General features: G+C 42.7%; 3 protein-coding genes across 8 annotated transcripts; all 3 read right to left on the reverse strand.

Annotated features, from left to right (window-relative positions):
- Positions 1 to 1,652: 1,652 nt before the first annotated feature.
- WIPF3 (WAS/WASL interacting protein family member 3) lies at positions 1,653 to 82,987 on the reverse strand. Of its 3 annotated transcripts, XM_033088664.1 has the most exons (9): positions 82,719 to 82,987; positions 60,485 to 60,660; positions 26,576 to 26,708; positions 24,234 to 24,365; positions 18,262 to 19,017; positions 14,456 to 14,605; positions 13,349 to 13,450; positions 5,847 to 5,923; positions 1,655 to 3,891 (listed from the first exon to the last, which is right to left on the reverse strand). In XM_033088664.1, exons 2-9 carry the CDS (start codon positions 60,602 to 60,604, stop codon positions 3,868 to 3,870), a joined length of 1,494 nt encoding a protein of 497 aa, XP_032944555.1. In that variant the 5' UTR covers positions 60,605 to 60,660; positions 82,719 to 82,987; the 3' UTR covers positions 1,655 to 3,867. The 3 variants fall into 3 exon arrangements, with proteins under 3 accessions (XP_032944556.1, XP_032944555.1, XP_032944558.1); XM_033088665.1 differs by lacking the exon at positions 5,847 to 5,923 and having other exon boundaries at positions 1,653 to 3,891; XM_033088667.1 differs by lacking the exons at positions 60,485 to 60,660; positions 82,719 to 82,987 and adding an exon at positions 56,004 to 56,076 and having other exon boundaries at positions 1,656 to 3,891.
- A 66,847-nt stretch (positions 82,988 to 149,834) lies between these two features.
- PRR15 (proline rich 15) lies at positions 149,835 to 158,946 on the reverse strand. Of its 3 annotated transcripts, XM_033088122.1 has the most exons (3): positions 157,821 to 158,006; positions 157,349 to 157,722; positions 149,835 to 156,918 (listed from the first exon to the last, which is right to left on the reverse strand). In XM_033088122.1, exon 3 carries the CDS (start codon positions 156,763 to 156,765, stop codon positions 156,376 to 156,378), a length of 390 nt encoding a protein of 129 aa, XP_032944013.1. In that variant the 5' UTR covers positions 156,766 to 156,918; positions 157,349 to 157,722; positions 157,821 to 158,006; the 3' UTR covers positions 149,835 to 156,375. The 3 variants fall into 3 exon arrangements, with proteins under 3 accessions (XP_032944013.1, XP_032944014.1, XP_032944012.1); XM_033088123.1 differs by lacking the exons at positions 157,349 to 157,722; positions 157,821 to 158,006 and adding an exon at positions 158,620 to 158,946; XM_033088121.1 differs by lacking the exon at positions 157,349 to 157,722.
- A 15,346-nt stretch (positions 158,947 to 174,292) lies between these two features.
- On the reverse strand, positions 174,293 to 451,935 carry CHN2 (chimerin 2). Of its 2 annotated transcripts, none has more exons than XM_033088120.1 (13): positions 451,481 to 451,935; positions 304,487 to 304,525; positions 295,143 to 295,198; positions 273,983 to 274,014; positions 270,333 to 270,446; positions 268,340 to 268,625; positions 206,405 to 206,482; positions 189,927 to 190,011; positions 185,849 to 186,022; positions 181,921 to 181,998; positions 179,928 to 180,065; positions 178,187 to 178,292; positions 174,293 to 175,486 (listed from the first exon to the last, which is right to left on the reverse strand). In XM_033088120.1, the coding sequence occupies exons 1-13, from the start codon at positions 451,527 to 451,529 to the stop codon at positions 175,315 to 175,317; spliced, it is 1,407 nt and encodes a 468-aa protein (XP_032944011.1). In that variant the 5' UTR covers positions 451,530 to 451,935; the 3' UTR covers positions 174,293 to 175,314. The 2 variants fall into 2 exon arrangements, with proteins under 2 accessions (XP_032944011.1, XP_032944010.1); XM_033088119.1 differs by lacking the exon at positions 451,481 to 451,935 and adding an exon at positions 306,725 to 306,782.
- Between the last annotated feature and the right edge of the window lie 38,808 nt (positions 451,936 to 490,743).

Here is a 490,743-nt window from a genome sequence, read left to right on the forward strand (position 1 = left end):
AGTTAGCAAGTGGGGTCGGTTGGCAGAGAAGTGAACGGCAGATTGTGGAGTGTGTGGCCCCTGCTTCCTGTGTCTCCAACCCAGCCGCCAGAGAGAATAGAGAAGTATGACTCCCCTACCTATGGCTCCGTGGGTGTTCCTTTTTGACCCCACCATGTCCTGCGTTCTTATGCGGGGAGCGGGAGCTGAGACACCACATGACACCCCGCGTGACACAAGGACACCAGTCATATTGGATTAGGGGTTCACCCTACTTCATATGACCTCATCTTAACTAATTACATCTGCAATGACCCGATTTCCAATTAAGGTTTCATTCTGTGGTACTGGGGTTAGCACTTCAGTATATGAATTTCTGGAAAACAATGACCCCCAGCAGAACAGAGTCACGAAGGAAGCCAAAGCCTCCCAGGGCATGGAAGTTGCTTCTGGAGTCCAGAGCCTTCCCATTAGGTTGCTCCCCTCATCCCTGAAGGCACCATGTCTCCCACCCTTAATTCCATAAGTGCCTAAGATTATGGCTACTTGACCACCCTCCACAATCAATGACTTTTAAGTTCACCATCCACTTTGTCAATGATCTCGGGCTATTGTTTTTCTGTTCTACCCAGACGGGCTCCCTTAAAGAGCTTATCTGTACCTCCACTAATAAGAGAGCTGATAAAACAAGTCAGGTCCTTAACTAATTTGGATGCAAAATGTGTAGCCGCTAACTTTGAAATGAGTTTCTAGATGAGATTTATTTTGGGAAAATCTATGAATTTTAATTACTGCTCACTTTTTCTCCAACAGCAGAGCTACTGGAGTGTGGTCTGAGCAGCTCAGCAAACGTCTATAAATGGACTGCCTGTGGTGCAGCCAGCAAGAGCTCTGTTTGCGACTGAGCATGTAATGAGCACACCGGTCGTGCCCCAGTGTGTGGGGTGTGCCAACACCCGGGTCAGGGTCAAAGGCTTGTCCAGGCATTATGTCACTGAATCTTCACCACTCTGTGCTCAGGCACATATTTATGTCTCCATTTTACAGATGAGAAAACTGAGGCACCGACTGATTAAGTAACTTCCCCAGACTTGTAAGAGGCAGAACAGAGATTTAGGTCCATGTTTGCCCCTGAGCCAGCTTACCTAGCAGGTACACCTCAGCTCCCTTGTACCAGGTTCCAAAGAGTACACACCTGACAGTACTATAACGGAAATTGGGATGACACTGTTCCATGTGGGAGATTTTTTTTGAGGGGTTTGCTAACTTGGGGAAGGGTGCTATGGGTACTTTAGGTTGAAAGTTGTTCCATTTTAACACACATTAGAGGAATTTATAAGCAATGCTCTCTACCCATGTTATAGTAATAAAACGGAACAGAGTGTTATCTACTTTTTCAAAAATACATTTGAGAAAGTTTTTCCCTTGGTTGGTTTTTCCAAATACCCATTAGCTTAGTTAGCTCACAAGCACCAGAAAAATATTATGACAAAACTATGACTTTGTTTTTTTGTCAGAAACGTCAGCTCAAAAGAGAAACGCACCGATTCTAACACAGGATGTTACAACAAGTGTTGGGTGCTGTGTAAAGGTCCTTTTTGCTGTGTCATTCTTAGAAGCCCTTCTAATCCTTAAAACTGCTTGGCCGAGATGAGTACTGGTAACCAGAGATGGGTTTTCATAAGGAAACGACCAGAAGCATTTCCACTTATTGAAGTTTATTAGGTACAAAGAAATGAATCTGCTGAGGGAACATCCATAAATATAAAATACACGTAGAACACCGGGGGAGCACAGGTGAGTGTCAGCGAGAGTATGCGAGGACGGTTGGGGTGCTGTGACACAGATGCTCGTATACGTGAGTGTATAGTCAAGGGACAAACCTTTGTCCTGCCAGAGGGGCTCGGTGTACCAGCACATGTTCATAGTGTCTGAATTCAGTGACAGGTCTCCAGGAGAGATGCGATGCCAGATTCCTGAGATTTCTCGCTAATTGCGATTTTTGGTTTCTGCTCATTCCTTCTCTCCGTCCTTGAATGGTTGTATTTTTAATTTCTATCCCAGGGGTACAGAACACACTCATATACACAGCTCATCGGGGCAGGCAGTGCATGCTGAGGGTGGGACTGCCTTCGTGTAAAGCCTTCTTAACCACGATCATTAAAACCTTTGTAGTCATTTTGTACAACTGGGAGGGAGGTGGAGTGGATCCTATTATAATTCAGAAATTCTGACCTTTCGGAAACCTTCACAGAACCAATGAAACAAATCAGCGATGCCCAGGGCTGATGACCTGGAAAAACTTCTTTTCCATTGATTTAGCTGTTACAATTTGGCATGATGTATTCCCCAGAGAAGGGAACTTGACCTTGCTCACTTGCTTCTATCTGGACAGAGGAAGCATGATAATAATGTAGGATAGCATCTTAGGCTTTACTCCAGACCACAGCTAGGTGTATGTGGTCACGTGTTTGCCCAAACCCTCCTCTCTGTCTACTTTTTTGGGGTGGCTTGGTCTGGGCACGATATCCTTGAGGTGGGAGCGCATGAGTGGATGGTTCCAAAGGAAACTTATTTTTCACTGCTCTTCCCGCCTCTCCCTCCCTGATTTCCTTTAATCTGCAGCTATTTTGAGCACAGACCAGGGATCATTTTGTTTCTTTCTATTTTGCCCCCTTCCTCTGTCACAGCCTTCCTCTCCAAGGACAGGGAGCATTTGGGGTCATGTGGCAAGTAGCTCAAGACAAAGGGTGTGAGAGCAGCAGTCAGAGCCCATCCTGACATGGTCCATATTCAGGGGTGGCCTAATTTACACAATGCTCCCCCCACAGAGAGGTGACCACCACGGGGAACAGGAGGTTAGGTTCTCTCTTTAGCTCAGAATTTAGCGAGGTTTTGCCTGATAGCTGGTTCCAGGTTTCCCAAGGGTCGGGACGGAGGAAGATTATTTCATAATACGTTTCGGTCTACACTTTTTCAAGTCATATTTTCCATGGAAATCCTGCACTTGGGGTGAGGTTGAGGGAGACCTCTGAGATAGGATGAGTAATTTACTCTAATCATGAGTTATGCAGGTTTCTAACTTGCAGGGGAAATACCGAAATCTCCTAAAGCTCACCCACCTCGCCCTGACAGCCAGGATGGGCCTGGGAACGTGGAGGGAACAGGAGGAAAGTCTCGGGGACTTGGGCGTAAGGGGCACTGTAAACAGAGCATTGGCTACTCGTAGGATCATTCAGTTACAAAAGGGGCCCTGTAGTCAGCATTGGAGGGGCCAAGTCCACTCCTGCCTTTATTTTGTGTTATATTTACATTAGGCAGCGAAAAAAAAATTCCCTGTACTGCAAAAACGGAAGCGAGACATGGCATCTCGTTCACTGGAGGTTGTGTGGCATTGTCTGGGTGTAGGGACACACACTACTCTGAGTTGCGTCATTTATAAGGCATTATTTGGTTTGATTTTGCAGTTTGTACGCTGAGCATATAAAATCATGCCGATAAGAAGCCATTGTGGATACTATGACTTTGGGACTACTTGCAAACCACGGAATCTTCTAAAAACGGTTCCGAATCTAGGAAGGGCCAGCCTGCATGCATATTTACAGTCATGGAATGGACACAGTGGGTGGGGACAGGGCTCTATCTGCACTGACCGACGAATGCCAAGATGCATTTTACAAAATGGAGAAATGGTGTGTGTGGTTTTTTAAAAAATAAACGTTGACTACAATACTGATTTAAAGCCTGTGCAAACCACGTATTTACAATAAATAAATGCTCCATTCAGAGCCTGTATGTCAGATGAATTACAACTTGAGTATGGTGAGGTTCAGACCGTTCTCCTGGGGATGCCCAGGTGCTCACAGGGTGTTGGCTTCATCTGTCTTCTCACCGGAGTGTCTTTAAAGATATCTGTGGAGACATGACAACGTTGCCAGGTGGGTTTAGAGGACTCATTGCACACAAATCACCAACCCAGGGCTGGGCACCGAAGCTTTTCCTCATTCATGCAAGGCTGCCAGGGCCTGACGGTCCCATCGTATGCAAGGAGATGATTTTGACCCAGGGGGTTGTGGGTAGAAAAGGGGATGAAATGGGGATGTGTAGGTCATGGCATGGGTGGACCTCAGGCCATCTTAAAACCATTTAGAGGACTGAGAACCAGCAGAATCACTAGAGAGAGGTCAGGAAAAGCAAAGAACATGCTGGAGAGCCCAAGACAAGGCAATGGGGAAAGAGAGAGGGCCTCAGGCCTTCAGATTTCCAGCCCACAGCTCCCATCCATGCCTGGATCACCTGGATCCATAAAAGAGCCCCCTCGGGGGCGCTGTTAGCTCTGTCTGGAACCCAGTGATTTCTCTCAGTAACTGTTTTTGTCGCACTGAAGTGAAAATGAATTAAGATGGCGTCCAGCTAGACATAAAGAACCAAGAGAGACTTTATAGTTCCGTCCCTGATGGGATTTTTCCGGGCACAGGTGATTTAGGTGTGTGCCTGCCACGAGGCCAGCGATCAGACACTGTCCAGTGTGCGATCATCTTTGCCATGTTTGCAGGTGAGGGTGACTCTAACGTGCCAGGAAAAGCAGTGAGGTATAGTGGAAGGAACTCTGGATGAGGAGTCCGAGGTCTGGGCCTGTGACCTTAGACATGTTCCTTAGCCCTTGGAGTTTGGTTTTCTCATCTGAAAAATGGCTTTAACGGTTCTCTCTCCAGCTTACGTCACAGGGTTAATGAAAGGCTCAAAGGAGATAACATACGCAAGTTATCTGAAAAATGGAGAGCCATATAACGTAGGGATGATTATTTTGATTATGACTGTATTTTTCTGATCACAGGAGTAATATCTTCATTGTAGAAAATTCCAAAATTGCAGAAACGCACCAGGTAGAAAATAAAACCCAGCCATGATCTCTCAGAGCGGATTTAGTCTCCTTTTCCCCTCTGCATATGTACATGTACTTCTGCCTTCACTGCAATCATATGCCCATTTTTGAGCCTGTGATTATCTGAGAGTGGTGATTGCAATTCTGGGATGAGCCATGGCAGAAAAAGGGGCTGGTGTTTATCCTCCTTCAAGGAAGGATCCCAGCTTCCAGGAACTTCGTCCTTTCCTTCTCACGTCACTTTCCCTAAGGGTCCGTACAGCTGCAGAAAGGCCAGTTTAGCAGCAGGCCACCCTCTTTGTCACACAGACTTCTGAAGCAGGAGGAGGCCAGGGTGGGCCTGAATGCATGTTTTCAAAGAATAACAAAGGGCCTTTAAAGATGAGACTGTATCGCGTGTCATGAGAGACGTCATCTCGGCTCAGGGTAGGAAACACTGTCCGAGTTGCCTCGTGTGAGAAGAAGGGCATTGCTTCAAAGAGTGTCTTATCTATTGCACAAGCGCCTATCTGGTTCCCCTCCCAGCTTTCTTCTAGCCACCAGGACTTGAATTGTGACTACATTTGGCCAAAATAAATGATAATGTTGATGGGGACACCCTCCACCAATGGTGCTGTAAGAAACCATGATTCCATCGATGAGACAGAGCCCTGAACTATGTTTCATACGTGTTATTGAGTTTTTCTCCTGGGCTTCTCAAGTCATCGTGATGTGGGAAGAATGAATGGGGAGTGAATGAGATGCCTGTTGCAGAATGGCTCCCAAGGGGCTCTGGTCACCCAACTTGCTTGTGTAGGTAGTAGTGATGCCAGAGATTTTGAAATTGTTAAGTGTCTCATTATAGATGGAAACAAAGCTACACCCAGTGGCTTGCCCTGAGGAAAAATGTAAAGCTGTTGGGGAGAAAGCACACCCTTAACATCTTTGTGCTCCCTAAGGAGAATTCCTGGCTTTATATTCAGACACCTGAGGGACGTGTCACCTGAGCATTTCTGCCTTTGATGTCATCGGAGCTCTGTGCAGCCGCCTCGGCATGGAGCCAGGGACCAGGTGTACGGCCTGAAAGAAACAGGAACAATCTCACCATCTGTTGGCCCAGGGACCGGCTGTGTGCTTCACAGAGAAACTCAGGCTAAACCGGCACTTACAGCAATGGCAAAAGAACCAAGGGTAACGTGAGCCAGTAACCCTGGAACCTTCAGGCTGCTGGCCCTGGACAGTGTGTTTCCACCACTGCTTCTGTGTCGCAGACTATGGATACAGAGGCATCGCGTTCAATGTGCTGGGAGGAGGACAGGTCACGAAGGCCTGTCATCTCCAAGCACGTGACAGCTGCTTAGCTCAACACAAACCACCCTCTCCAGGACCCCAGTGTGCCAAGCCCTCGGCTCGGGGCGGGTTAAAAACAAAGGAGCAAAAGGTAAGTATGTGTTGACGTAAATCAGGCTCTGTTCCATGAGGATCCAACTCATTCTCTGAAAAATACTATGTTTAACTATTATACAAATTATATACGAGTACCTCCTTAGATGGTTTTCCCTTATGAGATACCACTAGAATCTCTAAGAATTCACAAAGCAGAGCCATTCTGCTGAAACAGTCCTTCGTGTGGGCTGTTTACTCACACTAGAGTATCTCAGATTCACTAAAACGGTGGTTTTCAAACTTTGGGTAGCACAGTTGTAGCAAGAAATGCTGTTACGTCTCTAACCAACGCCACACATCTCCTGCACTCAGACCAGCCTGAGTGACCTCCAGTAAACGCTGCTGCCTCCTGGTAAACGATGGCTCGCCCCTCCCGGTTAGCTGCTCCCTACAGAGAGGCTCTAAACCTCTGTGCTGGGGTGAAGCAGCGGAGGCCCAAAGGCCAAGCTGGCTTTGAACTTTATTTTTTATCATTTGTCAACCAAGCCAGCCATGCACCTTTTCCCAAGCACAGAGATATTTTCATGTCAAAACAAAAAAAATCCATTTTGTAGCCAACCAACAAAAGGATGAATACTGCAGGAATAGAGGAGAATGCCCAGAAAGGATTTACGAACTTGGCTGGCCATTAAAGCTGGCTAAAGTCTCTTTGAGAACCTCCAGAACCCCCAGAAGCCTTGGAGTGCAATCCCCATGGACTGGGCAGCTGGGTTAGCAGAAAGGTGGACTCCTAGGAGAGGCAGATCTAACAATCAGCTCTGGGCCAACATGGTCTCTCCAAGGTACAGTCCACATGGCCTAAGATGGAGAGGTACCAGTGTGTGGTGTCGAGAACACCGGACATGGAGCAAAGAACCTCAACTGGAGCCCCAGCTTTGCCATCAGCTGTGACCAGGGGCAGGTCACTCTACTTCTGCCTCAGTTTCGTCAGCTGGACAGGAAGGAGTTGGGCTGGATGACCTCAAAAGGCCTTTCCTGCTCTAACACTGGAGGCCTAGAATAGTCGCTAATTGAAGGAAATGACAGGTTTCATTGAAATGATAATTCTAGTACCTGCCAGATCTAGACCTCAGAAATTGAATATCTGGCTTTTCCTCTCCTTTCCACTGTCAATGTCACCATTGAGGTCGGTCTGAGGGACCCATCATTCCTTCCTCAACCACATCCTGCTTGGAGAAAACTGAAAAGGGGTCACCCTACGTACCATGGGGGGTCATTTCTCCCTCCACAGGCGCTCCCACCAGCGGGGGGGCTGATCATATTCTCTGTCCCAATAATTTGGAATTTTACAATTCATTTTAATGATTATTAAGAGTAATATGTATTTATTCTAGAAAACTTGGACAAAACAGTGAAGCATAAGGAAAATAAAAATCACCGAGCATTCCACTATTGAGTGTAACCACTTTTGACACTGTAGTCTGTATTTCTAGCCTCTTCTGTTTATTTAGTCAACTTCTTCTCCCTCTTCCTTTTCATGTAGATAATTTCTTTTTAGAATTAAATTTAGCTTCTATTTTATGTACTTTTAGTATACTGGGGTTTTTTTGTTTGTTTTGCTTTTACTTCTTAGGTAGAGTTCACATTTTCCCATGTCACTAAATATTCAACGACACTATTTTAATAGATGCAAAGCATTTCCTCCCATGTTTCTGCCTTAATTTATTTAACCTCCTTCTTGGAGATTTGTGCTGTTTTCAAATTTGTTATTCTGTAAATGGTTTGGCAATGTTTATATGTGTGGACATTTTTATTCATTAATTCAACAAGTATTTACTGAGTGTCTGTGTGCCTGGCTCCATTCTGGGAGCTGGAGATAGACCAGGGAATAAAAATGGATGCTGTCCCCGCCCTCCGGGGCCTTATACTGTACTGGGGGAAACAGACAGGAGCAGTTCATATATAAGATGTCAGGAAGTGATAAATGATTTGAAGAAAATGATAAAGCAGCATGAAGAGAACAAAAGTGATGGGGTAGGAAGGGTTGCTATTTTCTATGGAGTGGTCAGAAAAGACCTCTCTGATAAGGTACCATTTGATCAAAGACCCAATGGCGGCAGAGAGGGAGTCTTGTGGATACATAGGGTATGTGTCCTAGAGAAGGAACAGTAGGTGCAAAGAGCCAGAGCAGGAATGTGCTTGGAACATTCTACAAATTGCAGGTGGTCCGTGTTGTTGGAACAAAACGAGGTAGGGGAGAATGGTGGTGGTGGCAGGCAGTTCATGTAGGTCTCGTGAGCCATGATAGGCATTTCTAACAGACTTGGAGAGAGATGGGAATTCACTGGAGGACTCTGAGCGGAGGGTAGCATGACAGGACTTGGACTTTAGAAGAATCACTCGGGCCTCGGTGTGGAGCAGGTTCCTGAAGCATCCAGGTGACAGTGGCTTAGGTCTGGGTGTGAGTGCAGAGGAGTTGAGAGAAATCATTTCAAAGGAGGATGTGAGAGCAGAAGAGAAAGAAAGAAGTCAAAGATGACTGGAAAGTTTTTGGTGTAACAAAAAATGGGGCAGCAGCGAGCATGCAGTGGGAGGGGAGAGTGAAGAGAGGGTGGTCAGAAAATGTAAGCAAAGAAGTGCTTGAGAAGGAGAGAGTGAGGGATTGTGGCTACTGCTTCTGACCACTGGATCTGGCAATGTGGAGGTCCACTGGTGGCCTTGCTAAGGGCTCTTTCCATGGTACGGCCAGGAGAATGCCTGAGAAGACAGGAGGAAAGGAAGTGGAGATGGTGTTGGCTGTAAGAGAAGCAGAGACATGGCCCAGGGGCCAGAGTGGGTCAAAGAGGATATTACAGCATCTCTGTGGGTTCAGAGGAATAGGAACTTGGTGGGTCCAGAGTCACCTGGAAAGACAGGAACAGTGGTAAGAGTGGGGTGCTGGAAGACAGCTTAGGAAGGTGTGTGGTCAACAGTGTATCAGGTGTGAGTAAGGTAAGTACAGGGCAGAGGCCATTACTGCACAATTGCCCTCCACAAAGGGCAGTGTCTACTGATTCTCTCAGCCTTGGGGCAACTAATCCTTTGATTTGATGACATGAACCACTCAGTACTGTGACAGTTCCTGCGGCACCCAGTGGAGTATGTTCTTTGCTAATGGAAATAATTGTGGGTAGTTTTGCTAGAAGTGTAAAGTAATTCTATTTTAAAACAGGAGTCAGACCACAGTGAGATTCCATTTCATACCCATCAAGATGGCTACTATAAAAACAAACAAACAAAAAACCCAGAAAATAAGCAAGTGTTGGCGAGGATGTGGAGAAACGAACCCTAGTGCACTGTTGAGGGGAATGTAAAATGATGGGAGTGGAGAATGGAAAACAGTGTGGTGGTTCCTCAAAAAACTAAAAATAGAATTTCCATAGAATCCAGAAATTCTGCTTCTGAGTATATAGAAAGAATTGAAAGCATGGTCTCAAGGAGATAATTGTACACCCATGTTCATAGCAGCATTATTCACAACCGTCAAAAGGTAGAAGCAACCCGTGTCCACTGGGGGGTAAATGGGTAAACAGAATGTGGTATAGACATACAGTGGAACGCTATTCAGCCTTAAAGTGGAAGGAAATTAAATTCTGACACTTGTTATGACATGGATGAATCATGAGGACATTATGGTAAGTGAAATTAGCCAGTCTCAAAAAGTCAAATATTGTAATGATTCCACTTACAGGAGGTTCCAAGAGTAGGAAAGCTCATAGAACCAGAAAGTAGAATGGTGGTTGCCAGGGGCTGGGGTGAGTGGAGAATGGACTTGTTTAACGGGTACAGAGTTTCAGTTTTGCAAAATGAGAGGAGTTCTGGAGAGTGTTTGCACAACCACGTACTTAACACTACTGAACCACACACTTTAAAGATGGTTAGGATGGCAAAGTTCATGTTATGTATTTTTAAACCACAATTAAAAGTTAAATAAAACAAAACAGCTAACTAAGCCTGAGGGGATCTGTGTGCTGTGTGTGTGTGTGTCAGAAGGAGAGAAAGCAAGCAAGCCGGAGGAGGCAGATGGCGCGAACTGCCACAGAAGAGCGTGAAAACACTCATCTGACAGAACCAGCATTGTCTCCCAGACTATGAAGCCCTCTAATCTTGGGGAACCGAGTCAATGGTGAGCAGGAAGAAAACTGTAAGGAGAAATGTAATCAGACAGGCACGACCCATATCACTCACACGAATATAATTAACAAGGTTCTACCGCATGGCTCACGGGGATGGCTGGAACATGGTAATTTAATTGTGCTAGGAGGCTATGGAAGTATTTTATGTCTGCCAGTGCCACACCAATCTAAAATCACATTTTATTTTTGAAATTGCAAATACCCTTTCTGGTTTGTAGGATGCCCGTTCATTTAATAGGTTTTCTTTTCTTTTTTTTGTTAATGGCGTCTACCTGAGTAGATTCTTTTTTGGTGAGGGGAACCGATTTGAACATTTCTTTGAGATGAGAGGAACACAGCACAGATTGCCAGCTGCGCCCTCCTGTTGAGCTGTGTGGGCATAGCTTTCCTTCTACTCTCAGGGACGAGACTGGGCATCGTGGGCTCAAATCGCAGTAAGTTTAGATTAGAATTTTCTGAGTCTAAAGGTTGGCCTGTCTGGACCTCCTTTTCCCTACGTGTAAACTTTCTTGGGACTTACGATACGCAAAGCACATAGGACAGTGCAAGGCACATCTGAGGTGGTTCACTGTGGTATGACTTACAGCACTTGCAGCAGTAGCACTTACAGTACTACAGCACTTGCAGCGGTAGGTATCACAGTACTACGGTACTTGCAGCGGTTTCACTTGCACTTGCAGTATTACAGTACTTATAGCGGTTTCACTTACAGTACTATAGTACTTACAGCATTATCACTTATAGTACTAGGGGTGTTGTTTAGCATTTTACTGACAGTTCTTCTCTGCTAATAGGTTCTAGTTCCCAAGCCTTAGAAGGGACGAAAAGTCCTTCATGTTAGGTGGGAACACATCTCCTTGTCTTCTTCTCATATGTAGGTACCTCCCGAGGGTAACACTCCTGGCCTCCCTGTACCCTCTTTGCTGGTGAATTGAGGAGAGGGGACTAGCCACGCACACTCTGGCCCCCCTGGGTCCTCTCTTTGAAGCTGTGTGTTTGTGGAGGGTATTTATTCTCTGCTCTCGGGGCCACACAGGATGCTCTGTGAGGTAGGTGCCGTGGCTGCAGGAGAAGGGCCAACTGGTCCCCTCCCTCGTAAGTCACCCCACCTGGGTGAGGCGCTGAGCCTCACTGCGGGGCACAGTACTGGGGAGTCTGCCGTTACTGCACACCTAAGCCGTGTCCTCCAATAAAAACAGTGACGCTTGGATCTTCCTTTGTCTCGCTCTGGTGAACATTTCACATGACGGGAAAGGGGTGTGATGTAGCGACACTCTGCCCCACCAAACCTAACACCTCAGGCAGCTTGTGTGGCTTATTCCCCCCAGGCACCTTGTGCCCTTATAGACCACGTGGGACTTGCTGGTAGTTCCCCAATACTCCAAGCACCATCGTGCTTAGAATGTTACCTCTCTCTATGACTTCAGGTCCCCACCCTCCATGCCACCTTCACACCACTGTGGTGCCCTAAGTGATTAAGACACTCCATTGTGACCTAGCTGATTTCTCACTTCTGTCCCTGGAGTGCGCATGGTAGGTGCTTGATGGGAGGGACCTTGTTTCTTACACTTGTCTCTGGAGTGAGCATGGAGCCTGGTGCATAGTGGGAAGTACGTGCCCATTTGCTGAACTTGAACTGAGGAGACACACAGCACCTCTCTCCTCCCAAGCATCATGGTCTATTTAAACCATAGGTGGGCGCGCTTTCCCTCTGTCCTTCTTTACCCTTCTCTTGTTTTTCCCTTTCTCTTAATTCAGAGAAGTAGTCTTTCCATATTATTTTAAAAGCACACACGGTCACTTCTCTCTAAATGTGCAATCCCACAGGCCAGCAAAGAAAGATCTGCCCCAGGTTGACTCCAAGAGGACCTGTGACCTGAGCAGGGAACAACGTCGCACTCGCGGGTCTGCTTTGCAGGAAGCTGAACCCTGGCGAAGGGACATCACCGAGGTCCCTCTGTAAGGACAGGCTCAAAGAGCCCGGTTCCTGGTCTGAGGCTGAGCCCAGACACGGATGATTTTCCCTGCTGGTTCACAGAAGTCTGGGATTGGGGTTGGGAAACATATCTACTCTCACTCCATATTGTTGACTCTGTCCCCTTCTGCCCACTTGGATGGGCTCAGCCCCAAACAAGAACAGGCTCATGTTAACTGACAGGGAGTATCACTATGTGGTCAACACCCCACTTTGCTTTCCTTTGCTTCCTGAGTTCCCACTTTCCTCGCTGGCCTTTTGGCCTCAAGGGCCAGGCTGACAAACCTCTGCCTCTTCCACCCTTAGAGCTGAACAGGTCAGTGGAGTGAAGGCCTCTGTTGTTGTCTGGCCACGTGATGAAATCAGCAGGAGGCAGTCTCACTGGGTTGAGACATTCAGCCGTGGCTGGACCTTGGAATCACTTGGCAGCGTTCAAAAGTACCGACGCCCTGGCCCCGGCCGTATGTTCTGATTTAGTTGGTCTAGGTGCAGCCTGGCCTTTGGGATGTTGAAGTAAGTTCTTTAGGTCTTTCTAATGTGTAGCCAAGGTTGAGAGCCATTGGCCTAAGGACATTCACGGTTTCACGGTGTCACAGTTGTGAACTGGGGGTTTCGGGTTCTTCCTCAGCTATTAATGCACAGTCCCTGCATGCCAGTTTGCTTGGCGTGGTTAGCTCCTTAGTCAAAAGCCTCAGAGAGGGGACTGAGGTACCCACGGGGTACATTCAGGCACCCAAATCTGATGCTAAACAATTAACTTTGGGATTCTGTAAATACCTCTAAATGAAACCTTGGTGATTGGGACAAATAAATATTCTGAAACTTCCAGAAGTAAGAATAGCATCATTGTATTCTTGCAGTGAAATCATAATGCTATCCTTTAGACAGCCTGTACCCAATCAATGCGCACCAAGCATCAAATTCTGGAGGGTCAGGGAAAATCAGGAGTCTTATCAAGGTGGCACTTACTTCTAGGGCTCTTGCTGGGGTAAATCTTCTGGCATGGTTTATATTCATCCGGAGGAGGAAAGTCTTCCACAGAATGGAATGTGAATTTAGACTCAAAGTCATCTGCACACACGGGAAATGGCAAAGTTACTTTGGTTACTGTGAAGACCCAAGTTTTGATAATTTCCAGGAGTACACAGGTTTGCCTGGTGCACGGGTTTTAATGGCAAGGCTATTCCCCCCAAGACATCCATTCATGTCTCAATTGTTATTGTTTAGCTGAGACACGGGGAACTAAGAAAAGTGAAATCAACAGACTCTCTCCATCACCCACCCCAACTTACTTCAACCAATGGGGAGCAGAAGTGCCCAGGGTCCAGAGTCAGAGGTGGGGACCTGGCAGCACCAAGGGACCAGCAAAGTCCCTGGGGCCTAAAACCGCTCCTGAGCTCCTGGGGACATCTTTGGTGGGGAGGGGTGGGCAGAACAGGAGTCCTCTGCCTGGCTGGTGGGAAGGAGCACGGTTTGTGTCCAGTTGGGGAGCTGGGCTCCCCAAAGCAAATGGGTTCTGCCCTGAGCTCTTGATGGCAAGAGGCGAGGGGGCTTCTGGCTCTTTCATGGGTTGAGTCCATGCTTTGTGATCTAGGCTGTATGTCTCACAGTAGCTCAACCCCTAAAGAGTTTTGGTCACATCTGACCCCAGGTGACTCTCCTTCCTTCTCCATATTTTTGCCCTAATTATCCGTCTGCCTACTGGGCCTTCGTCCATCCACTCACCTTGTCCAAATCACTCTGTTCTTTTAGCCTTACACATGGATTTCTCCATGGAGGTACACACACACACACACACACACACACACACACACACACACACACAGTTTAAACATTAGTTTTCTTCCCTTTTTCTAAGCTCAGTCAAAAGGTTGGAGAGTGGAACCCCCCAGAAAGCCTCAAGAGAAACCCTATATTTAACACAACCTGTAGGTTGTTCTGTATAACAGTGAGCCCCCTGTTCCTGCAAAGCATGCACCCTAAAATGACAGCACCACGGGCCGGCAAACTTCTTCAGGGACCTGGGAAACCACTGCCTCACTGGCAGCCAGCCTGGCAGATGGTGGCCTCACTCACCGATAATATGCAGACTTCCGTTCCGCAGCTGACTTCCGGGCTGCTGTGTCGGGGTCCAGGCTGGGGCCTGCTGGCTCCTGCTTGAAAGCTCCGTGGTGGGTGATCTTGCAGGAGGTGCTGGGGGTGGATTTAGCTTCCCCCCACTGGTCCCTTACAGAGAACATGACAGTGTATTCAGATACAGGAATGGGGACGGCCAAATCCTATTACACCCAAGATCTCAATACCTCACCTTTCACCCTTCTGTGGGTGTAATAGGATATGGTGAGTAAAAGGGCAACCTGCTTGGGACTGAATCTAAGTTCTCCCACTGGGATAATAACTCAATCTCTTTGTGCCTCAGTGGCCTCATCTGTCAAATGGGAATCATAATAGTACATACACCTCCCAGGGTTGTTGAGAGGGTCAAATGCGTTGATTTAAGTCAAGTGGCGTGGACTAAGGGCTCAATAAATGTTAGCTGCTGCAATAACATGAATGACAATGACAACTTTGGTCATCAGGTGGTAGAGCCCACAGAAGGGGAACCATTGCAGAATCCTGTGAGAGGGAAACACTGTCGGTGAGGGAGCTAGATGAACAAGCTGCCAGGGGCTTGCTGTTGCCCCGTTTCTACTCACACTGGTTCCCCCACATTACAGACTCTCGTTTTCCCTTCCAGTCAATCTCAACCCACCCCGCACACCAGAGCCCAGCTGGAATCCCACCTACTTCATCAAACCTTCTCTGATGACCCCTGTGGGAGGCTCTCTCTCCTTTGCCAGTACTTTTTTGTATGACTCGTTTGGCAATTAACGACCACTGGCTTGGCACCTCAATGTAGGTAGATATTCTACTCATTCTGCTTCATGAAATGATGACAACTGCACCACCAGTATCTATGCCAAGATGTTCACAATTACAACCTCTTTCTCTCCCCACCCCCTACGCCCCAGTTGGTCTGAAGCAGAAATGACCTTCATTTTATTCATGGAAAACTAAGTTTCACATCCAAAAACACAAGGAAGGAGGCCAGACAAGCATCTGCTCCTGGCCTTGAGTTTCCGCCCTGGAGCAGGCCAAGGCACCCCACCAGGCACAGGTGTTCTCCCCCACCTGCCAGCATCAGGGCTCCTCCCCTCCCTTCAGCTCCAGACCCAGTGCAGAAGGGCAGTCTCGTGCCCCTACCAGCCATCTGCTTAGCCCCTGGTCCCCTGCCCCCCAACTCCCCACATCCCAGCTGTGTACCCAACTCCACATTCCTGACCTGTACCCCAAGTCTGTCACCTCTTGGTCACATCCTCAATCCAAACCAGACCCATGTGATCAGGGCCCAGAAATCTAGCCTGGAGTTCAAGGATCTAGGGTTGGCACCCAAGAACTGGCACCATTCTCTAAGGATAAGAACCACTGAGGGAGTCCTAAAAGTCCAGCCCTGCTGGGGACACCCTCCGTGAAAGACATCGTGAAGTCTCCACCTTTCAATATGAGTATGAGCCACACTGCACCTCCCTCTGTGCCCAGGTCCAAGCTGAGGCTCCCTCCCTAGCTCATGGCATGGGCCTTGCACTGTCTGATGGAGCCACAGCTGGAATCTGAGCAAAGCCAGGTGCAGGGGTCATGCAGGCAGGTGGGAAGGTGTGTGCATACAGGTCCATGCCTGTGAGAGGTTGTGTGCATACAGGTCTATGCCCGTGGAAGGGTGTGTGCATACAGGTCCATGCCTGGGAGGGTGTGTTCATACAGGTCCATGCCTGGGAGGGTGTGTGCATACAGGTCCATGCCTGGGAGGGTGTGTGCATACAGGTCCATGCCTGGGAGGGTGTGTGCATACAGGTCCATGCCCGTGGGTGGACAAACAATGCTCCATGCTCTGCTTTCTTTAAGTCGTTTAAGGAAATAATCTCATCCTTCTTCCTCTTTCTGGTTTTCCCTTCCTCGGTACCAGGCTCTATGAGGATTTGCGGGCTCCCACAAGCAGACTAATAGGGCTGAGGGGCTGCTGACTCTTTTTTTAGATGAAAAGCTGCCCCTCCATCTAGTAAGAGAGAAGGAAAGGAAAGCACGTTTCTGAGGCCGAGCTACATGCAGAGAACTTCAGGCACATCTGCCTATGTACTATGCATACTAATCCTATGTGAAAGGTGCTATTATTTTTATTTCCATTTGTTGAATAACAAAAGGGCAAGAGTCAAGAACATTAAAAAAAACTGGCATGAGGTTACACAGTAGGTGGGGAAACTAGGATTTGAACTCAGATCTCTGTGAATCTAAAGCATTGTGGTTTTTGTTAACCACACAATGATCATTTAACAATCACAAGTGTCAAAAGGGGCTTACTAGTACTGAACACTGGCCCTCATGGTGACTAGTCAGCTAAGAAGAGAATGATTAAAACCTTGTCTTTTGTAACTAAGAGTCTTAACAATATTCTTGTCCTTTGTACCAGGAATTCCCTTTTAGGAACCTACCTTAAAAAAATACGTATCCAAAATGTAGACTACAATTGCTATAAAAGTTCTGCAACATTATTGTTAATAACGAGAAATGGAATCAACTTCAATATCTAAACATTAGAAATATGGTATACACTGATTATCATATTAATATGCTTATAAATAAATTTTAAAGATTTGACAAAATTGTGTTTAGTGTAATATTAAACAAAAACAGAATAGAAAGTAGCATATACAAAATAGTATTAACCATGTAACTATATAGATATATTCAGGGGAAAAAAGAAAGACAACACTTCCAAATATGACAGTATTTATTTGTGGGTGGTGTTATTATGAGTGATTTCAATTTCTTTCTATTTGCTCCACAATGAGCTTATATTAACACAAAGAAATACCTTGAAGAAACTCTCAGCATCAAATGATTTTCTGAAAGACCAAGGAATGTGTGTTTCAGTGCGGATGCGTGTTGGGATGTGTGTGTATGGACACGGGTGTTTATGAGCGTGTTTGCGTTCGTGGATGAGCGTGTGTGTGTGCAGGTGTATCCTTAGGTGTGTGCGGATGTGTGGATGTGCTTTCCATTCAGAAGGACTCCAAAAGTGAATGGAGCTGCTGCACTACACAGAAATCGTACTCCTGGTGCTTATATACTCAATCCAAAAGCATCACTGCTGGTTAGGTGAAGGAATTATTTTTACTATCTGGTTGAAAATACACACCCTCAGTTTTCTTGGGTCAGCTGGAGTATCTGCTCAAAATAAGGCCGCATGATAATCCAATCTACTGAGGGCCAGTGAAGATTCTGGCTGAGAGCCAGATTGTACTGACCCAGCCAAAACCTGAACAGGAAAGCTGATTCTGAAACAAACTGCACCCACAGCCCCGTCCACCCCAGGGAGCAGATTTGGAGTCTGAACAATGACGGTAAGAATAAATCACCCTCCCCTAGATCTCACGTTTCCCAAGCCCTGTTCCAACAACTGAGTGAGGGGGAATCTATTGCTATGCCCATTTGACAGATGAGGAGAAGGAAGCACAGAGAGGCTAAGTGATTGCCCAGGGTCACACAGCTAGTAATGGCTTGTGGTCTGCAAGATCTTGGACAAGTCTTTCAGCCTCCCTCACTCTTGGTTTCCTGCCTCTAACACAAATACCTCCAACATGCAACAGGTTTTTATTGTGCTCACTGCACTGAATAGTATGTTCTAAACCAAAATCGTAAGAGTTAAGACATCCCAAGGTATTTCCAAGTGGCTCATAGAAGCAGGTCTCTGGCTTGGCCCTAGCACTTCCATAATTGGTACGGAACTGGTAACAGTCAAGTGACCCTGTGATCCGGCCACCCTGGACCAGAACCGCGGCGCTTACCTGGGCCTCGACCTGGCCTCTTCTTCTGCAGGAAGATCTGAGACCCCGGAGGGGCGGGCGGTGCTGGCAAGGTCTGCCCGCTGGGCTTCGGTGGCTGGACCTGGAAGCTGGGGGACTTAGGGGGCAACGGGGGTGGCGCCTCACTGCTGTTGTTAGTGCCTAGCGAAGGGGACGCAGGCACTGAGGACCTCGGGGTACATGAGGCGTAGATGGGCAGTGGAGGTGGTGGTGGTGGGGGCGGCGGGGCAAAAGGCTCCCGAGCATCTTGGGTGGGGCTGGCAACATCCGCACTGAGCCCGGGGTACCCACAAGGCGGGAGGAGAGGGAGTGGGGGTGGGATGGGCGGTAGGTGCAAGGGGGCCAGCTGAGGCTTCGCTGCCTTGTCACTGAGAATGGTGGTCGGGGGAAGTGGGGGTGGGGTTGGCGGAGGTGGCGGAGGGGGAGGTGTGGAGGGCATGGGGGGTGCAATTCCCGGGGCATTCCCTTTGCTCTGGGAGCCAAGTGGGGACACCAGCGGAGCTTTGATGGGGGAGGAAGGGGGCAGGGGTGGGGGTAAGGGCGGGGGAGGTGGGGGCAGGGTGGGAGGAGGTGGGGCGGGCACGCTGGGGCGAGGAGGGACTGTCCTGGCAGCGCCATGCGCCTCGGAGGCGTTGCCCAGCCTGGGAGAGGCTGGAGGGTTCAGCGGCCCGCTGATAGTTTTGATGGGAAGCCGCGGAGAAGGCGCTCGGGAGCCAGGGGCCTGCCCTGTCTTGCCACCTGGAAGTGAGTGAGACAAGTTCTGAGTTAGCTCAGAGACCACAGGTCAGAGAAACCTCAAGTGTGTGGACGGCAATGACCAGGGTTCTCAAGCGTGATGTGGGTGAGTTAATTGCATGGTGGGTGCTCTGTCCCTGAATGTGGACGGAGGCCTCAGATGCAGCAGCAAGAGGGCGGGCTGCACCAGCCCCACGGTCCTTGTCAGCATTACCCAGCTGACCTCCTTTGAGACAAGCCTGGCTCAGGCCCACCGGCCCTCCTAGTGCATTCCACCTCCACCCTCACCGGCCACGCGCCTCCCGGTCTCCCAGCCGGGGCACAGGACTGCTCCCACCTCCTCTGCTCTCCCTCACCTCAGGGCCACCCTCACACTCATTCAGTCATCCACTAGGTGCAGGGACCTTTGTGTCCTACCCTGTTCCCTCGAAAATCAGACCAAGCCGGACCATCGCTCTAATGCGTCTTTTGGAGCAAAAATTAATACAAGACCCAGTATCATATCATATCATATCATATCATATCATATCATATCATATCATATCATATCAAGATCCAGTCTTATAGTAAAATAAGACCGGGTCTTATATTAATTTTTGCTTCAAAAGACGCATTAGAGCGGATGGTCCGGCTAGGTCTTATTTTCGGGGAAACACTGTGGTTTGGGTCCACAGGTGTCAACCAGAATCTCCTAGCTCGGGAGGTGTTCCTCACTTGTCCCGTGAACAAGGACTTTGTTTCTGCATTGAGAGCAGAAGCTTCATGATTCCCTGAATGTATAAGGTAACTCCAAAGTCAGCTGAACACACCTAGCCGTGGGGATCCAGGTCCAATGACTTTGAACCTCCCAGTCCCTCGGTCTCTGGAAGTTCAAAGCTCCCTTTCCCAAAGACGTGTGCCCGTTTCTAAGGGACTCGCCGTCTTCCGGTCTCTTGGCTCCCTCAGCCTGTAACTCCTCCATGCCATCGACCCCAACTGGAAATCCAATGCCTCTTGAATTCAACAACAACACCCAATTGCTCCAGGGAGGCATGTGTGCCTGGTGGACTTCATGAAAGACTGGTGTGGAGGCTACTCCCTGGCAGTGGCCTTGACACCCCTGGAGTACCCTTCTGCCATCCTGCTAGTTCTTACCCTTTCCCCTCTCTGTCTCTCTAAGGAGAAAAATGTTTCTCTCCCTGTTTCCTGCATAGAAGTTCTGTAACCACTGCTCACACATTTCCTTACGGTATCACTCTCCACTTAGGAGGCATTCAAAACATTTCTAATAAATATTTCCTAATAAATACAGTGCTCTCCCTAAAAGAAATTCTAGGGAATACATTTTTCCCTATTTCAGCACCCTTATATTTTATAATCCCCATGGAAACATGCGGAAAACACTTGAAAACATGGCTGCTTCTCACACTTCCTGGGTGCTGCAGAACAGAAAACACATCTTTCACATCAGATTTTGACCCCAGCATCTCCTGGTGGTTCTGAGTTTTTCAGTCAATGAGTCTCCAGCGTGTTTTCCCAACCACGTGCTAAATCATACCCAGGGTACTTGAGGCCAAAAGCCACGGCAGTCAAAACAAGGTGTGGTGGAGGTGACTCTGGGGCAGAAGCAGGCAGGACTGCAGTATCTGACTTTCCCAATGGAAGTCCCTCCTAGGGCTATGATGTGACAGTCACTGCTCATTATAGGTCTCAGCTATGGAATGGCTCTTCTGAAGGCAGGGCAGTCGTGTCGTTAGGCCTTTGCTGAGGATGTTCTTTGAGGTGGTTCTGGAAGAAAGAATGCCTTTGCACTGACGGACCCCCTGGCTGACTTGATCCCCCTGGGGGTCTAACGTAGGCATTGCCAGATCAGCTTGGCTGACCATGACCAGGAGCAGAAGGCCCCCACTCGACCTTTCCAGGAACAGGACCTACACGTCCAACGTTGGACATTTTATGTGAGGTCTGGGGCAGATGCCAGGCTCGGGGATGCCTGCCTCCAACTTCTCAAACCTGTTTCCATAGTAAACAGAGATGAAGATGGAGAACGCAGACAGCTTCCTAAACAAGGCAAGGCCTCCCTCTATGCCCCGTTGTTGGATGAACTTCAAGGGGATAACAAATATGAGGCACAGAATGAGCCCCTGAATAACCAACCCCAACTTTTTCCGTGATTGAGGACACCATGTATCCAAGATTCAGAAACCTTTAAAGTGAGTCAGTGTAAAGTACAGAAGCCTCTGTTTATGAAGCAGCCAACCAAATGAGAAACAGGCAAACCCATTTTTATCATGACAACGAACAGCAGAAACAAGGGTAACAAAAATGCTCTTTCTGCTTATGCTTATGCCCACACTGGGGTCAAGCAGAGAGCTGGCGGCTTGTACTTAAAGTGAGACCACAGGATAGAGAGGAGCGGATGGCAGGAGTGGAGGCGAGGAAGCCAGGCAGGCCTGACAGCTCGGGGCCAGCAGAGAGAGCTCCGACCATGAGTGACAACGAAGGAAGGGAAGAGGCTTTCCTTCACAACATAAATGCTAGCCCTAGAAATCCAAACAGAAATACACAAGGAGACCGTGAAGCGGGTGGGGAAAGGCATCAATGAGTCTTTGCTGATAAGAAAGGAATCAGCTTTTAGGGCCAGGGGGTTATCGAAACACGAAATAAGTCTTCTTTTAATCTATATGTGTTTCCAGAAGACCTTGGATTGCATGGGAGTCTCAATATACATTCTGGACAAGCTGGTGATGTTTACTCACTGCATCTTATTTTAGTGATCACTCCCTCACAGCCACAAATTTGATGTTTGAAGACCCTGGGCACTTTTGCCTTTGTGGAAAAGAAAAATATTTAAAATTACATTTTATGACTGCATTGGTATAAAGACAAATAAAATCTTTGACCCTAAAACTTCATGTGTTTTTTGGTTTGTTTTTGTTTTTCAAATTTAAAAGGAAATTCAAACATTTTCATGAGCCCCTAAAAGTCCTGTGAGCACAAGGCAGTGTGTTTTCTGGGCTGAATGGCTCTAAGCCACCATATTACCCACTCACATATTCCATTCAACAAATATTTGCTGAGCATCTGCTGTGAGCCAGGCATTTGTAAGGCAGTGAACAAAACACAATTCCTACCTTCATGGAATTTACATTTAGAGGGAGAAGACAGAAAATAAACCAGTAAATATGTAATATGTCTGATGGTGATAAGGAATACAAGACAAATAAATCATGGGAGAGGGTGGGTATTTCTATGGGTGATGAGTAAAGCCTCACTGATAAATTGATCAGTTGCCACTTGAGTAGACACATACAGGGAAGGGGATAGTGAGCTATGTGGACACCTGAGGAAGAGTGTTTCAGGCCAAGGGAGCAGTCAGTGCAAAGGCCCTGTGGCAGCAACGTGCCTGGTTTGTGTCAGAACAACAAGGAAGGCAGTGAAGCTGGAGTGCAGGGCATGAGCCAGCAAGAGCAGTAGGCACAAAGTTCAGAGAGATAGCAAAGGCCAAAGTACTGTTCTCTGAATGACAAGAGGGTCGATGGGAGAGTTCTGACACAGGCGCGCCATGGCTATCTCACTCTGAGACGGCACCCAGGCCATGCAGCTACCTGCTGGTTCTGTCCTTGAGTTTCCACCCTGTAACAGGCATCATTAGTCACTTCGTTATGGTTTGCGATCTCCTCTCAAGAGATCAATTCTTGTCTTCACAAACATAGTGGCTCAAACATCTGACACTTACGTCCTGTTGGAGAAAAGTGGGAATACTGCTGGTTCCCTTTGGCTGGTCCCTGTTATCACCTGCCTGGGGGTTATGTCTCCTATCTTTATTTCTGTGAAGAGAAACTAGGAAAAGTTTCATATTCCAAAGGATGTTTGTTTGAGAGGTAACTCAGGAAGTTGGAAAAAGTAGAGGGTCTTGAAGAATGCCAGCTCTCTTCATGCAAGATGATCTCAGCACTTTCTTGTCCGACAAACTCGCAGCAAAAACGAGGAAATGAAATGCCTCTGAGAAGGTCCCAGTTGGACCTCAACGCATCCTAGAGCCCTTATCTTTGCTGGACTTTATCAGTAGGTGATGCCAGCAAAGGTATCTCATAATGTCTAACAGCCACAGAGCCCATTGAGAAAGTTACCAAGGTCACATGGCAGAAGATTCTATGCCAGGAATGTTTTGAGCTTGATATTCCCTAGAATAATGAGATTCGTAATTATTCGGCTGCTGGCTAAAGAGCACAGTAATGGGAAAAACATCTCTCTCTCTCTCTCTTTTTTTTTTTTTGCACACAATAAATACATATTTGCTCAATTTTAATGCGATGCTTTCAAAACATCTGAAGCCTACTGAAACACAAATGACTATGGTAGACAGGTTGCAAATTTGCCTTGATTATCCATTCATTCCTGATTCTATAATCTTTGAAATGTGATTCTGCAGCTCCTCTCACCAAGAGGTGAAGTCTCTTTCCCCGCCCTTGTCTCTGTTGGCCTTGTGACTTGCTTTGGAAAAGAGAATGTAGTAGGAAGTAGTAGAGTGCCAATTCCAAGACTAAGCTTCAAGAGACTTTATACTCTATTGTCCTCTCTGTTGGAACCCTGTCACCACTATGCAAACAAACCCTGAACAGTCTGATATTGAGAAACCACACGGATCCGTCCAGCCAGTTATCCCAGCAGAGCCACCAAAGATACAAGAAGTATAAGATTAGCAAAGCCACCTACCCAACCTGTAAATACTAGAGGAAGCCCAGTGAAGACCACCCTAAATTGCCAACGCATAAAATTGTAAGCTAAATAAATGGCTGTTAAAAGGCCCTACGTTTGGCGGTATTTTGTTACATAGCGATACCTACGGGACACACTGACTGACAATCGCTATGACTCAGGCAGTGCCAGTGAGGCCACAGTGATGCCACTAAGATCTTCTAATGTGATCTATACCTTCTGTCTGCACTTTGCAATCTGGGCCACAGTCACCAATACCAAATACTACACACTATGGCAAATCATTCTTCAATTATTACCATGGGATGACTTAAACAGGATTATGATTTAAAAGGTCCCTCAAGAACAATTCTGTGCTTTGGGAAACTTCCAGTGCTTAGACTACCAAATACGTGACCTCCTGCTACATGGCTGTTCACTAAAAACACGTCACTTACTGGCAGGTGAGCATTTCTCAGTTGGTTCTACAAGTTAAGGAGATAAAGATCACAAGGCAGCCAGTCTGAACTCTTCCTTACCTGCTGCATCCCTCTGGCCTGCTGGTCGCAACACAGGAAAGCCACCAGCAAACAGATCTCCCAGGGCTGGGGGTGTGCTTCCGCCTCGAGAGTTTGCAGAACCTCCCCCGTCTTTGTTGGCTCCTTTGGAACCTTCAGAGAGAGAAGAGGCAAGTGGATGAGGATTTGTGAGCAGAACTGAGCAGCCAATTTGCATCCCGGGTCAGGTCTACCACTGCCCATGGAAGCCTTGCTTTCTCCCACCTGTAATGCTACCCTTCTCGTTAGCATCTTTCCCAAACACCTGATGCCTTGATATCCTGCAGACTCATGTGCCTGGGCCTGTCTGCTGCCCTCTCTGTGCCTACCAAAGAACCGACCATCTGGGGCTAAGCACCCTGAAAAGTGACCAAAACACAGGGACCTATACACTGCCATATCGTAGATGCCAACAAAGGGCTGACAGCATCTTTCAAATTAGAAAACCCAAACATTGTACCGTGTTTCCCCCAAAATAAGACTAATCGGAAAATAAGCCCTAGCATGATTTTTCAGGATGCCATCCCCTGAACATAAGCCCTAAGGCGTCTCTTGGAGCAAACATTAATATAAGACCCGATCTTATTTTTAGGGAAACACGGTAGGTGTAGAGCTGGTTCTATTTTCAACTTGACTGTTGTGGGAAGACTAGCCAGAGAAAACCACAGATTAAATTCAGTCAGTCATTTTAACTTCTTGTCCACAGAGCCAGGCCCAAACGGCAATCAGGAAGTGAAGATCTGCAATGATTTGTGCTTCAGCATTTTTCTTTCCCGTCTCCCTGAGCCCCGCATATTTCCCTGCACCTTTTCTTCTATGGAACAGAAAGCTCATGAGCCCTGGAGGAGAGGGGCCACTAATTCCAGCCTTCCAGATGTGTGGGGTCACCAACTACATAAAATGGAAGACATTCAGCTAAGACAAGAATTCCTGGCAGGAAATCTTCACAGTCTGAAGCTAACGTGCACAGAGAAATTAAGGCAGAGTGCCCACTGGTGGATGAATGGGGCCAGATTATTCTGAATATTAATAGTATATATTCCTCATTGGAATGATTAGGAAGTGAGTGTTTCAATAAAATGGACTTATTGGTTAATTTAACCAATTAGATACTGGGTCTAACCAGAAACTAATGTTTATTGTAATTGTTGAAAATATTTCTTAAAATAATTTGCCTAGCTTTGTGTACTATCATATATAATTACAGATACTAAATACAATTATATTTTTAGGACCATTTTTGAGAATTACCATTATGCTCACCATTGAAAAATATATGAAGATATAATAATAACTTATAGTGATTAGTTCTGCACATATTATTTCAATTGAAGAAAGAGCAGGTATTGTTATGATCTCCCCTATTGTGCAGAAGAGCAAACTGAGTCTCAGAGACGTTCCCTGATTTGCCTGGAGCAGAATCAGAAGTCAACATGGGTCATCTGACCCAAGCACAGGACTCTCTTTACCCTATGATATTCTAGAAGACACAGAAAGCTCCAGTCGTATGTTTCTGTGAGAGTATGCTGAAGAAATCCTTTTCCTTGTGGAAAAACAACAACTTTGCATTTTGTAACGGTGAGACTTTAGTTGTCCTCTCCTTGAGTTTGAGGACTATGTTGACACAGGACTAGGATGTTTAAATGTTACATCACAATAGACAAACACGAGGTGGTGTAGCCACAAAATGATATATTATTCAACAATAAAAAGGAGCGAAGTCTTGGTACCTCCTACAAGAATGAACCTTAAAAACATGATGTGGAGGGAAAAGAGCCAGTCACAAAAGGCCACATATTGCATGGTTCCATTTATATGAAGTGTCCAAAATGGGCAAATCCATAGAGACAGAAAGTAGATTTAATGGTTGCCAGGGACTGGGGGGTGGAAAGATAGGGAGTGACTTCTAATGGGTATGGTTTCTTTTTGGGGTGATGGAACTGGACAGAGGTGATGGTTGCACGCACATGATGAATGTTTAAATGCCACTGAACTGGACGCTTGAAATGGTTAAAATGGTGAATTTTATATTATGTGTGTTTTATCACAACAACAAAATAAGTTATCTCATCATGAGTTGTTTTTGTTTCTTTAGAGCTTGAAGAGGGATGGAAGATGTACTATGAACCACCTGCAGACCTCGAAGGGAAGCTCTGATTCTCTCACCCACGTGGCCTGTACACTGAGCAGGAGTGAGATGGCCCGATGTGTGTCCTGGGTAACAAATGTGGCCCCTGCCCTGAGCAAGCCAGGGGTGTCTGGCTGAGCCTCACATGTCCCACCCTTGGTTCAGGTGCTCCGTCCTGGCCCAGGTGTGCACTTACTCTCGATTTGTGGGGCACTGCGGTCATTGATCTGCGTGACTTTTCGTAGGCGAGTTCCTTGCTGGATATCAGCCAACAGTGCACTCCGACCTTTGGGATCTGCCTTTCTCAAGCCTGAAGTGTCTGTACCTACCTGTAAGGGAAGAAGAGGGATGTGATTAGAATCGCATATAGCATTTGTGGATAAACCCAATGTCCTGTCTGCTGTAAGGTTTCTCTCCGTAGTTCTCTGCCTTCCTGTTTGCCCTGCCTTACACCTTCCCAAGGTCAGTCTCACCTTGATCTCTATGCAGTTACCTACGAGTCTCAGTGGACACTTACCTCTTGCCCTGCTCACACCTCTCTCCCTGGGGACCTCGGATGGACTCTTTCTTTCCTGACCCTGCTCCTAGGTTCTGATTGATCATGCTGCCTGGTGTCTCCAGGCCCCAACCTGGATCAAATCCTTTGCCGACCCCAGCTTGATGATGGGAGTTGGTCCTGTTGCCCTGTCTTGCCCTGGACTATTCTCCTGAGTGGTACAAAGCCAGTCTCCGTTCCCCCTGCTCACATCCTCCCTGCTGTTGGGTGGCCCATTACGTCTCATAATTGAAGCTGATTCAGCCTCGAGGAACTGGTTTTGAGGGAGGGATGGTGGCCTTCATGTGAGTGTGAAGCAAAGGGCGGCTCAGAGGGGTCATAAAATTAGGGAGAAATGGGGGGGGGGGACAGGGGATTACAATGAAGGTTTAGTGACTGCCTACTCTCTGTGCCTGAGAGCGTTACAGTAACTCTCATAAAACCTTGTGAGCGCCAGGTGAGCTTGCCCTCATTTTATAGACGAGAAAACTGAGTCTATGAAATGATCTGTTCAAGGTCACAGTGCTCAGTTCCAACCTAGATCTGCTGAATTCCAAACGCTACGTGCTTTCTCACTTTGCAGTCAAAGTCATGTGCCATGGTTAGGAGAAGAGTCCTATAGCCTGCTAAAATGCTTCGTAAGTAGATTTGCGAAAATAACCGTCGTCCTAACTCTGCAAGTAGCACTGAATCCAATTGATTTACTCCCACTGTAGCTTGAGCTGCTGCGGCAGTGATCTCCATGGGCTATGAGAACCAGGGGACACCAGAGAGAACATATGTAGGTTGGTGACAAATAAGGGGAGGGATGGGTTGCACTGGAAGACAGCCAGGGGCATCCTCTGCAGTTAGAAGGTTTGTACCACGTGACCTTAGTGCTGGTTACCCATTTCTCAAAGCAAGAAATGCTTCTTGGCATCTGCCATCGGGGAAACACCAGGTGTCTTCGGTTTTCAGCTTAAATATCACCACTTCCGAGGCCTTTTCTGACCCCCAGTCTAAATAAAGCCACCCAGTGTTCTTCTTAGGGTGCCATAATCCTTTGTCCTCTGTAACTTTTATCACAGGGTATATATTTTTATTTCTCCTTCCATTGTGGAAATTTTTCCATTTGTGGTTACGAGTTTAAGGTTGACTATCCCACATTTGTCTCTATCAGGAAAAAAGATCTTGTTCATTTTGTTCACCAACATATCTCCAGACAGAACAGGACGTGGCTCCAGATAGACTCAATAACTGTTTACTGGGTGCATGAAGGAGAGAATGGGTGAACGAACTAGACCCAGATGTATAATACACTGGCCTTGCCCTCGAGAGCATACACGTGTACCAGGGGGGTAGAACATACATGCAAGGAGCTGAGCCACTGTAGCACGCAGCCTATGACCCAGCATGCACTTGAGTCTCTCAGACAGGAAGACCCCCAAGAGTTCAGAAACGGCCACATTTGTCAGGCTGAGCTGGTTGCAAGGGAACTATGCGGTGTTAGATGGTCCTTGAAGTATAGCTAGGTTTACAAAGCCTTGCCATAGCCATTTGCTGTTCAGAAAAAGGGCAAAAATGTTTGCTGACTAGACAGTCTGAGACTCTCCAGCGTCACAGATTAGAAACAGAGGCAAAGTCCGCATTTTCACTGGCTGACTCTACTGCATGGGTGATGAATCTTTCTCAGGCTTTGAAGGGCACGAGCTTCAAAGTCAGGTTTTTCTTGTCTGGAGACATGCCTTTCGAACCCTGGAGAGGAGCTCATGGATGATGGTGAACAACAGAGCTCTGAGCAAGGGATGCCAACCCTGATACTATACATTCCCGTGTTTCGCCGAAAACCAGACCCAGCCGGACCATCAGCTCGAATGCGTCTTTTGGAGCAAAACTTAATATAAGACCCAGTCTTATTTTACTATAATACAAGACCCGGTCTTATGATACAATATAATATAATATAATATAATATAATATAATATAATATAATATATACTGTCTTATATTAATTTTTGCTCCAAAAGTCAATATATAACATTGATATCAATAAGTTATTTTAAATTGCAAAGTTTTGAGATTTGTAAAATCTCCCCTCGTTTTACTTACAAATAATTGGTGACAGGAATAAGGGACCAACAGAAATAATATGACCCTAGCCAAGAAGGTAGGAAACATTTGGTAAAAATCTGGTATTACAATCTCAGACGTATAGTATGGTCAGAGAATAAGGGAGAAAATGTTTTGTCATTTTCTTCCTAGTTACAAGATAAACAAGACAGTGAATTATAGTGACCGTCATGACCCAAGTTAGGTGCTGGCCTTGGGGAAGACCGTATTAGAAAAGGTTTGTTCTTCTGTTTACAGCGGCAGCTGCAGATGAGCAGACCTTAGTCATTATGACCCCCTGGGGCTGTATGTGTAGGGGGGTCATCTCATCGAATTTAGACTCAGTTTTTTATTTCTTAGCAAAATGTATCCCCCTTACTCCCTGACCTTGCCCTCCCCAGGCTTTTTAGGTGAGGGCTATGAAGAACCTAATGTATGTCCTTAGAATAATGATTTGAATTTGAGTACCTACTTAGCACAGGCTTCAATATGTTCTTGACGATTCTGCATGACAGATTTGTTGATAAACACCTTCCAAATCAGCAGGAGGACACGGCAAGTCACGTCATGCTTACATGACGCAGTTCAGCTCGCCGGACTGAATTTAACATGCCTCCTGTGACTTCTCGGCTTTCCTTCCTGCTCCACTATGGGCCCTGATGATTTTCCACTAGAGGGCTCCCCCTCCCCTGACATCAATATGGTACCCTTCAACCCTCTCCTAGCAGGTAGAAAACAGCGAATAACTTCACGGCCAACGTGATCCTATATGTATATTTAGGCTTAATGGGTTTTGTACAAAAGGACATCCAAGCACTTATTCATTTGCACATTGAAAACTATATTACACAGTGACAGTTGTTTCATCTGCAATATTTACTAACAATTCAATTATAATTTGCTTTCTTAAAAATCTACAACCCGAAGAAGTCTTGTTACTGTGGTTACAGGATACCGAAACAAGAAATAGATTTCCAAAGAGTCACTGGGTCATTTATTCTATGTAAACCCTGATTCTTGGCAACTTCACTAAAAAATATAATCAAGGGAGAGAAAGCCATTCCTGGACACCTTTCCCATGGTAAATACATCCGTCAAACTGACTATGTGCTCCCCCCCATACAAAATAAGAAACTAAAACGTCACTTCAAAGTCTGCTCTGTTTCTTCCTTGCTGATTCCATCCTTTATGGAGTGTGACAATTTGTTGGGTTCCACACAAGGCTTTGGTTGACTCAGTTTCCCTAGAGCAAGCTTCAAATGGAATAAACCCTGATCCTAAAAAAAGATACAAAGCAGCAGCATAATAAAGTCAATTAGTGCACCCTTGGCGGTTGCAAAGGCTGAAAAACTGAACCCATCAAATTAGAAATATTAATACAAAAATTGAATAGCAGGACTGACAGAGCCAAGTGTGGTGAGTTGTCTGACCTCCTATTTTGATAAATTATAAAAAAATGTTTGCATATCTATTTGTCATTCCAACAAATGAGTTGACCAGGTTTCAGGGCAGGAAGGATGGCAGTTCAGCCCAGATGAAAACTTTGGAATGCATGTCCTCCTGCTATTTGTCACCCTGCCACCAAATGCTATCACTGCCTGTCTGATTGATACTGTTTTCTGTGTGAAACACTAATAAAAATCGAGTCTGTGGATCCAAATCTAGCAGGTTGCTGTCTCAAGGGTAATCTAAACCCTATCATTTTCATACAATTTCAGTCTTGCAGCCTCCTAAAGATACCTTCTCCAACATTGCTTTTAAACCTAAAATTAGTACTCAGGTTTCCAGGCACACAGCCTGTTCATTACCCCAGCCCTCAGCCTCCTCCTGCTTTCTCCTAACTTGGGGGAAGACAGGTATCAGCAGCCAGGCTACTTGAATTTCATTACCAAGTCTGAATCCCCAGGACAGCCAGCATGGCACTGCCTCCCTCTTGCTACTACCACCTTTACATAGGAGAACGCAGAGGGCCTGGGATCCAACAGAGAGACATGGAATATTTTCAGAGGAAACAGTCTCCGTGGTCAGACCTGACAATGATCCTTACAGTCCAAATGTGCAAGAGTCGGGCTGTTCCAGAATGAAGCATATTGAGATCTAACAGTTCTATGTCTCATTTTCAACAATGCAAATATACAATTAAAATCCACAAGCAAAAAGAATGGACCCTCTTACCTCCTTTCCTAACGCCTCATTTCTTAAACAACAGACAGACCTGTGAGTGTTACCTAGAGTACAGAGCTGCCTGCATTGTCTCTTCTCTCATCAAGAGCTAAAGCAGAATGAAGGGCCCTTTTGTTGGGGCTCTAGGCTATCGGTGGGTCTGATCCTATGCTCTACATTCACAAAGAAGTCAATCCATCAGACTCATCTCATCCATTGGCATGACTTTGGTTACTATATGCTGGCAGTTATCTCCTTGTCCAAGGACCTGGAGGCCATCTCAGACCTTCCCCTCTTCCTCAATCTTAACATCCACTCAATCAAAAACTCCTGTTGATTTTTCCAGAATGGTTTCTCTGGAATGTGGCTCCTTTTCTCCATCCCTGTGGTGTTGACTTAATTAGTGTTGGCCACACCCACCTCTGGATTCCATCACTTTCATGCCTCCTGTCTTGCCTCCCTCCACACAGCAGCCAGAATGATCCGTATAAGGGACATGTCATTTATCATGTCCCTCCCTTCCATAAAACTTTGCTGGCTTCCCATGGACCTCAGAATCAAGTTCAAATCCCTTCCTGTTGAGCAAGGCCCTTTGTGACCGGCCTAGACTGTCCACTCCTTGAGCATTCCGTGCTGGAGCTCACCTCTGTTCTCTGGACTTTGGCTGGAACTCATCTCTGTTCTTTTTACACTTGTCTCTTGGCTATTTTCCAGGAAACGTCCTGATCCTGGAAGGCCAGGTGAAGAGTCTTTTTTTGTTCCTAGAGCGACACACTTACCCTTAGCAAAGCACCAACCACCCAGATCATGTCACTCTGCTCAAAACCTGCAGTGGTTTTCCATCTCACTTGGGATAAAAAATTCAAAGTCCTCATTAATATTGTCTGCTGGGCTTGACTGCAATTCCATATGCTACTCTCTTAGTTTACCTGTAAATGGTACCACTGTTCTACCCACACCAGTGTTACAAAGCAGCTCCCACTGTGTGGCAAGCGCGACTTCGGGTACTCATTCCTAGCAACAGTGACAATTTTGAGACCAACGTGAATTCCAAGTCCCTTCAGTGGGGAATAACCAGAAAAACAGGAGACTAAAGGTAGAGAATGGAAGGAATAGAAATAAAGAAATATGGAAAAAGAGGGATCTGAGACGCATATAAACAGAGCCCATGGGACAGGTTTCAGAGGCAGGGATTAGAGAGATTCAATTATTCCAGAGCTATACATTTAAAAAGGCAGTCAACATACGAGTATGGACGGTGGATCGGACACTGGACCAAAACACACCTTTCAATGCATGAGAGGTTATTTATCTGCACTACAGCAAAATGAATTTATAAGTAGTTCATGGAAAGTGCTAGAGAGAGGGGGCCTGAAAGGATAGTAAACGGACATCAGAAGAGCAACCCCTTGGTTTCGAATGTAACCCAATAATAGTCAAGATTTGAGCGCTGACTCAGTGCCAGGCATTGGGTGAGAAGCGGGGGACTACAGTATGGGTAAGACTGCCAGCACCCTGTTCTCAGGGAGTGTGTGTGTGGGGGTAGGTGTGTATATACGTGTGTGTATACATATATATTTGTGGGTATCCATATGGTACATACATACGTACACGTGGATATACATATATTCCTCATTATTTACTTTCTGGACCTGAGCCTCCCATCTGGTCTCCACAACCAGGACCGTAATCTGATTCCGAGGCGGCCCTCACATGAATGTATTGAACGCACCCACTGTCTGATTCTCTTTCTCAAAAGGCTTCAGTGGCCCTGCACTCTTCCAAATCATGGAATCCAGCCACACTGCCTCAAGGAACCCTCCAACCTTATTTTATATTTCTGCAGGAGTTAAAACTTCTCTGGATTTCTCCTGTGTTTCTTTCCTTCTCCTAAGCCTGTGCTCCTGCTTCTGTCTCTTCTGGGAATGCTCCCCCCGCCCCAGCCCTGCCATACCTGCTGAACTGTTTACTTCTCTTTTAAGCTTTACATCAAAACCCGTTTACTTGACAAAATCTTTTTTTTCCGTTTAAACTTGTTTAACTAATCTTTTCCTTGTGTGATCCACACCCAGCTCCAAAGCACCTGTTAATTCTCTACAGTATTGTTCCCATCTTGACAAATATTACAGCTTTATATATTGGTCTTTCGCCTTATTTTTGAGTGGAAACTCCAAAACTAAGCAATCCCCCTTTTAGTACCAGCGTATCTTGCTTTTTTTTTTTTTTTAAACAATATGAGCAATCTATCAGTATTTTGTTGAAATGCACTCCATATAAAACTTAGCCTCTGGGTCTTTGACATCTGTCTGCTCCGACAAAACATGCAGGTGTGGGAAGAGAAGCTGCTGCCTTTAAACTTATGCCACAGCCCTGATTCTTTGAACTGTTTTCACGCTTCTCATCCTTTGGTCACTCTGTCCCTAGAAATGGGAATTCAATTCACCACCATTTTCTCTTTTTTGATGATGCTAGTATTCCCAGGCTTTTAAGACTAAGGTGAAATTATGAGAAAACCTGATTTTCAAACCTACATTGCATCTGGAAAGAACAACCTTGTAAACTCAAAAAAAGAAAAGAAAAGAAAAAGGCCAGCATTGGGAGTCAAGGGCCTGACACTACGCTAGGAATGGCTAATAAATAACACATAGCTTGAACAGTGTCTCAAAAACTGGTTGAGGTTCCATAGCTCCTATTTCTTTTAGACAAAAAGTGCTGCCGAAAAGGGACATCCTTGCCCACCCCTAACTCCCCAGCAGATTAATTCGCAAACGAGTCCATTTCAGCTGGACTTCAGCATGATTGTTTCTGTCAAAGTCTTTCTTCTTTTCGTTCCGAGCTTGAAACTTATGACTCCTTTCTCTCTTCCATTTGAAATAACCAACTTTCCCTGAGACCTGGTTTCTTCTCTTCACTGGGCACAGAGAGGTGATTTTGGAGTCTGGGTAAGGAGGTTGCAACATGCAAAGGGTGATAATGACAGGAACAGTAACGACAAAGGAAATGGGAAAGCATTTGTGTGTGCCAGGCACTGTTCCAGGTACTCTCCATGTATTGACTCACTTAAACGGCCCTGGAACAAAACCACGGCGTACGTACTAGTTATGAGTATTATGTCCAGTTCACCGGGAAGGCACAGAGGGGAAGCAGGCTATCTACCACTACGAAGTGGAGCGCTGAGAGGTGAGCCCTGCAAGTCTGGCTGTCTTAACCACCATGCCATAGAGCCTCCTAGTAATAACACCACCTAGGAACATAGTGAAGGTGAAACACACTGGAAATACATGGCAAGCCTGCAGCTGGGTGAAGGGAGTAGTCCAGTTGCCCTCTGGCTTGGAACCATAGTTGATGTTGCTTCACAAGGAGTGTGACAGCCAGAGCAGGAAGGAGGGGGCAGGAAAGGGTATCAGAAGGAAAAGGAAGGGTGGGGGGAGAGAGAGGAGCGGCTCTTCTAAGAAGGTTGGGGCCCAAGGAGCTAAGTGCAAAGCCTTTGCCAGGGCCAGAAATGAGGGCCAGGGCTGAATGATGGACTTGAGAACAGTGTGATTAGTGCATTAAACGTGAGCCAGCAGCCGTTTTGGCAGGGGGCGGCCTGAGAGCACTTAAAATGGAAACTGCGTAGAGTAACCCTACCCAGTGAAGGAGGCTGATACCCTCAACTGTGAATAGCCAGTACCTGAAACTCCCTTGTCAGGTAACACAGACCCTCCTGTGGGCCAACCCTGCCAATCCACCTCTTTCTTTCCAAGTGGGGGCTCCCTATTCTCTTGTCACATCTCCCTGCTGGCTGCAGGGCAAATGCAGAGTTTTCAGCACATGGCCTCCCTGTGTTGACTCTGAAATAGGTAAGAGTCTGAACATTGTTCAAATGTGAAAGGAGACAAAGGTAACAAAAATAACCAAGAGGGGAGAAACTCCAAAATTTCTAGAAAGTTGAAGATGTTTCCAAAGTATTGTACCTATTACAGGTAATAATGTAAATGGATCTAGATTTTCTCTTCTCCCAGTCACTTTTCTAGGTCTTTGCTAGGTCCTCTGTATGGGGAGTCCAACAGAAGCTTCTGGGTCTGGAGATAGATTGGATCCTACTGAAACAATGACCCACAGGTTAGTCCAAGGACAGCACTGAGAGGGTCTCACTGCTGGATCTGATGATATTGGCATCCATTCCAGAACCTGCTTCCAAACCTCTCTGGGCCCCTAGGTCACCAGACGTGGGCTGCTCTGCATATGTGCTTTATAACTCTGTGATTACCCATGGACCTAGGTCAAGTCTAAGTAAATACAGGAAATTATTTCCATGCCCTCTTTTTCCGGAAAAGTATACACTCTTCTTCTCGTCCTTCTGGCATTGCCAAACTGAGGCTATTGCTCTCACCTGATTCAGCAACAGATACTCATTGAGCCTCTCCAATGGGTGGGGACAGAGTAGGGGGAAGCCAGACACTTTCACACGTTACTTCTGGGTAAGACTCAGACCTGTGCCAGCACAGCAGCCACAGCTGGAATCCACACAGGCTATCTTTGGGCCTTGCTGGCATTGATGCCACATGGACAGGTCACCACAGAATGAGCTGAGTCTGCAGCCCGAGGCCTATGTGTCCAACAGGCTGCTGAACGCCTCCACCCACGGCACCGTAAACTCAGCACACCCACACCAACTCATTATCTCCCCCATGTCACCCCCAAAGACAGACAGACAGACAGACAGAAACACACACACACGTGTTATTCCTCTTGTGATATGGATCTCAGCAATATCCTTCTAGCCAACCAGGCTCAAAACCAAGAACTCCCCATATTACATTCTTGGCATTCTAAAATGTGTCAAATTTACCTACTAACAACTTTACTTCCACAAGGTATCTCTAATTCCTCCCGCCCATTCTAGTTCCACCATCACTTTTTGTGTTCACGTCTCACCCATCCCTCTTAAGCCACTTCTCCATTCTTACTTAGGTCAACCTTCAGGTGTGTAGGTGGCGATGTGAAGTCTGAGAGGCACGAATTTAAATGGTCTCCTAAGGACCCTCCCTCTTGCTTTCAGAATCTCCCCTCTCCAGTTAAACTTTCATGTTGTTTCTCCAATTTTCTTCTTAAATGTAGATGAGGCATCCACCGAATTAGGACAAAACTCGCTTGGCATGGTTTTAAGGTCCTCCAGCATCTGACCACAGTCCATGGTTTCACCTCCCACCTCACACATTTTATACACCACCCACACTTGCCTAGTGTCCCATTCCCTCTATTGGTCATGTACTTGGTATCTCAAGGTCAGTACTCATCTCGTGCATTGCTTCTATGCGACATGCCCTTCTCTTCCAACTCTGCCAATTAAAATCATATCATCTTCCAAGGCCTAGCTACAAAGCCTCTCTCAGAGAAGCTTATATTAATCCAAGAGTCAGAATTAGTTCTTTGTGTTTCAACTCTTATTATGAAATAGCCATGCATTTTAGAATTTAAGTCCAATAAGCAGACATCAGTGGGGGTCTCCTGAGCCCTTGAGATCCAGAGGAGATTGGCTCAGAGGCCTATGTGATGCCCTTGGGAAGGTCAAAGCCTCCCAAAGATTTCTGCAATTTCAGGGGTGTTTATGTCTCATGGGCATGTTTGCTTCCGAGCTTTTATTCCCATATATCCTGTCTCTGCTCTAATCCTTATGGTCTCGAAACACAGCTGAAAGCCTTCTGTAATCCTTCCTCTTCTTCCTCCACCCGCCATAATAAAAACCCCAAAACATTCACGGAAAGCACTCATGCGCACAGCAGGCTTTACTGAAATGTGGGTGGAGAACAGGAGGACTTGCCCCTGCAAGCACCACCAGCACCACCTTCTCATTGAGTCCTGGGCATCCCCAGCCCTCAGATGTACTTTGATCATCACAACACAGGAAGATTTCATCTGATCCAGCATCCCCTTCGTCACCTACCCCAAACCAGTGTTCTGGCTCCTTTCTCTCATCTCTCTTCTTTACTATCTTTTTCCTCTGCCCAACCTCTTATGAATGAAGCAAATTCTCCCCCTTGCTTCCTGTGGTGCAGTTAGCCATTTTTATTGCTGCCCCATCCTGTCTTCATATTCCACGACCTCCCACTCCTCCATAATTTATCAGGATATGTTCCCAAAGACGGGTCCCTCCTTCACAAGAATTCTGGTGCCAGCTGCTGAGATCATGTGTCCCTTTTTGACATGCATCTGTCTTTCCCCAAGTAAGTTCCTTAAAGCAGAAGTGACGTCTCAACCAACCCTTCCAGTGCTCAGCTCAATGGCTTGTATATAATAAACACTCCAAAAAAAAAAAAAAATCACTAAAATAAAATTAGCTCTTTAATGTGAAAAGGCAGGGTGAATTAAAAATAAAAACCAGTACTTTTGTCATGAGAATCACAGAGGGGGCCCACCAGAGCACCTGAAGTGTGACTCATACAACAGACTTTTATTCACGACATTCCTGTATATTTTTAATAAAATGGGGCCACCTCAAAGCCTCCCTTAAAAATACAGCAGCATCTGTTTAACTGAATGCCAGCAATTCTAGAGGAGAGCAGAAATAAACTGAAGGTCATGACAGCTGCAATGAGTCAAAATAAAATGTGACTTCCCTTGTTCTTAGCAATGATCTTCATGGCTTTGTGACAATTATGACAGGGAAGAAATTTTGCTTAAATGGAACAGACCTATCATCTGAGGAAGTGAAGGGTAACAGAATAAAAGGGGGAGTGGCTATTTTTAGCTCACTCTCTCAACTGTATTTTTGTCACACACCTCCTAAAATTAGGCCTGCTGATTGAGGCTACATGTAATCAGAGTGGTGTAGGCTGATGCAACCATTGCTTCTGCAAACTAGGATAGGTCCCATCCACTGCCCTTCCTTTGCACTAATGGATCTCTGCCTTCTTGACACCTCAGTGGAGTCAACCCTACACAGTAAGGAAGGGGCTACAGCCCTGCTTGGGGAAAGGCCTTTTAACCACCACCAGGCTACTGGTGACAGTAACGGCAGCCGTGCCTCTCCTAGGCGAACACTGTTCAGATGACGAAGCATCCGCAAGTCACAAGACCCTTTGAGGAACAGAATATCAATACAGCCAACAAGCATCAACCACCTTTTATGTGTCAGCTGCCACTCTGATCTCTAGTACATTTAATTCCATTTTTAAGAACCAAGAGCACTTGTACGGGCAGAAAAATATGACTACATTATACAAATGTAAGACATTGTAAAAAATTAACACATAAACCTTTTCTTTAGATCACATTTTAAAAATTCCACTAATCTTTGGTACTGATTCTGTTCATTGTAACAATGCCATCCAAGGAATAGTTTTAAAGATGATGAATCTTTAACAGAACAGAGAATCTAGGTCTTACTGACAAATCGTATGTTGATAATGGAGGATTCTGCGAGAGGGTGGAGGCAGGAGGTACAAGGGAACTCCATACTTTCTTAGTTTTGCTGTGAACCTAAAACTGCTTTAAAAATTAGTTTATGTAAAAAACAAATCATATATGCACAGAGATACATTCCAATGTTTATATGGAAATCTTTAAAAATCATCATGTTAAAGCACTCTCGTCACAGAAGTCATGGGGTGGGGGCTCGAGTAATGGTGGAAGCCCCAGATAACACCAAAGGCCAACTGAGTTGGAGCCCAGGAGTTGGAGATCTGGAAAGCGTGTGTCATCATTGACTTCGTGGTTGCCTGTACATAGCATTTGAATTTGTTTTGTTAACGAATGCATTAGACACTTGACAAACAAATCTGTAGAAGCAAGGTACTATGGAAAGGGTCTGGGAAAAGTGTGTGGAAGCAGAATTCTAAACAAGGGCTGTGTCAGCTTTTTGTGGAATGAAGTGGAGCATAACGAAATAAAAAATTTAAAAGTAAGTTCATTTATTTATATGTTTCTCAAATAATCGGGGAAAAGGGTGCCACAATTCTTTTTGAAAGAAGATCAACTTGGTTTAGCTACTGAAATGCTGGGTTATGAGGGAACAGAGTTTCATTGCCCGGTGTCACACAGCCTGGACAAGGGCGAGGTGAGGGAGACTCCAAGGCTGCAAAATGAGGAGATGTGTAAATGCCCAGAGTGAGTACTTTGGGCGCCTCCCACTCTGAGTTCCACTCTGGTGAGGAGAGCAGCCATTTTCACCTGATCCCTTAATGACTAAGGGCTGTTATCACTGGGTTCTGGCTCAACCCACACTCTTTATTCTTGGCTGCAATGGATAATATTACTTTGTATTCTTATCTTTTTATGTCTCTTATCGGAGGGTAGATATCAATGGGCTTCACTGATTTGGGAATCTCACAGCCTAGCATAATGATTTACAAAAAGCAAAAAACAAGCAAAACAAAACAAAAAACCCAGACTTCAGAGTAATGTATGCCTATTGACAGGTAGATTTTAAGACTTACTAATGAAATAGGATGACAAACAAAACAAAACAAACCCATTTGCTATTCAGAGCCAGTGATCTAACAGTAATAATAGATGTAGATAATAACAAAAAGCAAATTTGAATATCTGAGCTGATAATGACCTCACTTGACTGGTTTTTAAAGAGAGAACTATCAAGTGTTTTACTTCTCAAAATTTTAAAGTAAGAAGGAAACTTAAATTTATGTATTAAGTATGGTCGATATTTAAGGAGTGAAAAACTATAATTTTTTAAGGATAGATAAAGGAGATATATGATAGGGGAAGGGGTGTGGAAGAATGAACAAAGGAGGAAGGTAAAATATGTATAACCACTGCTGTACATACGAATGAAGGTGGGGAGTGTGTGTACTGGGTTTAGAGGAGGGAAAGACAGATAAGTAAAGCCTGTGAGGGAGACAGCTATATCTATCTATTTTTATATGTATATCTCTCTATATATACATATACATATATATGAGAAACACACAAAAGAAGGCATATTGAAAGACAGAGGTAGGTTTGCCCAATAAAATACAGGATGCCCACTTAAATTTGAATTTCAGATAAACAGCAAAATTTTTTAGTATATGCATGTCCATATTTGCTCCCTACTTATACTAAAACACTTATTTGTTTTCATTGTTTAATTAATTTAGCTGTTTAATTGAAATTCAAATTTAACTGGACATCTTGTATTTTCATTTGCTAACACTGGCAACAGAGATAAAGCAATAAAGGGAAAGTAGAGTGAGAAAAAGTGAAGGAGACAAGAAAAAGGGAAGGAGTAAGATGATTTGTGAAAAAATGAATTTTTACTTCTTGTGGTTTCTCTGGTACTGTTAAAGATTGTAAAGCATTTTGTACTTTTGCAGATACAGGTCTACACTAGGACCTCTTGAGGCTTTACCCATCTACTCCAGCCATAACTGAATCCCGTCATTCAAGCAAGAATCAGTAACAATGAGGCCCCAAGAAGAGACTCAACCGCTGCTGCGTGGCATGCGAACAGAGCACTTTGTTCTGTGATGGCTGCAAGACTGTCCTATAATGGATGCTAAAACGATCTAAGGTTGCAAAGGAATAGACACAACTCTCCATATAAGCTTCTAGAAATAGAAGCTATCTGTCCATTGATTCTGAAATGCATTACTCCTGCAGCGTGCTCAGCAGTTTGCTATTAGAAGAACAGGCCTCAGAGGCCTTTAAACAAGGTCTTAGAGGCAGAAGGCCCCTCCTGATCAGAGAGTCTGTGCTTTTCTAAACAGTGGACAAAATAAGGCAAAACAGAACAAGTTAAAACAAAATAAAACCAAAAAAGGCACAAAAACTGGGGGGAAAGTTTGTGCATATGCAGCAGGGGAGTAAGGACACAAGATGCAGTCTATCTGAGGATGGTTGACTCTAGAATGCAATCTGCCCGAGTGACCTTGCTTCAAGGTGTGTTGGAACAGCTGAGGACAGAAGCTGGGACATCACTGAGCTGATGGAGCTGGTAAGTGGCTTCTGCACCAGCCTATGAAAAAGAGCATTTGCTAGGGCAGCCATAACAAAGTACCACAACCTGAGTGGCTCAGACAAAAGCAATTGATCTTCTTATAGTCCCAGAGGCTAGTAGTTCAAGATCAAGGTGTCAGCAGGGTTGGTGTTTTCTGAAGTTTCTCTCTTTGACTTGTGGATGGCCATCTTCTCCCTGTCTTCCCTCTGTGTGAGTGTCTGTGTCCTAATCTCTTCTTATATACCAGTCATATTGGATCAGGGCCCACCCTAATGATCTCATTTAACCTTCCTTTCTTCTGTAAAGACCCTGTCAGTCACATTCTGAGGTACTGGGGGTTAGGACTTCCACATATGAATTGGGAGGGGGGCACAATTTAGCCCATAACGTGTTGGATCTGAGGCTGTGTAGCCATAACCCACCTCCCATTACTGGGCACCTCCGTCCTTTCCCTAAAAGAACTTGGTGATTGTGAAAAATTAACCTGGCTCAGGTCTGTTCTGCCTCAGGGCCCTCTGCATGCCTCAGTGTGTCTGAGTTCCTCAGATATAACACAGCACACCCAATCTGACCCGGACCCATTTTAACAGTTTGTCAAGATCAAACAGTAGTTAAATGTAGTCCACCTGTTGCCATGTAGTGTTATCCGTAGTGTAACAATAATACCAATAATTACTGGCAGAGGTTACTAATACCACGCTCCATACTGGAGCTTCCAATTTCATCCCACTAAGGACTAAAGACCTGAGCCAGCTGAAAATTCTTTTGAGGACCTCAGAAGAGTGTTCTATAAATACAGAGAAAATTCTGGGAGGAGTGCATCTCTGGTGCAACCTTTCAAATTCCTTTTATGCTGATGTCACCACCAGCAGGTGGCTTGTGTGTAATGTGAGCTTTGGTGACACCAGTGAACCCCAGGGAGGGTACACTCTCACTCACTGAGCACAAATTTCCTGAGCAGCTCCCAAGGCCATTCCAGGAAGGGTGAGGCCCCACGGTCTCCCTCCGTAGGGCGTTCGTCAACGTGCAGTGAACACAGGCGATAAACAAATCATCTGAAGTATAAGGTGTTCAAACTTGGCGAGATGCTCCCCGGGCACGAATGCAGCAAAGAAATGTGAGCTTTTGCTTCGCAAAGAGTTCACATGAATTCTAAAGCCAGGAAAATGTTAGTAAAAGGGAAAAAGCATCCGTGATGCAGTGACATCACCAACTAACAGTTCTATAATTGTAGTCCCTGCTCAGCAATTTACATGTATGAATTCATTTAGTTTTCACATCAATGCAATGAAGCAGATAGTATTTTATTAGCACCACGCTCTAACCAACTGAGCTAACCGGCCATCCAACAGATAGTATTTTAATAGAGAATGAAACGAAGGCACAGAAAGTTGAAGTGATTTGCCCGAGGCCAGGACACACAGGAAGTCTGGCTCAGGAGTCTTAACCATCATGCAATGTGGCCTCTAAAAGAAGGGTCATGCAAAGATCCTTGTAGAAATCAAAACGTGAGAAGCACTGTGGGAGAAGACCGTTCTGCCAGTTCTGCTCTCAGGCCTCCTCACCCTGGCTGCCCTGGGGTTTTAAGGAGGTATCAGCCATCCCTGCCGTAACTGCAGCCCCAGAGGTGATGTGGTGCAAGGCACAGAATGCAGGCCCCATTGTCCAAACTCTACCAGCTGTGTGACTCTGAGCGGGTACTTAACCTCTCTGGGCTTCCATTTCTTCCTCTATAATCGGCAGTGGCAGGGTCCACATAGTCTCTTGGGGGTGCCCTGCAGGGTGGAGCCCCGGTTTCTCACGTACCCTTCATGCGCTTTCCTTCCTCCTCTATCTCGCTTCCTGACTCCCTCGCTAGGGATTCTGGGAATCACCTCCCCAATAAACAGTTTGCACCCAAACCCTGTCTCAGAGTGCTTTTAGGGGAGCCTCAGATGAGATAATGATTGTATCTATCTCACAGAAGGTGAAGAAAGATCAAATGAGACTCTATGGGAAGGTGTTTGTTAAATTGTCAAGCTGTTTACAGTAATATGTTAGAGGATCACTATTTTGAATAATAACACATAATAACTATTATGATTGCCATGGAAACATTTCCATGCCTACCAGTGACTTTGGACATGCCTTCTCTTTTTCCCGAGCTTGTCCCCCTAACCTGAAACTCAGCCATCACAACAGGTCTGTGGCAGAATCCCCAAGTTCAGGTTAGCGGGCAACTATATTTAGCAGCAAAGAGAACCAGAGGTTTGGTGAAATGCACCGATTCCTCCAGTAAAGAGAGTAAAGGGCCCGTCACTAGGAAGGGACAACATACAAGAAGTTACAGCAGACCAGGAGGCGCTGAGGGTTGGTGCTCTGGATGTCAAAGCAGAGAATTAGGGAACTGCTTGCTTGGGTCATTCTTCCTGGTCTTGGTTCTCCTAGGGGCTGGGCCTTAAAGTACCGCATTCCAGAAAAATGTATTCTAGTATAGCTTCCATCTGTCTGTTCATTTCACCTAAGCGCTAACCCAAGGGTGGGTGTGCTTTTTGTGAGTTCAGAGCTTACATTGGTTCCTCATATCCTCCCTAGGAGGCTGGTGTGGTGTGGTCAAGTCTCCTTACCAGGGCTCCCCACACTTTGTACTAGAGAACGCAGCCTTTGAAGAACACATTTAAAGCTCTGGAATAGCTTGTTCCCTTAGGCATTGCCTAGCAATAAAGAAAATGAAGTGAAACAAAAGCAAAATGAAATAAAATCAATAGTCACCCCATCTCTCTCCCTATAAGACTGTCTCCACTATGCAGTCTAAGAACGGGAGGGCAGAGAAGTCCAAGGTTACACACAGGACATGGGAGAGGCAGGTAGCAGAAAGCTCAGCTCGGAGCCCGCCCAGCATGCATGGGGTGTGGCTGGTCTCACCAATAGACTTCACCTCCACGTGCCAATGTGCAGCAGGAACGAACGCCACTGAACTTCATAAAGTTCACTGAGCCTTTCAGTCAATCACTGGACTACTGCGCTTATCCAAGCCAAACAGACCAGTCTGGCCCTGTTACTAATGGAAGATATATGTGCCTTGAACACAAAACTGTATTATTCATGATAACGTAAGTCAGTGGTCTTCTGTGGCCCTGGTGGGGAGAAATAGCCATGGTGTTTCCCAGATGAGGGTCAGGAATTGACGATCCAGTACAATAGTTGGTGAAAAAAAACACAGAGGAGGTTGGGTTAAAGTGATGGCCCTAAGAAGGGAAAGAGGAATTGATGGGTGAGTTTGCAAGTTGCTGAGAAAATTCTGCAAGTTACTGGAATGGAAATGGGAAAACTAGTGTGCCAAAGAGATAATCTCGGACACGGGGAAACGACCCTCACATCTTGCTCTGGAGAGTCCAGGGGAAAGGGAACTCTCCGGTTTCTGTCTCCCCACCCCCACTCTAAGTATCCGCCTGAGGGCAGCCTTTCCTGGCACAGAAACAGAAGGCTCCTTGATCAAATCCCACTGAGGTGAGTGGACCTGACAACGAGCTAGGGCCTGGCCATAGTCGAATGGGATGCTGGAGGGTTTAGTGTAGTCCTGGGGAGGACAAGTGTGAACACCAGGGAGGCTGTGCTCTCACCGAGGGTGCGGGAGAGTGGGTAGGGGGCCGCCACTAACAGAACCGCATACTTGTCTGTCAGGCACTGGGCTGGTGTTTTTAAAGCATCATTTTAATTCATTCCTTTACCACCCCATAGTGTATTATTACTTCCATTTCTCAGGGTAGGAAACGAAGTCTAAAAGGATTTGCCCAGGTTTCAGTAGCCACTTAGCTTGGAGCCAGGTACATCTGACACCAAGGCTGTGGCCTTCCCTTCCCAGCTCAGGTGTCCTCCCACCACAAGGGGGCACTACATCTGTGCCCCGTGGGCGCGGTGTGCTCTGCACCCCAGGAATCACCATTATTATGGGCGGTGAGTCTCCCCTTTCCCCATCTTAACCCTAGCTTTCCTCAATGGTTCTCAAGCGGGTAAAGCAGGGTGGCAAGCTCCTCTGGGTGGGTCCAAATGTTCTTTGAAGACGTGAGAAACAACACGCCACATTTCCAATCAGCAGTCTCCCTTAGCAACTGGCTTCTTTAAAAAAAAAAAAAAAGAATGCTTTCTGTTGGATACAACAATGCACTTTGGTGCACATTTCCTAGCAATAGTTGTAATTAATGGCAAAAAAGTAAATCATTTACCAGCCCTCAGCGGCGTTGTAGGTGGGCCCTTGAGGTAAAGGTTTTGCTGGGCCACGTTGCTCACTATGCTGAGCCTTCTGCAATGGCTTCTCTCCCTCCTTCTCATTGTTCTGACCCCCAGGGTGCTTGTCTTTTTTTTCCCTTCCAGTCAAACCAATAATAGTTTCCAGAAAATGTAACCGTCTGCAACGCCAGAAGGGTAAAAATCTGTATTCCACTGTTGTGAGGTTTGATGAAGTCCTTGAGTGCCTGTGGTCTGATCTCTTGAAAATTACTGTTCACCTGCTCATGAACCCACAAGGGTTTTTTTTGTGTGTTTGTTTGTTTTTAAGCCATAGTAGAATGTACAATGTCAGATGGGTAGTAGACTTGTTGGGGTTATCACTTTGTGAGGTGTGTAAAGGTCTAATCCTTATGTTGTTTTGTACACCTGAAACTAATAATAATAACAATAAATAAATAAAAAGGTAATGTCAGACCAAAAAAAAAAAAAAAAAAAAAGCCATAGCATACTTTCCAAGCTATCTCCACACCCAAAGGTTTTGCCTCCAACTTGGTTTTAAAGTTCCTTTTCCCTCACCCCCTCCAGAATCCTTTAGCATTTACTCAGAGAGGAAGGAATGGTGAAGGTGAAAATGCTCCCCTATCTGGGTGACCTTGATGTTTAGATGAGTTGCCTCGGGAAAGTTTTGCCTTAGTAATTCCCACCAATGTGCTCTGTGCTTTGTCTGAGAAGAAAACACCAGATAGTGCCAGATGTCCTCGTGCCAGGGCAGAGAACAATACATGCAACAGTTCTACAAACCACGGTTTGTTATCTGCTGTGCGTTCGCACTGGGTCTCAAGGTTTAGTTACATAAAAAGTAGCAGGGAGGTTGTGATAGCCAGCCTCTCATCTTCGCTGACATTCCCTTTCAAAGTCACTTGTATCAGTCCTCAGTCTTAGCAGAAAAACCCAAACCATTCCATAAATCAACTCAATGACTCTAGATGACACCTCTGCTGTAGGGAGGTGGCACTAAAAATTTTACCATTAATCCCTAGGAAAACAGGAGCCAGGTTACATGGGGGGGGAGGGGATACGGGGCGGGGAGAGAGAAAGCAACAGAGAATTTCAAGCAGCCGTTCTGTGCGTACATGGGTCTTATATTTTAAAATTAGAAAGCATATATTTGGTCTCAAACATGCATCTAAATTAGTAAAAGCATGCTGCATAACTCCCTCCTTGGTTTTGAAAAATCACCTCTATTTTGCATATTTTGAGGTTGTTGATGTCCATTAAAATTTTTTTTACTATGGAAAATTAACATATACAAAAGTTATATAATGAGCACCACTGTATACCATCACCCAGATTCAATAACTATCAACTCACAGCCAATCTTGTTCTAGCTTCACCCTGACCTGCTTTTCCCCTCCAAATCCCTGCTTATTAAAAACATATCTGAATGGATAAGAAAACAAGACCCTTACATATGTTGCCAAGAAGAGACTCACTTCAGATCAAAAGGCACACACAGACGGAAAGCAAAGGGATGGAAAAAGATATTTCATGAAAATGGAAACAAGCAACAAAAAAGCTGGGGTAGCAATACTTATACCAGCCAAAATACACTTTAAAACAAAGACTATAACAAGAGACAAAGAAGGACCCAGTAATCCCACTTCTGGGCATTTATCAGAAGAAACGCAAAACACAACTTCGAGGGGACCTGTGCATCCATATGTTCATTGCAGCATTGTTTACAGTGGCCAAGATGTGGAGGCAGCCTCGGTGTCTGTTGATGGATGAATGGATAAAGAGGAGGTGGTACATATATACAGTGGAATATTGCTTGGCCAGGGAAGGGAATGAGTTCTTGCCATCTGTCGCAGCGTGGATGGACCTGGAGGGAATTGTGCTGAGTAGAGTGTAAGATGAAGAAAGACAGATGCAATGTGATTTTGCTTATATGTGGAATCTAAGAACAAAATAAACAAACAAAACAGAAGCAAATATATATGTGTATATATATATATATATATACACATATATATATATATTTGACACTAGATGATATCAAAGAAAAGAGCTCCTAAAATTGTAATAATAGTATTATTAAACAAAATTGATTCTAATTTCTTTATATCAACCAATATCCTGTCAGTGTTCAAATTCCTCTGGTCAGTAGAGTTTTAAATGAAAGTCTGAGCCAGGCAGGGAAAGACCAAGCCATAGCATTGGAATCGCAGCTTCCTGGAGCTGCCGTAGTCCCAGAGAACACTTTTCTTGGCTTTGGACAGGGGCTCAGAACCAGGTGATCTAGAATTCTTGCACGAGCATCACCATTAAACTTTCCAGGAAATCATGCCCTTCCCCTAAGCAGCCTCTTGGTCTGCTACTGCCAAAGCTGCTTGTAAAACGACAAATCAAAGAACAGCTGAGGAAACAAAGCCTCCTGTAAGTGTTTAACATATTTGAGCCAGGCTGCCATTTCACTGGAGCAGATCCGAAAGGACACCCTGGGATCACCATGCCCTCCTGGCTCAGCCTCGGGGCTGAGGCCTCAATGCTCTCATCTGTGGCTGACTCCAGGTACTTCCTGCTACACCCACAGACTCAGGCCACTCAACTGAATAGGAGGCATGAACGTAAGAGGAGCAAACGTAAACCGTTCAGCTCCTCACAACCAGGCTACAGCGGCAGGTTCTGGCCCAGTGGATTTGGAACCTCTGAAAAACTCAAAGCGGCGACCTTTGCCCACTTGTTTTTGGACTAATTTCAGGCTACTGGCCTGACTCCCCACCTTGAATAATAGGCTCCAAACCTTGATCTTGACTTCTGGTGTCTGACCTTCCCCCCTGCACTGAAGAGTGAGGCCTTAGCCCTCAACGCATTGGTCTCAGATCTGGTTGCTTCCCAGTTGTTTCCTGGTCTCTGAAAGAACAGTAGCCACCACGGACTCAGCTGACCCTGGGTAAATGCAGCTTCTATCGTTGTCTTAGAAGATCTTCACAACAATCCCATGATTCGTGTGTTCAGCACATATTTGCCTAAAGCCTACTGCATGCAGGCACTACTCAGGCATGGGGGATGCTCTGTGACTAAAACAGACAAACAGCCCTCCCTTCATGGAGCTTCCACTCTAGGGGCAGTGTGCCCTAGGACGTGGCAATCATCATTCCCATTTACAGATGAGGAAACTGAGGCTCAGAGTTACTAAGTCATCTGCTTGACATCATATACAGTAGCTCGTAAATGGCACAGCAAGGATTCGGTTTCCAATCTGTATGACTCTAAAGCCCACATGTTTTTTTTAACACACCTCATTACAGACTTACATGATCCCTAGTGAAACTGACAGCTGGGCTCCAGGAGTACGGAACGGGTGATGTAGGACATAAACAGGCTTTCACACCTTTGTGTTTTAAATATTGTATGTGGTCTAGGTGGAATCTCGCTTTCTTCCCAGCTTGAAAACACATCCAAACTCCTCTATTGTGAACAGACCATATTAAAATGAAAATCTATTGCAGCCATGTACAAAACGGGTACACTGTGTTGCTTTCCCTGAGGTTTAAAATATCTTTATGCAAAAGTCTATTCTTTCTGAAAACAGTAACAAATTGGAATGGGGAGGGTTGTGCCAAAGGACATTTTGTGACTTTGAAAATAATACCTGGGTGTTCACTTTTGCTATCCCTAAATGTGTTATTTCTGACAGTAACTGCATTTGCTTTATCAGACACTTACTGAAGTGCGAATGTGTCGATGGAGCCCTGAGAGGACATAACATTTGTTCTTGCTTTCAAGGCTTAGGCAGGTGGAAGATATGAGTAGAAAGCAGCTCGCGGTGGCGCTGCCTTGTGAGTGATAATGTCTTTGCTAAACTCACTAGTTTGGGAAGTAATGCTAGGTACTGGGTGCCTACCATGTACTGACCTAGGTGCAGGCTCTCTGTCTCGGAATCACTCACTAGCTGCTCACCGGCCCCAATATCCTTTCATTCCTGGACTCGGCTGTTCAGGAGAGATCTCAAAGCATCAACCAGACACACCAACTACCTGACGCTCAGAGAAGCAAGCTTAGGAAGAGGAAAAGTAACCGATTCAGAGGACACAAGGGCTCTTTAAAGATGAGACTTCAAGGGTCCCATATGCAGGAAATGCATAATGAAGAAGCAACACAAGGTACGAAGTTCTGGTCTGGGAATAACCAGTTGTATTCTCAGCACTTCTGTGACTGAGCCACGAGCAGTGACAAGCCCAGGTTTCTCTGGATTTAGGTTCAAATCCTTACAAAGGCAGAGACTGGGGAATTCGGTACAGCCAAAGCTCAGTACATTTGCATGAGCTAGGTTAAGAACACAGTCTGTGATCACTGAGCTCGGAGGCATTTACTGTACCCCACTGTGTGTCCAGCAGAGACTCAGTTTCTCTGAGCCTATCAACAGCCCCACTGTAAATAAAGACAAGGCAAAGCTGACTTCCTTTGCATGGTATCTGCTTCTTTGATGCAGATTTTCTGCTGTTAAACCATTGGGCAAACCAGAAGGTAACTTGCAAACTGTTGTTTTTTTTCTATTAAAAAGGAGAAAAAAACCAATAAGCAATTTGTGGGAAATGATGGAACCATAAAGAAAAAAAGAGAAGAGCAATATTAGCAGAAGACTTGGAGATACAAGGAGAAATCTGGAAGCTCTGTCCTTGGTGTGGAAAGGGGAAACCCTTGACTTCCTGGCTTTTAGATTCAAGGGGTAGCGGGCAATCTCTAAGAAGGTCTGTAAAAAAAGGCAGTGCGTTTAGTGGTTCAGAACAGGGGCTCTGGCCCCGTTCTGCCAGCATTCAATCCATGGCTCTGCCAGTGACAAGCTGTGGGAGCCAGGATAAGCCACTTCCCCTCTGTGTCTCAGTGAACTCATCCATAAAACGAGAATAACAACAGTACTTGCTTCTTACTGTGAGGATTAACTCAGTTATGCACTAAGCATGTAGAACAATACAAAGCATACAGTAAGCACTACATAAGTGTTCAAGGCTGTCGTTGTCAGGACCCTTCATTCTACCTGTACACACATTGGGAAGCACTAGAGCACAGAGCAGTTAGGCTCTCAGGGAGCCTGGGGAGGAATTGAGCCTCTACCACTTACTGCCTGGGTGACACTGGGCGCCTTGACAACCTCTCCGTGCCTCAGTTTCCTCATGTGTAAAACGGCACTGTCCATGCCCGCCTCACGGGATTGTTGCAAATATGAATTTAGGTAATCCACGTTACGTGCTTAGCAGTGCCCGGTACAGAACAGCTGCGCAGTAGCTGCCTGCTGTTATTATTGCACATTATTCTATGATCCAGCCCAGCCAGTTGGTAAATAACCCTTCATTCCTGTTTCTTTTTGAGAAACTTTCCTTCTAATGATAAAAGTAATAAATGCTCTGCACAGGTTTTTGAGAGAACACAGAATCATACAAAACAGAAAACAGAAATCACCCATCCCGCCCCCAGATGACTAGTGATGTAACAGGTATCTTATTTCCTTAGGCTTTATCTGACAACCCATAAGCGAACATGCACACACATGGTTTTCTTTTCTGTAGTTGGGACCACACTATTGTTATGTATGTAGCCTGCTTTCCTCATGTCACCTCCCCTGTCTTTGCATTCAACGTCCTAGAAAAAGGACTTTTAGCTCCTAACACCCCCCCCCACACACACACACACTGCAAAGATGTGCTCATGCGTCCAGGGTCCCAGCATCCCCACCCCACCCCCATTTGCTTACAGCTGTCTCTACAGGGTCCGGGCTGGATATCTCTTTGCCAGCAGCAACCTGATATTGGTAGCTTTTTTCCTTTTATAGAAAGAAAGGAAACAGCACTTTGGGGAAGGAGTATATGGCTGCGGAGATCCCAGCTCCAAACCACGGTGGCCACCTAAGAACAACAGTGAATGTGGGAAGAGGCCACCCTGGGGTAGGGGAGTGGTTCACTGGCAGCTTTCTAGGGATCGTTAGTTCCACTAGTTCTAAAAGGTTTCAAAGGCAAAGAGGCAGCAGATTCGGTGTCAAATAAAGCTTCTGTTGGCAATCATTGCTAGAGAGGGCTGAGGTCTCCCTGGATCTCCCTTTGGCTTCATACCCCATGGCAGCTTCCGGCCACATCCTTCCGCTCAGATGCTGGGTGAGAGTGGCTTATGTTCCTAGGCTCCTATGAAATTTGATAAAGGCCTCTAACAAGCGCTGGCAGGCTTTTCTTGCCAAGTCCCCGGCATTGAGTGCACAATCTGCCTCCAGCACATCACTGCAAGCCTTTTCCCTTTTGTTCCTGCCACCCCTCCCACTCCACAGCTGTGAAAAAAGAAACACATTTAAATAATGTCCTGAATGGCCCTTTGGAAGTATGAGTGGCAGGTCCTGCCACACCTCTCACACCTCTCTCTCTTACTACAGACCAAGTGAATCTATTGCAAAGGCTGCCTCGTTTCTTCACTGAAGCTCTGTGTTACTGCCTGCAGGTGCAAACCGGCAAAGGAGGGAGAATCAAGTTTTTTAAATTACTCGAAGACAAAGGTGTAGTTTTGCAAACTGTTAAGCAGAGACAAATGTAATACTATCCTAATAGCTTGGATAATGCAAAAGCCTTCTCCTTGTCCAGTGGTCACTGTCAACCCTGCGTAAATGTCCCCAATCCCTTATTAGTGACACTAATCAAAGCCCCAGTGTCAAGGGAATCTAAGTGAGTGACAGTATTTAAGATTTTTTAAGCCTCTCATTATTCCAAATGCACCAGGAAACATGCAAATTACCTTTCCCAGAAGTAGGGTAGTACGCAATTGTACTAAGCCCCCTTCCACCTAGCACCCCCCCCGCCTGCATTTTATTTTCTAACTACAGCAAACACAAAACTGAAAAAGGCTCTCATGGGATTTCAGACGCCATTCCATTTTCCACGTTTTCTTTCACAGATTGATGTGTTTTCTCGATACGACATGAACTCCTGCGTCCTAGAGATGGTGGGAAAACCTCCCGGTGTAAGCCTCAGCTGATATTTCCCGACGCTTTGGAAAGTCTGCCTCGCCCATGAATCATGCAATTCTTAGACTAAGAGGAGAAACATTATCTCACTCAAGTTGCCTGAATGCAAACAAAGACTCTGGCCAACAGTAAGGAGGGAACAGAACAGCGAGGCGCCACAATATGCTTCTCATTGTAGTTTCCCTTCAGCATTTTTTAAAGTTACCCCCAGAAGAGGCAGGAAGAAATATATGACACTATGGTTCTTCCTACTTAAGAGTTTTGCTTTTCATGGTAAATAAACGATTATCAAACCAGTTTCCCCCTTTGTTTTTAAATAATGGTTTCCTCCTTAGGATGTTTAAGCTTGAACAGGGACATTAAAAAATAACGCTACAAAATTTTACAACTCTACATTTTAAATAAACACACATGCTCTGGCCATGACCCTACTACTGTAGGGCTTTGGCTGGGCAACACAACTCCAAAGAATTTATCAGCTGGGCAGAGACACATATATTTCCTTCCTCTTGTGCAGATAATGCTATGCGACGATGATGAGAAAACAGAAATCACAGGCTCTCCAGGTGTTTCTTCTCTCATCTTGGACAGGACCAAGGGGTCAAAGCAGATTTGAAAACACAAGTTCAGTAAAATTCCGCTGCATTTCAAAAATCAAATCCATTATATTTTCTTTAGATTTTTAAAAAGTTACGTCCTGTAACCAAAGCAACAACAATAATTTAATTATAAGTGAACCAATGTACCAGGCAGGCAACTTTTATATTGTTACTGGATTTTAAAGGGATGAGATAGGGAGTCAATAGACAGGGGAATAAGGAGCAAGAAAAACAGGGAAACAAGATGGTGAGGGCTCTCTGGCTTTCAGTTAAAGCTTTCTCCCAAACATCAGAATACTGCATCAGCCCTTCTTCCCGTTCCACTCCCACGTTCTTAGGGAAAAAAAAAAAAAAAGCACATTAGAGAAGAGAAGGAGACCAGGAGGAGAGACGGGAGAAGTGGGAGGAAGAAACCAAAAAGCTTTTAGCCCTGGTCTAAGCCCCAGACCTTCCAGAACTAAGGTGATGCCTGGTAGGATGCTTTTCATTACAGACGCCCAGACATATCACACAAAAATGTCCCCTACTTGCAAAGATCACGTATGGTGAAATCTGCCATGCTGGTCCATGAGCACGGATGTTTGAAGTCCTGCACATTGGTTATGAAGAGATTTAACCCTATTTATCCAGATATTCATGCATGCGTGTATGTATCTATCCATTCATTCATTCAATGAGCGGAGTGTCTGGTGTGAGCTAAGCACTAAGGACAGAAAAGACTGAAACCATAAAACGTGGACCCCGGTCAAATAAAAACAAAATTAAAACCTGATAACTGCTATGAAGGAGGGTTTTAAAAGTGTGTTATAAATGTCAGTTTGGGGTGCAAAGAAATGATGCTCCAAGGAGTGACATCTGAGCTGAGATGAGCAGAAAGGTGTCCAGGAAGAAGGACCAGTTATGTTCAAGTTCTACAGTAGGAGACACAGGGAGGGGGCATGGTACGACGTCTCAGAAGTAGGCAGGGGCCAGCTCATGCCGGTGGAGTGGGCTACCGCTAAGGGAGGGATGGCAAGTCCTTCAAAAGTGGTGCAGGGGAGGGACATAATCTGATGCAAGCCCACTGGCTGCTGTTGACCAAAGGAAGGCTGGATGAAGCCGGCTGTCTTGCAGGACAAACTTGTAGATGTTGACAAACGTTTTCCTTCAAGAGCCAGACAATAAATATTTTAGGCATTGTGGGCCGAGAGGCAAAATCATGGGAATACTACATAATATATATATATAAAATAAGGAAATACTATATAGCACAAAAGAAAACACATTTCCACAAATTTGTTACTGTTGAAATTCAAAATATAATAAGAATTGAGTATAATTTTAAAAATACAGCTCAACTAGTGAGAAGAACGGAAATTTTGGTGGGGGCAATACCAAATTGTTTAATTGGTATTCTGCCACTGTACCATGAAAGCAGCCAAAGACAATATGCAAATCAATGAGCATGGTTGAGGTCCAATAAAACTTAAGGACCAAAATTTGAATTTCACATAATTTTCAGATGTCACGAAATATTATTTTTCTTCACCATTTGAAAATGTCAAAAATCATTCTTAGCCCAAAGGCTACACAAAAAGTAGACCATGGGCTCTGCTCTAGTTTGTCAACGTCTGTTGTAGAAGGTCCTACATTCTGGATGTGTCCAATTGTTTGTTTAGGAGTATATTCATTTTTGGCAGATTACTACAAGGGGATGGTAGGCATTTCTTGTTGGAGCACAGCAAAAGATTTGTGATATAAGGTCATTCCATTCTAGTGAACACAAGTTTGATCCATTTTAAAGGTACATTTTTCCCTTTGTCATTAGAAGTAATCTTAGGATCTGGTGAGCATCCTGTTCGCAAAAATCCTTTCACTAAGTAGTTTTAGCTTTTATGGATGATCCTTACCTGAGTCAATCATTACACTGGAAGTTACAAAATAATTTTGATATGATTTTTAATGGCTACTTAGTATACCATTTTGTGGATTACATAATAATTTATTTATTGAATTGCCTGGTATTAAAAATTGACATTTTCTTTTCTTTCTTTTTTGGTTGGTATTACAAGCAATGCTTTAATTAATATCCTATAGCTAAATATTTCTGTACATCTATAATTAGCTACTTAAAAAAATTTACTGGAAATGAAATAGGGCCATAGAGTATACCCATTTTTAAAAAGGGTTTTGATCTAAATTAATAATTGTGTTTTAGGAAATTATACCAATTTTTGCTCCTATTAAGAGTGCTTGGTTCCTAACACCCCAGCCAACATTTAAAAAGTATCATCACGAAGTTGATAGATGAAAATGGTTTCTCATGATTTTAATTTGTGTTTATTCAATTGTAGTGAGATTGAAACATTTGTATTTCTTCCTCCTGGGCATATTCTATGCCCATTTTTATATTCATCCTTTCCATATTAGCTTGTAAGAGCTCTTTATACACTAAGGACGTTAATTATTCACTTTTAATATGCATTATAAATATTTTCCCAGATTGTAGAAAAATATGTTTTTAAAAATATTAAAATTTACACGGTTATTTTTATCCTAGATTAATCTGATCCTCCATGAGACAGATGGCAAAAGAAAGAAAGAAAGAAAGAAAGAAAGAAAGAAAGAAAGAAAGAAAGAAAGAAAGAAAGAAAGAAAGAAGGAGGGAATGCAAAAAAAAATAGAGGTATTTGGAGTCTGGTCAAGATGGCGCAATAGGTAAATGCTATGCTTACCGTTTCTCACAACCAGATCAAAATAACAACTAATCTATAAAACAACCATTATTGAGAATCACCTAAAATTAAGCTGAACTGAAGCCTTTCAACTAAGGACATGCAGAAGAAGTCAACTGCAGACTGGTAAAAGGAGCAGAGACGAGGAACAGGCTGGTCCCACACCCTGTGTGACCATTAAAGATTAGGAAGAATATTTCAGTTGTGGAGGTCCCCTCCCATCCCCCTGAAGAATGAGAGTTTCCAGGCCCACCCCAGCCCAGGGTTCTGGTGCCAGACAGAGAAGTCCCCATCATTTCTGATTGTGAAAACCAGCGGAGATTGTGACTGAGTGAGACAGAGGGCAGCTGCACTCCCAGGCGCTCCTGTTAAAGGGACCATGTGGACTTACCCACCGACGGAATCCCTTGCTCTGAGCTCCAGGGCTGGGGCAGCAGCTGGAAAGGTGGCAGGAATACATGGTGGGGAACTGAGTTGTCTGGCTTGGCCCGGGGGCTGGAGAAGCAGCTTTTTTCCTGGACAGAGGAGCTGCCAGAGGCCATTGTTTCTTTGTTGAGCCCTCCCCATTCCTGGCATGTAGACGCAGGTGTAGGCCAATCTGGGTCTCCATCAAGCAGGCTGACACCATTTGTTTACCAGGTCCTGGTGATTCTGAGACCACACCCTGCCCAAATTTCAGGCACACCCACGCCACTTCCAGTGGATTTTTCGTACAAACTACCTGCCTTAGCTCATGCTGCAGACTTTCCTAAGGTCTCTCAAAGGTTCATGGAACTCAGACAATCAGCATCTGGCTTGAGCGTGTCCTGTACCTCTGGCTGAGCAGCCCTAAGCCCGGCACTAGTAGCAGCTGGCCTTGGTTCGCGGCTTGGCCTCTCAAGGTGCTTCCAAGCATGGCACGGGCAGCAGACATCTGTGAATTTCTCTGTGGCTCCTGCAGGTAGCCCTGGTTGGGGCTTGTGCTGTGGCTGAACTCAACCTACAGCAGGTATTCTCCAAGGTGGTCCCGGGGCTAGTGCCCCCAGTGGCCAACTTCAAAATGAGCTGGAGCATCACCCAGCTGCCTCCAAGAACCACACCCCCAAGGGGAAGATTAGGGTCAGCCCCTGTACAACAACTCCTCCACTGTAGACAAGGTAAGTCCTTACAACACGTTGTCAGTCCTTCCCACTGATGTGCAAATATCAACCAAGGCTCAAATACAAGAAGAGGGCATACACAACTCACACAAGGGACATACCTGGAGGGCGTGGCTCAGGTGATCAGAAAGGCTGAGCCACTGAGCCCCACAGCACCTACTGCATAAGGCCACTCTACTAAGACTGGAAGACACAGCAGCTCTACCTAATACATAGAATCAAACACAGGGAGGCAGCCAAAATGGGGAGACAAGGAAACATGTCCCAAATAAAAGAACAGAACAAAGTTCCAGAAAAAGAACTAAGCAAAATGGAGACAAGCAATCTACAAGACACAGAGTTCCAAACACTGGTTATAAGGATGTTCAATGACCTCAGGAAGAACTTCAACAAAGAGATAGGAAACATAAAAATGGATATAGAAAACAAAAAAGAATCAGTCAGACATAAAGAGTACAATAATGGAAATGAAGAATACATTATAGGGAATCAACAGATTAGATGAAGCAGAAGATAGAACTAGTTGTGTGGTAGCTAAGGTAGCAGAAAACACCCAATCAGAACAACAAAAAGAAAAAAGAATCCAAAAAATTGAGGAGAGTTTAAGGGGCCTCTGGGACAACATGAAGTATACCAACATTCGCATTATTGGGGTACCAGAAGGAGAAGAGAGAGAGCAAGAAATTGAAAACATATTTTAAGAAATAATGACAGAAAACTTCCCTAACTAGAGAAGGAAATAGATACACAAGCCCAGCAAGCACAGAGAGTCCCAAACAAGATAAACCTAAAGAGCCCAGCCCCAAGACACATCACAATTAAAATGCCAAAGGTTAAAGACATAGAGAGAATCATAAAAGTAGCAAGAGAAAAGCAATTAGTCACCTACAAGGGAGCTCCCATAAGATTATCAGCTGATTTCTCAACAGAAACTTTACAGGTCAGAAGGGATTGGCAGGAAATATCCAAAGTTATGAAAAGCAAGGACATACAACCAAAATTGCTCTACCCTGCAAAGCTATCATTTAGAATTGAAGGACCGATACAGAGCTTCCCAGACAAAAAAAAAAAAAAAAAAAGCTAAAGGAGTTCATCCCCACCAAACCAATATTAGAAGGAATCTTAGAGGGACTTCTTTAAGATGGGAGGGGGGTTAGGAGTAGATGACAAGCGGAAGGGATTAAGAAGTACAAATTGGTTGTTACACAGTAATCAGGGGGATGGAAAGTATAAGGAATATAATCATTCACATGTTAATAACTATGTACAGTGCCAGGTGGGTACTAGTCAGGGGGATCACTTCCTAAATTATACAAATGTCTAACCACTATGCTGTACCCTGGAAGCTAATATAGAATAATATTGAATGTCAACACTAATTGAAAAATTTTAAATGTAGGGAAAATATTATGATAATGTGGTAGGTGCAGTGGCGGATGGTTGCTGGGCTTATCACGGTGATCACTTCTTTAGCATAGGGAATAAGATCAGTATGTGGTAATAACACTGTATAATGTTAGGTGGGTACTGGTGAATAACTATGATGTACACCTGAACCTAACACAATATTGTATGTAAGCTGTATTTTAATTAAAAATCTTGTAAAAAACAAAAATAATGAACTGAATGTAGAATTATTTTTGTTTGTTATGAATTTAAGCACCGTTCAAGAAAAATAATTCTCTAATGAAATTAAAAGTTTTATTTATCAGCATTTAAAATTTTCTTCTGATCTTCACTATTTATTACATATATTATAGAGTTGATTTCATTGTTTTTAACCCATCATTTCATGTCGACGTTCCAAATCAGCACAGTTATAAATGTAATTTTTAATTAACACTAAGGCATAATGCAATTTTTAATTAACAGCATGATATAACACATGTCATTTAGTTCTCATAAGCCATTTAAGATCTAACTTTTCACTGGAATAAATTGCATTTCTGTGCACATCCTTGGATAAATTCTTTTTGGTTCCTCTAGGGTTAAATTCTTAAGTCAGTCTCAAACATAAAACTACCTGATTATCAGAGGAAAAAGTATGATACATTCAGGTTTATTGTTTTCTGCCAGAGAACACTCTAGAAAGACCCATTCACCATTGAGTCCCAGGTATTTGTGTGTCGCCAGAAATATTTTTAAAAAGGGCTTATTTCCCCCAGTCCCCAAGAATACGGTTTATAATAAGTTTATTCTGGCTACGTTGATGGGTGTATTGTGGTTTTTGTGGTTATTAAAGCTTTACTTCTTTGGTGCTAGCAAAGAAGTCTGTGTAAGCTCCACGTGACAGTTTCATGAATGTTTCCTTCACTTATAAACTGTTCATCTCCTTCATCCCCTGTGGGGTCAAATTCAGCAGTGGCACTTCAATACCGAGTCCTCCTCTTTCTGTATACCAGTTAGAGAGCTTTCAGATGTAATACACCTTATATGCTTACCTTCCACTATCTTTAAGGGCAAGGGCCAAGTTTCAGGCAGGTGCATGTCCCTGGTACTTCAGATATGGTTGGCATGCACAGCGAACGTCATAGCGGGTGACATGACAGACATACTATTGCTCTTACCATGGCCTGTGGCTATGCACCGGGCTCTTTGGCCCTCCCTTCTTAAGCAGTTCTCCCCAGGGTCACGTCATCCATGCATCTGAGGAGAGGAGTGAGCCCCAAGGGAAGATGGCAGGAGAGGCTCAATTCCTGGGCTCAGCTGACTCGGCTCATATCATCCCTAGGCAGCCCTGCCTCTGGTGCCATATCGCCATGGCACCCGTATCTTTTATCTTCCATTGAAAACAGGGGCTGCTGCAGTTTTATGCTAAGCCTCGCTCTCTGAAGTAGCTCGTGGAGTGGAGAATGAAGATATAAGAAGTACTCTAGCTTTTCCTCATAGCAAAGGTTCATTAAGCACTCACATCCTTCTATAACAAAGGGGGTGATTTTGTCCCACAGGGGACGTTTAGCAATATCTGGGGACATTTTTGATTGTCACAATTGGGGGGCGTGCTACTGGCACCTAGTAGGCATTAGCTAGGGATGTTGTTAAACATCTTACAACGCACAGAAAAGCCCTCCATGACAAAAAAAAAAAAAAATTACCTGCCTTCAGATGTCAGTGGTACCAAGGTTGAGAATTCCTGCTCTAAAACAAAACATCCAGGCTCTGTGCCTCTCCTTCTAAATGGAAACCAAACCATTAAACCAAGAGAGAGTATCCGGCAACACAAATTGAAATAGACTGAATTCAGTCTTGCATAGATAGGTACATTTCATTTAGCGCTTTGTATTTCGTTATGGCATTGCATATGACACTTCTCTGACTTGGGTCCAGAAGCAGGCAACTGAAGCCCAGGCTATCATTGTCACCGTCCAATTACACACGGGAACTTGGCTTTGCAGCATGCCTCATTGGCTGTGCACTTCAGCAGGGGATCTTATCGGAGGTTTCCAGTGAAATGGGAGACTCGGGAAGCCTGTATTGAGCAGCAGGAATTAGAGGAGAAATTGTGTAGACGTTTGTAGACAGACGACCCTGAGGTAGAGGAATGGCAAGAGAAATACCTGGCCAGGCTCGTTTGGAATCAGACGCTGGAGCTGCCAGAGCCAGCTGCCTGATGCCACCTGTCAAAGGGAGGTAGTTGGGTGGAGGCTGGTTTTGAACATTGAACACCTTCTGGTCAAGTGTATTCAAAGCAGCTTATGCTGGACAGTGAATCAGACAGAAAAACAGGTCTTACCGGAGGTGCTGATGGCGGGGGAGGGGGAGGAGCCCCCACAGGCGGGGGAGGTGGAGGAGCCCCCAGAGGCGGGGGAGGTGGAGGCAAAGGAGGGGGTGGTGGTGGCGGTGGCACTGGCATATGTCACAGCGTCGCTGTCTCTTGCTTGTGAATGATCCCAAAGAATGGTTTCTGCCCTGAAAAGGAGAAAAGGGATAGGTTTAAACTTGGATATCTTTATTCATGCACAGGCAATACATGTCGTACACACATACGGGTATTATAGTTTCCTCCCTCCCTTTCTTTCTTCCTCCCTCCTTCCCTCCCTCCCTTCCTTTTTTTCTTCCAATAAGTACTGAGTGTCCATTGTGAAGCAGGCATTGTGTCAAGTGCTACAGACTGAAACAGTAGCCAGATGCTGGAGAGAACTAGGTGATAAAACCAATAAAATATAGCAATTTATGTCTCAATATTAATAGGGTATATAAATACATAGATAACAACACCTCATTTCATAATGATGTTTCCAAGTAACTGATTTCTACCTTGTTAGCATTAAACCTGAAGTTTTATCATTTCCGATGCAATTTGAAACTATTCTGTACATACGCCCATTTTCCTTTGCAGAGCAAATGGAATGAAGATTAACCTTTTCTGAACGTCGCAGGCTCCACGTTACTCGTTACTTATGATGCCTGCCTTGAGCACGGCTTACAAAGGCATTAGTCAGTTTCCTGCTTCCTGCTCTACTGTCAGCTCTTAACTTTTCTTGCTGCTCCTCTGTTTGTTCTACACAATCAACTGGGGGAGGGTATGACACTTCTCCTCTGCAAAGACTTCGTATCTGGTGTTTACTACACAGAGGGCTTCTTGGCATGATTCTTCAAACACGGTTATGTTTCAAACAGTTAATATTGTAGGTTGTCTGATCTCCAAATCAATGTGGTAAACCTTTGTGTAGTGGCCGTGTGACCACGTGCCTGTGTGTGTATGTGTATGTGTGTCTTAGAATCCATATCAAGACATATTCCAAAGGCTTAAGACCTGTATTCAGAACCACCCCACCGTTTACAAGAAGGAGGAAAATCTATATGAGAATCTAAAAACAATTGACGCAGAAACAGGAATAACCATCACACTTAGGCAGGCGTGAATTTGTATTTCTTTTGTCTCTTTAGTCACTGGCAGGTCAGAACAAGGCCTATGTTCTGACAAGGTATCATTCCATGTTAATATTCTTACCTCTGAGAACTGGAAAGGGATTAGAAGAGTAACTTTAAAAATTTTAGGTGTTGCAGACGTAAGGGTTTTGCCATTTATCTAAGGAAAAATGACCAGAGGAAGGTCCTTTGAGGAGAATTGCAGCAAAGCTATTCACATAACCCTTCAGCACACAGCTAGATTATATCTCCCAGACTCCTTTGCAAGTAGTTGTGACCATGGGACTGAGCTCTGGCCAATAGAATGAAGGCAGAGTGATGTGCTGTACTTGTAGCATGGGCCCATAAAGCCCTTCTACCCACAACTTCTCTCTCTTCCTCCATCCATTGGCTGGCAGTAAATTTCCTATGTGTGGGGAGAACCAAAAGATGTCAGGAACCTAGATTCCTGACTCACTTTTTAAAGGCCATCTGCCCAACACCCGATTAGGCTTTACATACATGAAAAATCAACTTCTGCTGCGTTAAGTCGTGGAGAGTTTGGAGTTACGATGTTGTAGCCACTCATGTTTAATTTACCTAATATAGGAACTAAATTGAATACGGCTGACTCTCACTATTGGTGATACTATTTATGTTTTACAAAGTTGCCATGTACACTGAGTTAACAAATACTGAACCATTCATTCCTCCTAGAAGAAATACAGGTTCCTATGAACATCTGGTCACAAGATTTTTGTCACCTCATTAATACAGAATCTTGTTTTATGTGTTTCTGCTTAAAGACACCTTACTTAATATATGTTGTTGACACATTAACATTGGACTTGTGCCAACTGCAGTGTCACTCACGCCTGAATGAAGCTTATCTAATACACACATTTTCTCCACGAGGCCGACCACAGCCTTTGTGCGCTCAAGAACACTAGACAGAACTTCTGCGTGACCCGTGGAGGGCCGTTTAAAACAGTGAAATCACCATCAGAAAGTGCAAACATTTGAATAACATGGCCCTACACAGAATGTGTAAAGGACTCTCGTTTACAGTATGAGAGCTGAAACAAGGAGGCAGAGTGTGCCCTGTTGGATCTCAGCTGGAAACACATGCGTCGGGCCACTCAAGTTTCCCCCCCCTTTGTGTGTATCTTTGAATGACCATGAAAGTGCCTGTGAGTATTGACCTTGGGGCCACGAGTAAAGTTTAGCGAGTAGGTGATGAGCAAACTATGGCGTCCGGCAATAATGAGGACCGCAAGTCTGACTTTTTGAAGCCCTTGTGTGTGCTCAGCAGTGCACTAGGTACTTATAATCTGCTGTTTCTTTTAATCCTCTCAACGGCTCTGTGGTAGACTCTGTCACTTCCGTATGACAGATAACCAAATTTTGTCTCAGAGAGGTTACGGAGTTTCTACTAAATTTCAGAAAGAGTACCAGAGCCGAGTTAAAGCCCTGGCCTTTCTGATCCCAAACCTCATTTCTTTGTTTTACGAACTTGGTATAATTCAGGCCGTATTACCTCTCTGCTTCCATTGCGCAAAGATTTAAAATATTTCTGAGACCCTCAAATGAAAGGGACCTCATATAGGTAAGTATAATTCTACTTGCTTCCCCTAACCTAGGCATCCTTACTGCCACCTATCTTTTTTAATTTATTGGGGTGACATTGGTTAGTAAAATTCTATAGGTTTCAAGAGACAATTCTATAATCCATCATCTATCTGTTGCATTGTGTGTTCACTACCCAAAGTCAATTCTCCTTCCATCACCAAATATTTGACCCTCTTTACTCTCTTCTACCACTCCCACTCCCTTACCCTCTGGTAAAACTAAATTGTTGTCTGTGTCTATGAGTTTTTATTTGTCTTGTTCATTTGTTGCTTTCAGTTTTATATCCCTATATGAGTAAAATCATACGGCTCTCAAATTTTTATGTCTGACTTATTTCACTTAGCATGATAATCTTAAGATCTATCTATGTTGTCACAAATGGCAGTATTTCATCTTTTCTTATTGCTGAGTAGAGTAATATTTCATTGTATATATGTACCACATTTTTATCCAATCATCTATCGAAGGACACTTTGGTTGTTTCCACGTCTTGGCCACCATGAATAATGCTGCAATGAACATAGGGGTACATACATCTTTACGGGTCAATGTTTTCAGATTTTTTGGGTAGATACCTAGACGAGTTTTATCCTTATAGATCTGAGAATGATTAGGGACCACTGGGCTTCTGTTTTGCTGCAATCACAGGAATGATCTTCACACTCTAAGATTACAGGATATTTTTATATGCAGTACTTGATGGCTGTGAAGACTTTTTCCTGACAGATATATTAATTAAGCAATTATCCAGAGAAGTATTTGACAAATCTGACAGTCAAGAATGCAGAGCCCCAGGAAGTCACAGGCTGTACCCATAAGCTCTTTGATGCTTTGTGCTCTCCTGACACATTTGAAAATGTTATTTTACTCTGTAATGTATTTTTAAATGCTCAGGATAAAAAAAAGCCAGACTCTCAAAGGCCTTTTAATATTTTCTCCCAACTCATCAAATAACTCTGGAAAGCAGCGTCGAGAGGCAGGTTAGGTATTCAAGCACCATGAGAGGGTGGCAAAGGGAACAGAATTACCACCGCTTCCACGTGAGACCCCGAATACAGGCGACAGTACTGGCCGTAGAGTCAGACAGACCTGGGTTCTACTTCTGCCTCTGCTTTTTTCTAGCTCTATGGCCTTGGTCACCTTAGTGGGCCTCATTGTCTTTATTTGTAAAATAGCTATGTAGAATGCTTAATTTTTAGTTTGTTACCAAGAGTAAAACAAAGACTGCATATGAAGAACAGAATACAGGTCCTGGTACACAGCAGACACTTAATTGGAAGCCATATTTATCATCATCACACCACCACTATCTCCATCGCCACAATAACTATAAGAAAAGATGGAGTAGGATAAATGCCCCAGGAGAGGGGTGGAGACCTAGGGAAAGTCATGATTGATTCAAACACAAGGAGGCGGGGAATGATAAATCAATGTTTGGTAAAGCTATTGCATTTTTCAACAGGTAAAAAGGTGGCTATCGGAGTCTGGTCTAGTTGGAGGGAGTAGCATAGAAGCAGAGATATTGAAATGGAACAATGGCACAAGCAGCCTGGAAGGCGCTATGTGTGGGGGAGAAAAGAGGAAAAGGCTGGATCACAGAGGGGCTTGAATGACACTAAACTGCTTTGCAAGTGTCTCCGTCCTTGGGTATGGGTGGACACCTGCCTTGTCATGGCCCTCGACCGTCTTTTGAACACTTTTCTATATCTGGGGAATTTCTCACATTATGAGAAATGACACAAGCAGCCTCCCCCAGACAGAAGTCAGGAACTCCTTTTACCAGCATCCCTTGCAGGGAACTGATTTGTGACCATTGACTCAGAGGTGAGTAAGCAGTGGATGGACAAGGTGTGGAGGGGCCTTGGCTAACAGGTGCGATGGCCTGGGTCTGGAGTGGGCAGTCCCCTCTCAGCTCTCGCTGATTGATATTCAGTGGGAAAGCAAGCACAGTATTGGCCAGATTCTCCCTCTTTTTCTCCCAAAGGCTCCAAATCCCGATTTTTGTGTGAGAAATACAGTTTTGAAATGTGGATAACTAATTGTAAAAGCATTAAAAGATGCAATGGGCCAAACGAACGTGTCTGCAGGTCACATAGGACACACAGATTACCATAGTGCAACCTCTTCATCCTGGAACTGGTGGGGGTGGAGGTGGGAGTAGGAGTATGGATGGCTACTTTTATATGCAGTACTTGATGGCTGTGAAGACTTTTTCCTGACAGATATATTAATTAAGGTATAGGTGATTGCTTTTCTCTCCTACCCTCTGCTCCCCTTCTGTCCCCACCTGATGAGTCTGTCCGTACCCATTCAGCGATAGATGTGGGCTGGGCTTGCCTATCTTGTTAATATAAAAAGTTAGATATGTGTACATTCCAACTGAGCCTTGTGACTTATTTCAGAGAGAAATAATTCACAGTAAACAATTTTACCAGTTGCTCTTCTCATACTCACTTATTTTACCAAGAGCAGTTTCTCAGATTACAGCTGTTCACAAATAGAAAATGGGCCTGTTTAAAAATATGAGCATGAAGGATTACTGCCACTATTTGACGAAAACGTCTTTTGCTGGTTCTAAAAATACATTTCAATAGGAATCTGAGAATAAGGTTCTCCATGCCCTCATAACTTTTTCTGTTTTGACACTATCACACGGAAGCTCTTTCCTTTGGCTGTGAAATCAGGGAAATGAACAGAGATGTCTCACCTCTGAGCTCATAAAGGCAAATGAACCCCAGGAGGCAACCCACTTCTCACATTTTGGCCTCAGCAGGGTCCTGCCGTGCTACAGATCAGTCATTTATTTATCAAAGGTGCCCTGCAGTCAGGAAACCATAACCCACAAATAAAAAGCTTCTCAAAAAACATGTGGTAAAGTTGCCAAAGCTGTAAGTAAAATAATAAAGGATTTAAAAAAACAGACAAACCCTTCTCTACAGGTGATGGTGAAAACAGTTGATAAGTGGTCACTTCTGTGGTCATTTTATCACTTAAAGAGTCAGTTCTTCGGCCACGTCCCTATCCTGGGCCTTCCGACCTGTAAGATTTCTCGCCCCACATACCAGCTCTCCCAGCCAAGACTGTTCTCTTACAGGCTAAATGGAAGTTGCTACTCTCACTCTCCTCAATGGTATAAAAGTCCTGGAAATATTTAGCCTTTTTGGTGAGGTGGGACATGTTGGCCTGAGTAAGCAGAAAAGCAGGGGACAAGGAAGGAGGAAATAAAAAGCACAGGATAAAAAAGTAAAATAAAATCTTTGAACATTTGTGTTCTAGATAATAGTAAAATAAGTGAGTTCTGACACAGCCCTTACTATGTGTCAGGCCTCGTACTTAGAGCTTTTCATATATTGACCCATTGAAGGCCCCAAACACCCCAGTCAGAGAGATACTATTATTACCTCCATTCTTCAGATGAGGAAACTGAGGCACAGAGAGGTTCAGAAAGTTACCCAAAGTCACACAGTGAATTAGTGGAGGAGCTAGCATTCAAATCCGTGATGTCTAGCTCCAGAGTCCATACTCTTAAGTCATTTGTTTACACATTACTTTTAGAGTTTTTGTCACATCCACATACACCTTGAACTTAACTTTTCCTTAAATAAGTTTATTTTGCAAAAGAAGCTTTAAATTATTACTGTAAACGGAAAACCAATATCATTTGCCATAAATAGATGGTAATAATAAACATAAACACAATGATTACTGAAAGGTTTTTCTATGTACCATCTAAAGTCATTTCAGGTTTCCCTAGTGATACCTAAGTCTTTGTGCTTTGGGGAACAGTGACCTAGAGCAATGCTTCCCAAACTTGAATGGAGGATGCATCACCTGGGGTTTTGTTAAAATGTAAATTGTGATTCAGTAGGTCTAGGACAGGGCCTGGGAGTGTGCATTTCTAACAAGCTCCCAGGTGAGCTCATCACCATTTGGGGACAACATTTTGAGTGGCTCTAGAATATGGAAGCCAGTAAGAAAGGTACGACTGCACCCCAACCTACTGAGTCAGAGTCTCTGGAATTATCTTACCAACAAGTGATTGTTTTGTACGTGCTCAAGTTTGAAAAGACTTGTTCTAGAATACTGGGAGGATGATAGTCTCTGACCCCTACAGTCAGAAATTGTGTTCTTTGCTGAGAAGGCTCTTTTTCTGTAGACTCATTTAATTTCAGAAGACTGGATCCATAAAGATGGCATACTGAACTTCGAACTGGAATTGACACACAAAAGTGAAAGAGAAACTAAGCTGAGTGTCCATTCACCTCTCACATGGGTGATCTGAAGAACTTTTGACACCTGAGAAACACCAATAGCTCCTGAAGCTGGATCTGCTCAGCCCTCACCGGATATGAAAGTTGATTATCTGTTGAAATGCTTAAAGGATTGTCCATGTGAGTTCTAAAATGAAGACATGCTTTAACCATAATCTAATAGGAAACCCAATCTAATATGAGCTCACACCTACAATGAGTTCATAAATTGGTTTCCTTTTATAAGATTCTTATTGAAATGCAAATTTGTTCCCAGATCATTCATCTAATGCATTATAATATTTGAACTGTACTTAGTGAAGGGAAAAATGGAGATATTGGTAATATTTGTCACTGACTCAGTTACTTATATTATGGCTAAATGCCAGAAAGATTGAGTGTGTGATTGTCAAGGGTAAAAGGAGAAAATATTTATTTCCTGTCTTTTTTTTTTAAAAAATTTTGCTGCCTTTGAATTAGCTAAAAGAAGAACTAACCTTATTAAAAATACATGATATTAATCACACATAAGTAAGGCTCATTTTATGTAACAGCGAGGCTTCTGAAAAGTGGCATCTCTAATGTTGGACTGTTGAGGCAAGCTTTAAGTATACAAAAGGAGTTGATTTTTCAATGGTAACCCACAATCAATGTTACGAAAAATGAGTCATTTTTATAAAATAAAGTACCACGTCTTATTTATTTTATGATGTTACTAATAGATTTTATAAGGGGGGTGTTTTTTACTCTCTAAGGCTAAAGTGGTATCTTTTCACTCAGGATTGTAAATACTCCTGAAAATGCTGTTCTGAGAATCAGGGAGGAAATCACGGGCAGATTGGAGGTGCCACAGGGTACAAGACTTGAAGACAAATTGTTCCTTTCAAGGTTTACATCCGAGACTTTAGATTAGTTTCAGTATTTTTACCTTATTCCTACTGCTACCCCTTGGGGCAGAAAAAGACAGAGCAATTCTGGCACCTTCAGTCCTTCATCCAGTTTGAAGTTCTGCTAGAACTTCAAACTACCTGCTGTAAGGAGCCCCGGGCATCTGTCGCCAGGCAGATTCCTTCCGATGGCAGCAAGCACAGTTCACTGACAGCCAAGTCTGATAAACTGACTGGAGGTCTCCCCACTCAGATGACAGGGCATCACTCTCCAATTTAACACATACTCCTTTCAAGGCTGGTTACCGTGGAGTCAAGTTCTATATCTCCTCCTCCACTCTGTGCTATACACCGTATACGCTAGCCACGCCACACTTGTGATATTTCTTTACACACCTTTTCTTTATATCTCTATGTCTCTTTCCATGCCATTCAGGCTGTATATGATGGGCTTCGCCACCTGCAAAATTCCTATTAATCCTTTAAAACACGCTCAGGTGGCAGGTTCTCTGCACAGATTTCCTTCTCCCTTTGGCGCAGCTAATTGCCTCCATCATACTTTGTTCACAACTTATTATGGCACTAGGCACTCTGGCAATTTTCTTTTCACATGCCTGTGTGTCTCCCTACACTGAACCATGGTCTCCTCAAAGGTGCAAAGATAGGGAGTCTGTCTTAGGTATCGTGGCATTGCCAAGGTCAAAGGTAATGCCAAATACCATTGCCTTGGTATTGTGAAGGGGAAGGAATAGAAAATAATTACTTCAGAGGTCATGACAACTACTCAAGCAAAAGGTGGAGACACATTGACAGCAGAGCATGATGTAAGTTCTATGTGAATCTATGATGAAATAATCATCTTAATGATTATTAAAGAAAAATATTACAAGCTCAAATAAGAAGTGGAAGAGAAGTGCAGGAGAAATTCCTGCCCAACTGTAGACTTTATTATCAGTGTGGGAATAAAATATATTTTGGATGTTTGGTTCTGAAAGTGTACAGTGTACATAGAAAAGCTTCACCTGGCATGTTAGAAACGATGGAATCAAGGAGGAAGAGCAATAGTTTGATAGTTGGGAGAACTGCTTTCCAGCTCTGGATTGAAGGTCCATCTATAAAAAGGTAAAGTGTGTTCCTTCTTTCCAATGTGCATGAACGTGAGGACCAAATGAGTACTGCTTTGAGGTAAGTATTCAAGAAATTAAAAATAGCATATGATCTTCTCCAAAAAGCAAAATTCTTTCAAATACAATTTTCTTAATTGAAGATATGGTGGCTTCCTAGAAAAGGCAACTTGTACTAACGGGCATCAGAAAGGGGGCTTTTTAACCTTTTAAATTAGAAAACACTTTTCAAAATAAATTTGAGTTCAAGGTCTGCTTTTCACATGGTGGAGTGGAAATATCTCTGGTCCCTCCTTTTCTGGAAAAATATTTCAAAATAATAAGGAAAGGGAAACTCAGAAATATAAACTCATTTGGGGATAAAAACTAGATTTCTATAACCCCGAAGAAAGAGGACATAAAAACCCAATTAAAGAATACTTAGAAAATAAAGATAATGAAAATATCACATATGAAAATCTGTGGAATACAGCTAAAGCATGGTTCAGAGCAAAAGTCATAGCTGTAAGAAATTACATTTCTAAAACAAAGAATTAAAAACTCTCAAGAAGCAAGAATAACAATATCATAAAACTAAAGAAAGCAGATGAAAAGAACCAGTATTTGTCAACGAACTTAAAAAAACATATATTTGGAAATTAGAAAAACTAATAAATGCAAGAGTTTATTCTTTGAAAAACAGAAAAAAAATAATAAAAGTAATTATCTAACTTAATCAAAAAAATGAGGAAAAGAGAAAGCACAGATATACAAAATAAGGCATGAGAATGGGAAAAGGAAATAATAACAGATATAGAAGACATTGAAAGATTTTGCTCAAATCTTTGCAGAAGACTCTGAAAACCTGGATTGAAATGGATAACCTTCTAGGAAAATATGAATTATTAAATGGGCCCAAACAAGGGAGAAATCTAAACAGAAGAGAAGGTTCTCAAAGATCCACCAAGAAGCATGAAGACCACACAGATTCCAGCTTGAACTCTACCTCCAAGGAACTGTTAATTACCATGAAGCAATCAGACCCGAACCGGAGAAAGACAGTAAAAAAAAAAAAAAGGAAGAAGAACGAGAACTGCTCACCAATCTCACGTATGCATATTAAGGACAAAAAATAATATGTGTAAGTAAACAGAATTCAGCAACACACTAAAAAGAATACACATCAACCAAGTAGGGTTTAAATGCAAGGATGTTTCAATGCTAAAAAATCTACTGATTGAATTCATCATATTACAGGCACAAAAGAAGAAAATCATAAGGTCCTTTCCATAGCTGCTCCAAAATATTTAAACATAACTCAAAACACATCATGGTAAATGGGGGAAGACTAAATAAATTTCATTTAAAGTCAAGTACAAGACAAAAGCGTCCACTATCGCCACTACTATTTATCATTATCCTAGAGGTAGTAGTCTATTCAATTAGATAAAAGAACAAAATAAAATATATAATAATTGGAAAGGAGGAGTTTTAATTATTTTTCAAGATGATATGGCAATAAACACGGAAACCTCAGAGAATCAATAGACAAGTTATTTCAAACGATAAGAGAATTTGAAAGTGGCTTCTCAAAACCAAGAAACAAAATCCCAAACTATTCCTGCATATAAACAATAACTGTTAGAAAATATTATGAAGAAATAATTGTGTTTACAATAGCAACTTTACAAAAGCTACCTAAACATTAATTTAACAGAATATGAAAAGACAGACATGAAAAAACTTTAAAACATTACTGAGACACAGTGAAGATATTGAAAACTACCGGGGGTGCCAAAAAAATGTATACACATTACTTGTATGCCTTGTTTTGGCACCCCTAGTAGTTTTCAATATCCTCACTGTGTCTCAGTAATGTTTTAAAGTTTTTTCATCATTTGTTATTGGTATATATTGAGCATTACAATTTTAATAGTTTTTTCCTTTCTTAAAATGTGTATACATTTTTTTTGGCACCCTCTGTGTATTCTATTCCTGGGTAGGAAGATTGAATGTCATATAAATGATAATTTTCTCTATATTTATAAATATAAGGTGATCATAATGAAAATACCAACTTGTTTGTTCTTTAGAACTAGGCAAGATGATTCTAAAGTTCATATGTAAAATCAACATCACTGGATAACAAATAAATTATAAAGCCATGTAATTAAAAAATTCAGTACTGGTATATGGAAAAATAGTACAGTAACTGGAACTGAGAGTCAGAAATAGGCCTAACTTTTTGAAAATCTGGCTCTGATTAAAAAAAGGAAAGATGCTGTATATCAGTTATTAATTAAAGATGAGTTATTAATTAAAGCTATTGAGAAAATAAGGTAGCAATTTGAGAAAAGAAAAGATAACCGTGTAAGGATCACATGCTTTACATTAAAATACATTCCAAAGAAACAAAATTTAAAAAATATTTTAAAAAGGAAGTTAGAATCGTACTACAACAAAATATAGACAAAATGTTTAAGTATTCTCAGTCAGGAAGGATATAAAAGAAAAGGTTTCTGCAAAAATAGGTACTTATAAGCAAACATCAGACCACAATAAACAAAGTCAAAAGCCATACTATACATTGGAGGAAAATGACATTAAAACAAAAAAACCATACTAAAAACTGGGGGAGAATTACAGTAAAATAAAAATTACAGTTAGATGGCTGTTTTCCTTTATTTCCTATGTAAGATGTTCCTACAAACCCATAATAACGATCAATAACCCAATAAGAAAATGGACAATGGTCCAAACACTGCACAGAAGAAATACAATGGCATTTAAAAACATTTGAAGATGCTCAACCTTATTTATAACGAGACAATGCAAGTCAGAACCACACTAAGATACCATTTTTCACTTAGATTGGCCAAGATCAAGTTTGATAAATGTGTTGGAGAGAGTGCAGACAATCAGACTCTCATAATTATTGGCAGAAATATAAATTAGGATTACTTTCTGTAAAGGGCAATAAGCAAATATATCAAAAATTTTAAATAATCTTTTTAATTCTAAGAATTTATGTTACTGACACACATGTGTGAAAAATAATGTGTACAGTGACGTTCATTGAAGCGTTATGTTTAATAGCAAAAGGCTGGAAATAACCTATATAACGATTGACTGGGAATTGGTTACTAAAATTATGGTTTATACCTTTTAATGGCATACCAGGTAGCCGTTAAAATGAATATGGCAGCCCTATACGTAACAATATGGAATGATCTGCATTTTAAGTGAGAAAAGCAGGCAGCAAAAAAAGTATACATTGAATGAACATGCTTTTTTATTTGTGTTATATTTGTATACCTATAAATATACCATATATATCTATACATATACATATAGGTATATAAATACATACTTATGTGTATATATGTATGAAATATCTCTGCAAGAATGTATAAGAACATGTGGTCTGAGAATGGGGTGTGAGAAAGGCTCGCTTTACACTGTACATCCTTTTTACGTTGTTTGAAGTATGTATCATGTGCATTATTATCATTACCTATTCGAAAAACTAATTTTAAAAATTAAAGTTCTGGTCGCCCCAATAAACTTTAATTTAAAGAAAAAAAATTAAAGTTCTGGGTTGCCTTCTTTTCTTGGTATTATTGTGAAGCAGTATTTTAAAAAATGTTTTGCACTATCTGAATTAGGAGAACTCTCTACATCTAAAAGGTAAAAAAAACGAGTGAATGGAGAAAAACATAAATTTGTCTTAGGAGCAGGGGTGATAGAAGAGGGTAAAGGGGGTCAAATATACGGTGATGGAAAGAGAACCGACTCTGGGTGGTGAACACACAATGCAATATATAGATGATGTATTACAGAATTGTACACTTGAAACCTATATAATTTTACTAACCCATGTCACCCCAATAAATTTAATGAAAAAGAAAAAGAAAAACATAAATGTGTCTTGACCATTTGGTTCAAGTGAGCAGCTGCTGGATCCACGAAGAACGGTAAAGAGGCCTTTGCTGGGCTGGCCCTGTGCACCGACCTCCAGGACAGCTGGAATCGCCCCTCCAGCCACCCACACATGTCAGAGGTGACTGACCAAGTGTGCTCGGAAAATAGCCAAGAGTAGAACAAACTCTCCTCCAACCAATCCAGGACCCCTTAGTTAAGTGTTCTGTTACTGCATGGTGAGCACACAGTGAGGAACAGTTTTAAGACACGTCTGTCCACTCGACATGAATCATTTGTGAGCTGGTGCCAGCTGTAACTGAGCCTTGTCATTCATTAAATGTGAGAACACAGGAGAACACTCTGAGAGAACAACTGGTGGCTTTCTTTCTCCAGCCACAAAGGAGGACTGCATCCCTGGATCTTATGGTATCGTGGCCCATCATTCTTCGGCAAATGTAACTTAAATGGATAATGTCATAATGACTTCAGTCCAAGCACCATTATTTACAATTCACTGAGCATCCATGAATGCAAAAAGACACAGTACCAGGCATACACCCAGATCCCCTTTAGCTTCTTTCTAGAAGTCTGCAGGTGAATTTCTAAAACTTTAGGACATACACATTTGGTTGAAAACCAGAAAAAAAAAAAAAAGGATGCAAAAGCTATTAAAATGTGCAGAAAATTCATTTTAAATTCGGGAAAAATGTTTGCCTGCTTCTCTTGTCTTACGCAGTTATCTTACCTGTTTCTGAAGCTACTTTATTTTTCCTCTGATTTGCTGGAGAGCAGCATGATTGAACACAAACATTTCATCCAAAATTTTAAAAGACTAAGTTGTTGTTAGAATAAACAACAACTTCAAGGGACCCTGGAGACTTAAAATCTATTGCTGTCATTAAAAGGAAGTACGAAGTACTTTTTCTTGGTTCTACTGTATGAGGAAAAAAAAGTCTCCCCTGCTCGATTAGGGCAGTTATAATTTATGTCAGACACATAGCAAAGGGGCTAATGTCATTTTTTTACTATAAGTTTATTCCCTGGGTAGATGCAATTGATGTTTTAACAGTGACACACATGGTTGGGGGAGCAGTTTGTCAAGCCGTTCACTAACAAAACAACAGTTCACATGTACTAATTGGATCCTCTATACTGGGAACTCTGATTATTATTTACATAATTATCTTTCATCCCCCTGCTCCAAACTCTGCATGACCGATGTTATTATCCCCATTTCACCGATGAAGAAACAAAGGCTCAAAGATGCAAAGTAATCAGCCCAAGATCAAATAACTGGAACATACAAACCACATCCAACCTAAGTGAGTCGACCTCAAGGCTGTGCACTTTCCACTATTCCACCCAGCTTCTGACATGCGCATCAGACTCTGCATAGTGAATACAATGGAGCAAATGTTTCCTGAGCTTCTTTTCTATGGTAGGTACTATGCAGCCACCGAGCGAAACGATAAACATGAATTGCAGTAATCAACGAATATTTGATGAATAAATAAATCTGTAGACACATGGCTCCTATTCACGAATTATAGCTTATTGCACTTAGGTATTGAAAGTTACTATGTGCCAGGCCCTTTTCTAAGAAAAGGTGAAAAAGGAGGAAAACAAAAGAAGAGGTAACAACAAAGCCTATGTATAGAAAAGGACAAAATAAGTTCCCATCTATCAGTAATCACAATAACTGCAAACAGACAATTAAATTCCTTTACTAAAAGACAGATATTCAAACTGCTTGTAAACGCCAGCTGTATCTTCTTTATAAGAAACACGGCTAAAACAAAATGATGTTAAAAACTTGGAAAGGAAAAGAATGAAAACAATACTCGAGGTTGACGCTAAAAACTGGTGTAGACCTCTCATACATTGCTGGTGTGGATGTAAATGGTGCGGCCACTTTGGAAAAGTTTGGAAGTTCCTCGAAACTTTTTCCTGTTAAACCGAGTTCTCATAAGACTCAACAATTCCACTCCTAAGTATCCATCCAAGAGAAATGAAAACACATGCCCACACAAAAACGTATACATAAATGTTTATACATTTTTCATCACAGCCAAAATGTAGGAAACTATCCAAATATCTATCCATCAACTTGTGAGTGGGTAAACAAACTGCAGTATAGCCATGCAATGAAATATTGTTCAACAATAAAAAGGAATGAAGTACTGATACATACTATAGTTAGCGTAGATAAGCCCAAAAAACATTCTGTTAAGCAAAAGAAGACAGTCACAAAAGGCCACAAATTGTATGATTCCATTTATATGAAATGTCCAGAATAGGTAAATCCATAGAAATAAAAACTTGATTACTGGTGGTCAGGGCTGAGGAGATGGAAGATGGGACGTGATTGCTAAGTGCGTTTCTTTTTGGGGTGATGAAAATGTTCCAGAATTAGATGACAGGGATGGTGGTGTGACTCTGTGAATATTCTAAAATCACTGAATTGCATACTTTTAAAGAGTGAATTTCATGGTGTACGAATTATATCTCAGAGAGGCTGTTATTTAAAAAAACACACACACAAAAAAACCAAAACTGGTGAAGCATGATTAGTATCAGGCAGAACAGAATCCAGGGTAAAAGAATATTACTAGAAATATAAAGGGCTTTGGAAACGTGAATAAAAGGGTAATTAATTGCTTCCATGGGCTATGGACAAATAAAAAGCATAAGAAATCTCGGAGCCAGGCCTCCTGACTGAAGGGAGCGGGGAGGGTGTGAGCAGAGGGATGCCACGTGAGCGTGTGTGACAGCCAGTCCGTGAGCAGGAGCTCACAGAGCCAGGTTGTCAAGGAGTCTGAGCTTTATTTTGTAGGCTTTTAAAGACAGGAAAGGTGTTAGACATTCATGTTTTCACAAGAGCACCCTGGGGGCCATGTGTGGAAAATGAATTAGAGGGAGCAGCAGCAGCAAATATGCAGACCTAGTTGGGAATCCACAGGGTCCAGGATGGATATTTCTTTGAATGAGAATAGGCCATGGGGTAGAGCCAAGGAGGATATTAGGGTATCTCGGATGGGGGAGGAGGAAGGGCCCGGGATAACCCCAAGCCTCCTTGCCAAGACAATCTGGTGTTAAATAAGGAAGACAGGAGAAAGTGTGTGTGTGAGTGTGTGTGTGTGTGTGTGTGTGTGTTGGGGGGTGGGAGGGCGGGGGTGAATGGGCAGAGAAAAGTGAGTGTAATTCGAAGCAAGTGGAAATTTAGATCTGAAATTTAGAAACAAGTGCTGGTGACAGCGGTTTAGGAATCTTTCCATAAGGCCGTTGGGTGTGTTTCGTTCTCTAACGCTAATTGTATGAAGAACTAGAAAAGCATAACATTTTAAATTACTGAGTCACCTTTTGTAATTTCTAATGACGTTGGGGTATGGCTAATAATGGAAGTAAGGCAGGTGGCTGATACTGCTGGTTGCCAACTCAGTAACCATTCCCTCTTCTTCCCCATAGCAGAGGCCCTCATTTGAGGGCGGTGGAGGGGTGGCCGTTGCACTTTGCCCAGCTAAATGCCCAGCTGAAAATACTTGATTTCTCAGACTCGCTTACATTTAGAGTAACCCCGTGACACCATTCTGGCTGGTGAGATGCAGCCGGAAGTTCCTGGGGAGAGCATCACTTGCTGAAGAAAACAGCAAACCTCTCTAATAGAAGGGCCCTCACGCTTTAGCTATTTCAATGTCCCTTGTCTTCCTGCCTGTACTACGGATGGAAGCCCAGAGATGCAGCAGCCATCCTGCGAGCAGGAGGCAACCGGATTTAGGATGAGGTTCTACAGGCTAAAGACAGCAAAGTAGGCAGATGAAAAGAGGCTGAGTCGCTGACAGCAGTGCTTGAGCTCCGCCTGGGCCCTGGACTACCTTTCTTGGGAGTCTAGTTCCACAAGGCAAGGAAACTTGTATCTGCTTAAGCCACATTCTGATGTGTGCATTGCTTTGTTTGTTTTTGTGCTGTTTTGGCAGCCGAATGCAATCCTAACTGATACAAGTCACACACACACACACACACACACACATTTTTAGTGTGTATATATATGTATACATATATATATATATATACACACACACATATATGTATATGTATATAAAACCATTATTTCAATTACTAAAAAGTTTAAATATACTAAAATATTATTTATTCTTACTACCAAGAAGCACTGAAAGTAATAAGGGTCTTAAGAGATAGCACAGAGCACTGGAGTTTTCTTTTCCCAAACATTGTGATAAAATTTACAGCTAAAGGGAGATTATGGGACTACTAGTAAGAAGAAAATTCACGAATGTGTACTTATCTGTTAATGAGTATATGCGCGCAATGACACTCTTTGGACTTTTTCTGGACGAGGTATACTGATCCGGTGCATTTAAATGGCTTCTGCCACAGCAAATATTCTTAAAAATGGGATTGTTCCCCTGACTTTCACAAGAATTATAATCTTTGGAAAAAGAATCTTTCTACTTTCCCAGGCACCCAGGAAACTCGGCTGAAGAAACAGCACCTCCTGGAACCACAATCTCCTGGCCCTTCACAGAACAGCTTTCAGTGGGCTGTGCTCTGGGATTATGTCTCCGGAACCACAGTCAGTAACATTCTAGGAAACACTTATTCTTGCCTTCTGCCAGAAATGCCTTCCCGGCAGGGACTATGTTGAAGACTTAGACCTCTGCAGCCACAGTGACGGCTTTGAAGACCTGCCAGGGGAAAGTTATCCCAGGTTTCAGGACCAGGAAAAGCTGGGTAACTGATCTGTTTTTATCTCATGGTCACTGTGGATCGAGTAACAACTATTTGTGTTTTCCTCTTTGTTTTAGCTACAGGGAAGCGTGGACAAATTTTTAATTCCATCTCCAGAAACAACATTAGATCTTAGAATAAACTCATCTCTAGAAACTACCTGCACCGTATGATATATTCTTGTTCTCTAAAATAGCTCTGATTTGATCTTACTTTCTAATCTGTGTGTTTCTCTGCACTCTAATTTCATCATCTATTCGTTTTATGTTGTTTACTACCTATTTTTGTAAACTCCTCAAATGCTTTATGGAACAGTGAACATTTAAGGCAAACAATGTTTTAAATCATCCGATAATAATAATAATAATACTCTAATTTATTGAACATTGCTATGAACGAGGCACTGTCCTAAGCACTGAACCTCTTTTTACCATAAATATGGGTAAGTACCATCATGATGCCCATTCTATAGATGGGCAAACTGAGTCACAGAGAGGTTACGTAATTTATCCAAAATTATACAATAAATAAGTGATGAAGGCAAGATTCAAATCCAGGTATTCTGAATTACATAAGCTCTACAACTGAAGAAATAATAATACTTAATTTCTAAAAGAAGTAGAGAACTTCTGATTTTATAGGCTGAGCTTAGCATCCTTCAGCTTTAACGGAGATGTATTATACATCTATTATACTTCTCATTCATACAATCATGCCTGGTGATCCATATCAGCAGACGGGAATGAGATAGTAAGAGTTAAAAGGACAGATAATCCAAAAATAATTAGCTTTTCATCTTGGATCATAAAGGTATTCACTCACTCACTCACTCACTCACTCACTCACTCACTCACTCACTAATTTATTCAGTACGCATCATGGGCCAGGCATGATGCAGGTGTTGGGAACAGAGATGAAGTGGATCTAGTACCGCCCTCCAGGAACTCAAGTGCAATAAGGTTGAGTCAGACAGGTAAAGGGCACTTGGGGTTTTGAGTGGGCTGATAGCAGACCAGAGCAGGGCGTGACATCATCACTCTGAGAGCAGTTTAGCTCTTGGTTTCTGCGTCCTAACTGATAATGGGAGAAAGAAGACTCAGCTCCCTCATAGGTTTGTTGTGATGCGTTCATACACACATAGTGCTTAGCCTCGCCCAGCACACTAAATGTTCAGTGTGAACCTTTAGCTTGGGCGCCTTGCTTTGACGTACTCGTGCACTCACACGACACATGTCCTCAGAAGCTCAAGGACCCAGGCTGGCTACTACCTCCCCTGCCTCCTCCCAGGAGCTGACTAACTTACAGTCCACGGGCAGGCCTGGCATTCTGTTCTGGATGCCACCAGCTCAGATTCAGTGCCTTGCTGGAACACATCGCCCACATCAGATGAATATTCCTTCAAGATGCACTTGAAAATCTTCCTCCACAGTGCCTGGCCCACGTGATGCCCGCCTGGCATTTCTGCCCCATTTGCTCTGCTTCACTTTACCTGTTTGGCACGTCAACATGGCAGTGCACTCTACGTTTCCCCGGCTGCATAACGGGTCAGGTTCCCGCTTGAACAGGTCTCAGGAAAGACCCAACTAGAATTGCAGAGGGGGGAGTTTCAAGTGCATTATTGGCTGAAGCCAGGGAGAAAACACACGTGCGGCACCTGCTCAGCATCAGCTGGGAGCCGTACGTCTCTTCGGTTTTGTGCTGTGGTTAAATAAGAAGGAATTAATCATTTTCTCACCAACCCTAACTCATATTTAAGAGTTCCCTTTCGCAGTTTGTTTTGTCATGCTATCAGCAAAGTCAGTCAAACATTACGGTTCCTTTCTAAATATTCCAGCAGCCAGATGGCGGGAGCAATACTGTGACAAGGGAAAACTTGCCTAAAGATAACTTGATGATGCATAACTCTGCCGGATGGCACTCGGCTGAGCAGACTCACCCAGAGAGACCTCGTCAGTTGCCCCACTTCATCCAGCTCCTTCAAACCAAAACTGTCTAATTCCAAGAATAAGACAAACATTCAACTCTGCAATGTGAAGCTGGCTAGTAAAAACAAACACATGTCTACTTTTCTAAGTTCTGAATTGTGGGCAGAAGTATAAAATCGCTAGAAGACTGCAGATTAGGACAAGATTTCTCTCTAGGTATCATGACACTGCACCCTCAAGTTTCAAATATTTTTGCATCAAATTTAGTGGACATTTATAACAATGTTTGCTAGATAACAAATTTCCTTCCTTCTGCCAAGTTACTTTCGTAGTTTTTTTTTTTTTTTTAAGCATTAATGAATATATATTTATAAAGTCTAGAATGTAGGAAAGTTGACTGTTCCTCCCTGGTGAAAATTCTATATGTTCTCCTCTAGAGTTAATTACATTTTGGTTTCTCAGATCTTTTGAAGATTATATTTTTTTATTCTTTGTGTCTGTGTTTGAGTGACTGCAAAATCACAACCTGTACTCTATGGTTTCTGAACAATACATCTCCTAAAAAGAGCCTTGCCAGGTTGGACCAGCTGGCTTTCTTCTGTTCCTAAAACTGTCTGTTCCGAGACACACACAGCCTCCATCCCTTCTGCTGCTGGCGAACTTCAGTCTATGACACTACCTCACACTCACAATTAGAGGAAAACAACAGAAGACTCCTGGAAAGGGACAAAAAGGGAACACGGAGATGTGAGCCTTCAACACTCTGTCACCCTAATGGCTCTAACCTGACTCAGGTTGCTGAAAATTGCCTGTTTGTGGTTGCATGTGTGAATCTGAAGTCTGTGCACCCAGGTTCTCAACTTTGCCTCCTCTCAGTAAGGCATTGAGTCTCTGTGACCTTTTATTTTCCCATCTGTAAAAAGGCACAGAAACAGTATCTCCCTTAAAGAATTGTGAGTCACATGCAGTGATGCATACAAAGGCAATTTGGTAAAGCCCCCTGCAGTGTATATTTCATTTCCTGTAATTCCTCAAATTTCTTTTGCTCCCTGTCCCTTTTTTTTTTTTTTTCTGATTTGGTTTCTGTGGTTTTTAAATGTATCTCTAAAATGCATTGGCTGGAAAACTGCACTAATCTGTGTGCTACCGCAGTGAGTGGACTTTAGCATTAAAAAATTTGTGTTTTTATTGAGATAAAACTTACATAAGTCAAGTGCACAAATCTCAAGGGAATAACTACATAAATTCTGATGTGTGTACACCTGTGTAACCCATACTTAAGCAGAGGTTGGGGGCATTTCCAGCGCCCAGGAAGCCTCCCTCATGCCCTGTCCAGGTAATTATAAGGCCCAAAGGCAACCCCTCTTCTAATCTCTATTGCCATGATTAGCTTTGCCTAAAGTTAAAAAAAAAAAAAAAAATTCAGGGAAGGGTGGAAGCTCACTGCTGATTACTATTGCTGACCACAAGAAATGTACTTCTAATCCTTCCTCTGAAGAGAGGAAGGATTCTGGAAAGAGGAGAGCGGCACTAACTTTCTAAATCACACAGGTCATGCTGAACTAGGCCCTCATTTTGCAGCCAAAGACCTGAGGCGGCTCCAAGAGGCGAAGTGACTGCCAACTACTGCTACAGAGTAAATTTCCTTCCAAATGCAGCCCATCACAACATCCCCCCCCCCCCCCCCCCCCGTGTCAGGGAGGCTGCCGGTGCGCCCAGGGGGCGGGAACAGCTCCCGCGTTCTCCTTGCAGAACTTCTTTCCAGAGAGCAGCGCACACTCGGTCCCCATGCCACCCCCGCTCGCGCCGCAGGCACACCCACGAGGCTGGCACTCCACGTTCAGAAGACGCTGTTCCTGCGATCTATTGCCTGCCTGCCCACGAGGTCAGGCTGGGCAGTGCCCCCTCCCTCAAACCTGTTACCCGCACCGCCTCCGGGTGTGCTGGTGGAGTGGGGAAGGGGGATAGGCACTGTCTCCTCCCCGACTTATCCACAGGACTTTAAAGTCCGTCTGTGGCCAGACCTAAATCTCTGGAGAACAGGCTACTGGCCTCAGGGCCTTGGAGATGAGCACTGGGAAAGGAGTCCCGAGACCTGCGCTCTGGCTCCTGCCCAGTCACCGCGAGCTGTGCGACCTTGGACAAGTCACTTCACATCTGCAGACTGGCTTCCTCATTGGGGTCTGCTTCTGTATCCCCAAAGCCACCTCTAGTTCTGCAATTTCTTAGCTCTTTATTACTCCGCCCCAGCTCTTCCCGCGACAGCCCCCGTCTCAGCGAGACCCCAGCCTTTTGTTCTGGGGGTGAAGTCGGGAAGGGAGGAAGGGAGAGCTTTGCGAAGGACCAGGCCAGAGCGGCCTTGGCGGCAGGGGCCGTTCATTGGAGACTCGGGTCGTGGGAAGTCACCAGGAAACCCCACGGTGACCTGGTTCCCTTCGCGATCCCGTTACGGCGGGGCCGCAGAGGCGCCGCGCAGAGGGAAGGGGAGCGCTCTGAGGACAGCCCCGCTTGGCTGTCCTTCGAACACGGGCACGCGCGTGGCATTTCTGTCCCCGCCGGAGGTCACTCCGCTCCGGGACTGGCCCGAGCGGCCGCCACGACATCCCGTTCCCCCACCCTCAGACATGGACCCGGACACGCGCGCGGAGCCGCTACCTTCAGCTGGCGGAGCTCGGGGCCGGAGCGGACTGGAGCTCGGGCCAGAGTCCCCGCCGTTGCCGCCGCCTCCAGGCTCCGGGCTCCGTCCCGCAGCGCCGGTGTTCCAGGCGGCGCCGCTGCGGCCGCTCTGCGCTCGGTGCTGCGCTCGGTGCGCCGCGCTCGCTCCGCAGCCACCAGCTCTGGTGCTGCCGGGACGCGGAGGCGGGGCCGTAGCCCCCACCTGCTCCGCTGGCTCCTGCCCGGGAGCCGCCGCCGCCCAGCGCGCAGGGACGCGGCACAGGCGGGCGGGGTCGCTCGGGAACCCGGGAGGCGGGTCCCAGCCACCAGGCGCGCCTCTCCGGGACAGAGTCCCAAGTCCTAGCTGCGGAGACAGTGGGGCCTAGGAGGACCCGTGGTGCGGGCGACACACGGCGCAGCACCGCCACTCTGGGGACACCCCACTCCTTCATCAATTTATTCCAAAGTATTTCGAATCCGTCCTGTGCTCCAGGAGGAGTCAAAAGAGAGAATACGATCGCCTCTTGCCCTCACAGAGTTCACCGTCTAGAAAGGGAAACCCACTAGTGGACAACTACAATCCAGAACCAAAAGGGGTTAGTCACAGAGGTGGCGCCTGATCCACACTTGCGGGGAGGTCATGGAAGGCTTCTCCAGAAGCCTGGGAGAGGAAGCAGACTGGTTGAAAACCTAAATAAGTCTGAGGAGCTGGAAGAACTCAGTATGGCCAGCAAATTCCTGTCACACTTCCTGTTCAGACCCTTTGGAAGAGGCAGGAAGGTTGTGTCTGAGGCTGGATGGTTTGCTGAGGATTCGGTATTTCCCATACCCTGGGTATGCGTGCTGGCAGAGCAAGAGCTAAGAGGATGCTCATGGACCCTTCACTCAGCCATGCAATGTGTGAGTTTCTACAGTGAGCCAGGCACTCAAGGGCCCTTAGGGTGTGCTGGTGAGGGAGGCAGGGTCTCTAAGGCTAAAGGAGTGACTGGTCTGGAGTGGAGGCTTGTGTGAAGTACGTAGGGACACAGGTGAGGGAGACACTCATTAATGCCAGCGGGGACCATGTCATCCATGCATTGCAACCTGTCTCCAGGTTCGGATTCTGCAGCAGCTGCGGTTAAAGTATGTCCCTCAAACAGACCTTGGCTGGTTTCTTCATTATTCATGTTTATAGCTTGACAATGTATAGGCTTATATTTATAGCAAGGATAAATAATTCACTCCTGATGTGTTTCACTCCTGTGTTGTCACGAACATGAGTTTCTGTTTGATTTAGGTGAAGAAGGGTATATGTGTGGCAGCCATTGGTGCTTCCTGCCTGTCTATTCCATGTTCCTCCTGCCTTCCCTCCTTTAGAACCATAGATCATAGGCTTGCAATCTGAAACACTGTGCTCAACCTAAAATTCATAAATCATTTTGCCCAGGTCATCACTACTTATAAAACAAGTTTTAAAAAATGCCAAAACATTACCAGACCTTCTGTTTCTCTGGATCCCTAATGATCATTCTCATTAAACACATAACTGCTAGTATTCTAATACAAAAAGGAAGAAAAAAATAAATTAGCAGAAGAGACCTTTCCATGAGTCCAGAAAGTTCCCACTGGGTCTTCTGCTGAGTGCCCCAAGCGGGAGCTAGTTGAATGGAAAGGATGTTCTCTTAAGCGATAGATATGTGCTGGCTTGAATCAAATAATTTGTGAACAGAAAATGCTACGGATTGGAAAGGCTGTGGAAGTAATGAGTGAAGAAAGTGGGGACCTTTGGGGCTAAAAGCTTCAGCTTCCCAATGTCTCAGATCCATGGGAGATAACTGCCATTGGTGTCTTGTTTCTATGGACATTAGAGAAAGAGTCATTCCCACCTAACTCCACTAAGATGTATACAACTGCAGGACACTAGTATTCCGGGTTGATGATATTTGTTCAGTGGCAGACACTGTCAGTCACCTTCCCAGTAGCCAAACCATTCTTTCTTCCTTTCCTATTAACAGAACTGGGGATCATGATTTGTCCAAGACAACCAAGGCAATCCCATTCCTGATTTCCCACCCTTTCATGCAGGTAAGAAACTCATTGACCCAGTTCTGGCCAGTGAGTTGGAAGAGGGAGTTGTCTGGGGGCGCTTCTGAGAACTCTTTTGCTGGCTCTGTCCTTCCATTTCCCATGTTCTTTATGCCTTGGATGCACGTGAGTTGCCTCATGATGCTGCAACCAGATTACAACCAAAAGCCAATAGAATCAGAATGACAGAGTGAAAAATAGAGTCAGTGTGGTACTGCTGGGCATTTGAACCAAAGCCAGCGAAAGCCCATTTCTGAACTAGTTGTTATGTGAGAAAAACAGCCCTTTTGTTTAAGCCACTGAAATGGGTTTTCTGTTCCTTGCAGCCAAATGTAACTAGTACAGTACCAGGTAAAGGGCAAACATTGCTTCTCCTGCCACTGCTCACCAAATGTCTGTAAGAGTTCAGCTTTCACTCCTGCTTATGAACATATACGAGGTATGATCAAATAATACGGTGATTGCTGCTGCCAAGTGCCATCCACAGGAAAGGCAGGGACCTTCAATATGGGAAGTGGCGCATCAAACCTTAGCAACAGTGTGTGACCAGTTTCAACTTGTTTGGTGTAGTCAGTTGGGTGTGAGCTACGGTTGAGAGAAGGTATGTTTTAAAGTGTGCCATAAATCATGGATCATGAACAATGCGTTAACACGAAATGGGCAAACAGTTTCATCCTCAATCATGACAATGCTACGTGTCACACATCACTTCTGGTATGGCAATTTCTGTCAAATAAAAACATTATGGTGTGTCCTCATCCACTTTATTCACCATATCTGGCACCGTGTGACTTCTGGCTCTTCCCCAAAGTCAAAATGACCATGAAAGTTAAACATTTTGAATTGATTCAGGACATAAAGGCAGCCACTACAGTGCAACTAAAGACACTCACAAAAGAGGACTTACAGAACTGCTTCAGAAAGTGGCAAGAACGATGGGGTAAATGTGTTCGAAGCAAGGGGGAGTATTTTGAGGGGGATAAATGGCAATGTGTCTGTTACTGCGATAATGTTTTTAAATTTAAACATGTACTGTATTTTTTTTATCACACCTCATATTTATTTCTGCTGTGACTTACTGAGTGAGTTCTTCAAGAAAAAGACTACAGAAATCTTAAAGGTTTTATCCATGTAGTCATATCAATTCTTCAAGTGTTTACAGAGCAGCTATTAGATGGTGATAACTGGTTCTGGGGCTGCAGAAATGAATTCACAACCCTGCCCCCAGGGAGCTAACAGCTTATTCAGCTTATTCACAAAACAGTCACCTCCATTTGTACTGTGGGTAAAGAAACAGTCAATGTGGTATAGGATGAAGAGGGCAATGGACCTCCTGAGTCCCCTCCGCATTTCTATCCAGGTCTATCACACGTCTAAGATCAGTTTTCTCCACCTGGCTTTTCCTGGGCTCTTCTGTAACCAATATGGTCCCATCATTCACAAGGCAAACTCTGCTTTCAGCTTCTTTGTTGCAATTACCAGTCGGGTTATAGGGATTACAATTTACCAGTGGCTTTCCCTGGTGCTCTTATCATGATCATCCTAACAGGCTGAGGGTTTGGTCACCATATTTGAGATGATGAAATGGAAGCTGGGAAGTTAATGGGCTTGGTAAGGTCTTGGGGCTTTAGAATGGTGAATGGACACGAATGGCATGGCACACGACTGTCATCTCACTGTCCAGCACAGGGGCTGGTGTAGAGCACTTTCGTTGAATGCACGACTGGATGAATGTCTCATTACCATCTCAGTTTAATTGTGCCCAAGGCAGCCTCTATCCTGGGAAGAGCTACCATGCCATACTAACAGCCTTTTAAAATGGAATTTATCCTCTTCCCGGATTACTTATTTCTGTTAATAGCAATAATGCTCACCAGTTCTCTCAAGCCTAAAACCTGGGTCATCCTAACCTTCTCCTTGACTTCCACCATCACTATCTGATCCATCACAAAACCCTATCCATTCTGTCTTCCAGACATCTCCTTTTCCTGGGAGTTCCCTACTGTCACTGCTTTAGTTTAGGCCTGGTCTACTGCCATCATCTCCAAACTGGTGTGTCTGGCTCTGGTGTTCTCCTCACTCCTCCCAAATGTTCTCTGCTCTGCGTCTGCAGTGATCTTCCTAAAGTGAAAACTGAATCAGCTCAGTCGCCTGCTTAAAATCCTTCAATCGGTCTCGTTTGATCTCAAGATAAAATCTAAATAACTTCGTATGTATTCCTATAAAAACCTCCAAGATTTGCCCCTTCCACACCGTCTTCCATCCCTCACCTTCATCTCCATGTTACGCTGTGCTCCAGCTATCCGAAAGGACTTGGAACCCCTTGGATTTACTGTATGCTCCCCTGGCTCTGTCCTCACCCAAGCCATTTCCTTGTCTGAGAATACCTTTCCCTCCTTGTTACCTGGAGAACTCCTCCTCATCCTTTAACACCAATGCTCGCTCACTCTAAGAAAGCTTTCTGAACCCTCGAGAGGACCAGGGGCTCCTCTTCTGAGTATTTAACACCCTCTTCCTCTACTTGCACTGCGGCACTTACAGCATGGTGTCATAGCTGTTGGTTTATTTGCCTGTACAGTAGTCCCTCCTTATCCAAGATTTGGTTTTCCCCAATTTCAGTTACCCATGGTCAACCACAGTCCAAAAATATTAAATGGAAAAAATCCAGAAATAAACAATTCATAGGTTTTAAATTGCATGCCATTCTGAATCCCCCACTTCCTCTCATCACGTAGTCATGCATCATCTCACATGGTCACAAGAAGAAGAAGGATGAGTACAATACAATTAGATATTCTGAGAGAGAGAGGCCACATAACTTTATTACAGTATATTATTATAATTGTTCTATTTTATTATAGTTATTGTTGTTAATCTCTTACTATGCCTAATTTATAAATTAGACTTTATCACAGGGATATATATATGTGTGTGTGTATCCCTATGATAATATATATGTGTGTGTGTGTATGCCTAATTTATAAATTAAACTTTATCAAAGAGATGTATATATGAAAAACATAGTGTATGTCACATTGGGTACTATCAGCAGTTTCAAGCATCCACTGGGGGTCTTGCAACTTATCCCCTGTGGATAAGTGGTTACTATATCCTTAAGGGTAGAAATGGTGTCATTGTCCCAGTACCACCAGCACCGAGCACAGTAGGTGTCATATAGTAATTAGTACTCAATAAGTGTTTCATTGATTACTTAACAAAAAAATATTTAGCCCTCTTTTTCTCATCTGTCCAGGGAAAATTCTACTCCCGAAAGACAACAGTTTATAGGTGATAAGACAACAGAGTGCATGCTTTATTTCTCTCTTGATGACAAAGGACTCTGTCCAACCCTGCAATCACAGAGCACTTTGGAACAGAATGATAGAGTAAGAAAGATAGTTTTGAACAATTCCTGAGTCAGATCTCAACTTGGTAGCTTTGTTATTTTGTTTAAAGTGGTGCAAACTTCTGAACAATAGCCATACACATTTCAAATGTTAAAACAACAAAGCAGCCTAAGGTTAAATGGACATACTTTTCAATTTACTATCATTTTGGTACTGGTGTGTTTGTACTGCCTGAACAGAGGTACCCTGTTTGCAAGGGTCATCAAGACCTAACTATTACATTGTTTTGTACATCTGAAACTAAAAAAAAAAAAAAAAAAAAGAATAGACTGTTCTCGAAAGTCCAGGAGTTTGACACATTAAGATGATAACAAGGGATACTATGTGACATGGCGTTAAATTGCCACTTAATGGCAACAAAGGAAAGTGACAACTCCTGTCTGAAAAGCCAGTCAACCAGGTGACACAGACAGGCCTCGGTTAGTCAATTCTCAAAAAGAGAACCTTAGTCTTTCTCTTCTTACGTATAAGTAAGAAGGCAACAAGTTCAAAAGTCAGATTAGCTTTGTTTCCCTGTCATTAAAAAGACTGGTATTTCTAGTCGTTTCTTTTTTTCCCCAATGCTGGTATTTCTTGATCTGCAATAACATAAGGTTGAAGGAAGATTTGTGTCTTGTAGAAAAAAAGGCTAGCATGCTTGTCTAACGGCATTGCCTAGCAGTTTTCTACAGCTTAGTAAGAATAAATGACCTCATCCTGAAACCACTTGAAAAGAGATGATTATAAATCAAAGTACATCTAAATCAGCTTAAAGTATTTATCCTTCTCCTTGGCTAGTCAGGAGTGAAGAGTCAGGAGGCAGTGAATATGGGGGCAGGAATGATGCTGAAAAAGTCTGCTGAAGAATGAAAGCCCCGCAGGGGAAACACATAATGATACCGAAGGCCATGTGATCCAGTCCAGAAAAAACACACAGGAATGTCAGCATGTAACTCCCAGTATAGCTCCACACATCCAAAATTCTCATTCTAATGCAGAAGATGCGAACAGGTGGAAAATACGCTAGAAGTTCCTTTAGAGCAATTCGTAATTGTTCACTGTCTTGGAGAAAAGAGGAACTGGAGGAGTAGGAGGAAGCCTAACAACAACAAAAACAACAACAACAACAACAACAACTAATATTGATTAAACGTTTCCTACCTATGTCCCAGGCACCATTCTAAGCGTTTTTTGTGTTCATTCATTTCTACATTTCTACATTCATTTCTAATTATTCTACAACACGGATAAGCACAGATAATATTTTAATATGTTTCTTTGAAATACACACACACACACACACACAAACACACACACAGAAACTGTGCTTTTCTCACTTAACATTACATCATGCGTGAGTTTCCTTGTCATTACTTAGTCCGGTGGTAAGAATGGAGGGACCTAGGTGTCTGAAGCTTTGTTGCGGCTCACTCCTCATCTGATGAGTCAACCTGGGAGTGACATTACTCGTAAGGGCAACTGGGTTTCCAAATCCAGTGTTTATTTGGAGTGAGATTGAGAACTAGCCACCACTAATGAATGGAAAGTCTGTATCTGTAAAATAAAAAAGACATTTCACTTGGGCTCAAATCACAATTGAGCAAAGACAGGAATGCATGGCGCTCGGCTCTGGCCGAATTGAACTGTCCCTGTTCTTTCCTGTGTGGGGTCAGCATGGAACACTGGCTTAGCCAATGGAGTCACAGAGAAAGGCATGACGTGGCTCTTATTTGGCTCCCCTCTGTCACGCATATTCTCAGGGCCCATTAACTGTCCTCCAGTGGTTAGCTACAAGGGAGAAAAGCTTCCCGCACTCTTCAATCCCCTCCTCTTTCAGAGAGAGAAACAAGAAAGGGGAAGTGTGGGTACATGTGCAGTAACACCATACATACACGTTCTCTTGTCTTGATCAGCCCAGGAAAATGTTTTGAGTAGCTGGATTTCTTAGTGACAAACTTGCACAATGAGTTTTCAAATAATACTTATTTTTGGAGAGATGTTGTGTTAGCTGTCTTCTCTGATTCAGTTTGACAGATTCTTTCCTTCTATAATTTATCTCATTAATGCATTTAGCCTTTTTTCTTCTTCTTTCATTAGCAGTTAAACTGGGTTCTTAAGGATGCAGAAATTTAAGTCTGGTACTTATAAACCATTCTAGTGGATCCTTTGTTCTAAAGCCTTCAAATTGAATCAGGGAAACATGGACAGAAATGCCGTGTGTGTGTGTGTGTGTGTGTGTGTGTGTGTGTGTGTGTGTGTGTGTGGTGTTGACCTTCCTGAGATAAAATGACAGCTCTTATAGGGGCTGAGAGTGAGATAGATAGATTTTGAACATAGAAACTTTGGATTTTTAGAATCCATAGGATCAGTCAATAAGCGGTATTGAATCCCTACTAAAGATAAAATTAATCCAGATTAATCTATTAGTTTATTTCATTTCTCAATAATTCCAGTGAAGGACATCACTGGAATAATTTGGATAATGTAGTAAAGGAGCAACCACATGGTTCTTTGTTTTCATATTTTAAAAATTGACTTTTTTATCAGAGTGATAATGCATGTCAGTATAAAAATAGTGCGGAAAGGCTTATATGAAAAATAGAATTTCCTTACTTCAACTCCCACTTTCTTCTGTTGCAGAAGGAGCCACTCTCAACCCTTAGTTTTTTTGTTTTTGTTTTTAAATGCTTGCCCATATTTGAAAAAATATGCATAAAATGCTATTGCTCAATTTTTCTGTTTTAGATATTATCATCTAACTTCTATCACGGTAAGATAAGGATTTTAGCTTTTGTAATTGCTTTGTTTTTAAATTTGCTTAGTTTTCTTTGTATCTGTTGTTAAGTTTTTTCACACCCCTTTATAGTTTCTCTGTACAAATCGGGGATCATCCATCCATTCCATTCTCCTACTACAGACTGGGCTGGTTTCTTCTTCTGCCTCACAGCTGCCACCCTGAGAATTTCCTCACCCTTCCTCCCATGCTGATCTTCTGTTTCCTGGAATCCACATTTTCTTCTGTCTTCCCCAGCACATTCTTCAGTAACTGAGCATTTATACACCTGATTGTTATTTTTGCCAGATATGGAACTCTAGGACGAAAATTATGTTCCTCCAAATTTTGGTGGTACTGCTCCACTGTCTTCCAGCTTCCCATGGTGTCGTTGACAAGTTCATTGTTATTCTTAGCCCTGATCCTGTGTTTGTGAACTTGCCTGAGATCTGCTTTTTATGGCCGGTAATCTGAACTCTTATAAGGATGGTGGGACCCTTCCCCATTTGTTACGCTTGGTAATTAGGGTTGAAACTTCTAGGCTTCTATCTTGATAACACATTTGTGGCTATTTTGGGATGCTGTAGATTTGCAAATAATAATTCAAAACCACATCAGCTTAGCTGTTTTAGGAAGTTGAAATCAATTAGTCTGGAAGTCTTTTCTGCTCCTCACTCATTACCCATCCAGTATAAAGTTTTACTTAGTTGAGCTGACCATGGCAAGTGAAAATCTGTAAAGGTGCTTGGGTTTTGGGTTTACTTGGGGAGTGGGGGGATATGGCATATAACCCAGTAGTCAGGATTACTCTTCATCTTCTTTTCTTAAGGAAATAGACCAGGAGAAGACAAAAGATGGACAGAGCAACATCTTCTGGGTTGTCCAAAGGGCTGGATTCTGAGGATTCCAAGTGGAATTGTCCACAAATTGCACCAAGTTGAAATCTCACTAAATACCAAAGCCCTTGGATAATGTCAGATTTCATATAAATCAAAAGAGAAGATAGAGGGGAGATGAAAAAAAAAAAAGGAAAACGAAGCACTGTTCAAACTCACAACATCTGCTCATTGCATTTTGTTGGAGGGGCCGGATTTTTGCTCTTTGCAATTACCTGGGAGAAAAACAGAGAAAGACAGAGGCAGAAGATGAAAATCTGGATTGTGTCCCCATATGGTTTGGAAAAAGAAAATGTTCCTTAGAGACCGAGTTTCAAGTGCTACCCAATTTTGCGTTTGCCATCCCTCAAACTGGAACATCCACTACACTATTTGGGTGTACAGTGTGTCGTGGTGTCCTCTATGGACCCACAAAGTGACAAGAACCTGCTCGCCCCATCTTGTGTGAAGAAACAAGAAGACAAAGAGTCTGACCTTTCTCCCTCTCCCTCTGTGTCCCCTTCTCCTTCCTCCGAGGACCTTAGCCGGGCCTCCCAGTTCCGACATACATCTTTATTTTGCTAATATCACTACTGGGCTGCCTTCAGAAGATGGAATCACGGTTCATTTTCAGTTTGAGTAATGACAGGATTCACCATTTCCCACCACACGGGTTTCCAGGAGCTTTTAAAGAAATCATTAAGGTTAAATAACTAGAGGCAGGGGCCTTAATGCACTCTGGTTGGCAGCTGCTCTTTCTCCAGCCCCGAAATTGAGCAGTTCTCTCTCTCCTTCTCGACAAGAGCATTTGAGAGTATTTTCTATTATGGTCAAGTAACATCAAACTTTTAAAAAAACCCTGAGAGAGGAGATGGGAAAGAATCAATCTTTGCACTAAAATTGAGAGCTTTTCAGATTTAATAAACTTAGACAGAAGGTGCAAATCTCATTAGTCCATGCAAAATCTCTTCCCTTTCTCCTTAAGAAGGGGTTGGGGTTGCCCAGGGAATAAGCCCCAAAGAAGCTCAGCAGCCTGATGGAGGGAAGCCTCACTCCTACAAAGCAGGACTCATTCAACTGGATTTGCACAAGAGCTTCAGAAAGGGTAGTAAAAACTCTGCCCTAGGCCCTTCCTGCTGGGTGGGCTCAGGAAACAACGTGGGCCTTGACATCGGGCCTTGACATCGCAAGCCCTGAGTTGAAGCCCTGGCTGCCGCCTCCTCTCTGTGAGATCCTGGGCGAGTAGCTTGACCTTTGGCAAAGTCTCCCTTTCCTTATCTGAATATCTGGAGTCGATGACAAGAGTAACACTTACTTTGTAAGACTGAATGTGAAGCATGGTGACATTTATGAGGACCCTTGTGTATCCTAGGTGCTTAATTAACGACCACGGATACTGTTACGATGGTCGCTATATTACTTAACTGCCCGCTAAGCACCTCCATCTGGACGACTCGTACGCATCTCAAACGTAATATGTCCAAAATGGAACTCTTGGTCCCCAAGTCCCACCCCTCCTTCCACGGCGCCCACCCCCAAGAGATCCACCTCAGCCCACTCTATCCCTGCAAAAGGTGTCAATGGTGCCACAAGGCGCTTGGGAATGATCTTTGCCTCCTCTTTCCTTTAACCCCCCACAGCGAATCCAAATCAAGCCCTGTCCTGCCTTCCGATTTCACCTCAAATCCCACCACTTTTCCTAACTCCTCTGCTACCAGCTGGGTCTCAGCCACCATCACCTCTCACCTGTACTACTTACTGCAAGAGCCTCTCACTGGTCTCTCTGCCTCCAGTCTTGGTCTCCCTACCGTCCATTCTCCACAGAGCAGCAAAGAGATCTTATTCAAAATGGAAACCAGATCAGGTCACTCACCTGTGTAAAACCCTCTAATGCCTTCCAAACTTTTCCCCACAGGTCCACAAAACCCTCCACAATCTGGCTTTCCTCCCTCTCCTTCATCTCTTGACTCCTGGCTCTTGATGTCACCTCCAGTTTATTCTCATTTTAGGGCCTTTGCACATGCTGTTCCTCCACGCTGTCTGGAACATTCTCTCCCACCCCCATTCTGATCTTTACATGGAGGGATCATTCTCCTTATTAAGGCTCAAATACTACCTCTTCAAAGAAGCCTTTCTGATTTTCCCATCTGAAGTCACTAGGGTCATTCTCCAATCACTCCCTATCCGTCATCCTTTAAAAAGTTTTTCACAGCACTTATCACTATCTGAGATAATAAAAAGGATATGGATAAAATAAATTGATCTGTATTTTCTTCATGTACCTCTCTGTTCTAGTCTGCAAGCTTTGAGAGGACAGAGACCTTCTCCGTCTTATTCATACCTTTACACTCAGCACCTAGAATAGTGCCTGAAAATATTTTTTGAATGAATGAATGAAAACATTATTAATGGTACAGTGTTTTGACTCTATCTCTTGTCTCCTTCTTCCATGGCCCCCGGCACACATGCCCTGGTTCACTGTTTTTATTCCCTGCCCACTCTCTTTTTCCTTTGGGGCTCACAAATGCTAACTGAATGACCCATTGGCAAAGCACTAAGAGGGGCAATTCTTCTAATAAGATGTGCTTCTTCTGATCGGGTTCTTTGTTGTCTCACCCATTTGTAGCCTTAATGGTGAACATTTAAGACTATGTCAGGCTGTGGGGAATATCTCTGGGCTGGTGCCTTCCTAAATCCTACCTTCTACCCACATGGAGTGGGTAGAAAAGGAGGGCTAGCTCTACTCGTGTTTAATTAACTGGGCTTCTTCATTCTCCTACAGGAATGTCTTGAAATAATTGAAAGTGACACACGGTTACATCATTTTTCCTCAGGTGGAATGCCTATGGTTTTGCCCACTTTTATTGACATACATTTCTCTACCTGACTTTTAAACATAAATACCAAGAGAGTAGGATAGTAAACCTTTTCTTGGCAAGCACTTTGTGGAACACTGTTTTAATGGTAATAACAAAAAAGACACAACAAACACAAACAACCAAAGCCCCCTACTTCAAACTACCTAAAGGCTTGTATTTTAGATAAAACAAGACAAGCGTCCATCTGCTCTACCCAACAGTTTGGCAGCCAGTGTGATGGAACGACAAGAGTTTGGCCGCTGGAGTCAGACAGACCTGGGTTTCATCCTGGATCTGCCTATTCCTCAATCTCTTTGAACACAGTACCCTCATCTGAAGAGAGACATGCTAAGAGCTACTTCATAGGATTACCTGAGCTAATGAGCTAACACATTTGAAACAGTGGACTGAAGCTGCTCAATATGCATTAATTCCTCTTTACTTCACCATGATAAAAGAGTGTATCTGCTAGTAATACCTTTTGCTGCAAGCAACAGAAGACTAACTAGAGTGTCTTAAATTGTGAGAGACTTATTTTTCTCATATAACAAGGAGTCAGAGGCCAAAAGTTACCTGATGTTGATTCAAGGCTGATGTCTATGCATTTCTCCTGACCGTTTCCTTGGGGGTCACAGGTAGCTACTGCAGTTCTAGCATCACATTTGTGTTCCAAGGGCAAAGAAGGAGGAAAGCAAAGGCAAAGGACCACGGCAAGCAGACTTGTCCCTTTTCATCAGGAAAGCAGCCACTTTTCCAGAAACTTCACCTAGCAGATGTCTGCTTACATCTCATTAGATGAACTGGGTCACATGGCCGTCTCTAGACTCATCACAGGCCAGGGGAAATGAGCTGGCCATGTCCAGAGTAGATCCATCATTGCTGAGTATCTCCTGGAGCAAAAGTAGGTTCTGTGTTCAGGGAAGGAGTGGGGTGGTGGCAGTGGGAAATGAACATTGAATAGGCAGTAGGTGGTGTCTGCCACGAGGGCATAGCCCAGCCATATAATTCTGGTTAGAACAAAAGAAACTTCCACTTTGCACTGCAAGTTCTGACTATTGATGGAGATCAGCAGATTATGACACAGAAAATAAATCACTGTGCACCGCAGATATAAATTTCCTAAGATGGTTTTGCATACAAATCTGTCCTGCCTCCTTCCACTTGAATGAAACACATGGAAGCATTTAGTGACCCAAATATCAGCCTGCAGCCGGGAAAATCACCCACATGAACTTCAGTGCACTACGCACTAAATCTAAGGAAAATTGAGATTAGCCTGGATTTAAACCTTTATTCTCCAAAACTATCTTTAACTCCAAGCATAGAACATTTTCACAGACTGTGACAGGACGCTGTGATCCAGTATTCCCAGATTGTTCTTGGCAAATGATGTCCCTGGCTGAATGAGGAATTCATGGAACCGTGAGCATTGTTAGGTGGTAACAGCCACAGCAGGAGGGCTGGGTGTCAGGAGAGGGAGGAGGAATCAGGTACCAGGTGTACAACAGAATCACGGAGCAATGGGTGTGAAAAAGGATCAAGGATAATTCACTAAGTAAGATGATCATTACAAGCATTCATGCTTAATAATAAAGAACAATTGCAGTTCAAAGACTACATTCCATCTATGGTAAGCCTGAGTCTCTTTAGACAAGTCAAACCCAAGCAGCATGAGGAGAGGCTGTTTAGACATGCATTTTGTCGCCACGGGGAGTAAATCTATTACCCTCATATCTGTTTCTTTGTTGATCCCCCTGGAAGAATAACAAATTGTTGGAACTGGGGGTGGTGATGGTGGAACTGGATGAATCAATGGTCCCAGACCTAGAGATCTAAACCCAAGGGAAAGAAGGAAAGAAACGTGGAACAAGGAGAGAAGGACTGTGTAAAGGCCAGCTGGAATCCCCAAGGGCGCCAACCAGTAGCTAAGGGTGGCTTCAAATGGACTCAAATGCAAGAGGTTTGATATAGACCTCCCCACCCATGACTCACTTAGTTTTTTATCCCGACCACTAAGTGACTTCTTCTGTCTCAGTACTCTCCACTTTCGTAGGGGTCACCCACAAAGATGCTTGAACAAATTTGCATCCCCACCAGTAGGCTATGCAGGCCCAGTTGCTCCACATCCTCGCCCAATTTGGTACTGTCAGTCTTTTATTTAGCCATTATAATGGGTGAGTAGCAGTATATCACTGTGATTTTACACTTCCATTTTTCTGATAACTAACTAGTGATGTTGAGCCCCTCTTTACACACACGTTGGCCATTCGGGGATCTTCCTTTATGAAGTGCTTGCTCAACTCTTTTGAACACTTCAAATTTTGGGTTTTTTCCTTCAAAACGTAATCTGCAGGAATCTTTTATCACCATAGGATAAGAGTTCTTAGTCAGATACACGTACTGCAAACATCTCCTCCTATTTTTTAGTTTGCCTTTTAACTCTCTTAATGGTATCTTTTGATGGGCAGAAAGTTCTTAACACTAAAGAGAAATGTTTTTATCAATATTTTCCTTCTATAATTCTTTCTCTTTATGCTCTCTTTAAGAAAGCACTGCTTACCCCAGGGTCATGAAACAGTCTCTGTTTTCTTCTAGAAGTCTCTTCTTTTTTCTTGATGGGTTTCACTTTCATATTTAAGTCTACGATTCGCCTCAATTTTTTCTCATTTAATTGTCACAACCTCTCTTTCTGGTAATACCTGTCACATAATTTAAAACACTCTGAAACCTTTCAGTTCCTAGATTTACAGTGTCATTTTCAAATTGAGATCCGAAGGGAAGCTACGTGCTATGTATTTCACCCTGGCAGAGTTTCAGAAGCACTCTGGGCAAGTTTCAAGGCTCTCCCACTCATGCAGACAGCACCCTTCCTGCATTTCCATCTGTGCTTGGAGGTCAGAGCATGTTCACAGAAGTACCAGAAGCAGAGGGGAAGCAAACAGCCAGTTATTAAACCCTTTGAAGCCTTGACCTTCCAATGTGAAGTACTTTAAAAACCCTTCAATGTAGCAATACAATTGTGCTTGAGTTGCATTTTTACCAAGGACTTCAAATCGTGCTTGTAAGCAAACCTCTCTGGTTCCTTGGGCTTCTTCAGCTTCTTGACGCTCCAGACGTCACTCTAACTACAAGTGCGTTTTCCTGGGTGTTGTGGAAGGTGTCCTGCTTGGCCACACCCCCCCCCCCAGGCTGTGCCGAGTGAGGCAAATGACCCACCTTGTCAACTGGTCAGCAGCCATGGGAACGGGCAAGGGAAAGGCCTCTCTGACTTGGACCCAGACACATAGATCTCTCTTATTCTGAGGAAGAATCATCCCTTTTAGAAGGGCCTGGCTCATCCTGAGCCAGACTGGTACATTCCTCCAATATTTATTGCATGCCTGTTTCCTGGAAGGCACCTGCATGTGCTTTGGCCCATTGAATCCTTCCTGCAAGCCCATGACATAAGTACTATTACTTCAGAGAGGTTAAGTAAGGTGCCCACATCCAGAGTGCTTGTGATGGCAGAGCTGGCCTGTGATCCAGACCATCTAACTCCACATGGAATGTGCTTTGCTCCAAACAATTGGATCTCTCACTTCTATACACTTTCCTGAGCACTAATTTTTCTTAATATGTTTCTCTTAAGTGATGTCTTAATCAGCTCAGGCTGCTATAACAGAATACATAGACTGGTGGCTTAAATAACAATTTATTTCCCACTGGAAGCCAGAAGTACCATAATCAGGGTGCCAGCAGCATAGTTGGGTTCTGGTGAGGACCCTTTTCTGAGTTGCAGACCGCTGACTTCTCATTGGATCCTCACATGGGTGAGAGAGAGTTCTGGTCCCTTCATCCCCTTATAAAAGCATTAATCCCATCCTGGGGGCTGGACCTCTTTGACTTCTTTAAACATATTTACCTCCCGAGGTCCCCACCTCCAGATACCATCACACTGGGGGTTAAGGATTCAATATATACAGTGGGGGGAGGCACAGACATGCAGTCTATACCAAATGCATACTTTTTAATCCAGGGTTCCCTTTTCATCACTTTGAGAATGATGTGAACCCCTGAAATTTTAAGAAAATGGTGTTTGCTTATGTGGTTATATACACAGAGGCCCTCCCTGTCATCAGATTCCAATTATCAAAAGGTTCCATGAAATATGAGTTTCAGAGTCACCGTGTTGGATGGTGGGGAAGGAGGAACCCCTGGGGTGGCGTGTGGGCCATGGGGTGGGCAGCCTGGCTTGGAGGCCGTGGGGGCGTTTCGTGCATTCCTCAGCCTCTCAGGCTTCATGAACATGGTGGTCCTCTTGTCTGTGAACCTCGAGGGGCTACCCTGTGCTCCATTAGCACCCCTCAGCTTTAACAATATGCTTTCTTTTCTTCTGTGATGACGGGGAAGAATAACAATGCTTCTAATAAACAGTCAAGGCCCCTTGTACATAAAATATAAAGCACAGAATGTTCTTTCCAGCTTTTTTCTAACTCTCTTCCCACGTTTCTCCTCTTTGTGTTGTGCACACTCCCACAGCAGTGAGCAGCCTTCAGCCTGCTTAGAAATTGTGTGTAGACATTATTATTATAGTTACAGGGTCTCTGGGTAGCAGGAAACACGTGGTACATGTGCTTAGTGAGAAACCAAGGAACAAAAACTACCGGGAAGTTTACTCAACTAAAGCTGCTATGGGTCAGAGAGAGGAGAAACAGAAAGAGGAAAGGGGAAGGAAGTGACGGAGGGAGGGGTGTGGGAAGAGATGGGGGAGAAAATAGCAGCAGAAAGAGAAGGTATGAGAGAGCAACTGGGATTGCAGACTTTTTGCAAATGTAAGGGTTTCCATAGGTGTCTCAGGTAGATCCAGGAGGGAACCTGTCTTGGAGGCAGCGCCGTAAGTGTGCACCAGAGGCAGAGAGGGAAGCAGAGCTGGTCTCTCTTATATGGAGTCAGGTGTTGTGTTGAGTTTGTTTATCAAAGTTTGGTCCATGAAGCCACAGCATCACCTGCGAGCTTGATAGAAATGCAGAATCGCAGGCTCTACCCACACCTATTGAACAGAATCTTTATGTTAACAAGATCCCCCATGTGATTCGTATGTGCATTTAATGTCGAGAAGCACGGACCCAGGGAACACACAGGCAGGTAGCAGAGGGGCTGGTAATGTGGGTTACAGTGTGACACCAAGAGCCGTTACTGGAAAAAGCCAGAAACCAAAATGACAGGTGAACAATTAAGGCAGTGCCGCAGAATGGTTAGGGACAGTATATGGGTTCAGTGCTGGGTGGCCTTGGACACTGACTGAAATGCCTTTTGCTTCCTTATCGTCATCTATAAAACAACAACAATAACAACAAAAACAACAACATCTCCATCAGAGGGTGCCTGTAAGGAACATCGAGTTTACATATATGAAATCTTAGGACTGTTCCTGGATGGTTAGTTAAAATAGTTATTATTATTATCATTGTTGTTATATATCTGGTTGAAGCAAGTACATTGAGGGTGGAGAAACTAGAAGCACGGGAAGTAGTTTCCAAGTTTCAGGAAGAGTCAGACCCAATTGGGAAGGGAGCAGAGGCAGTCATCTTTGGAACTTGCCCCAGTACAAAAACAGCTGATTTCATCCCTGTGTAAGCAACTCTCCTGTTTACCAAGAGCACTAATAATAACCAGCCCTGCATCTGTTCCACATATCACCGCCCCCTACACCCCGTTCAGCTCACAGAGTCTGTCCTACGCGTATCTACCCCTCTTCCTCTTCCTTCCTGGCCGTGGGCATGGGTTAGGTTCAGTGTGTCCTGAACAGGTGGGCAGCAGGGTAAATAGGAAAGTATGTGACCCAACTCCAGAAGTCAAAGGGCCCCTGAGGCTGCAGGCATTTCTTTGTCAAACCACCATCCACCTGCCTTGACCAGTTGTGTAATTAGAAGAGAATATCAGAGTTGTCAGCACCAGCGTTCCCTGTCCGTGGCCTGGGTTGGGGGCTCATTTAGATACAGCTTCCTACAGCTCTCACTCTTGAATTTCCAAGGAATTAAAAGGATTGACAACTTTTCCAAAGTTACTGACCTCTGGGAAGTTGAGGGCTTTGTTACTTTGAGGATGAGGCAAGTAGCTCAAAAAAATTGAGCTGCCTCCCTCTATTGTTCTAAGTACAATGGGTTAGCACTTCTTTCAATGTGATTACCCCTGGAAAGTAAATGTTAAAATCACAAGTAACCTCTCTTCCATTATGAATAACTATCACTAGATAATTGTCTGCCATCAACAACATTAAGGGAAGAGTAATGTTTTTGGATGAGGGTGGATGGAAGGAAGTGTGTGGGTGGGTTTTGTAGAGTAGGGAACTCACTGCGGGTGGGGAGGAAACTGTGTGGATCCAGGAAATCGAGAGCTGTGGGTGGAGGAGAAGAATATTAAAGAGAAGGCAGCAGGAGGTTGAATACAGGTCACAAGTGAGACTGGAGGGCACCCATAAAAGTCTTGTTGATGTTGGAACTGGGCCAGTGGTTGGTGGAAGCAATGACCTGAATGTAATTGCGAACCATGTCCTGGACGGCTTTGGGTGTTTATGGTGTAAAACGCTAACGTTTTGCTCGCAGAGTAAACTCGAGGTACTTTGATGGACACTCACCGTGCCCCCTACTTCCCCAGCCAGTGGAGCTCAACTTCATGCGGATCACCCACTACTGTCTGTTCCAGCTCCTCTCTGAGCAGGCTACATTCCTGGCCTGGAGTGCCCTCCTTTTCCTCTATGTCCAGTCACACCTGCCCATAGTTTGAGTTTCAGCAAAAGTTCTCTCTCCCAGGAGACCATTCCCAAGACCTGGTCCACTGGGATCTCCCCTTCCAACACTTGCTTACCATAGAAAATTTTTTTTTTTTTTTGCACTAACTGCCTTGTATTAATCATTTACCTTTTATTTAAGAAAACAGTGATTTTTTTCTACATTAAAAATTAGTAAAAAAAAAAATTAGTATATGCTCTGCTAATGATGGAAATTTTTGGAAACATAAAAGGCCAGAAAGCAGAAAGGAAGTCACACAGAAACTGTTACATGCTGGTATTCTTCCATGCAGCCATTTTCTCTTTATATAATTCTTTTGCACTTAGCGAATATTATGGACATATGTAAATGGTTCTGACTTTTGTAAAAAATAATGTCCACTTTTAACGATTACCAAATATCCTCATTCAAAAATACTGAAAAGTAGAAAAAACCAAAATTCAGAATTCCTAGATTCCCAATGTATAGAAATAATCACTCCATACATATTGATATATTTCTTCATAGGCTTTTTCCCATTTATTTTCACATGGTCAGGAACATATTGTCAAGATTGTACTGCATGTATTTTACAGTCAGGAGTTAACCCAGGAGTATCAACAGGCAACTCTGACACTTTTTTTTGTGTTAAGTTTTTCATGCTTCCGCCATGCTCTTCCCCTGTGATGTAGACATGACTATGATACAACAGCTATGTGGCAGGGCTCCTCTTTTTTCTAGGTCTGTGAAGATAGCCAAGTAGTAGAATGATGCCTTACTGTCTCTGTGGAACTTTTGTTGAGGGAAAAGTTCAGATGGTCTGGATCAACCCAGAGTAGTTTTGGAAGTAAGCATGTCTGACACAGGGAGACAGTGAATTGATTTTCTTCTGTCCCATTCCAGATATGGGTAAGGAACAGAGAACAGCTTTCTGCGACTGTCTCAGGCAACGGCCTATTGTGTAAACCTATTTCTGTGTTATCCCTAACTTGAATTGGACACAAAGGATGTTATCAATGTTCTACTCTCTTAGAAGATAGTACAGGAGTGGATTCCACCTAGCCATGGTACAACTGCTTACCTTGGCCCTACACAACCCTGCTCCTAACTCCTAGGCAGATGATGTCAAGGCTAAATTGATGCAGAGGGCCACCTTGAACCAGCCTTAGGTGTGCACTGTGTGACCACTGGACTGGCTACTGCCTCTTCCTTGGACCTAATACTGCTTGTTTCCTGGGAGTTCCATATGACTCTTTCAAGGCCCCAAGCCCCAATGGCAGCAGTGACATCCTCAGCCTCCAGTACCAATGTCAGGAATTCCCTGGGGAGGACAGTTTTAACCATTTTATCCAGGTTTTCCTCTCAAGTGCTTAGTACAACATCGTTCAGTAACCCTAGGGCAATATTACCCATCAGATAGCCATTCTTTGTTCTGGATTATTTGTTTTAGAAGCCTCTCTAGTAAATCTGTAGTCCTAAATACAGTGAAGAAACTTTAAAGGCAGATCTTAGGTCTAGAAGAGATTCAATTTTTAACCCTAGTCTTCTGACAAATTTTTACTCTAATAAGCCAAACAATAAAAATATTCCCTACAGAAATCTTGTTTTTCTTATTTGTTTTCTATATAAATTTGATTTTATTACTGCATTATTATAATTTCCATAACAATGGCCTACTACCCAAGCCTGAAAAATATTCACAGAATTAATTTCCCTAATTCTGCAACTCTACAGTTTAGAAAAATCTTGTTCCTAAAACACATAGATTATCTGTGCTCCAGTGTGAAAGAATTTGATGACATGTCCATTTAATACACCATGACTAAATTGAACATTGTGTAGGATTATGTTCTGTAGAGGTGGCTCATTTAAACTTTTTTCAACTTTTGGAAAACTAGCTTAACTTCTGTCCTTCAATCAGGAGTTGCTCTACGTGAAGTTCTATTTCAATGTTGGTTGTTCCTGAGCTGTCAGAAAAATAGACATTCTATGGTCTAAAAATAAATATAATAAGTTCCCTTATTCAAAAATGGCAGAACAGATTTTATACAACTGTTCCACCAAATTTACTGCATGACACTGGGTTTGGAAAATGTCAACACCCAGAATAATACCATGGAAACTTTTGGGCATGAAAACAAGGGCTAGAATGGAAAATGCTTCCTTTCCTTCCTTGTGTGAAGAGAGATAACATTAGTTCAGTGTACTGGCAAATAGAGGAGCAAAGGTACACAGTGTTTCTGGATTCCAAAAACAAAACCCCCCAAAAGCCCTCAGGATTACAAAGACAATTAGTTTACAAAGTTTTCCTTGGCTATTCCCCAAGCTTATCAAGAAAGGCTTCTGTCCATTAGCAGACAGACTCTCTCACTTACTATCATTGTCCAAATCATCAGTCCACTGTTTCCTAAAGAGTGTTTCAGGAATGACTAGCTCTAAAGAATAGGTATTATTTGAACAAAGGATTTCAGGATCAAAAAAAAAAAAATCAAGTAACACATTTAAACAGGCTTCCCTGGTTTATCTATTTTCAGACCTCAAAATGTGCTGATTAATATGCAATGTGAATCTCCATGGGTGAGCTAGAGAATGCCATGCGGGACTCCATTTTTGAGTAACATAGTGAACCAGACATCCTAAAAGCCTTCTCTTTACAAAACACCTAGAAGTTTGGGATAAAATATGAAATTTAAAACACACAACTGTGCAAAATTAGGGAAATCCCTAGGGGCAAAAAATAAAAAAAGAGAAAAAGAAAAGGAAACTAGACCAGTAAGCTAGTGCTGAAGCTGCATCTGAACTGGAAGCATTTTCCAATCCTGGAAACCCAGGACTTTGAATTTTAATAGCTGCATGAGAGACAGGGGTTGGAACTGAGACACCTGCATTAAGCTCGGGTCCTGAAATGTCTACCCTGTTAGATGAATCCTAAGCATAATGAATCCTAAGCATAATTAATAAAAATAAATTCACGGCTAAACTGATTGTAATGAAACTATGAAGACTAAGAAAAGATCTTTTATCTGGTCAGAAATAAAAGACAGATTACATACAGAGAAATGCCCATTAGACTGACAGTATGACAGCAGACTTCTCAATCACAACACCAAAGCTGGAAAACAGTGGAACATTGACTGAGATGCTGGCAGAAAATAATTGTCAACCTAGAATTGTATACTCAACCAAACTATCTCCTAAGAAAGAGGAGAAAGAAAGACATTTTCAGACACACAAAAACTGAGAGTTTGCCACCAATTTGTAAAAGGAACTTTTAGTTCTTTTTCACTGAAGGATGTCTTTTAGGGTGAGAAAACTGATTCCAGTCTGAGATATAAGAAGGAATGGTGAGCAAAGAAATTGATTTAAAAAGGTAACACATGTAAACAAACTTTTATGTATAAAACTAATTTTTGAAATATATATTTATTATATAGATGATATTACACATATTATGTTTTATATATAATAAATTATGTGAACAATAAAACACAATAGACCCAAAATAATCGACAAGAATAACCTGTAAATGGAGATGGAAGTGATTGGAGTTGAAGAGCACGCAGTTTCTCAAATTTATTTGAGCACAGATCTCTAATTGGCATCTGGTGGAATTTATGTTGCCAGGAAATGTACTTTGTGTTTGGTGGCTCAATACAGGCAAGCCCGTCGACACCCTAGATGCAACATAGGGCTAAATAGAGCTGCTGTTCCTCCTCCATTTAGGATGCCTAGCTGCACGTCTGTTCATTGTGGGTGGGTGCAGGTATGCCAGATAAAATACAGAACACTTAGTTAAATTTGAAGTCCAGATGAACAACAAAGAAAAATTAATCACTGTTTATCTGAAATTCAAACTTAACTGGGTCTCCAGTATTTTCGTTCACTAAATATGGCATCCGTAAGTGGATGGAGAAGGTGGGGCAGTCATATGAGCCAAGCAGAACCTCTTACAACAGATTTGAATCTTGAGAGTAGGGTTATGTGATCTCAAAATGGTGGACGCTGACATCTCGCAGGTGGTTTCCGGAAGAGTGTTTCCATCCTTGATCCTTGCAGGCATCCTAGTTTCTGTCTTTTCTGAGGTCACTGCTTTTCCTTGGACTCTGTGACCCACTCCATATTTTCGAGATTTTTATTTCTTAGCCAGAATTGGTTTCTGTTGCTTGCAAAGAAAGAACTAGGACAGGTACAAGGGCTACATAAAGGTAGCTTATTATTATACACTGGTACAAACCACTTCATTTTTTCCTGTTTGTCTTACACATTACCGAATAGCTGTATGCTAAGAACTTCTCCCAGAGTTGAGACGAGGGTGAGACAAAGGTGGTGCCTAGAGTGCAAAATTTAAGGAGGTGCTACTCTCACGTTCGTACAAGTGCAGGGTAGGCCCCAGGGAAGGTTTTTCCTTCAGGCCCTGGTTCCTTACTTCCGTAAGGTGAACCAGTCCTATAATGTATGCATCACAGACTAATAACAAAAAGTTCTGAAACCTTCCATGAGGTGTCCTCACCTCCACAGTTTGTTCCTTGGACAGGTTGCAGCAGACATCATTGCAAACAGATTTCTGAAAGTCTTAGGAATTCCTTTTTAAAGTTTAATATAGCCAGTAAGAAGGTTTCAAAGGGGAACTGGTTCTCAATTTGGGCTGCCCATCAAGAGAAACCAGAAAAGATATACCTACCTCTATATATCTCTATCTCCATCTTTATATATTTGTGTATGTTAAGTTTATGGCTCCTCCTAAATATACTATATACACATATATTAATAAATAAAATATATAAAAATGTATTCATTTACATTTTATATATAAATGTACATGTTTATGTATAGTTATATAAATGAATAAATATTATTTTTAGATATATATTTTTTTTGAGAAGCCATAAAATTATTCATATACACAAAGGCATTTTAACAACTGTTTACCGTTGAGAAGTTCTGATAGAAACTAATCTGTAAGAAGAGTGCCCTCTGCTGCCACTTGTACAAAATAGATTTTTCTCTGGCAATATCGACAAAAACACATCAAAAGGCTCTTAGGCTATCATCTGGTTGTTGTCTATAACAAAGAATAAATTTACATTTAAAAAATAAAATTATATTTAAATGAGTATCACCTTCACCTCTTCCAATATCCTCTAGATAGTTGTTTTGTAGAAAGCCATGTTGCTACATCCTTCAATTTGATTTTATTCTTTCAGTGGTAACTGTAATGCAAATACAACAGAATCATAGATATCGGATAAGAAGCAGCACACAGTTAGGGGCATTTCTTCCAAACTCTTAACTAGATAAAGTAAATCCCTCTCTAGGTGCCTAATCCATAGGTCAGAGGTCATGATCACCCATCAGGGATAGCTCATCATAGCGGGCAAGAGTAAATGGCTTTATTTATTCCAGACCACCCAGGAAAAGCAAACACTCTGACTTTGACAACCAGCTTTGCTGACTATTTCTGGAGATAGTAGTAAGGGGTGGGGGTGGGTAGGGTGGAGAGGGCAGGTCAATTAACGTTCTATAATGTTCTATAATGTTCTATATTATATTGTTATGTAACATAACAATGCCATGGCAGCAATGATCAAGAAAACAAAGGATGCATTTGCATGGCATTCTGTACTCCTCTGTCTATTGGAATGGATTGGTCCCAGATCCTGAATGCCTCATGCATACCTGACCCATCTGGGCATATACTAAATACAGACATCAGTGGCATCACTGCCCCAGGCGTTCGCCTGGCAACCTCCATCCCTGTCATGCATTCATACCAGCTTTCATCTCTATACTTTGCAAATTTCCTGGCTCTGTTTTGTGGCTTCCAGAGTAAGCTTCTGATCACTGGCCCTTCTTGGCTTAATCACTCTTGGCTCATTGTTTCACTCAGTAGGGATTTCTTTGTAGGGATTTCTCAATTTTGAAATATATGCATCTTCAGGAAGGAGACATTCTCTCAGCCAGCTTCATTCTAGCATCTTGGCTAGGACAAGGGGATTGGATATTGCTCCATGTCTGAGGAAAGTGTCTTCTCTAAGCTCCTATTTCTTTTTCATCTATAAAATGGGAACAATTAAAGAACTCACTTCACACATTTTTGTGAGAATTATAGCTGATAAAGCACTTAGAATAAATGTTAATTTTTATAACATGTAATAAAACAACTATAACGTGTTATAGAAATTTTCTGAGAAAAGTATTAATAGATCGGCATCTGGCAGTTAGGACCAGGCCAGAGGGAGAAAGGTTAAAAATCACGGGAAGGCATTCTTGTCCGTAATAAACTAATTTTTAAAATACATAAAAATAAATGTGGAGCTAAATATACCAACGTTAATCAATGGTTACCGTAAGGGACTTTTTTCTCCTTGCGCACAGGAGCAATTGTTCCTCTGGGTTAGAAGAAGATAGGTGGGCTTGCTGAGTCATAGGCCGTCTGATTTAAAATATTTAATTGACTCTGTCAAAGCTCGCAGGTGGCTCCTTCACTTCCTATTCCCTCTCACTGGCAGGGTGTTGGGGTACGCGTTCACCCTGCTTTCACCAGTCTTCTACTTCTCGATGTAATGCTCCAACTGTTGTGAATTTACAAGAATTAATATCATTAATCAACCGGATTAATGAATTCTGTCACCTGAATACAGCCACCTGATACTCAACATGCCTTCCCTCCTCATTTCGGGGCACCTTCCAGCACAGCAGAAATTGGAAAGCTTTTAAAACAAACTACATTTTTACACTTCCTTACAGGGCAGGTTCTGGGTGTGCCATCTGTCCTGCCAGTGAGATGCATTGATAATTTGCAGGTGGAAATGCGGTTGAGGCATCTTCCTGTTGCTTTGGGGACTGTTTCTGATAGTGTTATGGAATGCAGTGTTTTCTACCTCCTGGAAGTGGTCCAGGGTCCAATCTCCAGACTGTGGATGGCAAGAGCGCCAGTGACTTCTGGATACCAGGTATTTGATCCTGAATCTTATTTGCACTGGCATTTTCTTAGACTCAGCAGTTGCAGGGGCAGCCTCCTGATTTTCCAAACTTCTTGGTTGGCAGAGATGTGAAAACTTCCCTGGTGGCCTTTCTGCAGGATTCTAGGCATTGTTCTTGGAGATCTAGCCTACAGCCCAGTCCTCCATTCCTTCCACCAATTTCCTAAGTGCGCAATTCCTTATATTAAATCCCGTTCTGCATAAAATCCTAGGGTGGCCTCTGCTTCCTGCAATTGAATCCTGACTGATACATGCTTGCTACATGGTATCTGCTTTTACTTCTCAGATACAGGCGATTACCCTGCTAAACCACATGGATGGATGGCCTCACTTTCACTGCTGGTAGACCAGGCAGTGAAGCTCTTGGTATTCAGTACAATGGATTCTACAGAAAAAGTATATAGCTGAGCCTCAGCTGCCGTAGCTAACAGGTAAGAAACAAAATGATGCTGAGCATAGAAAAGCTTCAATTCTGTACCCACTGTCTGGTCTTGGCTCTGCCCCTTACCTTCATTAAATTCCTTACCTCTCTGGGACTGAGTTTTCCAGATAGCTTTAAGGCCATTTTAGCTCAAAGACTCTACGGTCCTAGGAAATCATTATACAAACCTAGGCATGAAATGGTTAACTGCTGAACGGTTAATGCTCACAGCTCACTAAGTATTAAATGCCTTGTACATGACACATTTACCTCCCTTCCTCCTTGGTCTGCTTGTCAGTCTTGGTGGTAAGATTTCTCTGTTCTGTCTGCTTTCTTTTGTTTTGTCTACCATTAATAGTAAATTGACATAAAATTGCAGTTCCAGAGAATTAGAGGTGTTGCTATGGAAACAGCCTTGATTCGTTGATGTAAATATTAAGCTGTTGATGCTATTCTCTGAGGTGCTGGTAAAAAGAAAATCACAAAATAAATGTGAGAGTAAAAATACCATTTTGTTTTCAGAGAAAATGGACCACACTCTGAAGGCTTGATCAGAAGGCGTAAGTAGCACATTATTGCAAAGACTCAGATGTACCCCAGGTCGAATGCTGCTCCCTGACTCAGTGGCCGACAGGAATGGGGGTACTAGTCCTGTCCCCCTATGTCTGGGTTACAAAGGACTCCCAAACTTCCATTGTGATTAACATAAAATAAACACACCTCCACTGCAGGCTTATTGATTGTGGCTCAGAGTTGTCCCCTTTTGGGGAACTCACTGAAATTTTGTTTCTTCCTGTCAAACCATTTCATTTACTTTCAGAATGAAGATTTCCTCTTCTTGGCTCCCGTCCATCCATCCTTCCTTCCTTCCCTCCTTTCTTCCTTCTTCCCAGTCTATGTATCTGCAATAAACTTCAGTTATTTTAAGTGTATGTTTGAATTTTGATCATTGTATACAGTCATTTAACTTCCACCAAAATTAGATAGAACAGTCCATCATCCAAAAAGTTCCCTCTTGTCCTTCTTCAATAGATTCCCTCCACCCTGATGCACAGCCCCAGACAACCAGTGATGTGCTCCCGTCATTATAGTTTTACCTTAGTAGAACTTCACATAAATAGAATCGTACAGTATGTAGCCTTTTGTGTTTGACTTCTTTTACCTAAAATAACACTTCTGATATTCATCCATGTGTTTTCATATGTTATTTCATTCTTTTTTTCTTGCTGTATAATATTTCATTATAAGGATCCATTACAATTTGTTTATTCACTTACTGGCTGAAAGAAATTAGGGTTATTTCCGGTTTCTGGCTATCGTAGCTAATGCTGCTACATCCCTGTCTTTGTGTGGATTTTGGACAATTAAGTTCACGAACTTTCCACCGTGAACTTACACGGTGGAATGTTCACAAACTCAGTTGTCTGACCTTCGTATGTGCTATTTCTCTTGAGTAACTACCTCAGAGATGGATTCCTGGGTGGTACAGTAAGTATACAAAGTTTCTTAACTTTATAAGAAATAACCATGCTGTTTTCTGAAGTGGCTGTACCGGTTTGCATTCCCTCCAGCAGTGTATAAGACTTCCATGGCCTTGCCAACGGTGGGTATCATCTCTCAGTTTCTGTACTTATCTCATCTTAGACAAGCAGCAGTTTGTGGACCATACTTTGAGCACGACTACTCCAAGCCTTTCATAGGCATATATATGTCCATGATCCCAAACGTAACCTGAAAAACCACTCGGCCTTTAGTATCACCACCCAGAGCAACAGGATCGAATGCAAAACTGCTCCCCCCGCCCCCTTGTCCAGGAAAATGAAAATTACACAAGCCTCGTTCTACAGCTTTTTCATGGATTCTATTTTTAATGCCAACACTGCAATACACATTTGGGTTGAGAAGTGCTTTGAGTTTTCTTTCTTTCCTAAATAATGGAGAATAAACATAACATCTATCTTTAAAAACTGAATCCTAACCTTGTTCCAACACGCCTTTGAAAGCATGTGTCTGGCCTCTTTGGCAATCTGGCATTGAGCTTGGGTGAGCCAGGTATAATGATGGGATGAGCAGGCAGGCTTGGGAACAGAGGCAGAGATCCTTATGCTAGAGGGATGTGGATGGAGTCACAGAGATGCAAAAAACTCAAGTCGAACCCTAATTAGGAGCCATGAAGGATAGAACTTATTGCCAGAGGGCGTAGCTGTAGCAACTTTTCTGAGGTAAGTTTCTTAACATTTGGTGGTCGGAAGAAGGAAATACACCATTGATCTGAGATGTCAGGATAGCCTGTTAGCTGTTTTAGTTTCTGCCCCTTCAGAAGATGAGTCTGAGTCACTGCACAGTCAAGTGAACCAAGAGTCACAATTATGTGTATACTTTAAATCCCAACCCCACAGCCCCAAGGGCAGGTTGGTTCAGCTGCTTATTTGTGATTGAAGAACGTATTAGAGTAGAACATTCAGAAATGCATTAAAGCTTATCTCTAATTACTGATAGACGACGGGTTAGAGCTGAGTGGAGTTATTTTGCTAAGTAGTGCAGAAGAAACTCCATTAAAAGATGAATTCACTAAGGAGAGGTTGCGCTATTCTGAAAATAAAAGTAGCTGCAAAGTATTAGGAGAGCCTGCTGAGACAATGCTGCTGTCACTGCTGCTAATGGTTTATTTTTGGTGACATGTTCTGGAATGGGATACAGTTATTGAAGACACACGAAAAATTAAAACAAAGCACACTTTTTTCTTTCACAAGAAACGAAGTTTGAGGAAAGTTTACAGTGAAGAGCTTTTTTGGGTAAGAGGGTTATGGAAAATAAGGCATATTATCATTTTGATTTGGAAAGTCTTCACTTTTCTCCCTTTACTATAATCAGCCTTAAGTTACCATGGTTATAAGGATTCAAATGTATTTATCTTTTAAGCAAAAATACTAGGTAAAAAAAAAAAGCTTATGAATCACAAAGCAAAATGCTGTCAGATGCTTTACATATTTTATATATATTACAAATTTATTACAGAAATAGTGGATCAGCCTGTATAAAGTCCCTTCAAAAGGGTTGAATTAAGTGAAAGACATAATTTAAGTATGAAAATAATTACTAGATTTCTGAATTAAGAAGGCAGATAGGCAGTGACATGCCTAATTTCTCACTTCCCGCCATATATACTCGTACACTTTCTGAAATGATTCATGACATTTCCACGAATCCCAAGGCTCCAGAGTCGTGGGGCCTTCACAGCTGGGCAACCATCTCCACTGCACAGGGTCCTCTCCAGGAGGCAGTAAACTTTCACCCCAGACCAATACCCATCTCTATTTCTCCTCAAAGGCTGAAGTTTAAAGAAATGCAATGCACTTGGAGCTGGACAAGCGTGATGGGTAGGTCACTGCACCAGGAGCAGGAAGATAATACAGGTGCAAACCCAGGAAAGGTGAGGGGAGTAGTACTTTCTATATACTGCTTCTGGCACACAGTGAAATACAAACTGCTTTAAATAATCTGGAAGAAAGAACCTTGTAACTGGTCCGACAATTAAGTAGCAGATCTTAGCAGACATCATAAATTAGTATTTCAATAAAATGTTAACCATTTAGGAAAAAAAATACCATACATCAAAATAAATTCCAGATGAATTAAAGAATTAGGTGTTAATGATTAAGCTATAAAACAAAGAAGAAACTGAGTTTGGGATGTAGCAAGGACTTTTCAGGAATAAAATAAATGGAAAAATATTATAAGAGAAAAATTTGTAATAGATTTGACCACATAAAACACATATTATTGCTGTACATGTACTTAACAACCACTGCAAACAAAATAAAAATCTAAAATGGAGTAAATATTTACAAAATTATTATAGAAGTGGCCTTATTATAGGAAGATTTCACATAAGTTAACAAGAACTGCTTTTCCCAAATTAAATTAAAATTAACAAAGACATGAAAAGGCAATTCAAAAGTTTAATATTTTATGAAAATAATAAATAATATAATAAAATGTTTAGCCTTTCTAGAAACTAATCAAATCTAAATGAAAACAAGTTTATTTTTAATTATCAAGTGGCAAAACTTTTTTTAAAAGATAATGCACAAATATAACTTGATAAAGATGCTCTACTCATTGGGTAGAGTATTTGGCCATATTTGTCAAGTTTTACCATACTTTGGTAAATTTTTCTTTATATCCTAATAAACTAGTAAGAAATGCAAGGACTTATACATCAAGATACTTATCTATTAGTTTATCAAAAGTTTGAAATGACCCCTATGCCCAACACTAGAGAAATCCTATATAAACTACAATACAGCCATAACAATATTATTTTAAAATTATTTACATTAATTTAATTTTCAAAAGTGTTAATAGTTATTTGAAATTGTAATTAATGACATAAGAACTATTCAGAATACAGTGAGCTTTTTGAGGTGTGATGAATACATCATTCTATTTGAAAATGAAAATGGTTTATTTTTCTAATTATAAAAATAAAATTGAAAATTGAAAAAAACCAAAGCAACACAGAAAGCCCAAGGAAAAACATAAAATTGAGTCAAAACACCATCTCTCACAGATAAAATATATTAAATTAATGAATAGCCTTCCATATACTTCTCAGGGCACATACGCAGGCACACACTCTCATGCATAAACTTACATAATATAATACTATTTTCATGAGCAAGTGCTGACTTTGTTATTCCTTTTCCATACACTGGGGAACTGAGCCCCCCACAGGTTAACTAGCCTGTTTGAAACTATTGGAAAATCAATGACAGCACTAGGTACTGAATAAATGCCTAATTTCTCCTCCTGGTCATTCACTTGTAGGAAATGATTAGCTTGAATTTCCTTTCCGGCAGGCTTGGGTCACACCCAGGGCCGACTTTTCCATCAGGCACAGTGCCTAATGCGCATGATGCATTTAGGGGCCCACAAAATCGTTTGATTGTATTTTTAAATCCAAAGTAAAAAGTTATATCAACACAGTCATAAAATATAGCTTTTAACATTTATTTAATGGAGGTAGTGGCCCACGAAACTCATCATGTAGCCCTGATCACACCTACCTCCTACCACACAGTGAGGAAACAAACTACCACACAGTGAACAAACAGACACTAATATTGGGGTAAGACAGGAGCAAATTTTTCAAAATAGCACCTTTCAACCATAGCTTCTTCCCATCTCTCAACTGCCCCATTTTTTAAAGCCAGGCTTATGGAGGTCTGATTTACATACAGTAAAACTCACTCTGTTTACTGTACAGTTCTGTGAATTTTGCCAAATGTTTATAGTTGTAAACCCATCACCACCATCAATATATAGCATTCCCGTCACCCTCAAATGTTTGCTTATGTCCCTTTGTAGTTAACCCCTCCCCTCTAGCCCCTGGAAACCACTGATTTATTTTCTGTCTATAGTGTTTTGCCTTTTACAGAATATCATATAAATGGAATTATACAATACATAGTCTTTTGAGTCTGGCTTCTTTCATATAAAGAGGGTGCCAAAAAAAATGTATACACATTTTAAAAAAGGAAAAAACTATTAAAATTCAATATACACTGGTGACAAAAGATGAATACGAGTCATGTTTGACTTCTGCACTTACAAGAGGTGCTCACAGTGGTTACCATCAGCGTCCAGACACTTCTGATTACGGCAAACCATTGCTTGAGCAACGCTGATCAAAGTGTCCACTTGTGTACATTTTTTTGGCGCCCCTGGTACATATGAGATTCATCTATGTTGTTGTGGGTATCAGTTTGTTCCTTTCTAGTGCTGAGTTGTATTCTATGTGGTACAGTTTATCTGTTCACCAATAGAAAGATGTTTGGGTTGTTTCCAGCTTGTGGGAATTACAAATAAAGATGCTATAAACACATAATATTTGTATCTGAACATCGATTTTACTTGTCTAAGAACCTAGGAGTAGGATCGCTGAGTAGGAACATAATAATGGTCCCCCAAAGATGTCCACATCCTGGTCTCCAAAACCTGTAAATATATTATGTTACATCAAGGGAAATTAAGTTTGCAGATGAAAGTAAATGAATCAGCTGACCTTAAAATTGGAAGATAATCTCGGATTATTTGCTGTGCCCAATGTAATCACATGAGCCCTTAAAAGTAGAGCAACTTGTCTGGATGTGGTGAGTGAGAAATGTGACAAAAGAAAAAGTCAGAGAGATGTGATCTGGTGTTGGCTTCAGGATGGAGGAAGGCATTACAGGCCAAGGAACGCAGGTGGCCTTTAGAAGCTGCAAAAGTAGCAGAAACAGATTTTCCCTTGGAGCCTCCAGAAAGGAATGCAGCTTGGCTGACCCCTTGATTTGGGTTTGGTGAGACTGGTATTAGACTTTGGCCATACAGAACTGTGTAAAAATAAATTTATATGGTTTTACTAAATTTGTGGTAATTTGTTACTGAAGCAACCGAAAACGAATACACTAGGTCATGTAGTGAATATACACTTACATTTATGAGAAACTGCCAAATTGTTTTCTCAAGTGGCTGAATCATTTTGTATACCTACCAGCAGTGTGTGAGTTCCTATTGTTCCACATTCTCATAAGCAGTTGGTATTGTCAGTTTTTTGTTTAAACTAGCCCTTCAATTGCAATGTGGTCTTAATTTGCATTTCTCTAATGACTGATGATGGATGATAGTTTGACCCCTATATATCTTTTTTTGGTGCTATATCTGCTCAAATCCTTTGCCCTTTTGAAAAAAAATTGGTTTGTTTGTTTTCTTATTATTGAGCAAGGAGACTTATTTATATATTCTTGATGCAAATCCTTTATCGTCGTATTTTGGAAAAATTTTCTCCTAATCTGTCGCTTGTTTTTCATTTTCTTAACATTGCCTTTTGAGGAACAGAAGATTATAATTTTCATGAAGTCCAGTTTATCAAGTTTTTATGGGTCATCCTTTTTTTATTGTATTTAATGAATCTGCCTAATCCAAGGTCACCATGATTTTCTGGCATGTTTTCTTGTAAGTTTTACAGTTTTAAGTTTTCACATCTTTCTTTTAAATTAAAGATCTCAAAGAGACAAGCCTAGAGAAAATATGAAGCTATCAATTCCTATAATAGATGAAAATTTTAAAATATATAAACTTCTAAACTTTATTTGAACCTATCCTCAGATAAGGTTGACCACCTCCCGTTTTCTGCCCAGCCCTAAGCATAACATATAAACCATTTACAACACCCACAATATGTGAGGGCACTTACTGTTTCAGGTGCCTTTCGCACAAGGCCCCAGAGTTCCCGGAGGCCGATGATTTATTTTTACATCCTGAGCTTTCAGCCCCAGTACCCTGCCCTGTTAATGGGGTAGCCAACTCTATTCGTTCACTATTGCTTCTGGAACAAATTACGGCAAGTGTTGTGTATTAAACCATCATGAATTTATTACCTTTCAATTCTGGAGGTTAGGAGTCTAAAAATCAAGGGACTGCAGGACTGTGTTCCTTTTGGAGGTGTCAGAGGACAATCTGTTTCCTTGCCTTTCCCAGCTTCTAGATGCTGCCTGCATTCCTTGGCTCGTGGCCCTTTTCTCCGTCTTCAGAGCTCATCGCTTCAACCTTGTGTTTTGTTGTCACATTGCCTCCCTCTCTCTGCTATGGCATCAGGTTGCTTTTTCTGTCCTTGACCCTTCTACGTGAAGGGTCCTCTTAGAAGGACTCCTGTGATCGCACTGGGCCCACGTGGATAACGTAGGATACGGATAATCTCCCCATCTCATGATCCTTGATTTCATCACACCTGCAAAGTCCCTTTTGCCATACAGGTCACACATTTACAGGCTTTTGGGGATTAGTATGTGGACGTCTTTGGAGGGCCATTATTCAGCCTACCACAGTAGCATTAAAACACAAACAAACAACCCTAGCTGATTAGGATGACCAGCTCATCCTGGTTTGCCCCAAACTTTCCCTGTTTTTAGCACTGGAATTCTTGCTTCCCAGGAGATCCCTTGGGCCTGAGTAAAGCTTCCTGGTTGCCTGCCCTACTTGGTAGACACAATGCATGTTTATTATTCATAGAATGAATAAATGGAAAGCAAATAGGTTGTGAATTTACTAACTGAGAAGGAATCTCAGAATGTCATTTCTGAGAGCAGTTTTGCTTTTACTAGACAAATGCCAACCTCACCAAAGAGATCCCCTCTGGTAATATCTATTCATTACCTGAGACTTAGGGGATCCCAGAGCAGGGAGAAGGGGGTTTCAGGATGAGATAAAAAGGACATGCATCGCCTGGCTCCTCTGGTGGCACAAATTTATCAGGCCCATGCACCTCATCTTTGACACGTGAAGGAGGCGGTTTGAAAATGCAATTTTAAAATATAAGACTTTAAAACACATCTGGAGATTGGTGAAAGTGAAAAAGTCCATAAGAGGAATTTAGGCGTGGGGGACATCCTGGGATTTACGTTCAGGCTGATGGTTGTAAAACTGGGCCTTAGTTTCCTCATCTAATATATGAGGTTAAGACCGTCCATTCTTAAGTCACGGAGTTTCTGAGAAGAACAAACAAGATCTCACACTGAAAATTGCTTTGACAAGGGTAAAGGTTTGGGAGTATTTTTTGACTTCAGGTCCGATAATTAGCATCTCCTTGCCTCAGTTTCCCCACAATAAATGAGGGTTCATTCATCCAACAGATATTTATTGAGCATCTCCTGTGTGCCAGCACTCGTGGTACAACAGTGACTACAACAGACAAACTCCGTTTTCTCACAACAGTTATCTTCTGGGCTAGGAGACAAATAAATACATGTTGGAGTGATCAGTGCTAAGAATAAAAATAAAATAATAAAATAAGAAGAACGAAAATAGCTGGGAGGGTGTTAGGGTGTTAGGGAGGGTCAAGGGGGATGACGTTTGAGTATAGACTTGAGTGAAATGGAGGAAGGAACCATGAAGATGTCTGGGATGAAGGGTTTCAGGCAGAAAGAACAGCCATGTTGGTTGCGAAGGCTCTGAAGTGGGGTGATGTTGTATTGAAGAAATGGGGAGAAGGCCTGAAGAGCCAAAGCAGAGTGAGTCAGGAGAGGAAGTAAGAGGTGAGGAGACAGGTGGGGAAAGCATGATGGCTGTTTGGGCTGTGGCAAGCACTTTGAATTGGAACGTGGCCACTGGTGGGTGAGAGCAGACGAGTGACATGAGTTAATGTTCATTTTAAAATGCTGACTCCAGCTGCCACAGGAGAGGGACACAGAGGACAAAAGTAGAAACAAAGAGACCGGTTGGGAGGCTCTTGCAAAAATCCTAAAGTGAACTAAGGTGAGAGAAGCGCTGGTGGTGAAAAGCGGATGGAGTTGGTTTGTATTTTGAAGATACATAGAACTTTCTGATTGATTGGATGTCAGATAAAATACAAGACGCCCAATTAAATTTGAATTTCAGAGAACTAAGAAATAATGTTTTAATGTAAGTATGTCCCAAATATTGCTTGCAATATACTTAGACTAAAACACTATACATTGCTGATCTGAAATTCAAATTCAACTGGGCAGCTGTATTTTCATTTGCTAAATTTGACAACCATAGATGTGGGTCTGAGAGAAGAGCGGAATCAAGGATGACTTCCATACTTTTGGCCCCAAAAACCAAAAAAATGGAATTGCCCTTTTCAGAGAGGGAGAAGACTTGGTGGTGGGGACGGACGGTTCAAGCGTTCTAAGTTAGACACGTTATGTTGGAGATACTTATTAGACATTTGAGGAGGAATGTTGAATGGTAGTGGGATAAAGGAGTCTGGAGTGGAGGGGAGAGGTTTGGGGTGGGGGATTGACATTTAGTAATAGTCCAGGTGCAGAAGATATTTGATGCCACAGACTGGAGGAGATCACCTAGGAAGTGAGTATAGTTATAAAAGAGAAGAGGCTCAGAGACGGATCCTAGGGCCCTCCAGTGTTTAGAGAAACCTGAGGAGGTGAGGGAAATAATAAACCTTAATTGACAGGGCTCTTAATTCATAGATCTTAAGGGATAAAATGAACACACGTAAAGTACTTAGGACTAGCACTTAGGATATAGGTGCTAGATTAACAAATGTAAGCCTCTGTTATTTATTTATTTAACAACCTGATTCCCGAAGGAGCTGAGTGACACAGAAGTAGTGTATAATTACAAAGATTCAGTAATCGCATAAATATGCATTGAGCGCATACTGTCCACTAAACACTGGTCTGGGTGCTAGGGAAATAGTAGTGACGAAACTCTCTGTGAGGTGAGGGTGGGAGGGACACACAGTCAACAAAATAAATAAGTAAAATATGTGGTGTATCAGAGAGAGCGATGAGATCCACAGCTGAAAATCAAGTGCTGGGGCAAGGATAAGGTGGAAGCACTTTAAATCTGACGTGCACGGGAGGCATTCGGGATGTGACCTTTGGAGGTGAGGGAGAAGAGCAAATGGGGAAATAGAATTCCTGGCTGAGGGAACAGCAAGTGCAAAGGTCCTGAGGTGGAAGACTGATTGATGTACCCAAGGAGCCACAAGTTTTGAAGAGCGTGAGTGAAGGGGACACGCAGCAGGCGATGAGGTGGGGGCGGGGACATTACACATCCCATGGGGCTCTGTAAGTCATTGTCACGACTTTGGCTTCTAGTTTCAGTGAGACAGGAGCTGCTGGAGGCTGAATCCATCTCTGTCCTTCCCGTTTTCTAAGAATTTTTGTCATATGCCAAATTTTCCTGGAAAAAATGCTAAAAGCAGGATACCAGTTATATTCAAAGTCACTAAAAGCAAACAGAGTAGAGTGTAATTTGGAATGACTTGGCCTTAGGAATTTTAAAAGTCATTCATTCCTTCATTCAACAAGCATTGACTGATCACTGGAAATAAAAACAGGCCTCATAATACTGATAAATGTGATGGCACCAATACTAAAGGTTTAGTATTGATGTAATAATTATAATGTCATGTCCTGCATTAATGTCAACTTAAAGAAGTACTGCCCACATAGGATTTCCAATGGCCTGGTTTTACAGGTGAGGAAACCGAGGCAGAAATGTTAGGCAGCTTCCCCAAGGGCAGATGGTGGAGAAAGCGGTGCAGTATCTTCTTTGCCGCAGAGGGGTTGACAAATCATGGGATGAATCCTCTTTTCTTTCTGTATCTCCATTAGCACCAGATACAGTGAATAATACCATTCTACTAAAAAGGCAGATTCCATGATGTTCTACTAGCAAATAAAAAAGCTGTGGTGAATAGGGCTATCACCTCCCTCTTCCCCTTTGCCTGTATCAAGATGCACAAAGTGGTCTCTGTAGGAATTCAACCCTATTGGCACGGCCACACTGACCCATTCAGTGGTCTGGGTCAGTGCAACTCAAGGAGTACCCCATTGAACGGCAGGCATCATGGAACAGCTGCCCAGCCTGGGACAAGGGATTTCATTCACTGGCCTCGTTTTTTATGTCCTGAAAAGGAGAGGATCCAGAAGATGATCTCGGAAATCTCTTCCAGCTTAGAAGTTTTAAGATTCTGATTGGATAGTAGCTTGGGAATTAGTGGGGGAAAACTTGCCCTCTCTATTCTTGCTTTCTTTTCTATGCAGCTAAAGCTGATACCTGAAATGTAAATAACCGGTGTCTTCTGACCCTTTAAAAAAAAATCTCTCTCCCTCTTTCTATTTAACCTCCCTCCTTTTAAATAACTTTTGTGTTCTCTGATTCACAGTCAACTTTGGGTTTCTATAAACTTTTAAAAGGCTTGAGCCAACCTTTCTTGTAAATTGTTAGGGAGGAGGGCGTGGGAAAAAAGAAAAGTTCTTGTCTTCCCGTTCGCGACCACGGAGCAGCATTTGTCCTCGATTTGGACAAAGCAGATGAAAGGGGAAAGGAGTTCTAATTGATTGGAAGAAAACAGAGACGGTAAAGCACAGAGGCTTCTCTTTGGCCAGCTTCACATTTGTGTTTCCCCCTCTTCACTGCCCTCCCAGGGGCTAGATACCTGACACTCCCATCGAGGTTCTCACAACATTGACAGTTTAGCTGGAAACCCAAACCCAGCTCCTGGGGGGTTTCTCACTGCCTTCCCATGGACTGTCCACCCTGCAGCCCTGGAGGGTGTGTCAGCAGGCAGAGATAATAAGGCCAGGGCATCAGGTGCCAGGTGCCACGCCTGCTCCGGGCAGCCCCCAGTGGCCAGGTTTGGCCAGCCAGGCTGTGAAACCAGAGACCTGCCCAGTTCACACAGACTCTCAGCCACCCCGACTTCATTGTTATGTAACTAGGGCACTGGAGCCCTGGGGGGGGGGGGGTGGTTTCCTCCAAACATGTTCGCTCAGGGAGATTGTCTCCTCCTCAGGTGGGGCCTAAAAAGAGGGATGCTGTGGGCTTCTGGCTCCTCTCTGCTTCTTTTGCTTTCATCTTTTTTCCTCAACAAATCTCTTGCTTCCCTCTTTCACTTCCTGGCTTCCTCTTTTATGTCTTCTTTTCTTTTTCTCTACTCTTTCCTGCCCTCCTTCTTCTTCCACCCTACCCACTCCCTCACCCTTTTCCCCTTTCTATTCTGCCATGTCTCCTATGTCTCTCTAATCTCCCTCCTCTCTTTCTCTCTCTGCCACTTCTGACTGTAGAGGGTTTACCCAATAGTTGTTTTCTGACTTCCCAGGTGGAGGTACCCATCTCCATGAATCCTCAGCATAAACACAGCCATGGCTACCTAGAGGATGGGAGGAGGTGCAGCACATTTCCTTTATGCTCACTCTTGAAGAGACTTTTTTTGGACTTCATGCATCAGTTGGATTTTTGTCTCTGGATTTATTCTCTCTCTCTCTCTCTCTCTCTCTCTCTCTCTCTCTCTCTCTGTCTCTCTCTCTCTCTCTCTCTCTCTCTCTCTCCCTCCCTCTCTCTCCCTCCCCCCCCCACCAGATACCCTAGTGAGAAATTAAAGAGCTTCATTTCAAATATCATAGTTAATCTGAAGTGAGGCATTGCAGGACCATTACTACATCAGGACTGAATTTCCCAGGCATTTAGTTACCTAGTAACCTCCATTTCATGACATACCAAAGTCCCCTCTAACACCTTTCTTATCACTCAGGTAGGGAGTCCCAGAAAACTTAGACCCCCAAAGAAGTTCATCTACAAGGACTTTTTCACATGACCTTATGTGAAAGCCACAGTGCTATGCCTCAGTGCCCTACTCTTCTGACATAGGCAAATGAGGAAGACTTCTCTTCCACCCATAATGGGGAAGGGGATGGCCAGAAAGATGTCCTGGGGCCCAGCAGAGCTTGCTGCAATGTTGGGTGGGAGAAAGAAGCATTTCTGCTGCTCCCCACCCCAGGGCTGGGCTAGTAGGTATTACCGTGTTGGCAGCCACACAGAAAGCTGCTTCTCCACATCATAGAAAGACAGGCTCTCAAGTCAAAAGCCCTTGAGTGACCATGATGGCAACTAGAAAGTATACAGTGTCCATTCTCAACCTCTTTCTTATACTCCAACCAGTCCCATGAAGCAATAAATCTCACATTTAGTTCATCGACTGCTCTGACCTTTGACTCCACCAGCACATCCATCTGACGGTCTTCTGAAGTGGTTTCCAGTTTTGTTTATGTGAAGTTCCATGAAAGACTTCTGCTGTTTCAATTTAATAAATTTCAATGAGATTTCATCAGAAACAGCGATTTTTTGTTTGTTTGTTTTGTTTGTTTGGGTTTTTTTTTTTTTTTGGTTGTTCAGTTATTTTGCAGTAAATTTAGTAGTCTGAAAAAACATGATGTTGGAGATAGTGCATTATTTTCACTGTTGATAAAAAATGAATTTAACACAATTCTGGGAACATATATGTAAACAGTCTTCCCACTTGAAAACTGGAGTTGGGGGTGGGGTGGGTATAGTCTTTATTATAAACAGAGATGGATCTTATAAATTCCATCAGTTTCAATTACAGAAACAGAAAACCATGTATCTAAAATGTGTATTACTGTTCAACTTTAAATTTATGAAATCTTCCTCTTCTAAACTAAGAATCTACTAATTCTAAAAATCTAAAGTATAAAAAAATATCAAAACTAAAAATTGAAACTAAAATTCCTACTCAAAATAGTGAAAAAGTCAATATTACCCCTACTAAATTCTGCTGTCCAAATCCTACAAACCTGACCTATGCATCTTTATAGTTTCCTTGGGGTGTGTTATGGAAAGGGTAATGGCCTTGGTATTAGACTGGTGAGGATTAGGATCCCAGCCCCATATGGCACTTAATCCCTTGCCATCTCACTCACAGAGGTTGTAACACCTATAACACAAGGTTGTTGTGAAGCTTAAACAAAACAAACACAGTGTTTGCTTAGCAAGATGCTATTTGTCATTGTTTTGTGCAATATGTTTACTTTCCCTTCCCCTTTTTGCCCTTGACACTGAGAAGAAAACTGGGCTGCAGACCCTACTCCACCAAACCACTAGATGGCACTAATTTAGAGTCCTCCATTTACCATCTGAAAGCATCCGGGAATTTACCACCATCCTATCCCCTCCATGTTTACCTAAGTGTTGGTGATCTAATCTGTGGATTCTGCTCTTTCTGACTTAAGCCCAGTTATTGCAGATGAATTATCTGCATTGACATTACTCTGTTAGCAGGACACACACTCCACCTAGACCTGCAGGGTAAGGAGTACAGTATCTAATCCATGGAAAGACAGGAGGAGAAAGAAGAGGAAAGAGAGACAAGGAGAGTGAAAGAGAAGCCAAAAAGGAAAGGTCATTGAGGAGAGAGAGATTGAGAGAGAGAGAGAGAGAAAAAGATGGACAGAGGACAGAATAAGAGAGCAGGGAGAGAAAGAGGAGAATTAAGTTAATATTTGACTGAAAAGGAAGAGGACTTTATTTTTGCTTCACATGCTGTGAAGCCAAAAGAGATACCTCCTTTCCTTTGTAAACCAAGAGGCTTTGAGGGCTGTGCCCACAGAGCAGGCTGATGTACCTGGCTGCCCAGCCTATGAATACCAGAGATACCTAGAACCTGGACAGAGACTGGCGCCACACCCAGTTACCTTTCCATTGTCAAACATATCTTGTCCCCCCTGAGTTGCAGTGGTGGGATAAGTGAGAACGTGGCCTAGGGACACAGAAACGTCTGGAGCAGGAGGGAAGGTGGCCGTCACTGTTGTTTTTCATTCTGATAATTATGAGGGAGAAGCTATTCATGGGACATGAGAACTTTTTAGGCTCTAGGTTAATTCTTCAAGACAATGAGCTGCCAGTCACTAGGAAGGGGTAGACTAGGACCCAGGAAGTGGGAGTGGGGGTCCTGCATGAACAACAGGGGCTCCCAGTTGACCCTTAGAGTCCTTTCTGATGTAACCTTATTTCTCAAAAACATGAAAAACAAGACTAGCTGTGGCAGGCTGCCGGGCCTTCCTTGCCCGCACCCCAACCACTTTGAATGTGGAGCTGCAGGTGGGTATGGGGAAAGAGGCAGCAATAGTTCCGAAAGATATAAACATGCCTGCCTCTGACCCCGATATTTGCAGATTTCACCTCCTCTGTGCTGGGGGTGGGAGAAAAGAGGAGGGTTGGGCATTTACTGTTTTGTCCACAGAGGGGAAATACTATTAATAAAAAGGGGCCAATCTGTGAACTTACCATTTTGAGAATGTGATGCTGTTGGCAACCAATTAACTAAATATTTGCAACTGACGCAGAACATGAAGTACCTCATTCTCCTGAGACTGGGGGTAAACCTCCAAATACCTCACTGTACCAGTGCATGAATAATCAAAGTGCTCCTTTCCTTCACCGTTATCCTCACCGTTATATTGGTTTTATTGTTTTAATGCATGTTCATTGTTGTGAAAGCCTGCTTAGTTATCAGTAATGCATTTTATACAATGTTTGAAGCTTGAAGGCAAACAGTCTGGCTTTGAATCTTGGCCCAGTGGCCTTGTGGGTAATTGACTTAAACTCTCCAAGCCTCAGTTCCTTTGTCTGTTAGGTGGAGCCAAGTTATTTTCATGCCTCATAGAGCACCTGTTAAAAATAGGTGAGATAATATGATTAAGAATTAGTCCAGTGCCTGACATGGACCTATTAGTGTTAACAATTATCATAATGTAGAAAACCTACTTGGCATTTTTGTGATATTTCAAAAGGAGCTTTAGTGAATATACCAGGCCATGAAGATGTGAATTAATTTGTGTGCTTTCCTGTAGAGGTCAATTTACTGTTGCTTTTGAAGGGCAATTTGCAAAGGAGAGACAAGAAATTGTCCAATGTGATAAAAACGGACTCAAGAACTACAAAAGTGCCGAACTAATTGGTAGCAAAAGCATTCACAAGAAGAGAAAGAACTGCTACCTCATGGCAAGAGTCACCAACCAAGTTCAAGGCACACAAATTTGCTTTATAACCAACATATGCTAAGTAGCCTTGCTCCACACACACATATGTTCACCAGGCACTCAGATACCACCATATCTGGGGCAATTGGAACTCATAAAGAAAATCTACTCAGATTACTAGTCAAATAATTATTTGAGAAAAATGAACAAATTTTCAGTCTATTTCTTCACTTGTTCCAACAATAAAATCAATTTTATGTCAGCAGATTTGGAACAATGCTTTGTGAGTTGACTTGGAAACTGAGTTCACATTTTTCATCCTCTGGTCCAACTGAAGAAAACTCCAGAGAATACTTGTTGAATGGCCAACCTCCAAATGGTTATCTGTCTTTCAAACTTATTAGTAAAGATGCTCCCCATGCTTGGCCCAGTGGCCTTGTGGGTCCTAGACAAAGAGGACCCGTTTTGTTTTAGTGTGCATAAATTCTTTCAGTCTCAAATTGTTTCACGACTCCCACATGTATGGTTTTTTGTTTTCCAGCAACTCTGTTTCCTTTTACAGGACCATTTCTTCCCCCATTTGGGCCTGTGTGCTGGGACAGGACAAGGGCAGGACCCGTGAAACTGGGCAAAGCCAATCACAACTTCCGGTCTTCTGGTCCCAACAATTGACTCAGAAATGGCCAAGTCACCTATTCCCAACAAGAGACAGAATAAGACCTTTACTGGGAATTCTGGGAAAGAGTCCCGCTGTCTTCTGCTGGACTGGGTGTTGAGAAATGAGAACCTGGAGTCCTGAATTCCTTCTCTGAGCCTTCGAAAGGAGCCATTCTGTAGAAGCTGAGCCAAGAAAGACTGGTCGCTGGTGATATCATTGAAGCCATCTTTTTCTCTTGACTTTTCATTTAAGTGACAATAACTTTTTCATGTGTTAATGCAGTTGGAATTGAAGTCACTTGCCAAGAAATCAATGCTTACCATGCAGGATTGGTGTCGATCAGTGAGGTAACCCCGAAGGAAGCACGGAGCACAGTGCCTGGCCTGGGGACCCTCAGAGCATTTTATCATCTCTATCAGCAGCGGCAGCCCCAGGATCACTAACGAAGTGTCCTAGGATGCTCGAGGAAAGCTTCATGAGACGGGCAGAGAAAATGGAGAACAGGGAGAGGAAGGGATGAGAACGTCAGGTAGCGGGAGTAAAGGCAGGAATGTATAATGCATATTTCAGGCACACTGAGAAGATCAATCAATAGACTAAGGACTCATGGAGAAGAAAACGGGAGATCAGCCAGCTAGACCAAGCGTTGGACGACTGCAGGTCTTGGGTGCTGGCCAAAGAGCTTAGACTTTGTCCTGTAAGATAGAGGCAGATGTTGACCACCGGGCTTGACCCGACAAGTCAGCATTAATCTGACAAATCCCTGCCTGCAGTCAAAGACATGGAACGGAGGCCATTTCCAAGGCTACAGCAGGATGCAGGCCAGAGACAGCCCAGGTCTACAGCAGAACAGGGCAGAGGGGTGGGTGGGAGGGGAGCAGAGGGTACAGGGCCATGTTCTCAGCACTGTGCTCTTAGCTCCTCTGTTCATGACCTCTTCCTTGCAGGGGATGAATGAAATGCCAGCCTCGAAGCACCAGATGTCTATTAGCCTTTGTCCCGAAGCAAGAAGAATGGAGATTCCTGGCATTCACTTTGTTTGGCTTCTTTGGTGTTTATCAGTTTTCTGTTTCTGCTCTCTCACCACGCCCTCTGACTCACCCTGTGTGCTTATAGGCGTGTGTTCCTTTTCAGAGCTCTAGAAGACATTTCTTTTTCTTCTACACATACCTTGTTTTAAAGAGGGCGTTCAACTTACATCGCTTTACATGGATTTTTTGTGAGATTGGGAAATAGTCCTGGTAAACCTTGCTCACCAAAGCAAAGAGCAATGAAGTAATTAGCTGTTAATTTGACATGAAGATTTTATGAAATGTCAAAGGTAGAACAGAGCAAAAGGTTGCTTTTCCTAACTGTTAACGTGGTATTTATTGAGATAACCCCGAGGTGAGAGGCCTAAATTCAAGCTTTAACTCTTGCCCTTAACAATCTTGTAGCCTTGGGCAGCCTTCTGAATATCATTGTCCCTGAGTTTTCTTATCCATGAAGTGAAACGGCTTTATCTGAGGCATTCTAAGTTTGCTCTCTGCTCTATAATTCTAAACCTATCTTGAGACCAACAGTTGCATGTAGCTCTCTGATGGGATAAGTAAAAGCAGGGACTTCGCTCTGTGTACTGAGCCCTGCAGGAGCGGGACTCGTTCCAGTCCATGGTTACCTAGTTAGTTCTGCTCCTCTGTTGCAAAGTAACCTGACCAGAACCAACTTTAGTCTTAAGAAGCACTACTTTTTATTCAACTCTTATTTGACCCACAGATTAAATGAAGCAACAATTACAGATTTCTTCCTTAAGTAAATAGGAGTAAAGTTTCAGGAGCCTCGTTAGTACACCACAGGGAGGCCATGAGACGTCATGGTTGGAACAGCTCAGATTCCCACTCTGCTCTTCACAGGCTGGGTGACCGTGCAAAGAGACTTAACGAATTTGATCCTTTGGTTGTTTTTGTTTTTTTATGTGTAAGTGGAGATAATAATACAAATCTGATGGATTTCTTTTGAGGGTTAAATGATAATATATACATAACATGTTTAACACATACCTGGCACTTAAGGGCTCAATAAACGGTAGCTTTGAAAAGTAGTGGTGAAAACTACTGGTTTCACAGGCTCGTTTTCAGCAGCCTTACTTCCTCAGTCATGGAACTGGCTCTAACTACGGTGTTTCTAGCTCTCATAACCTCTGCCCAAACTAACTTATCAAGACCTTAACTGATCTAAGCAACTGCACTGCAGTGGGCCGTTGGTGTTTATCTGGGCCTCAGATTTTCTGTAATACCTGAATTTGCACGTAAAAGATGGTGAGGCAGGCTCCTGTTTTTCCCACGCATGTGTCCCTCACATATTCTCTTTGAATACTTTGTATCACAGGCCATTTCAACTACCTAAAATTTTCTTTCTCACTTAATGACAGTTTTCTTTTTCCCCCACAAAGAAAAATAATTTTAAGAAGCATGTCAGTGGCAATGCAGGATGTGCATTAGCTAGTAGCAGACAACAAAGTCACAGGGGGTTGAGAGCTGGGCAGTCAGCCAGTTTGTTCAGTAGCTGCTCCTTCCTCCCACACACCAGCCTGGCAGCAGACAATTCAAATTTGTGCCCCAGTAAAATGACAGCTTTCTATGTGTCACATACCTTTGGGATAATTGAAGGAAAGCTGCAACTGCTAATATTTAACCTGTGATTGCCAGCTCCATGAATGGCCAGGCAGTCAAACTGCTGGAGGGGTCCACGACAGATGTGACAAAATCAGATACCAGTCCTCTTTCAAAACAAAGGAAAAGAGTTAGTGATTTAAAATGCCTGGAAGTCCCTTATGTGGTCTTGTTTTACTGCCCATTACAATGTAGAAAACACCAAAAAACTAGGCCTGCTAATCTTAGTATTGTCAAAATGGCCAAAATATGCACTAGCTACCAGGCCATTAGAGCTGTGTTATCTGAAACAGCAAACCAGCCTGCCAAAAATCAAGTGGAAATTCACTTGAAGTCAGATCTCTTCTCTTTGCCCTCCAACTCAGAAAACCAGTCTTCACCAACAAGAAACTCAAGCAGCCATCTTTCTATTGCACAGGAATTACTTTATGAAATGAACAGCAAGAGTCAGGACAAAACCAGCTAGCCAGAGATCCAGCAGAACTACATGAGATAAATATACTCACAAACAAGGTGTGAGAAAGTAGACATGTGTTATGAACATCAACCAGCATCCACAGTGACCCTGAGCAGGGCCAGAGTTCATCTCCACATCTGACCATTGGTAAAGACTTGACCTGAATAGATCTCTCGTATTTCAAAGATAAATGAGCATTAAAAATGGGGCTTATGAAAACGCATTGCAGCATAAGGAAAGGGGGCAAGTTTCTGATGAATCTTTAAATCAGATTGGCTTTGAAAAATATTATATAACAAGAAACAGGAGAACATTCCAGAAAACTATTTGACAGGGTCCCTATGAAAAAGTGTAGAAAGCCATGCTACATGAATGGGCCAAGATGAGAAGACAATGAATGATAGGCATGGAGTAGATTAAAAGCTCAACTAGTTAGGATAAGAAAGGATTATATTTAAACAAAAATTTTTTTAAAAAAAATTAAAATTCTCTTTAAGACAGCAATGAAATAAATTAAAAGGATGAAAAATCAAGCTGGTAATGGAAAGATAAGCTTCACTTGCTCTCTGAAAATGAAGAGAAAAAGGAAAAATGATACAAAAGCCAGGAATTAAAGATGCCAAATATGAAGGTTAGTGTGAAGAGATCTCATTCAGGAGTTACATCTTATGATGTAAAAAAATTCTCCACATACGCATTTAAGACATGCTTATTTTGAAAAAAAATCCAAATACTCAACAGCAAAACTGTTTTGAATTATAAGAATTGTGATGGTTAATTTTATGTGCCAACTTAGCTAGGCCATGGTGCCCAACTCTTTTGAACATTAAAATCAGTAGACTTTGAGTAAAGCAGATTGCTCTCCATAATATGGGTGGGCCTCAGCTAATCAGTTGAAGTCCTTCAGAAAAAGACTTCTTCTCCCCATTTTCTCTACCAATGGGCTATCATAACACCCTTTAGTTTCCTTCAAACCTTTATCAGTTTTAAAATTACTTACCCTTTTGATTAACACCTGGTGATGTTGTGATTTATAATAAAAAATATATACATTTAGTCTTGATCCTGATTCCTGGCACAGAGCTCCTAAAACCCTTGGGATTTCCTAAATGAGAACAGTAATGACAGTGTCTTTTGTTATGATTGGAAGGATGGAACTTTCATTTCTGTTCCCAACACTAAACCCTCCAGGGGAAAGGAGAGGGCCTAGAAACTGAGTTCAATTACAAATGGGCAATGATTTGATTAATCATGCCTATGTAATGAAGCCTCCATAAAATCCCAAATGGATGAGGTTTGAAGAGCTTTCCAGTTGGTGACCATGTGGGGAGTCAGGGAGAGTAGTATGCTCGGAGAGAGCGTGAAATCTCTTGGTCCTTTTCCCATACTTTGTCCTAAGCATCTTTTCTATCTTGTTGTTCCTGAGTTTATCCTTTTATAGTAAACCAGCAATCCAGTACGTTAAATGTTTCTCTAAGCTCTGTGAGCTGCTCTCGCAAATTAATTGAGCCTAAGCAGCGGGTTGTTGGAACCTCTGATCTATAGCTGGTCAGTCAGAGACACAGGTGATAACTTGGGCTTGTGACTCTCATCTGATGGGGATGGGGTAGTCTTGTAAGACTGAGCCCTTAACCTGTGGCACCCGATGCTACTTCCAGGGTGGGAGTGTCGGAATGGAATTGAATCGTAGGACACCCAGCTAATGTCAGAAAATCGCTTAGTAGTGTGGGAAAAAACACACGGTAGATACCTATGTAACCCAGTATGAGGGTAGAGATCAAGCTTGGATTGCTTACTGTAATTACCTTAGCCCTAGGCAAAGTGCAGGCACATAGAAAGCACTTGATAAATATTTGTTGGATACAGGAGTAAATGAATGAATGAATGAATGAATGAATGAATGAACAAATGAATGAATAAATGACTGCTTATAGAAGTGAAAAATGGTCAACATCTTGGAAAATAATATAGCTCAATGTATCAGGAGCCTTACAAGAGTGCATCCCTTTGGCAGAAAGATTGTACTTCCAGGTGTCTAGCATGAGGAAATAATCAGAAATGCGCACACAAATTTATAGAAATGCTTACTGAAATGTTCTAAAAATCATTGTTACTTTTTTATGCTTTCAAATGTAATCATACTCACTATAAAACATTTAAATAGCACATTGACATATAATGTAAAAGTAAGTGTCTCACATTTCTGTATTCTAGACATAAGTATTGTTAATTGGTCAGTGTAATTTTCTCCCAATAGTTTTCTTTGCATGCGTGAACATTATTACTAATATATATATTTTTCTCTTTTTACAAAAATCGGGCTATAGAAACATATCTCATTTAGTCCACCCTAATGATGGTGATTTGAAGTAATATTGTCTCTCAAATATCATCCAAAATGCATATAAATCCATTGTTGTGTATTTTCTCTGTACTCAGAACTGTTCTACACGCTGAGTCCTATGACAGCTAACAGAGCAGATTTGATTGTAGTCTTGGATGATGAAAGTTTATGCTCCATGCTCTTAGCCAATGAGAGCTCCACAGGTCTAGTGGAATTGTTACACACAATACATATTATTTATGCTCCTTTCTGCTGTTTATTTTGCATTCTGGAAGAAAGGTTAACCCGCTGCTGACTAGCAAAGGGTTTATTGGGGCTTAATATTTATAGTAAGTACTTATACTCTTTCTTGGTGCTGCTTTTGGCCCCGGGGCGGGGGGGGGGGAAGAAAGAGGAGAATCATGTTAGAAATCAAAATGAAAATGTTATGAAAAGGTCAAGGAAACAGAAGATAAAGATTAACAGGCAATTAATGGCTGTGGAATTTCTTTAACATCATGAAGATATTACAATACCGTACCTGGAAGAATAGACCTACAATTACATAAACTGTAGCTGGAATCATGCAATTATTGCAAGGAAATTAAGGAGCCGGGAAAAACAACTGCCAATGTAGAATGTAAGAAATGTGGCTCCTTAAGGGCAGGGCTGTAATAAGCTGACTCAGCTGACTCAGCTAGAGCTCCATTTCCAGGAATTAATCAGTCCCCCACACTAGAGTACAAAGTATTTTGCATTATCCTTCCAGTTTTTAACTTTATAATACATTAGTGTATTCTGGACATCTCTCCATGTCAGCATATATATAATTTACCTCATTCTTTCTGGACTTCATAATATTCCTTTGTATTAATTCACTATGATTTATCTAATTAGACTTCTATTAATGGACAATGGGGTTTTTTCCAACTTTTTATATTACAACTAATACTGCGATTGCCATAAAGCCCTTAGAAGACGCTACATTATTTTACACTTCTATTCAGTTTTTGAGAATGTTTATTTCTCTATGTCCTCACCCACATCAGGGATTTTCAAATGTTTTAAATGCTTTATAATTTATAAGTGAAAATAATCTTATTACTCTTTAATTGAACTTTTTTAATATTAATAAACGTGAATATCTTCTTATGGTTGCAGGACATTCACACTTCAAATTCAACAACTTATAGTAAGTGCTTTTACACAAATTCAACAAGCTCTTTGTTCATGTCATTTGCCCATTTTTCTTTTGGGTGTGTTTATAACACTAAAAACTTGGAAATAACTAAGCTGTTCAATATGTTTAGTTAATTTCATACAGTAAAACATCATGTAGTCATTACAAATTATATTTTCAAAGGATATATTTTTAGTGATGGAAATATTCATTATATGATAAGTAAAAATAAAGCAGAATATAAAATTGTATATGATGTATCATACTGGTTTTTTTTTTTTTTTTAAATGCGTAGAAAAAAAGCTTGGAAGAAAATACATACGTATATGTGATTTGGAAAGATGAAATTATAGGCCACGTTAAAACGTCGTAAGTTTTAATAATTTCCAAAATTGCTATATAAAGCACATTTACTTATGTGATCATAATGAACCAAAATGCTAGTGCTGTGATGATGACTAACCTCTAACACTTGTACTGTTCTTCAAGGGTATTGCTGGTCAGCACCTGAGGTATGTTATCATGATGGCTGTTTCAGTAAGGATGCAACTGTCTGTAAGATGACTGGATGAATAGAAAGAACTGGCAGTTCCCATATCATCAAAATTTGGTCCACACCACAATGGTGGGCCATAAGAGTCCTCTGATGGTCACTGACTAATAAAAACAAAAGCAAGTCCCTTGGTTTTAGTTTTGGTACTTGTGGGTGAGTGATATGTCCTTTCAAGGATTTCAATTTTATGTAAGATTTTAGTTACGTACAGCAGCTAACCTCTTAAATAAATCATGAAGGTTTATTACAATTTGATATTGGTAAGGAAAACTGGACTGTTTCTAGGGCAACCCAATTTTCCACACATTTTCCATCCTTCCAAATCGAAATAGAGTGACTCTGCCCTCATCTCAGAATGTCTTCCCACGAGTTTCTGGTTGTCGCCCATCCCCACTTGTTTTGTTCAGCTGCTCCTGATTTCCTATTGGTCACCTCTGACAAACTTGTCATCATTCTGCAAATTGGAGACCTCTCTCTCTAACCCCTTCCTAATTCCCAGGGATCACCAGGCAAGGCTGTTGGCATAGCCAACTTGACCGAAGATTGGAGGTTTGAATGGGGCTTTGCAGTGCAGAAAGGAAAGTGGAAACAGGCTGCAGGCTGTCGGCATATGGCCATCACTAGCACTATCTCTTTTCTGTCCCTGCCTGGCGACTGCTCCCTGCATATCAGACCCTCGTCTCCCATATTTACTCCTCTCTGAGTCCCCACTCTGGGTCCCCAGTGCTCCCTCTTACCCATCCGGGGAAAACCCAGGAGTCCTCAGCACAACAAATGTGTATCTCTGTCCAAGGAAGGTAGCTTTTTTACACAGAAATTTTAGCCTTTCTCTGTCCAAAACACTCCCGCCCAGATGATGCATAAGCAGAAAGCCCATTAAGGTGTTTTTCCTTTTAAAAAAAAAGTATCTTCAGGAGACCCAAGATGGTGGAGTAGATAAACACTGCTCGCTTCCTTCCATGAACACATTAAAATTACAACTAACCTATAGAACAATCAACCTGGAGAATCATCTGAAGTTTAACTGAACAGAAGTTTTATAATTAAAGATATAAAGATGCCACATTGAGACTGGTAGGAAGGGTGGAGAGGCAAAATGGGCCCCACATCTCCATATGGTATTTGAGAATTGTGAGGGATATCTCAGCTGTGGAGGTTCCTCCCACAGGAGCGAGTACCCCAGCCTCACACTGGCATCCCCAGCCCCAAGTACTGGTGCTGGGAAGAGGAGCCCCCACAACATCTGGGCGTGAAAAACAGTGGGAATTGTGACCATCCAGGTGGGATGGAAGGCTGCAGAAAACCCAGACATCCTCTTAAACAGCTCGCACCCAGACCCTCTGACTCGCAGGCACTCACCTTGAGCTCCCGCGGAGGAACAGTAACTCGAAGGGTGTCGGAGACACATAGGAGGCAGACTGAAGTGTGTGGCTTCCTAGCCAGGGCTGGAGGATGGTTGCCATTTTCCCTGTGTGGGATCCTGCTCCCATGCAGCCGGCAGGCAGGAGCCATCTTTCCTGTGTTGAGCCCACCCCCTACAGGCCAAATCTGAATCTGATTGGCCTGGTGAGCTCTGCTCACTCCAACCTGCTGATTCACTGGGAAGCCGCCCCACACAACTTGCCCAACACCAGAGACACTTTCTCCATGTTCAGCCAGCCCTGCCTGAATTACACTCTTTCTTGGAAAACTATTGGTATCCACAGGCCCCAGGCAGATGGTGACTGGCTGCAGTGTGCTCTGAGACTTTTGCTGATTAGCTCTGAGCTCAGCACTGGCACGAAAATCAGAGTCTTCATTACCCTGTTGACCACAGCTCTTCCCACTCTAGTGACTCCCTGAGACCCTCCCCCCTGCCTCACACAACTTGAGTACCACATGAGGCTTTATCAGTGGTTGAACCTTAAGGAAACTGTCAGGTGGCAATAGGCCTTGAGGTATTGTGGGAACAGAGTCCCAGAGAGCAGTTTCCAGGCTCTCGGCCTCACGCAGAAAGGTGCTGGCACAGTTGTTAGATGGCCATCAGCTGTTACTGGTTAGCCATTAGCCACTAATATAACTGCCATGGCTATCCTAGGGGGTTGGTTGGTTGGCAGAGAAACAGTCTGTGGATTGTGGCTGGCAAGTGCAGTTAGCAAGCAGATTGTGGATTGCAGATCGTGTTGATCCTACTTCTTGTGTCTCGTCCGGCCTCCAGTGAGACTGGAGTGCAGGAAGACCCCTCTTTGGGGTACCAGCAGATATTTGCTTTTGTGTCTCGAGCAGCCGCCATTGAGAATATAGTGGTATGAATCCCCTATCTATGGCTCCGTTGGTGTTCTTTTTTGGCCTCACCGAATCCTGTGTTCTTGTGTGGGGAGCGGGAGCTGGTATCCTGCATTACAGGTGTCCTGGCATTTTGCAGAGCTACCCCAGGCCCAGTACTGGTGGTCGGCATCCTTGGTTCATAGTGTGGCCTTTCCCATGTGCCTCCAGGGTTAGCACAGGCAGGAAACAACTGTGGATCACTTTGTAGCTCCTACCAGGTAGTACCCAGCCAGTCACAGGCAATGGGAGCCCCTGCACCAGAGCCCCTCCCAATAGGCCGCAGAATCAACATACTTGGAGGTTGGCTCAGACCACAGCAGAGCACCACCCAATTAGCCCCACAAGTGGCACACCCAAAGAGCAGTCTCAACAAGCACCAGAGCCTGATGGAATGAATCCCACTCAGTGGGGTAAGCCCCCTGCACAGCAGCCTATAAGCTGTGGACATGGCCAAACCCCACAGCCAATCAGCCTGAGGATCAATTCCACCCATTAATGTGCCAATAGCAATCAAGGCTCAACTATAACAGGAGGGCACTTCAGATTGAAAGATATACACAGACAAAAAGTGAAGGGATGGAAAAAGATATTTCATGAAAATGGAAATAAACAAAAAAAGTTGGGGTAGCAATACTTATAACAGACAAAATAGACTTTAAAACAAAGGCTATAACAAGAGACAAAGAAGAACCCAGTAATCCCACTTCAGGGTATTTATCTGAAGAAACTCAAATGCTAATTCAAGGGGATGTGTACATCCATATGTTCATTGAAGCATTGTTTAAATGGACAATATGTGGAGGTGGCCTGGGTGTTCGTCGATGGAAGAATGGATAAAGAGGAGGTGGTACATATATACAGTGGAATATTGCTCAACCATGGAAGGGAATGGGTTCTTGCCATCTGCAGTGATATAGATGGACCTGGAGGGTACTGTGCTGAGTAAAGTATGTCAGACAGCAAAAGACAGATGCGATGTGATTTTGCTTATATGTGGAATCTAAAGAACAACATTAACACAAAAAACAGAAACAAACTCATAAATACAGAGAACATATTGATGGTTGCCAGATGGGAGGGGATTTGGGGGTGAGTGAAAAAGGGGAAGAGATTAAGAAGTACAAATTAGTTGTTACACAGTAATGGTAGGATGTAGGGTATAGCATAAGGAATATAGTCAATAATACTATAATACCTATGATTATGTATGGTGTCATAATGGTACTAGATTTGTTGGGGTGATAGATGGGAGGGGGTTGGGGGACAGAGTGAAAAAGGTAAAGAGATTAAGAAGTACAAACTGGTAGTTACAAAATAGTCATGGGGATGTAAAGTAAAGCACAAGGAATACAGTCAATAATATGGTAATAACTGTGTATAGTACCAGGTGGGTACTAAACTAGTCAGGGGGATCACTTCTTAACTTATACAAATGTCTAACCACTATGCTGTACACCTGAAATTAATATAAAACAATATTGAATATCAACTGTAATTGAAAAATTTAAAAAGGTGGCGGAGGGATGTGAAGGAGAAGAAGAGGTCCAAATTTCCAGGTATAAAACAAATAAATCATGGGGATGTAATGTACAGCATGGGGAATATAGTCCATAATATTGTGACAGCATGGTACGGTGTCAGATGGTTGCTGGACTTATCATGGTGATCATTTCTTTAAGTATATAAATGTTGAATGACTATGGTGTATACCTGAGACTAATATAATAATGTATGTTAGCTATATTTTAATAAAGATCTTTTTAAAAAGTAAATATAAGACAAAGAAAAAAGTAACAGAAAAGTAGTGGGGGGATTTGCATCATAAACCTTCTAATTGTACATTAAAACTCTAATATAAAAAGAAATCTCTTCCTAAGAAGAATTCTGTAATTACCCCCTTAAAGGAAGGAGTTTAAATGGCAAAGAGTCCCGAAAACAGCAGGGCTTTTTACTCCCTCCTACTCTAAGTTCACTGAGGACTCTCCTCCGTCCTCTGTAAAAGTCACGGCCACAGAATGTTTCTAAGGGTGAAAGGCTCCCATTGTGAATGTGGACATGCAGATAATTGCGATTTCAGCAATTTAGGGGCACACTCTTTGTTATTGTCATGCTTTCTTAGGTGACTGTAATTTTCGATTGATGTTTTTGTTTTTTTAAAAAATATTTTAATTGCATGTAATTTAATATATAAAATAATATATGAGATTTAATTAGACATTTAATTCAATTGTATTTAATTATATATTACTGTTAGTTTAACTTCAAGTTTAGTTTGTTTTGTGTCAGTAGTTTGGTTAACTCAATAGTGGGTAGGGGTGAATATTTGTATCCGCAATATTTGGGGCCTATCGTATTTCAATAGCTCTATTTTTGAGATATCTGTGTGTTTCATGTAAGAATCATTTAATTCTTTATTGTTAGAGTAGGTGGATATATACGTGATTGTTCCCCCTTCCGTTGCTTCTACAAAACACTCCATTGTTTTCACTGATTTTCTTTCTGGGAATAGGTGGCCTAGATGAGCAGGGCATCTTTTGCAAAGTCTAACAAGTTTGAGAGACCCTGATGTAGGGATAAGTGATATTAAAACCATTTAGCAATTGGTAAAACATGGGCACCGATCAATTGGATGACTCTGGCTGTTAAGATAGAGCCAGGTCCTAGTATCCCTCATAGGACAGATGTTAACTCTTTACTTAGTGGATCCTGGAGAGATCCAAGGCTCCTGGGGGATGGGAGCACATGGTAGGTTCCCCAGTGGCTGTCTACCAGCCAATATAGAAATATTTCAATATTTTAATAGCCAGTAGGGTCTTACCAATGGTGCCTGCTAAGGGTCAGCCCTGAATGTAGAGATATAGAATTATAGAATTCCTGAGTTCTGGAAGATACTGGAAAACTAAAGAAATCACCTAAATGATGACGCTAGACAATGACCAAAAGCAAAGACCACAGTGCTTCCCATAGTGACTGTCACCCCACAGATGCTCTTGGATTGATGCCTGAATCCGGAGGGAATGAGCCAAGAACACTCCCAGCTGCAGACCTGACAAGTTGTCATCTGGTCTTTCCTGGTCATCTTTACGGACAGGAAACTCCTTATCATGCGAGGCTGCTGGAGAGTTTGTTTGTGGATCACTCTCATTTTTTTAAAGGAAATGTGATTTCAAGTAATTTTACCCTTCTTTTATTTTCTGATGTTTATAACAAACGTCTGGCTCTCTCTTTATGTATTATACATGTATTAGATGTGTATATGTCTATTATATATTTTTGTTCTGAGTTCTGCATTTTTTTTTCAGGCAACTTCCTTTCCTATCACAACTCCTTAGCCTCAAAATGTTTCTATTCCTTATGCTTTAGCAATAGCAGATGAGACTCACTGGCTGAGAGGTGGCAATATTGGAGGCAAGAGGTACAGAAAACCCAAGAAGAGTGAAGGGCAGAGAGAAGGGGCATAGAAGAAGCCTCACAGATGCTGAGCACCCCTTCCCTTGGTCTTGCACTGAGACCAGCTCTCTTTTGTGGAATTATTTACATGGACCCTGAATCCCAGAGCCCTGCAGAGGGTGGGGTGACAATTAATGCTCTTGGAACAGCTGATGTCTCTGACAACTTGGAGTAACAGGCACACAAGTGTGTTGCAGACAATGGTCCTGTCACAGGCTCAAGCTTATCATGACAAGGTTCCATAGGGACACACAACAGCCATGCTGTACTTTCAAAACAACAGACGCAAACCTAGCATGACCAAGGGAGATGCTTCTTTTGTTAAATTGCCTTTGAATTCCTTTTGGGACTGAATTTGCTATGTTCTCCATGTTTCGTATGAGTATGATGAGTATTGCTCTTATTAATGATGAAAACAAAACACAAGGTACTTAATATACAGCATCTCTACTTCTCACGACAGCACTGTGATGTGAACATTAGTGTGCTCATTTTACCGATGAAGATCACACAGGAAATAAATAGAGCCAGGTAATAAATAGACCTAAAGGCTATACACCCCACCCTCATTACATGGATTCACACCAAGTCACACAAGATGCCCTGGTAGCTCCCGACCAGACGAGGCTGTAGACGCATGTTCTCCAACTCCAGAGAGATAGAGAAAGTCTCCAAATTTCAGATTTCCTTCCACTTTCAACAATAAGAACCTTAGCATTTTCTCATTTTAAGACTATCAAAGGGGAAGAGGGTGGTTGTTGAGAGTCTGAGGAAAAGATGCAGTTCTAAGACTCTGCAGGAGTGAGAAGAATGGACATTTTCATAGCTGTCTAAATACCCCCAAAATTCAGGGGTGCCCGAATATTAAACCTGCTATATAGGAATAACATGCTCTTGTTACATATTAGAAATGACTGTGACTGCAAATAGTCACAACTGCCGACAGGAGTTTTATCTGGGCATCAGAGAAATGCCCACACGAATACATATACATTCATGTATGCATATAACATATGTGTTCAGTCGGTCCTTATTATTCAGGGAATCCATAGTTGTGAATTCACAGAGTCCATACTGGGAATTGTGTTAAAATTTATTTGTAAGCTAAACCCAAACCCCCCCAAATCCATACTCAGGCACTTGCACATTCACACACATGCACAGAACAGTGAAAAATTGGAGGCAACTAATGTGTACTTTCCCAGCTGAGTTCAAACAAAGTGACGCTCACTCTGCCTTCCTGTTTCAGCTCTGATACTGTGAACAGGTGTCCTTTTTGTGGTCTACTTAGGGCCACGTTATTCACATTTTTGTCCTTTTTGTTGGGGATATTGCTGTTGAAAATGGCCCCCAAGTATGTGAAGTGCTGCCTAGAGTTCCTGAGCTCAAGAAGGCTGGGATCGGTCCTACAGAGAAAAACACATGTATTAGATAAGCTTTGTTCAGGCACAAGTTATAGCACTGTTGGCCATGGGTTCAATGTTCATGAAAGAACGGTATACAACACATACCATCTTCCAACAGAAACGCACATAAAACAAGATTATGGACTGATCGGTTGATGAAAATGTTGTCACCAGAGATACATGAGAACCTAATTCTATATTTCCCCCAGGAGCAATGGTTCAATATTTGGTAATTCAGTGTTTGTGGCAACTTTATAGAACATAACGACCGTGAATACCAAGAGTCAATCATACATTTATATGTATGGAATGTATGTGTATATAGTGGGTATGCATATGTGTGTTTGTGTAGTGCCTGATCCTAATTCACTGAGGCCCTGAACATTTAATTCTATTTTATTCAGTGATACTGAATCAAATACATTCAATAAAGTACGTGTTTCTAAATTAGGGCTTAAACGTTCTTTAATTGTTCTGTTTTTTCGCCAGCAATATTTTTGATCAGCATTCGAGGGCTCCTGCCTGACAATGTTGCTGAACTGCTGCTTGGAAGAATGGGTGTATGCAGGCTAGAATAGTTTGTGAATGTTATTGCAAAAACACTTACTTGGACGATGACTACATTCCAAGCAACATTTTTACTCCAGAAATCTGCCCAAGCGTTTGTTATCTAGTTGACTAATGGGCTTTTGGACATACTATTCTGTCCAAATCTCTTTGCCATGTCGACATAGCCAGTACCCTTGAACAACAACTCAAACTGACTGAGTCAGATCTTGCCAAAGACGGACACTACCTTGTTGAGAAACCAAACCCAAATCCTCCCAAATCCACTCCCCTCCCTGCTGCCATGTGAGACGGAGCAACACATTTGTCCATCTCATTTATCTTGCTGCAGCACTTGCTTTCCAGGAGGTTCCCAGCATCTTCTCATTTGCCATGTTTGATCAGATCCTATTTCAACACATCTTAAACGTGGGAAAGAAATCAACGAAAAACGATGGTAAAAAAGAAGACATAATTGTCATTTCTTATTTGGTGATCTCCGTAACGACATTATGAAAAAGCAGATTGTGTGATGGAAAGAACCCTAGACTGGGAACCAGGGTAATATAATATTTCCATTGATAATGTTAATTGCCTGTGTCAACTAAGCAAGGGACTCCACTAGGCCTGAATTTCCTTATCTGTAAAAGTTGTGGTTGGACAAAATATTCTTTAGGGACCCTTTTAGATGAAAAGTTCCTAGATTCTATGCCTCTAGCTGGACAATTCAAGATAATCATGAAGTTTTTCAGGTCATCTTTATTTAGACCCTAAAAAAATTCATGAGATATAACACATCATAGGATCTGACAATAGTTCTATCCGGTTCTGGTTGGCTGAAGAAAATGTTGGTTTTTCTCCATTTCCTCCATCTTATCTGAGTAAATATATGCAGCGTTTACAGATACTGTTGATTTCTTAATTCACGCATTTAACGAATATTATCGAGCCCCTATTATGTTGTAGGCACAGAGAAAACAAGATGTAATCCCCATCCTTAAGCCACACCAAGATATGTGGGTGCCCAAAGTTTGATAAAAACTTGGTGTTCCAAGTAGGTTAATAATTCAATATCTTATCAAATTTTATTTTCAAAAAATATGCTCAACATTTTAAACAATGAGAGAATTGTCAGCACCAGAGAAATGTTTTCCTATTTAACTCAAAGATGTGGAACTATTTTATATTTTACCACATGAGAAATTATGTGTGGTAAAGCTGAGTTAATTGGCATCATGTTTTTTAGTGATTCTAGCGATATTTTAGGGACCATAAAATCTGCTCCCTCTCCTCCCAAGTAGCTACTCCTGGCCCCCCATCCTGCACCAACCCCAACATAGCCTTTTTTTTTTTCCTTTTTGCTTTCAGTAATCGATTATAAATAAAATGAAAAAATGTTTATTACATAACTTACTATAAGGCTATGATTTCTTTTGCTCTAGGTATCTAAATATTTATTGTTTTTGTTATTTTTATAAGTCCTTTAACACCCTTTGTGAAAGAAGATAAAGTAGCAATAAACTATTACTTTAATTAACATTGTGTCATTTCTGTGAACCAATTTAGCTAATGTCATCTGTTTATATTTGTTATATTTTACCTCGACTAAAGTACTTTTTTTGTTTTTTGGAGAGGTAAAATCTCCCAAACATATTATCTTCTATGTGGAGAATTACATGTTTCCTTTTATTAGATTTTATACTATCTCCTGTATAAGAAAGTGTTTGGCAAAGCAAATCATATTTTTCCAGAGCTTACATTATAAAGTCAAACCATTTTTGTTTACTTATAAATTTACCTTCAATTTGGGCCCTCGTTATTCTCATTTTGGGCACTTCTCTCTTTCATGTTTTCTGCACCTACAAATACTACAGTAATTCTGAAGTCAAGAATATTTTTGGCAAATCTTTTTGTAGAGTATTTTGGTAATAAAAATAGTTTCTCTCCCTAAGCCATCTGTTCTGTACCTTCAGACTTTTCTTAATTTACAGTTTATTATATTGGGACATATTTATAAATATATGACTTTGATAAGTAGTGTTTGCTGAGAGTCTTGAAATGCAGAGATCAAGATTTCACACAGAAATATTTTAATTACTAAGAATGCTAGATATAGGAGGAGAAGATCACGTACCCATGTAACCTTACTGCATGGAATCAAATGAATAAAAACCAAAATTGCTCTTAATATTCAGCCTATGTTATTTTTTCTTGTGAAATAAACTAGATAGTTATTTTTTAAAATAGAAATAGTGCTTTTATGATGTGTTTTTATCCCTTAATTTTGCTAATTAGGAAAAAAACTACTATGATATTCACTGTAAATCCAAAACCTGCAATTCCTCTTAGAATCTACCCGCACAGAGGGAAAATTAGTAGTTCTTCCAAATTTTTATACCCTATATAAGAAAAATTATTTGTCTCCAAGATATTTCTAGATTTAGTCTAAAGAAAATAAGATTTTGCTAAACAATTTAGCTGATTTTTTTTTCCTGCTTCAGACAGTCAATATTTTAAATCAAGTCCTTAGTGTGGTCTTGTATTATCTTAAAACTCAATCATGGGTAATATACCTCTTCTCAACTTTATCAGAGAGGGAATGATTCTTATAATAGACCTTTGCACTTCAATATTGTATTCAAAGTAAGAGAATTAGGAATAATAAGGATGCCTATTACAAGCTGTTCATCAACTAAGAATGTATCTATCTGTTCTTGAGATAGTTAAGGTGTGGTTGATGTTTAAATGATTTGTTCACAGAAAGAATTTTTTAAATACATAGAGTAATCCTTGACCTTTACTATACTGAGTCAACAGAGTACAGGAGAACTTCCAGTAATTATTTTGCTTCTTCTCAAGAACATCAGTGAATTGGGAGAGAAAATATCACTAGAACTTTTATGTATACATGTGGATGCTAAGTATTTCATATTTTTATTATTTGTTATTTTATGGTAAGACCAAAGAGATATAATTGTGTTTTGCTTTGAGTTCTATTATATGTGCTCAGAAATATCAAATTTTGATGCAGAAAATGAGAAAGGAGGTTAAATAATTAAAAGTACTATTGATTACTATCAATCAGACATCATGCTTAGCATGTTAAGTAAACCATGAGAGTATTGCATCAAAAAGATGATGATGATGACACAATAGCTAACATTTGTTAAGCAGCTATTATGTGCCTAGTAGATGCTAGGCACCTGAAATAGTGAACACGTGAAGCACAGTCCCTAACCTTATAGAGATTATGGTTAGTGACGAGGTATAGACAGATGAACAGTTATGATACGGTGTGGTGAGAGCTGTGAAGGGAGAAGCACGGGTGTAAGTGAAGCACATTGGGGAGACGTCTGACTCAGATTTTATGGGGGCATGAGGACACAGTATGTGTCACACAAGACTCTCTGAGTGAACTGATACCAGAACAGATATATAAAAAAATGAATTGACAAAAGGAAGTCCAGGAGTATTTCCAGAAGGAGAATGAGCATGAAGAAATAGCTAGAGGGTAGAATACGCATGACACTTTCAAAGACAGAAGAAATTTCAATATGGCAGATGCAGAGAGTATAAACATGGGAAATAAGAAAACACAAACTTGGGAGGAGAGTTTGAGCTGCTCACTAAAGCCACATTGAGGAGCTGAAGTTGGGATCAGAGAGGATAGTGTCCTGATCCGACATATACAGTAGAAAAATTATACTGCTACTGTGTAGCTAAATGATGAGAGTAGCCTAGACCATGGGTAACAAAACTAGTTGGTAAACTTGAAGTCCTTTGGCAAAAAAGTGATGATAGCCTGACTCTAAGGGAAAAACAATGGGAATGGATAAAATGTGATTTGATTTAAGAGACATTTGGAATGTAGAATTGTTAGGCCTTGAAAAAGGGCGTAGGGGACATTGAGGGAGAAAGGTGTTGCCAAGTATCTGGCTTAGACTTCTGGGAGATGAGGTTGGCATTTAATGAAATTGGGAACAGAGGAGAAGGAGCAGGTTTTGGAGTGAAAGAAAATAGAGCATTTAGTTTTAAGGTGCTGAGTTTTAGGTGGCTATTGAATACTTGAGTAAATCCAGAACTCATATATGAGGAAATGAAACTTATGGAGGTTAGTTACTTGTTCAAGGTCACAAAACAGGATTTGAGCCCAGGATAGTTTGGCTCCCAAGGCGTTGCTCTTAACCACTACGCTATAATCCTTCTCAAATCTTTGTGCAGAACTCTTCTCTAGAGACATGGATCTTGACAGTCTGGTTCCCTCAGTGTTTCTTATTTTGTCTTATAGGGCAGTGATCCTGGTTTCTAATTCAGCTGTGCCACTAACGGCTTGACTCTGGGCAAATCATTAACCTTTCAGGGTCATGCTATCTCAAAGGAAGGAGTTGGACCGACCGGTATTTTTCAAAGGGGCTTTGGGAGTGGGTGTGGAAGGAGTTTAGGAAAAGGACATCGTAAACATGTGTCTCTAGAAGAGGCTTATCACCTGGACAGATTTCTCAAACCATAAACTCTGACATAGGCCCTTCTTCTCCCTCCACAATCTGATATTCCGCCCAGAGAGGGCAGCCCTTCCGGTTGGGACTCACGGACTTGGCTTGTGCTGTATCCTTCAGATATGCCCAGAGATATAAAGATTGATAACCCCTAGGCCAGATGACCTTGAATGCCTCCATGTGCTCTAAGATATTTCAAAACTCTGTCGTTACAAATCAGCTTCCTTAAATTACACAAGAGAATAGTGGTGTTGGTTTCTTGCTCCGTCTTCTTTCATTCACCGTGTATCAATATTTACTGAGCACTTACTATGGGCCAGGTCGTGTGCTATATCACGAAGACAAAGTCCTGTACTTAGGACACTCACATTCTGGGGCGGGGAGGGGCAGATAACAAACTAAAAGATGAACACAAATGACAGATAAGTGCTATGCAAAGAACTTCAGCAGGATGATAAGGACAGTGAGAGTGAGATGGCTAAGCTACTTCAGATTAAGGGGTCAATGAAGGAGTGATATTTAAGCTGAGACCTGAAAGGCAAGCAGCTATGCCCAGCTTAGAGCGTGTTCTTAAGAAGTGTTTTCAAGGACCAGGTACTGCCGTCCACAGCACTCAGCTGTCTTAAGCGGGTGTCATAAGGTGGTGCCCCCTAGCAACTGGAGCTGCCTGATGTCTTTTCCAGAACCCAACAGTGAACACAAGAGGCTCTCTCGAACTGTGGAATAAAAGTCCACGTGCTCAGTCCTGCGCAGTAATGGAAATACTTCTCATGGCTTTGTTTCAGCTTGGATTTCTGAACTAGTCATTGGCAAAGGGAACGAGATAATGGTAATTATTTTAGATTCTAATCAGGACCAATCCCTTGATCTGGGAATGTGGTCAACTTTCAGTATTTTTTTTTTCCAGCTTTTTAAAGATGTTATTTCATTATGTCCTGTCTGGAATTTGTTCTGACAAACTGTCATTATTTTTCTTGTTGATCCTTTGTATATAATGCCTGATCTCAGGATATGTCTGGATTATATAAGGAAGGAGAGACCCTGAGAGCATTAAATCTGAGAGTGTACTGAAATCTGCCCTTTTCTATAATTATTCATTAATGCGATCCTTTTGTCTCTTGGTCTTCCATAAATCTATCACAATTTCTGGTTGTCAAATATATCTTTTCCTCCCATTCTTACTACGGGTATGAATTTATTCCCTTTTGTACTGCTTTACAATCCTGATAGCATGATTTTGGAAGAGACAAGAGTTAAAATTGTTGACTTAATATGCCATTTTTAACCAGAAGTGTCAGAGATTTCAAAAAGAGGGCTATTAAAAATAAAGAAGAACAGAGATTTCCACTTCCAGTTAAAATTTGCTGTCATGGTAATCACAAAAAAACTGGACAAAATAAAAACAGTACTTTTCTGTGGGGGCTAGTAAAGAATGGTTGTCCTAATATTCAATTATCCAAAAGAAGGTCCATATGTTCAAAGTCAATCACATTTCTATATATTAGCAACAAACAATTGGGAATTAAATTTTTTTTTAAAGTGCCATTTACAATGACTCCAAAAAATGAAATACTTAGGACTATAAATATAACAAAATATTTGCAGAATCTTTATGCTAACGATGACAAGACATTGATGAAAGAAATTAAAGAAGAACTAAGTAGACAGATATATTATGTTTGTGTACTGAAAGCATAAATATTAAGGTGTCATTTTAAAACAAATGATACTACAACAATTGAATAATATACATACCACGTTTCCCCCAAAATAAGACTTAGCCAGACAATCAGCTCTAATGCGTTTTTTGGAGCAAAAATTAATATAAGACTCAGTCTTATTTAACTATAATATAAGCCTGAGTCATAATATAATATAATACAATATAATATAATATAATATAATACCAGGTCTTATATTAATTTTTGCTCCAAAAGATGCATTAGAGCTGATTGTCTGACTAGGTCTTATATTTGGGGAAACACGGTATGTGAAAATGAATGTCAATGAATTTTTGCATAAAAATTAACTTAATATGGTTCATAGATCTAAAGGTAAAACATAAAACTTTTGGAAGAAAACATAAAAGAAAATCTTCATGACCTTAGATTTGGCAAAAAGTTCTTAGATATGAGATTAGAGGTCTACTACATAAAAGAAAAAATTGCTAACATGGTATTCACAAAATTTAAAAGTTTTGGTCTGTGAAAGAAACTGTGTAGAGAAAGAAAGACAAGCTACAGACAGAGAGAAAATATTTGCAAATCATACATCAGACAAAAGTATTATATCCATAATATATAAAGAGCTTTCAAAACTCAACAAGAAAAAAATCTAAAACAAAATGGGCAAAAGATTTGAATAGACACGTCACCAAAAAAATATATATGGATAGTAAACAAACACTTAAAAGGATGCTCAACATTATTAAGGAAATGCAAGTTAAAACAATGCGATACCTTTACATACCTTTTAAAGTGTTTAAAACAGAAGCAAAAACTGACAATACCAAATCCTGGCAAGGACGTGAAGTATCTGGAACTCTCATACTTCTGATGGGAAAAAGCCAAAAAAAGGAATTGACTCTAAAAATGCTTAGACACATTCTCTATGTAAAAGTAATCCTAAATAAAATCCTTAAAAAAGCACAGAAAATTTCGAAAAATGGGTGAGGAATTTCCAAACAATGAGCTCCTTTGGGGAACACTACTGCCGGCGACCACTAGAGGCAGCACAGAGATACCTAAAGCCAAAAGATAAACAGCAAAATAATCACATTTTTTCCAGCCTTTGGAATTTTTTCAGAGGGCACACTTTGCAATTCTGGGTTACTTCCTTTGTTTCACTGACTTGTGTTGTGGGTGGCAAACAGAGTGGGCTGATGTGACTGCACAAGCATTCTGAGTGGGTACTTGAGACAGTGTCGGTTTGGCGTACTCCGCCTCTGCCAGGAAGACCCCCTGCATGCTAGAATGACCTGGACCCCGGGGCCTCTCCGCCTCTCCTTAGGGTGACTGATGGAAAGGTGGATGGAGGAGCTTTCCGGAAGACCATGTGCCTCTGCGGAGGCTTCTACCCCTGTCACTGGTGCCTGTAAATTGGAAACCAGAAACGTAGGATGGGACCCAAAAAATCTAAATATCACAAAAATGAACTTGTTTAGTGTGGCGGAAAGCCTGAGGGGGTTGGGAGAGGCTGAGGGAGAGCAGAAAGAGACACTGTGTGGAGAAAGATGAGGACAAAGGAAAAGGCCAAATATCTGAGCGGATGCCAACCCACCCTTACCTCCTTTTCCTCTTTATTTTTTGTTGTTTCAGTTTTTCTTTCTCTTGCCCTTCTTTTCCTCTCTCTCCTCTTCTCGTTTTCATTCTCCACTCCAACGTTTCCAATCCCACATTTTCTCTCTTCTCCCGTGCTTCTGTAGCTTCTTCATTCCTTTCTCTCCTCTAACAGTCAGCTGAATAACATTTATTTAATGAATATGGAAGAGAGAAGACCAATGGAGTGAAGAACCGTTAGTTTCTTATGGCTGCCACAACAAATTACCATCAACGTGGTGGCTTAAAACAACACAGATTTATTCTCTCACAGTTCTGGAGGCCAAAAGTCTGAAATCAAGATGTTGGCAGGGTTGCACTTCCTCTGAAGGCTTTGGGAGAGATTCCTTCTTGCCTCTCCCAGCTCCTTGGGACTCCAGGCATTCCTTGGGTGGTGGCTGCCTAACTCCACCCCCTGCCTCCCTCTTTGGATACCCTTCTCCTCTTCTCTGTCTGTCTCTCCTCTGTGTGTCTCTTCTAAGGACACTGTTGGATTCAGGGCCCACCTGGGTAATATAGGATGATCTCATCTTAAGATCTTTAACTTATGAATCGGTAAAGATCCTTTTCCCAAGTAAGATCATAGTCATAGATCCTGAGGGTTAGGACAATCTTTTGGGGGGCCATCATTCAACCCATGATAGATGAGATCTCAACCTCCAGAAAACATTCAGTTCTTCTGTTCTCACTCATTCAGTAAGCCAACTAATTATCGTTGGTAAATGATTCTCTAGCCTCACCCTAGAATAGAATAAGTAAACAATCTATAGGTCCTGTACTCAGGGAATTGACAGAGTGGTTGGAGATTCACAATAAACCCATTAAAAAAAAACCCACAAAAAAACCAAACACACTCACTCACACACACACACACACACACACACACACACACACACACACAAACCCTACCAAAAAACAACATAACACAAGAAAATTAAAGAATACAATAGTTCAATAATGTCATGTAAATGTAGTTAAGAGCAATCTGGTTAGAGAAAAAAGACTAGCATATGTCTCATGATTAAAGAACAATTAAACCAATAACATGATAGAAAAAATGGAAAAAGATATGAACAAGGTTCTATATCATAAAAGATATAGAAATTAAAGGTTCCAAAAGATGCTTAAGCTTACTCATAATAAGAAAAATACAAACTAAAATTACTTTGAATATATACCATTTCTTACCTTGACATAGCTAACATCCAAAAGTTTGATAATACTCTCTTGGTGAGGCTATGGAGAAACAGAAACTTTCATACATCACTGGTGAAGCATAAATTGGTGCAACCCTCACAGTGGCAATTTGACAATATCTATAACACGTGTCTATAAAAAAGTTGTGAAGTATATATTCCTTGACCCAACATGCCTGCTTCTAGAATTTTATTTTACAAAAAAATTTTACACAGGTGCAAAATGATCTACATTCCAATTATTCTGCATAGCATTGTCTTAAAGAGCAAAGTATTGAAAATAAACCCAAACAATTTTGCAATAGGAGGCTGAGCAATATGACTGCTAATGAAGGGACAGAGCTCAGTACTGAGGAAGTTCGCATGGGGGTCCCACAACTGAAGTCCCCCTTCACGGCCCTTATCCGTTATTCTTTTCAAATAATGATCATCTTCCATCCCAGTCAGGTTCTCTCTGCAGCCTTGCTCTCATCCTGACCTTAGTTTTTACAACGGTTTTTTAGCATGTCATGGAAAGGGTTGAGAAACCCCCTCTTTGAGGTTTTGGAATTTGTTGCCGGTATTGGAGAGCTTGGTCTGTTTTTGCACATCAAGGTAGACAATGCTTCCCTTATATAGGCGTGACAGTAATGGAATTTTTGAACTTGACATATCTGAACTTCTCATTGTACAAGTGAGCAAAGGAAAGTCTGGAGCAATTAAGTGATTCGCTTGAGACCACACAACTATTGGTTAGAAAAGTGGGTCTAGAACCTGAGCTTCCTGTCACGCTGGCTCATCTGTTCTTTACTGAATCCCTTCACCTTTGGGGCATAGTTCCATCTATTTGTGGACTCAGAGCTGCTGTGTAAGGCTGTGTAGGTTGTTTACTGCACAAGAGCACCTGCCTGGGGCGTGTGTAGGGTTGAAGTCCACCCAAGGAAGGAGGACCTTTCTCTCACCTTCACAAAGGCATTTTATGGGCCAGCAACTGCCCTCTTGAAACCAATGTAGCCTAGACTACAGAAACACAAATTTTCCCCCATAATGGATTAACACAGTGATAGTGCCTACGTTTTTATCCATGAAGCTCAAAGAATTGAGTGATTAGTGCTTTAGTGCCCTCTGGCACACAGTGACCAGTTCTAGCAGATGGATTTCCAGCAAGTTCCATCAGTGTGACACCACAGCTATTTCTCTACCAATTGGTGGGTCACAGCCATGCACTTTCCTATGAGGTCTAGAGGGTTGAAAGGAAGAGGGGTTCTTCCCCGAGCACTCTGTCTCAGCTCCAGAGGAGTGGCTGCCCTCTATATTTCTTCCTGTGTTCTTTTGGGTTCCCTTTACTTTGTACTAGCCAATCCCTTGTTACTCCAATCTCTGTTTACATAATAGTTTTTATATGAAATGTTCTCTGTTCAAATTGTGTGTTTTCTCTCTCCTGATCAAACTCTGAGTCACAACTCCCAGAAATTTCTCTACCAGCCAGACATAGCCTGCTTCCCTAGAGGAGCAAAGAGTATGGCCCTACCAAGAGCTATATGCTAGCTATGCCTGCTACCTGGAGGGTCCATAGCCTTGTAGGTTAGCCAGGAGTTTGTGAAGGAGTATGAAGAATGAGCATTGCCCATTGAATTTCTCTGTGTTCCCAACTAATGAGGAAGAGAGACACATGATCACAAACATATAATATTGTCAGTGATGGCAGGGAACACAGGCCTGAAGGTATTACTCATAGATGTTTCCCAACACAACGATCAGCTCTGTTTGGGGGAAGCCGGACCATGACAGTTACATGGGAGGAGACTCTTGACTCTCAAAGGATGACTGAGGCTTTGCCAGGCAGGTGGGGGGGAAAGAATAGGCCAAACGGAGGCAACGGGACAGACAGAAGCCCGCAGGCACGGCAAAGCGTAGCCACTCTCAGGGAACTGTCAATCACATGGAATGGCTGGACATGGGTGGCAGCCCTTGTGAAGGGCTTTGACCTTAGCCGGCACTGTTTTAAACAGAGTTGGGAGAAGAGTTAAGAAATGATTGTCTCCAGGTCCCTGTGTCTGGAAGAGAAGAACTCCTCACGTAGGGCAACATAGACAGGAATGGAAAAAAGTTGAGTTTAAACAAGAGTAGAGAATCAGGTACGTTGGCAGGATTCGGAGGCTTTGAGGGTTAGTTTTGAAGAACAATTGTGATAATGGTTGTGAAAGCACACTTTCTGAATGCTAACACACTATCAGGAGCTATCCTTACTGCAATTTGATTCTAGACAGGAACGGTAAGGCGTGATGTTTCCAATAGCAGAATAACCCCAATTATTGGGCCGGTGACAGCATGGTGGTGGCAGCTCCCTACCACATGGCGGTAGTCTCATTACACTTTAGACTTGGCCTCCCTCCTGGCTCCCCACCTCTGACCGTCACTAATGGACTTATAAAACACTTGGTCTTTGATAGTCAACGATGAGCATTATATGAACTAACTTTTACAACCAGTTGCTCAAAATAGCAGAATACTGGAAGAGAATTTTGAAGATGGACTACAGACTCCATTTCATCATTTTACAGAGGAATAAACTGGCACCCAGATCATCTCAGACTCATCTGAAAGCAAGTCAGAGAGAGAACTATGATCAGGTGTCATGGAAAACTGTGCTTCTGCCATTCTTGTAGAATATGAAATCAACGGTTATATTTGTTGACTAGCACTAGAAAGAAATGAATGACCCAGGGTAGTTGTAACTCAAGGAAAATCCCTTCGAAAAAGGCACGGAGATTTCACATGGTCCCACATTTCCTGCTCAACCGGCTCCTCTCAGGACGAGGACCCTCCAGCTTCTTCCATATGAACCTTTCCAGTTTTGGGGCCAGACATCTTTATCTTGTGGTTAAGCAGTCTTGTTACACACCTTATTCATGAATATTTTTATTGCATGAGGTTTTATCCACAACTCTGATATGAGATTTTCCAGTCCATTATTGTGTTATCGGCAGCCTAATTGGGTTTGGAAGCAACACTACATTTCTTGCTTTGACTACCTGGAAGGATCGCTTATATCCTCTCTTATTCTTACTTGCTGTGGTCCATAGCTATTACCATTTCTATAAAAATGGCCAACTGTCCTCTGCTCAGGCAAGGCCTGTGCAGTTTCCTTGTACATCATCTCCTTAGCGATAATCTTCTCTCACCATAAATACGATGGACCCCATATTCCAAGTCTGCAAGCCCACCTTGGACAAAGTGGTTGTCAAGATGCTGTGTCTGCAGGGGGTTGGGGAACACCCCTGTGCCGCCAGTACCCCCTCTTCCATGTCTCTGAGCCTAGTCTGAGTGCTTGTGTGATGGCTCAGGGGCATGGTGACAATGGGGCCGGGGAGGACAAAAAACAGGTGAGAAGAACAATGCTGTAATGGGACAGCAGCTTGTGGATGACTGAGTTTGCCCTGGTCTGCACAGTTGGTTCCAATCTAAGGTACTTGTGTGTTGTCACCCATGGGCATAAAATATCTCTGGTCCCACTTTCTACTTGCCACGGAAATAAACTTGAGCTTGTCCTCGGAAAGAATACCCTAATTTCTGTATAATTATAATAATAAAATGCTACACGAATAAAACAGACTTTCCAAAGACCAGTTTGCCTTACTGCATCTGTCAAGCTAGTTTTGTGTGTGTGCATTTGCTTGTAGTCTGGCTGACACTCTAGGGAAAAATAATATTTTCATTCTCTCTCTCTTTTTCATAAAAGATCCCATGTGGTCACTGGATATTATTAGTGTCCCATTCTTTTCCTTTCTGGTTCACCTTTTATTTGAAATTCTTTCTGTTCATTTTCTTTATTTCGAGGTGCCAAAATTCTCTGCTGAGCGTCTCAGGAGAACTCTTTCTGACAAAGTTTTAGCTAATGCTACTGGTCATTAGTTTTATAGTTCCCTTTTAAGGACACAGCAAGATCAACGTTGTTGAGTTCACATTATGTGTCACAGCAGAAAAAATTATTTCCAAGCAGAATCTCCTAACTGCATATGCAAACTAGTCTCAATGCAACTCACAATGGAATGAACAATAGCAGCAGGAACGTAAAGGGACTTGCAGGTGACCTGTAATATGAGTCACTGCTTGGCCTCAGACTTTGCAGGGAGAGTCACTGAGGCAAAAAAGTACCTGTGCATATAATTATTGTGGTTACGTATTTAGCAAACACACCACTAGATTTTTGTTCCATTTAAAAATCTCATTTGGAAACATGGTATTAAAATTTCTTTAATGGTTTCCAAACTTGTGGATAAAGTGTCATTTGCAAGAGGGTCGAAGAGAACAAAAGTCTCTAATCTAGTGAACTCAAAATTTAATTCAACATTTGCCCTTTGTTTTCTATAAATTATCTTGAGGTTTACATTTTTTTTTTAAAATCTGCATGCATGTGATGTAAATGCACTTAATCATCTCTCAATCATATAAACCCCAGCAAGACACTTTGTCAAATGATCTCATCTTTCTCATGATTTTTCTATCGTGCCGATTTTGCTTGGTTTCTGGTTTCACTGAGGTGGGATTAAATCAGGGCACTCCTGCTGCCTGACTAGGACTGCTTTAAAACGATGTCATTACAAACCTTGGTTGCAGATTAAGAATTGCACTCATCGTCATCATTCACATTAGCGTAACTTTAAATTCTTTCAGCACTGTGAGGTAAAGATGTCTTGTTAATAAGTTCCCATGCTATCTGTCTGCTGTTGATTACCGACAGCAATTACAGACTTGGATAGGGCCCAAAACATGATATAGAACCGGGAAAAATGTCAGTGTTTTGTGGATGTAAAGGAATTTTTAAGGGAAAAAAAAAAGTTCTTTAAAGTGTCCCAAAGCCTTATTTGACGGCTTCTGCTCTATGCACCCCCAAGGCTCTGCCAGCCCTCATTCCCTTCCCTTACCATGAAATTCTTCCAAGTTCTCCATCAGAGTCGAGAGATGGTAGGCCCGCTTAACACTGATGTAAATTCTTTCTTACCCAGGAAGTTCACCCTGATGAGACTTTGGTCACGTAGTTTCCAGTTCTAAATACACACCAGAAAAGCCCTTTCATGGTTAAAAAAAAAAAAAAGCTCACATACTTTCCCTTATCATGTAAGGTGGTCGTGATCCCCATGTAAACAATTTCCTTTGGAGAAAGTCTTTAGTATGTGGAAACTCATTATTGAGTATGTGGAAACACCCTATTGTTCTGCTGGTAGCCAGGCTTGATTCACTCACTTAAATCCATTTTAGCCATTTCTATTAAGTTTCTTTGTTAAATCTCTTTAGACAATTGACATGATTTGCTATTTTATACATTACTAATTTGAGAGAAACAGAAAACTGCCTCTCTACATACCTATTACAAATTCAGAAACTCCAATCAAGTTCTTGCCTATAGTTATCTAAAAAAGAAATACACTTTGATCATTTTAATTCCCCTGCTATGCATTTCTGGATGTTTATAAATGAACTGAATAGTGGTGGGAAAAGGTTCCAGAGCCCCTTAACAACTACAATAACCCTCTTGTAATTTGCTGAAAGCAAGTGGTATTCATTTACTCTTTTTTTTTCTTGAAGTTCACAACAAAAGCAAACAGGTAGATTTTTGTTAAGAATCTTCAGGTTGGTCGATCTAAAGGCTTTGAAACTAGATAAATGCATACATACATCAGACTAAAGAAGCTTTTGAAACAAAAGCGTGGGAAAAGAAGCCGGCTTTGCACAAACTAAGAATCCGGTCCGTCTGTTTGTGTAATTCCAGACAATTGTTGGTAAGGCTCACACGGAGACTGAAAATAATGACACAAGTCACTGTGACTTATGTATATAGATGCACTGAAGTAAAAAAGAGAACTTAGGAATAACGAATGAAGACCTTTCCCTCCCTTCCTGGAATTTGGTCAGTAAATGGGGATATCCGGCTAACTGGTTCCAGTCTGGGTGTTGCTAGTTTCTAGAAATGTTCTCCTCCCTGAAGGTTTCCAAGAGTAGTTGTTATGTTGTGTGGCAAATGATTAACTCTGTCACCTCAGATTTTGCACGCCTGCTTTGAAGTATGATGGGCTTCAGTCTTGCCATGGAAAAAGTACAAAAGTCACCTTAAGTCACCTTTAAACAGTACAACTATTTTAATAGTCCACAGTAAAATAGGCAGGACAGTTTTGTAGTTCAACATTAAAAGCAATCTTTCCTTACTTAACACGCTCCTATTTAGAATGCTCCCTCCTCTCTCGCATCCCTTCACTTCAGGTATAAGTCTACAGAAGTGCTTCTAAAGTGCATTTCTCAGGCATTAAAATCAGCACTGTGATTTGCCCTCCAATAGCGAGTTCTGAATTAGAGCCCGCTTCCTCATCGGAGGGGCTGCACAGATCCAGTGGAACTACCATCTCTTAGAAATGCACCTGTCTCACTCCCACAGGTGACACACAGGAGGCCACAGAATAGCCTTTTGAAGATAATATTATGACAACTTTCTCTGTATCTTCTCTTACCGCAGATAAATATTTAATGCATCCTTGAGTCACGAAATATTGAAAACTCAATTGACACTTCCACTTCCAGGAAAATAAAATCTTGGAAGCCTTGCGTGAATATTCTGAATTTGGTGGGATGAGACACACCGAGTGCTAGGGCGGGCCAGAATTCTCGCGTTTAGAACTGGGGGGTTGGGGAGGCGCGGTGGGCAGGACAGTCCGATCCGGCTACTGCTTGTCGTCGTGGGGGTCACCAGGGAAACCTGCCTCCTCCAGGGACCTCACTCCCTCCGGAAGTAAAGTGGCTCGCACTTTCCTCTTCTCCTTAAAGCGCCCGGAGCGCGAAATCTTCAAATTGCGGCGGCTGTTGCCGGATTTCTCCGCGACCAACTTGTCTGGCTTGTGGGGATCGCCGGCGCTCGCGTGGAGATTGGGGCGCTGATTCTCCCGGGAGCTGCTAGTCCAGTCCGGGCTGGGCGGCGCGGGGGCCGCGGGCTCCCCGGGGGTAGGCTGGGCGGGAGGCTGCGCTCCGACGGTGGCTTCCTTGCTTTTCTTCCTGCTGTTCGTTAGCGATTTCCACCAGGGGCCCGAGCTGCCCGTGCCGCCGCTGTCGGCCATGGCCAGCGGGCCGAGGGCCCCGGGGCGCCGCACGTGGGGAAGGGCCTCGGCGGCAGCAGCCCCTCTCTCCCGGTGGCCTCCGGCGTCCACTCCGCTCCTTCCCCGGCTTTTCGCAACCGGGCGGCGGGGTGGGATCCGAGGCAGCGGTGTATGCTGGGGAAGAAAACAAAACTTACTTACTGGGTTTGTCGTGTCCCCCCAATCCCATGTCCTCCCTTTCGCTCCGCTAGACACCGGATCGGCTGGGGTCCCAGCGCCCAGAGCCGCGCGAGCCCAGAGACGCGCAGCCCTCAGAGGGCACTGTTGCACCCCCACCCCCAGGAGTGCAGGCGGATGAGTGGCTTCCAGGGCGCCACCGTCTGGTCTCGAGGTTGGCTCTAGGCACTCTCGGTCCTCAACCTTCGCGGTACCCCCAGGGGCAGTGCAGTGGTCAGTGTGCGAGGGGCACCCAGCGGAGGTTCCCTGGCACCTGTGTTAACCCGGCCTGAAAGCGGAAATGGCCTGTCTTGTCAGTCGGCCTGATTGTAGACGGACGCCCCAAGGTGACCCACAGGCCCAGAACTGCCTTCCCTTGGATGAGCACCTGGGAGGCGGCGGCCCGAAAGCAAGTGCTTCCCTGCTATAGGGGAACAATGAATATGAGATTCCTGTCAAAGGTTTTTGCTCCCTAGACTTCTGTTCCAGGAACCTTTTCCATGTGATTCTTCGGGATAATTTACAATCCCGGAAGAGCGAGGGACAAGCTCATGGTGTTTTTGTTTTGTTTCTATTAAATTCTGCTTTTGCCATAACTTCTGCCTTGTGACTTTCAGAGAAGCACGATTCGACTTAACTTCCCTTGAAAACCGCCAGCCTGTTCTTCCTTTTATTCCTGAGTCCAATCTTGAGTCTCTTTGAAGCCACCCCCGACCGAAGGTTGAGATGAGACCAAGCGGCAAATGTCCTCCTCCCTTAGTTCTGTATTGAAATATGCCTCGAGTCTGTATTAGGCAACTCGACTCTGGAGAATTTTAGTTACAAATTAAAGGCTTCAGTTCCTTTTCTTGCGCAATTACCTCCTCCAAGGAGAGCGCGCGCGACCGGGAACTCCAAGTCAATTTGCGTCTTCCCAGCTTTCAAAAGACCACTGTGCGGAGTGACAGGGTTGTTTATCAACATTTAAGGTGCTAATCTCGGAAGCTAGACTCCCCTGCCCGCTGTGTGGGTCTGTCCTGCTCTAACTCTACAAATGCTCAGGAGTCGCTTGCCGGCGGCTGGATTCCAGGTTTCCGTCGGGCTCCTTCCCATCCCACGCGCGGAACGCTCGTGGAACGCATCAGTTTGTTGTTGGACGTTGTCCTCCTGGAACACCGGAGAGAAGGTCTGAGCGCCTACGCGAGGCGGCGCGGCGGCCTCGGCTGCGCGCAGAGACCGAAGCCCCGGCTCCTCCCCAGTCCGCCCCGAGGGCACACTCCGACTGCGACTTGGAAACAATAGAAGAAAACAGGGCCAAAAGTTCTTTCCGTGCAAAACGCACCCACACCCTCAGGCACAGTTTGCAGTTGGGTGTACAAACGTCCTGCTCCCTCTACTTTGCAGGTTGGAAAAGCACCCCCCAGTCATTCACCGGTGGTGGCGGTGGGAGGTCCTGATGCTTTCTGTCTTCTACCCTACACTTTCTTCTCCGCTATCAACTTGTGTGCACCGAAGGGCTTTGCACGAATTGCTCAAGGGAAAGATGGCAAATTACACACATGTACACAGAGCGCCTGCGGCTCGCCACCTCTCCTCCGAAGCCCGGGGAGTCCTCCCACCCCAGGGTGACACCCCAAAGGGCTCTGTCTTGGCACCCGCGGAACCGCTCTGATCGCTCACCTGCTCAGGACTTCGCGGCTCCGCGACGCGCTCGCCACCGAGTGTACGGAAGGGGTGCGCTAAGAGTAAATTGCAAACCGCCGCGCGGCGTCCCTCGGCGCAGTCCTGGGGAGGTCGGGCTTCTTTCTGGAAGGTGTGCCAGCCGAAATCTTCAGTCCCGTCAAGCCGACTGCTGCTACTGGTCTCTCCTGGCGCCTCCGACTTCTGCCGGCTGCGGCGGCGGCGACAGATCCTGGTTCGCAGAGCAGTCGGCTCTGGCCCGAGGGAGCCGCGGCGGATGGGTACCAGGCTCACTGTCCCAGGTGAATGCCCAGGCTGCTCTCCTGGTTACTATTCGTTCATTCTCGGGCTCGTCCCTTTTCCCTGCTGGCGCTGCCCGAGAGCCGCCGGGAGATGGGAACTCGGCTGCTTTTACCCTTCCTACGCTTTCGGTCCTCCGCGCGGGAAAAGACATCTACCCACCTGCTGGTCGTTCGCCAAGTGATTCGAGAAACCAGAACCCCGGGGCAGCGGGAAGAAAAAAAAAAATCCAGGAGGCGTCCACCGCTGCCACAGGTGCAGGTAGGAAGTTTGCGTTTCCGCCCTCCAGGGGACGAGATTGGACCAGGTCGCATACGTGGCGCCAGCCTTAGGGTGTCTGATTGGAGAAGGGCTGTACTGCGCTGCTTGCCGATCCGACTCCTCGGAGAAACGGTGAAGACCGGAGGCCCGGAGACGGAGGCTTTAGGTGGGCTCCGGTGAATAAATGTCACCGTAGCTCTCCCTCTGCCCCTACCCTGATTTCTTTTTTTCCTTCCTCTCTGAGTCCCCAACCATGGCCACTCAGCTCCGGGACCTCAAGGTCTGTAACTCACAGGAGCTGTTTCATATCCAGGCAGAATGTCTTAGTCGAAAGACTGTAATGTTAACAAGTCCGCTGTGTGCCAGCCAGGCGCTATTCCAAGCGCTTCTGTGGATTAACTCACTTATTACAGCCACCTTAGGAGGTAGGTACTAGTATTGTCCCCACTTAACCCAACACTGAAAGGTTAAATGGTTGCCCAAGGTTGCGCGGCTGGGGCCAGGAAGAATGGGATTTGAATCCAGGAGGTCTGACTCCTGTTCCCGTGGCCCTAACCAGCACCTTGTACCACAGCCTGCCAGCCTTGGGCTTTTAACACAGCTGAGTGAGGGTGTGACTGTCCTTTTCCCAGGCCTGGAAGTCTAGTGCACAGCCACCCTACCTGGAAAGTACAAATCCAGCCCAGAGTCGCTGCAGGAAGCTGACTAATGATTTGCGTCAAGGTTCAGGAGGCTTTTGCTTCAGGTCGCACGTCACTGATTTTTATTCTTCGGACAGAAAGGTACTGACAGGGCATTTTTCACTAATGAAGTCGGCTTCATCTTCCACCATGCTCTTCTTTTTCAAAGAACTATTGTGATGTTCCTTGAGCTTCATGTATAACTCCTCTGAAGGCTGAGTATGGAGCAACTGACGTCTGAGCATCTTTATTCTGAGGACTTTTTGAAATATAAAAGTAGTGGAAGACACGACGCCTACCTCAGATAACTTACAATAATTAGTAGAAAGAAAATTTTGTAGCACATTTCAATGCATGCAATATGATAAAAATATGAATACTTTATCGTGTTAACGTCTTAGTTCAGCATTGTTGGATTTTCAAATGACATGCACAGTAATGTATACTTGAAAGCGATGCCTTTTTGTGTATTATTGAGATTAGTTTTCCACAGTAAGTGTTGGGTGATAGCACCAGGACTGAACAAAGACAGGCTGCCAGTTGTGAGGGGAGGATGGGACACATCATCCTAGGGCCAGGGAGAAAGGCCTTTGTTAGAAGTATCATCACCCCAGGAAGCTGTGGAGCTGAGAAGCACTGCAGGCTTTCAAGCTGGAAAGGAGGTTGTGACCGGACCATTCAGGATCTGGTCAGTCCTGGTAGGATTTTTTCAAACATGATTGAAGAGGGAGTGACGTGATAAGATTTGCATTTAAAATATCACTATAGCTGTAAAGAGTGGGTGGCAGGGAGGATAAAGTATGGCTTTAGGGAAACCAGTTAGGAACTGGTGGAGTGGTTTAGGTGGCAGTGGGGGAGGTGACGAGAATTAGATGAATGCAAAAGAGATTTTCGAGGTAGAATCTACAGGACAGTATTTCATTTAATTCCTACAAATGAGGAGCCTGAATTTAACTAGAGGCTTAGAAGGGAGATACTTTCATAGCCTTCCTTGGAACTAGGAGTACCCATGTGATCCAGTTCTGACTTACGGAGCCATCAGGAAGACTTCAGGAAATGTTTCTTCCCTAGAAAAAGGAAAGAGCCTTCTGACAGAAGAACACCTTTTGCTATACCCTGGATTCTTACATTTAAGTACAGTGTGAGGATGTGATGCCTGGTGTCGCAGCCGCCGTCTTACACCAGTGAGGCAACAGGCACGAGAATAAAAACCAACATGCGAAGGGCGATGGCCTCGGAATGTGTGAGAAGTGTCTCGATCTGTGATGACATGATGAGCCCCTGAAAGAATCCTGGAACTGCCTACCTCCAGACTGCTAGTTCAGGGAGATAATGCATATTCTTATGACTCAACCACTGACTTAAACACAATTTTCTGTTGCTTGAGCCAGACACATTCCTCCTCAATACTATTAGTCTGAGTTACAGAAAAAAAAAATATTGTTCAAATAGATAAAAGTTCATATTATCACTTTTTTTTTCCTGACCAATCTGGAAAGTTCTTCATAGAAGGACGATGTAGTGAAATGTTTAAGCTATGGGAAGGTTTTTAGAGGCAGGGGATGCATCTGTAAAATAAGGCACTTTCCTTGAAAAAGCCTTATTTTCAACTCCATCTACTCGTGTAGTTAATGAGTAGATACAGGTATGTGGACAGTGCATGGACGAATAAGCTGGCGTAAGTCCAAAAGGTGAGAATTGTCAGATTATCTGAGACATCGTAGTACGTAACTTTTATAGGCTGAGTTTTAAATCAAAGCAATTAAGACTATTTTTCTTTAATTTTTGAATCTAGAACGGTTTTAATCTATAAAATTTTCATAACTAAGCCCATGCAAAAAACAAAAGAAAAAACAAACCCCAAAAGCAAAAAGCAACCTCACAAAAAGAAAGTTAGTGTTAGACAAATATAGCTGTGTTCTGTAACTATTGATCTAAGAATACTGCTGTTTTGGTTCTATAAAAGGGACAAGGGCTGATACACGTCTGTGTTGGTAAACTGGACATCATACAGTTGTACATGCATTTCAAGTTGGTTTACCTATCCAGTGAATAGTAGGTGACTTTGAATGTTACAGAACTTAAATATGCTTAGACTGGGCAATGCTTACATGTCTTAATGATACTTTATCTTTCAAAAATGTATTCATGGTTTGAGTAAAGACACTTCACTTCTTTTTCTGTTTTTATTAAATTTCTTTTTCTAGTGAACCTTCAAGTGTAGTAAATGATTGCGCTCAAAGACAATAGAGAATGAATTTCTAGAGAGCAAGATTTGCATACTAGAAATTCAGGTAAGAACCTTAGAGGTTAAACCTGGAATTTGCAATCTGAGCAAACCTGGCATTGCATTGGAGGCTGGGAAATTATCTTCCTTCAAAGCATTTATAGTGGGAATTAGACAAAGGAAAGCGCAAGATGAGAAAATTTAAGAAATACAGCTAATCGAAATGAAAAAAGCAAAGATTATTTATATTATTTTCACCCAGGGATAACCATGATTAATGTTTGGGTGTTAGTCCTTTTGTTCCTTTTGCCCCTATTTCCACATTCACTTCTTTTATCCTTTCTCTTCCCTTCCCTTTCCTCTTTCCTCCCTTCTTCATTCCTTTCTTTTATGGCCTCTTCCATTCTTTGAAAATTCGATATGTATGTCCCTTGGCCTGTTCCTTTATACTCACCAATGTACTGGTAGTTTAATATTCCTTTTCTCCTTTCTGTGTATTCACATCAGTATTGTTGGACTTAGTTATGAGTGCATGTATGAGTGCATGTCTAGAAGTACAAAATTTAGAGTCACAAGATATTACTAATCATTTCAGTGTCACACTTGACCTAAGCAAAGCTGATTGGTACAGTGCAGACTGTCTCTGAAATTCAGTCAACACCAGTGGACTCTCCTAACTCCCCATCCCTACTGCCTTTGTGTTCTAGTGTCTTGGTATTCTTGGATATTATTGTATGCTCCTCATTTTCTTTGAAAATTGTTTGTAGGAAAATGTTAGGCCTAAGACAAAGGTGACTTACACTAGAAGAGATTTTCAAAAGCTTAGGGTCACTACTGGACAGGACCATTTTACACTAAGTTCACAGCGGGAAGATTTTTGGACGAGGAGAACAAAAGATCCATGTGGGCAGAAGCCCATAGTCACACCCTCAGGGGACAAGCCCATTTGTTCTTTCCTGCCCTGCCCCACAGACCTTTTCTTTTCCAAAGTAACTTAATTGTCCATGCAGACCTGTGGGTGGCTATGGGCATAGCTTACTTCCGGGCTGCACAAACCTTGAGGGACCACTCTTTGGGGCCTACGCTTAACAGGAGAAGGATCTCCTATGAATCACTCTACTTTGGATGAGCCTTCAGCTTAAAATTCTGTCCCTCTTGCTCCAGGAGGCTATCAAAATTGAAATTGTTTGGTGCCCAATTGTTTTCAGCAGGAGAATTCATCCAAATAACTTGGTCTGCCACTGACAGGAATAGATGTGTTTTAATTATATTGTAAATTGTTTGCTTGATGTTTATCCCCTTAACTAGACTTTAATTTTCTTGTTTACTTATTTGTTTATTGTTTGGCTTCCTCACTGGAAAAGGAGGTCCATTTTATGTCAAATGATCCTTTTACATAACACTTCCTATGTACCAGGTACAGTTCTAATTGTTTTATACATAATTAACTCATGTAATCCTCCTAAAAGCCCTATGAAATAGGTGCTATTATTACTAGAGAAGAGGTAACTGAAACACTACAAACAAGTCACTTGCCCATGGTTACACAGCTGGTCCGTATCAGGGCCAGCAGGGGACCCCAGGAAGACGGGCTTCAGAGTCCAGGGACCTAACTAATCACTCTGCTGTGTGTTTCCCTGTGAGCCCTAGGACGTGTCACTAATCTATCCTAAGGACCTGGCAGTAATAGCTCTTCATGTTGTTGAATGTATACATTAAATGTATAAATATGAATGCTTTCTTGGTTAGAATACGATGGACTTAGAAAAAGAAATATTATACAAGTGGCAATCAAATAAAATTTTGATCTGTCATTACATGTAATGATAGCCTGACTTTCTTTCATTCTGAGATGTGAGTAGAGTAGGCGGACCAATGTATCTGATAAGTTTTTGCTTTTGTCGTTACAATAGTAGCGGAACACTGTCTTGTCGGCAGACCCTTTGAAGGAGATGGAGTTAGATGGTAGGATACAGACGGGGCTGAATAATGTAATGCCAGAGGATGGCTGCTGAGGTTTTAGTAAATATTGTACTTGGGGAATAAATGAATGATCTAGAGGAACATGACATCTAGGAACAAGAGTCCACAGTGCGTCTTGACTCTCTCAGGAAACCAAGACAATACAACTTCATTGTCAGTTAGAAAACCACTGATGTAAATAAAAGTCATGAGTTACCATCCATGGTAATATTCTCGGGCGGGTCTCCTGGTTCCCTCAGGTCAGGGCGGGGGTGAACTAGCTCCTTTAAAAGGTGACCTGCTCTCTGCGGTTGTTGATTTCCCCTTTCAAAGGGTTGATCTGGTTATGCTCCATTTACAAGGTTATATTTTTCTCTTCTGCGGTTTGTCAGCATGTCAGTGCATTACGTCAGGAGTACAGGTAGAAGGTGGATTTCTGATGGAAAGGTAACATGATGAAGGAAGTGAATCTTTTGGTTTCCTCACCTGCAACAAGGCCAATGTCAAATTTATGTAGTTAAGAAATCCATAAGAAATAGCTGCTTTCCTAAGTCACAGGCTGCTGGGAGGTGGTAAAGCAAAATTTTGGGACTCAGCTCAGCTCAGGGCTAACCCAGGTAAAACTCACACTGTACACTCTCTTAGAGAACATTCAGGTTTATCTATGTGATGGAATTTCATTTACACAGTGAGAGAAACAGCTTCAGTTGCAGCTATAAAACTTTTATATTACTGGTAAATTTAAAATTCTTGCTGTGGACTTTTCACTTTACTGTGGACATATCCAAAAGTGGATAGTGTACTTCCCACTTTTGTTAATGGAAGAGCGACCCTGAGAGGCAGATACTACAAATCCTACAGTTTTATCTTAGAAAGTTGGAGCAGTTCGCTCGCGGTTATAGGTCCACAAGAGGTGGAGTTATTTTGATTCAGTTTGAGTTACTCTGTCGAACACCGTGTACTTCTAATATTGCTATTTGAATCTCATATTGCTTTTTAGTTAGTTAATCATTAGAACAATAAATGTTTGTTGGTATCAAGGTTAATACATCAAAAGAGATAGTCATACTTTAAAAATTCGAGGTCACTGTTCTAAGTTTTCCCCTTAGAACAATGCTAAATCACATATGATTGCTTAAATATTAAAGCCCTATGGAATGACAGAGCACTCAAAGCTCAAATTAACGTTGGGAATTGTAATTATATATATTTCTTGTGAAAAGACTTGATGGTTGGTTTGAATTACTAACTGTGTGGCTTTGGGAAAATTACTTAATAGCTTTAGGCTCTGGTTTCCTTACATGTAAAGAGGAGAAAACACTACGTGTCTGGGTGGGTGCCAAGATTCAAGTCCCCAGCACCTTTCCTGACACATAATAAGCATTCGGTAAATGTTGGTTTCTCCTTGACTAATTTCTTTCATTGGCTGTATGGGAACATTATATGAACAAACTCTACAAATCAATCACTTCCAAGTGGTTTTCTAAAGCAACGGTAGAGTCTTAACAATTACTGTTATCATGGTTGGTTGGGGCCAATATATATATATATATTTTTTTTCCCCTCAAGACCATGATGTAAAAATATACTGGAGAGTATTTAATATACAACAATTTGCTGTGAATCTAACTTTTTTCAGGAGCACACTTAATGATTAAATCAAATCCAGTAGAAGTTTTCTGTATGTGATTCAAGAATGTTCTTTACGCTTTCAGCACCAGAATTACATTACCTGTAGTTCAAGGAGGAAGTGTGCCCAGTGAAGCTTGAAAGCACTGTTACCAGAAAAGGATTAACAAATCACAAGACAAAAATCCTCAGAAGTAAGGTCACTACCAGGCGGTGGCTGGGGCACAAGCCAAGGGATGTGTTCAGTGTGTGTTGCTCCATTAGTTCCTGGGATCTTAATATATAACGGGCACCACTGAATCATACGGGAAGGCGAGGCGGGGAGAGCCTTGTCTCTGCTGTTTTAGACGTCATGGTGCCATTTCTTTTTTCCAAAACTTAGTTATTATTTCATTAAAATAATATATGCACATAGTTTAAAAGTCAAATGTTATTACAGGGCATAGAGCAAATTACAGAGGTTTCTTACCGTATTCCTTCCCTCCGTCCTCCCCAACCACTTTCAGCAATTTGGGGTTTTTATTCCTGGCATTTACCCATCTCCATAATGCTAAGTAACGTGCATATTATACTCTCTTTAGGTTTATTGAACAGATAAATTAGTTATTTATATGTTTGAGCTAAGCGTGATAGCATACAGATGATTATGTTTGCTTTCTTTTTGTCTCTTCCTGAAGTTAATAATGGTTTTTTGCCCCTTTTTTGATTGACTCACCTTTGTTCCTGTTTCTTTCTATACCGTCCAATGGCTTCTTGGTACACATTTTTTTTTTTTTTACAGGTTCAATCATATCACTAATACATGTGTTCCATTTCTTTTTCTTTTTCTATATCCCCCCTGGACACCTCCTGCTCCCTCAGTGTGCACTGATGTCTTTCTGACCTGCTGAACAGTCTCTTCCAGGGGATACCTGGGGTCAGAGTCCCTATTTCCTGGAGTTTGAGTCTCCTTCTTGGTGGACCCGCTTGTCTTGGAGGAGCACTTTGTCAGTTGGTGCCGCAGAAGGCAAGGTGATGGCAGGCCTGGGTGTGGCTGTCTCTTTAATTATGCACTTCCAGTCTGCTCTGTTGGGGCGCTATGCCTGGCATACAGCTCTCCTCCTAAGATCTCTGTTCACCCTTGTTCTGGAGAGTCCCTATACCTCCCTCCAAGGCAATTGGACATCTGTAGGCATAAAAACAACCTGACCTAAACATCACACTATAAGTAATTCAAAATGGATCATGGGTTTTAAATGTAAAACTTTTACGATAAAATATAGAACATATTCAGGACCGAGGGCTAGGTGAAGAGTTCTTACACACGGCTAACAGCACAATCCACACAAGAAAAAATTATTAAGTTGGACGTCATCAAAACTAAGAAAAACTTTTGCTTTGAGGAGGACTCTGGTAGGAAGATGTAAAGACAAGCTACAGACTAGGAGAAAATATTTGCAAACCACGTGTCTGACTAAGGCCTCATGCCGAGAATATATAAAGAACTCTAAAAATTCAACAATAAAAAACAATCCAAATATAAAATGGGCAAAAGACATGTGAACAGATGTGTCACTGAAGTGGAGATGCAGATGACAAAGAAGAACATGAAAAGATGTTCATTAACCATTAGTGGAATGTGAATTAGAACCACAGTGAGGTATCCACATGCATTTATCAGAATGGGTAAAGAGAAAATTATGACCATACCAAATCCTGGTGAAGATGTGGAGAAAATGAATCACTCACAGATTTCTGCTGGGAATGTAAAATGGTGCAGCCACTCTGGAAAACAGTTTGGCAGTTTCTTAAAAACTAAACATGCAAATATAACTCAGTAGTTGCACTTCTGAACATTTATCCCAGAGAAGGGAAAATATACATTCACACGCAAACGTGTACATGAATCTTCATCCACCTTTATTTATAACAGCCCCAAACTGGAAACAACCCAGGTGTCCTCCAATGGGTAAATGGTACAATAACCTGTGGTCATTTCATACCATGGAATACTTCTCAGTAATAAAAAAGGAACAAACTATTGCTACACGTGACTACTTAGATGAATCTCCAGAAAATTATGCTGAGTGAAAAAAGCCAATTCCTAAGAGGTACACACTGTTTGATTCCATTTATATAATATTCTCAAAATGAGAAAATTGTACATCTGGAGAGCAGATATTTGTAGGGGACAGGGCTGGGGAGTGTGCATGGACGCAAGGAGACAGCAGGAAGAGGTTCTTCGTGGTGATAAATTATACCTTGATGTTGGTGGTGATTACACAAATCCGCACAAGGGATAAAATTGCATAAAGCTACACTCATACACACATATACACAAACATGAGTGTGGGTTTAAAAACTTGTGGAACCTGAATAAGGTTCCTAGTCTTGTAAACCAGTCAATTTTCTGGTTTGGGTAATGTTCTATCATGATGTAAGATGTCACCATTGGGGAAGCGGGGTGGAGGGTACTCTGGACTCTGTACTGTTTTCTCAACTTATACTTATTTCAAAATGAACAGTTAAAAACGCCCAATATTTAGTGGGGTGACTAGCAGGACCATCGGCTGATGGCTCCAGGGTTCCCTCTCTTGCCCACAGTGGGAGGGACTGAACCTGAACTCAACTTGTCCCCGGACCAGCAGCCTATAAGAAGTCCAACCACCGCGCAAGCTGGAACCTGAGTCTAAAATTCTTATTTCTCTCCTGCCAGGCTTCTCACCTTTTCTCTGTAAAAAGGAGTTCTACAGCCCATCCCCGATGGTGTGTCCATCTGGGCCTTTGTCCAAGAGGCCTCTCCACCGGGTCCCCAGAGAACGGGACTCTGTTCCTGCTCACCTTTCTCATCGTGAGTTCCACCTGGGCCAGGTGAGGCATGCTGGTGTGTGCCGAAGCCCCTCTGGCCAACAGACCTGAAGGCGGCAAGGAGGGGGTCATGTGGAAAATGGGGCACAGGGAAGAGCCCCTGCCAAGACTCTCCACGATGGGAGTGGGTGTGCCTAACGTGTGTGCATCTGAAATGCAGTGAGTGTGGGCGATAGTAGGAGAGGAGATCAGAGAACTTATGGGGAACCAGAGAAGCCGTGTATGTAAGTCTCGTGTGCCTCCGTACACACTGGCTTTCATTATGAGTGAGATGGGAAACCACAGGAGGGTTCTAGACAATGTGGTGACAAGACCCCACTTGTATTTTTACAGGACCCCTCTGCTTGCTGTGTTGAGGTAGACTCTTGGGGGTGAGGGGCAGGCAAGGGCAGAAACAAGGAGCTGAGTCAGAAGGCGATGACAGGTGTCCAATGAGAGACAGCGGTGATTTGGACCAGGGTGGTAGCGGTGATTTGGACCAGCGGTGATTTGGACCAGGGATATGGTGAAAGTGCTAATGTGTGACTATATCCTAAGTAGAGCTGAGAGGCTTTACTCATATTCTGTGTGAGAGACATGGAAGGGTCAGGGATGACAGCGTTAGCTTACTCCTTCATGTTGTATGAACTAGAAGCACTGGGTAGTGTTTTCAGAAACAACTATGGGGTCACAATCTTCATAGTCTTTCATTCCTCAATACTGAGAACCATTCCCAAGTCAACATACTGTGAGCCATTTCCAAGTCAATAAATATCGAAAGATATTCTTTTTAATGACTGCACCATATCCCTTATGTAACAATACCATGAGAGATTTAACAAATTCACTTTTGATAGGCATTGTATTATTTTTCAGTTTTTCTGACATGGTGAATTCTGGAACACATTGAGTGATCTGATAGCCGTTGCCAACAGATAACAATCTATCAGGTGACTCTGTATTTCCTGTGGCTCTTCTACTTTCAGAGGCTTAAATGTTTATTTTCAAAACATGCTTTTGTTTCCTGATTGTCAAACGAATACATCCTTATTGAAAAAAAAAATTATGTTACGGGATTTAAATGAGACTCCTTTTATTGTCACCAAGTTTCCGCCAAGGCCCCAAAGACTGAGAATAGGTGATAGCCCAACTGTGCAGGGAAGGCTAAGAGAGTATGAGGACACTTTTTGTGTTCCTCAGTTTACTCTCCCACCTTGAGGGTATGTAAGAGGAAATAGAGAAGGGAGCCAGAAGCCTCACAGGATCACATTTTAGAGAGAGAATTTTTGCAGTACTGTGCCAATGCCCTTCACTTATTCTGAATTTTTAAATTATTCGGATGCAGTGCAAATACGGCAGATATGAAGATGTAAGAGCTGAGTCGTAGAGTTCCGGGCACACTCATCAGGAACCTTGGCGGTGGGCAGTCTGTCACATGCTAGCTGGTTTAAGCTGAAGCGATCTGTTACAGGGCACTGGAGCTTACCGAATCTGAGGCATCATTTAGATGTGTTGACAGATGGCATTTGGAACCAGAGTGGATGTGAGTGGCAATGGAGAAAGCAGGGCAAGAAGCAGCATTGGAGGGTGTGCCCAGGGACTTGAACAGCTCCAGAGGGAGGATGTGGTGTCACAGAAGCTGAGAAAGCATAAATCCGAAGCTGCAGGGAGGCTGGTGGGCCTCCTGGAAGAGCACTCTGGGGGAGCACGAGCTCCAAAGCCGAAGCCAGACTGAGTGGTGTGAAGAGGTGACAGCAGGTGCCACGCCTTCTGGCCTCTGCAATAACCCTGTGAGGTTGTGGGTTGATCAGCCAGGCAGGCCTTCATTTTCATGTTTCAAAGGGGAGAAACCTGAGGCTCAGAAATGTTCAAAGCCTTGATCTGTGATAGAGCCAGGTCTCGTGGCTCAAAACCCAGTGTTCTTGCTGGGCCACTACGCTACCTTTCCATCACATCACAGCACGAGGCAGGGGTGGCTTGGCTTTAAAAACTCAGTGGGCAGTAAACTGTAAAAATTCCCCTAACTCTCTAATTTACTAGGCAGCAATAAGTGATGATACCTTGTAACGCAAAGGAAGGATACTAACAGTCTAAACATTCAGCCCCTGCTGAACCTGGTACCATCTATATTCTTCTTTCTTCCTAAATATTCATTTATTTGCAAAAACATGGGGGTGCCATTCTTGACTCTTTTCTTCCTTTCAGTCCTGGCATCAAATCAGTTAAGTTCTGACTACTTCTTAACTGTATCTCATACCCAAGACTCTTCTCCATCCCTCCTGCTGGGGGTCAAGTTCAGGTTGTCATGGCCTGTAACACTTCCTGATTAGCTTCTGTGTCTCTGGTCTTACATCCTCTGGTCTTTCCTTCTCCTGTCACCAAACAGATGTAAGTCTGATCTGTGCTTGGCACACAGGTGTCTGAGAGTCTGGTACAGACCTGCTTGTTTAATCTCCCCTCTCCTCTTTCCTCACACGTCATGCTCTGGTCAAACCCAGCTCTGTAGTTGTCTGGACCTTCTGTACTGTCCCATGTTTATGGCTGGCTCCTGCTACGTTCTCTGCCTGGGGAAGCCAGGGAAAGTCTCAGGAAGGAGGTCAACCTCGAGTTGAGACTTTCAGGACGAGGTGGAGTGTGCCCGATGGCATGTGGTATCCACGTGGTCTTGACCTCAAGGAGTTTGTGCTTCAGAGGGAGACGGAACGTATCATCACGTACTTTGTGAGAACTGCTGGATTAGAAGTATGCAGACTCCCATAGGAGATGCTTGAGCATGATAAGGTCTGTTCAACTCAACTCAGAAAAAAAAAAAAAAATGACATGGGCTCATTTGCATTCACAGAGCGGCTACTAACTAAGCCGGCCTCTGTGAAGCAGGGTTCTAATGTGGTGCCTTGCGTGGAGCAAAATAAATTTAAGTGGAACAAAAGATGGACACTGTGAAATATACCTGAAGGCTGGGGAGAGTCTTTCTGAGCTGCACTTCTGAGACCCTCCATATTTATTATAGTGAGTGGACCTCATTTGCCCTCTCCTCCCTCTTCTCTTCTCGCGAATGATGGTGCTCCGGGGAGATCTGAATTAGGCCCCTCCTGTATTTCTCTGTTCCATGTCCCTGGCTGCTCCGATCCAATCCCGTGGGTCACTCCCAAATCCACATCTCCAGCTCAGGTCTGTTAATACAATTGCTCATGAAACATCTCTGCTTGGAAATTTCACAGGTATCTCCATTTCATCATGTCCAACAGGGAGCTTAGCACCTTCCTTACTTCTTCCGCCCCTCCCCCAGTGCCCCTAGCTCCTCTTTTTGTCTGTTTTATTTAGTAAATAGTACCCAGTGGTCAAATTAAGCAACCAGAGAATCATCCTTGATTTTTCGATCCCATCTATAAACAACCCTTTTCAACTCCGCCTCCTAAATCTTACGTCAGTCCCGCCTGTTTATCTCTGCCTTGAGACCTCCTGAGGCAGGCTATGGTCATCAGATGGGTGAAAACTAGATATTGTGTCATCTGTCCCTGAAAACCCATTCATGCTCAATGCAACATGGTCCTTGGGACTGCATACTGGAACAAAAAAAGGAATTTAGTGGAAAACCGGTGAAACCTGAAAAAAAGTTTGGAGTTTAGTTAATCGTCATGTACCAGTGTTAGTTTCTTACTTTTGATAAAGGTACTGTGGTTATATAAGAGATTAACATTAGGGGAAAGTGGTTAAGGAGTACACAGAACTCTTTGTGGTATCTTTGAGGCATTTCTGTAAATATAAAAATATCCCCAAGATAAGCTTATTTTTTAAAAAAACCCAAAACATTAGTAGCACCCCTTTCCCTTATGTTAGAGTTCAAAAATCCTTAACACAACCAGCTTTCTCTCTCCAGCCAGACTAAACTTACTATTTCATTCTTTCACTGAGATAAGCCTCTCTCCTTGCTTCCAAGTATTCACAATGTCTGGCCCATTAGCAAGTGCCTGATAAAAATAAACATCATATTTTTTAAATCAAAGGACTGACTACAAATTTGGGGATTGACAGGTCTTGTACACGAACCGTGTTTTTCAGTAGTAATCAGAACGGCCCAGGCAATACGGCAGCTGTGTGTCTGCACTTGCCTGTGCTCCCCTCACCGCCCCTTCCCCTGCCCGGCTAGGCTGCTGTCCTTGAAATTCTGCACCAGGCCCCCTGCACACTGTGGAGACCAGGTGCCCATTTATGTTAATGGGACAAAGGAAAGGGTCCCCCCCACCCACCCTGCCATTGTCCCACCTCCCACAATCCCCTGTGGACAATTTAACGGTGGGTTTCTAGAAACTACACTGCCTCCCTTCAGGTCTAACTAGCAGAGTTATTCCAATGGCAGGAATTTTAAGTCAGGTAAGAGGAGCCGTGTCAGGCTGCCAGATGGTGGGGGTGACAGGCATGGGTGAGCAAGCTTCAGACTCACGCAAGCTCGAGGGGATCAAGTGTTGTCATCATGTTCAAGAAAAGGAGTCAAGTGACCCTCATTACACATGATAGAGCCCTGTCACGATACCCTATATAATGACCTGGGCTTGGATTTAACCTGGGACAAATCCTTCTCGTCTCAGGCTTCTTCCTTCCTCACCCCCGCTTATATCCTTTCCTCTCCTACGTCATCACTCTGAAAATAACGATAATAAGAAGTAACTATTACTAACGACTTTAGACCATCATTTGCTCTAAGACATCACAATCGGAATATTGTCCCCGGTTTTTCAGATGAGCCGATTCATTCCCAAGTTCCTATGTAGCTGAACATTGGCAGATCTGGGATTCGAATGCAAGTTTTTCTGGCTCCCAAACTTTTGTTCTGCTGTCCTGCAAGTGGCTTTGGGGGATTCGCTCTAAACACCCCATCTCTCAATGAATCACATACATGCAACAGGTGTCAGGAAATAGTGGTGGAGAATTAGCATCTCAGGCAGACTCTCCAGGAAGAAGCCGGCAGCGGTGGCAGGGGCGGGACTGGAGCCACGAGGTGGGGGCTCAGTGCGATGCTTGTCTTCGAGTTGTGTTTTGGTGAGAGAAACTTTATTGCCCAAATCCATCTGGGAACAACGTTTTGAATAGTCTCCCCACCCCGCTCCCGCCACCTCCCAACACCAAGTTCCCTCACAGACTCTAAAATGACAGACAGAAGAATTTAATACATTTAATGATTTTTCTTCCATTTACACTATCATAAATTACAAAGTATTGTGCACTTCACAAAATAAAACCATTTCCAGATATTTTTTGGGACAGTATCCAGAAGTACATAAGCTACGACAAACAAGTCTGTAGAGTGGGGGAGGAGCAACCATAACAGGGACCAAGCAGGGGCATTTTGACCCCACGTGCCCCGGAGCCCAGCGCACGGCCCCAGGACTTTCCAGGACAATTGCACTGCCCTCCTCTTTTCAGTTCATGTTATCACAGTAATTCTCTTCTGGTCACTCTGAAACAAGACGAGTGAGTAAGTACACGAATCACCTCAGACAATCAGAGGAAAAGACATGATAGCTGGATTGAAGAAAAAAAAATCTAGATTTCCAGTTTTTGATGTTTTCAATATTTTACCTATGTTACAAAATATAGAGATCTTGGTGTGAAAAGCTCATGCTACGATAAACAGAAGCAATCAGACGGCACTATAGGAATAAAATCATATTAAATTATTATCTATACAGAGCTACTTTTATCGAAGAGGAACACATATTCATAGAAATTAAACTTATTCATTCTTACTTTAAAAAATAGGCTTGTTTATAAAACAAAAATGAAAAAAAAATCAAAAAATCAAAAATTATTCTGCAGATTCACTTTCCATAGATACAGAAATGTGGCAAAAATACAACTGGGTCTTAATGTGTGCACCTACAGTGCTTGCCTGAAAAGAAAACAGGAAAAAAAATGCTAACTTTGGATATGGCCTAGATACAACCAGCGCTCCCAAATTATTTTATGTAAAATGAGCACATTCGGCATATTCTGGGATATACACACATGACATGGGGAACCTATGACCAATTCCGAAAACATACTTTGGGATTTTACAAAATTGTTATAGAAAGAAAATTTGTGGATGTTTTAGATCGTCCTACAATTGCTATAAACATATGCCATTCGATAGCAAAAGGTCAGTGCTTAACAGCAAAAACTATCCAAAACAGAGACACAGGCGGCAGTGGAAATTTCATTGCAAAGCACTGGTGGGGACAGAGGTATGTCGAGATAATACTGCATTCACGGTAAACTTTCCCAGGGGTCACAGCAAGAAGGCAGGACAAGGTACACAGGGAAATAATCAATGCACTGCATTGAGCTCTATTTGCTAAAATAAAGCAACATTCTTGCAGCTCAAATAAAAATACATTTTACAATATAAGTTTCATTTAACATTTAACATATAGAATTGTCTTCTTTTTTGTAAGTGGAAAATGTAAAACTGTATCAAGTACCTCTAGGAATTAAGTTCCCTTTTATTACTAAGACTGACGTTTAAAGGTCTACATTTTTTTTTTTAATAAGTTAAAGAAAGATCCATTAATCACTCTTCCAGCAAAACAGACATATATACGGGGCAAGGCAAAGACCCCAGGCGAGGGCCTTTTCTCACCCTCACCCTGGCTGTTCTCACACGGAGGAGGCGAGTGTCTATGAGACACAGTAGCCAACTTGGCCATCCACTGTGGTCCAGGAAATTCTGTCACTTGCTTGGAAAACAAATCAAGTGTAAGAAATGTTTTTATTCCCTTAGTTTTCACAACATTGATGGAGCGGGGGCATTCAACTCATTTCTCTGGTGGATTAAAACAAAACATCTTCATTTTCTATTAAAATCTGCACAATCAGCTTTTGGTACCGCATGTCATGGAGGGTGGTGAGCGTGCTGTCCTCAGGGGATCTCATCAGGGTGGGCCCAAACACAATCCCCAGATTTTCAGCATTCATGAAATTATCCTTTTCATTTATAGTCACCCTGCAAAACAAACATTAGGCTGACTTGCGGACACATTTAGGTACTGATTATATCCATATGACCCCAAGAACTTCTCTGGTTTGGGAAATTGCAAAAGAACACTGAGAATCAGAATTATAGAACAGTATTTTTAAAAAGGTAATTCTTCTGATTTCTTCTTCTTCTTTTCTTTTTTTGATTGTTGACACGGCCTTCAGCCAGTGGAAGCGAATTACTAAGTGAACCTGGTATAGACCCAACCTTTAAAATGAGAGACCCAGGCCTTCTAACTAAATAAACAAGAGATGGTCATTTAGGGGATATTGCTTTGGAGGGGTCGATTATTAGCTGGCCCCCAGTGCACACAGATTTTAGTCTAGGCTTGTATGGAAGTGTTTTTTACCTCTTGTCGCTTCCTTCTGGTCTGTGAGCTGGCAAGTAGGGAAGCTGAGGGCAGATTCCCTGTCTGCTGGCAGGGCTAGTGCCAGAGGAGAAAGGTTACTTGTAGGATGGGGCTTAGGAATAGCCAGACCACGATCATGGGACAGGCGGATGGCTAGAGGGTGGCCAAACAGGAAAGCAGTTGGACATTATTTCTAGTTCCCACAGGATGAGGTCTGGAGTAGTAATTACTGTTGGAACTGAAAATCATCATTTCAGCATTCAGATAAGAACTACAAAGCCTTTAAGAGTGAAATTCAGACGCCAAAGTTGGCTTAATACCTTCTAGTGGAATAAAATGACAATCCTCCAGATTTTTACTTTAAGAAATTTAGGTTTTAGGATGTTCATAAATAGAGCAGTTTCTAAAATGGAGCAGGTTCTCCAAAGAAGAGAAAAATATAATTAAAACACGTGTGGGTTTTGCACGGAAAGCCATACCTTTGTGTCTGTTCTCTTGGAACTTGTTAAGATTAGCTATTTAGCATTATTTTAGGAAGGTCAATTCAGCTAAGAAAGAGGTAGGAGAGGATGTTCTTCGTGAAAATCGCTCCCATCTCCCTGTTAAGGCAGGCGTCACGTCCGGCCAACACAAGATGGCTACAATAAAAACACTGAATTATGGGCATTTAAGATGCAACTGGGACATGTTAGCATTTTTCCTGATCATCATACTTTGCCTTCCAAACTATAACAACTGGGCAATGAAAGAAATACTTTGTAGCTCATTAAAAGCCAGGCTGACATTCACAGTCTGTTATTTATCCCAAAATTATTTGTACTCTTAAATTCAATACATTAATCAAAATGGAAACCTTCTGAGCTAAATGTTACATCTCTGACCAACTTGAATACGAGCAATAGCATTTATATGCTTTGTATGGTAGAAAAAACCCTCAACACCTAGTGTTGATACAGTATTCTCTGCGTGCATCCTTTCACTAACTGAATGGATCTGAAAATTAGTCAATTTTCAATTAGACAACTTTTGGTTCATTTTATCTAAGAATGGGTTGTTGTGATGTATCTTCCAAAACCACAGAGGAAGGCACACAGAAGTGCTCTGTTCCCTCCAAAATCTCAAAGACCAACTCACTGACCTCATTATACATATATGGTGAAGGAGAAAGAGCCATGGTTTAGGTAAAAGAGTCTGAAAGCAGAGGTCCTAGGGGCCTGTAAACACTCCATCATCCATCCGTGTCATGTGCTCTCACACAGATAACCTGTGCAGCCCTCTGTGGCAGGAACCCTTTGAGATGGCCCCCAGGGACCCCTGAATTCATACCCTTGTGTAATCCCTTCTGGTGACGAGCTTCTAATAAGTAGAATAGAGCAGAAGCAATGGGCTGCCACTTCTGGGATTAGGTTACAGAAAGGCTGTGTCCTCCATCTCGGGTGCTCGTGCTTGCTGGGTCTGAGGGAAGCCAGCTGCCATTTTGTGAGCTGCCTATGGGGAGACCCACATGGCGGGGAACTGAAGGTGAGGGGCCTACAGAGAACAGTCAGCAAGTAAGTGAGGCCTCCCGTCCAACAGCCTCTGAGGAGCTGATACCTGCCAACCACCACGTGAGTGAGCTTGGGCGTGGATGGTCCCCCCGTCGAGCCTTCAGATGAGATTGCAGCCTGGCTGTCAGTTTGACTGCAACCTTGTTATAGACCCTGAACCAGGGGCACCCAGCTGAGCCAACCCTGGATTCCTGATCACAGAGACTGTGAGATAAGGAATGCTTATTCTTTTAAGCCACTAAGCTTGGGGGCAATTGGGTACTTGGTGATAGCTAAGTAATACATCTAGAAAAATAAGAGATCAGGGTAGGAATGTGCTTGACCTGCAGGAGGGCAGACTCAGGAGGCTGGGGCTGGAGTGGGCAGAAGGCGGAAGAGTCGAACAGAGTACAGGGCTTGTGCGGGAGGAAGACGAGACATGGAGGCAGTGTAGACAAATGGTTAAGACAGAGCGTGGGCTCTGGATCACACTGCCCAGGTTTCTATCCTGGCTTCACGTCACCTCTTTGCGTCCATTATTTAACCTCCCCGACGAATTCAGCAGTGTCATCTGTAACATGAGGGCTCTAACAGTCCCCACTGCATACAGCCAGCGCTTGTAAAGCGTGTGGAGCAGCTAGGGACACAGTGAGTGTCTGGCAGTTAGGATGGGGCTGGCCTGGAGAAGTCCACGCAGGGGCTTGGGGAGGGAGGCTGTGGACTTTTACTAGAGCATTCACGCTCGGGGCCACACAGGGTTTGAGGAACAGGTGATAATAGGTGTGAGCTTACTTCTTGAGGTGGATCATTAGGTATCGGAGGGTCTCGTAGTGGGCAGGAGGCAGCAGCATCAACACTTCATGGACGGCTTCCAGCCTCTCATCGGCATTGGCGATTTCTGGGAAGAGCACACACCAGGAATGTCAGGGCAGCCTTGTGGCATTAAAGTCTGCAGAGCAGCAACAAGTTTGGCTATAGATGGAGGGGACGCCTAATAAGTTCATGCAACTTCAGGTGACATTTCACTAAAAGTAATCAATTTCACCGCATCCTGCCTCATTCCAGGAAGGCTTTGGGGCCGGGTACCACATGCGGCGTACTGAACAGCCGCTGGGTGGGTGGCAGGAGGCTGGCCGCGGTCCTTGTTCTCTAGGAACCTGCAGCCTGTAGATGCTTGTGGGTGGCACATGCACACAGTGCTTTGCCTGTCTTCTCAGTGATGGCTTTGCCAGCAATGTCAGCATCACAAGCTTTAATTGAAAGTGGATCACACTTGGTAGTGTCCTCTTGAAGTTGTCTAATAAGTCTTTCCCTGGTGGACTTCCATAACGGACCCCACGTTACAATGCAAGGGCACTGGCCCTTGAGCCAGCCGACTCAGCCTGCGTTTATGGCACTTTTCACCCAAGTGTTGCCGTGGTCAGGCCTGGTGTACAGTCCAGGTGAGGAAGTAGATACAGGCCACATTAACAATGGGAGGAAGCATGCATGCTTCTGCTTTTTTGGTCTCTGGCAGCCAACCAAAGAAAGCTCTCCTATCGTTCCTCCTGGGGTGGAGGGTACCCTGCTACTAGAATCTTCTCTAGTCAGGACCACCAGGACCTAAGAAGGAATGCTCTTACAAGGGAGCAGGGCCACAGCTCTCCTGCAAAGTGCATCTCACACTAATCCCACCCTACCTGCATACTTCCCTGTCTCATTACTATATTTAATAGTACATACCTTCAAAGATGATCTATTTTTATAAAACTTCCTCAGAGTGGGCTTGACATCTATGCCATGCATTCCAGCATCTGAATCTCTCCTTCCTCACTGTGTTGCTAGGCATCGTGTAGCCCACCCCCTGCTCCCTTCTCTCTCCTGACAACAGTGGGCCCAGGTGCCAAACACTGAATGAGGGACCTTGATGGAAGACCAAAGATGGTGTTCCATTCCTAAACCCATGAGCTCAAGTTTCCAAGCCCTGCTTTCCTCCTCCGTAAAATGGGATTATAACAGTATTTGCCTCATTGGGTAGATAAGATAAAATTAGAGGACTTTTGGTGAGAGTTCCTAGTATAGGACCTGAGCCACTATAGTCTTCGCCTACTATTAATTTTGAACAGCATCACTGGGCAAAAACATGGGGTATAACTTGAATCAATTAGCAATGGGATTTTGCCTAATGGATTGAAGTAGCTAATCAGTATGGTCCTCATTGGTGGATACCTAGTTTTTAACTTCAGAAACATTCTTACTTTCAACATAAAACAGAGTAGGCCTGACCGTGCTGGTTCCCGGCACAGCAGACAAGATGGGGACACGCAGACCTGCTTGGCACCCAGCGCCAGCCCAGCAGAATTGGCTCAGGACTGGTTCAGCTCAGCTGGGGCCCTGTGCCCGGTTTTCTATGAACTATACCCCTGTGCCCACACTTGGTAAAGCAAGCGGCTCAGGCAATAATTTAAACGGTCCTGAGTTTTAATTTTCTTGAATTCATAATCACTGCACTGAAACATTTGGTACAAATGAAAAATTAGTTCTGAACACTTACTTGCTGCTTCTATAAATTTGGAATAGGTGTCATAGGTGATAACAGGAATGGGTAAGTCTCTGAAATACAGTTTAAGGGCTCCCGCGATGATGTTTATGTCTGGATAGATGCTGGCAGATATGTCTGCCTTTTCACCATCTGAAAAACAATCAATGATCCAATTCTTAATTAGGACAGTATTTCACCACGTTCAAGTGTGCCCACAAAGGAAAAAAAATCCGACAGTGAATGTTTCTCTATGAGTCTCGGCTGACTCCTTTGGCTTCTCATAACATTGAGATGCAGGAAGTAACAAAAAGAAGGGTGGTGAGCGGGATTTGGAGTCTGAGGGTATGTGTAAGCCGAAAGGGTAGTGAAATAAGCCTGAAAGTAGGTCTTTGGGTCCCAGCCCCCGGTAATTTGCTAAATAGAAATTTTGCACAAAAATTCATATTCTAGACACAAAGATTCATGATAGAATACAGTAACAATCTAATTAAAAAAAAATCAAGAAGCCCTTATCTAGATCCATCAGTATTCTCTGGAGTTGGATATGAAGATGACATATACAAAATAATTGTTGAATATCTTCAGTTTCTATTGTCTCTGTCAGGCTCACTGAAGTTTCTTTTGACTTGATTCTTCGTCCCCCAGTCCCTAGGACTTTAATTTGGGAAACTTTAACCTTCCCTCATGTGTGGGTAATGTTATCGTTCTTACCATGTTTATAATCGTTCTCCAGACATTTTTGGCTTTTTGTTTTACCATTAGTAAATATCAGTCCAATTTAACTGTCAAAAACCATAATACTTTTCAGACAAAAAAAAGTTTCAATCATATAGGGACTATTTGCATTTTCTTTTATATAGAGAATTGAAAGCAAGAAAAAAATGCCTCAGCAAATTTGGTTCTGAGGATAAAAAAAGCTGATGTAGAGAAAACAGTGAGTGTGGCAGACATGCCATTTACATATTTGACAAACTGCTTTTGAGAATCTGCCACGTTCCAGGCACTACTAAGCGCCAGTGAAACAAGGAAGAAAAAACACACTCCATTCAAATAGCTCTAGTCAGATTGGGAGTGAGGCATACAACCAACAAGTACAAGGAAATGGGAAGATTGCTACACTGGAGACATGTGGAAACGGGGGGCAGACATAGCAAAAGGGGATGGAACTCTTCGGTCAGCTTGGGGCAGTCAGGGAGGGTTCATGAAAGAGGAGAGACCTGAGCTGACACCTGATTCATAGGGAGTGTTTGCCAGGCAGAGATGTGAACACGCTCTCGATGGACAGAGCACGGCGAGCCGAGGGGCTTGTTCATGACAACAGGTACGGTGTGTTTCCGTGATGCTGGGGTGTAAAGTGTACCGAGAGGAGGAACTGGCCATGAGCCTGAGTAAATGGGGCAGCCAGGTCATCAGAGACCCTGTCTACTGTTCTACCGAGTAGAGGCTCCATCCAGTGGGCTAAGGGATCTAACTCTTGACTGGCCGCAGAGAATTATTTCAATTGTTCAGTAGAAATACAGATTCTTGGGCTCACCCAGTCTTCTGAATGAGTCCCAAGGGTGGGCCCTGGCTCACTGAGTTTTTAACAAGTTCTCAAGAGACCTTGCAAAGAACGCCTGACACAGTCATAAATAACAAAAGGAGTGACTTCCTAAATTTCCATGGGCTGCCCTATTTCACTGTGAGGGTGTCCCAAACCCCCCTTTCTTATGCCTTCTTGCTTGGAGCTTTGGGAGAAGATTCAACGGGTTCCTGAGCTGGGGGATGCAGAAGGCTTCCGCCGTGCCATGTGGACTGACCATAAATGCTGGGCAACCAACTCAAAAACCTTTATGGCACCACATGCTGGCTACCTATTTGAGATTTGCAAACCATTATTCCGTGGCTTCTTGAAGAACAGCTCTCAGTAGCCCTGAAACCCCAGTCGCACGATGAATAAAATCTGGTTCCAAAAGCGAGAGCACTAAAGCTACGTCATTTGGCTTTCACGAAAGCACAAGCCTACCTCGGTCAAATGCCATTTTGACATCTTCGATGTGTTCGGTGAACCCAGAGACTCTGTAAAGGCCTTCTGACTTTAATCCTGTTTAAAAAAAAAAAGAGAGACAGAGAGACTTTAGCTTCCTGAAACATCTAAAAGAGATTCTAATTTCATATCCACATTGTGTGCTATCAGGAAATGAGCAAATATCATCAGTGCTCTTATATATTACACACTGTCATGTCAGAACTTGGACTTGTCCATCTCAGTTTCCATGCACATCTGTCTTCATTTGCTCGTGCGGCAGTAGAGACCTCAGAGAGCTGATCTTCTTCCTGCCTGGCTTTGTAAAGTGAATCTGTTTCCGAGTCTCGTTTACTACGACCTCCTGCTGCTCTCTTTGTTCATCAGACTGCTGGAAGCGGTTGCCCTGCGTTAGGCAGCTAGCTACTTTCTCTCCAGCCTCATCTTCATCTGTGTGTCATAACTGTGGGTAGCGTTGTGCTAAGAACACATACATCCATGGACACGTGTCTGATACATATTATCCTGATTTGGGTGGAATAATCCAAATTTTATAGCCTTTTATGTTTAATCATAAACATGACAATATGTTAAATATGATTGATTTCATTGTTATACCTTCAAATCAATGATCGTACAGACAGATGTAGAAAAATAAAACTCTGATGAATGATTCTGGAAACTTGATCACTGTTAATTTAGGCTGAGAGAAAGATGTGGCTTCTGCTAGAGCTTACTGATTCATTAAGATAGATCCTAAGGCCTAGCCAGGTCCCGAAAGTATCAGAAGGAAGAGAGGACCAGGTTTCAGACCTCGTATGTAAAAACTAGCTGCTATCAAACTATGTATATCTACAGCAAAAATAAGCAAACAAATAGCTGCTACTGCAGTATATTCTGTCAGATTCTTACTAGCTGACATACATTCATGGTTTCGTTTGGCAAATATGTATCTGTCGTATAGAAGGGTCTGCATTAGGGCTGCATCAGAGACGCCAAATGCATGGCATAAATATTGCCCCTCCTCTCTCCTGTAACCATCAAAGGCACTCTTTTTTTATTTTTAAAAAATTTGTTTTTCAATTGTACACTGGAAACCTGTGTAATTTCACTACCCATTGTCACCCCAATCAATATTAATTTAAAAAAATCTATTTTTCAATTACCATTGACCTAGAATATTATATTAGTTTCAGGTGTACAAAACAACACTGTGATTAGACGTTTCTCAACCTCACAACATGATATAACCCCAGTAAGTCCACTACCCATCTGACACACACTGTACACCACCAGAGATGTTCTTAACTGACCTTCGCCCTTCCCCCACCACCCCCCTCAGCCTCAGAATTTGTCTCAATACAGTTGTCCAGGTTGCCACTACTGATCAACCGAGTTGGCCCGGAAGATGAGACCTGGTGTCACCCTGTCCTAACTGGTGATGCATGCAAGCACACCTTAGTGTGGTTGTCAGCTGCACTGCACCAGAGGTGAAGTGGCACACGGGAACACAACGCAGCGACCGCCAGCCCTGCCTGTGGACAGAAGAGGTGCTGGGCAGGGTGGTGTGAGGAGCTATCTTTGAAGGAAGTCGTGAAAGATGGGTTGGGGTTTGCAGGTCGAGCCAGTTCCCCTTCAAATGTTAATCCTCCCATTCCTCTGCTGTAACGGAACCTTTGATTTTCAGAACAACATCCAAGGCCACGGCGGCCATGACGTTCTGGCAATGTGACGAGGGGAAAAGAGATGAGTCCACCAGCGGGGTGGTGGACTGGAAGAGGAAGCGCATGCCCTTTTGCCCTTCGCTGGAATGCAGACGAGATGGTGCTAGTCACCAGGGGTAGCCTGCCCCTGGGAGCTGCTCAACGAGCCCCGGGCTGTTCCTGGTGACAGAAATGGATTTGTGGCCTGTTGAAGACAGTATTGGTGGGGCCTCTCTGACAGCACTGAAACATGGGTTAAGGAAGTTAGCCAGACGGATGGATTTGGAGGCGGAGTTAGGGGAGTTGGTCATTCCAAGAAAAGGCGAAAAGAAGTAACACAGGTTGAGTCCTAGGACATGTTGGGCCCTGTGCTGAGTCATTCATAAGGATTAACTCCTCCTTAGGCTGTACAACTGTTTCCATTTGCTGTGCAGGTGAGGAAACAGATACTCAAATGGAGTAAGTGACTTGCCCAAGGTCATACTATAGCTAGTATGAGACAAGGCTGGGTCCATTGTCAGGTGCATTGTCGTCTCATTCTGCCCCGTCCCACAGAAACAAAGGGCCACAACAGAGCGTTGGGAGAACAAAAAGGCATTTGCTATAGACGGACGATGATGCAGTAAGATGTTGGCAGTGGTGGCAAAGAAACTGGGAACGGAAGCGGCATGTGACTTTCTTCCAGCCCATTCTCTGGTTCTGCTCACGTGCACAGGCCCGATACCTGTGGCTCTAATCCCTTTGCTGTGACTCCCTGGCCTAAATTCCTAACTCGTGCTATTCTCGCTCTTGTACTAGGCACACCCCGTGGACACATTACACATCCGACAGGGTGGTTACTCTGCCCAGGTTATCAGTCGTCCCTGATGAGGATCACTGTGGGATGGTCCCAGCTTCTCAGAGAAGCACAGTCCTGATTGCAGGTTCTGGAGAGGCTGATGATCTGACTCCAAACTGCAGCCTTCGAACCAGCACCTTGGGTTACTTGTCTCAGCCACTCATCCAGAGTCAGGGGACCCCGCCTCAATTCACCCGGCTCAGCCCTGGCATCAATACCTCACCAGATCCCAAAGCACCCACAGCCATAGCCGTCAAGGAACAGGAGGCATTTCTTACAATCTGAGATTAAATGAGCAAGTCTTAAGGGGACAGAAGAGCTGTAGTTTTCATCCTGCATTTCCTGTCTCTAAAAGGCTTGAGATAATAAGCTATAATGTCCTCTTTTGTTTTGTTTTGGGAAAAGAATGGGATAATTGGCCAATGCATAAATATCTCTAGAATATATTAAGCCAATCTGGACACAATAATGGATATCAACTAGAGCAGAATACATATATATGGCAAAAATGCCTACAACCTTTGGGCTTTTCATATGGTGCAATTATCTATCCCAGTTCTCCTCAACCAGACTCAGTCCACCATATCATTGAACATTTTGACACTGCAGAGCTGCAGAATGGCCAAACAAAGCACAAATAAAGGAAAGATGACTCAAGTGTAATATGAAGAACCTTTTCTTTGAAATGTTTCTTTCTTACCTCCTTGATTTTTCAATGCCTAGATATTTTCAATCTTTTAACTCTCCTCTTTGAAATAAACAACCAATACTAGAAGTGAACTTCTAAATGGTAGGAAATGTTTATGTTGGTCAACAATTTATTTATTTAACAGTAGCACTTTTTAAGACCTGATTCAAATCTCCTCTCTGCCATAACCCTTTCTGAATTGCTCTCAAGTAAGACTACGATGTCTTCCTCTGTGCCTCCACAGTGTGTTGAACACACGCACCCACATTTATTAATTTGGCCCTCTGATTCTGCATACTACAGTGTGAGTTTCTTGAAGGTGAGAACTGTGTCTTTTTTTTTTTTTTCTAAGGAGGGTGCAGCTTGTGAGTGGCCCATGCAGGGATCAAACCATCAACCTTGGTATTATCAGTACCACGCTCTAACCAACTGAGATAACTGGCCACCCTGAGAACTGTGACTTCTAGATCCTCAATGAGTGGTACACAATAAATGCTTAGCAAGTATGTGTTGAATGCATACATGAATAAATATTATACACTCATGGTATATGTATGAAACAGAAGTTGATTTAGTTGGTGTGTGTGGAGAGACAGTCAATTTAACAATAGCAGAGAGCGAGTCAATTTAACAATTGTAAGAAAGTTTCTTTGACAACAGTAAAAATAAAATCACTTCAATAAAGAGTCTTGCCCAAACCTCTTGCTTCAATCTCCCGAATGCATATGTCTACCACCATGGGTCTCTGCGTGTTGTGTGCCTTCACAAGTGTTGTGAGGTCACAACAATACACCTTCTTGATCCTCTTGAGATCAGGTTGGCAGTCATTCGGAACATGCTTGGAACACTGTTTGTGTACGTTCAATCCACAGTCTGTAAACAAAGAAGCCACATTAGACTGGCCCAGCCCTTGCGTCAAAGCCCAGTGCAAATTATACGTTACCAAAAACAAACATGAAAACACCCAAGGGTTTGCTGTATCTCCCTGGAATTTCCATCCCACTTAGCGGTGGTTCTCTCCACAAGATGAGCATGAACTCAGTCTTTACTCATGAAACTCTTACATCACTCCATTTTCTTCATTAAGCTTTCTCTACTGCTGGACCACAAGAATAGGACATCTCATGAGACAGTTTTGATAATTAGGCAGGTTGCTTGTATGTTTTTTTCTTTGGGGACCAGAAACTTTGTGTTCGCATGTAGGCTTTTGGGTTTGGATTCCCAGGCTCACAAAGGACACCTAGGACTTTTGCTGGGTTGCTTCCCTGAAGTCCTTGATGCTCCTTTCGTGGGAGACAAGATCCTGTCTGCACAAACCCACGACCACTGGCATCTCCCTCCCCTTTCCTGGAGAGTGGCCCAGAGTTTCCACTCCCTTCCTCCTTGTGGGCAGTTTGAGTAGGCCGTTTTCCTTTCTACTTGCCTTATTTTGACACCTGTGAGTGGAAATAATGTCTAACTGGACACCAGTGGGAGTACCCGAGAGTTCACAATTTAGAACAATGCCGTGTAATGTGATGATTAAAGTAATTATTTATAAAGCTCATATCAAGATTTGAAGCTGAAAAGGTGCTTTTAAGTTCAATGAACACATTGTGTGCATAGTAAAGCCTTGTTAGCAGTTGGTATCCACTGATGGAATTTCCCGAATAATAACAAGGCACAGTCTACATTCTGGAAAACAAAAATTTAATGCTGAAGTTATTCAAAGTTGACATGCTGCCTATACAAAGTGACTGCTAGTATTAATTGTTTTTGTATAAAGAATAACAAGAAGAATAATATGTATCCTATTTTTATATACATATAAAAATGTGTATTAAATACACGAGAGTAAATATAATCAGCTACTTTATGGAAAAGCACTGAACCACACCAAGGATTTGAGACGATCTAAAGTTTTGTGAAATCATCAAAAAAATGATTTTTGGAAATCATATAATGATTTTCATGTAATGTTTACTGGCGGAGTTCTGTGTACCCATCTTCCCAAAAAAAACCAAACAAACCAGTTTTAACTCGGCTTTATCAACATGGGAAATTCAACAAAGCTCAAGTAATCTTCAATAATATTCTGACAGATCTATTTAGTGAATATAAATTTTGACCAACTGAACTAAACCAAACTCGATGGTTTTCTTGTTTGGATCCTCTTTTCTGAAATGAGGATAATTATGGCACCTACTCCTAGGGTTATCGTGAGGATCAAATAAGTTAATACAAGTAAAATCTGAGGTGTGGTGGACACTACGTGAGAATTCATTAAAAGAAATAGCAAATACGGTGATAGAAAATATAAGGATAGCTGCTCAATTATTCTTAAGTTATTTCATTAGAAATTTTTATGATACTTTTACAAACTTCATTTAAAACAATTTTGAAAACTTGTGGTAAAATATACATGGCATACAATTCACCATTTTAACCATTTTTAAGTGTACAGTTCAGTGGCACTAACTACCTTTACCATGTGTGCAACTATGGCCACCATCCATCTCCAGAACCTTTGTCATCTTCCAAAATGGAAATTCTGTACCCGTGAAACAATAACTCCCCAGACTCTCCTCTCCCCAGCCCCTGGCATCCACGATTCTACTTTCTATTTCTATGCATTTGACTACTTTAGAGACCTCGTGTAAGTGGAATCACATAGTATTTGTCCTTTGTGACTGGCTTACGTCACGTAGCATAACGTCCTTACTTCATTCATATTGTGACTTATGATAGGATTTCCTGTAAGGTCCCATTGTTTGTGCCTACCCCATTTTGTTTATCCATTCCACATTTTGTTTATTCATCCACTGATGGATGCTTGGGCCCCTCCTACCTTCTGACTAATGGTAAATAATGTTGCTCTAAACAAGGGTATGCATACATCCGTTTGAGTGCCTGCTTTCAGTTCTTTGGGATATATACCCAGAAACAGAATTGCTGGATTATGTGATAATTCCATTTTTAAAATATGCTTATAAACTTCATTTTAAGATCTAAGCAACAATGTGTTTATGTAGAATTGCATACTACTATTTTATTAAAATGAAATGTTTTATAACAAATATAGAAATACTCAGTTTTTGCAAACTAATACAATTCCATATGCTATAAATAAAGTGTAGTTCATTTAAAAATATTTAAAATATGTAAAACATGGAGATTTGAGAGGCAATGATTGTTTTTTCTAACCTTTAATGGTCAGTTTTAAGTTTTCCTGCTGCTTAGAGGAAATATGAGACTAAACGGTGGCCATTGGAGAATACTAACATTATAGCCTTAGAATATGCTTTATTTAAAAAAGAAACAGAAAAGAACCCCAAGACCCTTTTATCTCAGAGAATGTGCTGTTCATAGCTAATCCGAATCCCAGAGTTCTGTTCTCATAATATTGACTTTGGACCAATTTCTTGCTGAAATTGGATAATACCAGCAATTAGGGATATTTTTGGTAGGTATAATTGGTGCAGGCTGAATTAATGACCATGGTGTAATTCAGATATTCTACCAGTGCTCAGAGTTGAGCTGTGAGATACTTTGTAACTCCTGGGGAGGATGTCTTTTGTGCTAATCCAGGTATCTGGCACATTTCTGGAAAGACTGTTTCAAGCCTACGCTTACTGCTTACTCATTGATCTTGCCTGGGCCATGTATGGTTAACCCACATACATGAGCACCTACTTGAACCATCCATATATCAGCACTGGTGATTGCTGTATCTACACAGAAGCTACGCTAGCCCCTGCCAAGCAGGGAAAGGATTTAAGTGTGCCATGATCCTGGGAACCAAAATGGGCAGGAAAAGGAAATAGATCATTGTAATGCATTGTCATTAGCTTATTTTATTGTAAATGCTTCATCAGAATTATGTTTTTAAATCATACCCTAGCAAGGAAAAAAAATCAGTCGTGGTGTTGGTGGAAACCCAATCAGTAAATCACAGGAGGCTGTTCTTGCTTCCAGCCAGAACTGCTCGCCAGAAAAAGCATGGCAAGATGAATTAGGAAGCCCAGTTACATATTAATTTGGCAATTCTTTGCTATTTTTGTTAGACGTATCTTAATCAGATGTGTTGTGTGCTGTTCGCAGTGGGTGTGTGCGTCCAGTTCTAGGTGAAAAAACACCTAGGGTTTCAAAGCGCTTTGAAAATATGTGATATCAAATCAAGGTGTGTAATTTCATTGTTATTTGATGGCAGAAAAGTACTAAGCATGGGCTCTGTGGGGTCGAATCAATGTTCCACCACTGATTATGTGGCCAAAGGCAATTAACAATTATTTGTAAGCCTAAGTTTCTTCATCTGTGTAATGGGGAGAATAATTACATCTGTTGGTGAGGCTGAATGGCATGATAAATAGGAAGTACTTAGTTCAGTGCCAGGTATGTGGTCAGTGTTCAGTAGTATTATTATTTTTATGCCATGCCTTTTGTAGTAAAGTGGGGATGGGAAAGGAATGTGGCTTTTTTTTTTTAAAAAAAAATCTACGCAATTCCATTGGAATTAATTTCCTTTTAAGGACTACTGCCTATTTTGGGTGGCAGCTGGTGCCAAAAGAAATGTACTAGCTTGGATGTTTTTCCTTTTCTGGCATAAACATGAGATATTCCTTCTCATTCTAGCAAACACCTAGACCAATCTCCCCATTAAGCCCAGAGATGCCTCGAACCTTTATGAAAACTAGACTTTTGAGCTAATCTGAGCCTATTTTCCAGCTCTGGAGAGATGCCCTCCAGCTCAACATGGTGGCACTTTACATAAATGGAAAAGGATAAAGGATGTGTGTACCTGAGCATCGGACCCCTTGGGCGATCAGCCCCCACATGAAGTTGGCACAGTATTCGCACCAGTGAGGGCCTCGGAAGGTGTGGACCTGCGATCCAAAACGAAGAGAAGTGTCAGAAAATTCAGTCATTTGCAGGCAGGTGGTCTCAGACATGCAACAAACACATGAAGTCAAGACCCGAAGTCCTCAGTGGGAGTGAGCATCCTTCACTTGGCCTTTTCTTTCCTGTGAGGCGGAGTTGCAAACAAACCGGGAGAAGACGGAGATGTGCTTTGATCTTTGAAAAATCCTCCACTCATCTACCACGCCCAGGGCCAGAGTCCGAAAGGAATGTGGAGAAACAGTAAGATTATAGGGCCAGGCCAGTGCTAAACAATGACACAGACTCTCACCATCCCAAAGAAGGCACTGTGTGGACAAACCCAGGATAGCCCCAGCCGGTCACCATAACCTGCATTTAGCTCAGCAAGTTCTGGAAGGCAGAACTCAATTATTGTGTCCTTTTGACCAAAGTTGCCCCATCTGTAGACTATGTAGGCAGGTATATATAAGACATAATTGTGGGATAATTAAAAGGTTCCAAGGCTTTGAACCCCTCCCAAAAAAGGCATTAAAAAAGTGAAGGAGCTGGTTGAAAATGAAATGTACCAACGGGGTCTACAGAATTGCCTTCCCCAGAGGCAGGGTCTGTATTCAGCCAGTCCTGAGGTGGCCTGTGGATGCATAAGCTGAAAGTTGCTTCTGGTTGGCTGAGGTAACAGTCTTATTGGTTGGTGCCCCAGCCAGTTGTTAAGTATTTTGCAAATCATCAAGTAAGGATGGTCTTATCTCTATTATTTAGGCACAGGTCCTCTTAGGACAGGATCATTTATTAAGTCATAATTTTAAATAAGACAAAACAAGACAAAAATACATGTTCTTTAGCACCACTGAGTTTCAAGGCACAGAGTGAGTAAATTCCTTGAAAGCAACTGTGGCCATGGTAAGCCAAAAAACCACCACAGGCAGTCTAAGTGGAAGCATACAAATCTGTGTGAAAAGGTTTTGAATTTTTACAAAATTAAAATATTATAAGACAGTATATAAGGAATTTCAAAGTTTTAAACCTCTGTTAACACATAAAAGAAATGCAGACAATACTATTTTTTTTAACAAAAATAAAAATTTTTTTGTTGGGAGGCCTGTGTACTACTTTTATTTAACAAAAAAAAAATCAGAATGACAGCTATGCTCACAATTTAGAGAGCTTCTTATCAGAGCTCTACTTAAAAAAAAATATCACTTTGAGATCTTTATTTATTCATACATGCTAGTGATTGGGTATTTATAAAGTGACAAACAAAACAGACCTGATTCCCTCTTAATGGAACTCACAGATTTGTAAAGGCAGGGAAAATAAGCAAGTTAATAAATGTAAAATAGTATCTTCTCACCATGGTTTCTATGTAATAAATCAAAATTATAATGGTCTTTCAGCTGATCACATGCAGAATGCTCATTGTACTATTTCTGCTTTGAAAATCGATGAAAAAAAAATCTCAGAATTGCTTTTACTAAAATGGAGAATCGTGCTGTAGGGAAATGACACTGAGACATGACAAAGCTCTCCTTGTAAGAATGCAGAGAATCCATCCCAGGGAGCACTTCCCTTCTCACAGAGCCAAAGTGTCATGATTCACTTAGAGGCCCCCTCAGATTGAACGTGGTATTAAAAAAATTCCGCAGTAAAGTGTCCTGTTGAAATTTGAACATTTCCTAAATTGAAAAAAATCAAAGGTTTCTTAGTATTTTACCAGAGATGCTCTAAAGAGACTACTGGTTAACTATGGCAACAATGTCTATTGTTAATATACTACTGAAATTGCACATCAATTAAATACTATATAAAATTGTACCAAAAAAAAGAGTTGTGAAAAGGGCTATAAAAGAGAAACACGAGGCGGCTACTGGAGAGACTTAAGAGAGGCCTCACTGCTATCTAGGATGGTCGGAAGGCCTCTGTTGGAAGGTGACCTCAAGTTGCCTGAAGGAAAAGAAGGAGCCAGTCCTGTGGGGGGAGAGGAAGGAAGCGTGAAAGGCAGAGGAAATCTATGGAGGCCCTGAAGGAGCAAAAGAGCTTGGTGTGACTGAGGAACTAGAAGGCCAGGGTGGCCAGAACACCAGCATGCGGGGAGAGGAACTGGGATGAGGCTAAAGGTAGGAAAGGGCTTTGAAGGATTTATTAATAAGTGTGGGTTTGCTTTTAATCTAATTCCAGAAGGAAGTTCTTGCAGGATTTCAAGTAGGAAGGTGATTTTTTGCAAAATGATAGTCTGACCTCTGTGTTGAAATAGATGGGCGAGTCTTAATAGTGAAAGAGATTCAGAGGGCTCGGTGGTAGTTTCTAGTTAAGAAATGACAGAGGCCAAGATCAGGATGCTGGAGGTAGAGGTGGGAAGTGGATAAAGTTAGGATATATTTTGAAGACAGAATTTATAGGACTTGATCACAGAATAAATGTGGGTCTTTCAAGAAGAGAGGATTCAAGGATGACTCCTAGATTCCAGCTTTAGAAACAAAGTGGATGGTGCTATCATTTGCTGAAATAGGAAAGACACTCTTTTGGGGAGAAGAAAATTCAAGAACTTAGCTTTACACAGTTTAAGGTTAAATGCCACTAATATTCCAAGTGTGAGGGCCAAGCAGGAATTCACACATAATTCAATAGCTCAGACGAGGAGTGAAGGCAGTAGGTATACGTCTGGCCATCTTTAAAGTTGTGTGAATGGATAAAAACTATTAGGAATACACCGAGGAAAGTGAAGAAAACAGCTCAATCCCAAACCATCAGTGATCCAACATTTGGAGAGAACTAAGAGAATAAAATGTCTCAGAAGCCAAGAGGTGAAGAGTTTTAGGGAAGGAGTGGTCTGCCATGTTGAATGCTGGAAAGACATCCAGTCAAATGAGGACTGAACATTGGTTCAGACATGTGGAAGTTATTAGCAATCTTGGCAAGAGCAGTCACTTTGGATCAGTGAATGCAGAAGTCATACTCAAGTGAATGGAGGAATAAATGGGAGCTATGGAAGTGGAGAAATGTGTAGATGAATTCGTCAAGAAGCTTGGCTATGATGCCCAGCACGGCAATGAGATACTGGCTCCGGGGACATATGGGATCAAGGAAGGACTTTTTAAAAAAATAACAGATGGAAAACATTAGGGCATGTTGACTTGTGGATGGGATTATTACAATAGATAGAAGAGACTGGAGATGCAGAAGAGAGAGAAGCAATGGAGTGGTGATCATGAAAAGCTGAGAAATGAAAGGGCTTAGGGCATATATGAAAGCATTGTTCAAAAAGAAACAGTTGAGATCTTTCCAGAATTAGTAAAAGACACAAAATCTTCAGATAAAGAAAAGCTAAATGAATCTTAAGCATGATAAATATAAAATAATCTTTATCTATTAAGGTTATAATGAAACTGCAGAATACCAAAAGACAAGCAAAACCCCCCAAAACAGGTTACCTGCAAAAGGACACCATTTATGATGAAAATAGAATTCTTTTCAACAAAAAGAGACTAGTAGATATGGAATTATTTCATCGAATTGCCTAGAGAAAATTAGTGCCAACCTAACTTCCATACCTAGCTAATTAGCATTCAAGAGCAAGGGTAAAAGAAAGATATTTTCAGACAAACTTTAACAGTTTCCACTCACAGATCCTCAAAAAACAAAAAAATGCTAGAAAATAATATACTTCTGGAGGAAACATATTGAACTTAGTGGGAAAGAACAGGATTTAGAAGCCATGGTGAACAAGAAAACTAGTAAACATGGGTCAGTCTAATCAAGCTCTGTCTGTTTAAAACAACAATAAGATGACTAATTCCAGGGAACTTAAAGACAGCAAAAATATGACATGGAAAATTGGAGGGGCTTTAGAGAATTAAATTCTAAGGTCTTCATAATTTGTGGCATGTAAGTAGACTTACTAATTAGCTGAGGAGGATTTTTAAGTCAAATATACATGTACTAAAACTTTGAGTACACACAAAAAGAGTGGGATGGAATCCACAAATTTAAAAAAATTCATGAGGAAGTGAAATAAAGTGAAATAAAGTGAAATAAAGATCTGATTAATCCAATAAAAAGCAAGAAAGGAGAAAAGCAAAGCAATAAAAAAGCATAGTAAATAGAGAAAGAAAGGAGAAAAATCCTCATACAAGTCTAATCACAATAAATATAAATGGCTCTAACAATAAAAGACAGAAAATTTCAGATATTTAAAAAACCTTTGTAAGACATACACTCAAAACACGATGAAATAGAAATGTTAAAAGGGCTAGAAAAAGACACGCCCAGCAAATCCTAGCCAACAGAAACTCTAAATAAATATACTGATATAAAATATATGTTTTCCCTGCTAGTAATAAAGATGGTCATTATATAACAGAGATTTAATTTTACGATAAAGATATAATAATCCTGAGCTTTTATGGACATGACAACACGGTCTTAAAAAATATAAAGCAAAAATGGAAAGAATTAAAAGGAGAAACTGACAAATCCATAATCATGCTTTTAAGATCTATTCACAGAAATTAACTGATCTAATAGATAAAGTTAATGTCCTGAATATAAAAGAGACCTCAACCTAACGATTCCAAGAACACACACTTTAAAGAAATAACACGTGGAACGTTTACACAAACCATAAACCAAGCCTCAACAAAAGAACTGATACTATATAGACCATATATTCCAACAATGTAATAAAATTAAAAATTAATACAAATACATAGCCAAACTCCTATATGTTTGAAATTTTAAAATAATTTTAAAAATTTAGCAAAACAGAAATATTAATATAAATTGCAAAACATTTACAATTGACAGAATAAAGACAGAACAAAGAAAATTCTTGTGGGGTATAAAAGCTTTAAATGCATAGATTAGAAAATGAAGGTTGAAAATTAATAAGCTAAGCATACAATTTAGGAAGCTAGAAAAATAACAGTAAAACAAACAAAAAATTATTGCATAATGTAATAAAATAGAAAGAAAAGATAAAATAGAAAGGATCAAAAAACTAAAAGGTGATTTCAAATAAGATTTATAAAATAGGCAAACCTTGAGCAAGACTAATCAAGAGAAAAAGCACAAATCGTGAAAGGGAGGACATAAACGCAGATGCAATAAAGATATAAAACAAAAACTTTGAGAATACTAATTTTATACCCACAAAATTAAAGGTTACATGAAAAGGATAATTTTCTTAAAGGATATAAATTATCAAAAATGACTCAAAAATATAGAAAAACTAAATTCAATTATATCCATTAAATAATTGAATCTGCAGCAAAACATCTACCCTCAAATAGTCAGTGATCCCGAATGATTTTATTAAGTTTTAATAAAATCTGTAAGAAACAAATTTGTAAGAAACAAATTATATCTAGCCAGACTGCTCCAGAGCTGGGGCGGAGGGTGGGAGTGGGGAGAAGAAAAACTCCACAATTTGCTTTATGAAGCTAATATAATCTTGACTCAAAAACCATACAAGAACAGTACATGAAAGTAAAATTATAGGTCAATTTCAATTATGAACTTAAGTGCAAAAATCCTTAAAAAAAAAAAAAAGTATCCTACTGAACGTAGCATTCTATTTAAAAAATGTCCTGATCAAGGAAGGTTTCTTTCAGGGATTTAAAGCAGGAAACATATTGCTAGAATTCACCACAATAAATAACAAAACGAGAGAAAACACACAATCATTTCAAAAATTAGAATACAAACAATCAATAAAATTCAACATTCATTTAAAATAGTAGTACTTAACATACTAGGAGTAGGGGGAACGATCCTAAAAATAGTTGATCAAAAATAGTTGATCAAAAAAAGTTGATTAAGGGTATCTATGTTACACACATAATAAACATCATATTTAAAGATGAAACATTAGAATAATTTCCTTTAAAGTCAGCAAAAAGATAAGGCTACCTGCTACAAATCCTTCTCATGAGCATTATTCCGCAGAGTTTAGCCAGCATAATAAAACAGGACCAAGAAATACAACATATGATGGAGAAGAACCAAGGCCATCAAGTTTGCTTAATAAAAGAGCAAAATGAAGAAATCAGTAGCATTGCTATACATAAGTCAGAACTCATTTTATTAAGTAATAAAGATGAAAGACTCCACAAGAGGAGCAAAAATCTGAAACAATTAGAAAATAATTAAATAAAAGACATTAAGGACATAAATAAGGAGATATTCTATATTCATGTATGGCATACCCAGTATTACAAATATGTGTTATCCTCCAAATGAATCTATAAATCCAATGCAAATTTAATAAAAATCTCCATGGTGCCTTTCACAGTACTTGACAAAAAGTGATCCTAAAATCTATATTGAAGGATAGAGCTGAAAAGAATAGCCACGACAATTCTGAATAAGTAGAAAAAATGTAGGAAAACACATCCAACCATATATCAAGACTTCTATCATTACAAAAACGTAAAAGACCACGCAGGACAAACAGACCAGCGTGTCAGAGTGGAAAGGTCAGAAACCAAGTCACACATATATGGAGGCTTGGTATATCTCAGAAATAGCATTACACATTCGTGGGGGAAGGATGTCAGAGAGATGAATTATTTCATATTTCACCCACCTGTCCACCCACTCATTCATCATTCACTCATTTATTCAACCCTTACATGCTGATTGCCTAGTTTGAACCTGGTATTGTACTAGTCCTTAAATATACAAGGTCAAATAGCTCAGAGGAGCACAGACCTCCCTGCACTCAAGGATCTCATTTACAAGAATAAATAGGCAACGTAAATAATTATCCAATGGCAGCATTGTGCGAGAATAAGAAATTCTTCCTGAGTAGTCTGGGGAAAGTGATATTTGAACTGGGTTTTGAAGGATGAGTAGAAGTTCACACTGGGAAAAATTGAGCTGGTGGGGAAATGATGGTGTTCACTGGGGAGGCAGAGTACTTGGGAAGAACATTCCAAGAAGAGGAAAGAGCACAGCCAAAAGCCAGTGAAGGTGGGCTTGGTTTTTTAAATGCCATTCTTTTTTTGTAGGTCATACAAAAAAAGAAGTGACTAAATTCTGCTCTGGAACATCTCTAGTGGATAAAGAAATCACATGGAAAATACCTCCATACCTTGGGGTAAATATGAAAATTCAATATTTAGAAATTAGGAGAGGAGCTACAATGTTTACTACACATTGACCAAATCGAATCTCGTCCAACGAATGCTCTGGAAATGCAGGATAAGCTATTCGTGGATTTTCTAAAATTTCACTTGTTGCCAATATTTTAAAAAAATAAACGTATCACAATTGCATTTAATGCTTATTAGCCCCACCCATACTTACCAACATCCTTTCTCATCAGTGCATCCCCACTGCCTTTCATCTTATTTCTCCAGCCAAACAATTGCAGGCAGACATATCTGAATAGCAAATAACTCTGAGTGTCCCCACAAATACACATGCTCACAGAAATCCAACAAAATGGTGACAGAGGGGAGCATAAAGTTAGTTAAACATTATTTTAGGCCGGCTGCCTAATTTCCTCCTTGTGACGGGCCACTGTTTATTTTCATGGATGACATGTTGCTCCATTTTCTTTTGGGTCCACAAGGACAAACTCTAGACAGTAGGCTACCTGTAAATGCTACGGTACTCTCTCTGAACCCATTTTATTTCGGGTTGAGTTATTAGGTCAGCTCCCCCAGTGAAATACCCCCATATATCTGGAAAAGTCACTCATCAGCTTTTTCCATTCTCTGAAGTGTATTGATTTTCAAGACTATCTTTTCCGAAAAAAGAATATTTTACAAACTTTCGGGCAGTAACAAAAATACCCCAGACAGGAAGAAACTACCCCAGACAGGAAGAATGTCTGTCCAAGACTATTATACTAAGCACGGTCTGCCTGGAATTCAAAAACCACACCAAACAGAAAAAGATGATATTGCAGAAGATAAGGTATGTTTGACAAATAGCCCAGGAATGGCCATTTCATAAAAACAAGAGCAAGAAGAATTGTTAAGAGAAAGCTCAGGCGTTTAGCGAGTATCCCCTGACTTGAGTCTTTCTAAAGGAGCCGGATGTTATTTGTCTCACATTTGCTGAATCTGGAAGGCAGTATTCCCTGGTGGTTTCATAACAAGTATGTTTTCATGGGTCAATGCGGACACTGCCCTAGTGTCTAATCAGCTCAGCCAGGTTCCAGATTGTAAGAAGCAGAAATTGCTATTTATGATGTGCTACAGTTGAAAAATTTTGCTTTTTCTTATCAGTATACATCAGGGATTTTCAGACTTGGCGCTATGAACATGGGTAAACCTTCGCGCATTGGAGGATGTTTAGCCGCCTCCCTGGCCTCTCTCCACCAATGCCGGTAGCATTCCTCAGCTGGAACCGTCACCAAAGTCTGCAGACATTGCCAAAGGTGCCCCTGCAGGCACAGTGACCCTGGTAGAGAATCACCACTCTAAACTAAAACCAAATCACTTCAGTTTGTCATGTTTATTGTTTGTTACAAACGAGAAATATATTCTTTTACTTTGATTTGAAAAGGACTCCTTGGGTTGACGGCAATTTTTTTCTTAGCTGCTCTATGTACATAGACGAGGAGCAGGAGGTGGCTAAGATCACATCCAGCTACAAGGCCCTGGATCTGGGGAGTCACCTAGTACCAGCTTTCTTCCAGAGGCACCTGAGGAGCTGGAGGGCAGGCAGCTTGTCTGCTGTCAGTAGCCCTTGGCGTCCTGATGTCAGTCAAGGGTTTTTCCTATAATCTATTGCATTTCTCAGAATCATGTGACATTGTACTCATGTGAGAAATTAGGTTAAACCTGGGACTTTTCCTCCGTGCAAGATCAGATGAAATACTCACCTTGGAGTGAACCTTTTAAGAGCTGAGACAAATAGCACAGTGGGATCGCTCAGTCTGTGTCGCAGGACTCTGGGTTTTCCTGAGCAGAAGCTGCAGGGGCTGGTGTCTGCCTCAGCGGCGGCACCGCTGACCGCCCACCAACTCTGTCTATTCAGCAGCTGTTCTAGTGCATTTAAAATATGGCTTTATTTCTAAGACACTGAGTGCCACATAGCTTTTTGGGAATCTCCCCACTGCATGAGGCGACATCTTCTTGTAGTAGCTAACTTCCTCTCAGGTATATGAGGGCATCAGCACCAAAATTTTTTTGATACTTCCCTGCTCAAAACCCTCCAGGGGCCCCCTGTTATCTGTTGCCAGTTTTCTCAACCTTGGGACCTTGGGACCAGATAACTCTTTGTGGTGGTGACCTGTCCTGTCGTTGGAGGATATTTAGCAACATCCCTGGTCTCTGTGAGATGCCATTAGCAAACCCAGTCGTGAGAATCAGGAATGTCTCCAGACATTGCCAAATGTCCCCTGGGGCGCTAAACACTGTGGTTGAAAGCTACCCAGTAGAGGAAGAGTTCATATTCTTATGTCAGCACCTGCACCTGGCAGTGCCTGGCACATAATCGGCCCTCAACCCATGTTTGCTGAATAAAAAATAAATGTCTAAACAGTTTCCTCTTATTAGAACTTTCAAAAATACCCAACTAATATGAACAGTGATCACTGGTGCTTTTTATTTCCCCTCCACACAAAACACAAAAGGAGTATTTCTCTGGACTTAACAGGCCAGAATCAGCCATTTTGTCATTTAGAATAGTCCCTTTGAATGATATGTCCTTGGGAATAAAACAAACCTACTATAAAATTAATAACAGCTAAGCACTTGATATGGGTCATACTTCTTAATAGATGGTGTACATTTGTGGGGCAGCTTGGCCAAGCCACTCCCTGGTGTGTGGCCGAAACGAGGAGTCCCTGCTGCTGGGTTTGCTGTCAAAGCCTCTTCCCTTTCCACCAGGCTTTGCTTATTTGTAAAGGATTTACAATAACAGTGCGCCAATATTTACATACAAACATGCCAAGGAGCTATAAGAGAAGCTTTACGTCAGAGCCTGGCAGGCAGAGAAGGCACTCGCCTAGGTGAGAACCCTTGCCCAAAAATTGCTTCCTCACTTGTGAGACAACTCGGCAATGAGTGACATTCCACCGGATAAAGACATGGTGCTCTTGGTCTCAGGAGGACCCATTTAAAACACAGCCACCAGGTTAACGTAGCTGTCATTTTCAGAACAAGCCTTTTTCAAATTGACCAGAGACTGCTTGTGGAGCAATAGTAAATCTCAGCGAATCACAGAAGAGAGGGTTTTCCAGCCCACCAGGTCAGTTTGTCAGGAAACAGGTGATACTTTAAATTAATGGTAACATGTAGGCTATCAGCAGAATGCAAAGCCGGGAAGAATGAGGTGGAAAAGGAGAAGCTAAGCTCTAGAACCTAGGGTGGTCTAGATGGGTAACTCGGCAGGCAGACAGGACCATGGAGGGGGAGGGGGGCAAGAGAAACCATCCCGCGGTCGAGGGTGGAGAGTTGGCCAGAGACAAACCTCATTTACTTCCCAGTTTTGCTGAGGGCTGGTCCTGGCTCCCAAATGGCACAGCAACGATGGGTACACTTCGCCACCCACAGAAGCAAAAGAAGAGAGGCTTCCTTATACCCAGACAGACGGTAAGACTGACTTGTGCTGCGGAATGCCTAGGCTTGCAGATATTAATATTAATCATAATATCTAGGCTCAGGGTAGCTTCATGATTCACTTCAAACAGAATCCAGTGGTAAGAGATGGACTTTGATGTGACTTGAAGGGGAATTCTTCAGAACAAGGAGAGGATTATAGCTGACGATGGCAGGCTGTCTACCCAGGATGTCTTTCTTTCACACATAACCTGGGCATTGTTCACCCCCAGGCATTCTGTAGCCCCATCTGCAGGTTTCCCGGGGGGACCTCCATGGCCAGAGTTACCTGAGCACGACAGACACCTGGTCCAAGTCAGGCTATTTCGAGTCTCTCTGTGCAAATTTGGAACTGGATTTTGTGGCTGGTCTTGTGACATATAATCCAGGGAGTTCTCTCTCATCAGCCATGGTCTCTGCAGACCATATGGACTGATATTTTTGTGCAGGGAGAGAATGATGAGGCTGATACCCAGAGAACAGAGAGCAAAGAAATGGTGGGGAGTGAGGGAGAGAGAATAAAAGATGGAGTGGGGAAGGGAGAGAGAAGATGGAAGACAGGAAAGGAGGGATGGAGGGGAAAGATGACGAGAAAGTGGGTCCAAGCGCTCTCCCAGTTCCTGTTTCCACCCCTGCCTGAGTTCTAACAGTCCCTGGGGGCTCTATGAGACCCTCCTGTATTATAGCCTCTCATTTAGCTTAAGGCAGTTTCTGGGGGTTCTATTACCTGAAAATAAGGAGTTTCTAACAATTCTAATGGTGGAGTCAGGTTGCAGGAGGTAGATAAGAAATGACTCTTCATAGCACTTTGGGAGCAGAAACCATCTTTTTTTCATAAAGCCCAGTATTTGCAAGCCTGTTTATTCTAGTCCCACTTTCAGGCTCTCATTTTATATTCAAAGCAATGAAGTTTGACTTTCCTTTGAGTTGTTCCAGATTTGTTTCTGCCCAAACAGCCTTTTCTGATTATAAAACAAAAGAAACAAAATAAAACCCACAACCATTTCTGAAGTTGATTTCTGTCTGTGTGAATGCAAGACAGGCAAATGATTGGGGACAAAGGGCTAACACAGTTTTATGAGGTCAAGAAGGAACGGGAAAAGAGAGCAGTTTGCATATATGAAGCAACTGGCTCATTCCAAAGAAGTGGCCACTAGACTGATAAGAATGCAAACCAATGATAGGCACAGAAACCGTAAATGAGCCACAAAACCCACAGTGGGCGGTAGTAGTGCTGCCATACCCTAGACAGGTGTCCTAGCAGTGGCCCCAGGACACCCTCTCAGCCTCCTAAATGTCTAGTCCTGCCCCCCAGGATCTTATGTGTTAGAAGGAGCATGATACCTGAGCACACAGGTACGCGTGGTGTACCATGGATGCTTCTGTGGCAGCCTTGGTCTATGAAGAGTGAGGGACATAAACAGGTAAGCTGGGCAACCATTTAGCTTTTGTCCAGGCAGGGCCGCTTTTGAGAGTCACCATAAAAGAAGCTGGGAGAAGAGGAGGAACTCGGGACAAGTGTGTACCCCTGACCCCCGGCCCAGCTTCCCCATATGTAAGACACTGGGCAGCTCTGCAGTGCCAGACCCTTCAGCCAAATAGGGAGTGAGAGCTGGCCCCACACACTCTGATACGGTCTCCATCTCTTGGGTGTGGTCTGGTGACCCTGGCAAGGGCCCATTACCTGGAAGGACTGAAGCATAACTAACAGTGCAACAAGCCGTGGATGAGACTACCTGAGGGGTGGGGACAGCGCCATCAGAGGTAGGTAGGGCCCTGAGGCCATGAGATATCCACTACACATGCTATTGACCAATATTTATTGATGGCCTGCTCTGGGCCAGGACCTGTTCTTGACAGGGGATTCTGCAGGAAGTAAAAGAGACAAAAATCCCTGTCCCCACCCCTTCCTAGGGTCGTGGCGGGGAGGGTGTTTCCATCTGGTAAGGGAAGGGCAAACACACAGGTAAATATCTACTGGTGAGCAGTGCTGTGGAGAAAAGGAAAGCTGGCAGGGGGCTGGGAAAGGGTTGGACGCTGGATGGAGGGCATGGGGAACATGGGGTAAGGTGGGGCTGAAGTGGTTTGCCCTTCAACCTGTAGAACTTTCTGGATCTCTGCTCTCCATCCACACTCCACACAGGGAGTATGGATGCCTGGGTGCACGGAGAGAATCTGGTAGAAGGAGCCAGTGATGTATACACACATGCAGACTGTGGAGGCTGAGAACTTGAGCCGGCTGAGTGGAAACAATGCCCAAGGCCACCCTTCGGCCATGATCTGGCCTCTCCCGTTGATTATCTAGATGTGAAGTGAGCATTTCTCTCTCAGTTGCTCTCTTCCCCGCACCCTGTTCTCTCCTGGCTGATTTCCGACTCTAGGTTTCCACTCCTGTCATTTGCACTGTCCAGAACGCTTTTTCATCTTTCTATTACATCTAGTTAACGAGAGAGAAAGAAAGCCATGACAGAAAAAAGAAAGAAGGGCATGAAGAAGTGAGGGTGAAAAGTAAGAAATACAGAGACAGAGAAAGATAAATATAAACACACGAGGGAAATGAGAGACACAAAGGGTGAAAAATAAAATAGTAATAGAAGCTAACCCTACTGGGTGCCAGAGGCCATAGGCGATTTACAGGTATTCTTTAAACCCTACAACACTCCCATTTTACAGATGAGGAAATTGAGGCTGGGAGAACTAAATTGTTCGCCAAAGATCAAGTCGTGGCCAGGAGTACCAAGCTGGCCACAGCTCCCCCATCACTGTGCTAAGTGGGGAAGGAAGGATAGTCATCCAGATTGTCGGGGCTCTGGGGTTGGCTGGCCTGAAGGTTTTCGAGCTCAGCCACAAGGTGTTATCAGGGTAGACCCTCCAAAAGAGAGCTATTGCGTTTATAGGAGACTGCCTTATTCCATTAAGTCAACTAGATAAGCAGAGATGTAGATGAAATAAGAGTTAAATAAGGAAGTGATTTTTTTCTGTTCATCAAACAGTTTTCATTTTAGAGAGGAGTCCGTTAATCTCATCATTCCTTCAACAAATACCTTTCAGTGCCTAGGATATGCAGGTAACCCCAGAGAATTATGGATTTAAATTGGCCACATTTGTATCTGCATACAGTGTGGAAAAGTACATAATGATTGCATGAAATGAGGCGCATAAGTGATTGCATTAATTTGCTTCCGAAAGATTTTGTTCCCAGAGCTGAATTTTGGCTTTTCCTAGACACACTTTCCAAGGTAAGGACAGTCGATAATGCACTCAAGAGCAGTGACTAGGGTCCTTCTGAGAGAAAGGAGCAGGAGTTCCCAACCTGTGGTGTTGGGGGTTTCTAGTCATTCCTCTTGATGAAGTACCTGGGGGAGAGCCAGGAGAGGGCTTTTACCTGGGGGAACAGTCCTGACTGGGGCAAAAAAAAATCTTATTGTGGGGTGAGTCATTAAAATCAGCTGGCAGATTCAACTTTCTGGCAAGAAGCCTCTAGGGTGATTTATCAGCATGCAAATGGGATTATTCTTTCCTTTTACTGAATGCTTACCCTATGCTATACACAGAACACCCTCAAATAATAACCGGAATTACAAATGAAGAAAATTTCAGGACAAAGCCTACTGGAAGTCAACATAAATAAAGCTTTGTGTTTTATGTCTTAATTTTACACGAATTCCAAGCAGATGGCAGGGGACTGTGATAAGAGTTTTCTTTCTTCAGTATAGTTCAGTGTCGTGTTACTAGAAACCCACTGCTCTATTTATAGCAGGAGCCTGGTTTGGGAAGGGTCTTCCAAAGATAGTAGGTTAGGGGTGAGGAGAGGGCTGAATGAGGGTGGGAGGGACAAGGAATGAGAGAGGGAGCCACCCCCTCCCACCCCAGCCAGTCATTCTTAAAGCCACAATCAACTGACACAGCGACTCAAGCGTCTGCTATGTCTCAAAGGTGTCTATTTAAAACGCGGAAGAGAAATGCTGCTGTCTGGTTTGTGTGGCCTCTCTAACAACTTGTCTGTTCTCTGCTTTTTCTTCTCTACAGCGATAAGTTAGAAGAGATCACACCAAATAGATACTGACTTTTTAAGCAAACATTTAAAAAGCAGTGGGTGTTTTTCAGTGATAAATAATAAAGATCGTGTTAGTAACAGTACTATTTAAGAAAATAAGATTCAGACCTTATCTTTTTGTTTTAAAGGTCTTCATTTCCCATTCAGAGCTAAGAAAACTGAAACAAGTCTAGAAAGTATCCACCAACTAAATCTGCACGTGTGTTTTTCACACACGCTCAGGCACAGTGTATGTAGAAGGAAGCTGTCCCATGCAAACACGTATCACAGTAAGGCACCGTCCCAGTTGTACCTTAAAACCAGAAGAATTGGAATTAAGAGGAAGGAAAAGAATTTGCAAATCCAGGAAGATCCATCCTCCCATCCATGGTTGTGCATCCAAGGATGCAAAGGACCGGGATTTCTGCCCAAAGTTAGAAAAAACACTTTCTCAAGGCAAACCTATTATTAATGAGGGCAAATGTAGAAAACAAGAAAGAGAAAAGTATAAAGGCTTTTTATGCCCCAAATTAGACCTGTCACTTTCCGGTGATGGGAGAAGTTTCAAGAGCCATGTCACAGATAAAGACGTACATAAAGTAATTCTTCATCCTCACGCTAAAAATGGAGGGTGCAATGGCTCCATTCTTCTGTTCAATTATAGCATGCACGTGCCTGAGCTGCTTGCTGTCTAAAAACAGAAGCAGGGCAAACAAGACCAAACTAACACACATGTATATTTAATAAACACACACGTGTCCTTCTGAAGGATCAGAAAGCAGCTGAATAAACCAGGTGTCCCTGGTCACCTCTGACAAAGGGCTATCTAGCTCCAACAGTCACTTCGGCTGCTGGCCCTAAAGGAAACAGGAGTTGAAAAAAAGACGGCAATTCACAAGTTGCTGCCCCTGCCTCTTCTTTTCGTCCTGGATCCTTCATCTCCGCACTCTCCAACTTCCAAACTGTCAGTCCATTTTCTAGGGTAAAACCTCTCACTCTGTCTTGTCTCTCCTCCACGCAAAAGCATCTCAAGCCAGGCCATTTGGCAAGAGCATCTCCTCCCAGCCCTTCTTGGAAAACACATTAGGGCAAAGGAAATAAGCCATATTTTTCTGACGGCAGGACGTTTCCACCAGTGCTGCTCTGAAATGAAGATAGCAGTAGTTCCAGTTTATAAATACATGTTGGAAAACCCACTTAAACTCCCACCAACTTTCCGTATCTTTTTGTTTGGTCTGGTGAGCAGGATCAAGGCAGTGAGCGAAGGGAGGCTGGCGAGGCAGCAGCGTGCGCCCTGCACCCAGAGCATAAACAAAAGCTACTGGATGGTATCTCCTGTCATCTGCTTTCACAGCTGTCTACACATAAACCAAGGGAGTTCGCATCCCCGAAAACAAAAGACAAAACAGAATGTGAAACGGGCAACTGTTTTCACTTGCTCAGAGATAGCAATGATTCTTACTGCTGTGCTGAGTGGAAAAGTACTGCTCGGCAGTCACGAGAGGATCTCTAAATGCCACCGATTGGGCATGCTCTGTTTTCCTTTCACTGGACCTGGGAATCTGAAGGGGAAATGGGTCCAATTCTCTAGAACGACGGTAACACACGTATAGGTGTTTTCTAGGCATCGGCATCAAGCAAATTGCTTTCTGAGGTCTCCAGTGTGACCTGATACAAAGCAAGTAGCTAAATGTGGAAAGCAAAGGCATCTGTTGTCTCGTTAGTTTACAATCCAAGGCCAGATGGAAACCATAACCTGCGCTTGTCCACCTGCCCCTTTATAACAGGAGAAAGGACGAGAGGCTTGCTTACCTTGAAGTTGTGTGTCTTCTCATAGTTGAAGTGGGTGTCACTCTGCGTGAGGGCGGCCCTTCGGACCAGGGAGGAGATCTGTGGACAGGCAAAGAGTTTGAGAGGAGGCCAAAGAAAGCCTGTGATTCCCACCTTCACCCCCAAGGCCACGGCCAGCAGCTCCTGGCGCTTCCTGCCCTGCTTCGGTTTCCGAGCCACAGCACACTTTTTCTCATTTTCCAGCCACAGTTCCTCGGAGAACATAATGCGTGGTCCCCAGATCTTTCCAATTTCCCCTGGGGAGCCTGGGCCACTCAGGGCTGTCAGGGTTGTCGAAGGGCGGCTAATATTAGGCAGCAGATTGGGGCAGCTGTGTCCTGTCTGCAGAGGCCTCCGGCATGTGACCTGCAAGGGCCGGTCTGAGGGACGGAGGGGGCTCTGCATCTGAATAAGGACGGGCCTGTTTTGTGCTGTGTCTTAAGCCCGACGTGTGCCTGGAACAATAGCACACATTCATGCGCACGGCACCCCCAGACTGCTGCATCCAGCCAGCCAGTGAGGAATCAATGGGGGAGGCAGGGGCAGGCAGCTTTATTCCTCCTGCCACAGCGTACTGCCAAGGAGAGACCTCTCCTGCTTGCTAGCACATGTCACACACACACACACACACACACACACACACACACACACACACACATCTGATGTTCAAAGCCTGAGACTGCATCCAATTATTTTGGGGCTCTGAACCCCATCCTGGGCTGAATTCCAGCAGATTAAACCTTTAAACCCCGATGACTGTTTAATCTTATAGGGATACAGCCTGAGTCTCTCTCTCTTTTTTTTTTTTTAAATCTGCTCCAGCACTTGAAAGCTTAATTTTTATTCTTACGCATGCATTAAATTAGAACAGTCTGAGCACCGAATGGGGCATGGGAGAAGAGCATAACATGTCAGCTCTGAGTCTTACAGCCAAAATTTCAAAATAAGAGGTAGGATGTCTGGTTTTAGGGTACCATCCCCCAACTCCCATCCTTCGTCTCCCCGCCAAATACAGACAACCCCCCACAACCCACACAGGCAACATTCCTTAACTGAAACCAAAACATCAGTTACTCTTCTTTGACATGAAACATCTTCAATGTTCGTTCTGTTAGCCCAATGCCCTCCTTGCTCGTAAAAAAGCATCGTCTGTTTGATGGTCTCCCCTGGGACCACAGATTTTTGGTCGCGGGTCTCTCCATTACTAGAAATGAGAAATCATTCCATCTTGAGCGTGCTCCTGATCTGCTCGCAAAGTTTAATGCAGCAAACACCAGACAGTAACATCAATGCTTTTGCAACCAGAAAGCAAGAGGAACGTGGATGGCTGGACCATGAAGGTCATCCCATCCTCTACTGACACATGGTCCCCTATTCCAGCCCCTCCAAGCAGCCTTGTGGAGAGTAACAAAAGATCAGTCTTTTCCTTGTCTTTATTCCTGGCAATCATTATCATTCCAAGTGCATCCTCCTATTTCATCCTCTTGTTACCTCCAATAATAATAGCCAATTTTTCCATTGAGCTACTGAACACAAAACGTTGTGCCAGATGATATCAATAAAGTCATATTGTGCTCAATAAGAATGCACTTACGCATTTAATTTCAGCTCATGTGTATAAGGAATAAGACTTTTATTCCCATTTTTCCGACGAAGATATTGAGGCACCAAGAGGTGAAGCGATTTCCCCAGGCACATGCAGCTGGTTTAAGCGTCCGGCACCCACGCTCCTGAACACCACATCCGGGTACCTAAGAAAGCCAGGGTGGTGTCACGTCCTCCATCACATCCTGCCAAATGCTTTATCTGAAATATTGGCCAAGTCTTCCCCTCCTTACCGTGTGTGCCCCACACTAACTCAGACCCTTCATAACTTTCTAGTACACCTTACACACAGACGTGCGACAGTATTCTTAGTCCAGTCACCACTCCGTCTGCCCAGAAAATGTCAGTGATTCTCCATGACTTCACCATGTTCTGGCACTGCGGGTTTTTCATGAGCCCGTCCCAATCAATCCAGCTTATCTACTTCCCTACATTCCCCCGTTGACAGATCCCACAAAACCTCTTCTCTGACTCGCTCACCTTCTCACTTCAGTAGCTTCTTCTGTCCTTTAGCATATTCCAGCATCATTTCCACATGTTCACATTTCACCAACATTCACATTCTAACTCAAACGCCACCCTCTCCAAAAAGACTTCTCCGAACTCCCCATTGGAAGCAAACTCTCTCCTCTGAAACCCCATAGTGTTTTTTCTAGTTTTCCTATAGCACTTATGACTTTCTATCTTAGAGTGATTTATAACAGGTCTTACACCTCTGTCATCTTGAGAAGTCACAGTGACATGCTCTACGTCTAATTCACCTTTGTTTCCCCATAAAAGTGTCTAACAAAATTCCTCACCATAGTAGATAATAAATAGAAGTTGCTAGAAAGTACCTGCACATATGGGAAGCTAGAGTTGTGGAGGGAGGTGTGCAAAGGTGACCGTATGGGGTGGGGTCTCCTGCCCCATCTTACATCACTCACTGCCATGCATTAGCTTCCAAGGACCTGAACGTCCGGGGTCTGCCCTTGTGATGGGCTCCGCCAGACTCCTTAGCCCTCCTTCCCACTGCCCCATCCTAAAGGACAACTGCCACTCACAGAGGTTGAGTGAAAGCATGGAATACCTTGGAAAGGCTTTGAATCCTTAGCCTAAAGGCAAAAAAGACAGAGTAGAAATAAGGGTCTATTCTCAAACCTTTACTGCCAGCAAATCAAGAGACTTTTGATGGTGAGCCATTCTGTGTCAGAATGGATTCCGTGATCTAAACTAGGCTAATTCCATGGCTACATGTCTTTAGAATCCGACACAATAACTCTTTAAATGGAAAGTGGGCAAAAGTCTCCTTTTCCTTTTGGTATACGGACGGGTGAATACAAGGAGATTTAATATTTTCTCTTGTGCCTGTGCCTTTACTTGTAACAAGTAATTTTTATTTCTATTGGTGACAGTGATTTCTTTTTCAGATATTTGCTCCATAGAATTTACCCAAACACAAGAAACATTCAGACTTATGAAGGAACTGCACAGTGTTCACTTCAAATGTGTCCTTACAGAAGTGTTGGTATTGAGGGAGCATTACTGTGAGGGGAGTGGGTGACCCCAGATCACCCCCTATTAAAGGGAAAAATGATTACAGATGTGTTATGGTGCAAACTTCCCTCTTAAAGAACTCCATCACACGGAACTCTTCTTTAGCCAAGCGTCTCAAGGACAGTGCCTTGGCTCCTTTTATCTCCCCCAGAAAAACTAATACACGTTCTTAGACACGTGGACACTGAATACTTTTGCTGACCATCTTTTTCTAACAAAATTTCCTATCTGACCTATTGTGATCTATACATTCATTAGATGAAGCACACTTCCGTACATACGCTGTTTAAATCGGAGATTCTCAATTTTGGAACTATTGACATTTGGGACCAGATAATTCTTTGTTGTGAGATGTTTAGCAGTGTCCCTGGCTTCCACTCATTAGATGCCAGTAGAGTCCCCTCCTGGATAATCAAAAATGTCCCCAGACATTGCCAAATCTTTCCTCTGAGGCAAAACTGCCTGCAGTTGAGAATACCTGGATTAGATGAGTGACACAAATATTTATAGCATGCTTTCTGTATGCCAGGCATTACACTATGAACTTTACATATACTGACTCATTTAAGATTATAACCCTTTGAGGTAGGTACTGTTATAATTATCCCCACTCTACAGATGAGGAAATGGGAAATGAGGGTTTAAGTGACTTGCCCAAGGTCACACAGATGGTAAATGGTAGAGCTGAGATGAGAACCCAAGCACGACTAACCAGGTCTTGGCTTCTACCCCCACTCCACCCCCGCCCCCAAGAACAAGTTTCTTTATTTTTTTTATTGTAGTAAAATACACATAACATAGAATTTACCATTTTAACCATTTAAAAGTACACAATTCAGCAATTCAGTGGCATTAAGTGCATTCATCATTACCTCTATCTACTTCCAGAACATTCCATCACCCAAAATAAAACCCCATACCCATTAAGCCGTCATTCATCATTCCTCTCTCCCTCCAGCCCCTGCCAGTCACCAATCTGCTTTCTATCTCTGGATTTGCCTATTCTGAATATTTCATATAAGTGGAATTATGCAACATATAGCCTTCTGTGTCTGGCTTCTTTTCCACTTATCATGTTTTCCAGGCCCATCCATGCGGTAGCATGGATAAGTAGTTCATTGCTTTCTATTGCTGAATGATAATCCATTGTTAGCAACAGGATACATTTTGTTTATCCATTCATCAGCTGATGGAAATTTGGGTTGTTTGATCTTTTGCCTAGTTCGAGGAGTGCTGCTAAGAACATTCTTGAACAAGTTTTTGTTTGAACACTTGTTTTCAGTTCTTTGGGGTATACACGAAACCAATGCTTTTAACCACCCTCTAAACTGCCTCTCATCCAAATAACGTTCACATTAAAAAATACCCAGGGGTTATATGCCAGAATTACTCTTTTCCCCACTGTTAACCTGTTAGCAACTCACAGGACTGGTGTTTCCTGGTTTGGTTCTGAAACAGGAGACTTGTTCTCCGCGGCACCTCTTCCAAAGCAGCCACTGCTTAAGTTACTTTGGGAAGTAGGTGGGGCTATAAATAAATGGTGCAATAAGCTCACCACTTCCCTTTTCCTCTTTTATAAATAAGGGTTGGGATTCTATTTTCTGCGGCCTCTCACTGTTCTTTCTCTCTGTGATTAGGATCCTGAATCCAAGAAAGAGCCAGGCAACAAGAAGGCAGTGCAAGGTTGTCAGGTGAGGACAAAGAGCCAATGATGGGTCAGTGGGCAGGGAGACTCAGGAAAACAAAGCCCGTGTTTGTTTGGGGTGGCTGCATACATGTAAAGTGCCCAGGAAATGGGGTCGGTGGGAGAAAGAGGAACACCCTCCCCTCTGTGCTGACTTTAGTAACCTAGCATCAAAAGCCCAGAGGGGCCCTCAGAAGTTCATCTAACCAATGGTCCCTTCTCCGCCTGGCTCGGGCAGGCCCACCTCTGCGCATGATGACATTCTGCCTTATTGATACCAATTTCCAGAAAAGGTCATTGACTATCAACCTGCAGTTCTTCTGCAGACTTCAAGTAAATTCCAGTTCTGGGTTTTAAAGAGGACGCATTGAACATGTCATTCGCCCCAAGCTAGTGTTTCCCCACTATTCCCGCCCTAGTCCTTGTGCTGCTGGGGTTCCTCTCGCTTCTTTCTCTTGAGTCTGAAGTCTCCATAGCTGTTGAAAGCCCAAACAATACCCCTGCTACAAACACTACCCTGCAGCTGTGGGCATGTGCTGCCTCGTGGCAATATATGGAATGAAAGTCAACATTCCTAGTGCTGACAAAGGTGTTATGAGCGCTCTCGAGTATACTGCTGAGGTCTGTATGAAATGGCTCGTCTGGGGAAACAATCAGCAATGCATCCAATGCCTCAGGTGCATCCGATGATTCTATTTCTAGGATTCTGTTAAGAAGGTCTTTAGACAAAGAATCAGATGAACACATAGATAGATAGATAATAGACAGATAGCCATCATAAAAATAATAACAAGAAATGAGAAAAGGCTTAAACATCCAAGATATGGGACAGGTTAAATAAATTATGGTATAAACAGGTAACGGAATATTATATATAGACGAAACCAAAGACGATTAAAGTCACTTTTAATGATGAAGGGATATGCCCCTGATATAATGTTAGGGGCTCCTGAACCATATATAGTATGAGTCCCCGTTTTGTAAGTAGATGCACACAGAAAATAGAAGAAAACAGACCACATTCTCTCCCACACATCAAACTGCTGGAGATAAGGCAACAGTTATGTCTGGGTGGAGCAATTTTAATTGACATTTATTTTCTGATTTTCTGTATCTTTTGAGCTTCCTACAATGATTATGTTTTGGTTCCATTATATAAAGACATAAGCTTCTAAAAGGACATTTTAAAACCTTTGTTAGATTTAGTGTGTACAGATAATAGGTTTGAACATCATAGGTAACCTCTGGGCTCTTCTAACCCCACCTGCTCTGTATACAGGTGAAGAGAAGGTGAGAGAAGATGAGAGAAGTTCAAAGATTTGCATCCCCGCTCCCAACATACTCATCGCAGGGCTGGCCTACAACTAGGTCTAGACCCAGATCCAGACTCCAGGGACTCTTGGCTGCAACCCTCTACGGCTAGTGCTTCTCACACTCGGGCCGGCCTCAGGACCCCCAGAAGGTTTGTTAAAACACAGGCTACTGGGCCCCAGGCCTGGGGTCTCTGGCTCAGTCAGTGTGAGGTCAGCCCCAAGAATCTGGATGCCGGGCCAATTCCAGGTGACACTGATGCTGCCGGTCCAGGGACCCCACTTTGAGGACCCCTGTTGTGTGCTTTCCACTTGAACCTGTGGGTCTCAACTTTGAGATCATTAGAGTGATTGCCTGGGGACAAACAAACAAATAAACACCTTGCTCAAGCACCACCCACCCCAGACCAACTAAATCCAAACTTCTGGGGATGGGCCCCGGATGTTAAAAACATCCTCCCGGGGATTCTAATACATTCCTAGCATTGAGAGCCCCAGTAGTAATCTCAAGGGCTTCAAGTCAGAGGGACTGTTAGAGAAGACGGAAACGTGACATCGGTGAGTGAGCCTGAACATCCCCCATCCCCGCCGAAGGAATCGATACCCTTTCAAACACAAAATGTGATCATGCTTCTTCGACTCATGCCCACGCCACCCCTACCTCCCAGCGTGCCCCTGAAACCTCCACAGATTCTTAAGCTAAAGGTGAGAATCCATACCATGGCCTACGGGGGTCTGTGTGTTCTGACTCCTCGCGTCTTTCCAGTGTCCCGTCCCTTTCCTCCGATCACCTTGAGACTTCATAGCAATAACGCAGCAGTATGATTTTTAAATGATTACCTATGACTCCCACGAGGCTGCTCACTTTATGAGATCAGACGCTGTGTGAGCCCAGTGTCATACCGCAGACCTGCCACAGAGTAGGTGCTTACTAAATTTTGCTGAATGAATGAGGTCTGTGGCTATGAACTCTCCTGAGGTCAAAGGACCCCGGTGAGTTTATCATCATCATTAGCTATCGTCTCGTCAGTATATTCTTGTGAAATTCTGATATAAAATCCACAGGCCGTGCCCTTCGGGGTTTCCTTTTGACCAGGTTATCACGTACCTGGTACCACAAGAGGGGGGACTGGAAACATGGGGACTCTGTCCCAGAGGCAGGCCCTTGGGGACGTGGCCAGGTTTGGGACTAGAATAACAGTAAAAGTAGCATATTATATTTGTGGAGTAAATGATATGATAGGATCTCTTTCCTCTATGAGGCAGGTAGAGTGGTGTCATTCGCATCTGACAAATGAGGAAACGAGGTTCTCACCAGCGTGTTCTGGGGCCTAGAGCCAGGTCTCCTGGTCAGACAACCAGGAATTCGCTGCCATTCCAGTTGTAGCAAATCAGCGGTGATGACTGTTAAGAGCCCACTGACACAGGTTCCCAAAGGACTTTGGACAAACTTTTAAAACGGCGCCCTCCCCACCGTTCTTGTATTAACTCTTTCTCCAGGGATAAGCATGAGGCCAACACAAGCGTGGCACTCACGAAAGTTTGGTCGCCTGAAACATAAACGTACCTGCGTTTTTTTTTTTTTGCAGTCTTTCTGTTTTTCTTGCCTTCCATCAAAAGGATTTCTACTTTTACAAAGAGGCAGCATGGTCATGCGTTTTTCTTAGTCCCTCACTTCCCATCCCCCGTAATACGTCTGGGGTTCTGGGGTTGGGTGATGAGTCTGGGCTGCACGTGATTTCCCCAAAGCCACAAAACACTAGCTCCTGCCAGAGACAGTAAAATGCTGCAGGCATTCATTCAACTCAGAGCAGTGGTGGGAAATCGGGTTTTTTTCCTTTTATTTGCACTCTCTGTGGGTCACACTTAAATATTTTTAATGGCTGGATATGGGTATACTGAGTGTATGCTTACAACTCATTATTTCAGTGTCTAAAAATATATATATTGGAGAGAGGGGCAGCGAGATTTTCATTATGCTCTTGCTGTGGCATCCTAGATCTGGCTCTCCATTTACCTTGGCAAGTGAAAAAAGTATAAATATCAAGTAAAATAAGCCCAAATTGCTGAATGATAATCAAAGGAGTGTTTTTCTTATCAGTGTGACTAGGCCCGGCCTGTTTGATCCAATGTAGGCTGTATACTTCCTTATACTGCCAAATAAATCTTCCTTGTTCCCCCTAAAAACTGCCTTGTTTGTGTTTGCTATAGTATTTGCTTGTGGTTTTCGGTCCTGAAAGAGAAGGAGGATGACAAAGAGATATGACTGAACTGCAAACTCATTCCCATGACGGCTAAAGAAATGAGAGCGACTAGGGGGGGACCCTGCCATCCTTCCCACCGACGTGCTAGTTAAGGCTGAATAACCCCTGGCTTGATTTGTGTCCATCAAAGCATCAGGTATGGATGCCTGATCTGGCGGATTCCTAAATCTGCTGGTGACCTCCAAACCTGCTGCGTTCTGGTCTGAAGAGGAGAGGCCTTTATCTCTGATGACACAACATGTCCAGCTGCCACTGTAATTGTTCTCTGGGGACAGATGTCCACTCTCAATCCAGAAACACAAAAGGGTGGGAGGACCAGTCTCGCTGCTTCTCTTTCGACTCATTTCCCTTTATTCCCAACATGCAGCGTTCACCCCAAACTGAAAGGCTTGTGTGGTTTCTAAAATGGACCAAATGACTTTGTTTCGAAGAAAATAAAAAATCTGATGCTTCTTGGGTTGATTGACTGTCAGTGTTACAACTGATGTCCTTCTCAGACTCTTCCTCTAGCTCTTGTATTGAGACTGACGTCAACAATTGGGGCTAATCGCTGATGTTTTTCACAGGGTCCTTACATGTAGAAACAAAAGATATGCCATGTCATAGGAAAAGACATTTTAGATTGCATTAAGCATCTCAAGTATTTGCTTTTCTTGTTGTTTTGTTTTTCTGTGCAGTTTTTGAAACAGGGGGAAAAAACACAAAAACTTTTACAGCCGAGTGTCGTCATCCATTTCCTTAAATAAGAACTTGAAAAATCTTAATCAAATTTCTCAAATGCTGAGTACAAGGAAGCCTGGCAGGGTTATTTTTGAGAGAATGGACCGTTTGTGGAGTCAAACCTCTTTACATTGCTCTCCAATACTTTAGGCAAACTGTTGTAAAAGTAAGATCCAAGGAAACAGTGCACGTGTGAGGGGAGCTGCGGCTATCACACAGCTCCCGGCTGCTGATTTCCTTTCGGCCCTATGGTTGTCTCTTCCCCTATTACGTATTTACCTCCTTTTCTTTGTAGTTTCCTTGCTGTCATGTGTCTCCCCACCTCTGGCCAAGAAGTAGGGGCCCCAGATGATTGACTTCTGGGTTTTATTATAGAAGTCAAAAATGCTCAATTCCTGGTTTAAGGTGCCCACCTGTACCGTAGAACCACGTGTATTTCTCTCTTACCCCCTCCCTGTCACTATTGCTCACTCAGTTGAGCCCGGGAAATCTCTGCCAGAGGCTGTAAGTTTGCTGAATTATGTTTTCTTGGCACACAGCAGTATGGCAATCTGCAGAGCAGAATGTACCAAACACAGCCTCAAGCTACCATTCTACCAGTTCTTTGCTTAGCAGTGAGAATAAGGGGCACCTTTACTGAAAGAAAAAAAAAATCAAATTAACGAGCTGTTTTCTGCATACAAACTGTCCCACATTGCAAACGACAGAGACACCTATTAAATGGTTTTTCAAAATTTCATGCAAAAAACAAAACAAAACCAAACCCACCAAAACACACACAAAAATAACCCTCAAATCCCCTTCTGTGCTTTTTCTAGTGAATGATCACCCAAACAAAATAATCCTTGACACCATTCACAGCTGTGTAGCTGACACGGCCCATCTTAGTTCCTGGGGGATATTGACGAACTCAGTGGTTCTAAAATATGGATGCGTGCCTACTGCCAATGTGAACCTAAGTTTATTTCTGGTCTCCTGTGTAAGTGGTGATCGTGATTTTCAAATTCTACAATCGGACCTCATATTTGTGTGTTGGGAAAACCACCTTATACCAAGTCTATGGATCCATAGCCCCTTCCCAGATGGAACGACAGAGTATATGTGATGATGCGGACACCTCTGGCAGCCACCACGTGCTCTGGGAAGAGAGACTGTCATGCTTATATGTAAGCACTAACATATTCCTGAACGATGGCTCAGTACGAAATGACACATGCAATTTGACCTCAGCTCTATTTTAATGCAATAAAATTATTCTCAGACACATTGTTTCAAACACAGGTCCTTCCTTCCTTCCTTCCTTCCTTCCTTCCTTCCTTCCTTCCTTCCTTCCTTCCTTCCCTCTCTCCCTCCTTCCTTTCTTTCCTTCCTTCTTTCTTTCCTTCCTTCCTTCCTTCCTGCCTTCCCTCCTTCCCTTGTTCAGCAAATATTTATTAAGCATCAATTATATATCAGATGCTATTTTAAGTCAACCAGATAGAGTAACAGATAAAAATCTCTGCTCTCTGGGAGATCAGACAATAAAAAAAAACAATTAGTACATTATATATTCTTCTAGAAAGTGGTAAGTGCTATGAAGAAAAATAAAGCAAGGATATAGGATAGAGTCATGGGGAGGGAGAACGCAATCTAAAACACGATGGTCAGGAAAGGCCTCATTGAGAAGGCAATATTTGGGAAAAGGCTGGCAGGAGGTGATGGGCTGAGCCATGCAGATACCAGGAGGCAGAGCATCCAGGCACAGGGGACAGCGCATGCAAAGGCTTTGGGCCGGAGCAAAGCTGCCACGTTCAGACAATCGCAAAGATCGGGGGTGGGGGGGTGGGGGGGGCTGGAGCGAGGTGTCCTGGGAGATGACGTGGAGCACCCAGGGCCTCCCGAGAGCGTAAGGAGTTCCACTTCTACTTTAAAAGGTGTGAGCAGCCACCGCCCAGCTTTGAACCTGCGTGGGGTACGATCTAAGTTATTTGTTAAAAGTATCACTCTGCTTACTGTGTTCATTCCTGTAGGAGGGCAAAGGTAGAGGCAGGGAGTCCAGTTAGCAGGCTCCTGCAGAAATCCAGATGCAAAGAAGACAGTGGCTTGGCCCAGAGAGGGAGCAGTGGAGGTGGCGAGGAGTGGTCAGATTCTGGATATCATTTCTAGGTAGAGTCCGTAGGATTAGCTGACGGGTTGGATGTAAAGCGCAAGAGAAGAAGAGGACTCCAGGATAAGGGTGCAGTTTGGGGCCTGGGCAAATGGGTGGATGGAGGAGACGTGGGAGAGGCAAGAGTGAGGCAGAAGGTCAGGCACTCCATTTTGGGTGTATTAAACATAGAATAAGCAGTGGGACATAGAAACCTGCAGTGCCAGGGACAGCTGGGTGCTGCAATACACTCCAGGGAGCGGTCCTGGGGAGATGGATTTAGAACAAGAGAGGGCGTGGGGACAGAGAAGAGCAGAGGCTGCAGGACTGAGCCCTGGGACACTCAAACCATTATGAGGTCAGCACGTTGAGAAGGAACTAGCCAAAGAGAAAGAGAAGGCAAGTTTGATCTCCTGGAAGCCGAATGAAAGGATGGCCAATCGTGCCCAGTACTGCTGGTCAGGTGTGATGGAGAATGAGAAAGAATCATAGGCTTTAGCACCGTGAAAGTGAGTGATCACCTTGACAGGAGCAGTTTCCAAGGAGTAGTGAGGGCAAACCCGATTGTACATGCTTTAAGAGAGAATGGGAAGAGGGCGACTGGAACAGCAAAGCGGGGTGGAAGCCAGCGAGACTGTTTGTTTTAACTTTGACAAAAGGAATAAAACCACTGGAGTTTCCTTTGCCCATCGGAAAACCATAGCCCACGTAGCAGAGTCTGACTCCATTTTTGGCCTTGGACTGCTGACGGCTCTCAGTTGATCAGAAGGCCTGCATCCCCTCCCTTGGTGCCAGTGGGAAGTCAAAACCATGCCAGCCTCTGCTGGTGCAGGCTGCCTCTCTTAGTGCCACCCCCGAACTCCAATAAAATCCTAAGCCAGTTGTCCCGCTATGCTCGCTCAAGCCTTTACACACCTGCTCAGGAGTCTGTCTTGCTCTCCCCAGAAAGCCTCATCCATTATGTGACTGATAAAAGTTTTCATGTCTTCTTGACAGACATGTGGCATCATCAATGTCAACAGCTAACGAAACTCTGGGTTGGGGTGGGGGGTGGGGGTCCATTCCACCTCTGTGCAGTGGCCACACCGCCTATTAGGACTGAAATGGTCCTTAGACGTGGCCTGTGACTCTGACCCCCATATAAACTGTGCCTCTTCCCACTCCCCCAGATTTTTTTAATGCTCAGGGCCCAGTCTTTGAACACATGATAGTCTTTGGTGAAGCCATGCCTCTGCCCACATGTTCGACTTAAAACTTGCCGTAGGTATCAGAATCACATCAGCAACAAAATGGAAAACAATGACCCTAACAATTATTGAGCACATATCGTGCCAGGCAGATTAACTGTTCTCTCATTGAATCTGCACAACACTTTTGTGACTTGGCAATGTAACCTCCATTCCATAGACGAGGAAACCGAAACTGAGAGAGTTCTTCGCACTCGAGCTTGCATGACTAATAAGTAGGATTTGAACACAACACCCGCTACATCCATAGGTCACACTCCTCCGCTTCATGCAATTCTGCCTCCGCGTATTTGTCCTCCAGCCAAGTGTCAGATTCTGAGAAAGAACCCTACATTGAAATTTTCTAATCTCCTTGGCACCAAGAACCATAAAGAGCACTCAAAGGTTTATAAATAAATGAATGCGTCTGGTGGGGCCCAATCGCCCCTTTTTACAGATTAGAAAGGTTAGTTAGTTGCCCAAGTTCTCACAGCCAGTTAGGTATAGAGCCAGGACAAAAGCCAGGTCCTTGCATTGCAGGTCCAAGCTGTTTCCACTGTGTAACAACAGGTCTGGTCAATATCCACGCTGTCCCAGGCTGCACAAGTTCAACACGCCACACACACTCACACACACACACACACACACACACACACACATACTCACACACTCAGTCATTAAAAAGTACATCAAACCTAGGCAGGAAATTGCCAGACAGTGGATATTGTTAAAATCATCTCAGAAAGTAATTTGCTCGTATGTATCAAGAGTTTCAAAATATTAATACCCTTTAAGATTTTGTAATTCGATTTTAAGAATCTATCCTAAGGAAATGATCCTAAATACAGAACGGCATTCATAGCAGCATTGTTTCTAACATTAAAAATGAAGTATATTGTGCACGTGCTAACATCAGGAAATACCCAAAGAAGTATGGCACTCGTACAGCAATCAAAAATGGTGTCTTTGATGGGTGTACAGTGACACGGCTGTAATACACTATGTGGAAAAAGGATACAAAATTATAAATGTACTATGTTTACCAGTATATTTAAAAATTTCAATGCATAGGAAGTCACTGTAAGGAAATAGACCAGGGTCTATATTTTCTTTAGTTTTCAAAATTCCTTTAGTTATATTACCTTTATAATTGGAATGAGGAACAAAAAACAAAATTTTGCCACATTTGCATCCGTTTTGTTTTATATTAGGCAGTTTTTACCTTAGAGGAAAAATTAGGTAAGTTTTAAACTTAACTAGAAACTGGATAAATTTAAAGCATTAGAGTCCTCTGTGGTCTGGATCTCGTAGCTATAATATATTTAAAGAAACTCTCAGAGATGCAAAATAAGTGAGTAACATTATTGGAAACGAAAACTTAATCCAGCAGGTATTAAAGAAGGATTCAGTCTCTGGGGACCCTAAGACATACCATTTTATGGCCTTTATTAATATAAATGAAAATCTTTCCGAATGCAAGAGAGAACACTATTTCATGTAAAAACATGATTTAGGTTAAATCCCTGAAGAGATTTTGACCTTTAGCCAAGACACATAAAAGTTTTAAAATAAAAATACTGCTTCTATCATATATATATATATATATATATATATGATAGAAGCATATATATATATATTATGGCTTGTAAGAGTCCAAAAATAAAAGAATAAAAATAATGTTCATATAACACAGATTATTCTCTAAATAATTTTATTCAGTTCCAGAAAATTACATCTTAACATGTATAATATAGCAATGAGAGTTCACATTTTCTAATATTTCAATAATGATTTGGGATAGAGGCGCTTCTATCTTAAAGAACTTATACATTTTGTAGTTTAATTGTTTTACTCTGCTTTTATAACAATAAAAATGAAGTATGACTCCATTTTTTACTTTTATCAATAACTAAGGGTTTCCAGCCATCTCCTGAAGAGCTGCGTAAGCAGCAAACACTGCAATGGGCCAGGTACTATTTCAGTTGAAAATGCTGTGTGCTTATCAAACCCCATGGTTATGGAAATGGCAATTAAACTCTAACTATGGCGAGAGGTTTTCATTTGTTAAGAACTCCTGGTTAAAAGTAAAGACTCTCGAGCTAAGTTGTCTGGGTTCAAATTCCTGCTCCAGCTCTTCCCAGCTCGGTGACCTTAGGCCAAGTTACTTAACCTCGTGATGTCCCATTTCCTCAAATGTGAAATGTGGATAATAATAGTAGGTGCCTCATAATTAAATGTGCAATTTAAGTTGTAAGTTGTAAATTGCTCAGATCCATGCCTGGCCTCATTTTATATGTATGTATGCATATATAATTTAATGAATAAATTAACTTTAATGATTATGCTGGTGATGCTTTCAAAGGAAGGCCAATTCTAGGAAGGTGTTGACAACTGAATTTAAGGCTACTTTTACTTTATGTGATATAGGAAAAAAATTTTCTTTTCTGACTTGCGACAATTAAACAACATATGGTCATTTTAATTTGATCAGAATCACCAGAGAGCTACATACATTAGGCTGGAAGTATTTGAATCACGAATGGCCGTTCTTCAGAGGCACATGGCAAAGTGAATACGAGATTGCAATGAAGATGTATCAATGCCAAAGCAGGCTTGTCTCCTGAAATATTTTGATGATATCAGAAGGAAAAAGATACGAGGGGTGTATATTAGGATCTGAAGTTATAAAAAAACAAACAGAATGAAGGAAGAAATTGGAGCTCATAGCGGGCCTGGGATGGAAATATGGCTGGTGGCTCTGGTCCTGGGCATTGTATTCAGGAAAGAACCTTCCAGGCTCTTGGGGAGTGTGTGAACAGCACCAGGGCAGCCTGTGAACATCTGAATGGGTTCAGAAACTTCACTCACTCTCAACTTCCTCACCCTGCACATATGACTGGGTGTTGGCAGCAGATGGAGCTCCTTGCTCCTGTAATATACCAGATGTTTTGGACAGTTGTGGACCAGATGACACATTTCTAAAAACAAACCGTCAGCTACTTTCAGGAGTCACCAGGGCATCCTTGGTATATGAGTAACCATTTTCAAAGACAGTCACACCATACCCAGCTGTGGTGGTTTAGACTTATACCTATTTGCCAATGGTTCTTGGACTACTCACAGGACACAAAGCATATTTTATGCTGACCCACTTCTACACCACCCACTCAGGTTTCAAACTGGTGTTCCCTAAAATATTAGGGACCTCCAGTTGTTCTATGAGTATGTAAGTTTGAAAAATTCTACATATATCACTTTGTTGGAGAATTACCATTTATATTACTGTTTAGAAGTTTCAGCATTTCTCAAACTTAATTGTAACCATGTACGAAGGCCTATGAGTAGCCATTAGAAGTCATGTTTAGAAAACTAAATACTTGACCCTTAACCTCAGGATTTGTTCTGAGAATGAAAACAGATAATCTACATAGTTCTCAGCACCCAAAACACAACAAGAGCTCAACAGAGGTTAACGATGATTATTATTAATAACAATTTCTCTTTAAATAAGCTCAGCTAATGGTCCTGCTCTAACCTGAATGACACGCACACAGGAAGACTGGTACTGGTTCTGTCACCTGGCCCTGGGTGACATTGTGGGGCGTATTCTTTCTCTTCCACATGGTGAGTCATTCAGGGCCAGCAGAAGAGGCAAATGAGGCAACGGAAGCACAGAATGACTGCCCGCAGTTGATGGCCTAAAGTGCCCTTTGAGACATGGGTTCCAGAATGGCAGGGCAGGAAGCACCACCTCTGACCACTCACGCCCAGGTGTGTACACCAGCAGAACTTGGATACAACATGCTGAGTCCTGTGGGTCCCTCAGAGTTAGTATGATGTCTCACTGGACAGAGCCCAGGGTGTCATCTGAATCCCAGCATTCCACATCTTGACCTCTTAGCTCCCTGGTGCCAGTTAGTCTGAAGTCCCAAGATCTCGGGGCCCTGACACAGGTCCTTGTACCCACCGACCTTGTTTTCGAAAACCTCCGATGGGTAAGAAACAATCTCTTAGCCCCAAATGACATTCCTCAAACACTGTGAATCCACAGGAAACTGCCCACTTGTCTGCTGCCCTGTGTCCTTCCAGAAAACCACTGCATTCTGGCAAAAGCCCCAAAACCAACTGGCAAGATCCTGAGGGGAAGGAGTATGTGTGTGGGGTGGGTGGAAATTTACGGGGTGTCTGTCACTGCTTTGGGTTGGCTTGCCAGGCTGCAGGCAGTGCTACACGTGGTGGTAGATTTTATGCATAATGCATTTGTATTTTAGTTTCTCTGCACAAATGAAACAATGAGTACTTTTTTCATTATAAGAAAAACACTGTTCCAAATACAGTATCAAAATAGGTTAAATGAGTGGGAATTTATAGACATAAATGTATTACTCTGTATGAAAAAGAAGGTATTTCTATGTTGTAGGACAATAGAATTATATGTATGTATCAGACACTACTCCAGACACTTTATACCTCCCCTCTTCCATCCAACCATCCACCTATCCACCCATATATCCATCCATTCACCCAATCATCTACCCATTCACCTATCTAGCCAGATAGTCAGCCAGCCCACCATATATACAACTATTCATCCTTTGGTCCATTCTTCCTTCCATTCTCCCACCCATCCATCCACCCAACCAATCAACCAAGCAATTAACCAACAACTCAATCAAACAATCAACCAACATTAAGTGAACACCTCCTATGTATTAGGCACTGTGCTAGGCTCTGGGCATTTAAAGTCACGTAACATCCAGTCCTTGTTCTCACTTAAGGCAGTTCATAGACTAGGACAAGGGTCCTGCAGCCTAGGAAGGGTGACCTGTGCAGGGCTTTGCTGTTCACCACTGCTATATTTCGCATCTGAAAGTCTCTCATACCTATTTCTTAGTCTTGACTAATCTCCATACTTGGCATTGTCCCGAGAATACAAACCTTTATTACCTGAAAAATAAAGAAATTCTTCTGCTCAGTGTGTAACTTAAATTTTGAGTATGTCTATATAAAATCCCAGTAAGCTGGGGGCACAACTGCAAACTTAGACTCCTCAGAATATACTCCATCATATCCAACATCTTCCTTCTTCTTTGCTCACCTGCTAGCTCCTATTCAAACTTCCAACCTCCCCTGGGCTTTCCCTTCACTTTCTCCAGGAATCTTTCCTTTGTGTCTGTATTAGCTCAAACCATTCTGTATGTCATTGGTTTTCTTCTGGAGCTCTTTGATCCTACGTTCTACACGGCTGTGTCTATTTTGCTCATCCCTCTATCCCTGTCTTTAGCCCACTGCCTGTCTGTGTAGCATTCCATAAATATTTCTGCGTGCATAAATAGATGAATGAGTAAATGGAGGGCAGGTTCCTGGGAAATATATATTTCAAAGGCTGCTTAAAACATATGGTTTCCACTGCAGTTTATTACTTTGGCCACTAATAGAGAGGGAGGAGTATGGTTTTAGTTACCGTACATGAGAATGATTTATTTTACAGCACTAAGTAGAGTAACTCATTATCATATAATGGAACAACACAGTGGGATGAGATCAGTTACTGTTTTCTGGTAAGCAGCTATCCGTGCAAACCTCTCATCTTACAGAGGAGGAAACTGAGCCCCAGAGAAGTAACGTGTCCCAGGTCCCCAAACAACCTGGCAGCAAAGTAGCAACATGGAATGAAGTTTCTGGAATCCCAACCCACTGTTTCACTGTTCCTTCTACGTCATCGCCCTGTCCTCAGCAGCCATTTGCTTCCTCCCATTGTCAGGGAATGACCTCGTCCAAAGAAGCCACATCTGCACAGGTTTCGGAATCTAGGAATTACCAATGCTGGTGACCATTTCCAACTGACTTCCTTGAGCTGTGTCCTAAGCCTCTGATGATGATGAGAATGATAATAAAAGATTGCACTCATCTAGACGTCATGCTTTGTACTTTACACGCATTACTTCACTTTATCCTCCAAACCACCCCATAAGGCAGATATAAGACAGGGAAACTGAGTCTTAGGAGGATAAATAATTTGTTCAGTCCCACAGTTAACAAGGGATAGAGCTGGCTTTGGGGACCAAAATCGGTCTGGCTTGTGTGCATGAGTCTTTAACCTTTACATGATTATTGCACTTTTCATAAAACATGAGCAGCTTCCAATTTTGGATCAATGTGTTAGTCCAATGTGGATGGGATGAGCCCCTCAGATCTTTGTTTCTTCCCACCCTCTCCCCATGACCTCTGGCCTTGTAAAACCATCCTCTCTCACTTGTGAACCCCACACTGTCTGAAAAGCAGCTTGGAAGCAGGAAGCCATAGAGCATAAAGATTAGATGGAAAAAAGGCTTTTGCTTTTAGAACAGGCACTTGCCAAGAATCCCCTGCTGGGTTAAAGATGAAGCCTAAGAAGTTACCAGCACAGGGCATGGCACATGGCACAAGGGACAGAGCTGGCTTTGGGGACTGAAGTATGGTAATACACACTGGTAGGATCTGAATTTGCTCCCCAATTCCTATTGTTACAAAATGGTGACAGGTCCCTGGAGGAAGTGCAGTGGGAACCTGTCACCAAGACCTGTTCTGAGGGTTATGTGAGGTACGGGTCCTAGGAGTTACCTGGGCAATAATGCAGTGGTCCCCAAACTTCGTTGCATATTAGAATCACCTGGGTAGCTTCAAAAATCCAGATGTCAACTCGCCACTCCAGACCATTAAACCAGAACATCTGGAGGCGGAAGGTAGGTGTCGATAGTTTTAAAAGAAGCCCAGGTGATTCTAGTGCACATGTGCTCAGGGAAATTGCCTCCAAAGGAACTAAGGGTTATGGGGAGATTGTGGCTGCTGGTTTGGAAAAGGGGCAACTGTACCTGATTTGCCCTAGTGACAGAGAGGGAGGCAGAGGGCAGATGTTGACATGTGGATGCAAATTTGATTTGCTGATTGTACTCTATTGTGTTGATGGCTCCTCTCCGCTTCTTCCTCTTTCCTCTTGGCCTTTTCCTCTTGCTGCTGCCTCATGAGCTGCCTGGTTTCCACTGGTAGCAGTCCTGGTAAGATCTAGGGACTTCAAAATACCGAATATGCAAGCGTCTAGAGGCTTCTTCTGTGCCACGTGTGGGATTGCTGGAGGTTTGTTCTTGCTTTTGTGAATGTTTGTGAGCCTGGTATGCAGGGAGGGGAGGGGATTGAGGTGGAGCCCTCCTGGGCTGCACCCTGGCTGGTGGGTACACTCGGCTGTCCCTGCCGGGGGCCCCCACCTGCTGCCTGCACCGCTCTGTCAGGCTGGGTCTGGCCCCTGTAATTGGCGGATGGACCTCAGAAAGGAATTCTTTGTTCCCTCTCCCACTGCACAATGAACCAAATGCTTTATTGTGTCCTGAGGCAGTTGGGGCCTCTCTGGCTGATCCACAGAAGTCTCACCTCATAATGAAGAACCTGGAGGGGCGGGGGTTAGAACAGTTTGAACTGTATGGGGAGAAGGACTAGGAGATCACCCTACCCAGATTTGCCTAGGGCTGCATTCTCCTTTCAATGGAAAAAAGAAACTTCCAAATTACATGGGAAACCAGAGGAGGGGAAATTATAGTGAAGAGAAAGAGAATTAGTGCCCCGTGAAAAAGAAATGAGGATAAAAACACACAAGGGAAGAAACAGGACAATTCTTCCCCCAAATGTAGGAGACTTTGAAAAGACACTTGAGAATACATTTTTCAAAGATCAGAATGTGTGGACCTGAGCCTTTCAGAGGCTTCAGAACGGGAGAATCTGACCCCTGTGCCACCGTGGTCCTGCCAGGGGCATTGCCAGGGGAGAGACCAAAGGATTCCTGAGAAAACCTGAAACCACATAAAAGGGAACAAGGAACTGATCTCTCTTAGTTTTCATGTAACTTAATTCAAAAGCAGGGGAGACTTTTTTTGTGAAAGACTCACTGTCAAATTCAAGGCAACAGAGTTCTTGACTGGTTGAATTTCACAAAGTCCTCTGGGCAGGACATCTGTCCGTTCCCGAATTCTGATATTTCGTCACACCCTTGGATCGTTACACAAAGAACCTCGCAGATGAGATAAGCAAAGGGAAGGTCAAAGCAAAATGACTTATCTTCTTGGGTGTATTTGCCACACTAAAGGCACATGCTTTCACATATCCATGTGATTGAGGGAAACCAAGAATTCTGATAGGAGATATTTGATAAATCTTTCGGATTTGATTAAAAAATCTGCTTATTACACATATACTTGGTTTTTTTTGTTGTTGTTTTGTTTTTTGTCGTGATTGCTGTGATCTTGGTCAAGTACAGCAGGTCCTCAAATAACATTATTTCGTTCAATGTTGTTTGGGTAGAATGTTTATGAGAAAAACAAAATTGATTTCTGGCTGGGCCTCTGTCTGTGTGGAGTTTGCACGTTCTCATATCTGTGTGGGGTTTCTCCAGGTACTCCAGTTTCCTTCCACATCCCAAAGAGGTGAACATGAGGAGAACTGGTGTGTGTAAACTGCCCCAGTCTGAGTGAGGGTGGATGTGGGTGTCAGTGGCCCTGCGATGGAAGGGTGTCCCATCCAGGGTGGGGTCCCATCTTACGCTCTGAGCTGCCACAAGAGGCTCTGGCCACCTGAATCCCTGAACTGGAATAAGCAGGTTGAGAAAATCCTTCTCTTACTTGCTTTTACTCATCTTTCTTAAATGCATGTATAGCTCACACTTCTCAATGTTTAATATTAGAAGTGTTTTGAGTCTTTATTTAGAAGTTTGGTGATGTTTTAGTGACCAGAAATATGCCATAGGAACTTAACTCTTGTTTGTATCAATCAGCCTGTGATAAAATTGGTTTTGTTATACATCGTTTCACCTAATGTCACAGTTTCCAGGAACCTATTGATGATGTCAAGTAAAGACTTACTGTAATCTGATGTACGAAGTCGGACAATTAAGTTCGTGAACTCATCCTAGAAAAAGTGCGACCTGCCTCATTGCTAAATATCACTACGGTCACCTTCGAAGTACTCCCCTTCGGGAGTACTTCGGGAGTACTCCCTTGGGAAGCTATGCACTGATGCCAGCGCTTAGTCCACCCTTCAAAGCAGTTTTGGAGCTTTTTCTGGAATGGCCATCAGAACTGTCATTGTATTACCTTTGATGTCCGAATATCATCAAAATGTCTTCCTTTCAATATTTCCTTTACCTTTGGGTAAAGAAAGAAGTCACTGGGGGCCAGATCAGGTGACTAAGGAGGGTGTTCTAATACAGTTATTTGTTTATGGGCTAAAACTCCCTCACAGACAGTGCTGTGTGAGCTGGTGCATTGTCGTGATGCAAGAGCCAGGAATTGTTGGTGAAAAGTTCAGGTCGTCTAACTTTTTCACGCAGTCTTTTCAGCACTTTCAAATACTAAAGTTGGTTAACTGTCCAGTTGGTACAAATTCATAATGAATAATCCCTCTGATATCAGAAAAGGTTAGCAACATTGTTGTAACAAGCTGTCGGACTTAACTGTCAGACCTCAGTGTCAGGGCTTCAGTTTCTTTACTTCCAAAACAAGGGCTTAGCCAGGACTACTTTCCATCTTCAAATGTTCAGCAAACTAACTCCAGGCACTAGGACTATAGATGCCTTTGAGAAGTTAAAAGCTGGGGGTGGGAGTCAGACGAGTAACCAGATAATTACATAATATTGGAGCTACAGGAACACGGAGATGGGACAGCTCACATTAGGATCCTATGTCTATTTGCGATGTGTGTGTGTGTGTGTGTGTGTGTGTGTGTGTGTGTGTTGTACCATCAGCTGCAGTTGCATTTCCTTAGTAAACTAATTATTTAGTTGTGTAACTTGCCTCATAGTTTAGAGACTCAAATAGAACTAACACATCCCACTACTTCTAGAATCTTCACCATCTAAAAATAAATGAAGACTTATGCTTCAATTATGCAACAAACACCCCTAATCATAGCCTGTGAAAACTACTACTCATTGGATCTGCATTTCATTGGGCAAGTTTGAAATTAAGCAAGAATGAAAAAATACGTCACTGTCTTTTGCAACATATAATAACAGGGGTCTGGACTGTGCAAGTTTAACAAGGGATCTATGAATATAACACACTAATTCTTTCTTTCTTTTTTTTTTTTTAAAGAGTGGGCAAGTGAGACTGTAGCATGACGACTCTTTGCCTGGAAACTTCAGGTGGAGTAATATGTAAGGTTGTAAAAATACGTGCTAATTCATTAAACAGAGGCTACTGAGTCATGGGCAAGCATCGCATTAGAGTCACTCTCGCACTGAGTGAAGGGCTGCGTCCCCGAGCACAGCTGCACAATTCATCAACGTCAGGGCTTCTGCTCCAGGCCCCCCAGCTGACTTCCCGCGTACTGAACTGGAACCGCACACACGCCGTGTTGGGACGTCCAAGCACTTCAAAACCTGCCCCTTTCAACACTTGGTTTCTCCTCATAATTACTTCTTGTGTTTCCCTCCTGATACTCATTTAAATGCTAAAGAAAGGGAGAGAGTTCTCCAAGGCAAGGAATTCATGGTTGTAACCTGGAGCTACCTCAGAGTGACAATTAAAATCAATTATACCCCATGTGGGTATAATTATAGCAACTTAATGAGTAGGAATATGAAATGATTGTCTCCTGGGAAACAAATACACTTTGTTATGTGAATGCGTGTGACAAGGAATGCTCAGCACTTGTCAGATCGTTTCGCAAGTTCAATTCTGAGATCCACTCAGGTGGGGTCTGCAGGGGGCTCAAGTGCTTAGAGAAGGCCTGGGGGCCGAGAATGCCAGGAATGGGCCTTTTCCAAGGAGGCGACAACCCTGTTATTTCTCAGCCGCGGTGACACAGGTGGCCGTGGGTGCTGTGTGTGTGGCAGCTACAAGGGTGTGGATGACGTGAGGAGAGAACACTGTGTTATTACCGCTGCCAAGGCAGCACGGCTGGTCGGAAGGAGAGCCAAGGTCAGCCCGGGAACCGCTCTGACCACGGCACTGGCGGACATCGCTGCTTTGCTGGAGGTCTTCGAGCCCAGGGTCGCACGCTTCCTGTTCCTGAACCAGATCATCACTGGTACTAGGTCCCCTGGGTGGCTATTCCACATCCAGAATAATAAAATGATTTACTAGAACTGAAAATGTCCAGCTGTGCCCTTCACGTGCCAGAAGTCTGTCAAATATTCTAGAACAAGAGGTGTACCAGGGTTGCTTCTGTGTGACTCTGGCTTGGGTGAGTCGGGGTTACGGGCGACTCCCTTAGGACCTTCAGCTTCCTGTGACTTGGGAGCAGTGCAGCCTGCGGAGCGCCCTCTACAGCCCAGCAGGTACTTAGGACTTGAGTCTGCACCCTCCCCAGGTCCCTACCTCATCTGTGTTCCTGGAACCCCTTGACCAGTGTTTTGCAAAAATGTCCTGCAGACCACCTGCATAGAGTATCACCTGGAATGCTTGTGAAAACACAGGTCTCTGCTCCCCTCTCAGACCTATACAGCAGAATCGGGATGGGGAGGGAAGGCAAGAATCTGTATTTTACATAAACGTGTCTTGGTGATGTGCATTTCCAGTGCGGGTGAGACTTGTTGCCCTGGCGCGTGCACAGTTATTTGGTAACTGAGCATGGACGGGCACAGGAAACTTCACTTTTCCCAGAGAGACTGCTCTCGGCCCGAAAGGTCCTTCCTCTCTCCGTCCATTCCTCGCACTGCAGTCTTCTCTCTAGTGTCTGATATGGGCTGGGCCAGGCACTATGGTGAGTGCAATAAATGAAAGATTAAGAGATGGGCCTTGACTTCAAGGGGCAAATATTCGATCGAGCTGAGGACAGACATCTGAACAAATAAACACAAAACACTGAACGAGCCATAGTAAAGGTAGGTGCAAAGCATTCCAGGAGCAGCGCAGAAGAAATAATACGCTAGACGGGGGGATAGGAGGTACTGATCAAGGTCAGATGATCAAGGTCAGAAAAGTCTTCAGTGAAGCAGTGACACTGAGATGGCCGTGAAAGAAGAGCAAGCCTTTGTTGAACTGAGAAAGAAGCAAAACGCATTTAAAGCGCACGACGAGAGAGAGTCACGCAAGTTTGAAATACATTCGAATGTAAGTCTGGCTTCACCTGCAACTAATCACTGTTTTGGTAGAGGCATCACAATTATGGTGGCATATGTTGGTTTCGACTCCCCCCTGAGACCTGCAGAATGGACTCGTTCTGCCAAGACTTTTCTCAGCTTCCCTAACGATTGGTTGAGATGGGAAACGCTCAGTGGTCTCGTTCTGAACACACGGCTGCTGTTGCTATTCTATGAACGTGGGGTGGACAGTGAAAGGCCAGGGGCGCCCAGGAAAACAGGCTCCCCTGTGGGCGGCAGGTGAACCAGTCCTCGGACTAGGTATCCGTTGATCCTCTTCTCCCGGGGCAAAATGCATTGTTTGGATTCAATAGCTATTAAACGACACCTGACAGCCCACCCCTTACCACTTGCTCACCACAGGCATGGTTGAGCTGAATGTTTTGACCTCTTAAAAATAATACTTGTAAGACGGATATCGGAAAGTGAACTAGGAACGATGGCACACGTTCAAACACTGGCCTCCCACAGGGCCTGCTGTGGTGGCAAAAACCATACACAGACACGAAATAGGAAGTCAGGAAACCTCGGGTTGGGTTCCAGTTTTGCCACCATATGACTTTGGGCACATCTTCCACCTTTCTGAGCATCTTGAACTGTGATGTGAACGGCAATATCTGAGTGGCATTATTATTATTATTATTACTATTATTATTAATTATTAATTCTGCATTACTAGCAAACTGGGAATTTGTACAAGGCAATCCTAGATCATCATGAAGACAGCCATGATCTTGCTGCTTATTATAGTGTCAAATGTCGCAGAGTTTAATAGTTTTAGTGGTGCGCTGGAATTGGGTGCAAAACGCGTGCATCTCTTCCGTCCCAGCTTGATCCAATGACATCACATTGGTAGCCTGACGTCAGCCATGGAGGAGTATTTACACCATGGAAATAGGCAAATATCAGGATTCCCTTCCCTCTCCCGAGGAAGACATTCCTGGTTGTTAAACATTTAGCAACACACCACAGGACAGGTTATGATGTTTCTAAAAGGGTCAATAAAATTACCTTTTAGAAATCAAATAATATTTTAGCAGCTGTTGGGATCATGATTTTAATAATTTTTAAAACTGGATGTTTAAAAAGTGCCCTGAAGTGCTTTTTGTGTGTGTGTGTGTAAGTCAGGGTTGTGGACATATTTACGTGCAGTAAAATGTACACATTTTAATCATCCAGTTCTGAGTTTTGACAAATGTGCACAACCATGTACCCATTCCCAAGTGGGAGGACTGTATCGTTCTGTTCCTTCTGAAGTCAGGCGTGACCATGTGACCTGCCTTGGCCAATGAAATGGAAACTGATGGGCGCTGCTTTGGGGCAGAAGCGTGAAGCAGCCGGGCCACAGATAGAGGGCAGCACTAGGCAAAAGCCGTGATGGGCATGGAATGGGAGCAAGAAATTAATGTTTGATGCTTTAAGCCACTGGCATTTGGGGGCTGTTTGTTACTGAATCCTAAACTTGACCATCCCCACGGAGACAGGGATGATTGCCAATGAATGACAGAGCAGGTGGATTAGTTGGCTAAAATGTGCTGCAAATAAAAAAATCTAACTTCCTTAGCACACTGGTTAGGGCCCTTCACCAAAAATGATCTCCAGCTACTGCTCCAGTGTCATTTCCAGATCTTCCCTTCCTGTATTCGAGCTATACTGGGTATGTGAAATGCCTTGAACATGTTCCTACTACTACTACCACTTACTGACCACCTACTACCGTTTCCCCGAAAATAAGACCTAGCTGGACCATCAGCTCTAATGCATCTTTTGGAGCAAAAATTAATATAAGACCAGGTCTTATATTATAGTAAAATAAGACCAGGTCTTATAGTAAAATAATACTGGGTCTTATATTAATTTTTGCTCCAAAAGATGCATTAGAGCTGATGGTCCGGCTAGGTCTCATTTTCGGGGAAACACGGTAGGTGCCACACCATTCTCAGCATTTCACAGTTATCACCACATCCCAAGCACTACATTTTCGCTCCCTGTTGTCTATACCTAGCAAGCCCATCTCCTCTGTCTTGATCCTAAAACATCCTACTTACCCTTTACGATGCAGTTCAAATGTCATCTCCTTTTGGAAGTGTTACTGACCCTTTTTCTGATAAAATTAATTTCTCCACTACTAAGCTCCCAGACCATTTTGTGCAAAATTTATAATATTATGTGTCTACTTCTGTGGCTCCTCTGACCCTGTCAGGACACTGGACTATGGATCTACTCCAGCGCTTACATAGGGTAGGAGGTCAGGCCCGGGAGGAAAGAACGACAAAAGGTGGCATTTTGGGTGGGCAAGGAGCAAGTAGGCCAAGTCTGGTTAAAGGAATCAACTGTGATTGCATTTTAGACCAAAAGGTCCAAGTGAATCTTCCAAAATTATACAGAATCCTCTCAAAATAGTTCACTAATGGACGGGTCTGGATTTAGCCTGAATGGACCCTGATCTCTGTATCAAATGTAAACCAACCACAGACAAACCCTGACATGACCTAGTTAGGTTTTGACCCTGGGGCTAGCATGATGGTCTCTTTTTCCAAGATGCCATGGTACTCCTATGACAGAAGTGCCTGAAAATGCCTCCAGGGCTCCCCCTAGATTATCCGGTTAAAGAGCCATGGGGGTGGGGCCCTCACTCTGTCACAGCTGGAGAGGCTGTGCCCCAGCTCCTATTCCCAGGAGACGAGTGGTGTCCTCCTTTCAGGGTAACATTTCTTGGGTCTCAAGGTCCCCAGGTGCTGAGAGCTTGCATTCCCAGATAATTCCTGTAAACAGCTGGCACCTAAATCCAGACTGCCTGGTGCCAAAGTAGTTTCATTATCTCCTCACTAATAAAATCACTCTTACACTTGACCCATGAAAAGGGAGATAAACAGGGTGGAGGTGGGTTCCTCCCCCGGAACACAAATCCATCCAGCAGAGCATGTAGCCTCAGCAGGCCTTTCCATCTTCTTTTATCTGGCTGACCCTAGCTTTGGCAGTTTCTTCTTTTCCTCACTAAAGCCTATTCAAGGCCTTGCTCAAATCATGTAATGTTGTAGAATTCACTGCTAACTTTGGTGAATGACAGGTGGCAACTTAGAATGTACCCAACTCACCAAACGACACCCCTCCAAAAACTGAATAATAGTGTCCACAACTAGCTAGCATTTTATACTTTGCAAAGGGAGTTCAGATGCATCGATTCTCAATCCAGCGTCCCTTCACAATAACCTTGTGAGACAGAGATAGCTTTATTATCCCTATTCCATAGGTGAAGAAACCGAGGCTGAGAGTGTACGAAGCATTGCCCCAAGTCACACAACGAATAAGCTGTGGACTCAGGACAGCACCGAGGCTTTCTGAATTCACACCACACTGCTCCGGCTCTCTGGTGACACAAGGAAGGTGACCACCAGTGCCATCTATTCTTGCACTCTTCCCGTAAAGTGTTTCACGGTATTGACAATTCGGCTTTATATCGAATTACATTTACACAGTTAAGCACGCACCAGCCAACCATGGCCTGTCTTGCAGAGAAACAGGAAGTATAATTCTCTCTCTACAAAGACTGGACAAATAAAAACCATTTCAGAAAAATCGGAGGTTTCTGTGTGTCACCTGATCTAGTTGATGAAAATTCTGTGACCACAGAGGCACACGCTGATTTCCAAAGACAAAGAAAGCAGGAGAGTCTAGGATACTGCAGGTGGAGTCCAGGTACATTGCAAAGCGGTACTTGGGTGAGGCCAGTGAGGTGCAAAATTTAAGGGGCACTCACTCCCGGGTCCTGAGCCTGCACAACCCTGAGAGTGAGCATCTCCTGTATCTTGTGCCCTTGGCCCTCCCTTGCCTCAGCCAGGTCCCAGCCTGGGCATACCAACTCCCCTTATCCCAGAGCTACTGGTCTGCAGCTGCTGAGGAGCAATAATGAAAGCTGGATCTCCAGAATGAGGTTAGAAGCAGACTAGAAATAGAACGCACTTACCTCCAAATTGTCTTGCCCGGACAGGTTACATCATATACCTGTCCAGTACACAATGAAAATGGGTGCCCCTTTTTCAAAAATTATTAAGAATTTCAAGAAGGTGACAGCAGGGCATTAAATTACGTGAGGGTCTTCCAAGCACAGGGCTCCATGAGGCTACACAGGCCTCATGCCCACGAAGCCAGCCAGCCCTGTACCCAGACATGTCCTCCGTCAGAGTGTGGCCCTCCTGGTGAGGCATCACCTCCAGCCAGATTCAGGTCTTTAAGCACATACCTGGTTGCCTACGTGATGACCTCTACGAAATCCACAGAGATGTCTCATCAGTGGCCACTGAAATAGTACGGAGATGGAATTCAGAAGGCACAGGTCCTTATAATTAGGTTCTATGATCCTAGGCCAATCACTGAATGCTTTTACACCCCAGTTTCCTCGTTTGGGTTGGTTTATAACTCGGAAACTTCAGGCTACAGACTCCCAGGGGTTCATGGTTATTCTACGTGGTTGGAGAATTATTTATACAGGCAGACCTCAGAGATATTGCTGGTTCAGTTCCCAGACCACAGCAATAAAGCAAGTCACTCAAGTTTTTTGGTTTCCCAATGCATATAAAAATTATGTTTACACTCTACTGTAGTCTCCTAAGTGTACAAAAGCATTATGTGTCAAAAACAATGTACATACCTTAATTAAAAATATTGTTTAAAAATGCTAACCATCATGTAAGCCTTCTGCGAGCTGTAATCTTTTTGCTGATGGAGGATCTTACCTTCAATTTGTAAAAAAACAAAAAAACAAAAACACAGTATCTGTGGAGAGCAATAAAGTGAAATGCAATAAAATGAGGTATGGCTGTATTTGGCATAAATACAGGCCTCCTAATTATTTGTCTCTCCCTCATATATATGACCATTTTAAAAGGAGGCAAATATGTTGCGATTAAAAAGAGATAAATTCATTGAAAAATATTATTGAATTTACAGTAGCTTTTTATCAACGATGTTATTTTTGCAATCAGTGGATTGAAAAAAAAAAAGCACTACGGTATACTTCTGGAGGCTTCTGTACCACTGTCCTTATCTCACCATGGAGTGTAACAAACGGTTTTCAAACAGACGACTGTCTCTGTACCACCCCTTAACCAGGTGTTAAATCTGGGGTCCCAATACAATTACAAACTTACAATTAATCCAGAACCTCACCTGACTTGATTTCATTTATGTATTGAGTAACTATTTACTGAGCACCTGTTATGTTCCAGGCCCTGTTCTCAGAGTTGGGGACACAGAAAACATAATAGACAAAAATCTCTGCCCTTCTGGAGATTACGTCCTTACGTCGGGAGAGACAGACATTACACAAATAAGCAAATATATACCACAGAGGCTGTGTGCTGTGGAGGAAAATAAAACAGAGAAGGGTATGGCTGAGCCACGGGTTTCTGCCAAGGTATCTAAAACTTCAGTGAGTCTCTTCCCTTCCATGCCTCCCGCCATCATTTTGCTGATTCTCCCTCTAAGAGGCTCCACAACCCCAGTTCAGCAACTTGTACTATTTGTCATCTGCCACCACTTGTATGGACTCTGTCTCTCTCTCTAGTTTATGGTGGTACACAAAGCAATAAAGTAACGCACACACTATTCATTTGATGAATACATCTATATTAGTTTTCTGTGGCTGCTGTAACAAATGACTATACAGTTGGTGGCTTAAAACAATGCAAATTTATTCTCTCACAGTTCTGGAGGCCAGAAGTCTGCAATCCGTTCCTCCGGGCAGAAGTCGGGACTGCACTCCCTCTGGAGCCTCTAGGAGAGAATCTAGTCCTTGCCTCCTCCAGCTTCTGGTGGCTGCTGACATTCCTCAGCTTGAGGCCACATCACCTCAGTTGCTTCAAACCTCTCTGTGCTCCATCTTCACATTGATTTCTCTGTGCCTGTCTGTGAAATGTCCTTCTGCTTTTATCTTATAGAGACACATCTGGACAATTCAGGATAATCAATTCAGGAGAATCTCCTCATCTCAAGATCCTTCACTTAACCACATCTGCAAAGACCGTTTTTTTCCAAGTAAGGTAATATTTACAGGTTCCAGGAATGGACCCGATTACTTTGGGGCCATTATTCCGCCCACCAAACGTCCTTAACAGCTTTCTCACTCTCCCCACCTTCCTGTGGTGTTTTCTCTCCGGCTACTTGATACTGAGGGAGGAGACTGGTGATTTGCGCTCAGGTGCAAACAAACGTGCAAACGGACCAAATGAACCTTCCTACTGCCTTAAAGAGATCCATCAAGTGAAAGTGAAATACACACCCTAGATTTCTTAAACCTCTACCACATCCACTGGGGAAGATCCTGGAAACCACGGCATGAAACTCAGAGTGAAAGACTGACCACAAATTGAGCTTGGCCCTTGATCGTTTTCTTTGGAGGTAGAGAAAAGGAAGTGATATAAACATCCCCCAAGAGTGGTTTTCTTTAGAGCAGAGTAAACGCTAAGTTATCACCCACCTGTCGTTCTTTCCTCTTTCTTTGGCCATTGCCCAAACTGTCCACATGCCGTGAACATCTGTGTTCCTGCCTTTGTATGTCTGTGTAGTACAGCTGCAGATTTACCAACAGCCTGGTGCCGGCTCATCAGTGCCTCACCACCACACTGTCAATCACCGCCAATGTTTACTTGGGTTAACTATGTTCCAAGCACTGTGCTCAACACGTTACAGAGCTCCACCAGTGATTCGGAATGAAGGTAAGTACAGCTGACCCTTGAACAGCACGCGTTTGAACTGCGAGGGTCCACTTATACATGGATTTCTTTTTCAATAAATACTGGAAATGTTTTTTCTCTCCCTTCTGATTTTCTTTTTTAAAAATTAAATTTGTTGGGGTAACACTGGTTAACAACATTATATCAATTTCAGGTGTACATCTTTATAAAACCTCATCTGTATACTCTATTGTGTGCTCACCACCCAAAGTCTAGTCTCCTTTCGTCACCTTGTTTTTGACCCCCTTTAATCTCTGTGTCCTCCCCGCACCTCCTTCCCCTCTGGTAACCACCATTCTGTTGTTTGTATCTATGAGGTTTTGTTTGTTGCTCTTTGTTTTATATCCCACATGAGTGATATCATATGGTGCTTGTCCTTTTCCGTCTGCCTTATTTCACTTAGCATAATAATCTCAAGATCCATCCGTGTTGTCTCAAATGGCAATACTTCACCTTTTTTATGGCTGAGTAGTATTCCATTGTATATCTACACCACATCTTTTTTTATCCAATCATCTGTCGAAGGACAGTTGGATTGTTTCCATGTCTTGGCTAATGATCTTCTTAATAACATTTCTCTAGCTTACTTTATTGTAAGAATACAGTATATTATATATATGTATATATATGTATATATATATATACATATATATAACACATAAAAGATATATGTTCATTGACTATTTATGTTATTGGTAAAGCTTCTGTCAACAGTAGGCTATTAGTCAAGTTCCTGGGGAGTTAAAAGTTGTAAGTGTATTTTTGACAGTGCAGGAAGGTCAGTGCACCTAACCCCTGCGTTGTTCAAGCGTCAACTGCAGTCTCATTCATTTCTAGGCCAAGGGCCAGCCACTAGAAAGTGTCAATAGTAAATATTTTAGGATTTGTAGGCCATATGGTCTCTGTCCTGTTGGGACTCCTCACCTCTGCCATTATTGTAGGATGAAAATAGCCATAGTCTACATGAAAATCATAGTCTATACAAATGGACATGGCTGGGTTCCAACAAAATTTTATTTACGAAATAAAGTTCTTGGCCCGAAAGACAGATCCTGACTTATTCCCCTCCACAAAAAGTTTAACCATTTCTATTGATTTAAGGACAACTTCAGATTTGCTTTCCATTATTACCTCTCCAAACTGGATTTCCTGACACAGAAACTATTTTTTTGACACCCGCTAGGTTTATATAATTCTAATAAAACTTAATTTTTCAGAGATGTCCCTCATCCCTAGAATTCTCAATTTGTCTGCTCCTCTCTCCCTGTGTGAAACAACAGGGAATCATTTCATGTTTCCCCTGTAAGTTTATTTTGCTAAGCTTAAATAACCAGAAAACACTTAACTTTGCAAAGTTATAAGGTCTCTCTTGTAGCAGGGAACCCCTATGGCTGAGTTTCAATGGTAAGTTCCAGGACCTGGACTGGTGATTTGTAACTCAGAAATGTACTGTAAGAAATGAGGCTACCTCGCACTTTATCAAAAACAGCCTTTCTGATTTACAAATCATGAGTCCAGGCCATGTGCTGGAAGCTAGGTCTGGTTTCTGTTTCCAAGAAGTTCACCATCAAGTTGGTGATAATAGAAATTAACAGGCAATTATAACATACTTATATTTCCATGACATGTATGTATAGAGCTATGTTACATACTTATATCATAATTAATTATATTATATAATGATAAATCATAATATATGATATATATAATTATAACAACTGCTAATGTGGGGGAGGTGTAGTGTGTTCTGGGAGCACAGAGACTTCCCTGACACCCCAAAATAAGTGATAGCTCATCTGTGACCTGACGGATGAGATGGAGATAACCAGGCAGTGAGAATGAGTCCAAGAGAATATTCTAGGCAGAGGGAACAGAATTTGCAAAGACTTGGAGGTGAGTTAGGGGGTGACCCATCACCTGAGTATCCTGGAAATTAGACGGCAAAGGTGTTTGGCAGACATGCATTAGATCATGTCGCATCTTCGCGGATCTATTCGGGAGATGCTTACATCTAGCTGGCGAAGGACGACTTTAAGCAGAGAAGTGACATGTAGGACATATAAATGCTAAAGTACCAACCAAAAGAGAATTAAGATAAAGCCGTCATGTGTTTCTTTAAGGTGAGTTTATAAGTCGTCAGGTCTCTCTGGACCATTTCTGACCTGCAACACCCATGATGTATTTCTAAGAGTCACTTAAAACTAAAAATCAAAGGGCCCAATTTGTTCATGATGTTGTGAAGCTCTAGGAATATCAGAAGCTGGTAATGTTCTGAGATGGGCAGGGGGAACCCAGAAAGTTTAGAAAATAAGGAAAAAGCTGTCAGAATCCCACCCTTGAATAAAATAAGGTCTTGTATGCCTATAAGTAAAAAGACTAGACACAGGAAACCAGAACTTAGATGGTCATGCTACATATCAAGTGGTCTTATTCCTGAAATATACAGCTACGCATTCAGAACACAGGTCATTAGCCCCTCAATCAAAATAATGGGGGAAGTTTCTGAAATTTTCTGCTCAAAGTGGTTCTCAAAACAGCTTCTTTCAAATCTCATTTCACTTGCAATGCTTTCCTGGACATCCCAAAAGCCCTTCTTGGGTTTCCAGATGTAATTACCACCTAGAGCATAAGTCAACTATTCCTTGAGTTCTATTTCTTTGTGCTCACCACACTGTTTGCCAATGAAAGTGCACTTAAAAAAATTCCACCTGCACAGCACTGCACACTGAACACTGGACGTGCATAATAAATACTTGCTGACTTAAACACTGAGTGGAAGGAATAGCACTAAATAAAACATATTTGCCATTAAGAGTTGGTTCCTCTGATGGAAATAACTATGTCTGTGTAAGAGCTGCAATTCTTTTTGGTAACCATTTTCTGGAATGGCTTTTTATACGCGAGGAGTTGCAGAGCTGTCAGCTAACAGAGGAATGTCGGAGTTACAGCCTCCTACGTGTCAGCTCTGATTCCACAGAAGCCTTTTTCTTCTGGTTGTAGCAGCCAAAGTATAGCTCAAGAGTAAAACATAATTATATTCCAAAAGGCCAGGGATAGCTGTTGAAAATACCCTAACTCTGAACAAAACAACAAGAGATAAATGAGGGTTACCCATGATGCATAGCTAATCCAAAATATTTCTGACATTATTATAAAACAAGTATATATATATATATATATATATATATATATATATATATATATATATATATATATATATACATACGGTCTTCTGTTTTACAGTTTAAAAATATTAGTTAAGTATTAGTCAGGTTGATTGACAGGTACAGCCAAATCTATCATATTTCCATAAGTATGATGAATAATGTTGGATCCTTCTAGCACATATACATACCTACACTCCCATACCCACAGTCACACAGGTACCCTCCTATTTCCTCTGGTAGGCTCCCAGTTAAAGAGCAGAGTGAATGTATCCATGCACGTTTGTGTATGCAAGGATCTTAGCAAAATTCTTGCTGACTTATTGCATTGTGGGTAAGGTATCATGGTGTAATTTTGCCTCCGTTCTCTAGTGGTTAGAGTTCAAACAGTTTCATGTATTCAAAGCACCCAAAAAAACAAAAACAGGAGGTGACAGCTCTGAGGAATGAGATTCGCCACACTTCTGACTTAGTGGGTGAGTAAAATGTGGATTACTGAGTTAGCATCTTTTCATTGGCTGAACTTGAGAAGCTTCTTTCTGGGTTGCCCTGGCCAGCAGACAGCGACTCCATGGGGAGAGGGCAGTGGTGATGAAAGTTCATAGCTGACAACAGGAAGTGAATAGCAAACACTAGACCAGAAGGCTTCTAAGCCTGGGGCCACTCGTCAAGGAAACTCGCAGCCCTACAGAACTCCAATAGCCGTGTGGGATATCAGAGTATTTTAGCACAACATATAACTCATGCTTCTGGGTCAGGATGTTATTACTGAATGTTTCTTCTTAGGAATAGATATGCAACTTCAAAGTCAGGCACACCACCGAAAGGCAGAGAGTCAAAGGAACCGGTGAAAACCAGTACACAATTCTTAAGACACACATCACACTAGAAGGGTAAAAAAAAAAAATGGAAGGCTGCTGAACGCTGGGGGAAGATTCCTGAGGAGAGTTCTGGTCAACTCAGCTGTGAGTCCTAAACCCCTGAATCCTGCACTAACGGAGGGGCCTTTGAGTGATGTCCATGCGACCTGAGCAATCTCAAGGTGAGGTCCTATTGCTGTGGGCCCGCAGGATGAGATTAGCAGGCTGCATCTGGGAAGAGACATTTCCCTGGAACCCAGGGCCCCACAGGTAAATGTGACCTGTGGACCAGAAGTGGATCACACTGCCAGGGGCGCTGTCTCGGAGTTTTTCACATTCAGGTCTTCAGGATCATCTGGAAGGTTAAGGGAACTTGGAAACGAGAGTTCTTTGGGAAGGGGATGGTGGGAAAGCAGGGGCTCAGGGGGACGTGGCTGCTGGGGGCACAGGTACCTTGCTAAGGGGGACCTTTGACCATTGTCCCTGATTGGCCCAGAGAGTTGATGGCCCCCTTCTGGACTGTTGGCCTGGTAAAATCATGACTACTCCTCTGATCCCACCCATTCACTCTCACTCTCACTGTCTGGTTTGGAAGATGAGTTATGTGGTCACCCAGGCGTTACCCAAGTCATGATAACTGCACAATAAGGGGGATCCAGTGGGACAACCTCCTAAGAACCCACAATGCACCTGTAGGCCCAACGAGTGTGAAGCTTTCTTATGATAATACCAGTCAAGTTAAGGGCTCTGCCCTCTCTCTGCATCCCTACCCTGTGGGCAGGGGGCTGGGGAACAAGAGTAGAGCAAGGGAGAAGCTGATCACAACTCTGCCAGGCAGTTGGCAACCTCTCTGTCAGCCAAGCTGCAGGGGAGAGACTTAACTCTCTATCAACTTTGGATTTTCTACTATAATTCAGGACCGGGAATCCTAATTATTCAAACAAGACTGTGTTTTGAGATTGAAAGTGCAGGCAGGGCTTTCTATTAGCTTCAAGTGGCTAGAAGAGCCAGGGGACATGACAGAGGTTTTATCCCAGGAGCAGGAGAAAAACTTCCCCACCCGTAAGGATTGCAACTGGGCAGTGGCACGTCGGTTGCCTCTGTGAGCTGTGCTCGCTTCCGGCACAATTCAGGCACATTTACGCTGGTTACCCTCTGGGCAGAACCTCCTGATTCGCTGCCCAAGGCTATTTTCTTCCCCTTCTCCTCACTTGCTAGCAGGACCCTGAGTTGGTTTGGGCATCAAACCAACCTGGTGCCCAGATCCAGGTAATGAATCAAAACTGGTTCAAGCTAGTTATGCCTCCTCGTTCCCTTTTGTCAATGACTGGTCTACAGGAGGGTCCGGGACTGTATGAGCCAATGAGATATGATGGAAAGTCTGCTGGGGAGAGGTTTTCTCCTGTGAAGGAAGGAATGGAGGAGTCCCTTTTTGCTGTCACTTCCCTTGCCCTCTGCTTTGGACATTGTCATGGGATGCTGTGACGGAACAGGGATTTTATCGTGCACCTGCTGAGCACATCGAGAGGGCAGGAAGGCCACATGATGGGGGCAGTAGAGGTGAAATAAAAAGAGGCTGGGTCCGTGAAGAAGCCATCGGCCCCACCCATCTGAATCCACCTACCCTGGCTTTTCTGTTAAGGAAACAATAAATGGCCTGAGGCTTGGAATCCGCTCGCTGGACTCTGTCACCTACAAAGAATTGTTACCTTTAAACACTAAGGAAATACCTATTGAACTACATGTCCTCTGCACAGCTTGCGTCTTTTAAAACACAATAGAAGTGATACAGGGAGAATCCTAAAGGGGATTACTTTCTCCCAGGAACGGCGTGCTTATATTCCGTCTTGTACTTAAGTCCAATAAATTACAGCACAAACAACCTATGAAAGCAAAGAGGCAGCCATGAGCCGTTAACACGACACACTCAGTACACAAGGGCCTCTACTCTATGATAAACTTTACACGTAGCCTGGGAGCCTACCACAGTGTTGTTACATACACATTGTCAAATTTCGAGGTAATACAAACATCGGAATTTAATCTAGTCCCGACAAATTTAAACATCAAATTTCTACCTTACAATTTTGTCTAAGCCTATGCTAACACCCACCCAAGTCTTGACCTCCAAGTGTTAGTGCTCTGGGAGCTCCATCACACACTCTAGGCAACTGAACCCTGAAACAGGGGTACGTGTGCCCCCGCATGTGCGTGTGTGTGCAAGCGTGCGGGTGTAACTCATGCTTTTTTTCACAACGTGTAAGACGGCTGACCCATGCTGTCGGTTGTCAAAGGTCATCAATTTCTCAACTTATAAAGTAGACTTTGTAGGAGGGGTGTAAGGTATCAAAGCAAAAACCAAACCAAATCAAAAAGAAACAAAACAAAACCACCTCTCAGTCTAGCTCCAGCCACCCCTCACTGTGGGTTTCAAAAGGGATCAGAAATGTTTATAAAACATTTCACTCTTTTTGTTTAATCACCTGATTGGGCTTGGTTCTAAAAAAGACCGATATCTCCTTTCACTTCTTTGGCTCAATGCATTGCTATTTCAGATAAGTCTCTGCCAGCTACTAAACTCCTACGGCAAAAAGTAGGCTCATGTTACAATTCTAAAATTTTCTGAAGTTGTCTGACTATGTTTAGCCAAATATTATTACTCTTGCAAAACACTAAACAAGACACTTGTGATCCATATAGGCAAGATTCAATAAACCCTTGATAACAGTCAAATATGCTGAAGACCGTGACCAAATCCATTTCCATTTTCTCTCGAGCAACAGCCAGCTCCATTCCTCGGCCTCCCTTTAGTTTGGTGTGGCTGTGTGCCTGAGTTCCAGCTAATGAAATATGAGAAGAGATAATTTGCTCCTTCCAAGACTGGACCGTAGAAACCTCTTGACGTGATTCTCTGGCTCTGTTAGCCAGCTGAGTGGAAAAGTCTCCTAGGATCTATGTCACTGGGTCTCTAACTTTTGGTGTCAGAAGCCCTTTTCACTCTTCACATTTATTTAGGGCCCCCGAAAGCTTTTGTTTCTATGGGTTGCATCTATTGAAACATGCCAAGGAAATTTTAAAGTCTTTATTCATTAAAAAATAAAAATACAAACACTATCAGCCCTGCATGTTAATATAAATAATTTAGTTTTATGAAAATTGACCATAGTGACAAAAATGGCATTATTCCACATTGTTGGAACTCTATGTCTAACTTAATAGAAGACGGATTCTCACACGAACTTCTATATTCTACCTGGTATGTTGTTTTGGTCGAAGAAAATGAAAAAAATCCAGACCTTCACAGATGAACAGCTGGGAAAGGGGGAATCTTGTGGAAACAGTCTGAAATGATTGCAGGGTTTTAGGATCACGTTTTGAGACCCCGTGATTTAGAGAAAGACAGAGCCACGGGATATGAGGAGTCTCGGTTCCTAAATGACCACATGGAAGGCTGCCCAACTGGACATACTCCCATTGAACCACAATGTGAGTGAGAAATGACCGTGATTGCATTGAGCCACTAAGATTTGGGGATTTCTGTGTTACAGCAGCTAGCATTATTATTATTATTATTATTATTATTATTATTATTATTACTATTATTTTTTTTTGATCCTCATAACAATCCTATGAGATAGTTGCTTTTATAATCTCCATTTTAAAGGTGGGGAAATAGGGACAGAGAGGTGAAGTGAACTATCCAAAGTCACACAGCTCCATATTTCCAGCTCCATATTTCTTACTCTCAGTCACTTCACCATACTGCCTACTAACCTTACCTATTTCCCGGCACCATCTTACACCTTATAATCCAGACAAACAACACAGACAGAAGTAAAAAGTATGTATTTGCATTCACGACTTGCTTGCTTGAAACAGATACATGGGTAGCAGCTAGTTTGGATTCTCCAGCAAAGATGAAAGTTGGTAGGGAATACAAAGGAGGAAAGGAGTTACGGAAGACTCTAGAAGGGAGGTGTTACAATGGTCGGGGGCTGTGGTAGGCAGATTTCTAGATGGTCTCATGAACTTGCCACCCGGTGTTATGTCCCTGATTATGTTAGGTGGCATTAAGTTGCACGACTCTGTTATATGCTAAAAAGGGATTTTGCAGACGTAATTAAGGGCACTAATCAATTAACTTTAAGACAGAGAAATTATCCGGGTGGATAATCATGAGCGCTTTAAAAGCAGAGATGTTTTCTCTAGTTGGCAGCAGAAAGAGAAGTCAGAAAGATTTGAAATGTGCCAAGGACTGGATGCTTCACTGATGGATTTGAGGATGTAAGGGCATTGCAAGAAGGAATACGGATGGCCTCCAGGAACAAAGACCAGACCTCAGCTGACTACCAGCAAGGGAATGAGAATCTTAAACCTACAACTGCAAGGAACTGCGTTCAGCGAACAACTTGAATGAGGTTAGAAGTGAGTTCTTCCCCAGGGCCTCCCGATAAGAACCCGGCCTGCCCACACCTCATTTGGGTCTTGCGATACTCTAAGAGTAGGGACCGTGGCTGAGACCACCTGGACTTCTGAGCTATAAAATTATGAGTCAGTAGAAGAGTGTTTTTTTAAGCTGCTAATGTTATGGTAATTTGTTGCACAGCAATACAAAAGTAAGAGAAGGTAACTCAAGAGAGATTGTATCTGTCCCAGGGATTTGCGTAAGCAAGAATGCCTTTGCTAGTATGTCCCTATTCCTGGTGACCAGTGACAGAGAACCCAAAGGTCCAGCAAGCTTTCCTACACAAATAAAAATAAATAAATGAAAGAAACCCAAACCATACATTTCCATATAAATATTTTCAATCGACTACCAGCAACTTTAAAACTAGTAACCCATAATAGTATCTTATTACAAGCCACAGAAAAGCTAAGGAATTTATTAGGGCAACATTTTTGATGTAAAAATCTCAAGGTCCTATAATCCATTAACCTCTCTCACAGTCCACTCTTAAAAAAAGTCTTAGAAAATTCCAGAAGTAAACACCACACTCACACACAGACCCTATAAAATGGGAGCAGTAGCGTCTAAGGGCTTTTATTTTTCACCTTAGTACAAACTAATGCTTTTTTCAAGGAAGACATATATATATGTATTTGAAAGTACACTATATGGATATGATTATTTCTTTATTTTCACATCTTCCTCTTTCTTAAGAAAAAAATAGCCTCCATACAATAATAAGAAGAAAAAATAAGATTAAATGAGGGGAAGAGTTAAAACGCCCACCAATTATCACTAGGTCCTACACGTCGCAAGAGACAGGTCTGAGACCCCTACAGGCTAAAGAAGATTCTTAGAGCGCATAAGATAAAAGGAAACCAACCCGTCTCTGAGAAGAAGAAGAATTTTCCTAGTTCCTCATGAGAAATCTCTTTCAGTCACTCAGTACAGGCTCGGGTCTGCTACAGTAACAAAACATCCCAATACCTCAGTTACTTGTATCAACCAAGAATATTTCTCACTCAAGCTGTCCATCCTCTATTGTTTGGCTGGGGACTCTGCTCCATGTCTCTTCCTTCTGAGACTCAGGCTGGCAGCAGCCACCATCTTGGATGTTGCTGGTTCCCATAGCAGCAGGGATAGAGAGTCTGGAGGTTCTTGAAGAAGCAGATGACGTCATGGCTAGGAAATTATATACATCATTTCCTGTCATAGGTCATTGGCCCCACCCAACCGCAAAGGGGCCAAGTTGTATATCCAACATTGTCTGAAACGGCCACAAACAACTAATATCTTGTGAAGAACACTGATTCCCATAGAGGTCATTATAAACTATGTGACACAGTGCACCCCACTGCTAATAGTGGGTGAGTGTCCTATGACCATTTCTTATAAAACCTCTCAATAAAGGTGGAAAGCGTAATCAGGTAAATTCCATACTACGTAGGGGCAATATGAGAAGGCCCAGGATGCAGCTTTGTCAGTCTTGGTTAATGTAAAATAAAATCCTCTGGGAACAGGCCTCCAGGGGCCAGGGAGGTAAAGCAGATGAGGGAAGCTGGCTGGTTGACCAAACTGTATTAAACTGGAAAGCGTCTGCCCCGTCTGACAGGGGCGGGGCTACTAACTGTCAGTAGATTTATTACCTTGGACGACTAAATAGTCTGATTTTTTGTTTTTTATTAAAGAAACTGGAAATCAGTTTTGTTTGTAAAATCTCCAGAATTAAAATGTTTTAAAACAATGTGCAAACCAGTCAGAACATGTTTGGCAGCCAGATGTGGTCTGTGGATGGCCAATTCATGGAGAAATTCTATTTTGCTCACTCCTTATAGTGACCGGTTGTGACAATCAATTGAGTAGAAGGGAGTGTTGATGTCCCCTTGGGGGAGGGCCACCGAAAGTGAGGTCTCACATAGTCATGACAGGGAAAATGAAGGGCAGATGCCACCTCATTGGTGGCCCTCCATGCTGAAAGGACTTCTGAAGACGTCTGGGTCCTACAGAAACCAAACACCTACCCAGAAAACTCTAGGGAGGGAGCCTCTCACCTCCACGAGCCCAGGGGCCTTGACTGCATTTATCACTGTGCCCCCAGAACCTTGAAGGAGGTCCCGCAAATGGAAGGTGCTCAATAAACACATGTTAAAAGAATGTGGGAGGTTGCATGGAACTAATTTAAACCTATTTCTGCAGAAGGAGAACATGTATAATGGACTTTTTTTTTTTTCTGCCCAGGGACTCCCCTCAAAATAATCACTTCTTTAGGACATTTTGCATAACTCTAAATTGGTTTACTCTGAACAGAACCTTCAGTGCTAAAGAATGGAACTATAACCCCGTTCTGTTTTCCCTATAAAAACGGTTTCTACAGTAGCAAATTTGGCAGTTTCATGTTGTCCCCAAGGAGTCCAGCATGAGTGGGAGGCAACAGAATGGCCTTTCTCACGCAGCTGCACGTGGTAAGGATGTGGCACTGAGAGGTGGCCAGTTAGGAGAGACGTGGTGGGTGAGTCAAGAAGAAGGTAGCTGCAAATGGGGTGTGGACCACAAACCAGTGAGTGGGTGGAAGATGGGGTGTCTCACTGGATGCTGGCACAGATAGATGACAATGCCTGAGGTCCCATGAAAAGGAGAAGTAACCCCAGGAAGAAAAGGGGACAGGGAATCTTTGAATTGACAGAGACTAAAGTATCTTTATTAGACAGAAGGGAAACTTGAGATGGAAATTAAATTCAGTTAAAAAAAAGACAGAGTGATGAATTTTCACCTCCGGTCTGTAGCCTGAGGTTTCATACTCCCTGTAAGATTGTTGCAGGGCATGTTCCCTGGGAAGCAGACTCCGAGGTGACCATAAGGTGCAGGAAATTTATTGGGGAGCACTCTCAGGATCAACATCCGTGGAGAAGGAAAAGAAACAGGATGGGCCAGGGGAGACACTCACTGCTGAAATGAAGTCTCACAAAAGGCCTCGGCTGACCTAGCGGGTTCTGAAGGAGGGCCGGTCCTTCAGAGTTGTCCCAAATTGGGGCAAGGAGCTGAGCTTCTATACCTCGTCATTGGATGTAGGTGACCCCGAGGAGGAAAGTGAGGATTTGGGCAAAGCCCCCTTCTTCAGCAGAGGGTTTCTGCAGCAGCACACCCACAGCTGGGGAAGGCACACTTAATCCTGATGGGGCACATGGGTGGTGCAATACGGCACCCACCAAGTGTCAAGTGACAGTTTGTACAGTGTGCCCATCCCTGCGTTGGTACACAATAAGCATGAAATAAATGCCAGCATCATTGCCACCTTTTCTCTGCTCTGTGTGCTAAAGTCCTATGATTCTGGGAACTTAAGACACTCTCTTGGTGCTCCTATTTCATTCACAAGATCTTTTCCGTAACACTTCACGTAATCCTTTGATAGCAGTGGCCTTGTATAGACAGGCCAAAGTCAAGGACATGGATGGCCCGCAGCTGACTGAAGAAGGAAGTGGGACTAACAGGGCAAACAAGTGAAAAGGAACCATAACTGGAAGTTACAAAGCAGACCACTGAACGGGAAGCCTTTCCTTTATTTTTCATTTCCTTTGGTCCCACTTTTCCCACAGTGTATTCTCAGAACACCGGCTTTGAGAGGTGCTCAGCATCAAAAGGGTTCTCTGGGTAAATAAGGGTGGGAACCCCTCGTACTCACATCCAATTGGAGATCCCTGGCCCCCACGACTCTATGAGAAGACCTACACAGAAGAAACCTATTCATCTTTGTAAAATACAAATTCATTCGACCACAGGTAATAAATAGCCTTTATATCTCATGGAAACACGGCAGGATTCCAAAGGGTTTATATGTGTAAACCAGGCAGTTTACTAATGTGTTTGGTTTTTCTAAGTCAACATTCCGTTTTGAAAACATCAGTAACTCTGTGAAGTATCCTATCCCTCTCAGTCCTTTTTTTTTTTTAAATCTGTGGAGGAAAATGTCAACTGAGGCTATTTCTCTAGCAATGAAGTGTCAGTTACATGATAGCAACAGCCAGAGAGCACCGGCCATCTATTAGACACGGAAACGACTTTCAAATTTGACCTTAACCACATGGGAAATACCACTCAGCTAGAGGATTCATTTTTTTGCTAAGATTCTGGAACTACCTTCTAAACTAGCAGTATGCCAGTGGCTGGAATTTATAGCTTACCGGGTAGGTGTCAGCAGCTGCACCTGAATGTACTTCACAGACATGGTGTCACTTAAGGGGACGCTCAGGCTGGGGGCCACATTGACAGAAGGGGCAGAGCTGACCTGCGTAGTGAGGTCCTTTTTCATCCATGGGCATAACTGTACTTCTTCATCCCCAATCTTCACCGTGTACCATTCTTTTAAAAATGACCAGTGACCACAAGGAAAGGGCTAACATCATGCTTTAAAATAAAACAAACGTACCCCCAAAGGGAAAGCCCTCAAAAAAAAATCTTCCCTGGGAAACTAATACAAATAGAACATGAACTCTGACCTTTAATACTTGCTGATTTAAACAAAATTGTGTATAGATAGTTCAAAGGAGAACTCTGCACACTTTTCCATCACACTTCGGCATTTTATGTCCCTAGGTGCCATAAAAATATACCCCAGTCTGTCTCCACGTTAACAGTCACCAAACGTTTGAAAGTTCTGCGTTCTGCTTGCCTGACAGTGCTTTAGTTGAAAAGGCTTTCCACTTTCCTTAAGTCCTTTAGGTCTTCCCTTCAAATAGTAAAGTTTAGAACCCTGGCCATTTTTTAAGTGGCTGTTTCAACGTGGCCATGGCAATGGTGAGAGGTGCCCAGGTGCAAACCATGGGCCAGCAGCTGGACTCACCCATTCTAATTAACCCTTCACCTTCCGGGTGTGGTTCAGACGTACAAGCAGGGACCCGCCTTCACAGGCGTTTGCATGCATTCTATCCATAGACATTTCTGAGCACTTCTCTCCATGGCTTTCTCCTCAAACAGCTATTTATTTTATTTCCAGCCCACCTTCTAGGAGCTAGAATGTTCTTGCCACAATACATCACTGGGTGACCCTCCACTCTGGAGATGAGGAAATAAAGCTGGAGAAGGCGTGGTCACTAAAGAGCTTTGGTTATCCCTCCAGTCACTTCCTTTATGTGTGGTTAGGGTGGCAGGAGCACAGCTACTCGATACCCAGTGATTCTTAACCAGTGGCCTTAACACCCTCTATGCACAAAACCTTTTACCAGCTCTGCCTTGACTTGTACTTCCTTCTAGAGCCTTTTCTCTGGTGACATGTCTAAGAGGCAGTAAAACAGGCCAAAGCAGGAAGGGGACAGGTGAGAGATTAAATGAAAACTGGGGGAATCTGCCCTTAGAGAGACTGAAGGTCTTTGAACAGGCCTGAGCGTGGACTCTGCCGTGGCTCCACAGCAATTACTGTGCAAGAGAAAGGAACCCAAGCTGACCTTTGTTGAAAACACAAGAAAGGTTTGGACCTACCTGCTTCTCTGGATTGAGTTTTAATCTGGTAGCAGGTTCTGAACACTGTGTTGGATATAGAATGGGGGTGATTATTTCAAACTATCTAGCTGATTAATAAACAAACCCTCAAGGTGTCTCACTCTGAAAGCTGATCTGGGGTTTTCTACCGACATTACTTCACACACACACACACACACACACGCACACGAGTGGAATAACAGTCACCAGTTCCCAGAAAATTTAAAAACAACTGCCACCTAGTGTCAATGTACACTGTTACTCTGATAAGTCATCCTGTCTGGCCCCTCAAAATCCAGGATTTCAGTCCATGGGTATGCTGGTCGGAGACTTGCTAATGAATATTCAGGGTGTGCTGAGAACGTGTTATACTTAGCAGGGTTCAAAAGCACTCATATTAAATAGATATTAGTTTGAGTCACATGAAATTACCTTTTTCTGTAAGTTAAAAAAGAAATAATCAAATATCAACATTTTCATATGGTTCAACTTAAATCATTTCTAGGTTTTCTACCTAATGGATTTTCCTCTAGTTTCAAAAGTTACGGTAAAAATGTTACACAGACAATGAGCAACTTGGGACAATTCTTTCCTTCCTTCCTTCCTTCCTTCCTTCCTTCCTTCCTTCCTTCCTTCCTCCCTCCCTTCCTCCCTTCCTTCCTTCCTTCCTTTTGTCCCTCAACAGACACTGATTAGGTGACTTGTAAGCACAAAAGTCTGTTAGTGTCACAGCTAATTGAGTGATTGGTGTCCCTGGACCCCGAGTAGCTCGTAACCTAGCAGGGGAGGTGGACAGGAAACAACTTACAGACATGACAGCCGGGGCTCTAAACAAGGTACAGGCGAGATGCTAACGGGGTGCAAGGAAGGAAAGGAGGGCTCGGGAGAGCCCGAGGCCTTTGACAATTCCTTCCTCGGTGCATGGCCTGCTCTGTGTCAGGCACTGTGTGATTCAGAAGGGACGATGGGAGCCCGGGATCTCAATACCACAGATGTGGCAGGGGAAGCGCAGGTCCCTGGGGGGTGTTTCTGGCTGAGAGGCTCAGTGTGAGCCACGGCACAGCGGCTGGAAAGTGTGGGGGGGGGACCGGGGTCACGGCGACGGGAGACACACAGGCTAGCCTTACAGAAGCCCACATCACCTGACAGGCACTGCTCCTGGAGCTCGGTTTGAATTTCCTCAGTCACCATGCACAAGCTCCCTGGGAGGTGGCTATGATTATTTTCACATGAGGAAACTAAGGTACAGGGACTTTAAGTGGCTTGTCAGGGGCCATACAGCCACTGGCCCTGGAGCCCATGCTCCTAATCTTTGTCCTGCACTGCTTTTGTCATGGAGTCACTGAGGAGAGTTCATAATAGAAGGAAACACGTCACACAAAAGCAGTGACTATTTAAAAAATACCTAAGATGCATTTTGTTTATATTCTAGGAGAGTTGGTATAAAAAAATGCTGGATATGTATACACATACACATATATATATATATATATATATATATATATATATATATATATATAACATATTATAATATTTAACTTTGGAACTAGGTAAATGCTAGAATTAGGGCAAAATAATAGTTAATTAATAACACATTATTCATATTATAGATAATATATTAATACTATATAGTTAATTGATGACATATAATTATATATAATATATAACATATTACTAATCAACTCTGATTTTGCCCTAGTTTTAGAGTTAATAATATATGATTATTATATGTAGGATATATATAGTATACCATGCATATTATCTGTAATATATGATAATCCATAATAATTATATACATATCACTAACCAACCATCATATTGCCCTGTTCCAGAGTTGCCTTACATAGTTCCTAACAGCCCTGCTCAGTTGACTCGAACAGTTTCAAAGTGTGGTCTCTGAACCAGGAGCGTCTGCATCTCCGGGAAGGTTGGGCTCCAGCCCAGACCTCCTGTATCAGCAGTGCTGGGGGTGGGGCCTGGACACCTGTGTATTAACCAACTTTCCAGGGATTCTCATGGATGCTAACATTTGAGAACCAATGGACCACAGAAACAGTGATTAGCAGCCTAAACAATGCTGACCTCTTTTTACCCCGTTTTCAGCTGTATATACTCTCAGTTGGAAAAAAAACTCTTTGCTCTCTTAAGTAATAATCACTTCCATTTTAATATCCTCTGAACTGTTTAATGAGTAGGAAAATGTTTCATAGACATTAAAGGTTAGGATTTGTGAAGTCCAGGTTAATGAGTGTTTCTATTTTATTACCAAATCCAACATATTTTTCAAGTCCACCGCTTTTTCTAAGAAAGGCACGCATTCTCTTTCTCTCTTTGCTGGTGGAGGATGAAATGAACGAAGACCCCAAACACATTACTTCGTTTCGCAAACACTTCCTCTGAGTGTATGTTTCAGGGACACTGGCGGAGGGCTTTGGAGAACAGAAGGTCACGTCTTGCACAGATAACGCCCGGGGGCTCTAGTTCTCCCCTCAACCCAAACCTAGAAAAACTTGTGAAAAGACATTTAGCAAACTTAGCTTTGCTGAACTTGGGAAGAGTAGGATGGGAATTAGCTGTGATAATGATGTCATCATTTCCAAACAGAAAAGGTGCGCTTTTAAGCCTTTGCCAACAGCTGTTGGCTTTTGAAACTACAATGTTGTTGCCTCAGTCTGACGGCATCTGCCTCCTATAGTGCCCGGCTCGCTCCATTCCACTCCATCCTCTATGCTGTCATCAATTCATCTTTCTAAAACTTATATCTCTGGCAGCATCTCAAGCTTTCAGGCATAAAGCCCAAACTTCTCAACCTGCGTTACACGGTCCTTCTCAAGCTTCAGCCATCCTACCCCCTATGTGACCTTTACAACCCATCTCTTCAGCCTCCTACCCCCTATCTGACATTTACAACCCTGTCACCCATGCTTTTCCCACATCTTCCCTTCTCTGGAAGGTCCTCATCTACCAGGCACGGGCCTGCTTGCCTTTGGGACTCTATTAGAACCTTTTGGGCTGCGAGAAACAGGAACTCGACCCAAACCAGTACCAGCACAAAAAGAAAGGGAAATGTGTTGGCTCATAAACCAAGGCTCAAATGATCCTCTGAAGAAAGGAGTATGCTTCTCCCTTTATTCTTCGAGCAAAATCCCTAGGGTCCACTTACTGTGCTGTGACACTGGCCCATCCTGAGCTAATCGCTGTAAGTGTGGTCATCCAGCTTTGAGAATAACAGTCCTTGGCACAGATAAGGTACTCAGTGAATATTTGTTATTAATAATTATTAATAGTTAAGAATGAATGAATGAACCCTCCCACACAACCGTGTGGGAGTGCAATCAGAGTTCTATCTAAGACATAGAAAGATGGCCAAAGGAAGCTATGTGCAGGTGCGCTTGGGTGGAGGTTAGGGGAGACTTTGCAGGTCAGGACATGCCTGAACTTGTTCTACAAAGATAGGTAGCGTTCCCTAAGTCAGGGGAGGGGGCTGGGTGAGAGGAGCCGACGGACACCTCAGAGAGCTGGGCGACGCTGTGTAGAGGCTGAGGGGCACGAAACCAGCTGGTGTGCTCACAAAACCCTAACGGTTCAGAGGTACTGGATGCTCGTACACAGCTGGGGAGAGGAAGTGCCTGGCGGCATAGAGCTGTGTGCATATGTGTGCAGGGTGATGGGCGCGGGGACAAAGTCAGAAAAGACCTGACATGCCACCTCAAGGTGTTCACACTCAGGTAGCTGGGACTCTTGAAAAGCTTTTCAAGTCTGGGTGGCCAGGGGTTGGGTTCCAGCTCACGTACCAGCTGGGTGGTCACGAGCAAGGGACCTCAGCCAGCCCACCTCCTCCCTCCCAGAGCTGCTGTGAGGACTGAAGATGACAAACTGAAAGCACCCTCTACAGCACCCGGTGCGTGGCAAACCCTCGAGAATGCTTTCTTCCTTTCCTTGTGACGTGGTTGATTTGTACATTTAACTTACTGGAGGGAAAAAAAAATTCCAGTGAGTTAAAAACTCCATGTATATCATTTTACAATCCCAGAGGTCAGTTGGTGTTTCAAAGCTCCCATGAGGGAAACTGGGTCACAGATTACTTCCTAACATTCATAAGGATAACTGGTTTCCACTTCCTCTCATCCCAATTTATTGCATCATACTTGGAAGAAGCGAGATGCAGGCTTGTTGCGGAAGACATGCATTTCATACTCATCACTTTGGGACTTAGGGAAAGTATATAGAGCTTTACAATATTGCCAAATCCTTGTAAAATTCCTATTGCTCCAGGCTGAAGATGCACAGAGATTTCCTTTTAGGAATCACAGAGGCTGGCGTATTTGTCTTTTATGAACACTTGTCTTCTTAAGGAACTCCCTGAGCCATTCATATTTCTTCGTTAGAACAAATTGTCAAGAGTGGAAGATGGTTAGAATCATGCCACAGAGAGGCCAGAGTCCTCATATTTGAAGAGGAAAACAATTCCCAATAAGATGCTTTGTTTAGAAGCTTTTGAATTAGACACGTAGCAAATTGGCCTACTTTGTCAGTGTGGCAGGGAGGGAAGGACAATGGCAGCTTTGAAGTCACACGAGCCAGGTTCTAATTACTAGTTACTGGTGACGTGGCCTGCAAGTGACTAGTTCTAAGACGCTGGGCCAATCATGGGGCCTCCCCAAGCCTCGATTTTCTTGCTGATAAAGAGTAGGAACCCTAAACTTAAAGACTGTTATAAAGCAGAATGAACTAATGTAGGTTTCTACTGGATTAAAAACTATGCCCTGCCAGAGAAATGTAAAATTGGGTGCTTTTGAGTTTTTTTGTAGTTATAACTTTCCTAATATCATTCAGAATTAAAAATAATAGAAGTCCCTGATATCATGAACTGTTTTACGCGGACTTTATATATATTGTGATAAAATATAAACTGCTCTTAATCTGTTAAAGGCATGTGGGGACTTGTATAGCTCATAATTCTGCGTCTTATTTCTGACTCTCAATTTGAGTATTAAAGAAGGATCTGTTGCAAACGAGAGCGATTGGACTTCTTCATTTTTTAAAGCCACCAAATCATGTGAGAACAGTAAAAGTTGCCATTGTAAACCCTGCCTTATTCTTCAGATGGTTGGACTTCATTAGCTTCATAAATGGGGACTAGGTACAAAGTGAAATATTAACTTTCTAGAAACTTCAAAGTGATTATGTGTAAGGAGAGGCAAAGCCAATCAGGACATTTATAAGCTGTCATCATAAAACCCAGCCAGACATTTCATTATTGAGAGATGAGTAATGCCAGTTTTGCAACTGGCAAGGAAAACAAATAACCTAAGATGTAGTCTTGACAGTCTGATTTCCATTCAGGTCAAAGGAAATTATTCAGAAAACAAAATCCTTCCTCCTCCTCACAGTTGCTCTGGGAAAACCCCCCACAGATTCTTTTAATTCATAAAGAGTACAGCAGAATTCTGACCCTTTCTACTTCATGGTCTGCAGGTTTCCAACTTACAGCATCTGTTTTACTGATAACCTGGGAAAGCCTGTGTTTAGCAGAGGCCCTCTGGCCAGATCCAACACTGCAGATGAGGCTATGTTTCTTTCCATTTTGTTACAAAAGCTTTCCTGGCCATATCACGAGTAGATAAAAATCTGGTTTACCACAGTGCACCAGGACACTTTAACCTATTGCCTTAATCTTATTTAAGGGCATATCATTATTAAGAGTCTACAAATAACACTTTTTCAGAGCCAGGGGTCAAAAGATGGAGAGATGTCTACCACAAGTGGTTTTGTTCTTATTCCCCGTATCTACCTGGTAATCCAGGCACTACATTCCTACCATTTTAGTAAACACGAGATGTCCCTTTTTCTGATTTAACATCACCCACATGAAAGAAGGATAGTGTGGTTATTCAATGAAAATTAAAATGAACCCTAATTTGAATACCTGAGCTTTCTCAAGAAATGGCGACAAGGAAAGCGAGCGATGAGTGCAGGATGAAAAGGGTGTTGAGAAGCTGAGGGGGGTGGTAAGAGTTAGAGTTCTTCTAATTAGGAAGACAGCTGATATGTAGGCTCCACACAAACATTCCCATTGTCCAGGTCAAAAGCTAAACAGGAATTAACTAATTAACATCACTGATGCATCCGGCAGAGGGATGGGCCCCAAGGGAAGCTTCCTTAGAGGCTCAGACCAAGTTCTCAGGACTCAGTTTCCCTCTGTGTCCAGGCGCCACTTTCTCCAATCCATGTGGCAGCGGGAAGGCTTCAGCCACCCACTCTACTTCCTGCTGAATCCAGCCTGCAGAAAAAGGACCAAAGGCCTTCTTTCTGGACCTCCCCATGAAAGTCTATTGGTCTCACTGGCTCTGACGTGACCACCTGCCCATCCCGGAACCAAGCACAGTGGCCAAGGAAATGTGACCCCTTGGATGAGCCTTGGACCATGAATCTCTCTCTGGGATCCAGGGCCAGGTTTGACTCCCCCAGAAGCACATAAATTGAGAGGGAGGGAGGTGGCTCTGGTGCCGTTTTCAGAAGAGGGTGCATAGGTTCTAGGTGGCAAGAATGACAGTTACACACTATAGGGGTAGAGGTGGGAAGCCAGAGGTGGCACCAGAGCCACCTCCCTCCCTCTCCATTTATGTGCTTCTGGGGGAGTCAAACCAGGAAGTCCTGATTAAATGGACACAAGATGGTGACATAAGACTAGAGGATTAAGAAAGGGGGTGACACCCTGTGCGAGGCCAAAGAAAGAAAAAAATGGGATTCCCTAAAATTGTGTCTCGTCCCACCAGTGTTCATGGTCACCAGGTCACCTTGAACTTGGGGCCTCAGTTTCTCATTTGTACAGGGAAGAGAGTAAGACCAGGTTGGTGGTTTTTCATTGGGAGTATACATCAGAATTCCCTGGAAAGCTGTTTCCAAATGACATAGGCCCTGGAACCAGTTCTGTTAGCCACCACCAGCGAGAGCCGTCAAAAGAAATTAGGGCAAAGGCCGCAGTCTCTACAGGTGGACAGCAGAGCTATGTGACAGAATCAGTGATCTCCCACAGACAAAGGTGATACAAAGTGGAAGAATTCTTCCCAAACACCTGCCTGCACAAACACAAGTATTAACTCCTCTAAAAGGTGTGCTTTTCCTCCATCAAATATCCACCTAGAGCAGCAGTTCTCAAAATGTGGTCCACCAGTGTTAAGGAGATCTCAGCCTCCTTTCAGAGACTGTGATGTCAAAACTATTTTTATTAATTGACTCTTCCACTGATCGACACTGCAACTAACCTTTTATTAACCACCACTTGTTAAGTTTTGTTCTGTTGTAATAAATGATAACATCCACATTTACCTAAAAAGGCCATAAAAAAAAAAATTCTTCCTTTTTCCAGTGACATATCTGGGTGAGGACAGAGCTTCTGCCTATACCTCAAACAAAACAATATATTATCACAGATTGAATACAGAAGCAGATGTGAGAATCCAGTTGCTGTCTATTTAGCCAGACACTACAGAGATTTATTTTTAATGTAAAACAATGCCAATTTTCTCAGTAATTCTTTTTTCATTTTGGAAAACGGGGTTATCTTTCACACAAAAAAAAATGTTATTTACACAAACACGTAATAGATTTACTACTGTTAATATTTCAAAGAATAAATATTTAAAATTTTTCTCAATTTTACTTTCTGATACAGTAAATATCAACATAATATAACCCACATAAATGAAAGCTATTTAGGGTCCTCAGTAATTTTAAAGAGTAGAAAAGGGCTCCGAGGCTAAAATGTTTGAGCACCTCTGGACCAGAAACCCAGTGAATTGGATCATAGGGACCATTTTTACATTGATGTGTCCCAGGCTGGTAGAGCTGCCCACCTGCTTATGCGGAGATGAGCACGAACTATGAAACAGACACCCCCTAGCCACTGCACAGCCTGATCTGTGCTATAAAACCTGAGGAAACGGGGCGAGTCAGTGGGTTCATTGCTGCAAATTTGTTCTTGCTCATTACTCCCACATCTGTTGTGTGGTCTTGTCTCCAGCATGTAAGTCTCCTCTTGGCCACTAGATGGCACTGCTCGCACGGAAAAGGCTTCAGCAAGGGCTGCCTTCCTAGCTATTTTCTAGAGAGAGATTTTTTGGAGGGAAACAAATAAGGAGGTTTTGGCGCATCTTATCCCGAAACACACTGACTGTAGTAAGATAACTTTCCTTTTGGTTCCCGTAAAGCTCTGGCCTTGAGACCACTGGTAGTGAGGGATTGGTAAAAAGAGAAGCTTTCCAATAAAAGATAAATACAGTGCACAGAAAGGGGAGCTAATTCATTTTTAACTGTTCTTCTAGAGAAGGGGTTCTCAGCTTTAGCTGCAGATCAGAATCACCTAAAGTACCCAAAATCCAGATGCCCAGGCCTTCTCCCAAGTAGTTAAGCCTGATTTTCGGGGGGTATAATCTAGGTATCTTGTATGTGTGTTTTTTTTAAACTCCTCAGTAGATTCCAGTGGGCAGCGAAGGGTGAGAATCATTATCCTATAAAGGTCATGAGGAACCACCAGCTGGAAAAGCCACTGAGGAAGAGACACTGATTTTGCTTTGTTCCTTCATTAAATTCTCTTATCCTACTAGAGTTACTCTTATCCCATCGTAATCTTACTACAGTTAATTTTATGCCAATAATCTGGGGAAAACAGCCAGAAAAAAAGGAGCAAAGCAAAGCTCTGAACCAACCTCGAGTAACCAGAACCACCAGAGCTGACCATCTTAACAGTGTTTGCATGGAGGACTGATGTGTAGCAGAGGTAGAGAAAGAATGCCAGGGTCTAAATTAGGACATGAAACAGTCTCAGAAATAGAAAAGGCATTAGAGAAGGTAGAACGAGTGTCCTTGAAAGAAAACACTCCCCCAAATACCCGATGACCTTTACTTCCTTTCTGATCTTTCCTCTAACTTGATGAGAAACCTTAGAATCACCCGAGGAAACTTAAAAATAGAAATGGCTGAACTTCACAAGTCGGGGCTTTGATTCAGTAAGTCAGGAGAGGTGAACATGTTTTTTTTTTTTTTTTTTAATTTGTATTAAATTTATTGGGGTGATGTTGGTTAGTAAAATTATACAGGTTTCAAGTGTACAATTCTGTACTACATCATCTATATATTGCACTGTGTGTTCACCACCCAGAGTCAGTTCTCCTTCCATCACCATATATTTGACCCCCTTACTCTCTCCTAACACCCCTCTCCCTCCTTACGTGGGTATTTTTAAAAAGCTCCAGGGGTGATCCTAACCTACAGCCAGTTTGAGAACCGCTGACCTAACCAAATCAACTATTTTTCAGACTGCATGATAAATCCCATACCATCAGGGGATGCTGATTTAAAATAACGCTCGGTAAAACCTGGTTTCACGAGCAAGTGGAATCTAAGTTCAAATCCATTCTTACGGCATTCTATCCCATTCCATTTGGTAACTGTGTGTGTGCGAGCAGGAAGATGGATGATCAGTCATGACGGTACCTGTCCCTTTTACTAGCTACGTTATGCTCATCTTCATTTATCCTTGACTTTGGAGAAAAGAGTGGGTATGTCAGTTATGTATTATTTTCAAGGGACCGCCTGAGGAGAAAATCTACAGGTTTTCCACACGCTGCAATTTGAGCAGATCTTTTCCCACCTTCAATGCTTCCCACATTACCAGTTCAGGCTCTTCCTTTGGCAAATGAATGCAGCACCTCTGCTTGGTGAAGGGCAACAGGCAATGTCGTGTTTGAATCAACTGTCCTTAATGAAGTCACTAAGCCTCTCCATCCCCCGGGACCAAGAGCCTTCCACCACGGCACAGTTGTGGCATCATCCAGGAGAAGGGCTACCGCATCCTCCTGCAAGAACGCCACTCCCGGCTTCTGAACTTGGTGAACTTGAGTATTACTGCGAACGATGCTGACTAACACACAGCGCAGCAGACTTGCTGGGCACAGGTTTTGTTCTAGTCACCCTTTGCCTTGGTTATTCTCTGCCACGTTCCACCCTCCCAAATTCATCCTGTCCTGCTTTCCCCCACGGTAGGAGACTGACTCCTATGGACAGCAACCTCAGCTCCTTTGTCCTGTGGCTTCCGGTGGGGTTTTCCAGTGGGAGGCACAGCAGGAGATCAAAGGGTGGGAGGAGGGAGAAGTTGAGATAGTTCTCTCCTGCCACCTCCCTCTTGGGTGCTGCAGCAGTTCAGTGGCTGCATGGCTGGAAACTTGCTTGACTGTGGGGGCAGCCTCTCCTGTGGGAGCGCTCCTTTTATGTGAGCCTTCCGACCTATGGGAGCCCCTCTTCTCTGGTGCCCCTCCTGTGAGTCCCTATTCCAGCTCTCATCAGACTCTAGAAACCCCAGTACCTTCCCCTGGCCCCTTCAGCATTGGAGAGATAACTGCCTCTGCCATTGCCAGCCCCTACGAAAAATCCCTTGTTAATCAACTTCTCTTCAAAATTCCAGTGAATATGTCTTCCATTTCCTGCTGGGATAGCTTCTAAACTGACTGCCATCTGAATTCATTTTTCACTTTTCAATCACTCACACAGGAGTCCTGTAGCTATAACTTGTGTTCCTCGAAGAACTTCACTTTAAGAGAACGCGGAAGCTGTAGGTTACCTTAAAGCATTTTTTCCTATCCAAGCCTGCATGACCTCTAGATGTCTTTGAAATACTCCAGACTAATGATCTGGGTGCCTCAGTAAAACAAAGGGGCTGCACACAATAGTCTCTAAGACCCTCCTTCTCTTCCAATCTCTAGCTTCTCACCACGCTATAGCTTTCAGATTGCAGCCCAGGGAAGGAAGGACCTGCACAGAGGGAGGGTGGTAGGAGGTACTGACCGCGTCGTGGTGTATTTGAGGTACACTGGTCCTCACGGTGACTGTGAGGCAGCCTGTTCCCTTTTCAAAGTTACTCACCTGTTGTTCATTTGACAGTGTTTACTCTGCCGAGTGCTTTATGGGCTGGGCTACAGAGTTGGGAAGTAAACTGAGTAATTACCTCTACCACCAACTGTCAACTTCTAGGGGATAAGAGAGGCAGCCAGACCACGGGTTCTCACATTTGGGCATACACAGGAGCCAGCGGAAGACTTGCTATCCCCAGAGTTCCTTATCCAGTCGTGCTGGGTGGGGGCCCAAGAAGGTGCATTTCTAATCAGTCTCTTGGGTTATGCTGATGCCGCTGGTCCCTGAGGGCCACACTTTGAGAACCACTGATCTAACCAATCACCTAGGAAGCAGTATGTTAAAATATCATAAAGATTATGTGCAAAACGGTGGGGTAGTTGTGAGATGGGAGCAACTCCTGTAGAGTGGGCGAGGGAGGGTGAGTCCCAGGTAGCATTATTAGAGGCTGTGCTAGACTCTAATGGGTGAACAGGAGCCAGCGGACCACAGGAGAGGGAACGCGTGTCAGAGCAGGCACAGAGGGGGGGCAGGCAAGGCACGCAAGGACGTCTGTGGACCACAGGCCACTACGGGAGGCCAGCAGCGGGGAAGGGTGGGGCCGGATTGCAGTGGGTGTTTCTGTCATTCCTTGGCCTGTCATCACCTCCTGGCCCACCTTCTACCCAAAGATTGTTGCAGCGCTCGCCCTCTCGTACCTCCCGCCCAGGGATCCTCCGACATGGCTCCCAGGGAAGCCGTGGGCACCCACGTGGCTCTCTGCATGCACAGCCTAGTGTGGGAAGGCTTTAACAGCTCACAAAGCGCCCCTCAGCCAACAGAAGACAGGAGGTGGTAGAAAAGTTCCACTCCCCCCACCCCCCGCACCCCCTCACCACCTTCAGGTCCTCTTAGGAGCAATTCCACGTGGCTCCCTCAATAACATGCATTTCCACTGGCTTCTCTCCTCGTCTGTTTTGCTCTGCCCACCTTTCCCTCCTGCTCCCTGGGACGCCTTCCCAAATGATCCACACACCAAGCCCTTGTCTCAGGCTCTGCTTCCGGGGGAGCCCGGGCTCAGACAGGCTGCCAATGTCCTACTGAGGAGCTTGAACTTTGTTCTCTAGACAAGGTCAATCAGAGTGTTTCCAAGGTGAAAACACTAATGGCAAGAGCAATACTCTGACGAGTGAACAGTCGCCCAGGGGCACCAGCCAAGGGGTGCCACCCGGGCCTTGCGGGGGAAACCACTCCGTCTGAGCTGAACCCACTGCTGAGGCGCCCCTCCTGCTCCAAGGCAATGGAGAAAAAGGAATGTCGTGATTAGGTAAAGCTCTCTGGCAGGCCAGTGGGTTCACATGGTGGAAACAATGAAGTAAGAAGGATCACCCTGGATGTAAAGAAAATAATGATTTAAAAACAAAACAACAACAACATGGTGGGGTGGGGAAAGATCATTTCTCCCTGAAATCGGTTATCTGTAAATGACGACATCCCCACTGGGCTCAAAGGCCCTCAGTCCAGAAAAGGTCACGCCCCTGGTTGTACAGTAAGGCAAGTACAAACCTGAGAGGCTTCTGGGCAGGTTAAGAAAGGAGAGGTGGGTGGGGTGGGGTAGAAGGGCATGGAAAATCGGGGAGCACAGCTGAGGGGTACATGAGTGGGAGGGGGGCAGTGCCAGGGAGGAAACAGCCAACCCATTTCCAGGGGAAGTCATTGCATTCTCCATTTGGTGATTTTGGTCCTACGCTATAATTATCTTCTTCCACCTTTAGTACAAGGCTGCTAGACAGAGACTCTTTGTTAACGATCCAAGGGAGAAATGAAAGAAGGGAGCTATCAGGATGGGGAAGGGGGCCAGTGAGAAGGGAGGAGAAAAACAGCTTGGGTCCAGAGGTTTGGAACTGCACGCTCTCTCTGTGTATGTGTGAGCAGGGAAGATGTTTTACTCAGGGTTTGCTTTACCATATGTGAAGTTAAGACATAATGCATTACTTCTTCTTACTTAATTTTGGAATAGGATACTGTATTTATCCCGGTTCAAAATTCAAAGGGTATGAAATAGGAGCACAGAAGAGTCTCCTTCTCACACTTACCACGCAGACACCCCCTTCCTCTCCCACAGACAACCAATGATACTAGCTCTTGCTTCCTTCAATGGATAGTTTATGGTTTTGCCAAAAAAAAAAATATGTAAAATCTTTTTATCCCCCCTGGTTTACACAAATGAAACCATACTATACACACTATATTGCAAGTTGCTTTTGCATATAATAACTCCGGTCATCTTTCCATATCAGCCCACATGAGTTTCCTCATTCTTCTCTGTAGTTACATGCTATTCCTTTATCTGGAGTTTCCATAATTCACCTACGCAGTCCCCAGCTGATGGGCATTTAGGTTGTTTTCTAACTTTTGCTATTATAAATAACAGTGAAATGAATAAATGGGTAAGATATACTATATTATTAAATGTGCTCTTATTGTATCGAAGGTGAAGATGGTTTTTCTCCAGAAAAGCAGAAATGCAATTTAATACGCAAATCAGATTTAGTTAATAACAATGTGCTGTTGACAACATCGCTGTCACATATTTTGATTCAGTCGGGTATCCTTAACACGACAAAATGTAATTATTATAGCTAGTAACGGCAGAGTATTTTCAAAAACAGAGCGTGTAAACCTGGAGTGGGGTTTAGCACCAGTTGACTTAGGATGGTCAGAAACAAGGGTGTTTGGTTAAAGCAGTAAGGACAACCAGAACAGAGTGCGGCTCAGCCATTCCATAGATTTAAGAAGCTCTGAACACGTGAGTAAAAAAGCCTGAGTCTGATTTCTCACCCTGCCACTGTGACGTTCTCAATAAAGTGAGGATAATGATTCCTGCCCTATGTACCTTGCAAAGCTGTTCTGAGCACGAAATGGGAAATTATTCCACATATGTGAAACGTGTTTGTGAACTACAAATGTCTGAACCAATGTTAAATCCTGTTATTCTTATATTGCTTTCAGTGCTATTTTGGGAGGTCAGCAGATAATCCATCTACGGAATAAATTCCGAAATAAATTTCATAAAAGAAAATACACTGGGGATGACCATTTGAACTAAACGCACCACAGGGTGGCCCTTATATATCATTGTGTTTTTAAAGCCAATTATATAAAGAATCACAAAAGAAAACAGATTGCTATTGGCTAACTACCACAACTTTTTTTTGCATCCTTCCCATCTCTCCACCTCATCTGCAGTTATTAAAATCAAGTTCACTGCTAACCACCTTGACAGGAAACCACTCAAACCCAATGGGCTCGGTAATAACTTTTTTGCCAATTAGCTCTGTTAATACTCTCAGATTTACAGGTAATATAGTCTCTCTGGATTCATCTGGAAATGATCAATAAAATAAATGGGCAAACAGAGTTTAAGTACTCTGCAAAATGAAATGCTGGGCTGTCTGGATTTGAGAAATATTAGGAAATCTACCCATATCACTCATTAAAACCTTCAAGATGCGCCATTACCGAAGCAGACAGGTACCCCAGGCACTTCTCAGTCCATCCATTCAAGTTCCTGCCACCTCTTTTCTAGTCACTGCCTCCATGGCAACAGTCCACTGACCTGCCCTTAAGGGAAATAGAATTTCTGGCAAGACTGAGACTTTTAATAATTCTACCTGTCAATATAGATCAGATAGAAATGGAGGTATTTGTATCAACTTACTTAACAAACCACTAATAAAATGAGTGACCCTCAGCAAGTGAACAGACTCAGTGTTCAGCACGTCCCCCAGGAAAGCCAAACATGGCATCATTAGTGTCCCAGAAATCCACACCGCCGACATCTGTCCATCAAACCCTTCATTGAGTTTGGACGTCTTCCTTCGACATTTTCTTTACCTTTTCCTAAAATGGTAAAAGTGCACCCAATGGCTCATTCAAAAGGATTACTAATTTTATTATTAATTTCCTCCAAACTTAATTTTAATAAATAAATACAAAATAATCGATAATAAAGGACATGTTTTGTCACACAAATTTCCTTATGGGAATATCATCTAGAGATATAGGCTTCTATTGACCAAACTTCCCTCTCGGCAGAGAACAAGGATCTAGAAATAACACTTTCAATACTCAGGATCTAAACTCTCCTCCCAAACACACAAGAGACACACTTCCTACTCATGTCTTTTCCCCAGAGATGTTCTAGTGCGGATAGCCTGCGATTGGAACAGATTGCTTTTTGGTGGCATTACTCTCTGATTCAGAAATATAAACACTGCTTCAGAGATTTATTTTACAATTCATCTTCTGATTTGTCATGGCCAGGAAGGTCAGCTTCCAGATTTTCTATTCTAAATTACTTTTGAACACATTTTGCAAACAGACCGAGGAATGGCTCTTGCTTGGACCGGAACAAACTCTGAAAGTTGGGATTCAAGTGCTGTCTCTTTTGTTATAAGGTAAACAATCAGAAACCCCTACCATTTCCCAAATCAATTATTTGTAAAAGAATAAACAGGTGCTTTGGAGACACTGGAGTTATACAAAGAAAAATGGCAAATGATTTTTTCATGGGCCAGCTGCTCAGCTGCTGTGATTCTGGGGAAGGTTCTCCTAGGCTCTAAAACTCAATTAGCAAATCAATTAAAATCATCTCCCTGTGTGCCAACAGGACTGCTGTCCCCCTCTGCCCCTCCCCATTTCAGTGCTTTCTGATGTGTCCCCACTGCCAAAGCCAAAGCCCAATCACGTCCACCTGAGGTTCCTTTGCTTTCCGCTAAGACTGGACAACAGGGAGAGGTGGAGCCACAGTTATGGTTTAATTAAGGATTAGCAACCACCAGAAGGAGCAGTGGTCGAGGTTCTGCCCCGCTTATTTGTATCTGTCCTGTCCCAGTCCCAGCTTGCCTTCGAAGCTGTGCTAAGCACACACGTGGTGAGGTCTGAGTGGCGTGGCTGGCTGTCACTTTCTTTCAGTGGGAAACAGATAGGACCAAGCAAAGCAGATGGTTCCTTAAGGGGCACATCCAAAAAATCTGCTGGCAAATTGTGGTGGCGTCTTTCAAATAAACAGCAACTTACTGGAGAGGAAAATCAGAGCTCCCTTGCCATGTCCTGCCACGACCCCTCCGGTTTCAACGCTCACTTCAGGTAGGGGTTTTTAATCCTCGGCAAGGCATAATCACTCTTTCAGGCAAAAGACAGCCTGTCTTTCCAAGTCTCCCACATTCAGCCATCACCACCATTAAGACACCCATCTCTGTCAGTAAAATGTTATCTAGGTAAGACCGCCTTCAAGAGACGGCTGACCTGCAGATCACGTATGGTTGGTCACCTGGTCATCCGGTCCGAAGACAAACAAATACAAATAGCATGTGTCTGGCCAGCTGGCTGCAAATCAAGATGGAGCCAGTGACGCCTCAATGGCAATGAAAAACAAGTGACTGTTTTCATCATAAAACATTAATGGAGTTTTTTTTATTTTCTTTCAAATTCCAAGTAAGCTCACAGATAATTATTTGTGGAAGTTTGGCTTTGTCTGTATGAGTTTGGGCAAAGCAGTGAACCTCTCTGGGTCTCAGTGTCCTCGTCAGTAAAATGAGGGGATTAAATGGGAGGTTTCCGAGGTTCCTTTTAGCAGTAAAATTCTAAGTTCTTAGGGTGGGGCTGGATCGCCTCCACCATGTTGGCAAATCACCTATATAATCCATCACCTGGTTTTTCAGCATAGATTAGAAACAGAGACTGTTCATGCCACATAGGTAGCCTACCTTTTCCACTGTGGTGTGTTCTTCACTTGTGACGCTTGTTTTCCTTGATTCGTTTTTAGACCTGCTTAGCCTTCTGGATACTTTTTCTCTGAGTAAAGTGGCATATCCAATGTGTTCATAAATGGGGTTTGTTGTCATTTTGGAAATGTATTCGGAGGCTTTTGTTTCTATGTACAGTGTTATCAAGCCATCTGTGACCAGATCGTGAATCGATTCAAACCTCTTCTCGCCCACAAAGTGTTTTCCATCGTAGAAGAGCCTGTAGTTTAAGGTCTGGTTTCCAAACCTGCCACGAGAGAATGAGACATGACAACAGTGTCAGAAATAAGACCAGTGAATAACAATAACAGCCAACATTTTTTTGAGCACATTACTGTACACCAGGCTAAAAGCACTTGACATGGTTCCCCCACCCCCACCCCCAATTTAGTTATCATAGAGACCCTCTGAGACAAGCACAATTTTTAGCCCTGTTTTATGGCTCAGGAAACTGAGACCTGAAGAGCTTGGGTACCAGCCTGATGCTATACCCCTGGAAAGAGGCAGAGACGGGATTTAACCCCAGCCTGTCACATGGCATCATTGATCCCAGAGATCTCTAAGGCGCTGGGTCTTTCATTCTCATTTGTACATGAGAGGGTAGCACCTGATTTACAAATAGATCTTTATATTTATAAACGTCCTTATTGGGAGCTACTCACACCCCTCGCCTCTCCCTGGACAGGGCAATTACCTCTGTAAGAGAAGCTACCACCACTGCTGACATTCGTTCTTATTACAGTTTTGACCGCTGAGAAAGCACCTCATTCCTCCCACCGCAGCCAGTCCAGCTGCAGGGAAATGAGGGGAGCTGTGCAAAGCTCCCCGCTTGAGCCATCATCACTGCTAGTCTCCCTGAGATCTAACTTACAGCATCCGGTCCCTGTCGTGCTTGGCCTTTCTCCTGTATCTCACAGCTCCTGCTTGGTTCCCCACTGGGACTGCCAGCTCCGCTGCTGCAGGGGTGCTGGGAAGACAGGCAAATACTGTGCGGACCCAGAGTACTCAATAGCTTCTGAAGTAACTCCTCACGGTGATATCACGTAAGATGTGTCCTAGCTGTCCCCAGCTGCTGCTTGGAAAGAATCTTCCCACAGATACAATATCGAGATGGTGCGTGGAACAAACCTTTGCGGGCTGGCCTGGAAAGTGTTTCCAGAGAGACCATTCCTTCTATGGAGAAAGGTCTTCCCAATTCCAAAAAGTTCACCACATGAACTTTTGGAAGACAATCTGATTCTGAAATGGGATACCTTCCCCCAAATCTTACAGGATGGTTGTGAGGGTCAAATGACATACAATACTTGAGCAACGTTAGAAAAGTGCAGCAAGTGCAATACCTTTTGGGTGCTGTGATTTTCCATACTTGTCGTAAAAGGCAGAACTTTGCTCTGATGGCTCTCTGGCATGGGGTTGTTTTGGGTCACTGTCACGCCCTCAGAGAACCTCATGGACAAACTGCACGTCTGTCCAGACACACATACACGGTGAGGTGAAGACTCGACCAGGAACTGCTGGGGGGACCAACGGAGGCCGAGGCTTTTCTCCCTCAGGTGGCTCAATGTTTCAGGCAGAAGTGGCTACAGGAGCACTAACTTTCCAGATAATTCTTCAATTACTGTGTGTGTACAACCAGAGCCTCAGTGTCCACCCCACTGCTAACATCTGGGGCCAGGAAATGTATAAGCCTCTGATATATTGCTGGTATTTTGTAAGCAAAGTGAAAATAAAGCGGCAGTGATTTTCATCACAATTCAGTTTCTGTTTGGGATGATGAAAAAGCCCCAGAAATGGATAGTGGAGATGCTTGCACAACATTGAGAATGTATACAATACCACTAAATTGTACATTTAAACATGGCTAAAATGGTAAACTTTACGCTATGTATATTTTACAGCAACTGAAAATCTGTCAAGTCACCTGGAAGGCAAGAAAGAATGAAATGAAGCTCACCTGAGAGCTAACGTGTAGCATCCTGGCTGCCGCTGGCTTTCTCTAAGAATGTAGGCGCCCTCCACGCCTCCGAGCAGCGCGTCTGCCTGCTCCCGGGAGATGATCCCATGAAACCTGAGGACAGAGGAGACCATCCTTGTTTTGAACAGACCACATACAAAGCATGGACCACACAGAGCTGGCTAAAAAAGATGGCGGGGCCACCTTTTCCTAGAATCTAGGACCCTACACCCTCCCCCACCACTGCACTTAGATGAAATGGGGAGTGACTGCTGTACATCTTAAAGATGGACTTGGGACCAGCTCTTAGCATGCACCCCGACAGACAAGCATTCAAGAAGCAAAACAAAATGAAGAATACAGAGTCCACCTGGCTTTCTGCTATTGTCTTTGCTTGCAAGCTAAAAAATTAAGCTCGAAACCAAAAGCCTTTTTGTTAACCATGGGGAATAACAAAAAGCAATTACCAATTTCACTCTCCGCTCAAACCCAGAGAACTATGTATTATCCTGATTGCAAGTGAACGCTTATTGATTAGCAACCTGCTTATTTCAGGGGTGGGTGTTAATTTTAGAGGCTCATTCCCTGGAAAGAACAGCCAGCTATTGTCAACATTCTTCTATTTCTTAAAATTTTGAGAGCAACAGCTTAGGGATATGTTTGAAAAATGTTCCTTCCTGGAAGAGGGAGGGGCGACAGGGATGTTGACCTGACACCATGTCCCCTCCCCGTTCCCCTCCTCCCCCACCCCCCACCCCTACCTGCCACCACCCAGGAATGCAAAGGTTAAGTTAGAGGACAAATGTAGCTGGATAACATTTTTGAAAAAAATGCCTATCATGATATTTATTTCCTAATTCCCTTCTATCCTTAACAGGGAGACCTTATAATCTGAAGCTTCAGTCCTAGGGGAGCAGGGTCAGAAGCTGTGACTTTGCGTTCCAAAAATCGACTCTCAGAAGTCTAAGGCAGTGGCAGCTTGGGAGAAAGGCATTTTGTAACTTCCCATTTTTGGGTGTTAAATTTTAAAATATTGGAGCAGTACTTTTCTGAAGTGAGGATGAATGAATGTACTGTGACATAAGAGCAACCCTCCTGTCCCAAAGGTGACCAGTGTCCCCAGTTCTCTCAGGAGACATTTGGAGGGATTTTGGTAGAGTCCAGATTCAATGGGTCCTGCAGAGCACCCATGGAATTGGCACGTGGGGGTCAGTTTATGAGGGTCCGGTCCTGAAGCTGAGCAGAGATTTGGGGCTTTGATTGCCAATGTTGCAATTGGCCTACAAGCCTTCTGGAGAAGTCTCCTATGCGGCCTGAGCTGGGGGCAGGGAGGGCTGGACAGACAGCCTGGACAAAGTGACCCAATATGGGGCCAGTGGGGGAGAGGGAGAGAAGGAAGAAAAAGTGGGAGAAGGAGAGAGAGAAAGGGAGGGAGGGAAGGAGGGAGAGGGAGAGGGAGAGGAAGAGGAAGAGAGAGAGAAACAGAGAGAGAGAGAGAGAGACAGGAAGAGAGGGGAAGAAAGAGAGAGCGGGAGAGAGGAGGGACATCAGGCATCAGAAAGTTTCCCACACAGGTGTTAAAAATGACAAAAGCTGATGCCACAAGAGGTTTGAGGCTGGGGTGTCCAGGACACAACCTGATCGTGGGCCAATGCAGGGCAGGGGGTGACCACAGTGGGATGAGGCACACACAGGGGAGGGACCTGATACCCTGCCTAGGTCACTCTGGAGGGAAGAGGAATATCCCAACAGGCAGTTAACCTGAAAGCAGTAAATTGTAACTCCCTTGTATTGACACGTTTATGTGATGGCAAGCAGCCGATGGAGAGTGTGGGGAACCAAATTAAATTCCACTGTTTTAAAAAAAGAGAATTACACTTTTGTGAATCTAAAGACCCATCATCCACTTTACGCATGGATTTTAAAATATCCATGACGTGTACATCTTATGAGCCCAACTTTGTGAAAAGAAAGCACACCCCAAGGAAAGGATAAAAAGAAAAAGTTAACCATGTTCTCTCATGGTGGGGTAATAGGTGTTTTTCACCTCCTATACTCGTCCATCTCCTAATTTTCCCAAATTACAGGGATTTATTTATTAACATTTTAGAACATAAATAATATCTATGCGTAGTGTGAAAGAGCCACAAGTTAAAGACACAAAAGAAATAAAAATGTAAACAGTACAGAAGTAAAAATTCTCTTTCCTGTCAACAGTTTTCTGTGATTCCTCCCAAGAAAAAATATACCTACATATTTCCTGAATAGAGAATGTATTACTTTTTGAATGAACAAAAAACATCTCACTTTGAAAAAAGAAAGGGAAACCCAGAATCTGAAGTTCTGAAGCAAACTTCCCTCTACTAGAGCATGTTCCTTTTCTGTGGTTAAAAAAGTTTTTCCTGGGTCTGCTCTCACTATGGGGTTTATGTGGTTTGGGGGTCAAAGGATGAGAAGGAGAAGGTTACTCAAACAAAACTTTTATGCAACAAAGAAACTGCCCAAGAAATGGAGTTCCTTTGGGGAATTCATGTACAACCGTGTTCCATTTGAGAAGTATATGATAGGTTTTCGTTTTCTCGTTTTATTAATTGTACTCTCTGTGAGTAAAATGCAAATCAGCATATTGAAGGAAAAAAAAGGCTGCAACTAACTAGGTTAGACGTTAGGGACATGGGGATGTCTGAGAGGGGAGGCCAGTGTTCACAGATAGCTATTCCAGAGACGCTGGCTGGACTCCCAAGGTCAAGAAGGAAGGTTCAGAAATGCAGCCGTGGCAATTAGGAAGTGGCAGGGGGCTGGGACAAATAAGAGGGTCATTAATCATGAAGCTGAGGCTCTGATGGGTAAAGGAATAGAGGTGGAAGGTTTTGGATTGGTCGGGGTACCTTGGGAGGTGGAATTGAAAGAGACTTTGCCTCCTAACGCCTCCAGGTTGGACGTGGGAAGAAAAGGGATTTGATATCTGCGGCCGGCCACTCAGATTGTCCTGCCTGCCCTGTTTAAGCTGTTCTCTAGGCCACAGCCTCAAAGACTGTGAATAACAATGAATGTTTGCTTTGCTGTAGGTTTCTGAGAATGTAAAGCAAACCAAGAGTAAAAATTAGAGGAAAATGGAGAGGAGGGAAATAAGAATTACGGTATGAAGGCAATTGAGCTAATATAGCCAAGTCAAGAGAAATAATCCTTTTGATTTTCTGAGATTGCAGAGACGTGGGGATGACTTTCCTGAGTATTGCATTTACTGAGGTATGTGAAGGGAAAGAGTGGAGCTACAGTTTATGAACATTGACATACTACATGTTTACCTAGTCCTGAGACAGAAAGTGAAATAAAATACTAACAGAGCCTCAATTATGGAAAATGCTGCCTTAAGTTTCAAATAGTTGCCAGGCTCTCAGTGCTTGCTTTTGTGGGGAGAACTGCAGCAGGAGATACCTTCCTTCCCGCATTAACAGAACCAAGCACCTGAGTCTTATAAAGAAGTTCAATACAAAGGGGTCTGATTGCATTTATCATTATTATTAAACCCTTGCACAATGGGCACTGATGAAGACTCTCTATTAGAACATTTTTAATATTTATATTTAAATGACATATGAAGTGACTACTTATTATGTTATTAAAACAAAGAATAGCGTCATACATACTCTCTTCCATAATATTTTGGTCTGTTTTCCACCTGTATTAAGAAGAAGAAAAATATTAATAATGCATTTGAATTCAAATCAGTCAGATAAAAATACTACTCAAATAAAGAGAGCTAGAGTCCTGGTAGTAATTTTATTATAGTTTTTATGCCACAAATCAGAGATCCATGAAATTACGACATTAACCAACACATTCCACTATCTGAGGTAGGAATGATCTAGAAAAGCCATATTTCTCTAATAGTTAGGCTCATTCCCCATCCCAAACCAATCACCCAATAAAAGAATTTTCAAAGGAAACAAAGTGATGCTTATTTTAATATTAAGGAATTTATTACATTTATTACATTAAGACATTACAAGGCTTTCTCCTGAAAGAAACAATTAGTATTTTTAGCATGAATAAAACATATGCATTTGTTTCAATCTTTGTCTAATTATTTCATTATGTATTTACAATAGAAACAAGGAGTACACCGGGATTTAAAAAAATAACTTTACTTTGGTCTCTTTCCAGATAAAATCAGTATTCTATCATTCTTATTTTTTTGACAAATGGCTAATGAGCTGACATTTACTTGACACCAGAGGCACAAGGTATAGAAGACAAGATTTACGACTCGACTAAAAATCACAAGCATTCCAGAAAAGATTTTTCAATCACAAGTTCTGCCCTGGGGTTATCACATCGGATTTTTACCACATCTATACGATAATCTACTTTCATAAGAACTTTGTTTTCTTATGTTCATGACGTTGAGTTGGTGAGAAATTAACAAGAATCCTCACGTCCAGCTTTGTTCTTCTAGTCTACCTCCAGGGTCCCTAAAAATACAGTCGAGCCACATCACATTATGGATTTTCATTGATGGTATGACAGCAAGTTGCTGTTGATTTACTAGAGTAGAACATGAACCTGCAGCTGTTTTATTTACAGTCATTTCTGTCTATAGTCAAATGGGCAGTTTTCTCTGCAGGGCTCACAGGTAAGTAGTGGTGGGATTTCAAGGTACCAGGCAGTTTCCTGACCTACCTCCACGCTCCAAAGGCGATGGGGATCCGAGCGGGCAGTAGGGAGCTATGGACTAGAGGAAACGGTTCTGGAAGGTCGAGCCAGGAATCCTTGGACCACATTCATAAGCCTGCCTTGGACAAGCCTGGCCAGCATAAAACTAATCATCTAGACACTTCTAAATATGTGCTCACTCTTCTGTGCATTTTACACTCGAAAAGCACTGAACCAAGAGAGGCATTCATGACTCTTAATCTTCAAGGTTTGAAGTCTGCTCAGTACCATTTACAAAGGAAGCTCTAAAAAAATGTCATTAATAGAAGCACAAAGTGTACAAAGAGGCACCTTGTTATCTGATATGTACCACGACTCTACATGCTGGAAAGCTTTTTAATATGAGTTGAACATTTTGTCATTTATATCATTCTGTCGGCTTTCACAGTCCTTTCTTACCTTTATGATACTGTAGATATGTGAATGCAACACCAACACACCATAGAAGAAATTTAGTACTAGAAAAGCCAATGGAAGTAGATAATATATAATGGGCAAGATCTCTCTCCATTCTTTGAGAGCCAGTGTTCCAACTTTTGAAACGACTCCCTAGATAGAAGGATAATTTTATTTCCACTTTTTGGGCTAAGCCATAACACACATTCGCAAACGTGGGTGTAGCTTCCACCCCTGTTGCCCTCCTCTATCTGAGTAGGTTATTAAGGGAAGAGTAACTATCTAACTTCCTAGATGGACAGTATGGTAGAGCCTACTACTAACTCCCGGAATCCAGCTAACTAGTGAATGAAGGTTGAATTTAATTGACTCTGAAGACAACAAATTGTTTTCAGTTCATGAATCAATCATAAAAATAATATGGCACTGTGGGGACAGAGCCCCAAAAAGCAGTTTCCAGGCTCTCGGCCTCACATAGAAAGGTGCTGGCTCAGGTAGTAAATGGCCATCAACTGCGATCAAATGGCCATCAGCTGTGGCTAGTTGGCTGTCAGCTGTAACCAGTGAGCCATTGGCCACGAATATAACTGCTGTGGTTACGCTAGCAGAAAATGGGGCTAGCAAGGAGATGGTGGCTGAGCCTGCAAGCGGCACCGTGAGGGTTGAGAATTGTGTGGCTCCTGGTTCCTGTGTCTCCAACCCAGCCGCCAGTGAGAGTATAGTGGTGTGACTCCCCTACCTATGGCTCCGTGGGTGTTCCTTTTTGCCCTAGCCATATCCTGTGTTTTTGTGTGGGGAGTGGGACCAGAGACCCCGCTGGACGCCCCGCACGGCAGGCACACTCACTGTGTTCAGGACTCGGTGCTAAGCCTTCATTGTTCATAAAGTCGTGACCTCACAGGTGTGAGAGGAAAGGAGTAAGGAGCTCAGAGGTGTCCTGCTCTTGCAGCAGGAGGAAACACTTGAGAAACCGAACATACACCCTCCAGATAGGGAAGTCCATATTTATTGTGCCTTGAGGGACACCCAATAAGAGCCTGCCTAGGGGACAGTTGGGGTTGAGGGGCAAATCCGCACATGAAAACCTCGAAAAAATAAAAAAGCAATGAATTGTGTGGGACGAACTACACAGGGAATACGGCCACGGAATACGTCCCAGATATTGCATGAGATATACACTAAAATATGATTCTTTGTTTATTTGAAATTCAAATGTCATTAGGCGTCCTGTTTTTACTTCTTTTTGTCTGAATCTGGCAACGCTATGCAGGGGGAGACGAAATGTAGAAGAGAGGGCGAAGACAGAGGCTGTGGTCGTGTATTTGATCATTGCTCCCCGGGTCTGGGGCTGTTTTGATGGTAATCTGATTCAATCTCTCTTGCCTTTGTTGTCTCTGCAGCTCTTAAAGAAAATATAGCCGTCCTTGTTAATGTTAAAGAGAGAAATAATGGCTGGGATAAAAACCAAACAAACAATGACCCCTTCCTTTGCCTAAGCTTTTTGCTCACAGGAATCTAAACAGTCTCTATCTCCACACTTCACTAAGCTTTTAACCAGTCAAAAGCTTAATTTAAGTTAAATGACCCTAGAAAAATCATAGAACACCCACATTTTTTCAAGCTGGACACTATTGGATCTTTAAGTCCAGACAAAAGCACAGTCAAAAATATCAATTTCCTAAATAGAATTAAAGTGCTTTGAAATAACTATATAACAATCTGATAAGAATTTCTAGATAATATGAAATATTTAAATACCAAGGATGTGATTGTCTAACACTTAGTGGGGTAATTAATAGGTGTGTGTGTAGTCTCCTGCTGAACTGAATAGGAATTTCATTATCCTTCTACACCAAGCATGTGCTATAATACAAATAAACAATGAAATAACATTGCCAAAGATTTGAAAGATACTCTGTAAATTGGATCTGAGGTGGTAGTGCCACCAGGTACTTGGCCTACACAAACACTGAGGGGCTAACCCCTCAGGGAAAAAGTGGGGAGAAACGTGGATATGAGGTGCCTTAGGCTTCTACCCAAGGCCCATAGGAGAACACTGAGATATGGGAAGCCCCCTTGCAGCTTCCAGCGGCCCCGCCACTCAAAGGGTGACGGGGCACCAGCAGTCCTGGCGTTACCTTGAAGCTTGTCAGAAATGCAGACTCAGCGTCGCGAAGGGCAGTCGTCTACACTGAAGGCGGAGAAGCTGCTACGCACAGGAGAACTTGTTATAGCGGGTTTTTAACCGGGAGAATGATCTGAGCCCCAACGTTTTGTAAGTTGTTATAACAAATATCGGGATAGGAAGTGTTCGGAGAGCAAAGGGTGCCTATGCTCATTAAGTGTTTGCAGCATGAGGCAAAAAATATGAATGCAGAGTTCGCTGTCAATTTCATTGCTGTGTGACCCTGAGTAGGTTATTAAACTTCTTTGCGTTTCATCTTGCCCAATTTTCAACAAAACTGGAGTTATAAAATGTACTATTTTAATGAGGCTGTTTGACAGATTAGATGAGATAATGCATATAAAACCTGTGAGGCTTGGAACACTGGGGTAATAAGTTACCATTTATTGAGTGGCTACTTTGGGCTGGAACCCTTCTGAGGATTCCACAGGTTTATCTCATTTAAGCTGCCAAACAACCCTGCGAGGTAAGTGAGTGCTATTCTTTTGCAGAGAGCCACTAAATAATTGGCTTGAGGTCACAGAGCTAGTAATTGGCTTCAGACCTAGTACAAACCTTAATTACTGCATTTCCCGGCTTCTTTAGAGCAGATACCAACCAACAGTAATGCCTATCACACACTTCTACACTTTGGTTAAATATTAGGTTATCTGAACTGTCCTTGATTTTTCTTTGCCATTATTGAATACCTTGAAATCTCTTTGGCATGAACTGAATTCTGTCAATGAGTTAACCAATGAGACCTTGGGATAAATTTGCCCAAATGCAGTGATATTTTGGGTCTCTCAACGACTTCTCTGTAATTTAGAATTAGCTGTATTCCAAACTACCTGGTTTATTTTCCAATTTATTCTTCTAATTTTAAGGAAGAACTCTCATCACAAAGCTTGAAAGAAACAGTAGGGTGACAGCTGCACAGTGAGAGACAGGAAACATAATCCTTAAATGAGTTTGCTTTGTAGTCAGATTATCATTGCCTAGATAAACACAAGTTCTTTTATATTCAACACAAAGACATTTAAAGAATATTGTGAGTCCTCTGTAAACAAGGTTTCCAATTATTGAAAAAACAAAGCTTTTATAATCTCTGAGCAGCTGGTGGATGTTAAGTTTTTACTTAATAGAAATAATTTAATAACCCAATTTAGCAACCTTTTACACATGCAGCTAGACTGCTGGATTTTCTGAGATACAGATTTAACGCAGAGAAAAGGCTTTTGAGAGGAATTTGTATTGGCAATATTGGGGTGATTTCATCCAGAAAAAATATATACATAGATAATTCCCTTCTCACTAGAACCCAAAGTTCTCTACTGAAAACAAGAGAAGGAAAATGAAAGCAGTATTGAAATTTACATTCTTGCAGTCAAAGAGTGTAGTATAGAATGAAACCTGAGCAAATTTTAAAATCTCCTGTTTCTTTGTATCTGGAATTTAAGGCCTTTTTCCACACCCTCATGGCATTACTTTAAAGCTCCCAGAATTCTGATACGGCACTGACGAAGTGAATTCTTTCCTGTCTTGATTAGAATGTATTAAAAAAAAAAAATCTACTGGCCAATCTTTCTGCAATACACATCCTTACAAGGTTACCCATGGCTTTGCAAAGTTCTGTAAGTGGACACAAGTCAGGCCTTTTAGTAACTGGCTGTAAACAGTTTGCTAACTGACAGAGGTACACACCCCATCAGGTTAGGGGCGCTCAGGTACACACCCCATCAGGTTAGGGAAGCTCAGGACCAACGCAGTTCCCACTTACTGGCTTGTTTTCCGACTTCTTTTTTCTCCCAGATTTTCCCAGGAATTAAAATTTTTAAAACCAGTGATAATTTATTAGGACAAATAAAAAAATAAAAGACTTTCCTTATACGGTGCTTCTCAACTGGGAGGTGAGGTGTTTTCGTTCCCCAGGCGGTATCTGGCAATGTCTAGAGAGTCTGATTGTCAAGACCGGGCTGAGGGTGCTACTGGCATCTAGTGGGGTGAGTCCAGGAATGTTGGTAAACAACCTACAATACACAGGACAGCCCCCCCACAACAAAGAATTATCCCATCCCAAACGTCCGTAGTGCTGAGGTTGAGAAACCCTGCTCTAGACTAAAAGAACTTTGGACTCCTGAGTATTCCCAAGGAAGGTTGTTAAAAACAACGCTTTTGAACCAAAATGCATATAAGCAACAAGTAACTTAAATACATAAAGTAAAATGGAGTAAAAAGGAAGGTAAGAAGAAATATTTGGTTTTGATAATTTATAAAAATCGCTTTGAAGAAAAGACAGAAATACCTCCAATTGCTCAGGGAAGCAGCTCAGGTAAGTAGAAAATGGAACAAACTAACATCACAATAATATTACTAATGGAACCTGCCTCTCTCCTTGGAAAAAACTGTAAACAATCTAAAATATACAAAGAACACTAAAGAAAAAATTTTAAATGATTCCTTGGGAGTAATCAACCATGATATACGAGTACATAGATGTGAACTGATGTTTAAATCCCATCCTGCTTTTGAACTCCCCACCTCCCAGCATGTGGCTTTGAAATTCTGCCCTGATTGCTGGGTTGGAAACAAGACTTTCACCACTCATGGCTCCCCCTGGTCACAGAGGACATCCTGGAAGCTGGAGCATTGTCTGAATGGCTGTCCAGTACCTCACTGACGTCCTCATTTCCTAGGTTTCATTCGTGTGAGCAACTACACAAAATAAGCATCATACAAGAGGAAGATGAATTGCCCAAATTACTTATATTTGGATTTGAAAAGTAATGGAAGGGCAACGACACTCAAACACACACTGAAATACCCACGCCTCACACCTTCAGCCCTTTGTTCCTGGTTGTGCTGTTCTCCAGGTTCAGACCTACTGACCCTGACCCAGAACCCCACTTAGGGCAGGGCCCAGCAGGAGTGGAGGAGCAGTCAATACTTAACAGGTGCCTTCAGTATGTGTGCTTCAGTTCTCCCAACAGGGGAGTCACACAGAGATTGACATTCCCATTTCACAGACAAGGAAAGAAAGGCCCCTAGGATTACATTACTTGAAGATCACGCAGAGGCATGGAGATGAAATCCAAACCAACGCCTGATTGACATCAAGCCCATAATCTTCTCCTCCTACACCAAGAGGAAGGGAAATTGTCCAGGAGACAACAGAGATGATGCCCTCGTGGAAAACACTGATTCTGCTGTTGGAGATGGGTTGATATTCAAATTGTTAAACCTCTTGACATGTCCATTCTGGAGAGCTGGGTGGGCTGACTGTTATAGGAAGATCTGTCCATCACATCTGACGGCCAACCTTTCACTCCTCATCCCTGGTACCATGCAGGGCACCCTACACCCAGGGCCCAAGCTAGAAATTGTCATCCCAGATTCCTTCCCCTCTCCCAACCCTACTTGCAATCTGTCACTAAGTCCTTTCCGTTGTATGTAATTTCTTAATTGCTTTGGAAGTGATCTCTTCCTCACCAGGTTCAATGCGTTACCTATTCACCTAGACCACTGAAACAGTCTTTTCACAGGTGCCCCTGGCTGTATTTTTATCACCTTCCAATTTATCTTTCCCACTGAGGTCAGAAAACACAAAGGTCACCCTGTTACTCCCTGCTAAAAATTCTTCACTGGCTCTGCACTGCCGTGTGTTCGAAGCTCCACAGCTTAGGGGACCTTCCCAGGTGACCCGACTCAAAAGTGGCACTTCCTCTCCTTGCCATATCCCATCTCTCTTCTCTGGTTTATTGTTTTTTCTACTACATTTGTCATCATCTGAGATACTACATATTTTGCTTGTGTGATTTTTGCTCATCTCTTCCATTCAAATGGAAACTACACAAGGGCAGAGATTTTTGTGTGTTGCTTACTGTGGTATCTCCAGAGTCTAGAACAGAGCTGAAACACAGTAGGTACCCAATAAATATTTACTGACTAAATAAATGAAAGGCATACAAGCTCTCCCCAAGTGGCCTTGCTTGTGTGTCCGGAATATGTCTTCAGCACAGTCTTGCCCTGCCACATTCCCATTCCCCAATTACTTATGTTCCTAATACAGAACTCCTTGTACTTTCTGAAACACACCATGGCTGTTCATACATTGAGGCCATTCTTTGGTCAGGGTACGTGTTTCCCCGAAAATCAGACCTAGCCGGACCATCAGCCCTAATGCGTCTTTTGGAGCAAAAAGTAATATAAAACCCGGTATTATATATTATATTATATTATATCTGGTATTATGTTATATTATATATTATATTACACCTGGTATATTATATTATGCCCGTTATTATATTATATTATATTATATTATATTATATTATATTATTATATTATACCAGGTCTTATATTAAAATAAGACTGGGTCTTATATTAATTTTTGCTCTAAAAGACGCATTAGAGCTGATGGTCTGGCTAGGTCTTATTTTCGGGGAAACACGGTACCCAATAGGTAAGATCTATCATACTCATTTCCAAAAGACAGATGGAGGAACACAGAAACAGTACAAAAGCATGCTGTATTATCCCTAACCATCAAACTCTACTGCCCAGAGGTGCATCTGTCCTGCTTGCTGGATCCCCAGAGATGACCTACTTCTCAAAGCCCCTTGTTCAGCTTTTCTTTCCATCCAGAGAATTTCTTCATATCCTTCCAACCAACCTCTGTCTCTCCACCACCCATTTTTGGGGGCTACATTTAGCCAAATTTGGTTTCTGTTGCTCACAACAGAGTCCTAAGTGACATTCCCATTAAATCCCAATTTCCAGGGCTAGAGACCAGGTAGCTATAAGGCTTAGCATGCTCCACACACCCAGAAGTTTGGGCAGCAGTTCCAAAACATGGAGAGAATGGATACCTTCCTAGGAGCTTGGGGCACCTTCCTACGACCTCTACATGGATTTTTATCCACTCTCACAGTAGGCTTCTAAGACCACCCCAAAGCTTACCCGTGGGCAGCACTCACCTCTCCAGCTGGCCCGTATCGTCTTCCCAGCAGCTCATTCTGACCCAGTTTTCTTTGCTACATCCTCCCTGGCAGATTCCTTGGTGCCACGTGTTGGCTCCCAACACTCACCTCAGGCCCTCATTACTTGGACAACCGAATTAGGTGTACTGTTCTGGCTCTGCCTTGGCACTCTTTGCCTAGGGCTTTGTACTCATCCTCTGGCATCCTGAAATCACAGGTCCAGGTACAACAGCTTGTTCCTCCCATCGAGCCAAATCCATGGAGGCCATATTGGCCATGCTGCCTGACTGGCCTCCCACCAGGCAGGAGAATCAAACATGATGGATTCACCTGTCCATTCTCCTGATACTTCCTACAGCCAGGTACCTTATTAAAAAAAAAAAAAAATCCCGTACAGGAGAATCAAAATCCAGGACTTAATCGTGGACACAAATTTTCTCTTAATATCTTATTTTCTACCCTCCTTGCTTCAAAATAACGTTTGTCCTTCCTTTGGCCTTCAGTGCAGCTGACAACCTGAGAATATTCTCTATAAGATAAGGTATCCACCATTAAAGCCATCTCTGTACCACCTGGTTGCCTGCTCGTCCTCACACTAAATAATCCTTGTTCTTTGAACCTTTTCTAATAGATCTATTTTCCAATCCTTAATTCATCTTCATTATTCTCCTTGGAACTCTCTTTAAATTCTCCAAATACCTCTGAGGCTCAAAGAGCTTCAAGTACCCAATGGAATCGAATCAAATCAAGGGAAAAACTAATGCTGCTGATAAATCTCTAGGGAGAAAAAGATTGGGTGAGTACACTCATTTAATTCCTGATTCTTTTTAGTAAATTCCTTCCTTTAAAGCTTAATATTATCTGAGTTAAGTGATACTATATGTATCTTGGAAAAGGCAAAGGATGTCCATCATTCTCATGCTTCTCCCCATTTCTTTCTCCCTCCTTCTAGAAATGTAAGAGTTTTCAAATGTAAGTGTTCATTATTAGTATTCAAATATATGTGTTCTATCTGATGGATAAAATTAATCTACCTAAAGAAAAAGAAAGATGGGAGATGGTAGAACTTGGGAGATGGTAGAAATTAAAGACTGTCTAGTGAAATGTTCTCAATTGTTTTTGCATCACAGCCTCCTATGGACCCTGTTTACACGTGGTTTTCTTTCTCCCTAATCATCTCTCTCCCCAATGGAATGTTAATATTGCAGATGGACTGTATATCTGTTTATGTTCTTTATGTATATCTGCTCTTTATACGTTAAATGAGCATGATTTTTTTTTTTTTGCATGTCCCTCAAGAACCAATTCCCCTGCCTTGGGGTAATATTCCTTCCCGCCCCCACACCTGAGAACTCATTGTCTGGGGAGGTCTTCATGGCGTTCAGAATGCTTTTACATTTATTCTTCCACCATGAAGGTGGAATACATGCCTTCGTGTCCTTCTTCTAGAGGAGAACACTGTAACTCAGAGTGGCAAACTGATTTGCCTACAGTCCTACCCAGGGCTAGTGGCAGGCACATTTAAGGTTGAAACCCAGTTTCTGATTCAGGTCCAGTACTCATTTCTCTATATTGTGACGATGTCATAAGATCCAGAATCCTATTCTCTATTATTTAAAAAAAAATTACCTAATTTAGCATTTCTGAAACAGGCACTCTCCCCAAAATAATTCCCAGCATGGCAATAAATAAGAGTGAGAGTGCCTTATTAATGTTTGTCCTTGCAACCAAATTTTCCTGACAAATTATTCCTTGTTAAAAATTCTCGAGCTAGCCTTATTATGGCACTTCGAGCAGCAATGACACTCAGACACCCTCCAGCCATTTGGTGCTGTTCACTCAAGAGATCATTTGTTTTGTTCCATGAGCCAGAGCACACCCGGCCATTGCTCTTCTTACACAAACAATCTTTGCTTTTTCTTCTTGAGAGTTTGTTATGAAAATTTTCATACGTGCAGAAAGAATGAAAGACTTACATCAAGCACCCTATACACACCACCTAGATTTTGTAACATTTACCATACTTGCTTTACGGCATATCCATTTATTCATCCATCCCTCTATCCACCCATTAATCCAACCTGGTTTGGGGGGATGTATTTTATAGTAAGTTGCAGACATAGCACTCTTTCCCCCAAATGCTTCAGCATGCAAATCATTAATCTGAATTTAATAACATACAGACTTTTAATAGGAGGGTAACACCAGCTTTGTTCCTGAAATTAAAGAAAGTGGGTTGAGTTTGCATATTCAGTTAGTGTTCCCAAATAAACAGATTCCACACACACCTTTAATTCCCTGCTTATGGAGTGCTGTGCCACTCTTTCCTGACAGGGAGAAAGCGGCCATGAGAAAACAGGTAACAGAATACCTGCTGACTATAAATGCCTCGGCCTGTTTCATCAATTTACATGTGCTTACTAGGAAGGCCAAAACACTTAATCTTATCAACCAATGTCACTCTGATAAATTTAATTAAAAAAGAATGGCTTGGAATCCAATTCATCCTAAATTGAAGGACTAAAATGCCCCTTTTTTCCTCCAACATTTATATAGTATTCAGGAAAGAGTAAAACTGAAAGACCAATACTTCCAATACATAAATGCCAGGCATTGTTCTGAGTGCTTTACATGCATTAACTTACTCTTCCAAGTTACTTCTCGTGGAGGGGTCAGCAAACCTTTTCTGGCAAGGGCTGGATAGTAAATACTTTAGAGTTTGAGGACCTGTCTCAAGTACTCAACTTGCCATGGAAACATGAAAGCAATCATAGATGATATGTGGAGGGATGAGCACTGCTGTGTTCTAATAAAACTTTATTCACAAAGTAGTCGGCAGGCTATAGTTTGTCCATGCCTATGCTAGACTAACAAATGTTAGAGTCTATTCTCAAAAATCAGTTTCAGGATGACTTACAGTTAGCTCAGAACTCAGAGTTTGCCAATACCTCAAAGGCTTTTTTAGTTAATGGTGGGTCAAATCATCTCTTTGTGTTCGTGTCCTTCCATCTCTTACTGAACTGAAAGGAGAAAATCATTAATCTTTAACCTATGACATACTGATGCCAACTTAAAAAATTAAAATGAACTAAGGCAGAGAGTGGTTGAATTGTATTGTTATACAACTGACAATACTGAAATACTAAGGAATCTGATCTGCATCCTTGAATTGAAAGCTATTGCTGAAGCATCATTAAGCATGGTCTTTGAGAAGTCATGGAACCCTGAGGGCCACAACAGAGCAAAGGGACACCCAGGAAAGTGTAATTACAGACTTGGTAGAAATACCCAGGGAGATACAAGAACAATTCATCAAATAATCGATGTGTAATTATCTAGAAGGACACAAGGTGCTGGATGGCAACCAATGTGCCTTTGTCAGGCTGTGCCAAGGCCACCTAATTTCCTTCCGCAGTAGATGGGGACATGATACTGACCATGTAAATAAGGAGGAAGAAAGAGATACCATCGCTAACACAAAGCTTGCTATTCTGTCCAACAAGACAGGGAGACACGGCGTAGTTAAAGCTCATGTCAAGGACACAGCCAAAGGTGACTGATTATCTGTGGCTCAGTCAGTGTCAGCCTGGAGATGAAGAGGGGAGTGGTAGACTGAGGCAAGGAGGGGAAACAGGAGAGCACCTGGGCTGGGCTGACTTTTACTAGCAAATCAGTCACCTACAATCCTGAATTCAGAAATGCTCATTAAGCACACAGATGATATCCTGAATGAGGGGAGTAGCACTTGGAAAACAGAAATATAAATTAAAGCATTCCTGACATAACGATAATGGGTTTGGTATTTTTATTAATGCAAAGGTCCATTAAAAGCAAAGTAAATCTAGAAAGGATTTGTGAATAGTCACAAGATAAGGAGAACGTCCTTAAAACACTGGAGTTCATTATAGTATACACTGAATATGAACAAACATGAGTATGAATCAATACTCAAAAATGAATTCTGAGTATTTTGCTAATTAGTAAGGCAAACATAACACTGAGAGGTGTAACACACTGGAAGGTGGGCGTAGGAAAGCAGGAGAAAATAACCACTGACCATACTTGTTCAATGATTCATAGTTGGCCTCTGCAATACGTGAAGGTGTGGAAAAGCTAGACGTAGCAAAGAAGGAAAGCAAAGTATTTTTAAAGAGTGGAAAATAACATCTAGGAGGACGTACATGTAGAAAAAAGTACTATGGGGCTACGGGGTGACTTCAAAAAAGTACTATGAAGTCCACGAAAAATCTAGCACAGCACTGGGTAAGCATCATCAGGAGGTAAAGCAGGTGATTCTTCTACTCTAGGGCAAAGGGGAGGGAGTATGACAGAAAGCAGAGGCAGACAGCAAAAGTCGAGACCCATATGATTTCACTCATATGTGGGATAGAAAACTGAAAGCAACAAAGGAACAAGACAGACAAAAACCAAAAACTCTTAGACACGGACTACAGTATGACGATTACCAGAGGGTAAGGGGAGGGGGAGGAAAGAGAGGGGGAAGGGGTAAAATATATGGTGACAGAAGGAGCACCGACTCTGAGGAGTGAGCACATACTGTGATATATAGACGATGTATCACAGAATTATACACTTGAAACCTATGTAACTTCTTAGTCAATGTCACCCCAATAAATTTAAGGAAAAAAGCGGAGGGAGCGAGAACAGTGGTTACACCAGTGGTCCTCACACTTGAGTAAGTGTCAGGTTCACCCGCAGGGCTTGTTAAAGCCCAGATCGCTGGGCCCCAACTCCAAGCGTGTGATTCATGAGGTCAGGGGTGGGCTAGAGCATCTGTATTTCTGCCCAGTTCCCAGGTGATGCCTTAGCTGCTGGTCCTGGAACCACACTTGGAGCATCAGTGGCTTAGAAGCCAGTCCTGGATTTGCTCTGGGTTTGCCTCTGGCTCTGTCTGTCCTGTGCTACTCATCACGTTTTGTCTTGTGAAACGAGAGGGATAAGAATCCCCACGGGGCTGCTGGGAAGAATAACAGACGTAAAACTCTTAACCCAGGGCTCCGTAGGTGTTAGCTCTTAGTACAATGCAAAGACGGACAATAAGTAAGTAATTAGGTAATGCCACTTAGGGTAGTCATATTAAAACTGGGATGGTCTGGGATGGCAGCGTCCACATTTTTCTGGTGGAAAGACAAGTCAAGGTTCTGATTGCGTTTTCAAACGGCTCGCTGCCTGGTTAGCCAGGCCACACTTCCCTAGGGGACATGCTTGCCTGGGGCAAACTATAACCTGGTATTACCAGCATTATTTCCCAGTTAATGTTTACTCAGGTGAGTAAGATCTGAAGCATGTCCTTCAAACCTCACTCATGCGCCGGTGCCATGCCCTTGCTCCCTTTCCTGGATGGTCCTGAGCACACCTGAAATTTTAGTGACTCTGACCTTTGAGTCAAGAGCACACACGCTTTGATAGATCAAACAGCAGTTACTGTGGGGGCGCGGTATTTGCTTTCTGTTTGGATGTGTAAGGTTGGCCTTACAAAAGCCAGCACTTCCTCATGACCACTGTGCCCACAGTCTGGACCACCCCTCTCCCAGCCCCCATCAATGAGTGCGGGTATCTTGCCTTACGGCTGTCAAAGGCCAGGTAAGTAGATCACAGAATTTGAGTTATCATCTGTGATTCTATTAGTTCTTCTTTTTTTCCCCCTAAAAAAGCTAACTAACTACACAACGTAATATTTCATCTCTAGTAATTATGTAAAAGGAATACACATTTTCAACTTAGATTTTAAGAAATAAAAATCACCCAGAGAGATTAAAGAAGATTCTCAAGAAATCTAACATATGATCCATCCGTGTTTAACCTCCCCTGCATTTTCCTTACTCTAAGAAAAACCTCCCATTTTTGCTTCCACTTCAGCTTCGGCTTATGTCCTGTTCCTTGGTGGCCCTCTCCAGTTCAAGCTATCTGTTCCTTGGTTCAGAGTCCCTGAGTCTTTGAATTCTAAAGCAGCTTGTCATCAAAAGCCCTTATCCACTGCTCATGATATTGCCTTGGAAACGACTAAATATTTTCTAGGCACAAATTTGCAAGGTCTGCATTACATCAGAAGTATTCCAAAGAGAGTGAATTCTTTTTTTGCAGGATTACGTATTTTGGTAGGTCACAGCACTTGTCAATAAGAAAGTGTTTATTGGTAAAAGCACACAACTTTTGGTTCTATCTTTAGAGAAAAATAAAAACAACAACAAAAACCTCATGTATCTCAACTTTTTTTCCTAAAATTGGTTTTACTAGGTGTTTCCGCATTAGTACAGAAGGTCTACAACCAAAGCAAATCTAGCTCAGGACAAAGGAAAAAGTCTGGCGGCATTAGGAAGTGAGATGAAAGCCTGGGAGAAATAATGATGGGAAAAGCCCTTTATTCTAGGTTGTGTCAGTATTAAGGGGAAGGTGAAGATAGGAATAGACCAGTGAAGAAAGTCTAGGATGAAAAGAAGAGAAGTATTTCTTACCAAGAAAGAAATAGCCTTCTGATGACTACACATAAAAGCCAATTAAAAGGCCATGGGATCGATGTTTGTTTCTGGCTTGTAGAAACATGTCTTGTATAGATATCTAGAATCAGTAGAATTTTCATGGTTCCCCAAATGTACAGTTGTTTAAAAATATTTTGTTTTAATGAATAAAAGAAGAAAGGGGGGAGGGTTGTAGAAGAGCAGAAAACCCCTCTGAGTTTACTTTAAATCTGTGATTCCAAATGTATTGAGTTAGTTGAGAAAGATATGATCGATCAATATGAGTTGTTAGGCCTTCCAGACATGCTTAAAACTAGATAAATGCCTCAAGATACCAGACTACAAGGTCATGAAGTCTAGGCGTGGTGAATCAACATTTTTAAAGCATAGTGATAAAATGAAATGCTCTTGTAGGCTTAAGAGAACAGTTTTTACAAAACAAGGTCAAAGAGAGTGAAATGGGTAGATATTCAGGAACACCAAAATGCACCGAAAGGGAGGAAATGCACAGGAAGGGAGGGCATTGAAAGTGGTGTTTAAAAAGTGTGTGTAATTCTGCTAGGAGGTAAAATATGGTGTTACTGCAATTTAAGATAGGCCACTGTCACCTGTACTTGGGTTAACCTCTGACAATCCAGAAAAGAAGCTGGTTCTGATCCTGAATGCTGGCAACCTTCTTTATAACTCACTTCTGCATTAAGAATTTTTTCCCCCAAAGTAGATTATTCTATGGCAAGGGAGAGGAGAAGTGAAGCTGCATTAAATGGAGAATGATTTGAGATAATCGTCTGTACTTTTATTCCCCTTTTTTGAAATTGCATTTTATAATCCCATATTCACTACAGCAATTTCAAAAAAGAGAGACAAATGACACCAAATCATTTATAGTCACCAGAGACTTTCTACTTTGTGCGTGTGCTTTAGGTAACTCTAGTGGAACTAGACTTTACATTAGTCATGTAAGGGAATCTTGATGTTTGGCCTTTCCAAAAGGCCAAACAGAAATTTAGAATATTCCAGGAAAAACAAAATATTAGTCTGTGTTTAAGTAAGAAGCTTAACTGCCAAAAGCCCAACTCACGAGCCTAATAACAGTTTTGAGTAAATCTGATATACTATTAGCAATAATTTGAGAATTCTAAATTTCTTCTGTTAGCGGTCTTTATCCCTTTTCTCATCATTTTACCATATATTTACTGATGGCCCACTGCTGCTTGTCACGATGCTATTTGCCAGGAAAGGAGGTACCTACGATTAAGACTGATGAAGTCTCTGGAGTTTGTATTCTCCCTAAAGGAGACATACAAGCAACAAGTCAACAATTAAATGTGATAAGAAAGTATATGAGAGAGTACACTGAGTATGACAAACAAAACACACAGGGTGATAGCACAGAGATCTGTAGGTGCTAATTTTTATGGGGTTCAGGGAGGGCTTCTGTTCTTAGGTGAAATTTGATCTGAAACCTGGACACGCAGAGAACTTGAGGACTGAAACTCCAGGTAAAGAATAAATGGAAAGGCCCTGAGGTAGCAGCACTGGGGTTTGTTTAATGAATAAGAGCAAAAGCCAGTGGGTCTGAAAGGCAGCACACGGAGAAGAATGGGGCGGACGGGGCAGTAACGAATGAAGGAGCCACACCGGGGCTCAGAGGCACAGCAAGAAGTCTTGCTTTTATTTAAAGAGCCATGGGAAGCCATTGTAACTGCTGAATTTATATTTAACAATGACGACTTGGGCTTCTGTTTGGTGAAGTGTGTGTGTGTGTGAATGTGGGCTGCAGGGAGAGTGCTGAGAATGGAAACAGGGAGGTCATGCAAGAAGCTGCTGACGTGCAATAATCCAGGTACGAAACGATGATACCCCCAAACCACATGATAGTTGTGGAGATGGAGAAGAGTGGGAAAATGCAAAGCATATTTGGAGGTAAATTTGATGATTGTTAAGAGAAAAGGATGAGGGTGGAAAAGAGAGGCGTCCAGATTTCTGAAGTTAGGAGCCACCGAATGATGTGGTGTCCTGTTCTATTTTGAACATTAGGCTAGAGATGGCCTGTGGGACATGTACTTGAAGAGGTCAAGTAGACAGACGGAGTAAGATTCTCAGAGTCCATGGGGAGAGGTCTTAGCTAGACTTACAAATTTGGGAGTCGATATTTTGCACAGCTCCTGGCAGACCACCCAGACACACATTTGGTAATTCATAAATGTTTATGAAATGACTGATTGATAACTGACGGAAAGGGCAAGTGAGAATTTTTCATACTGGAAGATGTTTTGAATCTCTTGGCAAGGAGCGCTCAGGAAATGCCAATAGAGTGCCAGGTGCTGCGGCGGCTCAATAAATATTCATTTACAGCGATGACTCTCCAGAAAGCAATGAACTGTTATTGCAGTGAGTGACCCCACCTGGCTTAGTCGGCACCAGAGCCGTTGTTCAGCGGCTTGTACCTTCTGGTCCTCTTCCTCTGTATCTTTTCTCCTGGTGGTTTAATTCCTGACCCAGGCATCTTGCTTTCTTTTTGATCATTGCCTTTTTTGCCCTCACATTCAGAAAAGACTGTAGTTGCTCTGACTCTGTCCCTGATGGGTGTCTCAGAGCCTGTTCCTCACAGGTCTCTGAATCTGCCATGAGTCATGCACACTGAGTACCTGTTAGGAGCCAGGCACCTTTCGAGACACTCGAGGCATATATTCCATTTATAGCGCCCTGCAAAGGAGATGTCTGCCCTTGGGTCAGACCTTAATCCCCCCGAGTGAGGTAGTGCTTGGCTCCAAGTCGGGCAGCTAGAAAGCAGTAGAGCACGGAAGCAAAACAAGTCCCGTGGACGTCAGCCGGGCGCCCCACCTGGGTTCGCCAAGCCCGCTGGGTTCTGCCGGCTGAACCAGTGTGTACCTTTTGACTCACCTAGTTCCCCAGCAAAGTCCATTTAGTGGCAGGTGGCTGTTGATAGCCACCAAGCCTTCCAGTCAGGTTGGCCCATGTCTGTCCCCTTGAGGGACAGTGTTCCGTATCTCTATAACTGCAGACTCACTTAGTGCTCTGATGTGGGTATTTATTCCATCCAATGGGAGGGACCCGTAGCCTGAGAGGTTGTTAGTCATCAGACAAACAAAAGAGATCATGTATGTTGGAGCAACACAGCTGGGCAGGATTGCCAGGGAGGAGGAGGCTCGGCAGGGGGTGGGGGGCAGGGAGCTGAAGACTCAGAAGGGGGCCAGCAGGACTGTGTATAAAAGGAAAATGTGGACTCTTAATAGCTAGCTAAGGGGTGAGATAGCAAAGACATACGAAAAAAATCATAACTCGTTGTTCAAAAGAAATAGCCTTTATGGCTTTATGTAAATGTGTTAATAAAACTTCAATCTCTCTGGCCAAACACTCAGACAGAAAGGTTTCTGTCTTCATTAGGCACGTCCCCTGAGCATGCAGGTGTGTGACAAGGCAGAGGGACGTTTGCTCAAACACCATCTGCAGCAGGGGCCATGTTTTCCCCAACGTCCACGCGGAGGTCGTGCCTTCACTAGAAGGAGGCCAAGCCCCGGGGGGGGCAAGCAATTGGGGCAGGAATTATCCGCAGTTAAGTCCACCCGGGCAGACAAAGAGAACCGATGCCACTCCTGCTGGCACTCAGCGCAACAGCACCTGTTCTTCCAGCGCACTCGACCCCTTATCGCCTGACACCTGCCTGGCTGGACGGGCCTCATGCTGCCTGCTGAGGAAACGGAGTTCATGCATATCCATTGCAGGGTAGGTTTCACGGCAGAAATGGGATATGAAATTTCGACAGGCAAGCCACCTATGAATCCAGAGTCAACCAGGCATAATTTAGTAATGAATCCAAGTGATAAAGGTCAAAAGGTGAAAAGCTAGGTTTAAGAGACAGACAAGAGAATGAAAAAGCTGCCCATGAACCGTGTCCTTTGTGGTAGCAGATGGTGGTGGCTGTGGCACACAGCTCCGCTCTGCTAAGGCATCTGTGGCACTTCCTTCCAGCACAAGCGCAACAGTGGAGAGGGATACGGTAGACCCTCAGCCCGCTGGGTGTCGGAAGAGTTACAGCTGAACCCTCGGAAGAGCTCCAGTGAAGCTGATCTGAATTTGCCCATTTCCACTGCTAACATTCGAGCTGGTTTATAGGACAACTGATGTGGTTCCAAGGACCGTGACACAAAAAGAAGTGTTTTCTCCCTCTCTCTCCCTCTCCCTCTCCTTTCCTCTCTTTCCCTCTCCCTCTTGCTATCTTTCTCCTTCTCTCTCTCTCTCTTTTACACACACACACAGAAGTAAAAATCTTAAATATTGGGGGTGCCAAAAATATGTATACAAGTGGACACTTTGGTCAATGTTGCTCAAGCAGTAGTTCGCCGTAATCCGAAGTGTCTGGACGCTGATGGTAACCACTTTGAGCACCTCTTGTAATTGGAGAAGTCAAACGTGCCATGTATTCATCTTTTGTTATCGGTATATATTGAGTATTACAATTTTAATAGTTTTCCTTTCTTAAAATGTATATACATTTTTTGGCACCCTCTGTATACCTTTAATGACACATATCATGACTTTGTTATCTTTTGATAAGACAGTCAAAGTACCAAGAGCCAAGTTCTTTGCGGTATTTCCAGCACCTAGATCAAAATCAGAACAGAGTGGGCTCTCCATATATATTTGCTGAATAAATGAACGTATGAATATTTACGATACCCTTGGGTTTCTGGTGCCCAACCTTGCCTGGAGACTCCTAGGAAAAGCCCTTAGCTGTATTCTAATTTTACAAACATTATTTTCTTGGAGACATTCAAACTCCTCTAGCTCCCTGCACATGGCTATATTTTTTTCTGATGGAGAAATACTGAACGTAAAGTAGAACAGAAGGAATTTTTAACAACTTGTTTCTTAATTCTCACCTAAAATACCCTATTTAAAGCATTTGGTTAAAAATTTTGTATTTATCCTATTCTTCTCTTATTTGCATATGAACGAATAACCAAAGGACAACAGGTAGCAGGGTTAATGACAGGACAAGATCAGACTACCAAAAAATGACGGCCAAATAAAGATGTAACTTTATCCTGGGCTTTTCATTAAGGATCAGATATTTTCTCCTCTCAAGCCATCTTCCTGGGATGAGAATGTCTGTCTATTCTGTATTAACATTCAGTTTACTCGATGAATTTTAAAGTCCTTCCACAGGAGTCAGATTTTATGCAGAAACATTTAGTAAATAGTGATAAGTTGGCTCCGGGTGTGGGTACCTAAGTCTGAGACAGGTTCAAAACCAGATCCAGTCCGTCTGCTGCAAAGTACTGATGTTCGAGGAGGAGTCACAAGAGCATTAAAACTGGAGCTTTTGCCCCGATAAGGCAGATGTGACCCTTCAAAGGATATCTACTATTCGGTATTTAATCAAAGTCATAATAACAAAAATAAGCAAGGACCCACGGACCTTTGTTTGAAGATATTAGTTTGGCTGTTAAAGAAACTGGTCAGTATAAAAATAGACAATAGAGCCTTCACCATGCCTTTCAAATCTTGCAGGCATCCCTGATGATAAGAGAACTGATTAGTGAAGTAGGCTGGGGAAAGTACTGTGGGCTGATCAGCATTTTTATGAGCCGATATATCGTTCATCTTGAAGAATAAAAACAGAGTCACATTTCTTGTAGTCAAGTCCATATAACAAAATATAAAGGTTTGCTAAATATGGATGTTGAGAGTACCCAGGTATTTATTATTCTCTGTTGGAAGCATGTCATAATAAAAAATGATAAAAGAATCAAAACAGCAGGAATAAGGAAAACTACCAAAATACATGTTTTGGGGGTGGTTTATAAAGGTTGTTTACTTTGCCTCTGCAACGATTACAAACATGAGACATTTGATTCCTAGTGAGTTTGTTAGTATTTTTAAAATAACACCTGTCTCAGAATATAGATTAAGATGTTAAATTTGGTGACACGCTACCAAACGTTAATAGAAATCGACTCCCAGGAAACCTGAATGCCCTCCCATGTCAACCCAGAGTATACAATTCATCATATTTAACAAGGTGTGTTGGAAATAGCTGAATACTGACCTCCCTGGGACAAATGATCCTCTTGGGACGAGGGGCCTCTTGCTGTAACTGATACACTGTCAAAAACAAAACAAAGCAAAAGATAATTATAATTAGAAAACGGCAACACATACCAACAGGCCTTCAAATAGTTCCACCTAAGTACATCTCAAAAATGGCAAATATTTCAAACAAAAAACAAAGAGGATACAGGCCCATTTTTTGTCTGAAGAAAGCAGATCATTTATATGGAAATTAGTCACTGTGAATGTAAACTGGAGAAATTGATTTTTTTATTCTTATAAAGCCAATTTAGTTGCATAATTGTTACTGGCATTGTTCATTTTATGGCTTTCTTGGAAGACTAGATAACGACCCGAATCCTTCCGACCATTTTGAAGATGAAATTCGACTTGTGACCACCTAAGTAGTGATCATATAATAATAGGATTCCTGAATGTAAATGCCGATGGCTCCTGAAATACCAGGGAGAGACTAGCATTAGAAAAGAAGTGTCATTCTCTGAAATGTTACAGTTATGAACGCAGACACAATGGATTCTGTGAGTGAATGCAACCCCAAGTCATTGCTCTTTTCAGAAGTTCCATTTCTGCCTTGCCTATCTCCATGGATTCTCGTCTGTTTGACTATTTCCCACCCACTGTCATTCCTTTTTCTTGGGCCCTTTCATATCTTAAATAATAACTCTCTTATATCCTGCTTTAAAGACAGATTTTCAGGCTTGGGCAATGGAGGAAAGCAGGTAATTATACAGAAAAATACAATTTATCAGACTATTGTGATTTTTTTCAGACTATAACACACGATTTTCTGCTGCTCAGCTAGTCTGCTTTTTTCTCTCAGAGGAAACCCTGTGCAGACCTGTGGGTTCTACTCCCATGAAAACACAAGTTGAAAAACAAACCTAGTTGATGTTATCTTTAGAATTTAGAGAGGGAAGAATTAAGTTTAGATGGACTAAACCTATGAAAAGTTAAAACCTTGATCATATGAGGTCTAGAAAACGTAATAAGGAGAAATTTCTGACTTACTCTTAGATCTAAAAAAAAAAATTTAATTGAAGGGCAGATGGTTGTGTGGAAACAGTGATGGAAATGATGGGATATATTTTATAATTATGGCTCCCCAATGCCTCCAGCTCAACGTGGTTATTTTCATACCTAATTAAGCGTAGACTACCCAGCTTTAGCACAGGGAAGAACCTATCTAACCCTCTCATAGCTGTTTCAATGTGCCACATTTCTGAGCTTAGGGGGCCATATGATGCTTGCGTCACTTAAGGGAGAACTGTACCCAGGTATGCGAGACAGCGTCACAGAAGATTTTTTGTCAAAGAGGAAATATGATAAATAATCAACCAAAGATAGAGAAATAATTGTGGCCATTCCACTGACCATTCCAGTAGGGCCCACACATCACGAGAGAGGTTCCTTTGTGCCTCTTGAATCAGCCCCAACACTTGCGAACTGCTTTTCAGTGGGGTGTTGCTGTGAATGAGTATAATAGGAGCCACGGGGGCCTGTTCCTAGAATCTCAGAGTTTTACAGTGCAGGGGAATTGCAGAACCCACATCCAGAGAATCCTGTCCCTCTTCTCTTCCCGTTGTCAATGCCTCTTGCAGCCAACAGTTATATTGGAGGGCATGGCTGGGATGGCTTCGTGAACACCATTTTTAATGCCTCCCTTGGAAGTACATCTGCTCTAAGCGAGAAGCACTTTCAGCTAAGCACGGCTTTGCAATTCATATCAGAAACTAAATGAATGTCTGCTCTAGGCTAGGTACCACAGTCAGCATTATGTGGAGTCTATGAAGATGAATGGAGAGGAGCGGAGAAGAGATGGAAACCGGCATACTGAACGCCTGTCATGTACCAGGAACAATATTTTACTGAATCTTTCAGAGAACTCAGAAAAGAGAATGCTGTATCATTCTCATTCTCATTTTTCAGGTGCAGAAGCAAGAGCAGAGAAGTTAAATGTTTGCCCCAGGGCATCAAGTAAAGATGTGTCCTTTTGATCCAAAGCCCTGGTTTATTTTTGTGTGTGTGTGTGTGTGTGCCTCAGGGCCTTTGCACTTGCTATTTTCTCCACCTGGATTGCTCTTTCCCAAGATAGCCAATATGGCTCCCTCTCTCCCTTCATTCAGGTGTTCCCTGACTTGGGATAAAATTCTATTCCATCACTTTGCTCCCTTATGCCATTTTATGTGTCTTCACAGTACTCACCACCATTGACATACTTCAGTTTATGTATTGCTTCTCCTGACTATAGTGTAAGGTCTTTGAGGGCAGGGACCATGTCCTGTCCACTCTGGTACCCCCAGCACCTAGAAGGGTGCTTGGCACATAATAGATGCTTAATGCATACTTGGTGAAAGAATGGACTATATCCAATGACTCATGGGTCACAGTCCATGACTTCAAGGGGACTCTGATCCAGTGAGGGAGGTGTTTGTGGGAAAATACAATGAGGGAGGGTCAAGCACTTTATTTAATGAGGGGGAGAAAAGGAAGCAGTTCTTTTTACTCAGGTGGGCAGGACAACTTCCAGAGGGGAGAGGCATGGAGCTCTCCTTAAAGGATTAGACAGGATTCTGCAGGTAGAGAAGAGAGAAGCGGTTGCAGGTAGAGGAAAGAGTCCTAGAAGGGAAAGGGAAGGAGTGCTGATTGGTCAGTGAGAGTCCAGTGTGTCTACGGCACAGGATGGGCGGATGTGGAGGAGCCACACGGGGCTGAACCTCGAAGGTCATGCTAAGGAGCATGGATGTTCTTCTGTCTGTAACGGGGGAGTGGTGACACGTTTTGAGCAGGGAGGTGACATGATCTGGTCTGTTTCAGAGTAATGATAATGTGGATAAGACTATTCAGAATAATAGAAGCTACCATTTTTTGGATACCTACTATGTGCTGGACACCTTATCTACATCTGCTCCTTTAATCTTTCCAACAAACTTCCACATAGCTGTTATTCCCCTCTCACTGATAAAGTAGTGGAGATGCCAAGCTTTGAAGAAGCACAAGGTCATACAGATGATATGATGAAATCAAGATTCAAAGGCCGATTTCCAGATCCCAAGGGCTGTATTTTTTAGCAGTACTCTAAAGCAGACAGCGGAGAGGTGCCACATGGGGCTGCTTGCATTAGTATCGCCAAGGCGCTGTTACATAAAATACAGATTCCCAGACTCCACCATCCCCAGCCATGCTCACTGCCAGTCTGGTAAGGGGCCCTGAAATATTCTTTTTAAAGCTCTCCGGGAGATTCCAGTACACAGTCAGGAGTGGGGGCCACTGTCCTTCGCCTCGCTGAAGGAAGGATCCGAGTGGGGACTCTGGAGGCAGGAAAGCGAGAGAGAACAGTAGTTCAGGTGGACATACAGGAGATGGTGAAAATGCGAGTAAAGATAACCCTGGTGGAAATGCTGATGGAAGGCGAGGTGATTGCACAGGAGGACTGACAGAGCCTGACGACAGACTGAATAGAGGGAAGGACCTTGCTGATTGAAAGATTGAGACACTGTTAACAATCACAGAGGATACAGGTGAAGGAGCTTCTGGACAGTTCCTTTCCTGTGTCCGTAGGCTAAATAAAGCCCGTAGTTTTGTCTTCTATGGACCCTCTGAGGTCTAGTAAAGAGAAATGCTGCAGTTCACTGATCTCACAACCAGGAGCAGTCCGAGCCAGGGGTGATTTTGCGGGTGAGGGGTCGCTGCAAACCCCTCAAGCCAGGGACGCCACTTCTGCTTCCGGGTCCCTGGGCCGCACGCATCATTAATCAATCGCTATTTCTCAGTGAGCAGGTCTCAGGATCCATAAGATCTGCTCAGGGCTGCTCCAAGCAACAGAAATTGACAAATAGGCAAGAAGCCTATTTGCCATCTGGATGATGTGTCTCTATAAAGATAATGAGATGGCAACCGATGGCGACGGCAGCCATTAAAAAAAAGGCGGGGGGGACCAAACTCTATCTTAGCTTCACGTGAGGGCCCCACTCCCTCGTGTTCATGCTTAGTCATAACGACAGAAACAGCCACGAAAACTGTCTCTGAGGCACATTTGATATAACTGAAACATATCACATAATCTTAAGTACAGTTTCTCGAATTTTCTTTGTTCAACAAACGCATTTCACCGGCAAAGTGCAACAATGTATGTCTCTTCTCGGGTGATTCTGTGAACTGAGAGGCTAGATATGATGGAATCTGCTTCTGTAGCAATGTTTCAGATATGCGCCAGGCACTCCCCAGCGCTGGGCCCTCTACAGCGAGAATTCATAGCACCGGAATACACTGTTTGGTGGGGGTGGGGTGGAGGCAGTCACTGGGGAACATGGAGGTGAAGAATGGGATTCCCTGCTCCCCAAGAAACTGGAAGCAGATTCAGAAATCCAGAGCTCACTGACAGGCTGTTTTACTTTTTCTTCCATCAGAACACCCGACCCATGCTCCTCTGGTAACAGATCAACTCCATCCCTATGGATGTTGAGTGGAAGCCTGTGGGCTGGGTGATGCTGAAGCCCCGTTCAGACCCATCTCCTCCTAAGAGACCCTGCAGAGATGTCCTCTCGCAGCCACTTGTTTCTGAAGAAAGCACGCAGAGCCAGGAGCTGGACCACCGTGCTCACTGCCCAGGCCTTCCCACTTTTCATGGAAACAAGCTCCAGGGTGTGAGAGAGGAATAGCGAGTGCTTCCTTCCGATGTCTTCCGGGCCCCACCCCACTTCTGGCCTGCTGTGTGAAGACCTGGCCCCGCTAACAGAATGGCCAGTCTTAAAAGGGATTGAGCTCTCCTCTTGTCTAATGGCACCTTGAAAATCCTCAGGAGGAGGCTGTGTAGACTGGAGCCAAGGGGTCTCAGACGTTAAGTGCACAAGAAACTCAGAGCCCCCCCAACTCGCCTGATTCAGAAATCTGGGGTAGGGCTGAGGAATGGTTATTACAAATATTCTCCTCCGGTGATTCTGATGAGGGGGGTCCATGGACCAGGGTGTGGAGGTTCCAAACTCCTCTTTAGAAAAACAGGCACAGGCTATGACTGCTTGACCTGCTGCCCAGGAGAAGGCCCTGGGAGAGCTGCTGGCTGCAGTGTCTGCCGCTTAATTGGCACTTGGCCTCTTAAAAAATAAAATCTTCCAAAGTATACCCATGGTGGTTGGCTTTTGAACTTGTCTGATTGAGGCATACAGTTCTGGCTGAAAGTTTAGCACACAGATTTATTTTTTTAAATCAAAGTTGAAAGTAACTTTTTCTTTTAGAAAATTGAAGCCAAGCTTTCTCAGTCACTTCACTAATGTTTTGGGGTATGGTCTTGAGTACTAAGGACTAGCTGCAGATACATGACACTTGGGGACATGATCATTCTTATGGAAACAGCCCACTAAGTGACATTAGCTTCTAAGAAAGGGAGGGGAGCAGAGAAGGCAGGAACTAAAGGGATGTCATGTGACATCTTGGTTCTTTAAGTCAAGACCCAGTCTTATCCATCCTTGGTGGCCCCACAGCTCCAAGCCTATTGCCTGGCTTAAGGCAAAGACTTAACGGGCACTTGTTGAACGAATGAATGAACAAATGAATAAGCAACCTACTCTATATACAATATTGAGAGAGCTGATTTCTAAGGTTCTTTACTCTTCTCAATTTCTAAGTCAGACATTGGTGGTTGAACAAACGAAAGAACAAACGAATAAGCAACCTACTCTATATACAATACTGAGAGAGCCGAGTTCTAAGGTTCTTTACTCTTCTCAATCTCTAAGTCAGACATTGGTGGTTGCCTTCCCAGTATCCACTTCCATCTTTCCCGTTTCAACAACACCCCACGTTTTCCAGTCATGTAGATTATATAGGATTGATCTCTGCCTGAGTTTGATTGGTTTAGGGCAGTTATCCTACCCCAGCTCTGACTACAGTGATGGGGTCAGGATTGGTGACTCAGGTCCATCAGGGCTGAGACTCAACTCTAAGACTTTGCCTGCTGCTCTTAAATAAGAGCAGCTGTTGGCAGTTCTCTGGGCTGGGGGGTCACAAAGGAGGAGCCCATTGATAGTGGAGCCAAACCTAGGAAAGTAGAGCCAGTAAAGGAAGAGATACACACTGGGTTCTGGTAATGTCATTTGAGTGGCTGGAACAAGCCATGTCTGAAGCCAGTTTCTCTGGACATTTTGCTTAAGTCAACCAATGTGATTGGATGGAATATCTGTTACTTGCAACCAAGAGCATTGCAATTAAAGTGGATCATTATGAAGTAGACTAATTTTCTTTTAGGAAAAATATCATAATTGGGACTAATGTTTCATAATAAGAATCGGATATCAGTAAGTCAAAGCTGTGGCCAATAATAGGTGGTGGATGAAAACAAAGACATACCTACATTCTTCTTAATCATTGCAAATCATCAATTTTTAAACCAAGTCCTGTAATACGGCAAAAATGTACTGCATGAAATAAATACATGAGATTTTTCAAAGTACCAAATAATTACCTGAGTTAAAATAAAAATAAGTGTGTGACGGATAAAGGTGGATTCCATAAGTGATATGCAAATGATGTTGACATCAATATTTAAAATTAATCTCTCAAAAATTGAAAGGAAGGTTTGTGAGCATTTCAAAGAGAAAGACTTGGTGATTCCAAGGTTCAGAATGGGTGTTCCAACAGGTTATTTAAAACAAAACAAATTTCATATTCTGATAGGTTTCTTGGACTTTTAGATCAGGGAAATTTATAGTTTTAGCATACTTAGGGAAATGCTATAGCTTTATCATAAAGTTCTACAAGGTCCTTGATTCCTTATATTTATCCTTCAAGACCCACATGCAAATTTAACCTACAAGGTCTTCTGTAGTCCTAGGAGGTAGTGGCGTAGTATATTATTACTAATATCCATTTGCATTTTAAGTTAATTGGTTCACATCTGTCTCCCTTCTTAGACTGTAAATTGGAGAACATTATGGACCACGTTTTATTCATTGTTGGTTCCTAATATGTATCCTCTGACATTCAGAAGGTGTTCACTGTATCTTTGTTAAAAGACCAGATAAGTGGGTGATAATCTTAGAAATAAGATGGAGTAGCATGAGCTTGGGAATAATATTGTCAGGTGAGTTTATAAGTGGTCCAACAGCCAAACTCAAACAACTCATGGATCCAGAACAACCAAAAAGGGTTCTTTCTCAGTGGTGCTCTGTAGGCCTGTGGTCCATGTGTTTTTGATGCCATGGACGGCACCCCTGAGAGCATGCTCCCCTCAGTTTTGGAATTCCACGTCACTAGAGCCTGGATGACTATTAGTTGGGTGTAATAAAGAGGAACTTCATATATGTCATTAGGTTTATATTAAATGGCTTCAACCATCCCTTCTGCATCTAAAGTTTTATGATTCTAGTGCAAATTGAAAAGAAACAAACAACTCGGTTAGGTTGAAAAATTAAACTTAAAACCCATACACTAAGGTAAAATTGACATTGTGAAAATGTAATTATTGATGCCTTTTCTAGCTTCCTTGGGACACAGACGTGCTTTGGAGAGATATATTGGGTGGCCCAAGGTCTCCTAGCAAAAGGTGAAACGAAATTGAGCCAATGCCATCTTTTCGCTTCAGTAAAGCTCTCTGCGGTGGCATTCACTCAACAAATATTTATTGGGTAGTTAATGTATGCAAGGCTATGAGCAAAGCACAGTAAGTCACAAAACACCCAATACCTCTCACCCGCAGATATTTTGTTGATTTACTGTCAGAGCACTTCACACTCCATTAGGAAACAAACAAACAAAAACATCCAATTACTAAGTCATTAGCACTGGCTTTTAACAGAGAAGATCGGAATGCAGAAGGGTGGGTTGGCGGGGTCCTTAGAGACCCAGCACAAACCTTTATCTCACAGATGGAAGAGCAGGCTCCTGCAACAAAGAACGAGATGCCTCTATAGATGCTGACATGCAAAGATCGGGACAAGATACGTGTGAAGCGAATCAAGCAAAGTGAAGGACACCAAGTACAAGGCAAGCCCCTTTTACAAAGGAAAATGACAACCACAAAAATCCTTCATAGTAAGCATGTGTATTTGAAATACCTGGAAGGGTATCTTTCCAAAATTGACAGGGGTCAGCTACCGGGGAAGACAAGCTGCTTAGTGGAGTATGGGACATTTTGATTCTCCGCTTTCTGTATTTCTGTAATGTTTGTCTTTTATGTAGTTTTGTGTTGCTTTTGTAACCAATATAGACATATATAGGTATACAAGGAAGCATATATGTGTCTGTGTGTGTCTGTATATACTTCCTTATGTACTTATGTATATAATTTTAAATAGGAAGAAAAAAACCTGGGCAACTTGCAGCATGGGGGTCAGGTTTGCTCCTGGGTTCCACTCTGAATGTCACTGCGGTGCTTTTCTGTAAAGACTCTGCCAAGTTATGGAATCTCGCTGAGCTGTGGTTTCCTTGTATGTGAATGAAATGAGGATAACAATGGTACCCGTTGCTCAGGGCTGTGGTGAGAATTTCAGAGTTCAAGCACGTAGTTAGTGCAGTAACTGGCCCACGGCACGTCTCCATGGGCAGCAGAAACAATGGAACATCATTAGCAATAGTAATAATTATTTTTACTATTTCTGTCTAGAAGCAGAGCTCGAACAAGAACCTGAGTCTCAGCACAGTGGGTCGGTCTCATTCTGCCACACTCCTTCCCTCTCTTACTGGAGAAGTACTGAAGTCAGGTAGATAATATTAAAGAAAGAGAAAAGGAGCCTGAGTTGATAGCTGTCTGCCTTCATGAGGGGAGCTGAATGGTGACTGATGATCAGATAATGATCTCTATTTCTAAGGAGTCACCCTTAGTGATCAAGCATTATTCATTATTCCTTGCTATCTGTTAATGAATTTTCTTGTGTTAAACATCATATGATATTACAACCTTAGGATGACGGCCCAGAACAACTCACAGAGGTCAACACATTCACACTTGCTGACCAACTGCAAAATAACAAAGAAAGAAAGAAAGAAGGAAGGAAGGAAGGAAGGAAGGGAGGGAGGGAGGGAGGGAGGGAGGGAGGGAGGGAGGGAGGGAGGGAGGGAGGAAGGAAGTCCTAAAATAAAAGGTATCTCTTTCTCTAAGCACTCCTAAAGTGGGGCACAAGCAGCCCGCTCTTGGGGGTCCTGGCTGGAGGAGAGTGCTTTTCAAGCCCTCTCTGACCAAGATCTCTCCTTCGTGGAAAAGCGAAGATTTGGGTTCTCCGTGCAGTGAGGTGAGACTGCTCGTGTGTGTGCACTAAATCAACGGCAGGAATTGTTCAAAAGGCAGGCCTGCTAATGACTTCTGAGGAGATTCAAGTTTCAGATACTCACAGTACGATTTCCATATTGGAGGCTGGTATTCTTCAGCATCTAGAATAAAAAGAAATCAATCCGTCAGCCTGGACGTCAAACTGCTAACATGTGTCTTCTCTGGAGGAACAACAGTCTGTCAGCAGTACTTGCATTCTGACCTCAGGGGGCCTCTCCATTCATTCATGGGACAGTTGCAGGCATGAGGGGGAGAACGTGTCCAGCAACCCCTGTGGACCCACCACCACTTTCTGCAGCTCACTTACCATGAGAGAGTCGATTGCTTAACCATTTTCATAGAGCCCAGTACATCAAAAACAGATTTGTAAAGCATTAACTTGATGGTACCCTCTAGCAGTCCTTTCAAACAGTGTTTACCTAACTTGGCACAATAAACATATAATTTATCTCACAGTTTCCACTCAGACCTTTAGCCCATTTATTAAGAGTTGGGGGCAAGACACCAAGTGGCAAGTATGTAATATTAAATCTGGGAAGTTGTGTAACTCAACCAACTCCTAAAATACTACGTCTGACAGCAGAGACACTGATGATTCAATTGGAATCACATTATCTCCTTGAATTTACTCCAATGTGTGACTTAAGAAATTTCCAGAAAGCCTCTCAGCGATCAGAAGTGTCAAAGTGAAAGAGTTACAACAAAATGGAGAGGATGAAATTGTTATTCATCAGCCTACAACACAGACAATGGAAGAAAATCTGCTTGTTCAGTCGACTCAACAGTCCCAGGGCTGACAGCTGAATTTATAATTCTGATAGAGTTATTAGACTTCTCCTGAGCTTAGCGAGGACCTCAGTAAAACACACTGCAGCTGAAACAGCCAGAGGGAAAATGTCATTTCCCCAAATTACAGAATGTTGAGCTGCGGGAACCCGAAGAGTTCTCTAATACCGCACTGTCCATAGGAAGCTCTGCGTTTGTCATCCTGCTGTTTCATGGCCCCACACGACTACCCTTGTACTGCCCTTGTCCTTGTGTTCCTGTCAGACACGACTTTTATACAAAGGACTACGACTTTTCTCACCTCATACGTAAGACAATATGAGAATTTTTCCCTCCTTAGAAACAACTACGTTATTTATAAATAAACCCTAACTGAAGAGTGATGAATGTCCCCCAAATCCTACTCAATGACACATGTGGCTTAAAATTAAATTCTTTTCACAATTAATATCTTGCTCTCAGGGACCCACCCTATCACAACGGCAACTAAATGCCTCAAAATGTAGTTTCATTCAAATAAATCTCTTGTGGGCCTGTGCTGTCAGAAACCTACTGATGGAGAATCAGCCACGTAGACACACACACAATTTGGCGCAATAACGGGTTAGGCTGTTAGTCAAACTTCGTTTACTGCATAAAAGTGAAACTTAATACTGTTGTCAAAGTAAGAGAACAGTGGCATCTTATAAGAGTTAGCTTTTAACCTTAACCAGCAATTAATTTCATCCTAGGTGTGACATAAACCTATTTTAATGGGTTAACATGAGTGTTTGTTTATAAAGAGCGTTCAAACAAAATAAATCAAGTTACTGAGTGTACAATAAAATTCTAGAACCATCCATACAATGCCACCTCACCAGAAAAGCCAGGTTCTATATATTAAAATATTGATGGCACCTTCAAATATATTTTTCAAAGGTGATGACCTATACATACTCACACACACACACACACACACACACACACACACACCCCCATCAGATAGCATAGGAACATACATCCCTGAGATGTCATCTACCCAAAGCTGCAGATGACAGCTTTATTTATTTATTCTATGAGTTAAGCACAACCCCCTGACCAAGAAGTGGTCAAGAATCGTCAAAACCTAGAGTGGAACTTTCTGCACAGTGAGGGAAAATCCCCCCGCAAAAGAAGTAGTCTCCTTTAGGCAGGTTTTCAAATGTAGTGTAGACGCTCAACTTGAATTTCCTAAGGTCTCCTTACCTAAAGTCAGAAATTCCGTTTAGAAGACCTGTCACTGTCCATTTTAGTCTTGTTGTTCCGTGAAAAACCTAGAATTTTGTTTCATCTGAAACAGTGGCTCCTAACTTTCTAACTTTCATTTAGGCTGCGCTGCACGTAAACAATTTATCACTTTCCAGTTGCTCCTTTTGGCAACATAACATAGAGAGCTGCCTATAGAGACCAAAGAATATAATGCCCCCTTGCTTAAAGTCCTCCAGTGTGTCCCCTCTGCTTCTGGAATAAAATGCAGACATCATACTGTGGCCTACCAGGTCCTGTGTCACCTGGTATTTGTCCACCTCTCGACTCCATTGCAGACACTGTCACTTTTTCACTTGTCATCCAACCACATGGGCCTTCTCTCGGTTCCTAGAACAAGACAATCTCTTCTGAGTAACCTGCCTTGGCTCTTGTCATCATGTAAAAAGCTATCCAATGGATTGATGCATGGCCGACTTACTCCAGCGTGGAGGGCTCAGCTCAAATGTCACCTCCTGGGGGCATTCCCCGCCAATCTGGTGTACAGTAGCCTTCCCCAATCCAGTCACTCTCCATCATAGCACTTACTACCATCTGAAATTATTTATTGGATATGTTGTCTTGCTGTTACTGGTCTCATCCCACAAGCAGCTGGACTCCATAGAAGCAGGAATTCTGCCCCTTTCATGTGTGCATCAACTCTTAGAAGGGTACCTGGCATATACCAGACATTCAAAAAGTATGTGTGAAATAAACGAATAAACTCTCCGGGTCCAAATCTTACCTCCGACAACTACTGGCTGAATACCTTGAAGCCGGTTACTTAGCTGTGTTTAAAAGCCTCCCAATACTCATCTCTAACACAGAAAAAGGAAAAGTTCCTCCTCATAACCTAACTCTTAGGGATATTGTGGGACTTAAATAAGATCATGTATATAAAGTTCCTGGGACAGCACCTGGCAGATGGCAAGTTCTCAATGAAGCCCCATAACTGTTGTCATTGTGACCTCACCCCGTCCTCCTTCTTCCCACTGAGTTCATGCTCTTGTCTTGTCTCCCTCGACAGAAGCCAGTGACTATCTCTATTCTTGCCTCCAGATCTGGAGCCTGTAATTAAGTCCCAGTGCTGTTGTCATGGTAGGTTTTTCTTTTTCATAAAAGAATTCAAACGGAGAGGCCATTTGTCATGCTTCAGTGGAACAACTATAATTACCTTGGTCACGTTTCACAAACCACTAAAGCGCACTGTTAGAAGGCCTTGGTCAAGTGACAAGACACAAAGTATTTTTAATCTGTGGAAACAGATCTTTAGTGTCTCCAACACCACCCCACCAACACGCGCATTTGCCCCCATTTCACACAATCGTTTTCAAAAATCTAGCTTGACACTTTTTTAAAAAAAACAAAAAACAAACCTGGAATAGATTTTTGAGGTCACTGAGCTTATCTTCCTCATTTGGCAAATGAGGAAAATGAAACACAGATAATTAAGTGGCTTTCTCAAGGTCATAAAACAAGTGAGAAGCAGAGGTGGGATTAGAATGGGAGGCTCTGCCTCCCCGATCAATCACCCTTGCCACGCTGGCCACCCTAATTTACATAGATTGAAATCAAGAAAAAAAATTATATGACAGATCTGGTACTGCAATTCTTATGAAGCTTGAAAGAGAAAATAAAATAGAGAGAAAAAAGAAAATGAGCAGTACAGAAAATTGACATCAAGTCACATTGTGGGACAGTATTCCATTCCTGCATATACCCCCAACTAATAGTTCAAGTCCAGGAGATGCAAGGTACGGCAAGTACTGAAAATAAGGCACAATGCTTTTGGAAAGTGCATTATTTTGCTAAATACTTTAGAGAAATGGGTATAAAGCAGAAGGAAGGGAGAGGAAGGACAACAGAAGAAGCGCCATGTTCTAAGGAAAAAAGCTATCATTGAACCCAGAAGACAGTTACACATTTTTTTGAAAAGAACAATGAATTGTAAGGGTCCAAAAGGCTTAGAAAACATATTGCTTAAAAATATTGACCAGTTTGATGCAGTCCCATGTGTTTATTTTTGCTTTTGTTTCCCTTGCTCGAGGGGATGTATCCAAAATGATATTACTTAGACAAATGTCAAATAGTTTACTTACTATGTTTTCTTCTAGGAGTTTTATGATTTCAAGCCTTACATTTAAGTCTTTAACCTGTTTTGAATTTATGTTTCATATGGTGTAAGACAGTGGTCCAAATTTGGTGCTTTTTTTTTTTTTTTTGCATATGTCTGTCCAGTTTTCCCAACACCACTTGTTAAAGAGACTGTTGTTACTCCAGAATATATTTTTTCCATTGTCATAGATTAGATGACCATATAAGTGGGGGTTTATTTCTGGGCTCTCTATTCTGCTCCATTGATCTGTGTGTCTAGTTTTACCCCAGTGCCACGTTGTTTTGATTACAATAGCCTTGTAGTATAGTTTGAGATCATGGAGTGTGATACCTCCAACTTTGTTCTTCTTTTCTCAAGATTGCTTTGGCTATTTGGGGTCTTTTGTGGGGCCATATAAATTTTAGGATTATTTGTTCAAATTTTGAGAAGAATGACATTGGTATTTTGATAGGAATTGCATCGACTCTGTAAATTGCTTTGGGTAATATGGTCATTTTAACAATATTAATCCTTCTAATCCTTGATCATGGTATGGGTTTTCATTTATTTGTGTCCTCTTCAATTTCTTCTTTCAGAAATTACTAGAACTAGTGGGGTGAACATACTGTAAGATATAAAAATTTCAAATCTCTATATTGTAACCTGAAACGAACATAACCAATATAAGATTGTATACCAACTACACTTAAATAAAAGATAAATTAAAATATTGACTAATGTGTATCCAAAGTTTAAAAATGTGTAAACTCTTTGACTCAGCAATTCTATTCATGAGAATTCAACCTAAGGTTGTAATGGAACACGTGAACAATGACGAATATATAAACAAGGTGGTCACTGCTGCTTTGTGTATCACAGTGAATCTAACAGCCGAGAAAGAAGGGAGTGGTTAAATAATTACCAAATAATACAGTCATGAAAATGGTGGCGTGAGTCAGAGCTTTGTGGTCGAAAGTATGGCCTCTGGAGCTAGACAGTCGAGGTTTAAAAACCTAGCTGTCACTCGCTACCTGTATGACCTTGGGTAAGTTATTTCATCTCTCTGTGCCTTAGGGTTTTTTTTCTAATCTATAGAATGGGAGTAATAATACTACCCAACATATAGCATGCTGTGAGGAGAGATGGGTTAATATGTATGAAATACTTAGTCTGGTGTCTGGCACGTAGGAAACTCTGTTGCCTGTTTATACTATCTTTAATGACAGAAAAACAGTAATTCATGCTACATTAAGTATTAAACAAAGTTTTCAATATAATCCCCTTTTTAAGAAAAGATAAATATGTATATACATAAAAAGGGTCTACAAGTCTATAAAGCCGATTATTAACAGTTGCTATACCTGATAGTGAAAATAGAAGTGATTTTACTAAAAACTAAAAAGACCCAACAAAAATAATTCTTATAATAACACATGCATCATGTACAGTCCTAATGCAAGAAGAGCTAGGGTGAAAACAAAAGAAGAGACAATAGCTTCCGGAGCAAAAGGCCATGCCCGATTCCCTTGGCCCTCTTGAAAAATTCTGTGAAATAAACATTAATGAGCAACTCTATCCAGGCTAGGAAGCAGATACCTCCTTTCATTAAAGTGGAGGGGAGGGATATATAGATGCTTAGAAAATGATTAAAACCTTGAAAATGGGTATAAGACGACTCAAATGAAATAATCCATAAAGAGCCTGAACACAGTAAACAAAAAGAAAAGCTGGTTAAAGGGGCCTGGAGGTTCAGGTGAAAACTTGGAAGATTTATGGAACAAACCTTACGTGCTAAAGTAACTAAACTCTGAAAAGACAACATGCCGTTCCGAACTGTGGCGGGGAGATGAAGAATTCTGGGACCATCACACGGAAAGCTCGACAGTGTCTGAGACCCATGGAGAGGACAGCAGAGGTGACAGAGAGCATGTGTCATAAAAAGTCATCTTTCTAGATCAAAAGCATGACAAACATAATTTAATATCGCTATTGTTTTTACTAAACATAAAAGTAATAAGCACTAAATGTTGAAAAACAGAGAAAGCCCAATTTTAAAAAATCTATGTCTCTGAAAGTCCCTGATCTCAGAAAAACGCGTCCTCAATATATGTATGTGAATCCTTCCAGATTTGGTCCTATAAATGGCTAAAATAAAAACGTGTTAAAATAGCCTCATATCATGTACGCTGTCCTGCAATTTGCTTTTGAACAGAATGATATTTCTTAGGCATCTTTCCACGTGAGTACACACACTCGTAGATCTCTTGTTCTTGTTGTTTTTTTTTTAAAAAACTACTGCTTGGTCTTCCATTGTATGAGTACACCAAAATGTATTTAACTCATTTATTAATAATTTCCAACTGAGAGACATTTAGGCTATTTTCAGTTTTTTGGAACAATGTTGCAATGATATGTTACATGTGTAGTATAGATTCTGGAAAAGCGTCTTTGATTTTAAAAGCTCTTGTTAACACAACCTTCAAAATGATATGACGATTGGACCTCTTAACAATGTGTGAAAGCATGCCTGTTTCCCTATCCCCGCACCAACACTGGCTATGATCAATTTATGATGCTTTTAAGACTCAATTCAAAAATACACCGGTAGACTAAGTGCGCATTTGCAGAGAAGCAAATGGAAGCACAAAAGGCTCCTGGGAATGAACCTGTGGAAACACATGGCCATGGAATGAGGGACAAACACACTGGTCCCCTGCCGTGGTGGTGACTGCAGCTGGAAGGCTCTATCCTTCCAGACATTTTCAGCTCCAGAAATATGTTGATCTGATGGTATCACCTGAGAGAGCAAGTGTAAAAGAATGTGGGGACTGATTAATGAAGAAAAATTAGAGAACACCATGTGCTGCACTTGGATAAGTGACAACTAAAAAGGAAATACCTGTAAACAGTAAGGAGAGCCAGATTCCTTCCTTTGGCTCAGTGGAGTGTGGATGCCTTAACAGAAAAACACATGCAGGGGCTTTGGAAAATGACAGGAGTGAAAGAGTCAGCAGTTTAGAGAATGATCTACCAAGGAAGTCGGAGACCACCCATCTTTGGGAATATTTCAAACAAAGCTGCATATAGTGCACCAGAGAGATCACTTGGAAATAGGTGGGAGGATTGGGTCCCTCCCCCTGCCATCCCCTCTCCTGGAAGAGCCAGGTCTCTGCTATCACTTTTGATTTATTGAAGCACACATTTGCAAATGGGCTGTAGCTCGTGGGCTTTTTGCAGGGAAGTTGGGTGGAAACAGGTTTTCAATCAGGCATGGGACCGCCTCACAAGGAGATGACAGTTCAGAATTTGCTGGGTGATTAGCGTAATGGCCCCAGATGGGTTGGGATCCAAAGGAAAGCAATCAACTGCAGCATGAGTAGTATGTTACGTGTGTACACACACTGCACTGTGTCCTCAACACGCACATATGCCCAAGTTTGCGTCTTCAGAAGTGTGAGAGGGGCCAGAGCGTGCAGCCCCTGGCCATGATCTTGTCGGGCCATTACAGCCAAAAGGTGCCATGCCTGAGTATGAGATGACCTGGAGATCAGCCTAACTGCCGCAGAATGCTGAGATGTTAAGGCTGTGACAGAGCTTTCTTGCTGTCACACTGGCTAAATGTGTTCTAACACTTGTCACCTGTACAGGCTCCCTGCGTTCCCCTGAGAAATGAAACATCCACGTATTCTCTTTGGAGGCTACTGCTTGGGTAAGGGATGATGGCCTGATGTACATCTGACTGTGGATCTCAGATCAGGAATTGTTGCAACTGATTTAGTCCTACACATAGAGAACAGCAGAGAAGACAAATTCCAGAAACCTTTGCTGGGCCCTCACGCTGAGCCCCAAGGACAGCTCAGCTGAGGTTTTCTGAAGAAGATGAAGCCATCACGAGCCTTAGGCTGGCCTCTGTGGTCACTAGAGGGCACTGGGGCCACACAAAGCTTCTGTTCTGGGCCACTTCTTCTGCATGCAGAGGTGTGATGACATTCTTTCATTCAACAGGTGTTTACTGAATAAACACAACAAGCCAGGCCCTGGGTTTGCCTCAGTGAACAAGGACTTAGGAAGCTGGCCCCTGCATGACCTGGCCCCTGGCCACCTCTCCCTGGTCCTTCCATTTGTCTCCCCTCTCACCCACTTACCTCAACCACTCTGGCCTCTCCTTTGATCCCAGAATACATCAAGTGAGGAGACCGTCGTGTAGTAAGAGGACGCATGCATAAGACTGATATCATGCTAAGGTCTGGCTGCCTGCCGCTTGAAAATGTTAAAAATCGAGAGACATGGTTGGTGGAAAGAAAAGCAGGTTTATTCAGAATGCCAGCATTCTGGGAGGATGGTGGACCCCTGTCCAAAGGTCATCTCCCCATTCCTAGACCGGTCAGAAGGTGTTATAGGTACACAAGAAGAAGAACAAAGGAAAAGGGGAGTCAGTCAGGCAACCTTCCTGGGCTCTTGTCTGTTTTAAGGTATTATCTCCAGCCACTGTCGCGTGGGACTTTATGTGTATTCTGGTCTCTGGGCCCCTGAGGGTTAAGAAATTGCCCTTTCCAGGGCAGGATTCTGTTAATGAAATGGATTAACGAGCTATGGGTAGTCTTGAGAAAGGGAACGAAACAAGAGTTCTTTAGTTAATCAGTAGCATCCAGTGGCATTTTAGAAAGATCACTCTGATTGCAGCGTGAAATGGGATTGGGGGAAGAGAAAACAGTTGTGGGGGAAGAAAATGGGGGTGACAATCTGGGAGCTGGGCAGTTACTTAGGCAGGTGACACTAGTGGTCTGAACTCAAATGGTGGCAGTGGAGATGGAGAAAATGGGATGGATTTGGGAGACGTTGAAAAGATAGACTGTTCAGGACGTGGTGATGAATTGGGTAGGAACAGAGAAGGAGAGGAGGGAAAATGACTGCTGGCTTAGACAGAAGATGAATGGTTTTTGGCATCAGCAACTGGATGGATAGTGATGTCTCCACAGAAATAGGGCCGACCAGAGGAGAAGCAGGTTTGGCAGATGGCGATATACTTGGCTTTCTTCTGTTGGAAAGAGATGTCTATGAGACAGCCAAGTAAACACATCTAAGAGGCTTGGAGTTCAGAAGACAGAACTGGGCTGGATATCTAGAAATGGAAGCCCTAACATACAAAATGTGACTACAGCCACGAAAGCAGAGGATATGACCTAGGATGGGTATTCAGAGTAAGGAAAGAAGACTTTTAACAGAACTCCTAAAAAGCACCAACAGTTAAGGGCAGCGAAGAAGAGGAGAATGAGTATACACCAGAGAGATAAGGGAGGAACCGTAAGATGGGGTGACATGAAAAGCAAGGCAAGAGACATTTAAAAAGGGAGAAGTGGACACAGCACCAGAAGCTGTTCGAGTGAGATACACATAAGAAGAACCCACTGCTTCAGCAAAAAAAAAAAAAAAAGAAAAGAAAAGAAAAAAAAAGGTTTTTGATGGCTTTGCAATGGAGTGTGGGGAGAAGCCACCGTTAAGTGAGATGAAGAGTGAATGGAAATTGAGAAAACAGAACTTGCGGTAGTTGACGACTCTTCGGGGAGGTATGGCAGTGACATGGAAGCAAACATCTCTTTCCCATAAAAGAGGAACAAGGGGTCAAGGCTGATAAAAGACAGAGGAGCTCTAATCTGGATATCATCACCTCTTGCCAAACTATTTGCCATGTTCCTGGTCTCCCTTTCTCCCAGAGCCCTCTCCCTACTTCTGGTCCTAAGTTTCTACAAAATGTGGGTTCCTCCCAGCATGATGGAGCTGTTTTCTTGGTGGATAATTTCCTCCTTTATCATTCACACACTTTCCCCTCTGCTGTTTCTCTAAAGACAACCCAGATCCACTACTTCCCATCAGCCTAGAGCCCTGGCTCTCTTCTACCCTGCACCCCCACTCCTCATCCCCCAACATTCTCCTTTCCAGCATTGACCTGTCTCTTTACAAATTCTTTTCATCAGAGGAATGTCTTCCTGGCTTTCTCCCAGAAGCCCTTTTGGGCATTCATTTACTCATCCAACAAATATTTACCTAGAGCTTACAGCCTACTTGGCACCAAATATTGCGCTAGAGGCTGGTGTAGATATAAAGGCAAGATGCAGAATCTAACAAGGATCAGTTAGGAGAAATAAACACATCAACTTATTTGTTCTTTCAACAAACACTAACTGACTACCTGCTGAACATTCGACTTCTGGCCACCTGTGCATGTAACCATAATATAAGGTAGCAAGGGCACGTGATATAGCAAGAATAGACCAAAAAGTGCCATAGGAACAGAGAGGAGAATTATTTCACTCTGTTATTTCTTGATGATGGTTCTTTTATTCATCTCCTCCCTGAAGACGGAGATGTCTTTTTCCTAAGAGAAGACAGTTTAGGTGTACCTCTAGCCAGCTCTCTACTCCTGCCATTTAGAAAAGCCCCTCTATCTCCTATAATATCTTTGTATGGGTCTTGAGTTGACTGTAGGCATTTGTGGCTCTTCAAGTATATAGTGGTTGTGGCAGTGATAGACTAAATTCTCATGAAATCATCCCACAAATCATGACCTTGGCAATGTTGTTACTGGCAGAGAAATATTTTTTTTAGCTGTGTTATATTCAGAGTCAAATAGAGGTAGTCCTAGTGCAGAGAGAGAGATAGGAGAGGAAGTGAGGTCTCCTACAAAATTGGAAAAGAATTTTAAAGTGTCTAGTGCATTCCAGTTATGTATCACCTATAATCTTTACAATTTTTCGGAATCATCTCTCCACACATTCACCTATCTTCCCATTTATTATCCATCCATCCATCAATCCATCCATCCATCCATCTCCCATTTCAGCAAACACTTATTTGTCAGGCACTGTGCTACATGTTAAACGTATAGTCGTGAGCAAGGCAAACCCAGGCCCTGCTATCATGGTGCCTTTGGTCCAGCAATGAAGGCAAACAAAAATTACACAAGTAATTACAATAAGCTATGAAAGGTTTTATGATAGACAAAGTTCATGGTACTAAGGAAGCATATAGTGGAGATCCTGTAAGGTAAGTATTTTTATCTCCTAGAGATGAAGAAACTGAAATTCAAAAACAGTAAGTCATTTGCCTGTGGTCACACCGTTAGTGATTCAAAATGTAGATCTGGTTTACTTCAGAGCCAAGTAATTCTCCCCATGGCCTTAGAAGAATCAACAGTGCAGAAGATAAAGTGAAATTTTCAGTCCTTTCGTATTTCTGGTCTGTTTCAGTGGTTTCAGCCCAGTAGAAACGGCATGAGAGAAGCAGGAAAACTCATGACATTACTTAGTTTTCTGCTATATTTTAGAACAACAACAAAAATGTGATATCTCACTAACAGAAATCCCCTTCCTCCCTCCTTCCTTCATTCTGTCTCTTCCTCTCTCCCTTACTTCTCTTCTCCCTCCATCTGTTCCCCTCTCCATCCATCCATCCAGCCTGCCCAGTTCTTCCTCAAGGTCCCTCTAAGTACCAGGTGCTATGCATGCAAACAACCAAAATGTTCTTTGATAGATGACTGGGTAAAGAAGATGTCGTAGATATACACAATGGAATGCTATTCTGTCATAAGAAAAGATGAAATAGTGCCATTTGTGACGACATGGATGGATCTTGAGATGATTATGCTAAGTGAAATAAGTCAGACAGAAAAAGTCGAGACCCATATGACTTCACTGACATGTGGGATATAAAACTGAAAGCAACAAAGGAACAAGGCAAACAAAAAAACAAAAACACATAGACATCAATTTAGTGGTTACCAGAGGATAAGGGGGAGAGGGGTTCTAGAAGAGGGTAAAGGGGGTCAAATATAGTGTGTTGGAAGGAGAACTGACTCTGGGTGAAAAACACACAATGTGACATACAGATGATGTATTACAGAACTGTATACTTGAAACCTATGTAAATTTACTAACCATTGTCACCCCTATAAATTTCAGTAATAAAAAAAAAGACTTTTCCCCAATTTCATGATTGATAGAAATATTCAGCCCTAGCCCAGGCCAGGCTTATCACCTAGACACCAAATGGGCCTTCTGGTTTAGCACAGCCATTCCTGACAACTGAAACAGTTCATAACAATAGGCACAGTTAATGGTTAATATAATTGTAGTAATTGATATCAAGAATGGATATGTCAACAGCCACTCACTCTGGCCCATGTTTGCCAGGTCAGTGTTGGTCTCACAGGCTGAAAACAGAACCAACTGCAGTGGAACTTGACTTTCAGAGGGCCACTGGCGATACTTTCACCCGTGAAGGACAGAACTAATGTGGATAAATGGAACATTTGGAGAATTCTCGCGATGGGTGTCTCAAGCAAGGATAGAAAACTGCTCTTTCCAATGGGCCTGGGAGTTTTTTGCCCCAGATGGGCCTCAGTTTTCTCATCTGTAAAGACAGGGATTGGGCTAGATACCTCCGGAGAGCTCTGCTGGAGGACAGCTCCAGGATTCCTTCAACTATCAGAGTCTTGGAGTCGCTGCAACCTCCCTAGTCCTGACCTTTTTGATTAGGGCTGTTCAACGTGACCTCGGGTTAGAAGGCAGGATGCTGGTGCCAGCAGTTCTGGTGAAGCCATCCTTCTCTCCCGGAGGGAACAGGTGGACCGTTCCGGTGCCATGGAATAACCTAGTGCCTTACATATGGGGTGAGAATTAGTCTAGGGGAGTGGATGCCTAATACCCAAATCCACTGCGTTAGTGAGGGAGGCTTCCTCTCCACTCCTGGCCCATGAAGGACATGCAGTTAGTGAACTGCTCTCTGGCTGGGCCTATCGTGTGTCCCTGGGGAGAGGGAAGTGATTTCTGTCTTGCTTGTGCCAGCCCTTGGAAGCCCTGCCCTGGAGGTAGAGGGCTGCCTTCCTGGTGGTCTGGCTCCGCAGCACCTGAGGGACAGGTAAGCCTGCTTCATTCTGGGGTTCAATGGTTAGCAAGTCCACCTCGCTAACAACCCTCCTGTCTGTCTGTCCTTTGTAAGAAAGGTGACATTTTAGTCTATGCCCGTTTTGCTTTGCTTGATTTCTATTTGTTTAGAACAGAACTGCTAAATGGTGGTGGTGGTGGGGGCGCTAAGCAATTCCCAGCAGAACGCAACCTCCATGTCCCTAACGAGAAGATCCACCCCAAAAGGTTTTTAAATATATAAACTTATAGAGAAGCCAGTGAAATTATGAGATACCTACTCAACATTTAACTCATTTACACATGCATATTTCAAATCAGGTCTAAGACACAAATTTAGAGAGACTGCTTTCGTCAGCTCCCATTTCATGGAACAACTTTATTTAAATTCTCTATGTGTATCTTTGTCACTTGTTGAGTCATCTAAAATATGTTTTCCCAAAGTCCATCAGACTCGCTACTTCCTTTTCAGAGTAAAACAATGTACCGCCCCGTACGGTGCTGCCACTGGATGTTTTCCAGCTCAGCCACGTAGTCACATAACATGAGCGCGGCTGGCTTGTCATTCAGCCTGCAGGTCATCTCCACAACATAACCACTGGCTAGACTGCTTCTTAAAGTGACCTTTACCTTGAATAACCACGCTGCACACCTGAAATTCATGTACTCTGGTATGCCAAACTATAGTCTAATTTTTTAAAAAGTCCATCATCGACTAGTACAGTGCCAAACATCCTGTTCCATAGGTTACACCTATTAAAAAACCAACTATAAACTGCAAAAATCAAAAATAATTAATTGAAACCATAAATAATAAAGTGATCTTTCAACAGTCCGTTTGCAGTAGACTGTAATGGTGCTAAAAGGAATGAAATGGCTGATATGGAAAGCTCTCGAAGACGTTACATTTTCAAAGCAAGGTGTAGCCAGCCCAGTGTTTGCAGAGCACAAAACGGCTCTGGAAGAAGCTGCCAGAGGTTGAGGTTGACGTTGTGTCTGCTAGAGGAGGACAGCTTGGTGCTGAGTGTTGGAAGAGGCAGGGAGATGTGGTTTTCACAGTCTACCCTTTTATATTATTCGAATGAAAAACAAAACATTTTTAGAAAGATTGGTTACAATTCCATTTATCACTTGCAAACTGTGACTATATCTGGGTTAAATTTTTAGCTTCTTTTTTTAAAAGGATTCCATTAAGTGACCTCTACAAGGGGGCAAAGCTGTGTTGATTAAGGTAATTCCAGGCTGATTGTGTCTTTTCCAGAAAGTAGCTGATGGTTCAAAATAAAGTAATTGAGAGAGAAATCCAACAGTATGAGAGATTTCATAAAATCAAATTTAAGATGACACCCCCCTTTCTAAAAGATAATGTGGGGCTGTGGGGACAGAGCCAGGAGTGCAGTTTCCAGGCTCTCGGCCTCACGTGGAAAGGTGCTGGCTCTGGTAGTAAATGGCCATCAACTGTGATTGGATGGCCATCAGCTATGGCCAGTTGGCCATCAGCTGTAACCAGTGAGCCATTGGCCACTGATATAACGGCCGCGGCTACAGAGGGAAGTCAAGGAGAGAGGAGGAGACTGAAGGAGAGTGGAGGAGAGTCGGTCGGTTGGCAGCAAAGCGGACAGCAGGTCGCACGTCGTGTAAACCCAACCTCCGGTGAGACCATAGTGGTATGACTTCCCTACCTATGGCTCCGTGGGTGTTCCTTTTTGGCCTAGCCATATGTTCTTATGTGGGGAGCGGGAGCAGAGACCCCACAGGCCGCCCTGCACGACAGGGCTTATATCATAAATACAGAAACAGATATTTTAACCTCTATTGACAAGATTTTACTACACTATGTTCTTAGGCATTTCAGGTGCAGTCTTATTTAACATTCACAGCAAGCTTGGAAAATAGGTATTATTAGCCCCCTTGCACAGGTGAGTAAAATGAGAAATACCGAGGCTTCTCAGAGTCACAGAGTTAATAAGTAATAGAACTGAGTATTCACCTCTAGGTCTGTCCGACTCTGAAAACCACCCTTTTTCGATTATAAAATCCTCCCCTCCTGCTGAGCCCTGCTACATTGTGGGCCTTCATATAATCCACTGTCACACGGGATTGCCAAACAGTACTGTGAGGTGCGTAATATTTTCCCATTTTACAGATATGGAACCTGGGGCCCAAAGAGGGCTGTACCTTGCCCAAAGTTGGCCAACTCCTTTGTACCCTGTAAAAATAACACTGCGTCACCCCACAGTCGTGTTGGGCAGGCTGACCTATCACATTTTATCACAAGAATTAAATATATTTGCTTCTCAATGTTAACCCTGTTTGCTTAGATCTAAGATTATATTAATTCTGTCTTCATCTATAACCAACCTTAACTATTAGTGTAAGCCCAGGGGAAATGGAGGGGGCCCAGGCAGGCTGTCTAGTGGGGGAGTAGTTGGCTCTGACACTTGAAGAACCTCAAGTTTTGCTTTCCTCCTGGGTTTCGTGCTCTGTGGTTTCTTATTACTTACTTTAAAAATAACTTCTTACAGAGAAGATCTTTCTAAAGATCAAAAAAACACACATACTAGCAACACTTCAGACATCTCACATCCACACCACAAAGCAACAAAACCAGCACAGGAAACACAACTGTGGTGTACAGGAAGGAGAAGCAAGGGTGAAGACTCAACAGTCAGACCGATCCTTCATGACCTGCAACGTGCTCATTTAAAGCTCTGCATTAAACTCTGCATTAGCATGCATTTCTCTCTTTTATGCCAAACGCTTGCACAAATGTATGCAGGAAGGACAGCCTCCCTGTCATCGCTGTGGCAGGGTGGGTGACAGCATCAGTGGCTCTCTAATTAAAGGGTTAAGAACAAGGCACACAACAAGTGGTTCCAAGGATTTCTGAAAGAGAAAGTATTTACATGACATAACAGAGCAAGAAGAACCAAGGCTCCCCTCCCCGTCCCCCGCTGTTATCTTACTGTTGCAAGTCTTAATAGCACTTGAGACAGCTCTACCACGTGCCTCTTACTGTTTGCACAGTGGTTCATTTGTCTTCCTAATCGCAGTATGTGAAAGTCCCTGCTTCCAGAATCAGAGACCAAGTATTAAAGCAAATCTTGCCTTAATATTATCCTCCTGTCTGAGCTGGTTTGCGCTTGTAACCTCTGTTTATCCATTTTCAGCAGCATTGTCATGCGGATAATACTATATTTACACACCTGTGTCTTTATAAAAGATCATTTATCGATTTCCAAATTTGTCCCTGTCACAAACATTTACCTGTCACTCTGCTCCTGAGCCCGTTAGGAGCTGGATACACACAGATGAGTAAGAAAGTTCTTTTCCTCTAGCGGCTCCCACTTGTAGAGGAAACAGAGCTGAAGGGCGACCACAGGAGGGACGTGTGCAAGGGTCACGGGCCCCAAAGGCAGCAGCCAGGTCCCTGGCAGGGGTGAGTGGGAAGGTGAAGGGAAGACAGCATAGAGGAGACAACATGGGAGCTGGGCAGTGAGGGATGAGGAGGAGTTTGCTAGCCTCTGTGTTATGGGAGGAAAAGGTGGGGGAGTACAAGGCAAAACCCTGGCACACTGGTTTCACTTCAAGCATTCTGAGAAGGAAGGAGACTTCTTGGTTTGTACTTGAGCGTTTCTGACAAAGGAGTGTTTTCTCACAAAGGCTAGTTAATCATTCCCATAGGGAGTCTACACCTTAACAAAAGCCACCTTTCCCTGCCTGTAAGGTACAGGCAAATACAAGAGGGATGGGCAGACTTTGAATGGAAGGGCTGTTTGCGATCTGTCAAGGGGCGAGAAGAGGGTCAAAGGACATCGTCAAGGGCAATCTGCTGTGTCACCTTCTCTTCTAGGCACCGAGCAAGGCCTATTGACCCTAGTTGCTCACAGCGGAACCCCACCATGGCTGCTCCTAATAAGTGTCTGGCTTCCAGTGGCAGAAAAGCGAGGTATGGAAAGCCACCCTGGTATCCCCAAGCCCCTGTGCTCCCTGTAGCTTTATTCTCTTCAGCACCTCTCAAAGCTGTGCTTTATACACACCAGGTGCTCAGTAAACGCTAGTTTCATTAGCTGAGTGACCACTATCAACGCAGAGAAAAAACAATCAGATTCTCCAGAAGGATGTCTACTCCAGCCCTCAGGACTGCATTTGCAGTGCAAGGTTCAAGCGAGGCAAACCATCGTCACTCTTTGCAATGCCCACATGACCAGTCACAGCTGGCTGATGGGATGAAAAAGGAAAAGAACAACTGAACATACTGGAAGTCTTCTCCCTACCCAGAATTTGCAGGGTGCTTACCTGACATAAACTCTGATACAGACCACTAACTAGTGTGGCTACCATTTGGCTGTCAGAACTCAAAAACTGGAAAAGGAAAAAGCAAAGAAAGCAGCCAGAAATGACTAGATTTTGGGCCCCTGCGTACCACAGTGAAAGGTCCTTTACTTCCAGCGGCTGGGTCCAAACACATGGGAGAGCCTCCCACGTCCCTGGCTTCCTACCCTCCAGCAGGAAATGGGTGTTCCTCTGGGCGCCAACAGACCACTTACACCAAACCACTCATGATTTACTAGGTCAAGAGGCTCAGCCTTCAGCAGGAGCTGCGTGTAGGGCTTTCATATGGAACCTTTAGCTTTTTAGGAATCGGTCCTACTATCAGAATTCCTCCCTTACATTGTAATAGGCTTTCCTCACGTGCCCACCACAGTGACAGAGGATGCGGGAGCGGCCCCATTGTTCCACTCCTGTGAGCACCACTGCATTGACTAGACGGTTTTGGTAAGGAGACGTACTCTGATCTTGACCACCACTGAGATTTTTACTGTGGAATTTTAGAGACTTTCTAAATGCGTTTTATAGCAGCACTATTGCACTAATGTATCACCGCTATTACACTAACGTACGCTAAAGGTATCCACTGATTAAGGTAACTTCTCTCTCCGCCAGAGTAAATGGCTCAAGGTATCACCACTGCCTTAGAGACAATACCATCCAGTTATCCCCACATATGGGTTTCCCGTATACACAAGCTAGGCCATTTCTGCATCTGACTTTCTCACTCCACTCTAGTCTTTTGACCCTAATCTTTACAATTAGGTGACAGTTACCTGACAAACATACAGTCTGATGGACGTTTTCTAAAACCACTTCTTTCCAAATAGAATTACAAGAAACAGGTTTCAAATCTCTCACGATTGTAGCTTCCTGATGTCCAAGTGCTGCAACTCCACCCGTGAACATTTCCTACGCTCATCTCGTGTGGTGAAATAGTCACTATGAGATTGAATGTATTCATCATACGGCTTTTTAGATGTGTTTCAATCCTTCCTGAGAGCAGGGTGGTCAAATCTACCAACTGTGGAAGGCCAGGTAATCTTCAAAATGTCAAGGACTGCCAGCCTCAGAGCACAGTGTATTTTTTATTATCATCCAGTCCTATCTCACCAGCTCACACACACTCATCTTGTCCCTGATTCTTATCCATTACTGCAGAAAATCCAGACATTACTGCTATGAAAGACACTGCCTCTGCCACCGCTGGCTCATCAGTGGATGCAGGGTGGGGGGTGGGGGTGGGGCATAAATTGAAAACCCAGGAAGAAGTCTAGGGCTAGAGAAGAAATCAGTCAGGAAAATGCTAGTGGTAGGAACAGAACATGTTCAGTATGAAACCGTGCCGTAATTTCGGGAATTTAGAGCAGAATTCTGCCCCTAACTCCCAAGTCTGCTAGCGCCATTATGTTCATCTAACTTGCTTCCAGTTTTGATTTTAAAAACTACATAAATATAATGGAGAGCCAGCTAACTTAGAAGACTTCGTTCCATCTTTACATTCTTTTGTTGCATCCTTTTGTCTCAGGAGACCCCAATTTCTTCTTGATGTACTCTTAGCTGCTTCTATCTCTTCCACTCCCTGTGTCACCTCTTCTCTCAAGAGTGGTCATCTGGCAAAATAAGATTCTGAATAGGACCCTGCAACCCCTTCAACAGCAGCCCCAACATGGAGCTATGGAGACCGTGGGCTTAACAGAGAGTGGGCAGGACCCAGTGAGGGATGGCAGCGGAGGATGTGGACACAGAGCCAGCGGTGCGTCCCCATTCTGCCGTTGCTCTGTGTACCCCACCAAAGCCTGACCTGGGAGGAACTACCACACATCCTTCTTTAGTTACTTTCTCTGCTTCCTATTTCCCAGCCCCACAGGCGACCACCATCTGAGATAAGCAAGCCCCCCCATTCAGCTCTAAGCCGATGGCAGCCCACTCTTCCTTTTAATAAATATTAATACCTCATGCCCTTCTTCTCACCCACATGCAGAAGAAAGATATCTTCTGGGACAGGACGACAACCAAGACTGCACCTTCCTCTCTGTGAGGTGGATTCGTAGCTAGAAGCTCTATTTCCTGAGTGCTGACTGTGTCCCAGGCTAAGAACCTTACAATTGTCTTTTCATTTCAGCCTCCCCAGAGCCCCACCGGGCTAGGCATGGTCATTCTCCCTGCTTTAAAAAATGCCAATAGAACCTCTGAGAGAAATTTGCCCCTGATAGCCCAGCTGCTGCGAGGCTGAGCTGGGGTCACACCTGGCTAGTCCCACTCCAGCACAAGAGTTCTGAACCACCGCCGCAAGTGGCTGCTGGTTTATTTTCTCCTTTTATGGCTACAAATCATATTGTACTATCATACTGCACTATAATATTGTTTTCACATCATACAAGCCAACGCTCCACCCCCATTCTGATTTCTTTGCGAGACATTTCACTCCCTATCCCCCAGCTAATCCAATGACAAATCTCTGTGTTGGTAACCTGATTTTGAAGGGAAGAACTGACTCCGACAGAAGGGGTCTCTGCTTCTCCCAGGGGTCTCCTCAGTGTGTGTGCAGGAGGAGGTTAACTTCCGCAAACTGTATCACTGAGACGCCCCTGCTTCTGGCTTCCAACTGGGCTCAGTCAAGGGGAGGCTTGGGCAGGAAATGGGAGGCAGGAGGAGAGAGATGCTGGGGTCTTTATTCCTGTTCTCTCGCTGCTGGGTGCTGCGGTATAGACAGCACATACCCCCTCCATAACTACCACTGTCCAGGCTCCACTCCGGTGGCTCTGTCTGTCCCCAGGCTCCAGTAACACGGTTTCCTCCTGTTGACCCTTCACGCCCACGAATGGTCACGGCTTCCCACTGTTGGCAACCCCTGGGTACTTTAGAATCTCTTGGTTCTCTTGGCCTGGCTACACCTCTGTAAAGAAGTCCCTTCATTAACTTCTCTTCAACATCCCCGCTGAGTGTGGATTCTGTTCCCTGCCAGGTACCTGACAGAAATCCTCAAGCATCCCCTAGACTATAGGAAAGGCTAAAACACCCTGAACAAGACCTGAACAGGACTAAGGCCATTTATTTTGACTCACTTTTTATAAACTGGAGCCAAATATGTTGCCCGATGGAGAGCAGGGAGTTCGAATACCTTTCCACAGTTTCCATAGCTAGGTTGCTGATCCACAAAGCAGTGGAGGGAGAATTTCAAGTCCATAAGGCCAAACGGCAAATTCACTTCCAACTGCAACGTTTAAATGTTGGTGGGTTAAATTTAGAATATGAATAAACATTTACCCTTCATTCGTATTGCATAATTTCACATCTGTAATAAACTCCCCATGCTATACCATACACTCCTTCTAAATTGACTGAATGTAAGGAAGCTGTCATCTGAGCTCTTGGTTTTTCTAAAAATAAAAACGATAACAGACATCACCAACACTCCCCCCCAACCCCCGCCCTTTAGTCTTTTGTGATATATTTTGAGCACAACAAGGCCTCATAGTTTACTAGGCCATTTTTCTTTTCTTCATATAATATGCCACAAACCTACAATCATGGGGTTTCTAAAAATTTAAATGATACGCTCTAGATACTAAATTGATTCCTTTGTTTTTCATACACAAAAACACAACATCCAAGAATATGAGTTTGTCTCCTAAAGGTCAATCCATGACCAAAATGAAATTCCAAAAACAAGTTTCAGAAAGACCACTTCATTAACCTTTTATTAATCAGAATAAATAAATGTCCATCTAAGAGTGGTTCTCTCTCTTTCTTGTGTTCTTCAGTTGTGGAAGGTTCTTGGAGTGGTAACAATTCACAGAATTACTCAGCCTGGCCCTGTGCACAGGGATAAAGCACATTCAACCCAGGAACACAGGCAGCAATGAGGCTTATTAGGTGTAATAACCTGACCATCTTACACCTCGAGAGCCCAGCACTGAAGAACTTGACTGCAGGCCATTGTGCTGAACGAGGCCAGGGTCATGTTAGAACAGAGGCTGGCAAACATACTACATTTCAAGCTGACTTTACAGTATTCAAACAGAATGAGTCGGAACGCACGATTTTAATAAGAAATGGGTTAGATCATGAAATGTGATTAAATACATAAAATCTTCTTATAACTGCCTGACAAGCTACTGAGTTAGGCACTTTGAGAAAGAAAGAAATATAGAAGATATGTATACCTTCAAGGAGGTTAGGGCATAAAATGAGAATTAACAGCACATGAAAGTAGACAGTGAAAAGTGAGGAAAGAAGAGTCTAGACAAGTGAGAGCTCTGGGAGTTCAAAGAAGAGAAGAACCACGGGAAACGGCCATCCAGATCCCTCAAGACAAACATTTCTTTTCTGAAAAGCAACCGTTCCTGCTTTAAAAATTGCAAGAGGAAACTTTACATTACCTAACTCAATCAAACAATGTTTTCTTTATTGTTGAGGTTTGTCGACTAAACACTGTAATATTAAAATGTTTTAGAATCATCCAAACAATGACTAAGTGAACTTATTTCTTGATAAATTTCTGCAGATTAAATACACACTCTACATTAATTATTACCAAGCTGGCAGGAAGTACACACCATGTGAGGATAGCTGGCTTTCAGAGAAGGGAGGGCGGTGAAATCCTATTCTTTTTCTTCAACCACATTGCTATTGATCTTCTTAGAGCCACTGCAGAAATGTTGCAAGCAAATAATTTACACCCAATAAGAAAAGACAAGCTCAGAGAAGATAGGTAATCAGAAAAATGAGGAAGTATCTCTGGGCAAACCGTCTTCTATTATGAGGGGCAGGCTGTCCCTACTGCTGGCCATTTTTCTTGCCTTACTTGAATGAAGGCTTAATGCCAGCGTGGAAGATGAGAAGAAGGTAACTCTTCCTTTCTGTGTGCTGTCAACCCTCACAATTGGCCAGGAATGTTACTACTTCATTTCACTGTAGTGCTCAGCACATTGCCATTAAGCTTGGTGGAAGCAGAAGCCATTCTTGGGTTTAGCCGGTGCTTTTCAAGGAAAGGGAGGGCACCGTCTCTTTCTCCTCTCTCTTTTTCTGCCTTACAGGGAAATCAGTTGTCCAATTCATTTCGACTTATTTGGACTTGAAAAGGAAACACTTCAGTCTGCAGTGCATAACCCCAGGCAGTTGTAAAGATAGACCAACGTCTGAAAGGATTCTGCCATGGCCCTTCGATGTGCAAACATGACTTCCCAGGTAATTCCTAATTAGTTAATGGTGACCTGAATGATTTTTAACTGTCGTAAGCACCATTACTGTCTTCCAAAGAATTTACAAATGTTTCTTCAGAAATGACAGCAGCTGTGAGCTTTATTGCAAAACTTTTCTTTCCATTAGCAGATGGCTAAATTTCTTTCTTATTTCCAATTATGAAAACATGTCTCAACTTGTTATTTTAGGCTATTGTGTTTGACCTCCAGCATAAGGCACTTGGAGAAACAATCCTGTTTACTTGAGACTCGGTTTATAAATTAGTGAGTAGATTCAGGGTCTGGATGATCCCTTTTCTGCTGTTCTTTTTTAATTCAGTAATAGTGTATAATTGAAAATGTCAGGAAATGGTAATAAAAAGGTGGAGGTTTTCTCCCCAGTCCAGTAATTACGTCCCAATATTAAAGTTATAACATACAAAATAAAAACTCTGGTTGGTTAGCATTTCTAAATTATCCCTTCATACCACACTGTTGTATATGTGTGTATAAAAGTCTCTTTTATACACATATCTTTTCTTATCAACCCACATTTGTATCCTCTATATAAATTCAGCTCTAGTTGAAACTCTCAAAAGAAATGCTTTTGCTGTGTCTCCATCTGGGTCTTTTTGGCCATTCATCTGCTTAAGATTAAGGAGGGGGGAACGACTTTACACTAGAGAAAAACAAACTGGCCTGTACTCTTGTAAATCTAATCTAAAATGGCTGTATTCATAGGACAAGCAGTCTTGCCTAAAAAAGGAAGTATTTGCCTAAGTTGAATAAAGAATGACCACATAGAAAATATTATTCAGGTTTCTAGGGCTCCAAATAAGAAAAGGAGGGTTACTGTTAGGAACGTGCGCAGAAATGAAAACGTTGCACAAGATGAACCGTCTTTATATAGTCTCAACTTAGAATCTGAAAGAACCAGCATTACCGAAGGTACCGACTACCTCGATGCCTGTGGTGTCTCTCACCTTTCTGTTCAAAATTTCTGTAGAATCCATGTCTGACAATCAACCAAGCATGATGCTTTGAAGAGGTTATTTTCTCAGACAACCCTGATTTTTTAAATGTCTTTTTTTCTTATCCACTTTCTCTGGAAGGTTGAAGGAAGCATGTGCGTGCGTGTGCAATCACACACACACACACACACACACACACACACACAATTTGGGGCTAAAGAATGAATAAAAAATAAGTGCAAATACTGACTTGGTAAAGTAACTTCAAACTTGACAATTCAGGGAAGAAATGTTAAATGTGTCAGGTTGTAGGTGGCATTTAAGGCCATAAACTGGTTATTATCTTACAGTATTTATATGGCACTCTGGGCTCCAGGGGCCTCACAACCACTAATTACATATTTGTCTGGCCTTCCCTCTAAGGAGTGAGGCATCATGAACCACATTTTACAGGCAAAGAACCAAGAGTTAAGTGATGGGCCTCAGGTTACAGACTAAACAGAAGGTAGAAAAGGAATCTCATGCTTAAGAGTTTCTCAGTCCAAGCAAACATGCTATCTAGCTTCATCTCAAAAATATCAAAGAGGTACATATTGGTGTAGAGTTAAAACTTTTATTCCAACAGCGAAAAAACCAGAAGCTTTGCTACTACAGAGGCAAAACCAAAGTCACAGAAGTTGGTCCAAAGCAGTGGTTCTTGAACACCAGTGAGCACCAAAATTCCCTGGAGGGCTCAGTAACGCACAAACCTCTGAGCCTCATCCCCAGCTTTTCAGATTCAGAAGGTCTGGGATGGGCCTGAGAATCTTTCTGAAAAGTTCTGGGGTGATGCTGCTGCTGCTGCTTTGGGGAACTCACGCCTATGGAATCGACCTTCCACCTCACATCTTAGCCCTTTCTCACAGACCCTGAATCACCACCACTCCTCCAGCCCCCGCCCAGGTATTATCTGCAGGTTGGTACTCCACCTCCTGTTGGCTTTTCAGCTTCCTGGTCTTACTTTCAGCATCTCCGGTCTTACTCGGTATATCGCATAGATAGAAAGAAGGCCATGTCGCAAGGTGACTAAGAGCCTCTGTTTTGATATATTAGGTTGGTGTAAAACTAATTGCATTTTTTGCAATTATTTTTAACCTTTTAAACTGCAAATTACTTTTGCACCCACCTAATATATCAAGTTGCCGCCATTCAACTCAAGCCTTAGTACCTCCATTGCTGCATCTGTAAAATGGGAACAAAAACAAGATCTACCCCCACAAGTTTAACTTAAAGGTAATGGAGGCAACCCCCTAAAGCACTAAATGCCTGGCATGGAATAAGAGATGATTAATAATAATCATTATGGTCATTACATATTTATCCCACAAGCATTTGTTGAACATCTTCTATACTTTAGATGCTATGAAGAGTAATGAAGATAGAATGACAAGTCCTGATCCCTGCTCTCAAGGAGCTTACTATCTAATTCTTTAACTAGATGGGGGTTTCAGAGTCATTATGATATTATACTATGTAGACACATACTAAGATACACTCAGTAGTAGGCAAAAACAAAACAAAGCAACGACAACACAAACCTTTCTCTAAATGAAAGCTGATGCGGAAGATGCACACGTAAATAATTGAGTTATTTTCGTTAAACAGGGAGGGAGGAAGGCAGAAAGTCCCTCTCCCACACCCCTGTCCTGCTTCACCCCAGGCTTCTGTGAACCCTGCTCATTTAGCAAAGCCACAGAACTAATCATCCCTCTACAATTGAGAAAATTAAGACCCAGAGAGGTGACACAACCTGCATACAGGACACAGAGCCAACTGTAGTGGAAAAGATGAGATTAGATTGGGTTACACATCACAGAAATCATGCTGGGAACCACCTTCCAGATGAGTTTAAGTTAATCCAACTTTCCCATTTTATAGATCAGGATACAGAGGTCTCTCTGCCTATCTAGGAGCAGATCATGGGGATATGACACAGGTCTCCTAACTTCTAATCCACAGCTCTTTCTGCTATACCTCTTCTTCCTTTAGTTCCTGCAAATAATACTCCAAAAATGGAGCATGCCCCCCAAAATGAAATAGGTTTTGGCTCTTCTCCATTGGGTGGCACCAGGCAGAGTGTCCCAGAAAGGTCAAATGTTTCAGCCCTAAGTGAGCAATTAAGAGTGTCTTCCTTTAAAACCCACCCTCACCCCTGAAGCTGCATAGGCTTACCAGAAAAAAAACCTTCTCAGAGGTATTTACATTTTCATAGGTGTCCCTTAAAGACGGAAGGTAGCATTTAAGAGTATTTAGTGTGTCTCAGAGCCAGGAGAACATCAAAGAAGGTCTGAGTCAACTGCCTGGTGTCCACGGTGTGATGCTGACTTACGTCAAAAAGAAGCACCAACTCCTTTCCCAGTTGCCACTGGCTTCCTTGCCAAGAAGAGCCATCCTTGGACTGCAAAGGACAAAACAAAGATTGCAAAAAGCAAACAACCCAAGGCGTGATGCACTGGATAGGAGGAGAACATCTAACTGCTCTAAATGAATTCAAATCTCACCCCTGGACAAACTGCATCATGGGTTCAGAGGAAATTTGCAAATGAATGATCAATCTGCTGGCAGAGGCCTTGGAAGAAGACATGGTCCATGAGATTGGGGCCAGAAGCAAGGAATCAGGCAAATGTCTCAATGTTTTTAAAGAGAGAAATGAAACATTCTGTAAGATATAGGTGGTTCAGCTGGAAACAGATCCCAGAAATTATAAATGGGATGGATTGTAAAGGAAATCAGTAATGGTGGTTCCATAGAAGCCAACCTAATTTCACTGAGAACAACTCAAGTCATACTAATGCCAATCATTTCTTTCCAAAATTAAGTCCTAAGACTGGGATATCGGAGAAAACAAAGCAGACTAGAAGGACTTCTGCCAAGAGTTTTGGACAAGGTTACAAAACACAGGACAGAAACCAGTGCAATTAGACCGATAAATAACTTGATGATTGACAATTACAAATTAGTTGACAGAAAAATATTTCTTGGCCTTATCTGAGGCAGTATTTTTATTAAATTTAATAAAAAGCAAGAGCATTCTTATTAAAACTATCCATGGAGAGGAGACCTAATTAAATGTAACTATAGTTGCAAGAAGTATGCTCTTTACCCTTTCTGGAATAAAGATCCAGAAGCTTGAATTACCACCTGGGAGGAGTAGATAATATATTAGATGGCAAAATGTGGATTTTTAAAGATCTGAATAATGTGGCACTAAATTCAAGAAAATTTCATTTAAGAAAGATAAATATAACTTTTTGCCAAGAATTAAAAAAAAAAAATGCCAATCTAGCAGAGGTATATACGAGGTTTGACAATTAAGTTCGAGAACTTGTTACAACAATGTTGTTGACCTTTTTTGATATCAGAGGGATTATTCATTATGAATCTGGACCAACTGGACAAACAGTTAACCTAGTTTACTATTTGGAAGTGCTGAAAAGGCTGCATGAAAAAGTTAAATGGCCTGAACTTGTCACCAACAATTCATGGCTCTTGCATCACGACAGTGCACCAGCTCACATGGCACTGTCTGTGAGGGAGTTTTTAGCCAGTAAACAAATAACTGTATTGGAACACTCTCCCTACTCACCTGATCTGGCCCCCAATGACTTCTTTCTTTACCCAAATACTGAAAGGAAGGCATTTTGGTGACATTCAGGACATCAAGGATAATATGATGACAGCTCTGATGGCCACTCCAGAAAAAGAGTTCCAAAATTGCTTCGAAGCTGGCGTCAGTGCATAGCTTCCCAAAGGGAGTACTTCGAAGGTGACCATAGTGATATTCAGCAATGAGGTATGTAACACTTTTTCTAGGATGACTTCATGAACTTAATTGTCAGACCTCGTTATATGATAGTAGAGAGGTAATCAGTATAACTTCAGGAGCTGTTATAGCATAAAAAAGCTACCAGAAAACTCTGACCTTCGGCTGTGCTAACAGAGTGATAAGGGGGCCATCTGCTTTGGTCAGACTACCTGGAGTGCTGTGTGTGGTTCTGGGGGCCACACTCTACAATATTAGGGAAGGACCAGAATATGTCTCGAGGAAAATGAAGAGAATGAGAGCCTTCAAAACCTCATCATGTAAGGCATGGTTGAAGGAAGCTGGGTTAGTGATAGCTGAGTGAGCATGGTGTATGTTTTCACATAGCTGAAGGGCCAGATGTAGAAGTGTTCTGGGTACAGGCAGACCTTGGAGATATCGCAGGTTCGGTGCCAGGCCACCGCAACAAAGAGAGCAGCACAGTAAAGCAAATCACAATCTTTTTGCTGATGGAAGGTCTTGCCTTCAGTTTGTAAAAAAAAAAAAAAAGCAACGTCTGCAAAGCGCAATAAAGTACAATTAAACGAGGTATGCCCGCAGTGGAGGACTGCAGAGAAAGAGAATTAGTGCTTTCTAACAGCCTCCAGTTCAGGGAGTGGGAGGGCCCCCTCACAGGAGGCTTTTGAGCATGGCAGACAGTGCTTCCCAAATGGGGGTGCATCCATTCTCTGACTCTGGTCTGTCCCTGACTTGGATAGTGTTAACTTGACTATATTTGCAGTAAAGACACTCTTTCTTGGGGGAAAAAAGCCCTGAGACTTCATACTGTCAGCTGAAAGACCTACTTCTATGAGCCACAGAACCATATCGAAATGCTAATAAAGCCAGCTTAATGATATGTTGGGGTTATACAGAGCTTTCATCTGGGGAGCTCAGGGCATCTTCACATCAATTATTACCTTTATCATCAAAATACTCCCACCAGGTGAGGAGGAGGAGGAAGCGTGTTTTATTTTGTCCACGTGGTAGCTGGGGAAGCTTGAGAAGATTCGGCAAAGGCTATCTCATCCTGACAGAAATCTGGAATTTGGAACCTGATTCTTTCCCAGTCTCTATTTTAATGTGTAAAGGCCATATTACACCTTTCGACAGGACACTGTCCCTACTGCAAAGCATTTGAAAGCAATAGTAATCGGGGGCCGAGTTAGAACTTTTGGTTCTGAGAAAGGCAGGGTCTCGCTGGGGGAGACAAGCAGAGCTATTAGGAAGCAAAGTGAGAGAAGCCATTTGACCCAAAATAGTGATGCATTCCAAGGAGAAGATGGCTGGGGTAGAACACGTCTCTTCACTTTACCTCATTTTCTTCAATTATCTGAGGGACTGATAATTCCCTGGGATGAAAGGCAATTCCAAAAATGGCTTTTAACATCACCAGAACATATCCAGGACTTAAGAGAACACTATTTTACGTTTCTGCTGGGGTAGTTAACACAGTGTGCCTTAAATTAGATTGCCAGGTGGCTCTCTGACTAATCCGTAAGCTCTGTAAAGGAAGCACTAAACCTTCCTTGTCTTTGTGTCAGGGGGGAAGTATGAACACAGTCTCTAAAACCAGACTGCCTGGGTTCAAATCTCATCTCTACCACCTATGAGCTGTGTGACATTGGGCAAGTTAGTCGACAGCTCTGTGCCTAGTTTCCCTATCTATAAAATACGGATCATAAGGGTACCTCCTCCCTCGGAGAAGAGCTGTGAAGAGTAGATCAGCTAACTGACGAGTGCCTGGCCTCTGGTATATCCTTCACATTTTCGCTTCCATTATCAACGCACTGTCTATATACTACAGAGTACAGAAAGCCTTTTGCTTGGTGGGCAAAGTCAATCTGCTCTCTATTTGCCTGCAATAAGGTCTTAGGTGGTCCACACCAGAGGGCAATCTTAGGAGAGCATGCAGAAATGAAACGCATAGATAACCCAGAAATCTACTTTCTGCAGAAAATTTCCACTATTTTCCACCAGGGAAGCCTTGCACCAGAACTGCCAACAGGGTGAGGAACTTTTCCTAGACTGTCTGTTTTGTAGAAGAGATAATGGTGTGTTAAAGAAATGTCATTCTAAAGCAAGTTTTCAAAGGAGCCACTTTCTCCCATGAAGGAGAAATTTACGAAACTGCTCCCAGCTTTGGGTGTAATTTGAAATGATTCAGATTCTGGTGTTTGAGAAGTAATGATGGAACCACTGTGGTCCCTATGGTTTCAGCAGATGCACCCTTGCAAATAGGATGTGAGGTGACAGGAAGGAGGGGCATGTTAGAAAGCTGGAGGGAGGGGCCAGATGCAGACCATGCACAGATCAAGGTCTTCCTCGGCCTGGAGGGAGCAAATCAGAGAACACTGGAAGAAAGAGAAAGAGAGCCGTCAAGGAGGGCAGAGCCCCAGGGAAATGGGCATCTGGGTGTGGCAAGGCAGTTCTGACAAGTTAAAATTTGGGATTGGTCATTAATATTACTATTCCAATTGGGGTCTGGGATCCACCTGGCTGTTAGATGTCAGTGAGGAAAAGTGGCCATATTCTAGAAGTTGCTCTGTTGGTTTTGATGTTTCTTTACTATTTACTTGACTTTCACTCTTTCAAAAAGAAGACAATTCTTTTCAACAAGTTTGCAAAAAATGTACAGTCACAAATCTGTGAGGATGTCAGCCAAAAGCTATCTTGGCAAGCCTGTGCGAGATGCCCCTGTTGTTCAGAACGACGGGGTTCTATCACCCCCTGGTTAGCTGTGTGTCGAAACCACAGGGGACGGGAATGACAAATGGGTTTCTTCCCTTGAGGCAGAAACTGCAAACATCAGAAGCCACAGTTTGGTGGCTCTGGGACTCAGATCCTCTGTGTGTAAAGTTCACATTGTTGATTGGCATGGTGGTTAAGAACTCTGCCTCTGGCCTGACAGATGAGACGTGGTTCTGATGCAGCTCTATCACTTCCTGGCTGTGATACTTTGGGCACTTTATGTAACTTCCCTAAAGCTCCATCACTTACTATTTAATAGAGAAATCTATGGGACTTACCCACCAGGTGGACACATCAGTTCAGTGAGCTGATGTGTGTAAAGTGCCGAGTCCAGTTCCTCACTAAATATTTTTTTTTATTGTTTACACTCTTCTTAATGTATTGCCTTTAATACAAGGGGTTGTAAACATTGAAAAAAGTGTGGAAATCATAGGTACAAACTCCGATGATCTCTAAAAGAGCCCACCAGATGGATTACCAAATCCAGTGTTTAAATCCTACCTCTTTCCCTCATGTGATGCTAAGCTGCCTGCTATTTACTTCACTCTGCCTTATTTTCTTTTTGTTTTTAAAAAATTATTTTTCAATCCAGTTGACGTTAATCTACGACAAAGGAGGCAAGAATATTCAATGGGGTAAAGACAGTCTCTTCAATAAACAGTATTGGGAAAATTGGACAGACACATGAAAAAAATGAAACTAGACCACCTTCTTACACCATATACAAAAACAAACTCAAAATGGATTAGAGATTTAAATGTAAGACCTGAAACCAGAAAACCACCAGGAGAAAAGATAGACAATAAACTCTTCAATGTCGGTCTTAGCAATATTTTTTGGCTATGTCTCCTCTGGCAAAGACAACAAAACCCAAGATAAACAAATGGGCCTACATCAAACGAAAAAGCTTTTGCAGTGCAAAAGAAACCATCAACAAAAACAAAAAGGCAACCTACTGAATGGGAGAAGATATTTGCAAATGATACATCTGATAAGGGGTTAATATCCAAAACATATAAAAACTCATAAAGTTCAACATTAAAAAACAAAACAAAAAACAAACAAACAAAAAACACCAATCCGATTAACAAGTGGTCAGAGGACATGAACAGATTTAGAATTTCTCCAAAGAGGACATACACACATGGCCAACAGACACATGAAAAGATCCTGAACATCACTAATTATAAGGGAAATGCAAATTAGAACTCACCAAATATTGATAAGCGTCAACCTATTCATCAACCCTTTACCCTCTAGTGGAGAGTCACAAATATGCGGAAATAACCTCAAGATAGGGGCTGGTGACGATGGCGGAGGGGAGTTGCACAAACAACTGGGCTTTGTAACACTGACTCATTCACACTGGAAAGGCAAGATGTGACAAAGGCTTTGGTGCCACTCCGTTCCGGAGTAAACAAACGCCCAGATGAGCCATGGCCCTGTAAACCGAAAACACTGCAATACAGACAGCTGAAGGCACTTGTAGGGACTGCAGAGAAATGCTGAAAAAAAAGCAGTTTTGTGGAAATGCAGACAGATTCCATGCCTGTAGTCTGGATTGCAATCTCCTGCTAACCTATGTTATCGTTCAGGTTTATCCAAAGAGCTACTGGAGTGTCCCAGAAGCAAGCACCTTACATCAAATCGAAATCAACAATTTTGGCTGCTCTGTTGCATCTGAACTGTGTCCACAGGATGCTAAACTAGAGGATGTCTGTGAAGACACCATCCGCCCTGCCTGGCACCAGAGAAGACAGAGACCGCCTTCATGCTAGCAAAAAAATTAGATGATAGTTGAATTTCTGCACCAACCCAAAGGTGCTGAGCTGACTTCCACCAGCATCCTTTTTCGCTTCCTCACCTGAACACATCAAGACCACTCCACCTCACCTCGGAGCCCACCATCTAGCTGTGTTATTTATCTACTCAACATGCACTGAGCACTAAGGCTTGAGTCCTGAGGCCTGTCTTTTTCTTGGTGATACCATTAAAACATTTTATGCACAAAGACCTATGCAGAACTCCGGAGAAGTACGTAAGAGTCTATGGCACTGAATGGCTTTTAAACATAGAGATTTCAAACACACACTTCCCTTTTTATGTCCTAAACTATTTCCTGTTCCAGAAGCATCCTGCCTCCCCTTTCAGCAATCCTCTGTGTCACCGTGTTCCCATGAATCTGAGGGGAGCCGCAGCCTCACAACTGGGCAAAGCACGGAGAACACACCAGCTTGTGGTCGCCACTGCTTTGGGACTGCAATAAGGGAACAAGGGCTTTGCAGGAACTGTCGGCACCTCTGCCAGTCACAGGAGTCAGGCAAAAACAAATTTACGAAGAAAGGACATTTTTCCTTTGTATTTTACAAGAAGATGAAGTCCTTCGTTGTTAATTAGGCCCTCTGTCAAAAGGTAAAAGTTATTTGTTACTGTCCAGAATCTGCTAAATTATTAGGATTATAAATTATATACGGAATGGTTCACTGAACTAGAGCAAATTTCTTGGCTTAGCACGTTTTTGTCTGCCAAGGCCAAAAATCATAATAATAACTGCTGCAAAAGTTATCAGGAAAATAAATAGAATTTGAATGGCCGGGGAACTACCTCAGGCACAGGAAGCGCATGAAGTCGCGTCTCTCTCAGGGTTCTGACCTTGCCCTTTTCTCTTCTCTCTGCACTTCCTCCCAGGATGGTCTCATCTACTCCCTTGATTGCTATGAATTCCACAAGGCTGTCTCTAAGCCAGACCTCTCCACTACACTCAGGAAAGGAGTCAGCAAACCTTCCCTAGAAAAGGCTGGTGAGAAAATGTTTTAAGCTTTGTGGGCCACACAGTCTCTGCCCTTAGAATGTGAAAGCAGCCATGGACAACATGTAAACCGTGAGCGTGGTTGTGTTCCAATAAAACTTTATTTGCAAAAACAAAAGGCGGGCCATAGTTTGATGACCCCTGCTCTCCACTCCAACTGCCTACTTAACGTTTCCACTTGCGAATTCCATGGTTGCCTCAGAATTCAATGCTGCAAGGCTAGAGACATTCTCTTTTATTCCTAGTCTTCTCTAAACATACCCCCGACACTCATGTGCTCAGGGCTAACACTGGGGTCTCAACACTTTCCCCACCCTGATATCCCACAATCAATCACAAATCCTATAAACTTTAACTTTTAACATATCTCATATGGCCCACTCCAATTATGTGTTTCTTGAGTGCAGGGGCTGTGTCTTACTCATATCTGTAACTAGCTCCTTCTCCTATTGTCTAATTTAATGTCTGGCACATGAAGAGGCTCCAAAAGTGTTTATTGAATGAATGAATGAATGAATGAATGAATGAATGAATGAACGAACTGTTATAACAACCCTAGGGCAGTTGCTTCAATTTCAATGTGCATATACAACACCTGGAGATTTTGTTGGAAGCAGATTCTGATTTGGTAGGTCTAGAATGGGACCTGAGTTTCTGCATTTCTATCAAGCTCCCAGGAAACTGAGTGTTGCTGGTTGACAGACCGCACTTTGAGTAGCAAGGATACAGGAAATATCCTTTGGTCCCAAAGTGCCACATACAAAGAGATTTCTTCCCCAATTTTGATGCATAGGTTGGTTTCTTTCCATGGTTATTTTACTACATCATTACTTGTACCTATTCAAAGCTCCAAAGAAATGAACAAAATTGTTCACCACACCAAATGCCTTTTAAATTTGCAGTTTACATACATTTCCATTTCTATGCCTCAGAGTATTTGCTACTTCAATTACCTCCTCCACCCCTATCTACTCCTATCCCTTGGTGCCTACTTAATTTAATTTAAACATAACTGTGCTTTGCCAATGCAAGGCTTTCTTATCAAGATGTGTAACTTATCATGATTGTGCAAATGTCTTAAACAAATTATTATTGTTTAGAAATTCAAAAGAACAGTCTGTTTTCCCAGAACTCTATTACAATGACCAAATCGAAACCTATTTTCATGCTACCTACACCCCTTTTAATAGCAACAAAACATTTTTTTTTTTTTTTTTTTAATCAGCAGAGCAAATAATTGCTTACAGAGCTCCAGGGAACATGATTCCTCCCCTTACCAACCCCAACCCAAAATAAGAAGAATATACCAATGTTATCTGGAGAAACTTCATACTCCATGGAAGCTGAGCTATTTGCTTTGGCAAGTTAAAAGCATAGCCCCAACATTGTGGCAAAAATCACATTTCTTGTATGTATTCAGTCACGTTAGATATCACATTGGGACCAGCAGCTCTGGACATTCAACTCTGCCTAGAAACTAGCTTTTTACTATACAGATGCCATAGCAGGCTACTTTCCACCAAGTAATCTCAGCATTTTGAACAATTACATCTCCCCCGACAATGTCTAAAGGATATTGTGTCAGAAAATAGATGTCATAGTGAATATGTGATTCGAAATAGGCTTTTTCACTACCAAATTGTAGTAAAACGCACTGTAATCAACTCACACCATACAAATTGCTCTCTCCTTATATTTATCTCCAACGAAGAGAATCAAATTGCCTTACCTGAAATTATAGAAGAAAACGATTACAAAGGTATGGCAGTTTTATAACTGGTAACTTATAATACCTGTGTCTTAGTCCGTTTGGGCTGCTGTAATAAAATATCACAGACTGGGTGGCTTATAAACAACAGAAATTTACTTCTCACAGTTCTGGAGGCTAGAAGTCCCAGAGAGGGTGCCAGCAGGGTTGGGTGAGGGCCCTTTGCCAGGTTATAAACTTCTCATTGTATCCTCACACAGCAGAAGGGGCTGGGGACCTCTGTGGCCTCTTTTAGAAGGGCACTAATCCCATTCATGAGGGATCCATCCTCATGACCTAATCACCCCCCAAAGAACCCACCTCCTAATACCGGACATATTGGTGTTAGGATTCCTACAACTTTGGGGAGACACAAACATTCAGACCATAGAAACTGATTTTATTATATATTTATACTGGGGTGCCAAAAAATGTATACACATTTTATAACATCTCTTAAAATGTGTATACATATTTTTAGCACCCTCTGTAATAATGGCAAAAATTCCTATTCATCACAAATCTAAATGACCAGAAAGCTCAAATAAAACGAGTTTAATTGTACGTAATTGATTTTCACACTGATCACTCTGGGGAATTGAAAGATCCTAAAGGGTCTTCTAAATCATCAAAGAAACATTAATACTTACAGAATTTCAGAGCTGAAAGAGATGTGGAGCTCATGTGGTTCAGGGTGCACATCTGACAACTGTGAATTGAGTCCAATTTTGGGGAGTAACTTGCCCACTCAATGAGCGGCAAAGCAAGGCCTTGAACCCAGCATGCCTCGTACCCCCACAAATGGCCTTTGCCCAATACTGATTGAATGGTGTCTAATATCATAACCTTCTGTGTGCTCAAATTCTTAGAAATTTCATAATTCATTGTAGTCCAGCCTATCTAAAATTTCAGCACCCACCGTGATGTTTCAGAAATCCCTTCATACTTTCTCTATTCTTTGGCATTCTTACAGTTTTTTTTTGAATCATCTGTCCTCCCCATTAGAAGGGAAGATTCCTAAGACAAAGACTTTTTTCTTCTATGCATTGCAATATCACCTAGAATAAAATCCAGCATAAACTAAGAGGTCGATAAATATTTGTTGAATGAAAAAAAAATCATATATAACCTTCACACATATCACTACATTATCAGAATACCCCAGTTGATGTCATCTATTTGACATTTTTCCAGAACTTCTGATACGCCAAGACTAAGGTGAACCTTAGAGTAATTGGTTTATTTTATTCCTTCAGGGGCACTTAATTTAAGGTGATCCTATAACTGCAACCTCCTAATGCAATGCCACCACTTATCAGCTTAATTCTGCAGACTGTACCTATACATTCCTCCCTGAAGGAATGATTTTCACCTTCAGCCTAAAGTTAGGACTTATGATTCAGCAAGCTGCTCCCTAGGATCAGACGGGAGGGAAACTGTAATCTCTGAGCTAGCCTGCCAAAGCTGAGAAATACGGAGTAGATCAAAAGAGGCAAATGCTTTCAGGCAATTTGCACATAGTCTCCTTCAGTTATGCTCATCACAAAGCAAAGCAATTTGTAACTAGGGGAAGGTCCTTGAATGAGAAGCATACATGGATCAGGTATCTCATGTACTATATTTGTTTTTGAGGTAATCAAAAAAGATAAATGAATAGATGGCTTTGTTTTCTAAGAATGTGATTTTAAAAAAATCATAATTTCATAATTCAGGAAATTAATCAGTACTTTCACAATTGAATGCTAAATCAAGGTTAAGCATTAAGGTTAGGTTAAGTAAGGTTAACTCTTCTATACGGAGAATGCTGGCGTTTCAAAGTGTCATGTGCTCTGAGGGGTTTGGTGGCACATAGAAATCTCTTGCCCATGTAAACTCACAAGGTTGATTAAATCAAGTAACACTTGATGGAGGGGATGCCTGGGCTTATTCCAGCTCAAAAGTTTATAAGAATCCAGAAAAACAAATGACAGTAAAGTCTTAATTACTCATCCTTCAAAGCAAGTGCAGGGAATTTTTTTTAAAAAGTTTCTATGTAACTTTAGGTTCTCACCGATCCTTCTCAGTGCACCCTAAATGGTCATCTCAAATGCTCCACCTGCCATCGAATGTGAACACGCATTTCTTGGAATTTTCATTCAATTAATATTCTGTGCATGTTTCATCTCCTAGACTACACCCCCACCTCCTTGGGGACAAGAGCCATGCTGGATTTATCTTTATTAGCCTTTGTGGCTCTCAGCTCAGGTCTGCTGTGTACACTCATCACTGAGAAATAATTGTTGACAGTGAGTTTAAAAAATTTTTTTTGGTGGTGGTATAACTTCCCAATTCTTCTTCCCAGGTTATTATTTTCCTAATTTGGTTTTATTTTATTTTTTTTGTTAAACTATACACAATGTAAAATTTACCAACTTAACTGCTTTCCGTGGTACAGTTCAGTAGTGTTAAGTACATTCACATTGTATAACCCATCTCCAGAGTTCCTTTTATCTTGCTAACTAGAACTCTGTCCCCATTAAACACCAACTCCCCATGTCCCCGTCCCCCTAGCCCCTGACAGCCACCATTCTGCTTTCTGTCTCTATGAATATGACTGCTCTAGGTACCTAATTTAAGTGGAATCATACAGTATTTGTCGTTCTGTAACTGACTTATTCCACTTCACATAATGTCCTCAAGGTTCATGCATGTTGCAGCGTGTCGGAATGTCCTCCCCTACGAAGCCTTCGTAATACTCCATTGTATGTATGTACCACGTTCGTTTATCAAGTCATATGTTAACGGACACGGGCTGCTTCCACCTTTTGCTAATGTGAATCATGCTACTATGAACGCAGGTGTACACACATCTCTGTGAGATCTAGCTTTTAATTCTTTTGGCTACATACCCAGCAGGAATTGCTGGGTCACATTGTCCCAGGCTAACAGCCATTAACATCAGGTTATATACTGACAAGCAGTAGGGATAGGAGATGAGAAAGGAGGATTCCCAGAAGACACTGGGCAGAATGACTCCCTAACGAAACAGGGAATGGCACCCCCTGATCAGAGACTGTGAGACTCTCATTCTGAAGAGCTCCAGCACTGTGTACAATTTCCATAAATGATAAATACCCACAGTGAGTGGTGTCCCATAAACTAAAAAAAAGACTAAAAATGTTATGACTTTCAGCATGCCCTAGAGCAGGGGCGTCCAAACCTTTTTCAACGTTTTTTACCAAGCGCCATATGCGGTAAAATACACAAACAGCCGGGCCACTCACTCGAGGTAAAGTACGTATTGCCTCACCTGGTTTATTTAAGTAAACTAAATATGTTTTTGGACTTTGCTGTGGGCCAATTAACCATGGATCATGCGCCGCAGTTGGCCCGCGGGCCACAGTTTGGACACCCTTGCCCTAGAGATATGGAAATGAAAAGCCCAAGGAGAGATCAAGAACCAAGTTGTCAATAAGAGTTTCTTGGAGAGAACGGCCGATGGCTCAGTTGTTTAGAGCGTGAGCTCTGAACAACAGGGTTGCCGGTTCGATTCCCCCATGGACCCGTGAGCTGCATCCTCCACAGCTAGGTTGAAGTCCAATGACTTGGAGCTGATGGGCCTGGAGAAACACACTGTTCCCCAATAAAAAAAAAATTAAAAAAAAGAGTTTCTCGGAGAAATTTTCCCAAATAAATGAATGATTTTGTGTTTAGGAAGCCTTATCTTTGCTTGGCCAAGTACCACTGTCCTAAGGACAGCATTTCTCTAAATGGGTCGCTTTCCCAGAGTATAGACGTCACCTCACATGAGGTGTGTTCGCACCTGTACGGCAGGAGGGTGCTCAGCAGAGCACTGTAGGGGAACCATGAGGGACAAGGGGCGTGTCTGCATTTTTCTGAGAGGGAGCTGATACCTCTGGGAGCTCAACCAGCAAATCCTTTGCCATCTGCTTGGTGAAGATTTTCTCATTATTCCAGGGCCCCTCTATTTCAGGGGAATCTTCCAGTAGAGGTTCACACCCACTAACCTAGAGGCTAGGTAGGCCTTTGGGCATTTCTCCTCCAACCCTTTTTAAAATGTGACGATTTTTTCCTGGGGAAAATCTAAATATAAGCATTAATCCAGCAAACTGCGTCTCTCTCAGGAAGGCTGAGGAGCACAGGGGCTGAGGGAAACACTTGGCCTTGGCAGTGCTCTGGTCCCTGGTGACCTGTGAGCTGATTTAGCCAGGTTCAAGTCCAACTGCCAAGGGCTAAAGAACTGAGTGAACTAATAGAGATACAAGAAAAGGACCATATTTTTGGAACAGAGTCTGACAAAAACAATATCTGCAAAATATAATGTTCTGGAAACCAGGGCTGTATGATGGCTCGAGAAACTCTTATAGAGAAACTCTTGATAAATGCAGGTGCTTTCTATGGTTACACTCTGGCTCTTAGAATTTAATACAGGATCTAAAGAATGAGTAATTTCCATTCTTGGAGACTGGAGTATGGGGGGGGGGGAAATGAAGAAATAGCATATTCTCGTGGTACATTTTTAAGCTAATGTTTTGCAAGTATAATAGGTTATTTCTATTCCTGTAAGTCTCCATTTGTTTTAACATTGTGCCATTATTTGGGAATTGTCTGAGTGTCTTAATACCTCAATTTCGTTTTAATAAATGAGATCCCAGAAAAACGCATTCTTCAAGCAGGAGAAGCGAACTGTTTTCAGTGTTCCCTCTCTATAAGGTGGTAAGCGTCACAACACTGAAGAACATGTCTTCCTACACGTCCTTTTTTACTTAGGTGACTTTAGGCAATTAATCCTTTTCAATCTTTCCTTTGTCATTAACAAAATGAAAATAATTTCTACACGGTGAGGTTGCTCTGACCTCTCCAGTTAGCCTTCTGTCTTTCTTCTGCCTCCGAATAAGATCTATAGCCCTTGGTGACACAAATTTTGGTCAGATTAATTCCCCGCCATTTTCACCATACAGGTTGAAAGAGAAAATCATATTGCCTTTCTGAGTTTTGATCAACTGTTCAAAAATACAAAATTGGCAAGGCAGAGAGAAAAGGAAACGAAGAATGAAGGGAGGCAGAGAGTGCAGGAGGGAGCAGCGGGAAGCATTGAGCTGGTCTCACAAAAGAATAGGGCAGAAAAGCAGAAAAATGTAAAAAAAGAGGAGCAAGAAAGAAGAACATAAAAAAATGAGAGGAAAGTTATATTTTCAGGTATGCACTGAAGTTTCAAAAAATATATTTCAAAGCATCGAGAAGCATCACGCAGTCATGGTTTGAACACTGACAGGTCACTTATATTTGATCAGATGCAGAGCTGTGCTATGACAAATGGAGGATTGTATTAATTCCCAGCACTGTAGTGGTCTCAAATTATACCCCAAATTTAAAGTGTAATCTAGTGAGGCCTGGAGACACAAGAAGTGAAAATGTCATCTAAGTAATACCTGAATTATTTACCCAACTTGCTCTTGACATTGTCACTAGAATCTAAAACACCCCTCCATTCCCCACTGAGGGCAGGATTCTTGATCTGTTTTGTTATTTATGTGTTTGAGCTACTTAAAACAATGCCTGGCATATAGCAGATGCTCAATAAACACGTGTTGCACAAATAGTCATTCAGTCAATAATTATGAGAGTGCCATATGCCAACCCCCAGACTTGGCATCAAAGAAATAAAGATACATTTAAGATATGATCCCTCCTCTATAATGTGGTAGGAGAGAGAGACGTGTGAAAGGCCATATAAATAGGAGAAGCAGCAGAACATAACTATATCAAGGATCGAAATACTGGAGCCACACTACCTGGGTTGACACCATTCTTCTAGTTTCTACCTGTGATGCCTTGGACATGTTACTGAACTGCTCTGTGCCTCAGTCTTCTCATTTGTAAAGCGGGGCTCTAACCCTCATGGGGACGTTGCAAAGGACTGCCATGGATTACTATGGATTACCTGGTACAAAGTGAGGGCCAAGAAGTGCAATAGAAGAAATAATGATAATGATAAAAGGGTCAGAAGGAAATTTGGGGAGGTGATGGATATGACTATGGCTTGACCATGGGGATGGTTTCACGGGTGTAGATTTATTCCCAAATTCATCGAGTTGAGTCGTATCCATTAAACATGTATGGCTTTTTACATGTCAATCATACCTCAATAAAATAGATGTAAAAAAAGAAAGAAGTGCGACGGAGATGTATAGCTTCTATGAGAGCCTTCAGAATAAAGAGTGAAGCATAAGGGGTCGATTCTGAGAAGAGAAGCGGCGACTGTCAGGAAAGACTCCAAGGGAACAACTGACCTTTGATCTGAACCTCCAAAGACCCATCTGCCAGGCTGTTGAGAGGACCACACAGCACAATCGAGAACAGTGTGTGCAAAGGCCTGGAGGCAAGATATCCCATCAGAAGATGACAAGGCTAAACTAAAGCAGTGGCGGCGCGAATGTGATGGAGTGGGGACCAGAGATGCTAAGGACCCTCAGTTGCTTCTTACTTAGTGTGAGACGGAGGGAAAGGGAGAGAAAGGGTCCAGGATGAAGATGGGGAAGAGGGACAGAAAAGCAGGTGAGTGGGCTTTGTTATTGCACTTCAATGACTTGTTTTGTTCTTTAAGTCTTCCGTCAATAGTTATATTTCATAAACACGTATTTATTTTGGTATTTGTCATCTAATTTGTAAAATAACATTTTCGATTTTGATGTCTCTTTTTTTTTTCCCCAAAAGAAATACGTGTGCATTATAGAAAATTTAAAAAATACTGTTGGGCACTACCAGTTATTTACCACGATAACCACCCCATTTAGATCTGTATCCTTTTTGTTGTTTACTTATCATACATTAAAATAATTTTTAATTGCAAAAATGGGATCATACAGTGTCCACTGTTTCATAGCCTGATTTTTAAAAATTAAATGTGAACATGATTACACGTCGTTTAATATTCTTCTACACGATCAATTTTAATGACATTCAAGTATTTCATTATGGATGTATAATTTATTTTTATCTACTCTTCTATGTGAATGTTTAAGTTGTTTCTATCTTTTTCTATTGCTGAACATTTCTGTTGATACCTCTTTGCACACATCCTTGGTTTTAGTGTTCGTTTTAATGTATTTCATCTCCATGATAACGTCAAAGTAAGGGAAGAAAAGTGAAGTAAATACACAAGTTGATTGTACTTGTCACAGGAATTACCCCAGCCACAAGCCCTTTGTCCTCCCACCCTGCAAAATGCCATGTGCCTGCCCCACGGGATACACAACAGGGTGGGAGAAATTCATTTGAGGGAGGGGCATCCTGCCTGGCTAGTGGTACCAGGAATTGGCACTCTGGCCCCTCTGCCATAGTCCACAGAGCCTAGCCAATCAGGGGCCATGCCAAAGCCAGAGAAGCAAAGGTGAGCAAGGTAGGGCAGGTCTCTATGTGTACCTGGGGTGATGGGGGAAGCCTTGGATTGAGCATTTAGCTTCTGACACTGCCATACACTCCCAGCATACACTAAGCCAAGAAAGGACAGTGACAATGAGAAGGAAAAGGAGAGGCAAGGTAAGAAAACTCAGTCACCTGAGATGGTATGCTTCTGTTTCCTGGGCCACCATGAATATATTGATAGAAAAGGGTCGGGGGGGCAAATGGTTTGGCTTCTGTGCATGGAGAAGGTGCGGACGAATTCGGAGGGTGTGTGAATGGGGCTGCATCCAACTCAGAAATACAAGAGTGGAATTAATCAGCCTAAATAAAAAGAGACCGCTGCTCTTCCCTAGCCTGTTCATTTGGAGAACTGAACTTAAGCTAAATTGGGTTAAAACGAAAAGTGCCATTCCAAACACTTTTTAAACCCTTGTCCAAGATATATTGTTTTGAGCTCAGAGAAAGATTTTTGCTTCTTAACATGTATCCTTGTAAAAGACCATGAGCTGTGAGTCCTGTCTCGGCTATAATAGTGGATACCCTCTAGTGAAGGTTGTCTTTTCATTCATTTGTTTGGTCACTGGCTCAGCCATTATCACACATTGATTAACTATTACTGATTAGTGATCTACTCTGTGCAGAACACAGCATTGCCAGGTATCATGCATATGGGCATAAAACAGACGATCCCTGTCCTCCTGTAATTCTAGGCTTATAAAGGGAACACAGCTAACAATGAAGCAGATACATTATTAAGGATGAAATTCTGTGGGGAGGAAGGAAGCGTCAGGAAATTTACAAAGCAGACCTGCTGATGGTGGCATGTCTGAGAAGGGGCACGATACCACCAGGAGTCACCCGAGTGTGACGTTTCCTCCTGGGCACACAGGAAGACCACACACCCAGCCCCTTGCATCTAGGTGGGGTCACATGGGATGAGGGCAGAGTAAGGCTTCTCCCTTCCACGCCTGGCCCAAACCATCCTCCACACGTTCCTTATTTCTCATCAGGTAAAAGCAGATAATTTTGCAGAGGATCCCGAGAAGGCCAAGAGGGTAGAGGGATTACGTCCTGGAAGAGCTTGGTGGCCATGCGGAACACAGAGGAGTCACCATTCTTATGTCTCTTTCTCTCTCTCTCTCTCTCTCTCTCTGTCTCTCACACACACACACCCCCCAACCACATTGGGCTGTAACCTGAGGGTCAAATAAACCTCACTACTTTAAACCACTAAGACTGGGAGTTGTAAGTGATGGACTATTCTGAATAACAGGAGGAAAGGTTACACTAAGGCCTGAAGGATGCAAAGAGGTCGGCTGTTGGAACACCTGGAATAAGACCATTCAAGGCAGAGGAAACAGCATGAATCAAGGGCCAAGGCAGGAAGTCTGAGGAACTAACAGAAAGTTGAAGGGGCTGCAGTCAGGTGAGTGAAGAAGTAACATTAGGTTAGGCTGGACTGACAGGAGGGGCAGGAAACACGGATACTTGTAGACAACAGTAAGGAGTTTGGATTCATTCAACTTCCTTCATAGTTTTACAACTCCTCCAGTACAATTATTTGTATGCCAGGGTCCCCAGTAGCTACTATTCAGTAATTTATGTAAAATGACCAAAATCCAGAAAGATACAACACTAAGCGTATTAGTTTCCTGTTGCTGCTGTAACGAATTACCACAAATGTATTGGCTTAAAACAACACAAATGTTTCGGAACCTTACAGTTCCGAAGCTCAGAAGTTCAAAATGGGCCTCAGTGGGCTGAAATCAAGGTGTCAGCAGGACAGCGCTCCTTCTGGAGGCTCTAGGGAAGAATCTTTTTTCTTGCCTTTTCCAGCTTCCAGAAGCAGTCTGCATGCCTTGGTTCATGGCCCCTTCCTCTATCTTCAAAAGCCAGCAGCATAGAATCCTAGAATCTCTCTCTGACTCTGCCTCTCCTGCTTCCCTTTCACTTAAAAAAGGCTCATGATTACATTGGACCCACCGGATCAGTCAGGATAATCTCTCCATCTGGAGGTCAGTTCATCAGCAACCTTTATTCCATCTGCAGCCTTACTTCCTGCTTGCCGTGTAACAACATATTCACAGTTCCAGGGATTCGAATGGGGACATCTCTGGGGGGCTGTTATTCTGCTCACCACACGAGGAACACCACTAATTGTGAACTGAGGTCGACTAAACCATAGTTACCAACCTTGTAACTCATAGACCCCCTTTATTATTTTCCCCAAAACTGAATGTTTCGAAAGATTTGATTTCTGAAACAAATTGAATTCATCATGTAATTACATATTGATAACGATTTCCATTTAGATTTTTTTATCGGGCTTCTCAAAACATATCAAAGAGGTTGCAATCCCCCTCCGCCCCCCGCCAAATATTATTTGAAGTGATTCTGCATTGGGGGCCACTAGAATTACATAAAACTGGGCTCCTGAAATCTGTTTCCTAGGTTTGGTCAAAGGACTTACCAAAGGGGAAACAATGAGCATTAATAAGATGTATCTGGGTACATCCCACTCCTGTTGTCCCCAAATATAGAGTTTGGGGCTGACCTCTTGAAAATCTCATCACAAAAAATTTATATTCTTAAGACTAAGGGGACTTGTACTACTAATAACACTAAAATGCACAGGACTAATTATTATACACGAGTCACACCTCTGGAGGGAAAAGCTCATTATTGTGTTGGAGAACAGAAACCTGCCAGTTTTGCAGAATGCAAATCACCCGACGCAAGTCCACTTGTGCTTGCCCGTTTACATTCATTCCCCCGTCATTCCTCAAGGATGCTAACAAAGCTACTGGACAAGAGAGAGTCTGTGGCAATTCTGACGTATCAATTATCCTGGATTAAGTGCTCTGCCACGATATTTAAATAGTAAACAAAGCACTGGAAAAATCCCGTTGGACAAAAGATAACCTAACCTAGACGTTTGTCCTTGGAAGGTGAATCTGTCACAGGTCGAAGTCATAGCAGTTCATGTGGCATCTGGTCTACTACTTTCTTCTTTTCGCACCCAGGATCCCCTTTGCCTGCTAAGTCCCTGAGTTTACATTCACCTTACTGGCAACCAGCACTGTCTTTAGTGATATATCATAGAGGAATTCTGTTTTCCCATCACTACCCCTCCTCTGACATTTTTTACTTTGTGGATCCTCTTTATTATTTATTAAACAAGCTACTTATTCAGAACATTTGCCTTTCCTTTACATGATGCCAGTACTTTCATTTTCAGAAGATACTAATAATTAACTTCGCAGCAAAGCTCACCTTGACTAGTGTTTAACTTTGAAACACCCTCCCAGGAAAATGATAAAGCAATATGATGCTTTCAAACATGCTTAAGACACAACTAGTTTAGGGACTAAAGGTTTATTGGCTCACACTGTGCGCTACTGATGAAATCAGTGAATACTTACATACTAGCTTCCATACCAAATCCTGCAGGAGGCCTAATTTCACAATGGGACCGAAAAGAAATCACCATACTGGGAACATTCTAAGAATCTGCTTGACACTAATTCTGCATTTTGCTTACCTAGATGTGAGCATTTTAGATATGGAACACAGAGATCTAATACACCAGTAAGATTCTAATATGTGTCTAAAATGATTTGGGGAGGTGGAGGTAGAGGAAGTGGGAAAGAAAAAAGAGTGAAGGAGAGAGAGGGAAGAAGGAAAAGAATAGGAAGAAAAGGGTGAAGAGGGAAGGGAAGATGGAGGAAAATCAAGAGATATCCACATTATGTGGATGTGCTTTCTTATTCAGAAGAATAAAATTTGGGTGTGAAGAGTTACTTTCTCGGCAGCCCATGTGGCTTTCTACACCAGTAAACTTTATCACACTCTGCATTCTGTACAATGCAAACCAAATAGCTAACTACAATTGCTTTGATTACTCAGTCTCTAAAAATTATCCAGCTATTGACTTGACTTTCCATTTTATCAAGCCTCTAAGATTTTACAAACGCAAATTTTTCTTACAAATCACAAGCTTTGTAATAAATCAGGATAAGTGTCAAAATGAAAAGAAAAAAAAAAATCTTTGTCCTAAGAGAAACTATCTGTGTTGAAATACTGGGTGCTGAATCATTATTTTAGGATTTTCAGCATGTGGAAAACGGACAGCAGATACAAAGGGGTGTTCTTTCTATGCCATTCCAATCGCTAGCACCTAACAGGATTGCCTGCCATAGTAATAGCTCAAAAGAGTTTGTTGGTACAAGCATTTTATATCTCTTTGAATCTTAATATATGTAACCATTATGTGAACAACCAAAATTCATAAACTATAAGCAACTTTATTCTTGTCTCCCATTGTCCACACTTTACACTTATTCTGGTTAGGTTAACTCTTCCCCTGCCCTGAAAGTTATTTCAAGCAAATCCCATGTCTTTCAGATTGCTTTTCGATAAGAAGTTGGTCAGCAACTCAGCTCACAAAACACCGAGTGGAGTGAGTAATTAACATGTTCGGTCCAGTATGGTGATATTTTAAACTTGATTCCAAGTTACAGCTTCCTCCACTTCCCCAGCTCAATCAGCTTCTGGCTGGTTGCCTGCGGTGGAAGGACTCTCTTCCTTCCCCTGCCCTTTTATTCTTCCTCCGCCAGTTTGCCAACTGTAATTTCAGGTTCCTCTAGATGGGGGTGGAGAGGAGAGAGGGGTAGGAAAGGCTTACTCCATTAGTATTGCTAAAAGATAACTTAGGTGCTTTCATGTCAACTTTTTAAGGAACAGCTGACCCTTGAACAACATGGGGGGTAGGGCCACTGACCCTTCAGCACAGTCAAAAATCTGAGTATAAATTCTGACTCCCCCAAAACTTAACTACTAATAGTCTATGGTTGACTGGAAGACTTACGCGAACATAAACAGTTGATTAGCACTTTGTTTGTATGTTATAGGTATTACACACTGTATTTCTACAACAAAGTAAGCTGGAAAAAAGAAAACGCTATTAAGAAAGACATCATAAGGAAGAGAAAAATACATTTATAGTATTTATTGAAAAAAGTCTGCATAGAAGTGGCCTCTACCGTGACAAATTTTAAATATCCATTGGGCTCCCAAGGTGACAATCTGAGAGCATCCTGCCCTTTCGATTTTCTAGGAGTGAGTCAGGCCCCAATCCACTGTGTCCTCCAAAATGCAGAGGACATGTACTAAACCTCCAAAAGGTCCAATTGAAGCCACTCTCCCAGGGCTTGAAGAAAGACATACTCCGTATCTTTTTTGGAGAGGGTGAGGTTTAGAGCCCAGCACATGGTTTGTTCCAAAATTCTAATTCTCCACCTCGTAATACCTGCAAGGGAGGGATCAAGAGTCACAACCTAGTTTGCTTGCGTGTATTCTTCCCTCTCGCATGGTGGTCTTTCCCAAATTTTGAAACGGCACGTTTACTGTATTGGGTATTAAGCCAATACTGAGATTAAAATGGCTCCATTTTCACCAAGTATCATAAAAGAATATTCCATTTTGCCCGAACGCATGAAAATCTTGATTTCCAAAGCAGATTCATCAAGACAGTTATTCTTCACTTGATCACATTTTGTAATTTTTCACTCTGTTCAGTTAGAAGGTATCACCTCTCTGCAATTACAACTTGGCTAAAGCTCCTTGAATATGTTTTTCCATTTGCTCCCTCAGTCATTTTTGGTTTCTTAACTCTCAGCTGTGCTTCACATTATATAAACCTCCCGAGGCTGCCGAAGGAGAAGGTTTCAGTCATCTGCAGATTTGGTTTGGTTCTCTAATTTATGTCCTCACCTCTCTCCCTGAACTTCTGTTAAACCGTGACGTCGAAGCATTAGAGTTGGGAGAATCTTTCAAAATGCTCATCCCCGTAGCTTTTTGTGTGTTTGTTTTGTATTTTGCCCCTGTACCCAGTGACCCTTGCTCATTCAATCAGCTAGGGCTTCTGCTTTCATTACTTTAGAGAGAAGGGAGGACACGGCACAATGGCAGAAAACAGAGAAATTGATTCTTTTCTGTTTCAAAACCTTGGGTCCTGTCATGGGCCCAAGATTGGTAAGGATGAGTATTAAGTAAGCAAAGGCTCTGATAAAAAATCCAATCAGAGGCAGGGGGAAGGTAGCAGACCAGTGGAGGGTGGGGGTCCCTGAGACGTGGCCCCAATCTCCACTCACCTCCAGGCAGAGTAGTGGATAAAGGAAACCTGCAGGTAGAAGTGGGGAATATGAGAGCAGGGGGCATTGCACCTGCCTGTCCTGGTAGAGTTGAGGGAGGAAGGGGCAGATGCCACGGTGGAGATGTCTGCATGCTCTGCCTGGGCAAAGCACTGAGGCAGCCCCAGATCAGCCCTCGTGCCCCAACACACCATAAGAACAGGTGAATGATTGCCACGATCCCCAAAGGTAACACACGTGGAGATATGGCAACACGTAGCTCTAAGGAATAGCATGCTTTATGCAACAAGCTTGTTCCTGTGTTTTATCAAATGCTTACAAATAAATCACATTTTAAATGAGGGAAGACAAGTCGCTTACTATTTAAAGAATCCCTGAAGAAAAACTTTTGGAAAAGATTCCCTTTTGTTATTGAAATCATTACCTGTTAGTTGATCTACTTCAGAGTTTCATGTTTTGGCGGTTTTTGAAAAGGAGAAACTCCTTAAGTCTGAAAAATGAATCACCACTTTTTTTTTTTTTAAACTCACCAATTGGACTCATCATATTACTTTGTTGACTCAAAATATTATGCTACATCTTTGGCTATTTTGAGCACACTTGAAGGTAGAAAATAGCATCACTCAAAATTGAAAAAGAATGTGGAGGGCTATATTTTCCCAAGATTGTCCCTTCAGAAGCTCAGGGAGTGTCAAAGGCCCAAAGAGACCCTACAGGTCCTAATAAACCACCCGAGCCTTCTCCCTACCTCCTCTCCCCAGCTCACCTTTGTTTCTCATATTTCATTAAGAGCCAATTTCCATCTCTTCTCCTTTCAGGCTGTTTCTTGCCTCACTCTCCTCTCTATTCTCTCTGAAATGCCCTGATTCACAAGACATCATCAACTTTTGTGTACTGCCTCCAGTCTCTCTCATTACTGCTTATCAGCGCCTCTGCTCTGAAGTCTATACTCCTCAGCTGCACATGCAAGACCTTCCATCATCTGATGCCAATGTTTGTTTATTCCTAGTCTAATTTGTGTTCTTCTCTCTTATGTGCCCTGAGTTCTAGTGGAATCTGCTCCCACTGAGTTTCCTCTGGGTTCCTGCCTCCGAGTCCTCTCCACGCTATCTTCTCTGTCTTCTGTTTCTCCTTCTTGGAAATTGAGGCTCTCATCTGTACTCTCATGGAGGGTTACTACCAATTTGTCTCTTACAATACTTATTACTTTCCACCCCATGTATCGTTATTTGTGTTTGCATCTCAGTCTCACATGCCACCTACCTAATCAAAGCTCAATGAAAATACAGGGACTACCATGGAATACCAAGCAGTCTCAGTGACCTCTTCTCACTCTTATAAAAAGTCAGAGTTTTGAGTTATGTGCAATAATAGTAAAATACATTAAATACATGCTGTGCTTTTCATTTCTATTATTTATTATCTCAAGACTTCTGAGAAAGGTGATGTCTCCATCCTCATTTGACATGTGATCAAAGTGAAACAAAAAGTTGGCCAGAGGCAAAACCGGTGTTGCTGTATCAGGTGAACAGCAATTTCTGAAAGTGATAGAGAAACATGAAGCATTCCCCAAAACAAGGCTCAGTCTGACTGTGTACCAGACGGCACTACCTATGAGCTCAGGAATGTCTTGATTTATGTGGCTCATGACACACACGCGATAAATAAAATTTCAGGTGAAATGAAAGAGCGAGTGTATTCTCTCATGAGAACAGAAATCACCGCGGATCACTACTAGTTACGTCTTTAGGGCAGATGCTTCTTCTTTTTCTATTCTTTTTCTTTTTTTGTGAATACAGGAAGTATGATTTATTTGAGGACCATTATTATAGTGATCTACCACAGTAGCCTTTAAGATTCCTTCCAAAGATTTATGTAGAATGCTTCATGGTCTTTCTTACAATAACTAAAATAGGAATCCATCGCAATTGAGACACTTTCTGGCTTTTAAATTTAAGAATATTCTACAGATCGCTACCCATTCTTAACCCAGAGGAGCCATTAATGGGACATCCCTTGGGTTTGCCTGGCTCCCAAGCACAATTCTCGTCTCCAGTCAGGATTGTGTCTCAGAGATAACTTTGGGCACAAAATCACGCTCATGGCAGAATATCTTAAGGAGTGTTCTTAAGGACCTGTTCTTTATAATTCCCTCTGCACTCCGGCAAGGAGGCAACTCCTAAGAAGTTCACTAAATATCTGCCTTCCATCATGCCTCTTTGGACTGCTAAATAGACTTAGAGCATTTTCTCTCCTTGATCCCTTACTTTTTCAATGGAGGACATCAAAGCCATAGAAAGAAGCATTTTTTTAAAAAAGTATGTAATAGAAAAGAACCCAGCCCTGTGGCATGCAAATACCTGCAGGCCAAAGCTGTCTGTTAGGCAAATGCTCTCTTGGAGGCATCTTTGGTCCCCTCTTCAGTGTTCAATAGCTCTCTGTTGTTTTACTCCACAGCACTTGGCAAAATACAAGTGAGGTCCCCAACATCATTGGGAATCCTTACAAATAGAGCATGTTAGAATAAGCTTAATAAAACACATTTGATATAATTAGATCTTTTTTTAAGGTGATTAAACAGATCCTTCCCTATTTGGAGTAATCCTAGCTGCAGGCTTCTCAGCCCTAGCGCGTGTTTCTTCAACATGGACTAGCATGTGGTGCTCACGGACAGCTCACAGACAGCCAAGATCATGACAACCTTTCTCGTCTGGGACCCAATGCCCCGCGTCTCAGACATCAGTGAGGCCTCCCATGAGATCCTGCTGGCTCCAGGCTCTTTGCTAATTTGCCTAATCCTCTCCACTGGCAAAGGCAGTGATGCCACTCAGGCCAGACCTGCTTTAGACAGTGATGTGCTTCTCCAGTGCTCTCTTCTCCTGGCCTCACTACAAATATGAGAAGAGGTGGGTAAGTGGGCTCAACAGTCAAGTATCACTGGGACTCGTCTATGCTGTCAGGTGAAAACTTTGGCAGGAGAAGCCTCCATACCCTCCAGAACCACGAATGGATTGCCTTGTGGTTTCATCTATCTTTCTTGACTCCTGAGACTTCCACTTGTGTGGAAATGGTACAGATGCAAATCATTCTTAGACCCCCCCACTAGCATTTCAGAAAAGAAGTTGAAACCCAGCTCTGTGTTGTCGGACAATCTTATGGAGGTTGCTTAATCTATTTCCTCCTCCTGCCAAACCCCATTAGCCTCTGTCTGCAGATCCATCTGAAGACACCTGGACAAGCACGGGGTGCCCTGGATTAAGGAGGCTTTGTCGGTTTCTCTTCAGAATGTGTACATAGACACAAAACGGGGAAAAGAAAAATAACCGGCAGGGGGGGTAATTGATAAGAATGGCCTTTTACCGGAGGTAAAAGGGTTTGCGCCCATTTTATCACAACTCGATTGATACTGTTTGCCTTCATTGTCCGAGGTATTTCCGTGTGTTGAAAACCCCAGAAAAGTAAAATAATATGCTTACGTGTGGTGTGTGTGCGCCTGTGTGCTGCACCTATGTGTCTGTCTGTGTGTGTGTGTCTATGTCTCCATCTGGTCTGTGAGTTCACAGCCGAGTGGGGGCACACGGCAGCCTGCTATTCAAAGGACCGTGGTCCACAGGGGAAGTCCACGCCAACTGGCAGGGACGTGGAAAGGCTTCGCAGACAAGTCTGCATTTCTCCTCGGCCTTCACAGGCATCAGCAAGCCGAAGAGAGGAGAAGGGATTTTGGGAGAAAGAAGAAAGTACTTGGGAAAAGGCAGCGAGGGGAGATAATGCAAGGCACGTGCCACGCACACCAATATGCGGACATGCGTGGGGACTATGAGGTGGGGACCTGTCAGGTTTCTACCTGGCGGGAGGTACCAAAGACAGGCAGGAGGGGTTCGCTGTGTTTTCAGCAGAGTCTCTCACCCTGCACTTACAGCGCCCCTGAAGCAAAGTGAGCTGCATGAAAGCAAGCTCTCAGCTGCTTCTCTCTGATTCTGCCCTTGTCATTCAGTTGGGCACAAAAATGGCACCGTCTTGTGCTCACAAGACAGACTCTAAGGATTATACTTGGAATTCAGAGTCGTGAGGAAATGTTTGTGTGTACACAGAAAGGCTGGCAAAATAACAAAGGCATTCCACTTCTTAAACCACACTTGTTTTCCCCAAGTCAGATAAGTATAAGAAAACTAGGAATCTTTTAAATTCCTATAAGGTATGAGTCTCAAGGGGTTCTACTGAAGAATTTCTCCAAGTCCAAGCACATTACTAACAACATTGAGAACATTCATCAGTCATTCAAGAGATACGTACGGAGCACTGAGCCTGCCCCAGGCACTGTTCTAGGCATGGGGATAGGGTAGCGAACACAACGGATAATCCCCCCGACCCCCGTGGAGCTTACAGTCTAATGGGCGGAGACTGACAATAAATGAAACACATAAGTGAAACAGTAAGCCAGATAATGAGCTGTGCTATGGAGAAAAGGGATAGGGAAAAGACATAGGTAATGCCGGTGGCATTTGAGCCAATAATTGAAGGAAGAGAGGTGTGGAGATCCATGCAGATATCTAGGAGAAGAGAATTTGTGGCAGAAGGAACAGCAAGTACAAAGGCCCTGAAATGCACCTAACATGGTTGAGGACACATAAGGAGGCCAGTGGGCAGGAGGACAATTAGTAGAGTGCGGATTGTAGGAAAAGAAAATGTTTCATGTTAGAAGAAGTGAGTAATCAATATTAGCAAATGTAGCCAAGAGGTCAAGTAAGGTGAGGGCTGAGAATGGACTCTTAAAAGCAATGCTGTGCAGGCTGCTGCTGACCCTGAGTGAGGTGTTAGGTAGAGGGATGAGGGCGAGAGCCTGACAGCAGGGAATTCAAAGAAGAGTGAGAGGAAAAGAATGGACCTTTTTCTAAAAAGGGAGCAGAGAAATGAGTGGTCGTTGGAGGAAGAAATGCTGTCAAAAAAGGTTGTGCTTATATAAGAAACTCATACAACTCAATAGCAGAAAGGCAAATAATATACTATTAAAATGAGCAAAGGACCTGAACAGACATTTTTTTTTTTTTTTTTTTTTTTTTTTTCATTAAAAATCTGATTTTATTGTATTCTTTCAAGTCCTGGGTCCTGTACTAGAGAGAGTTCTAATCTCTTATTTTTATAAACTCAAATTCTTCTCTAACGTTATTTTTTTTTTTTTTTATTCTTTTTTATTTATTGGGGTGACAATTGTTAGTAGAATTACATAGATTTCAGTTGTGCAATTCTGAATCACATCATCCATAAATCACACTGTGTGTTCACCACCCAGAGTCAGCTCCCCTTCCATCACCGTACATTTGATCCCCCTCACCCTCATCCCCCACCCCCCAACCCCCTTACGCTCTGGTAACCACCAAATTACGTTCCCCAGATTAATTTTCAAACCCCGTGGCCATCCTGTGGTCACCGACTGCCCTCCAATCCCCTCACCTTCCCCCCCACCCCCCACTCCCCCCGCCCATCTAGCAACCCTCAGTTTTTCCTCATTGTCTCCCAAACAGTTTCTGATTAGTTCATTCACTTATTCTTTTCTTTAGAATCCGCAAATAAGTGAGATCATATGGAACTTATCTTTCTCTGTCTGACTTATTTCACTTAACATAATGTTCTCTAGATCCATCCATGTTGTTGCAAATGGTAAGATTTCTTTCTTCCTTATGGCTGCATAATACTCCATTGTATAAATGTACCACAGTTTCTTAATCCAGTCATCTACCGATGGGCATTTGGGTTGTTTCCATGTCTTAGCTATTGTGTATAGTGCTGCAATAAACATAGGAGTGCATAGAGATTTTTGAATTGAAGTTCTGGATTTCTCCGGATAGATACCTAGGAGTGGAATTACTGGATCATAAGGTAGTTCCATTTTCAGAATTTTGAGATACCTCCATACTGTTTTCCATAGCGGCTGCACCAGTCTGCAATCCCACCAACAGTGCACAAGCGTTCCCTTTTCTCCACATCCGCGCCAGCACTTGTTGTTTGTTGATTTATTGATGATAGCCATTCTGACTGGGGTGAGGTGGTATCTCATTGTGGTTTTTATTTGCATTTCTCTGATGGTTAGCGAGGTTGAGCATTTCTTCATATGTCTGTTTGCCATCTGTATGTCCTTTTCAGAAAAATGTCTCTTCAAGTCCTCTGCCCATTTTTTAATTGGATCGTTTGTTTTTTTGGAGTTGGGTTGAGTAAGTTTTCCATAGATTTGTGATATTAATCCCTTATCAGATATATCACTGGCAAATATCTTTTCCCATTCAGTAGGATCCCTTCTTGTTTTATTGATGGTTTCCTTTGCTGTGAAAAAACTTTTTAGTTTGATATAATCCCACATGTTTATTCTTTCTCTTAGTTCCCTCGCGCGAGGGTGTATATCAGTAAAAATCTTACTCCGGGTAATGTCTGAGAAGTTTCTTCCTATGTTTTCTTCTAGGTATTTTATGGTTTCAGACCTTACATTTAAGTCTTTAAGCCATTTTGAATTTATTTTTGTATATGGTGTAAGGAGGTGGTCCAACTTCATTTTTTTGCATGTGTCTGTCCAGGTTTCCCAGCACCATTTATTGAATAGACTGTCATTACTCCATCGTACATTCTTGCTTCCATTGTCGTAGATTAAATGGCCATATAGGCGGGGATTTATTTCTGGACTCTCTATTCTGTTCCATTGATCTATGTGTCTGTTTTTATGCCAGTACCATGCTGTTTTGATTACTGTAGCCTTGTAGTATAATCTGAAGTCAGGTATTGTTATACCTCCCACTTTGTTCTTATTTCTCAAGATTGCCTTTGCTATTCGGGGTCTTTTATGGTCCCATATAAATTTCAGGATTATATGTTCTATTTCTGTGAAAAACGACGTTGGCAGTTTGATAGGAATTGCATTGAATATGTATATTGCCTTAGGCAGTATGGACATTTTAACTATATTAATTCTTCCTATCCATGAACATGATATGTGTTTCCATCTATTTATATCTTCCTTCATTCCTTTCATCAGTGTCTTATAATTTTCTGAGTATAGATCTTTTACTTCTTTGGTTAAATTTATTCCCAGGTATTTTATAGTCTTTGGAGCGATTGTAAATGGGATTGTTTTTTTAATTTCTCCTTCTGATGTTTTATTATTGGTATATACAAATGCAACTGATTTCTCAATATTAATTTTGTATCCTGCCACTTTACTAAATTCATCTATCAGCTCTAATAGCTTCTTGGTGGAGTCTTTAGGGTTCTCTATATATAGTATCATATCATCTGCATACAATGATAACTTTACTTCCTCCTTACCAATCTGGATGCCTTTTATTTCTTTTTCTTGTCTGATTGCTGTGGCAAGAACTTCCAGAACTATGTTGAATAGAAGCGGAGATAATGGGCATCCTTGCCTTGTTCCTGATCTTAGGGGGAATGGTTTTAGCTTTTCCCCATTGAGTATGATGTTAGCTGTGGGTTTGTCATATATGGCCTTTATTATGTTGAGATAAGATCCCTCTATTCCCACTTTCTTAAGGGTTTTTATCATAAATGGCTGTTGGATTTTATCAAATGCTTTTTCTGCATCTATTGATATGATCATGTGATTTTTATTTTTCATTTTGTTAATGTGGTGTATCACATTAATAGATTTGCGGATGTTGAACCACCCCTGCATACCAGGAATGAATCCCACTTGATCGTGGTGAATGATCTTTTTAATGTATTGCTGAATTCTGTTTGCTAATATTTTGTTGAGGATTTTTGCATCTATGTTCATTAAAGATATCGGCCTGTAGTTTTCTTTTTTTGTGGTGTCTTTGTCTAATTTTGGGATCAGGGTGATAGTGGCTTCGTAAAAAGTGTTTGGGAGTCTTCCCTCCTTCTGGATTTTTTGGAAGAGCTTGAGGAGAATTGGTGATAATTCTTTTTTGAACGCTTTGTAAAATTCACCTGTAAAGCCATCTGGTCCAGGGCTTTTGTTTGTTGGGAGACTGTTGATTACTGATTCAATTTCCGTGGTGGTAATCAGTCTATTCAGGTTTTCTGTTTCTTCTTGAGTTAGCCTTGGAAGGTTGTACGCCTCTAGAAAATTGTCCATTTCTTCCAAATTGTCAAATTTGTTGGCATATAGTTGCTCATAGTAACTTCTTAAAACTCTTTGTATTTCTGCAGTGTCCGTTGTCACTTCTCCTCTTTCGTTTCTGATTTTATTAATTTGGGTCCTCTCTCTCTTTTTTTTAATGAGTCTGGCTAATGGTTTGTCGATTTTGTTTATCTTCTCTAAGAACCAACTCTTGGATTCATTGATCTTTTGTATTGTTTTTCTGGTTTCTATTTCATTTAATTCTGCTCTGATCTTTATTATCTCCTTCCTTGTGTTCCCTTTGGGCTTATTTTGCTGTTCTTTTTCCAGATCCCTTAAATGTGAAGATAAACTGTTGATTAGTGATGTTTCTTGTTTCTTTAGGTAGGCCTGCAAAGCTATGAATTTCCCTCTTAGGACTGCTTTCGCGGCATCCCAAAGATTTTGGGTCGTCGTGTTTTCATTTTCATTTATCTCGAAATATCTTTTGATTTCTTCCTTGATCTCCTGCTTGACCCATTCATTATTTAGTAATAAGTTATTCAGCCTCCATGAATTGGTGTGTCTTCCCGTTTTTTTCCTGTAGTTCATTTCTAATTTCATAGCATTGTGATCAGAGAAGACAATTGGTATGATTTCAATTTTCTTAAATTTATCAAGACTTGTTTTGTGGCCTAACATATGATCTATCTTGGAAAATGTTCCATGTGCGCTTGAGAAGAAAGTGTATTTTGCAGCATTGGGGTGAAATGTTCTGAAAATATCGATTAAATCCAAGTGGTCCAATGTATCATTTAAGGCTGTTGTTTCCATATTGATTTTCTGTCTGGAAGACCTGTCCCTTGTGGTCAGAGGTGTGTTGAAGTCCCCGACTATAATAGTGTTACTGTTGATCTCTGCCTTTATGTCAGTCAGTACCTGTTTTATATATTTAGGTGCTCCTATGTTGGGTGCATAGATGTTTACTAGGGTTATGTCCTCTTGTCGGATCGATCCCTTTATTATTATATAGTGCCCATCTTTATCTTTTAGTATGTTCTTCATTTTAAAGTCTATTTTGTCAGAAATAAGTATTGCAACTCCAGCTTTTTTCTCGTTTCCATTTGCATGAAATATCTTACTCCAACCCTTCACTTTCAGCCTGTGTGTGTCTTTTGTTCTGAGGTGAGTCTCTTGTATACAGCATATACAAGGGTCTTGCTGTCTTATCCAGTCAGCCACCCTATGTCTTTTGATTGGAGCATTTAATCCATTTACATTTAAAGTGATTATTGATAGGTACATAGATATTGCCATTTTTAAATTTGTAGTTAGGTTGTTTTGATCTTTCTTCTATTTACAGAAGACCTTTTAGTATTTCTTGCAATGCTGGCTTGGTGGTAATAAATTCCTTTAGCTTATTTTTTTCTGGAAAGCTCTTTATCTCTCCATCAACTTTAAATGATAGCCTTGCTGGATAAAGCAATCTAGGTTGTAGGCCTTTGTTTTCCATCACTTTAAGTATCTCCTGCCACTCCCTCCTGGCCTTCAATGTTTCTGTAGAAAAATCATTTGATAGTCTTATGGGAGTTCCCTTGTATGTAACCCTCCGTCTTTCTCTTGCTGCTTTTAGGATTCTCTCTTTGTCTTTAAGCTTTGCCATTTTAACTATAATGTGTCTTGGTGTGGACCTGTTTGGGTTAATCCTGGTTGGAACTCTCTGCACTTCCTGGACTTGTATGTTGGTTTCCTTCATCAGGTTGGGGAAGTTTTCAGACATTATTACTTCAAATATGTTCTCAATCCCTTGCTTGCTCTCTTCACCTTCTGGTATTCCTATGATGCGCATGTTGTTGCGCTTGATGTTATCCCAGAGGTCTCTTAGGCCATCTTCATTGTTTTTTATTCTTTTTTCTTTTTGTTGTTCCGTTTGGGTGATCTCTGCTACCTTGTCTTCTAAGTCGCTGATTCGATCCTCTGCTTCATCTAGCCTGCTGGTAATTCCTTCAAGTGAGTTCTTAATTTCGGTAATTGTGTTCTTTAGTTCCAACTGGTTTTTCGTTATGATTTCTACATCCTTCTTTATGTTTTCTCTAAGCTCGTTTGTTATGATTTCTACATCCTTCTTTATGTCTTCTCTAAGCTCCTTAAACATTCTTATCACCAGTGTTCTGAACTCTGTCTCTGAGAGGTTGGTTACGTCTGCTTCATTTGGTTCCAGTTGTGGAAGCTTCTTCTGTTCTTTTATTTGGGACGTGTATCTTTGTTTCCCCATTCTGGCTGACTGTGTTTATTTTGATATATTAGGTAGATCCCCTAGAGTTCTTAGTTCTTGCTAGGTTATCTTGTGTAGTATGTGTCCTTTATATTTGACTCGCACCACGTCGTCCTCCTCTGCGTGTGCTCCAAAGGTGAGTCTTGTGTTGTGTACACTGTCCCGTTCAAGAAGATCTTTAATTGCTTCCCGCTAATGAGCAGGTGGGGTCAACTCCTGGGCTGACCTGCCGTGAGACTTGGCTCTGCCCCCCGCAGGGCACTCTGCTGCGTGAGGGTTGACCACCCCAATGTGGTTTGGCCTCTATGGGCTCCAGAGCCTGCCGAGAACCCCCTCTAGGTATGTGACCTGCAGGTCAACCCCGGCTGCACTCAGATTTGGTCTGGAGTTGGCCCCCAGATATGCCGAGTCCCGTGCCACCCAAGCTGGGCCCCGGCAGGGAAGTCCCAGAACAAGGCAAATCACCAAGCACAGCAGCAATGACAACAGCAAAGAAGAAAAGAAAAAAAAAAAAAAAAAAAACAGCCGATAACCCCCGCTCGACACAGGCAAAGATATCAAAGATACAAGATAAAGCAAAACAAAACCAAGCAAAGCAAAACAAAGCAAAACAAAAAGCAGCGACCGTCTCGGCCTGAGCCCATCAAGCAATGACCAGGTTGTCCTCTGCTGTACCAAAGAGCCCCCTGCTTATTGCGCAGGCAGAGCCGGTCACCTGGTGCTCAGAGAGACTTTGGGACTGCAGACTTAAAAGCGTGGGCCTGAGGGGTCTGGATGATAGTCTCCACAAAGTCAGTGCAGCTTCTGCCCTTGTCCGCACGTATGCACACCGAGAGGAGCACCACCAGTCCTTTGTCCAGAGCTCGTGAGTCCTAGGGCACTCCTTCAGTGTGTGTGTATGGGTGCGGGCGGGAGATTTCTGATCTGCTGACCGTGCCTCACAAGCTGGGCCCCGGCAGGGCAGTTTCAGAACAAAGCAAATCACCAAGCACAACAACAACAACAACAGCAAAGAAAAATATCAAATACGTTCACATGCAAAAACCACCTGATAACCCCACTCGACAGAGGCAAAGATATCAAAGATATAAAGACAAAGCAAAACAAGACAAAACAAAGCAATACAAAAAGCAGCGACAGTCTCGGCCTAAGCCCACCAAGCAATGTCCAGGTTGTTCTCTGCTGTACCAAGGAGCCCCCTGCTTATTGCGCAGGCAGAGCCGGTCACCTGGTGCCCAGAGAGACTTTGGGACTGCAGACTTAAAAGCGTGGGCCTGAGGGGTCTGGATGATAGTTTTTACAATATCAGTGCAGTTTCTGCCCTTGCCTGCACAAATGCACACTGAGAGTGGCACCACCAGATATGTGACCAAAACTCTTGAGTCTTAAGGCATCTCTTCAGTGTGTGTGTGTGAGTGCGGGCAGGAGATTTCTGATCTGCTGGAAGCCCAGAGCTGCGCCTGCCTCACTGCTGATCTCCGGGTGTGTCTCGGCCGCTGCACCCACCCCACCCTAGGCAAGCCAGGAAGGGTGGGGGCTGGAGATGGAGGGGTCTTCACTCTCCCAGCCCAGCCGTGCGTCGCCCTCTTCCCGCAGGCCAGAAAAGGTGGTGGCTGGGGGTGGAGGCGTCTCTTCTCTCCTAGCGCAGCCAAAATCACGCACACTGCCCAGACTGCCTGGGTCAGGGCTGCCCGTCAGGCTTCCCAAAGCGTGAGCTTTTGATACCACTTCTTGGTTCAGGGGCCGGTTTAAGTCTCTGGAAGGGCGGGGTAAGATTGGAAGAGCGCGGCGGGGGAGGGGCCTAGGTATGGAGACTGCGCCCCCCGTCCACCGCAGGGCGCGCCGCCTTCCCGGCTGGAGAAATCAGCCGCGGGACGCAGGGAAAGAGCCGCCACCCAGTCTCTGCGCTCTCCGCTCTGCCTGGGCCCCTGTGCGCGCCCGGCACAGCGGGGCTGCACCGCGGTTTCCAGTCCCAGTCTCTGGAAGGGCGGGGTAGGATTGGGGGAGCAGGGCGGGGGGGAGGGGCCCAGGTATGGAGACTGCGCCCCCCGACCGCCGCAGGGCGCGCCGCCTTCCCGGCTGGAGAAATCAGCCGCGGGACGCAGGGAAAGAGCCGCCACCCGGTCTCTGCGCTCTCCGCTCTGCCTGGGCCCCTGTGCGCGCCCGGCACAGCGGGGCTGCACCGCGGTTTCCAGTCCTAGTCTCTGGAAGGGCGGGGTAGGATTGGGAGAGCAGGGGGGGAGGGGCCCAGGTATGGAGACTGCGCCCCCGTCCACCGCAGGGCGCGCCGCCTTCCCGGCGGGAGAAATCAGCCGTGGGACGCAGGGAAAGGGCCTACCCCCGTCTCTGCGCTCTCCGTTCCGCCTGGGATCCCGCGCCTGCCCGGCTCCGTGGTTTTCGGTCCTCGCCCCCGCCAGCTGAGGCTCCGCTGGGGGCTGGGCTCTCCCGCCACTGCCGGCCGGGCGCTCCCACGCCGTTTCTCCTCCTCCTCTCCTTGCTCCGTCCAGTTAGCTTACCCCCAAGAATTTCTTAGCTTCAAGCAATCCACGAATCTCTCCACTACATTGTGTGGTGAGCAAAAATTTCCTCGATGGGTTATAGTTCCCGTTTGCAACAAGATCTGGAGGAGAACTCAGAAAGTGCGCCCTGCTGCCGCCATTCCTATGACGTCACTCTCCTGAACAGACATTTTTTCCAAAGAAGACATGCAAATGGATAACAGGTACATGACAACACTCCACACGGCTAATCATCAGGGAAATGCAAATCAAAACCACAAGGAGACATCTATCATCTCACATATGTGAGGAGGGCTATTATCAAAAAGATAAGAGAGCAAGTGTTGGCGTGGATGTGGAGAAAAGGGAGCTTTGGTGCACTGTCGGTGGGAATGTAAACTGGTACAGCCACGATGGAAAACAGCATGGGGGTTCCTCAAAAAATTAAAACTAGAATTACCATCAGATCCAGCATTCCCCAGATAAGTGGGTATTTATCTGAAGGAAACGAAACCACTATCTTGAAGAGATGTCTGCCCCCCACTTCATTGTAGCATTTTTCACAATAGCCAAGATTTGGAAACAACTGAAGTGTCCTTCAATGGATGAATGGATAAAGAAGATGTGGTGTATGTCTACACAGTGGAATATTACTCAGCCATACAGAGAAAATCCTGCCATTCTTGACAACATGGATGAACCCTGCAGGCATTACGCTAACTTAAGTCAGACAGAACAATAAGAATACTACATGATCTCATTTATATGTGGAATCTAAAAAAGTGACACTCGTAGAAATATGTACAACGTGGTGACACGGTGACCACAGTTATAATACTGCCTTGTATACTTGAAATTCGCTGAGAGTAGATCTTAAATGTCCTCATGCCACACAAAAAACAGTAACTATGTGAGGTGATGGATGTGTTAACTAATCTTACTGTGGTGATCATTTCACAATATATATGTACATCCAATTATCAGGTTGTACGCCTTAAACTTATACAATGTTATTTGTCGATTATATCTCAATAAAGCTGCGGGGAGAGGGGTAAAAAAAAAAGGAAAGAAATGTGGTTTTGTTTGATGGATCATTTTCGTTTTGTCCTTTTTTTTAAATGAGAGACATACCAGCCTGTCAGGCTGTAAGGAATGGATGCAGTGCGGGGGGAAAAATGGGTGATGCTGGAGAGAGAAGGGAGGATTGTCAGAACGAACAGGGGAAACAGGTGGGAGAGACTCTAGTAACCAAGCGAACGGGGTTAGCTTAGGCAGCAATAGGGACAGCTGTTCTGGAAAAGGAGAGAAGGCAGAGCACCAGGCACCAAGGATGGAATGCAGACAAGTACCAGGAGCTCGTGGAGACCCTCTTCCGACAGCTCTGCTCAATGGAACAGCACAGGGGTGTGTGGTAGGAGAGGAAGATGAGGACGAGTCATACAGGGGCTGAGGGGTTGACGCTAAGTGAGAATGGACAGGATGTGACATGCTCTGACTTCCATTCTAGAAGCTCCCTCTGGCTTCTGGGTTCAGAATACACAGAGTCAAAGGTAGAAACAGAATAGGCAGGTAGGAGGTTGTTGCAATAATCCAAGATGGCGACAAGAGGTTTGTGGCTTTTTTTCAGGGACCAGAGTGGTGGCGATGGAAGTGGAGAAATGATCCGATTGCGAATGTATTTTGAACACAGGTAAGTAGGGAAAAGTCAATGACGAACAGGGTGTTTTACTGTTTTCCCCCAAAATGAATACAACAAAACCAAGAGATGTTATAACAGCATTTCAACCAAAAATCGGTAACATTCCAGCTGCTTTTACTAAGAACAATCCAGTTTTTAACTAGAAAGACGATTCCAAAACTGTGGCAATATCAACAAGAGGTGCCAGTGAATACATAAAAATCTGTTGGCATTATAAAGCATCCTAGAAATGGAAGCTGCAGTTAAAAGCAAGACATCTGCGTCTGCTCCAACAAGCCAATTGTCAGGAATGAATCGATAAATCACAAAATGCGTGTGGAAAAAGATTTCAAGCTTTTCAAGATCAAAGACTGAATAGTAAAATATTAACTTGATGTCCTTTTAACTTTCTTTTCTCAATATTTATTAGTGTTTGACCTTCCTTGAAATGAGAATTCCATTATAAGCTCTTTTGATAAATGGATTGAAAGGTTGCTCAAAGCACTCCATCGTCACTAAGTATTTTCTATTCTCCAGTGAAACACTATTAGTCTGCATTTTACAGTAACTCTCCTCAGCATATCAAAGCCATGCATCTCTATTCAACACAGCAGAGGACTGCCAGGGCTACCCTCTCTCTCCCTCCTCTGCCACCCATAACTACAGTTACAGACATTCTTTGGGGACAGAGCCCCAGAGAGCAGTTTCCAGGCTCTCGGCCTCACACAGAAAGGTACTGGCACAGGTAGTAGATGGCCATCAGCTGTGACTGGCTGGCCATCGGCTGTTACCAGTTAGCCATTAACACTGATATAACTGCCGCAGCTAAGCTAGCAAAGGGTGGTGTAGTGGCGTGCTGGAGTGTGGATTACGGATTGCAGAGAGGCGGATTGCAGCTAGCAAGTGAGGTTAGTTGGCAGAGAGAGAGAGTGGATGGCAGGTTGCGGATAGTGTGGCTCCTGCTTCCTGTGTCTCCAACCCGCTGCCAGCGAGAATATAGTGGTATAACTCCCCTACCTATGGCTCCGTGGGTGTTCCTTTTTGGCCTCACTGTGTCCTGTGTTCTTATGTGGGGAGAGGGATCAGAAACCCCGCCTGACACCCTGCATGACACATTCTTACACATAAACTAGGGACTTGCATTGCCAGGTAAACGTATCATCATAAAAACTGTCCATTCTTGGTCATTCAGGGGGTCTATCTTACACACATTTAACCTAATACTTAGGGCTTGGAACAACCAGAATATATGAGGAACCTAGTTCCTTCCCTTCAAATTTGTAACAGGCAGTGATATACAAAAACACTTCCCAGAGTAGAGAGCAGAAACTCCCTTCTCCTCTTTCCTTATCTTAGGCTTGGTTTGAGAAGCATGAGCTGCTCATTTTTGTCACTCAGGTGTTCTGTGCCATCCTCAAGGGCACATAGACAAGACAGGTTCCTATAAGGGTCACAGCAGTTTTTGTCCAAACAATTCAACTTCTAGAATTTAATACTAAAGTAACAAACATGCATAAAGGTTTAGCTGCAAGAGTATGCATCACAGCATGGCTTATTAGAAAGAAAAACTGGAATCAACCTAAACACTTAACAATAGGTGACTGGTTAAAAAATGTAAGTTCCATCCATGCGATTGAACTATGCATAGCCATGAAAAACGATGTGAATTACTTAAAGATATGGAAATATGTTCACAGTGGAGTTTCAAATAAAATTAACATGAGTGATCTGACCAATGTCTTGTAAAATGAAAATATAAATGTACATGTGTATAGGTACCTAGAAGGAAATGAGAAGTGTAAATATCAAAAACATGATGTGATTATTTCTAATACAGGACTTTCAGGAACATTGTCCTTTTTGCTCACCTGTACTTTGTTCTAATTTTTCCATAGGTTTCATTTTAGTACTTGTGTAATTGGAAAAGTGTCAGTAAAAGTTACTGAACATGATTCACGGTGGCACTCAAGTGTCACAAGAAGTCTGCTGGGGCAAATGCACCCCTATGGCTCCTGACCTTGCTTGCTTTCTAGACCTGTGGTCATGTTAGTGTTTAAGCCCTAATGTGGCCCAGAAATGGTCTTCTTCCATGATTCTGTGACAATCTGCTCAGTGATCAGGCTGACTGTATTCTTTAGGCATCAAGTGAAAGGCTATGGGAACAGGAGAAGAGATTCTAATACCCACAGAACCACAATGAGGCTTTAACTATAAACTTCAAGTGGGATGTGTCGGAATGTTGGTTGTCTTAGCTTCAAAGCAACAGGAACTGTCGCAGCAGTGACAAAATGCAGCCAGAACATCTATAGAGGATAGAAGGTAGGGGATGGGGGGGGACACAAAAGGGGATACAAGCAAAGCTCCAGAAAGAGTAAGAACCCAGCACATATTTGGTCAAACAAACCTTGTGCTGTAAAACAGCACACAGCACAGTTAGGAAAATTACAGGTAATTTCAGGAACAAGACTCAATACATGTGCCCAAGTAATTTCCAAAGACTTCTTTAAATGAAGAATCAAGTGCCCAAAGAACTAAATTCTTATACCTTGAACTTCAAGCTACTTTACAAGCAACACTGAAAACATCAACCAGAAAATAGATTAAGTGCAGGCTCCTTCTGTAAGACCTTGCTTACCACAAAACTCAATTACTTGTTCCAAAATGAGATACAGGTTTGTTTGGATTTCCTGATAGGCTTATCCTGATAAATGAGAATGACGGATCTAAGGGGAGAAAGCTTCCGTTCTCTTTCTTAGTCACACTCAAAACCAAAGCTCCAGGTAAATGCATAAACAAGCAGCTATGCTTTGCAAAGCAAAATAGGACCATATCTCTAGGCAAAGCCAACCCCTGCACTGACTTTTATCTTTTGTGCCATCTATTTGAATATAGAAAGCACTAGGGCAAATTTGTCTTTGGAAATAGTCAGGTTTTCCTGCCAGGATAAAGTTTATTCCAAGGAAATATTTTCTCTCTGCCATCACCCTCTGTTCAGTTCTAGAATTTGCTTGTATCTGATTTTGGCCTATTTTTCGGTTCTGAGAAGAGGGCAAAAGCATGTGTGCCCAGCTCTGCCATTAGCGCACTCATGCCTTCCCTCAGTCCTGCTGGCCTCTGTGAGGCTGCCAGCATCCCCCACTCGGAGACATCTGTTGCCTTGCTTAAACCAAGAAGCTTCACAAGCACATGACTAGGCCGTGCAGAATCAGAGAGGACCACCTCCAACAAGAGGCGTCTGTCCACCTCGCCTCTCTCCTGTCATTTCCTCCGCTAGCCTCAGCCTCAACAAGTGGCCGAGCCTCACACAAGCTGTCAGGGACAGATGCTATGTGAAAAGAGGAAATTGGACTCAAAAGATGCTACAGCTTTTTTAATTAAGTCCCACCTAAAAGCCAAATAGTGAGGCATGAAATGAATACTTACTTGCAAATAAGCACCCCAGTTTCAAACACAAAAGCGCTGGTTCGGGTTAGCAGGCAACTTAGGAGCTTGCTCAAATGTCGCATTGTTTTTCATTCAATGCCTCAGATATTTTCACTTCTGCAGTGGAAAATGCGTTTTGCCTTGGTACATCGGTGTCCTGATTTTTCTTTTGTTATTTCCTTCCTCCGCTGTCCCTGGGCTAGGTGGGTTGGCAAGATGAAGTGTGTCCACACACTGCCAAATGCTGACTCCCATCGATTCCTCACTTGCCTCCTCGTTCCCCCACCCCACAAACATCCACCAATTGCCCACTGCACGTCAAGCCTGGCTTTCCATTTCAGGAAAAAGGGAGAATAACACAGTTCTGGCTTCCCTCGTCCCAGCTCGCTGAGCTAATTCTAGCCATTTGCTTTGTCTCCATTTTCTCTAGTTTACTGTTTTCTGTTCCCATTCCTTATTGTTCCTCTCCAGGTGCTGCCTGGTAATTAAAGTGGACTAGAGGCCCAGGACCTCTGCTTCAATTCTCAGCTTAAATAGCCAAGGTCCTCGTTGATTGTTAAGGACAGTGAGGACCCAGGAGGAAGACCATGTGGATTTTGAGAAGGAAACAGGGGGAGAAAAACAAAACAAAACCCCTCAGATACAGAAGGAAAACAGAGAGGAGAAACCTTAAAACACACACTATAGATCCTAAGGTAATTACAACATACAGATGGATCTTATTAAGATTTATTATTTTTCTAATTTCCTTTCCATCATTTCACCCACAGGGAAAATGAAATATATTATTTAAGATGCTTAGCAAAGTTTTCATACATTTCAAAATCCACAAGAAGGGCACCTCAGGCATCAGCCTGCCTGCTCTACACACCAGGAACCAAGGCGAGTGACTTGTCCAAGACCATACAGCAAGGTCGTTGCTGGGGCCCGGGTGGAGCCCAGGTTTTCTGCTTTGCTCCCCATATCCACCCATAGCCCCAGCCACCTAATCTCTTCCCATCGAGTGTTTTCTATTATATCAACCATTTAAACACTTCAGGAATTTGGAGACAAAGGAGGTAAAGTATATGCATGCTATGAAAATCTAATGACAATGTTCGGACTTTTCTTACTCATGACGTGGGATTTTTCAAAGAAATTCTGAAAAGTAAATTTCAAACAAATGCACCAAGAAGATGGGAAGGAAAAGGAATTAGCCTATTCCAAGATGATACTCACCATTGGATGACAATTAGGAAAGGGATGTCTTAGTTTCATTAAAGAAGACAAAACTTAGAATAAGAATTTTTTAAAAACATATATTTATTTTAAGTGTGTTTTTCCAGGACCCATCAGCTCCAAGTCAAGTAGTTCTTTCGATCTAGTTGTGGAGGGTGCAGCTCACAGTGGCCCATGTGACGATCGAAACGGCAACTTGTTAAGAGCACCACACTCTAACCAACTGAGATAACCGGCCGCCCCGAATAAAAATTTGATTTCACTGAATCTACTCATTATGACTCTGGATTAAGGGACAAAGAACACAACTGAAATTCACTAATACAAAAAGAGAATATATCGTTCTTGGAAGTGAAAAATCAAGAGGGGAAGTCTCACTTCAGGCATGGTGGGACGCAGAGCTCAAATGGTGACTAACAACTGTATGGTCCATACAAAATGCTGGGTACCGCTCTCAGCATTTCACATGCCTTGCCTAATCCTCGTAGCAATTCTCAGTAGATATATTACGATTCTCACTTTACTGATAAGGAAACTGAGGCACAAAGACCAACTTGTCACGAGTGACCTGGTTAGTGAAGGACAGAGCAATTCAACTCAAACAATCTGGCTTCAGAGTCTACATTTTAATCCCTCCTCCTCTTACCAGCACCCACTTTTGCTCTATCTTTCATCTAAACAGCTTGAGCCTGAAAATCTGACAATTCCAAGTCCAGCAAATACGGTCAGGGTTTCTTTTCCAGAAGTTTCAGCAAAAGTCTCCCCGTATTTCACAGGCTTGAGCCAAACATGGGAGAATGCTAACATTCTCATTGGCCAAACAAACCTGGGTCACACATCCCCAGGGAACAGAACGTGGTGTCAACTCCACCACGGACAGAATGTGGAGGAGGTGAGTAGAACGCCTCCACCAGAGAAAATGCAACATTTAACAGAGATGGTGAGTGAATACTGGGTGGTAAAAACAACAGGTGAACAAACACTGCATTGTAAAATTTCACCCCGATAATTAAAGCACTTCTTTTTCAATAATCCAATGGAAGCTCTTGTCTTCGGGTAGTAGAAGCATCCTATAAGACCCGGGGTCACTTTCATTTTTATAAAGGGGGAAGGTATATGGAAGAAAAGGAACCAAGCTAGAGCAATCATGATTTATTTATAACCATGGACCACTACCTCCACCAAGCCCGTTCCCATCGGTTTTATGATTCTTCCATGAATCGTGGAAACAGTCTTCACTTTAGGGGGGATACTGGAGGTCACCCATCCCGAGATCCTACATGGAGCAGAGGCTGTCCCCAGTGCTGCCAAGGACCACGACCCCCACTTTACAAGGAGGGTCTGATTTCTCACCTTGCCCTGCTCTCATGGTAGGCATGGCTGGCAGGGACAGGGCGAAAGGACAGGCAAAAGAAAGGGTGATGCTGCAGAAGCCTCAGCTTAACTTAACTGCACACCCCTCAGCTTGTCCTGACGTTCACACCAGTGCCCCCATTCTACCTCTTACTGTAGAACACGTAGGCTCCGCTCCTCCTCTGAAATAAAGACAAGTCCTACCTCCATCTTTTAGGCATCCCAACATTTACTATTATCCTCTAAAACCTCTTTATCATTTCCCTTGGGAGTCTGAGTGGAAACAAAAGAGATGACAGAGAATGGAGTTGTGCAAGGAAATGTTGTCTATCTAAGGGGGACCAAACTACAGGTCGGTGGGTGTGATGTACAACCTGGAAAAGATGCTACGAAGTGTTTGTGAGCATTTGCTAGGAGCTCTTGTGACCTCCTGGCTGGGAGGTCAAGGAATAGACTCAATACCCTGTACCTGGACTCCAGGAAATATTTCATGACGTTTCTGAGGGTACTTTTACGAGTTGGATGACGGCCAGTAGATGACACAATTAGTTGGATTTGTGACCGTTTGAAGGTCCCAAACACTGGAAATAGGCCATTGATATGGTGCCAGCGGACTCTGACTTCAGCCCTGTCCAGTTCCAAAACTCTGTCAATAACCCCAATGAGGGTATTTATGGCATGGTAATCACATTGAGGGTTGAGGTGATGCTGGAAAAGAAGAGCAATACTGTTGGATGACATAATCAGGATCAAGCCAGAGATGCACCAGATCCGTGATGAGAAAGAACAGGGATGAATATTAAGCCTGTGTTCACGATGAAATGAATATACCCAAGTCTATGAGTGTGGAGACACACCTTAGCAGCCACACATGTGAGAAAGGAGTTTTGGTTGACTCTACGTGTAGTATGAGTCAACACTGCACTGTGGTTGCCAACAAGCTGATGTGGTCCGATCCTGCCCTGATGGATGGAAACAGAACGTTTAGACTGTGGTTTTTGTGTTTAGCATGATGTATTTTATGTGAAGCAGACCACACCAAGAGTTCCGGGCTTAGTTCTTGACCTTTCTCTAAGAGAAACACAGGCAACCTGAGTGAAGTTCAGTAGGAGAGGAGTGACCGCTATGGTAAAGGGACCGGAAACTCCCCCGAGGGTACAGAGATGTTTTACCTGGAAGCGGATAGCTTATGTGAAACATGAGGACTGTCTTTAATGATATAATAAGCTGTCCTGTGAAAGAAGGGTTCCATTTGCTCTGTGTTATCACCTTTGGTTGAACCTAGACCGACAGTGGAAATTATAGGGGAACAGATTTTAATGTAACAGAAAGAAGACTTTCCAAAGGAATGGTCCCCAAATGGAAAGAAAAGTTTAGGGAGGCATTCGAACAGAGGTCAGGAGATGATAAGGGTGTTGTAGAGGGAAAAAGAAAGATCAGATGGGTTTTGGGATCAGATCAGTGGTTCTCAAACTGTGGTCCTCAGAAGTGACTCAAGGAAGGAATGTAAGGAACAGAAGTGGCTGAGGGAATGGGACTCCAACATTACACAAGCTTCCTGCTCCTGCACACCATTTTAAGCAGAGCAGCTCCCCTGTTCACACAATGGGCTTTTGCTGTGCAGGAAAGAAAGGTTTATTAAGCCACTGAACTGGATAATCTCAAAGATTCCCATTCAACCTTGAAGTTTCAGGAATTCATGATTTTGAAATGTGACTTTCTCCTCAGAGGTAGACTGGAGTGTTGGAGGAACAGGTTTGCTCTGCAGCCAGAATCATGAGGCTCAAATCTGAGTGTGTTAGTTTTCTATTGCTGCCTGTGAAACACAAACTTAGTGGCTTAAAACAACATGCACTTATTACCTCACAGTTTCGATAGGACAGAAGTCCAGGCAGGGCTTAACTGTGTCCTCTGTTCAGGGTCTCACAAGGCTGAAATCCAGGTATCAACTGGACTGTGTTCCTTTCTTGAGCTCTGGGTCCTCTTCTAAACTGGCAGAATTCATTTCCTGGAGGCTGATGACTGAACTCCTTAATTCCTTGCTAGCTGTTGGCCAGGGACCACTCTTAGCAACTGAGACCATGCTCTCCTGCTTGCCACATGACGCTTCCATAAGCTTTCAGGACATGACTGCTGGGTTCTTCAAGGCCAGGAAAAGAATCTCTTGCTTTGATTTTCTTTCTCCAGGGAAGGCCCGAGCCCTCTCACACAGGGCTCACCTGATTAAGGGTCAGGCCATCCCAGAAAAATTTCCCTTTTGATTAACTCAAAAAGAACTAATGAAGGACCTTACTTATATCTTCAAAAATCCCTTCCTCTTTGCCATATAATGTAACCTAATCAAGAATACTGAAATCCCATCATCTTTACAAGTCCTGTCCACATTGAAGGGGAGGGCATTCTCCAGGGTGTATATATTAAGAGGTAAGAATGGGGGGAGGGGGTTATCTTAGAATTCTGCCAGTCACATGTAGCTTTATCACTCATAGACCCTGACATTGGGTGACCTGCTCGGCCTCTCTGTATCTTAGTTACTTCATATATAAAGTGGGGGTAATGATTTAATATATAATCAGGGGGTTGATGAGTTAACCCATAACTCAGTAACAAAACACAACACATAACTCATTAGAACAGTGACCGGGCACCAGAGTAGCATCCAAGGAGAATTACAAGGTATTATTGTGCAAGAAAACCTGGTTTCCTTAGGAATGACGGAATCCAGTGTTTTATGGTCAATGAGTTCTCAGGCAGGAGCTGCTACAGGGGGTCAGATTCACAGCATCATGGAGGGGTGGCTGTTTTCTCTCCTACGGGTCAGTTTTCCTCTCTGCTGCCATTTTCACTATTTGGCTTTAATCTCTTCTGCCAGTTAGGACATCGACCACCTGCTGTTATACTTCCTTTTCTCTGTTTTGTTTTTTTCTTCAGTCTTTTTCTTATTCCTCTGTTGCTTCTCTCATTATTCTCATTTTTTACACTGGTAAGATTTGCTATTATTAGCCCAGCAAGTAAGACTGTGTCTTTCCTTCAGATCAGCTAACATTCTGTCCTGTGACCTTCATGACACTGGCGCTTTTCCTTCGTATTCACTACTTAGAAGCTCCTAAAATATTTTCTTTGATTTTTGTTTCCTATTCCTGAGGTTATGAAATTTTGATTCATTTTCCCTTTCTGTTAAAAATTCTCCTTTATCAAACAGATAAATCAGAAAATAACATTTCACTTTTCAAAACAATTAGGCATCGAAATTTCCTTTTAATAGCAAAATCCCCCAGTACAATTATACATGTTACAACTCATTTTCAAAAATGGTTTTCAGGAATCCTTTTATTGCACAAAGCGATCACTCCTGGTTTGCAATCTAGTTTGCCAATGAAAACTACAATGAGAGGCAAGCAAAGCGAAAAAGGCAACGCAATTGCAGTCTGCCCAAGTCAAAGTAAACAGCCAACACAGCAGCGGCTGTCAGCAGTATTTCAAAATACATTTCAACCCCATGAGCTGCACACAGTAGGTACTCGGTAGAAATTTCCTGAGTTGAATTGAGAAGGTGCCTCAGTAACAATCTGTTAAACTGAATTGAGGAACTGTCTCAGTAAGAGACAACCACAAATCCACTTAATCAGTGTTCTTTCTTCTGCCTGATACCTAACTCCAACATGAACTAGAGTTTTCAAAACAAACAGAACAAGCAGTCGTGGTGAACACAGTTCGACGCAGACGGCTTGTACGGACAAATGAGCTGACATGCATTACCAGGTACATCTTCAGTGCCTGCCGAAAACCAGGTGAGGTCATAGCTCCCATGCTGACCTGTTCTATCACGCCTCTGACAGCAACACTACTTCACTATGTTGCTTATGTAGGAGGCTGGGAAGGAGTCTGCAGCATCCCCACCCCCTGGGCCACCCCCAGTGTCCAGGGCAGCAGAAGCTATCGGCTGTGGCCCCCAGATAGTCAATATACTGTGGCAGAGCAGCGTATGTGTCCCAAGAGCTGATGCCCAGAAAACAGCACTGCCCCAAGGCCACCTGTACTTCCGGGGAAATTAGGCCACCAAGGCACCCCCCCATATCCAAACACCCCACTGATAAATATCTCTTTAGAGGCAATGGCTAGACAAGGCTCTAAGGAGTCTCCTTTTACATGTAACTGTCACTGCTGTCATGAAAATATCTGTTTCCAAGTTGATTGCCAGGCATCTGTCTTCTCTTCTAAGCTGTAAGCAACAGAGCTCAGGAACTATGTCTACACCTAATGCCCAGCAGAGTGTCTTGTACTCGGTAGAATATTTGTTCAATTAATGAAGGAAGAAACGAATTAAGTCATATCCTGAATGGTAGGCGTAATGGCAAGCTTCCCAGGGAACTCAAAATCCATTAAAGCTCATCGGGTCATACATCTTATTTTAGTCCTAATGTATAGGGTCCAGGTGTAACTAGGACCCTACACATTAGCCAATGTTGCCCCATTAATAACTGACTGTCCCAGAAGGGCGGTCTGCTCTGCTGGCTCTTCCTTCACTCAGTTCCTTAAATGCTGGTGTTGCCTTGGGTTTCTGCCTTAGACCTGTCCAGTCCCCTTCCCTCCCCTCCCTTCCCTTCTCCTTCCTTCCTCTCCCTCTCCACTCTCATGTCCCTCTCACACACTTTTTAGGTTAACTCATTCTCTTCCATGGATTTAATTACCACCTATGTGTCATTTTTACCTCCAACCAGTAATGGCCTGAATTCCAGCCATTACCCACAGCCTAATGGGTAAAACCAACTGTATATTCTTCAGACCCCTCAAACTCAGCAGACCCAACCCACCTCGTTGATTTCCCCACCCCCTGAAACACCACTCTTCTATATTTTTAATCATAAAGCACTCCTCCTCACACATCATTATCCAATCAATTCTGTCTCCTAAGTGTAATCATACTTTCCTGCTCCTTTCTATCCTAGATTCCATGTTCTTAGTTGAGGATCTCTTTATTTTTACAACTCTGCTTCCTTCCCTAACCCCACCCCAATTCAGGATCCCCCCGGCTTTCTAAAACAGACACTGGATTGTTACTCCTCTATTTAAAAGCCTTCAATTGTCCATTAAAGTTGGAACTCCCAGACTACTTTACAAATCTCTTTGCCATTTTCCAGGCTCAACTCCACCACTCTCCCCCAGGGACCACAAACGCCAGTCCCACAACCACACCACATTTCTGCCTTCGACATGCTGGTCCCGCTACCCAGGAATGCCTTTCCTCCTGTTTTCCAGGTGGGAAACCTTATTCAAGCAACTCACCTCTCATCTCCTGGGACAAGCTTTTCCTGAAACCTCAGGCTTCCACTCCAACCTCTCTGCCCAGAGAGCTGTGTACATGCCTCTATTATAACATTCTGATAAGGTTTTGTAGTTATTTGTTTACGCGATGGTCTCTCTTGAGTGAGGACAGGAGCTTTATCCTGTATCCCTGACATATGGGACAAATTAGGGCCTCAATAAATATTTATTGGACAAATGCACTCTGATGTGTAAACAACTAACTTACAAAGACACTGCGTACACGAACTGTTAATATCTTAGGTGCCACCTATATGAATAGTCTTCTGTCAGTCTGCCATTTTTGTGGTATCCCTACACGTCATTACCAAGGACTGTTGACAGATAAGGGAAGATAAGAAAAGCATGCTTTGGTTTTTATATGTTTAGGGGTTGGGGCGTAATTCCAATCATCACTAGCAATTCAGCAGCTTTATTTTCCAATTGCCCTTTTGACTTTGTAAGTATGGACAGTCTGCGACTTATGATGGTTCGACTGACAATTTTTCAACTTTACAATGATGCAAAAATGATAGGCATTCAGTAGAAACCATACTTTGAATTTTGACTTGTGTTCTTTTCCCAGTATAGCCATATGGGGTACAATATTGTCTCGGGATGCTGGACAGTGGCCGCTAGCCACGGCTCCCGGTCTGGTATGAAATCACGAGGGAAGCCAACGCTTTACAGTGTACTGTGTTGTCAGTGTTTTTTGAAGATTGTGTTTTGTGTTTTCGCACCCCATGTCTATAAAACACCCATCTGTGTCTCCTCTTCTGAGAAGAGGAGGAAGGCAATGAGCGTTGAGATGAAACTCAAGATAACGGCCCAGCTTTGGCTAAAGGACGTGTTCTGAGCACGTGTAAGGTGGGCCGGGCTAAGCTGTGACGTGCGGAAGCCTAAGAGTATTAAATACCTTTTTGAATTATAATATTTTCAACTTACAATGGGTTTATCAGGATGTAACCCCATCACAATAGAGGAGCAGCTATATTCACAATGCACAATTTCAGGAATACTACGTTAATATTCTATAAAAGGAAATGAATTGATATACTGAATTCCTCAGGCAAAATGATGTTATGACTCAAGCTACAAGCACAAGAAAAGGGAGGGACATGGGGCTCTGGGTGAGAAGGGACTGGGGGCCCGACCTCCCCAGGGGAAGGTTCTAGAAGGAGACAAGCCTGCAGGGGCTGCCAGCAAGGGAGGCATGCTCATACAGGGGCAGTCCTCCGATCAGACAGGTGGCAGCCTTGGAGGTCCAGCTAATCCTCCTAACTACAGAGGACCTGGCTGCCAGCCAAGACCAAGGGGGGCAATTTGAACTCCTCATGGAGAAGGACACACAAGCCAGAAAGGACTCCCGCCAAACAGGTGATGGTTCATGGCAGGATTTCAGACCTGGGGGGAAGTGGGGTCCTCAACAAAAAAGAGCCCATTGTAGCAGCTCAGTCACAGTGACTGGGCGAACACCGCCAAGCCTGCAGGAAGGCAGCGAGTTGGAAGCTAGAGGGGTACCCAAGACATCACAGAAACCGGATCCACAGAAGCAAGATTAATTCTCACTGGTGATGGGCAGAATGTACGAATGAGCTGCCTGACTCGATCAGTCATTGGCAAACCATGGCTCACGGGCCAATTTCGGCCAGCCATCTGTTTTTGTAAATAAAGTTTTAATGGAACACAGCCATGCTCATTTGTTCATGTATTGTCTATGGCTGCTGTTGCTCTAAGAAGGCAGAGCTGAGTAGCTGTGACAGAGACCATATGGCCAGCAAAGCCTAAATATGTATGATCTGGCCCTTTATAGAAAAAGGGTGCCAATATTTGGTTCAGAAAATGCCCAGGCTGTACCTCAGACCAACTGAAATCAGAATCTCTGGTAGCAAGTTCCAGGCATGAGTACTTTTTGGACTAATGCTAAAAATTCCTGGGTGATTTCCACGTGCAGTCAAGGATGCAGACCACTGGTCCAGCCTGCACAGCAACTCTGAGAAGCAGCTGAACAAGTCCTAGAATGTAAGTTTCCATCTCAGCTGAGTAAGTCAGAGAGAAGAGTGGTTCAGAACTTGAGCTTTGGGGAAAAGAAAGGCCTAATTTGCATCCTCACTCCGCCACTTACGAGCTATCTGACCTAAACAGCTCGACCCTCTAAACCTCAGTTTCTCCATCTATAAAATGGGCATAACAACACCTACCTCACCAGGATGATGGGAGGATTAAAGGGAAGAATGCATGTAGAGCTCTCAGCATTGTGCCTGGTATATGACTGCACTTCATAAATGGTAGCTAAAATAGGGGGTGGGCAAGAGATAGGCTGAGCTATTCACAATAGCCAAAAACTTGGAAACAACCAAAATGCCCATCGCATCGGTAGACGACTGTATCAAGAAACTGTGATACATTTATACAACAGAGTATTACTCGGCTATAAAGAAGAATGAAATCTTACCATTTGCGATGATATAGATGGACCTAGAGAACATTATGCTGAGTGAAATAAGTCAGATGGAGAAAGACAAATACTATAGGATCTCACTTATATCTGGAATCTAAAGAACTGAAAAAGTGAGCAAAGTAAACAGAAACAGTCTCAGAGATATGGAAGAAAAACTGATGGTTGCTAGATAGGAGAGGGTGGGGAATTAGACAGCATAAGTTGGTAACTACAATATTGCCGTGGGGATATGAAAGACAGATTGGGGAATATAATCAATAATGTTGTAAAGATTATGTCGGGTGTCAGCTGGGCACATGTTTTATTAGGGAGACCGCTTCATGGATGGTGCAGATCCCTGATCACTGCGCTGTACACCTGAAACTGAATAATACTGCATGTCAACTATAATTATATATGTACATACATAGTCATGGCATATGGCGTACACTATAGGGAATAGAGTCAATGGAATGGCAATAGATATATACGATGTCAGAGGGGCAACAGATTGGGAGGGGGGGTTATCACTTTGTGAGGGGTGAAATGTCTAACTAGTGCATTGTTTTGTACACCTGAAACTAATAAAAAGAAGCGTTAGACTGAGAGGCTGCTGACTCCACCCTGGCTTAGAGCAGCTGGAGGAACTGGAGAAACTCTCGGGGCTGGATATGTAGCGCCCAAAGAGAGCTGTTCATATCAGAAGGGGAGCAATGATTTGACAATGCTGCTGGGAAAAGCCACTGTGCATGTGTGATGACCAAATGTCCAGTCTGTGTGGGCAGGTGTATGGCCCAGGAGAGCTCGAGAGATGCCCCATGGCTAAACTCTGCCCACAGCTCCCCTACTCCCAGGCTCCCCATTTTTGACACCAGCTTACATCCTGGATACCAGTGGTTTGTCTCCTTGCAAGGCTCTGGGAGCTCCTGATGAAAGCTTCTTAGAAACCTGGATCTCAAACAGCAAATCCTGCTGCTTGGATCTCATACTAGTGCTGTGGTACAATTGTGGGTGCCTGATAGCTGCCCTGCGGACACCTGCTTAGTGCTCACCTTTGCTCTGCCTCAGTGCCAGTCCGGGTTTGACATCAGTCTGCCACAGCCTGCCAAACTCATACCCAGGTAACATAGGAGGATTCTAGTCCGCTATGCACAGAGACCTTCTCCTTTGGGCAGACAATCTGGCCACTAGAGATGCTCTAACAGTATCTGTACCTCGACCATTCAATTAACAAGTAAAGAGCATGCATGCTGCAAAACTCTTGGGATTCCTTGCTCAGCTGCTAACCTGCATTGGGCAGGGCCAGTGGTCCCTACACATCACAAACAGGCCTGGGTCTTGTTCAGAGTTAGTGGCCTCTCCCATCTGGTGTAGAGGCGTGACCCTTCAAATGCATGACTAGAGTTCTTAGGAACCCTGGCAAGCCTTGGTGACTCACCAAATTAGGAAATAGTAAACCATGACCTTGATCAGCTGAATCAGGAGCATGACTCTTTTTACAGTAGGCATAGCTCTTCCTGCATATTGGTTTACAGCTTGGGTTAGAACAGGACCAAGCTAGTGACCAGTTCCAGAAAAGCCTGGCCAATACCATCCTAAGCTTAATATATATGTAAGGAAGGCAGGCTTAGCACCACACCAGGCCCTTACCCACGGGCCCTGTACCTAAACCTGGCACCACATATGGTGATCTAAAATAGCAGGGAGTCAGGCAACAGTTAAGGGACAGCCCTTCCACACAACTGGAAAATCCAGCAACCAGCCGGCAGGGAGTTCTCATTATAACAGCAACAGTGATACTAATGGCTCCCATTCCTTGGGGGCTTACAAAGGACTAAGGGATTTCTTTACGTGCACTTTCTCATGTAATCTTTTACAACCATCCTGTGAACACTTGGAGAAGTAAGTATTTGCAAAGCCGTATAACTTTTAAGTGGCAGAAATGAGATGTGAATTCAGGTCTTTCTGACTCAAAAGGTCCCGCTCTATGTTACTAGGTTATACAGCCTCCCGGAAAGAGTGAGTTATGCCTCTGTTGTGGCATAATTTTGTTCCACCAAATAGCATTGGACTGAGACAGGGAAAGAATTTCTGTGCCCCATGGGAGAGCCTCCAGTCACTTCGAGAAGAGGTGCGTCTCACTACCCTGAAAGATTCTGGGCTCACACCTGGGTTAGATCCTGTCTTTTTTCTAGAGTCTCAGTAGCCAGCAGAAACTCCTTATGAATTTCTGTTCCGGACCCCTCCTCACACTGTCCCACTTGGCTGCTCCTTGGAGAGCTCTTAGTCTTGCAGCTGATGTCCTCCATCTCAAAAAGTCTACTCTTGGCTCAATCCCTGTGTGCTGTTTGGTCAACAATTTACTCACCTAAGAGGCACCACCCTCTCTCCCCCAAAACGAATAATGAAACACCATGTCTTTGCTCTTGTCTAAAGAGCACAAAAAAATCTAATTCTTTCAACCTGCAGAGCACAACACTGTGGCTTACGGAACTCAAACAAGGCTGTGACCCCGTCCCCATGCTGGACCTCCAGCTCTGCTAAGGACACTGACTGGGGAACCAGCCTGCCTGGGTTCCATCCCGGCCTGGCCATGTGTTACCCTGGGTGGCCCTGGGTGAACGTTAACCTCACTTTCCTCATCTGCAAACTGGGAACAGTAACAGCACCTCCTTCAAGGGACCGGTGAGAAGTGAGACAAGGTATTACGTGCAAAGTACTTAGTGCTGACTCAAGAAAAACACTCCACAAATATGAATTACGATTACTGGCTGTGATTATATTGCTGTTTCTGCTCTGCTTGTTATTCTATATTCACTTAATCAAAATGAACTGCCCTACTTTCAAAATGGTACAGAAAATCACGTGATACTGTTCAAGGACTGAATTTTTACACATGGAAAAACACCACAGCATAAAAACTGACTTATTCTGTTGACTCGCTCCCAAATATAGTACATTAATTTTAATGGCACTTGACATTTTCTCTTGACGTGACCATGTATTCTCTTAATTCCTATACCAACCTCGAAAACCTGCTTTTCGGATAAAGAAACTGAGTTTCAGAGATGTCAAATAATAATAATAATAAATAATAATAATAATAATAATAATAATAAATGACTAACATTTATTTTGTGCCTCCTATGTATGATACACTGTTTTAAGAGACTTCTAGGTATATATCTTTCCATTTTCAAAACAACTCTATGAGATAGATGTTCTTGTTATGCCCATTGTAGCATATAGGGAAACTGAGATACAGAGAGGGTAAGTAACTACCCAAGGTGACAGGGATCACACAGATAATGAGAATCGGATAATTCCAATTCCCTAGTATGGTGCCTGAGTTCCACAACTAGGTTTGGCAGAAGAGGGACAAAGAGGGACAACACGCGTGGGCCTGTGCTCTGGTGACACTGTCCCTTCCCTGCACCTCCCTGCCATATACACATACTGCACACATGTGCATACATGCACAAGTGCGCGTGCACACACACACACACACACACACACACACACACACACACCCTTCCCTCCACACTGGTGGTCTCTAACTCTCCTTCTCGCTATAAAATTCTGTGACTAATGCAATCTACAGAGATCCTCCCTCCCTCTGCCGGTTTGCAGGAGACCAGAGCACTGATGCATGCAGTTTTCCCATGGGACAGAAAATGAAGCTAAAGGTTTTTCTAGCCATATTAGAACAACATAAGCGTGTGTTTTGTTTTGTCTTTTAAGAGCCTTTCATCTGCATGTTGGCTGCAGACTGGCTGTATCCGCTGCCCTTCCCTAGTGGGCCGAGTCTGGCCCCGAGCGAAGCTAGGTCACGATCGTTTCTACTCATGGCTTCCTATTCATGCTCATCTTGCTCGTGTCACAACTCCAGCACTGTCCTGACTGGTGCAGGAAAAGTGGGGTTACGATTAAGTGAGATGGATCTGTACTGCTCAGGAGATACAAGTTGGCAAACGGCCCAGTTATTGGTCACTTGGAAAGCAGATTTCACTTGCCCTGAAGCCCTGGAAATGCAAAGCTCAGAGAGGCAGTGAAGCAGCTGCCCCTGTCTTCTAAAGTTTTTGGTAATTGTGGAGAGGAAAAAAATGTCTGGGTTGTCCAGGCTAAGTGGAGCTCAGACAATTTGAGGTCTACATTTTGCAAAGCCTGGAAAGGCGACTGTCTCAAGCTCTGGATTATCTTGTTTGCCAGTCAATGAGCAAGAACTTGGCCAGACTGCTCAACAGGTCATTCAACGTCAATCTTATTCTAGCTCGTCTCTGTGGGGCTCTGTGGAATGTTCACACGCACTGTTCAAATGGCAAAAACTTTAAAGAGAATTATCTACTTGGCTCACCCTACCCACTCCTGCTAATACAGAAATATCATACAAGATGGACACATGCTAAACACAAAGAAAGGCAAGTTTCAGGAAGTTCACACCGAGGGAAGTGGTTCCCAAAAGGATGGTCTGGGGAACCCTGGGAGTCCCTGATTCCCCCTGGAGATCGGAGAGGTCAAAACTATTTTCACAAAATCACTAAGACATTTGATTTGTTCACTCTCATTCTCTCTCAAGTGTACGGTAGAGATTTCCAGAAGACACATGACATGGGATATGGCAACAGACTGGATGCACAAACAGGTAAGAGGATTCAACCATCTCTCATTAAGCTGGACACTAAAGAAATTTGCAGCAAAGTAAAACAATGACACTTTCCACTAATGAACATCGTTTTTTAATAAAAAATCATTTGTTATATACAACTGCAATATTGTTTGAAATAAACTGATGTTACTTTTTTTAATTTCTCAGATTGATATATCAGATATTGACATCAGATTGACATATATCAGATTGATATAACCCACATAAAAGTATCTGAGGCCCTCAATAAGTTTTAAGAGACTAATGAGGCCCTGAGCTCCAACAGCTTGAGAACCACTGACGTGGCAGAACCTGATAACTTTTTTCCCCTCTGGGGAAGTGTTCCTTCCTTCTCCAGCTCGGCAGCCCGAGCATCCACCTGCTTCAGACTCATCACTGTCTGGGACTTGGGTGCAGGTCCTGTCCTTCGCATCCTTACTACCTGCCTTGCCCCAAATCCTTCCTATTGAATTGACTCTGTTCTGCCCATGCCATGGGCCCAGGAGGTTTACCATTGTTCATTCTCCCCGGTTAGCTGGACAGAGTGGCTTTCCTCAGCTCTCAGTCAGGCACTGACTGCCAGTTCCCCTTCTGCCTGGACTGTCAATCAATAAATGCCATGACGGGGGGCTAGGGAGGCTGATGCACATCTAAGGGATGACAATGGAGGGGGCTGGATCTGGACCTGGGGGATCAGAGACAACCCTGAGCCCAGGCTACAGAGCCTGGAGGGAGTCCCATGTCAGTGGTGAGGGGCAGAAGACGCCAGTCCATCATGCAGTGGGTGGTACCATACAGATCACGAGTTCCCCTCCAAAGTGAAAACTACTCTCACTGACACCAACGCCACAGGCTGAGCCACTTCATCTGCTGGGATCCCAGAACCCCCTCCTTACAAACAAAACTGGAGCCCTGTCTCCGTGGCTCTCCTGCAAATCACAGTAAAATTTTCACTTCAATCTAATCCACAATAATCATTGAGCTCTTCCTAGACACCTGTGTAAAGCGCTGGTGGGGAGAAGTGCAAAAATTAATAAGAAAGGCTCCCTCCCGGTCCTCTAGGAGCAGGAAAGCCCTGCCCTTTAGTGGAGCTGCTCACTAGCAGCAAAATGGTCAACCTGAATTTTGACTCATGTCTCTTACCTTGCCTGGTTTCTAGAGGGAATGAAAGTGCCACGTGAAAAGGCAAAGCCACGGAAGAAAGCAGAGAACCAAAAACCCTGAATAACTCACAAGACTGGATAATAAACATCTGAAATACAAGAACTGATTCTGCAAAAAAATGCCACTCTCTGTTTCTTCCTTATAAATGTTATTTCTTAACCTCAAATTCAATTTTTGGCCTAGACAGAAAGAACCTGCTTTCCTATGAAGTTAAAAACTCCCGTCTGACCTGGTTCTGCTCAGGTTCCCAGGCCGGATTCACCTATGAGGCTCTTTGGAGGCATCCAATCAAAAAGACACACAGCCCAGAGGGCATCTGAAAAATGGAAAGGAACTTGGAACATTTTTGAGTTGCAAAATGCTTCATCTTTAAAATAGGCTCTAGAATCATAAAGTTTTAGCTTTATGGGCTGCCTAACCATTACCTATTTATTCAGCAAGGCCAGAAGCTACCAGAAGACTTTCACTCCACTCAGACAACAACCAGTGCCTTAAACTTCTCCACTTGCTGTCAGATCAGGCAGGGACCTGCCTCGGACAAAGCTAAACTGTACTTGATATATGAAGACGAGGAAGACAACTAAAGGAGAGCTGTTCGTGAAAGAATTCTCTGAGGCCATTTCACCCATCTCCTTCCCCCTTCGCATTCTGCCTCTCACCTTTTCCCCACCACCTCAATTTCAATTATTTCTGTTAAGCAAAGTTTTGAAACTCTGGGAATTGTCTCACTTTAAGCATCCTAATACTTAGTGAAGATTATCAAGATCATGTTCTTCCAAATCTCCTGCATGATGAATGTCAAAAGCTCATTAACTAATTAATTATGCTTTTAAGGATTATCTGCACATAAAATATTAGAAAATCACTATTCGTATCAAACACAAAAAATTATGTTTTTCTCTCGGTCATACATTTTCTGTCTGTCTTTATCCCCTCGTCCCCTACTCTCTCCTCTCTTTCTATTTCTCTCTCTATCTATCTCTATATCTCTGTCTCTATCTCTGTTCAGTAACCACAATTGCATGCCATGTGTTCTGGCCTTATAGTATACTCAAACATTAAAAAATGATTCAACACTTGAAAAAATTTTAAATCGTTTAAAAAATGTCAAAATTGAAAATGAAGAATATAGCTCCTTCACTTAGAAAGCAACTTAAAGGGAAGTTCATGAGCTTTCCTAGAAGATCAAGATGGATTCGGAACCCAGCGCTTATGTGAACTGAAGCAATAAGAGTACCAAACCAGTACGGTTATCATGAGGATTAAATACAACAATGCCTGTACAGCATTTAGCACAGTGCCTGGCACATAAAACGTGCTCGGCAAAGGATCGCTATTTTTATCAGAAAGTACTTCTGACTGAAGCTGTAATTCAGAAGAGAATTGGACAGAGACCATACATACTGGAGACTTTCTTAACCTACCTGTGCATTCTACTGAAATCGGTTTGACAGTAGACAAAGCACTTACGTTAATTTCTCTGATCCCCAGAACAACCCTGGGAAGTAGGTAGGACAGGTGATATCATCCCATTTGATAAACCAGGACATGACAGAGGGCCAGAAAGCTCTGAAAATGGTTTCGGTATAAGGTTTAACAGACATTAAAAGCAAGAGCTGCTAGAACAGGAGCCACATGATTCAAGCCCCTGAAAGAGGACTGTTTTCTCGATTTGGCTGATATCCTCAGTCCTTTTAATGTATGGTCCTGCCTCATCTCAAGAACTGGTGTAAAAGAATCTAGGATTAAAATGCCAAAGTCAATGCAATGAAAAGCCAACACCCGATTATCCAACTGTGGTGGAGCTGAGTGAACCAAGGTGTTTCCTCCCACCCACCAGGGGGAGGTTACAGGTTCAGCTCCCTTCCCAGAGCAGTGCACCCCGCTTAGGGGGCGGGGTCCCTGCAGATGGCTGCAGGGAAGAAAGCCATGTGCAGGGACTTGACTCCCAGCAGCCCAGCTGTTGTGTTGCCATCTGTGGCCCCAGCCCCAATTTAGCACAGAAGATTATAGGCTGGCAGCTGTCAATTATCCAAGCCAGATCAACTCCCCATGGCATGCTACATCTGGAATAGCCTTCCTTGGGAACCGAAGCAGAAGCATCCCTGCATTCTCACTTTTATTATCCTCAAAGCTACCTGGAGAGTATTATCTTCCAAATGCAAAGGTTAAAAGAAAATGAAAATGCATGGAGTAGTTAGTAATTATTATTTTTCTTAAAAAAATACTCTTTAACCAATGCTGGTACACAGGGAGACACTATTTTTTTTAAATGGCATGAAATACAAAAAACATGAAAAAAACATTAAGAATGTCTGATGCATCAAATAATTTATACTTCCTCCTATGTTATTTAAAATGGATGATGCTTTTGAGCCAAATGCGTACATGAAATATGGATGATTTGTTTCCCAATCTTTAATTCTAGGGGTTTTAACTAAGCAAATAAAATAAAGAAGATACTCAAAAGGACTTCCATCCCATCACGCACAGAAGAAATATGCGGGGTGTAAGGAAGAAAACGGTTTCAGCATGAAACATGCAGCCTTCTCGATGGAAAACAAACCTTCCACAACACAAATCAATAACTTGGGCTGCGTCCCTGTTTGCGCTGCCTAACTGGGGACTTTGCTATAAAATCTGATTACTGTTATCAGCAGGAAGCTGATTTGGCTGTCCTGCTTCAAGGAGAGTCATCCAAATTACAGATCAGCCAAAACACGGGAGGGGTGATTCTGGCACACATACCCAAAAAGCCCCAGAGCCTCTCCTTGTCCTGTGGTACGGGAGGATTCTGTGGCCTGCCTCGACTTAAACCGCTCATGCAGACGACAAATATTAGATTCCCAGAACAGGGACACGCTGACCTCCTAAGTCAGGCAAAACTAGAGAAAATCCAAAAGGGTGCCAGTGCCTAGTGCTGGATGTTTGGACCCACACCCGTCAGGAAGTAGTGTGTTTTTGTATTCTTTAAAAAATCGTTGAGAAATGTGCATTTAGTGCCTAATGTGCAGAAGGTCTGGAGTTGTCCGCATAGATACAAGGGAGTGTGTCCCAGTGACACGCCTACCAGGGAGAAATACAGAAGAGGTCAGAATGCACTTGGTAATGCCAAATAAGTACAAAAGTTCCAAGTGCTTCTGGAGCTGAGGCGTGGGTGGGGCTCAAGCCAGGTAGGAAAACATTAAAGGGAAAAAAGAAACCATATTGAGTCCTTCCATTAAGAGATGGGCAAGACTTCAATTGGAAAATGACTTTGGCTTCTCATCTGACACAGAAAGAAGAGCTAATACAGTCCATTTCCTGTTTTCCAAAAGATGGTTGTTGAGACCCAGGCTGAGTGTGAGGGACGTTGCTGCTGGGAGAGGTGAAGGCTTTGTGGAAGGTGTCTGCTTCTTCTTGTCAGCTGTGTGGTCAGAAGTTTGGACAGGAAGGGGCGGGAGGAAAAGGAATGGCGGGCAGTACTCAAAACCAACCTGTCACTCATGCTAGATGCGCTGTAGTGGAAAGAATTGGGGAGTGGACCTGGTCTCAAAATCTGGGCTCAAAATTCACTCTCTCTCCCTGGCTAGGTAACCCTGGGTAAATTACATTCCTTCTGAAACCTCAGTTCCCCCAACTGTGAAATGGAATAATGCCTGCCATGGTAGGGGGCTCATCAGCATTAAATAATGCATTTCAAACTTGAAACACGGTATCTTGCACACACATTGTCAGTAAATGCCCCTATTCTCCTGACACCATCTCGCTACACCCTGAAATAACAATTATTGGGACCACAGGTCATAGCTTTTTCCTGAACATGCGTAATTTCAAAACCTTATCTTATTGGTCCGACAGGCAATATGGCCAATTTGTGATTTAGCAAATATATCGTCTCTATTATAAGGTAATAATATCCCTTGTTCAGGGTCTAATCGGATCATCCATTCTTTAGACACTTCCGAGGGGGTGGTGATAGAGAGGAGAGGGGAGAGGAGAAGTTTAGGAAAGAAAGTATTTACTGAGTCTCCCCTCTCTGGACCAGGCTCAGTGAGAAAGGCCTAACAGTGGTCCAGTTTCCTAGGAAACTGCTTGGACATCTCAAACTGTAAGTGTCTCGGCCGATTGCTTTGTAGAAGACATACACATCTTGGCAGTCATTTGGGCAATGTGTCACACAACCAGTGGCATGAATAATATCTGAATCGGGTCTTTTTGAGGTGAATCTGCACTCAGGCAGCAGTTGAGTTTTTACCACTTAAAACAGATTTTATAACTTGACTCAAAACTTAAATCTTTTCCTTCTCATTACACTCATCCCTTATGGCAAAGGGTGTCCTTTGTACTTATTCTAGTTGGCATCAAAATGCTCTATTTCTCAGCAGTAACTCCCCACCAAGGCCATAGGATTCTTCTTCCTGCATACTAGAGGGGGGTGCTGGTCTACTGCTCTCCTGGACCCAAGGACTCCCCTTGTCTTATTTCTCTTGAAAAGCTTCCTTCCATCTGCAGTAAAGTCCTTTGAATGTAAAGAATGATAAGGCAGCTACATCTACCCCAATCAGAGTAGATTTTTATTTAATCATCTCGTCTTTGCTCTAAAAGTCCTTATGGCCTACCCACATCTCGTTAGCAGTTTACAAAGCCCTATTAGTTAACCAACTGCCTGTTTAGCCTCACAGCTAGGATCCTTAAGTGGGTAGAGGTAAAACTCAGAACAGATCAAGGTTTCAAGAGATTTCATGACAGTGACTGTGGTCAGTCTCGTCTAGAAGAGCAAGTGAAGGTCATGCCCTCTTCTTTGGCATCGGGTTGTAAATCTGATTCCACCTTTGTACCTGCTGCCTCCTCTTCCCTGGATGAAAAGGGGTGGTTTCATAAGAATTGTTTTCATTGTCGCCTTGTGCCCTACTCATTTCCCAACTTCTTTTATTTTTGCTCTCTTTTGTCAAAATGGAATCTCAATGAGGTTCTGAAACACGGTTTTGTAAGAGCAATGTCATTCTGTAAATCCTTTCATGTTATCGTGACTTAAGGCTCATCCTTGATTTATTACCTTTCTCTCAAATCATCAATGGATAAGAAAGGAAAAACCAACTTCAGTCAAAAATCTGAAGACTCAAATATCCATTGAACAGGACAAACACTAATGTGTCCTGTGACTATAAGGCTAAAAGGGAATCTCAGGCCCTCAAACAGTGCAGCCCCCTAAGGGAAGAAAGTAAGGAAGACAGGTGAGAGAACAAGAGTGCCCAGAGTGCCCAGGGAGATGGCATAGTCAGGAGGCAACATGGAGATTCAGAAAACTTGAAGCTGAATGAATGGATGAACCAACTGTCAGGAAAAGTTGAAGGAATAGGGAAAGCATCACAGATTATGTAGGCAAAAGATCCACGACACCCCAGGAAAAAGGCAGGAGCCCAAAGAGCTGGATGTGTGTGTGTGTGTGTGTGTGTGTGTGTGTCGGAAGTGCCTTTGAGTTTCTTAGAGATTTTGTTTCATGGTATGTTTTGTGACTCTCTTCACCAGTGTACAGTCAACACTCAGAAAATGTTTGTTGAATCAGAACACCCTAAAACTCAATGTGACGGGGAAATAATAAAAGCTCCGGGCTCTGTCCTGAGTGCTTTACATGTATTAACTCATGTCATTCTATGAGGCTAGTACCAATGTGACAGGTGAGCAAACTGAGGCACAAGCAGGTATGAGGGTTCAGAATGAGTCACCCCCAGATGTGCCTCTGTGGTATGCAGGTTGTTTTGAGCTAAAGGCAACTTTAGCCTCAGGCTCAAATGAAACCTCTGCTCCTCTCTTAACTACCTAGAAGAACTTGCACTAGGAGTTGCCCATAATAATAAATGACCAGAGATAACCTCTTTTGACCTACCTATAGGGCAGGGCAAACTACTAATTACTGAACAAGTGCTCTCCTTGCAGTGACCTTCTGAAGCCCCTTACCTGAACTTTAGCTCAGAATGTCACATATACCATGTTCTATCTCTGAATCATATGTATGTATTACACTTGGTTATTTTCTCTTGCTAATCTTCTCATGTCTATTTGATTATTACAACTCAAGTCCAAAGAAACTTGAGGGAAGAGAAAAGCTTCTATCTCTCTCACACAGGCAGACTAACTTGCCTCAGATCCCACTGAGAATTGATAATGGAGGCTGGATTAAACCCAGGCTTCTGGCTCCACATTCTGTGAGTTCAGCCATTGCACCATACAAACTACAGGGAATCCAGTCCTCTGGGTAACTTTTTGACCATTCCTTAAAATATACCCACAGCAACTGAACATATCTTCAGGAATTATGCTGGTCCTTAAATTATTATAGCTTTATCAAATATGAGATTTTTAATTTTTCGTCTAATAAATACATAGTAAAGGGGTGGGGAGTGAAAGGAAAGTTATGGTCTAGTTACCATTAGCTGAACTGGGCAGAGAAAGGGGTTTCTCTAGAACTTTTGGCCTGTTTGTGGAATCCTCCATAAACAGCTACTTTCCCCCCTTATAAGCATAATTGCTCTGATTTGAGAAAAATAATTTTGATATCATTTCTCAATGGGTTAAGTTTGTACTGAGAAATAACAAAAATCTCCTTTTAAAATGCCAATGATTTATTCCACCTAAATACAGTTGCTTTTTTGTTTTTTTGCTGTTAACAGTCAATTGTTTTTTAATATTTAAAATTTGTCATTATTTTAAAAAATTGTGGTAAAATACACATACAATACGTTGTACCATCCTAACCATTTTTACGTGTACAGTTAAGTGGTTTGAAGCACATTCACATTGTTGTAGAACCATACTCACCATCTGTCCCCAGAACTCTTCATTTTGCAAAACTGAAAACTGTACCCATTAAAATCTACTTCCTTTCTAATACGGAAGGTTCACTTTAATAGACAAAAATAAAGGAAACAATTAGGCAAAGGAGAAAAGAGTTAGGGAGCTGAATAAAGTCACTCCAAAGAAAACCAGTATACTAGATCTATTCTCTATACTGATTTAAAAAAAAAAAAAAGACAGAAAGAAAAATTCAGCTATTTGACATCTAAATTGACAGTCTAATCCTGATACAGCTCAATTCTCTTTAAGGTGGTATAACTATTTTAGCCTCGTAAAGAGAAAAGAGTTTAAAGTATTAACCATGAGGTTATCTTTGTGACTGACACAAAGCAGGGTTAACACTTTCTTTGAAGTGTTATTACCTCATTGGACTCCATGCCCAGGATTCTGATTCAATTGGTAAGGTTGAGACCTGATCATCAGTATTTCTTTAAACTTCCCTGAAAAGCCTCATGTGTGGCCAAGGAGGGATGCTAGCATTTAAAGGACTGACAAGGGCTGAATATCAATTTGAAGCCATACAGTAAATGTGCAGAAAGCAGTGGATCTCAGCCTTCTGGCTTTTCTTAAATCTGAGACCACTTTGAGAACATGATGAAGCTACACATCACCTCCTAGAAATAGATGTCAAGTCACACACACTCACAAAATGTACATCCCATCGCAGGGACCGATGGTCCACTAGAAGCCCACCTTGAAAAATAAGCCAAGAGAAAATAAGAGCCAAAGAAGAAACCCTGGGGAACACTAACAAATAATGAGCCAGTTGAAAAAAAGGAGCCAGCCCAGGAGACTGAGATGGTGCAGCCAGGGAGGTGAGAGGAGACCCAAGCCCAGGAATGGGACAGTTTTCAAGAGAAGAGGGTGGTGCAGAGTCAAATGTTGTGAACAGGTCAGATGATGCAGTTGGAGAGGATTTAAGAGCAGAGTAGCAGGACCTGTGAAATAGTCAGCCATGCATGTTCTGCCGGAAGATAGGCTCGGAGGAGATACCATGACAGAAGTATTGAGGGGAAGGGCAGAAAGGCCAGCGGAAGCAGCCATTAGGATGACGCACAAAGCGGTATCTAGGTCAGAGGAGTATCAGGGCAGCTGTGGGTGCAGAGGCCAGGATGCTGAGGGCTGGACGGAGGAGATGCTGGCATGAACACCTGCTGGACCTCCTTCCCTGGACCCGTTCCCTTCCTCCCCACCTCCACCTGTCTGCCTCTGTTCGCTCTGTTTGTGTGAGTCACACCCTCTTCCCTGACATCCACATTCCAAAACATCCAGCCGTCTCTCCCCCTAACCCCACAGCTTCATCCATTAGCCTAGTTCTCATTCATTCTATATCTGGTTCCCAGCACTACTTTTCCAAACATCCATATCCTGCCCTTCCCCCCTTGCCCAAGCCTCATCCATAAATAACTTACCTTTAACTCTATAGCACTTCTGCTGTTTTCTATCTTCTCTGACTGTTACATGTGTACCTGCCAAAGTTCTTCTGGGCACACTGTATTTTCCAAAAAATGGCCACAGCAGTATTTCTCATCCCACGTGATCTCCTACAATGTGATGTTGACCCTCCTCCTAGGAGAGGTGGGGTCCAGGCCCTCTCCCCCTGTATCTGGGCAAAATTATGACTTGCTTGTAACCAAAAGACTGTGGCAGGAGTAACAATGCGTCATCATTATCAGAAGAAGACCAGATCAGAAAAAGGCAAGGCATCTTCTACCTTGTTCGACGGCACTTTGTTGCTTGGAGCCCTGAGCTATCCTGTAAGAAGTCTGACTACTATTTGACCAGCATGCTGTGAGAAGGGCCAGTGCCAGAGAGTTTTTACTTAAATGATCCCAGCTGAGGCCCCAAACATCATCGAGTAGAAGAAATTTGTCCCCTCCGTGCCTTTCCTGGAATTCCCCATCCATAGGATCCATGAACCTAATAAAATGGTGGTTGTTTAATGCCACTAAATTTGTGCGTTTTGTGGCAATAGGTGGCACTTACACTTCTCTACTGGGTTGTTAGTGTCCTGAGGGCGGGATCTTTACCTAATTTTTTTTGAGTAGTACACTGTGAGCAGACATAAACATAAGGTGACCCTGAAAATAAAGCCACTGTCTATTTTCTCAAGGAGAAGATAAAGAGGTTTTTTAAGTCAATTTAAATACACAAACTTTTAAGACTAAAGATGAAATAATTTTCCATTTATAGTACTTAATTTACATTTGCATGTTCACAATCACATATTGTATGATACATTTAGAAATATTGCTCTTTTTCATTCCCACATTTTATAAAACAATTATGGGGCCAGAGCCAGGAGTGCAGTTTCTAGGCTCTCGGCCTCACGTGGAAAGGTGCTGGCTCAGGTAGTAAATGCCATCAACTGTGATTGCATGGCCATCAGCTGTGGCTAGTTGGCCGTCAGCTGTAACCAGTGAGCCATTGGCCACTAATATAACTGCCGTGGCTACGCTAGCAGCAAAGGGGGGCTAGCAAGAAGATGGTGGCTGGCAAGAGTGGAGTGCAGGTTACAGAGAAGTGGACGGCAGGTTGAGAATAGTGTGGCTCCTGCTTCCTGTGTCTCCAGCTCAGCCGCCAGCGAGACTATAGTGGTATGACTCCCCTATCTATGGCTCCGTGTGTGTTCCTTTTGGGCCTCACTATGTCCTGCGTTCTTATGCGGGGAGCGGGACCAGAGACCCTGCATGACACCCTGCATGACAATTTTACCTAATGTATCCTTCTCTGAGGGCAGAACCCATGAATAATCACTAAAGCTGCACACATTTGCTTCCTTCTCATCAGATGACCTTTCGGAGCATCCAACGCTGGTATTTGTTTTAGGTAATTTCAAGCTAACGTGTCCTGCCCAGTGTTTGTGGTTCAAAGCAAATAACTGAAACATATTCAGGTGAAGACAAAAGACTTTGTAAGGACTCAACTGAAAACAAAGTCCTATGTTCTGAGGAAGAATTTTTTGAGGAAAAAAAAATCACTATATATTTGGGTAAATACTTCAAAAAAAAGATGCATGTGGAGTGGAAGAATGATAATCATGACTCTTTAGGACGACTGAGCTGGAGGCGGTAAGCAGGATGTCCAGGTTATAAGAAGGAAAATCTGGAGACAGTGAGAGCCCTGCTGGCAGGAAACCATAGTTCTCTGGGCAAGAGTTAATGATGACGTTCATTATTGCTCTTGGTGAGTTTGGAAATGATGTGAAACATACTAGCAAAGGTAGGGGTGACAGACCTTGGCCAAGTTAGGGAGGCAGTGAATGCAGTGCAGACATTAGCTCTACAGCCTGAGGGATCTGAGTTCAAACCCCAGGCTTCTCATTAAGTAGGCTGTCTGTGAGCCAGTTACTAAACCTCTCTTTGCCTCAGTTTCCTTCTCCATAAAAGAGTTGTTGGTCATTTATTCTGTTCTTTAGATTCCACATATACATGAGATCATATGGTATTTGTCTTTCTCTATCTGACTTATTTCACTTAGCATAATGTTCTCTAGGTCTCAGAGATATAGAGAAAAAAACTGATGGTTGCTAGATGGGAGGGGATTGGGGATGCGGGAGAAGGTGAGGGGATTAGAAAGCACAAATTGGTACCCACAATATTGCCACGGGGATAGGAAAGAGTTTGGGGAAGATAGTCAATAATGTTGTAAAGATTTTGTAGGGTGTCAGATGGGCAATTGTCTTATCAGGGAGACAGACCACTTCATGGACGGTGTAGATGCCTGACCACTGCGCTGTACACCTGAAGCTGAAGCTGAATAATAATAAATGTCAACTATAATTTAATATATATATATATAGTCATTGGATGTGGAGTACAGCATAGGGAATAGAGTCAATGGGAATGTAGCAGCTATTACGATGCCAGAGGGGTAGTGGATTGGGGGAGGGGACTATCACTTTGTGAGGGGTGCAAATGTCTAACTATTACATTTTTTTGTACACCTGAAACTAATGAAAAAAGAGTCATTGGGAGAACAATATGAGATGACATGTAACACATAAGAAAAGTAAAAGGCAAGCTGGATGGAGAGTCCCTGAAGATACTTCCTCAAGGACATCTATTATTATGATTAATAACTGATTGGATGTGGGGGTTGGGAGAGAGAAATCATTGCCCGTGGAGTTTGAGTTTTCTTAGAACGGGTCACTCCAGATGTCTGCATTGAAAAAAACAACAAAAACAACAGCAGCAACAAACTCTAACACATACTCTAACTTTTCTTTCCTCCACAAAAATCAAAGTGTGTTAAAGGAAAGTAGAATACAATTGCAAAGTGGTTCGTTACCTGGGGATTATTTCTAAGGGACATTCTCAAAAAGCTGTAACTTGCATTTGTCAGAATGAAACATGGCGAGTGGAACAAAGGATCCATTTCCTCCTGCCTCTGCTATTGGGAGAAACTACCAACAACTATATATCACCAACCAAAACTAGTCTGGTGTCTAAAAGTTATCAAGCTGGGAAATTGTGCTGGTGAACAAAATGTTCACCTGCAAATGAAACTCTGAACTCCTGAAAGCCCAGGGCAGTAAGAGTTGCCTCTGAGACATGGAGCCAGCAAATGGCCGAGCTTCTTGTAAGGAAACCTGGTTAACAGAGCAACATCCAGGGGTAGAGGCTGGGAGCCTGGGCGCTGCTCCCCCCAGGTGGTCACCCCTACTGCAAGACTCCCCTCCCCCTGAACTCATTCCGGTGTGTCTTCACTCAGTGGCAGAAAGAGTTTTCCAACTCTGATGTTCCTCTCTGGATATTGACTGAATTCCACAAATTCAAGCATGAAAATACCGCCAATGAGGGAAAGCAACTTTCATCCACACCGAACACTACTTTAGAAAAGGAAGGATTTCCTAAAATACAGTGCTTAAATGTTAAAGTACTTAAATTATTGAATCACTATGTTGTACACCTGAAACTACTATAATATGTCAATTATAGTTCAGTAAAGAGAAGATTATAGTTTGTTCCTTGTTTCGTAAGTTGCATGAAAGCTTATAGTTAATATATAATTAAAACATTACAAAAAATACTTGAATTAAAAGTACTGAAACAGTAGGACACAATGCCCGCTCTTCTGAGCCTTGCTTTTCTCTATGTGCTATAGTTGTCTCCTCATTCACTGCCAGATCTTCCTTATTCTTTTGTTTTTTCAGTTACACAGTACTTCAGGTGTGTCAGATCACACTCTATTGAACTAGTCCCCTATTACTGGACTCCTGGTTCTTGCCAATCTTCTAGGATTACAATAATGCCACAAGCAATAACCACATACATACGTAATGTCGCACCTGTGCAGGTAGACGTGGGGATGCATTTATATTTCTGTAAGACGATGCCAAATTCCCCTTTGCAGAGGTTGTTTAGCTTTACATATTCCTCCATAAAGTTCTGATATCTATTTTGAATATTTTGCTTATTTTAATGTTTCCCTTCTTTTTTATTTTGTGGTCTCTCTCTTTTGTACCAAACATATTTACAGAGGCGCTGATCAGAGACAATATCCTCATTACTGAGGACCAATCAACTGACCTCATTTTACCACTTGTGGTAAAAGTGACAAATTCGTAGTACAGGCAAAACAGCAAGTGCATCACTTTGGAGGAGCTGGACGTCCTCAGGAGGTGAAACTAAGAACATTGTATGGGGAAAAAAGGGACTTCGTTGGGTCCTTTACGAGAACAGGGAAGCTAGGAAAGCAGAGAAAGGTTTTCAGGTTCCAAAGCAGAAATACACATAAAGGATTAGCACGCTGTCTGGAGCAAAACGCTGTGTAGAATTATTGAGGACAGGGCTTAGAAATGTAATTGGGGCCTGAATGTGGAACACCTTTCATTCCAGAGGGCAAAGTCTGGTCTTTATGATTTAGGCTACATGACGTATCACCATCCGTCCTGGTTTGCCTAGGACTGTCCTGGTTTATGTCTGTTGTCTTAGCATCTCTTTCACTCTCAAGAGTCCCCATTTGAATGATAAATTATACAGTCAATCATCCTAGCAATAGGGATACCAGGAAAAATTTGCAGACAAGTGAGAGAGACGATGAAAGAATAATTCCAGCACAATAAATGTGAGTACGAGTACACAGAATGGATGAAGGGGGAGAGGCTGGATGCAGGGGAACCAGGACGTCACCAGGCTGAGTAGCAAGGAAACAGGACCAGGAAGAAGGATGCTAGGCCTGACTAGTTGCAAACAGAGTAATTTATTACCCACCCTTTCTGGAGCTGCAATGGCCTCATTTGTAAAATGAAGATAGTGAATTAATTGCAGAGGGGCCCTTTCAGTTCTAATACTCCATGGTCAAAGAGATTATTGCTGCAACCTACAGGAATACGAGTATGTGGAAGAGTGAAAAGGAAAAATACACGGAGGGATGGTGAAGGACAGTAAGAACAGATGAACGTAAATGACAACAAGAAAAGAGTTGTTGCCACTGACGGAAAAGGTATGCAGTTGCCACTGACGGAAAAGGTGAGCTGAATTGTGAGACAGTCCAGGAGGTCAGCTTCACACACGCTGTATCTGAGATGAGAGCAGGCACATGGTGATTTAAGATATATAGAGGAGGACGCAGTAACCAAGCCACATGGAAACTAGGGCTACGCTGGACCACACTTAGAGACTTCTGGCAAATGGCCTCGGTGAGGGATGGTGGTCACTCACCCATGATGCTCGGGTGTCATCAAAGAAGATGGGACAAGAGATGAACAAACAAAGGTTGGGGGTCTGAGTTTCAGGCCAGACAGCCTGGGAAAACAGAGTAGGTTTCTAGTGACAGCCAGTTGACAGTTCCAGTCTTTATCGCCAAAGGCTCTGAAAAAAATATCTATTGCTTTTACTCAGGATGTATTTAAGGAACACCCTTGCCTATTTGGGTGGCTTTGACTCCAAAAAGGACCATGTCTACTTTGTTTTCGTTTTTTCTGTTTGTTTGATTTTGTTTTTCTCACAATGACAAAAGGGATTTGCACCCAGAACTCATTATTAAAGGGTCTTTGACTAATGAACGGTCCTACAGGGAGATTTGGGCCCAGGGGTGTCAGTTCATCCCCGTAAGCTATAGCACTGACTTTCTGGACTGTTGAAGTTTCCCTACCCCGGGGCTCACGTGTCCAGGTCTCAAAAGATCATTGAAGAACATCCTTGCCAGCTATAATTTATGTTGAATATAAAATGGGCTTTAAAATAATTCCGTGAACAAATGATCCACGAGCACCAGCTTCCTAGCAGAAGATACAGGGGAATGAAAAGTCTCTCCCCCAGGCTTCCACCATTTCTTTGAGATGAGATCAGAAGCAGATAATTAAACCACCCAGAGGCACGCCATACTACATCAATTCAAAAGGTGAGACTTAAAATATTGTAATTGTGTTCAAGCTAAAGAATGGGAGGGAAATGCCTTCTACTTTCTTTTGAATGTCTGTGTGCTAACTTTCTCTTTTTAAGAAAGCACACTTCCAGTTGCAAGAGAGAGACACTAAAATCATGGGGGAATGAGTCATTAAACTCCAGGTTGATTAGAGATAAAGTGTTCTCAAATGATCATATGATTCTGTGGTTCTGAAATAGACTGAGAAGCAGCCTCGGGCTTGAGGACAAAACTCTGTCTCATTCACTCTCCCAACAAACATCTGACACACTCGTGACATGGAAATCAAGTGATCGTTTCTGATAAGGCAGCATCTCTGTACCCAGCACTGACCATAACCGGATGGTTAACACTCACTGTAACATCACACCAAGGTGTTAACAGGAAGTGAACTGCAGCAGAAAAAAGAAAGAAAAAAAAAGCACCTGTTACTAGCCAAAGTGCTCTGTCTGAGAAATGTCCGCTTCAGCTGTCAGAAACTTCAATACCAAAAGAAAGGTAAATTGGATTAGGTTACATTTGGAAGAGAGTTCCAGTAAGATGCTTAGAAACTTCTGATTGCATTGAACGGCATTAAAACTGAATAGGTTTCTAGAAAATGGCTTTTGCATACTGCAAGTTGCATTTATAGATTCTGTCATTACAGAAGGTATACCTGAGTAAAGGGCTGAGATGCACGCAGGCTGCAAAGAAAGAAAATGAATCAGTCAAATCCCCCACAAGGCCTTCAAAAAAGAATAAATAAAATGGTGGTGGGGGGTGGAAGGTAAAAATTGGCTGAGTTGGGTTTTTTATTTGTTTTGTTTGATTTAGTTTGGGGGTTGGTGGGGTTGGTTGGTTGTTGTTTCCATAAAAGATCCTTTCTGAACTTGAATTATCCAGTTTGCCACCCTGGCTGTCTACAAGATCAATCCAATCAATTGCTTAGCTCTCCCATTGCCTGGATCACACAGTTATAAAACACAACTTAAACTGTAGAGAAAGACAAAAGAAAAGATGAGAAAGGAAGAGTACGTCCCCAACCAAGTGTTTGGATCTTTTTGTTTGGAAGATCACTCAGCTTCTTCCTTCCAACTTCAAGCTTGGGAGGTGGTAACAAAAGGTTCTTCAGTGTGGAGGTTGCCCCTTCTCCTTGCCTCCTGATTGATTATTCCTTCCTACAGCTGATGTCTTAGGACAGCCTGGGTATCTGACAGGCCAGGCCATGGGAGCTGCACTGCACAGCGGCCACAGGAAGCTCTCGTTTGTCATCCTTGCTTTGTTGGGTGGATGGGGCAGGCTGGGGAGTGAGGTGAGCATACTGACCCAGCCTGGAGTCACAGGTCTGTCTGCAGCTGAGCAACTGGACAGCAACCAGGAAAGGGAAATGCAGAAGCAGCTCTCCCTTTGTACACATTCATCCAGCATGCCCAGGGACAATTGTATCTGCCTCTCCTCCAATCAGCAACACACTGTCCATTCCTGGGTGTCTGTTCTGCAGGCTCCTGGTCTATGGGCCTGAACTCTTCACTAGCTTCCTCTGATCTTCTAGTGCCTTCTCCAATGACCTCAACCCTCTGTGACTTGTAGGCTATATTGGTGGGACAACTGCACGTAGCTGTTCAAAATGACTTCTGTGCTAGACACTGTGCATTAAGCTAGCTAAGCACCCTTTCCAATCCCCTTTCAGCAAACATGCCTGGACTACAGAGGATGAAAGGCTAAAACTACATTTCCCAGGCTCCCTTGCAGCTACAGGTCTACACATGATCTAGACTCTGGTGAGCAGACCCATTCACACGAGATTTAGAAGGAGGTAGTGTTGAGCAGTGGCTTTACAGGGAGACTGGTTTCTTATAGACCCAGTGTGTGTGATCTGTCTGAGGCAGCTATGGCAGAGATTCTCTTGTCCATTGCCTAGTGACACCAAAGCTGGGTGTGCGTGGTGATGGCCATGGCGTTATTTCTAGAACAGTTCTGGTTCTTTAAGGTTCTTAATACCTTTTAATAAACCATTTTCTGCTTAAATTTGTTAGGGTCGCTTCTGTTGTCTACAACTAACAACACTGATCAAAACAACTGCTTATCTTTCCATCTTCATTCTTTTCCCTTAATGGGGAGTGTTCCCACCTTATACCAACAAAAGGTGCTTCTGCCAGCCTTGACAGAAATGACAACTCTCAGTTATTCTGAGTATTCTTTAAATTAGTATTAGCACTGGTAGTCTCATCCATTTCTTCACTGAACAAAGATCTGTCAAAGGGTGACTATGTACTAGGCACTGAGACGATCTCGAAGAACATAACAGGCACAGCTCCTGCCTCCGTGGAGCTCACCATCTAGTAGGAAAAGGACTTCATTTACTTAGCACCTACTAGGGCCACACACTGTAATGAACACTTTTAACATTTAACATATGTGCCATACATAAGTACGTAATCCTCGAAATCACAGTATGAGGTGGATGTTATCATTCCAATTTTACAAATGAAGGAACTAAGGCTTAGAGAGGATCAGTAACTTGTCCAGGATCAGGATTATGTATCTAGTAAGGGCTAAGACTGGGCTCTGGAATCCTTCCTTGCCTCTTCCAGCTTCTGGTAGTTGAGGGCAATGCCTGGTGTTCCTTGGCTTGTGGTAGCGTCACTCCAATCTCTGCCTCTGTCCTCACATAGCCTTTCCTGTGTGTCTCTGTGTCTACTCTTCTTATAAGGACACCAGTCATATTGGATTTAGGAAACACACTAATCCAGTAGGACCTCATCTTACTAACTACATCTGCAAAGATTCCAAATCAGGTCACATTTTGACGTTCTGGGTGGACATGAATTTGGGAGACAGAGGAGGGAAACCATTCAACCCACTGCAGAGCCTTTATTTAGGGCTTTTCTAAAGCTGTTGGGGGGTTAAAGATGATGAGTTTATGTCAAACTCTGTATATACAGCATGTGAGATTCTTGAGATATAGATATAAAATGTAAAGCACCTTCAAAAAGCTAATAAAATAAACTTGCTGTCACCTGATTTTAATTGCTTGACTCTTTAAGATAACATTTTCTTAAAGATCCATATCCTAAGTCTAATACTGTCTTGATTTATATATAATTAGGTTATATTTCTATGATAAAAACCTTACTGGTTCCAAATTTGGCTTCACTTTCATAGCTGAAAAACAAACATTTGCAGTTTACACAGACTGATACATTTCTCTTCATTTCAATCTTATAACACTATGTGGGGAGAGTGAAATCTCTGTTTACCCAAACACTACTAATATGTCCGGATTGTCTTAAGTCATTCTCTCTGGAATTCTGCACATACGTTACCCACAGTTACCTTAAAAATACCACCTCGCTTTTATTCAACACTCACCGTATAAGGTGTTTTACTACACCTTATTCCTCTAACACCCCTAAAAGTGGTCTGATCAGAGGAAAGTATTTTATTTTAAATCACAATCCTTCACAAAGTATTCTGCACTGTAGACGTATAACAAATGTTTGTCAATTAATTTTAGTATTTAAATTCAATTCTGTCATCCTTACCTGTTATTAATATGCAATAGAAATACTACTGAATTGTAAAGAAGTTCCAGGCATGCAAAAAGGGGAAGAATCTGCATAGCAGAAAGCATCTTAAGGTTGAACAGGAAATCAGAGTTCCTAGTCTAAAATATTGAATTACTCGTAAAGTACTTTTATATCCCGTCATGAGTCATGCTATAATTCATGTAAATATCATATCTTCTGTACATTCCTGAATCGGAAGTCTCTGTGGGCATTGCATGGTTCCCTGAGACACGCACTCCTTATATTGGTGAAGCATAACTAGGTTAATCTCCTATCTGTAACATTGTAAAATAAAAAGGAATTTTAACTGTTTTATAGAATTATCAAAGAAGAACCTTTTGGTCATTTAAGGATTAGGAAGAAAGCACTTCTAATCCAATAAATCTCCTATCTAATTTTGGTAATGGATATATAATTTCATTTTCGCAATGCAGATAAAAGGATATTAAAAAATGGGACAATATTGATAAAGGTGTTGCTATAAACGGCTGACTCCTGATAGCTTCCTTTCGTCTCCCAGAATGCCACAAAACTAGGCCTGTTAACAGAAGTCTGAGCTCACTGGAGTTCCTGCTGGTGAACAAAAGTAAATATAACAGAAAAAAGGGTTGTAGACGAACAATAAAATCATAAACCTTATGTTACTACATACGGTTATGTCAGGAAAGTTTCGGCAACACAGATACGTTCAGAGCCTTATAGTCTCTTCACTAGGCAAGAGAGTATAGGAAAAGAATTCTCACACAAGGTTTAAGAACTAAAGTGCTACTTGTATTAATTCCCATTTCTATATATATATATTTTTTAAATGGAATTGATTATAGGTATTCATACCACTACCATTCCCGAGATATCTTCCTTTTTTCTTGTAGATGTAAAATATCACATATATGAATGTAATATCTACATATTTTTACTTGATTATTAGATTGCATGATACCTTTCACATCTGAGCAGCTATTAAATATAAGTTGGTTTCCTGGAAGCTGCAAGATACACACAGCGATGAATACAAAGCATTCCTTACACTCGAGGAACTTATAATCAAGCAGGGGAAAGATGCACAGCTCAGAGCAGAAAGGCCAAAGAGCCAAAGTATGGAGTGGAAGAAGAAATCATTGTTGATTGCTGAGCTCGTGGAGTTCTCCAAGGAGGAAGTAACATCCGACCTGGACTCTGAAGAACAGGTGATGGGAGAGAACGCACCAGAACACAGGAATGGTAGGACGAAGGCACTGTCCCCAAACCTGGCTCATCCACAGAGTCATTGGGACCAGTTTTAAACAGGAAGTGTCCAGATTCCAGCTCCCAATGTACTGACTGGGGAGCATCCCTCAAGATGGAGGCGGAGAAACCGTCTGTTTAACAAGCCCCCCAGGAGAGTCAGTGGGCAAAGAGATGAGAATGGGGATCTATATTCAGAGTACAGGAGGTGGTCCAGTAGTCCTCAGAGAGAATGAGACAGGAAGTGGTGTGAGGAAAGGCCGACCACCTGAGGCCTTGAAATACCAGGCTTGAGAGGATAGGGACCACTGAAGATCTGTGGGTGAGAGATCAGAACCGTGTCTCAGGTAAAGACATCTGACCGTGGACCAAAAGGACGGGGAGAGACCCCAGGCAGGGAATTAGCTCCTCACTAGGCCAATAGCGGTAACCTGGGGGAGATGAGGGGTCTGCACTAACGGCCCAGCAGCAAAAGCAGAGCGGAAGAAATGGGTGCTGGAGGCAATTGGGTGAACCTTGGTTAATGAGCTGGAGGCAGGAGAGATACACATCTGCAGGTGAGTAGCGTGAAGGCAGGTCTGACTGCAAGGCCCAGTGGCCCAGGCGGCCCTTCTGGAGCTCAGGTCTCAGGCTGAACAGCAGATATTGCTTCTTGCCGTTACCACCTTTGCCTCTCCAGACCCTCTGGGCCTCACCTTCCAGCTGCCCGGCCAGACTTCCTCCCATCATCTGACAAAGTCGGATCTAATGACTACACTTCACCGCAATGGACAGGGTCTGCTTCCCAAGCCCCAGGCACCCTCCGGCCCCCGCCCCCAAACCCCGCTCACTGGCTGGTCTCTGAGCTCTGCTCTCACAGGCATGGTACATTGGTTCCTCTCAGGCACAGCTCCTGAACAAGGCACAGCAAACACACAGCTACCCATGAAATACTGCCTTTCCTATACAAATAATGTATCCACTAAAAACAGCAGCAGCAACAAAACAAACACAGTGGAACACCGACCACCTGAGGACTAAGCGTTGGGAAGGATTTGGGGTTTGTTTGGTTTTTGTTTTGCTTTGTTTCAAGTAGAAAGCAAAGCCACCGAAAGGGAAAGCTGGCAGAGGAAACCAGAGAACAGTGCGTCGCGCCTGTCTCAGAGGATCCGGCCGTGATATAATAAAGGCCAAGGCTACCTAGTGAAAGGTCAGGACTTGTGATGCGCCATCAGGGGAAGTAAGGCTTTTGCCTGTTTTGTTTTCTGTAACTCAGCGGCTGGCGATCTGTGTCAAGGGGCAGAACAAACAAGTGCCGGCCCCATCCAGGCGAGTGCATAGTGCTAGGGCAGTAGGCTGGTCTGCGTGCGTGGTGCCCCTGCAGTGGCACGGCACAGCAGCCTGCATCCTTCTGGCAGGACGCAGGGCAGGCTGCCGTGGGCAGAAGGCTGGAAGAGCATGTGGTCACAGGACACATGGGTACTTGACCTCCGGAGGAAGTTGGACATTATTTCATAAATAATAAAGAGAGGAGGAAGGAGACACCGACAGCAGGCCTGTGTGCCTAATGTGACAGGGAGGAGATGCCTGTTCTGGCATCTTTGGGTGACAGTGTTATCTGCATAAATGTCAGCAATATTTGCAACAGAAAATCCAGAACCTGTGGTTCTCACCGGACCTCCGTCCTGCACGCCCCCCACGCCCACAGCTCCAGCTACACCAACCTGCTCTTTCTTTGCACTTGCTGTTTCTTATTTCTGGAGTGCCTCACCCCCACCCCTTCTTAGCTTGGTGAAATCCCATTCGTCTTTCAAATCCAGCCAAGGGTGTCAGCACTGCTGTGGAATCCTCTCTGATACTCCTAGGCATGACACATCGTTCTTTCCTCTGTTCTTTCACCGTATCAGTGCACACCGCCACCAGAACCCGCATACAACGCGTGACACTGTACTGGTTACACGAACTGTTCTTTAGCCACAATTTCCCTTACGTCTGACTCCACAGCAAACAGTGCTCAATGGTGGCCCCTGTTGAAGAAATCGAGACCTCCCACCAACCTCACCTTACTCATGGAAAGATCAGCGAATATAAATTATGCCGACCATGGCCTTACTTTGACCCTTCCCTCCTGGATGGAGGGAAGGAGCTCTGATACTCTTCCAGAAACATATTCTGGTTTTGCAACTCCAAGCAAATGAGTTCCTTCTGAGACTCCGTCCGCTCCACTCCAGTGCCTATCTTCCCCCCACCCCTCCGGGCTTCATGGACCAGGACCAGGAACAGGACAGGAGAACTCTGGGAACCTCTCTGCCTCTGCCCAAGGGAAGTAGTAATTCTCTCCATGCAACATAAATCCCAGACGATGACCTCATCATGGGTGTCACCAGAGCCTCTTCAATAAAGCAGAGAATAGCTGTTCTAACACTGGCAGAGGCTTCCTCTGTCTGTTCCCAAGGCCTTGCCAAGGGCTAAATACATGTTTGTTGAATGGAACAGAATACTCTGGTCATGTTTCATCAGCTGTTCTTACTGCACCCCTAGAACCTTTGTAATAAAAAACGAGATGAAGCTGGCATTGATGCATTCGCTTTACACATGTGTAGAGAGTCCTACATATCAGGGGCCCAGCTACAGCAGGGAGGCAGGTGAGACTTCAAGAGGGGGATGGCTGAGCTGTAATTGAAGCATGGAAAGCATTTCCACAGCTGGGAGGTGTAGAAGGGGAGAGCGTTGCAAGTGGCCTGAAGACCATGAGCAAAAGCTTGAAGGTGAGATAGTAGAGAGTATGCTCAGGGAACTATCTGTCCTCATCATGGGTTCCCCACTAGAGAAGTAATGGCATAGGCTAGAATTAGCACAGGTGCTGAAGCCAGTCATCTCCTTACCAGCTGTGTGGCCTTGGGCAACTCCCTTAAATTCTCTAGGCCTCAGCTTCCTCATCAGCAAAACAGAGATTTAGGCTTCTTCTAAGAATTTAGGATGTAGGTAAAGGATGTGGTAAAGAATATGCATTGAGTAAATGGAAGATACGGTGGTAACGATGACGATGCCGTAAGCTCCTTGAAGACAGAGACCATGTCTTACTCTCACTGGTCCCCACCTGCCATCTTGTTTTGCTCAAATTCCACAGGTACTAAGTATGTGCTGACTTAAATAACTCTCCTGGCCACTTTATTTCTATTGTTGATCCTTGATTTTTACTTTCCTCTTTAGAGAACTATTTACTACAATTTGTTAGTCTGATTGGACCTTGAAGAGAGTCTATGGACCGGGAACGAATGAAACACGGATCCTGCCGATCATGAATTTGGGGCAAGATCTGTAGGCAACCTGGCAAATATATAACCAGTTGGAATAGCCTGTCAAATATTAAAGGTTACTCAAGGGAAAAAGTTCTATGAGGGTCAGAGTCTAAAAAATATGTGTAGGATTTTGGTACTCAGAGAATAGGAAACGGCAGACACATTCCATTTAGAGAGATTTACTGAAGAAAAGAAATCAAGATAGAAAAGTGTGGAACACGTGTGGAAACCCTGGGTAGCTGGCCTGGCTAATGAGGGTAGGAAATTGAAGACATGACCTGAAAAGTAGTTTAAGATCAGACTGCAAGAGACCTCAAGGCCAAGATAAAGATTCAATACTTATCTTATGAACAATGGATAGCCATGAGTGACCTGGTCTGAGAGCACAGCATCTGAGACCTGGAAGGTTCATCGCATCCACTCTTCTTTGAGAGACCAGGAAAGCCAGACCAAGGGAAGTTAACTTGCTCAAAGTTACAGTGGTCATTAGGGACAGAACTGGGGTGAGCACACTGGTTTGCTAACTGGGAACCAGGAGCTGGACTGCCCATAGCAGGGAGACGACAGTATATGGCATATACACCACCTCCTTCTCCCTCACCCACGGCAGACATTTCTAATTGATCAGGGCACTCTTTCCTCCTGAATCCAGACCTCACCATCCTCAACACTGCCTTCCAGTCTCTGCCAGCAGGCTGAGCTGCACCTGGCGGCGAAACCCTCAGCTTTGCTGACTTAATACAAGAATGCTTGCTTTGAAATTCTTACAGAGAATATGGAAATGGCCCAGGAGGACTCAGTCACTTGTAACAGTCACTTGGTTAGTACATCCCTCCACGTGGGAGGTGAACTGTGTCCTTCATAGTCTCAGACATTTCATCCTCAGACAATGAGAGGAGGTAACCACAGCCACCTCTACTCTCTGTGCCACCTTCTCTCCCCAGCAGTTTCTCTTCTACATCAAAATGATAACCAAGAAGGAGAAGGGGAAATCCCAGCCTCGGAAATGAGAGCACAAGAGCATAAATAAGTAAACACACCACTTAGGATATGGCAGGGAAAGGGGAAAGTGGGTGTGGGGAAAGAAAATAATATATTAACCCACAGACTTGAAATTAAGCACCATTCAATGTTTCCTTTTCAGTTTAGAAACCACTAAATAAAAATGAAGAAAAAAAAATCAGGAAGTTCCCTCCTTAGTGTTAACAATAGAACAATCCAGGGTGCTGTTACTCAGGGCAACTTCTTTTTTAAAAAGAGGCACTGAATGTTCAGACCCCGCCAGGTTCTGCCTGGTAGTCCGACCTGGGTGCACTTTTGGTATCTAAAAATAAATTTGTGATAGTGATGGACTACAATTAACAGCAGATTGATTTAAACTCTGTCATTTTAGATCGAAAAGATACACTGGCGAGCACACTAACAACACATGTGGAAATTTTGGATTCTCTTCCCTCAATAGCCTTGAGGCTTGGCGAAATTCTTCTTGTCTCTCTGTTGTAATTTGTTCCACCCCAACAAGTGATAACACCTACCTGCACGTATTTTGCAAGCAAATTTCTGAAGTATTTTAAGATCCTTCTAATACAGAATCTGCATAACCCACACAGAGTAAAATTATGTCACTTATAATTACAAACATGCCTACTTTATGGTAAACTAGCATATTAAAATCGGAGTTTTTAAATCAGGGAAATGGAGATATTTTTATATAAAATGTTTTATTCATTTCCCAAAAGGACTCCCCACAGAATCCCTTACAAATGAGGAATTCTTTTTTTGTGGGTGCATTTTAAATGACTCAACTTAGGAAACTTTGATTTGTATATAACTTTGCAGGATTACACCTGTGACCAAGGTAGAGTACACCTGCATTCGGTAGACTACAATAGTCTCAAGTGGGTGAAAAATGCCAGAAATGAGATTTATTCTACGAAAAATCAGACATAAGAACATTAGTAGCATATTTTTAAAAGGTTGCTTTTTTTGTTCTTTGTGTTTCTCCATTACACTAAAAAAAAAAGTTCCATTTTCTAAAAAGCAATTTCCTCCCCTTACCATATTTTCAAATGTCACCATTAACTGATTAGATTACAATGGAATTCTAAAATAACTAAGCCATCTCACAGAAAACACAAAACATGTCTACTTAAAATATTTTACAAATACCTCTCAGTGATATTTATTTCCATGATTGTTTGTTGATTATATAAACAACAAAGTCATTAATGAAAATGAATTTGTTTCCCTGTACATGGGAAAAATTTTAACATGTGTGGAAGGTTTGAAGTTCATTTCCAAAAAAAAAAAAAAGTTGTCGTGTTAAAAAAAGACAAGCATTCACTCTGAGAACTGCAATTACTGCTTTCCTCACAGAAATACCATCTGATTCTTTCACTTTTCTTTCCCCCTTTTTTTAAAGAAGAAAAGTCAATGCTGCACATTTTTGCAGATAACAATCAAAGAATTTCACTTCAAGATTTCAGCATTTAAATTTGTGCCTTTCTTCGTCCAAGAAAGCTCTTAACTAATGCATAATAAGCATCAAAGAGAAGTGCAATGCTTTCTGACATAGTGGATACTTACTCTACTTACAGGGTCTTCTCACCTGAACCCAGCCTTCCAGAGTTCTAGAAGAAAATTATCTGATGTACTAAAAGATCTGTTTCCACCAAGACAGATGCTGGCTGCCGTGAAAAATGGGGCTCTATTTCATATAAACACGGAAGCAACATCCAAACCAGCCATGTGCAGGGGGCAGCCATAGTTACATGTGCAGCTCCCGCTGCCCTTTGAACTAAGGCGCGGTCTCCAACTATTTGCATTTATAATTGTTACTCCCAGTAATGCCAAAGAGATGGTTTGATCCAGCAGCCCCCTCTCTGGTTGCTGGACAATTGCTATCTGATCACGCCCTCCTAAGCCTCTGGTGAAAAAGACCATGACATGGCAGACAGAGCGCTGCAGAAAAACAGTCAAAAGCGAGAAATCTAAAGGCAGCCTGCCTCGGTTCCATGCCTGCTCTGTCGCTTCCAAGCTGTATGACCTTGGACAAGCCACTTAACTACATCGGGACCAACGACATCATAGGGAGGTTTTGAGAATTCAGTGAGTTCTATGAATGCAACTGTAGACAGAGACCTTGAGATAATGCTTTGCCGGGCAAATACCATATAAGACCTTACTATTATTATGTTCTACGTCTTATATGAATGGCATGCAATCTCAAGGGAATTAATGAAGGTTATATTAAGCTTTCTTCTTAAGTGGTGTCAGATCGATGGTAGCATACATTTTGGAAGAAGAAATGGAATTTTTGTCGTCTGCCTCTCAACTAAGATCATGCTTGCCACAGCAACCTTCTAATGAAGACAGGAAAACACGGGTCCCCCTTCCCCACTCTTTGACAAAGCCCTCAGGACCTGATCCCTGGCATTCTCTCCTACCTGTCTCCTCACGCCTGGCTTTGCCCTTTCCATCACACTTCAAGCTCTTGCAATGACGAGAGTTCCTTAACTACTCCATGTCGCTCCACACCTCTGAAAACTTGACACACATTTTCCTAGAATACTTTTCCCCAACGGTCTACCTCTTCATTTTTCAAAACCTGGCCCAGCTATCACTACCTCCAAATGACCTTTTTTGACTCTCCCTCCATCCCTGGCCTATGCTCTGGGGTACTTCTGCCCTGCTGCTCTTCCCACATTGCTACCATTTGTTTCTTCTCATATTTGCCTCCTCTACTTGGCTGTGACTCTCTTGGGAGCAGACTGTGTTTTATTCTTTTGCTGTACACACAGCACATAGGAAAAGAACTGGCACCTAGCAAGCATTCAATATATAATTGTAGAAAAAACATAGTTTCTTCTATGTGCCCTGAAATTGACTTTCTCCCTCAGATTGTCATTCAGCTACTATTTTGCAATCTTTTTTTTTTTAATCATCAAGCATTTAAGACAGAGGTGCTGATTCAATAGTCACTACCTGTCTCACCTTCAAGATAGAATCAATACTCATTCTGCTTTTGAAGTGAGATACAATATCAGGAGGGAAAGGGAGAAAAGAGAACAGGACATAAAATATTCTTCAGCGAGGTCCTGGGGAAAGTGTCTCGTTATCCTTTCCAGAAAACAGGGCCCTTAGGAGCCTGGCTCAGGAAACAGTGTCCCTTGGGAACCTCCCTAGGGTGGGTGGTTCATGTTCTCTGCCTGCACTGGGGAAAACCAAAGTGGACAATTCAAGAGGTTCTGTCCAAGAGCCAAATCCCAAACCCAGTCAGTCGGCCTGTCCAACAGCTCCTCAGTGGTATAAGGCTGGCTGCCTGTGGACTGGATTTGGTCCCTAGATATATTTTGTTTGGCCCACAGAGTCTTTAAAAATGTGTGACTTAGCTGCCAATGTTTAAAAAATAGGAGATTGCACTTTTTAAAAATCTAGATTTCTGGCCTACTTTTTAGAAGAACTGGCAACAATGGGCCCCCCGTCTGCGGTGGGAGCACCAGGTGGGAGTGGAACAGTGCTGTCCTCTGTAGGTGGGGCATGTGTTCTGCAGCTCCCCCACTCGCCACTTCCTTCAATCACTTTAACTGCCTGGGCCCTTGGCAGCTGAGTTTGCAACCTCAGGAGGAGGCTCAGCAAGGAAACCCAAGCACTGATGAAAAGAGATGGGAAGTGGAGGAATCACACCAGAATGTGGAAAGAAGTTTGAAACCAAAGGGACAAGAGCTTTTCATAAGACCTTAGTTACTTAGGCCAAGGCTGGGGCCGGGGGCGGGGAGTGCTGTGAAGAGCAGGGGAAAGTAAAGGCTAGAATTAAAGGTTTTTAGGAAGTGTGACCATGGAGACCAGAGCTGATAGCTTTACGGTATGTGTGTGTATATAAATATAAATTCATACTTCCAGCCAGGACCTCCCTTCTGAATTCCTGACCCGTATATCCAACTGCCTACGTGACATGTCTAATGAGTCTAGCGAACTGAAAATATGTCCAAATCGAACCATTGATGGTTCCCCCCCAAACCTGATCTTCCTGCCATCTTTTCTATCTTCCTGCCATCTTTTAAGTCACCTCCATTCATTCTTCCTGTTGCTCAGGCCAACAACTTTGATGTCACTCCTGACTCCACCTTCTTTCACTCCCATGTTCTAGTCCATCTGTAAATCCTGTTCTAGCTCCACCTTCAAAATATCTCCAGAATTCAACCCCGTATCATTCAGCCCCACTGCCATCACTCTGACTCAAGCCGTTATTTTTCTCCTAGATTATTAGAAAAGCCCTGAAATGCTGCCTCTAATTCTGTCCACACCCCCTACAGTCCATTGTCAACACAGAGGCCAGAACAAGCCTGTGAAAATAAAAGTTGAGTCATATCATTGCTCCACTCAGCACCATCCAATGATTTCCCATTCATTCAGAGAAACCAGGTCCCTGCTGAGGTGCACAAGCTCTCCCGTGACCTGTGAACCAGTCTTCACTCACACGAGCCACCTTCATCTCTTATTACCCATCCCGCTCGTTCACTCTACTCCAGACACACTGGCCTTCTTGCCGTTCTTTTGATATTCCAGGCATAGTCCCACTTCAGGATCTTTGGGCTTGCTGTTCCCATCGAGGATGTTCTTTCCCTACAGATATCCACTAACTGTCCCCCTCATTTCCTTCAGACTTTACTACGATACCGTCATCCCAGAAAGGCCCTCCCTGATCACCCTATTTCATGTCAACCCTCCTCAATACTTTACACCCCTGTCCTGCCCTCGTTTTCCTTCTTTAAATTTTACCTCTCTGTCACTCCCAGCTCAAGTATAAGCTCCTCAAAGACAGGACTTCAATGTATTTTGTTAAATACTGTTATCTTCAGCACCTAAAAGAATCCTTGGCACACAGGCCAATAAAAATGATGAATAAGTATTTGTTAATAAATAAATGAATTTATATGTAGTCTGAATTTTAGGATCATACTTATATATGATCATTCCCAGGGGGAAAAAAGGTTTAGTAGTCTGACGACATTAGATTTGGTGAGAATACACATATTAGGCTTAAAGTTTCCATTTTACAAAGGTTGGATGTCACAGTGTAAGTGACAGAGATGCAAATGCTGGAGTGACAGTCACTTAACAGCACATACATAACACTGGGCTATGCAGTAAAAAGACCACCAGCCTGCTCCTTTTCCGTCTTTCCCAGGCCACTCGGAATCATACACAAAAGACACTGTGGCGAGAATTTCTCATGCACAGGATGTGTCCACTTTGTACCACACTTTATTCAGCCCCGCCTTTGTCTCACTGGCCTCCTTCAAGCATCTTCTGCTTCTCTGGCTTTGGAACCTCCATTGTCTGGTCATAAGGCTTCCAGTCCCATTGCCTAATCTCCTGGCTCACAGCGGATCTCCTGTTTCCAGACTCCGCGCAGGAGACCTGCTTTCCTCTTTGCTTTAGCCTGGAGTGTAGATCTTACACAAAAAAGAACTCAGGAAAGTTTCTGGCAAAGGCCATTGCTCCGCTGAGATGCGCTTTTTTTTTTTTTCCTCCTTTCTCTTTTCCACCGGACTTTTGAAGTTATCTGGATAAAAAATATAAAGCTTTGTGATGACACCTAACTATGAGAACATGAAGTTGAAATCTTTTTCACAGCTTTAGACAAACACATGTTGAAAAGGTATGTCCTATCTGCCCAAAAATGCAGTATGAGGCACACGGAAAAGCAGTGGGATGAGGAATTACTGAAACAGTCAGGAATCTGGTGAAGAATTTATAGACCTGCAAAGGCAAAGCACAGAGCCTGGAAATCTGCTGTTTTCCACCAACTTCCCCACTGAGCCAAGTGTGAGATAAGACACACTTCTAATCACATTAAAACAGTTTCTATCACGTACGTTCTAATGGAAAATGGGCCATCTTGGGGTTCTAAAGATTTATCTGGCTCCAAAACTGGATGCAGCTGAGGTGTTGGCTTTTAGCGAAGGACTCTAGCTGTTTTGGGTGCTGTCACCCTCCATACCTTGTGGCAGGCAGAATAATGGCCCCAAAGATGTCCACTGCCTAATCACTGGAACCTGTGAATATGTTACTTTACATGACAGAAAGTACTTTGCAGATGTGATTGCATTAAGGATTCTGAGAAAGGAAGATTATCCTAGATTAGAGGTGAGCCCAATAGGATCACAAGAGGCCTTATAAGAGGGAGGTAGGAGAGTGAGAGAGAAAAGGAGATGTGAGAATGAAAGCAGAGGTCAAAGTGATGTGGGGCCCTGAGTCCAGGAATGTGTGCAACTTCTAGAAGCTGAAAAAGGCAAGAAAGAAGATTTTCCCCTGAGGTCTTCAGAAGGAATGCAGTTCTGTCGACCTGGTCTAGAATTAGGATTATTGAGAACTATAAGACAGTATACTGGGGTTAAGCCATTAGACGTGTGATCATTTGTTACAGCAGCAACAGGAAATGAGTACACGTCTCTTCTCTCACTCCTACCTCCATCCCTTCTGCAAATCCTGGTTGAGAACGTCCTAGGTGTTCTAGTAACTGACTAACATAGGAGATAGTGAAGTGGTTTGTGAAATCATGACTCATTTAGTAGCCGCCCTTAATCATCTGCAAAAGAGCAACCTTGCCAACAGCCACAGCTAGCTCCAAGCAGAGGCCTGCGAGACATGCCAGGCACACTAGTGCCACCCCTGTATTCACTGCCTCACAGATCTGGGCTTCAAACCAGGTCTAAGCAGGTCACACGGACCACCTGTGGCCATCGACACCCTCTCTGTCACTTATACACTCCTCACAGGGCTTTCTACGGAAGACTCCTGATCCACTGGAAGAGAAATCCAAGAGGAGAGAAGGTATTACTCATTGGCCCCATGCTGCTCTTGTCCTTTCTTATCTTTTCACAGAAATCCTATTCTTCCTCTCAGGCTCTTACTGTACTTCTAAGGTCATCTCCTCCTCCAGGGAAAGCTGATTTTCAAGACAGGATCTGATAAACTCATTCACTATAAAGTGCACTGTGGCGGCGAGGTTTCAGCCTACCTCCATGGGGTATTTGCTTTCTAACAATGATCAGAAGAAGACTGTAAGCTCATGGAGAACAGGGTCTATATCCAGCTTCTCTATCACGGGCATCTCTCATCCTTAGTGTCATGCCTGGAATTTAGCTGGCCTTGGATCAAAACGTACTGAATGAATGAATGAAATACCAGCAGACCTACACTATCGCCTATAAATGTGAGCACTTCCTATGATGTGGAGATATATCTGTATTCATGAATGCCCTGAAACAAACAACCCCTTGGAAATAGGCATAGTAAGAGTAACCATTACTCTAACGTTACCTTAGCTTCCAAACCACTTGTTTACTTACTCTAGTAAGTTTACTTACTCTAGTGATGTACATCTTTCCTAAAAATGGAGAATATGAGTAGAGAAGGGCCATGGGACTTGGGACACAACATTGCCATAGTAGACTGAGAAACAGAGTACAAGGTTCGAAACTTTCAATATGACTAAAAAGGAAGCCCAAACCTCTGCATTTCTTTAGAGCTTTGAGGAGCACGCAAGGAGCCTTCAGCTCCTCCTAAGAATATCAAAGCACCAGACCACTCCGACTGTACGATATGGAATGCGCCTGGGCTCATTGTTAAAACCTTGTTATTGGCTCATCTTAACAAATCCGGTGCAAACCCAGGGTAGTAACCTGGGCTCAGTGGTTTGTGGGCCCCATTAAATTTATGCAAAACTATGTTTATGTGTATATGAGCTATTTTAAAGGAGTCTAAGGAAGATTTAGAATCCACTGATTTAGGAAAGGGTTGCATCTGTTGTTAGGTCTTGTTAACATACACTTTCTTACTTTGGTATCTTTCTTTGGTGTCATTGGCTCAAATAACCAACCTTTATTCAGTCAGTTACTCACTGTATTAGTTTCCTATTGCTGCTCTAACAAATTGCCAATAGTTGGTTGCTTAAAATGAAGTTCCGTTGCCTGAAATGGGTCTCACTGGCCTAAAATCAAGGTGGCAGTAGGGAAGTGTTCCTTCCGGTGGCTCTAAGGAAAAGAGAATGCATTTCCTTGCCTTTTCCAGCTTCTACAGGCTGCCAGCAACCTTAATTCCATCTGCAACCCTAAGACCCCCTTGCTGTGTAATGTAACATAGCCACAGGTTCCAGAGAGGTGGACATCTCGGATTGGGAGTGGGTGGGGGGCGGGGGGGCTTATTCTGCCTACCACATTCCTCAACACATTCCTTGAGCACCCACTTCTATTATGAGGTTTTGCAAGGGATTTTGAAGATAAACTGTTTTTCACATCCTCCTTACACTTCAGGAGACCACAATAAAGACGGTGAGAGCAGCTCCCATTGTTCAGCGTTTACTATCTGCCAGCCTCCTTTCTAAACACAATGACTTAACTCATTTCGTCTTGCAACCACCCCAGGAGTTAGGTAATATCATTACCACCTATTAGAGAAAAGGAAACTGAGGTACAAAAAAACAATGTTTCTTGTCCAGGTCACACAACTAGTTTGGTGGCATCATGGGGTTAAAACACAGTCACCCTGCCTCTGGAACCCACACTCTGAACCTCCATGATTAGTTTGTTCTTTAATGTAACATTGAGAAAAATTAGAGAAAAAAAAAAAGGGCCGTCACTGGGTAATCGAAAACAATATAAATTGTAGGAATAGTGAAGAGCTTCAAGCAAAATACATAATGGAAATTAAGATAAACAAGTCATAACAAGAAATGTTGAAAAGACCGGACCACGATATAGATAAGGGCAATTCAATGAAAATAATCCATGAATAGTCATTGTCACCACTGTTCCTTTAAAATAAATGTCTGCCATAAAAATAACTGAAGTTTTCATAGGGTGTATAAATAACAGTTTAGAAAGAAGCCTGCAAAATTTAATAGCATCCTGCGTTCCACAGACATTCGACAACTCTAAAATATGTGAGTTCACAACAAGGGGATACACGGTCAGCTCAGATGGAAAGGGATGACCTCAGCCAAACCCCAACACTGTGAAAAAAGATGTGCCTCTGTTCTCAGATGGAAATAAATATCAGGTCGCCATGCTGTTTGCAGGTCTGAAGCTAGCAGAATAAAATTAAGTCTGCAAAATTTAAGGGTGACTGCTTCTTAGACATGGAAATTGTATCTGGTGAATATAATTCTACAGGAAAAAGAAAAAGAAGAGCTGGAGTATATTGTTTCTCAAAGGGAGAAAGCAGCTGTGTCGCTCAGAGAATGATTCAGGAAGGCTTCCTAGCTGTGTGCATAAAAGGATGAGAAGAAATCTGACAAGATGAGAATAAGAGGTGGCCACTAAACTAGTGAAAAGGTTAGGGAAATACAAAGGAATTTTTTTTTTAAGTAGTTTTTAAAGGCAGACTGGAAGAAAGAGTAAGAAAAGAGGCATTCCTATTTTAAAGTCCCATCTCACTTGAATTAAAAATGACAGCAAGGTCCTCGATCTAGTCTCTCTTAGGATGCCCTCATAAAATTGCCTAGGTTTACAAATCTGTTTACAAACCAAAGATGAGTCTTCTCACTGGTATTTCTCAACCACAACCTGGGGTCTCAGTAGTCAGAGTTCACCCTTTCTACTCCTTATACAATCACCAGGACTTATGATTCAGAAGCAGAGACACTAGAGGGAAAAGTTGCTGACGTTTGTGTAAGGAAGAGTGGTTCACGCTTCAAATGATTGACTAATATTATTAGTAATAAAAATATTTAACCTACAATAACCTGAAGATACATGAGAAACTCAATTAGTAAGATGATCTGTGCATCTAGGATTCATGTCTTTGTGTCATGACAAAAGGTGAACAAGCAACATACAACCGAAAAAGAAAACACTGTTAAATCTAACTAAAAATGTAGAATGTTCAAGAAGCAGCCTACATCTCTTTAAACACTGCAACCAATAATCTAAAGTGCTAATGATAGTATCAGACCTATAATTTGGTCTCAAAAGAAACATCCAAAGATGCTAAAATAAGTAAGTTGCACCCCCAAAATTGTAGTAGCAATTGTTCAATACTGTGTTTCCCTGAAAACAAGAGCTAGCCAGACCATCAACTCTAATGTGTCTTGTGGAGCAGAAATTAATATAAGACTCCTCTTATTTTACTATAACACTGGGTATAATATAATAAAATATAATACCCAGTCTTATTTTATTATAATACAAGACCAGGTATACTATAATATAATACCGGGTCTTATAACTAATTTTTGCTCCAAAAGACTCATTAGAGCTGATGGTCCGGCTAGGTCTTATTTTCAGGGAAACAGGGTAGTTCCATAGCAGTGCCCTGTGCTATCGTTATGCTTTTTTGAGAATGATGTTATTTCTATGGGGCTATCTCTTCATTTCTGTTGCTTAACATTTTCATTAATGACTCTGAAAAAAGAAGTTCATGTTAACACCAAACGGCGATGAGAAAAGAGAGCAGAGAATATCTTCAAAGGTAGACTCCAAAATCGAAGCAATTTGGGCAGAGTGGACTAAATTCAGTATATCACAAGAGGAAAACAAATGGCACAGAAAGACGAAGCCATGGAACACCTTCCTCCTCCCAAGACACACACCTTCTCTCCTACTGGTGAGAGACTTTTGTTCATTGAACCACTCTCCTCCAGTTCTTCTGCTAACATGGAATAACCTTGTCTGCTGGGGCCACAGAACAATGACACCATTTAAATAGTGGACAGAGGACCCACTTCTCAGCGGCCCCATGCACAACCAACTGTGAGCTGAAGTTGAGTCAGCGGATATACAGTGAAGGCCAGAATGTTGCCCCCCCCGCCCGGAGCAAGTACAGTATGATGCCAGACATATGCAACATAGCCTGTTGGAAGCCTTACCTGTCCTCAAGCCAGGCTCGCTACAAAGCAACTGACAGGGTGGTGTGTTATAAGAGGTTTATCAATTCCTGGCTGTGTGACCACAGGCCAGACATGTAACGGCTTCTCAGCCACAAAATGGGCATCACAAGATGTCACCAGCTGGCCTCACATGATGCTTTGAAAGGCAAACTGATTATACACCTGGGTGTACTTTGGAATAGGTAAATATTATCAGTACGGTGTCCAGGTCTCAATATAATAAAGAAATGTCATCACACGTAATGGAAAAGACTTCCTAGATAAGTCATAAAACACGTCAAGATGTGGAAATGTTAAAAGGAGGGGAAAAAACAAGAACAAAAATTGAGCCATTTGACATTCTTTAAATCTATGAAAAGCTTTCACTGAGCACCTAAAATAAAAACAGCTGAACTAAAGCTAAAAGAAGAGGACTGGGTTTATATTGTATCATAAAGGATTTAGGTCAGTTATCTTTACAAAGAATTCTTGATTAATAAGAGCTGGAATACAGTGAGACAATACAGTCATCCTTCGAAATCTTTACTAACTGAGCAAATACTTTTCTGAGGCAACAAAAATCATTCCAGAAAATAAACAAATGAATTGAGACTGCCTTCCAAAAGTAAAGTCAGTAAATATTCTCTGCAAAGAGCCAAATAATAAGTCTTGTAGGCTTTGTTGGCCTTACAATCACTGTCACAAATACTCACTCTACCGGTATACTCATATGTGAAAGCAGCCACAGACACTAGAGAAGTGGATGGGTGTGGCTGGGTTCCAATAAAACTGTATGTACAACAGGTGGCAGGCTCGATTTGGCCAGAAAGCTGTCGTTTTCCAAACTCTCTTCTAAATGTTCCTCCCAGTCCTCGCGTGCTAATCTATAAAACCCAGCTGTAGCAAACGGTGACAATCAAACCAAATGAAAAAGACCATCATACTCACCGTAGCATGTCCCTGGAGTGGCTGCCATCCTTTCTACCTAGAGCTTGAGAATATCATTAATTGATCATTGTAATTAGCTTATTACAATAACACCTCACCGGTGGGTTTTTTTTCTCCTTTTTAGCAAAACATAAAAATGTTTACATACGTTTATGGCTGTGATATCCAGACTCTGTAATCCAAGTGTATAATATTACAATCTGGTGCGCGAGGAAGCATATGCTCTGCTTTTTCATCCTTTCTGCCAAACGGAAATCATTTTCAAAAAGGTAAAGACGTGTGTGGGAAGATATTCCCTTTGTCCTTTTCCGCTCTGTAACCTCTTTCACCTCAACCTCCTTCCTCACCCTGCCTTACTCTTGCAAAGAAGCCTGACAGAGGTCTCCCAGCCCAGGGAGTAGGTCAGCAGAGGGCAGGAGCTGGTCAGACCAGGCTTGGGGTCTTGAGAGCTTTAAGGGTTAAAGCTGGATATGGATACCAGCCTTGAGTCCATGGGCCAGAAAAGAAAGCACGCCACTCTGCTTGGAAATCAGGCCAAACTGGAGCAGAGTGGGAGCAAAGGCAGGAGAGGGCGGGAACCGACAGTTCAGGAAAGAAGAACGGGATCCACTGCCAGAGGCTCATCTGTCTGGCAGCCTGCCCTGAGGTATGTGGGTGGATTGGCCTCCTGGAAGCCTGGGTCAGAGGAGACAAACAACCCCCCTTTTCTACTGTGCCTGTAGCCAAATCATCTTGGACTTTGAGCACGTCACATTCTCTACCTTGGTGTATTTATTTCCTCATATTGCCCAATGGGAAGGCTGCGGTTGTTTTTTTTAAATCTAACAATGAATCAAATATTGTTGGCCTAGTCATTCTGAAGGTGTCACACGTGCACACACATGTGTGTATATATACACGTGTGTATATTACCTTATATATTTACATATGTATTTTAAGGTAGCTTCTCTGAGAATTAGAAGCAATGACTTGTAGGTACCCTGATGTTAAGCAACTTGATACCATGTTTAGCATTTAAAAAATATATGGGGCTGAGAATGTATTTGTTGTCCCACCTGTGGTCTCAAATTCAACAAAAAGCTCATTGGGTGCCAGTATCTACAGGTGAAAAAAGCTTTTGCAGCTTTGATATAGTCACTGGAACACCCAGGATAAAACAAAGGAGTGAAATTCTTTTGAACTTGGACTATAGATACTAGGCTTATATAACTTAGAGCTTATATACTTATATAACTTATAAATTTCTGTTGCAAGTGACATCACAGAAGCCCCAATTCCGACTGGTTTAAGCTACAGAAAAAAAGCAGCGGGAGCTGAAAGGCCAGGGGTAGAACATCAGCCACTACTGGACTCGGGTTCAGACACCGCGAATCGAGACCCAGCTGTCCGTCTCTCAGCTCTGAGCCCACCGGCGTGTAGGCTCGCTCAAGTCCCAGGAAGATGATTGCAAGATGACTACAGTTTAAACCCAGCAAGCAAAAGCCAGAGCACACAGCTGATGGTGCCAACAGGGTCAGGTGCCCTTTTTGGCCCGATTCCCGAAGCTCTTCTCAGTGAACCTGGAGTCATAAGCTGCCCCCAGGAGCTCTGGATCCATGTGCACTGAGTTAGGACCAAGGGGGCACCCATAAGAAAGCTGGGACTTCTGCCACAAGAATGGGGAATCGTGCTGGACAGTAGGCAACCCTCATCAAGGAACTCAATGCCTCCTGTCTCCATGGAACAAAGAACAACTTAATGGAGTGCAGGTGGCTCATGGCAGAAAGGAGATCAGTGGGTGGGAAAGTGACTCCAAGGCAGGAAGGTATGAAAATGGAAAGGCTGATGTTTTGATGTGGGCTACCGGGCTCACCCAGCCAGGCACAGAGACATCTCGAGAAGCATCCTGCTGCCAGAGGGATGCGGATACAGTAGGAGCCAGTCCTACTGAAGCAAGACCCACTGACTCTGCCAAAACAGGTCTAGTCTGTGGTAATCCTAAACTGGACACTGAAGTTGTGTGGTCTTAGAATATTCTAGCAAAAAGGCGACATGGTATCACATCTCTAATGACATGAGACCAGGGAACTCCTATTACTCCTTTCATAAGCACACAATGATCGGAACTGCCTATATGTAGACATGACAGCTTGCTTCTGGAAACTTGATATTTCACATGGAAATATCATATGGAAACATCTGGAAACTGCATATTTCACAGCTTCACGCTGCCTTTTACAGTCTCCATTTCATAGACAGGATAAGTAAAGTCCAGTGTAAGAAATTCATTGTAGGGGGAACAAGGAAAAACTAGGTCATCAAACTCTCTTTGCTATCCTTACAATAAAATTATCTTCTTTATGTTAATTATTTGGGGCATACACTGAGAAAATTAGAGGCAACATGAAGATCCCCCAGGATAATTCCAGAGAAAACCTGAAACGTCATACCAGAGGTACATTGGTATGAATCTGATTCTGACTTGTATTAATTGATTTTCCTTTTTTTACTTGAATGGTACAAACTAGTTGACCTCTCTAGCTTGCTGTGCCTCAGAGCCTATCACATTTTAGCCAAGATCTTAAAATACCCTGACCCTAACTGATGCTCAGGACCTCTGTACAATTAATAAACAGGATAAGCTCTGGGATGTTTCCAAGGAGAAACTAAGACTGTAACTGTCTTCACGTTAGGAAATACTGTCTATGTTTCTGTTTGAAAAGTCACAGTAAATGTGCTGCTTTTCTAGCCGACTAGACACATCAGTGACTCGTGTTTGCATTTCATGTCATCATGCTCTGTGGGCTGGTCTATCTCAGACTTACCTCGCTTACATCATGGAAGGTTCCAAAAAGTCTAAACATTTCAGGACTTCAGTTCATTTCCCCCCACTCATAATAACAAATTTCTGAAAGATCATTTTAAAATGTTAAATTTCCCTTCATTGTTCATAGCTTTTGTAATGCAACAGGCAATCAATTGAGAAAAGACAGCTCATTGTTCTATGTTTTCTTCCCCCACAGAGAATTTATGTCTCAAAAGATATTTTTAAAAAAGGAAGGTTACTTAATATGTCTCCTTGGCCAACACAGAAACTGCTATAAATTTGAAATTCATTCTTATCCAGTGTCCTTAATTATAAGATAAGCAATCTTTCTGTGTTAGTCTAATTCCGTCCTATTTATCTTCTCAAGTGGAATGACACATAGCAAATACCACTTGGGGAGTTTTATTAATAAAGGCCTAATCCCATGGCTTGTAGGACATGTCTCAGAATAATGTTTTAACTACAGTAAAGCTCAGTGACTATAGCACCCACTCAATAATTAGAACTGTCCCCATGTGAGGAAAGTCGCCTTTCCCAGTGTGATTAGTGGCGATTCCTTAAAATGGGTCTCAAAGAGCTCCCAGCTTCAATGTCTCCATCTTAGAGCTGTAGCAAGGATTACCAGCTTTGCTGTACTTCTGAAATAGATTTTCCATATCATGGAAAGTCAAGATAGGAAACCAAGCGAGATGCTAAACTGTGGCACTAATGTCCTATAGACTTGAACTCAGTTTTACAAAGAAAATATTTGGAGGTTTTGCTCTAAACGTACATACACATCTCCATGGAGATAGACAGTCAGGAGGCATATATGTACATACACATACAGAGTTTTTCATATATTGGCATTGGTTGACTGATCTAAGAACTTAATCACAGCATATAATATTGTCTTTCTTACATCTCATCTGTATGTAAAAGTCTAACAACTATTATATTTTACAATAAAGTTTGTGTACTTGGTAGCTGACATATCTTTCTGGGTTAATTTGTCATGTTCAGATACAATAGGACAATAGTATAATCAGGCGATATTCCCCACCCCCTTGATTTAGGCAAATTATGGATTAATTTAAATAATTTGTGAGGCATGTGATGACAATCAGGAAAGAAGATCCCATTCTTATTCCGTCTGCTATCAATCTACTACGAGGAGTTTGCAAAGGGCTCAGTTTCAGAGTTTCAGAGCTCTGGCTTTCGCAATTTCCAGCAACTAAAAGCAATCTTGCTGTGATTGAAAACTGAGGTGTCAACTCAGGCAGGCTGCAAATTGCCAACAGAGGGAATAGGCATTTTCAATTACATCCAAAGCCCAAGTAAATTCTCCCAAATGGAAATCTGCCTTTACCCTTATTTGCTATCTCCAGGAGATGATATGTGTTTTATTCATTATGAATCATCCTCTCCAGGCGTTTCTGCTAAGGGCAAAGGAGAAGGAGCAAATGTACTTGTAGCCTGTACTATGCTTGGCTCTGCTTATGACATAAGACGTGTAACAAATAAGACGGCCATGTGAAAAATATGATTTACCATATGAGAAAGCATACCTTACCTGGGACTAGCACTTCAGCAACTCTAAGATTATGTTAAATACGGAAAGGAAAATATATGGAAAATCCTTTAACTTTAAACCTCTGTGTGGATTAGCTGGCATTTCAGTTGCTTCTCATGATAATCCGTTTGGTAAACAGAGAAGACATAATGTTCCATAGTTTCTGCAGATACTTGAAACTGAGACAAAGACACTAAGTGACTACGATCACAAAGTTACTAATGACCAAAAGGCCTTCCGACTTCCTCTCCTGTGAACCCTCCTTAAACAATGCAGGGTTTTAGAAATAAACCCAGTTGGTGCATTCAACAAACAGAAAATATATTTGTATTATGAGGTGACTTCTCATCATAATTGAGTTATGTTACTTAGTTATGTATGTGCATTAGTTAAAACTTAGTAGTATCTGATCATGATCTAAAAGTCTATCTTTTTCTATTATATTTACTGTGTTCACATATAGTGTCACTTAATCAGGAATCACTTCATAGTTTTTCGTATTTGGAACATTTCTGGGGGTATTAAGTTAATGATTAAGAAGGACTTCTAAATTGGGACAGGGTCTTCTATTTTCTTTAACGTAGCAATAATTATTCTGAGGCCCATTTCTAGTAACTCCAACATCTGGATCATCTCTCGGTCTGTTTTTATGCTTTACCTCTTGATTACTGTTCACATTTTCTGCTTCTTCATGGAGGAAATAATTTTAATTTCATGATGTGTACTGTAGATATTATGTAAAATCTACTTTGTGATATTTTTCTCTACAGAGGGTTGAGTTTTGTTTAACTGTTAAAGTACCTGTGGATCCTCTTGATCCTGTCCAGGCATGGGTGAAATCCTTCCTCCCTAGGACCTCAGCCCAACTTTCTAAAGCCTCACATTTATGCTCAAAGTGTTCATCCATGTCTGGCCCATAACTCCTTTATTCCTCCAGTATCACATGGCCTCTGAAATCTCCAGCCTTCCCTCTGCTAAGCCTTCCCGCCTCTCACCCTGCTCATGCACAATTTAAGGGTTGTCCAAAGATCCTAAAGGGATTTTTATGTAGTTAGTTAGGGCTTCTTCTCTACAACTCTCTCTTTGCGGGGACACTGACCTTTTAGTCTGTGATGCCCTCAATCTCTGTTTCCTCTTCCTAGGGGGACTAAAGTTTTCTGTTTGAGTTCTATTTTCCTGCACCTTGGTTTGAAAAATGCTCTCAGGGAGAAAGCCATGTGGGCACGTGGGGTCTTCCAGAGAACTCTTCCACCTCTCACTCAATTATTGTATTTCTGTATTGGTTGTTATCCAAAGCATCAAAGAGTTGCTTGTGTATTACCCAACTTTTACAGATCCTCATAAGAGGAGGCAAAGTTCAATACCAGCTACACCATCGTGCCCAGGACTTCAAAAGTGGAAATTCATTCTTTAATATTTAAGTATAGATAATGTCACACTATAGATTCAACTCTATAACTTTCTTTTTTCCACTTACATGCTCTAGTATAAGCATTTCCTAAGTCATCATAAACTCTTCCCAAACTTCATTTCACGTAGCAAAATTCTATTGTATGGATATATTTTTTCCCCTCACTTAACCATGGTCTGAATCACCTGTGTTTTCGATCCTCGTTCATTTACTTAAGGGCTTTTAACAAATGCTTATTAAACTTTAAAGTACATGAAAATCATTTAGGGATCTTATTAAAACTCAGATTCTGATTCAGTAAGTGTGGGGTGGGCTGAGATTCTGCAATTTTAACAAGCCTCCAGGGGGTGCAGGCATCAGGGACCATCCTTTGATTGTTCAAGGCTCTAGGTGAGTCATCCTTTGGGACGTTGGAGAAGCACTGAGTGTTTCATTACCTTGACTGCACATGAGTACCATGCGGGCTTACATCTAGGAGACTCTACTTCTTTAGGCCTGGAATGTGGCCCAAGACACTGTTTCTCAAAAACCATCCCTGATGGTTAGGATTAAGAACCACTGACTCAGTCTCTGACAGAACCTGATCTCATCAAAAGCAATCTAAACATCCTGTCTGCATCAAACACTAACTTGAAAAATTGTATCTTAATAGGACATAACCTTTTAACAGTTACTGTGCGATTTCCACCACTCTTCACGCCTACCTTCGTGAAGCATGACTCCTGCTCTCTAGCACTGATTGGTTGCAGCACAACCTTAAGAAAGAAAAGGAGCCAACTCCAGAGTTGAGAACAGAAGACGCTGCTCCCCTAGCAGAGGTGAGGGTCAGAGGTGAGTGGGAGGGACCCCCCACTATCCCAAATAAGACGAAAACCACCGGGGGCCCTTTATAGCTTTGCAATTAGTTTCAATTCGTCGTTTCCCTTGAATTGTCTTCTTTTTTTTTTTTAATGTAAGATCAAGAGGGTTGAAACTACAATCTAAGCCTATTTTATTAATATCTGAATTCCACCAGTCACTTCCACATTTTAAACAAAAGTTAAATGTCTTCTAATTGCAATGCTAGCTAATCAGCATCCTACACCATCCAGGATATCCTGATTAAACTGCTTTACTGCCAGTTCCTTCGAATCCAGGAAAAGACACACACCTTCTTGCACACATGCATTAATTCACACTCAGGTTAAGGTACTGCATTCCTGCCTGCTGCCAAGGGATAAAGCTGAGATAGCAAATTATCAGAAATGTATCTTTTATTCAGGGATCATCAGAAGCATGCATACAATCTAAAGGAAATCATTCTTACTTTCTCCAAGCAACTAAAGGAAATACCAGAATTAAAAACTGCACACCCAAAGGACCTTAAGGCCGTAAAGATATCCTTTAACCTATAGCCCCCCTAAATATTTATGTTCAAATGAAAAGCATTGTTAGAACTCTTTTCATCTTGAAGATTAATTTTCTGTTTTAATTAAAACTATCTGATACATCACCCTTTGCAAGACATTTTTCAGCTAATAAAAGTGCCAAATGTTTTTATTTTCCCAAGGCCCCTCCTAGTCCATAAAAGTTACTACTGGTCCAGACTTAAGGTTTCTTTTCCATTCAGACTAAGAGACTGATACAGAGCATTTGAGCAGCTTCCAGATGGAGGGCTACTGACGCTAAGGAACGTCCCGCACACACAGTTAGGGAAAACACGCTGATCTTATATAATTATTGTGTTGAAGAAAAGGCAATGGGAGAGTAATAGGTCAGATAACTACTGTGGTTTGCTCTTTGCAAGACACAGCCTGAAATAATATAAACATAATGATACTCACAAACCAGATTTTCCAAACTGCTTATTTAGTTTTCTAGGTCAGTATAGCTGGTCAAATCCCTCTGAAAGTTAAGTGTTCCAGCTGACCACAAATGGTGAGTTCACTAAACATTATTTCTGTGAAATGCTGTGTATGTTTAGAAGTTCAAGGAACTATGATGTTTATTCCTGGTTCTCTGAAGGCTTTTCTCCCCTAATAAGTATTGTTAGTAGGCTAGGAAGGAAAGGCAGACACATCAAAAGCCATGCTACAGTTAAAGGTTAATATCATCTTTATCACCATGTAATTAAAACTTCAGGTTCCTACAAATAAGTTCCAAATGGCTTAAATCTGAATCCACTCTAATTGAAATTTAGCATTTGCACGTTAAAATAAGTATAATTTTCATAAGTATAGCCAGCTCGATGAGAACATGCTGATTTCCTGTAATTTCCAATAATAATTTGCACCAGAAAAAAAATGCAATGGTATTATTTTTCTTAATAGAGGAAAAAGTTGCTGCATCAGTTGGTCCTTGTGATTTTCAGGCTACAACGGTGATCTCAGAAATTTAAAGCATCCACTATCTTAAACAGACTTGAACGAACTCGCTAAGTTCAATGTCGCTAAGACATTGATGGTTAGGGAGAAGAAAGCCCCAAGTGTGCCCTGATCACAAAGCAAGGCAGGACCCCAAATCTCAGCCAAAGGATGAGCTAAAAGATGTCAAAGAAAGCACTCTAATTTGACAACAGATCTTATTTAAGCATTCCCATAGAGACACAAAAGACAGTTTTAGGAAACATGGTTTCACAACGAGCAATCTGTGCCCTTAAGAAGAGCCAACAGTAGACAGAGTTTCTGGCAGGCTTCCAGGCTTGTCAATTATCTCAATCCGAGTGCAGTCTTCAATCCTGCTGGGATTTCCACCTACCCGAGTGTCCTCTACCAATTTCCCCAATCCTAATTGTCTGCCTTTCTTTCAGATATACTGCAGTCTGCGTGTCTCTGGAAATTAATCACTATTTGAGAGATTAATTGGAATTTTCAGACTATTAATTGTGATTTCCTCATCCTCTTGCTTTTTTAATTTTGAGGGAAATCTGTAAGGACTCTTGCAGCAACGAAAATGTCTATTTCAAAAAAAGATGTTCTAACCTCCCCCAAAATAACTGCTTTTCTGACATTTTGACTCTCTGGCTTGTCAGTCATTACACCTGGAGAATTACTTAGGCTTAGTTACAAATTCTACCTGGGGATTAAAAATAATTGGTTTAAATAATAAGATTAATTATATATAGCCATTAATATATTAAATGATACCATTTCCATTCTCTAAAAGAACTCTTTCATATTCAGAATCAATCACTTAAGGAGGATGAGTAAATAATTTAAAACTAAAAGAAAAGATATTAATAGCTAAAAACTTGTCTCGTAGGTTAGGGTCCTCTGAAAGTTTTCTTTCCCCTTGGAACTGAATCTGCCTTACGACACAAAGACATACACATATGCCCCACAGAAACACAGATACACAGTGATACACAGACATACATATACGCACACAGCAACTCACAGACACACTCATATATGCAGAGAGAGAGAGAGACACACACACACACACACACACACACGAAGACATTACTTTCCACCTGAGCAAATCCTTGCCCTGGAATGACAGAGCAACAAGTATTTTTAATTCCTGTTTAACCACTACTGTGTTTCCCCGAAAATGAGACCTAGCTGGATAATCAGCTCTAATATGTGTTATGGAGCAAAAATTAATATAAGACCCAGTATTCTATTCTATTCTATTCTATTCTATTCTATTCTATTCTATTCTATTCTATTCGACCCAGTCTTATAGTAAAATAACACTATAAAATAAATTTTTGCTCCAAAAGACACATTAGAGCTGATCGTCTGGCTAGGTCTTATTTTCAGGGAAACACAGTAGTAAATGTCTCCTGGCACAGCAGAAACATAAAATTGTAACTCAGATAAAAGAAAAAAACTGGAAAACACACTTAGACTCACGTGCTGGTTTGAAAAATGCTTTCCTGGTTGTCAGGAGGTACAACTACAGGCCTGCCTCCAGGCCAAACCTCCACGATCTCTTGATCAGGACATTGGGGAGGCCTCCCAGTGTAGCAATTTAAGGGAAGAGTTCTAAACTACAGATATTTATAACTGACAATGACTTTACAAGTTCTACAAAGTTTCACAAAGTCCCCATTCACTATCAAACTTTGCACTGTAAACTCCTTTGTGGCGCGGTTCATGTCTCCATTCACACAATCATTCATCCAAAAAGTGTTTTTAAGAAGCTATGATGTGCAGGCCCTCTGCTAGCAGCTGGTGACCTGGAGGTCGCTGCCTTGGTGGAATGACAATCAACTAAGGACAGACTCTGAACAAGTTACAAGGAGGTTGCTTCCTATCTTTTTATATCTCCAGAACCATGCATGGTGGCTGGTGCCAAGTATGTACTCAATGTTTATGAAAAAGAGAAGGGGGAAAGGAAAGATAAGACAAGGATGAGAAGAGTAAGGTTCAGAGTATTGGCACCACCCTTATCAATTTTTCAAATAAAACACTGGGGTCATTCAGTAAATAAGGAATACTCAGTACTGGATTACTATACACCACACACAGTGGTACCTTGGTATTTGAACTAATCTGTTCCGGAAGACCGTTTGAGTTCTGAAACGTTTGACAACAGCCGACAGCTAGGGCTCAGGACCTTGCACATGGCGGGAGCCACGTGACATGTTCGACTTCCAAGGCGTGTTCGAAAACCGAAGCATTTACTTCCAGGTTTACTGCGTTCATAAACCAAACTGTTTGTCAAAGGAGACGTTCGAAAACCAAGGTACTACTGTACTCAAACATAAGACCATTTACTTACCTCCATCCGAAATTGACTATTAAATGTATTCAGAAATGGCAGTGTTTTCAGTAACGCAGGCCACATCCAATTAGTGTCTGGTCAATGAACTGGTGGCGATTACAGCAGATACCACAGGAAGACACCACCACACCCTGCTGATTGAGTACAATAAGCTCAATACCAGGGACAAAAACTGCTCTGTAAGAAGGGAGATTAACTGGAAGCCTCCTGTCTAAGAGTCAACACTGATCCAGGAAGTTTCCCTTCCTCGTAGGGATGAGGCTTCCTAGAAAAGGCAGGTTTTAATGGGGTTGCGACATATGGCCCAAGGAGTGAGTGATGGGCCAAAGGGCCCAGGAGAGGTTACTCCAATTCTGCATTTAGGAAAGGAAGTAAAACATTTCAAAAAAAAAAAAGTGTGAGGGCTGCTGTGTGCCGGGAACCGTGTTAAATCACTGGGCGGTACAAAGATAATGAGACCCTGGACCTTCTCTGGAGGCGCTTACCATTGATTAGTCAAGAGCCACAGAAAAGGAGGCCATACTTAAGTAGAAGTGAAAGTACAAACGAAACTGAGATGACTCATTTTTGACGATAAGAAAGAATTTCTTCAATGGGGGCTCTGGCAGCCTCCAGAAATGCTGTCTTCAGAATCAGGAACAAGAAAGCGTGACCACAGTTCCATTTCATTAAAGTCACTTGTATTTCTCTGTTTCTAATGAACAGAGACACTGCTGATCAGACTAAAATGGGGGAATTATTGCTTGTGTGTGGTACGTGTGAGGTAATGGTAATTATATCTAGTAAGCGGCATTTTTTTTAAAAAAAGAGTCTATCTTTTAAACTATCAATCAAAATATTTATAGATGAAATGATACCCGGCATGGGATTTTCTTCAAGATAATCCGAAGGAGGAGGGAAGCTTAGATGACACTAGGCCATGAGTTGATCATTATAGAAGTTGATTGATAGATTGTTCGTTATACTTTTCTTTTTACTTTCAATATATTTGAAATGTTCTCGATAAAAAGTCATTTAAAATATAAATTGTTAATAAAAGCCTGCTGAATATGTAGGAAAAGATGAAACGTTTAAATGATCATACACTAAAACAGTGCTACTCAAGGTAAGTTTAATGAACAGTAATATTCTTATATATGAGTATGAGGCCTGCACGGGGTGCCGTGTATACCACAACCATGCTTTGAGCAAGGAAACGGAATCAACTACATCCTTGGAGTTCAAGGCCAATTTATCATCTCTTTTTCAAACTGCCAGTTGCCACTCTATAGGGGATCCTGAAATCAATTTGTGAGGACCAGTTTTTAGACGAATGAATTAAAATGCAACAGAAAATACCAGAGCACATCACACATGAAGGGGCAAGCCCTGTTTGTGGAGCTTGTGTCTCTGTGCATGCACTGTGTTTGTATTTAGTCTACTCAATAGCCAGAGCGGTTCCGTTAAAACCCAAGTTAGATCACGTCACTCTTCTTGAACCCTCTAGGAACAACCTTTCTCACTAGTGTAAAAGCCAAAGTCCTTAGAATAGCCTATAAGCCCCACCGTGATCTGCCCACCCCCTTTCTGTTCAGCCCTATTTACCTCTTCCTCATGCCAGTCCCATTGACCTTGTTTCTATCTCTGGAACACGCCAGACACACTCCTACATCTGGGCATTTGTAATTCCTGTTCCCTCTGTCTGGAATGCTCTTCCTCCAGATATCTGTATGTGGCTCCCTCCCCATCAAATGTCATCCAGACCCCTCACCACAGTATTTCTTATCTCCCTTCCTCCTTTATTGTTCTCCATAGAACTTATCCCTTTCTAATACATTACATAAATTATATATAATTATATATAATAATGATGCATATATTTTATATATATATAGGTTACACATAGTTTTTGTTTATTATCTCTCTATTCCGAAACGCCATGAGGATGAGAATTTTGTGTTTTGTGCACTGCAATAATATCTCTAACACTCAGAACATGGTAAATACTCAATAAATGTACATCGGATGCTCTGTGTGTGCGTGGTTTGTGTGTGTGTGTGTGTGTGTGTGTGTGTGCACGCGCGCATGCACGCACACAGGGTGATGATATAAAGTACATTTCTTAATGTGAGTCACATTCCAAAAAGCTTGTATAATAGTACCCTGGAGCACACTTTGGAACATCTCTGGGCTTCCTTAGAGTGACGACTGAAAAGTGAGCGCGGCACAGCCACCCAACAGTTCTTCCTGTCTTACAAACCAGGCGCCTGGAACAAATGGCACCAATGGTCATTGCTGTGTGAAGTACGTGTGTGGGGAGGGTGGGTTGTTCCCTGGGGGACACCACCGAGTCACCATGAATTGGCCAGAGAAAATAGGCAGAGTCAGAAAAATCAGAAAATTTTCAAGTCCCTCAGAAATGATCTGGTCTGACCTAATCATTCTACAGGTGAGCCTCAGAAAGCTCCAAAATGATAATGTAATTTGCCCCGGGCCATACAAAAAGCTAATTCTGAGATGGAACTAACACAGACTTGGGTCATATAACTCCTTTCCAATGATCTTTAAATAAAAAAATCCTGCCACAAAAGTGAAAAACAGGAGCCTGCTCTCCATAAAGCATCTGCCTGTTCTCTTTTCTTTAGAAATAACCCGAGATTTTTTTCCAATTAGGTGCCGATCATCCATTGTACTCAAGCCTTGAAAATCTGCAGGGCTCTCTGTTTTAAAAACAAAGAGCTGCTAATGATCACTATTTCTCATAAATCAAAGCTTTAAGCATTCCTTGCCATAGCAACCAGGAGTGGTTGACTCATCTCCTGGTGTTACCCAAATTTCTAATGAAACAATTCCGACACCCGGTCCAGGGATGTTAACGTCAGTCAACAATCAAAACCTTCAACCCTCACCGTCCTACTTTTCATTCGAGTTAAAGACTCTATCCATTTTGGAATGAATGGTTCTCTCTACATTTTTCCATAACCACAAAACAAAGTGCCTCAAACTATAAGGTGCTAACAAGTGAAAACAAAGCATCAGTAAAAGCTGTCAGTCACCTTAATTTGGAAGAGAAGCAGAAACATTTTTGTCATTTTTGTCATTCATTTTGTGAATATTATTACAGAGTGAACTGGGGCACTAATGGTTTGGCTGTCAACTAGATTAATAAGTCCTTCGGCTGGGGAAGGCCAGGTTTCTTAGAACTCACAGTGTTTCTGTGGTGGCCTCAGAGGTTCCAAGGGCTGAGGACATTCATGACATAACTGTGGCAGACACTCTTGGTTTCTCCTTCCTCCTTCACAGAACCCTGCTCTGTTCAGGTGTCCTCACTCCTTCAGGGAGCCTGACCCCATCCACATTGCAGGAAGGACTCAAGACTAGACTAAGGGCATTACGGGAAAACTAGTCTCCTTGCCAGTGATTGGCTCACATCTGAGCATGTGACAAAACTGTGGCCAATGAGGCCAGGGGAAATCTCCTAGGGGGAAGGGCACCTCTGAGAAAGGGTTTTCTCACTTTCCACCCAGCCAGGAGAAAGAGATTCCTCCTTTGCTCTTTCGAAAGGTGATGCCAGGGATTGCTGTTGTCATTGTGACACCAAAAGAAGAGCAAGGCTGAGAACAAAGCCCTTCCACCAAGAAGGCAGAGCCAAGAGAATGCCAGAGAAGCAGACAGAGTCGGATGCAACAGAGTATGATGTCCCTATCTCCCACACTTCTTAGGGTTTTCTTTATTTGTAGCAGCGTCCTAAACCCATATAATAATTGCACCCTGGAATGTTCTGGTCAGGAAGTAAGAAGGTGTGAATGCGTTATGCATGTTTGTGTTGGCATGAGAAGAGCTGCATGAATAGCAGGTGCCACGGGCAGTGCATCTTTGGTGAGGGGAAGTTCGGCCTGTGACAGCAGAAAGTAGAAGGACCGAGGTGTAAAATCCACACCTAGAGTCAGATGTCAGGGCAGCTGCAGAGGCTAGGACAAGGCACAATACCTTGCCTGTGTGTGTTGTCCTAGGTGACCCAGAGCAGCCAGATTTCCCCGAGGGAGAAACCAAACAACAAATCCACTGTAGCCCATACCCACTCCTCGGGGTACCAGGAACATACTCTGAATGGGACCTTATGGGAAGAACTAAAGAAGACGTTTCAGTACTTGCTGCTTTGCCTTCATACTTCATTGTCCCATGGCGGGAAAGAAGGAAGACAGGCCATGAACAGCTTGAAGGGGAGCCAGCCATCCTACAAACTCATATAGGCTGTTGAAGCTTGAAGCCTGCCCATCAAAGTGCCCACCCAGGGATTCTGTTCCCCAAAGACACCAGTCTTTGTCCCCATAAGTCCCCCACCGGAGTCAGATCTGCCTCCAACCTACAGGAAGTAGATCTTGCTCTAAGAGATCCAAACCTGGGGGAGAGGATGACCTTCTACAACAACCTGGCACTCAAAACCAGCAGGTATTTTTTTTCAAATGCTTATTGATTGGATTCATTACCACTATATGTGGTTCTAGAAAATTTCATTTTTAATTTTCATATTTTAGATCTGATCCAACGCATTTTTCTTTACTTTTCAGGATACACATAAACACTATGAGAACTTCCAAGACAGCTGTACCTGGGTAATATTTTAGTTTTTCGAACAAAGTATTTACAGTAAAATACTGTGATCTGATGTGATCAAAGGATGTCAGCTCTTTGATTAGAAACAACAAAAGAGGCAGCAGATGACACCCTTGGAAACGGCTGCACATGCATCCATCTAGCGGGGCATTTGGAGGTAGCAACAGAAGCATCACTGTGCTGATAATACTCAGCCACACCAGATACACAGCGCGAAATCTGGTTTCTGGATGACTGACGTTCCACTGAGAGGACGTAAGAGTTGTGCCCAGGGCTTGAAGAGCTGCATAAAAATCTGATGAACTAGTCATGAGAAATGCATTGATTGCTTTGTCCAGCATCGGCAGAGAAGACCTGCTGCTCTCCTTCACTTCACTCCTCCGCCGAAGGGAGAACACCGTGGCCTTTACGGGGCCCAGGGGAAGGAGGAGCCAACCTGTGAGCCAGCCACAGAAACACAGCTCTGTGCAACCACCTGAGGAGGTCGGGGCTGGCTGCAGAAAAAGACAGGTGTGGACCTAAAAATGGGAAGAGGACGGGCACCCCCATGTGTCGATCAAGGTATCAGTGATGATGGAGTGAATGTTTCCTATCTGATTATAAGCATCCTGTCCAGGAAGGACTTGATCTATGGGGGTTTTTCCTGTCTGCTCACTGTATGGCCTCTTCACGCTCTCGTTCCTACTGTACCTCTTTTTCTCTTAAAATCACAGCTTTATTGAGCTGTAATCCACAAACCCTACAATTCACCTGTTTAAAAGTGTACAATTCAATGACTTTTAGTATATTCACAGATACTCGGAGGTGCAACCATTACCACAATCAACTTTAGAACAGTTCATCACCCCAAAAGAAACCCACATCCACGAGCATTCACTCCGGTTTCGCTCCAGCCCTCCCAGCCCTAGGAAACAACTCATCTACTTTCTGTCTCTATGGTTTGCCTATTCTGGACATGTCATGTAATAGATGCGATGTAACATATTGGAATCGTACAATATGTGGTCTTCTGTAATTGACATCTGGCGCTCAGCATAATGTTTTCAAGACTCATCCCTCCCATAGCATGTGTACTGTATCACTTCCAAACCGTTTCTCTGTAGCTCTCCCTGTTGAACTATAACTTTACCTCTTCTCTTCCTCGAGTGGGCACTATTCACTCCCGAAATGTGCTTGTGAACTACGAATCAAATTTAAGAAATCCTGATTCAGAAAAGTCCAAGTGATTTTGTTGGGAGTCTCCTACTGCAATGAAGTGCAACTCATCCATAGTATGAGTTTTTAAAAAAACGAATTTTCTAAAACTCATTAGAGGCATGTGGCTAATGTGAACCAGTGATGGGGTCCTTATAAAACTGACTTACATGCAAGAGATAAAGGAGGGGCCACAGAATTCCTATGATAGAGCACTTGAGAACAAACATATTCAGTCACCCAATAACTATTAATGCCGACTACCTGCCAGACACGATTCTAGGCGTTGGGGATTGGCAGTGAACAAAACAGACAAAAATATTTGCTCCGATGGGGCATGTATTTTAGTGATATGTCATAAAATTATTTAAAGAAAGAACAAAAACCAAGGGAGTAATAAGCCGAAAAGTCAAAGTAGTGGTAACTTTGGGAGGAAGTAATGAGAGAAGATGGGGGAGGAAGGAAGAAAGGAGAAGGGTACCCAGGATGATGCAAAGGTAGGTAGTGTTCCTACGTTGGGTGGTGGCTTTTGTTAGCAGAGTTATGGTGCTGTGCTTTGTAGCTTGCATGTCTGTTGCAGCTATTCATTTGCATATATTGAATATTACATCAAACATAATTTTAAAAAGAGCCACTCCTCTGAGTTGGAAAGTAGAAAGAGCAGTGTCCCTTTGAATGAGAGAGACTTGTCCAGGCTAATTTAAAATATTTGTGGGAATATGGGATACACAGTAGAGTCTTACACTGAGCAGAGAAATTCTAAACTGGTGGGATTCCACTTCAAGTTTTTGAAATGCCGTTGAAGAAGAGCAAGGTAGTATGTTGAGGGGAGATTTTTCCAGTTATCTTAGAAGATCATGAACTCTGAGTGATTACTGATCCCCCAGGAAAGGAACCTATGGAGCATCTTCATTAGCATGAAAACTTCATAAGACCAGAGATTTTTATGTTTTGTTCACAAATTTTCAAGTTTCAAGTTTCTTTCCCAGATATTGTCCCATTTGATTCTTACAACAAGTGTTACCAGCTCATTGTATGGATGAGAAAATGGAAATTCAGAGAGGCCCACGTTGACACAGCCAGTTGGTATTGCTGTTTGGGCCAGATCCCCAACTTCCCAACACTTGTCACACAACACCACCCTTGAAGTCCGGGGTCCCAATGAACCCATATTTATTTACAAAACCCCAAAACGAATGTTAGAAGTTTCAGAGAATTACATTTAAAGTGACACAAAGAAATGCCAGTGTACTCTAGCGGTAAAAAATTAATGGAACTCACCACCATCAGAAGGAACACAAGCTGAAACACAAGCTAGGAACTCGGAAACAGGTTTTCATGAATTCCTCAATGACAGATTTACACTCAGCGATTTATGAAAAATAAGATGTCTGCAGGGCACCTCCTCCCTGAGAGGCTGCTGTGCATTTTTACAAAATACCCCTCAGTGCCATTACTGGAGTTAGAATAGAGAATCAAATAAATACCAGAGCAACTATTAATATTATGTTCCTATGACAAGTTGCACTATTTAACTCAAAATCCTGTCTTCCACGTTGAAATGCCTAGGATTTGCTGTGGTTATGTTCCTAATCTTACTCTGATACTGTTTCAAGAGTTTACAAAGTCCACGTCAAGTGCTTTTTCCTCCGAGGAAGAAGTCACATTTGAAGGTGGGGAGTTGGTTTGTCGGTCAGTTTGGCTGCTTAAAACAAGCACAGGGCTCTCATGTGGTCAAAGTTCAACCCGCAGGCATATTTAATGTCACATATGAGAAAACAGTGCCCTAGTCACTGAGAGTACCTTCAACTCTGGACATTGATCGTGCCGGAGATAACAGACAGGACAGCTGGCTTCAACTAACCATGTCCCCAACCGGAAACTAACAACTCACAGGGCACTTCCTGAAGGAGACCCAATAAGGCTCTCTCTGCATATGAACACCAGCAAAATAGTATTATTTGCCCAGTAAACATGGTTTAACAGTCTCACTGTCTGTGGGGACAAACACTGTAAAAAAAAAAAAAAAAAAAAAAAAAAAGGCTAATTTTTCTATAATAAAGTGAATTTTAACGAGCACCTTAAATCAATATTAGGCAGCCAAATTATGTGTATTAATATCTACACATCATTAGCATCAGCCCAAAGGAATTCTTTCATCGCTAAAAGTAATGCTAAGCTTGACTTTTCATTTCCCTTGGTATTTATTTACATATTACATATTTGGTTGGAAATAACTTGTTTGAAACCTAATCCACTTCTGCTTTCTGTGTATACATATACGCACACACTCATACAAGCAGACACACAAGCGTGTATTTATACCCACGTACAGACATCTACATGGACATGTGTGTATATACATATACATATTCATGGCAAGAAGCCTCAGTGTAAAGACTATCAGACAAGAATTTTCTCCACTGGTTGAGAGAAAAGCATGTCCCCTGTTCTCTTACCTTCCCTTTACCAATTCACAGCATTACAGCATTGCAGGCTTTCTTTGGAAGGAGGGCTGTACATAAATCTATGGAAAGTCTAGAATTATAGCGAAGCAAAAAAAACAACAACAAACAAACAAAAACGAAGTAGAAAACCTGCATAAACAAGAATCTGATGAAAGCTCCAACCTGTCCTTCTCTATAGTATTTCATTTCAAAATCACTGTACAGACCCAGGGATATCTCTCCATGTCCGAGACTGGAACAAACCAGGGACCTGGGAATGATGACTAAACTGTCCTCAGTAGGTTTCAGGCTAGAAAGTGGAAGTGGCTACAACTATGGGCACCACTGGCCAGTGAATCAGCAGGTTCTGTATGATGGAGTCGGTGATAAAGACTAGAACATTCTCCCTGGAGTCATCCAGATCAGTGCTGCCTAATACAAATGTAACATGAGTCACATATGTAATTTTCAACATTTCTAGGAGCTACTTTAACTGTTTTTAAGTAAAGAGGTGAAATTAACTTTTAAAGTATATTTTCTTTACCTTAATATACCCAAAATGTCATCATCTCAACATACAGTCAACATAACATTTTGTTAGCTGTCCTTTTGTTTTGTACTAATCTTCCAACTCTGGTGTATCTTTTCCCTGGCAGCACATCTCAATTCACAATCGCCACATGCCAAGGGCTACAGAGCCCACAGGGCTGCCACACTGGACAGAGCCGGCCTCGGTCTTGATCATCAGACCCTTATAGGTTGGTGCTGCAGCCCTCACCCTCCAATAGGTGCTACAGAAGATTTACGCACAAAACCATACTCCTTGCTTCCTGTTTACCCGCTGCCCCAACACTGATCTCTCGGAGTTATTCCTTGAAAGCAAAATGGCTGAAGAAAAAGTACGTCTTTACATTATTCATGGGGTATTCTGTGAAACCATAAGGAAGTGCTAGGTTTTGTTTCCTTGAAGAAGCCAGTACTCAGCCAGCACTGAGGGTACAAAGGGCAATGATGAGGCACAATAAAATCCAGGGGCCGACCCTCTGATTAGAAAAGAATCGCATAAGGTTATCACCCAAATGACTCTGTGATTCATAATGCCCTAAATTTATGATCTGAATTCCGACAGTAATGAACAAACCCGACATGCTACAGTGCTCTGGCTACTATGGTTTCTGAGTCCAATGACCTCCGCATCTATCCACCTCTTTCTTGACAGTGCTTGACATTTTCAAGATACCTTCCATCTTCCCGATTTTTGGTTGCAGTTGATCATGGTAAGAGAAGTTCAAGAAGGAGGGCAGCTTCCTTTTCTTAGGAACTGTCATGTTCTTGCATCTTATTTGCATGTGTTTTTCCCCAATTAAATGTGCTGAAAATTCCAAAAGCTAACTTTATTTTCTCAAAACCAGTGCATTTGCTTTGCCCCATACATAGGCCTTTTGCAGAAGCAAACTACTTCTAGGCCAACGGTTTGCCATTGGCCAAGTTGGTATAAAAGCTCTTTTAAATAACACAGCTTGGATAGGCCACCAGCAATCTCAGTCATCACATTCACAATTTTCCTATTTTCTTTATGACGTTTTGGAAGAGATACAATGATATGATCCAAAATTCTTTTGGACATGGGCATTTTTTCTTCTCGGAGGGTGAAATTACAACTCACTGGGGGGTTTGTTCCAAAAAGAAATGGGGTTGCCATTAGGGAAGCTACAGACCATTTTTTATAAAGCTGGAATCCAACTTCAGGACTAAAAGAGTTGATAAACATCTTAACTCTCCCCAGTATCAACCTTTAGCTGCCATTCCAGTTTCCCTCTGTGAGGAAAAAATTATTTTCATAAAAGAAGGCAATTTTCAAAATTAGTGAAATATAACCTAAGCAGGGCAAAGGAGTAAACACAGGATGGGAGGACATTCTATCAAAGTTTCCATCCTTAGCTTCTAATTTTACATTAGGAAAGTCCCTGTCTTAGAATGACTGGTGCTGTCCAACAGAATCTTCCACAGAAGGATAGAAATGTCCTATTTCTGTGTGGTCTAATGGGGTAGCTACTAGCCACATGTGCTGTTGAGCACTTGAAATGTGCCTAGTGAACTGACGAACTGACATTTTCTTCTTTGATTTAAAATTAAATAGCTACACAGGGCTAGTGGTTGCCATACTGGACGACACAGCTTAATATAGTTAGGGCAGACCCTGGGTCACTTAAATCTGTGTGTCTCTATCGGCACAACAGCCTGGAGATCTAAGGCCCATTGAAAATACAAAGCACTTCATGACTTTTTTTTCCCTGAAAATATTAAATAATTAAATAGAACAGCCTCTATGAAGCCAGACAGGAAAAACATCTGCAAGAAATTCTCTAAGGACGGTGCTACTCTTTAGGATGAGTCAGGAAGGGGAATGGAGAATTAATGTCCTGAGTGCGTGGCTTCTAGATGCCAGTCCCAGCTCCAGCTCCATCATCAACTAGCTGAGCAGCACGGGAGTCCCTTGGACTTCTGGGATGTTGGAATCTGCTCAACAACTTCCAAAGTTCTAAATCTACAATGAAATGTCAACTCAATCCAGCTTGGGAGAAACATAATTCTCAGGTAGCAATTATTGCCTGTGGTCTCCCTGAACTCCTTCTGTAATTTCGGTTCCTCTACCTTTGTCCCTTGAGATATGAGCTAACGAATACACAGCCTGCCACCCGAGGACTCAGAATCTGGGCGTTCCATCAGGTGATCACAAGACTTGACGTGCTCACCCAAAATGGAACGCTGGTGAAACCCCAGGGAAGGTAGTCCACGGAATGCAATGTACTACCATTCTGTTTTCCTCATTTTTTTTTTCTTTCATTTAGAAAAATCTTAAGCCTTTAGAAAAGTGGCAAGAATAGTACATTGAACAGCTATATACTCTTCACCCGGCAGCAAGACTGTTCTTAAGTACAGATACCTGCAAGTCTAGGAGTTCTCTCTGCAAAGTAATGACTGGGTAAGACTTCCCCGTTCATAACGTGGTGAGAATAAGTGTTAGTCCCGCTGAGTGAGGAGGGTCTGAGTAACTACTGAGGGGAACAGTACAACTACATCACCGTGTTTCCTCTCTTAACAATTTCAGCCTTCGAGTTTGACGTCAGAAACTTTTTAAACAGAGATAGAAACCAACCAACCCCTTATGTTTCGACAGGGAAAAGAATGGTCTTTGAAATCAGGAAGACTTTGTTCAAATCCAAGCCCTGTTGCGCTCTCTGAACCTAGTTCTTTGTTTGCAGAATGGGGTATAATGTGTACCTCAGAGAAATGTTCCGAGAATTACATGAGATAACGTAAACAGCACGACACAGGAACAGCCATCCAGTACTGCTAGTTGGCTTTTATAGTTTATAAGCATTTTCCCAAATAGTGCTTCAGGAATGACAACCCTGTGGCATAAATTCGCCAGACCTCGCTATTTCTGGTTTATAGCCAGTAGAAGCGAGGCTCAGAGACATTACGGGAAGGAGAGAAGGATGGGAGGAAACGGATATCTAACGAGCAGATGCGATGGCCAGGTCCGCTGCAGGCTATGCTTCTATCACTTCTTTTAATGCTCACATCAACTCCAGGAAACAGGCTGTCACACCGCCGTTTGCAGTGAGGTATTTAAGACTCAGGGAGGCTAATTTTACCGAAGGCCACATAGCTAGCTAGTCGCAGGGCTTGGCTAAGCATCTGGTTTAAGTACCTATGTTAAGGGCTTAGGAGCCTTGGTTAAGGGGTCAAAGGTCCCGGTTATGGGCTTAAGGGCTCTAAGGGTGAAAAAGCCTCGGTTAACGGTTCAAATGCTCTGGCTAAAGGTTTAGTGTCCAGGTCTCCTGACTCCAAGTTTAGGACTCTTCCTATGACCTCTAATGAAGACCCAGAATGTGGGATCTCTCACCAGCTCAAGGAAGCAGACTTTCTCACAATCTAGGTGATTCTCCCAGGCAGCTGGTATCTAGCCTGTCTTCATGAAAACGTGCTCTCCCCAGCAGGCCCACCAAGGCAAGTGGTGACTGGCAGCCTGCACAATGTGTAGGTGATACCTCAACTCCAGGAATCTAATCTTTGGAACCACTGACCTGAGGTGATTACAACATTTTAAATAAGACTATGAATATTAGAGAATGTCTGTGGGAACTCGGACTTGAGTGATTTAAAATAACACTTTAGGGGTGGCCGGTTAGCTCAGTTGGTTAGAGCGCGATGCTTGTCACACCAGGGTTGCCGGTTCGATCCCCGCATGGGCCAGTGTGAGCTGCGCCCTCCACAACTAGATTGAAACAGCTACTTGACTTGGAGCTGATGGGTCCTGGAAAAAACACACTTAAAATAACTAAAAGTTAAAAAAAATCATAACGCTTTGTACCACTGAGGCTATATTGTGAATGGGCGGAGGTTGGGTTACTTTGACAGGCCGCACTGTGGAAGCAAGGCCATTCTGAAGTCAGACCATACTGTAAGGACTATCTTAAAAAACAAGCCCCTACAAAGATGCTTGATTAATAATAAATAAGGGGAAAGCAGACTATTTGCACAAGCAGCTGGTGGATGGCTCTCCCCGGGTGCACAGATGAAAAAGTTTTATCAATACTTGGCAATGCACACACGCCAGGTCTTCAGCCTCAGACCCCAATGGACAGCCACATGAGTCCCATGGCCAGCACATTCCTAACTGGGTTTTCCTCCAGCCACGGAGACTTTAAACAAACCTCTGCCTTTGTTAGTAACTTCGAGACACGTTAAGTGTGTTTTGTCACACCAACCAGCCTGCACCAGCTATACAGAAGTCCATCTTAACCCTCTGACCATAATCCACATGAAAAACACAATACCAGTTTCCTTTCCCACTCAGCAAATGGAAGGAGAAGCAAGCGGGAAGGTGCTTGGAGGATTTGGAAACTACTGACAGTAAAGAAGACCAAATGTAGGATTCACGAAAACCATCTCTAAATAGAAATCTGACCAACACACACTAAGAGGTGAGAAAATCAAAAGGAAAAGGTGGACGGGAGAGAGAGGGAAGGAAGAAGGAAGGAAAAGAGGGAGAGAGGAAGGAAGGGAGGAAAGAAAAGAAAGCAAGCCATTCATTTTGAAAATTAAATGACCTACTTTAGGAGCCAGGAAGTGCGAATATGTTTATCATAAATGATTGGCAGGTGATAGATGGATACTATTAATCATATGCCCATCACTAGGTCCATTTCTCTTTCTCTGTATCTAAGTATCTTGGCAGGTATCTCGATCTTCTGGCAAAAAACTATTTTCCAAAACACACCAATGTATAGGTTTTCCAAACCCAATGTCCGGTTATTTTCACCATTGTGCAAAGACAGGAGACCCTGCAGAGCAGCAGACGGCCCTCAGCAGGTCTGACACTTGGGCCAACCCCCAGGTGGCAGCTCAGAGAACACACTGTCCAGTTAAGCCCTACACAGACTGGCCTCGGAAAATACCTGGTGTTTGCGTTGAACAAATGGCAGCGCCATTCAAAACACTTCATAGGGTTAGTGGGAGTGGGGTCATCTGGCATTTTAGCAAAAGCACACAAGTCAGTGGGCCCTTGTCAAACACTGAAAACATGCAGTCATGCTTAAGAGAGCCTCCTTTCCTCTCAGAGGCTATATCCCTGGGTTCATCTGTGTTACCACAAATGGACAATGAAAATCTACTCGTAAGTTGAAATGAGATGTGTAAAGGTCACCAGAAAACAGCAGGGAACAATCCTCTACATCTGAGGGAACGGTTCTCTCAGGAGGTTCATTTGAGCTTTGTGATTTTTAAACAGATTTTTATTAAAAACGTAGCTAACATACACTATATTAGTTTCAGGTGTACAGCACAGTTATCCAACATTTATAGACCTAAAGAAGTGACCACCACGGTAAGTCCAGCAACCACCTGACACTGTACAGCTTTGTGGGTTTTTTTATTTGCTATCTTTTTGAAATTGCAATTTTCTTTCTTTTTTTTTTTTTGTAATTTAAAATGACAAGGGTAATCAAATTATCCAGCCACTCTAGGTGATTATAAAATTAAATTATCAACAATTATCACTAAAACAAAGGTAAAGAAATTGCTTTTGCTCATAATTGAGTATTTCTGAAGTATCCAAATGTCCAAAAGAAGACTTCTCATCGTGAACGTCTGTTTCAACAAAGACACCCTGTTTTGTAGTGTTAGACTCATGGAGTTTCTAATTACACATATGTAAGTCTTGGCAGCGTTATTATCGTTCAGTTTTACCTCCCGCATTGAGGAAGATGAAAGATTTGTATATGTCACGGGTTGTGGACCTCCAATAATGAGTAATGAAAATTCTTATTTATCACCTCTAGGATCACCACCGGCGTGACAGTACAAGAGAGCATTACAGTTGCCCTCCGTCCCCATAGCCATGGATGCAGAGTGCTTACTTGAGCACCCTTGGAACCCACCCCTGGTGGGTGGGGGGTCCTGGAACCAATCCTCCTCAGATATCCAGAGATGACTATATTTACCTCGCCCACACTACCCTTGCATAGAATCTGACGAAATAACTGCCTCAGTCCATTCAGGAATGTTCTTTTCCCAATTAAGGTTTGATGACTCTGTAGCTAATACTGATTTTTACCTTTTTCCATTTGCATTTTAATTTTAAAAGTCTATGTTGATCTCATTTCTATAATTACAGTGTGTTTATCTTCTCAAAATCTTAACAACTTCTTAACCAGGGGTCCTTTTAATATTTAATTTTTTACTTAGTTCAGTTACTGAAAAACATCTCACAGTTTATTTATTACTTGAGTTGATTTTTTTCTTTTCTCTGTGAAATTTTCTATGGGGCAATCATTACTACAAGCAAAAAGTTCTTATTTTAATTATAAAAGCCAATATAATCCATGATTATTAAGGTAACTATTTTGCAAATCAACCACTGTTTATTTCAGAATATAATCAAGTACCACAGACTAGATTAAACGCTTCAGATAGGGATTTTTTTTCTATTTAAAATAATAAAGGTAATCAAACCTTCCTGCCAATCTAGATGATTGTGAAATTTAATTACCAGCAGTTATCATTAAAACAAAGGCAAAGCAATTTCTCTTACACATAATTGAATATTTGAGAAGAAAATTCCTGAAGAGTTCTCAGAAAATGTATTTAAAAATGAATGTTAACCTGGTTATTTCATTTGTTATGCCTCAGTTGGTAATATAGGATAAATGACACACGTGGGTGCTGCAGCTGAAAAACGGCAGGTATGAACATATTCTCAGGTAACTTTGGGCTTAATACTGAGTAAATTAGTAGATCTTTAATCCTTGTGCAAACACAACCAAACCTAAATCTCCCAAAGCTATCCCTCTAAGAGAGGTTTAACCCAGGGTATGCGAGTTCACCTCTCCATGGACACTATAAAATCGACTGTTCAGTTTTTAGTGCTCAATTGCCCAAATATGTCCTAAGGCATCTAGAGCTGTGCCAGCAAAGCCACTGCTACCTGCACAGAAAGAAAGCCTCCTGCACCAGCAGCAGCAGTAAGTGAGCCGGCAGCTCTGTGCACGACGCTGCTTATGGGCCTAGAACAGGGGTGTCCAAACTTTTTTCAACGTTTTTCATTCACCAAGGGCCCTATGCGGTAAAATACACACACAGCCGGGCCACTCACTCGAGGTGAAGTACGTATTGCCTCACCTGGTTTATTTAAGTAAACTAAATATATTTTTGGAATTTGCTGCGGCCAATTAACAATGGATTGCGGGCCGCAGTTGGGACACCCCTGGCCTAGAAGCATAACAGTGCAGAGAAGAGGAACCACCGAGAAAAAGGATCAATAGCCCTAAGAAAGGAAGTTGAAAACTAGGTCATGAACTTTATCTCCAGGCCTCTGCCTGCATTCTTGCCCTTTCCTGAAATGCCTTTCCCTCTCTGCTTTCTGGAAAACTTACTCATCCTTCAAGGCCCAACTCACAGGTCACCTCCACTGCCCACTCTAAACTAAGGTCGTCCTCTCTTCCTTGCACTCTCCTCCACATATCGCATTTTATCTTCTGGAATACAGACTGATATTTGCTTGTCCATCTCTGCTGCTGGATGGTGAGGGAAAGCATCTTGAGTCACTGTTCTATTCCAAACACTTGGGACCTTGTCTGAAACCTAAAAGACACTTAATAAATGCTTGTTTAACGGAGCCCCAACCTCAAGGTCAAATTTAACATGCAAAGTAAAGGGCAGATTTTATTTCTGTTTGACTTATTTCTGCACCTAAAAGTCTGAGCCATTGACTGCCATTTTCTTCATTCCTCCAAGAAGCAAAATTCATTCACACCACACACTTAGTAGGTGCCACACTCTGTGTGCTAAATGCTCTCCACACGTTAGCTCTTTTAATCCCCTAACAATCCTAAGAAGCAGTTTCTATTAATAGCATTCGCCTGATTTACAGATGAGGCAATTGAGGCAGAGAAGTTTACTCAGCTCGAGTTTCCTAAGTCATCAGTGATGGAACCAGAACTCAAGGACAACAATCCCAGTACTTCAGAGCTAGAAGGAACCCCAAAATTATCTTCCTCATTTAACCTCTTTGAAGCAGAGGCTTACATGGCTTACTGCCTGGCCCATAGCAGCCCCTCCAAAATGGTCATTTAATGATGGATGGAGTGCCCTAATTTCTGAGATTCTGACCTTTGGCTGGGAGTCCCCAGCTGCCACCACAAACAGGCTCTATTCTTTCCTCCCCAACACCTCTCACAGGTGTGAATTGCTTATGTCACCTGAATTATTCATGAACCACGCCATGGAGAGTGTGCTTAAAAAGAGAACGACGGTTCTCCTTATTTTTCAAGACAAAGTGCCGCCGGATTAACTGGTGAATCAGACAATATCAGCTCATGGCCCAGGTTGATTCACACCAAATAATATATCCATGCCCACTCTTTGAAATTCAGCTTTCACGTCATTTCCCAGTTTCCATTAGGATTTAAAACAGTGGTAACTGAGCAGGAAAAAGAACCATCATAAATAGCTTTAGCCTATCTGCAACGCACTTACCACTATCTAAAGCTTATGCTCCCCTGCTGCTTCAAACCCATGTATTCTTCCTAACGCTGAGTTAGGTTTTTCAATGAGGTTTCTTAAGCTACATGAAGACTTGAAAATTCAGACGCCACAGCATCGGTAACTTACATCATCAGTAAGTCATGCGAAACTACTTCCGTCTTGTCTTTTTTCCTTTCTTCTCCCCCTAAGCCACCTCTCTCCCTCCCCCCGCCCACGAGTTGATTTTCTAGTGGGAAGTTTTCCGAGGGGGAAAGCCATCTGTTAATCCCGAGCCAACATCACTATTTTAAATTCAATGTGAGTCAACCAAAATGAATTGAAAAGCAGCAGCAGTGGTTTGGGGTACTAAAAATAAGCGGTAGCATTTGCTGAGTTCTCAGAATTAAAACCACAGGCAGTCAACTTGTTGCTACTCTTAATAAGATATGACTGTTCTGTCCCATTGGCTGCTACTATGAGAAACTTGAACTGGAACATACACCTAACAACATTGTGCTTTTGATTAGCTGGCCGTGATCAAGAAAGGAAGTGACATTTCCCTGGAAGTAAACCTGCCAAAGAAAGATAACAGATGGCTTTCAAGTGATCACCTTTGCCACATCACAGCTACACCTTAGTCAAATTCACCTTGCATTTATGAATTAGTCACACCTCTATAGATATGGTTCCTTCAGGTCTGGCTTGCTGTCCAGTGCCTCCCAGCGTTTCTTCCTTTTAGTTTAATTTTTGGGTAATAATCACACACAATAGGAATACAATATTAATATGCTGAGCATTTCCATTAGGACTTCAAGAACTTCTTGAACCCTGAATACTGTATACTACACTAAATGTCTTACCAGCTATCCCTTTAGGGTTTGTCATTAAAGTTTTCAGTAACCTGAGAGGTAGAAAAATTCTACCTAATGCATCATTCTGATTAGAAACCTGTCATACTCAGAAACCAGTTGGTCTGCTTCTATTGATTCCTACTCCTTCAGATTCATTAGCAATTTTTTTCCTCTTCAATTAGACCTGCTGATCAGCCATAGAAAAGCTGAAAGAAGTCCTCCCTTTTCTCAGCCGCACTTGAGAAAAAAAAAAAAATGTATGCCTGGAAAGTAAAATTACAGAGCGTATTCCAAGAGGCCACACAGGAAAATCAATCTCTCTCTCCCTCTCTTGTGTGTTCTCTCTCTCTCTCTCTCTCTCTCTCTCTCTCTCTCTCTCTCTCTCTCTCTCTCTCTCACACACTCACACACACACACACACACACCACACACCACACACCACACACCCAGGTAAATTGCCAGAGGCTGGGCTCAGACCTCCTGTTCCTAGCTCGCTTCAATCAGGACGAGAAAGACACAATCCCTTCCATACTTCTATCTCAAACCCATGCCCTGAGCATGTGTCTCCACGGAGCTAATTTCTGAAACAAACAAAGAAAATCAAGTCTGCGAGGAGAGAGGGTTTTGCACCCCTCTGCCTTGAATTCGGGCATCCAGCTCAGTGGGCGCCGCACTGCAAGCGGGTCCAGGAGCCCGGCGTCACCCTAACCTTCCCTGGTTCGCCAGCTCCGGTTCCAGCTGTGCCTGCAAGTGCGAGCCTGCCCGGCTCCTTTCGCTTCTCTTTTGCTGCTCCCCAAGTCCCCAGAACACCGGCGTCCGCACACTAAGGGTGCCACCGCTCTCCGAGCTCCTGCGCTGTCAGATGTCAGACACAGGGGTGCAGTGGGCACCAAGGGTGCTGGCAAACCAAACAAGTGTCACACCGGATGCCTGCCCTCACTGCTAGAGAGGGGCAGGACGGCCACAGGTAGACTCTACCCATCCCAGGATGCGGGGCGAGGGCAGAGGGCGGGACCCCCAGCCCGACAGCCACGCGCGACAAGCTACAACTCACCCGAGGACACAGATGAGCCGGACAGGCTGGAGTTGCTGGACGCTGCCATCTCCGTGCACCCCGCGTCGCTGCTCGCTCAGCCCCGGTACGCACGCAGCCGCCGCTGCCCTCGCCCGGCCGTCTGCAGCCGCTGCGGTCCCCAGCCCATGGCAAAGTCCTGGGTACGCACAGAAAGCACCAGCCTCTGGACTCTGCCTGCACTTCCTGCTCCACCAGATGACGCGCTGCTGCCGCCGCTATTTATTTGTGGTTTCTGTCCCTCTCCGTGCCTTTGCACGCTTTTCTCCGGGTGCCTGGGGTAGGTGGGAGCTGAGGGAGGCTGAGGGGCGGCCAGAGCGGACCGATCGTAGCTCCAGCCCCCCCAGCTCTGGTTCGCGCTCCTCCGCGCACGGCTGTGACCTGGGCACCCGGGCGGCCCCGCTCCGCCCCGCCAGCTCCCCGCACTCTGGGCTCCCGCCTTCCCAGTGGCACTTTGAGCAGCCCGGGCAAAGGCGGCGGGAGACAGACAGACAGAGCGACCTCCCCCTTTTCCCTCCGCCCCAACTCCGCTCGGCGCACACAAAGGAAGAAGAGGAGACGCGGGAGCTCCGGCGCTGGTTCAGCTGCCCTGGGCTTGACAGCTCCTGTGTCGGGGCTGAAAGGGGAAGCTATGGACCGAAGGGCAGGGGAGACAGTGGACCAAGGAGAGGGACCCCGGGGTGCTGGGGCGGCCGCCGGGGGGCGCGGGGCGAGCACGGCTGCCGGGCGCAGTGCCGCTCCAAGGGTTTGAAGGCGACCGGGAGTGGGGCGTGGGGGAAGGTGGTAGGGCTCCGGATGCCCAGCCAGACTAAGGAGCAGTGAGACAACCCGGGTGAGATCCAGAGGACGAAGGCGGAGTCACTAAGGACACGACTTTAGGTAGAAGGGGACCTGGGATGCCAGAGAGGGTGTGGAGTGCTTCTTCCACTCCCCTCCAAATTGTCCTTTGTTGCTCTGGAGCTGATGGTCCCAGCCCCGCAAGAGGGTGAGTTTCCCAAAATACCCTCAAAACACCCAGCAAGCCCATCCAGCTGCACTTAAGTACCCCAGCCACGGACAGTGCCCAACGGGACCACCAGGCTTTTAAGGTTGGCCGTCAAAGAAATAAACATTCGAAATATGTCATCTGGCCCACACAAAGCCGGGTGTCAAAGAGAAAGAGGTTCTCCAACTGCCTCTTGCAAAGGATCCTCACAAAAGACATCAGACTGACAGCATGTCTGGCTGTGCCCTTTCAGGATAAGGAACTGCATAAGTGTGTGAGAGAAAGGCACTGGAGCACAAGGTGTGTCTCTTCCCCCTGTATTTAAACCTAAATTAATTTCACTGGAAGGAAATATCATGCAGATTTTTTTAAAAGTCTATTTCACGCTCCCAGCAGGGTAATCAGTTCTTTGAATCCTGAAGCAACAGAAAACTGTGAAATCTGAACAGAAATTGTTAGATCAAAGGAAAAAGCAAACATTAAAGGAATGAAAGTGCTCTCATTATGTAGCAAAGTGGAAAGTGTTCACATTGGGGAAGTTCAAATTTTAAAAATGTGGTTAAAAGGACATAGTCAGTTTAAAAATTATCAGGAGTGACACAGGCACCGCAGCCAGTCCTCGGGGGTCCACATCAACGAAGCACCTAACATACAGTGAATAATAAATGCTGAAGAATCACAATATTGCACCCAAGTCACACTTTGTAGTCGCTTTAAACTATTTTTTAAAAATTCCCTCCAGGATACCATCCCCGTGTGTCTTCCCCAAAAGGCTCATTTTTTAAAAAATGCAGCTTGGTGACTAGTTGAGGTCTCACGAGCACTCTCCAGTCCCACTGGACTGAGTTTTCCTGACTTTCCTCTATCGGAACTTGAAACATCCCCACCTGGTAAAAAAGACCCAAGCACGCTTACCCACCCACCAATTTTCTTCTTTTTGTGCAACAGAGCCTTGAGGCAGCCTGATTGGAGCCCGCCAGGGGCCTGTGGCTCATCACAACCTTGACTTCTGTATCAGAATGGGACTTCCTGTTTTCCAAGAGTTCTGATCAAAGGCAACACCTACTTGTTTGACAAGTAATCTATGTATATCCTGCCAGATCTTTAGATGCACCACTATCTGACTTGGCTATGTCACCTAGTTGTCATCACCTGGGCTTTGAAGACGACAACATCTAGCTGGGTTCAAACTGTGGTTCTGCCACTTATTGGCTACATGACCTTGAGCGAAATGCTTTCATACACTGAGCCTTAGTTTCTCCACGTGCAACCAAAGTCCTGCTAACATAGGGTGTTGTGGAGATTAAATGAGATGCTACGTGAAAAGCCACAGCGTACCTGACATAAAGTTCACACTCTGTAAGGGATTGTAAATTGTTCACTTAAAAGATCGAATCTACAATGTGAACAATTTTTGCTTTCCCATGGCCTCTGGAGGTAACTAATCCGCAGTGACTTGTTCCACAAGGGGAAATGTCTAATCTTTGGCCCAAGGTTAATACCTTTCTTGTCCCAAACTGAGCAACAGGTTTCATTCCTTATCTCAGAAGTCTCACAAAGGGATATCAAAGTCTCTTTCTGCAGTTTGAATAATATCTACCTTCATAGAGCTTTATGGTCCTTGGTTAGAGAAAGTAAATCATGGCCCTATGAAGTAGATGATTTTGATTACCCCAAATTGACAGATGAAGGGACCGAGGGGTACTGGCAGTGGAGGCACCACTCCAGGGTACCCTGTGCTTTACAGAAGTAGAATAAGAGGGAGCCTAATTTTTCCCCACTGGGTCCACAGGCCAGAAGAAGGATACGAAAACAACAAACATACTTGCTGAGTGGAAATGGGACGACTGGGAAGGCTGAGCTGGTTGGTAGGAGATGGATGTTAGCTCTGAAACCCATTACTGTGAAGAACACATGAAAAGCTGCAGGTTCAGAGCTAAACTCTGAAAGCTGACCAGTAATTTGGATTGTGAACGCCATAACCAATGGAGAAAACGTAGCAGGCGTGATGGTTGCCTATCATTCTTCTTAGATCCAGAGGCCTAAAGTTCCTGCTGTTCCTTGCACATGCTTACAATCAGAAAATGAGCAGGAGGTGGCTGAAAAAAGATGCTAATCCCCTCCTCAGGAGGCTCAGGGACCTGCCTGTGGCACTTCCAGAGCATTTCTCCAAATGAAACAATAAGAAAATTAGTTTATGTATTTTATTCATTCGTGCATGGCACTGATTCTGGGTGACGTCTATTTACCAGGAGAAAAGGGAATATGGGGGCTACCAAGATCTTAGGTCTGTTTGAAAAGTAGGATTTAAAAAAAATTTTTTTTGACATTTCTACCTTCTTCCTTCAAATATGAAAAGACTTGCAGGACAAAAGAAGTTTTGTTGATAATTTGGCCTATTTAGGAGTAAAAACTGCCGTTTTACCTTAACTTTCATGCTAATTGAACATTTAAAGCGTTCCCACATTCCATTTCCAAACATATTTCCCATTCTCCCCTTCACAAATGCAACCCCTTCTCACTGTGCCCATACCACCTGGGGCTGGCAGCACCAGCCTTTCCCCACGTCCTCTCTGCTGGGCATCTTCCATATCATGAAAGGTCAAGTGCAATGCACCTTCCTGGAGAGTCTTCCGTGACGGCCAAGCCAGAAGCCAGTTGTCCTGTTTGATTTCCTCTAGTCCTTTCTCTGTACCTCCCAAATGGCAGATTCTCTGTCTTAATGGTAACTTTGGAACATATTTTATCTCCCTACTCCATTAAAAGCTTCCAGAACACAGGACCCTGTCTGTCCAGCTTTGAATTCCCTACCACGATTTGCACACCATAGGTGCTCAGTAGATATCCACTGAGTAACCAAGTAAACCAAGGAACACATGACTCCATAAATGGTCCTCAAGGACACCCATGACATGTCACACCAGTAGCTGTGGCCACTGAGCAACAAGAGGATGAGTAATACATCTGGAGCACAGAAAGAAGTTGATGTGTGCGTCACAACACTCTTGCTGTGAACAAGAAACACTGAAATGGTGAAAACCTAAGAATAAAATTTTGATGGCATAAATGTTTGCAGTCCCCACCCCCATCACCGGCTGTTACAACTCATGTAATTTATTGTTTACAGAGTAGCTCTTATGTTACTGTAATTTGTTTATTTTTGTTGTACTGTTCCTTTGAAGTTTAAAGGCAGACATGAAAACACCGCAGGGTGAATGTGGCTGCCGTGGTTGGTGCTCGGCTCCCACGTTTCTGGCACCCTGGGGTGTTTGTGAAGGTCATTCCTGTTCTCAGTGCTAAACACAGAATGAAACATTCCTTACTTTCAACATTAATCCAGTGGTCTGCATTCACGGGAGACCAGTGGGGCTATCTGTCAACTCGCTCTAAATATTTTATGGCAAATACTCTAGGCTGAAAATTGGTCTTTTTGGCCATCAATTTCTCAACATCGATACACTCTTTGTGGTAGTGAGAAATATCCCCCTTTGTAGTTTAAGCCCTGTTTCTAAATACAAAGCTCCCTAGTCCTGTTAAAGAGAAAACGTTGGCTCCTGGGGTAATGTCAGGCATAACTAGAGGTGGAAGCTGAGACACATTCCATTTCTCTAGAAGAGGCACCCAGGGTGAGGTGCCCCAGCAGGCAGCTCAGATGCTGCGGAGCAGGCCTGCCTCTGAACAAAAGCAGTCCATACCTGGGGTGCAGACAAAGGGAGGCCGCCTCAGCTACCCAATTCCCAGTTCACAATCGCCTGCTGCTGGGGACCCCTAGTGGCGACATATGCAGCAAGCACAGGTGTTCCTGAATCTCTTCACTGAAGTAGGAAGGGGCCTGCCAGGGGTATAGCCCTGAGTTTCCTATTTGGCCACTTAACATGCGCGAGGGTCAGATACCGACATGCGCACACTTGTGTCATGCTGTCAGCTAGAGAGAGACTTGAAAGAGAGAGAGAGAGAGAGAGAGAGAGAGAGAGAGAGAGAGAGAGAGAGAGAGAGAGAGAGAGAGAGAGAGAGATACAGAAATGAGGGCGTTTCTTTCTTTCTGAAGAAAATCCGAGTTCAGAGACTTAGGGTAGACTTTAGAAATTCACTGACTATGCTTTCTTTGGCATATTGCATCTTCTGGCTTTGTTCCTTGACATTTTAGATTTAAAATCTTCTGCCCTCAATGTTGTAAGAGAAATCTAGGATAAACTGAAGTGAAGAGAGTTCTAAGTCTGCTCTGAGCGAAAGTGTGCAGTGAGTTGGTTTATCATGTCTTCTGGAGTATGGCTTTATGCTCTTTTACTATCAAAATTTGCTTTCACATCAGTAGCCAACGAATTTATTCTCTGTTGTTTATTCATTTATGCATTCACGAATTCACTCTGTAATGTCTACTGAGCACTACGTATCAGGAAGTTTACTGGGTCTGGGGGAAAAAGATATGAGGAAACTATATGCTCGCCCTGGGCATCCTACAGTATGAGTCCTTCCACCCTCCCCGGGACACTTACATTTCAGCTGGGACAAGGTACAGAAATTATCTCTAATTGGAAATTACAGGCAGATATTATCCATGTATCAACTTTCTTTCAGCAGATTTTTTTTTTAAAAAAAACAAAACCTCAAAAAAATCAAGCCTCAAGATCTATTTCCAGACAACTGGCATTTTCTCATCCACAGTTTGTCAGCTCAGGGAACCAAGCACATACTGTAAAGGTTCTGTGCCCTCATCCCCAGAAAAAGTCGTGAATCGGTATTTTCATTTCTTTGCCTGTGGCAGCTATAGAGTCAACAACAAAGCAGGAAAAACCTTTTCCATTTTTTTAAGGAGGGAAGATAAATGAGCATTAGGGGAAAGCTAACAGGCATAATATCTGGGCCCATCTTCTGATACTAAAATATGTTTTTTCCTTTTCAAAATATTCTAATTTGTTTGTAAAACATGAAGAAGTGATTTCAAAACGGTTTCATGTGTATCTATGGAGTCAGACAGATGTGATTTGTTTCCAGTGTATCATTTTCTTAGCTGTGTGACCTTGAACAAGTTAGTTAATCTTAGTTTCCTGATCTTTAAAATGGGATTGCTAATCCTTACGTCACAGCGTCTGTGAGGATCAAACGAAATAATAGATGTGATATGGCGTCTACTGCACAGAAGCCCAGTTAGTAGTTCTGGGCGTCGGTGCTTTAGAGCAAAGCATAGTATGCTTATTCCTACTTTTCCAGAGTAGTCCAGAAGGATAATGATCTGATGCAAAAGGACTTTTCATCTCTACCTACCACCCCTCCGTTACAGCATCTATATGAGCGCATCTTACGACATATGAGAGAGGCTGGCACTTTCGAGATGAAACCAAGTTCAAATTTTGATTCTGCTGCATACGATCTGGTGATCTTGGACAAGTAACTGAACTTTTTATCATTCTCCTTAAAACAGAGATAACAACACCTCGTTTTTATAGAAAATAAAATGGTGTTGGTGTACTCAAGTACTTTGCACCTTTAGCAGTTCCTGGGGAGAAAGTGGATGTTGCTATGGGGAGAATGTTTCAGAACTTCCGGGGAGTCGCGTGTGGAACATAAAGAGTACACTCAAGTTTTCTCTCTCTCACACACACACACACACACACACACACACGATGGTAATACCATTAGGACATTTCCCCCAGCCTCCGCGAATAAAAATCCTGGTAAAGGGCATAGGAAAGAGTAAGGGCATCTGTCTCTGCCAAGTGTGGCCCTTACAAGATAAAGGGGAGAGAAACAACATTTGATGACGATTACTGCCATTACTTTGATTACCACTCAGCACATTCCCTGCCACACGTGACGGTGAAACAGCACCTTCCACATAATAGTCATTTACTGTGCTTGGCACTCTGTGTATACTCGTATATTCACGACAGTCCTGACGTGAGAACCCTGAGGTCTGTTTTACACTTAGGATAACTGAGACCAGAAAACTTCTGTTACGTTTTCATCAAAATGCAGGACAACCCTAGCAATTCGTATTGTCACCCTCACTGTATTTGCTTAAGAAACCGCAAATGAGAGAGGGTAAATAATTTATCAAGGTCATAGGCATCGATGTGAACCCAGCTTTGGCTGATTCTTCTCAAAACACGATAAAAGAACATTGACTGAAGCTTCTTTCTGCTTCTTTGGTAAATATTTTCCTGTTTGAGCCTTTAGTTGGGTGAGAAATGAAGTCTTTCAAATACTTTACATGTTTTTCTATTTGGACCTAGACGGATACTGTCATTTTCCTTGCCTAACACATAATCTTTTGTGCAGGACAGGCTCTGGAGAGCGCACAGGACTTGTGCCCCATCTCTAAGGCCCTGGGCAGGTACAGGCATAGTGTTAGGGAGACCAACATGGCATGTGCCCAACTGAGGGGCTTTCAAGGAACCAACAATGCTCCTGTTCAAAAACTCCACCCTCTCCAGCTCCCAGATGCTGGAAGTTCCATAACTAGAACTTTCACTTCTTTGATTTAATCATAGAGTGCTGTGAACACCTGTCAGAATTCAAACACCTCTGGGGGACCTCAGGCATTAAACCGAGTAACTGTTTTCATCTGAGTGAGTTTCCCTATCTCCAAATCTGGTTTTAATTCCAAGGGGAAGTCCCATTCATAGGACAGGATTATGCGGCCTTTAACGCGTCTCCAGATTTCCTGGGAGTCTTGTTAAAACAGATTCAGACATCGGCAAGTGCGGGGCAGGCCACAGTTCTGCATTTCTAACAAGCTCCCAGGTGACACCGATGGTGCATCGCCACACTTTGTAGTGACAAGTGTCCTAGGGCAGTGGTTCGCAACCCTGGCTGTCCATCACAATCCCCCAAAGGCTTTTAGAAATCCCCGTGCCCAGATTGCATCCTAGCACAATCAAATCTCTGTGGGTGGGAACCAAACATCAGTATTTTTTAAAACTACCAGGTGACTTCAAAGTGCAGCTAAGGTTTGGAACCACTGAAGGGAAAGATGGGATTCAGAGAGAGAGGAGATCATACCGTGGAAAGAGTCAACTGGGAATGGCAAGGCCTCGTGTCGCCCCATGGTTTTGTCAGGACTGTCTCTGCTCATGAAGGAAGGAGAGAGAATCAAATTCTTGTGAAGACCTTTTATAAGACTATGTGACCACAGCCACCGCAATGTGAGAAAACAGAATATAATCTAACTTTGGGACAAAAAATTTTCAATCAACATGGGGGCGATTCTTCTTCAAATTTTAGTCCACATTACGATTTGCAGAACACACTTCATGAGGAACACGCATAAACAATACACACTTTAAGGCCCCTCCCAAAAGAGCAGCCAGCTGTCAGGAAGGCAGACTTTTTCAGCAAATCCACTCTATCATTTCTCAATCAGAAAGAAGATTAGAAATGGGATTTTCAGCTCAGATGGGGTCGAAGGGTGATGTTTATGCCAGAGATATACTTCACGCCACAGCTACAAAAAATTGCTTTTGGGAAAGAAAACGCTCAACTTCTTTTTTTTTCTCTCTCTCAGCATCTTAGGTGTTATGAATATATGAAAATGAAACCTCCGCTTGGAGAAAAAGAGGTATCATGTTTCCCCAAAAATAAGACCTAGCCGGACCATCAGCTCTAATGCGTCTTTTGGAGCAAAAATTAATATAAGACCCGGTATTATATTATATTATATCATATCATACCCGGTCTTATAGTAAAATAAAACCACGTCTTATATTAATTTTTGCTCCAAAAGACGCATTAGAGCTGATGGTCCAGTTAGGTCTTATTTTCAGGGAAACACGGTAGTATCATAAGTGAAAGCACCTGTTTTCCACTTCCGATGGTGGTAGAGCAGAGAGACAAAAAGTAGGTTAGCTGACTCCTTACACCCAAAGAGTTTATCCTCATTTACATACACTCCCATTCCTCAGGGTTGACACTGAAAAGGTGGCAAGTTAAATCAATCAAAATGTTTACTGCAGTTAATTCAGGTATGATGGTTAATCTTATGTGCCAACTTGACTAGGCCATGGATGCCTGGATATTTAGTGAAACATCATTATGGGTGTTTCTGGGAGGGTGTGAACATTTAAACCAGCAGAATGAGTAAAGCAGACTGTCCTCCCTAATGTGGGTAGGGGACGTCCCGTTCAATCATTGAACGCCTGACAAGAACAAAAAAACTGGGCCTCCCTTTCACAAGAGAGAATTCTTCCTGACAGCTGTCAGACTGGGACGTCAGCTATTTTCCCACCTTTGGACTGAAAATAAACCATCAGCTATCCTAGGTCTCTAGCTCGCTGACTTACACTGCAGATTTGGGACTCAGCAGCTTCCAGAGCATAATCCTCCATCTATAAAGCCCTGGCATGAGCCAATATATATTGGCAAAAATATGAATGTGTGTGTGTGTGTATAAAATCTATTGGTTCTGTTTCTCTGGAAAACTGTACCCATTAATACATAGGCATTTTTTTTCACCTTTTGTATGTCTCCAGATTTTCTAATTTTTCTATAATAACCATATACACCGTAATCATTAATTTTAAAATTGTGTGTTATTCAATGAACAACAGGAAGGTCATCTCCTCTTACATCACAAGTGTCTGTACGTCAGAGCAATGCTGCTTCTCAACCTTTAGAACCTATAAGTACTTCCTGGACAGCTGTTAAAACTGGGACCCACCCTCAGAGATTATGGTTCAGGAGGTCTGGGTCGGGGTGGGGGCTGGGCATCAGCATCTCTCGTGAGCTCTTGGTGATTCTACTCCATCGACCCTGCTTGGAGTGGTGAGGTCACGATCACTGCAATTGTGATCACAGCCCCTTTCTAGTGACTGACCTTTCATCCTCTCTTCCTGTTCATACTCGTACCACCAATTCATCCCTTTGAAAAAAAAAACCCATCATGTTTTGCAGTTGTCTTTCTACCAGGATCTCTTGGGTAATGGGAAGATTCTGGAGGGCAGTGATGGCGTTTCACCATTTTTGCATCTCCCTTCCCTAACCCAAGAACCTTACCTGTAACAGAATTTTAAACATGTTTGTAGGCATCAGGCTGTCCTGATTTTCCACGCACAAGAGCAGGCACAGACTTAACACAATAGGATGTTGTCTACTCTCTTCCACTCTGTCCAAGGAATTTAATTTTCTATGAGCCTCGCTCCAATTCTCTTAAGGACAGTTATATCAAGAACCTAAGATTCTGTACCCTCTTGTGATGTTCAGGCCTTTTCTGTTGGACGCTGCTGATCTTCAAAAACACTGAGTTTACTCAATTTGTATATCTAGACATGTGAACATTTAGACTTGTGTAGATAATCTGGTTGAATGCTGAACTGACTTTTTCAGTGTTGATCCAAATGTGTGCTAAACAGATAAGAACATCCTAGGGTCATACATGGGCACTATCGACTGAATGTGTCAAGCAGTTGAATGTGATGAGGTGGCAAGACGTAGGGGGAAGTCTGAACAATATTACGATTTTATACATTAGCATTTTGATCGGCAGCTTCACCTCCACATTCTGTTACACTCTGTGTGTCATATCTCAAGGACTAGCTTTTGTTTCTTAATGCTGTTAGTGTTCTAACAATGGTAAAGTACGATCACAATCAGCTTAAAACAATTATTCTGAGGCATTCAAAATAGAAATCTTGGGGCCGCCTGCAGCCGGCATAAGTGGCCGGCAGCCATCGTGAGCTGCTATAAGGGGCTGACCAACTGTCTGGGGGGGGTGGGGACGGAGCGCAAGGCTCATAACACCAGCATGGGCCTGGGAGATGTGTCCTACACAACTAGACCGAGAAACAATGGCTTAAAAAACGGCGGTGGGGTGGGGGATGGAGGGTGGGAGAGGGGGGCACAAAAAACAAACAAAATAGAAATCTTCCACCACTGCTAAATTTCCTCTGCCCTCCTATTTTTCAAATTCTATCATTACTTTCGCTTTTGCAGAGCCTCCTGTCAGTCTCATAACAGAAGTTCGGCTTGTTTGCATATTCATTTGCATGTCTTCATTAGGAGGAAGACGGCAAAGTGATTAATGAGTGTTATTTCTCATTTTGCAAAGGGAATATGTCTATTTTTTATATTCTGTATTCAAAGACTGAAAGAGATAGGCATAAGTTAGCTTAATATCAAATCATTTACAGCATTTATGTTATTTAAGATGTTTTTCTTATAATCATGCTAACGGTAGACATGTTGAAGGTAAAAAAATAAAAGTAAAAGAGAAAAATCATCCATCTTCCCACCAGCATGAATAAGTACTTTAACACTTTTGTTGTATTTTTCTCCCTGTGGGAATTAGCAATTTAGCAGTCTGGGTTTTTTTTGTTTTGTTTCTTTTTCCAATTTATGATATGCAAGAATATGAACATATGTGTAGAAAAAAATTTGTTTGGACCTTTATCTTTGTGTGTTGAAATTATTACGACTACTTTAATTTTTCTGTATTGTGTAATTTTAAAAAACAACATTTTACTTTTATAACTGAAGACAATTAGATACCTATGTTTTGGAATTAAGTTGTGTGAATATTTGCCCATGTCATTACATATTCTTTATGTGATTTTTTTAATGGCTATATAAACTTCCATTGTCTGAATCTACAATAACTTAATTCATTATTCCTCTATTAATTGAAATTGAAATTTTGCTTTTTGTGAATTATGCTGGGATAAAAATCCTTGCACATATATCTACAGGTGCCTTTCTGCTTATTTTCTTAGGCTGGATTGCTGTAAAGCGAACATGTCAATGACAGGGCCATCAGCTGCTCCACTCTAGAAAGTACCAGATACAATGTATGCAACACTAATTTTCTGCTCTTTATCCTATCAACTATGTAGCAATTTATCTAATCTGCTGTTTATCAACTGAATTGAATCTATAACTTCATTGTTTCATTTTCAGAGTTTCATTTCTTTATCTTTAAAGTCCACTGTATTGTTTTTCATAGCCTCTTGTTCCTTTATCATACATATGATTTTCTCTCACAAGTTTTAATCATGCTGGGTAGTTTCTTTCTGTCCCTTCCAAATCCTTCACCTGTTCTGCGCCGAGAGGCAGGTCAGATGGACTACACGGATGGGTTCCCTGGACCACACAGGTTCTTGCCCTTCCCCAGGACTAGATCTTTGCTTTCTATTGGTGCAGCCTTTGGGCCCAAAAGAGTTTCACTGACTCTCTGCAGGGGCAGATGGCTGTTGCTTCTGTCCTTTCCCCAGAAATAGTAACTCTTTGCTTGACTATGAATGTGGAAAGAGGGGTGCACTGTCCTTCCTCCACAGGCAGATGGCTTTGCCTCCACCCATCCTCAGCAGTGCTGGAAGCCAGAAGCTTTGCTAGTTCTTCCCAACAGCTTAAGTATCTGCTTCCCATGAAGAGAGCATCAGGGCATGGTGGCAGTGAGTCCTCCTGGATCCTGTGCCACCAAAAGGGGCTCTCTCCTGCCTTTGGATCTTACCCCAGTGCTTCTCAAGAGAAGCCAGTGGAGGCCTTGGGGAGGAGCTCGGGAGTGGGAATAAACCCCCCTTGTGTCTGAGGCCCCCAGTTATTCTACACTGACATACTAGTTAATGCTTAGTCAGTCTTAGGGATTTTTTTTTTTTAATTTCTTCTTCCCCACTCTATGGCAGCTGCCTCTTCCTCTCACATACTGTCAAAGGTAAAACAATTTCTGTGTCCTGACTCTCCTTGGGGGGAACTTTTTACTCTTTGAAATTCAGTTTCCGCTTGCCATGTGACCTCAGCCCTCTGATGAGTTCAGGGAAGTTATGATTTTGTACACTGTTCAGCATTTTCTTGTTAGGATGGGAGTGACAGTCTCTCATGGTTTTCTACATCCCAAGCAGGAGCAGAATTCCCAGTGTATTATTAACACTACCTTTCACTTCACAAGCACTCTGGTTTGGAGGATAGATGACATGGCCACCGAAGGTAAGGTCCAAGCTCAAGCCACGGGCACCTGGCAGATGCCTTCAGGGCAATGCCAGCTGCAGAGCTCACTGCCTCTCTGGGTTCCTGCTGTCGTATTTTGCTGCCCTGAGAGAATTCTCCTTATTTTCCTGTAAGCACAGCCATGCATTTAAAAGATATTTTTTAAAAACTATCTTACCTATCATTTCTTTATATGATATGTAACAGAAAGGCTCCTCCACTTAGTAGTGAGTCATGTAGCCATAAACAAAAGTTAAAAAAATGTTCTATGTTAAAATTTTAATAATTTACTTTTTTCCACATTAAACTGAATGATTCTTGAAGTTGTTGATTAGATGGCCGTGTACGTCAAAAAGCAATGGTTAATGTGAAAACGGTTAATATTTTAAAAATGAAATCCAGTAATGTAAAAGCTTGACTTATATTAAGCTTTTCTTAAATACTCTAAAAGTTCAATTTATCTGGAGAGTGTTAACATGAATAATTTAAAATTAATTTTCCAACTGTGAGAGAAATAAAATTGATTTTGGGGGTTTTCCTGAATCCAAAAGCTTAGTTATTTTCAACAAAAGTTTTTTTGACAAATGATGAATAGATGGCTACATGTAGCTAGATAGCTCATAGACTAATAGAGTGATTAACTGTTATTACAGAAAACTAAGACAAACTTTAGACACTGATCTTGTAACAAAGGTGAGCTTAAGATTAGAAGTTAGAGGATTCCTGGGCCAAAAAGTTAATCACTAGATGCAACCAATCAACTAACAGAAATCAGTTAAGATGCCTACAGCACCCATGGTATCAAGACTGAAGTGGGACTGGACCCTGGTGAGAACACAATGTGAATTTTAATGATCTACAGTAAGATGTTTCATTAAAGGACTGTGTCATTGCAGGACTTCTTGGGTTCCATCGAGCTGGCAATCTTATCCAAGTATATTAACAGTATCCTGCTGACCCGACATCTGATTTGGCTGATCTGGCTGACAAGACCCTTGTCTCCTTCCCCCTCTGCATTCCATGAGCCCGTGCACAGCCCACGCTGAGTACTCAGTGGGGAAGGACAACCTTTTCAGACAGGGCCGATTGTTTGCTACAGTCAAGAATACAGGAACTGGGGGCCTCCCTCCAAATCAGCTCTTAAATTCCACTTAGAGAAATTCTATGTGAGGGCATGCTTGAAAGCTTCAGTTACAACTACTTCACTCCTTAAAAAGGATGGATTCAATCCTTTATTTTTGGCATTTTCCCATCCACTCTGGCAGGCTAAATAAAGACCCCTCCTAAAGATACCTCCTTCATCCTAATCCCTAGAACCTGTGAATACATTAGTTGGCATGGCCAAAGGGACTTTGTAGGTCTGATTAAGGTTACAGATCTTAAAATGGGAAGATTATCCTAGATTATCCAAGTGGGGCCAATCTAATCAGATAAGTACTTAAAAAGGAAGACCCTTTCCCAACAATGGTCAAATCCAATGGAAGAGGAGGCAGGAAAGATTCAAAACAAGACAGGGACTTGACCTACTGTTGCTGACTTTGAAGATAAAAGACGCCATGAGAAAGTAAATGCAGTCGCTGCTAGAAGCTGACCGTGACCATGACCAACAGCCAGCAAGGAAATGAAGACCTCAGCCCTACAACCACATGGCACTAAATCTGTCAACGCCTCTATGAGCAAGGAAACAGACACTTCCCTCCAGCCTTAAGAAAGAATGCATCCCTGTAGACACCTGGATTTTAGCTTGGTGATACCCTATCAGACTTACGATCCACAGAACTATGAAATCATAGATTTGTGTTGCTTAAAGCTGTTAAATTATGGAAATCTGTTATAGCAGCATTAAGAAACAAACACATCCTCCTTTTTTATGTCTCTTATCATTCACTGTTCTGACTCTACCCACGTAGTCCAGTGCCTTCATGGGTTCTTGTGATGGTCTCACTACAGAGGTGAACACAGGGCTGAGCAGGGCCAATCCAAGTCCCACATGTGTTCCCTTTGGGATGGATAGGTGCCGTGTCCGGCACAGACAGAAGGGCTAGGCCTGAGGGGGAAGGATGGGAGATTAAGAAAAGACACAGAGACAGGAAAGTTGGGATCGGGAGGTCCATTGTCCACAGATGGCAGAGCAGTGGTGCAGTTTTTATTTCTCACACGGTTTTTATACAGTCTTAGAACAATTGCCTATACAAGCTAGTATTAGAAGAACATACTGTTCTGTGAATATGCAAGTTTGTATGTCTGTGGCTGTAACAGTGTTATCTTGTTCTTTCTGGGGTAAGATTCTGAGGTGAGGCCTCCCTTGAATGACGTTGCAGGCTGCAAGTTCCTTGTCAGCTTACATCCTGCTCTCCACATCTCCCCCTTTTCTTTTTGTTTTAAGCCACGGTCTATGAGTCTCGTATATCATACCAGAAAATAGATTTAAACCAATCACCCTTGTCTGTCGAAAGTGTCATGATGTAATAGTAATTGTTGTATGTACCTCCCCAGGGACAAAACCTTTATGTAGAAACTTATTGATAAGAATAGATGGAGAACTGATGTTATTACACCATAGAATTACTCACATCATTGAATACAGCCACAGAGGTAGAAACTCTCCTTAGCCGGGGGGAAGGTGGAGATCTAAGTCTACCTCTATTAACCCCGTAAGTATTTAGATGGCCCCTATGTGGCTGTGCCTGTCTTAGGTTGTTCCTTCCTTGAGGAATCTTACCCGTCATTGACTAACCAGCCATCTTTTGGGGTCGACTTCTCTAGATGGCCCCTATGTGGCTGTGCCTGTCTTAGGTTGTTCCTTCCTTGAGGAATCTTACCCGTCATTGACTAACCAGCCATCTTTTGGGGCACACCTCTATCAATCTCCAGATGGCCCCTATGTGGCTGTGCCTGGCTTAGGTCGTTCCCCCCATGGGGAATCTTACCCGTCATTGACTAACCAGCCATCCTTTGGGGCCAAACAGGGAGACATAAGGTGTAAGCACAAAGGTGAGGTAAAGTACCTAAAAGGATGGCTAGGCATGAGACTTTCTGTACTATTTGTAAGGTTTTATGCCCTGCGGCTGTATTTGTGTTATCTTGTTCTTTCTGGGGGAAGATGTGGAGGCGAGGCCTCCCTTGAATGACCTGGCAGGCTGCAAGGCCCTTGTCAGCTTACATCTTGCTCTCCATAGATAGGGATGTTGGGAGAGAGAGTACACTTCTCCTTTTGAGATGGCAAACCCAAATCGGGGCCATGTAAACCTGGAGACCCCGTGTATAGGACAGAACCTGCTTGGGAATAAGGATACCTCAGAAGAAAAAATGTTGAGAGATTCTGAAGGCATAGTTCAAGCACCCAGATCCAGTCATACCTGGAATAACATCTAGACTTTTTAGTTAGCCTAACTTAAACACAAACAAACAACCCTTTTGTTTAAATCTGGTTTTGTTCCTGCCACTACCCGAGGCTTGGCTGATAAACTGCCTGTGTCCCTGGGTTGCTAGGAACATATCAGGCCTCCAATTACTAGTTTTCTTCATCTTTTGGTCCTTCTCAAGGAGAACTTCATGCATTCAATGTATCCTCTCAACTCCTGTTTCCAATCTCAAACTCCTAGGACTCTGAAAGGAGACATGAAGCCATGGGAAATCTTACACAAGGTGATACTGTTGATTAATCTGTTCATGAGTTACCTTTACCACTGAAACTATTAGAGGTTGAAACCTGGGAGACACTCTAGCTCCCAAGAGTGTACAGTGAATTTCAAGCACTGTGATATGGATATGGAGAAAACATTTTGGACTAGGCATCCTCTTTTTTGTACCCCTTAAATTATATTTCAAATGAGTATCACTCCATTCATTCAGAAGATGCGTTCTGATCACACAACTGTAACTTGGGTGGGGGCGACCCTTATGACTGTGACTGGGAAAAGATTTATACAAGATTGTTATTCGGCACTGTCTGTTTACAGAACCTTCTTTTTTTCCTGTCTATTTGTCACACGCACACGGGAGACAATGGCCATATGAGAGAAGGAACTATCTGTTTATTCTCCAAAGCAAGGAATGGCCATCTTTAAAATAGCAATGTTAGTATGTTAACTTGATATTGGCTTGAGATTAAGGCCTAGTCATTTTTGCGTGTGTTTATGTGGGAAAATGAAAGTGCATTATTTGGAGACACTTCAAATAATGGACCTCCCGATCCCAACTTTCCTGTCGTGTCTTTTCTTAATCCCCCACCCTTACCCGTCAGGCCTAGCCCTTCTGTCTGCGCTGGACGCGGCACTTATCCAATCCCAAACGGAACGTATATGGGACTTGGATTGGCCCTGCTCAGCCCTGTGTTCACCTCTGTAGTGAGACCATCACAAGAACCCATGAAGGCACTGGACTACGTGGGTAGAGTCAGAACAGGGGGAAGCATACAGTGAATGATGAGAGACTTAAAAAAGGAGGGTGTCTTTGTTTCCTAATGCTGCTGTAACACATTTCCATAATTTAACAGCTCTAAGCAACACAAATCTATGATTTCATAGTTCTGTGGATCGTAAGTCTGATAGGGTCTCACCAAGCTAAAATCCAGGTGTCTACAGGGATGGATTCTTTCTCAAGGCCGCCGGGAAGTGTCTGTTTCCTTGCTCATACAGGCGTTGGCCAATTCAGTGCCATGTGGTTGTAGGACTGAGGTCCTCATTTGGAGACACATTTGGAAAGTGCATTATGTCAGATACTATTGGTAGTTTTCCTAATGTTACATGCCTGGATTTGGCTGCAACAAGTTCTACTATGCTCTGAATTGTGTGTCTCTTGGCTGATATTTAGTTTGGGGGCTTTGATTAAAGCATCTCTTAAGGTTTTAGATCTTGTCTTCCCTGCCCACATGTAAAAGAAATATTAAAAGTCTCTGACCTTACACTCTGTACACAGAAGACCCTTGATAGAAACCTCAGGGCTGAATTGAGGAGGATTCTGGGTAAATTCTTCTTCCTCTGGGATCCCCACCCTATTTGCTTATTCAGGGTGTGGTGCTTTTTTTCTGGCAAGCTCAGCCTGAGGGTTCTGAACTGGCTAATGCTGTATGTTATCCCATTACACATTATTAGGTTGGATGATATCCCCACAGAATAACCAAGCCCAATTAACAGGTTGTTCTTACAGACCTGTGAAGTCCCCTGGGTGCTCCTAAGGGCTTTTTGGCAGAAAGAAAGTAACGGAAAGCTTCTAAGTTGGGGTCAGCACCCCCGATCTCGTGGGAAGGAGCAGTGCATACGTAAGGATTTGGGCGGTGCTATCAAGAGTCAGAACTGGGAACCACGCGGACAGTTCATTATGTTCAGCATCTTTCCTCTTGAGTGACACACCTCTTAAACAGTCCTTTTTAGTAAGAGTATGTGGGTTTGTATCCATTAGAGAAATGGATCAGCTGAGTCACAAAGCAGTGTAAGTCATTTTTGCCTGAGGTTAGATGTTACAGAAAATCACTCAGAAGCGTCCCACAGAGCTTGGGAACAAAGATATTAGAGGACATACATGTGTCATGTGTGGTTCCTCTTTCTTCAAAATAGTCATTAAGTATACAAAAGCCATTATAAAGTGGGAATAGGGACAAATTACTTATTTGAATGATCCATCAGATGAGCAATTGGAGAAAATATGAATATGGGGGCGGGGACTAACATTTACAGTATCCAAAATTAATTAAAAGAAGGGCAAGCCCCTGGGACCAAACTGAACAAGTATTTTATTAGGGACATAGATAAAGGGAACATCGGCATGAAAGGACGTGTGGTGGTTAATTTTACACGTGAATTTGAGTGGGCCATGGGGTGCCCAGATGAAACACATGTCTGGGTGCGTCTGTGAAGGTGTTTCCGTAGAAGACCAGCACTACAATAGGTGGACTCAGAGACTGCCCTCCCCAGTGTGGGTGGGCATCATCCAGTCCTTTGGGGGCCTGACTAGAACAAAGGGTGGGAGAAGGAGGAATTCACCCCCTTTTCCCTGCCTCACTGCTTGAGCTGGGACATCTCATGTCCTCTTCTCCTGTCCTTGGACTTGGATTTACACCATTGGCTTCCCTGGCTCTCAAGTCTTTGGACTTGGACTGAACTACACCACCGGCTTTCTGGGGTCTCCAACTTATAGACACGGATCCTAGGACTTCTCAGCCTCCATAACTGCATGAGTCAATCCCTATAATAAATAAATCTCTCTCTCCTCTCTCTCTCTCTCTCTCTCTCTCTCTCGCACGCGCGCTCGCGCTCTCTCTCTCTCTCTCTCTATATATATATATATATACACACACACACACATACATATACACACACACACACATATATATATGTGTGTGTGTGTGTATATATATATATATACACACACACACACACACACACAAACACACTGGGGGGTGTCAAAAAATGTATACAAGTGGACACTTTGATCAACGTTGCTCAAGCAATAGTTTGCCGTGATCAGAAGTGTCTGGATGCTGATGGTAACCACTTTGAGCACCTCTTGTAATTGCAGAGTCAAATGTGACTTGTATCCATCTTTTGTTATCGATATATATTGAGTTTTGGAATTTTAACACACTTTTCCTTTCTTAAAATGTGTATACATTTTTTGGCACCCTCTGTATACACACACACATATGTGTATGTCCACATGCATATATATCCTATCAGTTCTTCTGTTTCTCTGCAGAACATTGATAAATACAGAAGGTATATTAAAATCTTGTTTTGAAGATTTGATGTTCCCAAGAGTTTATGTGGTAATGAAGATCATGAAGAAATGTGTCAGATATTAAAATAAAGGAAGAGCTTCGTTAGTATCACCAGCAATCAATTGTTAAACATAAAGTGGCCAAGAAAACACATTCAACCCAGGTTTAAGAGCTCAGAGAAGCCCCTCTACTCCGTAAGATTTCTTGTAGTACAATTGCAGAGAAAGGGCTTCAGCTGGAAGCCTGGGAGCACTGGATTAGTCAAGGTCAAATACAAGGATCAAAGGGACACACAACTCTTCTCCCTGCCAGACAACCATGCAATAAGGGCGAGCAGAGCTACAGACACACAGCTGTGCAAGCAGCGGTCCAGGGAAGGGAGGAGCTTTTCTGGATCAAATGTGTCAAGCGGGCCCTGAGGAAGAGACAGAGCTGCAAATAGTGACAGCCCCACAAAGCACATGAAGCAGGAAGAAACCAAAGGGAAAAAGCCAGAAAAAGCCAGTGATCACGTGCCAGTCTTTTCAGTTGCTCTTTGACACACTGCCTGGTACATAGTCATCTCAAACCCTTTTTTAAGTGAACGATAATATAACCATAAAAGAGTTGTATTTTTTTCCCTGGCATAGAATCATTGCATTTAGATATTTCTATAAAAACAGTATCAGACGAAATCACTAATGGAACATTGTTTAAAACAACAATTAAAACACGATTATGGAGAGATATATAAATGGAATTGTTAAACTCTGAAAGACAAAGTACATGACTACTTTAGAAGCAACTTGATAATACATTTTCAGGGGGGAGGCATTTTAAGGGACTGAGTGACAGAATGCTCTTTCTAGATTCTTCTATAATAGTAAGATCATTGTAGTGCCTTTCTCCATAGTACAACCACATAGTTTGAGTCATGTGCTTTTAAACAGAACATACTGAACTTTTAAATGTGCTTTTAAAAGCTGAACATACAATGCATGGACAACCTGGAATAGGTATGAAAGAAAGAAAAGTGAAATGAGTAGAATAGGAAAAATTCCCACATTTTTATTCCATATATGATAAATTTCTTCTTATAGCCATTAGAATTACTTATAAAAATCAAACCAAATTTTTAGTTCATTTTCCTCATGATATCCTAACAATCCCCAGGACTTTTTCATCAAATAGAATTTATCACATATTTACTTCTTAATCACATTGAGCTGGGCATTATTTCAAACAAGGCAAATAGGAATAGCTCATATATTTTAGAAACTTACAGATAAAAATGGATAGCGATAAAACAAATACCCACGTGTAAAAAACATACAAGCATAAAACACACCTATTGGTAAGTATCTAAGCAGCATGAGTATACTAAACTAAATGATTTCTAGTGCTTTGAACACAATATAATGGAAAGGATTTTTTTTTTCAATGTTTTAAGCCATCTGGTTAGCCAAGACACAAACGTTCCTTAGAAGCCTACAGCTTAGGTTTGAGGAGAAGGAGAAAAGCCTTCAGCCTGTGTAGGCTGGATGATAAGAACAGAGCTCACGCAAAGCTGAGTCTCCAAATAACAGAGTTCTTATCTTCAGAGACACATAGATGAAATTACATGATGTCTGGAATTTTCTTCAAAATAATCCATGGATAAGGGGAATGGATAGGGATGACAGATGAAACAAGATTGGCTGTAAGTCAATAATTATCCAAGTTAGGTTATGGATACGTGGGAAGTTATTATACTATTCTCTCTACTTTTATGTATGTTTGAAATTTTCTAAAATAAAAATTTTTTTAACAACCATACTATTAAAAGAAAAGCCATAAAGTGTGGAAAGAAATTTACAATGAAACTGACAAAAAATGAGACTCCAAAAGGCCTCAAAAATCCTATAAATTAATAAAAGAAAGAAAAAGAAGACAATTGAAAGATGGATAAAAGCCATAAATGGGTATTTTTATGAAAGAACAAAAAAAATGGCCAACAAAATATCAAAAGGTGTTTAGCTTCATCAAGCAGGAAAATTCTTTTTGAAATAATAATCTGTTTGGAGTTTCAAACATGTGTTTATTTTGTTATTATCTTTAACTTGTATATATACATTATATATGCTTTTGTTTATTTGTGCATGCCAAAAAGCAGGGAAATACTTCTCACATTGTGAAGAAAAACTAATTAATAGAAAGAGAACAAAAAAAAATGACACACATGATAGAATTAGTAGTCAAGTCTATTAATAGAGCTATTAAAACTATATTAAAACTGTAATACAATGAATGACGCTAGCATTCATTTGATTAACGACACCTTTTGAGCTAACGTCACATGACACATTGCTACCGTAATTCAATTCAACTTCGAAAAGTAATACATAGATAACATCTCTTACAATGTGTACATTTTTTGGCACCCCCGGTAGATATATATGATTTCTGGGGGGAAAGTAGACAGAGGAGACAAAAATATTTTAATAAAAAATGCCTGAAATTTTTGTCTAAATGTGAAGAAAACTATAAATGTATGTGTCTAAGCAGCTCAATAAACTACACACAAAAAATGTAGTGAGAAAAAAACAATGTAACTCAATTGCAATCGATTGCTGAAAACCAATAAAAAAGAAAATCTTAAAAGAAGTAGGGGGAGGGAGGTAAGTGCTTGAGGAAAGGGGAGAGGAAAGGTGCTTGAGGAAAGTGCTTAGAGGAATAAGGAAAAGAAATGACAGTAGATTTCTTATCAAAAATAATGAAGGCCAGAAGAGAAGGAAGTGAAATCTCTAAAGTATTGGAAAATAAACTGTCAACTTAGAATTCTTTACCCAGTAAAAATATCCTTCAAAAATGGAGAACATTAATATTTTTGATACACGCAAAAGCTAAGGAAATACATCACCCGCAGATCAGCATCACCAGAAATACTGGAGGAAAAAAGTCCTTTAGGAGAAAAAAAATGTTACAAGATGGAAACTAAAACATGTACTTCTAAACCCATGGGTCAAAGAGAGTCACATGACAAATTAGAAAGCATTTTTAACTCAATGCAAATGAAAGCAAGATACATGAAAATTTGTGGTATGTTGCTCAAGTAACATAGTAAAGGAAAAACACTCCTGTTTCTCCTTTACTACAACTCTAAATATACTTCACTTGTGGTCATCAAGCAGATGGGTTTTTTTTTTTTTACCCATACCAAGCAATTCTCAGACACCAGCTGGTTTTCCTACAATGTAACTCAGTTCTAACACCATCTGCCTGAAGATAGTGTCAGATCCTACGGGTGAACAGCTCAGTCACAAAAGACCTCCCCTATTTTAGACACTAGTCCCACATCCAGGTTGTTACCTGTGCTTCTGGTCAGCTACTAATTGGAGGTTCCATGACCCCCTCCTGGGATTTGATAATTTACTAGAGCAGCTCCCAAAACTCAGGAAAGCTGTTTACTTACTAGACTACTGGTTTATTACAAAGGGTGTAACTGAGGAACAGCCAATGGAAGACATGCGTAGGGCAAGGCATGGGGAAGGAGTATGGAGCCCCATGCACATATGTGCCACATTCCCAGGACCGCCACATGTTCACCAACCTGGAAGCTCTCTGACCCCATTACTTCAGTGATTTTTATGGAGACTTCATTATATATACATGATTGATTAAATCATTGGCCATTGGTGAATAAATCAATCTCCAGCCCTGCTCCCCTCCAGAAAGTCTAAGGTAGAGCTGGAAGTTCAATCCTCTAATCACATGGTTGGTTCCCTTGGCAACCAGCCCCCATCCTTATGTGCTCTTCAAAAGTTACCTCATTAACATAAACTCAAGTGTGGTTGAAAGGGGCTAGTTATGAATAACAAAAGACACTTTTATCACACTTAATGATTTAGGATATTCGAAAGTTTTAGAAGCTCTGGTCCAGGAAAGGAAACAAAGACCAAATATGTATCTTATTATAAATCACAATATCACAATTGTTTAGAGGAAAATGTATAACCTTAAGTCCTTACCTTAGAAAAAACTCTCTCATCAGTGACCTAGATTACACTTTAAGGAACTAGAAAATGAACAAATTAAATTCAAAGTAAGCAGAGGAAAGGAAACATACAGATAACAACAAAAATAAAAAACAGAAAATTAAATAGGAACAAACAAAAACAGAATATCACTGGAATCAAAGGTAGGTTATTTGCCAAGAGTGATCAACCTTTAGCTAAATTGATCAAGAAAATAAGAGAGAGGATGCAAATGGCCAATTATAAGGGATGAGAGAGGGTAGACCACCACAGAGGTTGTAGACATTAAAAGGATAAAGAAATACTATGAACAACTTTTTGCCAATATATTTGACAACTTGGATGAAACAGACAAATTCTTTGAAAGAAACCATCTCCCAAAGATCACTCAAGAAGAAATAGATAATCTGAGTAGTTCTGTTTGTCTGTTCTGACTGCCGTTACAAAATCATATAGCCTGGGTGGCTTGAACAACTGCCATCTATTTTCACACAGTTCTGGAGACAGCAAGTCCAAGATCAAAGTACCCACAGGTTCAGTGTCTGGTGAGAGCTCTTTGCTTGAGCTGCAAATGGTCACCTTCCCACTGTGTCCTCACATGGCAGACAGAGATCTCGCTCTCTTCCTCTTCTTTAAAGGTCACAGTCCTATCAGGTTAGGGCTTATGACCTCACTCAACCTAAATCACCACCTACAGACCTTATTTCCAGATACAGTCACATTGGGCTTCGGGCTCCAACATATTAATTTGGGGGAACACAATTCAGTCCATAGCATTCTGCTGCTGGCTCCCCAAAATTCATGTCTTTATAACATACAAATACATTCCACCCCAACAGCCCCCGAAGTCTTATTTCATTTCAGCATCACCTCTAAAGTGTGATGTTTTTAATTCTCTAGGAGAAATGCCTAGAAGAGTTATTGCTAAGTTGTGTAGTAAATGCCTGTTTAATAAGAAACTGCCAGATTCCCCAGGGTTACATTTCCACCAGCAATGTCTGAGAGATCCAGTTTTCCTCCATCTGTGCCAACATTTCATATTATTATTTTTTATTTTAGCTGTTCTAATAAATACGCAGTGCTACCTCTCGGTGGTTTTAATTGGTATTTCCCTAATGGCTAGTGATGTTGAACAACTTTCATGTGCCTATTTGCCAACCCTATGTCTTTGACGAAGTATCTGTTCAATGTTTTTGCCCATTTTCTAATTATTTTCTCACTCTTGCATTCCTTATATAGTCTGCATATGAGTCCTTTATAAGATATATGCTTTGCAAATATTTTCTCCCAGTCGGAGGCATGCCTTTTCATGCTCTTAACCATGTCTTTCATACAGTAAAAATGTTTAATTTCAATTGTCACTTTTAAATTCAAATTGAATTAAGTTAAAATGTCAGTGTAAAGGACAGTGATACTGGGCAAATGTCCAGTACCCACATACCCACATGGAGCTTGTGGCAATTCACTGAACAGCATAGCGTAGAGGAGAAGTGGAGTTTGGCTAGGCATCATTCCAGGTGACGGACCAACACAAACAGGACCAGACCATGAATGGGTAAGGACAGTTACAGGCAAAGAAGCAGACGTCACTGGGCAAAGCGTGAGATTCAGGACAAGTAGAAAGGTGAATAGGGTCCAGACTGAAAGATGCTGAACGTTCAGAAAAGGGGTGAAGTCTTATATGGCGGAGTCCTTGGGATTTTCTAAATAGGAGAAAGACGTACTATGGTCAGTGTTTTAGGAAGATTCATCCACAATGAAGTTGAAAGACTGAAAAACTTGCAATCATGCTCTCCCCTCCTACCTCCTGTTTCTGTCTCTTTCCTTAATGGTCCCTGCACAAACTCTCAAGTACTCAGCTCTGAGAGTCCAGGCTAATGGTAAAAACATTTCAGTGTTTCCCCTAATCTTGATTAATCATAGATAAGGTAGAAAGAATAGGCTTAATATCAGGTAAGAAGTGGGACAGCTTGTCGGTATTATTGTACAGAAAATACGTTTATAGAAAATAATTTTTTATAAAAGAAAGGTGAGAAAATAAAGTTAACGAAAGAAAAATTCAATGATAGAGGAGAGGCTCAAAGAAGTAAAATCTTTTCTTAATACTATTATCACATGGTTGACAGTCAATACACAAAATTAGACCATAGTTTACATTGATCAAAAAATAGGAAAGACTATGGATCTGATATCAATGATTAAGAGATATCATTTGAATGTGATTAATAAGACCGGAGGTAGAGAACTTTCAGAGTGATTTGTTGGCTCAGCAACCTCACTAGGTGTCCAGGTGCCTCAGTCCTTCCTCTCTGCCATCTTTAGTGCACACATGATGATTTTTCCTCATGGTCACAAGATGGCCACCACAGCACCAGGCATCACTCTCTCACATGACACCCCCCAAAGAATCAAGGGGTTGGGATTTAGAGTGGAGACTGCTGTACTACCCCTATCTTTTAACAGGGAGAAAAATCTATCTCAAGCCCTCCACTAGAATTCTCATTACTATGTTTCCCTGAAAATAAGATCTAGTTGGACCATCAGCTCTAATGCGTCTTTTGGAGCAAAAATTAATACAAGACCTGGTATTATATTATATTATATTATATTATATTATATTATATTATATTGTATTATATTATATTATACCCAGTCTTACATTATAGTAAAATAAGACCGGTTCTTATATTTATTATCTAGGCCTGTCCCCTTCAGGACCATGGGAGTCAGGATGCTGCCCAGAGCTGGCGCCTAACCCTGACTTCCTCTAACCAGCTGTGGAGCTTACAAAAACCATTTAACCTCTTTTGTGCTCAGTTTCCTCTTCTGCAAATTGAGCGCCCTAAAAAGAATAATGCCCAAGGTCTAGCTCAGGTCTAAACTTTGGGATTCCTGGATTTTTAAAAAACCCTGCTTGCAGAAATCTGCAGGAGGCTCTTCTCTCCAAATGTGGGAGGGCTCCTTGTGCACTGCTGCTCAGCGGGAGAACAAAACTCACAAATACTGAAGAGCCACCTAATGACTTAATGGGCTTTCATATGGGCAGCTAGGTTTTAATTTTCTCTAACAGTACATTCCCTCGGGTGAAGTGTGCTTTCCAGTGGGATAATAACCACATAGGATATTTTGATTGCTGGAGGATATCTCATAGGGAAATCAGGTTTAAGTCACGGTCCTCTGTAGTTTTTACTATCAGAACAAAATAAAAGCCCCAGAGGAAATGTTTATACTTAGAGTTTAAATCTGCTGGAATGTCAAAAGTAGCTCTCTAAGAGTTAAGCATCTGTAAATATTTAAAGCAGGATGAAATCACAAATGCTGCTTTTAATAATCTCTTTTAAGCATGAGTAGAAGCCAAAAAGAACCAGCAAAATCCCTGGGAACCCTTTGGTAGGAAACTGTTGACTCTATGCCCATGTCCAATAACTCAAATTATAACAGACAATTGGGAGAAATGCATTCGTTGTCCCTACAAGCACACGACCAACTCTCCACAAGAGAAAACGGACCACGTACAGGATGCTGAAGAGTGCCTTTTTCCTCTCTGGTGAGCTGATAGTAATCCTGTCACACAAAGACCAGGCTACAAAGTAAAGTCGGCCTTCCTGCCTGAATTTTTCGTATTTAGCTCTACCCTCACCCCTATACACATGGATCATGGCTTTACACGCAGTACTCTAGTTTTCTATGATGACATATTAGACATCATGTTAGATGCTCTATTCACATCACCTTATTTAATCTTCTCAACAGCCCAGAAAAGTAGCAACTGTTTGCTCTATTACATGATGGTAGAAACTGACGCATCAAGAGGCGATGTGTGAGCTGTAAACTGCTTTTCCTTCAAATGCCAAAGAATATTGAAGAAAGACAGCCCTTGGTCATAGCCATTCATTCATTCATTCATTCATTCATTCATTTATTCATTCATTCATTCATCTAGTCATTCATTCAGCCCTTCATTCACTCAGGAACTCCTGTTTTTAACATACACATAATCTAAGGAAACCTACCTATAAATCCAGCCCACTCCCCTCTCCTTATTCAGTTTTCTGTAGAGATGGGAACTCAGAGAAACTTTCACTTGTGTCCTTGCCTCTATTATCTGAGTACCCCTCCATCTTGCTGTTTCTGGGTTAAGTTACAAAATTTCCTTTCTGGTTCTCTTCGGAACCATTTTCAAAAGACATCTTCTCTTGTAGGTGCAGAATTGTAAACTAGAAACAGTATTTTAGTAAGAGCGAGCAAAACCATGGCATTTTTACATTAGCACCATGACATTTTTAATAATCTACATAAAAGGATGTATTTTTTTTTTTTTAACATCCTCCTAAGTGCCTCTTGAAAACCTCTGTGACATACTCGATAGCTACTGACTAATTTGTTCTGGCAGCAAAATGAGTTCAGTATTACTGAAAATATGTTTCCTATCACCAGATCTTATTCAGGTCATTGAGTGGCTTTTCACTGGTGGAAAGGAGTAGAATTTACCTTCCATGAAACATTATTGACAAGCGAGAGAGAAATAACACTTTGACCTACTCCAACATTAGCAAAATGCAAATCATAGTCAATTTTCTATGCGATGATATTTCAATAGTTTGCATTGGTGAGCTGTGCATCAACCTGATTTTTTCTTTTTTTAAGCCAGGTGAATGAAGGGTGCATGAAACGGACTGTGAATAAACACCTGTGAAAAACTGCGTAGAGCAGTTTTCAGCTTAGTGACTGGGATAATGCCACTTCTCCAGAGAAGTGCTAAATATAGAGGAATAATGGATAGCAGTTTGCCACAAGCTATGCAGCTCCCTAAACCAAAGGGGTCTGGGTACTGAGTGGGGCCGGGATGTACAATCCCACAGAAATTTCTGAGACTAAGGATTCACTAACGACAGGTTCCCATGGGCTTAGCAAGGTCAGGGGAGAAGGCGTATCTCATTCTTTTTTTTTTTTTTTATTTCCCATGCAGAGGTGTGGCTAGCTGCAGTGGAAACTGCACACCTGGGTGATTAGGAGGTCAAATGGGAAAAGAAAGCTCTTCATGATTCTTCTTTCGGAAATAAAGAGGGATAAAATTCGGCAATCACCAACCAAGCCTTTTCATTTCCCTACAATTTGTCAGCATGGTTAGGATGCTGGCTTGCTTTCCATAGGTGAGATTACTTCCTGCTGACACCAAGAGAGGGCAGGGTGCACAAATGTGTGAAAAAGAAAATTAAACTCTAAGGGTAGCTTTGGTTTTGATGTTTGCTAGGCGTCGTTTCTTGCGTTAAAATTAGATGTATCAGCTACTGGAAGCCACAGGATTTTAATGTTGAGAACACAGGGCAGCATTCCCTAGACAAATCCCTAGATGCATGAGGCAGCTGTTAGTTTTGATAAAGAATTACAACTTCTTGGGCTTTGTCTTTAGTTATGCGGAACAGAAAAATCTGGAAATTTAACATCATGCCCTGAATAAGCTATGCCAGAGAGTAACAGTCACTTCTATACTAATGAAAATCTCCCTGGTCAAAAATCACATCAATAAATGCATATTTAATTAGTTTATAGACATCGAAAGAGAAAAAATTCAAAGGTTCTCTCACAGATGACCTTTATAAGAGATGTTTTACGCTCAGATGCCTCACGGCAAAATTTCAATCCAGATGAAATAAGATGAAATGTGGCTTGTTATTTAACAAGATCGTTGCCTTTAAATGGAACTTTTTTTCCCTCCAGAATTAGAGCTTATACACAGTTTGGACATGACCTGGTGGTACAGCAGCTTAGATGATAATTTTCTAATTCAAATGTATCCTTCATATCAACTTTAGATAAGTAACAAACTTGATCCATGGCACTTAATCATTGAGATATGTTTTGACATTTTTAGAACAGGCAACCTAATACTGAGATGTGATAACTTTGCAACAGATTTGCAAGGAAGGTGACATGAAGCATGAGAATTACAAACAGAGGAAAAAAGGGTCTAGTTCAGAGGGGGAAGGGAAGATAGAAAAGATTTCAACATCAAAAAACTCAAAGGAAATACATGATTTTCAAATTGCCTCTCTCTGAGGTCTAGGAATAACCTTGCATGCATTATCCAAACTTCCCTCCATCCCATCAGGCTTTATTGTTCTACCGCAAGGCCCCCTTCAGATTTAAAAGGAGAAAAAAACAAAGTTGAATGTGAAGGTAAATTTTCTAACCAGTAGCCAAATGCTCGGTCTGCTCTGTAGGAAAACGCATGGGGCTTCTGGATCCGTCAGCTCAGGGCTCCCTGCCCAGCTCTCAGAGCCTAACGGGGTACCCTAATACCATCTGTACAAGACAGAGGGTATCTAAGAAGTGCCCTCTCCAGGTGCCCTGCACCCTATAAGAAATCCACCACAAAGAAGAGATTAGTTAATCGGCCCTCTTCAGCCAGTCTACCCTCCTGGTCCCAGAGGAGGGAGGACTGTTCACTGTTGACCTTGCTAAAAGGGACAGGATTCGGAAAGAGGGAAGCAGAGCAGTGAAATGAACAATCCGATATTTTATTTTAAGCTTCAGAATGGAGGCAACTAGACATAGATGTGAAAAGAATGGGGCGTTTGGTATCAGGTAGACCTAAATTTGAGTCTTGATTCTGACACTTAGTAGCTCTTTGACTTTGGACTACAAGGACTACTGAACATGTCTTCTTCAGTTACTTCTGTTACAGATTGCAGAATATAATACCTACTATTTAGAGTTATGGTGAGGTCCAAATGAAATCATGTGTGTGATACACTTAGCCTGGCTTTTGGGCTTAATATCTTGTTAAACTCCTTTCTCTTCTCTGGTGCTTGTTTTCCCTTCTAGCCTTGGAAAGAGATTTATTTTTTTTGATAATTGTTTTTTGTTTTTTTTTTACTTAGGCTGTTAAAAAATGTATTTGTTTTCTCTGGAATGGTCTAAACCAAGTTTAGGTAGTAATAATAGCATTTGATATATTGGTCACACGTGCACTGCTTCATGAAACTTGGAATACAAGAAATGTCATGTTTTCATCTCTTTTAAAAAGAATCCAATTTGAGCTCATGCTTGCTGAGTTTGGCAAGATGTCCAAAATCGATCAGTTTAGAGCAGGGGTGTCAAAACTGCGGCCCAAGTGCGGCCCAACTGCGGCCCGCAATCCATTGTTAATTGGCCCACAACAAATTCTAAAACTATATTTAGTTTACTTAAATAAACCAGGTGAGGCAATACGTACTTCACCTCGAGTGAGTGGCCCGGCTGTTTGTGTATTTTACCGCATAGGGCCCTTGGTGAAAAACGTTGAAAAAAGTTTTGACCCCCCTGGTTTAGAGGGACATGGAGGAGGGATGGAGAATGCCCTTTCTCCCATTTAGATCCTATAAAATGCCAGGGACTTATTCCTTGTGTACAAATGGGAAGAGACCTGATCTTCAGGATTCAGGGTCCCCTACCCTGACTGTCCCTTCACTGACTCAGTGCAGCTGACTAACGCTCAGCTGTGGGCATCGTGCCCCGGGCAGACTACAGAGATGCCCCTGACAGCAGCTCTCACCACAGGCCCCTTAGCAGGGGCTCCCAGGACTCCTCGCTGCGTTGAGCCCCTCCTGGGACCCACACTGTCATTCCGATACCAGATTATACGGATACAGAGGTTCTGTCACTGAGAAGCCCACCACCCCCCTCCTCAGATGGAACAGAATAAACTGAGTTATGATATGGTAACAAACAGTTCCCAAAGATCAGTAGCTTAAATCAACAAAAGTGGATTTCTCCCCAAGCCTGCCTCTTTCTTGGGAGTCCTGGGGCAAGAGTACGATGAAGGACCGTGCACCGTGTCTAAATATTTAAAACTTATAAACCAAGGTAACAAAGTGTTAAATGAAATATGTTCTACTCTCTTACCTTGAGAAACATGCCTTTATAACCAGATCTGAACTTAGGATTCTGAGACTCCTCGGAGTTCTCTGCTGGAACATGGTGGTGTAGCGTAAGACAGCCTGTTGGCCTGGCCTGCTCACGGACCCCCTAGCCCACACATCCAAGCTCCACAAATATGCCCCTTAGCCACCCCCCAGGTGGAGGGTGACTCCAAGGATGAGTGACATGCAGGCTCTGAAAGCATTTGGGCAAAGAATTCTGAAGGCCCTGTTATGCAAACCACGGAAGTGAATCTGCAAATATGGAATCCACAAATAATGAGGATCGACTGTATTTTGTTTTGTTTCATTGCTTTTGCCAAAAATTTCCCAAGAGAAATGAACAGATGGGTGCCCAGAAAGAGGAAAAGTGGAGTTCTTAACTTTTCTGGTCATCCTGGTGCAAAGAAGCCCAGAATTTAAGAATTCGGTGTTGCGTTCTGAGAAGGGGAAGAATAATTCCTTTCCTAGTCTTTTTGCTCTGGGTGGAGAGGAAGGGAACAGGCTAAGTTCAGGCCGCCTACATCACTTTGGTGATCACAGTGCCACACACGACATGCACTGTATAATCTGCCTAGTGCATTCATACTCCTTAGCTCATACATGGGTAGTGAGGGTGAGTGGGGAGGATGAGTTGTTACAACCCCCCTTTTCAGATGGGGAAACCAAGGTTGAGAAAGAGGCTGTAGCCAAGTACAGAGAATAGAGAAGGAAGGACTGGTCTGCGAGGGCATCCTCTCCTCCCAACTGTTGTGTGCTCCTAGAGCGTAGCCATCTTAAATTCAAGGGAGGTTCTTTTAAATCTATAGAAGTCAGACAAGCAGGAAGTTCTAGCATTTAGCCTGAGCCTCAATCCAAAAAAAAAAAAAAAAAAGCAACATATGGTTTTGTGTCATTTCTTGAGCATTTCTGACAAAGATGACCCCTCATCTATTATATTTGTATTCCTTTACTTGGTGATATTACTTAGTTCTTGAAGTTCTTGAAGCCCTTAGAAGGCCATAGAACCAGAAAAGGAGAGTCACTTTTCTAGGTCAACTCAGCTTTGAATCATGTAATCAATCACAGACATAATATTGTATTAGTAGGTAGAGCACCTAGACAAACCACTATTTGTATTAGAGGAAAATAAAATAAAACCTGAATAAAAGATAAAGAGAAGACCTCACATGCCATTTCACTTAGTTTCTTTGATCTCCATTTATCATTTGTAAATTTCTTGCTTTCAACAAATGAATGGCCTGCTTGTTATGGGCAGGCCTTGTGCTATACCAGCTCTATTGCAATTTCATTAAATTCTCAGATCAGTTTTGTAGGGCTGTCCTCTCTCCATATATGAGAAGGCTAAGGCTTAGAGAAGTTAATTAATATAGCTAAGGTCATAGAGCTACTGAGTGGCTGAGCTGGGATTCAAACCCCCATCAGTCTACCCCTAAAACCATGCTGTGCCCTTAATCAGATACTGTGCACAACACACTGGCAGGTTCATCTTAACACCTTGCAGAGCTGGTGTGCAAATTAAAGACATGATATGTATGAAAAGTGTTCGGCAAACCATGAAGCTCTACAAAAGGTCCGCTGTGATTATTCCTCAGTCTTACACAGGGCTAGTGAGCTCTGTCGTCCTTAGTGGCCAAGTCTATATTAATCCCACAACTCATCTTTAATTCAGCAAAGTCTTATGTGCCTGGCTTTCTCTATAGCCAAAGGAAACTGGAAACATGCCTTCCGTACGAAAGGCTTACATTAACACCTGCTGCCAAAGGGGGCTGGATCATCAGAGAAGAAGAGATTAACTTACAAAACACAGATTAATTTGGACATTGTTTCCCAACATAAACCAGGCACATGGAGGCAAGCAACCCAGGGATGGATAATCATGCTGAGAGTGGAAACACTCATTATAAAAAATTACCTTGTAATTATCTGCAACCTCCCTGAGTCTGTAGCCCAGGGCCAGTCTCCTTATTAAGTATAAGAAGAGCGAAGCGCCCCCATATGTTCACCAGGGCATGTGATCCCGTCTGTCACAGGGGGTCACCGCCGTCTGGGCCTACTTCTCAAAGCTATGGTCCAGGTGCAGAACTGATGTAGCGTCCTTTGCAAGTGGATGAATGTGACACCTCTGACTTCTTAAGTGACATATTTGTTGGGCAAGTTAATACACTGGGCAGGCTGTGACATTCCTCTTTTTGATGTGCCTTTGAGCTGTGTCTTCAAGACTTGAAGTGACCCCATGGAAGATATGTATCAAACTGAATAGGAGCAATGGCAGAAGCGCTGACAAGTACAGAGACACGACACTTCCAAGAGGGGCAACGCTGTCTACAAGGTGACTCATTTCTCCTGGTTTTCATTCCAGGTCCACATTTATCTTGGTGGCAGAGCTACAAACGTGAAATCAAACCTCCAAACCTAGATGAATGAAATTGTAATTACCTGCTCATGACATGTAAACAAGCTATTCTCTGTGTCTTCTTAACTGGCATATAAGGCACATTGCAAAGCTCTCTGGCTGGAGGTCAGGGAGCGACATGATTTTTTGCGGTGTCCAGATACAATAGGAAACACTGCGGGAGAGGATACAATTCAGTATCCTGGGTAAGACAGTGGAAAAGAATGACCTGGAATCTCATAGGTGTCATGATCTCATAATCATCATAACTACTGTTTATTGAGCCGCTTCTACATGACAAACACTTTATTTGCATTATCTCATTTCACCCTTGTAATAACACTGTAAGGTAGCTAATGTTTTTTTACTATGGATGGATGAGAAAACTGAAATCAGGTAACTTGCCCATGGCCACCAGATGGCAAATTCTAGCTCTGGATGCCGATCCAACTCATTCTCTGAACCACTAGGGCTTAACAAACCAGAACCTCCCAGAATACACAAGTGCAGAGAACACGAGGGCTTGGGGGAACCCTGAGTCTTCTGGACTGACCAACCTGACAACTTAAAAGCTTTGTTTTCAAAAAAGCCAATCAGAGAGGATGGTTCAAGCAATCTTTCTGCAAAGCTGTTCTTCTGCCTACTTTTGAGTAGTCTCACAGTACAAGAAAGGGACTAAAAATATTCTTTCCAGAAGTTTGATCCACCTCCATCAGTTCTATATTTTGATTCTTTGACTGTTAATTGCCACTATGGTCATTTGGGGAGAAATGTAAAGAAATATTCTTTAAAGTATTAGAAACTATGGCCAATTATGCCAAAATATGCTAGTGAGTAGCATAGAGATGGAATACAATTGAACCTTGAACATGGGTTTGAACTGTGCAGGTCCATTTATGTAGGGATTATTCCCCCAGCATATATACAGTCAGCCTGCCGTATCCCTAGGTTTCGTATCTGCAGATTCAACCAGACATGGATCGAAAACAGTATTTTTGATCCAAAGTGGAAAATCTGCAGATGCAGAGAGCTGACTGCTTCACTGTTCTATACACCATTTTATATAGGGGATGTGAGCATCCACAGATTTGGAGTGTGTGGGGCTCCTGGAACCAATGCCCCACAGATACCAAGGGATGACAAGTTTCTGTAGAGTCAAAAGTTATACCAGGATTTTCAATTGCACGGGATAGGGTACCCCCTAACTCCTGTATTGTTCAAGGGTCAACAGTACCTGTATGTCTAACAAAGACCTGCACCGAAATCCCGTCTCCCACGCTGCCGCCGATCAGACCTGCACAGTCTGGCTGGAACCACCTCTGGAAGATGATTTTGTCCACAGCAGCATGGCTTCGGAGCAGAATTTGCTCATGGGTTCACCCGCTGTGCTTCTTCAGAAGCCACAGTCCACTGGAAAATGGCTGTTAAGACAGAGCGAGTATTGAATGAAAGCACAGACTCAGGCTCTTTGCCCATCCCGTGGTTAACTGTCTCCAAATCCTCTCAATGCACTGAAATCTCTCTCAACATTCGTGCTTACCCAGAACCTCAAAATGTGGCCTGGTTTGGAAATAGTGTCTTTGCAGATGTAATTAGTTAAAACATGGTCATGCTCGATTAGGATGGACCCTAAATCAAACGACAGATGTCCTTATATGAGGGGAGAAGATACGTAGGGACAAGCACAGAGAAAAAGCCACGGAAAGGCGGAGGCAGAGATGGAAGAGAGGCAGCTACAAGGTAAGCAATGCCAAGGATTTCTGGGAGCGGGGAAAGGCAAGAAAGGATTCTCCCCCCAAGTCTCAGGAAGGAGAGCAGCCCTGCTGACACCTTGATTGCAGAATTCTCCAGAGCTGTGAGAGAACACATTTCTGTTGTTTTAAGCCACCCAGTTTGCGATAATTTGTTAGGACACTTCTAGGAAACTAATAGAGGGACTACCACACACGTGACCCCAACACTCATCATCTTTTGCTGGAATTATTTTTACAGCACTCTGCCAGCTCAGCTCCTCCCATAGGCGCCATCTATGTGTGCCCACCCCTCCCTGCAAAGTAAAATACTTTATTTTGCACCCAGACTTCTCTTCTTTGAACCTAGATAAACTTCCAAAGACCGGCTGACTCAGGAATTCCGCTTTCCAAATGTCTTTTCCTGAGGAAATAATCAGATGCACATAATTTTTTATATGAGAATATTTCCTAGTGAATAAGGGAAAATTGGAAGCAACCCGAATGATCAAATGTTGGAAAACGGTTGAATAAATTAGGGTACACTCCTATGAGTCAACATTATGCAGCCATTAATATTACAGTTTTGAGTTAACAATGTATGAAAATAATTGAGATATAATGCTAGCTGCTATAAACTGTATAAATATAGCTCCATATAATGATTCCAATTTTGTTTCCTACATGTTTGCATAGATAAAAATTAGACATAAATACATAATTTAGTTATCTCTGAGAAGTCACAATGGGACTTTTACTTGATCTTTTTGTATATCCTCATATTTCCATAGTAATCATGTATGATACTCATAAAAAACAAAAATAAGCAATATATTTTACTCAAAATATTTAGAAGACTTCCAGTGCTGTAGCGTTCAAACTATTTTGACCACATCTCATGGTAAGAAATACAGTTATCATTCTGACTACAGTAAGTCCTCACTTAACATTGTCCATAGGTTCTTGGAAACTGTGACTTTAGTGAAACAACATATTAACTAATTTTACCATAGCCTAACTGATATAAGCAAGAGTGAAGTTCCTACAGCCTACTTCTGGTCACAAAAACATCACCAAACTTCTAAATAAAGACCCAAAATGCTTCTAATATTAAACATTAAAATAAAGTGAGCTATACATACATTTGGGTGTCCCAAATATTCAGTTTTAAGCTTTAATTACTTCAGAAGTATAAATGCTACAAACTTTCCAAACTGTCATTTGAAAGCTTACTTCTTTTGACTTTAGTTTTAATTATTTTAAGAAACGTAATTGTAAAGTTTTTCTTTTAGTCAATGTATGCCATTTTTCACTCAGGAACGGAAACAAAAAAATCAAAATTAAAATAATATGTTAGTCATGGGGATGTAGGGTATAGCATAAGGAATATAGTCAGTAATATTGTAATAACTAGGGATGGTGTCAGATAGGCTGTAGATCTATCAGGGTGATAGAAGGGAATGGGGTTGGGGCAGGTGATAAAGGTGAAGGTCTTAAGAAATACAAATTGATAGTTAATACAGTATGGGGAATATTGTCAACAATGTTGTAAAGATCATGTAAGGTGCCAGATGGTCGCTGGACTTATCAGGGGGATCACATCACAGACTGTGTAGATGCCTGACCAATGCGCTATATACCTGAAGAGCTGAAGTAGAATAATATTCAGTGTCAACTATAACTAAATATATAGGTATACATAATCGCGGGAGGTGGAGTACAACATAGGGAAGGTAGTCAACGGTACTGTAACAGCTATGTAAGATGTCAGAGGGATAATAACTTGCCAGGTGGGTTATCACTTTATGAGGGGTGCAAATGTCTATTAATTGCTTTGTACTCCTGAAACTAATAAAAAAAAAGAAAATGTGTTACTCAAAATTCACAAAACTAAATCAGTACAGAACACATTTAATTAAACTTTCAAATGACGTGCTTTATAAGTTGCACTGTTTATACCTCTGAGGTTAAAACTGCAGTAAGACTTTTGCAACACAGGTTTTGAATAAGTATATGCTAAAGTACGATTCATTTTATACGCACTGTAAAATCCAGCTTGGTTTTCATTTAAGTGGCACCATTTTGGGTGCCAGTATTCCTTGGCCAGGAACTCTCCCTGCACGTAGGCCACAGGGGTCCTCTCCCAGGGCCCACACTTTAGAAGGCCCTTCTCTGGCCCTGATCGGCTATCCTCCTCCCCCCATGGTGAGGCATCCAGTTGGCTAAGTCCTCTCCCTGCCCCCAAATCCATACCTCCCCACCCCTTGTTCTGAGTATCCAGTTTCCCCAGATTAGCTCCCCACACGGCACTGGGTCTCCTTCAGGGTCCCGCACAGCAGCAGCAGTGTTGTCTGCCAGCGTCTCTACTCCCAGAGCAGACACCACTGCCATTGGTGTGTATGTTCTTAGGCCCATGATGTGGCCAGTGGCATGGCTGCTCCTGGGGAGCTGGACTAAGCTTCCACATTGGGACTGGAGCTTACTGGGAAAAGAGATGGTGGCTGCAGACCTGGGGTTGGGAGCCAGCTCGCCCTGCACCACCATGCTTAGGTACAGATCATCAAGGAATTTGAACCTGGCCTTTCAGGTCATAACGAAAGTATATTAGTCAATATAGGAAGGTGGAACCTGATTTAGTAACAGTTTGTTAAGGGTGAGCTTGGTGTTAACGGAAAATATTTCTCCCACCAACACATTTTTCTCCATAAGGAGGTAAGTGGGCAGAACATATGTCCACGCATAATGTATGACTACAAATAGTGATGGCTGCAGTCACCCAGCACACACTCTGGGCCAGATGATTTTCGTACAGCTTCTCATTTAATTCTCACCACGACCCAGTAAAGTAGGTACTTAGGAGAAAAGTGAGACTCACGGACAAAAGTAATTTGTTCCAGATCACAGCGTCAGTGCTACAGTTAGCCTCAGATGCGTAACAAACTACTCAAAGCTGACATGGCTTAAAGCAATGATTCGGGTTTTTCTCCCTGATTGGGTTGCTGAGCTGCTGATTTCACCTGGGCTCTCAGACAGCTGCACTCACTGGAGCCCAGGCTTCTCTCATCAGCCTCCCCGGTGGTGCTGCTGTCTCTGGGATGCCCAGAGTTCTCCTGCACCGAACCTTTTCCTAGGAGCCACACTGGCTTCTTGGCATGGCAGTCACAAAGCAGCAATCTCAAAGCAGAAGCTGCAAAGCCATTTGATTCCTGGGACGGAACTGGCCCTTGCCCACATTGTAGAGGTCAAAACCAGTCATGAAGCCAGGAGGACTCAAGGGGAAGGAAAACAGACCACTTGTCCGCAAAGGAGTATGGGAGCACAGTGATTTTTTTTTTCCTTTTCTTTTTCTTCTTTTTTTTTTTTTTGGTCACCTTTAAAACCAATGGCTCAGAGCTAGTAGATAAGCCGAGCCAGGATTCAAAGCCAGGTGGCCTGACTGGGGTGTTCTAAGTAACTGTGCCATCTCCGAACACAGGGTATTTGGGAGACTTAGACATGGAAAGGATTTTGTACCACGTGTGTGTCTTATATTGCTCTTACAATCTCCTTACATTTCAATTCTGTCTTCCCCCAGTGTCAGGCTCAGTGCCCAGCACTTGGGGGTGATTAAT

The sequence above is a fragment of the Rhinolophus ferrumequinum genome, chromosome 20 (assembly GCF_004115265.2).
Source record: "Rhinolophus ferrumequinum isolate MPI-CBG mRhiFer1 chromosome 20, mRhiFer1_v1.p, whole genome shotgun sequence".
Classification (NCBI taxonomy): Eukaryota; Metazoa; Chordata; class Mammalia; order Chiroptera; family Rhinolophidae; genus Rhinolophus; species Rhinolophus ferrumequinum.

Coding starts and splice junctions, on each gene's coding strand:
- WIPF3 (XM_033088664.1), bottom strand. CDS start 60,604: ATGCCAGTGCCACCGCCACCACCACCCCCTCCTTTGCCTCCACCTCCC. Junction 14,606..18,261: donor GAGGCCAGGTCGAGGCCCAG/GTAAGCGCCGCG, acceptor GTTCTCTGTAAG/GGACCAGTGGGGGGAAGCTA. Junction 3,892..5,846: donor TCAAAGGCAGAAATGCTCAG/GTGACACGTCCC, acceptor ATGTCTCCACAG/ATATCTTTAAAGACACTCCG.
- PRR15 (XM_033088123.1), bottom strand. CDS start 156,765: ATGGCCGACAGCGGCGGCACGGGCAGCTCGGGCCCCTGGTGGAAATCG.
- CHN2 (XM_033088120.1), bottom strand. CDS start 451,529: ATGGCAGCGTCCAGCAACTCCAGCCTGTCCGGCTCATCTGTGTCCTCG. Junction 304,526..451,480: donor CGGCTCATCTGTGTCCTCGG/GTGAGTTGTAGC, acceptor TTTTTATTCTAG/ATGCTGAAGAATACCAGCCT. Junction 268,626..270,332: donor TGCTACACGTTAGCTCTCAG/GTGAGCTTCATT, acceptor CTCTCGTGGCAG/GTTTGGAAACCAGACCTTAA.